The following is a 478,325-nucleotide window of genomic DNA, read 5'->3' on the forward strand; positions in this document are numbered from 1 at the left end:
CACTTGATCGACGTCTATAGTGGCCACTATAATAGAGCAAAAATAGAATTCCTGTTTATTTCATTCTATTTCTACTTTAAGATGTTTTTTTGCCATAATTGACATCTACGTACGTCTTCGGTGCCCGGGGAACAGTGGGTTAACATCTTTCGGATCAGCGTCCCACCTTGACGACATCCGGTGAAATTGCAGAGCGCCAAATTCAAATTAAATTACTATAAATATTTAACTTTCATAAAATCACAAGTGCAATACATCAAAATAAAGCTTAACTTGTTGTTAACTTCTTATGGCTGGGGGCAGTATTGAGTAGCTTGGATGAATAAGGTGCCCAGAGTAAACTGCCTGCTACTCAGTTCCAGAAGCTAAGATATGCATAGCATTAGTAGATTTGGATAGAAAACACTCTGAAGTTTCTAAAACTGTTTGAATGATGTCTGTGTATAACAGAACTCATATGGCAGGCAAAAACCTGAGAAAAAATCCAACCAGGAAGTGGGAAATCTGAGGTTTGTAGGTTTGCCTATCCAATATACAGTGTCTATGGGGTCAAATTGCACTTCCTAAGGCTTCCACTAGATGTCAACAGTCTTTAGAGCCTTGTTTGATGCTTCTACTGTGAAGGATGAGGGAATGAGAACTGATTGAGTCAGGGATCTGGCAGAGTGCCAAGAGCCCACTCAGGCGCGCCCCCGTGAGAGGTAGCTGCGTTTCTTTTAGTTTCTAAAGACAAAGGAATTCTCCGGTTGAAACATTATTGAAGATTTATGTTAAAAACATTCTAAAGATTGATTCTATACATCGTTTGACATGTTTCTACGAACTGTACTGCAATTTTTTTACTTTTCGTCTGGACTAAGTGTACCTGCGTGTCATGAATTTGGATTTTTGAACTAAAAGCGCGAACAAAATGAAGGTATTTGGACATAAATTATGGACTTTATCGAACAAAACAAACATTTATTGTGGAACTGGGATTCCTGGGAGTGCATTCTGATGAAGATCATCAAAGATAAGTGAATATTTATAATGCTATTTCTGACTTCTCTTGACTCCACAACACGGCGGGTACCTGTATGGCTTGTTTTTGTGTCAGAGCTGTACTCAGATTATTGCATGGTGTGCTTTTTCCGTAAAGTTTTTTGAAATCTGACACAGCGGTTGCATTAAGGAGAAGTTTATCTAAAGTTCCATGTGTAATACTTGTATCTTTTTTATCAATGTTTATTATGAGTATTTCTGTAAATTGATGTGGCTCTCTGCAAAATCACCAGATGTTTTGGAGGCAAAACATTACTAAACATAACGCGCCAATGTAAACTAAGATTTTTGGATATAAATATGAACTTTATCGAACAAAACATACATGTATTGTGTAACATGAAGTCCTATGAGTGTCATCTGATGAAGATCATCAAAGGTTAGTGATTAACTTCTACTTCATCACAATCCCGGATCCGGGAGCACCCCCATCAGTAAAAAAGCTGACTAGCATAGCGTCACAAGTAAATACTAGCATCTAAATATCATTAAATCACAAGTCCAAGACACCAGATGAAAGATACACATCTTGTGAATCCAGCCATCATTTCTGATTTTTAAAATGTTTTACAGGGAAGACACAATATGTAAATCTATTAGCTAACCACGATAGCAAAAGACACAACTTTTTTTTCCCACCATTTTTTTCCTGCATAGGTAGCTATCACAATTTCGACCAAATAAAGATATAAATAGCCACTAACCAAGAAACAACTTCATCAGATGACAGTCTGATAACATATTTATTGTATAGCATATGTTTTGTTAGAAAAATGTGCATATTTCAGGTATAAATCATAGTTTACCATTGCAGCCACCATCACAACTCTCACCAAAGCAACTAGAATAACTACAGAGACCATCGTGTATTACCAAAATATTCATCATAAAACATTTCTGAAAAATACACAGCGTACAGCAAATGAAAGACAAAGATCTTGTGAATCCAGCCAATATTTCAGATTTTAAGTGTTTTACAGCGAAAACACAATATAGCATTATATTAGCTTACTACAATAGCCAACCACACAGCAGCATTGATTCATGCACGTTAGCGATAGCGAATAAACCAGCAAAAGATATTACATTTTTCACTAACCTTCTCAAAACTTCATCAGATGACAGTCCTATAACATCATATTACACAATACATATAGAGTTTGTTCGAAAATGTGCATATTTAGCGGCACAAATCGTGGTTATACAATGAGAAAAGTAGCCCAGCTGCCAACAATATGTCGGGAGAAATCTTGGGAGAGGCACCTAGTCTAATCAGTAACTAATCCTAAACTTGACTAAAAAATACAGGTTGGACAGCAAATGAAAGATACATTAGTTCTTAATGCAATCGCTGTGTTAGATTTTTTAAATTAACGTTACTACAACATACAGCGTGCGTTAAAGCGAGACCGCACAGAGATAAATGGCGGAATATGAGTTCGACATTTTTCAACAGAACAACAAATTAACATCATATATAGTTCTTACTATTTGATGAGCTCCCATCAGAATCTTGGGCAAGGTGTCCTTTGTCCAAAATAATCGTTGCTCGGTTGTAGATTGTCCTCTTCAACGTTCGAATTAGCAGTAAACATTAGCCATGTGGGCGAGACGTGCCCAAGTCCCTAGAAGGCAGCACAAATAAATATCCGAAAATCGCAATAAACTGATATAACTCGGTTTAATATAACAACATTATGATGTCTTAAACACCTATATCGAATAAAAACAGAGCCGGATATATCTAAGGGCTATAACGGGAGCATTCTAGAACGACAGCCAGAGCTCCTTTCTGCGTCAGAGCGAAGAGGACAAAGGACGGACCCCACGTTGCCAGCTCATTTATAAGCTCTCAGATCTGCCTAGAAACACCATTTCAATTCTCACTATTCGCTGACATCCAGGGAAGGCGTATGCAGTGCATCTCAACCAATAGAAGACAGGCAGATTTATAAACGGATCTCAGAACAGCCAGCAGAATTCAGCATTCTCACATCCTCATAGGAAAATTGCTCTAGCTCCAGTTCTGTTTTACTCACAGATATAATTCAAACGGTTTTAGAAACTAGATAGTGTTTTCTATCCAATAGTAATAATAATATGCATATTGTACGAGCAAGAATTGAGTACGAGGCAGTTTAATTTGGGAACGAAATTATTACAAAGTGCCAACAGCACCCCCTATTGAGAAAAGGTTAATTTGATCTCTTCTGCTTTTTGTGACTCCTCTCTTTGGCTGGAAGAATGTCTGTTTTTCCGTGACTAGGTACTGACCTAACATAATCAGATGGTGTGCTTTCGTCGTAAAGCCTTTTTGAAATTGGACACTGTGGTGAGATTAACAACAAGTTTATCTTTAAAATGGTGTAAAATACTTGTATGTTTGAGGAATTTTAATTATGAGATTTCTGTTTGAATTTGGCGCCCTGCACTTTCACTGGCTGTTAAGTCGATCCCGTTAACAGGATCTCAGCCGTAAGAAGTTAATCCAGCCGCCGTGTCAGATTTCAAAAAGGCTTTACGGCAAAAGCAAACCATGTGATTATCTGAGGACAGCGCCCCGCATACCAACACATGAAAAACATATTTCAACCAGGCAGGTGCGACACGAAAGTCAGAAATAGCGATATAAAAAATGCCTTATCTTTGAAGATCTTCTTCTGTTGGCACTCCAAGGTCCCAGAAACGTCACAAATGGTCCTTTTGTTCGATAAATTCCTTTATATCCCCAAAATGTCAATTTATTTGGCGCGTTTGATTCAGAAATACACCGGTTCCAACTCGCCCAACATGACTACAAAGTATCTAATAAGTTACCTGTAAACTTGGTCCAAACATTTCAAACAACGTTCTTAATCCAACCTTGGATATCCTAAAAAGTAAATAATCGATAAAATTTGAGACGGAATATACTGTGTTCAATAGCGGATAAAAACATGGAGCGAGCTCCTGGTGACGCGCACCAAACATAAGAGTCCACTTGGCTTGACACTCACAATGAACAGCTCTACTTCTTAATTTCTCAAAAGAAAAACGTCAACCAATTTCTAAAGAATGTTGACATCTAGTGGAAGCCATAGGAACTGCAACCAAGTTCCTCATAAATATAGTTTCCCATAGAAAACGAATTGAAAACAGTGACCTCAATTTTTTTTCCCCCTGGATGGTTTGTCCTCGGGGTTTCGCCTGCCAAATAAGTTCTGTTATACTCACAGACATGATTTTAACAGTTTTAGGAAACACTCTAAAGTTTATATCTAAATCTACCAATTATATGCATATCCTAGCTTCTGGGCCTGAGAAACAGGCAGTTTACTTTGGGCACGCTTTCCATCCGGACGTGAAAATACTGCCCCCATCCCAATGAAGTTAACTGCCTTGCTCGGGCAGAACGACAGATTTTGGGTTGAGGTCTGGGGACTGCGCAGGCGACTCAAGTAAACTAAACTTGCTTTCATGTTCCAACCAATGTTTTTCCACTCCTCAATTGTCCAGTGTTGGTGATTGCGTGCCCACTGGAGCAGGTTCTTCTTGTTTTCAGCTGATAGGAGTGGAACCCGGTGTGGTCGGCTGCTGCAAAAGCCCATCCGTGACAAGGATTGATAAGTTATGCGTTCCGAGATGCCATTCTGAACACCACTGTTGTACTGCACCGTTATTTGTCTGTTTGTGGCCCGCCTGTTAGCTTGCACGATTCTTGCCCTTTTACCTCATCAACAAGCTGTTTTCGCCCACAGGACTGCCACTGACTGGATGTTTTTTGTTTGTCACACCACTGGGCTCCCCAGTGGCGCAGCAGTCTAAGGCACTGCATCTCAGTGCAAGAGGCATCACTACAGTCCCTGGTTTGAATCAAGGCTGTATCACATCCGGCTGTGATTGGTAGTCCCATAGGGCGGCGCACAATTGGGCCAGCGTTGTCCGGGTTTGGCCGGTGTAGGCCATCATTGTAAATAAGAATTTGTTCTTAACTGGCTTGCCTAGTTAAATAAAAAATGTAATAAATAAAAATGATCTGTAAACCCTAGGCAGTTTCTGAGATACTGGCTCCGGTGCGCCTGGCACCGACGATCATACCACGCTCAAAATCCCTTAGGTCACTCGCTTTGCCCATTCTAACATTCAATCGAACAGTAACTGAATGCCTCTGCCTGCTTTATATAGCCAGCAATAGCAACATGACTCACTGTCTGTAGGAGCGATCCATTTTTGTGAACAGGGTAGTGTACCTAATAAACTGACCGGTGAGTGTATGTATGCTATCATATCTCTGTAGAAGTTAGCTCATTTAATTAGCTATAATCCTGCCTCTTCATTAACAGAAAGTAGTTGTGATCTTAACTTTGTATAATTGTAATCCAATGCATTTAATTCAGCCTTGTACCTTTTATAACGGTACTGCTCAACTCCTGTGTTTTCATTCTTTAGTTAAGACTGAATTGAGTTATTGACTCTACAGTTTGGTTACTTTATATACACTACTGTTCAAAAGTTTGGGGTCACTTAGAAATGTCCTTGTTTTTGAAAGAAAAGCACATTTTTTGTCCATTTAAAATAACATTAAATTGATCAGAAATACAGTGTAGACATTGTTAATGTTATTGGAAACGGCAGATTGTTAATGGAATATCTACATAGGTGTACAGAGGCCCATTATCAGCAACCATCACTCCTGTGTTCCAATGGCACGTTGTGTTAGCTAATCCAAGTTTATCATTTTAAAAGGCTAATTGATCATTAGAAAACCCTTTTGCAATTATGTTCAAAAGTTGAGAAAAAAAAATGGAAAAGTGGTGCGTGCATATGTATTCACCCCCTTTGCTATGAAGCCCCTAAATAAGATCTGGTGCAACCAAATACCTTCAGAAGTCACATAATTAGTTAAATAAAGTCCGCCTGTGTGCAATCTAAGTGTCACATGATCTGTCACATAATCTCAGTATATATACACCTATTGTGAAAGGCCCCAGAGTCTGCAACACCACTAAGCAAGGGGCACCACCAAGCAAGTGGCACCATGAAGACCAAGGAGCTCTCCAAACAGGTCAGGGACAAATTTGTGGAGAAGTACAGATCAGGGTTGGGTTATAAAAAATATCCCAAACTTTGAACATCCCACGTAGCACCATTAAATCCATTATACATTTTTTTTTTTAAGATTATGGCAACACAACAAATCTGCCAAGAGAGGGCCTCCCACCAAAACTCATAGACCAGGCAAGGAGGGCAGTAATCAGAGGCAACAAAGAGACCAAATATAACCCTGAAGGAGCTGCAAAGCTCCACAGCGGAGATTGGAGTATCTGTTCATAGGACCACTTTAAGCTGTACATTCCACAGAGCTGGGCTTTACAGAACTGTGGCCAGAAAAAAAGCCATTGCTTAAAGAAAAAAGCAAACACGTTTGGTGTTTGCCAAAAGGCATGTGGGAGACTCCCCAACATATGGAAGAAGGTACTCTGATCAGATGAGACTAAAATTGAACTTTTTGGCTATCAAGGAAAACACTATGCCTGGCGCAAACCCAACACCTCTCATCACCCCGAGAAAACCATCCTCACAGTGAAGCATGGTGGTGGCAGCAACATGCTGTGGGGATGTTTTTTTATCGACAGGGACTGGGAAACTGGTCAGAATTGAAGGAATGATGGATGGCGCTAAATACAGGGAAATTCTTGAGGGAAACCTGTTTCAGTCTTCCAGAGATTTGAGACTGTGACGGCGGTTCACTTTCCAGCAGGACAATGACCCTAAGCATACTGCTAAAGCAACACTCAAGTGGTTTAAGGGGAAACATTTAAATGTCTTGGAATGGCCTAGTCAAAGCCCAGACCTCAATCCAATTGAGAATCTGTGGTGGTATGACTTAAAGATTGTTGTACACCAGCGGAACCCATCCAACTTGAAGTAGCTGGAGCAGTTTTGCCTTGAAGAATGAGCAAAAATCCCAGTGGCTAGATGTGCCAAGCTTATAGAGACATACCCCAAGAGACTTGCAGCTGTAATTGCTGCAAAAGGTGGATCTACAAAGTATTGACTTTGCGGGGGTGAATAGTTATGCACGCTCAAGTTCTGTTTTTTTTGTCTTATTTCTTGTTTTTTTTCACAATAAAAATACTTTCGCAAGCCACTGTACATCACCGTCGCCTTGTTTGTCATGAGTTGGGAAGAACATTATACACTGCTCAAAAAAATAAAGGGAACACTTAAACAACACAATGTAACTCCAAGTCAATCACACTTCTGTGAAATCAAACTGTCCACTTAGGAAGCAACACTGATTGACAATAAATTTCACATGCTGTTGTGCAAATGGAATAGACAAAAGGTGGAAATTATAGGCAATTAGCAAGACACCCCCAATAAAGGAGTGATTCTGCAGGTGGTGACCACAGACCACTTCTCAGTTCCTATGCTTCCTGGCTGATGTTTTGGTCACTTTTGAATGCTGGCGGTGCTCTCACTCTAGTGGTAGCATGAGACGGAGTCTACAACCCACACAAGTGGCTCAGGTAGTGCAGCTCATCCAGGATGGCACATCAATGCGAGCTGTGGCAAGAAGGTTTGCTGTGTCTGTCAGCGTAGTGTCCAGAGCATGGAGGCGCTACCAGGAGACAGGCCAGTACATCAGGAGACGTGGAGGAGGCCGTAGGAGGGCAACAACCCAGCAGCAGGACCGCTACCTCCGCCTTTGAGCAGGAGGAGCACTGCCAGAGCCCTGCAAAATGACCTCCAGCAGGCCACAAATGTGCATGTGTCTGCTCAAACGGTCAGAAACAGACTCCATGAGGGTGGTATGAGGGCCTGACCAGCCACACGTTTCACTACTTCACATGCACCATGGAAACAATGCAGAAAGAAATAAAATAATTTCTCTCTCTTTTGTGAAAGAAAGTAACAGAGGTGGTGCAGTGCCTGAAAAAACAGTCATTATGTTGGGAGTGAGATAATAGTTATTTCCTCTGGAGAAAAAAAAGAGAAGTCCTTAGCATACTTCTGGGATGAGGTTTTTACATGAAGCCAGCACTGCTAACTGTTGTTTACTAGAGACATTAAAATATGTATTCCGTCACCGGACGTGCTACCTGTCCCAGACCTGCTGTTTTCAACTCTCTAGAGACCGCAGGAGCGGTAGAGATACTCTTAATGATCGGCTATGAAAAGCCAACTGACATTTACTCCTGAGGTGCTGACTTGCTGCACCCTCGACAACTAATGTGATTATTATTATTTGACCATGCTGGTCATTTATGAACATTTGAACATCTTGTCCATGTTCTGTTATAATCTCCACCCGGCACAGCCAGAAGAGGACTGGCCACCCCTCATAGCCTGGTTCCTCTCTAGGTTTCTTCCTAGGTTTTGGCCTTTCTAGGGAGTTTTTCCTAGCCACCGTGCTTCTACACCTGCATTGCTTGCTGTTTGGGGTTTTAGGCTGGGTTTCTGTACAGCACTTCGAGATATTAGCTGATGTACGAAGGGCTATATAAAATAAACTTGATTTGATTTGAAAGGCTCAAGCTGAGATGTCAAGAATAAACAACTCCACTGTTCATGCATTTTCTAAAGCCTGTAGTCTGTCTGTCTGAGCCAGAAGGTATCAGGTGGTGTCAGTTTGTTTACTCTGGGCAGTGAAGTGTCTTCCACCTGTGTAGCGTCTTTGGGTCCATCTACGTAGCACACTACATGACCAAAACCATGTGGACACCTGCTCGTCGAACATCTCATTCACAAAATCATGGGCATTAATATGGAGTTGGTCCCCCTTTGCTTCTGTAACAGCCTCCACTCTTCTGGGAAGGCATTCCACTAGATGTTGGAACATTGCTGCGGGGGCTTGCTTCCATTCAGCCACAAGAACATTAGTGAGGTCGGGCACTGGTGTTAGGCGATTAGGCCTGGCTCGCAGTCGGCGTTTCAATTCATCCCAAAGGTGTTCGATGGGGTTGAGGTCAGGGCTCTGTGCAGGCCAGTTCTTCCACACCGATCTCGACAAACCATTTCTGTATGGACCTCTCTTTGTGCACGGGGCCATTCTCATGCTGAAACAGGAAAAGGCCTTCCCCAAACTGTTGCCACAAAGTTGGAAGCACAGAATCGCCTAGAATGTCATTGTAAGCTGTAGCGTTAAGATTTCCCTTCACTGGAACTAAGGATGAAACCATGAAAAACTGCCCCAGACCATTAATCCTCATCCACCAAACTTTACAGTTGGCACTATGCATTCGGGCAGGTAATGTTCTCCTGGCTTTCGCCAAACCCAGATTAGTCCGTCGGACTGACAGATGGTGAAGCGTGATCCATCACTCTGGAGAACGCGTTTCCACTGCTCCAGAGTCCACGGGCGGCGAGCTTTACACCACTCCAGCCGATGCTTGGCATTGTGCATGGTGATCTTAGGCTTGTGTGCGGTTGCTCGGCCATGAAAACCCATTTGATGAAGCTCCCGATGAACAGTTTTGTGCTGACGTTGCTTCCAGAGGCAGTTTGGAACTCGCTAGTGAGTGTTGCAACTGAGGACAGATGTTTTTTAGGCACTTCAGCACTCGGCGGTCCCGTTCTGTGAGCTTGTGTGGCCTACCAGTTCGCAGCTGAGCCGCTGTTCCTAGACATTTCCAATTCACAATAACAGCACTTAAAGCTGCCCGGGGCAGCTCTAGCAGGGTAGACATTTGATGAACTGACTTGTTAGAAAGGCGGCATCCTATGAAGGTGCCACATTGAAAGTCACTGAGCTCTTCAGTAAGGTAATTCTACTGCCAATGTTTGTCTATGGAGATTGCATGGCGGTGTGCTCGATTTTATACACCTGTCAGCAACGGGTGTGGCTGAAATAGCCGAATCCACTAATTTGAAGGGATGTCCACATACGTTTGTATATATAGTGTATGTCCTAGTCCATCTATAAGGTTAGGATTTAGGCTTGGGTAGTCTAGATCAGTGGTAAGGGGACTTCTGGAGCACTTGTCCCGGCCTGTACATGTTTGATTCCAGACTAGATGTATGTGGAGAAAGCCAGGCCTATAGTGGTGAAAACGGACATTACCAAAACCACATGAGGTTAGGGTTAGGGTTTTGTTTGTAGTTTGGGCTAGGGTTAGGTTGAACTGGGAGGTGGGCATGAAGCTTGGGTTAGAGTCAGGGTTGAGGGTTAGAGTTGAACCTAGCTTCAAACACAACAACACTAACTCTAACCCTAGCTTCATGTCCACACCCCGGTTCAACCCTAATCCTAGCCTGAACCTACTTTCATGTCCACACCCCGGTTCAACCGTAGCCAAAACCCTAGCCCTAGTTTCATGTTCACATCCCTGTTCAACCCATACCCTAGCCTCAAACACAACCCTAACTTTAACCCTAGCTTCATGTTCACATCCCTGTTCAACCCATACCCTAACCTCAATCACAACCCTAACTTTAACCCTAGCTTCATGTTCACATCCCTGTTCAACCCATACCCTAGCCTCAAACACAACCCTAACTTTAACCCTAGCTTCATGTTCACATCCCTGTTCAACCCATACCCTAACCTCAATCACAACCCTAACTTTAACCCTAGCTTCATGTTCACATCCCTGTTCAACCCATACCCTAGCCTCAATCACAACCCTAACTTTAACCCTAGCTTCATGTTCACATCCCTGTTCAACCCATACCCTAACCTCAATCACAACCCTAATCCTTTCCTTGACCTCAACCCATAGTCATATCCATAACCCTATGCTGGGCATAGAATAATCATTTTTTCAGTTTGCCAAGGTTAGGTAATACAGGACACGGGCAGCAAAATCCGTTGAACTCTTCTTGAATGGGAAGAACTTGTAAAATATTAACTTCCCCAGTTTGTCTCTTAGGAGGCATACTTTCTCTAGAAATAGAGTGATCACACTGACAAGCTGAACACTGATCTCAAGAGGTAGCCAATGGATCGCCACACACAAACACACTGACAAGCTGAACACCGATCTCAAGATGTAGCCAATGGATCTCCACACACAAACACACTGACAAACTGAACACCGATCTCAAGAGGTAGCCAATGGATCTCCACACACAAACACAATACACACATGACATGAGTACAATTTGTTTATTTCCTATCATCCCAAAAACATAGTTTGTACATTGCTTGCACTTAAAGGTACAAATAATATATCCAGTTTAATATCAGTCCACTTTAATGAGGTGACCAGAGCGTGAGTGTACTATAGTTTCATGTAAAGCCTCTTCAAGTTCTTTAAAAGCACTTCATAAGTACAATGAATAATTATTATTATTATTGTTATTCATTATTATCATCTTAAGCCTTCATCAGTAATGACATGTTGAAGTGGCTTTTCACCTGCCAGTGGCGGTCATGAATATACATGATCACAGGTGAAGTAGATGACAGGGGATTTGAATGGAGCGATGTTAGTAGTCTCAAACTCAGCAGGATAATGCCTATTATTGATGTACAGGTAAATAATAAATGTCTCACACAGACATCATGTTTGAGTTGAGATATTTCCCTTTTTTATCACATAGACTTAATATCAGTATGGCATATGGCATATACTAATTTCCCTGACTATCTTTCACAACACTGCATTTTGACGTATAGTACGAGTTCACCAACAGTTAGCTAACAGGAACAGTATATAGTAAGTAGTACATGAATACATCAGTAGAAAAGGTCAACACATACAATAAGTCACACACACACACACACATTTAGTGTGTGTGTAATGCTTGCAGTGCCATACAGTACAACAAGAACATTAGAACAGTCACTCTACTGCAGGTATAATGTACTAGGAGGACTATGTACAGGAAATAATTCATAAAATATTGCACTTGTTGGCCCATTGCACCCCACAGACAAAGCTATGAGGATGCACTTAAACATAGACAATATACACCTTTATAGATAGAAATATAGATAATTCAATGTCTTCACGCAACTTTTCTTTTCTGAACCTTCATTTTCTATGCAGAAACTCTAGACGGTGCAAAACAAACTACAGACAGTTTTTTTGGCACAATTATATATTTTTACTATTCTGTTTCTAGGTAATTTGAAGCTAAAGGATCAATGTAACTATTCACTTAATATGTAGAAGAGATTGTCTTTACTGGGATTTACAGGACATTCTCGATGTAAAGGACAATTTGCTTCATCCAAGGATGGAGAGACAATAATAACATGATCCCTAAGCTGGTCAGGGATGTGGAAAAGGTGTATTAGTTTCTTATAAAAGGGAACCCATATACTGTAGCAGGTATATGAAATATGGATGTGTTGTCTGTTTCATAGAATATTGCTGTTTATCCAGTCAGACAGACTCTATCATGGCTTCAGTATCCATCAATCATAACATATCATATCTTGGCTGTGTTTAATTTGTGAATTATATGTTTTCATTTCTCTTGAGAAGTGGAAATGAGCAGGTTGGTATTTATTGAAAAATCATGTGCTGGAGGCAGCTCTGCAGAGTGGTCACTAGGTGGCACAGCCACAAATTCATAAAATCTGATTTTAAACTTACCTTAACCCTAACCTTAACCGCATTGCTAAGCCTAATGCCTAACCCTAACCTTAAATTAAGACCAAAAATAAAAATTTTGTTTTCATAAATTTCTACGACATAGACAATTTTGACTTTGCAGCTGGCCTATCTAGCAGAAACCGCTCAGTTCTGCATCCAGGGCAAGATTCAAGACAATAAATGTCAATCTGCTGGAAATGAGGGAAGGGTTTATTGTTTGGGTAAAGCTAAATGTAAGGGTCTGGGTATAAAAACACAACATAGGTTATTAGCTATTTGACAGCACACTTGTAATAGTCTTATTAAGGCTAGGAAAAGAGGATCTATTCAGTTTTGCAGAAATGCAGACACTCATCAGATCACACATCAGGACTACTACTACAAAACACATGTACAGTATAATACAGTACTCACATAGACACAATGCATGTATAGTATATTCATGAAATATGAAATTAATGCGGCAAGTGAGCACAAAGGAGAAGAGGCCATGTTGGAAATACTAAAAGGCCACATTTGTTTTTATCCAAGGTAGATGATTGAAAGTACTCACACAGCCACTCATTAATTTTTCCTAAAACACACAGGCACACGGTCACGCACGCATACACAAACTGCAAACAGAAATCAACTACTACCTACCAGTTTGTATACAGTACACTTAATAATATAGTTTGGCTGTGGCAGAAGACTATGTAACAACAATACATATAAAATAAATACATAAATAGAAGGATAAATAAATTAAAGCACTGATTTATAACTGTGTGTCCGGCAAGTTTTACGACGGACAGTAAAAACAATGACAGCTATGGGTTCTCCTCACAGAATTAGAATTGATAACAAGTCTTTAAAGCCAGCTGGAAAGCTACTGTGCAGTACGTGCATTGACCACACATTTGAATTCTAAAAGCCTTTACAAGCATCATTTTTGTGAATATTGTATGGTAAGCTAAAGAGAATAATGTATGTTTGAAATGTCCTATTATCAGCCACACTATAATAGGCCTACATCGACTCAGACTTATATTGACCCTCTGTGTTTCCAGGTAAAGGTGTGAAGTATGTATCTGTTCCTCAACACAGCTATGGAGAGGGACATACATTGGTTGCTAGCCTGGTCACAGATCTGTGCTCTTGCCAACGCCACAATTCCATAAAGAGTTGGCAAGAGAGCAGAAACAAACTGACACCAAGGCTAGTTGATTGCCATTGATGTTCAATGATAAAAGTGATCGGATAACACACCACACTGTAAAGGAGTTGCTGTGAATTTGACAGTAACTTACAGGCAGCTCAGTGGCAAGTCTAATTCTGTATTTCATATTACAGTACACCTACTATTATATAAATACGGTATCAAAGCAAGTACTTGGTAATGACGCATACAGTACAATACCGTAAAATGTACCCTATTATACTGCAAAAAAGTTAATTCTACCATAATCAGAATAAATGAATGAATGGATGAATGAAATTCATTGAGGGGTGGGGTTTGTACTTTACAGTATTTTACTGTAATTAGAAGGGAGTGGTGCAAGCAAGTTGGCTGCTATGTAAAGTGTTTACACATTATATATTAATTAATATTTGGTGTTTTGTATCACTTGCCCATCTAGAGGCCTTAACCAAGGTTTCCAAACTGACAGCGACTACAGGGCAAAACAGACCAAAAGGACCTGGCAAAATGCTCAACCATTTAAGGTTTGACTTGCTGCCACTCTAATCTGTCCCCTATACATTATGAATGAATGGGTCACTATCACCACATAGCAGTCAAATTGGTACAGCATTTTCACTTGCAGGTGCAAGCCTCAAAATATGTTAAAGGGAATATTACCTTTTTGTATGTTTTTCATTAGTCCACCGATGATACAGTCCCATATTTTTTTGCATGTCAGCAATCAAGTTCTCAACATATAGAACTTTCAAAATACTGAAAGTGTCACAGTATGATGTGTTTTCAATATCTTAAACTTGATTGCTGACATGCAGAACATTTAGGGACTGATTCAACAGTGGACTAATGAAACAAAAACAAAAATATCATTTTTGAGATGCACAACAATACCATGCACCCATTAGTGGTCAAAAGGTTTTTGGCCCTCAAAAGATACGGTATGGTGCTGTATTCTGTGGGGTGGAATTACAGTACCATTCTAAACAAAGCAATTACTTCTCCGACCAAAACGTTTTCCCACAATGTACCATAATATACAGTATGCTGTAGTAAAAAGTTTCAGAGTGTTTTACTAATGATAATACTCAAAATGACTGTATAAATTACAGTTTTCAGTTACAGTGCAGGATACAGAAAGACAAGTGTGCACAACTCCAGTCCACTAGGGATGAAATCCTGCTGGTTTTCCTTCCATCCTGGCACTTAATTGATCAACTACTGTCACTGATTGGCCAGACAGTGCACCTACAGCAGCTACACTGGTCAATCTCTGACTAAAAGGCAAGGAGGAAAGTCAGCCTTCACAGCAGCCATCCAGGACTTTAGTTGTGCACCCCTGCTTTAAAGGCCCAGTACAGTAAAAAATGGGATTTCCTGTGTTTTATATATATTTCCATACTATGAGGTTGGAATAATACTGTGACTGGGAAAATTATGATAATGCCCTTTTAGTGTAAGAGCAGTTTGAAAAGGCTGCCTGAAATTTCAGCCTGATTTGGTGGAATGGAGTTTTGGCCTGCCTATTGACAACACCAGGCATTAAATTAGTTAATAGACCAATAAGACAGAGAGTTCCAAACCTCTCTGCCAATAACAGCTAGTTTTCAGTTTTCCCCTCCCCACTCAGACCACTCCCAAGACCACTTGCCATAGCAAAATTCTTGCTTGAGAAATTGCTCTTTGATAAGAAGCAATTTTTGTTTATTTTTAACAGTAAGGTATTTTATTGTTACCCAGAAATTATATGATATTAAGATTTTTTTTAAATGTCAGCATTGTACCTTTAAGACTATGTCTGTATCCAAAATAGCACCCTATTCCCTACATAGTGAACTACTTTTGACAAGAGCACTATGTGGGCCCTGCTCAAAAGTAGTGCATTATATAAGGCAAGGGTTCTTAAACTTTTTCAGCTCGAGACCCAAATAAAAAATGTACCATCATCCCGTGAACCAAATCGTCCTCCAACGATATTAAGAAGAAATTGTGTGTGATTATAGATGTATTCTATAATGCGACTCACCTCTCACATGCCCAGGCCCCATTTTGCATCCCAACCCATAGTTTAAGATGAAAGAAACTCTGAAATAGGTAATAGGATGTCATTTGGGATGCAGACTAGATCTAAGGGACTGGGTATCTTGGCAACACAGTAACTGAGGGGAGCCACTAACAGTTGCAGGCGGGCTGCTGGAGGGGCGGGGCGCTGTCTGTCAGTTTGGCGCTGGGTGTTCCCATGGTAACGGCGGTGTCAGTGTCCAGGCTTTCGGACATCCTGTCACAGATGATGTCAACGAGGCGCTCGAAGGTCTGCTTGACGTTGATGTTGTCCTTGGCACTTGTCTCAAAGAACTCAAAACCTGTGAAGGGATAGAGAGAGAAAATAATATATTGTTGATGATGTTTACAAGAAGTAAATTATCCACATTCAGAAATCTCTTGACGTTATGTCTTAGTGGAAATGTAAGGCTGTCAAATACTGTAGGTCATGCTTACAATAAGTCAATGGACTTACAGAAGCCCATGTAGGCACTGGTGCTGCGAATCAGTATGAGCTGACGCATTATAGATCTTCGTATCTGACTGTTGATGATTCAATGTGTTCATTCTTTTATCTCTGCTTATATAAAGTGTCCCTGATCAATGAAATGACAGCAGCTCACCCAGTTGTTCTGCCAGTTGTCTCCCACTGTCTGCAGCCACCACCCTCTCCTCCTGCATGTCACATTTGTTCCCAGCCAACACCACCTGGGCGTTGTCCCACGAATAGGTCTTAATCTGGGTCGACCTGCACATGCACACACAAACAGAAAAAAAACAGGAACTAACACTCAAAACAGAGCACTGCATCCATCTACTAGAAGCTATAAGTGATAAGCTGATACAGTGAAAACAACACATCTCCTATATCATCAGATCAGGACGATGAGGTGCTACAGTAGGACTGGAATCTGCTAAATAGATTTTGGGAGAAACATTTCAGGAACACATTTCCCCTGTGGCCACACAGAAAGCAGGCCAGAGCACCAGCGGAACACAATAATGTACTGTGATGTCAGTACTGCTCAGTCCAGATCAGACTGGTCATAGGAGATATAGGTCAATTCACATCTGGCTATTGACTGCTATAACACAAAATGACATCCCAGTCAAAAACAGCTTTTCTTAACCGGGGTTTGCATTAAATGTTTACATATACTTGACCTCTAGGTTAGCCTATATTTAGTGTCAAAATGATTACCGATGTCTATGTTTATCTCTCACAATTATTAGTTCTGTGTTTCAATTATCAATAACCAGGAGAGGAGAGAAAAGGTGCAGCAGTGTCTATTTCTGTGAAGAGCATAGGCGTGCCTTCGTCACTATTAGGAGAAAATTGTGTCATACACAGGAAATTAGTTTGTGTCAGGACAGGAGCTCATTCACATGAAGCCTGGCAGGGAAGGAGCCATTGCCATGGAAACAATGCATCTTTGCCCTAAACCTTGTAACCAGGAAGAATAATAGAGAATGGAATAAAAACCTACCATTAGAAGAAGTATGTTTAGGTTGTTGGATAGAATGATAAAGCACTGTTGTGCTCTGTCTGCTCTATGCTCTAGAGCAGTGGTTCCCAAATATTTTATAGTCCCGTACCCCTTCAAACATTCAACCTCCAGCTGCGTACCACCTCTAGCACCAGGGTCAGCAACCCTCTCAAATGCTGTTTTTTTCCATCATTGTAAGCCTGCCACACACACACTATACAATACATTTATTAAACATAAGAATGAGTGTGAGTTTTTGTCACAACCCGGCTCGTGGGAAGTGACAAAGAGCTCTTATAGGACCAGGGAACAAATAATAATATAATAATAATCAATAATTTTGCTCTTTATTTAGCCATCTTAAATATAAAACCTTATTTGTTCATCAAAAATTGTGAATTAAAGAATTAAAGAGAGTCTCAGTCTTTTTCCATACACAGTCTGTGCCAGTATTTAGTTTTCATGCTAGTGAGGGCCGAGAATCCACTCTCACATAGGTACGTGGTTGCAAATGGCATCAGTGTCTTAACACACGATTTGCTAAGGCAGGATACTCTGGCAGTGGCTTCTGATTAAATTATATTTTCACAGAACCTCTTGTTGCAATTTCAATGAGGCTCTCTTGTTCAAATATCGGTAAGTGGACTGGAGGCAGGGCATGAAAGGGATAACGAATCCAGTTGTTTGTGTCATCTGTTTCGGGAAAGTACCTACGTAATTGCGCACCCAACTCGCTATATCACATTTGACATTGTCCGTCAGCTAGAGTTCATTTGCACACAAAAAAATCCTACATTGATGGAAAGACCTGTGTGTTGTCCTTGTTAATGCAGACAGAGAAGAGCTCCAAATTCTTAATCATAGCCTCAGTTTCGTACCGCACATTGAATATAGTTGCGGAGAGTTCCTGTAATCCTAGATTCAGATCATTCAGGCGAGAAAAACATCACCCAGATAGGCCAGTCGTGTGAGAAACTCGTCATCATGCAAGCGGTCAGACAAGTGAAAATGATGGTCAGTAAAGACAACTTTAAGCTCATCTCTCAATTTAAAAAAACATGTCAATACTTTGCCCCTTGATAACCACCGCACTTCTGTATGTTGTAAAAGCGTTACATGGTCGCTTCCCATATCATTGCATAGTGCAGAAAATATACGAGAGATCAGGTTAAAAAAAGTTAACCAAAGTTAACCATTTTCACTGTAGTGTCTTTCAAGCTGTCAGGCATTCCCTTGGCAGCAAGAGCCTCTCTGTGGATGCTGCAGTGTACCCAAGTGGCGTTGGGAGCAACTGCTTGCACGGACTTTACCACTCCACTATGTCTCCCTGTCATGGCTTTTGCGCCATCAGTATAGATATCAACACATCTTGACCACCAAAGTCCATTTGATGTCACAAAGCTGTCCAGTACTTTAAAAATATCCTCTCCTGTTGTCCTGGTTTCCAGTGGTTTGCAGAAGAGGATGTCTTCCTTAATTGACCTCCCATAAACATAACGGACATATACCAGGAGCTGTGCCACGCCCGCGACATCTTTTGACTCATCCAGCTGTAATGCATAGAATTCACTGGATTGTATGCGAAGCAGTAATTGTTTCAAAACATCTCCTGCCATGTCACTGATGCGTCGTGAAACAGTGTTGTTTGATGAAGGCATTGTCTGTATAGTTTTTTGGGCCTTTCCCCCCCCCCATCATTGTCCCAGCCATATCCGCAGCAGCAGGAAGAATTAAGTTCTCCACAATAGTATGGGGCTTGCCTGTCCTAGCCACTCAGTAGCTCACCATATAAGATGCTTCTAGCCCCTTCTTATTAATGGTATCTGTTGCTTTTATACATGTCTTACTACTCGAAAGTCGTCTTAATTCTCGCTCAAAAAACTCCTGTGGCTTATTTTTCAAATTGGCATGTTTTGTTTCTAAATGTCTGCGCAAGAGTGAAGGTTTCATTGAGTTGTGAGATAGTACCTTTGCACATATAATACACTGTGGCTAAGGAGAGGCACAACTCCCAATATAAGTGAACCCCAAATCAATGTAGTTCTCATCATATTTGCGCCTCTTCGATGGTCCAACGTCCCTGTCTGTTCGGTTCTTTCGTTCGTAAGGGGGCAGTAGCTCTTCAGCTGCATCAGATTCACAACTGGCAGTGTCCATGCTAGCTGGGCTAACAACAAATGTAGAATTACTGATGCTAGCATTGGATGTGCTCATGGAAGCAGAACAACTTGTGTCGTCGGCAGGTGTAGTACTGCTGGTAGTAGCAGTACTACCAGTAGAGCTGGTATGTGTCTCTATGGACGCGGGCCATACTTACTTGAACCATTTATCAATTTTCGAGCAAAAGGAATGAGCAGCAGCTACGTTTGGCTTCATACGGACCGTTAGTGGAATTCCCGTGAGAGAGTAATGGTTAATTTGATTGGATGTTAATTATATGACTAGGCTACCTGTATTTGACATTGTGTTGTTATTTCGCTGAACACTAGATGGTTTAATTTTATTTTTGGCAGTGAAACGGGGCTACTCAGGTGAGAAGAAAACCTCACCTAAATGTATAGCCCCATTGGAAAATATAAATGGACTGTTTGAAAATGTGAAGGAAAAAAGCATTTTTATTTGGTGTACCCCCGACGGCATTGCGTACCCCAGTTTGGGAATACCTGGTCTAGAGAAAAAGCTCACTGATTTGAACAGCTCCAGGATAATATCAGTCATTAGCTACTGTAACTATACTAAACAAAAATATAAATGCATGTAAAGTGTTGGTCCCATGTTTCATGAGCTGAAATAAAAGATCCCAGAAATGTTCCATACGCACAAAAAGCTTATTTTCACTCAAATGTTGTGCACACATTTGTTTACATCCCTGTTAGTGAGCATTTCTCCTTTGCCAAGATAATCCATCTACCTGACAGATGTGGAATATCAAGAAGCTGATTAACCAGCATGATTATTACACAGGTGTACCTTGTGCGGGGGACAATAAAAGGCCACTCTAAAATGTGCAGTTTTGTCACACAACACAATGCCACAGATGTCTCAAGTTTTGAAGGAGCGAGCAATTGGCAAGTTGACTGCAGGAATGTCCAGAGCTGTTGCCAGATCATTTAATGTTCATTCATCTACCATAAACTGACTCCAACGCTGTTTTAGAGAATTTGGCAGTACATCCAACAGGCCTCACAACCGCAGACCACGTGTAGCCATGCCAGCTCAGGACCTCCACATCCGGCTTCTTCACCTGCGGGATCGTCGGAGACCAGCCACCCGGACAGCTGATGAAACTGAGGAGTATTTCTGTCTGTAATTAAAGCCCTTTTCTGGGGAAAAACTAATTCTGATTGGCTGGGCCTGGCTCCCCAGTGGGTGGGCTTATGCCCTCCCAGGCCCACCCAAGGCTGCGCCCCTGCCCAGTCATGTGAAATCCATAGATCAGGGCCTAATGAATTTATTTCAATTGACTGATTTCCTTATATGAACTGTAACTTATTTTTGTTCATATTACATGTACACAACCAAAGTGAAAAGAGATGTTAAACCAGTCTCATTTCTACACCTTATGCCCCACACACAATGCCAACACTCTTTTTGTTTCACCTTGAGACAGTTCATTGTTTTGTCAAGTGCATCCATCAAAACATTCTGGTAGACTTTATCCCAGAAACCTATTGTTTGTGACTGATGAAATAGACTCCTCTTGTGTTCTTATTTCTAGTCCTGAATAAATCATGTTGAATCCAGGGTACAGGAAACAAACAGTGCAGGTTAGTGTAGGTATTCAGTGTTCAGATGGAAATAGCTTGTGTGGTTTACAAAAACAGCGATTCATGACTTTGCACGACCTTCCCAGGGACCCCCACACAGGTGGGCTAGTGGCTCTCTGACAACAAGCGCTCTAATCAATACGCTTAGATAAGGAGATACAGAAAGGGATGAAGGTCAGCTATTTGGGTCTGTTTCTTCACATGGAGAAATTACAGGGAGAAATCACAGGGAGAAATCACAGGGAGAATTCACAGGGAGAATTCACAGGGAGTTATCTTATACTCATCCTGTCTCAATACAACCCAACAACAACACACCTCTTCTGTTGTCCTTGTCCATAAAGATATGTAGTCTTTCTGAGAATGTGGTTAAGATAAACAGTACTTAATCCATAACATAACATAACACAAGTTGCTTCCTTCCCTCGTGTATTTCATGATGCATGATGTACTGACACAACATTGCCATCTTACCAACGTCCTGATGAAAGATGTATTGCTGGTACGTATTGGTTTTCGATGAGAAAAGAAACGTATGCTATTCGGCACCCATTTTCCTTCTAGAGGGTGAAAATGTTTTGTACCCCAGTAAAACTCACCAGTCCTGCACACAATGGAAGGACTCCTCGTTGGTGATGTCATACATAAGGATGAAGCCCATGGCTCCGCGGTAGTACGCAGTGGTGATGGTCCGGTACCGCTCCTGTCCCGCCGTGTCCTGGAGAGATACAGAACATTATTATTGCTGGTCACAAACAAATGCACGTGCATGCACACACAGACACACACACACACACACACACACACACACAGTCATACAGATAACTAACAGTTAGTCACAGAGAAAGTCTCCCATCCTTCATGTGTGTATTTATTCTGGACCGGTTTGGCTGGTTGTGATTATCATATGCATAATGCATCGCTGACTGGTTTGGCTGGCTGTGATTATCATGTATGCTGCATTGCTGTCATTGATAGGAAGGTCATTATCTATTCGCAGATTCTAGAGGTTCAAGTCTCCCCAGTAAAGCCACTGTGGTGGCTGAGGCCTACTGGAAGTGCCATACTGTATTATGTAATGTCTATGGGCTTACAGTAAACATATTGTATAGGGGCTATTGACTGTCATAGCTGGTACTCCAGATAGCATATCAGTCATGTAGCAAACTGTCTGATTCATCAAAAGGAAAATGGCAAACGGACATTTTGTCTGATTTCCAACTCATGTTTGAAGTAGGTCGTTGGAGGGGATAAAATCCCATTGTCCTTTTGCTAAAACACTAAAACTATCTGTCATCTGTGTTCTGTAGGGGATTCTAAGCCAAAACAGTGCTGGGTTACATTAGCTACAGAGAGGCCTGCTCTGCTCTGTGAATATGGCTATAATTGTGTCTGTGTGGTAGCCAGAGGACATCTCTGACCTTCAAAAGCACACACAGCTCAAAGGCTGCCTCCCTCCATCTCCTTCATACAGCAGCTGGGCTGAGCAATGGAAACCCACAATAATACACACTAACACATTGATGAACTGTATGTGCACCTGCATATACACATGCATGAGGGTGTACAGGTGTGTTCTTTTTTTGTACAATACAATATGCACAGTAGGCCTATATAATTACTGAGTCTATATAATGTTTTGAAAGGAAATCATTTGAGCCTTTTTCACACATTGTGCTAATGGTTCTCTTGTTTGGCAGACTGTGACTACATTAGCATGAATCTAGACAATGCTTTGACTGCTGACTTTCCTCTTGGCTGAATACTGAGGACATACTGTATGCATTCACACACTACATTACACTATCGATTCAGGGCAAAGTGCTTGACGATTACCTTTTTTATCTCTGGGTTATTTGAGTGTGCAGCTTTGCTTGTTCTTTGCTAAAAGACACAGCAAGACAGAAAAATTCTGCTGAGTCCAGTGAACAGGAGTTCCATTAGAAACTAACTGACTGAGTTTGTTTATGCATCACCATGGACCACAGTGTGAATAAGCCCAAGAAATGGACAGAACATTTAGTACAGTCAGTGCAGAGTGACAGTAGGGATTGAATCTTACTGGTCAATTCTGGTATACTGTGGCTCGTCAGGAATAGTACAGTACTCAAACATCCATTATTATAAAATGAACACTGAAGGAACAGTTCTCTCAAAAAGCCCAATTAGACAACCTAGAGCTATTCATTTGAATGCTCTCTGGCAATTCTGCCTCTGTTAGAACCTCCGTGTCTTTCCTTCACTGACAAAAAACAATTACCCTTATTACTCGTAATTTAAACTGTTTACATTCAACCCTGCTTTTCTGCTTCCTGTTAAAGTGTGTGTGATTTGTGTCCCATGCAAATCAGCTGATTAACTGCTACAGTACTGTCTGGGACCAATTAATTGGTGGAACAGACAGTAAATATGACAGCAAACAGCATTGCCTCTCTAAGAGAGAGAAAGAGTGGGTGTTTGGAGGAAGCAGGCTTTAAACTGAAGCCTTCGCTGCCTCAGAGCTGCTCAGAAACAAACTCTTCCATCTCCGAACCTCCTAATTAAAAGAGCCTTAGGCGAAGTCGGCCAAGCACAGGACGAGAACACACAGTCTGAGAGGAGTGTTATTCAGTGATGATGTCCTTCAGCTAAGGGTTACTAGCATCCTGCAAACGATGACACATCCATCTGTCTCTGCTCTCTACATTGCCCTGTCTCGCATTCAATCACTCTAGGCCTTGTTCATACAGATAAGCGGCACAAGCCACCTTAAATGTAATTGTGACTGGATCCTAGTTGGCTCATAGAAATCTATAACAATGTAGAAGTCAGTATACCAGTTGCCTGGTAAACGTAACAGGAATGGACAAAAAGGTTTGAAGCAGCAAACAATTATGTTTTTTAAGTTTAACTACAAGTGTGTTTTCTTAAAACAAATTACTCAGGAGAAATAGAGGGAATAAATGCTTGGCCAACCATGAGCCATCTAGTTACAACCTGTCACAGTGCTAGATAGTTATTGATCAAGAGTAGGGGACAGGGGAAGGGGCCTGGCTATGGATTGATAGTCTAATGTGGTTTACAGACCAGGGTCATTCGGTTAAAAGAAAGGGAGATTGGACAGGGGAGTTTATTTCTCCAGACCCCCCTTAACAATTAGTAAAGGCTTTTGTTTCATGTTCAATAGAACCTCCATTAGCCCACTGTTAGGTTAGTCCTCCAAAAACTCCTTGGGAGGCTAGAATACAAATGACATGAGAAGACACTGATTATTTCAATAGTTACGAGCCCCTTGGGAATGAATGAGAGTGCATAATTGTAATGATGAGATAGACTGACAATGTCTGAAATAGATTGACTACTCTAGGCTGATGCGAAGAATGAATTTGCCTCTAGAGGCTGATTTATGGTCTCTTATGTATTTTTCCCTCTAATGGTTAATGTTAGGGTTGGGGTAATGTAAACTAGATCTGTGCCTGCGGACAACTTCTAACAGGAGCTAGTTCCTATGACTACTGTAGGTCAGGATGTCTCCTCATATGCATACTACTTATGAGCTAGCGGCAATACGCTGGTGATATCAAAATAGATTTCAATGAGAGATACAAAATATTGAGTTTCTCCATGATGTCATGCAAAAAAGTAAGTTGGTGTGTGGTTGCAAAGGCAGAATCATTTTGAAAAGCTCAGCACTGCTTAATGGATTTTCTGGCCATTGTTAAACTGTTTTGAATGTAGCCATTTTACAGCACTGGTAATCTACTAAAACTGGCATTGACATTTTGAGCTTAATACTGTTGAATATTTAGATCAAATGATCAAAATGACTGTTCCTTAACCAAGGCAAGATAAGATCAATATTGCAGTTGAATGAATAGCTGATATTTGTGCACAATGTAGTTGAAAAGCTATACTTACATTAAACATGATCTATTACAATAGTAAGTACCCTGGACTTTAGAGACAGACTTACCCAGATCTGCAATTTGATCCTCTTGTCATTCTTGTAGACAGTCTTGACTTTGAAGTCGATGCCCACAGTGCTGACGAAGGCTGAGGTGAAGGCGTCGTCAGCGTAGCGGAACAGGAAGGAGGTTTTACCCACGCTGCTGTTCCCAATGATCAGCAGCTTGAACATGTAATCAAAGTTCTGGTCCGCGCCCTCCTTCCCTTGAGTGGTCCCCTGAGTGGCAGCCATCTGGTAACATCAGGAGTCGCAGTGTAAAAGGTCATGACAAACTTAAAATCAACTCATTGGAATTAGAAATGGTACTATTTAAGGTTTAGAAATGTTGCATGGAGGAGGGACGTCAAGGACGTGTAAAAGAAGAATAAATTATTAAAATAATCACACACAGACACACACACACCCAGCCTGGTTTCATAGACTAGACGTAACATAGTAAACGTAAATCCTGTGACACTCAAATTAATATGATGTTACGTTTGGTATGGTTACATAGGACAGATGGTTACTTAAGGCAAAAACAAAAGTGGAGTGGTTGGTCATATAACGCAAATGTCTAGCATCCCAAAGGTTGTGAGTTCGAATCTCATCAGGGTAAACTTTAACATTTAGCTAATTATTAACTTTTCAACTACTTACTACTTTTTAGCTAGTCTGCAACTACTTAGCATGTTAGCTAAACCTTCCGCTAACCCTAACCTTAACCCTTTTAGATTAACCTAAACCCTTTAACCTAACTCCTAAACTTAATCCTAACCTTAACCCTAACCTCTAAACCTAACCCCTAGCCTAGGTATATTAGCCAGCTAGCTAACATTAGCCACCTAGTGACATATCATACGTTTTGTAAATTGTTTACATATTCTACCTTTTGCAAATTTGTAACATATTGTACATTTGGCAAATTCGTAACATATAATACTAATTGTAATTCGTAACATATCATACGAAATGGGTGGTGAACAACCACAAAATTAATTCATACCATACAAAACGTAACATTTCATACTAAATGGAGTGTTTCTGATTAACGTAAAGACTAATATGAAATGCTCTGAGACCAGATTGACACACCAGTCTCTCAGTTAGGTGTTAAAAGCACAGACTGTGTGTCTGATGGCAGATGGCTGTGTGGAATAAACCAGAAAAGCACTACACACCCTGGGGATTTGAAGAGTCCACCTGTGTTCTACATCCTCACATCTATGTGCCTGCCAATGAACATCAGTCAGATCCTTCACAAGGTGTTTGATCAATTAGGCTTGGATTTATCAAGGGGTATGCCAATCAATTCAACAATCCAATTACTGACTCTAGCAAATACAAAATGTGGAATGTTTAATCGTTCTTGCAAAATTCGTCATCATTTGTCAGCATTCTACTAAAATACAACTACGCTACAGCAGACATCTTTGTTCCTAATAGCCTTAATGTTTTCACTGTGCCTCAGCAATCTGCCATGTCAAGCATGTGCCTGTTCTGTTTGTTCTGTTACACGCTTCGGTTTTACATCAAGCAAGTCTACAATTGCACTATTAACAACACTGTACAATATTTCGTAAACGAAATGTAATTTTACCTTATGCAATAAGCTATACAATGACACATCATTTTAGGCGTTTAATGCGCTAATTTCCATTTTAAAATGTTATGATGACGACGAAAATACACTCTTCCATTTTGCTACACAGATGTAGTCCTTTTAAATTGGATAAAACATCACAGAATGTTGGATAATCGCAAATACACTGTAATCTATAGTAGCCGCCCTAGGTCAATCAAGTTCTTTCCGGAATTATATCAGTCTAGAAAAATTGACATGATGTAGAAAACATATCTGACGACATTATAGCAAACAAACCTCATTCGAAGGCTTCGTGTCAGTCAGTGGCTTTTCCTAGTTTATATATCAGGCTGTTGTTATATAAATTCTTACTGTAGGAGACGGTTCTGTTTGAGCCGAGACAATTTCAGCACCTCGGAGCTGTCCCGGTGTTTTCCCGAAGCTGAACCGTTGGAAAGCGTAGTAAGCACATTCAACGACGTCAAAGTTCACAATATGGGGCTTGTAGTCTTTATAATGCAAAAGGCGCCCCAGGAGATTGGAATATTAAAGCGATGTGACTACATCATTCAGCATACAACACAGTCACTTTGACAACAGCTGTAGGCCTGCATTACTGTATGAAGACTGCATAAACCTTAAAAAAAAAAAATTGTGACCATTTTCATTTAACTAATGAAGTATTCAATGAAGTATTTAACTATGCTTGCTTTTAGAATAAACAATATTACATTTCACAAATTAATTTGTTCAATGTAATGATGATGTGTATTTGGAGTCCTGTATAGCCTAATTAAACCTGGATACTATACAGATAGATGCTGGTAAGATCTTACCTTTCCGTATAAATCCATGTAGGCTGTGCTACCCAATAATAAATAAATAAAACAAAATGTATTGTGATATGAGCCAAATGTTAATGAAACAGTAAACCTCGACCGATTTTACAAGACCTTCTTTCTGAAATTAATTATTTGTGAAGTCAATAATGGCTACTCGTTCTGAGCATCACTGCCGTCAGTCTCTCAGCCCCCGCCCAGAAATCATGCTCCGCTTCAGAGAACAGTAAACAGAACAGGAGGTGCTGGTGCACGTGATTGATAGCGTCTCTCTGGCAGCGGCGTGCTGGGGTTAAGCAGATGGAGTCAAAATGTGCAACAATGTGTCAGTTACAATTATGCCTTTATCATCATTATGGAAAATAGATAAGATCATAATATAAAAAATTATATAGGGGTAGGCCTATACAGCAAAATACAGAAAATTCAAACATCTAGGTATGGCCTTTATGAGATTTGCAATATTGACTTTAAACCTTGGATGGGGGATGTTAGAAAATGTGGGAAATATTGTGCCAATGTCACACAAACTTGGATAGTAATTATAGTAAATAGTAATTTACAATTAACAATGTCTACACTGTATTTCTGACCAATTTGATGTTATTTTAATGGACAACAAATGTGCTGTTCTTTCAAAAACAAGGACATTTCTAAGTGACCCCAAACTTTTGAACGGTAGTGTATATATGGATGTCGATTAAGGCAGCCGCCCGCACCTCTCTGATTCAGAGGTGTTGGGTTAAATGCATAAGACACATTTCAGTTGAATGCATTCAGTTGTACAACTAACTAGGTATCCCGCTTTCCATTACCAATATACAATAATATGTCATCATAGTCAACAGCCCCTCCACATTTCATTCAGCCCATTTATCATCTGTGCCAGGCTCACATGGCTACTGTTCTAGACAACTGGACCGCACCTGTTCTCTGTTGCTATTTCTGGTCTGACTCGCCTGAGTGTCAGTCTGTTTGTGCTTTCATGCCACCTCCCTGTCACTCATGGCCATGACAAACAATGCCAGCAATGGAGTTGGCAAGAGTACAAACCATTCTGGGACCAGGCTATCCCATGGTTACTATTGTGATCAACTAGACCACACCTAATCTATGTTGCTATTTCTTACAGTCCTGAGGAGAACAAAATGCTGGGAGGAATCAGGTTATCAGACTAGTCTGGTCACAATAACCTTCTGTATTTTGCACATGCCATTATGATAATAGGCTGAATCTACTGCACACCCAAAGCTGATTTGTGAAGGTGCTGCAGACGAAAGGCAAAACTGGAGAAACAGGAAAAAGTAATGACACGTCCAGTGCCATTATGAAAATAAATATGACTTTGAAGTCTTCCATGTTGCCTATAAAGCCGAATTATTTTGGCCAACATCTGACTAGACTGTGTTATGTAAAATATAAGTGTTTCAGACAATATATCTGATTAAAATGTTATATTGGGTTACTTAACGACACTACCAGACACAACAACGGTTACATAATAAGATAGACAGGCAATTTCATTGGCTGTAGCGTGGCCACTACCCATTCTTTAGTTGTTGGTAACCTCAGTTATGGAATGCAAATTACCTATCCATGTACCGGGAACGGATGTGATTGGGTGTGTTATTTATTAATGACTCATGGGCGGGAATTAAGCGTTTGGCCTTTTGATTGATGTCTACTGACCGCCTGGATGGCTCATTGCCCTATAAAATAAGGGATTGCTGAGACGGGGGCGCGTCAGGTAGGTCGCAGTTGCAAAGCCTAATGTGCGTGGTTTACTAAATTGTAGCCTATTTGTGCAACAATTTGTGCAATTATCTTAAGTAACCAATTCATGTCGTACAATAATATTACAACACATGTTTTCTCGTCTCCAAATGTGTCTGCAAAATGTTCTATAAAACATACATAGGCTTACAGAATCAACGTGTATAACATATGTGGGAAATATCTTGCGAAACATCTTGGGTAATGATCAACTCACCAATATTAACGCATGCATTGATATAGTAGCAGGTTCGCTTTGAACAATTGTTATGTTTGAAAAGATTTTGATGACGAGTTTCGTAAACAAAAGTTTTCTAGAAAGTGCTTTGCACGATCATATAACACTATTGCACCCTCTGCTGGGGGCTTGAATTCTTGCATGTCTATTGAATTACTTTATTAATTGTCGATGGCAATGACATGTTGCAAATGTCAATATCAGAGAAACTATTTGCATTGCTTTACAACTACTTTGAATACCGGTAGCAACTTTTGTGTTCAGGTATTTATTTATGATTGTGTCAAAAATAAACAATGAATCAAGACATTAAGCCTATCCCTGTCCACCTGACTGTTGCCTCTGCTGTTTTGATTGGCCTAGTACAGTACAAATATGGATGCTAACCACTGCTTTATGTAGCCTAATAGAAACAGTTTATCATGGAGGACTCCACAGAATTCATTCTCCAGGATCAAGGCTCCAGGATGGTCCATAGCAGTAAGGACAACCCCATCTTGACAGTTGCTACTGGGGCTTTGCTCGCTGGCCTCTACGGGATGTGGACTATGTTTGCCCTTCCTGGCTTCCGCAAAGTGCCAAGAAGACTCAAGGTATATCTCATTCACATGAATGTGCTCAGGAAGGGCAGTGAAATCAACAAACAGTAATACTCTTAAGAATGCTTTGCTGCTTGTCTTGGAATGCTCCATGGTCGTTTCATGGTGCCTTCAAATTGAGAAAGGGGTGTCAAATATTTTTAGAAGAACAATTTGGTAAGTTAAATATTTGTTGGATGTTTTTTCCAATTACGCCATGATGCAGTGTTTTTGATTAATGGATACTGTGCTACTCTCTTCACCATCAGTTCATCATCATCAGACAAGAGCACTTTATCGTCAGGCACAGTTGATCACGAATTGGGGTAATACAAACCAAGGGATTGGGGGGGGGGGGGGGGGGGGGGGGGGGCGGTCAGGGCCATAAAGAATGGAAGATAGATTGGATTGCCACATGTTTACAACCCTTTGTATGAATGTCTTGGCTGGGTCTTGTTTTGGTCTTGGCTGGGTCATTGATGTCTCATCTTGTATGTGCAAGGCCCTTTGCAAGGCTTTTCCCACCTATGCAGCTGAATTGATGACATTAGGCAGGCTCCATTCAATCCCCTTGCCTTTGTTTTTTTAAAGTAGTGCTGTATTAGTCTACAACTGTAAAACCCCAAGGGATAAGTATGTCCTACCTAGAACCAATTAAGGAGATATACAACTCAGTGGCGTCTCCCACATACCCCGTCCCCTAGCCTGAGTCCCAGTCTGTTTGTGCTACATGCCAACTTCTTGTCAATCGATGTCATGTTTGGCTGGACAATGACCAATGGAGTTAGAAAAAATACAAAGAATTCTGGGACCAGGCTAACCGTCTCCCATATTATGGCCAATATTATTGACTGGAAATATTATTTTCATACAGGTGCCTTACCTGCCCTCGAGTAAAGCTCAGATCGTAAACGCCATGCAGCTGCTGGAGGGACGCAGAGGCCAACTAGTTGATCTGGGATCAGGAGACGGGAGACTGGTGAGTTGGCTCTGGTGAAATAAAACTCTCTGCTATGAACAATAGAGGCTGTGTTCCAAATAGCACCCTCTCCCCTATATTGTGTACTTCTTAGTGGACTATATAGGGAATAAGATGCCATTTGGGACACATTCCGAGTCTGACACTTTTCTCTCTGACACTTTTCTCTCTGACACTTTTCTCTCTGTTCTAGCAAGGGATCTTGTGTGGCGAGAACAACAAGCAACAGACAAATTATAGTGGAGTCACTCTTTTGCTGCAGTGAAGTTATAGGTAGTTGTATGACTCAACTTTCCTCTACCTTCTTGTCTTAGGTGTTTGCTGCCTACTCTGTTGGCCTCCAGTGTACTGGATTTGAGATCAACTCCATGTTGCTGGCATATGCTAGAGTGAAGGCACGCTGGACAGGAGTAGCACCCAGCCAGGCAAACTTTGTCAACAAGGACTTCTGGAAGGTACAGTATAGTTCTTTAACATTGTGTTTATTAGACACATACTCTTTACTAAATGTGTTTTCTCTCTTTCATTTGACAGACTGATTTGTCAAACTACAACAACGTGACTGTATTCCTAGCCCCAGGATTGGTAAGCGTTCTATCCATGCAAGGCCTCCGCAGAGAAAGAACAATTCCTGCTCTTATAATACGATTAGTTCTACAATTAGATTTTTAATCACTAAATTATATTCAAACAGTCTTAACTCAGAAATTATTGGGTGTGCTGGATCATTTGACAAGAGAGTATTGATCTGATTGGTTGATGACTAAAACCAGCATCTCTGATTGGTCCTCAGATGGAGGTGCTGGGTGAGAAGCTTCTGAGGGAGCTTCCTGATGACGCGTGTGTCGTCGCCTGCCGCTTCCCCTTCCCCCAGTGGCCCCACCAAGCATCGCAGGGCGACGGCCTCGACCAGGCCTGGGCCTATGACATCAGCACTGTACGCTCAGCCCTGGGCCAGGCATGACCCTATGACCTTATACTGTGCATCGATGACTGGATTAATCCTAATGTCGTTCACTGGTTCACACCAAACCCAATATATGCTAATTAACAGTTGAACAAGATGAGAAAAAAGAAGAAACCCGCACACTGCTCTTGATAGTATCACTGCTCTTTACTAAGCTCTACATATCGGCCTCATGTCCTTCCTCAGAGCTTTTGTGTTAAAAAAATGTTTTTACACCCTTATGTAGACATAGCTCCACTCACATCCGTTCAATGCATCGAATGGGATTGGAGTTGAGGGGAAAATATTAGAATATTTATGAAATGCACATTGTTATATTTGGTAACGCTTACTTAAGTGTTTACATAAAACATATTAAACACGTCTGTAAAACCACAATGAGGACATCAACCCATCAAGCAAGTTTTCATAAATCATTGGTTACAGCGCAAGAAAAACATCAGAGTAATTTGAAATGGTGGCATTAATTCATGTTCACATTTACAACATAATGTATAAAGGCATTTCATCATTAAGACCTTTAGGAAATAATGTCTGGAGGGTGAAAATCCCAAAACATTGTCTTTTGCTCAGAGTGTTATTTATATCGCCTCCCATGTCTGATATCTTAACTTTCTCTATGCCACAAAATCAAAAGGTAGAAATGTCATGTTTTTGGTCTTTAAAATGTACTGTGACTAGATAATACCTGTCGTTTCTCCTGATTGAACTATTACGTTCACTAATTGTCTGTTTGAGAGAACCAGAGGTTTTACCTACAGAACACAGCCCACATGGACATTTAATAAGGTAAATAACATGGGTGGTAGAGCACGTAATAATGTCATTTATTTGGAACCGTTTTCTTGTATGTGGGTGGCAGAAATATTCACACTTCATTATATTGTTGCACTGTGCACAACCTCTGCATTTATAGTTACCATTCAGAAGAGGGCGTTAAAGAGCCCGGCTCATTTTCTTTTGTGGCTGGCAGTTGGCATGGACCAATTTCTCGTGTAAATTGCTACCTCCTATATACAATACATCGTGGATTCTTAAATTCAGTTGGCAAAGCTGGGTCTGATCATAAAACATGCCCGTGTTTCTTGACAGCATCTCCCACTTTGCGCGAGTTCAAAGTATATGTGGAGGTGAACATTACAGAGTGTTCTTTAGCTTTCGTGGGTCTTTTTTGTAGCAGTTCATCTCGTGTTTTCACTAATGCCAAATTAAGAGCTTCATCCACACATTGTAATACTAGCAAGAGCAGTTTGTTGATTTATTGAACAATATATGAAGGGTGAGGTGTGTGTCAAGCTTCATTGGTCACATGTAAAGGAAGGGAATTATAAACATGTCCTTACCCTGTTATTAAACCAGGTGCCAGATACTGTATGTCCTGCGAGAACAAATATGCAGAGCATTTGAAGTAATTATGTAAATTAGTCTTTCCCACTGTGGTGTGAAAGTAAGGTTGCAAACTGAGAGAAATTAATACAATTCTATTTTCTGGATGATGTTGACAATGTTTTTTGTTCCCAGCTTTGTTATTGTGTTATAAAATGTCCATTCTGTTGGCCTAGTCATTTTCACTTCCACTGAGTTACAGGAGGCTACTATGGAAAAAGCTAGAAGAGCATTAGTTATCCAAGCTGATCACTGCACTGGCCAGTGCGCAATGATATAGAGATTAGAGCAGGACATACAGAAGAGAGCACAGCATTTGTCTGACTTCATATCATATCATCCCCTCTAACTAAAAAGGCACGTTAATTGTATTGTCTTTCCACATGCCAAGCAGGCAGGAGAGAGCAGAGGAACAGTAGTAGACCAGTGAGGGAAGCACGGGCAAATTCTTAAGCCAACTCCTGTTGTTTAGATGTGGAGGGGGTGGGGGCTTTGCACGTCCCACGTGCATGTCTCCCCCTTAGTCAGCAGACAGAAGCAGTCACACAGGAGGTGGGAAGGTTGTACATCCCAAATGGCACCCTATTTCTTATATAGTGCATTACTTTTTACCAGGGCCCATCGGTATCTTGTCAAAAGTAGTGTGTTATGTAGGGAATAGGGTGCCATTTGGAAATCAAGGCGGCACACGGTCTCCACTGGGAGCCTGGGTCAATGTGATCATAACCCACAGATCTAAAGCCTGCAGAGGGCTCTGCTGTACACCACAGAGTACCCATGGCTGTGCCCAGGAACTATGGTAACCCGCTCACATACTGGCAGATCGTAAAACTGTATTCCAACCTGGAGGACTGTAAAATAACCACCTGATGGTGCTAGAACCTCAAATTAAAATCAGAGTGGCAGAAAGCCACAGTTGTATTAATTTACACTCACAATTTTGTAGCATTTATATGCGCTGTAGCAATGTATATGATTTTACAACACATACTGCTGTTTCTAACTCTGAATGCTCGGCTATGAAAAGCCAACTGACATTTACTCCTGAGGTGCTGACCTGTTGCACACTCTACAACCACTGTGATTATTATTATTATTTGACCCTGCTGGTAATCTATGAATATTTGAAGATCTTTGCCATGTACTGTTATAATCTCAACCCGGCACAGCCAGAAGAGGACTGGCCACCCCTCAGAGCCTGGTTCCTTTCTAGGTTTCTTCCTAGGTTCCTGCCTTTCTAGGGTGTTTTTCCTAGCCCCCATGCTTCTACATGGTGCAACAGGTAGCCTTGTGGTTAGAGTGTTGGGCCAGTAACAGAAAGGTTGCTAGATCAAATCCCCAAGCTGACAAGGTAAATATCTGTTGTTCTGCCCCTGAACACCGTTCCTAGGCGGTCATTGTAAATAAGAATTTGTTCTTAACTGACTTGCCTAGTTAAATAAATAAATAAACTTCTGCATTGCTTGCTGTTTGGGGTTTTAGGCTGGGTTTCTGTATAGCACTTGTGACATCGGCTGATGTAAAAAGGGTAATATAAATACATTTGATTGATTGATTGATTGATTGATTAATACTGTACATACAGAACACATGATTTAACCATTTGGTTTTCATCACTGATTCACCCAACTATCAGATTCGATTAGTTGTTATCAAGATTTTGCTTGTGCTTGATATAAGTGTGGTATATAAACACCTTAACACTGAGTATATGGTGTTGATGATGATGTAATGGTAATGATGAAGATTATAATGATGATGATTATTAATATTTAGCATTGCAAGATTGGGTAAATATTTTTCATTTTATCCAAGCCTTTTCCTTTATCGTAAGCATATAAACACCAGTCATTGACATGCCAGTCCTGACTGTGAGGGAGCTCTACCGGACCTCTAGAGTGACGTCGTAGAGCCAGCCAGACAAAGGGGCGGGGGCCTACGATATCATTCTGGCTAGTCAATGAGACCAGGCTGCATATAAACCCAAGCACTCTTGACTGCATTCAGAGTACGAGCAACGAAGTCATCACCTCGCTATGGAATTACTGAGGAATATCTCTCAACAGCCGACGAATAGCAACAGGATGTACGAGCCCAACCAACCCGGTTCCTGTGAACTGCGGAGAAAGAGAACTGAGGACCACGGTCATGCACCTGCAGAGATGTCGAAGATTATCACGGATCCTGCCACCGGGAAATGTTACTGCCGTGGGAAAGTTCTGGGAAAGGTAGCCATCAGTGAATTACAGAAACACGCAAATTACGCAAAGATAAACTGTTCTTTATAACTGTCTACTTTGGGAATAGTACACTGTTATTCCAAAGCATGGACACTTTAAAGGAACCTGGTAAATATGCTTATCAATATGATTGTGTTATTTTATTTTCAGGGAGGTTTCGCCAAGTGCTATGAGATGACCGACCTGTCCACGAGTAAAGTTTATGCAGCGAAAATTATTCCCCACACGCGCGTCTCCAAACCGCACCAACGGGAAAAGGTAAGAGCGCGCACCACTATTCATCATGTATTATAATGTCTATATAGATTGAAACTGAATGTCCAGGACTTTTGGTTAATTAATTGCTTTTAATAATCACTATGATATATCTTCTCCATAGATTGATAGGGAAATCGAGCTACACAGAGTTCTCCACCATAAACACATCGTGCACTTTTACCATCATTTCGAGGATAAAGATAACATCTACATCCTCCTGGAATACTGCAGTAGAAGAGTGAGTGTTAACTGCTACACTTGAATACTAAGCCTTTATTACTGAACTGGACTGAGAAATTCCTGCATACAGTAGCAGCACCTCAAAACTACAGCCCTTACTGGGCAGCAGACATAAAATGGGGAAACAAAAAATAATACCATCTCTGGCTAATGTGAAAGAGATGTTCTTATTTTCCATAGACTGCCTTGACTGATCTAATATTTATTCCCATGTTATCTTTGTACAGTCTTTGGCACATATCCTGAAGGCACGCAAAGTGCTCACAGAGCCTGAAGTGCGATACTACCTCCGTCAGATCGTCTCAGGGCTGAAGTACCTGCATGAACAAGATATCCTACACAGAGACCTCAAACTTGGTAAGCATCTATGGCAAGAGACACAATAGAAGCCAGAGTCGTTATCATTCAATTGGCTTTGCCAAGCACTGTGCAGAGGGATTCAAACCTGCAACCTTCACCTGTCAATCTGTAAACCAACCAATTTATGTTATTGATGACTCAGTAAATGGTATAATATTTGTAATCTTCTTCTCCCCTCCTAGGTAACTTCTTTGTGAGTGAGTCGATGGAGCTGAAGGTGGGAGACTTTGGGCTGGCTGCCAAGCTAGAGCCTGCTGGTAACAGGAGGAAGACCATCTGTGGGACACCCAACTACCTGTCCCCTGAGGTGCTCAACAAGCAGGGCCACGGCTGTGAATCAGACGTCTGGGCCCTGGGTTGTGTCATGTGAGTACATTCTATTTTATTTAGAGTTTTTTGTCAATAGACGGCTCTGTAAAATTCCATTCCATATGTAAATACACTGTTATGACAACCAGTCACCAACTAAATCTCCCCTCCGTTCTCCAGGTACACCATGCTCCTGGGCAGACCCCCGTTCGAGACCACCAATCTGAAGGAGACGTACAGGTGTATCCGGGAGGCGCGTTACTCCCTGCCCTCCTCCCTGTCGCCCCAGGCCAAACAGCTCATCTCCAGCCTCCTGGCCAAGGCCCCGGAGGACCGACCTCACCTGGACCACATACTGCGCCATGATTTCTTCTCACAGGTGAGTTAGCGAGCCCTCACTCAGCCTCTCTCTCTTGCTCTCTCTGTACCGTATGGAGCATGAGACTGCAAATCACATTTTGTTTTAACATTCTGTTTCCTACTTATGATATGATTATTCGTCTATCTGCACTTTTTCATTCTCCTAACATCTCGCTCTCCCCCTCTCTCCGTCCTTCCAGGGTTTTGTGCCAGAGCGTCTTCCTGCTAGTTGCTGCCACTCCGCTCCAGAGTTCCACGTCTCCAGCCCTGCCAAGAGCTTCTTCAAGAAGGCTGCGGCTGCCCTCTTCGGCGGGAAGAGAGACAAGGTCAAATACTACGAGACTCTGAGTGAGTATATCAATCATTCTCCTCATAAGACAGCCTTAGCCAATGTCACCAATTATTAAATCAGTTCAAATGTGATAATTAACAAGTGGTGATTAAAGCTGTGGTGTCGTAAATCCACTGATGTATCATGAGCGTTTTTGGCATATTTACTATCTAATCACACATCTGGTATGAATGAGAGGCTGCAGAGTGAGGCCATCCAGAATATTTGCTGACTGTGTGTTGTCTCTGGTAGATAAACTCACCAAAGAGGAAGAGGAGATCTACAAGCTTCGACATGACCTGAAGAAGACGGTTATCAGCCAGCAGCAGCAGAGCAAACAGATGACTGAGGTGAGAAGCTCATCACTCTCTATTTGACCATGATAGTCATGATGAAATCAAATAGAAAGTGAAGTTAGGGGAGTAGTGAAAAGTCAGATTATGGAAAAGCAATTCTATGAGGAAATACAGAATCATGATAAAGGAAAGTGTGAGGCCATGTTATTTAACCCATCCCTCTTTCTCCTCACCTCAGGATGGAAGGCCACCGTCACCATCTAATGGGAGGCCTGTCGCCCCGGCAACAGAGGGCCTGCCCCCGACGACGCGAGACACCATCCGGCTTATTGTCAGGGGCAGTCTGGGTAGCTGCAGCAGCAGTAGCGAATGTCTTGAGGACAGCACCACTGGCAGTGTGGCTGAGACAATCACCAGCGTTCTCAGAGGATGCCTGGAAAACATGCCCAAAGGTAAGCCTAATGCACTTATATTCCTGGAGATGAGACATGATTTTGTTGATATAAGGCAGGTACAATGTAATTATACTGTAGTACTTACTACCATGTAAAGAAATGATTCCAACATCAATGTAACTTAATATGATAAAGTGGGACTCCCTTTGTTATTGCATATGGTTGAATTGTGTTTTAATCACAACTACCTTTCTGTCTCTAGCGGATGACATCCCCAAAGGGACAGAGTGCAGTAACCTGCAGTGGGTCACTAAGTGGGTGGACTACTCCAACAAGTATGGCTTTGGCTACCAGCTCTCAGACCACATAGTGGGCGTTCTGTTCAACAACGGGACACACATGAGCCTCCTCGCAGACAAGAAGTGCGTACTCTGTTCTCTTTATTACACAACACATCACTCATACCTTAGTTGGAGATTGTTTAGGCTCTATGGGTTTTAACATTCAGCTGTCAAATTGAACATCAAAGTGCTTGATGGGTGTAAATAAACAGAAGTGGAAAGTATTGCCGGCTTCAGATGTAAAAGTCAACAAAAAGTAAGCGACAGAGAAGGTCTTTTTGATGTCATACTGATAAATACATCTGTTTGGCATGCATCTTGTCCTTCAGAAACCTGCAAGTGTTTATTTTGGTTGCTAACCCTCTTTTCCCTCTGTCTCTTCTCTCTATCTGTAGGACTGTCCACTACTATGCCGAGTTGGGTCAGTGCTCTGTGTTCTCCACATCTGACGTGCCTGAGCACTTTGTAGGTCAGGTGACCGTCCTCAAGTACTTTGCCCACTACATGGAAGAGAACCTGATGGATGTAAGTCTAGCCTCTAGCCTCTCCTCTCATCCTCTATTCCTCTTTTCCTTTCCTGATGATCCTATCTTTGACAATCTCTCTATTCTATCTATCCTCTCAGTAATTTCTTCCTACTGTTACCATTTCCCCCAAAAATCCTCCTTTCCTATCCTCCACTCCACTCTCCTTTCCTGCCCCCTCTCCTTTCCTGTACTGCTCTCTCCCTCTGTCGTCTTTTTTCTCCTCCTCCTCTTTCCTTTTTCCTAGTCTTCTCTCAGTCTAATGAGTAAACCTGTTCCTGTGTTTGCTGTGTAGGGTGGAGACCTGGTGAGCCAGCCAGACACGCACATGCCCAGACTCTACCTGCTGCAGTGGCTCAAGTCTGACCGTGCCCTCATGATGCTCTTCAACGACGGCACGTTTCAGGTAAACGCACACATCATCACAGCCAAAATATTACTCTCAACCAAGAAACACATGACACAGTGCAGCTATGGTAAATCCACAGAACACTTAATGTAAATGCATAACACATACATCAGCTAAATATTCAAATCAGTTATTGTCTTCTATAGACTCATAGATATATTTTCAGATAAGAACCCAAATGTACTTATTCCACATTTCAGGCACACTGTTCATCAGTTTCCCAGGGGGGTCAAATATGAGACAATCTACAGTAATGTTGGTATTATGCTATTTGTTGTATTTTCAGTACTTTATTAAACCATATATATCTTTCTCTAACAGGTCAACTTCTACCACGACCACACCAAGATCATCCTGTGCACCCAGAGGGAGGAGTACATGCTGACATACATCAACGAGGAGCGTGTGTCCTCCACCTTCAGACTGAGCTCCCTGCTCACCTCCGGCTGCCCCGCAGACCTGCGCCAACGCATGGAGTACTCACTCAACATGCTGCTGCAGCGCTGCAACTGAACCAGGAAGCAGCACCACGCGGGGAACCGTTTATACAGCCGGACAGACATCAACATGCTACTGCAGCGCTGAAACTGAACCAGGTAGCAGCGGCAGGTGGTGGGACAGTGAATGGGGTCGGACCTGTGTAAAGCAATGGACTACTGATTGGTAACCTTTGCCAATCTATCAGCAGAGGTGCAGCTGAATCTGGATGGAGAGGCTCTGGAAAGGACAGTGTATTGAGCACAAGGACTTTGAACAGAAAAGGGCTGATGTGTATGTTGATAATCGGAGGATAAGATGATTTGATGTTATGTTATGATGAGGGGATGGAGGTACGAATGTGAAAACCATCTGTTTTTGAGGAAGAGTGTGGAAGTGAAGAGGACAGTAACACTGGGCTGGACCCACATAAAACTGTTATGTTATTGTTATTTTTCTAATGAAAGTAGAACCATAAGGGCTGATGTATGCTTCAAACCTGATCCTGGGGCCTCCCCTGGGAGCACGTTTTGTTTTTTTGTCCTAGCACTACACAGCTGATTCAAATAACCAATTCATCATCAAGCTTTGATTATTTGAATCAGCTGTGTAATGCTAGGGCAAAAAACAAAGTGGCCCCAGGACCGAGTTTGGGACACCCTACACTAGAGGACTGTAATGTACACAGCACTTCTGCAGAGGGAGGGGAGGCTGTGTGTGGGGAGAAACACTAGCTAACTTCAAACTGTGATTCATTCTCTGTGAGGACAGATGGACATGGCTGTTTTACTGTGAAGGAGGGGGAGAATGATGTTGATCATACAAGAAGAGCCATTACACTGTTAGACATTGGAAAAAAATAACTTATTGTGTACAAAAGTGAAGTATTTAATAAATATACAACTTTTTCAAAAAATATGTTCTGTGATATGACTGCATTATTGGGGTTTGCACATATCAAATGGTCTGTCTTCATTTCAAGCGTTTATGGTTGAATTGTGTTTTAAAGATTGCTATGAAATGGTTGCTATTCTTAGAGATACAAAAAACTACCTGTCTTAGTGAAACTCTCCCCAGGTGTAAAACGTTTCCCGGGTGTTTTGATAAAGAACTTTGAAATACTGACAGAATGAATTCCACAAAGCCTCAGGCAATACATTATACTTTAAACTCACTTGCATTTACATTCCTACAGTTACATTTTTACTAGTTTCCCATCATGTTACCAGTTTCCAGCGCATTCACATGTCAGGGAACAGAGGAGGGATGTGAGGGTCTGTTAAAGCACTTTGGTGAATTGAGGAAGCTTGACAATGATTCAGAGTGCAGCATTGGTCACATTGACATTGGAGCTGGAAAATAACACAATACTTCTATTTCCTCACCGGAAATAGCTGATTGAATTGGTTGTTGTGAGGGTGGATGGTAAAGGTATATGAAGGTAAGGGTGGATGAGTGTAATGCTTGAGAATATATTGAATTTATACTTTCAGATTGTCCATTCTTTTGCTTTCTCAATTGATAGCCGTTCAAAGTTGCTTTGTAAGGACAACCCCCCTTTTACAAAAACTCCCACTGTACCTAACATCATCACTACACTTTAGACTTATGAGTTACCACACCCAGTCTCAGGGATGTTACCTCTGGAAATTATTTTGGTCTCTACTGAGTTAGGTAAATCAGGTTTTAGTTTTCTTGCACCTTATTTGTGGAACAATCTTCCAAATGTTCTTAAATGTGATGTTTTAGTGCCTCTAGGGCAATTCAGAAAGCTGATTGAGTGTCACGTTCCTGACCTGTTTTCTGTTATTTTTGTATGTGTTTAGTTGGTCAGGGCGTGAGTTGGGGTGGGCATTCTATGTTTTGTGTTTCTATGTTTAGGTTAGTGGTAATTAGCCTTATATGGTTCTCAATCAGGGACAGGTGTTTGACGTTTCCTCTGATTGAGAACCATATAAAGGTAGGCTGTTCACACTGTTTGTTTGTGGGTGATTGTCTTCCGTGTCTGTGTCTGTGCACCACACGGGACTGTTTCGTTTGTTCGTTTGTGTCGTCTGTACCAGTTCATGCGTTCTTCGTGTATATGTAAGTTCGTTTGTTCAGGTCTGTTTGACTTCGTTTATTATTTTGTAAATTCTCAAGTGTGTTTAGTTTTCGTCTTGTTTAATAAATATTCATGTATCACAACGCTGCGTTTTGGTCCAATCCCTACTCCTCCTCTTCGTCTGAAGAGGAGGAGGACAGCCGTTACATTGAGGACCTTATTACTGATAAATGAGTTTGTTTTTTTATGACTGTTTTTCTTTCTGCTTGCATGTTGTATTTATATTTTGATATGTGTATATTCTGTCATTTCTGTAATTCAGGGCTCATCTGTAAAAGAGACCTTGGTGTCACTATGACTCCCTGATAAAATAATGGTTAAATTAATTCATAAAAATAAATGTAGTAAAATTATGCCACGGTTATTATTGCATCAGTGCTTGATGTTCCTGTTTGACTATTTAAGATCATCTTTCCCATAGAGATCCTATTGAATTACTCATTTGTAATTGTATGATATTTGCTTTCACCTTGTTTGACTTCGTATCCATAGAAACAGGTAGAGCTCGATCAAGAATTCTATTTCTATGGGAAAGACTTTGGTTACGTAAGAGAGAGAGACATACAGTCCTAGTGACAGCCTGGTCCTTGACGTGGTTCTCCTCGTCAGCCTGCCTCTGACCTCAGCTCTGCCTGTCTATTCATCTTCCCATTCTGTTCTGACGAGGCCTGTCCCTAGCTCACCCTCCATTTTCAATTCACAGATGTTCAGCATTGCATAGCATAGAATTGATGATAATGATAACGTAATAATAGCGTTTACTGAGATAGTGTTTTAACATTGAGCTGGATTACATTTCCCACCACTTATTTATTCCCTTCCTGAAAAATTACTTGTCTGTTGTTGACAGGTTCTGTTATTAACAGCAGAGCCTGAGAGCGTCAGTGAACCATGAGGTATTCAGAGCTGAAAGTGGAGTGTCTTTAAAATGGTTGCCTTGTCAGCCAAGGCACTGAATCCTGTGTGTGCGTGTGCGTGTTAAGAGAACATATGTATACAGCTAACCTCAATTACTGTACATGATGAGTCATCTGCAGTGGCCGAATATCTTTGCCCCTCTAGGCATTATGTAAAGACAGGGTAAACATGTATTATCTTGGATATCCATCTTGAATGACTGTCTTTTTAAAATTTACCCCATTTTTCTCCCCAATTTTGTGATATCCAATTACTAGTTACAATCTTGTCTCATCGCTGCAACTCTCCAATGGGCTTGGGAGAGGCGCCAAGCTGCACTGTTTCTTAACACACTGCTCGCTTAACCCGGAAGCCAGCCGGGTTAAGCGTGTCGGAGGATCAAACCTCAGGCTGTAGAGGCACCTCAGCACTGCAATGTGTCACTCGGGATGCTTGAGTGACTGTCTTAAATGTAAATTATACATGCTCCTCATACATAAACACGAACACACAACGAGACAAGGCAGGAAGTACAAGAGGAAGGAACAGGAATTATTTATGACACTTCCAGGTCTCAGTTCATGTGGTTTGACATCGACAGCCTCTGGAGTCGGTGGTTCCTTCGGTCAGAGTCACACAAATAAACTCCAAACGCTGACATCAAATGATGTGATGCATGCCATGTACGCCAAGACCAATATACCCCCTCTTCTCCACATCCAAACACATTTCAGGAGGTCGAACATCCTGCAGAAAAGGAATAGTACGTTGGATAGAATGCATGATTGCATGATACCACCTCAATGGTTGGCACAGATCTAGGATCCGTTGAGCGGCTTTCCATCCTAATCTCAACAATTAGAGGGTAAAATAACAAACTGACCATAGATCAGTTTCTAGAGATAACTTAATCCGTTGCACAATCTTAGAGGATTTCTTAAGCTACATTAATAATTTACAGCAGCCTAGCTCATTTAAAAATCCACTTAGATAGTGGAGTTCAGTCCTAACAAAGACTAAGCTCAGAAGATGTTCTTGGGAGTGTCAGTGTCTGACAACAATCTGTTCACTTCAGATTATGCAGGTTCTTCAGCTTCTTCAAACACAAGCTGCTTCATGTCACATTGTCAGCAGAGAAATCCTAACATGTGCACAGGCTTAGCAAGAGAATCTCTAAGCTAGGGTGCCAAAGGGGATCTTTCTCCCTCAACTATCGTCACAAAGTTCTCTCTGGGCGAAAGTATGACTCACAGCTTCTTTAAAGTAGCCTGTGCTACAAATAGAACAGTGTATTTTCATATGCTGCTACCCTGACTCCAAGATTAAAGCTGCCTTTGATAATGTTTAATTCACAAGTTCTGAGTCTTGGATTTTATACCGTATGATTATTGTTACAGACTGAACAGTAAGTACCAAATGGGGAACATTACGTCAGTTCACAGTTGGAGTAACTTTCTTCCCCACAGTACACTCATTTTTTTAAACTGGTAAGTGCACACTGAGGGAAGGAAGCAATTACTAAGTTCCTCTTTGCTGTATGTAACTGTACGTTCTTTGAACCAGAGCCACATATGTAGATGATAAATATAAGGCTAAACTTTGAACCAGACATGAAACTGTAAGTTTGTACCTATTCCATTGTGTGAGTTATTAAGACTTCTCAATAAACAAAAAAAGATTTTCAAAATCACATTCTGATCATATTGCATTAACCTTGATATTGTTTAATCACAAATCCCAAACCGTTAATATAAACCATTCCACTCATAATAAAAGTGAAAACAAGTGAATAGGTTTTAATCTGGCTCATGCATATTGTAAACTCTCCATGCAAGCCTGTGCATGTCAGAGAGCAGAGCACAGTTCTAGATGTGAGAATTCAGCTCTACTGTACTCTCTCCTGGTATTTTACAGGGCACACAGAGCTAATGGATGTATCTAGTCCTGCCCATTCATGCAGCTTGGCACTGCAGGAGGGATGGCTGTTCAGCTTGGCTCTACCCTCTGGGCCTGGTTGGCAACGAGAACCAGGGCTAGTAAAATGGGTATGCGTATGCACGTGAGTACCCACAATGCCATGACAGTCTGCCGATACCCAGCCAATCAGTTCTTGCTAAATCCAGCCAGTAAAATGGCAGCATCCCTTGAGCCTAACTGAGTACGATGTAGTTTCCCTTGGACGCTGACCTAAGGTCAGTTTTCAGTTTTCCCTCTATTGGTTAACTTTAGGATTGGGCAGTGTAAGCTGATCCTAGATCTGTGCATATGGGTAACTTCAGCCTAACCGATGTATCCCCAGAGATGACGTCCGCTCCATTGACTGACACTTCAGTCAATGATGATTGACAGCTCATCCACAGTAGTGGATGAATGAAACAATCTATCACAAACTAATAAATTGAAAAGACTTGGTACACAACCTGCGTTGTAGGAGTGTCGTAACAGCTGTCATGGTTCATGAGTATTTATGACAAGAAGATCAATGTATTTGTAGGCTGACGGATGACAGGCGTGACTGATATCTAACATGTATGCATCATAAATATGCATAATGTAGCAGTATGGTGTGAGAGGTGCACAAGGCTGACCACCGCTCTCCAGAGGTGGGTCTGCTTTTCCTCCCATTGTATGACGTCAGGAGGCAGAGCAGACTTCCTTGAAGTGAAGGGATATCCTGTTCCCCTCTCCAGGACATACATCTGTCACATGCTAGCATTTATCTTTTCCTGTCAATGAGGCAGATTCATCTGTAATGTGAACAACACCGAGCACAAAACACAAGGATTAAGCCTAGTATTGATAGTTAGTTGGACTAAATGTTAAAGTTAGGCTAATTTACTGGTGTTAAACAAGCTTGCTGTATACATTGTGGTGGTGATTTATGAACACAATACTGTAGATGTGTTTTAGCAACTTGCCTGAAATTTCCCCTCCTCTCTGTCCACCCAAGTAATGATTCTGCTGCTGTCACAGGATCTCAACAATCAATGACATTCATTAGATTTGGCAACAGCCTGGCATCTGTTACTGCATGCCACACAGAGGTCAACTTCTCTCCCTCAGAAAGCAATACATAAAACAGGGAGAAAATATGCTACTGTTCTTATACAGCAGTGTGTTACAAGCCTGTTCTTCCAACATATGCTGTAGTAGCCTCCCTGCATGTGAACACCCTATGGCCTTTGCCAATAGGTTTGGACAAACTTTGGCTGTTGCCCCTCAATCTCTACAATATCATTAAAGCACACATCATTTTTTTTGTATTTCACTACTGAACACATCAGCCTCAACACATCAGGCTGAACACATCAGCCTGAACACATCAGCCTGGCATTTATCAACTAAACAGGATAGAAATGCCACAGCAATATTAGTATGGCGACCGTTTGAGGTCAAATTCCCAGGGAGACAAAAGTGTGTATTATCGATCTAAAACCATCATCTATTTATTTATCTTGTGTTTCTCTGACTCAACAGTGTTTATGAGCTACATGGGAGTGTTTTTCCTGGGTGAATGTCACAGTCAACATTGGAATTAGGAGGGTTGAAAGTCAACTACTGGGCGTGGATAGACCAACCTTCTAATGTGTTAGTCCATTATTGTGGAAGTGACATTCCATTCTTGCTTGTCATCATGAAATCTACATTTGTTTTAATAATGTTCTGTCAAGCCAAACTCAAGTCGCCCTCGCTTTCTTCTAATTCCCAAAACATGAATGGTGTTTTTAAGCAAGCACACACAGCTGAAAGCTATTTGGCTTTGGCATTAAATTGTTTGTCTAGCAGAGACAAACTTGATATCTGGCCAGACAATTACGCAGCAAACACAATTATCAGTGGCAGGTATCACTGTTTACAGCTAATGCTAATTTCTCCAACACACATTCATTAGCCTCCATCTGCCTGAGGGATAATAAGAGAGAAACAACATGATCTTCCCCTGGCTGGGAGCGAACAGAGCAGCTATGTGCAAGGGGTTGGTGGGCATTCCAGAGGAACACTGCTAGTTGTGAGTGTGGCTAAATACAGACTGGTGGAGCATCTAACACTGACGCTACAAGTGAGACAAGGGTTTAAATACACAGCTTCATGTTGAGGTTCGCTTCACAACACACATGGAGGTAACTCCGGAGGTGGGGGACCAGAGATCTCTATATCATGACTCACCGTGGCTTTCAAGGTGTGGGTCAACCCACACACACACACTGCACCTCCCTCTGAGACATGTTGGGTTCTGCTCTGCTCAATGTCCAGAGTAACTCCACAATAACTTCAGAGACTCAGCCTTTAAAAACAAGCATAATATAGCATTCAGTGTGTTCAGTATATCAACCCTGACTGTCCTCCAGTGTATTGATGTTGGAGGTCAGTGTGACTCGATTGCCATGGTAACAGTTCATGTTTTGATGTACAATAGTTATGATGACAGTATCTATTTCATGCTCTGATAAATATGTCTATAGTACAGTGACACAATGTGATATAGGCCTATCTGTCATTCTTAGCTGCAATGATGATGTTAACAAATGACTCTGCAAGGTAACATCTCTTTTCACAGCACAAGGTTTGGGTACATTAAATAACATGGTGATATTGTTACACTGGATGATATATGGCCCAGTCTCCATCTATTTCTATGCATCTCTTTCTCCCTCTCTCTCTCCTTCCGTCACTCCCTCTCTCTCCCTCTCCTTGGTGCTTCACACATGTTTTCCACAAAGCCATAACAAGTCGCTAACACATCAATGATGTATATAAACTCTGGATTGCTGATGCTATGTATTGGCCATCCAGAGGCTTTGAAGCCACCGGTCGGCCATATCGGCACTCCCCAGTAGGAGCAATTCTCCATAATAATTCTATAATAATATATAATAATAATTATTCATAGAATTCATAGAATTCATTTTATATATTTAAAAAAAATAATGTATTTGTATGTTTAGCTCACATGATATAAATGAAAAGTATGCATCAAGGTGCCTGTAATAGAATACGTGGCAAAAACAAATGTAAACATTAATATATGCATTTCTATAGCTTCCAAAATATTTTTTACAACGGTGGGGGAGTGCCAAGATGGAGACACGATGGCTTCAACACAGAACCCCCTATCAGTCATCTAGTGTACATATAATCATTGTAACGCATCCCAGTGGTTTTCATCAAGCCAGTGAAACCATGGAGCACATGTCAACACTCACCTTCTCTACAGTAAATTATAGAACATTAACCATAGGCAAGTTTACATCAGTATATTTACAATCCTACTTAGTTAGAACTAGGGACAGGAGTTTTTCCTGAACAGAGTTTTTCCTAGGTTTTTCCTGTGCAGGTCACATGGTCATGAGAAACTCCTGAGCCAACTCAAAGCAGCCAGGCATATCAAAGAAACTGATAGCTAAGTTAAATATCTCTGACACAACCAATGCTCCCCTGGCATTTCTTCAGACCCCATGGCACAGCACTAGTAAAGGGAAATGCCATGTGAAATGTTATCAGTGGTTCTCCCTCTGGAGTTGGCACAGACACACGGCCAGAGCTCTGCTCCACATGGTGACATCTATCTGGGGAGAGAGATCCCCTCAGGCTTCCTCCAAAATCCTGGTGAGGCCTGACAGATATGGCATTTCAGAGCTACACACACACACACACACACACACACACACACACACACACACACACACACACACACACACACACACACACACACACACACACACACACACACACACACACACACACACACACACACACACACACACACACACAGAAGCACATGCGCACACATTTAGACAAACACGCGATAGAGGTTCCCATCAATCAATTATCTGAATCATTTCATTGGGATAAGCCACAGAAGCCTGTAGCCTTCTCCTGTAGAGTCGTTTTGGGGTAAAGAAGAGATTTGAAGAGGAAACATAGCTTTGCTGTTCGGGTTACACAAGAGCTGACGTCTAACCATCCTGTCTTTAAAATAGCTGTATGTCCTGCTGATGTCATTGCTGTAGAAAAATGTTTACATAACCCAATGAAACATTGTCATGCGTAGATCCCCTCTAGACCGGGCAGTCAGTTACAATATTGTGTTCCTCCTCCCAGAACTTCAGTATCCATTGTGCATCTGGCCACTCTCAATCATTGACCGAAAAGCTTTGGGTGCTCCCTGTGTGAACCACAGGAGGTTGGTGGTAACTTCATTACGGAGAACGGGCTCGTGGTAATGACTGGAGCGGACATGGTGGAACGATAACAAACACATCAAACACATGGTTTCCAGATGTTTGATGCCATTCCATTTGCGCCATTCCGGCCATTAATGCCATTAAATGCCATTAAAGCTGCCGCGGTCCTCCCCCGCTTCAAAGGGGGAGACACTCTAGACCCAAACTGCTACAGACCTATATCTATCCTACCCTGCCTTTCTAAGGTCTTCGAAAGCCAAGTTAACAAACAGAACACCGACCATTTCGAATCTCACCGTACCTTCTCCGCTATGCAATCTGGCTTCCGAGCTGGTCATGGGTGCAACTCAGCTACGCTCAAGGTCCTAAACGATATCATAACCGCCATCGATAAGAGACAATACTGCGCAGCCTTATTCATCGACCTGGCCAAGGCTTATGACTGTCAATCACCATATTCTTATCGGCAGACTCAAATGACTGCCTCGCCTGGTTCACCAACTACTTTTCTGATAGAGTTCAGTGTGTCAAATCGGAGGGCCTGTTGTCCGGACCTCTGGCAGTCTCTATGGGGGTGCCACAGGGTTCAATTCTCGGGCCGACTCTCTTCTCTGTATATATCAATGATGTCGCTCTTGCTGCTGGTGATTCTCTGATCCACCTCTACGCAGACAACACCATTCTGTATACTTCTGGCCCTTCTTTGGACACTGTGCTAACTAACCTCCAGACGAGCTTCAATGCCATACAACTCTCCTTCCGTGGGCTCCAACTGCTCTTAAATGCAAGTAAAACTAAATGCATGCTCTTCAACCGATCGCTGCCCGCACCTGCCCGCCCGCCCAGCATCACTACTCTGGACGGTTCTGACCTAGAATATGTGGACAACTACAAATACCTAGGTGTCTGGTTAGACTGTAAACTCTCCTTCCAGACCCACATTAAGCATCTCCAATCCCCAAATAAATCTAGAATCGGCTTCCTATTTTGCAATAAAGCATCCTTCACTCATGCTGCCAAACATACCCTCGTAAAACTGACTGTCCTACCGATCCTCGACTTCGGTGATGTCATTTACAAAATAGCCTCCAACACTCTACTCAAGAAATTGGATGCAGTCTATCACAGTGCCATCCGTTTTGTCACCAAAGCCCCATATACTACCCACCACTGCGACCTGTACGCTCTCGTTGGCTGGCCCTCGCTTCATACTCGTCGCCAAACCCACTGGCTCCAGGTCATCTACAAGTCTTTACTAGGTAAAGCCCTGCCTTATCTCAGCTCACTGGTCACCATAGCAGCACCCACCCGCAGCACGCGCTCCAGCAGGTATATTTCACTGGTCACCCCCAAAGTCAATTCCTCCTTTGGCCGCCTTTCCATCCAGTTCTCTGCTGCCAATGACTGGAACGAACTGCAAAAATCGCTGAAGCTGGAGATTCTTATCTCCCTCACTAACTTCAAGCACCAGCTGTCAGAGCAGCTCACAGATCATTGCACCTGTACATAGCCCATCTGTAAAATAGCCCATCCAACTACCTCATCCCCAATACTGTATTTATTTATTTATTTTGCTCCTTTGCACCCCAGTATCTCTACTTGCACATTCATCTTCTGCACATCTATCACTCCAGTGTTTAATTGCTATATCGTAAATACCTCGCCACTATGGCCTACTTTATTACCTTACCTCCCTTATCTTACCTCATTTGCACACACTGTATGTATACTTTTTTTCCTACTGTATTATTGACTGTATGTTTGTTTATTCCATGTGTAACTCTGTGTTGTTGTAAGTGTCGAACTGCTTGCTTTATCTTGGCCAGGTTGCAGTTGTAAATGAGAACTTGTTCTCAACTAGACTACCTGGTTAAATAAAGGTGAAATAATAAAAGAAAACATTTAAATTATTATGAGCTGTTCTCCCCTCAGCAGTCTCCTGCGAGTCATGTGAAGGGTAGCAGGCAGGGACATGGCGCTAGTACTGTCAAGGGAAATGAGCGAGACATGTGAAGGGTAGCTGGCAGGGACATGGGCCAGTACTGTCAAGGACACTGCTTTTGCGTCAGACTGACAACTCAATTGATGAAGTCAATCAATAAATTGTTTACGATAATAGACTGGCTGTTTCCACTCAGCCTGCCATCGAGCTGAGAGTAGGAAGCACTGCTGTTTCCATAGCAACTCTCCACCCACCCACCCCCAGCACAAGGATACATCCGGTGGTTCTGTTAGTCGCTCTACTTTACTGCCAAATCAAACATGGTCAAATCAATTGATGAACACAGATAAATTATGCCCCCTTCTTTTCAGAACAGACTGAATTGAACACAGGAGATGGTGGCACCTTAATTGGGGAGGACAGGTACGTGGTAATGGATGGAGCGGAATCAGTGGAATGGTATCAAATACATCAAACACATGGTCCATTCACTCCGTTCCAGCCATTAATATGAGCCATCCTCCCCTCAGCAGCCTCCACTGGAATTGAAATAGGATTGACCCCTGGTATTGACAACTCTACTAACATTTCTCTCTTGCCATAAACACTACAAGACCAAAAGTATGTGGACAACTGCTCGTCGAACATCTCATTCCAAAATCATGAGCATTAAAATGGAGTTGGTCCCTCGTTTGCTGCGATAACAGCCTCCACTCTTCTGGAAGGCTTTCCACTAGAGGTTGGAACATTGCTGCGGGGAAATCCTCCACTAAACTTTACAGTTTGCACTATGCATTCGGGCAGGTAGCGTTCTCCTGGCATCCGCCAAACCCAGATTTGTCCGACGAACTGACCGATGGTGAAGTGTGATTCATCAGTCCAGAGAACAAGTTTCCACTGCTCCAGAGTCCAATGTCGGCGAGCTTTACACCACTTCAGCCGACATTTGGCATTGCGCATGGTGATCTTAGGCTTGTGTGCGGCTGCTCGGTCATGGAAACCCATTTCATGAGGTTCCCGACAAACAGTTATTGTGCTGACATTGCTGTCAAAGGCAGTTTGGAAGTCGGTAGTGAGCATTACAACCGAGGACAGACGATTTTTACGTGCTACGCGGGCAGAAATTTGATGAACTGACTTGTTGGAAAGGTGGCATCCTATGATGGTGCCACGTTGAAAGTCACTGATCTCTTCAGTAAGGCCATTCTACTGCCAATGTTTGTCTATAGAGATTGCATGGCTGTGTGCTCGATTTTGTACCCCTATCAGCAACGGGTGTGGCTGAAATAGCCAAATACACTAATTTGAAGGGGATTCCACATACTTTTATAAATATAGTTTAACCTGAATAAGTAGAGTACTGGAAGTTTACTGTTGACCATGCAAGCCGACAATGCTTGGTGTAAATGTTTGTCTGTGTGAAATGTTTAAGCCAGGCCACACATCCCAGTGGATATCCTCTGTTTGGCCAGGCAGGCAGATGATAGGGGAACAATGCTCCCAGAGAGGGTTGAGGGGCAAGGGGAGGTGAGAGGGTGTGTATTCTCCAGAGGAACAAGAAGAGATTTAATCCTGGAAATGTTGTGAATGACAGACACTTGCAGCGCACCTGGTGTCTTGGTGGTGACGTCTTTAATGATCCTTATTAGTTGATGTGTGTGTTTTAGCCCTTTGGTCTGACCTGAGCAGTATAACACCATATACATCATTTAACGTAAAGTAGCAAAACAGCTGTGGAAATTTTTTAGAATTGGAGGATGACTCCAATTCCCCAGTGACATGTTGTCTCCCCCTCTGCTTTGATTTTCTTCAATGAGATGTTCATCCAATGCACAGAATAGAATAGAACAGAACATAATAGAACAAAACATATGTAACGGCTGTCGTCGGAATGAGACCAAAGCGCAGTGTGGAAAGTGTTCATGATCTTTATTGTCAAGAATCACTCAAACAAAAATAACAAATACAAAAACGAAACCGAACAGTCCGTCAGGCACAGATACTAAACGGAAAACAACACCCCACAAAACCCAAACGGAAAATGACAACTATTATATGATCCCCAATCAGAGACAACGATAGACAGCTGCCTCTGATTGGGAACCACAATAGGCAAAAACAACAAAGAAATAGAAAACATAGATTCTCCCACCCGAGTCACACCCTGACCTAACCAAACATAGAGAATAAATAAGGATCTCTAAGGTCAGGGCGTGACAAAATAACAGAATAGAATAGAACAAAATAGAACAGAATATAACAGAACAGAATAGAACAGAACATAATAGAACAGAATAGTAAATGCATATACAAACCACACTGTTACACTGTAGGTGCAATGCAGTTTTTGATTCCTCTCTGTTTTGTCTAATCCTCATCCATATAAGGACTTTGCTCTCCTCCTCTTCTCCTCTCGGGTGAGCCTAGTCTACCTTCTATGCAACAGTGTTGTTGTCATACACTGATGCTCTCAATGCTCACCTGTGTAAATGTTTGGATGCTACGCCACAGTCTGAACCCCTAATCCATGCTGACAGATTGATGCTGAGAAGAGGGGAACTCTGAGACAAACAGGGTTACTCACCAGACAGTGGTTTGTCAGGATGACTCTATATCTGTGTGTGTGTGTGTGTGTGTGTGTGTGTGTGTGTGTGTGTGTGTGTGTGTGTGTGTGTGTGTGTGTGTGTGTGTGTGTGTGTGTGTGTGTGTGTGCGTGCGTGCGTGTGTGTGTGTGTGTGTGTGTGTGTGTGTGTGTGTGTGTGTGTGTGTGTGTGTGTGTAGAATTACCTTGTTGTTTGACTCACGGTTTGGATAAATCAGTGCCGTCACGTGTGTGAGTAGGTACTGTATTTGCGTGTGTGCGCAAGGGTTTGTGTTCAGCAGATGCATTGAGCTCTGGATTATCCATTTGCCTGTGACTAGACTAATGACGAGATATACACTGCTCAAAAAAATAAAGGGAACACTAAAATAACACATCCTAGATCTGAATGAATGAAATATTCTTATTAAATACTTTTTTCTTTACATAGTTGAATGTGCTGACAACAAAATCACACAAAAATGATCAATGGAAATCAAATTTATCAACCCATGGAGGTCTGGATTTGGAGTCACACTCAAAATTAAAGTGGAAAACCACACTACAGGCTGATCCAACTTTGATGTAATGTCCTTAAAACAAGTCAAAATGAGGCTCAGTAGTGTGTGTGGCCTCCACGTGCCTGTATGACCTCCCTACAACGCCTGGGCATGCTCCTGATGAGGTGGCGGATGGTCTCCTGAGGGATCTCCTCCCAGACCTGGACTAAAGCATCCACCAACTCCTGGACAGTCTGTGGTGCAACGTGGCGTTGGTGGATGGAGCGAGACATGATGTCCCAGATGTGCAGGTCTGGGGAACGGGCGGGCCAGTCCATAGCATCAATGCCTTCCTCTTGCAGGAACTGCTGACACACTCCAGCCACATGAGGTCTAGCATTGTCTTGCATTAGGAGGAACCCAGGGCCAACCGCACCAGCATATGGTCTCACAAGGGGTCTGAGGATCTCCTCTCGGTACCTAATGGCAGTCACGCTACCTCTGGCGAGCACATGGAGGGCTGTGCGGCCCCCCAAAGAAATGCCACCCCACACCATGACTGACCCACCACCAAACCGGTCATGCTGGAGGATGTTGCAGGCAGCAGAATGTTCTCCACGGCGTCTCCAGACTCTGTCACGTCTGTCACATGTGCTCATGTGCTCAGTGTGAACCTGCTTTCATCTGTGAAGAGCACAGGGCACCATTGGCGAATTTGCCAATCTTGGTGTTCTCTGGCAAATGCCAAACGTCCTGCACGGTGTTGGGCTGTAAGCACAACCCCCACCTGTGGACGTCGGGCCCTCATACCACCCTCATGGAGTCTGTTTTTGACCGTTTGAGCAGACACATGCACATTTGTGGCCTGCATTTTGCAGGGCTCTGGCAGTGCTCCTCCTTGCACAAAGGCGGAGGTAGCGGTCCTGCTGCTGGGTTGTTGCCCTCCTACGGCCTCCTCCACATCTCCTGATGTACTGGCCTGTCTCCTGTTAGCGCCTCCATGCTCTGGACACTACGCTGACAGACACAGCAAACCTTCTTGCCACAGCTCGCATTGATGTGCCATCCTGGATGAGCTGCACTACCTGAGCCACTTGTGTGGGTTGTTGACTCCGTCTCATGCTACCAATAGAGTGAAAGCACCGCCAGCATTCAAAAGTGACCAAAACATCAGCCAGGAAGCATAGGAACTGAGAAGTGGTCTGTGGTCACCACCTGCAGAACCACTCCTTTATTGGTGGTGTCTTGCTAATTGCCTATAATTTCCACCTTTTGTCTATTCCATTTGCACAACAGCATGTGAAATGTATTGTCAATCAGTGTTGCTTCCTAAGTGGACAGTTTGATTTCACAGAAGTGTGATTGACTTGGAGTTACATTGTGTTGTTTAAGTGTTCCCTTTATTTTTTGGAGCAGTGTATGTTCACTGATTAAAGATATAAGGTATAATACAGTACATATTCCCCAGCCCCCACATGCAAATTACTGATACTTGATAGGACATTCTCACTAACAGGACAGTTTACAGTAATGATACTTGATAGGACATTTTCACTAACAGCACAGTTTACAGTAATGATACTTGATGGGACATTATCACTAACAGCACAGTTTACATTAATGATACTTGATTGGACATTCTCACTAACAACACAGTTTACATTAATGATACTTGATTGGACATTCTCACTAAGAGCACAGTTTACATTAATGATACTTGATTGGACATTCTCACTAAGAGCACAGGTTACATTAATGATACTTGATAGGACATTCTCACTAACAGCACAGGTTACATTAATGATACTTGATTGGACATTCTCACTAACGGCACAGGTTACATTAATGATACTTGATTGGACATTCTCACTAACAACACAGTTTACATTAATGATACTTGATTGGACATCCAACAGTCTCACTAATAAGCTATAATACCTTCAGCCACTGAACCGTCCAATGTGTTTTTAGAAACCACACCAGAGGCAGAATAAGGGCGTACAAATGCTCATTGCCATACATGCGTAGGAAAAAGCACTTGTCATGCCACCATATTCCCAATCAACCATAGTCCAGCCTACATCATCATCCACTCCTTACAAACTGATAGAGAGGATCTTACTCTATGGTGAAGGACACAAAGACAAAAAAAGAAAACATTCAGTCTCTGGCCTTGAATATGTTCAGACAAGAATCGCTTCAACACCCAGAATCTCACATACACCACCATTCTCTAACATGATATGCTAGTACAGCACATTCTCGACCATGTGGTTACCACACATTGATGATACATTGGATTTGTTTATTTTCTTTTGTGTATAGGAGTGTGTACATCCATTGTCCAAAGAAGGAAAATAACTTAGAGATTGAGCTCTTTCTCTGTCTGAAGTTGGCGGGTGGTCGGCACCAGGTACTGCATCTTGCCCTAGAGATACGGGATGAGATGCCTATCAGCTTACTGTCTCAAGTCATCTCTGGAAGGAACACACACACTTTAGATACACTTTTTTAAAGTCCATGTAGGTATTTTTGGAGGCTCTAGAAAGTACTTTAATACTTTTAAGCCTTGCTGTTGAATGATCCTTGTCCTTTTTTTTTATCATCTTTAGTTTTAAAGCTGATGGAAAGTGGAGTACCAGGAATAGAGGAGAATCCAGGCAGTCAGCGTTCAGTGATGTTATCTCTAATTCAATGCCCAGGCATTGAAGGCTGTCATAGTGCTGACTGGTGTTCTGTTCCACCAAACGATTATTTTAGCGCTATCATGTATTTTTATCATCCTTGCCTGATTTATGAATTTTCCTCATGCAGATGTTTGGGGAAGTTGGATGGTGAGATAAAGGTGACAGGTGTTGGTATAATGGTAATAATAATAACATAATGGTGTCTCTATCTCTCCTGCTAGGCAAAGACATGAGGTCATTGTTGAAACTGTATCTTGAACCTGAGCTCTGGACACTCTGTGGCTACAGATGTTGGACCATTAATCTAACATTGCCTTACAGGCCTTGAAAAAGGCATTGCAGCCAAACCATCAACAATAAAGTCCCTAATCTATCACATTGCCTTATCTTTTCTTTAACTGTATAAACACACCAAGCTCCAGAAGTGTGTGTAATAGAACGATGAGCTGTGTGTCAAAGGGAGTACTCTTAACGTTCTCTGATAAAGCTCTCTAATTTCTCCCCCATCAGCCAGAGGCAGATACTGGGAGTCAGAAGAAGACCACAGTGACACCAACACTGTAACGGGTGTCTAGTTCTTCCTCCTCCTCAGACGAGGAGAGGAGAGAAGGATCGGAGGACCAAAATGCAGCGGGTTGTGAATACATACTGAATTTATTGAAAGACGAAATCACGAAAAACACTTGAATAAACTACAAAACAAATAACGATGTAGACTGACCTAAAACATGAGAACTCACATATAACATGAAGAACGCACGAACAGGTACAGACTACAACTAACGAACGAACAAACCGAAACAGTCCCGTGTGGTGCGCAGACACAGACACGGAAGACAATCACCCACAAACAAACAGTGTGAACAGCCAACCTATATATGGATCTCAATCAGAGGAAAACGTCAAACACTTGTCTCTGATTGAGAACCATATAAGGCTAATTACAAGTGACCTAAACATAGAAACACAAAACATAGAATGCCCACCCCAACTCACGCCCTGACCAACTAAACACATACAAAAATAACATAAAACAGGTCAGGAACGTGACAGAACCCCCCCCTCAAGGTGCGAACTCCGGACGCACCACCAAAAGTCTAGGGGAGGGTCTGGGTGGGCATCTGTCCACGGTGGTGGCTCAGGCTCTGGGCGTGGTTCCCATCCCACCATAATACATCCCCGCTTCTTTATCCCCCTCACAATGCCCACCCTCCAAATAACCCCACCTAAATTAAGGGGCATCACCAGGATAAGGAGCAGCACCGGAATGAGGGGCAACACCGGAATGAGGGGCAACACCAGAATGAGGGGCAACACCAGAATGAGGGGCAACACCAGAATGACTGGCGGATCCTGGCTGGATGACGGCTCTGGCGGATCCTGGCTGGATGACGGCTCTGGCGGATCCTGGCTGGATGACGGCTCTGGCTGGTCATGGCTGGATGACGGCTCTGGCTGGTCATGGCTGGATGACGGCTCTGGCTGGTCATGGCTGGATGACGGCTCTGGCTGGTCATGGCTGGATGACGGCTCTGGCTGGTCATGGCTGGATGACGGCTCTGGCTGGTCATGGCTCGCTGACGGCTCTGGCTGGTCATGGCTCGCTGACGGCTCTGGCTGGTCATGGCTCGCTGACGGCTCTGGCTGGTCATGGCTCGCTGACGGCTCTGGCTGGTCATGGCTCGCTGACGGCTCTGGCTGATCCTGTCTGGCGGAAGGCTCTGGCTGATCCTGTCTGGCGGAAGGCTCTGGCTGATCCTGTCTGGCGGAAGGCTCTGGCTGATCCTGTCTGGCGGAAGGCTCTGGCTGATCCTGTCTGGCGGAAAGCTCTGGCTGATCCTGTCTGGCGGAAAGCTCTGGCTGATCCTGTCTGGCGGAAGGCTTTGGCTGCTCCTGTCGGGCGGAAGGCTCTGGCGGCTCCTGTCGGGCGGAAGGCTCTAGCGGCTCCTGTCTGGCGGAAGGCTCTAGCGGCTCCTGTCTGGCGGACGGCTCTGTAGGCTCATGGCAGACGGGCGGCTTTGCAGGCTCATGGCAGACGGGCGGCTTTGAAGGCTCAGTACCGACGGGCGGCTTTGAAGGCTCAATACAGACGGGCAGTTCATGCGGCGCTTGGCAGACGGACAGTTCAGGCGCCGTTGGGCAGACGGACAGTTCAGGCGCCGTTGGGCAGACGGACAGTTCAGGCGCCGCTGGGCAGACGGCAGACTCTGGCCGGCTGAGACGCACTGTAGGCCTAGTGCGTGGTACCGGAACTGGAGGTACCGGGCTAAAGACACGCACCTTCAGGCTAGTGCGGGGAACAACAACAGGGCACACTGGACTCTCAAAACGTACTATAGGCCTGGGGCGTGGTACCGGAACTGGTGGTACCGGACTGAGGGCACGCACCTCAGAACGAGTGCGGGGAGAAAGATCAGTGCGTACAGGGCTCTGGATACGCACATGAGGCTTGGTGCGTGGTGCCGGAACTGGAGGCACTGGGCTGGATACACAAGGCTAGTGCGGGGAGCGGGAACAGGACACACTGAGTTCTCAAAGCGCACTATAGGACTGGTGCGTGGTACCGGGACTGGTGGTACCGGGCTGAGGGCACGCACCTCAGAACGAGTGCGGGGAGAAAGATCAGTGCGTACAGGGCTCTGGATACGCACATGAGGCTTGGTGCGTGGTGCCGGAACTGGAGGCACTGGGCTGGATACACACACCACAGGGAGAGTGCGTGGAGGAGGAACAGGGCTCTGGAGACGCACTGGAAACCTGGTGCGTGGTGTAGGCACTGGTGGTACTGGCCTGGAGCGGGGAGGTGGCGCCGGAAATACCGGACCGTGCAGGCGTACTGGCTCCCTTGAGCACTGAGCCTGCCCAACCTTACCTGGTTGTATGCTCCCCGTCGCCCGACCAGTGCGGGGAGGTGGAATAACCCGCACCGGGAAATGTAGGCGAACCGGGGACACCATGCGTAAGGCTGGTGCCATGTAAGCCGGCCCGAGGAGACGTACTGGTGGCCAGATATGTAGGGCCGGCTTCATGACATCCGGCTCAATACTCAATCTAGCCCGGCCGATACGAGGAGCTGGTATGTACCGCACCGGGCTGTGCACACGTACAGGAGACACCATGCGCTCTACTGCGTAACATGACCTCCCGGGTGGCGCAGTGGTCTAGGGCACTGCATCGCAGTGCTAGCTGCGCCACCAGAGTCTCTGGGTTCGCGCCCAGGCTGGGCTGGGTTCGCACCCAGGCTCTGTCGCAACCGGCCGCAACCGGGAGGTCCGTGGGGCGACGCACAATTGGCATAGCGTCGTCCGGGTTAGGGAGGGTTTGGCCGGTAGGGATATCCTTGTCTCAGTATGTAAAATGTAATATAAAATGTATGCACTCTACTGTAAGTCGCTCTGGATAAGAGCGTCTGCTAAATGACTAAAATGTAAAATGTAATGGTGTCTGCCCGTACTCTCGCTCTCCACGGTAAGTACAGGGAGTGGGCGCAGGTCTCCTACCTGACTTCGCCACTCTCCCTTCTAGCCCCCCCCCAATAAATTTTTGGGGTTTACTCACAGGCTTCCAGCCACGTCTCCTTGCTGCCTCCTCATACCACCGCTCCTGGGCTTTAGCTGCCTCCCTCTCTTCCCGAGAGCGGCGATTCTCTCCTGTCTGAGCCCAGGGTCCTTTTCCAGCCAATATTTCCTCCCATGTCCATGAGTCCTGGTTTCGCTGTTGCGCGCTCTCCCCCGTCGCTTGGTCCTAGGGTGGTGGGTGATTCTGTAACGGGTGTCTAGTTCTTCCTCCTCCTCAGACGAGGAGAGGAGAGAAGGATCAGAGGACCAAAATGCAGTGGGTTGTGAATACATACTGAATTTATTGAAAGACGAAAACACGAAAAACACTTGAATAAACTACAAAACAAATAACGACGTAGACTGACCTAAAACATGAGAACTCACATATAACATGAAGAACGCACGAACAGGTACAGACTACAACTAACGAACGAACAAACCGAAACAGTCCCGTGTGGTGCGCAGACACAGACACGGAAGACAATCACCCACAAACAAACAGTGTGAACAGCCAACCAATATATGGTTCTCAATCAGAGGAAAACGTCAAACACTTGTCTCTGATTGAGAACCATATAAGGCTAATTACAAGTGACCTAAACATAGAAACACAAAACATAGAATGCCCACCCCAACTCACGCCCTGACCAACTAAACACATACAAAAATAACATAAAACAGGTCAGGAACGTGACAAACACACACCCCAGATGAGATTGAAAGACCAACTATTGGTCTGGGAAACGATGTGTGTGTCACACCCGCTGCCAGACACAAGTACTGCCACGGGCCCAGAGGCATGGTGTCTTTAAAAATGCATTATGCTTTTACCCCACTATATCGGCTTATGTAATAGTTAGACGTGCTCTACATGTACTCTACATCACTAAAACTATGTGGACACCTGCTCGTCGAACATGTCATTCCAAAATCATGGGCATGAATATGGAGTTGGTCCCCCCTTTGCTGCGATAACAGTTGTTGGAACATTGCTGCGGGGACTTGCTTCCATTCAGTCAAAAGAACATTAGTGAGGTCGGGCACTGATGTTGGGTGAATAGGCCTGGCTTGCAGTCGGCATTCCAATTCATCCCAAAGGTGTTAGATGGGGTTGAGGTCAGTGCTCTGTGCAGGCCAGTCAAGTTCTTCCACGCCGATCTCGACAAACAATTTCTGTATGGACCTCCCTTTTTTTGCTCAGGGGCATTGTCATGCTGAAACAGGAAAGGGCCTTCCCCAAACTGTTGCCACAAAGTTAAAAGCACAGAATTGTCTAGAATGCCATTGTATGCTGTAGCGTTAAGATTTTCCTTCACTGGAACTAAGAGGCCTAGCCCAAACCATGAAAAACAGACCCAGACCATTATTCCTCCTCCACCAAACTTTACAGTTGGCACTATTCATTGGGGCAGGTAGCGTTCTCCTGGCATCCGCCAAACCAAGATTTGTCCGTCGGACTACCAGATGGTGAAGCGTGATTCATCACCCCAGAGAACATGGTGGTGAGCTTTACACCGCTCCAGCCGACGCTTGGCATTGCGCATGGTGATCTTAGGCTTGTGTGCGGCTGCTTGGCCATGGAAACCCATTTCATGAAGCTCCAGATGAACAGTTCCTGTGCCAAAATTGCTTCAAGAGGCAGTTTGGAACTCGATAGTGAGTGTTGAAACCGAGGACAGACGATTTTTGCACGCTATGCGCTTCAGCACTCGGTGGTCCCTTTCTATGAGCTGGTGTGGCCTACCACTTTGTGGCTGAGCAGTTATTCCTCCTAGATGTTTCCACTTCACAATAACAGCACTTACAGTTGACAGTGGAAGCTTTAGCAGGGCAGAAATTTGACAAACTGACTTGTTGGAAAGGTGGCATCCTATGACGGTGCCACGTTGAAAGTCACTGAGCTCTTCAGTAAGGCTACTGCCAATGTTTATCTATGGAGATTGGATGGATCTGTGCTCGATTTTATACACCTGTCAGCAACGGGTGTGGCTGAAATAGCTAGGCTTGAATCCACTAATTTGAAGGGGTGTTCACATACTTTTGTATATATAGTGTACATATGACATATAAATATAGGACAAAACACACATCACGACAAGAGAGACAACACAAACTACATAAAGAGAGACCTAAGACAACAACATAGCAAGGCAGCAACACATGACAACACAGCATGGTAGCAACACAACATGACAACAACACGGTAGCAAAACAACATGGTAGCAGCACAAAACATGGCACACATTATAGGGCACAGACAACAGCACAAAGGGCAAGAAAGTAGAGACAACAATGCATCACGCAAAGCAGCCACAACTGTCAGTAAGAGTGTCCATGATTGAGTCATTGAATGAAGAGATTGAGATAAAACTGTCCAGCTTGAGTGTTTGTTGCAGCTCGTTCCAGTCGCTAGCTACAGCGAACTGAAAAGATGAGCGACCCAGGGATGTGTGCGCTTTGGGGACCTTTAACAGAATATGACTGGCAAAACGAATGTTGTATGTCGAGGATGAGGGCTGCAGTAGGTATCTTAGATAGGGAGGAGAGAGACCTAATAGGGTTTTATAAATAAGCATCAACCAGTAGGTCTTGCGACAGCTATACAGAGATGACCAGTTTACAGAGGAGAATAGAGTGCAGTGATGTGTCCTATAAGGAGCATTGGTGGCAAATCTGATGGCCGAATGGTAAAGAACATCTAGCCGCTCGAGAGCACCCTTACCTGCCGATCTATAAATTACATCTAGCATGGGTAGGATGGTCATCTGAATCAGGGTTAGTTTGGCAGCTGGGGAGAAAGAGAAGCGATTACAATAGAGGAAACCAAGTCTAGATTTAACTTTAGCATGCAGCATTGATATGTGCTGAGAGGAGGACAGTGTACTGTCTGGCCATACTCCCAAGAACGTGTATGAGGTCACTACCTCAAGCTCTAAACCCTCAGAGGTAGTAATCACACCTGTGGGGAGAGGGGCATTCTTCTTACCAAACCACATGACCTTTGTTTTGGAGGTGTTCAGAACAAGGTGAAGGGTAGAGAAAGCTTGTTGGACACTAAGAAAGATTTGTTGTAGAGCATTTAACACAAAATCCAGGGTGGGGCCAGCTGAGTATAAGACTGTATCATCTGCATATAAATGGATGAGAGAGCTTCCTACTGCCTGAGCTATGTTGTTGATGTAAATTGAGAAGAGCATGGGGCCTAGGATTGAGCCTTGGGGTACTTTTAATATCAATCAATCAAATGCATTTATAAAGCCCTTCTTACATCAGCTGATGTCATAAAGTGCTGTACAGAAACCCAGCCTAAAACCCCAAAACAGCAAGCAATGCAGGTGTAGAAGCACAGTGGTTAGGAAAAACTCCCTAGAAAGGCCAGAACCTAGGAAGAAACCTAGAGAGGAACCAGGCTATGAGGGGTGGCCAGTCCTCTTCTGGCTGTGCCGGGTGGAGATTATAACAGAACATGGCCAAGATGTTCAAATGTTCATAGATGACCAGAAGTGTCAAATAATAACAATCACAGTGGTTGTCGAGGGTGCAACAGGTCAGCACCTCAGGAGTTAATGTCAGTTGACTTTTCATAGCCGATCCTTCAGAGTATCTCTACTGCTCCTGCTGTCTCTAGAGAGTTGAAAACAGCAGGTCTGGGACAGGTAGCATGTCCGGTGAACAGGTCAGGGTTCCATAGCCGCAGGCAGAACAGTTGAAACTGGAGCAGCAGTACGGCCAGGTGGACTGGGGACAGCAAGGAGTCATCAAGCCAGGTAGTCCTGAGGCATGTTCCAGGGCTCAGGTCCTCCAAGAGAGAGAAAGAAAGAGAGAAAGAAAGAAAGAAAGAAAGAAAAAGAGAGAATTAGAGAGAGCATACTTAAATTCACATAGGACACCGAATAAGACAGGAGAAATACTACAGGTATAACAGACTGACCCTAGCTCCCCGATACAAACTTCTGCAGCATAAATACTTCAACCACCAACTTACCATCCTGAGACAAGGCCGAGTATAGCCCACAAAGATCTCCGCCACGGCACAACCCAAGGGGTGTGCCAAGCCGGACAGGAAGATCACATCAGTGACTCAACCCACTCAAGTGACGCACCCCTCCTAGGGACGGCATGGAAGAGCACCAGTAAGCCAGTGACTCAGCCCCTGTAATAGGGTTAGAGGCAGAGAATCCCAGTAGAGAGAGGGGAACTGGCCAGGCAGAGACAGCAAGGGCAGTTCGCTGCTCCAGTGCCTTTCCGTTCACCTTCACACTCCTGGGCCAGACTACACTCAATCATAGGACTTACTGAAGAGATGGGTCTTCAATAAAGACTAAAAGGTTGAGACCGAGTCTGCGTCTCTCACATGGGTAGGCAGACCATTCCATAAAAATGGAGCTCTATAGGAGAAAGCCCTGCCTCCAGCTGTTTGCTTAGAAATTCTAGGGACAGTAAGGAGGCCTGCATCTTGTGACCGTAGCATACGTGTAGGTATGACCAAATTGTAAAGATAGGTAGGAGCAAGCCCATGTAATGCTTTGTAGGTTAGCAGTAAAACCTTGAAATCAGCCCTTGCCTTAACAGGAAGCCAGTGTAGAGAGGCTAGCACTGGAGTAATATGATTTAAAAAATGTGGTTCTAGTCAAGATTCTAGCAGCCGTGTTTAGCTCTAACTGAAGTTTATTTAGTGCTTTATCCGGGTAGCCGGAAAGTAGAGCATTGCAGTAGTCTAACCTAGAAGTGACAAAAGCATGGATTATTTTTCTGCATCATTTTTGAACAGAAAATGTCAGATTTTTGCAATGTGACGTAGATTGAAAAAAGCTGTTCTTGAAACAGTCTTGATATGTTCGTCAAACGAGAGATCAGGGTCCAGAGTAACGCCGAGGTCTTTCACCGTTTTATTTGAGACGACTGTACAGCCATCAAGATTAATTGTCAGATTCAACAGAAGATCTCTTTGTTTCTTGGGACCTAGAACAAGCATCTTTAAAAGTAGAACATTTGCAGCCATCCAATTCCTTCTGTCTGAAACACAGGCTTCCAGGGAGGGCAATTTTGGGGCTTCACCATGTTTCATCGAAATGTGCCATCCGCATAGCAGTGAAAGTTAACATTATGTAGCAGTCCTTTTAGCAGTCCTAAAACGGAACCTTGAGGAACACCAAAATGTACAGTTGATTTGTCAGAGGACAAATCATCCACAGAGACAAACTGATATCTTTCCAACAGATAAGATCTAAACCAGGCCAGAACTTGTCCGTGTAGACCAATTTGGGTTTCCAATCTCTCCAAAAGAATGTGGTGATCGATGATATCAAAAGCAGCACTAATGTCTAGGAGCACGAGGACAGATGCAGAGCCTCGGTCTGACACCATTAAAAGGTAATTTACCACCTTCACAGGTGCAGTCTCAGTGCTATGATGGGGTCTAAAACCAGACTGAAGCATTTTGTATACATTGTTTTTCTTCAGGAAGGCAGTGAGTTGCAGCGCAACAGCTTTTTCCAAATGTTTTGAGAGGAATGGGAGATTCGATATAGACCGATAGTTTTTTATATTTTCTGGGTCAAGGTTTGGCTTTTTCAATAGAGGCTTTATTACTGCCACTTTTAGGGAGTTTGGTACACATCCGGTGGATAGAGAGCCCTTTATTATGTTCAACATACCTCCAGTATGCAGCTTGAAGGTTTAGAGGCCATGATTATTTTCATCAATGTGTCAAGAGATATAGTACTAGAAAACTTGAGTGTCTCCCTTGATCCTAGGTCCTGGCAGAGTTGTGCAGACTCAGGACAACTGAGCTTTGGAGGAATACGCAGATTTAAAGAGGAGTTTGTAATTTGCTTTCTAATGATCATGATCTTTTCCTCAAAGAAACTCATGAATTTATCACTGCTGAAGTGAAAGCCATTCTCTCTTGGGGAATGCTGCTTTTTAGTTAGCTTGCGACAGTATCAAAAATAAATGTTGGATTGTTCTTATTTTCCTCAATTAAGTTTGAAAAATAGGATGATCGAGCAGAAGTGAGGGCTCTTCGATACTGCACGGTATTGTCTTTCCAAGCTTGTCAGAAGACTTCCAGTTTGATGTAGCACCATTTCCGTCCCAATTTTCTGGAAGCTTGCTTCAGAGCTCGGGTATTTTCTGCATACCAGGGAGCTAGTTTCTTATGACAAATGTTTGTTTTTAGGGGTGCGACTGCATCTAGAGTATTGCGCAAGGTTAAATTGAGTTCCTCAGTTAGGTGGTTAACTGATTTTTGTACTCTGACGTCCTTGGGTAGGCGGAGGGAGTCTGGAAGGGCATCTAGGAATCTTTAGGTTGTCCGAGAATTTATAGCACGACTTTTGATGATCCTTGGTTGGGGTCTGAGCAGATTATTTGTTGCGATTGCAAACATAATAAAATGGTGGTCCGATAGTCCAGGATAATGATGAAAAACATTAAGATCCACAACATTTATTCCACGGGACAAAACTAGGTCCAGAGTATGACTGTGGCAGTGAGTAGGTCCAGAGACATGTTGGTCAAAACCCACTGAGTCGATGATGGCTCCGAAAGCCTTTTGGAGTGGGTCTGTGGACTTTTCCATGTGAATATTAAAGTCACCAATTATTTTTATATTATCTGCCATGACTACAAGGTCTGATAGGAATTCAGAGAACTCAGTGAGAAACGCTGTATATGGCCCAGGAGGCCTGTAAACAGTAGCTATAAAAAGTGATTGAGTAGGCTGCATAGATTTCATGACTAAAAGCTCAAAAAAGATACGCTACCAGCACAGCCTCTTGTTGAAAAGCGGCTGGAGGAGACAACAACAGTTAAAGACCTGCCTGCTGAGGAGATGAACTTGCCTGCTGAAAATTTGCCTGATGATCGTCCACCAAGTGCCTTTCCTTCATTAACTGATGCTGCTGAACCTGAGGAACCAGCCTACCAGCTGCCACAAAGAGAGAGACACCCTCCAAGACGTATCACCTATGATCAGCTTGGTATCCCTTCCTGCTACAGTATCCAGCCACAGCCACAGTTGTTCCCTGTCTACTCTGCACCAGGACTGGTTCCATGGCTGCCATCACTACAGCAATGTTACTTTCAGCCACCTTACATGTATGGGCTTCAGCAAACATGAGGCTACAGAGTTGACATGTTTGACCATGGACTACTGACTGATTTCACAGACTGTCACAAGAGACAATTTGCAGACTATGCATATACAGTGGGGCAAAAAAGTATTTAGTCAGCCACCAATTGTGCAAGTTCTCCCACTTAAAAAGATGAGAGGCCTGTAATTTTCATCATAGGTACACTTCAACAATGACAGACAAAATGAGAAGAAAAAAAATCCAGAAAATCACATTGTAGGATTTTTACTGAATTTATTTGCAAATTATGGTGGAAAATAAGTATTTGGTCAATAACAAAAGTTTATCTCAATACTTTGTTATATACCCTTTGTTGGCAATGACAGAGGTCAAACGTTTTCTGTAAGTCTTCACAAGGTTTTCACACACTGTTGCTGGTATTTTGGCCCATTCCTCCATGCAGATCTCCTCTAGAGCAGTGATGTTTTGGGGCTGTTGCTGGGCAACACAGACTTTCAACTCCCTCCAAAGATTTTCTATGGGGTTGAGATCTGGAGACTGGCTAGGCCACTCCAGGACCTTGAAATGCTTCTTACGAAGCCACTCCTTCGTTGCCCGGGCAGTGTGTTTGGGATAATTGTCATGCTGAAAGACCCAGCCACGTTTCATCTTCAATGCCTTTGCTGATGGAAGGAGGTTTTCACTCAAAATCTCACGATACATGGCCCCATTCATTCTTTCCTTTACACGGATCAGTCGTCCTGGTCCCTTTGCAGAAAAACAGCCCCAAAGCATGATGTTTCCACCCCCATGCTTCACAGTAGGTATGGTGTTCTTTGGATGCAACTCAGCATTCTTTGTCCTCCAAACACGACGAGTTGAGTTTTTACCAAAAAGTTCTATTTTGGTTTCATCTGACCATATGACATTCTCCCAATCTTCTTCTGGATCATCCAAATGCTCTCTAGCAAACTTCAGACGGGCCTGGACATGTACTGGCTTAAGCAGGGGGACACGTCTGGCACTGCAGGATTTGAGTCCCTGGCGGCGTAGTGTGTTACTGATGGTAGGCTTTGTTACTTTGGTCCCAGCTCTCTGCAGGTCATTCACTAGGTCCCCCCGTGTGGTTCTGGGATTTTTGCTCACCGTTCTTGTGATCATTTTGACCCCACGGGGTGAGATCTTGCGTGGAGCCCCAGATCAAGGGAGATTATCAGTGGTCTTGTATGTCTTCCATTTCCTAATAATTTCTCCCACAGTTGATTTCTTAAAACCAAGCTGCTTACCTATTGCAGATTCAGTCTTCCCAGCCTGGTGCAGGTCTACAATTTTGTTTCTGGTGTCCTTTGACAGCTCTTTGGTCTTGGCCATAGTGGAGTTTGGAGTGTGACTGAGGTTGTGGACAGGTGTCTTTTATACTGATAACAAGTTCAAACAGGTGCCATTAATACAGGTAACGAGTGGAGGACAGAGGAGCCTCTTAAAGAAGAAGTTACAGGTCTGTGAGAGCCAGAAATCTTGCTTGTTTGTAGGTGACCAAATACTTATTTTCCACCATAATTTGCAAATAAATTCATTAAAAATCCTACAATGTGATTTTCTGGATTTTTTTTTCTCATTTTGTCTGTCATAGTTGAAGTGTACCTATGATGAAAATTACAGGCCTCTCTCATCTTTTTAAGTGGGAGAACTTGCACAATTGGTGGCTGACTAAATACTTTTTTGCCCCATTGTAGATCATTAAAATTGATGGACTGTTGATCAATAGTATGAGAAAAAACTGTTTATGTTATACAGCTGGTCAACAGATATGGACTGTGAATATAACTTGTTAGTTATATTTGAACTGTGACCCTTGACCTCTGCTCAAGTACTTCCTTACAGAAGAGGATTTTCTAGGTCCAGTGCATACAGACTGTTGAAGAAGACAGTGTTGGTAATGTTGGGACAACATTTATTTTGTCGGGGAGAGTGTGACAGGTTAAAGGAAATACTCATAGCCTGTTATACATTAAAAAGTATTAGTAAGTTCATAGTATGTGAGGATCTTATAACATCTAAGGTTAAGAAGATCATGCATTCAGTATTAGTTGATAGAGATTGATAACATTCATATAATTGTGTTAAAATCCGTCAAGCGTACAAAGGGTACGAATTGTGAGAGGAATGTGTAAACGTTATGTTGATTACTTTATTTTGTCGTGGGTAAAAGTGTTAATCTGTGATCTACTAAATGCTCTTAATCTATGAGCCTGAGATTGATTGCTCTGGTCTCCACTCAGGTTCCCGGAGAAATCGCGGTCTTTTTCTCATTGCACTAAAAGTTTCAATGAGTAAACAATACCGTACCACTCTCGTGATCATTTCTCCCCTTTTTCAGGTACGTTATTGATGATAAAAAAATAGTAATTTAAATGTAATAACTCGCTAACATGTCAAGAGTGTTTAAGGTGTGTCTTAGTAACATATTGAGGAAGTTAGTTAAGTTTGCAGAGAGTAATATGAGCCCTGCTCGGTTGCAGCGAAGCTACTTCGTACTGAGAGTAGCTGCCATTTTATGTCGATTGTGAATGAACATGTGCGTTGTTAATAAGATATTTTGCGGTGTTATTTGTATAATGGTTTTTCAAACACTTTATTGCCTGTTGATAAATTGAGTTATGGTTTACTGAGTTAAAGCTTTGTGCTTGACAGTTATATTGAAATTAGTATCTGTTTCAGTGAATTACAGTGTATACTGTTGTGACTTGAATAAGCCTTGTACCCTACAAACCTATCTATTTCCTGTAGATCTGTTGTTCTGTAATGTGTTACTTTTGTAAAAGGAATTGCACTAAAAGTTTCAATGAGTAAACAATACCGTACCACTCTCGTGATCATTTCTCCCCTTTTTCAGGGGCGTAACACCAGCACCATCTTCAGATTTGCCTTAACGTCGGTAGCCCTGCCCCCTGGTAAACAGTGTATGATCGCTGGATGATTCGTTTTCAGTCTAATACTGCGGGAAATGGAGTCGCCAATGACTAGAGTTTTCAATTTGACAGATCTAATGGTGGGAGGCTTCGAAATCTCAGAGCCCGTAACGGGAGGAGCAGAGACCAGAGAAGGCTCGGCCTCTGACCCCGACTCGCTGCTTAATGGGGAGAACCGGTTGAAAGTTTCTGTCAGCTGAATGAGCGACACCGGTTGAGCATTCCTACAGCATTTCCTTCCAGAAGCCATGAGAAAGTTGTCCAGCTGCGGGGACTGTGCGAGGGGATTTATACTACTATCTGTACCTACTGGTGGCACAGACGCTGTTTCATCCTTTCCTGCACTTAAATTACCCTTGCCTAACGATTGCGTCTGAAGCTGGGCATGAAGCACAGCTATCCTCGCCGTAAGTCGATCGTTCTCCTGTATATTATGAGTACAGCGACTGCTATTAGAAGGCATCATGTTAATGTTACTACTTAGCATCGGCTGGTCGAGGTCCTGACGAACCACGTCCAGATAAAGCGTCCGGAGTGAAAAAGTTGAATGAAAAAAAGTCGTGCGAGGGTGACGTTGTCCATATAATAGAGCTATGAGAAGGAGGGTGTCGGGGCACCATAAGGGTGTTGGGGCACCATAAGCTGCCAGAATAGCTTCAATGCGCCTTGGCATAGATTCTACAAGTGTCTGGAACTCTATTGAAGGGAAGCATCACCATTCTTCCACAAGAAATTCCATAATTTAGTGTTTTGTTGATGATGGTGGAAAATGCTCTCAGGCACCGCTCCAGAATCTCCCATAAGTGTTCAAAAGGGCTGAGATCTGGTGACTGAGACACACACACCCTTTAAACCCCCTAGTCAGTCGTGTGCTTCATCTCGTCCGTATGACCTGTCTCCTCGATCCAGTGGCCAATACGGTGGCAGTACACCCCGTCCACCAGGTTGCTCTGGTCTTACACACAACATCTGTCGTGGTGGGAACCGTTGCCTTCCCAGATGAAATTGCCCCCCACTCGTTTGATGAACTTCAACCACAGGCTCTCTTGGCAAGGTTCTGCCAGGTGCATGTCGGCGATCCAGAGGCAAGGCTCGTGCATGGACAAAACCAGCTGCGTCTGTTTCATCAGAACCGCATTGTTTTGGTCCCAGTGACCCATCTCCGGACGGGACCCTAACACAAACACCTCTACGTCCGGGCACTCCGGAGTGAGAATGACGCCGAAACTATATAACACCCCCCTAAATAAACTAAAAGCTCACTACGAGATACAATATTGATGAGGACTGAGAATGACGCCGCACCTATATAACATCCCACTAAATAAACTTAAAGGTCACTACGAGATACAATATTGACCCAGTTTAGTAGCCTACTGGTACTAGGCTAAGTCGAGGTGTTTTCATAGCTCACTCCTTTTGCTCGGTTCCAGCCATTATTATGAGCCGTTTTCCCCTCAGCGGCCTCCACTGGTTTCAACTTACTATTGAGAGGAAGAATAGTAGAATACATCAGATGCAATTCAGAAATGTGGTTCTGCATCAGCAGTTTTTCTCTTGTTATGTCAGTGAATGACAGTCACTCAATATTAGTCATGTTAGCTAACAATTTTTAGAGTGTTAGTTAGTCTAGCCAGCTATCTAAACATGGCCGAATACCGACCGGGCACGCAGGGCACATGCCCAGGGTCCTTGACCTCCAGGGGGCCACCATTTATTTTGTTTGTCATTCTCACTCAGATATCATAGTAACATGGCATAAGTAATGGAAAAATGTGTAGAATTGCAGGAAACTAGCTTTAAAACATCAAATATGTGTCTCTACCCCATGTCAAAATGGGTAGAATTGCAGGAAATGTATTATAAAGTTGCAAACGTTTCTCTTCCCCCCATGGCAAAATGTGTAGAATTGCAGGAAATGCAACAAAAAAAAGATTCCCTCCTTCGTCGAAAGGGGTGCCACTAAAATGTTTTGCCGCAAGGTGGGGGGCCTCCAAACCAAATCTCGCTTAGGGCCCCCAAAAGGCTAGGGCCGCTACAATACCGAGGACAATAATGTAAAGAGAGGTTCAGCAAATTTCAGAGCTGGACAAAGGGATAAACTGTACTTTAGTTAGCTGCCCACTAGCTAGCATTATGTGAACTCCAGTATATTTTCTATTCATTGTGTCTCTTACAGTCCCTGCATTGTTCTATTTTATCCTGTTGCTAGCTGGGTCTGGAGAGTGAGTCAGCTCTCAGTGTGCTCAATCAGCTAGCTGTGGTGGGGGAGTGTAGAGGCAGAAGGAGGCAGGGCTGTTTCTGTTTCTGTCCACTGTAGGTGGATTGTTGGGGGGGATAAGCAGGAGTGTGACGGAGTAGGGGATGGGGCAGGAAATCAGAGTCAGTGATGACGCAAGGACTTTGCTGAGAGGACTTCCGATACGTACAGGCTATCAGCACTCATAGCTCAAACCCTGATGCACACGGTACTGAGAATAATATAAATGAACTATAGAGAACACAATGACACTGCTGTGTGTGTGTGTGTGTGTGTGTGTGTGTGTGTGTGTGTGTGTGTGTGTGTGTGTGTGTGTGTGTGTGTGTGTGTGTGTGTGTGTGTGTGTGTGTGTGTGTGTGTGTGTGTGTGTGTGTGTGTGTGTGTGTGTGTGTGTGTGTGTGTGTGTGTGTGTGTGTTGGCATAGAAACAGAAACAAGCCAAGGTACATAAAGGTACATAAAATCTGTACCAACCTGACAAGAACATTTGGCTGAAATTCAAGTCTTGCGTAATTGGTCAGCTGCTCGATTAAGTTCTGGGTCCATATGTGTTAAGAGAAGTGATGAATAGATGCTAGAACAAGGAACAGTACCGGAACGAGGAGCTCCAATCTCTCTTTGCAAGTTACGGGCCGTATGCCTCCTCCCATCCGAAATTTGAAAGATGCTATACGCCTGCGGAATCGTGATTTGTCCAAATAACCAGTGACGAAAAACCCAAGCACCAGAACTATTGCTGCTCATGCGTTAGCTATACACTATTGCTGCTAGTGTGCTAGCTATCTGTGTCCATATAGTATAAAGACAGTATTACTACGGTACCATTTATGTTTACGTAGTCTGCCCACAAGAGATTATGTAACAATTAATTTGTTACAATAAGCATCATGACTAAGAAATTGAAATTATGCAAATGAGACACAACATTGCACACACCACCATAGAAATAGAATGATTAGAACAGGCTTGGAACCTCTAACCCTGCCAATTTGAATGGTAAACTGGCTGGTACATTGTTTTATACTTGTTTCTGATTGGGCTTGAAGGGCATTCTAGAGCGTGCATTATTTCCCTATAATGCACGGTATATCAGCATGGTAGAATTCAATGGCGGTAGTTCATTCTGACATGTTCTATGTTTGAGCTGTTTTTTAAGGCAAAAGTCGAATTATAAACATTATTAGCACTGTTGAATTTGATTTTCATAAGAGCAAGCTAGGACTGATGGTTTGGTTAGCTAAAGTAGCAAGTCTGTTTGTTTGGTTACCAAGGCAACAACTGTAGATATCTGTGTAGTAAACTTGCTAGCTACTTCAGTGGATGTTGAATACATTTCTACCGGCAAATGAACTAATTTCTAGCAGCATGGAACACACATTTTTATAGTGCGTCATGGAACACACATTCCATGACATTTATTTTCCATAGAACACATAGCCCCTCGTTGATTATCCCTTCCGTGATAATTCCATGCGGAAGCGTTTGAAAATAAACAAATTCATGGGACCAGCACTGTTGCTAAATTCTACAGGATTAGCATTGAAAACGTGACCAGCCTTCGGGAAATCCAGTAATAAAGTGGCTCTAGATTGTTATAATGAATAGAATGACAGTAAAGCAGTTATGCTATGTGTTCAATGAGTCGTTAGCTGAAGTTCACTACAATTGTGCTTATTTTTCACTTTGATGGTGAACTTTCTGTGCTGCTGCCATTCACTCCCAGCACTGGAGACTGCATCCAAGAAGTCCGGCTGTTGTTTTCAGGGTAATCTAATCACGTTCGCATACGCCGATTGATGGAGTTTATATAGTTTATAAGAACCAACATCACATGCGCACTAGCACTCAGTGTGCACAGGGAGCAGCACGAGCAGCGACGACTGTCATCACCTCATCCAAAAACATGAATATAAAATGTTAATATCTTCAGCTGTGAGTGATGGGGGAATTATTTCAGTAATTCAATTAATGTTTTGTGCACGAAGCTGATGACTAAGAGTGTGCAAAGCTGTCATCAAGGCAAAAGGTGGCTACTTTGAAGAATCTAAAATATATTTTGATTTGTTTAACACTTTTTTTGGTTACTACATGACTCCATGTGTGTTGTCTCATAGAATTGATGTCTTCACTATTATTCTACAATGTAGAAAATAGTAAAAATAAAGAAAACCCCTGGAATGAGTGTGTCCACACTTTTGACTGGTACTAGATATATATACACACAGTAAATATATATCTATTCTTAAAAAATTAATTTACATTTTTATTTTGAGATATGGCCTCCTGCAGTATCTCCGCAGACCCCCAGGAATCCGCTTACCCCACTTTGAGAACCCCTGATTAAGATGATACATGCTACATTCTTAGAAACCTATTTACCAAAATATGTGCACTTTGTACAGATATACAATACAGTACCAGTCAAAACTTTGGACACACCTACTCATTCCAGGGGTTTTCTTTATTTTTTACTATTTTCTACATTGTAGAATAATAGTGAAGACATCAAAATTATGAAATAACACATGGAATCATGTAGTAACCAAAAAAGTGTTAAACAAATCAAAAGAGATGTTAGATTTGAGATTCTTCAAAGTAGCCACCCTTTTCCTTGATGACAGCTTTGCACACTCTTGGCATTATCTCAACCAGCTTCACCTGGAATGCTTTTCCAACAGTCTTGAAGTAGTTCCTACATATGCTGAGCACTTGGCTGTTTTTCATTCACTCTGCTGTTCAACTCATCCCAAACCTTCTCAATTGGGTTGAGGTCGGGTGATTGTGGAGGCCAGGTCATCTGATGCAGCACTCCATCACTCTACTTCTTGGTCAAATAGCCCTTACACAGCCTGGAGGTGTACTTTGGGTCATTGTCCTGTTGAAAAACAAATGCTGAGGGGCGTTGCTGCACAGCTATTTTCAGGTCTCTCCGGAGATGTTAGGTCGGGTTCAAGTGAATCAGAGAATCTTGTTTCTCATGGTCTGAAGGTCTTTCGGTGCCTTTTGGCAAACTCCAAGTGTGCTGTCATGTGCCTTTTACTGAGGAGTGGCTTCCGTCTGGCCATTCTACCATAAAGGCCTGATTGGTGGAGTGTTGCAGAGATGGTTGTCCTTCTGGAAGGTTCTCCCATCTCCACAGAGGAACTCTGGAGCTCTGTCAGTGACCATCGGGTTCTTGGTCACCTCCCTCAACAAGGCCCTTCTCTTCCGATTGCTCAGTTTGGCCGGGCGGCCAGCTCTAGGAAGAGTCCTGGTGGTTCCAAACTTCTTCAATTTAACTTTTTATGGCTGCAGGGGCAGTATTGAGTAGCTCTGTTTAAGGTGCCCATTTCAAACGGCCTCGTACTCAATTCTTGCTCGTACAATATGCATATTATTGTTATTATTGGATAGAAAACACTCTCTAGTTTCTATAGCCGTTTGAATTATGTCTCTGAGTGGAACAGAACTCATTCTACAGCACTTTTCCTGATATGGTGTGAGATTTCAGACATCTTGGCCCCTGCTCCCAGGTCAGTTCATAAGTCCCTGTGAAGGCTATGATGCTACAAATACTGCCTACGCCTTCCTCTAGATGTCAGTAAGAGGTGACAATTTGAATGGAGTCGATTGCGCAATCAGGGCCTGTATAAAACGACAAAGACCGGATGTACCGTTCTTTTCCTGCTGCGCCTGACGCACGATGTACGTTGGACCTGCTCTCTTTCCAAGCTTGGGTTTAGCCAGTAATATTTCGCCGGTCATGTTTTTACTCGTTATAGGTGTTAAAGACATCATAAGGTAGTAAATTTAAACCGTTTTATAGCAATTTATATCCGTTTAGTGCGATTTTGAGGCAATTCTTGGTGATGCACTTTGAAGCTTTGGGCACGTTTCCAGTACCGGTCGAACGTTAGTGGGCATTTCGACGGACAAGCGGACATCTTTCGACCAAAAGAAGATTAGACCCAAGAAAGGATACATTGCCCAAGATTCTGATGGAAGATCACCTCATAGTAAGAAATATTTAAGATGATAAATCGTTGTTCTGTCGAAAAATTTTAAACGCATATTCCGCCATTTTCTTTGGTATAGCTTCGCTTGGCGAACCCTGTATTGCACAGTAAGGATCATTTTAGAAATGTAATTCAGCGATTGCATTAAGAACTAATTTGTCTTTCGATAGCTGTCCAACTTATATTTTTTTAGTCAAGTTTATGAATAGTTAATCATGAGACAAGATCACTGTCAAATATGGCGCCCGACATTTTCAGGCTAGTTTTGCTAGTTTTGTCATTGTATAACCACGTTTTTTTGTGGCTAAATATGCACATTTTCGAACAAACTCTATATGTATGTTGTAATATGATGTTACAGGAGTGTCATCGGAAGAATTCTGAGAAGGTTAGTGAAAAAATTAATATATTTTGGCGATGATTACGTTATCGCTCTCTTTGGCTTGAATCGATGCTCTGGTAACGTTTGCACATGTGGTATGCTAATATAACGATTTATTGTGTTTTCGCTGTAAAACACTTAGAACATCTGAAATATTGTCTGAATTCACAAGATCTGTGTCTTTCCATTGCTGTGAGCTGTGTATTTTTAAGAAATGTTTTATGATTAGTAATTAGGTAATACACGTTGCTCTGTGTATTTATTCTAGTCGAGTTGTGATGGTGGGTGCAATTGTAAACTATGATTTATACCTGAAATATGCACATTTTTCTAACAAAACCTATCCTATACAATAAATATGTTATCAGACTGTCATCTGATGAGGTTTTTTCTTGGTTAGTGGCTATCAATATCTTTATTTGGCCGAATTGGTGATAGCTACTGGTGGAGAGAAAAAATGGTGGACAAAGAAAAATGGTGTCTTTTGCTAACGTGGTTAGCTAATAGATTTACATATTTTGTCTTCCCTGTAAAACATTTAAAAAATCTGAAATGGTGGCTTTATTCACAAGATCTGTATCTTTCATTTGGTGTCTTGGACTTGTGATTTAATGATATTTAGATGCTACTATTTAATTGTGACGCTATGCTAGCGATGCTAATCAGTGTGGGGGGGGTGGGGGATGTTGTCATAGGTGTACCGACCTCGGGCTTGCAGCCATAAGAGGTTTTAATGGAGGCCACTGTGTTCTTGGGGACCTTCAATGCTGCAGAAAGGTTTTGGTACCCTTATCCAGATCTGTGCCTTGACACAATCCTGTCTCGGAGCTCTGCGGACAATTACTTTGACCTCATGGTTTGGTTTTTGCTCTGACATGCACTGTCAACTGTGGGACCATATATAGACAGGTGTGTGCCTTTCCAAATCATCTCCAATCAAGTTGTAGAAACATCTCAAGGATGTTCAATGGAAACAGGATGTACCTGAGCTCAATTTCGAGTCGCATAGCAAAGGGTCTGAATACTTACGTAAATAAGGTATTTTGCAAATTTGCAAACATTTCTAAAAACCTGTTTTTGCGTTGTCATTATGGGGTTTTGTTTGTCCATTGATGAGGAAAAAAATAATTTAATACATTTTAGTATAAGGCTGTAATGTAACAAAATGTGGAAAAATTCAATGGATCTGAATACTTTCTGAAGACACTGTATATATATATATATACTGTATATATATGTAATGAATATTAGTAACAACAGACTAAACACATTTTTTTCAAGGGATCTGTGAAATAAGTTTAGAGGGTGTAATACAATACAGTACAGTACAATACAATCTACAATTTATGTTCTTAAACGTTGTGCAACACAGGCCTGGGAGGCTCACCGGAATATTGGTATCCACAGTATCCATTATTCATGGTATCCAGTGTCCAATTTTTAACTCAGTACTTATTGTATTCCCCTCATAAATGCACTGTAATTTAAGTTTTAAAACTGCAAAGTTTTCTCTCTGCCTCATGGCAAAACGTGTAGAATGGCAGGAAATTACCTTGAAATTAAACAAAAAAATGATCTCCGATGCCAAGAGGCAGACCTTTAAAATGTTTCTACCCAGGGCCCGAGATTTGTTTCAGTTGGTTGGTCCAGCTGAAGTCGCCGTAAAACTAATTGTATGTTATTTTATCCCATTCGAGTTGTGTTCTGATTATGAGGAGGTCCCTGATTAATTTTCTATCACAAAAGGGGTCCCTGGCCCCAAATAGTTTGAGAACCCCTGACCTTAATTGGAAAGGTGAATTGTTTGGTTCCTCTGCCATGCTCAGCTAGGAGGTTGAATTGATGAAACTGAGATCCATTCAGGAGTGCTAATTATCCTGTGGTGTTGGGCAATGCAATGTTGTTCAATCCCAAGGGGGAGAGAAATGTATTAACCGGCCGGGCAAGGATGATAAAAACAAGGTTAAACACTATTATTAAGAAGTGTGTAGGCCTGTCTATGAAATGAAATGTTCATTTTAATGCCTGAATATGGTTATTGGCTAATTCATGTATTTATTTAATGACAATTACATTTGATTGGTTGATAATGGTATGTTTCAGGTAGCCTATCCTACAAAAACCTGGTCATTGCTGTCTAGATCTCGCCCGGTAAGGTAGGCATACCATAATGTTGATATTAGGTTCCTTTAGGGATATTATTATTTTCTGATAATGACCATGTCAATAGTGCTATAAATTCAAATAAAATGTTTGGTAAGAAGCTACATTTTCCAGAAGCATGTTTTTAGTTTGAATCATTACCAGCCATGACTCTGTAGGTGGTACACACAGGGCTTCACAGCTGCCATGCTGTGAGAGTGGGCAAGATATCACACCCTTTCTTCCTACAGGAAAGGGATGCCTCTCTAAGCACCGGGCTTCCTGTGGGCTAAATTAACACAGCCTCTTTTCCTGCCTGGATTAATACTGAGCCATAGAGTACCAATAGCACATCTCTCCTTCTCTACTCTTCTCCTTCTATCCATCTCTCTCTCTCTATATATCTCTGTCTCTGTCTATCGCTCTGTCTATCGCTCTCTCATGTTGTTTACACTGCAAAGTGCTGTACCGTCTGTGCTTTTTCAGTCATTTGTATACCCAATCGATTCAGTAAATAACATAAAACAGTGCAATACGTGGCAATTTATGGATAGTTCAATGCCATATTGCCCCATAATGTACCCTTTGGGTTTCACACAACCAGACATTGCCCTAATCAGTAATACCTCCTCTTCTGTTGTCCATATTTCCATGCTGTTGACCTTGATGAGGCCGCCCACGTGTCCACTTACTCATTCACTCTCTACAGGTCAATGTATACCCTTTGATCAATGGGTGGAGTGGACTTTACTCCTCTTCCTGGTCAAAACAGGAAACTAGGGGTGGGGAGGGAGGGGGTGCTCTGGTGATTTCGCTCCATTGTCTCTGCTTTCCTCTGCAGGTGCACTCGGGCCCCTGACTGAATAACAACAACGTGTGTGTGTACTGTATTTTATCTCTTTTGAGATTAAACTGATTGTGTGTGTACATGTTTTACTATACTTGTGAGTAGCAGAAGTCCTCTCAAGAATAGTAAACCAACAAAAATTCTCACTTGTAAAAAGGCTATTTTAGGTTTAGGGGTTAGGGTTAGAATTAGGGTTGGGGTTATGGGTTAGGAGTTGGGTTTAGGGTTAGGTTTATGGTTAGGTTTAGGGAAAATTTGATTTTTAATGGGAATCAATTGTTGGTCCCCAAAAAGTACTCACAAGTATAGTAAGACATAGTTGTGTGTGTGTGTGTGTGAATATTTAGAGTAATAAGAAAAGCACGCATCTACTGCTGTGGCTCAGTTTAATGATTTTAATGAAGGTAGCTCCAGTTATGACTAATACAGCAGAGGTATTTGTCAAGGCTGGGAGAAGAAATGGCGTTAATAATCTGTTTTTAATGCTGAGGATAATGAGTGGAAGGGGATTATACAAACGTGATCTGAAATAAGAAAAGGTTACTTACCAAAGCCCTGGCTTAATGACTGTAGGTCACCAGATGGTATGGTAAACAATGTCAGATCAGGACCCACTGGGCACATACGTCAATTCAACGTCTATTCCACGTTGGTTCAATGTAATTTTGTTGAAATGACGTGGAAACATGTTGATTCAAGCAGTGTGTGCCCAGTGGGGAACTACTTTCCAGGTTGTTTGAGTGAGCTCACAGAACAGTACAGGTATTCATTTCCACTGTGGCGCAGAAACACGGTTAAGTATCGTTTGTTTGTCTATAACGTGATAGTTCTCTCTAATTGCTGTAAGTTCACTGGCCATGTGTTCTTTCCTCTGTAGAAATGTGGTAGGTGTGCTGCGCTGCATGAGTTCCTTGTTCCATTGACTCCTCCACAATATCGTCAGGTATTTATCAAATGTAGAGCACGAGTTGGAACACATTCCAACAGTCTACTCTATCTAACAGTTAACATGCGGTTTTGAATGAGTATGCCTTTATTGTTAGACACAGTCTTCAAGTACATTGCAAACTCCTCACACTCATGTCACTGGTGCTGTACAGTAAGTAGCCTATCTGAGACTGGTCATTATGTGTGCAACCTAATATCATGTCCTAATCATTAGCAACCATAATGAGTACATGTGTAAGTCAGACTTACAGAGAGCCGTAGTCATTAGCAACCATAATGAGTACATGTGTAAGTCAGACTTACAGAGAGCCGTAGTCATTAGGAACCATAATGAGTACATATGTAAGTCAGACTTACAGAGAGCCATAGTCATTAGGAACCATAATGAGTACATGTGTAAGTCAGACTTACAGAGAGCCGTAGTCATCAGGAACCATAATGAGTACATGTGTAAGTCAGACTTATAGAGAGCCGTAGTCATTAGGAACCATAATGAGTACATGTGTAAGTCAGACTTATAGAGAGCCGTAGTCATTAGGAACCATAATGAGTACATGTGTAAGTCAGACTTACAGAGAGCCCTAGTCATTAGGAACCATAATGAGTACATGTGTAAGTCAGACTTACAGAAAGCCCTTGTGATTTCAGTGACATCATTCTCGTATACATCTTCAGAGAACAGTGACATGGTTGAATCTCTTCAAGATAGATTCTTACTTTAGATGTAGTTAATGGATGAATATATGTTATAAAAGCACCTTGTTAAGAGGAAGTGAGAGAGAGCAGCAGAGAGAAAAAGTGTCAGAGAGAAAGAGAGAGAAATATATACTGTGATACGGTGATACAGCCTCTGCAGAAGTCAGGGCATTCATACTTCTTGCGCTTTGCGGAGCAGCGCAGTGCTGTTGAGCAGAGCTGCTGTGAAGGAAGTTGTCAATTAATTGAGTTGGTGTTTATACAGGACTTCTGCCCCCACCTACCATCAACCAATCATGTCAAATTAGATTTTCATATGTGATTGGTTTTCACATGTCAATTTGCAATAAAGGTTAAATAAAAATAAATAAAATAAAAATTCCACATATGAAAGGGAGATTTTCATGTGAAAGTTTTCACATGTGAAACTGCATATCCGATTTTCACGTGAGGTGAAAATATGTTATTCTCCTCACTTGTGAAAAAGTTGTGTTAACATGTGATGTAATACCTGTGAACATATGGTTTCACATATGAACTAGCCTCACGTTTTTTCAACATGTGAATACAGCCATTTCACATGCGAAAATGCAATTTTCACATGTGAAACTGCAAATTTCACGTTTTTTTGTAAGGGCCAGCTCCACACATTCACCGAAAACGATTTAATGAGTGAGATTAAATTAAACGTGAGTTAGGGGAAATAAAAAGGATACTATGTTGAAGTTGATTGGGTTAATCAAAAGACAAAAGACTCCTCTATGTAACTCTGCAACTCTGTTCACTCTATTTCCCTGAAATTAGGATAATAAGGTCAGAGAAGAAGAAGCAGGAACAGATCTTATGGAGGGGATTGAAAGTATTGGATACAGAGAGAGAGAATGTCGGTTATTGATCATTCAGAGAGATATGGGTTAATGTGCCCTCTTGGAAACCGTGTGCTCTACCCTGGTTGTTTGTGGTTAGTTTGTAGCCAGCAACAGCACACAGACAACCACTTGTCTCAGAGAAAGACCATGGCCCCATTGTGGGTTAGCACTAATAGTCTGTTCTCACTGATGGCTGGCATGCATACAGACAGACAGAGGCACTTAGTCACTGAGTAGGTGTACAGACAGACAGACACGGTGCTTCACTCTCCCAACCTCTCCACAGTGCATTACTTGTACTTATCAGAAAAACCTGGTGCAGTCGCTCAGTTGCCTCTCTCTCTCTCTCTCTCCCCCTCTCCTGCTCTTACACACACATACAGATTGACTATTTCTCTCCCTTTTCAAATGTCACGCACACACATACAGAGATGGGCAAAAGGTACATCTAAAAGTATATTTTTACAAATACAAAATACCCGACAGGCAAACCAAGGCATGCAGCCTGTATACAGTTATTTTATCTATTTAGAATTTTCAAAATACAAAATAAATTTGCAGGTTGATGCCTTAACTACAACAACATTCTCAGTAACGGTAACAAAAAAACATTTACTTGCTATGACTGTGATGTGTTTTTTTTAAATCTACCTTAGTTGAATGGCCCCGGAGAAGATGGCTAACATTTTACGTGCTCCTAACCAACTGTGTTTTTTTGTTCGTTTTTTGGCATTGTTTGTAACTTATTTTTTTAAACTTATTCTGTACATAATGTTGCTGCTACCGTCTCTTATGAAAAAAATTACTTCTGGACACCAGAACAGCGATTACTCACCACGAACTGGCAGAAGCTTTTTTTCCTTTAACGAGTCCGACGAGTCCAACGTGAAGAACATATTGCTTTTCCGGGAACAGGCCCAAATCCCCGTCATTTGCGTGAAGAGAAGACGGAGAAAAAGAGGACGGAGGTCGGGCTGCCTTCTGAGAATTCCCCCACTGCCTTCCGTTCTACTAGCTGACATGCAGTCATTGGAAAATAAAATCAACGACGTACGAGGAAGATTAAACTACCAACGGAATATTAAAAACTGTAATATCTTATGCTTCACGGAGTCGTGGCTGAACGATGACATTATCAACATACAGCTGGCTGGTTATACGCTGTATCGGCAGGATAGAACAGTGGCGTCTGGTAAGACAAGAGGGGCGAACTATGCATATTTGTAACAGCTTGTGCACGATATCTAAGGAAGTCTCAAGGTTTTGCTCACCTGAGGTAGAGTATCTCATGATAAGCTGTAGACCACACTATCTACCTAGCCCTTTCATGTGTGAGTTCCAAATATCTCTAACGGGCGCCCCAGCGTGAGTTTTTTTTATGTATGTGATGTTAGAACGTTCTCTCCATTCCAGAACATGATTGTTACGCAACAGTACATTTAATCCGTGCTGCCCTCAAACCAAGGCATGCAGCCTGTTTTTATTTATAGGCTGTTTCAACTTCAATTTCAAATGATTTTCTAACAAGTTTTGGACAGTTTGAATTGAGGTGTGTTCCGCCTCCTCATTCATTCACACAAATAGTCCTTTTTACTTTTGTGGATAATACATTTTTTGGACATTTATGACTCTGACAAAATTCCCCAAGCACTTCCCAATTGTTTGTGCAGTTCTCCAGTTAGAACATGATCTGCACACACGTGTTCACATTTTCCATCGGTTGCTTGCATCGCAGTCATTGTTGTTTTCGTTACTAATAATAACTTTGGAAATGTGTGCGTTTCTATCAAAGTAAGTGCCTGATTACGTTGTAATAGTTTCTGTATGTCGTTTCTATTGTAGCTTACTGTATGTATGTGTAACGGATGTGAAATGGCTAGCTAGTTAGCGGGTACGCGCTACTAGCGTTTCAATCAGTTACGTCACTTGCTCTGAAACCTAGAAGTAGTGTTGCACCTTGCTCTGCAAGGGCCGTGGCCTTTGTGGAGCGATGGGTAACGATGCTTCGTGGGCGACCGTTGTTGATGTGTGCAGAGGGTCCCTGGTTCGCGCCCGTGTCGGGGCGAGGGGACGTACTAAAGTTATACTGTTACATATGGAGCACAATATATTTGTGTATATTCCTTAAACCGTGGACACGCGAGGTAACGTTCCTCATTTCATAACCTTTATGGTGTTATATCGTGCTTATGTAGCTAGCTACATTCTTCTATTAGCTCTGTAAAACAATGATAATTGCATCAGAGAAGTATTAGCATTTGTTGTATTTTGAAGCTACCCTGGCCTTATGACTCCTAAGTGGCGCAGCGGTCAAAGGCACAGCATCTCAGTGCTAGAGATGTCACCACAGACTCCCTGGTTCAAATCCAGGCTGTGTTTCTTTCAAAGTAAGTGCCTTATTACGTTATAATAGTTTGTGTATGCCGTTTCTACTGTAGCTCACTGTATGTATGGAGCATAATATATTTGTGTATATTCCTTATAACCGCGGACACGCGAGGTAACATTACTCATTTCATAACGTTTATGGTGTTATATTCAATTGTGCTTATGCTAGCTACATTCTTCTATTAGCTCTGTAAAATACTTCTCTGACGCTAATTGCGTCAGAGAAGTATTAGCTTGTGTTGTATTTTGAAGCTAACCTGGCCTTGGGCACTGCATCTCAGTGTTAGAGGATTCACTTCAGACACCCTGGTCCGAATCCAGGCTGTATCACAACCGGCTGTGATTGAGAGTCCCATAGAGCGGCACACAATTGGCCTAGCGTTGTCCGAGTTTGGCCGGTGTAGGCCGTCATTGTAAATAATAATTTGTTGTTAAATGACTTGCCTAGTTAAATAAATAAAAAATATAACCATGGTTTGTTTTCATTTGGCCCATTTAGCATAGCTCTGTTCTGCCCTGCCCCCTTCTGGAGCTCAAATGTTAGTTATTTTGTCAATGCAATATACTATTTTTATTGCAGTGTTAATTATGTTACTTCTTTGTAATATTGTTTTATTGCTATATCCTTATATTGTATTCTAATTACTAGTTATTCCTCTTTATTCTGTACTTTCAGAAACCACAAACAGTACTTGCCAATATCTTAACTGGAACTGGAGCTGGACATCTTTGGAGCTGAAGATTGAGGCCAGCTTTTGTATGCTAGTGTATGCTCCTTAACAGTTTTACTGGGTGAAAACACAGCAAGAAAACACATAGGCCAATATGTAATGGTCGTCTATTTTATTGCGATATTGGTGGTGTTTGGTTGAACAACAACAACTTCTTTTAGTAGAGGAAAAAAAACTGAATATGCATAACCCATATTTAATATTCATGCAGTTACTGAACAACAACTGCATTTCCACCCCCCACCTCTAAAGGCATAGTATCATGGCAAGTCACCTGTCAAGTCACCTGTCAGCTCAGTCAGTCACTAATTGCTGCAGATGTGCTCAATAGTGCTTGAGCATATGATACTCCCCAAAGCATGGTGAAATACATAGAGGTGTATCACAAGCTAAACACATGTATTTTGTCAACTTCCTCTACTTACTTCTCCTAGTGCCAGATAGGCAGACTTTGCAGTGCCTCTGTGTGTGAATACCTTGGGCAGCAGTTTGAGGGACTTTGCAGGGAAAATCCCGTGCAGTGAGGCGTAGGGGATTGTCTGCAGCTGGACGACCCCAAGTGGATGGACGCCGAGGGGTGTGGTGCTCCTCCAGCAGCTCTCTCATGAGGTTCTCTCTGTACTTTTGGTAGGTAATTACTTTACCTATGAGGGAGTGGGGAGGATGAGGGAAGGGAGAGGATGATGAGGCAGTGGGTAGGTGGGTGAGATATTGTCACTATAATTGCATAATGGAACTGTATGTGAACTGTACATCTGTAGCAGGTTTTATATGTACCACAGGAGAACCAAGAAATGAAGAGCGACACCACGGCTGTTTTTTTGGCTTTTATGTCGATCTGCAATAGTATTGTGAAAAGACAGGACAGGAACACATCAGTCTCCAATGCACCATCTGACAAGTTGTTCTTTCTCTGTGTTTTCCCGGACTCACACAATCACATGCATACATGAAGCCATAATGTATAGTATAAAATAATAACCAGTCCTTAACACAATGAATGTATCATCTTAATTATTAGACAATATAACCATACCTGCAATAGTATTGTGAAAAGACAGAACAGGAACACATAAGTCTCCAATGCACCATCTGACAAATTGTTCTATACAGGAGCATGAAGAAAGGTAAAACACATATCCTGTCTCACATCCCCAATACATTGCTAGGTGCTTTCAGTGTTGACAGTACCAAAATATAACAACTCATGTACAAAAACACTGCAACACAAACAAGTTACAACGTGAAATCGCCTCTATCCCATTCAGACCTTAGAGGACCAAACTACATCTCCCATAATGCAACGCCAGCACCCGTCGGCAGCACAGAAAGGCATGCTAGCTAGCAACAGCAGCACTTTTTAGCACTCTGTAAACTATATTAATAACAACATTAAAACTCTGAAAGTTACATGTTTCAATAGTCTCACACTGCCTTATAACAATATCTACAGCATTAACCTTGGGATGTTTTATTTATTTCACGTTATGGACTTCTACAAAGGAGTAATCTGCAACATATCTCAGTGTTTTTTCTGCAACACTGTGTTTTCTGGAACTGAGGAAAACGGGAGCTACGGGTAGTACCAGGGTGTTAGTAGGTGACGCAAGCACCCAGATGAAATAAAATACATTTAATGAAACAAAACCCGAAGATGTTAACATCATTCAGCTACTGTAGCTGCCTACCTAACATCAACAGGCAGCACCAGTAGCGCAACAATAAAAACTAGACACCAAAAGTAAAGTTCTTGGCGATCATAGCGATCTGACTCCCCCCTTCTGTCTGAACTTGGAATATTCCTGTTCGCGGGCTTGGGCCACTGACCCCCAACCTGGTTGTTCTGTTCTGGTTTGTGTACTATTCGAATAATATGAAGTTTGATGGAATAACATTTTTAACTCTCTTACACATCCAATTACAAAAATACCTTGTTCAGTAATCATCTCACATGTTAGTTGGCGGTGAACTATGTAGCCATTGAGGGCAGAAGTGTCGATCAGATGGAAAAATATCTTATACCACTTGGTCGTTTTCCGAGTGCATTCCACAAAGCTGATTATCATGTCCACCTTATCCACTTCCCCCATTTTGAAGTTATAGTCAAGCACACAGTCTGGTTTGATTTTTCTCTCTCCCGTCAGGTGGTCCACCTTCCCTGTGGCCGACATGGTTGCTGTATGGACAGTGGAGAGGACATGGACGTCTCGTTTGTCATGCCACTTTACTGCCAGCTGTTGACCGTTCTCCTTGAACTCCACCTCCCCTCTCTGCATCTTCCTGCATCCGAATGCCGGAATCCCTTTCCTGTTCAACCTGACTGTGCCGCAGGCCCCTGTGCTGTTGGAGAGCAGATGCTGGAAGAGTGTGGGGCTGCTGTACCAATTGTCCACATACAAAGTGTGTCCCTTGCAGAGATGAGGAGCCAGCATGGTCATCACCACGGACCCGGACCCCAAGCCCCTCATAATGTTGGATATCAGTGGTGGACCCTGTGTAGACTATAATGCCCTGGACAAATCTTGTCTTCACGTTGCACATGACAAAGAACTTGACCCCAAACCTGTGCCTTTTGGAGGGAATATATTGACGGAACGCCAGCCTACCTTTCCATAACATCAGGAACTCATCAATGCATAGGTCCTTGTATGGCACAAAGACCAGACCAAATGCTCATGTAATTTCTTATTTTGTATAACAGGTCAACTTGGCCTCCAAATACACCTCTGCTGTTTTCAACCAAGATCTCAGCGATTACTGCCTCATTGCCTACATCCGTAATGGGTCTGCGGTCAAACGACCACCCCTCATCACTGTCAAACGCTCCCTAAAACACTTCAGCGAGCAGTGCTTTCTAATCGACCTGGCTCGGGTATCCTGGAATGATATTGACCTCATCCCGTCAGTAGAGGATGCCTGGTTATTCTTTAAAAGTGCCTTCCTCACCATTTTAAATAAGCATGCCCCGTTCAAAAAAGTTAGAACCAGGAACAGATATAGCCCTTGCTTCTCTCCAGACCTGACTGCCCTTGACCAGCACAAAACATCCTGTGGAGTTCTGCATTAGCATCGAACAGCCCCCATGATATGCAACTTTTCAGGGAAGTTAGGAACAAATATACACGGGCAGTTAGGAAAGCTAAGGCTAGCTTTTTCAAGCAGAAATTTGCATCCTGTAGCACAAACTCCAAAAAGTTATGGGACACTGTAAAGTCCATGGAGAATAAGAGCACCTCCTCCCAGCTGCCCACTGCACTGAGGCTAGGAAACACTGTTACCACCGATAAATCGACTATAATTGAGAATTTCAATAAGCATTTCTCTACGTCTGGCCATGCTTTCCACCTGGCTACCCCTACCCGGTCAACAGCCATGCGCTCCCCACAGCAACTCACCCAAACCTGCCCCACTTCTCCTTCATCCAAATCCAGATAGCTGATGTTCTGAAAGAGCTGCAAAATCTGGACCCCAACAAATCAGCCGGGCTAGACAATCTGGACCCTCTTTCTAAAATGATCTGCCGAAATTGTTGCAACCCCTATTACTAGCCTGTTCAACCTCTCTTTCGTATCGTCTGAGATTCCCATAGATTGGAAAGCTGCCGGTACAGACCTATGTCTATTCTACCCTGCCTTTCTAAGGTCTTCGAAAGCCAAGTTAACAACAGATCACCGACCATTTTGAATCCCACCGTACCTTCTCCGCTATGCAATCTGGTTTCAGAGCTGGTCATGGGTGCACCTCAGCCACGCTCAAGGTCCTAAACAATATCATAACCGCCATCGATAAGAGACATTACAGTGCAGCCGTATTCATCGACCTGGCTAAGGCTTTCGACTCTGTCAATCACAACATTCTTATTGGCAGACTCAACTGCCTTGGTTTCTTAAATGATTGCCTCGCCTGGTTCACCAACTACTACTCTGATAGAGTTCAGTATGTCAAATCGGAGGGCCTGTTCTCCGGACCTCTGGCAGTCTCTATGGGGGTGCCACAGGGTTCAATTCTCGGGCCGACTCTCTTCTCTGTATACATCAATGATGTCGCTCTTGCTGCTGGTGATTCTCTCTACGCAGACGACACCATTCTATATACCTCTGGCCCTTCGTTGGACACTGTGTTAACTAACCTCCAGATGAGCTTCAATGCCATACAACTCTCCTTCCGTTGTCTCCAACTGCTCTTAAATCCAAGTAAAACTAAATGCATGCTCTTCAACCGATCGCTGCCCGCACCTGCCCGCCCATCCAGCATTACCACTCTGGACGGTTCTGACTTAGAATATGTGGACAACTACAAATACCTAGGTGTCTGGTTAGACTGTAAACTCTCCTTCCAGACTCACATTAAACATCTCCAATCCAAAAATAAATCTAGAATCGGCTTCCTATTTCGCATCAAAGCATCCTTTACTCATGCTGCCAAACATACCCTTGTTAAACTGACCATCCTACCAATCCTCAACTTCGGCAATGGCATTTACAAAATAGCCTCCAACACTCTACTCAACAAATTGGATGCAGTCTATCACAGTGCCATCCGTTTGGTGACCAAAGCCCCATATACTACCCACCACTGCGACCTGTACACCCTTGTTGGCTGGCCCTCGCTTCATACTCGTCGCCAAACCCACTGGCTCCAGGTCATCTACACGTCTCTGCTAGGTAAAGCCCCGCCTTATCTCAGCTTACTGGTCACCATAGCAGCACCCACCCGTAGCACGTGCTCCAGAAGGTATATCTCACTGGTCATCCCCAAAGCCATTCTTCCTTTGGCCGCCTTTCCATCCAGTTCTCTGCTGCCAATGACTGGAACTAACTGCAAAAATCACTAAAGCTGGAGACTCTTACCTCCCTCGCTAGCTTTAAGCACCAGCTGTGTTGTTGTATGTGTCAAACTGCTTTGCTTTATCTTGGCCAGGTCGCAGTTGCAAATGAGAACTTGTTCTCAACTAGCCTACCTGGTTAAATAAAGGTGAAATATATATATATATATTTTTTTTAGGATGGCAGTAGCATTGTTGACAAAATACAGGCATCGCAGCAGAACTAGGAAGCGGTCTTAGGAAAAGGTGGCAAAGAAAGGAGTTGCAAACATAGGATCTGTGTTCCAGTATTCTCTTAGGGAGATCTTCTTTACTATTCCCATGAGAAGGACTGTCACCAGGAAGGTATACATTTCACTAATTGTGGTTGTCACCAATTTAGCAAGTTTCCCCCCCACTCCTGGCTCCCTCTTCTCCTGTAGCTCCAAGGCAAAGCGATTGTTCTTCTCTACTATGTCTCCCACCAGCTCCTCTGTCAGAAAAAAATTGAAGCACTCTGCCTCAGTTGGAAATGGCAAGGGGCGTTGCACTCCAGACTTGGACTCATCAAAGTAAACAGCAGGGCCAGGAGGTGTGAATGGCTGGCGGCCTTCCAGCTACCACAGAACTCCTGTACATCCACTGTCGGTCTGCCTCCATCACCACCAGCATCTTCAAAGGGAACTGGGACTTTGTCAGTGGACAAGGGGTCCTCAGATTCGGGGTTCTCAATGGCTGGGGGGCAGCTCCTCACTGTCACTGCCAAAATCTGATTCCTGACTTTCAGACTCATTGTCAGAATTTTTTTTAATCTCCAGAATTTACGCATTTGTGAGTTGTCTCCTTTTGAAAGACATTGCTAATGCTACAGCTTAGCTCACTAGCTACATACATAACAACACTGAATGGTTCAGAGTGGGAGGGAGAGGTTACGTGATTGACTGCCTGCACGCGCCATTTGTATCAATAAATCATTATCAGAAAATGTTTTGTGTGGTAATTATTGATATATTTACTGTTTTATTCACATGTTTTTCAATTACCGGTGATAAATCATGCATTCCGATTCTTGCAAGGATTGTAATGGGCACATAGTATGTGTGTAAAATACTTTTTTGAAGGTTGTACTGACTTTGATGAGCTAAGCTAATTCCAGCTATGTGTGGAGCCATGTTTGTTGACATACAATGCATTCTGGGTTTCACGTAATCGTCTGTCGTACCAAAGATGCTATAACAAAATTAGGTGAGTAAGGGTTCACTCATTTTTTGAGAACTTCAGGAAGTGAATGGTGGGATGTGAACGGTGGTAGACGATACACCCCTTCAACATGCATACTATAAACAGACCAAACTCATCTTGTCTTCTCTTATTATCTTTGGTTTCTGTGGAAAAAAGCATGGCTATGTGCTGAAACTAATCATCTTCGGATTACTTTCCATTTCTAGAAAGTGTTTTACTCAGTTATTTCAATCAATGGTGAGCTCACCCGTGATGTGATTAATTATACATAGTAATTGCTTTTAGCTAATTCATATTGTAGTTTATTTCAGCCGAGAGTTAGAAAATATGACCTATTGTGTTGCGTCAATCTTTCCTCAATTAGGACTAGGACAAATGTAGCCTACATTTTTCCGGTTAGGATGATTGTGTTATGCTATAGATACTTCTGTGAGTATCTGAACATTGCATCCAAAAATAAACTGCTCACATTCTGGACATAACTTTGTAAGGACTGTGTTTGTGTAAATAGCTTCTGAAGAAAGTGTGGCCAGCTCAAATGCTGATTGTTGCGTCATTCGAAACTGGCCTTTCTAAATAAGCAGTCATCTCTCTCTGAGCTCAGTCACACTGAGGATAACTGGCTCATAGGGGCTGATGTCAGTCATCTCTCTCTGAGCTCAGTCACACTGAGGAAAACTGGCTCATAGGGGCTGATGTCAGTCATCTCTCTCTGAGCTCAGTCACACTGAGGATAACTGGCTCATAGGGGCTGATGTCAGTCATCTCTCTCTGAGCTCAGTCACACTGAGGATAACTGGCTCATAGGGGCTGATGTCAGTCAACTCTCTCTGAGCTCAGTCACACTGAAGATAACTGGCTCATAGGGGCTGATGTCAGTCATCTCTCTCTGAGCTCAGTCACACTGAAGATAACAGGGTCATTCCACTAAATCAGGGCCTTTTGCATCCCTTTGATATTTTTAGCTGAAATTGAGCACCAATATTGAATTTTAAAAGTCTCTTATATTAAATGAAGTGTCATTTAATATAAACCACATGGTAAATGCAATGCATCTGAATAAAGTCTTGCTAAAGTGCCAGCATTTGACATGTCCCTCCGTCAACCCTCTGTCACAAGATTTTAAACTAATCCCAAGATGTATCCAAGTTTCACCATCATTGTAAAGCCCTAGTTATTCTGTTGCTTTGACAAAGTCATTTCTGAAGATGATTATTTATTTCATGTGATTAGTGATTCATTTTATGGTCAACCCTGTTATGTGAACAGAACTCTTATTTTTAATGAAGCTTAAATATTTTTTTCAAAAGAAACATTGAACATCTAATCATAGAGTAAAAGCAGTTGAGCTGGTTCTACTCTTTATCTTGTGTTATGTGGTGGAAAACTGAGTGTGTCGAGCATCACACATCAACCCTGTCACCCATAGATAGGCTAAACGTTTTTATTTTGTTTTTGTGAAGCTTGCAGTAAATTGTCACTCCCTGTTGCACACAACATTCTTCAATTCCCCCTGTCACAATGGGATTTAAGGTTGATTTAAGAAGAAATTGTCAACCCTGTTACGGTCAACCCTGGTTATTTATTTGGTACTAAATAGGCACTTACTATTGTACTTTTTTTTCATCTCTTGAGATGTTTTTATTTTTAATTTTTAAGTTGAACGTGTTCTTTATGACAGAATGTTAAAATTAGGTGAAATCACTCAATTAGATGAAACACTCAAAAGACACCGAATTGGTGGAACGACCCAACCATAGTTGGTCATCCTGCATGAGGATAAACAGTGATAAAGAAACTTGTGTTGTGATGTGTTGTGTGTGGTGCTGTGTGCTGTGCAGTAGCGGTGTGTGAGTAAAATCACTGGGGAAGACAGAAAAAAAGCTATATTACAACCAATGTGTTGTGATAATTGCATTGTTTGCTCTATAACCTGTTCATTAATTTGCCTTGCGACCGTGATACAGTATATAGGCCTAAAGGCCGAGACAATAAGAAGACACAGTGGCAGAATAAATTCAATCACACCTTTGTTTCATCACAATTCTGGAGAGCAACATCTGTCCTGTGAAGTCCACAAAGCATATTGCATGTAACAAACAGTCACATGACCTATAGTAAATATGATGTGGCTGTCATTGGTTCGGATTTCTTTGTGAGTGTGTGTGTGTGCGTTCGGTCGTGCAAGTAGAAAAAACATGTTGACTCACCCTACTTATAGATAAATGCCAATGCCATCCTCCTCTCTTTCATGTTGATGAAATTGTCTATCACTCTGTCACATAGTACACTCTTTTAGTTTTTGTTGTCCTAGGCTACCTGGCTAAAATGCTACCTCGCTAGCCCAACATCCTTCATGGGCAACGTTAGCTAGTTAACATTAGCCTTCTACATCTAGCTATGTATTGAACTTCCATCCTCTGTGGCCAGGAGCACAATGTATGAATTTATGGTTGGATCAGAATTGCGTTATAATCATTGGCCAGTACGGAGAATCCAAACTGACTTCCCTTGACACTTTGTTTTGGTGCACCAGGACCATTCACAGTTGAGCTCCCTCAATTTAGCGCAATGCTGATTGGCTATTATTTTATAAATTTTTATATCAAGGGAGGTCAAATGCTTGCTGGCTTCCCTTGCATTTAGTGCAACAACGTCATACTCTTTTGGACCAGACAGCATCAGATAGATGGCCTACACATACAGAGACAGTGGGGCGCTGTTTCGCTCGCTTGAATGCTTTCTCCTGTGAGATACATTCAGCCTCTTGCGAAGTGAAGGAAAATTATGGCACCCATGAATACATGCCACTGGTGCTGTGTACTGTGGGCTGTAGTACAGTGCTGTGATCTGCTCTGCTGTGCTGTGCTACACTGGGTTATGATGTTGTGTGGTGATGTGGTCAGATGTGTTGTGTTCTGATGTGTGGTGATGTGTTTTGTTGTTGACTGGGCTCTGAGAGAGAGCGATGGTATGGTGCCTGGCAGGCCAGAGACAGTGACACGTTGCATTACAGCTGTAATGAAATCTGTCTATTCTGACTGCACTCCATGGCACGTTGGCATGTTGCTGCTGTTACAGCGACTACACTTCTACCGAGAGGGAGTCACAGGAGGAAGGAGGGAGGGAGAGATAGGCATTTAGAGAGAGAAAGAGAGAGAGAGTGTTTGTGTGTCATTGTGCAGTGATGAATAAAGCATGTTGGCCTGCTGCCCTGCTCCACTCCAATGGCTCTGGGGAGGAAGGAGACAGCCACAGGCCACAGCACAGATTGTCTGACCATGAACAGAATACTAATGTACACAGAAGAGATGAGAGAGGAAATAATGAAATGGACAGGGGGAGGTAGAGAGAATGAGGGGAGAGAGAAAGGGAAAGGGGGATACCTAGTCAGTTGTCCAACTGAACGTATTCAACTGAAATCCCTCAGGGGTGCATGCTCAGTCCCCTCCTGTACTCCCTGTTCACCCATGACTGCATGGCCGAACGGTATGCGGTATGCGAATTTTAATGGGTCTAGGGTTTCCCTGATGACTATGAACATCTCTGGATTTACTCTGGATTCATTGAACATCTCTGAATAAGCTCTACATCATGTTAGTATGCTATATTGTTAGTATTCTATGTTGTTCTAGAATGGGGGTTAAGATAGTTGTAGCTCTACATCCATCCTTCATAAAGTTAGGCCTACATTCAATGTGGTGTTTGACTATTGGAGTATATACACTTTGACATGCTGACTGAGCAGGAGGATTTTCCAATGATGAGGTAAAACGGTCTTTGTCTGGACCTGCATGTGTTTATATAAATGTAACATATTGGTGAAAACACACCAGGGAGCCACACAATACAACCTAGCCACAGTTAGCAGGATGGGGGTTTCCATGAGAATGATAAGGCTATTAACTGTCAATATGAGAGCAAAATAAAGCACTAAATGGGTTGATGTCAGTCTATTATACAAAACCAAAAAGCAAATGGAGTGTATCACAAAGAAACAGTGAAGTCAACAGGGACGCATTAGCTAACAGACGTTTCATCATCCCAACATCATCCCAAGTGCCTTATGTGGGTGTCACGGCTGCCTCTTCCAGTTTACAGCCATTTCATTAAAGTTACTGAAGTACGGATCATATTGGCATCTACTTCGAATGTAAATAGTCCGGTGGCCATTTGATTAATTGTTCAGCAGTCTTATGGCTTGGGGGTAGAAGCTGTTAAGGATGTGTGTGATGTACAGTAGGATGTGTGTGTATAATGTGTGTGTTATGTGTGTGTAATGTGTGTGTTATGTGTGTGTAATGTGTGTGTTATGTGTGTGTAATGTGTGATGATGACACAGCGCTGAAGCTGACAAACACACACACACACACACAACCACACTGTACAAATACACATACAATCACACACTGTACAAATACAGACACAGACACACACACAGGTTTACATTTATTGGGATGAGTCTTGTCTTTGAGGCAGAACTGAGCAATTTCGGCTAGTTAGGCCAGCTGCAAAGTCGAAATTGGCTATATTGTAAAAATTAATGACAAGAAAAATGAGCTTTTTGGTCTTAATTTAAGGTTAGGGTTAGCAGTGTGGTTACTTTGTGACTGTGCCAGAACAAGATTGAGACGAAAAACGCTAACCTGCCACACACACACACACAGACACACTTGGCAGGGTTATCTCAGTCTTTCTATGTCCTCAGTCCCCTCGGCCTGCACTGTCTGCTTGAGCTAATATGTGGCTTGTTTTCAATTAGATTTTTTTTGATAGGGGATGAAAGTTTGTCCATGCAAAAAGTCGTTGGCCCTGAGAATGACTATCAAGGAACTGTACTGCCTCAGCTTACAAATAAGGAAACATGATGAGGAGAAGAGAGCAAGTAAAGTAAAGTAACCTTCCACAGAGCATGGGGAGTTGTCTCTCTGCAGCATTTCCATGCCCTCCTCAGAGCAGAGACAGGAAGGGAGAGGATTCTGAGAGTTTTATCAGACCGTAATTACATGTCACTCCACCTGTAGGAGAGGAGCATGAAGCCAGCCAGGGCATGGGTGGGTGTGTGTGTGTGTGTGTGTGTGTGTGTGTGTGTGTGTGTGTGTGTGTGTGTGTGTGTGTGTGTGTGTGTGTGTGTGTGTGTGCGTGTGCGTGTGTGTGTGTAAACAGTGACGAGGCTACGAACACATGTCTGGAGTGATAGGGATATTGTGGACAGCTCTGCTGTTGGCCACAAGTACACTTAAACACACACACACAGACACACTTTTCAGTCAGGTATGCTGCAGGATTGGAGATGAGAGGTTTTTGTGTAGGTTGTATTTATGACACACCACCTTTTGATATAAAATTAAACAAATGTTCAACTAAATATCACCAGAACTAGCAGTGATAAGCTGTATGATTAAGCGTCATAGGTTGCAGGGAACTAAGCACTGACACATTGATACAAAGTAAAAATAGGCACATTTCAATGCAGTCACATTTCACATTTCAATACTAGAAAAGGGTAATTGGCAACTTACAACTCAACTGTCCCTGATGACTCAATGCAAACCGGAAACTCCACTGGACAATACTGTCTGTCACCTCAACCTGAATACAGAAGTGTCATTAATGAGCTGCCAAACTCTCTCGCTCTCTCGTTTCTCACTTCTTTGAGTTAATTTCTATAGTTGAATGTTACTCTAACACAGCAAACGGCAACAGGGACCACCAGGCTTTTGTTCCTACTGAACCCGAACACACCTGATTTACCTAATCAATCAACCAAGCATGGTCTTTGATTTAGACCACTTTCAGCTGAATGATGTGTGTTGGTGCTGGGCTACAACACAAGCCTGCACCCACTACAACCAGCCAGGACCTGAGTTTCCCACCCCTGCAGTATTAGGTCAAAGTTTGTTGTGTTTGTTTATTTTGCCTAAAAACAGACCTATGAATGATGTCACCGCCCAACGTTGGCGTGTTTCTTTGGTGAGAGCAGCTGTTGCTCAGCGGTACTGTGCAGTGTGGTACTGTGAGTAGATGAGAAGTGTTGTGTACAGCAGTGTAACCAGTTTTAGGGGGAGGGTTCCTATTTCTAGTCCTGGTCCTGTTTTGGTCGTTCACAGGGGAAAGCTGCTGCTCGCTTCACATCATTGTTTGCTTTCCCAGCTGCCTAGAGTGAATAGAAAACAAGGCCTGAGAGGTCCGCCCCTTTCCTCTCTCTCTCTCCTTCCCTCCCTCTGACCCTTTCTTCTTCCTCAGTGTTCAAAACATCCCTGGAAGAAAAGCCAGTTGGCCTGGGAGAATGACCTCACCTATTGTCCCCAGCCTAACTCTGACAGGCAGTAAAATATTGACACAGAGAATGACGTCTGCCTTCAACTGGAGTTTGTCAACAGCAGGGGAGCTGTGTATGTTTTTGGTGAAGAAGTCATGTACAATGTCACAATATAACCCATAAATGTTCCATGTTAACATGATAGTGCCAAAGGTGCTCTTTGGTTTACAAACATCATGGCAATCTAAGTATATAGTGTATTTACAGTACATAAACCACATGCCAAAAGTATGTGGACACCTGCTCGTCAAACATCGCATTCCAAAATCATGGGTAATAATATGGAGTTGGTCCCTCCTTTGCTGCTATAACAGCCTCCACTCTTCTGGGAAGGCTTTCCACTAGATGTTTGAACATTGCTGTGTGGACTTGCTTCCATTCAGCCACAAGAGCATTAGTGAGGTTGGGCGCTGATGTTTGGCGATTAGGCCTGTCTAGTTGGAATGCGTTCCAATTCATCCCAAAGGTGTTCGATAGGATTGAGGTCAGAGCTCTGTGAAGGCCAGTCAAGTTCTTCCTGACCGATCTCAACAAAACAATTCTGTATGGGCCTTGCTTTGTGCACAGGGGCATTGTCATGCGGAAACAGGAAAGGGCCTTCCCCAAACTGTTGCCACAAAGTTGGAGGCACAGAATATTTTACTCCTGAACTTATTTAGGCATTTCAGCTTTTCATTTTTTATTAATTTGTAAAAAAAAATCTCTCTATATATAATGACATTATGGTGTATTGTGTGTAGGCCAGTGACACTAAATCTCTATTTAATCAATTTAAAATTCAGGCTGTAACACAACATTTGGAAAAAGTGTGAAAACTTTCTGAAGCCACTATATATACACTGTATATATGTGTATATATTACTGATACTATAACAATAATGGGAGGAATCAGTGCAATGTGTATAACAGTGCAGATTGAGAATTTAATCGAGTTTTGAGATTTTGGAGTATAAAGTCACAGGCTTTTGCTCTGCTTACTTCTCCCATTCTTGAGGTGCTCTTTTATACTTTGTTATTACATACATATGACTAGATGTTAGATAACATGAGAAATGACAGACTGATTACTAATCAAATCAAATTGTATTGGTCACAGAGCTTCTTAAACAACAGGTGTAGACTAACAGTGAAATGCTTACTTACAGGTCCTTCCAACAATACAGAGAGAAAAATGTCAAAATAATGGTAATCAGTGACTTGGATGAGAAAACGTGATGAGGGGTGTCCAGAAACCTGTGACCTGTGACCTCATGAACCTGTTACCTCAAATACAGTCACAATTTTCTCCTCACAGATGTCCACAAAAGAGGATATCACCCTCCTCTTGGTTTCCCTGCTCTCATCTTTGGAACGAGCCGGTGATGACACACCGGGTTTGGCGAACGTTGGTTGTTGCAGTTAGGCACACACACACACGCACACACGCACGCAAACACACACACACACACACACATTCCCATGTGTGAAAACTCCAGAGAGGCAGATGGAGAAAAGCAGTCAAGAGAGAGTGTCTGATTTTTAAGTTCTACAATTACTGACAGTTCTCATCATGGTGTTCTGAGTCAGGAAGGCTTTGTGTCATTTTCCTACAAACATGCATCTTGAAGATGAATCTGATGAAACATGATGAACATACTGTAACGACCTAATACCAACACCTAGAAACCTCATCAAGGGTTTTTTATATGTTGGCACAATGGCTAAGGTTGACAGTCTCTTCTACAAAAGGGCCCCTACAATCAACAATAACATGTTTAACTTGTTCATCATCTAAAAATAAGGATTTATCTCCCATTGGAGGAGGTGGTGATCTGCCATGGTGTTGAGGGAAAGTTGTGTTCTTTATGCAGGATGTCGTATGCTCCTAGCCCTGGTGGGAAGGCTTTCCTCAGGAGCATCCAGAGGGGAGTTTCACCCACCTGCACGTTCGCGGGATTCCGATGATTCAACTGTTTTTAACAAGCTCTCCAGCAAACTGTCCTCCTCCCCTCCACCCAAGCCAGCAGGCCTGCAGTTTGTCTCACACTCCTCCTCCTCTACATTTTAGTCATAACTGCCGCTTTTCACACTTTTTCAAAAGCGATCCCTTGATATAGGCTAATTGGGTGAAGGCTGCCCCTTGTGCTGAGACACCAATACTGCAGGCACGAGCTCGGGAGAAAGGTCTTATCATGTGGTCTGCAGGAGTAGGAGCCCCACGCTGTTCTGTAGAGCAAGAAAGCATCTCAGTAATAGAGATTTGATGACACAGCTCTTATAATAGAATACATTGTGATTTAATATGTTTGCCCCAGTGCAAAGTTTAGACCTGTTTTTTGTTTTAAAAAAATGATATGAATAAAAGAGGGGATCAAATAAATACAGAAAACTTAAACATGAATCTTGCTTTACTCTAACACGTAAATCTGCACGATTCTAATCTTGTCACCTTTTTGTTCTTATAGGTGGGGTCTTTATGGATGCAGTGCTGATGCTTTAAGGCTTGGCCATTATCAGGGGAAGGAAGCTCCACTACTACATGTGGATATCATATAGAATTCCACAACTGAAGTGACCTCCACAGCTAAGGGCTTCCTCTTATGCAACAATGTTTTGTTTTGTTCTGTTAGAAGGGCTGTTCTTGAAAACATAGACGCGTAATGTGTAGAACATTGCCACTGAGTTCCACATTCTGTTGTATGCAAGCTAAACCCCCATGTTGGATTATTGCAGATGTGGAATGTTTTTATGAGTTCTGTAAATTATGTACATTCCATTGCACCATAGGAGGACCATGTGTTTCATGTAGAGAAGAGAATGCTCTGTTCTATGCATTCCCCTCCTACGGTTCAGCATACTCCGTAGACACCATGTTAGCACCAAAAGTTCTAAGAGGAATGCATTTGAATGTTATTGTCATAAAATGCTTTGAGACAACATCGAGAACAGTTGATCACATTCTGTATTCTTGATCTCTGACACTACCTCTAACTGGCCTGTCAGGTTCTCACACTGTGTACCATACACCTCCAGACGTCCCTGTTGAACTTGAATTTGGGGGTGTTAGGATTTGGGACGGGATGGGATGGGAGGAACCATCTGCAGGGAGATGCCATCCTTCCCTTCAAGAGGCCAGGAAGCAGAGTAAAGGAGGGAAACAGGAAGTGAACTCCTCCAATGTTAAACTGAAGGGATCTGGAAAGGAAGTCAACCTGTACCAGTTATATTAAATGGTGAGAGATTTTGATGGCTCTTCTAGGTGAAGGAGTATCAGAGAGAGAGGCTGGCTGTATGGTCGGCTGTCAGTGTAAAGTATGTAGGATGTCTTGGTATCTTGTGCTATATTTTGTGCTTGGAGTAGGAGTGTGTCTGTATATTGTGTTTTTGATGGGAGACCAAACAGAAAAGACTATGAAATAAGTCTACTCAAGGACTGAACACCTCTCTTCTACATGAAAGAGGGTTGAAATTAATCAACATATTATTGTTTTCTTCTGTTTTTGGCGGGGGGTGGGGGGAGGCTATCTTTGGCTGTATTATTGTTTTGATAAGTAATGGGAAGAAAGAAGTGTTTCAAATAGGAAAGTGTTGTTTTTCCCCTCCATTATTTTCTATTTGAATCTGGTGATTATATTTGGACAGCTTTAGGAAATAACAATCTGGGCTGTGGTGTGAGTGATAATCAGTGCATGATAAGCAGATCAGAGGCAATAGCTGGATCCCAATTACCCCCCAAAGTAGTGCACTACATAAGGAGTAGGGTGCCATTTGGGATACAACCAATGGTCCATCTCAGAGCTCCACATCTACCCTCTGCCCTGTAAAATCTGCCTGTGTCCCACTAAATATTGATCATGCTATAAAGGTACAGTATCGGTGAATAGTTGTAGGGGATACTGGTTTTAAGAACAATTGTATGATGGGGTAATAGATTCATTCATGACGTGTGTAACACTTTTGTTGCACACCAAATGGATTTGACCATATGACCAATGGTCGATATCACCAATGGTGTTTGCATTGAATTTTACCAACAAAGCTTTGTTCTAGGACCACGGTCAATCAACCCAATCACTACAGCCCAGTTTCCTATTGTGGGATAAATCAAGTTTTATTACATTGAATTAAAGTAAATATGACTGTCCTCCAGCACTGTCAAAGGTGCACATGTTAGAATAGCTATCACCATGCTGCTGTGCAATACGGGTCCTAGGCCTTGGCTCCACAAAGATGTTTAAACACAGCCAAGCAGAAAGAGGATCATGATTTTGAAATTGGACGTTTATCCTCGTCCTGAGGACGTCGGGAAATGCCTTCAAAACAATGCTTCAAAACTGTCCACTAGGGACAACAATGAGCGCTATTACCGTCAAGTAGGCTCAGGCTTATCTTCCGCCTGATTAATGACAGCATAGCTTCTGCAGACACTTTAGCACTCTAGTACGTTTAAATCAGGGAGACATCTTGGCATCAGTTTCTTGTTAAGAACCCGGCCACTAAGAGCTTTCCCTCGCCTAGACGTAACCAGCTATTAATAGGCGATAAACTATGATATCTTTCACTGACAAACTAAACATGAGCGTCCATACTTTTTACTGTATTGGCATTGGCTATTATGTCCAGCCAGGAGTAGCCTTAAGATCAGACCGCGGGTCCCAGCTACTGTTCTCCTCATTCCTTTATCACCCAGGTTTGTCCCACAGCAATGGAGAGGAAACTTCAAGTCAGTAACTGACACAAAGAGCATGGGAACAGGGACCACTGGTTGCTTACATGTGAACATGTAGATGATACATTTTGTATGGTGTATAATACTAGGTGTGTATTTCTTATCAAATAAATATGTGGTCAATGACAAATCAATGAGAGTGAACTTGATGCAGTAATCGTATTGGGCAGTTTTATTGGAATAACTATATCCCTTATACCACCACACTAGGCAGTATGGTAGAGTTTATCCTATGTCTATGAGCAATACATCATCACATGTCTATCATCATGTCTGCCATGAAGACAACAAATCATGGATACGGCCACGTGGAATAGGCAGATAAAGAGGAGGCAATCAATAAAGTGATGGAGTCCAGGTGAGTCCAATGAAGCGCTGATGCGCATAATGTTGGTGATGATGGTGGGCAGCCTGATGCCCTCGAGCGCCAGAGAGGGGGAGCGGGAGCAGGCGTGACACTTTGTTTGTAAATTATGAGTGATGGAGTGTGCCCATGTCTATCCGTAATTTTTTTTTAAATAATAATAATTAAAGGGCAGTCTGGTTTGCTTAATATCAGCTATTTATACTTTTACTTTTGATACTTAAGTATATTTTTGAAATTACATTTACTCACCAACAGTAACTCTTGAACCATTCAAGCTAGAGACATCAAACCAACTTCCACATGTTCAAGCTATCCTAACTTCAAATTCTTAAAAACCTGTAGCAACTATAACTATAAACATTTGCATAAGTTAACCCACAAACTAAGGACAGATGCTGGAGACGAGAAGCAGGTACAGGGAGTGAACATTTAATGAACCACGAACATGAAACAGAACAGGAACAGCGTCTGGACAGGGTAAAAATAACGACATCAATGCTGACACTGGAAACAAAGTGAGGAGCAGACAGATATAGAGGGGGTAATCAACAAAGTAATGGAGTCCAGGTGAATCCAATATTGCGCAGCTGCATTTAATGATGGTGACATGTGTGCGTATTGAAGGGCAGCCTGGCGCCCTTGTGCGCCAGAGAGGGAGAGCGGGAGCAGGCGTGACACAAACCGTAACTCAAACCGTAACTCTTGAACCTTTCAAGCTAGAGACACCAAACCAACTGTCACATGTTCAGGCTATCCTAACTTTCAATTATTAAAAATGTTTATCACCTATAGCTATATACATTTGCATACATTCTAATTATATAACCTACCAACATTAACTTTTGAACCATTCAAGCTATAGACATTAAACCAACGTTCAGATGTTCAGGTTATACTATTTATCATATCCAATCAACCAATCAATTATTCAATGATTCAATCAAGCTATCTTTCCATCTACCTACTTTTTCAACTATTACCAGTCACTACCATTACTACTGCAGTCATTACCACTAATTTAACTTATTTCACAACCATAAATACTTTAACTTTTCTTGTTTTTTCTTGGTACTCTAGTCTATCCCGAGTGGGCTCCCGAGTGGCGGAGCGGTCTAAGGCACTGCATCTCAGTGCTTTAGGCGTCACTACAGACACCCTGATTCGAATCCAGGCTGTATCATAACCGGCTGTGATTGGGAGTTCCATATTGGGAGTTCCATAGGGCGGTGCACAATTGGCCCAGCATCATCTGGGTTTGGCCGGTGTAGGTCGTCATTGTAAATAAGAATTTGTTCTTAACTGACTTGCCTAGATAAATTAAAATATATAACCCTGCCATGGCATTTTTTCTTCTTCCAGGACTTTCCATGCAGACTGTGTGGTGCTTCAGAAGCCATGTTTCCTTCTGGTATCAGGAAGGTGTTTTTGCAGAGGTAAGCTGACGTGCTCCTGATTGCATTTCACCACCCCTGGGGGTCAACTAGAGCAGAGGGGGACATCCTGAGCTTAGACAGAGAAAGAAATGGGGGGAGGGTATACTGTAGAGGGATAGTGCTGTGTGTGTGTGGAGTTCACAGTGCTGGGAACAGCTGCAGCAGGACTTCCTGTCCTGAACAGGAAACAAAATGGTGGCGGACGGAACACTCAGAACAATGCTGTGAAACTCAGCCGCCACCCAAGTAAAGAGGGTGAATCAGAGGGGAGAGAGCTGGACTAAGCCCATCCCAGGATCTCCATAGGAACCACGTAGTGGAATATTGTTACCCCAAAGGCCTTTACAATATGTCCATCCTTATGACAGTACAGTATAAACCACATACTGTAAAAGTTCACCCCAGTGGCTTTTGGTCTGGTCTGGTTATATTTCATTTCATGTGATATTTTTGAAAACACATACCTAAAAAACATCTTAAATCCAAATATGTTGTTTTCGCTATGGTCCTCTTAGATTGCAGAGTCTATGACAGTATGATGGAGGCTTCAACTTCTGATATGGTCTGGCTTTGATATTTAGATCATAGTAGATTTTGTTAGTTTTGGGATGAAGGAAGCTGATTCTTATCCATTAGATATTTATTCTATAACTGACCTTCTTTTTAGTTCTAGAAGTAACAGACTTCCTCAGTCAAGGTTTCCATGTCCTTCTAACAAAAAAAATATTTTGCCATGAGCATTTTCACGTTTCAAAACTTCATTCATTTATTAGAATAGCGAGGAGGATGCAAACGGACATGACTTTCTTGTGTTTAGTATGTCACACAGGCCCTATATTTAGCCTGAAAGACATAATAGGCTAGGAACGGTTGTATTGTCCTCAGGACCTGCAAGCTTGGGAAAGGGTCTTCTAGAGTGACTACTGGGGTAAAGATGAGACAGGAGAGAGCAACTTATACACATACACTCAAAAGTTCACAGAGACACAAATACACACATACTGTACAATACACCCTCAAGTGCAGATACAAACAAAAACACACACTGTCAGAGCTGCTAGGAGTACTGGGTGGAGGAGTCAAGCGCAGAGAGCAGGGTTTCAAGAAAGTAGATTTATTTTCCAATTGACAGGGAAAACGATCATGCCCTAAACACACGGGCGCATGAAAAGACGAGTCCAAACACCAAATAACAGAATACAAGCCCGCACAAAAGCCAGCGGGCTACCTGCCCTTAAATAGCCTACCCACCAAACTAAACTCAAAACAGGTGCACCCAATCAGCCCAAACTAACAGAAACAAAAAGAAAATAATCGATGGCAGCTAGTAGGCCGGTGACGACGACCGCCGAGCGCCGCCCGAACAGGAAGAGGCACCATCCTCGGCGGGATTCGTGACACACACGCTCTTATTGACGGGTAAGCTGACAACGTCATGAAAATGATGTGTACGCATCGATGAGGCAGAAGACCGTGTGGTGCTATGATTCTGAACTTTCAGAAAGCTAGCAACAATGACAAGAAGCTGCCACATGAAGAATCGTAGGTGGCTTGTGTTAAGAGTCAATGTGCAGTAGTTGGGACGGAGTCAGGCGCAGGACACAGGGAATGAGTAAGAACGGACTTTACTCCACAAAACAACTAAATATTCCACGCAGGGATAAGATACCAGCTCACAAATATAAGCGACCGCTTAACACAGAACAAACACGCACAAAACCATGGGGGGAACGAGACGGTTAAATAAGGAACATAATTATGGGAATGGAAACCAGGTGTGTACAATGAAGACAAACAAATGGAAAATGAAAAGTGGATCGGTGGCGGCTAGAAAACCGGTGACGTCGACCGCCGATCGCCGCCCGAACAAGGAGAGGGACCAACTTTGGCGGAAGTCGTGACAGCTTGTTTCAGCTCGTCTTACTTTGAGGTGTTTTGACTCATGTCATGTCTATGCTAATATGGCAAAAACGTCATAGCTAAATAACCAACAATTGTTACGATATATTTGAGAGACAACAAGTGCTCATTGTGTAAATCTATTTATGTTTTCAATGAACATTGAGAATAAATATAGTTTACATGTTGTCAACAATCTAAGCCAACCCAGTCTGTTTTGTCCCATAGTTGCGCACGCATCGGTTTTGCTGCTAAACAACCAACCCGAGAATACACAAATATTTAGACAAAAATAACAACTGATATAGAACTACAACACTGATATAGAACTACAGCACTGATATAGAACTAGAACATTGGTTTAGAATTAGAACACTGGTTTAGAATTAGAACACTGATATAAAACTAGAACACTGGTTTAGAAATAGAACACTGATATAAAACTAGAACACTGATATAAATCTAGAACACTGATATAAAACTAGAACACTGGTTTAGAATTAGAACACTGATATAAAACTAGAACACTGGTTTAGAATTAGAACACTGATATAACACTAGAACACTGATATACAACTCGAACACTGGTTAAGAATTAGAACACTGATATAAAACTAGAACACTGATATAAAACTAGAACACTGGTTTAGAATTAGAACACTGGTTTAGAATTAGAACACTGATATAAAACTAACACTGGTTTAGAATTAGAACACTTATGTAAAACTAGAACACTGATATAAAACTAGAACACTGATGTAAAACTAGAACACTGATGTAAAACTAGAACACTGATATAGAATTATAACACTGATATAAAACTAACACTGGTTTAGAATTAGAACACTTATGTAAAACTAGAACACTGATATAAAACTAGAACACTGATGTAAAACTAGAACACTGATGTAAAACTAGAACACTGATGTAAAACTAGAACACTGATATAAAACTAGAACACTGGTTTAGAAATAGAACACTGATATAAAACTAGAACACTGATGTAAAACTAGATCACTGGTTTAGAATTAGAACACTTATGTAAAACTAGAACACTGATATAAAACTAGAACACTGATGTAAAACTAGAACACTGATGTAAAACTAGAAAACTGATATAAAACTAGAACACTGGTTTAGAAATAGAACACTGATATAAAACTAGAACACTTATGTAAAACTAGAACACTGATATAAAACTAGAACACTGATGTAAAACTAGAACACTGATGTAAAACTAGAACACTGATGTAAAACTAGAACACTGATGTAAAACTAGAACACTGATGTAAAACTAGAACACTGATATAAAACTAGAACACTGATATAAAACTAGAACACTAGTTTAGAATTAGAACACGGATATAAAACTAGAACACTGATATAAAACTAGAACACTGATATAAAACTAGATCACTGATATAAAACTAGAACACTGATATGAAACTAGAACACTGGTTTAGAATTAGAACACTGATATAGAAGGAGAGGGACCAACTTTGGCGGAAGTCGTGACAGCTTGTTTCAGCTCGTCTTACTTTGAGGTGTTTTGACTCATGTCATGTCTATGCTAATATGGCAAAAACGTCATAGCTAAATAACCAACAATTGTTACGATATATTTGAGAGACAACAAGTGCTCATTGTGTAAATCTATTTATGTTTTCAATGAACATTGAGAATAAATATAGTTTACATGTTGTCAACAATCTAAGCCAACCCAGTCTGTTTTGTCCCATAGTTGCGCACGCATCGGTTTTGCTGCTAAACAACCAACCCGAGAATACACAAATATTTAGACAAAAATAACAACTGATATAGAACTACAACACTGAAATAGAACTACAGCACTGATATAGAACTAGAACATTGGTTTAGAATTAGAACACTGGTTTAGAATTAGAACACTGATATAAAACTAGAACACTGGTTTAGAAATAGAACACTGATATAAAACTAGAACACTGATATAAATCTAGAACACTGATATAAAACTAGAACACTGGTTTAGAATTAGAACACTGATATAAAACTAGAACACTGGTTTAGAATTAGAACACTGATATAACACTAGAACACTGATATAAAACTCGAACACTGGTTTAGAATTAGAACACTGATATAAAACTACAAAACTGATATAAAACTAGAACACTGATATAAAACTAGAACACTGATATGAAACTAGAACACTGATATAAAACTAGATCACTGATATAAAACTAGAACACTGATATGAAACTAGAACACTGATATAAAACTAGAACACTGGTTTAGAATTAGAACACTGATATAAAACAAACACTGGTTTAGAATTAGAACACTTATGTAAAACTAGAACACTGATATAAAACTAGAACACTGATGTAAAACTAGAACACTGATGTAAAACTAGAACACTGATGTAAAACTAAAACACTGATGTAAAACTAGAACACTGATATAAAACTAGAACACTGGTTTAGAAATAGAACACTGATATAAAACTAGAACACTGATATAAAACTAGAACACTGATATGAAACTAGAACACTGATATAAAACTAGAACACTGGTTTAGAATTAGAACACTGATATAAAACAAACACTGGTTTAGAATTAGAACACTTATGTAAAACTAGAACACTGATATAAAACTAGAACACTGATGTAAAACTAGAACACTGATGTAAAACTAGAACACTGATGTAAAACTAAAACACTGATGTAAAACTAGAACACTGATATAAACTAGAACACTGGTTTAGAAATAGAACACTGATATAAAACTAGAACACTGATATAAAACTAGAACACTGATGTAAAACTAGATCACTGGTTTAGAATTAGAACACTTATGTAAAACTAGAACACTGATATAAAACTAACACTGGTTTAGAATTAGAACACTGATGTAAAACTAGAACGCTGATATAAAACTAGAACACTGATGTAAAACTAGAACACTGATGTAAAACTAGAACACTGATGTAAAACTAGAACACTGATATAGAATTAGAACACTGATATAAAACTAACACTGGTTTAGAATTAGAACACTTACGTAAAACTAGAACACTGATATAAAACTAGAACACTGATGTAAAACTAGAACACTGATGTAAAACTAGAACACTGATGTAAAACTAGAACACTGATATAAAACTAGAACACTGGTTTAGAAAGAGAACACTGATATAAAACTAGAACACTGATATAAAACTAGAACACTGATGTAAAACTAGAACACTGATGTAAAACTAGAACACTGATGTAAAACTAGAACACTGATGTAAAACTAGAACACTGATGTAAAACTAGAACACTGATATAAAACTAGAACACTGGTTTAGAAAGAGAACACTGATATAAAACTAGAACACTGATATAAAACTAGAACACTGATATAAAACTAGAACACTGATGTAAAACTAGAACACTGATGTAAAACTAGAACACTGATGTAAAACTAGAACACTGATGTAAAACTAGAACACTGATATAGAACTAGAACACTGATATAAAACTAGAACACTGGTTTAGAATTAGAACACTGATATAAAACTAACACTGGTTTAGAATTAGAACACTTATGTAAAACTAGAGCACTGATATAAAACTAGAACACTGATGTAAAACTAGAACACTGATGTCACGATCGTCAATGGGAGAGAGAGAGGACCAAGGCGCAGCGTGTGGAAAATACATCTTCTCTTTAATTGGAAGAAGGACAACGAAACAAAACAACAAACAGACGAACGTGAAGCTATCAAAAGACTAAGTGCAAACATGCAACATAGACACAGACAATTACCCACAAAAACCTAGTGCCTATGGCTGCCTTAAATATGGCTCCCAATCAGAGACAATTAATGACATCTGTCTCTGATTGAGAACCATTCAGGCAACCATAGACACAGCTAGACTTCTATACTAAACATAAACCCAACTACTCTAATAAACCCCCTAAACCTTACAACCACCCTAGACACTACAAAAAACACATACATTCCCCATGTCACACCCTGACCTAACTAAAATAATAAAGAAAACAAAGAATACTAAGGCCAGGGTGTGACAGTACCCCCCCCCCAAAGGTGCGGACTCCGACCGCACAAACTGACATAGAAAGGGGAGGGTCCGGGGTGGGCCCCATCATGGCGGCGGCTCGGGTGCGGGACGTGGCCCCCACTCCACCATTGTCCATACCCGCTTTGGTAGCCTCCTCCAAATGGCCACCCTCCAAATACCCCCACCTAAAATAATAGGCCTCAGCAGGACAAGGGGCAGCACCGGGACAAGGGGCAGCACCGGGACAAGGGGCAGCACCGGGACAAGGGGCAGCCCCGGGATAAGGGGCAGCTCCGGACTGAAGGACGGCAGCTCCGGACTGAGGGGCGGATCCTGGCTGGCTGGCTCTGGCGGATCCTGGCTGGCTGACGGCTCTGGCGGATCCTGGCTGGCTGACGGCTCTGGCGGATCCTGGCTGGCTGACGGCTCTGGCGGATCCTGGCTGGCTGACGGCTCTGGCTGGTCTTGGCTGGCTGACGGCTCTGGCTGGTCTTGGCTGGCTGACGGCTCTGGCTGGTCTTGGCTGGCTGACGGCTCTGGCTGGTCATGTCTGGCTGACGGCTCTGGCTGGTCATGTCTGGCTGGCGGCTCTGGCTGGTCCTGTCTGGTTGGCGGCTCTGGCAGATCCTGTCTGGTTGGCGGCTCTGGCAGATCCTGTCTGGTTGGCGGCTCTGGCAGATCCTGTCTGGTTGGCGGCTCTGGCAGATCCTGTCTGGTTGGCGGCTCTGGCAGATCCTGACTGACGAATGGCTCTAGCGGCTCCTGACTGACTAACGGCTCTGACGGCTCGGGACAGACGGGCGGCTCTAATGGCTCTGTGCAGACGGATGGCTCAGATGGCGCTGGGTAGACGGATGGCTCAGATGGCGCTTGGTAGACGGATGGCTCAGATGGCGCTGGGTAGACGGATGGCTCAGATGGCGCTGGGTAGACGGATGGCTCAGATGGCGCTTGGCAGACGGATGGCTCTGGCTGATCCTGTCTGGCGGAAGGCTCTGGCTGATCCTGTCTGGCGGAAGGCTCTAGCGGCTCCTGTCTGGCGGACGGCTCTAAAGGCTCATGGCAGACGGGCGGCTTTGAAGGCTCAGTCCAGACGGGCAGTTCATGCGGCGCTTGGCAGACGGACAGTTCAGACGGCGTTGGGCAGACGGGCAGTTCAGGCGCCGCTGGGCAGACGGCAGACTCTGGCCGGCTGAGACGCACTATAGGCCTGGTGCGTGGCGCCGGAACTGGAGGTACCGGGCTAAGGACACGCACCTTTAGGCTAGTGCGGGGAGCAGCAACAGGACGCACAGGACTCTGGGGACACACAGGAGGCTTGGTGCGTGGTGTAGGCACTGGTGGTAATGGGCTGGAGACACGCACCATAGGGCTAGTGCGTGGAGGAGGAACAGGGCTCTGGAAACGCACTGGAAGCCTGGTGCGTGGTGTAGGCACTGGTGGTACTGGGCTGGGGCGGGGAGGTGGCGCCGGAAATACCGGACCGTGCAGGCGTACTGGCTTCCTTGAGCACTGAGCCTGCCCAACCTTACCTGGTTGTATGCTCCCCGTCGCCCGACCAGTGCGGGGAGGTGGAATAACCCGCACCGGCCTATGTAGGCGAACCGGGGACACCATGCGTAAGGCTGGTGCCATGTAAGCCGGCCCGAGGAGACGCACTGGCGGCCAGATGCGTTGGGCCGGCTTCATGACATCCGGCTCAACGCTCAATCTAGCCCGGCCGATACGTGGAGCTGGAATGTACCGAACCGGGCTATGCACGCGTACAGGAGACACCATGCGCTCTACTGCGTAACACGGTGTCTGCCCGTACTCTCGCTCTCCACGGTAAGTACAGGGAGTAGGCGCAGGTCTCCTACCTGACTTCGCCACACTCCCTTTAAGGCCCCCCCCAAGAAATTTTTGGGTTGTACTCACGGGCTTCCAGCCTTGCTTCCGTGCTGCCTCCTCATATCGCCTCCTCTCGGCTTTAGCTGCCTCCAGCTCTTCACGAGGGAGGCGATATTCTCCCGGTTGTGCCCAAGGTCCCTTACCATCCAGTATCTCCTCCCATGTCCATGAATCCTGTGTAGGTGGGTCCTGTTGCCGCTTGACACGCCGCTTGGTCCTAGATTGGTGGGTAATTCTGTCACGATCGTCAATGGGAGAGAGAGAGGACCAAGGCGCAGCGTGTGGAAAATACATCTTCTCTTTAATTGGAAGAAGGACAACGAAACAAAACAACAAACAGACGAACGTGAAGCTATCAAAAGACTAAGTGCAAACATGCAACATAGACACAGACAATTACCCACAAAAACCTAGTGCCTATGGCTGCCTTAAATATGGCTCCCAATCAGAGACAATTAATGACATCTGTCTCTGATTGAGAACCATTCAGGCAACCATAGACACAGCTAGACTTCTATACTAAACATAAACCCAACTACTCTAATAAACCCCCTAAACCTTACAACCACCCTAGACACTACAAAAAACACATACATTCCCCATGTCACACCCTGACCTAACTAAAATAATAAAGAAAACAAAGAATACTAAGGCCAGGGTGTGACAACTGATGTAAAACTAGAACACTGATGTAAAACTAGAACACTGATATAGAATTAGAACACTGATATAAAACTAACACTGGTTTAGAATTAGAACACTTACGTAAAACTAGAACACTGATATAAAACTAGAACACTGATGTAAAACTAGAACACTGATGTAAAACTAGAACACTGATGTAAAACTAGAACACTGATGTAAAACTAGAACACTGATGTAAAACTAGAACACTGGTTTAGAAATAGAACACTGATGTAAAACTAGAACACTGATATAAAACTAGAACACTGGTTTAGAAAGAGAACACTGATATAAAACTAGAACACTGATATAAAACTAGAACACTGATATAAAACTAGAACACTGATGTAAAACTAGAACACTGATGTAAAACTAGAACACTGATGTAAAACTAGAACACTGATGTAAAACTAGAACACTGATATAGAACTAGAACACTGATATAAAACTAGAACACTGGTTTAGAATTAGAACACTGATATAAAACTAACACTGGTTTAGAATTAGAACACTTATGTAAAACTAGAGCACTGATATAAAACTAGAACACTGATGTAAAACTAGAACACTGATGTAAAACTAGAACACTGATATAGAATTAGAACACTGATATAAAACTAACACTGGTTTAGAATTAGAACACTTACGTAAAACTAGAACACTGATATAAAACTAGAACACTGATGTAAAACTAGAACACTGATGTAAAACTAGAAAACTGATGTAAAACTAGAACACTGATATAAAACTAGAACACTGGTTTAGAAAGAGAACACTGATATAAAACTAGAACACTGATATAGAACTAGAACACTGATATAAAACTAGAACACTGGTTTAGAATTAGAACACTGATATAAAACTAACACTGGTTTAGAATTAGAACACTTATGTAAAACTAGAACACTGATATAAAACTAGAACACTAATGTAAAACTAGAACACTGATGTAAAACTAGAACACTGATGTAAAACTAGAACACTGATGTAAAACTAGAACACTGATATAAAACTAGAACACTGGTTTAGAAATAGAACACTGATATAAAACTAGAACACTGATATAAAACTAGAACACTGATGTAAAACTAGAACACTGATGTAAAACTAGAACACTGATGTAAAACTAGAACACTGATGTAAAACTAGAACACTGATGTAAAACTAGAACACTGGTTTAGAAATAGAACACTGATATAAAACTAGAACACTGATATAAAACTAAAACACTGATATAAAACTAGAACACTGATGTAAAACTAGAACACTTGTAACGGCAGCCTTCCTCCTCTTCACGAGAAGAGAAGGTGTAGCAGGGATCGGACCAACACGCAGCGTAGCCAGTGCTCAACATGTTTAATAAACGAAACTGTGAACACTTACAACAATACAAAAATATCAAACGTGGCAAACCGAAACAGTCCTCTCTGATGAAAATGAACACAAAGACAGGAAACAACCACCCACAAAACCCAACACAAAACAAGCCACCTAAATATGGTTTTCAATCAGAGACAATGACAAACACCTGCCTCTGATTGAGAACCATATCAGGCATACATAGAAATAGACAAACTAGACACACAACATAGAATGCCCACCCAGCTCACGTCCTGACCAACACTAAGACAAGTAAAACACACAAGAACTATGGTCAGAACGTGACAACACTGATGTAAAACTAGAACACTGATATAAAACTAGAACACTGATATAAAACTAGAACACTGATGTAAAACTAGAACACTGATATAAAACCAGAACACTGATATAAAACTAGAACACTGATATAAAACTAGATCACTGGTTTAGAATTAGAACACTGATATAAAACTAGAACCCTGATATAAAACTAGAACACTGATGTAAAACTAGAACACTGATGTAAAACTAGATCACTGGTTTAGAATTAGAACACTGATATAAAACTAGAACACTGATATAAAACTAGAACACCGATATAAAACTAGAACACTGATATAAATCTAGAACACTGGTGTAAAATTAGAACACTTATGTAAAACTAGAACACTGATATAAAACTAGAACACTGATGTAAAACTAGAACACTGATATAAAACTAGAACACTGATACAAAACTAGAACACTGGTTTAGAAATAGAACACTGATATAAAACTAGATCACTGGTTTAGAATTAGAACACTGATATAAAACTAGAACACTGATATAAATCTAGAACTCTGATATACAACTAGAACACTGATGTAAAACTAGAACACTGATGTAAAACTAGAACACTGATATAAAACTAGAACACTGGTTTAGAATTAGAACACTGATATAAAACTAGAACACTGATGTAAAACTAGAACACTGATGTAAAACTAGAACACTGATGTAAAACTAAAACACTGGTTTAGAATTAGAACACTGATATAAAACTAGAACACTGATATAAAACTAGAACACTGATATGAAACTAGAACACTGATATAAAACTAGAACACTGATATAAAACTAGAACACTGATGTAAAATTAGAACACTTATGTAAAACTAGAACACTGATATAAAACTAGAACACTGATGTAAAACTAGAACACTGATATAAAACTAGAACACTGATATAAAACTAGAACACTGGTTTAGAAATAGAACACTGATATAAAACTAGATCACTGGTTTAGAATTAGAACACTGATATAAAACTAGAACACGGATATAAATCTAGAACACTGATATACAACTAGAACACTGATGTAAAACTAGAACACTGATGTAAAACTAGAACACTGATATAAAACTAGAACACTGGTTTAGAATTAGAACACTGATATAAAGCTAGAACACAGATGTAAAACTAGAACACTGATGTAAAACTAGAACACTGATGTAAAACTAGAACACTGGTTTAGAATTAGAACACTGATGTAAAACTAGAACACTGATATAAAACTAGAACACTGATATAAAACTAGAACACTGATATAAAATTAGAACACTGATGTAAAACTAGAACACTGATATAAAACTAGAACACTGATATAAAACTAGAACACTGATATAAAACTAGAACACTGATATAAAACTAGAACACTGATGTAAAACTAGAACACTGATATAAAACTAGAACACTGATATAAAACTAGAACACTGATGTAAAACTAGAACACTGATATAAAACTAGAACACTGATATAAAACTAGAACACTGATATAAAACTAGAACACTGATATAAAACTAGAACACTGGTTTAGAAATAGAACACTGATATAAAACTAGATCACTGGTTTAGAATTAGAACACTGATATAAAACTAGATCACTGGTTTAGAATTAGAACACTGATATACAACTAGAACACTGGTTTAGAAATAGAACACTGATATAAAACTAGATCACTGGTTTAGAATTAGAACACTGATATAAAACTAGAACACTGATATAAAACTAGAACACTGATATAAAACTAGAACACTGATGTAAAACTAGAACACTGATATAAAACTAGAACACTGATGTAAAACTAGAACACTGATGTAAAACTAGAACACTGATGTAAAACTAGAACACTGATATAAAACTAGAACACTGATATAAAACTAGAACACTGATATAAAACTAGAACACTGATGTAAAACTAGAACACTGATATAAAACTAGAACACTGATGTAAAACTAGAACACTGATGTAAAACTAGAACACTGATATAAAACTAGAACACTGATATAAAACTAGAACACTGATATAAAACTAGAACACTGATATAAAACTAGAACACTGATGTAAAACTAGAACACTGATGTAAAACTAGAACACTGATATAAAACTAGAACACTGATATAAAACTAGAACACTGATATAAAACTAGAACACTGATATAAAACTAGAACACTGATATAAAACTAGAACACTGATATAAAACTAGAACACTGATGTAAAACTAGAACACTGAGATAAAACTAGAACACTGATGTAAAACTAGAACACTGATGTAAAACTAGAACACTGGTTTAGAATTAGAACACTGATATAAAAATAGAATGTCACTTTGTTTTACGTAAAATAAACATTGACAAACTACCAACCATCATTCATTAAACAAAAAAATCACACTGCTGAAAAGGAAAAATAACTCAGTCTTTTATGCGCATACCGTTCTGTGATGATTTTTGTTGTGTTTTTTATGTTCATGATGTAAACTGAATAGAGGGAAATCAGCATCTGTTTGTCTTCAGGGCCAACCAAGACAGAAACATAAAGTACTAGCCCATGGCTCATCCTTACTTTCACACAAAAATGTATAATTATCATGTACTAACAGTAGTCAATGGTATTCAATGGCTTGTCATGTATTTCTGCAGCTGCTCCAGGTTAAACAGCATCCTTTTCCTCTGATAGAATTTCTACTCCCAAGGTGGGCCGGAAAGCAGCGGAGGAGCTAAGAAGTAATTAAGCTTCTATTTTGAATTTATTTTTATCTGATACCTGCTCACAGAACTGAGACTGACAGACTGACAGTGGAGATTCGTACATAACGGAGGCCCTAAGGATGAAAATCCTGGAATAAGAAGGACCCGAACACCACTCGTCTCCTTATCGCGTCGCACAGGTGTATCTGAGTCTTATTGAACAAACCTGGCTGTGTGTGCCTGACAGTTCTGTTTACTTAACAGCCCCTATTCAAATCCTCTCCCAGCAAGACATATGAGAGATATGCCCTGCAAGTAAACAGGCTGATTGGGTGAATGAAGTGTCACTTGATTGATTTTCTTGTCTCGCTGTTATTGTGATTTTGAGAATGACTGTGATAATAATGACAAAATAATTTCATGGACAATAGTAAATCCCTGATCAGGAAATGGCTCTTGCTTGTGAGGGTGACTGTGATGAGCAATCAGGTACTGTGTAGTTAGTATGGCAACAGTGGTCCACACTGTTCAAAGGAGAGTTCATCTTTTGGTCGAATCTTCCGTAAATGCAATAGGTCTACTGTGCATTTAATCTGTCCCTGAACTTTTCAAGAAACTCTGTTGGTAGTGCACTAACTTTTATTATTACAGAACTATTTGTGTCTGTCGTATGTGTCTACTGCCTGAGAAGATTATGAATAGTGATAGCAGCAAAGGGGTCTTTTCTTTTAAGCAATATCTGATGGTCTTCAAGATGCTGTATCACTGAGCTAAAATACATTCCTTCGCTGTACACCTACCCAGATGCGTTGTCATGCCTACAGGGAGCTAACAGCACATCACACTTAATCCAAACTGTCCTGTAACTCGCCCCCAACTACTCTAACCTAACGTAGCAGGTGTACAATAAACACCTGAGCGGGGTCCCCACATCCGCTTTTCAGGGGAAAAGGAAGCTAAGTTGAAGATACTATATGTCTCCAGTTTCTTCCGACCCCGCTGAGCCTAGCCGCCAACAGAGGTGCTCTGATGAAAATAAACAAATATTTTCATCTGTCAGCAGTCCGTTCCTGTTGAACAGGCTTATTATCGGTTCAGTTGTGAAATTCTCTCTCTCTCTCTCTCTCTCTCTCTCTCTCTCTCTCTCTCTCTCTCTCTCGAAGAGTGATTGATGCAATACTAATGGGAAGACAGCAATGTCCCCTCTCCCTGAAGGGAGAATGTGAGCTAGATAGAACAACAACATACGTAATACATGTAAATTGTGGCATTCTACTCTACCATTGTGAATTATGTATTCCATTTCTGCCATGCTTCTAAATCGATCAATACATCCATTCTTTCTCATAATGTTATATACGCCATTAGGAAACAGTCTTGGGTTTGAATAAAGCATGCAGTGCACTCTACTCAGCCTTCTGGACAGCCATATGAGGATACATCTGTCTTCTTCCATTCTACTCTGACCTCTCTTCCCTTTCCCAAAACATCCTGCCAATGATGGCAATCTGTATTCACCCAGCAATCCTCAAGACCTTGTCCTTGAAACATTATCTGTGTTTAATATTGCATAGTGTTTTAACCAACAATATTGGAAAGAGATTTCAGTAATGCATGAATACTTTCATCTGTGTTCATAATGGCCTAGTGTGGGCTTGATTCATGATCTATTCAGTAAACATTGAGTAACAGAATTTGGAGGATGGAATCTCTGTTGTCCTCCTGATGCACTGAGAGAGTATGGCGGCTGGTGGAGACAAACCCTGACCGTGTAGACCGATATTCACTGGCATTAAACAAGAGGCTGGCACAGCAGCCACTCAGGCCTGTAGCTGTAATGGGAAACTGTAGCGGATGACAGCTAATCAAAGCTAGCTTAGTATCACACAGAAAGGTCTCATTCCCAAGACCTAAAGTACTTCAAAACAAGGAGTAGGGTGAAGTTACCCCAAGACACTGATCTAAGATCAGTTTGGTATTTCATCCACTAATGGTTAAGATTAGGATTTGGGAAGTATAAGATTAAACTTCATCCTGAACCCTACAACTGCTCAAGCTGTACTTAATGAGTGAGGATAACATTTTGACACCTTAAAAATGAAATGCATATATATTGCCAAAGCTGTATAATTTTAAATACTAGCATAAATTATTGGAGCATTCTTATGGATTTGGCAGAAAGAAAGGTTTTAGAAAGACTACCAGCAAATAATATTTTTAATATTTGATAATATTAGATGTATTGATAATTTTATAATATATTGATATCCCGAATTAAAGCCTCAAAACACATCTGTATCATTCATGTTTTACTTTCCTCCTACAAAGCACCTTACACCATAAAAACCTTACAGCTAAAATGCTAACCAGCGTTATGAGCAACATAACTGCTAGCAGCGTGGCTATGACATCAAAAGAGTGGTAGGTGAATCAGGATATCTTGTAGGACTCTCCTCAGATAAACTGCTCCTTTGTTCCATATCACAAACTTGATCCAGAACATGGCAAAGTCCAGTGGCTTAATGGTTTGGTCCATGTGCAGCCTGGACAGCCTTTGCATATTCTCCCTGTAGGACGACACATAGAGCTCAGCCTTCACTGCCTCCAGGAAGACATCTCTGTCTAAGGTGGCGATATCCACTATCTTAGCCACTCCCTTAGCCCTCATCCTGTTGAGGTTATCAGGCTGGTCGAAGATCAACGGGAGGCTGACTATGGGGACACCTTGGTAGACGGCCTCCTGGACTCCGTTGGTGCCCCAGGAGGTCGTTCTGTGAGAGCCAGTCCACCAGTAAGGTGTTGTTGCACATGGAGGTGGATCTCTTCCCAGCGTGTCTCCAGATGACCTTCTGAGGCAGTTGGGCGAATGCAGTGGTGATGTCCTCAGGGATGTCCTCAGGAAACTGTCCAAACAAGGTGCCTAGGGATATAATGATGACCCCATGGTCCCTGGAGCTCTGGACAAATTCCTCCATGTCCTGGGGAAGCGACATGGAGGGCTTGCACTGGAAGCTGCCCATGTAGACCCCTTTGGCATGGTAGGACTCGGGAAATCAAAGATAAAGTAATTCATTATGAGTCAAATGTCTGCTGCCTGGAAGAACGTCATGTAGTGAACGTCAGTGTCGAAGTGACAAAGTTTAGCTAGGGTTTAGGAGATATGCGATTTGAAAATAAGACATTTTTACCCTCTCAAGAAAAGTAATTTTGTCTGTCAACTTTGCTCCTATTGTTGGGGCATACTTTTGGTCATGTAGTGGATGTGGACACCTGCTCGTCCAACATCTCATTCCAAAATCATGGGCATTAAAATGGAGTTGATCCCCCCTTTGCTGATATAACAGCCTCCACTCTTCTGGGAAGGCTTTCTTCTAGATGTTGGAACATTGCTGCGGGGACTTGCTTCCATTCAGCCACAAGAGCATTAGTGAGGTTGGGCACTGATGTTGGCCGATAAGGCCTTTCTCGCAGTTGACATTCCAATTCATCCCAAAGGTGTTCAATGGCGTTGAGGTCAGAGAATCTGTGCAGGCCAGTGAAGTTATTCAACAAGCCATTTCTGTATGGACCTTGCTTTGTGCACAGGGGCATTGTCATGAGGAAACAGGAAAAAGCCTTCCCCAAACTGTTGCCACAAAGTTGGAAGCACAGAATCATCTAGAATGTTATTGTATGCTGTGGTCGTTAAGATTTCACTTAGTGGCGCAGTGGTAACTTAGTCTCTAGTGATAGCTGTGCCACTAGAGATTCTGGGTTCGAGTCAAGACTCTGTCGCAGCCGGCCGCGACCGGGAGACCCATGGGGCAGCACACAATTGGCCCAGCATCATCCGTGTTAGGGGAGGATTTGGCCAGCAGGGATGTCCTTGTCCCATCGCGCACTAGCGACTCCTGTGGCGGGCTGGGCGCAGTGCACGCTGACACGGTAGCCAGGTGCATGGTGTTTCCTCCGACACATTGGTGCGGCTGGCTTCCGGGTTAAGTGGGCATTGTGTCAAGAAGCAGTGTGGTTTGGATGGGTTGTGTTTCGGAGGACACAGGGCTCTCGACCTTCCCCTCTCCTGAGTCCGTATGTGAGTTGCAGCGATGAGACAAGACTGTAACTACCAATTGGATACCACGAAATTGGGGAGAAAACGTGGTAAAAAACTATATAAATAAAAATGTAAAAAATATTTTACTTCACTGGAACTAAGGGTAACCTAGCCCGAACCATGAAAAACAGCCCCAGACCATTATTCCTCCTCCACCAAACTTTACAGTTGGCACTATGCATTGGGGCAGGTAGCGTTCTCCTGGCATCCTCCAAACCCAGATTTGGCCGTTGGACTGCCAGATGGTGAAGCGTGATTCATCACTCCAGAGAACGCGTTTTCACTGCTCCAGAGTCCAATGGCAGCTTTACACCTGTAACGGATTTCCTCTTCGTCTGAGGAGGAGTAGCAAGGATCGGACCAATGTGCAGCGTGGTAAGTGTCCATAATGAAATATATATATATATATATATATATATTTTTTTCTCCCCTTTTCTCCCCAATTTTTCGTGGTATCCAATCGCTAGTAATTACTATCTTGTCTCATCGCTACAACTCCCGTACGGGCTCGGGAGAGACGAAGGTCGAAAGCCATGCGTCCTCCGAAGCACAACCCAACCAAGCCGCACTGCTTCTTTAACACAGCGCGCCTCCAACCCGGAAGCCAGCCGCACCAATGTGTCGGAGGAAACACCGTGCACCTGGCCCCCTTGGTTAGCGCGCACTGCGCCCGGCCCGCCACAGGAGTCGCTGGAGCGCGATGAGACAAGGATATCCCTACCGGCCAAACCCTCCCTAACCCGGACGACGCTAGCCCAATTGTGCGTCGCCCCACGGACCTCCCGGTCGCGGCCGGCTGCGACAGAGCCTGGGCGCGAACCCAGAGACTCTGGTGGCGCAGTTAGCACTGCGATGCAGTGCCCTAGACCACTGCGCCACCCGGGAGGCCCATAATGAAATATTTAATGAATCAACAGAACACTGAACAAAATAACAAAAGTACAAACAAACAACCGAAACAGTCCCGTATGGTGCAAACACTGACACAGGAAACAACCACCCACAAAACACAATAGAAAACAGGCTACCTAAATATGGCTCCCAATCAGAGACAACGACTGACACCTGCCTCTGATTGAGAACCATACTAGGCCAAACACATAGAAATATAACAACAGAACAAAACATAGAAAACAACATAGAATGCCCACCCCAACTCACGCCCTGACCAACTAAAATAAAGACATAAAAAAGGAACTAAGGTCAGAACGTGACAGTACCCCCCCCAAAGGTGCGGACTCCGGCCGCAAAACCTGAACCTATAGGGGAGGGTCTGGGTGGGCATTTCACCGCGGTGGCGGCTCTGGTGCGGGACGTGGACCCCACTCCACCATAGTCTTGGCCCACTTATGTGGCGCCTTTGGAGCGGCGACCCTCGCCGCCGACCTCAGACTGGGGACCCTTTCAGCGGGCCCCGAATAGACGGGAGACTCCGGCAGCACCGGAGTGAAGGGCGACTCCGGCAGCGCCGGAGTGACGGGCAGCTCCTGACTGACGGGCGGCTCAGGCAGCTCCTGACTGACAGGCGGCTCAGGCAGCTCCTGACTGACGGGCGGCTCTGGCTGCTCTGGACAGGAGGGAGACTCTGGCTGCTCCGGACAGGAGGGAGACTCTGGCTGCTCCGGACAGGAGGGAGACTCTGGCTGCTCCGGACAGGAGGGAGACTCTGGCTGCTCCGGACAGGAGGGAGACTCTGGAGGCTCCGGACTAGAGGGCGTCGTTGGAGGCTCCGGACTGACGTCCTTCGTTGGAGGCCTCATGCCATGGATCCTCACCGGAGGTTTCGTGCCATGAATCCTCACTGGAGGCTTCGTGCCATGGATTATCACTGGAGGCTTCTTGCCATGGATTATCACTGGATTGGAGAGACACACAGAAGGCCTGGCTCTGGGAGAAGGCACAGGACTCACCAGGCTGGGGAGACATGCAGGAGGGTTAGTGCTTAGCACAGACACAGAACTCACCAGGCTGGGGAGACATGCAGGAGGCCTTGTCCTTGGCCGAGGCACCGGATGCACTGGACCGTGGAGGCGCACTGGCGGTCTCGAGCGCAGAGCTAGCACCACTCTTCCTGGCTGGATCCCCCCTGTAGCCCGGCAAGTGCGGAGAGTTGGAACAGGCCGCACTGGGCTGTGCTGGCAAACTGGAGACACCGTGCGTAGGGCTGGTGCAGTATACCCCGGGCCGAGGAGACGCACTGGAGACCAGACGCGCTGAGCCGGCATCATCCCTCCTGGCTCGATGCCCACTCTAGCCCGGCCGATTCGAGGAGCTGTGATGTAGCGCACCGGGCTATGCGCGCGCACTGGGGACATCGTGCGCTCCCCCGCATAACACGGTGCCTGCCCAGTCACTCTCTCGCCACGGTAAGCACGGGGAGTTGGCTCAGGTCTCCTACCTGAGTCCGCCAATCTACCCGTGTTCCCCCCCCAAAAAATTCTGGGGCTGCCTCTCGTGCCCGTTACCTCGCGCCAATTCCTCGTAGTGGCGCCGCTCCGCTCTAGATGCCTCTAGCTCCTCTTTCGGACGCCGATACTCCCCCGGCTGTGCCCAGGGTCCTTTGCCGTCCAAAATGTCCTCCCATGTCCAGGAGTCCAGAACCCTCTGCTCCTGGTTACCACGCTGCTTGGTCCTTTTCTGGTGGGTGGTTCTGTAACGGATTTCCTCTTCGTCTGAGGAGGAGTAGCAAGGATCGGACCAATGTGCAGCGTGGTAAGTGTCCATAATGAAATATAAGTCAACAGAACACTGAACAAAATAACAAAAGTACAAACAAACAACCGAAACAGTCCCGTATGGTGCAAACACTGACACAGGAAACAACCACCCACAAAACACAATAGAAAACAGGCTACCTAAATATGGCTCCCAATCAGAGACAACGACTGACACCTGCCTCTGATTGAGAACCATACTAGGCCAAACACATAGAAATATAACAACAGAACAAAACATAGAAAACAACATAGAATGCCCACCCCAACTCACGCCCTGACCAACTAAAATAAAGACATAAAAAAGGAACTAAGGTCAGAACGTGACAACACCACTCCAGCCGATGCTTGGGATTGCGCATGGTGATCTTAGGCCTGTGTGCAGATTCTTGGCCATTGAAACCCATTTCATGAAGCTCCCGACGAACAGTTATTTTGCTGGTTGCTTCCAGAGGCCGTTTGGAACTCGGTAGTGAGTTGCAACCGAGGACAGACGATTTTTACGCTCTACGCGCTTCAGCACTCGGTTGTTCCATTCTGAGAGCTTGTGTGGCCTACCACTTCACGGCTGAGCCGTTGTTGCTCCTAGACGTTTCTACTTCACAGTAACAGCACTTACAGTTGACTGGCGTAGCTCTAGCAGGGCAGAAATTTGATGAACTGACTTGTTGATAAGGGGGTATCCTATGACGGTGCCACGTTGAAAGTCACTGAGCTCTTCCGTAAGGCCATTCTACTGCTTGTCTATGGAGATTGCATGGTTGTGTGATCGATTTTAAACACCTGTCAGCAACAGGTCTGTCTGAAAGGATGGAAGTTCAATACATAGCTAGATGTAGAAGGCTAATGTTAACTAGCTCACGTTGCCCATGAAAGGAAGTTAGGCTAGCGAGCAAGCATTTTAGCCAGGTAGCCTAGGACAAATTTTTTTTTAAACTTGCACTCTATGACAGAGTGATAGACCGTTTTGTCGACAGGATGATGTCATTGGCATTTCTCTACCAGTAGGGTGTCAACATGTTTGTTCTACTTGCATGAACGCACGCACACACAGACACAAATCAGAACCATGGACAGCCATATCAAATTTAGCTTAGGTAAATTGGACACAATTGTTTTGGTATCTTTTATTTGTCACTGTATTACACTAAGCATAGGTGATTTGATGATGTTGAAATGTTGGTTGAAATTGTGCTGGAATAGTGAGATGTTAATTAAAACATCAAGATGCCCCAAAAGGTGAAAACAAAACAAACGTTTCAGCCTCAGGCCATCATCAGTGTAAATCATTGGCACACACACCTGGCTTGAAGGATAATTGCACACTATGAGGTTGGAATAATACTGTAAAAATTATGATAATGCCCTTTTAGCGTAATAGGCGGTCTGTTTGTTTGAACAGACCGCCTGAAATCTCTGCCCGTTTTGGTAGGTTGGAATTTTGGCCTGCCTGGTGACATCACCAAGCGGTAAAATAGTTAATAGACCATTAAGAAAAAGAGTTCCAAACCTCTCTGCCAGTGCCAATAACAGCTAGTTTTCAGTTTTACCCTCCCCACTCAGACAACTGTTAAAGTGGAATTACACAAAAAATATAAATGTGTTAGTTTTCTTCCAGACGTAAAAATAATGGCCTGATGTGATTTAAGCATTAACATGGACTCACAACATCCAATTGTGTTGTTTCTCTATGAACAATTGTACTTTTGAGAGTGAAAAACAAACACAATCTAAAACCAGATACATTAAACTGTGTAAACATAATTTGGGAAACATGTCAAATATAATTTGTGGAGAAAATCTGAGATTTCATAGGGCCCCTCTTAGAGTTGTTTATTAACAATTATTTCACCAGGTATACTGACAGAAACGTGCACTTCACTTCTTTCTCTTGTACACTAAGGACCCGGAGAAGAGTTGCAGGGATGAGAAGAGAAGAACGGGCCTATTTGAAAGCAATAAAAAAAATTGTAGCTCACAACATGTTTCATTTGTTAAAAGTAGCTCTCGTGCTTGAAAAGGTTGGAGACCCCTGATGTAAAGTAACAACCTCCAATTATTATTATTTTTCATAATATATACAACTAAAGTATTTATATCAGCTCCATCAGACACCAAAAGGTATTTCATTTTTACAATTATTATCCAAGTGTTTAAAGGCCTTGATTGTTTAATTCGAACATTATATTATTCAAACATGTAATACAAATCTCCAAACTTATTTTTCTTATTTTGTTAGCATTTTAGCATGTTTTTCTATATTTAGAACATAAAACAACATTTAAAAAGCAAACATTATCCCTTAGGTCTAGAACAACAAATACCTAAATTGTTTAAGCATATGTTGTGTAACAGTAATTACAATATTGTTTCTGAATACTGACAAAAAAATATATCTTAAGGGAGTTAGCCATCAATGAGAGAGTTGACAACCGATTCTCAAAACATACAGTACATGTACATATTTTTGCCTCTAAAAATAGTTCAATAAAACCTTTGTAAAATACAGAAAATGATTTGTTTGAAAATCCCCAATAAAAACATGGTGTATGACGTGTTTACAGTATATGCTATCTGGGGCCCTGACCTCCGGGGGACTCCAGAGTCTGTCAGGGGACCATTCAAGGCTATTCGCAAACAAATCAGTGTTGCTGGGACTTGTAATAACCCATTATTGTTACTGCATGATGAAATTGTCTTGCCTAACAGTCAGATCTCCATCCAATCTTTTCATTATTTTAGCAGCAGTGTGTTAGAACTGTGGAGAGCTGCAACATGATGTCAATGTACACTGTCTTCAGTTTCATCCCTTGCTTCCTCCATATTTGCACATTTGCACTTCTATTTGCACTTCAGATGACCTTAGCCACATGCAGACAATAGGCCTACTCAGAACACTAGGCCAAAGGGGTGTTCCAATCTAACAAGCATGCCAGACAACCTAAGAGCAGCTACTTCACCACTAGAGAGAGTGAGTAACAGAAGAGAGTGGGCTGTCAGTGCAGTGTGGGTTGGTAATGTTGGGCAGAAAGGAGACAAAAAGAAAGTCGACCAGACAGACAAATAGACAGGAGGGAGGGCGGACACTGACAGGCTGGTGAGTACAGTGTGATGGGTGGATGGCTGCAGTAGGTGTGTAGATTCTCATGTGTATAACATACAGGCAGAGAGATAGGGAAAGGAAACAGGCAGACACAGGGAGGAAGCTGGGCTGAAGCATAAAAACAGAGGAGATTGATTTCCAGAGCGTTTGCACCTGCCATTTTCAGAAGGGAATAAAATACACAACACAAAGCTAGAACCATGAAACTGTCTTCAATTTTAAGACTTTATACACTTTAACATGTTGTTATAAAACTCCTATAGGTTTTACTACCTCTGGTAAATAACAGGTGCTAGCACTGTATACATACGTGCAAGCTGTACACACACACACAAATGCTCAGTAAATCTGACCCTGGCCCTTGTACAGTGCCTTCAGAAAGTGTTCATACCCCTTGACTTATTCAACATTTTGTTGTGTTACAGCCTGAATTCAAGATGAATTCAATATATTTTTCCTCACCCATCTACACACAATACCCAATAATGACAAATTGAAAACATGTTTTTAGAAATTTGTGAAAATATATAGAAAATATAATACAGAAATATCTAATTTACATAAGTATTCACATAACTATTCACACACTCAATATTTTGTAGAAGCACCTTTGGCAGCAATTACAGCTGTGAGTATTTCTGGATAAGTCTCCAAGAGCTTTCCACACCTGGAATGTGCAGCATTTGCACATTATTAATTTAAAAATTCTTCAAGCATTGTCAAATTGGCTAAACAACCATTTTCATATCTTGCCATAGATCTGTAACTGTAACCTGGCCACTCAGGAACATTCACTGTCTTCTTGGTAAGCAACTACAGTGTAGATTTGACCTCGTGTTTTAGGTTATTGTCCTGCTGAAAAGTGAATTAATTTCCCATTGTCTGGTGGAAAGCAGACTGAACCAGGTTTTCATCTAGGATTTTTCCTGTGCTTAGCTCGATTCAGTTTATTTTTTACCCTGAAAAACTCCCCAGTCCTTAACAAATACAAGCATACCCATAACATGATGCAGCCACCGCTATGCTTGAAAATATGGAGAATGGTACTCAGTAATGTGTTGTATTGTATTGTATTTGCTCCAAACATAACACTTTGTATTCAGGACAAAAAGTTAATGGCTTTGCTAAATTTGCAGTATTATTTTATTGCCTTGTTGCAAACAGGATGCATGTTTTGGAATATTTTTATTTTGTACAGGTTTCCTTCTTTTCACTCTGTCAATTAGGTTATTATTGTGGAGTAAATACAATGTTGATCCATCCTCAGTTTTCTTCTATCCCAGCCATTAAATTCTGTAACTGTTTTAAAGTCACCATTGGCTTCATGGTGAAATCAATGAGGTTTCCTTCTTCTCCGGCAACTGAATTAGGAAGGACGCCTGTATCTTTGTAGTGACTGGGTGTATTGATACACCATCCAAAGTGTAATTAATAACTTCACCATGCTCAAAGGGATATTCACTGTCTTTTTCTTTTTTTTACCCATCTACCAATAAGTGCTCTTCTTCGCGAGGCATTGGAAAACCTCCCTGGTCTTTGTGGTTGAATCTGTGTTTGAAATTCACAGCTCGGCTGAGGGACCTTACAGATAATTGTATGTGTGGGGTACAAAGATGAGGTAGTCATTCAAAAATCATATTAAACACTATTATTGCAAAGAGAGTGAGTCCATGCAACCAATTATGTGACTTGTTAAGCACATTTTTACTCCTGAACTTATTTAGGTTTGCCATAAGTAAGGAGTTTAATACTTATTGACTCAAGACATTTCAGCTTAATTTTTTTTATTAATTTGTTTAAAAAAAATCCACTTTGACATTATGGGGTCTGTGTTTAGGCCAGTGACAAAGCATCTCAATTTAATACATTATACATTCAGGCTGTAACACTATTTTTGTGGAAAAAGTCAAGAGGTGAGATTACTTTCTGAAGGCACTTGCCAGTCATGCAAAAAATTTGATTTAGCATGACAGGCAATCCATGTCTCTGCCTTTGCCTCTGGCTGGAAGCTCCCAGGTTGCTCATCCATATTGATATGCCACAACAATCAGACAAATTTGGTAGACACTGGAGCTTGTTCAACATTGTAGCCAGGTCAAGACTGACTGATCTACAAATCACCTTGCATAATAAATAAATACTCATTATTATTTGTAGTTCAGTTACTCAGTCATACTTCACACACAGTGCATCACAGATTTGATCTGCTTGAACACACCTACAGACTGTGCTGTCCTGCATTGAGAGCAAATATTCCTTGATTAAGTATTTTGCCAGAGGTCGGCGCTTATTACAGCAGAAAGTCTGATATTTGGTTCAGGTCAAGTGGCCATCGTGTGCTCATCATGCAAGGGAATCCCAGGTGTTCCATCAACAGCTGTTCAAGAGGGTCCTTTAAATCAGAAATGAAGTAAATGAACAGATACATTACAATATGACATGGGCTATTAGATAAACACAAAGCTATCCCACTCTACCACTGCATTTTCTAGTGTGTTAGCAAGTTTCTAAATGAGTTACCCCTGTGAACATTTGGCAATGCATTCTATATGTGTGTGTGTGGTAGCAGAATTTGGGGTGAGCTGTTGTAACTTCTGTGTTGGACTGTGATATTATGCCTTTCACAGACTCCAGGGAAGGCTGCTCCCTAACACGAGGCCATTGTGTTCCGGAACTGTTGATTCTATTGAAAGAACTGTTGTGTAACAACATGATTGTATTATTACCTCCCAATATATAAGGGACATGTAACCATTTCTTCCTAGAGTTCGTCCCTGTGAAATCAGAGATGGATCTCCCCTGCAGCTGCTTGTATTAACGATTATTCTATTATATCATTAAATGGTCTCTGCCTTAATCTTTGGATCGAATTTTCCACAACATGTGGGAGTATGAGGCTCCCTCTTTCAGGATCTCACCATCCAACAAGTGTACAGTAACTTATGTACTTGGGCAACTGTTCTGGTCATAGATGGGTTGCTATAGTGATATCATCACCCACATGGTTTTTCACACACACACACACACACACACACACACACACACACACACACACACACACACACACACACACACACACACACACACACACACACACACACACACACACACACACACACACACACACACACACACACACACACACAACATTCTCCATCTATTCTACATTCCTCAATGTTTTTGTAGGATAATGAATGCCCTTCAACACAGGAGGGAAAAATGCATATTGTTAAATGACAAATGTTAAATAATTTAAAAGCTAAATCTGCATATGGATTAGTTATGGCCACTCCTGAAGTATCATTCCATTACTCACACGGTGATGTTTTGCAGATAAGCAATTGAAAAATCTCTGAAGCCAGTGCTATCTTTAAGTGGTCATTTCCATTGTGGAAAAAGTATTTTCATGTAAATGTCACGCCCTGACCTGAGATATCTCTGTTTTCTTTATATTTTGGTTAGGTCAGCGTGTGACTAGGGTGGATTATGCTAGTTTTTGTATTGTCTAGAGGTTTTGTATTGTCTAGGGTTTTTGTATGTCTAAGATTTTGTAGGTCTAGGCATTTGTATGTTTATGGTGGCCTGATATGGTTCCCAATCAGAGGCAGCTGTTTATCGTTGTCTCGGATTGGGGATCATATTTAGGTAGCCCTTTCCCCTTTGGTGTTTGTGGGTTCTTGTTCTATGTTTAGTTGCCTGTCTGCACTATTCATATTCGCTTCGCGGTTCGTTTTGTTGTTTTGTTAGTTTGTTCAGTGTTCAGTGTTCATTCTTTAAATAAATAGAATGTACGCATACAACGCTGCGCCTTGGTCCGATTCATACGACGAACGTGACAATAAAAGTCTTCTGCGTGACGTAAAGTAAAGATATGCACACACCTCCGCACCTAGTCACAGGAGTCTAATACAGTTAGAGAGTAAAAAAAGAAATGATTGAGCCCACTCATTTTACTTCCACTGCTCCTTTCAGTCAACTGTTATGGTGAAATGACGATGTATGTAAATGACATTTTTCATTACATAAATCAAACAAAGTCTTCAGTGTTTAATCCACTGGTAGAAGGCACAACCACAAATGCTTCTTGGGGAAGAGAAAATGAAGGTAGAATGTTCTCAAGAGATAACTACTTCGCCTCCAGTTCAACCACACACACACACACACACACACACACACACACACACACACACACACACACACACACACACACACACACACACACACACACACACACACACACACACACACACACACACACACACACACACACACACACACACACACACACACACACTGGTTTCCAGGCTTACATGAGAGAATGACTCATAAGGTAATGTGCTGTGTAGGAGTTTCAAACATGTGCCTCATTAAAGGTGAGATAGGTGACCCAGCTAGCACATTTGGTTCCTTGGAAGATGTGGGAATATATGTTTTTGGTTTAACATTGGTTGTGGGAACGAAGCCAAATGTTTCCTGACCGGTAAAACTGAACGTTTTATTAAACGTTCTGAGAAGAGAAGTGAAAATTTTGCCTGTTCTGTGAATGTTTAGTTTTAGGTTGCAGGGAGGTTCTGAGAACGTTGAACTCTGGTTCCATTAAAGTTTTCTTGTCAGGTTTTATTAATGCTCTGAGAACAGAAATAATAGGTTATTTGGAGGTTTTTTAATAACTTCCTAAGAACTCACACAGAATGTTTCAATATGACTTTTAACCTTTCTAGCCCAGGGGTTCCGCTAGCGAAACACCCACAACATTCCGCTGAAAAGGCAGCGCGCGAAATTCAAAAATATTTTTTTGAAATATGCAACTTTCACACATTAACAAGTCCAATACAGCAAATGAAAGATAAACGTCTTGTTAATCTACTCATCGTGTCCGATTTTTTAAATGTTTTACAGCGAAAACACAACATATATTTATGTTAGATCACCACCAAATCCAAAAAACACACAGCCATTTTTCCCAGCCAAAGATAGAGTCACAAAAGCAGAAAAAGAGACAAAATTAATCACTAACCTTTGATAATCTTCATCAGATGACACATCATGTTACACAATACATAATGTGCATATTTATATCCACAAATCTCGGTTTACATTGGCGCCATGTTCAGAAATGCCTCCAAAATATCCGGAGTAATTACAGAGAGCCACGTCAAATAACAGAAATACTCATCATAAACTTTGATGAAAGATACATGTTTTACATATAATTAAAGATACACTTGTTCTTAATGCAACCGCTGTGGCAGATTTTTTTTTAACTTTACGGAAAAAGCAAACCATGCAATAATCTGAGACGGCGCTCAGAAATACACAACATTTCTCTGCCATGTTGGAGTCAACAGAAATACAAAATTACATCATAAATATTCCCTTACCTTTGATGATCTTTCATCAGAATGCAGTGCCAGGAATCCTAGTTCCACAATAAATTGTTGTTTTGTTCGATAATGTCCATTACTAGTGTCCAATTAGCTACTTTTGCTAGCACGATTAGTTCACATGTCCAAACGCTGGTGCCGGTCCAGGCGAACTCGGACGAAAACTTCAAAAAGTTATATTCCAGGTCGAATAAACTGGTCAAATTAAGTAGAGAATCAATCTTCAGTTTGTTATCATATATATCCAATAACGTTCCCAACCGGAGCATTTATTTTTGTCTACAGAGTAATGGAACGCATGGCCATATCATGACTAGTGCGCGTGACCAGGATCTAGCATTCTGCCACACCACTGACTCAAATAGCTGCCATCCGGCCCCACATCACACTAGAGGCTTCATTCCACGTTATACTGACTGTTGACATCTAGTGGAAGGCGTAGGAAGTGAGAACAGATTCATATCTCACTGCGATGTTTATAGACGATGAGTTTAACATCAACCAGCCCCAGAATTTCCACTTCCTGTTTGGAAGTTTGCCTGCCATATGAGTTCTGTTATACTCACAGACATAATTCAAACAGTTTTAGAAACTTCAGAGTGTTTTCTATCCAATAGTAATAATAATATGCATATATTAGCATCTGGGACAGAGTAGGAGGCAGTTCACTATGGGCACGCGATTCATCCAAAGTGAAAATGCTGCCCCCTATCCCTAAAAGGTTTTAATAACACTATCAACTTTTTTGAACTTGTGGAAACTAATTTCCTTAGGCATTAATCATGCAAACATGTCTTTTTTATTGTGACATGGCATCAGTGAGATTCAAACCTATAATATTTTGTTTTCTATCCATGGAAATGGTCCACTGCACCACCAGGATGGAGGACGCATGCTATGGTTTTTTACAGATACAAAGCTGTTCATTTTAGTCTGTTTTAGTCAAGACCCCATTTCAAAGGAAACAAGCACTCATTAAGATCAGGTGTGGCCAATTAATGGGTGTGGCCAACACATCTGAACAGACTTAACAAGATAGAGCATAGAGAGAGTTTTGTTGGTTCTGAGAACGAAATGTAAATGTTTTTAAATAACATTCTTGGAATGTTCTCTTAACGTTACTAAAGTTTTATTGTGGTTTTTATGGAAAGTTTTTAAAATAACATTCTTAGAATGTTCTCTGAACGCTAAAGTTTTATTGTGGTACATAAAGTTTTCTTAACGTTCTCGGAACATAACTTTAAATAGAACCATGACAAAACCTGTAGAAAACGTTATGCTGAAATACTGAAATTCCCTCAGATGCACATTGTTTCTTAACTTTCTCTGAACTATTTGAGAACATTCCCAATGTCAAACAAGTGTTAGAATGTTCCTAGAATATTACCAACATTTAAATTAAATATAACCATGTTTGAACTTTTAAGAAACGTTCCGTTAAAGTAAGAAAATATCAAGAAAATAATGGGTTTTTTTTCAAGTTCCTTAAATGTGCTGAGATAGTTGCTTGGCTTTGGAACAATCTTTCACCATTCCCAGAAAGTTGTGGGAAGGTTGTATGCAAAATATATGTTTTTTAGAACATTATGTGCTAGCTGGGGAGAGGGCTCTGTTAAGATCCTGCTGTGCTGTGCTACATGGCACAGTGTGGGGGAGAGACAGCAAGTACTGCTAACACCCAATGCCCTGACGATAGCATGGAGACCAGCCTGCCAGCCACAGCTTCACCATGTGCAGACTGAGGAAAAGACCCTACAGACCACAGAGATTTGTGTTCTAACTCATAATGAGAATGTTACGGTAATGATGCTAAAATGCCTACTAGTGTGAACTTGTGAACTCTACAAATGGATGAGGACTTTGATTCAGCAGCACCTGAGAGATCAATCAAAGATGATCTCCTGTGATTCTGAGCTCCAGATGATTTCAGAGGTTTTCTCTTGATCACAAATTAAGTGGCTCAAAACAAAACTGTAAAGGCTTTTATTTATTCTCCAGTACCTAATATGATCAGAGGCTTAAATGCTCACTGGCCTTCGAAGCCCTGTTCTGTAATATTGGCAGACGGTGAGCTGTATTGAAATTGTCTAGCCTCCAGGAACACTGCATTAAAGCCTTATACCTGCCTGGAGGCGTCTGAGTCCAGCTGTTTCCTGTTCCTTCCAGAGGCAACGTGACATGAGACACAGAGGAGAGGGACAGGACACAATGTTCCTGAAGGCCCCTCTGGATACTGATGGGGACTGAAGTGACTGAGGTTAACGCTAATGCTCAAGCACTATTCTTTGAAATGGGATCATTACGGCCACGTAGAAGCGCTTGATAAATCTTTAGAGGGTGTTTCAAGGATTTCAATAGTACATTTAAATAGTTGTTGTCTGTTCAGTGTGACATGTTTAATGAGATGAATACAAACTGCCTGATTATATCTGTAATATCACAATTTTACCTTTCTGCCCATTTAGTGCAGCAGCAGCACTATAATAATGATTTATTTATTTTATATAGCGCTTTTCATTACAAGTAGAATCTCAAAGAAAGCTTATGTATTTTTTATGTAGGGATCTGGCAGTTCTTGTGTGTTGGTCTTCCAAAACTTCAGCTGACAGGCAGTTGGGAAAAGTACAGTCGTGGCCAAAGGTTTTGAGAATGACACAAATATTCATTTTCACAAAGTCTGCTGCCTCAGTTTGTATGATGGCAATTTGCATATACTCTAGAATGTTATGAAGAGTGACCAGATGAATTGCAATTAATTGCAAAGTCCCTCTTTGCCATGCAAATGAACTGAATCCCCCAAAAACATTTCCACTGCATTTCAGCCCTGCCACAAAAGGATCAGCTGAAATCATGTCAGTGATTCTCTCGTTAACACAGGTGTGAGTGTTGACGAGCACAAGGCTGGATATCACTCTATCATGCTGATTGAGTTCGAATAACAGACTGGAAGCATCAAAAGGAGGGTGGTGCTTGGAATCATTGTTCTTCCTCTGTCAACCATGGTTACCTGCAAGGAAACACGTGCCGTCATCATTGCTTTGCACAGAAAGGGCTTCACAGGCAAGGGTATTGCTGCCAGTAAGATTGCGCCTAAATCAACCATTTATCGGATCATCAAGAACTTCAAGGAGAGCGGTTCAATTGTTGTGAAGAAGGCTTCAGGGCGCTCAAGAAAGTCCAGCAAGCGCCAGGACCATCTCCTAAAGTTGATTCAACTGCGGGATTGGGGCACCATCAGTACAGAGCTTGCTCAGGAATGGCAGCAGGCAGGTGTGAGTGCATCTGCACGGACAGTGAGGTGAAGACTTTTGGAGGATGGCCTGGTGTCAAGAAGGGCAGCAAAGATGCCACTTCTCTCCAGGGAAAACATCAGGGACAGACTGATATTCTGCAAAAGGTACAGGGATTGGACAGCTGAGGACTGGGGTAAAGTCATTTTCTCTGATGAATCCCCTTTCCGATTGTTTGGGGCAACCGGAAAAAAGCTTGTCCGGAGAAGACAAGGAGAGCGCTACCATCAGTCCTGTGTCATGCCAACAGTAAAGCATCCTGAGACCATTCATGTGTGGGATTGCTTCTCAGCCAAGGGAGTGGGCTCACTCACAATTTTGCCTAAGAACACAGCCATGAATAAAGAATGGTACCAACACATCCTCCGAGAGCAACTTCTTCCAACCATCCAGGAACAGTTTGGTGACGAACAATGCCTTTTCCAGCATGATGGAGCACCTTGCCATAAGGCAAAAGTGATAACTAATTGGCTCGGGGAACAAAACATTGATATTTTGGGTCCATGGCCAGGAAACTCCCCAGACCTTAATCCCATTGAGAACTTGTGGTCAATCCACAAAAACCCACAAATTCTGACAAACTCCAAGCATTGATTATGCAAGAATGGGCTGCCATCAGTCAGGATGTGGTCCAGAAGTTAATTGACAGCATGCCAGGGCGGACTGCAGAGATCTTGAAAAAGAAGGGTCACCACTGCAAATATTGACTCTTTGCATCAACTTCATGTAATTGTCAATAAAAGCCTTTGACACTTATGAAATGCTTGTAATTATACTTCAGTATTCCATAGTAACATCTACAACAGACATGAATAGAATATGTGTCACCAGTCACCACCAATCTGGTTTAATTGAAAGTTAATGCAACTTGCGATTGAAAGTTAATGAAAATCAAAGATTCCCATCTCTACAAAGTGCTTTAAACTACAGATACCTCTCCCTCTCTCTCAGAACACATTTTAGTTCTGGTGATTGTTATCATGGTATCTAATGGCTGAGTTGATCAGCAAGCTGTTCACCTGCCACAAACCTACTGAAGTCACCTTTAGGCAACATAAATATCCCAGGTCATAGCCATGGTTGGTCATGTTGAGGAGTTTGATGTGGAGACATGTTAAGAACATCTGAAGGTACCACTTAATGTGAGGTCTATCAGGCCTCCCGAGTGGCGCAGAGGACTAAGGCGCTGCATCGCAGCGCTATAGGCTTCACTACAGATCCGGGTTCGATCCCGGGCTGTGTTGCAGCCTTGCGTGACCGGGAGACCCATGAGGCAGCGCACAATTGGCCCAGCGTCGTCTGGGTTAGGGGAGGGTTTGGCCGGCTGGCATGTCCTTGTCCCATCGCGCTCTAGCAACTCCTGTGGCGGGCTGGGTGCATGGTCGCCAGTTGGATGGTGTTTCCTCTGACACATTGGTGCGGCTGGCTTCCGGGTTAAGTGAGCAGTGTGTCAAGAAGCAGTGTGGCTTGGCTGGGCTGTGTTTCGGAGGACGCATGGCTCTCGACCTTCGCCTCACCTGAGTCCGTACAGAAGTTGCAGTGATGGTACAAGACTGTAACTACCAACTGGATACCATGAAATTGGGGAGTGAAAGGGGTAAAACAAATATATATATATTTTAATCCATTAGTCCATCCCTATGGAGACCCTTGAATCGATTCTGTATGTCAAGGGTGCTTCACATTAACATATTAAACGCTCAAACATGTCTAGTATTCTGTGCTTTATGCAAGTGTAATGGAGCAGAGTCATCATGCAGCTGAGTTGGTGATGATGGGTGCAGTGTGGGTGTTCAGAGGTGACGAAAATCTTTATTAAGACACAACGTGACTGGCCCTCTTTTGCGCATTGTCCGTAAGATTCTATGTAAAATCAAAACATCTCGCTTTTCCTGCCATGTGTGCTTTCCAATCACGTCAGCTCATAGATGGGAGTGGTATGATGATGACTCAGTCATTTGACTCACAGATTTGGATGTGATTAATTATGCATACCCGAGTACAGTAAGTAATGCATCTGTGGAACATAGAATATCCGAACACTCCCTTTCAAATGGGCCCATGCTAACTAACAGGCCTGGGCCTATTTATTGTGCATGATACCATATCACTGGGCAGGTTGGCATTTATTGTCATTAATCCTGCCCTGGAGGCAACTCTGCAGAGTGGTCACTAGCTGGCACAGCCACAAAGTCATAACATCTGATTTTAAACCTAACCCTAACCTTAAAAACGTCCTCCAGTGATTTTTTAAAATGTTCCTGTTGAAAAGCGATATCTGAATTATAAATACAGTAGTAGACACAGAAAAAGGTTAGTGACCACTCTGCAGAGTTGCCTCCAGGGCAGGATTAATGACAATATGTTTTGAGCAAAATAGTGTTTTTCAGAAACAACTGCAAACTTCAAGGAGTAGGGCATTGAAGGAGTTGATCTGATGGGGATTTGGGATGGCATCTGCCTCCCCCTTGCTTGAGGAACAATAGAGGAGCAATAGAGAACAAAAGAGGAAGGCTCACCCCCACCCCCAACACACACACTTTGTGCTATGTCACGACTTACCTTGACCACCTACTGAGATGTGCCTTTTGGTGAGTAAATCAGGTGTTAAATAAAGAAAATGAGACAAATACATTTTTTATTGAAAACAGGTTCAGTCCCTGGTTCGACCGTGATCTGGCAGAGTTACTCCACCTCAAGAATTCCATTTGGCGAAAGGCTCGGCACATGCATACTCAGGCTGACTGGCTCTCGTTCAGGCAAATTAGAAATAAGTGCACTCAGGCTATCCGGAAGGCCAAAGTTAGTTACTTTAACCTCTCTGCGCTACGGATCCCTTTAGCGGGATCATTTTCCTAAACAACCGCTGAATTGCAGGGCGCCAAATATTACTAAAAATATTTATAATCATGCAATCACAAGTGAAATATACCAAAACACAGCTTCGCTTGTTGTTAATCCACCTATCGTGTCAGATTTTGAAAATATGCTTTACAGCGAAAGCAATCCAAGTTTTGTGAGTGTATCAATCAATGCTAGAACAGCTAGCCCCAAATTAGCATGGTCACGAAAGTCAAAAAAGCAATAGAATTAATCGCTTACCTTTGATAATCTTCGGATGTTTGCCCTCACGAGACTCCCAGTTACACAATAAATGTTATTTTTGTTCGTTCGATAAATATTACTTTTATAATAAAAAACCACCATTTGGGTTGCGCGTTATGTTCAGAAAACCACAGCCTCGTTCCGGTCCTGAAAGGCAGAAGAAAATTCCCCAAAGTATCAGATTCAAAAATATTACTAAAAATATTTATAATCATGCAATCACAAGTGAAATATACCAAAACACAGCTTAGCTTGTTGTTAATCCACCTATCGTGTCAGATTTTGAGAATATGCTTTACAGCGAAAGCAATCCAGAGTTTTGTGAGTGTATCAATCAATGCTAGAACAGCTAGCCCCAAATTAGCATGGTCACGAAAGTCAGAAAAGCAATAGAATTAATCGCTTACCTTTGATAATCTTCGGATGTTTGCACTCACGAGACTCCCAGTTACACAATAAATGTTATTTTTGTTCGTTCGATCAATATTACTTTTATAATAAAAAAACACCATTTGGGTTGCGCCTCCCTCTTTTTCCCCCGCTACAAAGTTTCTCCCTGCAGGCAGTCACAGAGTCTGAGGTGCTAAAGGAGCTCCTTAAACTTGACCCCCAAAAAACATCTGGGTCAGATGGTTTAGATCCTTTCTTCTTTAAGGTTGCAGCCCCTATAATCACCAAGCCTATCTCTGACCTTTTTAACCTGTCTCTCCTCTCTGGGGAGGTTCCCATTGCTTGGAAGGCAGCCACGGTGCGTCCTTTATTTAAAGGGGGAGATCAAGCTGATCATAACTGTTATAGGCCAATTTCAATTTTTGGAAAAACTTGTCAATCAACTGACTGTCTTTCTTGATGTCTATAATATTCTCTCTGGTATGCAATCTGGTTCCCGCTCAGGTTATGGATGTGTCACTGCAACCTTAAAGGTCCTAAATAATGTCACCATTGCCCTTTATTCTAAGCAATCTTGTGGGCCGGCTAAGGATTATTGGTGTCTCTGAAGGGTCTTTGGCATGGTTTGCTAACTACCTCTCTCAAAGAGTGCAGTGTATAAAGTCAGAACTGCTGTCTCAGCCACTGCCTGTCACCAAGGGAGTGCCCCAAGGCTCGATCCTAGGCCCCACGTTCTTCTCAATTTACATCAACAACATACTGTAGCTCAGGCAGTAGGAAGATCTCATCCATTTACATGCAGATGATACAGTCTCATACTCAGCTGGCCCCTCCCCGGATTTTGTGTTAAACACTCTACAACAAATATTTTAGTGTCCAACAAACTTTCTCTGAACACCTCCAAAACAAAGGCTATGTGGTTTGGTAAGAAGAATGCCCCTCTCCCCACCGGTGTGATTACTACCTCTGAGGGTTTAGAGCTTGAGGTAGTCACCTCAAACAAGTATTTGGGAGTATGGCTAGACGGTACACTGTCCTGTCAAAGCTGCAGGCTAAGGTTAAATCTAGACTTGGTTTCCTCTATCGTAATGGCTCCTCTTTCACCACAGCTGCCAAATTAACCCTTATTCAGATGACCATCCTACCCATGCTGGATTTCGGAGACGTAATTTATAGATCGACAAGTAAGGGTGCTCTCGAGCGGCTAGATGTTCTTTACCATTCGGCCATCAGGTTTTCCACCAATGCTCCATATAGGACACATCACTGCACTCTATTCTCCTCTGTAAACTGGTCATCTCTGTATAGCTGTCGCAAGACCCACTGGTTGATGCTTATTTATAAAACCCTATTAGGCCTCTCTCCCCCCTATCTGAGATACCTACTGCAGCCCTCATCCTCGACATACAACATCCGTTCTGCCAGTCATATTCTGTTAAAGGTCCCCAAAGCACACTGTTGAAGGAAATAGTTTCCTAAATGTTCGTTAACCAATTTAATTATAACAATGCAAACACTCTGTCCGTTTATAAGAATTTGTAAGATTCTTATTTGCATAAAATAGACAGAGACCCGTGTCCAAATTAATCAATGGCGTTTATTCTCGAGACATCTCTCACGTGCATATACAAAACCTGTCACGATCGTCATAATAAGCGGACCAAGGCGCAGCGTGAGAGACATACATCTTCCTTTTATTAGACGAAGACGTAACACGAAACACTCTTACAAAACTAACAAAACAATAAACGACCGTGAAGCTATAAACGAAAGTGCACACACAAGCTACTAACGTTCAACATAGACAATTACCCACAATCACCTAAAGCCTATGGCTGCCTTAAATATGGCTCCCAATCAGAGACAACAATAAACAGCTGTCTCTGATTGAGAACCAAACCAGGCAACCATAGACTTTCCTAAACCTCTCTACTTAACCCAACCCCATACACTATACAAAACCCCCTAAACAATACACACACCCTAAACTAGACAAAACACATAAACATCCCATGTCACACCCTGACCTAACTAAACTAATAAAGAAAATCAATATAACAAAGGCCAGAGTGTGACAAAACCGTTCTTTTTATCCCTTCTTATTACTAACGCACATACATACACACTAATCTGGATTATCTCCTGAAGCCTTTTACCACAGTTTATTACCACTTAGCTAACAGTTCCAGACCCCCCCCAGATACGGAAAACCTGTAGGGGCTTGAGCTGTCTTCCCTTATCTCCACAGAATTATAGCTTAGTCGGTTCAAACATAGGTTAATGATCCACTTAGTTTTCTTTAGGCACACACACAGACATTCCTTTCTACCCCCTACATGCTACCTAACAAATAATCCTAATGGTTAAGTTTCTGGGTAGAATTATTTAATCATTTATCTTAAACCTTGATAAAATATTCTAACAACACACATCCCTGGGTCGCCCCTCTTTTCAGTTTGCTGCAGATGGCGGCTGGAACGAGCTGCAAAAAACACTCAAACTGCACAGTTTTATCTCTGTCTCTTCAATCAAAGACTCAATAATGGACACTCTTACTGACAGTTGTGGCTGCTTCACGTGATGTATTGTTGTCTCTACCTTCTTGCCTTTTGCTGCTGTCTGTGCCCAATAATGCTTAATCCACCATGTTTTGTGCTGCTACCATGTTGTGCTGCTGCCATGTTGTATTGCTGCCATGTTTTGCACCCCAGTATCTCTACTTGCACATCATCATCTGCAACTCTATCACTCCAGTGTTAATGCTAAATAGTAGTTATTTTTGCCACTATGGCCTGTTTATTGCCTTACCTCATTTGCACACACTGTATATAGATTTTTCTATTGTGTTATTGACTGTACGTTTGTCTATCCCATGTGTAACTCTTTGTTGTTGTTTTTTGTCGCACTGCTTTGCTTTGTCTTGGCCAGGTTGCAGTTGTAAATGAGAGCTTGTTCTCAACTGGCCTACCTGGTTAAATAAAGGTGAAATAAAAACATTTAAAAAATGTAATTAAATAAAAATGTTGTTGTCATGTGGCGTTGCTACCATGCTGTGTTGTCATGTGTTGCTGCCGTGCTATGTTGTCGTCTTAGGTCTCTCTTTATTTAGTCTTGTGGTGTCACTCTTGTCCTATATTTTTATTTTTAATCCCAGCCCCCGTAGCCACAGGAGGCCTTTTGCCTTAACTGACTTGTCTAGTTAAATAAAGATTAAATAAAAATGTTTACAAAAATTTAAATGAGGTGAAAAGGAGACTGGAGTGTTTACGGTATGGACAATTTTCACTAAGCAGCTGGCCCATCTAGCAGAAATTGCTCAGTTCTGCTTCCAGGCAAGATTGATGACAATAAACAGCAGGCTGTTGGTCCCACAGCTGCTATTCCTATCTATTCTATGGCACAGCCCCATCAGATTTTTTGGGGTGACAAATTGGGGATGACACAAATGTAGGATTACAAAATTCTGTGAACTTTCCTGGTTATTCCCTCCTGATACCGGGAATCCTCCAACCAGGATTTTGGGAAAACCAGGAAATTTATAGAAAGTTCCCGGAATTTTGCAACCCTACAAAAAAATTGCTGTATTTTGAAATCATTTTGATAGTCCTTGTGTAGCTTCCAAACAAATACATTTTACATGGGTCTATAACATCTGAGCTGCATCCAGGCTTCATAACCAAATACAATTTCTTAGAACTGCTCCGTTGATAGAGAAGCGCCTGCACTGCAGCTGCTACTCCTCCTTGCTGATTAGAAATTGTGGTTTACATAGATACTGTAGCCTTCATGTAAACAGACACTGATCTGTTTCAAGTCAAGGCTTAGCCTTAAATCAACATACACCGCATCAGCACAGCTGAGATATTCTTTAAGATTTGGTGACGTTGTAGTTAATGTGTTTGCTGTGGTTGGCAGTGGCTAGACCATTGACAAGGCATCATGTGTTGCCACTGATAAAGTAAGATCTGTGATTACACATTGCCTTCAGTTTCCATGTGTCTGAGGTGTCTCGGTCATGTCTTTTATGATTTATGTTACTCCTGGCCATTTCTTAGAAGCCTTCAGTGAGTTGCTGTGTAACCAGACCGACAGAAGTAAGCCCAGTAGCATTCTGTATGTAATGAAACAAGAGGAAGAAATTCTACTTTATCCCATTTCTTAGAATTTGTCCTGTTAACTAGCATCCTTATTGGCGTTAATGCATGGCCTATTCTTCTAGCCCTGGATCTCCTAAGAAAACACAATGATGTAATTAGTGTGAACAAAAGGAGAAAATGCATTTCTGTAAATTATTGCTTCAAGGGAAGGGTGTGCAATCCATCTGAGAATCTCAGAGAAACCTGTAGCTTGTCTGGCATGTAGCCTTTTGCATCCACAATTCTTTATTCCATGTGCCAATGTATGCCTTGTAATTTAAAATACCCTCTCTGCATGAACTTGTGATAATTTGTGTCGTGTTGAATTGGCAGCAAAGCTCCTGTCTCAGACATCTAATTTGTGATCGTCATCATGATCGTCATGGGTAAAGTTACTGCGGAGTTCACTGCTGAATTACTAGCTAGAAACCCCCTCCTCACGAGGTGCTAACATGACAACCCTTTCACATGTTCACTGTTTATTTTTATCACAAGCTACTTTTAAAACGTTGCCATAGTCATCAAGTGCATGTACATTAACTGACTTTAGAAAACGAATGTCAAGCACAATGTATTTAAAAGTATAATATTACACTATACTTGCATGGGTATTACTAGTGTTATTACAAAGGTATCAGGTATGTAATGTAACATGGAACCTAGTTATATTTACAGTTTCTCATAGTTTCACAGTTGTCCTCCAATGTGTGTGTTTAAGTGAGAAGCCTACACTCATTTCTTATAATGTCAGGGTGGAAGTTCAGTGGGTGCACTGAGCTCCAACCCTTTGAAAAACCTCTAATGTTTATCCAGAAAACATAACCAAAATTGCATGTTTACTCCAATGCCTTCAAAGATGTTGATGTGTTAAGTGGAATGTATGTTGTTTTTGTCTCTACAGACCAGTGGCGGTTTGTGCTTTTCAAGATTAGGGAGGACACTTTTTTTATGAGCATGGCCTTATTTTTATTACAGCATATTGGATGACTGTCATTCATATTCCATTCGCCCAGCTCAATGTAACATCGATAGGGTTAGGCTACTACATGATACTCAAATTTGCCCTATACCAATCATGAGGTTGTTACAACCTAGCCTACAAATATAAGTTTATAATTTAGGTGCACAAGACAAGAAACAAAATTGGAGTAATCCAGGTGACCGACAATGACAAATTCAATACCATATTGCACACTCTTGCCTGATAGCTGATCTGGGGTGTAATCATTAGTCCAAACATGAGTTTCTATTGGACAAATTCAGGTAGGTCCCTCCTCATTTCGTTCCGTTTGGTTCGTTTAATTAAGAAACATTTTGCAACAGAATCTGCGGAATGAATGATCATTCGCACACACAGTTCACTTTCATAGCAGCAACATAGATCATCACTTTGCTCGTTGTATAATTCCTTCTCGCATCTACGCGCTCTCCTCTTCCTCCTCTCACCTTTTCCCTTTGCTACACAGCCTACATCGATGTCACCATATTAACGTTATAGTCAACAAACTAGAACTAGCGCATTAGCAAACCCACAGTCCAACCCATGTGTACAATCATGCAATACAGTGTACAGCAAGCAGTTTAGCAGTATCACCGGCAGGCTCCAGTGGCAATAAATGAATACAATCGAAAGATTACCTTGCTTGGAAGAGTTGCAGCGTTGGATAGCTTTAGCCAGCTAGCTAACATAAACATAATTCCTCTCAGGTTGTCCAACACAGAGATAGCATTCCTCTCTGTTTGAGTCAGGTTGTTGAGTAGGCTAAATTAGCTATTAGCTAAGTAAGTGAAAAGTTAACTAAGAAGAAAAAATACAATGAAATATCTCTATCTCTATCTCTCTCTCTCTCTCTCTCTCTGTGTTCCTTAATTTTTGGGCTGAAATGTATATGTTCAGAACTGTTCAACTATTGTCTTTCTCTCTCTTTGAGTCAACTACTCACCACATTTTATGCACAGCAGTGCTAGCTAGCTGTAGTTTATGCTTTCAGTACTAGATTCATTCTCTGATCCTTTGATTGAATGGACAAGATGTTAGTTCATACTGCAAGAGCTCTGATAGGTTGGAGGATGTCCTCCGGAAGTCGTAATAATTACTGTGTAAGTCTATGGAAGGAGGTGGGAACTACGAGCCTCCTAGGTTTTATATTGAAGTCAATGTACCCAGAGGAGGACTGAAAATAGCTGTCCTCCGCCTACACCATGGTGCTGTTGATGCTACTGTAGACCATCATTGCAAAACAGTGTGTTGTAAATCGGTTATTTGGTGATATGGGAATATTTTTACCTAAAAATAATAACTTTTTAAATGTTTAACTATTATAAGTTCCCTTCCTCCTCTGAGGAGCCTCCACTGCTCCAGACAACACCACCAGAAAGTTACAAGGCATGAAATAGCCATTTTAATTTCTCCTCTGAGTGTCTACCCCACTCAAAGAAATTGTATCAGCAGTGTGAGTACAGGCTCTGCAGTGAATGGAAGAGTCTGAATCACAAGCCTGTAGGCCCCCAATGTATACCCCCTCTCTTCTCCTCTATCCATAACCCACAACATTATTAGACCCCATTGTTGATTGTAGTCATCATTGTTGATTTTGATCAAAACCCACTTCTTCCTACAAGTTTTATTGTGGTGGTTGATTTTACTCTCTTTGCATATCATCATCATCACCACCAATATGGCTCAGTTCCAGGGTTCAACTACCCTGGAACTGAGCCATATTGGTGGTGATGATGATGATGTGCAAAGAGAGTAAAATCCATGAAACACTGATGTCGTGTCTTTGGCTTTGCCAGATTAAGTGATATGACATGCTATTCTATAAAATCCTTTCTCTGTAATTAATATCACCTGATTGAGCTAATCGTGTAAATGTAATTAACTAGAAAGTCGGGGCACCACGAAATAGTGTTTATAGAGCTGTTATCTTCCGAATAAACTCTTAAAGACCTAGTAATATTTTACATCAATAGCAGTCAATATTAATCGTCACCTTATTTCAGTCTCATCTGAAAGTTGTAAATTCTCGGTTATCTTCACGAACCCTGGCTAACAAGTTGAATCAGCAATACAAAATTGGGTTTAATTATTTATTTACTAAATACCTAACTAATCACACAGAATTACATATACACAGAATGCAAATTATGTCATACAGAAAACATCCCTGGTGGACGGAGCCGACATAGCTGGTTACACAAAGGAAAGGGGGTTGGGTTTGAGTGAAAGAGCGGGAAGACTGAGGAACAAAGGGAGAAGCTGTGCTATCGTAAATACAGTATCTTATGCATTCTAAATTACCGCCCATTTGGAGAAGGAAAATGCAATAAATATTTACTCTGAGCTCCGCTTCGGTAGGTTGGTCGTAGATGCTGGCCGTGTTGGCCAACAGAGATCTTCCTGTCCTCGGAAGAATGTCACTGGTGGTAAATTGGATACGTTGTAGTATCATCGTTGTGTGTTAGACTGGATACGTCGTCCGTCCTTTCCTAGCCCACATTTACAGCGGCCACTGCTAACTCAAAGGCTAGGAGGTATCACTTCTGTAGTGAATAAGAGTTCAAAGTTCATACCATTCGCAACCAAAGCTCACGCTGAGGTTGGCTTCGTTCTGTAGTTATTATCTGAATCCTTCTGACATCGGACCGTCGTCCTAATGTACCCGGGACAACAAGTTATTTGCCCTTTTAACACAGAGGCTGCAGGCCTCGCGTACTCAGAACAGGAGGTTACATTTTCGTCAAGGGCTTATATAGTGGAGGGAGAGAATGGTGTTTTTCATAGTTTATAACCCATGTCTCTTCACAGGGGCGGGCCACTGATTGAGCAGAGCTCTAACCTTATGAAAACCCAAATCTCTCATTTGGAAGCTAAAATTACATTTAATCTTTTCACAAATAGTTTTATATTTAAACATTTAAATTGCACAACAATTCCATGTGAATCTGATAACTAGAATGTGTAGACTTTCCCAGATACAGTTTATGTCGTCCTGTCATCAGTCATAATGTCTCAGATGACAACCGAACTGACATCATATTCATTAAGTACCGACGCATATTTTCCACTGGTTGGATTACCGAAATATGGTTCCTTTCCCCCCACCGTTTGATGTTCCCAGACTCTCTATGTTTAACAAAGGCTATTCAAGAGTCCTTCAGTAGAGTCAAGAGAGAGAGGGGAGAAAGGTATTTATGGGGGGGTCATAAACCTTACCCACAGGCCAACGTCATGACAGTCCCCCCATGTTGGGTTCAATCTTGCGATTAACCTGCATGTTGCAAAGCAACATAAAAATGTCCGTGGGTTGTCCTGGTTGTGGACCATCGTTGTTGTCCCCATCTGGTGGTTGACCCGGGTAGGGTTTCTGCGAATAAAGAAGTCCGCTCCATGGCTGGGCAGCAGATGTCCAGTTGGTGATCGCTGTTGCAGTCCCCCCTCTGGTGGTTGACCCGGGTAGGGTGTCTGCAAATGAAGAAGTCCGCTCCATGGCTCGGCAGCGGATGTCCAGATTGGGATCGCCGTTCCGGACCCGTCGTCTGATCGTCCAGACTGGAAGATCTGGGTAGTAACTTAGGCAGATGTTAACAACGCACACACACTCATGAAATATATCATTACATTTCCTCCCAAATGAGCGGCGTTGTGGCACTAACTGATGGTTGTATGGGGGAGTTGTTTGTGGCTCTATCACTTTCTATGTGCCGAAGAAAATGAAACAAAATGAATGAAAGCATAAACAAAACAAAATATAGTTATGCCACCTTAATCATCTAATTGGACTGTATTCTATCTACGTCCATGGTCTTGGCAGAATGACCCTATCATGGCATTGTCTAATGTCATATCTAGGGCTTTACTAATTTGCGGGGTGTTGCTTAGGGTACTATCCTAAGTTGATAACTATATGATAAGTCTACAGCTGTAAGGCACTAATTTTAGAAAGTCTACATGGATGACCTATGGACTTCTGAGAAGAAAACTGGTGAGTGCTGTAGCTGTAGAGTTAAAGGCCTCAAAATAAATGTTCAACTTTACTAAGGCTGGTATTTTGCCCGGACCCTTAAGTGATCCTAGCATAAATCCTAATTGGTTGTTCCATTGTGCATGTGCGTTTGTGCTTACGCAAGCACACATGTCAAGGGAAGGAAACCAAGTATCCTGGCAGATTACAACTTGTTCAGAATGAGTCTGACGTAGTCAGGAAATTTTCAGGTCAATGCCTGGAGGTCAGTCAGAATTGGTGTCGAGGGAGTCTGTAGTGGTTTTACTACCAGTCACTGTCTTCCACTATTGTAGTGGCGGTAGGCATGAAGAAGTCTACTTCATAGCTATGTTATCCACGGAGGAGCTAACCTCATGACGGAAGTACTCTTTAAGTATTGGACCAGTCATACGTGGTGTGATCATGGTTCATGACTTCTAATAACTTTTCTCCTGAACAGAGGGTTCAATTTATTAGTGGCGTATGTTAACCATTGGAAGAGTGCAATGGAGATTCCCTTCCCCGTGTTGCACTCTGAGTGACTCCTATGTCGCTATTATCAATAGCAATTTAACTTGTGAGGTTACTAATCCTCTTACTGAGTGTTGCTGGACTGACTGTGGTATTGGTACTGGTACTCAAGGGGTCCAGTTGTCCTACCGATTTATTCTGAAATGTTATCCTACAGGAATACATGATTAGAGCATTTTACTCAAATCGAATCAAATCAAATCAAAGTTTATTTGTCACGTGCGCCGAATACAACAGGTGTAGACCTTACAGTGAAATACTTACTTACAGGCTCTAACCAATAGTGCGAAAAAAAGGTATGTGTGTGTGTAGGTAAGTAAAGAAATAAAACAACAGTAAAAATACATTTCAAAATAAGAGTAGCAAGGCTATATACAGACACCGGTTAGTCAAGCTTATTGAGGTAGTATGTACATGTAGGTATGGTTAAAGTGACTATGCATATATGATGAACAGAGAGTAGCGGTAGCGTAAAAGGAGGGGTTGGCGGGAGGTGGGACACAATGCAGATAGCCCAGTTAGCCAATGTGCGGGAGCACTGGTTGGTCGGGCCAATTGAGGTAGTATGTACATGGATGTATGGTTAAAGTGACTATGCATATAAGATAAACATAGAGTAGCAGCAGCGTAAAATATGGGTTGGGGGGGGCACACAATGTAAATAGTCTGGGTAACCATTGGTTACCTGTTCAGAAGTCTTACGACTTGGGGGTAAAAACTGTTGAGAAGCCTTTTTGTCCTAGACTTGGCACTCCGGTACCGCTTGCCATGCGGTAGTAGAGAGAACAGACTATGACTGGGGTGGCTGGGGTATTTGACCATTTTTAGGGCCTTCCTCTGACACCGCCTGGAGTAGAGGTTTTGGATGGCAGGCAGCTTTGCCCCAGTGATGTATTGGGCCGTACGCACTACCCTCTGAAGTGCCTTGCGGTCAGAGGCCGAGCAATTGCCGTACCAGGCAGTGATGCAACCGGTCAGGATGCTCTCGATGTTGCAGCTGTAGAACCTTTTGAGGATCTCAGGACCCATGCCAAATCTTTTTAGTTTCCTGAGGGGGAATAGGCTTTGTCGTGCCCTCTTCACGACTGTCTTGGTGTGTTTGGACCATGATAGTTTGTTGTTGATGTGGACACCAAGGAATTTGAAGCGCTCAACCTGCTCCACTACAGCCCCGTCGATGAGAATGGGGACGTGCTCGGTGCTCCTTTTCCTGTAGTCCACAATCATCTCCTTAGTCTTGGTTACGTTGAGGGATAGGTTGTTATTCTGGCACCACCCGGCCAGGTCTCTGACCTCCTCCCTATAGGCTGTCTCGTCGTTGTCGGTGATCAAGCCTACCACTGTTGTGTTGTCTGCAAACTTAATGATGGTGTTGGACTCGTGCCTGGCCATGCAGTCGTGGGTGAACAGGGAGTACAGGAGGGGACTGAGCACGCACCCCTGGGGAGCTCCAGTGTTGAGGATCAGTGTGGCAGATGTGTTGCTACCTACCCTCCCCACCTGGGGGCGACCCGTCAGGAAGTCCAGGATCCAGTTGCAGAGGGAGGTGTTTAGTCCCAGGTTCCTTAGCTTAGTGATGAGCTTTGAGGGTACTATGGTGTTGAACGCTGAGCTGTAGTCAATGAATAGCATTCTCACATAGGTGTTCCTTTTGTCCAGGTGGGAAAGGGCAGTGTGGAGTGCAATAGAGATTGCATCATCTGTGGATCTGTTTGGACGGTATGCAAATTGGAGTGGGTCTAGGGTTTCTGGGATAATGGTGTTGATGTGAGCCATTACCAGCCTTTCAAAGTACTTCATGGCTACAGACGTGAGTGCTACGGGTCTGTAGTCATTTAGGCAGGTTGCCTTAGTGTTCTTGGGCACAGGGACTATGGTGGTCTGCTTGAAGCATGTTGGTATTACAGACTCAATCAGGGACATGTTGAAAATGTCAGTGAAGACACCTGCCAGTTGGTCAGCACATGCCCGGAGCACACGTCCTGGTAATCCGTCTGGCCCCGCAGCCTTGTGTATGTTGACCTGTTTACCAGACGATTTAGCTCGTCTGGTAGGCTCGTGTTACTGGGCAGCTAGTTGTCTTGTAGTGGCTACTACACATGGCAAGGAATGATTATTGTTGCCATTTGTTTTGGAGGTGGACAAGTCCATTGGACTTCCTTTACAACCAGTGTGGTACACCTCAGTACTATCTTAGATGTGTTCTAAGATAATCCCCGTCTAGGGGCCTGTCTGCACCTCACTGTTCTCAAAGGGGAGTTTACAACTAGATTTGATTTATGCTCTGGCGGCCTCGTTTGGTGTTGTCGGTAGTCTCGACCCCCCCACCGGGGTCGATAAGGCTCATCATGGGTCTGGGTTATTATTCCCCCCCTTTGTGTCTCGGGATCCCCCCACCAGCGGGTGGTGTTGGTATCCGAGGCGCAAACGAAAAGTTCGGACCCCATGTACGAGTTGTCAGTGGCCGCGTTATTATGAGAATGGCTGTAACCTTTCAACCAAATCTCCTGGTGTTTGTGCTTCAACACCCTCAGTTGCTGTCGAGGTCTGTTCGTCACCATCACGTCCGCGTGTGGCAACCTCTTCAGTACCTGCAAACTGAGATGAGGATATCGGTCTGTGATATCGCAAAGTGTTTCACCAGTGGGAGTCATCGAGTGAGTTGCTGGACTGACGCCATTAGTGTCATTGTAAGGGTTGACATTCCCCCACAAAGCGGAAGGTGTATCATCGGAAGCAGAGTATACTCTGCGCATCAATGTTTTTCTTGCTGAGACGGCCGCAGTGCTTGCGGAAGTGTCCGAAGGGCAAGAGAAGTTCATCTCAACTACCGTATTGCACGACTGCAAGGAGGAGGGAAGTTGCTCATTCACAGAGACAGCTGGCTCGAAATCATGAAAATAATGGTCAATCAGATTGGCTGATGGAATGTGTCGAGATATCGTAATATCTCCTTGGATCGGATTCTGCACCAAGAAGTTTCTAAACGTATTTTTCCCAAGGGGTGCTTTTGACAGATACCCCTTGTGAATGACTGCGATGCAGCTAGCGTTAGGGGAAGACAGTGTGGTCGGTGGAGAAGGCACTGTAGCCTGTGACCATACCTGGTTGGTTTTCCAATCCATCAGTGGGAGTAACCGATCCATTAAGTCTGCTCCCAATAGCAGGGGTACAATTTCGAGGCTGGTGACATACACAGGGTGAACGAGCGAGACGTCCTGGAAGTGTAGTTTCAGCATGACTCTCAATGTGAGAGGCGAGGTAGTCTGAGTGACTCCTCGAAGTGTAGTGTCGCATCGTTCCAATTTTAACCTCTCTAGGGTATGTGGGACGGTAGCGTCTCACCTCGTCAACAGCCAGTGAAACTGCAGGGCGCCAAATTCAAAACAACAGAAATCCCATAATTAAAATTCCTCAAACATACATGTATTTTACACCATTTTAAAGATACACTTGTTGTAAATCCAGCCACAGTGTCCGATTTCAAATAGGCTTTACGACGAAAGCAAACCAAACGATTATGTTAGGTGAGTGCCTATTCACAGAAAAACACAGCTATTTTTCCAGCCAAAGAGAGGAGTCACAAAAAGCAGAAATATAGATAAAATGAATCACTAACCTTTGATGATCTTCATCAGATGACACTCATAGGACTTCATGTTACACAATACATGTATGTTTTGTTCGGTAAAGTTCATATTTATATCCAAAAATCTCAGTTTACATTGGCGCGTTATGTTCAGTAGTTCCAAAACATCCAGTGATTTTGCAGAGAGCCACATCAATTTACAGAAATAGTCATCATAAATGTTGATGAAAATACAAGTGTTATACATGGAATTTTAGATCCACTTCTCCTTAATGCAACCGCTGTGTCAGATTTCCTAAAAACGTAACGGAAAAAGCAAACCATGCAATAATCTGAGTACGTCACTCAGACGACAAATCAACCCAAAGAGATATCCGCCATGTTGGAGTCAACAGAAGTCAGAAATAGCATTATCGATATTCACTTACCTTTGATGATCTTCATCAGAATGCACTCCCAGGAATCCCAGTTCGACAATAAATGTTTGTTTTGTTCGATAATGTCCATCATTTATGTCCAAATTCCTCCTTGTTGTTTGCGCGTTCAGTACACAATCTAAACTCACGACGCGCGGGAAGGTCAAGGCAAAAGTTCAGATGAAAAGTCATATTACAGTCCGTAGAAACATGTCAAACGAAGTATAGAATCAATCTTTAGGATGTTTTTAACATAAATCTTCAATAATGTTCCAACCGGAGAATTCCTTTGTCTTCAGAAATGCAATGGAACTCAAGCTAACTCTCACATGAATGCGCATGGTCAGCGCATGGTCAGCTCATGGCAGACCTTACTCAATCCCCTCTCATTCGCCCCCACCTCACAGTAGAAGCATCATACAAGTTTCTAAAGACTGTTGACATCTAGTGGAAGCCTTAGGAAGTGCAACATGACCCCATTTCCACTGTATCTTGGATAAGTAAAGAGTTGAAAAACTAAAAACCTCAGATTTCCCACTTCCTGGTTGGATTTTTTCTCAGGTTTTTGCCTGCCATATGAGTTCTGTTATACTCACAGACATCATTCAAACAATTTTAGAAGCGTCAGTGTTTTCTATCCAAATCTACTAATAATATGCATATCCTAGCATCTGGGCCTGAGTAGCAGGCAGTTTACTCTGGGCACGCTTTTCATCCGGACGTGAAAATACTGCCCCCTACACCAAAGAAGTTAATTAACCTGAGAAGTTGCGTCATCTAGGTTAGTTTGGAAAAAGTTTACAGTGTCTCATTTAGAAAACTCATCAATTTAGATATTATTTAAAAGATCCATTTGAGAATGTAAATCTGGCAAGTTCACTTATTAGTTCAATTGAATAAGACATCGATATCCGTCTGGATATCATAAGTAATGACTTGAGTGTGACTTGAATAATTCTTCTTGAAGGAATGTACTGGCACCCTTCAGCGGTCACTGATTGCACATGCTGAAATCAAACGGAAGTACCCAGGGCGGGACTTCCGTTCCGCAAGGCGGAGGAATTACAATGTGGCACAATACAAAATGGCTGTTTTCCCTTTGTTAGCTTGACATCTCGTGCAAGCTAATCCTACTTTTTACGCTTTCAGCATAACATAGGATGGGAAAGGTTTTACTTTTAACTATTATGTTCAAACCCTTTTCGGCGTTATTTTGACAATGTTTTAACCGGAACTCGCGGCAAACAACGAAATGCACCGTGGTCTACTCGCGTGGAAACGCGAGAGGGACAAAGAGATACTTATCGCTGGTCAAGCTAATATCTCAATTTCAATTGGCTGGCCCTTTGTCCTCGCTCGAGAAATTAATAATGACCGAGCCTACACACGTCTGAAACGCGCGAGGCAGAAATAGCCCTGCGTTTGGCCAAACGCTCTATAATTAGCTTTAATACAGAACTGTATTCGCTTACGCTACCCATTCACTACGTCAGAGCACAACACGGAGGCATTTCTCCAGAGCACACACGCACCAATAATTCCTGTCTCCAACTCCCATAATGTGTATAATAAACTTGGTATATTATGTAATCTGCGTTAAAATTTTATATAGGCTGAATCAAAATGAAAGCGTCATCCTATTTTAGATTCCTCACAGGGGGCACCAATTATGTAATGTCTTTGGCTATGCCAGATTAAGTGATATGACATGCTATTCTATAAAATCCTTTCTCTGTAATTAATATCACCTGATTGAGCTAATCATGTAAATGTAATTAACTAGAAAGTCGGGGCACCACGAAATAGTGTTTATAGAGTTGTTATCTTCCGAATAAACTCTTAACCTTTCTAGGACACACGTTCCGCTAGCGGGACCCCTCGACAACATTCCGCTGAAAAGGCAGCACGGGAAATTCTAAAATATTTTTTTGAAATATGTAACTTTCACACATTAACAAGTCCAATACAGCAAATGAAAGATAAACATCTTGTTAATCTACCCATCGTGTCCGATTTAAAAAATGCTTTACAGCGAAAACACAACATATGATTATGTTAGATCACTGCCAAGTCCAAAAAACACACAGCCATTTTCCCAGCCAAAGATAGGAGTCACAAAAAGCAGAAATAGAGATAAAATTAATCACTAACCTTTGATGATCTTCATCAGATGACACTCATAGGACATCATGTTACACAATACATGTATGTTTTGTTCGATAATGTGCATATTTATATCCAAAAATCTCAGTTTACATTGGCGCCATGTTCAGAAATGCCTCCAAAATATCCGGAGAAATTGCAGAGAGCCACATCAAATAACAGAAATACTCATAAACTTTGATGAAAGATACATGTTTTACATAAAATTAAAGATACACTTGTTCTTAATGCAACCGCTGTGTCAGATTTTTTTTTAACTTAACGGAAAAAGCAAACCATGCAATAATCTGAGACGGCGCTCAGATAGAAACAACATTTCTCTGCCATGTTGGAGTCAACAGAAATACGAAATTACATTATAAATATTCCCTTACCTTTGATGATCTTCATCAGAATGCACTCCCAGGAATCCTAGTTCCACAATAAATTGTTGTTTTGTTCGATAATGTCCATTATTTAGGTCCAAGTAGCTACTTTTGTTAGCACGTTTAGTACACATATCCAAATGCTCGTGCAGGTCCAGGCGAACTTCGGACGAAAACTTCAAAAAGTTATATTACAGGTCGAATAAACTTGTCAAACTAAGTGTAGAATCAATCTTTAGGATGTTGTTATCATAAATATTCAATAACGTTCCAACCGGAGAATTCCTTTGTGTCTATAGAAGTAATGGAACGCAAGTCGATATCATGTGGAATGCGCGTGACCAGGACCTGGCTCTCTGCCAGACCACTGACTCAAACAGCTCCCATCCGGCTCAACATCACAGTAGAAGCTTTATTCAACGTTCTACAGACTGTTGACATCTAGTGGAAGCCGTTGGAAGTGCAAACAGATCCATATCCCACTGGGATTTCAATAGGCGATGAGTTGAAAATCGACCAGCCTCAGAATTCCCACTTCCTGTTTGGATTTTTTCTCAGGTTTTTGCCTGCCTTATGAGTTCTGTTATACTCACAGACATCATTCAAACAGTTTTAGAAACTTCAGAGTGTTTTCTATCCAATAGTAATAATAATATGCATATATTATACATATATTAAAATATTTCATATTTTCACATTACCATACCCTTTTTTGAGGTTGCTGATCATCTCTTCTTTTTGAGCACAAACTAACTCTCTTCGCAATGAAGGCAATGAAGTATGGATGTGTGTCTTCCTGAGCCCAGCTGCTCCGTGAGTGAGTTAGTCGGTGTTATTATCTGTTTGTGAAATCCTGTAATCCAAACCCACACCACCCACCTGCTCACAGATAGGGCCACGCTGCTGCCTTTTGGAGCCCTCTGCTTTAAAAACACAGCAGTGGACCTCTGTGCCTTCAGAAAGGATTCATACCCATTGACTTTTTCAATATTTTGTTTTGTTACAGCCCGAATTCAAAATGGCTTAAATATTTCAGTTTCTCTCCCCCATCTACACACAATGCCCCATAATGACAAAATGACAAAATGACATGTTTATAGATATTTCTGCTAATTTATTGAAATTAAATAAATAAATAAATATCTAATTTACATAAGTATTCACACCCCTAAGTCAATACATGTTAGAATCACCTTCGGCAGCTATTACAACTATACGTTTTTCTGGGAAAGTCTAAGTGGTTTACACACCTGGATTGTGCAATATTTGCACATTTATTCTTTTTAAAATCATCAAGCTCTTCAAGTTGGTTGTTGATCATTGCTACACAGCCATTTTCAAGTATTGCCATAGATTTTCAAGACGATTTAAGTCAAAACTGTAACTAGGCCACTCAGGAACTTTCAATGTTGTCTTGGTAAGCAACTCCAGTGTACAGTGCATTTGGAAAGTATTCAGACCCCTTGACTTTTTTACACATTTTGTTACATTACAGCCTTGTTCTAATGGACTAAATCGTTTTTTTCCCCTCATCAATTTACACACAAAATTTTGCAAATGTATTAAAAAAAACATATTCATAAGTATTCAAACCCTTACCTCAGTACTTTGTTGAAGCACCTGTGGCAGCTATTACAGCCTTGAGTCCTCTTGGGTATGACGCTACAAGCTTGGCACACCTGTATTTGGGGAGTTTCTCCCATTCGTCTGGGTAGATCCTCTCAAGCTCATGTTGGATGGGGAGCGTTACTGCACAGCTATTTTCAGGTCTCTCCAGAGATGTTAGATCGGATTCAAGTCCGGACTCTGGCGGGGCCACTCAAGGACATTCAGAGACTTGTGCCGAAGCCACTCTTGCGTTGTCTTGGCTGTGTGCTTAGGGTCGTTGTCCTGTTGGATGGTGAACCTTTGCCCCAGGTTGAGGTCCTGAGCTCTCTGGAGAAGATTTTCATCAAGGATCTCTCTGTACTTTGCTCCATTCATCTTTCCCTCAATCCCGACTAGTCTCCCAGTCCCTACAGCTGAAAAACATCCCCAAAACATGATGCTGGCACCACCATGCTTCACCATAGGGATGGTGCCTGGTTTCCTCCAGACGTGACGCTTCCCATTCAGGCAAGAGTTCAATCTTGTTTATCATGGTCTGAGAGTCCTTTAGGTGCCTTTTGGCAAACTCCAAGGGGGCTGTCATGTGCCTTTTACTGAGGGGTGGTTCCGTCTGGCCAATCTACCATAACGGCCTGATTAGTGGAGTGCTGCAGGTTGTCCTTCTGGAAGGTTCTCGCATCTCCACGAGGAACTCTGCAGCTCTGTCAGAGTGACCCTTGGGTTCTTGGTCACCTCCCTGACCAAGGCCCTTCTCCCCCGAATGCTCAGTTTGGCTGGGTGGCCAGCTCTAGGAAGAGTCTTGGTGGGTCAAAACTTTGTCCATTTAAGAATGATGGAGGCCACTGTGTTTCTTGGGGACATTCAATTCCGCAGATATTTTTTGGTACCCTTCCCCAGATCTGTGCCTCGCTCGAAGGACAATTCCTTATATAGTCCACCACAGGTGTATTCCAATCAAGTTGTAGAAACATCTCAAGGATGATCAATGGAAACAGGATGCACCTGAGGTCAATTTTGAGTCTCATACCAAAGGGTCTGAATACTTATGTAAATAAGGTGTTTCAGTATTTCTTTTTTTGATATACATTTCCCCCAAAATTTTAAAACCTGTTTTCACTTTGTCTTAATGGGGTATTGTGTGTAGATTGATTATATATATTTTTACATCCATTTTAGAACAAGGCTGTAACATAAGAAAATATGGAAAAAGTCAAGGGTTCTGAATATTTTCTGAATGCACTGTATATTTGGCCTTGTGTTTTAGGCTATTGTCCTACTGAAAGGGAAATTTGTCTCCCAGTGTCCGTTGGAAAGCAGACCAGGTTTTCCTCTAGGATTTTACATGTGCTTAGCTCTTGTCCTTTTCTTTTTATCCCTCCAAAAAATCCCTCCTCCTTGCCGATGACAAGCATACCCATAACATGAGGCAGCCACCACCATGCTTAAAAATATGAAGAGTAGTACTCACTGATGTGATGTGTTGGATTTGCCCCAAACATAACGCTTTGTATTCAGGACAAAGTTAATTTCTTTGACACATTTTTTGCAGTTTTACTTTTAGTGCCTTATTGCAAACAGGATGCATACTTTGGAATATTTTTATTTCTGTACAGACTTTCTTCTTTGCACTCTGTCATTTAGGTTAGTATTGTAGAGTAACTATAATGTTGTTGAGCCATCTTCAGTTTTCTCCGATCACAACCATAAAACTTTTTAACTGTTTTAAAGTCACCATTGGCCTCATGGTGAAATCCCTGAGAGGTTTCCTTCCTTTCCGTCAACTGAGTACTGAGTGTATTGATACACCATCCAAAGTGTAATTATTAACTTCACCATGCTCAAAGGGATATTCAATGTCTGCTTTATTTAATTGTTTTACCCTTCGACCAATAGGTGCCGTTCTTTGCGAGGTCTGAGGGTTAGTCTCAATTGAAAAGCACCATAAGTAACCTATCTGACAGAGGAAAACCCTTTGACTCCACTTGTGTTATTCCAGATGCATCATCAGTTTGGGGAAGGTGGGTTATTACATCAAAACAGCTGTGTCAGTTATAGAAACTGTGTCAGGTGATGTTGGTCTCCACACTGAAGGCCAACAAGGGCTTTTCCCTTTGATTTTAGTTTGTGAAAGGCTGTTCAGAAACCCTCCAGATACAGAGTAATCACAGCCCACTACTGTTTACCATTACAATCCATTTGCAGTGCCTTCAGAAACTATTCACACCCCTTAACTTTTTCCACATTTTGTTGTGGTACACCATGAATTTAAAACTGAAAATTGAGATTTTGATTCACTGGCCTACACACGATGCCCCATAATGTCAAAGTGGAATAATGATTTTAGAAATGTTTACAAAATAATTAAAAATGAACATCTGAAATGTTTTGAGTCAATAAGTGTTCCACCCCTTTGTTATGGCAAGCCTAAATAAGTTCAGGGGCAAAAATGTGCTTAACAAGCCACATAATAAGTTGCATGGACTCACTCTGTGTGCAAAATTAGTGTTTAACATGATTTTTGAATGACTATACTTCATCTCTGTACCCCTCAGTCGAGCAGTGAATTTCAAACACAGATTCAACCACAAAGACCATGGAGGTTTTCCCAGACCAGTGGGCTGCCAGTGTTTTATGTTAATGCTGGCTCTAGTGTTATTGTGTTTCCCACAGGAGTGACACTAAAGACTTTCAGCGAGCCGAATCAACAACCTCTGCATCATTCAAGACTATTCAAATCCAATCAAATGTTATTTGTCACATGCACCGAATACAACAGGCCTTACAGTGAAATGCTTACCTACAAGTCCTTCACCAACATTGCAGTTAAGAAAAAACAAGTGTTAAGAAAGTATTTACTGAATTAACTGAAGTAAACATTTTTGTTATATATATATAGAAAAAAAGAAGAATATAGAAAAATAACAAATAATTGAAGAGCAACAATAAAATAACAGTAATGAGGCTATACACAGGGGGTACCGGTACAGAGTTAATGTGCGGGGGCACAGGTTAGTCAAGGTAATTGAGGTAATATGTACAAGTAGGTAGAGGTAAAGTGGCTATGCATAGATAATGAACAAAGAGTAGCAGCAGCGTAAAAATGTGTGTGTGTGGGGGGGGGGGGGGGGGGGGTTCAATGCAAATTGCCAGAGTAGCCATTTGGTTACCTATTCAGGAGTCTTATGACTTGGGGGTAGAAGCTGTTAACCTGTTGAGGACAGAGGGCGCTGTTTTCACTTTGGGGGAAAATCGTGCCCAATTTAAACGGCCTCGTACTCAATTCTTGCTCGTACAATATGCATATTATTATTACTATTGGATAGAAAACACTCTCTAGTTTCTAAAACCGTTTGAATTATATCTGTGAGTAAAACAGAACTCATTTTGCAGCAAACTTCCTGACAGGAAGTGGAAAATCTGAAATCGATGCTCTGTTCTAGGGCCTGCCTATAAATGGGCTTCATATATATCAGTATACATGCACTTCATACGTCTTCCACTAGATGTCGACAGGCAGTGAGAGAAGAAATGGAGTGTATAACTTGATCTGGGGTCGAATAAAAGCTCTCGGCATGACGTGTCACCAGTTTCCTGTTTTCTGGAGAGCGCGTGAAGGGACCTGGTTTTGCCTTCTGTAAAGCTGTCGTTATGGACGACTAATATCTCCGGCTTTGATTTTATTTGATACATGTGACAATATCATCGTAAAGTATGTTTTTTCAATATACTTTTATTAGATTATTGAAATTTATTCGGGACGTTAGGCGTGTGTCACGTTCCTGACCTGTTGTCTGTTATTTTTGTATGTGTTTAGTTGGTCAGGGCGTGAGTTGGGGTGGGCATTCTATGTTTTGTGTTTCTATGTTTAGGTCGTTGGTAATTAGCCTTATATGGTTCTCAATCAGAGACAGGTGTTTGACGTTTTCCTCTGATTGGGAACCATATAAAGGTAGGGTGTTCACACTGTTTGTTTGTGGGTGGTTGTCTTCCGTGTCTGTATGTATGTTCGTACCACACCGGACTGTAGCGTTTTTTGTTTATAGTCTATACCTGTTCGTACGTTATTCGTCTTATTTTGTAAGTTCTCTAGTTCAGGTCTGTCTTCGTTCGTTTTGTTATTTTTGTAATTATTCCAAGTGTTGTTTCGTGTTCGTCTTCGTCGTTTAATAAATTCATTATGTTTTCTAAACCCGCTGCATGTTGGTCTGATCCCTACTCCTCCTCTTCGGACGAAGAGGAGGAGAACAAGCGTTACAGAACCACCCACCAACGAAGGATCAAGCAGCGGGTTAACGGACAGCAGCAGGTGTACAAGGAGGAATGGACATGGGAAGAAATCCTAGACGGAGAAGGACCCTGGGCAGAACCAGAGGAGTGTCGCCGCCCCAAAGCGGAGCTGGAGGCAGCGAAAGCGGAGAGGCGGCGATATGAGGAGGCAGCACGGAAACAAGGCTGGAAGCCCGCAAGTCAAACCCAAAAATTTCTTGGGGGGGGGGGGCTCTCGGGGAATATAGTTGGGTCAGTTAGGGGACTTGAGCCAACTCCTCCTGCTTTACATAAGGAGCCGGTGAGGGCGGATTTGGAGGTGAGTGACGCAGAGACAGTAAAGGAGTTAATGGAGAAATTGAAGGAGAAAGATATGAGGGATGTACTGGTTTGGTGCATGAGGCACGGCATCCGTCCGAATGAACGTATTGGTGAGTTAATGTCACTGGGAACAGCTCTCCATACTCGTCCTGAGGTGCGTGCTAGCCGTCTGGTTAAGACAGTGCCTACACCACGCATCAAGCCTCCTGTGCGTCTCCAGAGTCCTGTGCGTCCTGTTACTGCTCCCTGCACTAGCCCTGAGATACGTGTTCCCAGCCCAATACCACCAGTGCTGGCACCACGCACCAAGCCTCCTGTGCGTCTTCAGAGCCCTGATTCTCCTCCATGCACTCTCCCTGTGGTGCGTGTCTCCAGCCTAGTACCACCAGTGCTGGCACCACGCACCAAGCCTCATGTGCGTCTCCAGAGCCCTGTACGCACTGTTCCTTCTCCCCGTACTCGCCATGATGTGCGTGCCCTCAGCCCGGTACCACCAGTGCCGGTATCAGGCACCAGGCCTATAGTACGCCTTGAGAGTCCAGTGTGCCCTGTTGTTGTTCCCCGTACTAGCCTGAAGGTGCGTGTCCTTAGCCCGGTGCCTCCAGTTCCGGCACCACGCACCAGGCCTACAGTGCGTCTCAGCCGGCCAGAGTCTGCCGTCTGCCCAACGGCGCCTGAACTGCCCGTCTGCCCAACGGCGCCTGAACTGCCCGTCTGCCCAACGGCGCCTGAACTGCCCGTCTGCCCAACGGCGCCTGAACTGCCCGTCTGTCCAACGGCGCTTGAACTGCCCGTCTGTCCAACGGCGCTTGAACTGCCCGTCAGCCCAACGGCGCCTGAACTGCCCGTCTGGCCAACGGTGCCTGAACTGCCCGTCTGCCCAACGCCGTCTGACCTGTCCGTCTGCAAAGCGCCGCATGAACTGCCCGTCTGTACTGAGCCTTCAAAGCCACCCGTCTGTACTGAGCCTGCAAAGCCGCCCGTCTGCCATGAGCCTTCAGAGCCGTCCGCCAGACAGGAGCCGCTAGAGCCTTCCGCCAGACAGGAGCCGCTAGAGTCTTCCGCCAGACAGGATCAGCCAGAGCCTTCCGCCAGACAGGATCAGCCAGAGCCTTCCGCCAGACAGGATCAGCCAGATCCGTCAGCCAGCCATGAGCAGCCAGATCCGTCAGCCAGCCATGAGCAGCCAGATCCGTCAGCCAGCCATGAGCAGCCAGATCCGTCAGCCAGCCATGAGCGGCCAGACCCGTCAGCCAGCCATGAGCGGCCAGATCCGTCAGCCAGCCATGAGCAGCTAGATCCGTCAGCCAGCCATGAGCAGCAAGAGCCCGCCGGCCAGGATCCGCCAGAGCCCGCCGGTCAGGATCCGCCAGAGCCCGCCGGCCAGGATCCGCCAGAGCCCGCCGGCCAGGATCCGCCAGAGCCCGCCGGCCAGGATCCGCCAGAGCCCGCCGGCCAGGATCCGCCAGAGCCCGCCGGCCAGGATCCGCCAGAGTCGCCAGACAGTCATGAGCTGCCCTCCAGTCATGAGCTGCCTTCCAGTCATGAGCTGCCCTCCAGTCATGAGCTGCCCTCCAGTCATGAGCTGCCCTCCAGTCATGAGCTGCCCTCCAGTCATGAGCTGCTCTCCAGTCATGAGCTGCCTTCCAGTCATGAGCTGCCTTCCAGTCATGAGCTGCCCTCCAGTCATGAGCTGCCCTCCAGTCATGAGCTGTCCTACAGTCATGAGCTGCCCTACAGTCATGAGCTGCCCTACAGTCATGAGCTGCCCTACAGTCATGAGCTGCCCTACAGTCATGAGCTGCCACTCAGTCCGGAGCTGCCACCCAGCCCGGAGCTGCCACCCAGCCCGGAGCTGCCACCCAGCCCGGAGCTGCCAGTAGTCCGGAGCTGCCCCTCTGTCCTGAGCTGCCCCTCTGTCCTGAGCTGCCTCTCTGTCCTGAGCTACCTCTCTGTCCTGAGCTACCTCTCTGTCCTGAGCTACCTCTCTGTCCTGAGCTACCTCTCTGTCCTGAGCTACCTCTCTGTCCTGAGCTACCTCTATGTCCTGAGTTATCTAGGGGGGACCGGTGTGAAGGTTCCTAGACCAGGGTTGGGGGCGAGGATCGCCACTCGGAGGACGCTAAGGAGGGGGACAAAGACAATGGTGGAGTGGTGTCCTCGTCCTGCGCCGGAGCCGCCACCGCGGACAGATGCCCACCCAGACCCTCCCCTTGAGTTTTAGGGGTGCGCCCGGAGTTCGCACCTTGAGGGGGGTTTCTGTCACGTTCCTGACCTGTTGTCTGTTATTTTTGTATGTGTTTAGTTGGTCAGGGCGTGAGTTGGGGTGGGCATTCTATGTTTTGTGTTTCTATGTTTAGGTCGTTGGTAATTAGCCTTATATGGTTCTCAATCAGAGACAGGTGTTTGACGTTTTCCTCTGATTGGGAACCATATAAAGGTAGGGTGTTCACACTGTTTGTTTGTGGGTGGTTGTCTTCCGTGTCTGTATGTATGTTCGTACCACACGGGACTGTAGCGGTTTTTGTTTATAGTCTATACCTGTTCGTACGTTATTCGTCTTATTTTGTAAGTTCTCTAGTACAGGTCTGTCTTCGTTCGTTTTGTTATTTTTGTAATTATTCCAAGTGTTGTTTCGTGTTCGTCTTCGTCGTTTAATAAATTCATTATGTTTTCTAAACCCGCTGCATGTTGGTCTGATCCCTACTCCTCCTCTTCGGACGAAGAGAAGGAGAACAAGCGTTACAGCGTGTTGCGTTGTGTGCCTTTGTTCAGGAAGGAGAGCTTCGCGCCACTTTGCTAGTTTCCGTGCTAATTGACTGGAGAAGAGGACATTCTAAAACCAAACAACGATTGTTCCCGACAAAGGACCCCTTGTACAACATTCTGATGAAAGATCATCAAAAGTAGGACCCATTTTATGATGCTATTTCATATATCTGTCGAACATGTGAAATAATCGTTTGCACCCAGATTTTGGGTACTCTCTCGCTATAACTAAGCTGGATGTCGTAATGAAGTTATTTTTAGAATTCTAACACGGCGATTGCATTAAGAACTAGTGTATCTATCATTTCCTATACAACATGTATTTTTTAGTTATGTTTATGAATAGTTATTTGGTAAGAATATGTGAGTGTCAGAAAAATATCCGGACGTTGTGGGAAAAAGATGCTACGTTAGCACAATGTATAACCACTGATTTCAGCTCTAAATATGCACATTTTCGAACAAAACATAAGTGTATGTATAACCTGATGTTATAGGACTGTCATCTGATGAAGGTTTATGAAGGTTAGTGAAAATTAATATCTTTTGCTGGTTTATTCCCTATCGCTAACGTGCCTATTGCTATCGCTAACGTGCCTTGATGAATGAATGCGGTAGTGTGGTAGGCTATTGTAGTAAGCTAATATAATGCTATATTGTGTTTTCGCTGTAAAACACTTAAAAAATCGGAAATATTGGCTGGATTCACAAGATGTTTGTCTTTCATTTGCTGTACACCATCGATTTTTCAGAAATGTTTTATGATGAGTATTTAGGTATTTGACGTTGGTGTCTGTAATTACTCTGGCTGCTTCGGTTCTATTTCTGACGGTAGCTGTGATGGTAGCTGCAATGTAAAACTGATTTATACCTCAAATATGCACATTTTTCGAACAAAACATAGATTTATTGTATAACATGTTATAAGACTGTCATCTGATGAAGTTGTTTCTTGGTTAGTTTGGTTGGTTCTTGGTTAGTTAGGTTGGCTTTGTGCATGCTCCCTGTGCTGTGAAAAATGTCTGTCCTTTCTTGTATTTGTTGGTGAGCTAACATAAATATATGTGGTGTTTTCGCTGTAAAACATTTTAAAAATCGGACATGTTGACTGGATTCACAAGATGTGTATCTTTCATTTGCTGTATTGGACTTGTTAATGTGTGAAAGTTAAATATTTCTAAAAAATATCTTTTGAATTTCGCGCTCTGCCTTTTCAGTGGAATGTGGGAGGAGTTCCGCTAGCGGAACGCCGGTGCCAGACAGGTTAAGAAGCCTTTTGGACCTAGACTTGGCGTTCCAGTACCGCTTGCCTTGCTGAAATTGCCTGGTATAGAGATTCTGGATGGCAGGAAGCTTGGCCCCAGTGATGTACTGGGCCGTACGCATTACCCTCTGTAGTGCCTTGCGGTCGGAGGCCGAGCAGTTGCCATACGAGGCGGTGATGCAACCAGTCAGGATGCTCTCGATGGTGCAGCTATCAATATATCCACATAATTTCCCACATAAGTGCACCAGTCCCTCCTGCAGCAAAGCACCCCCACAGCATGATGTTGCCAACCCCGTGCTTCACGGTTAGGATGGTGTTCTTCGGCTTGCAAGAATCCCCCTTTTTCCTCCAAACATAACAATGGTCATTATGGCCAAACAGTTCTATTTTTGTTTCAACAGACCAGAGGACATTTCTCCAAAAAGTATGATCTTTGTCCCAATGTGCAGTTGCCATAGTCTGGCTTTTTTATGGTGGTTTTGGAGCAGTGGCTTCTTCCTTGCTGAGCAGCCTTTCACGTTATGTCGATATAGGACTCGTTTTACTGTGGATATAGATACTTTTGTACCTGTTTCCTCCAGAATCTTCACAAGGTCCTTTGCTGTTGTTCTGAGATTGATTTGCACTTTTCGCACCAAAGTAAGTTCATCTCTAGGAGACAGAATGCGTCTCCTTCCTGAACGGTATGATGGCTGCGTGGTCCCATGGTATTTATACTTGTGTACTATTGTTTGTACAGATGAACATGGTACCTTCAGGCATTTGGAAATGGTTCCCAAGGATCAACCAGACATGTGGAGGTTTACAATTTCTTTCTGCGGTCTTGGCTGATTTCTTTTGATTTTCCCATGATGTCAAGCAAAGAGAGTTTGAAGGTAGGCCTTGAAATACATCCACAGGTACACCTCCAATTGACACAAATTATGTAAATTAGCCTATCAGAAGCTTCTAAAGCCATGACATCATTATCTGGAATTTTCCAATCTATTTAAAGGCACAGTCAACTTAGTGTATGTAAACTTCTGACCCACTGGAATTGTGATACAGTGAACTATAAGTGAAATAATATGTCTGTAAACAATTGTTGGAAAAATGACTTGTGTAATGCACAAAGCAAATCCTAACCGACTTGCCAAAACTATAGTTTGTTAACAAGAAATTTGTGGAATGGTTGAAAAATGAGTTTTAATGATTCCAACTTGAGTGTATGTAAACTTCCGACTTCAACTGTATGTACAGTTCTTAAAATAAAGTGGTTATTCTGACTGACCTAAGACAGGGAATTTTTACTAGGATTAAATGTCAGGAATTGTGGAAAACTGAGTTAAATGTATTTGGCTAAGGTGTATGTAAACTTCTGACTTCAGCTGTATATACCACTTGGATCCTGTTTCAGAAATAATTAAATCAAACCTTCTTATTGCGTGTCCGATAATCTACCATTTATATAGGAGTGGTTAAAACATGCTAATAATGGTCCTCTGAGTACATCAACAAAAGTTTGGTATACTTCCACTGGTATGCCATCCAGTCCTGGAGTTTTCCCAGACTTAAAGGCTTTAATTGCATCAAGAAGTTCCTCCTCTGTAATTTGGCCTTCACATGAGTCTTTCTGTCCAGATGTTAATTTGACATTATTAATAAGAAAAAAATCCATAGAATTAGCTTTGGTTAGTGGAGACGGAGGAGACTGAAACGAAAACATATTCTTAAAGTACTTTACTTCCTCTTTCAAAATATAATTTGGTGAATCATGCGTGACTCCATCATTTTTAACAAGTTTCAATACATTTTATTGGTAGCATTTCTATGTAGAAGATTGAAAAATAATTTGGTGCATTTTTCCCCATATTCCATCCAGTTCGCTTTATTTTTATAATATATTACACTGGATCTTTCTTGAATAAGTTCTTCCATTTCTTTTTGTTTTTCCTCCAACTTATTCTGTGCCTCTATGGTACAGTTTTTATTGCTATTTAACCTCTAATTCCTCCCAATCCCGGATCCGGGAGCACCCCCATCAGTAAAAAAGCTGACTAGCATAGCCTAGCATAGCGTCACAAGTAAATACTAGCATCTAAATATCATTAAATCACAAGTCCAAGACACCAGATGAAAGATACACATCTTGTGAATCCAGCCATCATTTCTGATTTTTAAAATGTTTTACAGGGAAGACACAATGTAAATCTATTAGCTAACCACGTTAGCAAAAGACACAACTTTTTTTACTCCACCATTTTTTTCCTGCATAGGTAGCTATCACAAATTCGACCAAATAAAGATATAAATAGCCACTAACCAAGAAACAACTTCATCAGATGACAGTCTGATAACATATTTATTGTATAGCATATGTTTTGTTAGAAAAATGTGCATATTTCAGGTATAAATCATAGTTTACCATTGCAGCCACCATCACAACTCTCACCAAAGCGACTAGAATAACTACAGAGAGCAACGTGAATTACCTAAATACTCATCATAAAACATTTCTGAAAAATACACAGCGTACAGCAAATGAAAGACAAAGATCTTGTGAATCCAGCCAATATTTCAGATTTTTTAAGTGTTTTACAGCGAAAACACAATATAGCATTATATTAGCTTACCACAATAGCAAACCACACAACAGCATTGATTCAAGCCAAAAATAGCGATAACGTATAACCCAGCAAAAAATAATTTTTTCACTGACCTGCTCAGAATTCTTCAGATGACAGTCCTATAACATCATATTACACAATACATATAGAGTTTGTTCGAAAATGTGCATATTTAGCGGCACAAATCGTGGTTATACAATGAGAAAAGTAGCCAAGCTGCCAACAAAATGTCGGGAGAAATCTTGGGAGAGGCACCTATTCTAATCGATAACTAATCATAAACTTGACTAAAAAATACAGGTTGGACAGCAAATGAAAGATACATTAGTTCTTAATGCAATCGCTGTGTTACATTTTTTAAATTAACGTTACTACGACATACAGCGTGTGTTAAAGCGAGACCGCACGGAAATTAATGGCGGATTATGCATTTTACATTTTTCAACAGAACAACGAATTAACAGCATAAATAGTTCTTACTTTTTGATGTGCTTCCATCAGAATCTTGGGAAGTTGTCCTTTGTCCAAAAGAATCGTTGCTCGGTTGTAGAATGTAGTCTTCAACGTTGCAATTAGCAGTAAACATTAGCCATGTGGGCCAGACATCCCCAACTCCCTAAGACGCAACACTAATAAATATCCGAAAATCGCAATATACTGACATAAACTGATATAACTCGGTTTAAAATAACAACATTATGATGTCTTTAACAGCTATATCGAATAAAAACAGCCGGATATATCTAAGAGCTATAACCAGAGCTTTCTAGTACGACATGCCAAGGTCCTTCCTGCGTCAGAGCGAAGTGAACAAAGACCGGACTTTTCGTTCCCAAGCCATTTATAACCTCTCAGATCTGCCTAGAGACTCCATTTCAAATCTCACTATTCGCTGACATCCAGGGGAAGGCGTATGCAGTGCATCTCAACCAATAGAAGACAGGCAAATTAATAAACTGACCTGGGAACAGCTTGCAGAATTCTGCATTCTCACATCCACAAAGGAAAAAGGCTCCAACTCGAGTTCTGTTTTACTCACAGATATAATTCAAACGGTTTTAGAAACTAGAGAGTGTTTTCTATCCAATAGTAATAATAATATGCATATTGTACGAGCAAGAATTGAGTACGAGGCAGTTTAATTTGGGAACGAAATTATTACAAAGTGCAAACAGCACCCCCTATTGAGAATAAGTTTTAACTGTACTGTTAGTCCTTCAATTTCCTTTGTTAATACGGACTCTTTTGATCTAAATTGCTTTTGTTTTATAGATGAGTACTGAATTGCATGGCCTCTAAAGGCACATTTAAAAGTGTCCCATACAATAAGGGGATCTGCTGTACCTATGTTATGTAGGAAAAAGTCAGTTATAAATTCTTCTCTCCTAGTTATACACAAGTTATTATCCAGTAGGCTTTGATTAAATTTCCGATATCCTCGCCCACGTGGAAGTTCTGTAAGTGTAATATATATGCCAATTTTGTGATGATCCAATCGCATTCTGTCCCCTATCAACACTTTTTAAACTTTTGGTGCCAGAGAGAATGACATAAGAAAGTAATCAAGACGACTAGCCATGTATATCTCACTAGGTCAGTGCCACACCCTGATCTGGTTCACCTGTCCTTGTGATTGTTTCCACCCCCTCCAGGTGTCGCTTATTATCCCCGGTGAATATATCCCTGTGTTTCCTGTCTCTCTGTGCCAGTTCGTCTTGTTTGCCAAGTCAACCAGCGGTTTTCCTTGCTCCTATTTTTCCCAGTCTCTGTTTGTTTCTAGTCCTCCTGGTTTTGACCCTTGCCTGTCCTGACTCCGAACCCGCCTGCCTGACCACTCTGCCGGTTCTGACTACCAGCCTGCCTATCCCCTTGTACTGTTTTGGACTCTGACCTGGTTTATGACCCCTGCCTGGCCTGACCTCGAGACTGCCTATCCCCTGGTACTGTTTGGACTCTGACCTGGTTTATGAACTCTCACCTGTCCCCGACCTGCCTTTGCCTACTCCCTTTGTTATAATAAATATTGGAGCTCTACAATCTGCTTCCTGTGTCTGCATTTGGGTCTCGCCTTGTAGTCAGGGTATTTAAGCCTCCATATATCCACTAATTCCAATCTATCCATGACGTTCATGATTTCCTTAAGTGCCTGAGGGCGATAGTTTATATTGTGATTTCCTTTACGGTCCATAGAGGTATTTAAGACCGTATTAAAATCCCCCACCATAATAATAGAGTCTAGTGTTGTTGTAGAGTTGATAAATTCTTATATATATTTTCAAAGAAGCTTGGATCATCATTATTTGGACCGAATAGGTTTATGTGATACCCATCCCGGATCCGGGATCCTCCTCATCAAAAAAGCTGACTAGCATAGCCTAGCCTAACGGGACAGGGATATCATATAGTATAATTTTCATGAAATCACAAGTCCAATACAGCAAATGAAAGATAAACATCTTGTGAATCCAGCCATCATTTCCGATTTTTTTTAATGTTTTACAGCGAAAACACAATATGTATTTCTATTAGCTAACCACAATAGCCAAAGACTCAACCGCATATTTTCACCATGTTTCTACTGCATAGGTAGCTATCACAAAACCGACCAAATAGAGATATAATTAGTCACTAACCAAGAAACAACTTCATCAGATGACAGTCTTATAACATGAATAGAAATAACATTTTCCACAGAAATACGAAATAACATCATAAATTCTTCTTACTTTTGCTGAGCTTCCATCAGAATCTTGTACAAGGAGTCCTTGGTCCAGAATAAATCGTTGTTTGGTTTTAGAATGTCCTTTTCTCCTGTCGAAATAGCAACCTTAGCTAGCCATGTGACGCGAACATGCCCATCTTCTCTTGACGCAAAGAACGGAAAATTCCAAAAGTCCCAATAAACGTTGAATAAACTGATAAAACTCGGTTGAAAAAAACTCCTTTATGATGTTATTATCACATGTATCAAATAAAATCAGAGCCGGAGATATCCGCCGTGTATACCGAACGCTTATCAGAAGACAATGTCGACGTACTTCGCGCACCAGAGAAGACAAAGTAATTTCCAGACCTGTCACTCCAAAAGCTCTTGTTCGGCCTCAGATCAAGCTAGACACCCCATTCCACCTTCCACTGCCTGTTGACATCTAGTGGAAGGCGTATGAAGTGCATGCATATCGATAAATATAAGGCAATTGAACAGGCAGGCCCTGGAACAGAGCATCGTTTTCAGATTTTTCACTTCCTGTATGGAAGTTTGCTGCAAAATGAGTTCTGTTTTACTCACAGATATAATTCAAACAGTTTTAGAAACTTGAGAGTGTTTTCTATCCAATAGTAATAATAATATGCATATTGTATGATCTAGAATAGAGTACGAGGCAGTTTAATTTGGGCACGATTTTTTCCAAAGTGAAAACAGCGCCCCCCTATTGACAAGAAGTTTTTAATAAACTATATCTGTTTATTGTCCAATAACATATTTAAAATAATCCATCTACCTTGATGATCCGTTTGCTGTTTGGACAATTTGCACATTTGGATCAAAGTTACTGTTAATTAATATCATCACCCCTTTTGAATTTCTTTGCCCATGGGAGAAATATATTTAACCCCCCCAGTCCTTTTTCCCACCAATCTTCATCTAAAATTGTTGAATGAGTTTCCTGTAAATAATATATATTATATTCCTTCTCTTTAAGCCAGGTAAATACTGATCGTCTTTTCTTATTATCTGCTAAGCCATAACAATTATAACTGGCTATACTTATTTCGCCACTTACCATAATGAGACACAAGTTTCAATTCTATTTATCCCCCAAAAAATATATAATAATACATGTAAAATAAATCCTGTTTATCTTATTTTCCATAATTAGCTATTAATATTTGTAGTAATGTAGGCAATTTATGCAAAGGATTTTTACCTCTCACCAGTCTCGCCATTACCAAAATTACATTATGGCAAGCAATTATTATATTAGCAAACAATTATTGTGAATCATCCTATATTGTCCATAACATCTTTTACTCCCTCGCAACAGTTGTGGGATACACACACACTCGTACACACTCAACCCCTTCCCCCCACAACAACCATAGACTCAGATTCTCAACAGTTGCACCATCCCAGAGCCCAACTCAAGAAAGGTCTTGAATGCATGTACATTTGCAGCTTTATGAGAAGGCCTGTAAAACCGTGCAAAAACAAATGGGCAGAAATGGGGAGATTTGATTAACCATTGTCATGTCCTAGATGATGGAGGTCAGATATACCCCCTTCCCCTGAAACACCCACAACATAGTACCCCTTATTGACCATATTCCCAAGCATCTCCGTGCAGTCAGACCTTTGATTTTGTGCTACCAGGGCCACAATAATATGCCCCCTCTCTGAATGTCCAAGTGTGACCCCCTCCCCATGGGTTACTGCAGCTAGTGTTGCCAGCACTGCCACTGCCTGGGTGGGGGCACCCCACCGGAATCCCCACCGGCTAGGTACAATGTCATCAAGGTTCTCATTAGCAGCTTTGAGAATTTTCTTGTATATTATGCTCTCCCTTGCCCTATCGTCAGAAAACTTAATGATGGTGTTGGAGTCGTGCTTGGCCATGCAGTCAAGGGTGAACAGGGAGTACAGGAGGGGACTGAGCACTCACCCCTAAGGGGCCCCCGTATTGAGGATCAGAGAGGCAGATGTGTTATTACCTACCCTTACCACCTGGGGGCGGCCCGTCAGGAAGTCCAGGATCCAGTTGCAGAGGGAGGTGTTTAGTCCCAGGGTACTTAGCGTAGGGATGAGCTTTGAGGGCACTATGTTGTTGAACGCTGAGCTGTAGTCAATTAATAACATTCTTACGTAGGTGTTCTTTTTGTCCAGGTGGGAAAGGGTAGTGTGGCGTGCAATAGAGATTGTGTCATCTGTGTATCTGTTGGGTCGGTATGCAAATTAGAGTGGGTCTAGGGTTTCTGGGATAATGGTGTTGATGTGAGCCATGACCAGCCTTTCAAAGCACTTCATGCTCACATCGGCTACAGAGAGAGTGATTACACAGTCGTCCAGAACAGCTGGTGCTCTCATGCATGCTTCAGTGTTGCTTGTCTTGAAGCGCGCATACAAGTCATTTAGCTTGTCTGGTAGGCTTGTGTCACTGGGCAGCTCACGGCTGTGCTTCCCTTTGTAGTCCGTAATAGTTTGCAAGCCCTGCCACATCTGACGAGTGTTGGAGTCGATGTAATAGGATTCAATCTTAATCCTGTATTGACGCTTGGCCTGTTTGACGGTTCGTTGGAGGGCATAGCAGGATTTCTTATAAACGTCCAGCTCCTTGAAAATGGCAGCTCTACCCTTTAGCTCAGTGCGGATGTTGCCTGTAATCCATGGCTTCTGGTTGGGGTATGTATGTACGGTCACTGTTTGATGAAGCCAGTGACTGATGTGGTGTACCACACAATGCCATTGGAAGAATCCTGGAACATATTCCAGTCTGTACTAGCAAAACAGTCCTGTAGCTTAGCATCTGTGTCATCTGACCACTTCGGTATTGAGCGAGTCACTGGTACTTCCTGCTTTTTATTGTTTTCTTATGGCCTTATACAGCTCGTTGAGTGCGAACTTAGTGCCAGCATCGGTTTGTCGTGGTAAATAGACAGCTACGAAAAATATAGATAAACTCTCAGCTTATAATGAGATACTCTACCTCAGGTGAGCAAAACCTTGAGACTTCATTGATATTAGATTTAGTTATTGATAAATAGACACAGACCACCACCCCTTGTCTTACCGGAGGCAGCTGTTCTATCTTGCCGATGCACGGAAAACCCCGCCAGCTGTATGTTAGCCATGTCATCGTTCAGCCATGACTTGGGGAAACATAAGATATTACAGTTAATGTCCCGTTGGTAGGATAGTCTTGATCGGAGCTCATCCAGTTTATTATCCATTGATTGCACGTGTGCTAATAGGACTGATGGTGGAGGCGGGTTACCCACTCGCCGTTGGATTCTTACAAGGCACCCCAATGTACGACCCCTATATCTCCGTCTCTTCTTCATGTGAATGACAGAGATTTGGGCCTTGTCCAGTGTCTGAAGTAAATCCTTTGCATCCGACTCGTTAAATAATAGATCTTTGTCCAGTACGAGGTGAGTAATCGCTGTTCTGATATCCAGAAGCTCTTTTCGGTTATACGAGACCGTGGCAGAAACATTATGTGCACAATTGGTTAGGAGCCCGTAAAATGGCAGCCATCTCCTCTGGCGCCATTATATCATTGCTTTGTGAGAAGGTGTTAAAGTTCAAAGTGAGCCAGTGTTATGTAAATGCCAGCTGAAAAGTACCCAGGGCCTTGCCTTGGCTCTAAATTGGAGCATGTCCACCGGAGCCATGGCCCAGTGAGATACGGCTTCCGGCCCACTGGGCTAAATCCTCATTGGAAAATGTGTCACAGACAGACAGACAGACAGACAGACAGACAGACAGACAGACAGACAGACAGACAGACAGACAGACAGACAGACAGACAGACAGACAGACAGACAGACAGACAGACAGATAGAACACAAACAACTATACCTACCTTGGCCTAAATCAAATCAGATTTATTTATATAGCCCTTCTTACATCAGCTGATATCTCAAAGTGCTGTACAGAAACCCAGCCTAAAACCCCAAACAGCAAGCAATGCAGGTGTAGAAGCACGGTGGCTAGGAAAAACTCCCTAGAAAGGCCAAAACCTAGGAAGAAACCTAGAGAGGAACCAGGCTATGAGGGGTGGCCAGTACTCTTCTGGCTGTGCCGGGTGGAGATTATAACAGAACATGGCCAAGATGTTCAAATGTTCATAAATGACCAGCATGGTCAAATAATAATAATCACAGTAGTTGTCGAGGGTGAAACAGGTCAGTACCTCAGGAGTAAATGTCAGTTGGCTTTTCATAGCCGATCATTGAGAGTATCTCTACCGCTCCTGCTGTCTCTAGAGAGTTGAAAACAGCAGGTCTGGGACAGGTAGCACAACCGGTGAACAGGTCAGGGTTCCATAGCCGCAGGCAGAACAGTTGAAACTGGAGCAGCAGCACGGCCAGGTGGACTGGGGACAGCAAGGAGTCATCATGCCAGGTAGTCCTGAGGCATGGTCCTAGGGCTCAGGTCCTCCGAGAGAGAGAAAGAGAGAATGAGAGAATTAGAGAGCATACTTAAATTCACACAGGACACCGGATAAGACAGGAGAAATACTCCAGATATAACAGATATCTATCTACATATAATTCTCTCCCTAGCGCCCCGACACATAAACTACTGCAGCATAAATACTGGAGGCTGAGACAGGAGGGGTCAGGAGACACCGTGGCCCCATCCGATGATACCCTGGACAGGGCCAAACAGGCAGGATATAACCCCACCCACTTTGCCAAAGCACAGCCCCCACACCACTAGAGGGATACCTTCAACCACCAACTTACCATCATGAGACAAGGCCGAGTATAGCCCACGAAGATTTCCACCACGGCACAACCCAAGGGGGGGCGCCAACCCAGACAGGAAGACCACGTCAGTGACTCAACCCACTCAAGTGACGCACCCCTCCTAGGGACGGCATGGAAGAGCACCAGTAAGCCAGTGACTCAGCCCCTGTAATAGGGTTAGAGGCAGAGAATCCCAGTGGAGAGAGGGGAACCGGCCAGGCAGAGACAGCAAGGGCGGTTCGTTGCTCCAGTGCCTTTCCGTTCACCTTCACACTACTGGGCCAGACTACACTCAATCATAGGACCTACTGAAGAGATGAGTCTTCAATAAAGACTTAAAGGTTGAGACCGAGTCTGCGTCTCTCACGGCAGACCATTCCATAAAAATGGAGCTCTATAGGAGCTCTACAGAAAATGTCTGATTTTTGCAATGTTACGTAAATGGAAAAAAGCTGTCCTTGAAACAGTCTTGATATGTATGTCAGAAGAGAGATCAGGGTCCAGAGTAACGCCGAGGTCTTTCACAGTTTTATTTGAGACGACTGCACAACCATCAAGATTAATTGTCAGATTCAACAGAAGATCTCTTTGTTTCTTGGGACCTAGAACAAGCATCTCTGTTTTGTCCGAGTTTAAAAGTAGAACGTTTGCAGCCATCCACTTCCTTATGTCTGAAACACAGGCTTCCAGCGAGGGCAATTTTGGGGCTTCACCATGTTTCATCGAAATGTACAGCTGTGTGTCATCCGCATAGCAGTGAAAGTTAACATTATGTTTTTGAATGACATCCCCAAGAGGTAAAATATATAGTGAAAACAATAGTGGTCCTAAAACGGAACCTTGAGGAACACCGAAATTTACAGTGGATTTATCAGAGGACAAACCATCCACAGAGACAAACTGATATCTTTCCGACAGGTAAGATCTAAACAAGGCCAGAACTTGTCCGTGTAGACCAATGTGGGTTTCCAATCTCTCCAAAAGAATGTGGTGATCGATGGTATCAAAAGCAGCACTAAGGTCTAGGAGCACGAGAACAGATGCAGAGCCTCGGTTTGACGCCATTAAAAAGGCATTTACCACCTTCACAAGTGCAGTCTCAGTGCTTTGATGGGGTCTAAAACCAGACTGAAGCATTTCGTATACATTGTTTGTCTTCAGGAAGGCAGTGAGTTGCTGCGAAACAGCTTTTTCAAAAGAAATTGAGAGGAATGGGAGATTCGATATAGGCCGATAGTTTTTTTATATTTTCTGGGTCAAGGTTTGGCTTTTTCAAGAGAGGCTTTATTGCTGCCACTTTTAGGGAGTTTGGTACACATCCGGTGGATAGAGAGCCATTTATTATGTTCAACATAGGAGGGCCAAGCACAGGAAGCAGCTCTTTCAGTAGTTTAGTTGGAATAGAATCCAGTATGCAGCTTGAAGGTTTAGAGGCCATGATTATTTTCATCATTGTGTCAATGATTTAGTATAATACTGAAACACTTGAGTGTCTCCCTTGGTCCTAGGTTCTGGCAGAGTTGTGCAGACTCAGGACAACTGAGCTTTGGAGGAATACGCAGATTTAAAGAGGAGTCCGTAATTTGCTTTCTAATGATCATGATCTTTTCCTCAAAGAAGTTCATGAATTTATTACTGCTGAAGTGAACGCCATCCTCTCTTGGGGAATGCTGCTTTTTAGTTAGCTTTGCGACAGTATCAAAAATACATTTTGGATTGTTCTTATTTTCCTCAATTAAGTTGGAAAAATAGGATGATCGAGCAGCAGTGAGGGCTCTTCTATACTGCACGGTACTGTCTTTCCAAGCTAGTCAGAAGACTTCCAGTTTGGTGTGGCGCCATTTCTGTCTCAATTTTCTGGAAGCTTGCTTCAGAGCTCTGATATTTTCTGTATACCAGGGAGCTAGTTTCTTATGACAAATGTTTTTAGTTTTTAGGGGTGTGACTGCATGTAGGGTATTGCGCAAGGTTAAATTGAGTTCCTCAGTTAGGTGGTTAACTGATTTTTGTCCTTAGGTAGGCAGAGGGAGTCTGGAAGGGCATCAAGGCATCAAGGAATCTTTGGGTTGTCTGAGAATTTATAGCACGACTTTTGATGATCCTTGGTTGGGGTCTGAGCAGATTATTTGTTGCGATTGCAATCGTAATAAAATGGTGGTCCGATAGTCCAGGATTATGAGGAAAAACATTAAGATCCACAACATTTATTCCATGGGACAAAACTAGGTCCAGAGTATGACTGTGGCAGTGAGTAGGTCCGGAGACATGTTGGACAAAACCCACTGAGTCGATGATGGCTCCGAAAGCCTTTTGGAGTGGGTCTGTGGACTTTTCCATGTGAATATTAAGTTCTTATGGCTGCAAGCCCGACGTCGGTACACTTATGACAACAGCCAGCTCAAATGCAGGGCGCGAAATTCAAAATATATATTTTTTAAATATTTAACTTTCACACATTAACAAGTCCAATACAGCATATGAAAGGTACACATCTTGTGAATCCAGCCAACATGTCCGATTTTTAAAATGTTTTACAGCGAAAACACCACGTATATTTATGTTAGCTCACCACCAAATACAAAAAAGGACAGACATTTTTCACAGCACAGGTAGCATGCACAAAGCCAACCTAACTAACCAAGAACCAACCAAACTAACCAACAAACAACTTCATCAGATGACAGTCTTATAACATGTTATTCAATAAATCTATGTTTTGTTCGAAAAATGTGCATATTTCAGGTATAAATCATAGTTTACATTGCAGCTACAATCAGAAATTGCACCGAAAGCAGACAGAATAATTACAGACACCAACGCCAAATAACTAAATACTCATCATAAAACATTTCTGAAAAATACATAGTGTACAGCAATTGAAAGACAGGCATCTTGTGATTCCAGACAATATTTCCGATTTATCAAGTGTTTTACAGCGAAAACACAATATAGCGTTATATTAGCTTACCACAATAGCCAAAAACACAAGCAATTTCCCAGTAGCAAAAGTAAGCGATCGTAACAAACAAGCAAAAGATATATAATTTTTGACTAACCTTGATTTTCTTCCTCAGATGACAGTCCTATAACATCAGGTTATACATACACTTATGTTTTGTTCGAAAATGTGCATATTTAGAGCTGAAATCAATGGTTACACATTGTGCTAACTTAGCTACTTTTTCCCACTACGTCCGGATTTTTCCTGACACTTTTTCTGACACAAATATTCTGACCAAATAGCTATTCATAAACATAACTAAAAAATACATGTTGTATAGGAAATGATAGATCCATTAGTTCTTAATGAAATCGCAGTGTTAGAATTCTAAAAATAACTTCATTACGATATGCAGCTTCGGTATAGCTAGAGTACCCAAACGGTGGGCGCCCACGACTAGTTCACATGTACGACAGATATATGAAATAGCATCATAAAATGTTTCTTACTTTTGCTGATCTTTCATCAGAATGTTGGACAAGGTGTCCTTTGTCCAGAACAATCGTTGTTTGGATTTAGAACGGCAACTTTCCCTCTTGATTTAGCACGCGCACTAGCCAAGTGGCACGGATCTCTCCATCGTCAACAAAGTCAGAGAACGGAACACGGCAAAACTCCTGAAAAAATTTCAATAATCTGATTAAACTATATTGAAAAAACATACTTTACGATGATATGGTCACATGTATCAAATAAAATCAAAGCCGGAGATAGTAGTCGTCCATAACGGCAGCTAAACAGAAGGCAATCCCACTGTCCACCTCGCGCTCCCCAGAGTACCGGAAATGAGGGACACGTCATACAAAGAGCTTGTATTCCACTTCAGACCAAGATAAACACTAAATTTCTTCTCTCACAGCCTCTTGACATCCAGGGGAAGGTCTATGAAGTGCACGTAGACTCTTACGTATCATGCCCATTTATAGGCAGGAAGAAGAACAGAGCCTCGATTTCAGACTTTCCACTTCCTGGTCAGGAAGTTTGTGCCAAATGAGTTCTGTTTCACTCACAGATATAATTCAAACGGTTTTAGAAACTAGAGAGTGTTTTCTATCCAATAGTAATAATAATATGCATATTGTACGAGCAAGAATTGAGTACGAGGCCGTTTGAAATGGGCACCTTTAATCAGAGCTACTCAATACTGCCCCTGCAGCCATAAAAAGTTAAAGTCTGGAGGCCTGTAAACAGTAGCTATAAAAAGTGATTGAGTAGGCTGCATAGATTTCATGACTAGAAGCTCAAAAGACAAAAACGTCTGTTTTTTGTTTGTAAATTGAAATTTGCTATCGTAAATGTTAGCAACACCTCCGCCTCTGCGGGATGCGCAGAGGCGGAGGTCACTGGTCACTAGGTCATATGGTCACTAGTGTAACCAGGAGGTGAGGCCTCATTTAACACAGTAAATTCATCAGGCTTAAGCCATGTTTCAGTCAGGCCAATCACATCAAGATTATGATCAGTGATTAGTTAATTGACTATAACTGCCTTGGAAGTGAGGGATCTAACATTAAGTAGCCCTATATTGAGATGTGAGGTATCACAATCTCTTTCAATAATGGCAGGAATGGAGGAGGTCTTTATTCCAGTGAGATTGCTAAGGCAAACACCGCCATGTTTAGTTTTGCCCAACCTAGGTCGAGGCACAGACACGGTCTCAATGGGGATAGCTGAGCTGACTACACTGACTGTGCTAGTGGCAGACTCCACTAAGCTGGCAGGCTGGCTAACAGCCTGCTGCCTGGCCTGCACTCTATTTCATTGTGGAGCTAGGGGAGTTAGAGTCCTATCTATGTTCGTAGATAAGATGAGAGCACCCCTCCAGCTAGGATGGAGTCCGTCACTCCTCAACAGGCCAGGCTTGGTCCTGTTTGTGGGTGAGTCCCAGAAAGAGAGACAATTATCTACAAATTCTATTTTTTGGGAGGGGCAGAAAACAGTTTTCAACCAGCGATTGAGTTGTGAGACTCTGCTGTAGAGCTCATCACTCCCCCTAACTGGGAGGGGGCCAGAGACAATTACTCAATGCCGACATCTTTCTAGTTGATTTACACGCTGAAGCTATGTTGCGCTTGGTGAACTCTGACTGTTTCATCCTAACATCGTTGGTGCCGACGTGGATAACAATATTCCTATACTCTCTACACTCGCCAGTTTTAGCTTTAGCCAGCACCATCTTCAGATTAGCCTTAACGTCGGTAGCCCTTAACGTCGGTAGCCCTAAACATCAGCACCACAGGTAACTTCCATAATGGTGTGAACAATCTAAGAGACAAGGCAAGAAGGGCCTTCTACACTATCAAAAGGAACACAAAATTTGAGATCCCAATTAGGATCTGGCTAAAAAATCCTTGAATCAGAACCCATTGCCCTTTATAGTTGTGAGGTCTGCGGTCCGCTCACCAACCAAGAATTCACAAAATGGGACAAACACCAAATTGAGACTCTGCATGCAGAATCCTGCAAAAACATCAGTGTACAACGTAAAACACCAAATAATGCATGCAGAATAAAATTAGACCGATACCCTTTTATTATCAAAATCCAGAAAAGAGCCATTCAATTCTACAGCCACCAAAAAGGAAGCGATTCCCAAACCATCCTTAACAAAGCCATCACCTACAGAGAGATCCAACCAAATCATGAGAAAAAAGAAAGATAATTACTTGACACATTGGAAAGAATTAACAAAAAAAAACGAGCAAACTAGAATGCTATTTGGCCCTAAACAGAGAGTACACAGTGGCAGAATACCTGACCACCGGGGCTGACCCAAAATTAAGGAACGACTCAGTGAGCATAGCATTCCTATTGGGAAAAGCCTCCAAAAGTAGACCTGGCTCTCAAGAGAAGACAGGCTATGTGCACACTGCCCACAAAATGAGGTGGAAACTGAACTGCACTTCCTGACCACCTTCCAGATGTATGTCCATATTAGAGACACACATTTCCCTCAGATTACACAGACCCACAAATAATTCGAAAACAAATCCAATATTGATAAACTCCCATATCTATTGGGTGAAAATATTTTACCTTTTGTACTTTAACTATTTGCACATCATTACAACACTGTATACAGACATAATATGACGTTTGAAATGTCTTTATTATTTTGGAACTTTTCTAAGTGTAATGTTTACTGTTAATTTGTTATCTATTTCACCTGCTTTGGCAATGTAAACATATGTTTCCCATGCCAATAAAGCCTCTTAAATATATATATATATATATATATACAAATTCTATTTTTTGGGAGGGGCAGAAAACAGTTTTCAACCAGCGATTGAGATTATATATATATATATAGGATGGAGTTACACGCTGAAGCTTTATATATTATATATTTATATATATAAATAAGAGAGAGAGAGAGACTCGATCTATAGTAGTTCAGCTGTGCCCCCTGCTGGTTTTGTAATTTGGGTCTGCAAAGGGTAGGGACTATGGAAATGGCCTGTTAACTGGTTTACCTGAATTGACATTGTCTGATTTAGTTCTAGTACATTTAGTAAATTGCATGATTTTCATCTATTCAAGGAAAAGGAAATTCAACATTATGAATAGTAATTTCAGAAGTTATTCAACAGTATCTGCTTGGATAGTGGTTTCTGACGGATCTCAAATTAATACAAACCAATTGAACGTTTGCCAATCAGTACATTTTTATCCCAGTCAATTTTTACAGTAACATTCCTGGCTAGATTTTGACGGTAGTTAGCCTACCAGTCTTTAGTTTTAAAGACGTCACGACTACTGTTACCTGGATCTCTGATTGGTTCAGAGACTCTATCCGGGTACTGCGCTGGAACGAGCTAAAGGTACCAATATGGCGGAGGTAAGAGGGAAAACAGGGGAGAAGCATCAGATTTTAAATCGATGTTTAGAAAATGTGTGTTGCTAACTTTCTATTTAAATGTAATCGATTACATAGATTAAGATGTTTTTGTTCTATATTTGTGGTTTTGTGTCAAAATTGCCGCAAATATCCCTCTAAAATATGTTTGAATGTATACACCGATCCTTCACGACAAGGCCTGTTCGTTCTCAGCTGCTTTGCTAACGTCTACTGGGCATACTCAAACGCCAATTTGATGTGGGAAGAAAAATAAATAGACTTGATTTGCAATTAATTGCGATTGTGTTTTTCGGTTCTTGTGTAAAAACAAAAACATCGCCTATAACTGGTGAATTGTTCACAGTTTTAGGTTACCGTGTACAGAGGCTAAACAATAATTGTTTTTTATTAATTTCAGAGCATTGGCAGTACACAAAACTGGATATAGGGGCCTTGATGTTATTTTGCTTGCCACATCCAAATGGTATCATATTGCTACTTAATATTCAAATTCTATAACATAAACCGCTGTGCGTTCGGTATGTGTTTTCAGGTTGCGGAAAAATGCAGCTCTGTTTATTTATTTATCCTGGTGGATATTATTGACGATGTCTGCTGTAAAAAAAAAAAAAGATTTTCGAACGTGTAACAGTAATATTCACAGATTTTAAATTGCTTAATTGGTGCTATTATATTTTTGTTCTTCTAAACAGGCTTCCTTCGGGAGTTCGAGCCCAGGTAATGTCGGAATAATTTTTTTAATGGAATTTGAATGTGAAATTATGAATATGACATGTCCATTTTATATTCAGTTAATGTTTTGATACCATGTAGCTAAATACATGTATAAAATATTTATTAAGAAAGTAATTATTGTAAATTATGTAATTAATTTAATTATGCTGTGGGTGCGCCAATGGTATTGACAAGCAGTGGCATTGCCAGTTTTGCCAAGAGTATCTTAATTTATTTGCGGTTGTCCTTGTAACCGTGCCTTTAAACTGCATTCTAAAATAGTTTTCACTCCACAGTTGGCTCTTTGTCGTCGGAAGATCATGACTTCGATCCGTCAGCCGAGATGCTTGTTCATGAATATGACGATGAGAGGACTTTGGAGGAGGAAGAGTCATTTGAGGGCGAGAAAAACTTCAACTCGGAGATAGCCGATCTAGAGAAGGTCGGTTGGCTATAGCTCCAGATTGTAACACCAGATAATGTGATTTAACCCAACTTTTTTTACCATTATACTGGTAGTTACAGGTGTGAGTATACAAAACATCAGCAGAGATTAACTAACCTTGCTTGTATTAGCGATTGGTGGAAACAGGAGTCTCGTAAAATGGATGCATCCAGTTGCACGGGGTCCGTTTGATTTGAGAAAATGCTCTGCTATTAAAATAATGTTGATCATTAAGTAATCCAACAATGTGTACGTCGCCACCTTGTCCATTTCAAGTCTTCTCTCATTAATTGAGACAGGTGTGTCCACCCCCAAAGTGCTGCATGACAGACAGCCCTGTCTCGATCAATGTGAAAAGACTTGAAGTGGACAAGATGGCGGCATACACATTGTTGGATTACTTCATGAACCAAAATATTTTATTTATTTTAATAGAGCATTTTCTGAATTCAAATGGACCCACTGCAACTGGACACAGGCATTTTATGAGACTCCTTTTTCCACGAATCGAGGACAAAGATGGTATCGCCAATACCAGGTTAGTTGGAAAAATCTCTGATGTTTTTTAATATCCACACCTGTAATTACCAGCATAATGGTACACATCTTTTTCCCATTAAATCACATTATCTGGTGTTACAATCTGTAGCTAGGTTGGCTAATAATATAAATGAATGTACTGTTTCCTTTCTTTTAGACAGGCATTGTAGTTGTCATTTTTATTGGAATATTTTTAATTCTGTCTATGCTTGAATTACCACTTACTTCCCTACTTCAATTAATAACATGTTATAGGCTGGGGGGGAAGCATAATGTATACATGACTATGTTCTGTGTTATTATGGAAACAGACACTGTGTCATGGAACTTTTTGGCTAACCATTCTTCACATAGCAGACATTAAATATCATGATTTTGATTGTAAAGACATGGTCTAATATGATTTCTATTTGTTGTAACAGGAGGGGAACATGCCCTTGGAGGAACTGCTGGCCATCTACCGCTACGAGGCGTCTGTCAGTACGGCTGCAGGATCCAGCATGGACAGCTCTTCTGGGGAGCTGACGGATGAACTGCCAGACATGACTTTGGACAAGGTGAGCAAAATTCAGTCCAATATCAGATTTGGTAAAGGGAATATTTAAAAAATGTCACCATGTACTGTATAGACAAATTTGTGGATATTGAAAGAGGTTTTCAGTCAAATGTATTTGTTATATCATCAGTAGGCCATCTATCCCAACTATTATTACGTTATACGTGTCTTACTTTTGTATTACCTCCAAGGTGTGGTTATGACAGATATGAAACAAAACAAACTTGGAATTTTTAGGGTCAATTGATCCTTGGCGGGTTACCTTCTAACGTTACAAATGGTGATTGTGTTCTTCCACAGGAGGAGATTGCTAAAGACCTGCTATCAGGAGACTATGAGGAGGAGACACAGTCCTCCGCTGATGACCTTACTCCTTCAGTCACTTCCCACGAGGCCACCGACTTCTTCCCCAGAACACTCAGATGTAAGTTAATTCACTTCAATTGCAACTTTATTAGGACACCTCAGGTATAAATAAGACATTGTCAGAGCTCAAGAGAGAGCAATTACAAAACGCAGATTCATATAGTGCTTTATAGTGTAAAAGTTATGAGTAACTGCAATATTTTATTTATTAAAGCTGCAATATAACTTTTTGGGCGACCCAACCAAATTCACATAGAAATCTTATGTTTTTTGTTTGTTTAAAAAAAAAAAGAATATCCAAAACATACAATATACTTGCAGTGAAGCCGCTCAACAACTACATCATACCAGTCATCCAACAGACTCCCATTCAGAGCGACACACAGAAGCATCCAGGGTCAATGCCCTGCTCAAGGGCACGTTGACTGATCTCCCACCAGGCGAAAGAACGTGACCCCAAACCTTCCAAGATCCCCCCCACAGTTCCCCAATAGCTGTTCCTCAACCATTCGAGACCCCTTCCAAGATCCAAGAAGAAAATTTTAAAAATACATTTAATTCCATTCCCCACCCCCAAGAACCCCCCCCCCCCCCCCCCAATGCACCAACGACCAAGAGAATGAACTAATGAGAAAAAAGAAAAAGACAGACGAAAACAGCAAACAACAATGCAAAAGAAGTATTAAATAAATAAATAAATTTAAAACAAAGGACAACTAAAATCATAACAGCAATGCCAACTGTATATGTTTGTGTGCATGTCTGGCACTATTACATGTATGTGTGTGTTCTTGTATGCGTTTATTTGAATGAGAGTGTGTGTATATGCATGTGTACAAACACCTGCATGGCATCAGCCTCAGGCAAACCGGCATTAGTTGTAAAAATACTGCCCCTCAGTGTCATTCAAACACAATTTTTATTATGTTTTATTAAAAAAAAAAAAAATGTTGCTTATCTTTGTTATTTGTCATTCTCATTGAATGCAAGTCTAAGAAACAGTAGATATGTTCTATGTGAGCTATTTCTATGCTTCCTGTTAAGTTTTGCATCTTTTAGCTGGTTTTGTACACCAGCTTCAAAGAGCTGAAAATTCAATATTTTTGCTTATGGAAAATATATTTCAGTGGTTTCGATGGTACAATGATTCTCTACACTATACTTGCTTGTTTTGTCACACAAATTGAAATTTGGCAAACTATTAGAATTTTAGCAACCAGAAAATGTCACCGCGATTTCTGCATAGTGCATCTTAATGTTTCCCAATTTTAGCTTGCTGTATGCTTCATTGAAAACTCATAATAATGGCAAAAATACTGTCAAGTGCAGGTGTCATTATAAGCAAAAGAACAGTAACTTATTTATCTTGTGTTTTGTCAGCATTTATCCCCTCCCAAACATTCATACCATCTTTTAATATGACCTTATCTTGTCACGTGATGAGTTGATAAGCACAGGACGCCATTCGTATAGCAAGAATTTTAATGGGGCGTGCCCTTTCTGTCTTTGCATTGTCAGCTAACACTATCTACGACGGTGATAAGGAGTCAGAGTGTGAGGAGGATGGGCCAAGCCCCGAGGACTCCAGAAAGGTAAGAATCCTGTCCTTTTAAAGGTGACTTGATTTGAAGAGGATACAAGATTAGGTTTCCCATAAGCACTAATTGGAGGTCAGTTATTTTACTTTCCAATGGTTACAGTTGTTTAGTAACCTTATTTTGGTTAACTGAACCTAGACCTGCATTTGGGCTTCAACCTAAAATAGGCCGATGGTGGAAACATGGTGCTGCATGTTCTGTTTTGAGGGGTAAGTCTGTTTGTATTTCACAGGAAATAATGGTGGGGTCGCAGCACCAAGCAGAGGTCCCCACTCACCTCTGTCACTATGGTGTTGATGAGAAGGGTGAGTGGAGGCTTTCTTACGAGGTTAACCCATAAACCTATTCTCAAAGTTGCATTTGACAGTCAGATATTTAGAAGTGTTTCCAAGTGTAATATTGCATAGTGTCTAACATTGTGATTGTCATCTGCCATTTTCGTACAGTATACGAAGATGATGACCAGTTGCTATGGACCCCGGACGTGTTGTCAGAGAGTAAGGTCAGGGACTTCCTGTGTGAGGAGTTGTCACGGGCAACTGACGAGAGGACAAGAAGTGACACAGCAGGAGCTCATGTGAGAGACAATGAGCAGGTCAGTCATCACTTTAAGACTCACTGGATGTCATAACATTAGATATGCTCCTGCTGCATCTCAAAGTTGTTCACCTATTCCTCTGTCGTCTCCCTGTAGGCTCTGTATGAGCTTGTGAAATGCAACTACAATACCCACAAAGCATTGGAGCGGTATTGCAGTCATGTGAAATCCTCAAAGGGTAAGTTACCATTTTGAATGATTAGTAGACTCATAAATGTCACTCTATTGTGAGGGAAAATGACTCCTTGTGATTTTTACAGAGGAATCTCCGCCGTGGTCTGAAGATGAATGCAGAAACTTTGAACATGCACTACAGATATACGATAAGAACTTTCACCTCATACAGAAACACAAGGTGGGACTCTCTCTGTTACTGATTAAAGGGTGGAGAAATTATCATAATGTTGATAGCTTCTATAAGGATATGGACACTTTTTATTTAGCTTTTCTTTAAAAAGCCTGTGACACTAACTTCCTATGTTGTAGAACTTTTCTCTTTATCATGTATTTCTGCCCTTCATCAGGTGAAGACACGGACTGTAGCTGAATGTGTGGCATTTTATTACATGTGGAAGAAGTCGGAGCGCTTTGATTTCTTCGTCCAGCAGAACCGCTTTGGCAAGAAGAAGTATAGCAGCTATCCTGGCGTAACGTAAGTGATCGTTCATTCTGCTCAACAGTAGTAACTGAGGTCTGAATTCATTGCCAAATGTATGTAGACAGAGTTCCCTCTGAATATGATGAAAGCCTGTGTTTGCAGATTTTATTTTATTGTGCTTGCAACTACATGAAAGGAGTGGCTCATGGTTATTAAAGGAGAATGTGTCTATGGCTGAGTGTGTGTTAACCTGGTGTATCTTCCCTCTGCCTGCAGGGACCTGATGGACCGGCTGGTGGACGAGGCGGATGGCCTGGCAGTAGACAGCTCCTCCTCTGTGTGCTCAGGTGGAGGAGGAGGAGGAGGGGTGAGGATGGAGCCCACCACAGAGCAGCAGCTCAGCCTGCTCAACTCCATCACTGCCAGCGACCTCACAGGTTAGTCAACAGGGTCTCAGATGTTCCACACTGCATGTAGCACAAACTGACCCCATCATCCTTGACAGGGTAACTATATTTTTCACAGGCCTAACTTCAGATCTAGTATTCAGTATGAACTTACAGTACACATATTATACACAACAATACAACTTTATACTATCTACATAAGTCCTAAAAACAATACATATGAAATCCACAGATAACCAAGTAGTTTATATACGTGTCCCCCTCCCTCAGCCCTGAGTAACAGCGTGGCCACAGTGTGCAGCCCAGCGGAGGTGAGCTGCCTGGACTCGTACAGTTTCCCTCCTCTGGAGAGCCTCCACCAGGGGTCCCTGGCCCACGGCGAGCCCCTGGGCTTTCCATCCAACGGAGGAGACCCCAACTGTCTCAACATGCTGGATGCTGGCTTCTACCACTCGGACCTGGGCCAGCTGGGTGGGGTGTGCGGGGCCAAGGAATGTGAGCGGCCCTCTAAGAGGCTCAAGTTGGCACTGCCCGACTCCTTCATCAACGATGTTTCTGTGGGAAACCTCGGAGTGGACTTTGAGGGGCGGCGGAAAATGACACACCACCGTATTACTGGCACCAAGATGGCAGTGTCCGTCACAGACTTTGGGAGTTTGGCGGGGAGCCCAACGGACTTATGGGAGCACACACACGGCATCACGCACAGCACAGCACGGCGCTCCAGTCAGAGTGACCTCCCACCGCCCCGCCCCCAGAGTTCCACTTTTAAAACCACCCTCCCATGTGTACATAAGACTCACTCGCTGGAGAATTAGATTTGTATTTAATAATTATATATATGAATATACATTTATTTCATTTGTGAAATATGACATCAGTGATGTCTTTATCGTATAGAACTAAAAATCTTGATTTCTCAAGAGTTTATATAGCCATTTATTTTCTCTGGTCCTGAGATGTTTAATGTCTGTGTTTGTGTACAGTGGGGTCCGGCCCGAGGCTGCGGATAGACAGTTGTTTGCCCCCCCCCCCCCCCCCAAAGTTATCCTGTCACTCATAGTCAGCTGCCAAAACATCTTTGTTCTGGTTTCAAATGTAGTTTGTTCATTGTTAAAGTGGTACTTTTGATTGAATATCAGTGTTTACAGGTAATTATAGTATCCAGGCTTGGGCAAATGTTATTTTGTCTGAGATGAGTCTGGGGTTTGTATTTAATGCAACAACACTCATTGTTGTCGAGGCGTTGTAGGTTATAACCTCCCTCTCTGCCTTAGTTTTTTTCTCCTGTGGAAGCTTATTTTGTACTCAACCTGCTTTTCTCAGACCGTAACAGTCCAAAGTGGCCAAACCAGAGGAGAATGTTCTAGAAATGTAACAGTATATTATATGATCATTTCTCATTGTTCATTCTCGTGAGTTGTGACAGGTCAAGACATTTTTAAATTTAGAGACTATAAGGCTGAATCTAACACCCCAATAATCAGAGCAGCTTTATCTGTCCATCAGATTGTCTGAAACGTGCCCTTAAAAATCGCTCTTATTGCCCCAGAAATTAGCCTATATAATGGCAATATTTTACTTTATGAAGGAAAGCGTTTTTTGGATTGGTATTAGTGTTGCTTTGAGATGTCATGTGTTCAGTTACAGTAATGTATATAGTTTCTACCCTATACTCTTGGCACAACACAAATCTATTTGGCCCAGGCAAGTTGTGCTGTTTGCATGTTTATCATGGAGTTTGTTGAGCTTGACCACTCGGCAAAAAAAAAAAAAAGAGCAAAGCAAATTATTCTAAATTGTATCCCTCTATAATGAAACTAAAACAGCCTGCGTAAGATTGTTAGAAGTATTATTTCCTTATTTAAAAACACTTATGTAACTTCCACAGTACTGACTGGAGGATGCCTTTTATTATCCGGTCCATAAATTAATGTCCAGTTGCAGTCTAACAACAGCCTACTTCTATTTCTCTTGACTGAACTAACTAATTGTGAATTGTTGATTGTCGTGGAGTCATCACTGTGTTAATGAGTGCAGTAAAAGTGTTTACTTAATTTAACTATGCATTGTGAGTTGGATAATTAGTTCATTTTGGGGGTATTTAATTCTGAATGTCAGACACAGAAGTCCATAGATTTTTACATAAAGATGTACCATCCAATAATTCACTATCCTGAGTGTGTCCTGTTGGGTTTCTTGCATATGATCATTGGTTTTACCTAGGTAGGTGTTATCTAGTCACTGTTTCTATGGCAAACATTGGAGTCAACTGTTTGTTCACCTTGCATTGTTTCCCCAAATGTGGACAGTTTCATGTAAATAATTAGCTAATAGCCTTGAAAATGTCTTCATTGACATCTTAAACTTGTGAATCTGTGTTGATACAAAGACTTGAAATTGTATTCCTTGTAAAAAGGCAATGTGTAGATATGTACAGACATGACATGTTCTTACGTTTTACTGATGGACTTTGTGTTTGGATACTTTGGGGGGACAATGCATGCTAGCTGTGTGACAGTTCTTAAATGTACCACAAAGGCTTTACCTAAGACTTATTAATATATTATTCAATGTCGCATTTTGTGTTCTGAAGTCTGCAATCATACGTACAAATCCCATTTTGTTTCTCTTTTATCATTTTATTTTCACATTGCTGTCTTTGTCTTGGTGATAAAGGGATTGCTTCTGTAGTCCCTATTTTGAGAGATGGGTCTAGTCCAGAATCAAGCCCTTGTCCCTATCCCTTAGGTACTTGCATAGATCTGGTATGGTTGGATAAATATAACCAAAAATGGTATACCATATTGCTTATACCCATCAAATACTAACAGATACATCAAGTGCCTAGGGAGATGTACCAAATTATTGTTGCTCACCATCATACAAAGTGCAGATGCAGTGGGTGTGTCCAGGTGCTCTCTAGCTTTAGAAGTGCAGGGATATATTTTTCACCCAATGGTTTGTACAAAGACTCGGAAATACTGTCTGAATGTAAAGGCCATTGACTAGTAGATTAATATTTAGATTTTACAACCCTGTGCTGAAATCTCATGATTTCATTGAGACTTGTGTGTAAGAAAGCACTAAACCAATTCCTTTTATATTTTGTATTGTGAAGTTAAGGGGGGGTGATTATAGCAGAGATATATATAAAAAAAATCTAGTTCTGTGAATAAAACCTGCAAAACGTGTATCCAGAAATAGACAATCAACACATTTACAATCAAATGTTAAGAAAATCTTTATTGTTTATAAGAATTGTACATAGACACTGAATAGTTTTTTTTCTTTTGGTTTTAAACATTTTGTATTTTCTGTTCTTTAATACATGGTGTATGGATCCAGAAAAAAGATCTGGGAAATGTCTCAAGACTCCTGCTTTGACTTGTGTGACAGCACAATTGTGATTTTGTGGTGGTTCTTTCCCTAAAATGTGTTACCCGTCCCCAACTTCTTCACTGACATCACTATGGTGGGTCTATACTTTATAGTTGCCCCCACAATTAAATCGGGGAGGGGACTGTGGATCTCCGTCTGTTCATACGTTAGTCATGTAACAGTTTAACTTTAGTCCGTCCCCTCGCCCCGACACGGGCGCGAACCAGGGACCCTCTGCACACATCAACAACAGTCACCCACGAAGCATCGTTACCCATCGCTCCACAAAAGCTGCGGCCCTTGCAGAGCAAGGGGAACCACTACTTCAAGGTCTCAAAGCGAGTGACGTAACCGATTGAAACGCTATTAGCGCGCACCACCGCTAACTAGCTAGCCATTTCACATCCGTTACACTCACCCCCCTTTCGACCTCCTCCTTTTCCGCAGCAACCAGTGATCCGGGTCACGGCACCAATGTAACAGTTTAACTTTAGTCCGTCCCCTCGCCCCGACACGGGAGCGAACCAGGGACCCTCTGCACACAACAACAGTCACCCACGTTACCCATCGCTCCACAAAAGCCACGGCCCTTGCAGAGCAAGGGGAACCACTACTTCAAGGTCTCAAAGCGAGTAACGTAACCAATTGAAACGCTATTAGCGCGCACCACCGCTAACTAGCTAGCCATTTCACATCTGTTACACTCACATGGGATATCTCAGACAGCAAAGCCCTGATTTTGAAGAAACATCGGTGAATGATTTGTCATTCCAGAGATCCAGCATTTACAAAATTACACTGATTGGCCAGATGGTGGTGCTATAGAAGACTGGAAATGCTAACTTTGAAAGGTCACACCCCTCACCTTGTTTGACCTAAAACATGAAAGTTGGTACATATAGCCCTCTCACAAGGAACACATTTGCCTTAGGTCTGCCGTGATGGATTTTCTGCCATTTAGAATTTTGTAAAAAACGCTACTCTTCTGGTACCGAATGACCGATCTGCATGAAACTGTGGCATCTATGGACAAAGGTCTCTCAATGCAATATTTTCCAGACTAGTACCAATAAACATTCACGTTGTTGTGGTCAGGAACATAAATACATATAAATCCGTTAAGGATATTCGCATTGTAACACAGTTTGGTATGTGTTTAAAACACTTTCAAGACATCGACCACACAGTGGCACTATAACAGACATGTTTACATCTCTTGATCTGTTTGACTTGTGTACTGAAATTTGGCACACGTGCTCAGGGAAATGAGTCTAGCTAACCCACGTGATATCGCAGACATTTTGATGAAAGTTCAGTGAATGATGCTCTTGCCAGAAAGAGACGTCGTTTACAAAATTACACTGATTGGCCCAAGGATGACATGTTTACTATGTGTTCCGAAGAAAAAAACGAACAAAACTACATTTCAGGGGGTTTTGGCATGCTGTATCTTGGGTTCTGTAGTAGTCACATAGTTTCTGGCCCTGTTAATCAATTTTTACTTTTCTAACAGTACTAAGAATGTGTTAGTAGGACTTAAAGTTTTGAAACCAAAATGTACTTTGAGCGCAGTATACAATATTATGCCTAGTTTAGTAGGTTAAACAATGCGAAATCCGAATACAAAATGTTCTATTCTGTGGCTGTATGAAATAGCAAACATAACGTGAATTAGGCTACCTGCCGCCCCGGTTAGAGCGCGTTGGACTAGTAACCGAAAGGTTGCAAGATCGAATCCCCGAGTTGACAAGGTAAAAATCTGTCGAGTTGACAAGGTAAAAATCTGTCGTTCTGCCTCTGAACAAGGCAGTTAACCCATAGTTCCTAGGCCGTCATTGAAAATAAGAATTTGTTCTCAACTGACTTCCCTAGTTAAATAAAGGTACAAAATAAAATAATTCTGCGATGACTACTTCATCTTTGTAATTTACCTCCATGATAAAATGGTAACAACCATTACTGTAGTTAGATGTGTTGAAAATGATTCCACGATATGGCCTTTTATTTGATTAACAACTCATAACACAATATACAAAGTATCTTACAAAACAGTATACCAACTAATACAGACAAACTTTATACACAGGGGTATACAAAAACTTTTTTTTTTTACAGGGATTTAGAATTTGTTTTGCTTTACCAATTTTCAGATGATGCAACATTTAAATAAAATGTAAATTCAATACATTTTGTCAACAATCCGGATTTGGGCGAGTACTCGGCTCGTTCTCGATGCAGTGTGCTGTTGAAATCTACGCCCACTTGGAGAAATGCGGTGAAAAGAGTGTCCATGTTACAACAGAACTCTGGTTACATTGAAGGGGATCGATTAAAGTCGCCCGGGCGCCCGTGTAGGCGTGTTTCGGTTGGAAATCGATTGCATTCGATTTGGAACCGGGCTGCCTCCCGGACGTGCGCCAGGTGCCCCGTTCAAAGCCCACGGCGAAATCGTCTCAAAACAAAAGTGACGTAATTAAGCATGTGTAGTAATTAGTAGGATTCTGCGTTTATCTATGCAAAAGTGATTGCTTTTGATAAAAACGCTTTATCTGTCTTCCCAATTAAAAATATTTAGAAAATTCAAACATTAATTTCATGACAAATTACGATGCACTGTGCTGCTGCCTTGTTGACATACTGACCGAGCGTCACATGTAATAGTCTCTTCCTTCTTTCACTCTCCTCACTCCTACCTGGGCTCGAACCAGGGACCCTCTGCACACCTCAACAACTAATGCCCTCTAAGCATCGTTACCTATCGCTCCACAAAAGCCACAACCCTTTCAGAGCAAGCTACATGAACAACTACTTCAAGGTCTCAGCGCGAGTGACGTCACCGATCGAAACGATATTAGTGTGCACCCCGCTAACTAGCTAGTAATTTCATACCGGTTACACACAGATTACCGTTCGATTTGAGAATTGCCCTCCTCCCTCCCCGTTTTTACCCGTTGATGTGAGACGGGCCCGGTGCCCCTCGGCTGAGCATAATCGAATCCACCCATTGTAACAACGTTGGATACAATGCGAGCGCTGCAGTTTCATTGGTTTATCATTACAGAAAGGCGTGGTTAAATCTTGTTTATTCTGTTGATTATGAAATGTCAACGTCATCGATACATAAAACGTCAAATGATGGTTGAAACCTATGACATTGCAGTATGTTTTGGCATATGAAAAGGTGAGAAATTTGCTATCTAACGTTAAGAATGGCCGGCGCACGCGCCTTCGGCTTCAAGGAATGTCGGAAGATTGGAGGCTCTCAAATAAGAAATCTGCTTAATGCAAAAGATTTCTTCCTTTTCGATTGCGATGGCGTGATATGGCACGGAGAAAAGGCAATAACTGGTGCCCCTAAGGTGGTGAGTTCTTTGATCAAACACGGCAAAAACGTGTTTTTCGTTACAAACAATTGCACTAGGCCACGTGAGAATTACTTGAACAAGTTCCTCCGTCTGGGCTTTACTGATGTTATGCAAGAGCAGATATTCAGCTCCTCGTATTGTTCGGCGCTTTACCTGAGAGATGTCGCTAAGGTGCAAGGTAAGGTGTTTGTCATCGGCGGCGAGGGAGTGCGTAATGAACTGTTACAGGCTGGCATTCCTTTCGTTGGTGACGAAGACGCGCCTGACGGCACTATATTTAACTGCGCATTGGCCTCGGATGTCAAAGCGGTCCTTGTAGGACATGATGACAAGTTTACCTTCCTTAAATTGGCCAAAGCCTCCTGCTATTTGCGGGATCCAGAGTGTCTGTTTTTGGCCACTGATGTGGACCCCTGGCACCCGCTGCAAGATGGAAGGATATTGCCAGGTATGGTACCGATGCTGTGCACTAACTAACCTAGCTAGTAAACTAACCGACTGGTGTGCGTGTGGAAGAGAGGAACAGAGCTAGAGAAAAAATAAAATAACATGTTCTCTATTTCCAACCCCCATCTCTCTCTGTCAGGTTCTGGATGTTTGACAGCAGCGCTGGAAGTGGCCACAGGTCGGAAGGCCATGGTGATAGGCAAGCCCAGCCCCTTCATGTTTGAGTGCATCTCCAGCCAGTTCAGAGTGGACCCAGCCCAGTGCCTGATGGTGGGTGACCGCCTGGAGACAGACATGCTGTTTGGGGCCAACTGTGGCCTGGATACCATGCTTACACTCACAGGGATCTCTCAGATGAAGACAGCCCAGGAGTACAGAGACAGTGATCACTCCACAAATCAGAGCTTTGTACCAGACTATGTAGTTGATACTATTGCTGACTTCTTACCTGCTTTTGAGAACTGACTTTGTTTCAGATGGTGGTGTTGTCGGTTCACCAGTGTTGAGTGACTCTGCTGTTATAACTGACTGTTCAAAGTAATACTGAGTTTAAGAAAGACAGTTGTAGGATCATGAGTGAAATGTTACTTCTATATTCCAGTATTGGCTGTAAGAACTACTCATCCCAGGTAATGCCGTTTGTTAACATTAAAGGTTCTAGCAATCAGGTCTCAATAATGTTGACATTTTTGGCAGTGCATGTAGGCCTACTGTAAATATCCCAATGCATTTTTTATGTGTATAGTGGTGTAAACATGATATGCTGTCTGTGTTCCAGATATCCCTTATGGGTTTTAGAAGAACATGTGAAGATCCATATTTCTGAATGGCCTATGACCTTTGCAGACTTACCACATTGATATGTGAGGCTTGAGGCAATCAATGCACAAATAGTATCGGAGAACACTGAAAACATTTGAAGAAAAGCTTCGAGATAATGACTATTTGTCTTTTCAGTGTATTATGATCTTGTAAGTCATCTAATACAACTGGTGCCAGTACTGTCAGCTGAACTATCCCTGTTGTGAATTCCTTTGCTGGAAGACTGAAATGTGAGATTCGACATTCATATTAGCCTACTATTTCCCTTGGGTGTGGTGTTTGACATGTATTGTCAGATCCAATAAATGTATATTTTATTTTATCTGAATGCTCCTGTCTCAATTAATCATTCTCTAAATACTCAACACCAGACATAAAACCAAGTTAGATGTTAATGTTCTAATATGTATAAGAGTACACGTGTGTTAAGGTCCATTGGTTTACCCACTGGCACACATGCCATCTTACATTAAAAAAAGACAATATCACAGTAACCATTTTAATCATTCATGTCCAATATCAAACCAAATCCATTATGTATCCTACTTGCTTTGTACCCCAACAGACTTGCACCAGATTAATCCATGTTAATCTGGGCCATGAGAAATGAGCCCTTCATTTTCTTCAGTTTTGTGGCATTCAGTCTGGTCCTTGTCATAGAAATATGCAACTATCGACAACAATGTAGTGTAGAGATGGGAGAACGGGCTGGTCAATGGTACAGATGTACTGTTGATGCCAACGTTAACATTAACCTTCAAGGATTGAATTAAGTGAAGGTGTAAAATAGTGAGCAATGAATGAGGTGGGTGGTGAACAAATAATTATATAATTGGAAGATTTACTGTAATGGCTTTTTTTCTAAAAGAACAATTAAAATGTACCCATTGAAATTAAGTTAAAATCAAGCAAAAAATATCTTCACAGTCACATCTTTAAAAATAAACTTTATATGTACAATTTCAACATTAATAAAATCTTTATTCTGCATGACGTCTAATGAGGTGTTGCAGCAGGTCCTCTTGTTGAGGAACAAAATTGGGCAAAGAAACTGATTTCCACAGATAAGGACCTTGGTTGCATTCACTGAGTCACTCAACTTCACTCTGGTCCACCACGCTGAAAAATAAACCAGAAGAGTTGGTGGTTAGTGAGATCTTAACTGTATTACAACACTAAGGTAACAGTTAATGCACTTTGTGTACCCGGGATGCCTTCTGTAACACTACGGGCTGAATTCAAAGCACAGATCATACCCATGAGTGTAGCCGTATGTTACCACCCCCTAAATGATTTGTATAAACCTGTTACTTTTAAAAATCAACAATACCACACAATTACAGCACTTCTTCAGTGCCACAGATAGGCATTAACCTGAATATAGTCCATCTCTTCTGCTTCCAGTGCTCTCCTGCGGTATCTTTGGGGGAGTTTCTTCACTGTGGCCAAGCTGTCGGGGGTTCCAGGGAGTCGAGCGAGAGGTCCAGGGGGTCTTGATAACGGCAGCTGAACTACAAGTGGAGGTGGACTAGGAGAGCTGACTGCTAATGTTTTAAGAGCCTCTTGGACTGAAACAGAGGAAATGTTGTTTTTTTTAAAACAATATTCATGTAGCTTTTAAAATCAGTGATTTTATTGTTTTAAACATCCTTTGTGTTTTATGTTATTTTAATTCATCGCTTTTATTACTTCTGGTTTGATTAGCACATTCATAGCACTGTTTCTATAATGAAATTGGAAAGGACTAAAATAACCTCTTCCTAAATTACACACAGTCGTTGACGTGTTTTTTAAATGGAATATCAAGTCAGTGTTTCCCCTTTTATTTGAAAAGAACCTCAAAACAATACCCAGGTTGGCCAACATAATGTCAAACTAATATAGGACACTTTAATGCGGAGAGCTACAAAGTAATATTACAATAGAACATTGTTTGAGCAATTCATACTGCCTATCATGTTCAAGTTGATGCAACTAATCAACATGCAACCAACACATTGACATGCAATAGGCTACATGTTGACAAACAAAGCATAATTGCATACAGTAGCCGTGTCCCTGAACAGTCAAAGGGTGGAATGTCCTCTTCAATAGGGTTAGCACTATGCATGTGTAACAGTATAACTTTAAACCGTCCCCTCGACACGGGCGCGAACCAGGGACCCTCTGCACACATCAACACGAAGCGTCGTTACCCATCGCTCCACAAAAGCCGCGGCCCTTGCAGAGCAAGGTGCAACCCTACTTCTAGGTTTCAGAGCAAGTGACGTAACTGATTGAAATGCTACTAGCGCGTACCCGCTAACTAACTAGCCATTTCACATCCGTTACACATGGACAAAAAGAAAACAATAGCTAGTGCAACATCAAACTGACAAGTTGCTACTCACCATTCGGCCTGGGTACCCCCTCTCTGTTGGGAAACTTGATTAGTGGAGCATGAGGTTTCACAGCCTGAAAGGTAGTCAAATGAAACCAGACAAATTCAAATCAATCACTTAAATTAAAAGTAGTTATTATGACACACTTGTCTTTTGCAGCCAGCCAGTCCTATATACTGTTTATGGCATTATTTTCACTTCATAGCATTATTGTATTGTAGGCCTACACATGTTTATCATTACTTTGAATAAACTGCATACTGAGAAGCTGCATGGAGATAACTAGCCAGCTAGCTACTGGACAAGATAAATTAGCTAGCTAGAGTAAACAACTTGACAGGAAGAACTACTGATCAATGAACTTGCTATTTATAGCCTTAGTTCAAAGCCAAACCACATAAATCATGTTACACTTATGCCAGTTAGAGTGGAGCTAGTTAGTTAGTCAACTTTTACTTTCATCTACATACTAGCTAACTACATGCTAACCTTTTGGAATTTCATGCAGACCAACAAGGGCATTAGCACGGGTAGCTTGCTCGTTAGCTTTGGGGATGCACAGCAAAAACAGAAATGTCGCTGATTTCTGACCTTGAAACCGTAACTTTTTACATTAACTATTCAGCTTTTAAATGTACTCACTTGAGTGACAAGAGTTGTTGCAGAGCGATAAATTACCCAGTTAGACAAGCGTACCTGTACAACCCGCCCAACAGCCGCCATTTTGCTACTGACTTTGCCCCCCATGACCTCACGGGTCTTCTTCCGGTTGAAAACAATTCGCAGTTCCTAAAAAGTACCAGAGAGCATTTGTCATGTGAAAATAACCAAGTCCACTGTATGGAAACCATAGGTTGAGAACAACGGTATGGATGGGATGTGATGCGAATGTGAGCTGCCAAAAAGCTAACGGGTCACCGGCGGATAACACCGTCACATTCAGAGTCAAATACAGAAGAAAACATTATCTATGTACGGACTCCAAACCCTTCAGAATTTCTTACCTTTGTATAGATGCAGTCAGCTGAAAATAGGCTTTACTATTCGAAAAAACAGTAAACGTTCAGGTCAGTTTCTCATGCCATTACTGTCAAACGTGACTTTTGCTTGCACCAACTTGATTTCTAAGAATAACACAAGGAAAATCCTCTTAATCGATCAAAATGCTGGTAGCAGACAAATTCCATCGACCACATTGAGCTACGTAGGGTCCATTGAAAATTAACATTGTTAACATATGTTCAAATAATCACTATAGAGTGTAAGCAATGACAAACGCGGTTAGCAAAGGAAAATAACCTACCGGTCATTTAATTTTACTCCGCCTAGAAAAAAGCGGGGGGGATACTGAAGCATTACTTGGTCACGTGGTTAGTCTTAATTTCCTGGCGGTATATTCAATATTGCTCCAAGAGCCTATCACCGAGCCGAATTTTAAAGGACGTGACGTTTAACCAATGGAAATATTATTACGGAAATTGTTAAGATAACTTCTCCAATAGGATTAGACTTCTCACTTCAGTTGAGTAGAAATGTTGTATTGGTTTGCTGGTTAACTGCTAAAAGGAATCCATACATTGTTTGTGTATTGAAAACTAAGAAAAGGGTACGTATTATATAAATGTCTGTATAATATATTATATTTCAGTTAGTGTTAATTAATTAGTTGCTTTCAAGTTCTTGCCCGACATTCCTGTCATTTAGCTGGCTAGCTAACGTTAGCTGGGGTTGTCTGCTTGCCTTTATCAAAGTCGTTCACTGATCATCTCTGGTTTCACTGACTTAACGTTAGATGGAAAGGTGATTGCAGAGTTAAACAATTACAGAAAATCATAGCTAAATGTCCTTTCCTTGGGTTGATTGTTCTTCTCTATGGTTCTGTTGACGTTGGTGGTGAACACACTGACAGACACTATTTCATTTTCCAGGCAATAATTGAACATGGAGCCCTTGGATAGACTGGAGAACCTTGCCTCAAGTCTTGAGACCGTGGCATCGAATGGTTTTCAGGCTACTACGGCTGACAATGGACAGAAGGACAGCTCACCTGCAGAGATACTAAGGTTTCTCCACAATTCTTATCTATAGATCATTCAATCATTCTGGAATACTTTCAGATGAATATGTATCATTCAGAATGACCATTTAACCAACCCATCTGTCATAGAGTATGTAATACAGGTAACTTCCAAAATAATGGAAACACTTGAGTAAATGAGGGATGCGAAGTATACTGAATCAGGTGCTTCCATCCAGGTGGGGTTCGTCGGGAAACGTGCCTCAATGCAGGGATGGGATATGCCACTGTACTCCAGCATGAGAACGAAAAGGGCAGTTTTCCTGGAAAGTTAGCAGTATTTTCGATCTTCTCAGTGGAGCAGTGTGGATAAAGGCACAGTGGCATATCCCATCCCTGTATTGAGGTACGCTTTCTCGACCAATATCTCGTGCCGGCTCCATGGTTTCTTAATGTAACCATGACTGCTTTACGATCTCAATGCAGCTCGGAATGGTTGGTATCTTCTGGCAAGGTGCATTGAAGCTGTTCTGGCTCGTGGAGGACCAACGCCCTATTAAGAGAGCATTGGTGTTTCCTTTATTTTGGCAGTTACCTATGAAATATAGCTGACACTTCTTAACAAGACTTGGTATTAAATTCTACATTCATGAGTGTTTCTCTCCTCAGGATGAAAGAACAGATGTCAAATCAATGTTTTGAGATGGCAGTGAAGCTCCAAGCAGGTAAGTTACATTACCTTTATTACTGAATTTGGTATGCTGATATACTATGTGACAATAAGACTGTAGTTATTTAGCCATTTCAAATGTTCTTTAACAGGAAAAAGCAAAAGATCTTCTTGCAGTGCATCTGATGCTGAGAAAGACTTGTGAGTGTCTTTAGTTTGCAATATCATCTCATGTAGGCCTATCCATAACCAAAAGGAATATTTTCTCAACTCATTTTGAAAATGTGGATTTCTTTGTCTCTGGATAATCCACAGGCTGGATTATGCAAATACTTTGGAGGAAGCAAAAATCATTCATTTTAACAAGACATTGGCCTTACACAGGTAACTATCACATTTCTGTATTGATATGTAAAGTAATGATCTTTCAATCCATTAATGACTAGTGCATTAGTTATGATAATAGTCATTTGTTGCTTGCAAACCCTTTAAGTCGAAGTTTGGAGTATCAGTTCCATTTGGACAGTTAATTTTTTAAAATGTTTTAACTGATTATACATTGTGTTGTATTTGTCAGGATGCAGGTGTGGCATGCCATCTCTGAGAAGCTGAAACAGAGTGATCCAGAGGCTGTGTAAGTCCAACAGGAGCAGATTTTAACAGCCTGTTTGCGTCCCAAATGGCACCCAATTCCCTATATAGTCCACTACTGTTTACCAGAGCCCTATTTACTATAGAGGAAATAGGGTGCCAGGAAATAGACCCTGTCTTATTGATAGCAGTTCCTCCTAAACTGGCCTTTGAGAATAAAAATATTATTAACACTACCATTGATATACTTTGGAATTGATTTGAATTTGTTTGCATTGTTTGTAAAAATGTCAATTACACAAACCACAAATAGTTATCAGCTGTTTACCTACCGACATTGTTATTACACTTTACCTGCCTATACTGTACATAACTAACGTTACCAATTTAAAAACATGTAACTATATATTTTTAGCACTACTTGATGTAGTGTGGGGCCTGTATATTTTTTATTCCAGAGCAATGAGGGGACTGACCAGTTGTAGCCTAGACCTTTGTTCAAAGATAAAGACACTTCAGCAGGTGGGTGCATCTGTTTTCAATATGGTTGGAAGTTTTCAACAATCTGATGGTGTGCTTGTTATCCAACCGTTTTATAAATGAGAACAGAATGTTTATTGTTTTCATCAGAAAAACGGTGCAGTCATTGGCTTGGCTCTGCTGCGGTGTCACCAATTGTTGCAGATTTATGGAATGCTCTTTCTGACTTCTTGTTTGCTTTGTCAAAAGGAATCATGTGAACTGCAGGACCAAATCACAGATGTTAAAAAGCAGAGGCTAGGTATTACATCACCCACACTATTACTGCTTTACCAAGGATGTATAGGAAAGTTCAAATGTATTGTTTGAACCTACTCTTATGAGGGTGTAAGAATTCACTCAATTTTAATGAAGATGAACAATCACTTTTTTAGTGAATGTTTTTGTACTTTGCCTTGTAGTTCAGGAGAAGTGACATGAATAAAATAAAATCCCTCAAGCATATTTTATTCTTTGACATGTTTTATTTATTTTTCTGCAGATCTAAAGCGTCTCACTCATGAGAAGATGAAGGAGATGGATGAACTGAAGAGGAAGAGGGAGCACCCAGAGGCAGAGAAGTACAGAAATGTCCTGCAGAAAGGCCAGTCTCACCTGGAAAAGTACCAGAAGATGGCCACCATCACACAGAATGTCCTGCGGGTAAATTGCACTGTTTATATCTTTAAGAATACAGCTCTTTATTCTTAGGGTGTGTCCCAATAATATCTCCTTTCTTCTGAAATGTGCACTTGATTACTTCGTCTCACAAATATGAAAGCTGTGGACTCGTGGGAATGTCCATGATATTTCTTGTACCAGTAATTTCCTTCCAAATCAGTAAAGGGAAGTGAACAAGTGCACACTTGGGAAGAAGGAGATTTAATTGGGACAGAGCCTTGGTGCCAAGAGGATGATATCATTTTACCTGTTCTGTTAATAATGTCAGAACTCATGATGCTATGTTTTTTTTCTCCAGGGGATCATCATTGCCAGTAAAGTGAACTGGAGAGACGACCCCAAATTGAGAGACATCGCCATGACGCTGGAGGACATTCCCATCTCTGAGGAATGAGCTTTCCGCATGGAAGGGAAACATTTCTGTGACATTGCTTAAATGTATAAACCATTAGTTGTTTTTACAATAAAAAGCATATTTGTATTGACCATGTGTTTTTATGAATAAAACTGCTGTTCACCAGTTTTGAAATGTAGTAAATGTTCTAGTGAAATGATGGGAAAGAAATTTGATGCACGATGAACCACAAGTGTATGGCTCTGCCAGTAGATGGCGGTACGCACCAATCGGCAACGGTTTCTACCATTCTATCCACGGCAGTACATTTCCTGCAGACGTCATGAGTCAGGATATTTAGGTTATTTGCACGTGTCGAAAATATTTTTTGCGACTGGAACAATTTTTGTGTAATTAGTTTCTTTGGGAGTGTCTCAAAGTCGATTGAAAAATGCCAAAAGTAAGGGCAGAAAGGAAAACCAGACAACACCAACAGGTTAAAAACCAAGGTTTGTTTCAGCTGTTTCTAGTATCTAGCAGCTAACGTTAGCAGTAGCTTAGTGCGAGTCGGAGCCAGCCAGTGGCAGATACGTTTTTAGCGAACGTTAGCTAGCCAGTCTGTTATGGCTATCTATAGGCTAGAAAGAAGATACAATATCATTATTGATCTGGCGTGATTTATTAGTTAACCGTGCGTTAGTATCTACTAAATCACGCCAGATAGATATTAGCTAAGTTAGCTAGTTCATTATGTTAACAGCATCATGATAAGGTGGCGTTGCGGTCTAAGGCAATGCATCTCCGTGCTAGAGACCCTGGTTCGATCCCAGTCTGTATCACAACTGGCCGTGATCGGGAGTCCCATAAGGCGGCACAATTGGCCCAGCGTCGTCCGGGTTAGGGGAGAGTTTGGCCTGAGTAGGCCGTCATTGTAAAATAAGAATTTGTTCTTAACTGACTTGCGTAGTTGAATTTAAAAAATAAAACAACTGTTTTTGTAAATGTATTCTAGGTGTCATGTTCAACACTAGCCTTGGTCAACACATCTTGAAAAATCCACTGGTAGTCAATGGAATCATTGAAAAGGTAATGTACTGGTTGTAACCACTTTGTTTACCATTGGTAAAGGTCAAGGATCACAACCACCCCTTCTACAATTTTCATAAGTATGCACAGAAATGCCTTCACATTTTCAAGCAGCTGTACCCTCTCTGGTCAATATTACATGATATTGATAGGACAGTTCACTGACATGTTCCGATTCCGATATCCATTTTGGCAGGCTGCTCTCAGGCCGACAGATGTGGTGTTGGAGGTGGGACCTGGCACAGGAAACATGACTGTCAAACTGCTTGAGAAAGCCAAAAAGGTGAGAGATGCGTTCTTACTGTCAGTGAATGTTTGTAGCTAAAGGCTTATTTGAGGCTTCTGGTACTTATTGTTGCTTTCATCTTCCCCTTGTCTGAAGGTAGTGGCCTGTGAGTTGGACGGTAGGCTGGTTGCTGAGCTCCAGAAGAGAGTGCAGTGCACGTGAGTACTTGCCATAACTCAGCTACTGAGATACATTTACAATTCCTTAAAAGGGAGGCAAGTTGAAAGTGTGATAGTGACATCTGTGTTCATTGTCTGTAATAGGCCCATGCAAACTAAACTACAGATCTTAGTGGGGGATGTCCTGAAAACAGCGCTGCCTTTCTTTGATGTCTGTGTTGCCAATTTACCTTACCAGGTAAAACTCATCACCCTCAGTAACCAACACTTACCCAGTTCAGTAACATAATTCTGACAATAATACATACCTACGGAAACATGTTTCATTGTTGTTTTGCAGATTTCGTCACCCTTTGTCTTCAAGTTACTTCTGCACAGGCCTTTCTTTAGGTAAGAGACAAGAGAAGCTGGCTGGTTCCAGAGCTGCAAAACTCCCCTGATACTATCAGATTTTTCCCCCACATCCATTAGTACACTTGGGGGCCAAATGTGAACTTCAAACAGGCATGGGTAGACCAGACTTGTGTAAATCATGCATCATTATCAATGTGAGATATTTAGGGACATTTGAGTGATGTGCATGGACCTCAAATTGGGATATGCACAGGATACAGTGTAGTGTACACAGTACAATGACATGCTTACTCGCAAGCTCTCATAAACAGTGCAACAACTTAAACAACGGCTAAAACCGTTTGATTTGATGTCTTGTCAGATGTGCAGTGCTGATGTTCCAGAGAGAGTTTGCCATGCGTCTGGTTGCCAAGCCTGGAGACAAGCTGTACTGCAGGCTATCCATCAACACTCAGCTGCTGGCTCGAGTAGACCACCTCATGAAGGTCAGTGGGATCTCTTGCTTGCGTCCCAAATGGGCTCTTGTCAAAAGTAGTGCACTATATAATAGGGAATAGGATGCCATTTACATTTTGGGACACAACCATTGACTCAGCCATGAAACTGGCATTGTGCAGGCGGACTGTTGTGTTTCTCAGCTATGTTACTACCGTTGCTTCATTCTTAATTTTCATTTCTCTTTTGCTCAGGTGGGGAAGAATAACTTCCGTCCTCCTCCTAAAGTGGAGTCGAGTGTTGTCAGAATAGAGCCTAAGAACCCACCACCTCCTGTTAACTTCCAGGTAAGTGTTAGTTCTGTGATATAAGAGACATGGTTCACTGTCACCTACATGGGAAAGCTAGGAGTTAAAATGTTCTGCTGCACAGTAGTTCTTGTGATCGAGTATGTAATCTTGCCTCCAACAGGAATGGGATGGTCTCGTCAGAATTGCATTTGTGAGGAAAAACAAAACCCTCAACGCAGGTTTCAAGTGAGTACCAAAACAAAGCATATTCAAATCATTCTTGGTCATATCCTGTCAGCCTCAAATGGTTATGTGACAAGCTATAGACTGAAGATGGTTCTTTCCAGGTCCACTGCAGTTGAGCAGCTGTTGGAGAAGAACTACAGGATTCACTGTTCAGTACACAACGTGGTAAGCACACACATACCAATATTCCTCTTATGCAGTCTGTATTTTCACATTCTGGATGTGGTTGGGTGATTTATTACTAGTTAACGTGAGTCATTACATTTGTTTGTTTCTGGAACAGGAAATCCCAGCAGACTTCAGCATCACCAAGAAGATTGAGAGTGTTCTGCAGGAGGCTGAGTTTAGTGAGAAGCGAGCCAGGAGCATGGACATAGATGACTTCATGATGTAAGTGGAGCTGGACTATTCTACTTACGTTTGCATTTTTTTTTTCCTTTAATGTTAACTTTGGTTTATTTGAGATTCTTCATGTCATAACTTTCATAATCTGTCTTCTGTCCAGACTTCTCCATGCATTCAACTCTGCTGGGATCCACTTTTCCTAACCGGACAGTAGACGGCTAGACTGTACAGCAGCGCAATATGGTGGAAACCTATCCAGTTGTTAAACCTCCAGTGTTCTTTAAAGAACAGAAACTGGAACCTTTTATGGATTGAGATCACATCCAAGAGTCATGTGATTGATTGGATGATAACTACTCTCACTGGCTTGAGGAATGCAGCAAGACACCTTAGACTCACCCCCTGGACTACCTTCATCATGCCTTTTATATGAACATGAAAGCTGGTTATAAGTGAAATAGTTTGTCTTGCTGAAATGTACATATTTACTAAGCGGTAACAGGTATAGTTGAGGTGTGTTCTATGCACTAGAAAGTATAGTTGGTCAGCCCTACAGTAGGTGCTTGGATGTCATGGATAGGTTGAAAAATATACTTTGTCAGATGTCTGACTCATGGTTGTTATGTGAGGAGCCTTGAGATAATCTTGGTTTCATGAATTCATGCAATTCCTGACTGCTTTACCATTATAAAAAAACATGATATTCTGACCTTAACTCTTCTCCATCTGAAAGACATAGCTACAACTATCCTGCTGATAAGGTATGCAAAATATATATAATGACAGAACTTGGGAGTATTCAATCAGGCATTGCTGCACTGTACAGGCCCCGTCTCCCTATGAAGTCTGCCTCTAGGTGGTGCTGGTGACACGGCCAGAGTCACCACTGTCTCTGGGTCCTACAAACAAAGGACATCACACTGCTTACTACGCAAACACCTGTACATCCTATCGGTAAACTAGAGGTTTTCCTACCTATGAAGACTGGAAATTAATCAAGGCCTATATTCAATCTGTGTCATAGCTCAATTGACGGTAAACCCTGCATGTCGGTGCAATCGGAAATTCCATTTAATCGTACTGTAACGGATCTTCATCATACACCGTGTTACTCCGCCCTGTAAATTCCAGGTTATATTTTGACTGCATGTGCATTTGTCAGTTAAGGAGACTATTGAGAGGTTCTAATGGCACATCAAGAGTTAATGCCCTAAGTGTGGATGACATTTCAGTGGTGCGGGTCAAATCAAACAGGATACTCTTAGAGCGTTGGGCCAGTAACCGAAAGGTTGCTGGATTGAATCCCCGAGCTGACAAGGTAAAAATGTGTTCCCCGGGAGATGAAGAGGTGATTGTCGATTTAAGGCTGCAACTCTGATTCAGAGGGGTTGGGTTAAATGCGGAAGACACATTTCAGTTGAAGACACTCAGTTGTACCACTGACTGGGTATCCCCTTTATTACTTCCGCCAGTGTTACATCTGTGAGAAACATATACATTTATCTTTACAAAGTTAAATGGGTGAAAAACTACTTTTTACAGTATTAAATAACAGGGAGAACAAAAACTGGGTATGGCACAAAACAAACTATAGACAAGGACTGGTAAGACATGAGAAGAATCACAACTAGATTTGACTTCCTCTCAACTCAGGAAATTGAAGAGGGAAAGAAAGACTGGCCCTACAGCGGAATGTCTATTCTGTACAGTGCCAACTGAGCAGGGAACCAACCACACGCGTTGGAGGCCAACAGAGAGTTGCACATGCATACATGTCAATCAGACCTACCAGAATACACAACCAACATGGAGGTCTCTGATGAAGACAAGTCAACAGCTGTTAAATTTAAAGTACAAAAAAGTTAAACAAAATAGAACAGGGCAACAAAAAAAAAGGGTGAAAATGTAAAATCAGCTATAAAAGATCCAAGGTTGCATTCCCCTCCTGTTATTTCTGATGACATCCGTGGGCCTGATTAAAAAACAGATGAGTCTGTTTCTTTGCATTTTCACAGGTGGTTGTGACAGCTGTGCCACGTTTTTATAGTGGTCATGTTCCTGTATGTGCCACTGCCCACTCCACACACACAGCCCCCCCTCCCCCTCCCTGGTCAGGTCTGGTCTACAGCAGGGCACGTGGCCTCTTAGGATTGATCTGCTTACTGGCTTGTTCCTCTTCTTGGAGCGACGAGCGGAACGACTTCACTTTATCTGAAAAGAATGGAGCAGAAAGAGTGGATTAGATATTACTGCTTATTAACTGTTTGGGAAAGGCGTGCCGCTAGCGGGACACCTCGACAACATCTGGTAAAATTGTAGAGAGGCAAATTCAAATTAAATTACTATAAATATTTAATTTTCATAAAATCACAAGTGTAATACATCAAAATAAAGCTTAACTTGTTGTTAATCCAGCCGCCGTGTCAGGTTTCAAAAAGGCTTTACGGTGAAAGCAAACCATGCGATTATCTGAGGACAGCGCCCCGCATACCAACACATGAAAAACATATTTCAACCAGGCAGGTGCGACACGAAAGTCAGAAATAGCGATATAAAAAAATGCCTTACCTTTGATGATCTTCTTCTGTTGGCACTCAAAGGTCCCAGTTACCTCACAAATGGTCCTTTTGTTCGATAATGTCCTTTATATCCATAAAAACTCAGTTTAGCTGGCCCGCTTCAGTCAATAATCCATCCAGTTTCCCTCCATCAAAATGAATCCCAAATGTTACTAATAAACTTATCCAAACAAGTCAAACAACATTTATAATCAAACCTTAGGTATCCTAATACGCAAATAAATGATACAATTTAAGATGGAGAATAGTATGTTCATTACCGGAGATAAGACAGAACGCGCTTGGAAAAACTACAGCCAAAATGGGAGCCACCTAGAAAAACTACAATTTCTGGGTAATTTTTCCAAAAACCAGCCTGAAACTCTCTAAAGACTGTTGACATCTAGTGGAAGCCCTAGGAACTGCAATTTGGGAGGACTTGGGCTTATAATTATAGTACTAACCATTGAAAATAGTGGTAAACTTAAAAAAATTTTTTGGGGGGGGGGGTGGTTTGTCCTCGGGGTTTCACCTGCCATATCAGTTCTGTTATACTCACAGACCTAATTTTAACAGTTCTAGAAACTTTAGAATGTTTTCTATCTAAATCGACCAATTATATGCATATCCTAGCTTCTGGGCCTGAGTAACAGGCCGTTTACTCTGGGCACGCTTTTCATCCGGACGTGAAAATGCTGCCCCCTATCCCAAAGAAGTTAAAAGAATACGATGATTCATGTTAATAAAAGTGAAACCTACTACTGAACGTCAACGGTGATACATGCAGAGAGACCAAAATCAACAAAAGAATGAAAGAGGTGGTGAATATTCCAAATATCCTGGCATGCATACGCCAGGAGTAAAAATAAAGCGCTAATTTTGAGTATGTGGACACCCCTTCAAATGAGTGGATTTGGCTATTTCAGCCACACACGTTGCAGACAGGTGTATAAAATCGAGTACACGGCCATGCAATCTCCATAGACAAACATTGGCAGAAGAATGGCCCGTACTGAAGAGCTCAGTGACCTTCAACATGGCACCATCATAGGATGCCAAATTTCTGCCCTGATAGATCTGCCCCGGTCAACTGTAAGTGCTGTTATTGTGAAGTGGAAACATCTAGGAGCAACAGCTGCGAAGTGGCTCATAGAACATGATCGCTGATGCGTGTAGTGCGTAAAAATCGTCTGTCCTCGGTTGCAACTAGAGTTGCACATTTTGGGGAATATTCAAAGGTGGAAACTTTCCGTGGGAATTAATGCAAATTAATATGCAAATTAATATTAATACCGTTTAAAATTAGATGTTTTTTTGCATTGGATATATTTACCATATCATATGGAGACAGAAACAAACATTTTACCTTATCATAAGTAGAAAAATTGCAAATGATTAAATCCTTCCAATATACATTTTTAAAAACAAAAAAGTTACAAATTGAACTTTAATTGAGTTGACTTCACATGAGATGATTTCACTGAACAACAAAAAGGGAATATTGAATGATCCCCAATGATCCATCGCATCTCCCAAAAACATTTTCAACATCTGTAAAATTATAGTCTAGAAACTAAAGCTTTGATTTTCTTCCTCTCAGGCTTTCATGTCTTCTCCCTGGACATCCTCAATGTCCATCTCTTGAACATCAGACTTTGAAGCTTCACTGTTACTTTCCAACCTTGTTGAGGATGGCTCGTTGTCAGGCACAAAAAGCCTCAAATATGCCCGGATGGCCACCAATTTTTCAACCCTTGTATTGGTCAGCCTGTTGCGTGCTTTGGTGTGTGTGTTCCCAAACAAGGACCAGTTGCGCTCAGATCCACAAATTCCCTTTCACCAGGTAGCCTAGTGGTTAGAGCGTTGGGCCAGTAACCGAAAGGTTGCTGGATCGAATCCAAGAGCTGACAAGGTAAAAATCTGTCGTTCTGCCCCTGAACAAGGCACTGTTCCCAGGTAGGCCGTCAATGTAAATACGAATTTGTTCTTAATTAACTGAATTGGCTAATTAAATAAAGGTTAAATAAAAATAAATAAATGAGATATGTTGGAACGACTGCCATATTGCATCTCCATCCCAAAGCCCTTGCTTGGAAGTGTACTTTGCCAGACTGCCAAGAACCTTGCCCTCATCCAGGCCAAGGTGGCGAGACACGGTAGTGATGACACCATAGGCCTTGTTGATATCTGCACCAGAAAGGATGCTCTTGCCAGCATACTTGGGGTCCAACATGTACGCTGCAGTATGTATGGGCTTCAGGCAGAAGTCTCCAGACTTTTTGATGTATTTCAGAACTGCAGTTTCCTCTGCTTGGCGCAACAGTGAAGTGGTTCGACACCTGCATTGCTTGCTGTTTGGAGTTTTAGGCTGGGTTTCTGTACAGCACTTCGAGATATTAGCTGATGTACGAAGGGCTATATAAAATAAATGGGCAGGACAGTATGGAATCCTTCTCTTACATCTGCAAGCAGAGTCTGATCATCAGACAAGATGGCATTGTCTCCCTCAATCAGTGCAATGGTTACTGCTATAGGTTTCAGAAGTTTCAGGCTGCTTACCACTCTCTCCCAAAATATATAATCCAGGAGGATCCTCTTGATGGGCCTGTCTATATCGGCACACTGTGATACGGCCATTTCTTGGAGAGACTCCTTCCCCTACAGGCGACTGTCACACATGATGACTACACCACCCCAACAGGTGTTGTTGGGCAGCTTCAATGTGGTACTCTTATTCTTCTCACTTTGCTTGGTGAGGTAGATTGCTGCTATAACATGATGACCCTTCACATACCTAACCATTTCCTTGGCTCTCTTGTAGAGTGTATCCATTGTTGTCAGTGCCATGATGTCCTTGAGGAGCAGATTCAATGCATGAGCAGCACAGCCAATGGGTGTGATGTGAGGGTAGGACTCCTCCACTTTAGACCAAGCAGCCTTCATGTTCGCAGCATTGTCTGTCACCAGTGCAAATACCTTCTGTGGTACAAGGTCATTGATGACTGCCGTCAGCTCATCTGCAATGTAGAGACTGGTGTGTCTGCTGTCCCTTGTGTCTGTGCTCTTGTAGAATACTGGTTGAGGGGTGGAGATGATGTAGTTAATTATTCCTTGCCCATGAACATTCGACCACCCATCAGAGATGATTGCAATACAGTCTGCTTTCTCTACGATTTGCTTGACCTTCACTTGAACTCTGTTGAACTCTGCATCTAGCAAATGAGGAGATAAAGCATGTCTGGTTGGGAATTGGTGAATAGAAGTAGAAGGACTTTTGTCAGAGGTTACTTGTTGTGAGCGCTGAGGGAACTTTATGCACTTGGCCAGATGATTCTGCATCTTTGTTGCAAATGTACACAGCTTTTCCTTCTACATTAGCTGCAGTGAAATGTCTCCATACATCAGATAGTGCCCGTGGCATTTTCCTGTAAAGATTCGATTTTTTTTGGTAAAAAAACTAACAGATAAATAAACAACTCCTTTGTAAGATACATGTTTTAAAAATGAAACATGTATGGAAACAGGTGAATTAAAACTCCTCAGTTAGCAGGCTCAAGCAAGCTAAAACCTACATGGTAGCAAAAACTAACTAGCAGAAATTATTAAGTTAGAAATTATTTAAACACACTTTTGTGTAGGCTACTATTTACAAAAAAACATATGTTATATAAAATATATTCACCCCACCCAGTATTGTAATCAAAACTTACCAGAAAGCATGTAGTCCTTGGCTCAGACAGTGTAGTAGTGTGGGCTCAATAGCATCTCATTAGTATGCAAGATCTTGAGAATCAGCTGTACATGTGATGGAAGAATGCACTGTGCATGCAGAGGGTTGCAATTCCATTGAATTGGGGATAGTTTAACCAAAATATGCCACAAGACCTAGAATAGCCTTATGTGTATCCCACAAAAAGGTTCACTGTTATAAGATAACTTTTTTGATGAATTTAAACAAATTTAAACAAATTCCCAGGCTTAACTTCGCATCGGAAATTTCCCGGAAAGTTTCCGACCCTTTGCAACCCTAGTTGCAACACTCACTACCGAGTTCCAAACGGTCTCTGGAAGCAACAGCAGCACAATACCTTTGTCGGCAGCTTCATGAAATGGATTTCCATGGCCGAGCACCCGCACGCACACAAGCCTAAGATCACCATGCACAATACCAAGCGTCGGCTGGAGTGGTGTAAAGCTCGCCACCATTGGACTCTGGAGTAGTGGATATGCGTTCTCTCACGTTTCACCATCTGGCAGTCCGACGGACAAATCTGGGTTTGGCGGATTCCAGGAGAACACTACCTGCACGAATTAATAGTGCCAAATGTGAAGTTTGGTGGAGGAGGAATAATGGTCTGGGGCTTCTTTTTCATGGTTTGGACTAGGCCCCTTAGTTCAGTTGAAGGGAAATCTTAATGCTACAGCATATAATGACATTCTAGACGAGTCTGTGCTTCAAACTTCGTGGCAACAGTTTGGGGAAGGTCCTTTCCTGTTTCAGCATGACAATGCCCCCATGCACAAAGCGAGGTCCATACAGAAATGGTTTGTTGAGATCGGTGTGGAAGAACTTGAGTGGCCTGCACAGAGCCCTGACCTCAACCCCATCGAACACCTTCGGGATGAATTGGAACGCCAACTGCGAACCAGGCATAATCGCCAACCTCACTAATGCTCATGGCTGAATGGAAGCAAGTCCCTGCAGCAATGTTCCAACATCTAGTGGAAAGCCTTCCCAGAAGAGTAGAGGCTGTTATAGCAGCAAAGGGGGGACCAACTCCATGTTAATGCCTATGATTTTGGGATTAGATTTTCCAGGTGAGCATACTTTTACCACACCTCATTCCTTAGAGATGTTCTTCTATCTGACTGAAACGGTACCATGTCACTGTAATAATACATGTCTAGGCTGCTTACCTCTGAGCTCAGTGAGGATATCAATCTTCTGATCCAGTATCTGCTCTAGCTGAGTGGCGTAGGAGTCCACGTCATAGTCCACCTCCTCAGTCATTTCCAGCAGAACCTTCTCATCCTCCAGCCACCGGATAGACTCCTGCTCACAAAAGACACACATTAACATCTCACCAATAACAGTCATCTCATCTTCCTACTGACAAACAAATGATTCAAATCAATGACTTTGCTCCCATCAAGTCAGTATCACATTAGCTTGAATAAGTGGATGATTTAGAGAATTTCATGGATAGTAGCTCCACAGGATATTAATCTTGCAGATTAATTCAACACAGAGGTGGAACCTCCTAACCATATGTGAAAGGGTCTAAGAGGAGCCATCTGTTAATGTGGTCTGACCTGGAAGACAGCTCTGTGGTCCTCCAGCACCTGTTCCTCCATCTCCACCATCTGAGACACAGCCTCATGGAAGTTAAAGAGCTGGGGTGACACCTCCTCCTCCTGGAGACAGACAACAGTCAGAGTAACACACACACACACCAGCATCACCTCTTTTGAATAAATGGCCTCAAGGAAGGAAGAGCTGGGTCTCATGCACAAACTCATGCACACAAACACGTGTGCACACAGACCCACACAGTGAGAAAACCATCTAGGATACAAGCTGAGTGAGCATAAAAGTGCATTAAGAGTGTATTATAAGAGTGTTGCTTACGTTCTGCTCACAGAGCAGTTTGAGGTCGTCTCTCTGGGGGGAGCTGCCCAGGTGGTCCCAGTCATTGTCCAGCAGGTCCACCACATGGATGTTGGGATGGACCCCCTCGGTCACCTGGTTAGCGTCCACCGTCAACTCCTTCACTCTGTGTGTCAATCAACACCATCCTCCGGTCAGCTGACAGTGCTGCACAGCCCAGTTAAATACACTCCACATGATGGGCCTTATTCAGTAGGGACAAACAGTCAGGATATTGCAGATAGAAATGCATTACTTGGATATGACTGTGACTCAGAATATTAAGTCTCGTCAGTTCTATGCAATACATTTGACTGAATGTTTTGGCCCATTGAATAGATACCCAGAAACCATCACAACACCAGTGACACCATGTGCAGCCAATGGGTCCTTCATCTGTGCTCTTATTTGTTGCAACTTGCTTTACAATCCATTTTAAGTTACAGTGATATGGTATCTTTAAAATAAAATGTTTTATTTTTTCAGTCGATAAAACCGAATTAAGCAATATAAGAATAATCAGTTAATCAAATTCAGAGTGCTAGATTAGTTGTTCCCCACTAAAGCAGCTCTAAATGATGATGCTATAGAACTGTAGAAGCTGTGTGTTTCAACAGGGCCCTTGCATGTTAGCCATGTTTGGCATGACAATGAGCGACAATGAGTTGGCATGATAGCACAAACATACGGCCAGGACTGTCTATACTTCTGGCATCTCGTGTATGATTAATGAGGTGTGACTGAGCTGATATGGTCCCGTACAGCCTAACCTTATTGACTTGTGTCTGACCCACTGACTGACTGGGTGGTGACAGGAATTTCTGTAGCAGTTGGAGATGGAACAAACACAGGCTGGTCTCACTGCACCTTTGGCAATAATTGCAGGTACTTAGCCAAGGAATTATCCTCTAACTAGCACAGTATAAAATGACTAGTCAAATATTAGGTGTTAACTAATAGGCCTGACTGACTGGTTATGCTACATGACACCATAAACAAAGATTTGGAACCAAATGCCACATCACAAGGAAATGTGATAAAATGCACACACACACACGCACACGTTATTGTCCATAAGAGGATATGAGGAGAACAACAGCTTTCACAAGTTAACACAAACTCAGCACAGCAAAAGATGATCGCAGGGCACATGCCAAGGCTGGAGAAAAGGATGAAAGAATGTTTCATGGAGATGGAATAAAAAGGGAAGGAAATGAGGAATAAGACGTGTGGACAAGTCCTCCAGAGAGACTGGTGAGAACGATGGAACAAAGACCAAAAGAACAGTGTGTGTTGTTTGTATTTTACAACTAATGTATGCATACAGGAAAAGCATGCAGGTAAGTGTATGCTTTGACAACCAAAAAGGTATTTGTATGTGTGTGCACACAATGGGAAGGTGCTTGACCTGCAGGGAGAAGTAGCAAAGTCATCGTACTCATGGGTGGGCGAGAGCTCCGAGAACGCCGAGCGACTTCCACCGCCCTGGGAGAAGGGGATGTCTGAGGGACTGATCCCAAACTCCTTTACTCTGCAGAGCAGAGCACAGCACCAGGCCCAGAGCAGAGGAGCAGGGACCACAAGAGAGAGGGGACGAGGGTCAGGACACACAAAACTAGAGAGAAATAGGCATTTTCCTTTCCCCATGACCTGTCTGCCACAGTGGCACTCATTCAGTCTTTCACATGTAGCCTACATCTGATCAAACTGCTGCAGGCAGATATTCCCAATATTCCCAACAAATACTTGTATGATCATAGAGAGCCCTTTCTTTACATCATTATATCTGCCTATTGAGGCTCAGAAGCATCCTCTACCTATTTCTAAGCACAAAAATGCTGTGTGAACGAGCACAGTGAAGAGCTCAAGGTCCATAGAAACCTAAAGGGAGCGTGGTCAAAGAAGAGGTTCCTATATTCCTTTTCTCAGACACTTCTCTGCTGATCACAGATGGAAAGCACAATTGTAGGAGACACAGTTTCCCATGGCCAGCTGTAACACGTGTGCCCACCTGTTAGCGTAGCGTAGCGTGTTGAGGGTGTTCTCACAGGATGTCATGCCAGGAGAGATGGTGGCTATCTGGATAGGACAGAGGTGAGGAGAAACTCAGTGGAGGTAAGGCCAGTACAAAGACCAAGTAAGGTGGCCTGTCCTTTGCAGAAAGTGTGTTTACTTAAAAGCTACAGGGTCGAGACCAGTGGTCACCAACCTTTCTGAGTCAAGATCACTTCAAAAACATAAGTCTATGCAACATTAACCAATTAAAAACAGTTCTGTAGCATTGAGGTTCGTAAAGAAGGTTATAGGCCCAACACATTATCACTGCATATTGGCTACGGTTGAATTTCCCTGAAAATTATATACTTTTTTTTAGGTAGTCTATATGATCACACCGGTAATAGATCAGTTGTTGTATTACTTGTGAGGCACAGCTGAGTGAACATACATTTAAATAATTAGCTTTTTCTTTTTCTGGGCTGATTGATGGTGCCTGCATCTGATGGTCAATCTCAGCAGAGGGAGAGAACAGCAGACTGAGGGTCCGCCTCTCAACATCCCTCCACTCTCCCTTTCCTCCACTGACACTGACCAAAAAAGGAACACCGTCTTCTAGCTGATAGCGAAACTTGAGTCACACCAAATTATTTCTGCCTCATGCACAAATTGATGTTGTTATTCCTGTGAACAGAGAAAGTGAAATATTCCCAAGCCGCTAATAATAACAAGACAAGCCTATCGATACACTTTCCTTCTCATTCATTACAGCTGCTGTGCTGGTTGTAGCACAAGTGGAAGAACACCCATTAAATGGCTTATGAAAGAGTTGAATAAAAAGTATTGACAGTGCTGAGTAAGAACTTAAACATGAACTCAGTCATAAAAACAGCAGCTCTTTGCTGTATTCATTGACAGTCTGTCTCTAGTCATGGTTTTAAACGTTTTAAGCTCACAGTATCAACTTTGCTTTAGATTTATTTTAAGCCTGCTACGTTATCGCAGACATGGTAATCTGAGACATCCGATTGGCCAGCAGTAGGCCTATAGTGTGCTTGATTTGCTCTCTGGGCCCGACGGGAAGGCAGAGTATGTACCTTCAGATACATGAAATGGTTCAAAATGGGAACACTTCGCCTACCCAGCCAACGGCGCGATACAAATAAATAAAAATAGAAACTCAAGGCTTTATCGTTGTTTTTTTAAGAGAAATGTTTGGCGATCGACTAGGAATACCTTGGTGACCACTGGCCTAGACCATGGGCCAGGTGTCTTAAAAATAGTAATTTTTAAGAAAATCAGAGATGACTGAACCCTATTGCCAGTGAGGAAAGAATTCACCAATTACCAATCCCACTAGCAGTGACTAATGATGAACTCACCATGCATGTGCGGGAGTTCTCCCCTATGAAGGAGTCTCGGAGGACCTGTGTGAGCTTGCTGGCCCTGAATGGAGTGTGTGGTTTGTTCCGTCCCAGCGCCCTGATGCACTCCTGGTAGAGTTAAAGAACGATACAATGAGCTACAGTTTGTCTGCCTGCTGACTGATATACATTCTGAGAGAGATGGGACAGGAAAAATACAGTTGACCATTTCTATAAGATTACGTTATGTCCAACTAAGACTGCTAGTTCTGTTCAACTGGAGGAAAATGCATCTCAGACAGCACACTATCAGAGCTGTATTCATGTCAAATCCTGTAAATCCCTATAAGATTAATAAACTTTTACTTGAACTATCAGACTAAACATCTGCTGACTTTCTACCGAGTGTCCCTGTCAGAATGCTCTGCAGCTGCCCTCTGATCTCTCCCCTCTGACCTTTAGTGCCAGAAGGCTCTTGTTGATCTCAGCTCCCTCCAGGCGTGTCTGGCGGTCAGCGCTGGATGTGTCGGCCCCCCTCTCGTTCCCCGCCAGGTCGATCAGGGAGAACTTGCCATGCATCTTCCCCTTCCTCCTCAGAATGATCTGGAACACGGCGTGGCTACGGGACGAGTGGGCGTTGGCCGAGGTCTGCCCTGACGTTCTGAGAGAGAGGGACAGAGAGGGAGAAAGAAAGCAGGAAGGAGAGCATTTAAATGTAATGCACAATAACGTTTTAAAGATCACCGTTTATGTCATTAGTTAGGGCAACTGTGGGATGTTGCTACAAATACCTTCCACTCCGTTGCCTTACCTGCAGCTGTTGCCCACTTCTATGAGTTTGAGGACGTTCTCTGTGCATTTGACATCTCTCTCATGCAACCCCACCACCTGCACCTGCTGCTTCCCATCCTCCAGCACCCGGAGCTTAGCCTTACCATTCAGCAGGTCAAACACCTAGAAGACACACACAACAATCAGGTCAAATACCTATACAACCACACACGCAGTCAGGGTAAACAGTCAGGTCCAACACATATATGACCGCAACTTAAAACCAGTCTGTCAACATAATCACCCACGGGAGCAATACACCGCTTCCCCTTACAGTCCGAGTTAAACACTTACAACCAAGTTCCCTCCATTATTTTGGGGCACTGACCAATTGAGGCCTTGCAGAAACTTGAACCTTGTGAGAATTCTATGATAGGCCTACATTCCATGAGACTTAAAAAAAAAAAAAAATGTTTAACATCATGGACCAAATAGGTCATTGTAAATTGCATTGTAATGTGTTATATGATGCAAAATAAACTGTGTGGTTCGAGCCCTGAATGCTCATTGGCTGACAGCTGTGGTGTATCAGACCGTATACCATGGGTATACCATGGGACACAGCCCTTAGGTGTGGTATATTGGCCATATATCACAAACCCCCGAGGTGCCTTATTGCTATTATAAACTGGATAACAACATAATTAGAGCAGTATAAATACATTTTTTGTCATACGAGCTGATATACCACGGCTTTCAGCCAACCAGCATTCAGGGCTCGAACCACCCAGTTAATAAAGAGAATTAGACAATGTAGGCTACACTCTGCCTATTAGCTTATATGCAACACGGACCCTTTAATTAAAGACTCAATCTTGCAAAGTTAGATTTGTTTTGGTTTGTTGCATTGAAAAGGGGCTGATAATGTTGATTCGATCACATTAGAGAAAAATGTTGATAGTGAAACTCAATCTCTTGCGTCTTCTGCCCTGGCAGTCCTGGAGGAGATGCGTGGCCACGCACGCGCGCAGCTTAGAAGGAACATTGCCTACAACCAAAACCACAAGTTGATGCTGTATAAACGAGTCATTAATCACTTGCCTTTCCACTGTAGATTTCAAAGAAGGTTGCGTACACCTGAAGATCTAACTTCTTGTAGCAGGGTTTCTTCAACATGACAAACACATCCCGAGCTGCATGAGGACAAAGGGGAAAGAGACTAAGAGAAAGTTTTACAATTGTAATAGGTTCTGAGCATTACAGCACCAACAACAATACTAAGAATCCACTAAGAATCACTTACCAGCTAATGCATAAATCCCTTTAGAACAATCCTGGTTCTTTCCAGAAAAATCTCCACCCATAGTCTGAAACAAAAGATGGCAATATTCACAGTTCTGATTGTGGGTGAAACATAAATTGAAATGAAAATGCAACAACGCTTGTACACATTGAACCTCGATGTCACTGATGTAATGTTATTGTTAAGTTAGTGTTTAATAACTGACATGCATCAGCAGAAGAGGATGAGGAGGCTGGTGTGTGTGCGCGACTCACATGTGTTTTGCCACTACCAGTCTGTCCATAGGCGAAGCACGTGGCCATGCCCCTCTCAAAGATGGTCTCCACCAGGGGCCTGGCAGTAAACCTGTAGTGGAAACACACAAATCCACTCATCAGTGTGTGTGTGCATTCACACACACTAGCAAAACACATACTTGCACACATTCCATCACAACAGCCTAACATACACACGCCATCAAAATACATTCTACACACACACAAATCCAATGCAAGCAGTCCTCCTGGATTGAATTCCAGTAAAAACATAAAGCTGACACGTCAAACAAAACAGTTGTTTTACTGCAACAACCGACTGCTCTCTGTCTGACCTGTAAACCATTTCATTAGTGGTGCTGTCATCAAAGGCGTAGTCGAAGCGGAAGGTCTGGTTCTCCAGGTAGCGTGTCAGGTCCACCTTCTGCTTGGGCTCATGAACCATCACCACATCCTTACTGGGGATGGTAATCACATCCAAGTCCCTTATAGTCAGCTCTGGAATACGCACAGCCATGTTAATGAAAGTATACAGAGAAGATACACTATATACACAAAAGTATGTGGACACCCCTTCAAATTAGCGACTTCAGCTATTTCAGCCACACTCGTTGCTGACAGGTGTATAAAATTGAGCACACAGACTTGCAATCTCCATAGACAAACATTGGCCTTACTGAAGAGTTCAGTGACGTTCAACGTTGCACCGTCATAGGATGCCACCTTTACAACAAGTCAGTTCGTCAAATTTCTGCCCTGCTAGAGCTGCTCCGGTCAACTGTAAGTGCTGTTATTGAGAAGTTGAAATGTCTAGGAGAAACAACGGCTCAGCCGCAAATTGGAAGACCACACAAGCTCACAGAACGGGACCGGCGTGTGCTGAAGTGCGTAAAAATATAGTCTGTCCTCGGTTGCAACACTCACTACCAAGTTCCAAACTGCCTCTGGAAGCAACGTCAGCACAAGAACTGTTCGTCGACAGCTTCATGAAACTAACATGCGCAATGCCAAGTGTTGGCTAGAGTGGTGTAAAGCTCGCCGCCATTGGACTCTAGGGCAGTGGAAACGCATTCTCTTGAGTGATGAATCACGCTTCACCATCTGGCAGTCTGACGGATTAATCTGGGTTTGGCGGATGCAAGGAGAACGCTACCTACCCGAATGCATAGTGCAAACTGTAAAGTTTAGTGGAGGAGGAATAATGGTCTGGGGCTGTTTTTCATGGTTTGGACTAGGCCCCTTAGTTCAGGTGAAGGGAAATGTTAACGCTACAGCGTACAATGACATTCTAGATGATTCTGTGCTTCCAACTTCGTGGCAACAGTTTGGGGAAGGTCCTTTCCTGTTTCAACATGACAATGCCCCTGTGCACAAAGCAAGGTCCATACAGAAATAGTTTGTCGAGATCGGTGTGGAAGAACTTGACTGGCCCGCACAGAGCCCTGATCTCAACTCCATCAAACACCTTTGGGATGAATTGGAAATTCAACTGGGAGCCAGGCCTTATCGGCCAACATCAGTGCCCGACCTTACTAATGCTCTTGTGGCTGAATGTAAGCAAGTCCCCGCAGCAATGTTCCAACATCTAGTGACAAGCCTTCCCAGAAGAGTGGAGGCTGTTATAGCAACAAAGGGCAAATGGGGGGACCAACTCCATATGAATGCCCATGATATTGGAATGATGTTCAGACGAGCAGGTGTCAACATACTTTTGGTCATGTAGTGTAGTTTCCCTGATTACAGGCCATAAGAAAATACCTGAACATGACTGATTATGACCGTCCAAAAGCTCATAGTAGGTCAACTCGTGACTGGTTCCTCATTATGATTAAAGGCTCTGTTGGATGTCCTCCTTACCTTTCTTGTTGAGTGGACGTTTCCTCACACAAACACATATTCTGTGCTCTTCAATCTGACAAAATAAAAACACACATTGATCAGGCCATTGTATTGGGACAGAGGTAGAGAAAGCAGGGAGGGAGAGAGAGCAGGGTGTTGTCTGTACTCACCAGATCTGTGGTGGACAGCGGCCGGTAGTCCAGACTGGCACGGAAGTCTCTGATCATATACAGGATCTCATAGTTAGGGACAGTGGTGTCCACCTCCTGAGAACGGTTATGTTAGGTCACTGTTCAATTTATACTTGAATTCAATTAGCAAGTTATTATCACTAAAGAAAATGTGTTCAATGACTAACATGGCTATAGTGAGTCAATTAAATATGTGAGTCAATTATCTTATTTTATCCTCATTTTAAAAACCCAGATATTAGAGAAGAGATGGGGGGGCAGAGGATGGAAGGAGGAGAGTAACCCTGTACCTGTGCCTTCTTCTCCCTCAGCTCCTGTTGCTGTATCCGTCGTCTCTCTCTCTTCTCCTGCAGTTTCTCCACTTCCTTCACACAGTTGGACTTCCTCCTCGCTGCCAGGAAACCCCGGCAAAGGAACAGGAAGTCACAAACGCTGCCTTTCACACTCAACCTTTCTGAAAGGGATCTCTTCCTCTGCTGGTGTTTCCCTACTATAGGGTTGTCCAGACAGAGTGGTGCCTGGCTGGGGACTGGGCCTAGCTATCATTCAGAGGAACAGCAACTTTATACAGGCCTGAGGGCAGGCTACAGCAGCTGGCACAAACCTTACCCTGGTAACCCTTCTATTCCTATTACACTACTATTACAATACACTACTATAGGGCTCTTGACCAACCACTGATCCAACAACAGTCAAATGCTGACTGGGAAAGCAGAGATATGAGTACATAGGGGACTTCAGTCTAGGTTCCTCAAAAGTTACATAAATCCATCACATCACCTCATTTCTACCAGCATGACACATATGCAACCAGAAGATTAAAATAATTAAAAATAATAATACATTTAAAAAACAGTTAGTACCATTTAGAAACCCAATTCATAATTTGAAAATCCTATTATAAGAGAGAGGAGAGTATAAAGTGAGTGTCAGTAGCCCATTTCCACCAGACCCCAAGATATCCAGCTGAGCAGCATACAGCCCCATCTGAAGGCCTGCAGGCTCGTCATTCAGAGCAGAGAGCGGTGATTAATAATCTGCAGTAATCTGGGGGAGCAGGGCCAGGTCAGAACCAGAGCCAGGCTGGCCAGCAGGAAATAGAGAGAGAGCTACGAGGATGTCTCTCTCTGTCTCTGATTCCATTGGTGGGGGGGAGCCCCCATCACGGCTTTGAATATAGCGGAAGCCTTTTAGGCGAGTAATAATCACAAACTAAAGGTTCTCCAAAGGAAAGCGACAGGGCTCTAAGATAACATTAAGCATTGGGGTGGTTGGGAGAGTTGATACATACAAAGCTGTCCAAACTCCTTTCTGCTTAGCTGATGCAATGACGCTTCTGTGACACACATGTGATCGACAAAACATAGAAAATCAGGAACATCAAGTCTTTTGGTCAAATGTTATCGTAACAAATACACGACATGAAATGGAATAACAAATAATATTTCCGGGGAATGCATAGGATGGTGAAAATGACAGAACATTCAGATTTCCGGAATGAGTAAATATGTCAAAATGTAACTCCTAGATAGATGGATATAGCCGTGATGTTCCTACCGTTGGTTAACTGTTGGGCTGTCTGGGCCTGAGTGGGCTGGGCTGGCTGCTGGGCGGGAGGAGGAGGAGGGGAAGGCTCTAGCTGCTGGGGTGGAGCTGGTCTGGCCCGGGTCGACACCACTGTGGAACCCACAACACAGAGAGTTATCAAGAGGGCCTGTTTCAAGTGAATTAAGCGACATTGTACCCATGAACATTTCAAGACAATGTTCAACTGTCAATGATCAAAAACAAGTACACAAACACCTCTGTTATCCCTGGACGGAGTGCCATTCTTAGTGGGCGCTATTGTTCGCCGGTTCTGCTAAGGAACACAAAAGAGGGAGATAAGATAAATGCATTGACAAAAATAATTGAAGCCATGAGGATTAAACCATAATCATGGTTTACGAAATGATTTTACCCAGCAGATCACTAGAACACAACCCTGAAGAATATAACACTTCTCACTCCCATGACTGCAAAATAAGGGTTATAAAAATGGACAAATATTGAGAATCAGATTACTGGAGCTTCCTTTCTTCGCATCTGTTCTGTGTTTTTTTTTGCCACTCCAGCAGTGGGCCTCTGAGGCCACACACTGCACCATAGGCAATATATCCGGTTCTATATCTATGCACTACACAGGCAGACTTCACCCTGCGGTAGTTATACTAGCATTCCATAACTAAACTAAATTCCGTCGCATGAAGCGCTCACCTTGGTGATCTTGTTGACCTTCACAGAGGTGGGCGTTGGTGGGGGCGGGGTCTCTGGGCTGGGGGCGATCTCCTCTTCTGGGGCCACATCTGGGTTTAGTGCAAATATACTCTCAAAGTCAATCTGGACAGAGAGAAGAGTGTGTCACTGTAATTGTACCTAACCCATACAGTCGCTCCTGAACAATTCCACTAGTCCCTTCTCTTTGCCCTTCTTGTGTGTGTCTGTGTGTGGTGTGGCAATAAATGTGTTAACTGTACATCTCCTACTATTCATCATTACCACACCTTCTAACAGAGGCCACAACCAATTGGTGCCCTTTTTAATGGTTCTTCGAGCCATACTTTTCAAGTCAATATTCAACAGATCTAACACAATATACTCCACACATCAATATGCAGAAGAGATGAGGTGCAAATATACTCAGTTAATATGTACCTTATATGTTAGTATATGGAGAGCAGAGAGGTATATCCATGTAGCTCAGAGGAGCAGAGAGCAGTAGGACAAAATCTGTATTCAACAGCAAAGCTCAGGAAATATGACTGCTGTAAGGCTCTCTAAACTCATGTATATTCAGGGCAGAGAGTGATGTCTGGCAGAACTGTAGAACATGCAGAAGGATTGTGTAATCTCCAAAACTGTAGAATGTCTTCAGATGCATTATTCATAGGGCTCAATATGCCTAAGAGCTGAGCGGACGCCGGCTGTCGTGCTAAGCTACTAGCTAGGCTTGTTTACCTCTTTCCCTTTGGTGTCTCCATTTTCTATCCACTCCACGGTGACGCTCTCGTTGTCTTCATTCAACGACGTGACCAAGGCTTGGTGTATTCGTCCTGTAACAAAACACGTGTGGTTGTTCATTATCTGACAAACACCCACAGCACAGAGAAGTTGGAAGACTAAAGGGGAGTTCTCTGAAAGGTAACAAATTAGTTATTTCCTTAAAACTGTTGCACAGTACTGTCCTAACTCTGGCCTACACTACTCACAGTGCACTACAGCCATTAGGGATGACTGACTGCATGACACATCTTTATCGTAAGGGCGGGAGTGGGAGGACTTTCCCCAGGGAATCAGTCAGCAGGGAAGACGTAGCTACCCAACTGGAGAAATGCATAGGGACATTAAACTACTACAATGAAGCTTGAGTACACTGATACCTGCAGCACACACACTTCAACATGCTCTCTGAAACCGTACGGCTATGCCAGCCTGACAATACAGTACAAAATACTAGAAAATAATTGTCCTTAAAACATTCCAAACTAGCTTCTCCAGGATGTTACTCAACAGAAGTGTGTGAAGACAAGAGAGGTGGTCTATCTAAACTTCAGCTACAGATATGGCATTTAGCAGACGCTTTTATCCAAAGCAAGTTACTGTCATGCATGCATACATTTTAAATATGGGTGGCCCTGGGAATCAAACCCACAACCCTGGTGGTGCAATCACCATGCTCTACCAACTGAGACATAAAGCCATGTCAAACAAGTTGGGAAGCATGTAGTCAATATACATGGAGTTACCCTTTCCCTGTCCTCCCTCCCATCTACTGCTGGTCTAAATACACACTTCACAGGCAGCCTGAGCTGAGCCTGCTCCATAATTACCAGCAGCTTCCTGTGCCTAACCCTGGTCTATGACACACTACATCCCCTGGCTGATCACTGTCAGGGGGGGAAGCGGGGGGGACATGTTCCCGGCATTCATTATTTAGAGCAGAGCTTTATGGATGCTTTTAGTGTTCTCTGCTGAGTTCTACCCAAGTAATGATTCTACAGCGCACAGCAGTGAAAGCCAACTTAAATGACTCAGTAACAGAATAAGAATCCCTTTGGCTGACTTTCATTGGGAAAATCTCAGATAGTAATAGTGTCAGACAGTGATGTAAAAAGAGAGAGGTGGCAAGTGAAATGCGGAACATGCGGTCAGATGCCTGTGTCATGAGTCCATATGCATGTCACTCCACCATGATGTCTCTCTCTCTCCTCTTTGGCAGATCTGCTCTAGAAAACCCTGCTTCTGGTCAAGAGGGACACACCAACTGATGTGTGTGTCTTAGTGAGCCTATGCACCATTACACTAACTTGAAGAAATACAACTTGCTGAAGTAGAACTTGCTGCATAGAGACTGCGTGTGTGTGATTCTGAGAGCTGTGTCTCAGAGATCTTTACGGTAGGGCTGGACTAGCGCCAAGCTAGCTGGCAGTTAAATCCCATCTTGGATCAGCAGGTTTGGTTGCAAGCTACCCTGGCAACAGCAGGTGACTGTAGACACGCAATGGCAGACAGACAGCACTACTCAAGAACAGGGACACATGGGAGGTGACAGAGCCCAGTGTGTTCAGGAGGATTAGACGAGGACACACAGACGCAACTTAGGAAAGGTAACCGCTTGCCATTATGGAGGGAGCAAGGGCAACAGCCAGCAGGCGAATCAAGAGTCTATTAGTCACTAGTTATAGTAAAACAAACGCACATTCACCAGAATAATAGTGGATATAGGCTGGCTTGCGGGGAGAACATGCCAACCATTGACAATGAGTAAAAAGGAGTTGACATGATACTGAACAGACTGGCACTCAGGCTTGCAAGACCTGATGCAATTGAATCACTAAGAATAGAGAATGCCCTGGTCCTCCAAGAACTTCTTTGTACAGACCAACCAACCACCACACAATCTCAGCAGCTTTACCCACACACTCCTCAAACAGCACTACATGCCAACAGAATCTGTATTGTGTATTCTGTGTGTAGAGAAACTTACACAACACATGCATCCAGTTCATCTGTAAACATGTGAATGGTAACTGTCAAGTGAATGGTACCCTGTCCGTGTGCACTGACTGCAGTGCAGTGCCATACTCTAGCCCTTTGTTCTAAAATACTAATCTAAGGTGACTAAAAGCATCCGCATGCTTCCCAGCCAAAGCAGTTCGTTAGAGTTCGTGCATACAGTACCAGTCAAAAGTTTGGACACACCTACTCATTCAAGGGTTTTTATTTTTTACATTGTAGAATAATAGAAGACATCAAAACTTTGAAATAATATATCAAGATTATCCTACCAACAGGACATTAAAACCGAATGTCTTATGTTTTACAGAGTCGTAGCTGAACGACGACACGGATAATATAGAGCTGGTGGGATTTTCCATGCATCGGCAGGACAGAGAAGCAACGTCTGGTAAGATGAGGGTTGGGGGTCTGTGTCCATTTGTCTATAACAGCTGGTGAGTGATGTCTAATATTTAAGAAGTCGAGGTATTGCTTGCCTGAGGTATAGTACCTTATGATAAACTGTAGACCACAATATCTACCAAGAGAGTTCACATCTATATTATTCATAGCCGTCTATTTACAACCACAAACCGATGCTGGCACGAAGACCGCACTCGACCAGCTGTATACAGCCATAAGAAAACAAGAAAATGTTCATCCAGAGGCAGCGCTCTTAGTGGCCGGGGACTTTAATGCAGTGAAACTTAAATCCATTTCACTTCATTTCTACCAGCATGACACATGTGCAACCAGAAGATAAAAAAATTAAAAATAATAATACATTTAAATAAAAAATAAAAAAACTCTAGACCACCTTTACTCCACACACAGAGACGCGTACAAAGCTCCCCCTCGACCTCCATTTGGCAAATCTGACCATAATCCTCCTGATTCCTGCTTACAAGCAAAAACTAAGGCAGGAAGCACCAGTTACTCCCACAATACGGAAGTGGTCAGATGACGCGGATGCTACGCTAAGGGACTGTTTTTCTAGCACAGACTGGAATATGTTCCGGGATTCATCCAATGGCATTGAGGAGTATTCCACCTCGGTCATTGGCTCAATCAATAAGTGGATCGACAACGTCGTCCCCACAGTGACCGTATGTACATATCCCAACCAGAAGCCATAGATTATAGGCAACATCCGCATCGAGCTAAAGGCTAGAGCTGCCACTTTCAAGGAGCCGGACGCTAATCCGGATGCTAAGAAATCCCCCTATGCCCTCAGACGAACCATCAAACAGGCAAAGCATCAATACAGGATTAAGATTGAATCCTACTATACCGGCTCTGGCACTCGTCGGATGTGGCAGGGCTTGAAAACGATTATGGACTACAAAGGGAAACCCAGCTGCGAGCTGCACAGTGACGTGAGCCTACCAGGAGAGTTTAACCCCTTTTATGCTCGCTTCGAGGCAAGCAACACAGGAGTATGCATGAGAGCACAATCTGTTACGGACAAAAGTGTGATAACGCTCTCCGTAGCCGATGTGAGTAAGACAGGTCAACATTCACAAGGCCACGGGGCCAGACGGATTACCAGGACGTCAACTGGCAAATGTCTTCACTGACATTTTCAACCTCTCCCTGACTGAGTCTAAAATACCTACAGTTGAAGTCAGAAGTTCACACACACTTAGGTTGGAGTCATTTAAACTCGTTTTTCATCCACTCCACAAATTTCTCAGTGCAATACAGTTAAAGTCGGAAGTTTACATACACCTTAGCCAAACACATTTAAACTCAGTTCGCCTGGCTCGTTGCGAACTGTGTGAAGACCATTTCTTCCTAACAAAGACCGAAATTAATTTGCCAGAATTTTACATAATTATAACACAACATTGAAGGTTGTGCAATTTGTTTTTCAAACACTCCACAAATTTCATGTTAATTAACAAACTATAGTTTTGGCAAGTCGGTTAGGACATCTACTTTGTGCATGACACAAGTAATTTTTCCAACAATTGTTTACAGACAGATTATTTCACTGTATCACAATTCCAGTTGGTCAGAAGTTTACATACACTAAGTTGACGGTGCCTTTAAACAGCTTGGAAAATTCCAGAAAATTATGTCATGGCTTTAGAAGCTTCTGATAGGCTATGACAACATTTGAGTCACTTGGGAGACCTTGTGAAGGTGCTGGAGGAAACAGGTGCAAAAGTATCTATATCCACAGTAAAACGAGTCCTATAATCGACATAACTCGAAAGGCCTCTCAGCAAGGAAGAAGCCACTGCTCCAAAACCGCCATAAAAAAGCCAGACTACGGTTTACAACTGCACAAAGGGACAAAGATCATACTTTTTTGGAAAAATGTTCTCTGATCTGATTAAACAAAAATAGAACTGTTTGGCCATAATGACCATCGTTATGTTTGGAGGAAAAATGGGGAGGCTTGCAAGCCCGAAGAACACCATCCCAACCGTGAAGCACGGGGGTGGCAGCATCATGTGGGGGTGCTTTGCTGCAGGAGGGACTGGTGCACTTCACAAAATAGATGACATCATGAGGGAGGAAAATTATGTGGATATATTGAAGCAACATCAAGACATCCGTCAGGAAGTTAAAGCTTGGTCGCAAATGGGTCTTCCAAATGGACAATGAGCCCAAGCATACTTCCAAAGTTGTGGCAAAATGGCTTAAGGACAACAAAGTCAAGGTATTGGAGTGGCCATCACAAAGCCCTGACCTCAATCCCATAGAAAATTTGTGGGCAGAACTGAAAAAGCGTGTGCGAGCAAGAAGGCCTTACAAACCTGACTCAGTTACACCAGCCCTGTCAGGAGGAATGGGCCAACATTCACCCAACTTATTGTGGGAAGCTTGTGGAAGGCTACCCGAAACGTTTGACTCAAGTTAAACCATTTAAAGGCAATGCTACCAAATACTAATTGAGTGTATGTAAACTTCTGACCCACTGGGAATATGATGAAAGAAATAAAAGCTGAAGTAAATCATTCGTTCTATTATTCTGACATTTCACATTCTTAAAATAAAGTGGTGATCCTAACTGACCTAAGACAGGGAATTTTTACACGGATTAAATGTCAGAAATTGTGATGTATTTGGCTAAGGTGTATGTAAACTTCCGACTTCAACTGTACATGTTTCAAGCAGACCACCATAGTCACCGAGCCCTAGGAAGCGAAGGTAACGTGCCTAAATGATTACCGCCCTGTAGCACTCACGTCGGTAGCCATGAAGTGCTTAGAAAGGCTGGTCATGGCTCACAACAGTATCATCCCGGGTAAACCTAGACACACTCCAATTCGCATACCGCCCCAACACTGCCCTTTTCCACCTGGACAAAAGGAACACCTACATGAGAATGCTATTCATTGACCTCAGCTCAGAGTTCAAAACCATAGTGCCCACAACGCTAAGGACCCTGGGACAAAACAACTCCCTCTGCAACTGGATCCTGGGACTTCCTGATGGGCCACCCCAGGTGGTAAGGGTAGGCAACAACACGTCTGACACGCTGATCCTCAACACTGCGGCCCTCAGGGGTGTGTGCTTAGTCCCCTCGTGTACTCCCACGACTGCGTGGCCAAACACGCACTAACAACGATGAGACTGCCTATTTTCTTTTAACTTTTTTTAAGTAGGCAAGTCAGTTATGAACAAATTCTTATTTACAATGACGGCCTAGGAACAGTGGGTTAATTGCCTTGTTCATGGGCAGAACAACTTACTTTTACATTCTCAGCTCGGGGATTCGAACTTGCAACCTTTCGGTTACTAGCCCAACGCTCTAACCACTAGGCTACCCTGCCACATCATGGTCCAAACACACCAAGACAGTCGTGAAGTGGGCACGAGAACATTTTAAAAAACTTTTCCCTTTGTCATTATGGGGTATTGTTTGTAGATTGAGGGGGAAAAAACAATTTAATACATTTTAGAACAAAGCTATAACGTAACAAAATGTGGAAAAAGTGAAGTAGTCTGAATACTTTCTGAATGCACTGCATCTTCGATTAATTATTACTATTTTGAGGAAGTGTATACTGGCTACGGCCAGTACTAATGATGTTTTTTTCTAGTTTTTCAAGCAAATATCAATTAAGGGCACACTTGAGCACACTTGTTTGGTTCAGCTAACCAGCCTAATTGTGTTTGCGAGCATTGCAAAATAAAATGTACACACGTTATTCAATCATTTAATCTAAACTGCTTGCGCGCGCGTCTGCGCAGCCAGGAGTTAAAGTCCAGCCTCTTCTATCCATCTACTTGTTGGTTTTTAACGAGCATGCTAACCCATGTGGGTGATTGAAAGATTAATGAGGTCCACACTCCACTCCAGTTGATGGCGCTAATGCGTCGCCAAAGTTGGTTGCCAACCACCATATGAAATCCACAGGAGCCGAATCAACAACCTCTGCATCATTCAAGACTATACAAAATCAAAGTTTTTGTCACATGCGCCGAATACAATTACAAGCACTTAACCAACAAAGCAGTTAAGAGAAATGTGTTAATTAAAAAAATAGATTAAAAAAAATAACAAACTGTTTAAGAGCAGCAGTAAAATAACAGCAGAGGTACAATGTGAGGGGGCACCAGATAGTCGAGGTAATTGAGATAACGTACATGACAATGCAAATAGTCTGGGTAAGCATTTGATTAGCTGTTCAGGACTCTTATGGCTTGGGGGTGGAAGATGTCAAGAAGCATTTTGGACCAAGACTTGGTGCTCTGGTACCACTTGCCGTGTGGTAGCAGAGAGAACAGTCGATGACTAGGGTGGCTGGAGTCTGACAATTTTTAGGGCCTTCCTCTGACACCGCCTGGTATAGAGGCCCTGGATGGCAGGGAGCTTGGCCCCAGTGAGGTACTGGGCTCTACGCATTACCCTCTGTAGTGCCTTGCGGTCGGAGGCCGAGCAGTTGCCATACCAGGCAGTGATGCAACCGGTCAAGATGCTCTCGATGGTGCAGCTGTAGAACCTTTTGAGGATCTGAGGACCCATGCCAAATCTTTTCAGTCTCCTGATGGGGAATAGGCGTTGTCGTGCCCTCTTCACGACTGTCTTAATGTGTTTGGACCATGATAGTTTGTTGGTGATGTGGACACCAAGGAACTTGAAGCTCTCAACCTGCTCCACTACAGCCCAGTCGATGAGAATGGGGGTGTGCTCGGTCATCCTTTTCCTGTAGTCCACAATCATCTCCTTTGTCTTGATCACGTTGAGGGAGAGGTTGTTATCCTGGCACCACACAACCAGGTCTCTGACCTCCTCCCTTTAGGCTGTTTCATCGTTGTAGGTGATCAAGCCTACCACTGTTGTGTCGTCTGCAAACTTAATGATGGTGTTGGAGTCGTGCTTGGCCATGCAGTCATGGGTGAACAGGGAGTATAGGAGGGGCCCCCTTGTTGAGGATCAGTGTGGCAGATGTGTTGTTACCTACCCTTACCACCTGGGGGCGGCCCATCAGGAAGTCCAGGATCCAGTTGCAGAGGGAGGTATTGAGTCCCAGGGTCCTTAGCTTAGTGATATGCTTTGAGGGCACTATGGTGTTGAACACTGAGCTATAGTCAATGAATAGCATTCTCACGTAGGTGTTCTTTTTGTCCAGGTGGAAAAAGGGCAGTGCAATTGCGATTGCATCATCTGTGGATCTGTTGGGGCGGTATGCAAATTGGAGTGGGTCTTGGGTTACTGGGATAATGGTGTTGATGTGAGCCATGACCAGCCTTTCAAAGCACTTCATGGCTACAGACGTGAGTGCTACGGGTCAGTAGTCATTTATCCTTAGTATCTTGGGCACAGGGACCTATGGTAGTCTGCTTAAAACATGTTGGTATTACAGACTCGGACAGGGACAGGATGAAAATGTCAGTGATCTCACTTGCCAGTTGGTCAGCGCATGCTCGGAGTACACATCCTGGTAATCCGTTTGGCTCCATGGCCTTGTGAATGTTGACCTGTTTAAAAGGTCTTACATCGGATACAAAGAGCATGATCACACAGTCATCTGGAACAGCTGGTGCTCTCATGCATGTTTCAGTGTTGCTTGCCTCGAAGCGAGCATAGAAGTAATTTAGCTCATCTGGTAGGCTCGTGTCACTGGGCAGCTCGTGGCTGTGCTTCCCTTTGTAGTCTGTAATAGTTTGCAGGCCCTGCCACATTCGACGAGAGTCGGAGCCGGTGTAGTACGATTCAATCTTAGTCCTCAGACGAACCATCAAACGCTTTGCCTGTTTGATGGTTCGTCTGAGTGCATCGCAGGATTTCTTATAAGTGTAAGAATATTTTCAAAGATAAATACACAACGTAGAGGACTAAAAGTCAATAGAACTAAAGGTCAAAAGGACTAAAAGTCAATAGAGTACTAACGATTAATGGAAATAGTGTTTTTTCTGTAATAGGGAATTAATGATCAATGGGTCAGAGACATGGGAGGAATTTCAGTCTGGGACTCATAGCTACATGGCAAGTTCTCATTGGTCCAAATTGTTTATACATTGAACCTGAAACAGGATACTTGATATTTGGCCATTGGCCCAGTTTTATTGCAAGGAATTCTAATTGGTCAACCACAGGCTAGGGCTAAGTTATAAAGAACATCCCATCCCTTTGTTCTGTGGAGAGAATCACAGGAGAGAATCACTGAGGACAGGGGAGAATAAACATATACCTCCCCGCATGATTTGTCATCTTTGAATAAACCCATTTTACTCCCCTGATTTTCTTTGGGGTCTGTGTTATTGAAGAGTAACATAAACTGCTAGCAGTTAGAGTCCCGGAGGGTCAGAGTCACACTCCTTGAATGCAACAGCTCTACCCTTTAACCCAGTGTGGATGTTGCCTGTAATCCATGGCTTCTGGTTGGGGTATGTATGTACGGTCACTGTGGGGACGACGTCATTTGTGCTAGCAAAACAGTCCTGTAGCTTAGCATCTCCGTCTTCTGACCACTTATTATTGACCGAGTAACTGGTGATTCCTGCTTTAGGTTTATCTGCTAAGTAGGAATAAGGAGGATAGAATTATGGTCAGATTTGCCAAATGGAGGGTGAGGGAGAGCTTTGTACGTGTGTCTCTGTGTGTATAGCAAAGGTGGTGTAATTTTTTCTCTCTGGTTGCACATGTAAAATGCTGGTAGAAATTAGGTCAAATGGATTTAAGTTTCCCTGCATTAAAGTCCCCGGCCACTAGGAGCACCGCCTCTGGATGAGGCAGTTTTTAATCTTTGCTTTGCTGTAATAAAGGCTTTACACTTTTTTTTCGTAAAAAAAAAACAACCTCTGGTATTATTTAAGATTTATTCAGTGTTATTAACACTGTTCCAAATTGTCCGGAAAATAAAAATACTAATAATGCTCCTTTTTCTTGATCTCATTATTACTATTATTATGATCATCATTATAATAATAATGTCATTATTATTAGTAGGCTTAGTACAGCAGCCTTGTATAACCACCATTGAGCTGTAGACCTAAGAGCGCATCCCGTTGTCTTTCTCCAGAGTCTTAATACGGTAACGTACTTAGGCCTATATTTCAACACTCATAGGTTACTGTATCAGTCATTCAATCGTTCACGTCATCACACAGCATACGAAGTCATTCATGATTTGAAATGCAATCAAGCATTTGTTTTAAAATAAAATAAAGTGAGCCTTGAATAATTAGCTTAGACAATAAATAAACCGTTCCATTTCAGAAATTGTATTCACGAATGAATGCGACTGTTTTTAGTCTTTGATATAAAGGCATAGCAAAAAAACATTACAACAGACTCTCTGGTACACTTATAATGTATTTAGTGTTGTTCCAAACGGTCAGAAAAATGATATTGTATTCCAACAGCACCTGTTTGGCACACATAATATGCATGCAGAGCTTGCTACTTATTTTTCTTGATCTCCAGTATTTTCCACAACTAGTCAAATTAATTCCACACATCGGACTTCCCCTTTACCTCATGAGCAACCAGTAGACTGCACCCATTTCGGTGTTCAGAGTTTATTATAACCAATTTATTGATGTGATTATGATATGCTATACAGTGTAGGTCAGGCCCTATTGGTCACATGCATGCGATGCATACATGTCACGTAAAGACAGTAAGGGTTGAGGCAATGTTTTTCCTAAACAAAATTAGGGATTTCGGTAACAGAACTCTTCAGTCAGAAATGGCTGTAATTATGTTGCAGCTTCAGCAACACGTACAGCGCAATAAACACCATGGTGGAGAAAGACAACGGGTGCTTGTCACACAGTCACTCGCTGTCTTTTTTTTTTTAAGACAGCGTAGCAAGTCAGCCTGGCCAGGCACAATCAAATCAATTGCTGGTCGGACTCCCTCTAGTCATTTGTGTATCTTAACTATTTAATCAAACAGTGTGCTTAAAGAATCAGACAAGCTCAGTGAATATAGTTGATTTGACTAAAACACATAGGATGTTTCTACATGTGGAAAAATACCCTTTTAAACATTTTGACCAATCGATTTCTCAAAATAACAGACGACTCTTGGTAGACAAAGATTTTTTGGGGGTTGGGGACAGCCCTAGATTAATAAAAAGAAAAAACTAAAAACTAACTAAGTTTCCCCTTTTAACTGTGGATTAATTGTCAGAGTAGAGAACACATGATTTTGTATGACAGAAAATTGATCAAAATTCTAGAAAGATCCAGCAACAAAAAAATGATCTGCATTCAAAGTAAAACAAATGTTTTCTTCCCAGGACAAATTAGTCAGCAACAACAAGCTAAGTAAATGTCCATGAATTTTGCGTGTTTCGACCTGACCACAAATGAATATAGTTGGTTCGCAGTTGGTTTTTGGCATTTTAACCTGCGTGTCATGAAAGCGTCTGGTGGGGAGAGACAAAATCAACATTCACGTGCGGAGCCGATTTGGTGAAGCTGTCAGAAAGAACCCGTCACTGACTAGGAGGAAGAATCATAGGGTAACAGATTAGCTCAAATACTGTAGGTTTAAATGTGACAAATGGCCTAACACTACGTTTTCCGTGAATGGAGCATCCGGTCTGTCAAATACACTCATCTCTAAGAACACTTCTGGAACTCTGACTGGTTGCATCACACAACAATAAGCATGCAGAGAGGCCAGTCTGTTACATTATAGTCTATGGACTTACGTATCCATAGTTTTTGTTGTTCCAATTAGATGATGATGATACAGTACAATATAGGGTAGCTCAAACATGACTCATCCATTTTTGAGCAAGAAGGTTAACCCCCCTACAACAACTGCTCCTGGGCGCCGATGATGTGGACATCGATTAAGGCACATCTCTGATTCAGAGGGGTTGGGTTAAATACGGAAGTCACATTTCGGTTGAATGCATTCAGTTGTGCAACTGACTAGTTATCCCCTTTCCGCCCTTCCCTATTCCCAATGAGCACAACTTTATAGTACTGCAGGAGAGAATAATCCTGCTTTCTCTCCAACTGCCTCAAAGCAGATGATCTGAAGTGGGCTTAAAGAGTAGACATTGTTTACCATGGGTGGCCCACTTTGGTGCTGAAACCTGGCTGAGTGGGTGTGTTGACACTAGAGGGCGACCGAATAAATCGGCTTGTCCGATTAATTAGGGCCGATTTCAAGTTTTCATAACAATCAGTAATCTGCATTTTTGGACGCCGATTATGGCCGATTACATTGCACTCCACGAGGAGACTGTGTGGCAGGCTAACCACCTGTTACGCGAGTGCAGCAAGGAGCCAAGGTAAGGTGCTAGCTAGCATTAAACTTATCTTATAAAAAAAACAATAAATCTTAACATAATCACTAGTTAACTACACATGGTTGATGATATTACTAGTTTATCTAGCTTGTCCTGCGTTGTATATAATCGATGCGGTGCCTGTTAATTTATCATTGAATCACAGCCTATTTCGCCAAACGGGTGATGATTTTAACAAACGCATTCGCAAAAAATGCACTGTCATTGCACCAATGTACCTAGCCATAAACATCAATGGCTTCCTTAAAATGAATACACAAGTATATATTTTTTAAACTGCATATTTAGTTCAAAGAAATTCATGTTAGCAGGCAATATTAACTAGGGAAATTGTGTCACTTCTCTTGCGTTCTGTGCAAGCAGAGTCAGGGTATATGCAGCCGCTCGTTACGTGTGAAGACCACTTCTTCCTAACAAAGACCGTAATTAATTTGCCAGAATTGTACATAATTATGACATAACATTGAAGGTTGAGCAATGTAACAGCAATATGTAGACTTATGGATGCCACCCGTTCGATAAAATACGAAACGGTTCCGTATTTCACAGCAGCAGGCTCATAAGCATTCATTCAGACATCACTTTCCTGCGTTTGTCAGCAGCTCTTCGCAATGCTTGAAGCACAGCGCCGTTTATGACTTCAAGCCTATCAACTCCTGAGATTTGGCTGGCAATACTACAGTGCCTATAAGAACATCCAATAGTCAAAGGTATATGAAAACAAAATGGTAGAGAGAGAAATAGTCCTAAAAATTCCTATAACTACTACAACCTAAAACTTGTTAACTGGGAATATTGAAGACTCATGTTAAAAGGAACCACCAGCTTTCATATGTTCTGAGCAAGGAACTTAAATGTTAGCTTTTTAACATGGCACATATTGCACTTTTACTTTTCTCCAACACTATGTTTTTGCATTATTTAAACCAAATTGTACATGTTTCATAATTTATTTGAGATTAAATTGGTTTATATATATATATATATATATAAAATGCAAATGAATTACTTAAAAATCATACAATGTGATTTTCTGGATTTTTGTTTTAGATTCCATCTCTCACAGTTGAAGTGTACCTATGATAAAAATTACAGACCTCTACATGCTTTGTAAGTAGGAAAACCTGCAAAATCGGCAGTGTATCAAATACTTGTTCTCCCCACTGTATATAAAAAAAGTTTAAAAATCGGCTGATTAATCGGTATCGCCTTTTTTTGGTCCTCCAATAAATCGGTATCGGCGTTGAAAAATCATAATCGATTGACCCCTAATTGACACCTCCCATATGTTCAGCAGTGGACAGAGGGGGCAGTTACACTGAACACATCAAGTTAGAGCGACTTAAAGGAGCAATTAGGGTTAAGTGCCTTGCTCAAAAGGCACACACCAATATTTTGCTTAGTTAGCGCTGGGATTCGAACCAGCGACCTTTTGTTTACTGGCCCAACACTCTTCACCACTAAGCTACCTGCCACTTCCTTACTTAACTGACTCCTTACTTAACGAACTGCTGTCAGTTGGTCCAAAGTGTCTCCATGGCATCTACTTTGAAAGACACTGAATGGGGATAATTTCATGCAGAAATTAGTACAATACAGTTGATAATCCACACTAAAGATTAAATAGGCCTCTGTCTTATGCCATTGAAAGAGGGCAAAAAGTGTTTCCTGTCCCGGCTGGGATTAAAAGGAATGCTGGTGCCAGATACACCCTGCTCAGTTAAAGTTCTAGTAGACTAGACTGTAGTGTAAATGACAATGTCAAAAGTGAAATTAGCTGATATTAAAAAATATATTTTAAAAAATAGATAAAATGTAATAATAGATAGAGGCTTAAAGCCTCATCTAACTGCTATACTTTTACCACTTTTCCTCTCAAGTCCTTATGATAGTCTGCTATCATGGCACACAGTAGGCTATTCTGTGGTTGAGTGATGCCTCCATTCATCGCAGAGCACATCAGTGCTTGGCTAATGGCAGGACTAGAGACTGAGGGAGGAGAGTACTCCTGGTATATTCCAGAGAGCTGCCTGCAACAGATGAGGGGGTGGTGGTTAATAGGTTGAATCGGGCTTCGCCAGCCGCCACCCCCCCAGAGAGTACTCCCTACCCACGATGACACAGACAGCTTGCACTACCTACGGACACTAGATAGGACCCACTTCCCATACATCATGCACCAGTAAACATTAAACACCCACGTACGTAGTCCATAACTCAACTTACACAAAACACTTTTTTTTAAAGAAAAGTCTTTACCCCTAGTTTATAGTAATCAGAAGGATATGATGGTTTTTGTTGCGGTGCTATAGGGATCTGTCTCCTAGGAGTGTTTACCCGGTTTGGCTGCCTGGACTAAGCACAGCAGACTATGGCGCTGATGCAGGTATCCATTGACTGGCAAAAGCAGCCCCTTCCTCTCCCTTATAACAAATCAGTCAAGCTTATCTTGGGTGCACTGCAAAACTACCAGATCAAGTTGATCTGAATATAAAAGCTGTGAGTGCTAGTCAATGTATATGGTGGTACACCTAAAAAAAATATATATATAGAGGCCATTAGCCTGGTTGTCATGGTTCTTTTTACTGACAGCTGCATGCTATACCTCTAACATACATGGGTAGCTAGATAGCTAACTAAGTGCCTCAGTTTCAGACCATCTGTAACGTTACAGTACTTGCCTAGCTGACCAAACTCCACAGTGAAGGGACTTTCTGATGAACTCCACAACTTCCTTCACCGTGAAGTTCAGTCAGCTAGCTACTACCCGCCCAACAATTATCTGCAGTAGCTAGATATTGCAACGTTATTGGGAGATCTCAAAACCCTGGTTGATAATACCCACCAAACGACCTATGTAACTTATGTAGCTAGTCGTAACGTTAGTATGACACAATGCTAACTTGACAATAAGTTTAACAGCCAGCCTTCTCACCCCCCAAAAAAATAATTTAAAAAACACATTATCAAAGTTAGTTAACTAGCTAGAAATGTTATTAAATATACTTTTAGCTAACGTTAACCTCTATCTAGCCAGTATCGTTAGCCAGTTACCTAGCCACTTCAGTATTCTGAAGCAAACAAGGACACCTTATAGGTTACCTTTGCTAACTAACCAGAACACGCATTTCGCGGTACCTTTCACAACCTAACGTTACTTAACTAGCGGGTGGCTTTGGTTAGCTGCTAAACTAACGTTAACTAGCTAGTGTGGTAACCAGAGCTGTGCATACTGTAGTTACTGTAAAGCGTCAAGAAGCTAGCTAGCGTTAGCTGCTTTAACTGACTAACTACACTAGTTAATCCAAGAACACATTTTAACTGGTTGTTAACTAGCCAGTTAGAATGTGCATTTGTCGTTTAGGTAGTCAGCTAGTTAAATCTACATCGGCCAAGTTGGCTAGCAAGCACAGCCACCCCAACTTTGCGGCTGCTACTCGGCTTCAACGGTTGCAGTGTGTTCACAGCAACACAAAGCTTCTCAAAACAACTCCTAGCGAGGGAAAAACCAATCGAGACATGAGAAATGACATACGAACGTAACTTACCATCGCTTCGCTTTATTTCAACGTACACGCCGACGACGATTTTCCCAAAACTACCCACCATTCTTCATTAGTGTAGAGTATCCTGAAAGATGTTGACTTTTTGTGTTTGAAATAAATCTACTTTGACCGGAGGATGCATGGAGCAGCCAGCCAGAGAAATAAGGGATTTCAATAGTTACCACAGCCACAAAGTCAGAGTTGGATAAATAGTAAAAATAGAAAACTAAAATTATATTTTTGGTATTCCTTTAGGGTTAGGTTTAAAATCACATTTTAAGACGATAAATTGTAGAAATGGGCGTTTAATTTTATTTTTTACTAGTGACGATCAGAAATAAGTGACCGAACGTGTATGCACATAGTCAAATTGTTAATAAAATATAAATGCTTTATGAAGTGTCAAGCAGACAATTTCGCCATCCATACTGCTGCACATAACATAGCCTGGTCCAAGATCAATGTGTTCTTGCCAATACCAACTCCATTGCTGTTTGTTTGGCATCACAAGTTGGCATGATAGCACACAGACTATGCACAGGCATTCTGTTAACATCTGACCCCAGTCTAGAGTGATTTGTTCTTGCAATCATGTTTCAGGCACATGCCATTTCAGATATAATTCTTCAGGTACTTTTTCAAAGTAAACTGCTTCTCTTTACTGTAGCTCAGGTGTTTCCAGTGTGAAGTAATTGGTAGCTTGTTAAACTATTTTCAGAGTAGTGTCCCCACCACTAAGTCAGACAGACAGTCAGTGACTAAATAATTATGCAGTCAAGAAAATACAAATGCCCCGCCCCCAAAAAATAGGCCTACCTGAGTAAAACATATTTTAGGCGACCAGGGGAGAACCTAACCTCTTGATTGGTGTTGTACTAAGGTCAGAGAACCTATTCCCACACCTCACCGACAAGACCTTCCCCCTGTACTGCTGTTGGGACACTCTTGATCGCTGCACCAGGGTGTCATTCCACTTCAAACGCCAATGTGAATGGTGCATTAAAGTTTCTCCTCCTAAAGCAGTCAACGAAGAACAGCTGGTAGGGTTTAATGAATGTTAAACACACATATTTTGTGTTATGAGGTTTTATCATTGACAGGTTACAAGGGGATTTCCTCAAACTTACTAAAAAGTTTACATAATGATAAAAAAATGTATAAGGCCACGTGTCTCTACAGCTATTCAAGTGAAGTATCAACATAAAACTTTCCAAATCTGCTAGCGAGGATAAAGAAATGCATGTGAAAACCAAATCAGAGTTCACTCAAAATCTTGAAGGCTACAATTAAAAGTAGAATAATTAATATATAATTGCTGCAATTAACATAAGGGTTGATTGATCAACAATTAGGCTACTGTCATTCATTCTTTTATTTATTTGAACAAGTAAGCCATAGAATGCAAAAAAGCAAAAAATGTGAAGCCCCAAAGCAGTTCCCTTAATAATTTGCATTCCCTTTTCCCTGATCAATAAAATCAGGGTCTTATGCCATCTATGTTCCGCACTGAAATATGTTGAAAACACAAGAGTTACACAAACACGCACTATCTGTTGAAATGAAAATGTAAGATGTGCCACATTTTGGACATGAACAGAAAAAAAAACACTTCATAGACGAGCAAGGACAATCAGTAGCATAGTCTCTATGCTAACCATGCTGCCAGAGACAGCTCCACGGGCCCTCATTGCTGGCGATGGCTCAGGGGGCTCTCAAGCATGTTCACAGCCACCTCTTCATTATTGTCTCTAAAGGAACAAGATACATGTCATTGACATGGCAAATCAATGTTGAGTAGCAAAATACCATATCATTACTATTACCTGGGATGTGTTCAGTTCGCTTCAACTTGTGCTATGTTGCGTGATGGTGCGTACTGAACAGCACGTTTCTCCAAAACGGTGCGCAATCTTCAACAACCTTTGGTGAACGTTTGCTCCCGTTGGGTGGGTGCGGCGTGTTGTAGCCTGATCAATATGGGTGTGACCATTTGAAATCGCCCTCTGGGTCATCATAATCACTACGTTTTTCAATTGGTCGTTAAGTACAGTATAGTTTCCATTGAATTCAGCCTTGCACACCGTTCGGTCATACTGAACGCACCCCAGGTAGGCAAATATTGTTCTCTACTATACCTATTGGCAGGACCTCCATTCTGATTGGTACCGTTGTTCAGACCACTCATCTCAGTCTCTTCATCTCTGCAGCAAAACATGCAGCAGTGATCACTCAATATATCTTACATCTGATTATGATTAAAACCATAAATATTAGACTTACTGGTTTCTACTGGCACCCTGATGCTTTTGTCTGTAGGGAGACAGATGCAGTGTTTTAACTTGTAACGGAGAGAATAAAAGCTTATTCTAAAAGACAGTGAATATTTTATGAAAGTTCTAGTATGAATATCTGTGTGTGTGTCTAAGCGCGACTAAGAACAACTTTAACAGAACATACCTGATCAAATAGACTGTAACGACACCAATGACACCAACAAAGCCTGACAGAGATGAGTGTCAATTAATCAAAAACATTACTTTCAAAGACTTAATACTGTGATCCTAGCATTAGAGAGGAGTCATGCAGGCTCTAATGGTACTAAACTGCACCTGGAACTATAGATGAAGCAATAATTTCAACATGGAACTGAGTAAGTATCAGGTGAATATAATGTGGAAGATATTCTAAAGAAACTAATATCTCACCATGTCACCTCGTAACAGGATAATCCCTGCAGGGTCAGGCACTCAAGCCCAGGAAATAAGCAGAAGAATACAGGAGACCATGGCAAGAGCAGAAGCAGATACAGCAGCATGAAAGCTTAACCCTCAAGCAATTATTGTTATTAGTTATGCCGGCCAGACCAGCTTCACAAAATATACAAATTCATGACGTATTCTGTAGAAGTACTGTAGCAATACTAGCAAAGGAATAACCCCAGCCATGCCAGCGGCAACAGGAAAAACAGTAGCAGAGACCTCAATTATTTACAATAAACATAACGTGGATAGTGCTTTTCATTACAGAATTCTTCTCAAGGCTCTACTTAGGCAAAAACATTTTATTGCAATAGCTAAAAATACTTCAGATTAGGACTAGGCCTATGAGAAATAGTCTGTAAAAGTGGGTTTTTAAGGCCCATTTTAAACGTTTGGATTGGTGGAGGGGCTCTCAGAGGGTAAGGGAGAGCATTCCATCGGCAAGAAGCAAGGGAGCAAAAGGCTTGCCCCCCCCCAAAAAATAATCCCATTTAAGATGTAGGACAGGATAGGATAGATAGAAGGGGCCATTCAGTGTAACTTACTAAGAACTGATGCGACAATGACGCCTACAGACAATGAACCTATGGGAACAGAAAATCGCATTTGTTTAATTGTACAAACAGGGCCGTTTGAACGCAATCTCTGGTCTTCAGCTGTTGAAGACCATAGATTGAGGTTAATCATGCTATAATTCAGAATAATACAGTTAAAACCTAACCCTTCTGTTTTAATGTAGCTCACCATTGAGAGGTAGGGGTGACAAAGTGTTGTTGCCTGTGTAAAGAACAAGGGGAGAGTTACAATAGACAAAATAAGACTCACAAACCCTAAAACGAGGTTAACTCAAACATGTTTTTGTTGCACACAGACAGACCCTATGGACAGAGACATTGCCTTGCACAGAAACTCACTGTTTATACTTTGAATAGCCTCCAACAATGGTGGACACTCTGAAACATAATAAGTTGCAGAAATGTTAAACATTTAAAAACATCAAGGCTCACCATGGACATGGTTAAAAATGTCTTCAGTTGAAGTCAATACCTGTCTTCTCAGAGGAGACATAGTTATCCAAATATTCCATATTACACTCGTTGACCTCCTTAACCATAAGCACAAATGCCCGACCATCATGGTGGCAAGCAGTCTTCGGCTTTTGAGGAATGCTTGTGCAGAGTGGAATCGGTAAACCCTTCAACAGCTCATCCTCCCCACACCATATCTTATTCACAGCAGCAGCACACCCAGGACTCTTACATGCAATGCATGACACATTCCAGTGATCTACAATGGCACACAAAGACAAGGCACAACAAATACCTGTTCTGCTAAATATACAAAACAATTAAGTATTGCTAAAAAAAAAAAACAATCCTCACCATTGCTTGTATCAATAAAGAGACCCTCAACGCCACATGCCATCCTGGACATGAATATCAAAAATACAATCCCTACAGTGAAACAAAATATTACAGGCATATCTATAGCATATGGATCACATCATTTGAATTCAGAAAGTAAACTGAAATTACAATTCTCAATGCTTCTCTGAGAAAATGTTGAATTAGAATTTCAGTTTACTTCCTAAATTCAAATAGAATTGACCCAGACCATGGCTCACATAAAGATGAACATCTTACATGTACATACAACGCATTTGCAAAGTATTCAGACCCCTTCCCTTTTTGTTACATTACAGTCTTGTTCTAAATGGATCAAATAAAAATTCACACACACACAATGACAAAGCAAAAACAGGCTTAGACATTTTTGCAAATTTATAAAAAATGTAAAAAACAAATACTTTATTTACATAGGTATTCAGACCCTTTGCTATTATACTCAAAATTGATCTCAAGTGCATCCTGTTTCCATTGATCATCCTTGAGATGTTCCACCTGTGGTAAATTCAATATACACACAAATCCAAAGTAAAGGAATGGAATTAAGAATATATAAATATTTGGACGTGCAATGTCGCAGCGGCATAGACTAAGATACAGTAGAATATATACATTTGAGATGAATAATACAAAACATGTAAACATTTTTAAAGTGGCCAGTGATTTCAAGTTTATGTATATAGGGCAGCAGCCTCTAAGGTGCTACTGATGGCTATTTAACAGTCTGATGGCCTTGATAGACTGAAAAACAGCTTCTCTCGGTTCCAGCTTTGATGCACCTGTACTGACAGCCTTCTATATGATAGTGGGGTGAACAGGCTGCGGCTCAGGTGGTTGTTGTCCTTGATTACCTTTTGGCCTTCCTGCGACATCGGGTGCTGTAAGTGTCCTGGAGGCAGGTCGTTTGCCCCCGATACGTTGAGAAGACTGCACCACCCTCTGGAGAGCCCTGTGGTTGCGGGGCCCGACAGACTGCTCTCAATTGTAAAAGTTTGTGAGGGTTTTTCAAGCCAAATTTCTTCAGCCTCCTGAAGATGAAGAGGCACTGTTGCGCCTTCTACGCTGTCTATGTGGGTGGACCATTTCAGTTTGTCAGTGATATATACACAAAGGAACTTGAAGCTTTCCACTTTCTCCACTGCGGTCCTGTCGATGTGGATGGGGGGTGCTCCCTCTGCTGTTTCCACGATCATCTCCTTTGTTTTGTTGACGTTTAGTGAGAGGTTGTTTTCCTGGCAACACACTCCCAGGGCCCTCACCTCCTCCCTGTAGGCTGTCTCATCATTGTTGCCATTCAGGCCTACTACTGTTGTGTCGTCTGCAAACTTGATTGAGTTGGAGGCGTGCGTGGCCACGCAGTCATGGGTGAACAGGGAGTGCAGAAGGGGGCTGAGCACGCATCCTTGTGGGGCCCGTGTTGAGGATCAGCTAAGTGGAGATGTTTCCTCTCTTCACCACCTGGGGGCGGCCCGTCAGGAAGTCCAGGACCCAGTTGCACAGGGCGGGGTTCAGATCCAGGGCCTGGCATGCCAAATAATGTCCCCTGGTCAAATATTGTCCCCCTCCATGTCACAATGGGATTCTATGAGTTCTAACTTCTGTTGCTAGAATTTGCAACATTCTGACCAGATTACGTAATGAACCAACATGTTACTAAGCTGGTTGCTTGGTTACCTCATAGCAGTCGAAGGAAGGAGGACGCCGGCAGTTCTAGTTCTATTTCACCTCAGAAGCGCTCGCTCAGTCCGCGCAAAATTATTTCCTTAGAATTGCTCTCCAAGAATGTTGTTCTTGACAGTGACAACCTGCTGCTTCAGAGGACCCAAAAGACTGTAAAGAGAACACTTTCTTTACCATATATTTGTCTTCATATAAGAAAATATTGTTAAACATAAATAATTTAAGCTGTTTTTATATTGATATTGCTAGTTACTCATTTAACTCAGCCAGACAGTTTTAATTAGCTAATGTTATCTAAGTTAGCTAACTAACTGCTATTGTAGCTGCTTTCTGTTTGTATGAAGCTTGCACTTTAAATGGCATCCCTCAAGGAGATTTGATTTGATCTTTCCAACAAGGCGGAGTACTATGACGGAACCACTGATCCAGCCCATGTTATTGAAATCAGCCTGGTTTGCATAGTGATGATGAAAATAACATTTAGGCTGTAATGATCTCCAAAATTCTAATCATTAGGTCATCACAACGTTGAAATAGCAACGGACGCTAATATTTTATCGAATCCCATTGTGACGTAGAGGGAGACACTATTTGGCAGGGTACATTTGGCATGACAGGCCCCGAGCTTAATGATGAGCTTGGAGGGTACTATGTAGAGGTCGACCGATTAATTAGGGCCGATTTCAAATTTTCATAACAATTGGTAATCTGCATTTTTGGACACCGATTATGACCGATTACATTGCACTCCACAAGGAGCCAAGGTAAGGTGCTAGCTAGCATTAAACTTATCTTATAAAAAACAATCAATCTTAACATAATCACTAGTTAACTACACATGGTTGATGATATTACTAGTTTGTCCTGCGTTGCATATAATCGATGCGGTGCCTGTTAATTTATCATTGAATCACAGCCTACTTCGCCAAACGGGTGATTTAACAAGTGCATTCGCGAAAAAAGCACTGTCGTGCCAATGTGTACCTAACAATAAACATCAATGCCTTTCTTAAAATCAATACACAAGTGTATATTTTTAAACCTGCATATTTAGTTAATATTGCCTGCTAACATGAATTTCTTTTAACTAGGGAAATTGTGTCATTTCTCTTGCGTTCTGTGCAAGCAGAGTCAGGGTATATGCAGCAGTTTGGGCCGCCTGGCTCGTTGCGAACTGTGAGAAGACCATTTCTTCCTAACAAAGACCGTAATTAATTCGCCATAATTGTACATAATAATTATGACATAACATTGATGGTTGTGCAATGTAACAGCTATATTTAGACTTAGGGATGCCACCCGTTAGATAAAATACGGAACGGTTCCGTATTTCACTGAAAGAATAAACGTTTTGTTTTCTAAATGATAGTTTCCAGATTTTACCATTTTAATGACCTAAAGCTCGTATTTCTGTGTGTTATTATATTATAATTAAGTCGATGATTTGATTGAGCAGTCTGACTGAGCGGTGGTAGGCAGCAGCAGGCTTGTAAGCATTCATTCAAACAGCACTTTCCTGCATTTGCCAGCAGATCTTCGCTGTGCTTCAAGCATTGCGCTGTTTATGACTTCATGCCTATCAACTCCCAAGATTAGGCTGGCAATACTAAAGTACCTATTAGAACATCCAATAGTCAAAGGTATATGAAATACAAATGGTATAGAGAGAAATAGTCCTATAATAACTACAACCTAAAACTTCTTACATGGGAATATTGAAGACTTAAAAGGAACCACCAGCTTTCATATGTTCTGAGCAAGGAACTTAAACGTTAGCTTTTTTACATGGCACATATTGCACTTTTACTTTCTTCTCCAACACTTTGTTTTTGCATTATTTAAACCAAATTGAACATGTTTCATTATTTATTTGAGACTAAATAGATTTTATTGATGTATTATATTAAGTTAAAATAAGTGTTAATTCAGTATTGTTGTAATTGTCATTATTACAAATATTATTATTTTTTAAAGAAAAAAAAGAGAATAAAAACACACAAAAAACTAAACCGGCCAATTAATCGATATCGGCTTTTTTTGGTCCTCCAATAATCGGAATCGGTGTTGAAAAATCATAATCGGTCGACCTCTAGTACTATGGTGTTGAATGCTGAGCTATAGTCAATGAACAGCATTCATACATAGGTATTCCTCTTGTCCAGATGGGATAGGGCAGTGTGATGACGATAGCATCGTCTGTGGATCTATTGGGGTGGTAAGTACATTTTAGAGGGTTTAGGGTGACAGGTAAGGTGGAGTTGATATGATCCTTGACTAGTCTCTCAAAGCACTTCATGATGACAGAAGTGAGTGCTACGGTGGCGATAGTCAGTTCAGTTACCTTTGATTTCTTGGGTACAGGAACAATGGTGAACATCTTGAAGCATGTGGGGACAGCAGATTGGGATAGGGAGAGATTGAATATGTCCGTAAACACTCCAGCCAGCTGGTCTGCGCATGCTCTAAGGATGAGGCTAGGGATGCCGTCTGGGCCAGTAGCCTTGCAAGGGTTAGCATGTTTAAATGTCTTACTCACGTCAGCCATGGAGAAGGAGAACCTTAGTACTGGGCCGCGTCGGTGGCACAGTGTTATCCGCAACGTGGCTGGTTTTCCCTTTGTAGTCCGTGATTGTCTATAGACCCTGCCACAGACGTCTCGTGTCTGAGCCGTTGAATTGTGACTCCACTTTGTCTCTATAATGATGTTTTGTCTGTTTGATTGCCTTAAGGAGGGAACAACTGTTTGTATTCGGCCATATTCTCAGTCACCTTGCCATGGTTAAAAACGGTGGTTCACGCTTTCAGTTTTGCGCGAATGGTGCCATCTATCCACAGTTTCTGGTTAGGGTAGGTTTTAATAGTCACAGTGGGTACAATATCTAATATACACTTCCTGATAAACTCAGTCACCATATCAGTATATTCGGCTGTTATTCTCAGAGGCTACCCTGGAACATATCCCAGTCCACGTGATCAAAACAATCTTGAAGCATGGATTACAATTGTTCAGACCAGCGTTGAATAGTCCTTAGCACAGGTACTTCCTGTTTGAGTTTCTGCCTATAGGAAGGGAGGAAGGCAGGATCAGATTTGCAGGAGGGAAAGGGAGGGCCTTGTAGGCATCCTGGAAGTCGGAGTAGCAATGGTCGAGTGTTTTAGCAGCACAAGTACTTCAAAAAATTTGTTGATATAACTTCAGTAGCGTTTTCCTCAAATCTGCTTTGTTAAAATCCCCAGCTACAATAAATGTGCTTTCCAGTTTGCATAAAGTCCAGTGAAGTTCTTTGAGGGCTGTTGTGGAATCAGCTTGAGGGGGAATATACACGGCTGTGACTATAACCGAAGAGAATTCCCTTGGGAGGTAATACGGTCGGCATTTGATTGAGGTATTTTAGGTCGGGTGAACAAAAGGACTTGAGTTCCTGTATGTTATCACACCATGAGTAGTTAATCATGAAGCATACACCCCCGCCTTTCTTCTTCCCGGAGAGTTCTTTACTCCTGTCTGCGCGATGAACTGAGAACCCAACTGGCTGTACAGACTCAGACAGTATATCCCAAGAGAGCCATGTTTCCATGAAAAAGAGTATGTTACAATCCCTGATGTCTCTCTGGAAGGAAATCCTCGCCCTGAGCTCGTCAATTTTATTATCGAGAGACTGAACATTAGCGAGTAATATGCTCGGAAGCAGTGGGTGGTGTGCACGCCCCTGAGTCGGACTAGAAGTCCACTCAGAGTCAGGATAGAGGGAAAGATGAACGGAGCAAAGTACAGAGAGATCCTTGATGAAAACCCGTTCCAGAGATCTCAGGACCTCAGGCTGGAACGAAGGTTCACCTTCCAAGAGGACAATGACCCTAAGCACACAGCCAAGACATCACAGGAGTGTCTTTGGGACAAGTCTCTGAATGTCCTTGAGTGGCACAGCCAGAGCCCGGACATCAACCCCATCAAACATCTCTGGAGAGACCTGAAAATAGCTGTGCAGCGACACTCCCCATTCAACCTGACAGAGTTTGAAAGGATCTGCAGAGAAGAATAGGATAAACTCCCCAAATACAGGTGCGCCAAGCTTGTAACGTCATACCCTAGAAGACAAGGCTGTAATCGCTGCCAAAGGTGCTTCAACAAAGTACTGAGTAAAGGGTCAGAATACTTAAGTAAATGTGCTACGTTTTTTTTCTTCAGAAATTTGCACACAAAAAATCTCAAAACCTGTTTTTGCTTTGTCATTATGGGGTATTGTGTGTAGATTTGAGAAAAAAATGACATCCATTTTAGAACAAGGCTGTAACGTAACAAAATGTGGAAAAAGGGGTCTGAATACTTTCCGAATGCAGTGTATCTTACAACTTACATACGGACAAAGGGAACTTCCTTGACGAGAAGGCCTGCCACCATAGGAAAACTGTCAACAGCCATAAGAGAACGGTCTCTACAAAGGAAGCACTGGAATTTGCCTCTTTGTCACGTTGAGGTTTGGCTGATCGTCTGCGTTTCCTTATATTCTTCCTCTTGGGAGCCACCTTGTGTTCTTTCTCTAGGATGCGTTTTCCCTCTGTATCTTTCTCTTCAATCTCTCTCTTCACAGCCCTCTCAGCGACGAGCTCCTCCCCTGACTCATAACGGTCTGTCCCCTTTCCCCCTTTCATCTCAGCTCTCATCCCATCTTCAAACTCCACCTCAGCAGCCATCTCAGTCACCTCCTCTACTCCCCCTGGGGCAAGACCATCTCCCTCTCTGTACTCCACACTGGCTTTGTCACCCACATACTCTACTTGTACAACTAAAGCATCACTCTTTTCCTCCAGTTCATTTTCAGCTATATCCCCCTTCAACTCTTCAACATTCCCTCCACTACTTTCCCCATTTGCAGTGCTTGCCTTTTCCTCTACACCTTTCACCACCCCAGTCTCCCTAAGGCTCTGCTTTAGCTCTGCATTGTTATACCATTTTTTATTTGTTGATTTTCCTATTTTATTTATGGGTCGTTCTTCAGAAAACCCCCAAACTATAGGGCCATCATCATTGGTGCAGGTCGGCAACGCATGGCTCTTTTTAGGCAATGTACTCGTTTCCTGTGCAAATCTAAAAAATAAAATAAAAAAAAAGGGAAACAAATGAATATTTAATAATTATATGAACTAATATTATAACTATTTGCCATGTTAGCGCTTGTCTTTCTATGGGGTTCAGGGCTGGACATCAAGGCTTGTCCGCGGCAAGTAAAAAACGAATAAATAACTCACAACATCAAAAATTACTCTGATCAGAACTAGATTTTTTAATTTTATTATAAAACCTTTATTTTAAATGTTTAAGTGGCCTCCAGATTTGATGTGGTGCACTCAACTCCCAATTTCTGAATTTAAATTACGGTGGCGCCATCTATCACTATGCTATGTGAATATGTCCAGTGCGTTGGCTGTAGCAAACAGATTGGGAGAAATTATTTGAGCCTTAGTCACACGAGTGTTTTGTTAAATAATTGTCAATTGGACAAGTAAAAACCATATGTTCCACTTATCCAAAGCCCTGGAGTTGTTCCCAATCCCAACTCAATGTTTTTTAATACATGGAACACACACTTACTTGAGTTTCTGCATGGTATGGCATTCCCTCTCCCTATGCACCACAGGGCTATCGCATTCAGTACCACCACGTGCCATGGATAATCTATAAGAGATAACAAATGAAACTCAAACTGTGATGGCATGCAGATATCATAGTATATAGTACATAATCCCCCGGTTGGTCACACAGGTTTGTCAGTTTTATTGAAAGAATATGCATTCTAAATGGATAAAAAGCCCTGTAGGCTCTGATAGACCAGGTATATCTGGTTTTAGGTAACAACAAACTAATGTATACTTCCTCTTGCAACATTTATGACAAAAAATGAATTTTAAACTAAAATATTTACTTCTGCTGGTTGAATATACACATTCTTAAAAAAAAAAAAAGTGAGATTATATGACCTAGGCCTAATTGGAAAATAAGATACCTAGCCTACTGTAGATCTAAGATAGGTCTATAACTGGAAGACCTACTATGGCATATTCCCATTGAAAAGAATACTTGGCTGCAGGGCTCTAAAGTGTGACCCATTTGATCGCATATGCAACAAAATACTTAGGTGTGAGACCAGGAATTTTATTTTGGGAGCACTGTGCGGCTAGGAAAGAAAGTCTCCCAGATAATACTTGTTGTAATAAAGCGTAGCTGTACCGTTGTTTCCGAGTGCGCTAGAGAAAAAAAAGCAAGTGCAGATTCGATAGAGTCATGGTTGCACCATTACTACAGCAAAACTGTTTGCTTCTCGCCCAACCAGGTCAATAAAGCTGACCCATATTACCGGTACAAGATTATCTTCCTATATGGATCGCATTTTACATTCAATCATAAACCATATCGTGGGCAGTTCTAACTACTTATGCGTCATTAACCATTTTCACTGGAAGAAGCCCACCTCGCACACAAAGTTGGGGAGCCTACGAGCTTTAGGGGGGCCCCAAACCCACCAGAGGTCGGGCCCCCCAGATAGTATATGAACACGTCATAAGCCATGATTAAGTGTTTTATTACAGGAAATTAGCTTTACAATTGCAACATTTTCTCTCAGCCTCATGGCAAAATGTGTAGAATAGCAGGAAATTCGCTCAGAGATTCTTGAAATTCGGGACAATCCTTGTCAGGCAGGGACACTACTTTTATAGTTTACATTTTTGTATTTTGTTGCTTTATATCTGAGCTTAACATTTAGGGGAATTTAATAAGGAAAATATTTGTTTTGGGATTTTCACAATACTTTCAATATTATTAATTTCCATGTCGCCTCTATGCTTGGAAATGCCCTTGTCCGAAGTGAAGGATCTCAATTGGCGATAATGGATATTAACTGAAAAATGTAGTTTTTTTCTTGCAATAGACCTCTGTGACATACTTTAGAGTGTAATGCTTGGGGCGGAAGCTAAGCTAACATATGGAATTGTTTTAAGATGGTCATACTATGAATCATTTAGATATTGGATTTGAATTAGTGCCCCTTGACTTTTTCCACATTGTGAGTAGAATAAGTCTGTAACTCAACAATACCCCATATTCTACACACAATACCCCATAATGACAAAGTGAAGACGGGTTTAGAATTTTTTGCAAATGTATTACAAATAAAAACTGAAATACCTTATGTAAATAACTATTGAGACCAATTGCTATGAGACTCAAAATTGAGCTCAGGTGCATCCGATTTCCATTGATCATCCTTGAGATGTTGTTACAACTTGGAGTCCACCTGTGGTAAATTCAATTGACTGGACATGATTTGGAAAGACCTGTCTATATAAAGGATCTGCAGAGAAGAATGGGAGAAACTCCCCAAATACAGGTGTGCCAAGCTTGTAGCATCATACCCAAGAAACCTCAAGACTAATTGCTGCCAAAGATGCCTCAAAGTTTGTTTTATTTCTACATGGCAAAAAAATTCTAAACCTGTTTTTACATTGTCATTATGGGGTGTTGTGCGTAGATTGATGAACAAAAAAAAGTATCAATTTTAGAGTAAGGCTGGAAACTAACAAAATGTGGAAAAAGTCAAGGGGTCTGAAATGGAGTGGCTGTTTTTTTTAGTTCCCACCATAAATCCAGAGAATGCCAGACTGATGACAAAATTAGCCCACAAAAGGACCACCACCATTTTCACCAACGCGGCATTGTAAACACATCGTTCGTGGCCGGTGTGTGCTTGTTTGCTAGCTTTTTTTGTACAACTTTGACAGCGCTACTGATAGTGGTGGCGCTTGGCTTACGTGAAAATTCAGCACATACACACAATTCTATAATAGAACGGTGTTATTTGACGTGTCAAATTAAAAGCTTATTTAAACGCTTAAAATAATGTTATGACGTATCTTTTTTGACATGCAAAGACCCAAACGGTGTTCAACGTGCCTCACCCTAATAATTATTTGGTCTAGTTTCACCTCTTAATTTCGCCTACTGTTCTAGCTTGGTGGTGCACATGTAGCCTATTAACTGTTTTAGAGAAATGTAATCATTGAATAGTGTAAGAGCTTTCATTGTCTGTTTATATGCCCCTTTATTTATCCTACGGTTCTGACTTGTTGTACAGGGAGTACACTGTAAGAACGGCCCATGTTCTGAATTGTTGCTGTACATTTCAAGTGCTAATCAAAGAAAATGACTACGTCTGTCGCACGCTCATTAATATCTTAATCCAATTACGGATGGCCTCTTATCGTCCCCTTATGCCATAGTTTGTATATCTCAAATGTCATTAGAAACCACATTTGCTTAAGCAAGTCTGCCATATCAGCTGTGTTTTTTTTAAAGGCAGAATGAACTGTTTTGCTGCCAAACAAGGCTCCGCTGAAAGCCAAGTGTAGCAGTGGTAAGGTGTTGGGACAGCTTCATGTAGGCCCTAACAGTTTGTGGGCACCGTTTGTCACCGTTATAGTGCAATTAATGTATTGTTTAGTGTTGTGGCTTTGCTGGCATGCATATTTCTTTGTTTTTCAGAGTCAGTAGAAAGGCCTCTTTAGTGTCCTACGTTTTCATAACTGTGACCTTAATAGCCTACCGTCTGTAAGCTGTTACTGTCTTAACGACCGTTCCGCAGGTGCATGTTCATTCATTGTTTATGGGTCATTGAACAAGCATGGGAAACGGTGTTTAAACTCTTTACAATGAAGATCTGTGGAGTTTTTGGATTTTTACAAATTATCTTTGAAAAGAAAGATAGGGACGTTTCTTTTTTTGCCGAGTTTATGCAGTTGAAGTCGGAAGTTTACATACACCTTAGCCAAATACATTTCAACTCAGTTTTTCACAATTCCTGACATTTAATACTATCTATATATATATATATATATATATATAAAATGTGGTTGCAATGCTGTGAAAAACAGTTGAATTGCACTGCTAAAGAAAATACATATTTCTTTAGCAGAGAAATATATAAATTATAATATATAAATGTAGCATGTCTTTGCAGGGCAACTCTTATTTTGAAAACAAATCATCCGCAATCGTGCTACCAGCATACCAGGGACCGGTGCTGTACGGAACATCTCCCCCCTGCCAGAATCAATAAACCTGTGTCACAGGGATGATAGGATTTGGCCCATTATAATAAAGTGTTCCATTTTATTTATCTGCTTGGTCTCGAGAATATTTATTTTTTGTTGACTTTATACAAAAAAAACAACGTAATTTTCACACATTATAGCCATCCGACTAGCTATATTGAAAACGGATAACCAAGGAAATGTATAAACTAGTCATGTGAACCAGCTGGATGAGAAAGTGTTGTGCATTATAGGAGACCGTGGTAGAGGGACTAAGTTAGCATGCACAGCTAACGCGTAACGACATTAGCCAACATAGCTAACGACGTTAGCCAAGTTCCTCTTTGCAAATTGACGAGCTGACGCTAGCTATTTAACACTTCTATAATATTGTAATATATAGTTAATTACTAGCTAGCTATGCGCGTTGAATTAGTTTACTTGCTGTATTTAAATGTCAGGTAGCCAACTGTGTGTATGTGGTAGTGGCGCAAGTAAAACGTTAACGGTTACGACAAGTAACGTTATCCAGTCAAGACAAGGGTTTAACGTTAACTTTAGGACAGCTATGTACATTTCCAAGAAGAAATCCTAAAACTTTATTTTCAAGAATTCCATTTTATGAACTTTTGTCTTAGAATCGGAAAAAACGTAACTTTTCCAATAACTTTGAGGAATATAAACTTCGCTCTTTTTTTTTTTTAAACGACGAAAGGCGACGAGTTTGCATGCACAAATGACATTTAGTCCGATTTATTTATACGTAGTTTTTTTATTGACATCCTTTCTCTTCAAGACATACCTGTGTGTAATCTCGGTTCCTGGACGTTGTAAATCTTTGCGAGAAACAGCTACAACTTTTGAAGTGCTGGCGTAGGCTAACGTTACTTTTTCAGTTGCCGGTGGGTGCGTGACTAACAACGTCCGCTAAAGCCAATTTATATAGGGTGAATTCATAGCTACAATGTAGAAACGGAAAATGAGAATTTCTATTGGACCAAATAAAATAGTTCCATTTAGTTCCTAGTGAAAAGCCTACACCCTTACTGTATGTAGTAGACTACCGTGCAAGAATACGGGGCAGAGGTATCTCACGCGCGGGAGAGACTTTACGGTATTAATGAACGACCAGTTGAAAAACGTTGTGATTATGGTGGCCCAGAGGGCAGTTACCACAAAGCAGTGATGTAAAGTACTTAAGTACAAATACTTTAAAGTAGGCCTACTGCTTATTTTTTGGGGTATCTGTACTTTATGATTTCGTATTATTTTTACTACATTCCTTTAAAAAAAAATACTTTTTACTCCATACATTTTCCCTAACACCCAAAAGTATTGGTTACATTTTGAATGCTTAGCAGGACAGGAAAATGGTCCAATTCACACACTAATCAAGAGAACATCCCTGGTCATATCCCTACTGCCTCTGATCTGGCAGACTCACAAAACACAAATGCTTCTTTTGTAAATGTCTGAGTGTTGGAGAGTGCCCCTGGCTATCCGTTTTTATTGTGTCGTCTGGTTTGCTTAATATAAGGAATTTTACATGATTTATACTTTTACATTTTATACTTAAGTATGTTTTAGCAATTACATATACTTTAGATATAAGTATATTTTAAACCAAATACTTTAAGACTTATTCAAGTAGTATTTTACTGGGTGACAGACTTTTACTTGAGTCATTTTCTATGTATACTACCATTCAAAAGTTTGGGGTCACTTAGAAATATCCTTATTTTTGAAAGAAAAGCTAATTTTTTGTCCATTTAAAATAACTTCAAATTGATCAGAAATACAATTTAGACATTGTTAATGTTGTAAATGACTATTGTAGCTGGAAACTGCATCTTTTTTATGGAATATCTACATAGTGTCACGTTCCTGACCTTATTTCCTTTATTTTGTCTTTGTTTAGTATGGTCAGGGCGTGAGTTGGGGTGGGCATTCTATGTTATGTGTTTCTATGTTGGGTTCAATGTATTAGCCTGATATGGTTCTCAATTAGGGGCAGGTGTTTTACGTTTCCTCTGATTGAGAACCATATTAAGGTAGGCTGTTCTCACTGTTTGTTTGTGGGTGATTGTTCCTGTGTCAGTACCACATGGGACTGTTTCGTTCATGTGTTTTGTTCTCAAGTTCAGGTCTGTTCACGTCGTTTGTTATTTTGTAGTTGTTCAAGTGTTCTTCGTTTAAATAAACGAGATTGTCTTCTCAATACGCTGCATTTTGGTCCGATCCTTGCTCCTCCTCAGACGAGGAGGAGGACGAGCGTTACACATAGGTGTACAGAGGCCCATTATCAGCAACCATCACTGTGTTTCAAGGGCATGTTGTGTTAGCTAATCCAAGTTTATCATTTTAAAAGGCTAATTGATTGTTAGAAAACCCTTTTGCAATTATGTTAGCACAGCTGAAAACTGTTGTCCTGATTTTAAAGAACAAATACAACTGGCCTTCTTTAGACCAGTTGAGTATCTGCAGCATCAGCATTTGTGGGTTCGATTACAGGCTCAAAATTGCCAGAAACAAAGAACTTCTTTACTTTTACTCAAGTATAACAATTGGGTACGTTTTCCACCACTGCCAGATAGTGTGCTCATTGGATGTACTGTGCTGCACAAGTTTTGGTATTGGTCACACCCATATTTATCAGGCCACAACTCGCCACACTCAACAAATGGGAGAAAACGTACCTCAAAGGCAGAAGAATGGCACGCACCGTTTTGGGGAAACGTGTCGTTCAGTACACATCGTCACGCAACGTAGCGAACGCTGAGGCGAACTGAACGCACCCATGGTGAACAAATAGATAACATATGTCGCAAAGCTGAGAGACGATCTGTGAACCAAATCTCATTGACTAAATCACACAGACCAACTTTCTTTGAGGGGTATCTGCTGAAGCCAGACCAATGATCTAGGCGTTATAAACCCCATGTGACTTGACAATTACTATTATAATAACATATAAAAAGTGTTACAAACTATATTACAACATTTATTTTCCAAAAGTCAATTTATTTATCATTGAGTAAAATATAAATAACTAAACGGAAATGTGCTAAAACAGCATCAAACATCATCCAGCTGTAAAAGCTTATTATATTGGTTTAAAACAATCTCCAAACAAATAAACATAATACAAACGTACAGATCTAATTATCATAAAGGCATTAATCCTTATTCAGATTCAGTTCTTTCACAGAGAGCAGACCCTGCTTTATCTCTGTTGCGCCCTCCCCCCACCCACCTCAGACAATCTGTGACCACATCTGTGTGCTTTAGCCAATTCCTTGGACTATGTTTGGGTATGTCCAACAAATCAATGATAGTCAGAGGGGTTGGCTAAATGCAGATCTCAGACCAGGCTAACCGTTATGTGGAACAATCTCATCTCCCTGCCTCCCTCTCAACCCTTCCGTGGACCAGCACCAGTCCTTAGGATGTTACTGACCTTTCCAGCAGCAGATTTAACCAGTTCTCATGTTCTAGTTTAGATTTAAGTAGTCCATGAAGGAGGAGAAACACGTTTGCATGCCCTTCCCTGGTTCCCAAACCTTGGTTGAGAAGTTGAGATACACTGCTTTATGATGGAGTTGCGAAGGGCTTGATGAGGCCGAGGTCCATGGCCTTGACCAGGCAGGTGCGTGCCACATCGATCACAATCTGCCTCTTCGGGTTGTCCATTGCTTTGCCAATCACTGTCAGGATCTCCAGGATCTCGCTCTCCATCAGCTTCTTGGCCAGCTCATTGTCGTCTGAGTTCAGCATGTTGTACACGATCACAAGGCCTCTGTGCTGGATCTGGGGCTGATCATGGAGAATCAGCCTCTGAAGGATCTCCATCCACTGCAATGTCTGTGGAGAGAACCGAGAAAATATTGGTCACTCAGTCTAATGATTACACACGCTTTACATCTGACAAGTAATGAAGTGGATGAGGCCTCAATGATGATACATATTGATTAAGTAATATACATTGAGTGTACAAAACATTAAGAACAGAGACTGACCAGGTGAATGCAGGTGAACGCTATGATCCCTTATTGAGGTCACTTGTTAAATCCACTTAAATCACTGTAGATGAAGGGGAGGAGACAGGTTAAAGAATGATTTTTAAACCTAGAGACAATTGAGACACGGATTGTATATGTGTGCCTTTCAGAGGTGAAGCTAGATGCCCTCAATCTCACAAATTATCAATGAACCTACCAGGTACAACCCTAAATCCGTAAACATGGGCACCCTCATAGATATTATCCTGACCAACTTGCCCTCCAAATACACCTCTGCTGTTTTCAATCAGGATCTCAGCAATCACTGCCTCATTGCCTGCCTCCGCTATGGGTCCGCGGTCAAACGACCACCCCTCATCACTGTCAAACGCTTCCTAAAACACTTCTGCGAGCAGGCCTTTCTAATCGACCTGGCTTGGGTATCCTGGAAGGATATTGACCTTATCCCGTCAGTCGAGGATGCCTGGTCGTTCTTTAAAAGTAATTTCCTCACCATCTTAAATAAGCATGCCCCTTTCAAAAAATGTAGAACTAAGAACAGATATAGCCCTTGGTTCACTCCAGACCTGACTGCCCTCGACCAGCACAAAAACATCCTGTGGCAGACAGCAATAGCATTGAATAGTCCCCGCGATATGCAGCTTTTCAGGGAAGTCAGGAACCAATACACGCAGTCAGTCAGGAAAGCAAAGGTTATCTTTTTCAAACAGAAATTTGCATCCTGTAGCTTTAACTTCAAAAAGTTTTGGGACACTGTAAAGTCCATGGAGAACAAGAGCACCTCCTCCCAGCTGCCCACTGCACTGAGCCTAGGTAACACTGTCACCACCGATAAATCCACGATAATCGAGAATGTCAATAAGCATTTCTCTACGACTGGCCATGCTTTCCTCCTGGCTACCCCAACCCTGGCCAACAGCTCCGCACCCCCCACAGCTACTTGCCCAAGCCTCCCCAGCTTCTCCTTCATCCAAATCCAGATAGCAGATGTTCTGAAAGAGCTGCAAAACCTGGACCCGTACAAATCAGCTGGGCTAGACAATTTGGACCCTCTCTTTCTAAAATTATCCGCCGCCATTGTTGCAACCCCTAGTACCAGTCTGTTCAACCTCTCTTTCGTATCATCCAAGATCCCTAAAGATTGGAAAGCTGCCGTGGTCATCCCCCTCTTCAAAGGGGGTGAATCTCTAGACCCAAACTGTTATAGACCTATATCCATCCTGTCCTGCCTTTCTAAAGTCTTCAAAAGCCAAGTTAATAAACAGATCACTGACCATTTCGAATCCCACCGTACCTTCTCCGCTGTGCAATTCGGTTTTCGAGCTGGTCACGGGTGCACCTCAGCCACGCTCAAGGTCCTAAACGATATCATAACCGCCATCGATAAAATATTGTACTGTGCAGCCATCTTCATAAACCTGTCCAAGGCTTTCGACTCTGTCAATCACCGTATTCTTATCGGCAGACTCAACTGCCTTGGTTTCTCAAATGACTGCCTCGCCTGGTTCACCAACTACTTCTCAGACAGAGTTCAGCGTGTCAAATCGGAGGGCTTGTTGTCCGGACCTCTGGCAGTCTCTATGGGGGTACCACAGGGTTCAATTCTCGGGCCGACTCTTTTCTCTGTATATATAATTTTCTCTGTATATATCAACGATGTCGCTCTTGCTGCTGGTGATTCCCTGATCCACCTCTACGCAGACGACACCATTCTGTATACATCTGGCCCTTCTTTGGACACTGTGTTAACAAATCTCCAAATTAGCTTCAATGCCATACAACACTCCTTCCGTGGCCTCTAACTGCTCTTAAACGCTAGTAAAACTAAATGCATGCTTATCAACCGTTCGCTGCCCGCACCCGCCCGCCCGACAAGCATCACTACTCTGGACGGTTCTGACTTAGAATATGTGGACAACTACAAATACCTAGGTGTCTGGCTAGACTGTAAACTCTCCTTCCAGACTCATATTAAACATCTCCAATCCAAAATTAAATCTAGAATCAGCTTTTTTTCGCAACAAAGCCTCCTTCACTCATGCTGCCAAACATACCCTAGTAAAACTGACTATCCTACCAATCCTTGACTTCGGCGATGTCATTTACAAAATAGCCTCCAACACTCTACTCAGCAAACTGGATGCAGTCTATCACAGTGCCATCTGTTTTGTCACCAAAGCCCCATATACCACCTACCACTGCGACCTGTATGCTCTCGTTGGCTGGCCCTTGCTTCATATTCGTCGCCAGACCCACTGGCTCCAGGTCATCTATAAGTCTTTGCTAGGTAAAGCTCTGCCTTATCTCAGCTCACTGGTCACGATAACAACACCCATCCGTAGCACGCACTCCAGCAGGTATATCTCACTGGTCATCCCCAAAGCCAACACCTACTTTGGCCGCCTTTCCTTCCAGTTCTCTGCTGCCAATGACTGGAACGAATTGCAAAAATCGCTGAAGCTAGAGACTTATATTTCCCTCACTAACTTTAAACATCAGCTATCTGAGCAGCTAACCGATCGCTGCTGCTGTACATAGCCCATCTGTAAATAGCCCATCCTATCTACCTACCTCATCCCCATATTGTTTTTATTTACTTTTCTGCACACCAGTATTTCTACTTACACATCATCATCTGCACATCTATCGCTCCAGTGTTAATTTGCTAAATTGTAATTACTTCGATACTATGACCTATTTATTGCCTTACCTCCTCACGTCATTTGCACACACTGTATATAGACTCTTTTTTTTCTTTTGTGTTATTGACTGTTATTGCTTGTTTATTCCATGTGTAACTCTGTGTTGTTGTTTATGTCACACTGCTTTACTTTATCTTGGCCAGGTCGCAGTTGTAAATGAGACCTTGTTCTCAACCTGGTTAAATAAATAAAAATATTAAAAAAGAGGGTGAATGGGCAAGACAAAATATTTTAGTACCTTTGAACAGGGTATGGTAGTAAGTCACAGGCGCATAACTTTGTGTCAAGAACTGCAATGCTGCTGGATTGTTCACGCTCAGCAGTTTCCGTGTGTATCAAGAATGGTCCACCACCCAAAGGACATCCAGCCAACTTGACAACTGTCGGAAGCATTGGAGTCAGCGTGAGCCAGCATCCCTGTGGAACGCTTTCGACACCTTGTAGAGTCCATGCCCCAAATCATTTAGCTTGTTATGAGGGCAAAGGGGAGGGGTGGGGTGCAACTCAATATCTATCATCAAAAGATATGTGTTCCTAATGTTTGTTATACTCAGTGTATATTCAGTCTTTTGATGATAGATATTAATGTACAGTATCTAAATAGTTAGTACGGGTAGCTATTTGGTTAACTATTTAACTACCTGCATTGACCCTTTTTGGACTCATCACATACGCTGCTGCTACAGTTTACCATCTGTCAGTTTATTCCTAGTTATAAACTCAGCAAAAAAAGAAACGTCCCTTTTTCAGGACCCTGTCTTTCAAAGATAATTGGTAAAAATCCAAATAATTCCACAGATCTTCATTGTAAAGGGTTTAAACACTGTTTCCCATGCTTGTTCAATGAACCATAAACAATTAATGAACATGCACCTGTGGAACGGTCGTTAAGACACTAACAGCTTACAGACGGTAGGCAATTAAGATCACAGTTATGAAAACTTAGGACACTAAAGAGGCCTTTCTACTTACTCTGAAAAACACCAAAAGAAAGATGCCCAGGGTCCCAGCGCATCTGCGTGAACGTGCCTTAGGCATGCTGCAAGGAGGCATGAGGACTGCAGATGTGGCCAGGGCAATAAATTGCAATGTCCGTACTGTGAGACGCCTAAGACAGCGCTACAGGGAGACAGGACGGACAGCTGATCGTCCTCACAGTGGCAGACCACGTGTAACAACACCTGCACAGGATCAGTACATCCGAACATCACACCTACGGGACAGGTACAGGATGGCAACAACAACTGCCTGAGTTACACCAGGAACGCACAATCCCTCCATCAGTGCTCGGAGTGTCCACAATAGGCTGAGAGGCTGGACAGAGCGCTTGTAGGCCTGTTGTAAGGCAGGTCCTCACCAGAAATCACCAGCAACAATGTCGCCTATGGGCACAAACCCACCGTTGCTGGACCAGACAGGACTGGCAAAAAGTGCTCTTCACTGACGAGTTGCGGTATTGTCTCACCAGGGTTGATGGTCGGATTTGTGCTTATCGTCGAAGGAATGAGCGTTACACCGAGGCCTGTACTCTGGAGCGGGAGGATCCGTCATGGTCTGGGGGCGGTGTGTCACAGCATCATCGGACTGAGCTTGTTGTCACTGCAGGCAATCTCAACGCTGTGCGTTACAGGGAAGACATCATCCTCCCTCATGTGGTACCCTTCCTGCAGGCTCATCCTGACATGACCCTCCAGCATGACAATGCCACCAGCCATACTGCTCGTTCTGTGCGTAATTTCCTGCAAGACAGGAATGTCAGTGTTCTGCCATGGCCAGCGAAGAGCCCAGATCTCAATCTCATTGAGCATGTCTGGGACCTGTTGGATCGGAAGGTGAGGGCTAGGTCCATTCCCCCCAGAAATGTCCAGCAACTTGCAGGTGCCTTGGTGGAAGAGTGGGGTAACATCTCACAGCAAGAACTGGCAAATCTGGTGCAGTCCATGAGGAGGAGATGCACTGCAGTACTTAATGCAGCTGGTGGCCACACCAGATACTGACTGTTACTTTTGATTTTGAACCCCCCCCCCCTTTGTTCAGGGACACATTATTCCATTTCTGTTAGTCAGATGTCTTTGGAACTTGTTCAGTTTATGTCTCCGTTGTTGAGTCTTGTTATGTTCATACAAATATTTACACATGTTAAGTTTGCTGAAAATAAACTCAGTTGACAGTGAGAGGACATTTATTTTTTTGCTGAGTTTATGTACATATCTACCTCAATTACATTGTACCCCTCAACATCTACTCAGTGCTGGTACCTTTGTATATAGCCAAGTCATCATTACTCATTGTGTATCTTTTATTACTTGTTTTACTTTTCTATAACTTATGTGGAAGGACCACCAGAGGGCAGGCTGGGCTCACGGATGGTAGCCCAACAAGGCATGGGAGACAAGGTAACCAGAGGCAATTAAGCACAGCTGACACTACTAATGAGATATTCTCCTTCCCCTATAAGAGAGAGTATGGAACCAGCAGAGGGGGAACTATCTCTGGAAGATGGTCACCGAGACAGAGGAGCTATCTATGAAGAACCATTAAGACTGTGACAATGCCGTGACTTTTTGTTGTAGTTTAAAGACAATCATATTGTGTTCCTGTTTTGATCTGGAGAAGAAGATATGTTTTCTTTTTCCTTTGGGAGATTTTCGTTGATTACGTTGGAGTGTTTGTGTTGACCAAATGCCCTCAATATAGAACTATGTTCAATCAAGAAAACCTACTCCTGACTCGTTTGTTCCACCTTCCTGCTTTTGAGTGACGCCCAATTACTTGGTCCGCTCACACTTATTTATTTTCTTTCTCTCTGCATTGTTGGGAAGGGCCTATAAACATTTCACTGTTAGTCCATATCTGTTGTTTAGGAAGCATGTGACGAATAACATTTTATTTTATTTTGATTTGATTAAGTACTCAGTGGCCAGTTTATTAAATACACCAGACCATTCACAAAAATGGATTGCTCCTACAGACAGTGAGTCATGTGGCCGTGGCAACCTATATAAAGCAGGTAGACAGGCATCGAGGCATTGTTACTGTTCGATTGAACGTTAGAAGGGGCAAAACGAGTGACCTAAGCGACTGAGCGTGGTATGATCGTCGGTGCCAGGCGCGCTGGAGCCAGCATCTCAGAAACGGCCACCCTTCCTGGGCTTTTCACGCACGACAGTGCCTAAGGTTTACAGAGAATGGTACAACAAACTAAAAACATCCAGTCAGCGGCAGTCCTGTGGGCTAAAACGGCTCATTGATGAGGTCGAAAAAGAATGGCAAGAATCATACATTTGCCACAAACAGATAATTAACGGCTCAGCACAGTGGTGGGCATCTCGGAACACACAACTCATCGATCCTTATCAGGGATGGGCTATTGTAGTAGATGAACACACCGGGGTACACTCCTATCAGCTAAAAAAAAAAAAAAAAAACAGCTCCAGTGGAAGGAGATTAGATTCCCAACACTGGACAACTGAGGAGTGGAAAAACATTGCCTTATCCAACGAATCCCAGTTCCTGTTGCGTCATGCTGATGGCAGAGTCAGGATTTGTCGTAAGCAGCATGAGTCCATGGACCCAGCCTGCCTGGTGTCAACAGTACAGGCTTGTGGCGGGGGTGTAATGGTGTGGGGAATGTTGTCCTGGCACACGTTAGGTCCCTTGATACCAATTGAGCAATGAAGAATTCATGCTGTTCTGGAGGCAAAGGGGGTCCGACCCGGTACTAGATGGTCTATCTAATCAACTGTCCATTGAGTGTATATTCAGTGTTGTGATGATACATACTGATGAGGTAATATATAACTATATTCAGTGTTGTGATGAAACATACTGTATTGATCACAGGAGGTTGGTGGCACCTTAATTGGGGAGAAGCGGAATGAATGGAACGGTATCAAATACATGGTTTCCATGTTTGATGCCATTCCATTTGCGCCGTTCCAGCCATTATGAGCCGTCCTCCCCTCAGCAGCCTCCACTGGTTTTGATTAAGTAATAAATAACTACATTCAGTCTTGTGATAATACATATTAATCAGGTAATATATATAACTATAATCAGTGTTGTGCTGATTCATTGTTGTGATTGATTTGGACAGCTGGGTAGTTCAATTCAGTTAGGATCTTTGCAAAGGAACTGCCCTTGGGTCACCCCAAGGTGAGTGTAGTGTGAATGCAACCAGACAAGACGTACCACCAGGGTCATCTTGGTGCACAGCTTCTTCTGGGCAGCAGTAAGCATGGCCAGGCCTCCAGCTGCAGCTCTCTGGAGCTTTTCATTGTCCTCAACACACATCAGCACCAGCAGCTTCAGCCTATCATTCCCATCCTCCAGGTACCGATCCTGCACCTGGAATACACACACACATAATGATGACGTTACACTGGGTGACAAGTTTGTTACATACACACACACACCCACACACACACTGTATGTGATGACAATGTTCTTAAGAGTGATGGGGTTCCCTCTTACCTCTTTGCACGTCACCAGGTTGCACATGCACTCTGTGGCTGCCTGTCTGATATGGTCATGGTCCTCAAACATGTACTGCTCAATCTCAGGGAGAGCCTTCTCTTTCAGGATCTTCACTCTGTGCAGCGGAGGATGGGAAGAAAGAGTTAATGAATCAGGCAACCATCTCATCTCCTCTACTCGAAACGGTCTGGCAGCAACAGTGAAAGACAAACCAAATTAACTCTGGAATGTCCCCAGAGCATATCTTAGCCCATGGCTGTTTCCTGTTTAGTGCCATATGAAGAAACACACACCCTCACACCTCTCTATTACCTTAAATATATTGTTGAATTGTGTAATTAATCTGAAATAGTCTGGTGTTTTGTTGGGTTATACATACTGTGCTGTGATTGGTAAACTAACAGGCCTCACCTCAGTTTGTCGTTGAGACCAGCCAAATTGGTGAGACTCAGAAGTGCCTCGTAGTTCTGCACCCCATCTCTCTCGGGGTGCAACAGGCTGACCAGAGGGCGCACCACCTCATAGATCTGTCAGAGAGAGATGACAAGGCATGGTGAGGGAGGGAGGGTAAAAGAGAGGAAGCCAAAAGAGAGGTACATAGTAAAAAACGATATGAAGGACAGAGAAAGAAGAATAAAGTTGAGTTTAAAAAGTGTGTGTTTTACTGAATGCAAGACAACTAAAATACGTATGAGTCAATTCCCTTCCCCAAACCAGCCCACATCTTTCTCCCATGTAACATGAAGTGGTCAGACAGGTTCTTACCCTCTCTCCGGGGAAAGCGATCTCTGGGTTGGAGACAGCAGCAATCTTGGCCAGGGCGTGTGCGGCCCTTACTTTCCCTATAGCTGATCCCTCCAGAGCCAATGGGATCAGAGCCTAGGGATCACACAGCAAGAGATCAGAGGTTCAGACACACACACCTTCAACTTTTACTGTGACATTATAACATACTCTAGCCCAGGGGTAGGCAACCCTGTTCCTGAGTGATGCAGGTATTGCAGGATATTGTCCGAACTATTTACCACGCCAGACCAACTGAGCTAATTTATTCAACACACCTGGTCTTCCACCTTGGTTAAATCAAAAACATGAAGTGCCTGCGGCACTCCAGGACTGCCTACCCCTGCTCTAGCCTACATGCGACTATGACTGATCCATGCTCGAACCACAGTTTAGTTTTAACTATGACACCTCATAGTTATTTTGAAAAGATAACATTTTCTCTATAGAGTCAGAAAACTACTGGTTAAATAAAGGTAATAAATCAAATGTAAATTTAGACTGTGTTATAGATTATACTAGAATGAAAAATCTTGTTATGTCTGTCACTCACCTTGCCCCCTCCATGGGCGCAAATGGTGCCACGGTCTTTGGGATCATCTGCCAAGGCAAGGAACACCCTGCAAATCAAAGCAAATACCAATTATTTGAATCTTATTTGTTCTGCAGTATTGCACGTACTGACTGGATAACTATTAGTATTTTATTAGGATCCCCATTAGCTGTTGCTGAAGCAGCAGCTACTCTTCCTGGGGTTCACACAAAACATTACATAATACAGAACAGTAATAGACAAGAACAGCTCAAAGACAGAACTACACACAATTAAAATAAGAACAATAGAACCAAAAAAGGTTCTGCTGACACAACACAGAGAAACAGAGAGACCCATTACTCTAGGCCTACATACAAATACATTGGATTATTACATTTCCATTCTCATATATTCCATACAAATTCAGTAGCATCTATCAGTTACACGCATACATATATCAGTACATATGCATATACACTGAGTATACAAAACATAAAGAATACCTGCTCTTTCCATGACATAGACTGACCAGGTGAATCCAGGTGAAAGCTATGATCCCTTATTGAGGGAGAATGGGCAAGACAAAATATTTAAGTGCCTTTGAACTGGGTATGGTAGTAGGTGCCAGGCGCACCAGTTTGTGTCAAGAACTGCAATGCTGCTGGGTTTTTCACGCTCAACAGTTTCCTGTGTGTATCAAGAATGGTCCACCACCCAAAGGACATCTAGCCAACTTGACACAACTGTGGGAAGCATTGGAGTGAACATGGGCCAGCATCCCTGTGAAACGCTTTGAGGCTATTCTGAGGGCAAAAGGAGATGCAACTCAATATTAGGAAGTTGTTCCTAATGTTTGGAATACTCAGTTTATAAGAATGTCTGTGACATAGCTAAACGCTCGAGCCTAGTACAGTTCCAGGTTGCTCACCTTGCCAGCATCTCTTTGGTCTGGTCAGTCAGGAGAAGGTTGTCAGCTTTCACCATGACAGTGAGAGCTGAGATGACCCCTCCCTTTAGCATCCTCTTCACTCTCTTCTGGATGAAATCTTTCTTGTCCTAAGGGCAGAGAAGTGTGTATTGTCAGCACCTCCCTCAGATAATATACAGTACCTAGGGCCTCACAATAAAAAATATAACTTTGCTTACAGTAGAGAGCAGCATAGTCCCGTTTATATATACTTTATACTAGTTTAGTTTACAGTGCTTGATAACAGAACTAGAGTGACTAGTTATGTTCTGTCTTGACATAAGGATGACTTGTTGTACAGTTCTAACCACCGGACAGACAGAGGGAGGCCTGCTCTTAACTTACCTTGGGGTGCTGCTCAGGGACGTGCTGCTTGGAGAACTTGGCCAGCTGAACCAGCTCAGGCATGATGTCTTTCTTCTCATAGCTGTTGGTGCAGTTGACTAGAGTACAGGCCACAGCATACAGGATGGTCTTATCTTTAGACTGTGTTACAGGGAAACAGGTTAGAGGGAAGTTTAATACTCTCCTACAGGTTGCATATTTAATGCCAGTATGCTCATGTTATGTGCTATGAGTGGTGTCTATCCTCTGTCTTCAATAATACAGTACCTACCTTGGCCAGGTCAAACATGGCTTTCATGGCAGGATCGTCCTCAACAAAGTCATCCTTTACATCTGCGTCTTGGGTTAAGTAGGCCAAACCTTCTATAGCCCACTTCCTGGTCCTCGTGTCCATGGCTGAGTTACACAACCACCTGATACACACAGGAAGAGTGTTAACAGGGAACAGGGCTAACAGGAAATGGTCCTCCATCTTGAGATTATGATCATGGGAAGCTATTTCAAAATCACTCTGCAGGAATATAATGAACATAAGGTTACAGCTCTGTACACAATCTATTACTCCTGATATTGTTTGTCCATAATACTTTTGAAAAAGAGCCTGTGATGGACTGTCTATCTATTAATACTTCATTGAGAATTAACACCAAAAAGTTACACAACAGCTACAGTTGCAAGAAAAAGTATGTGAACCCTTTGGAATTACCTGGATTTCTGCATAAATTGGTCATCAAATTTGATCTGATCTTCATCTAAGTCACAACAATAGAGAAACACAGGGTGCTTAAACTAATAACACACAAATTATTTTATTTTTCTTGTCTATATTGAATACATAATTTAAACATTCACAGTGTAGGTTGGAAAAAGTATGTGAACCCCTAGGCTAATGACTTCTCCAAAAGCTAATTGAAGTCAGGAGTCAGCTAACCTGGAGTCCAATCAATGAGACGAGATTGGAGATGGTTAGAGCTGCCCTGCCCTATAAAAAACACTCACAACATTTTAGTTTGCTATTCAGAAGAAGCATTGCCTGATGTGAACCATGCCTCGAACAAAAGAGATCACAGAAGACTTAAGATTAAGAATTGTTGACTTGCATAAAGCTGGAAAGGCTTACAAAAGTTTCTCTAAAAGCCTTGATGTTCATCAGTCCACGGTAAGACAAATTGTCTATAAATTGAAAAAATTCAGCACTGTTGCTACTAGGAGTGGCCGACCTGCAAAGACGACTTCAAGAGCACAGCGCAGAATACTCAATGAGGTTAAACTAAAGTTGAGTTGTTTGGAAGGAACACACAACACTATGTGTGGAGAAAAAAAGGCACAGCACACCAACATCAAAACCTCATCACAACTGTAAATGATGGTGGAGGGAGCATCATGGTTTGGGGCTGCTTTGCTGCCTCAGGGCCTGGACAGCTTGCTATCAATGACGGAAAAATGAATTCCCAAGTTTATCAAGACATTTTGCAGGAGAATGTTAGGCTATCTGCCCACCAATTGAAGCTCAACAGAAGTTTAGTGATGCAACAAGACAACAACCTAAAACACAGAAGTAAATCAACAACAGAATGGCTTCAACAGAAGAAAATTCGCCTTCTGGAGTGGCCCAGTCAGTCCTGAACTCAACCCGATTGAAATGCTGTGGCATGACATCAAGACAGCGGTTCACACCAGGACATCCCAAGAATATTGCTTAACTGAAACAGATTTTTAAAGAGTGAATGGTCCAAAATTCCTCCTGATCGTTGTGCAGGTCTGAACCGCAACTACAGAAAACATTTGGATGAGGTTATTGCTGCCAAAGGAGGGTCAACCAGTTATTAAAGCCAAGGGTTCACATACTTTTTCCACCCTACACTGTGAATGTTTAGTGTTAATAAAAGACATGTAAATGTATAATTGTTTGTGTTATTAGTTTAAGCAGACTGTGTTTGTCTATTGTTGTGACTTAGATGACCAATTTATGCAGAAATCGAGGTAATTCCAAAGGGTTCATTTACTTTTTCTTGCCACTGTACATAATCAGAGCCACAAAACCACTTACTTCCTACACTGCTTGGCCAATTTCTCAGTGGAGCCTTCAGCAAACTGCCTCATACTATAGTCATCTCCACCTGCTGAGCCCAGCTTACACAGACCCTGGGGAAAGGGAACCACACACACAATATTGAGTTTGTGAACTTGTAAGGTTAGATAAATCTGAAGAGTCCCTGTAATGCTTTCAAACATGAACTATCAATGAACCCCTAAAAAATAAACATTTCCATTCTATTCTATCTTTCCATAGTATGGAAATCTAAAGCTCGCTCACCACCAGCGCACGGATTTTGATCTTTTCGTTCTTGGTCTTCTTGTAGATGTCTTTGAGCAGCGACACACCGTTGGTGATGATGAAGGAGGCACGGCTCATCTTGGTCGAGGAGTGGATCAGTGCTTCCACGGCGACCATCTGGTCCACCTCACGCTCGGAGCCGCACAGCGCCACCATCATCTCCATGATGCCCTGGCGACCCACCAGCTGGTTGCCCACCTCGAAGGGGCCCTGCAGCAGGCCTGACAGAGCATTGATGGCGTGGATGTTCCTGTCCATGTCGTTGGGGTCAAATTTGCCTCTGTGGAACGGGACATGGTCAGGTGGAGCGGGGTTAAGGATTAGATGAGGGAGGAGGTCAGGGATAAATGTTAGTCAGTTAATTTAGTACTTATCCCCACCATCAACTCTATGGTGCTGTTAGATACTTCCCCTGTTTTAACATTACTCATGATGTATGCGTGCATCACATATCTCTTAATGTCTGTATGATGTTATTGGCATTAGATATGGTACTCGTATGTTGCTGTTATGTTACTAATGTGTAACTCACTTGATGTACTCGTCACAGACTTCCCTATAGTTGTCTCTCTCGGGGTCGCAGCGCAGGTCGTCCCAGAGCTTGTCGAGGAGCACGCTGGCGATGAGCTGAGTGTTCTCTGTCATGGGCAGCTGGTCTGGGAGGTCAGGTATCTGGCCACACACCTTCAGGATCTTCTTCAGACCTGGGGGGGTTTCACAAAGCAAGATGAATGGCAACTTTCCTACATTAAGTTGATACTCTCAGTACTCCATATTTCATTTTTCAATACAAACCATAAAATAATGTTTCTCAAGAACAAGACATGAACCCACAACTGACATAAACAGTGAAGAACTATATCATAGGCCTACTTAGTGTCACAGATCATGGTCAAAGCTACAGTAACCCACTCACCGTGGTCGATAGTAAAGAGGCTCTTGGAGTGGTCAGGGTCTTTCTTGTCCTTGCGAGGCACGTTTCTGGTCAGCAGGTTCAGGGCCTGGTCTCTGCCATGTCCTGAAACCTTCTTACTGGCAACCATCTCCAGCAGGGCCATCAGGATGCTCTTCAAGTCCTTGCTTGCATCTGCAGGGGAGCATAGAAAGTGTCAGACCCATTTTATAAAACACAAACAAGATTAGAATGACGAGACCTTCAAAATCTGTTTATATAGCTGATGATGCTATTCAGAGGCATTTCAAGTTTGGTAAAAAGCACTACATAAATGTATATACATTTAGGGCTTTTGACTGAAACAGCTTAGGAAATCAGGAATGTGAGTGGATGTCTCACCCAAAACCAGGGCTTCCTCCTTCCCATAAATCCTCCGGTCTCCTCCAGTGAGGGAGTCGTTGATGCACTGGAACAGGTCACAGGTTGCCAAGGCAATGTCCTCGTTGTCGACGGCCATGATGCTGCACAACTTGTCTATGCCCACCAGGTGGATAATGGCCATGGCCTGTTCAGAGACAACATACAGGTCAACTGAGTGTCCAAAAGGGAACTATTGCTTGACATTACAATAGCAACTTTGAAAATTAGCCATATCTGGCTGGAAGAACCAGGAGTTGTGAGGATCAGAAGTACTTGAGGTTTGGCTCCCCGTTTATCCCCTTCTCACAGAACCTCTTATGCACCTCTGTCTTCCCTGCCCCTCACCCGAGCTTTGTGTCCAGTGCACATTCCAGCGAAGGTGCGGATAGCAGCCAGGACCATCTCTACTTTTCCGGTCTCAAGCAAATCCAGTAGCAGAGGCACTCCATTGTTCTGGAAGATTCTCTCTGCGCCAGCTTCTTCTCTGGCCAGAACCACCAGGTTGTTAGCAGCCTACATGGGAAGAAAATATTATTCATATTGCCATTAAAGTTACACACATTGCATTTGATATCAGACTTTAAAAATATTAAAGACCACAGCATCATGCTTATTACAGTTGAATCAATGGAACTGATCTCTACTATGGTGTCATACAAACCATTTCCTTCTTGTCCTTGTCCATCTCCTCATCAAGCAGAACGTCAAACATGTTCTGAACCCGTGAGTCTGTGGAGAAGGTTGTCTTCAGCTGTAGACAGAGAGCGAGACAGAAGTATCAGGATGTGTTTTTTATGTCTAGTTCATAAGTCAATAAAATATTATAATCACATAGTCCTCTGTAAGTAGACCAATGGATTGTGTCTAAACTATCCCAGAGGGTAGCAGACCTTGGCTTGGATCTCAGCCCCCAGCCTCCTGAGGGTCTCCAGGAAGGTCTTGTTTTTGGGCTCGATGGTGGAACACCTCTGGACGTCTTTAAAGGCCATGTCCAGCTTGCCCAGCTTCTCCAGAGCCTGGCAGCGCCGGAACAGGGCTTTGACGTCTGCTGCATCCACGTCAATGGCTGTCGGAGAGCAGAGAAGTATACAAGTGTCTGGGTTGAAGTGAAAATATCACTGTGGCATGAGCATAATACATTATTTGTCATGTTATGTGACAGTGAGTGAGCAAAAACCATAACTGGCTGTGTTTTGATTCTTGTTAATGTACTAAACATTTGGTAGACTGTACCGTACCTTTGGAGGCATCGGAGGCTGCATTGGTGTAGCTTTCCTGAGAAGGAAACAAAGAGCATTCAAAAACATCAGAGGATCAGGAAATCACACCCAGGGATAATTATGAATAATTATAAAACTATTCAGTTTTTGCTTGATGAAGGCTTGTGGTTTAGGTGAGGTGTTTACCTTTTTCAAAAAACAGGCTGATCTGTTCCTGTAGACTACGGCGAGAACCTTTTTGTCCTTGCACAACTTGATGGCTTTAGTGTAACACTCAATGGCCTTGTCCACCTCACCGGCTTGGAAATGCTTGTTCCCCTCATCTTTGAACTGGATTGGATCTGCCATCTCACCCATCTGGTGAGGAGAGGAGAAGTTGTAGCTCAAAATCCTAAATATTTTGGTTAGAATTCAGTTGGATTTTTTTACTTCAGGTTTCGGTGTCACTGGTACTTACAAAGTAAACAGCACATGTTTCTGGAATATTCCATTACTTTTCTAACACTATACATTGAACATGTACAGTGGCTATATATACTTAATAACACATTAATGAACTTTAGAACAAATTGCAGCCCATTCTAAATCTGGAAGAATAATAATGTTACCAAATATAACCCTGTTCCTGGTAGATTGTTTAACTTTACAACCACTTAAAGGAAACAAGTCAAGAACAATGCCAGCTAAAACATGATAATTTTGACAAGGTTTCCATTCACTGTGAATTCAGCAAAATAATATATTCACAGCATAACTCGAATTTGTTTGTCATTTTTAGGAAATATGGTACATCGCTCAGATGTACCACATTTCCTAAAAATGACAAACAAATTACAGAAAATATAACATTCTATGAAAAACTGTTACTCTTCTTACCATGTTCACTATAATGTCTCCTTCTGACCCGAGTCCCCTTTAGCAAATGGCCCAGCACATGTGATCTCTAACTTGAAATGGCCTCCCCTCATGCCTTATTTGGGCATCATTCTGCACCCCAGTGGGGGCCTTACCACTGATACGACCATCCTAATGGACAGACAGCTCCCTGCCACTCCACCACTCCTGATAGACAATCACCATGCCCCTCTCCCCTGGCCTGAGAGCCCCTGGCAGGCAAGCATGTCACTCAAGACCTTGTACACTGAAGACATGTGTCCCTTTGAGCCATACGGTACCTTTGGATTGTGTGATTGTGTCGACTCCTCTCTTCTCTTCTCTTCTCCTCCCTTGCTTGGGTTGTCTAGTGTTGAGCTTCACTGCCTGATTGCTGCGCTGTCAACTTTTTTTGTAGTAATGCAACTCCCCCTCCGTCACAATTTATATTTATACTGAATCTCAATGAGGTGGGCCAGAACCAGGGTGGATATATTTTAAATAAGGGATGGGGGTCTACTCTCCACAGAACAGACACTTGCCGGGAGAACTCTACACTGAATTCCCACATTTAGCATTGGTTTGGGTTTGTTACAATGCCTCATTGCTTTTATGACAACATTCCAATGGAGAATCTTTAGAATAACTGCATAGTAGTTCCTCTTGTTGTTCTCTATTTGTACATAATGACACAGGTAACCCCCTTGAAACATGGTCTGTTCCTGATATGGTCTATTTAAGGAATAGGTTCGATGACAGCTGAGAACTCATCAGCAAATGCCTCTACAGCTCTAGTGAAGCGTGGGGCGGGTTGGGTGGAGTGGGGTGTCTGGCAGCCACTGACAGCTGTAGGAACACACAGAATGACCTGGCAGCTTCTAGAAAGAGAAGCTCTCTCGTGTGTGTGTGTGTGTGTGTGTGTGTGTGTGTGTGTGTGTGTGTGTGTGTGTGTGTGTGTGTGTGTGAGGCATTTTCTACAACTTTCTGGATCTACTTGAAGGTGAACTCCAGTCCTGACTGGTGTATTTAGAGCTGTTTCATGTAGAATATTGAAGGGGGAAAATAGAAAGACTGTGTATAAGCTCATCTGTCATTAAAAAAATACACATCCGTTTATCAAAAACAAACAGCAGGCAGATGTCAACAACAAGCAACTGTCTCCCCCTCAGTCTGATTCTTCTAAAGGTTTCTTCTGACCTAGGGAGTTTTTCCTTGTCAACTGTGCCTATGCATATTCTCTGTGGGTTTTAGTTGGGTTATGGAAATGACAGCCATTGAATTGTACAACTTTGTTAGCAGACAAATGTAACAGACGTTCTCAGCCACTAAAAAGCGTTATTTGCCATAATAAATGCACCGTACACCTACCTACCCGCAAGTGGCAGATCAGTGGTGAGAATCAAATATTTTGCAGCCTAACATTACCATCACTGCCCTGTAGATGGCTTGCTGATTCTAGTTCTGCATCACAGCAGAGTAGGTTGGTGCACAATGTCTGGTTATGCTGAGAGGCAGAGAATAAGACTTGTGTAACCAAGCCTACCACTCTCTGTCAGTAGGCTACAGCATAAACTAGGTTACACAGGGAGCCGCACTCACAATTGCTCTCTCGTAAATATTGCTATCCGGGACTGGAATACTCCCTGTAATCCCACGGAAAGACAAGATCAACGTCAATCAATCGGTGTACTTCGCTTCACAAACGAGGGCGAACAGCTGGTAAGATTGAGGTGTTATTCATGATGAAGAGAATTCGGATATTTACCTGTCCATTGAGCTATCGATTTGAAATTGAGAATATTGGTCAGGTGACATGAGGATGACGTTTCAGCAATTGCTTGGCGAAGGTGTTTTTCTCAGTCTAAGAATCTGTCGGACTAATTTGTATTAATATTAATAACAGAATACGCTGCTACCTCAAGTCAAGAGCTGGCAGTAAACCTTGCCAGACTGCAGCTGTATTCAAGGTAATCGGGGTGCACCGAAGTGTTTGCTTGTGCAGGCTATTGGCAATTAAGTTTTCTGGTGCTGTGTTCTCATCAACATCCTCGCACTATTTTGAGAAACACAGTTTATTCAGGGAAGTGAAATGACGTAATATTGCGGGGAAGTGGCACCTAGCTTGGGGTTAACTTGAAATATTGGGAGTTTGCGACATGAAAGTGGTCAGTTCTTGAACACAGTGCAGTTGACAATTTACCATTGGTGATAAATTGGCTAGACTGGTGCAATTCCACGGTTAAAGTGATGCTAACAGAATGACAGCACAAACCATCATTTTACCCAACTTTCCTTCTGCACGTAAATGTGTTTCTGTAAACGTTTCCGTGGAAATGGTTCAAAGTAGTTGCATGGTTTGTTTAACCTTGTAATAATAGCTTTTTGTTTGACATACATTTTAAAGTAAAAAATATGAGTCTCAGCAACACTCTTAACATGGAATTGCCTGAATAGCCCATTTCTGTTTCTGTTGTTGATTTCTGGAAAATAAGCCTACCAATTTATTGAGACCAATTATTTTATCAACATTGGCTGGGTTGGAGACCTTTCTCATTGTTCCAAGGACAAGGACTCTGAGAAGCCTGGGGCATTTCAACACCTGGCGTCCTCAGGGACACACACACACTTACAGTCTTGTTTAACTAATCTTGTGGCGACAAACAATTGATTCCCATTCAAAATCTTATTTTTCCTAACCCCTAGACCTTACCCTAACCTTAACCCCAAAACCTTAACCTTAAATCTAACTTTTAACCCCTAACCTAACACTAATTGTAACCTTAACTCTAAACCCCCTAGAAATAGCCTTTTTCCTTGTGGGGACTAACAAAAGGTCCCCAGTTGGTCAAATGTTTGTTTGTTTACTATTCTTGTGAAGACTTCACACACTGCTCTGTGAAATACTTAGTAGGTCACCTTTATGATGTGATTTGTTTTATTTACAGTAGGCTATTGAACTTGAACAACAGGGAACTTTTTGTTACAGACACTCCTTTTGATTTCTCTGAAAATAATCACCACAGAATTTGAGCAATGCCCGTTCTTTTACTACCTGATTCAATTTCCTTTGAAAGGATCTGTACCGAAAAATGAACACAATGCTTTCTATGTAACATCAAAATGCAAAAGGCTACTGAAAAACTGTCCTACTATTACTAACTCTATCAAAGCTGTTATTAACAGCTATTCTAGATTATATACAGTAGCTAGCTACTTTACTGTTGTGGGCTCATTGAGCCAGCATCTCAGTATAAATGTGAGTGTAGTGTTAAGGTGTGTGTTTGACAAGCTGTGAGGTTGGCTGCTGCGATGGGCGCCAGTCTAATTTCTTCAATGTTTATTTTTGTTTGTTTCTTGCTGTGAGCTTCGCAAACCATAAGGAATAACGTGCGCTGTAGCCTACTATAGAATTACTCATCAGCAGTACACATAATAGTAGTCTACAATTACTACAGTGACACGCTACATTAGCCTAGCACAGACTCAGCAGTCTTGACTGTGTTATATGCAGGTTCCTGAGTTTTTCCTGACATAGCCAGAGCAGGAAAAGCTCAGGGTCCAAGTATACTAAAGCCTATAACTAGGCCCTAACCAAGCTTATTACTAACATAGTTTTTCCTGGTAAGGTCACATGGTCAGGAACAACTCCTAGTTATGCTAAACATATAGCCTCACTCCAATTATCCACAAAGCAGCATGCTACATTTGCCAAGAATAAAGTAGCCTCAATGTCCAGCACATTACCAGTGCTCTTTGCAGTAGTGTGCTACATTCCTCCCCTGTGCTGAGAGCTGTTAGCTGGCCGACCATCCCCTCAACCTGCCTCATCTACAGCGGGAATGGTTCTACGAACATGACAGGGAATTCAGCTTACCGCCATGTCACCGAAAACACGGGGCTGGATGTGTGAAATACCTCTGTTAGAATACTGAGCGATGGAGATATCTGGCCAGTATTGTACAGTAGAGTCAAAGGGAAAGCAAATGGAATCGTGACTCAGAGAAAGCTGCCTTGTGAGCACATATGCTGCTGGACCAGACCAGGTTTCACATGAACATTGGGAGTCCCAGGGGACCACATGGACATGACCTATTGTGTGTGACTTATCATGTCCATCTCTTCAATCCATATGAAAGTGGTAATATGTACGTTTTTGGGCAACCTGACCAAATTCACAAATAAATGTGAGTTTATGTGAACCCCAGGCTGGAGGTGTCATACTACCTAGCGGTCAAACATGGAAATGGTTTTTCCATAGGGAAATTTAGAAACCCTTAAAATAAGGGCTGTGTTTTGTGTAGGTTTACTCTGGTGGGATGTTTTGATAACCATGTAAATCTATTGATAAGGTGACTTATCAATATATTCGTCTCTATTTACTCTCAGATTCAAAAATGCTAATTAGCATGAAAGTAGACATCATGCAAGACTACAAATCCCTGCAAGCTCCTGCACGTCAACTCTAGCTGACACCTTTGCTAACAGGTATTGTGTCAATAAAAACATTTGCACAAGACAGTTCACAGAATTGTCAATTTAAAGAAATTTAGCCAATTTATTCATTACTAAATTGAGCTAACATTAGATAGTTGATCCAGAAATTCTTACCTTTGCATCGATTCAGCAGTCTCGTCCAGATTATCATGGCATTTGTAGTTCTTTATGATAGCCACATTAGCAGTTAATTAGCATATCATTTTGGGGGGTTTGGCAGGTATGCGTAAATGGCTGTAAGGGAGTCAGGTGCAGGAGAGCAGATATTGGGTAGCCAACGGAGCCTTTTATTTAGGCGAACCAAAAACACACGGCAAAGTGAACACGAAATAACAATACGGGTTAACATAACCCAGCGCAACAGACTAATGTGCGCATAACATGAAATAGAACAAACAATACCACACAAAGACATGGGGGAAACAGAGGGTTAAATACACAACACATGAGGGAAATGAAAACCAGGTGTGTGGGAAAACAAGACAAGACAAATGGAAAATAAAAAATGGATCGGCGATGGCAAGAAGACCGGCGACGTCGACCGCCACCCGAACAAGGAGAGTAATCGACTTCGGTAGAAGTCGTCACAGTACCCCCCCTGACGCGCGACTCCAGCAGCGCATCGACACCGGCCTCGGGGACGACCCGGAGGACGAGGCGCAGGGCGATCCGGATGGAGACGGTGGAACTCTTGCAGCAGGGAAGGATCCAACACGTCCTCCACCGGAACCCAGCATCTCTCCTCCGGACCATACCCCTCCCAGTCCACGAGGTACTGAAGGCCCCTCGCCCGACGTCTCGAATCCAGTATGGAACGAACGGAGTACGCCGGGGCCCCCTCGATGTCCAAAGGGGGGCGGAGGAACCTCCCGCACCTCAGACTCATGGAGCGGTCCAACCACCCGGCCTGAGGAGAGACACATGGAACGAGGGGTTAATGAGGTAAGCTGTAACCTGTAACAAACCTCGTTCACTCTCCTCAGGACTTTAAATGGCCCCACAAACCGCGGACCCAACTTCCGGCAGGGCAGTCGGAGGGGCAGGTTTCGTGTCGAGAGCCAGACCCGGTCCCCTGGTGCGAACACCGGGGCCTCACTATGGTGACGGTCTGCGCCAACTTTCTGGCGCAGCACGGCGCGCTGAAGGTGAACATGGGCGGCGTCCCATGTTTCCTCGGCACACCGGAACCAGTCGTCCACCGCAGGAGCTTCGGTCTGACTCTGATGCCAAGGAGCCAGAACCGGCTGATACCCCAATACACACTGAAAGGGGGAGAGGTTAGTGGAGGAGTGGCGGAGCGAGTTCTGGGCCATCTCTGCCCAGGGCACGAGCGCTGCCCACTCCCCCAGACGGTCCTGGCAATAGGACCTAAGAAACCTACCCACATCCTGGTTTACTCTCTCGACCTGGTGAAAACCTGATGTAAGGCTGACCGAGACCCCAGACGTTCCATGAACACCTTCCAGACCATTGAAGTGAACTGGGGACCACGATCAGACACTATATCCTCAGGCACCCCGTAGTGCCGGAAGACGTGTGTAAACAAGGCCTCCGCAGTCTGTAGGGCCGTAGGGAGACCGGGCAGAGGGAGAAGACGGCAGGACTTAGAGAAACGATCCACAACGACCAGGATCGTGGTGTTTCCCTGTGATGGGGGAAGATCAGTCAGGAAATCGATCGACAGGTGTGACCATGGCCGCTGTGGAACGGGTAAGCGGTGTAACTTACCTCTGGGCAGGTGCCTAGGAGCCTTACACTGGGTGCACACCGAACAGGAGGAAACATAAACCCTCACGTCCTTAGCCAAAGTGGGCCACCAGTACTTCCCGCTCAGACAGCGCACCATCAGACCGATGCCTGGATGACCAGGGGAGGGTGACGTGTGGGCCCAATAGATCAGCCGGTCACGGACAGCAGATGGAACATACAGACGCCCAGCGGGACACTGGAGGGGAGCGGGCTCTGTACGCAACGCCCGCTCAATGTCCGCGTCCAGCTCCCACACTACCGGCGCCACCAGGCAGGAGGCCGGGAGTATGAGAGTGGGATCCATGGGCCGCTCCTCTGTTTCATACAGCAGGGACAGTGCGTCTGCCTTCACGTTCTGGGAACCTGGTCTGTAAGAAAGGGTGAAAACAAAACGGGTGAAAAACATGGCCCACATTGCCTGGCGAGGGTTCAGTCTCCTCGCCGCCCGGATACTCCAGATTGCGGTGGTCAGTCCAGATGAGAAAAGGGTGTTTAGCCCCCTCAAGCCAATGTCTCCACGCCTTCAAAGCCTTGACGACAGCCAACAACTCCCGGTCCCCCACGTCATGTGCTCTCTCAGCCGAGTGCTGAGAGAGCACAGCTCCTATCCCAGCCTCGGACGCGTCCACCTCTACTATGAACGCCAAAGAGGGATCCGGAAGAGCCAGCACAGGAGCCAAAGTAAACAGAGCCCTCAGGTGACTAAAAGACCTGTCCGCCTCAGCTGTCCACTGCAAGCGCACCGGCCCCCCCTTCAGCAGTGAGGTAATGGGAGCCGCTACCTGACCAAAACCTCGGATAAACCTCTGGTAGTAGTTGGCAAACACTAAGAACCGCTGCACCTCCTTTACCGTGTTGGGAGTCGGCCAATTACGCACGGCTGCAATGCGGTCACTCTCCATCTCCACCCCTGAGGTGGAAATGCGATACCCTAGGAAAGAGACGGACTGTTGAATGAACAGGCATTTCTCAGCCTTGGCGTACAGGTCATGCTCCAACAGTCGACCAAGCACCTTGCGCACAAGGACACATGCTCGGCGGGTGTAGCGGAGTATATCAGAATGTCATCAATATACACCACTACACCCTGCCCATGCAGGTCCCTGAAAATCTTGTATACAAAGGCTTGGAAGACTGATGGAGCATTCATCAACCCGTACGGCATGACGAGGTACTCATAGTGCCCAGAGGTGGTACTGAAAGCCGTCTTCCACTCATCTCCCTCCCGGATACGCACCAGGTTATAAGCGCTCCTGAGATCTAGTTTGGTGAAGAAGCGCGCCCCGTGCATTGACTCTATCGCTGTGGCTATGAGCGGTAGCGGGTAACTATACCTCACAGTGATCTGATTCAGACCCCGATAGTCAATACACGGGCGCAGACCTCCCTCCTCCTTCACAAAAAAGAACCTCGAGGAGGCGGGTGAAGCGGAGGACCGAATGTACCCCTGACGCAGGGATTCGGAGACATATGTTTCCATAGCCTCCGTCTCAGCCTGTGAGAGGGGATACACGTGACTCCTGGGAAGTGCAGCGCCTACCAGGAGATATATCGCACAATCGCCCCGTCGATGAGGTGGTAATTGAGTCGCCTTCTTTTTAGAGAAGACGAGAGCCAAATCGGCATATTCAGGGAGAATGCGCACGGTGGAGACCTGGTCTGGACTCTCCACCGTAGTGGCACCAACGGAAACCCCTAAACACTTACCTGAGCACTCTCGCAACCACCCTGTGAGAGCCCTCTGTGGCCAAGAAACAGTGGGGTTATGACAAGTTAACCAGGGTAGGCCCAGCACCACGGGAAACGCAGGAGAGTCAATAATAAAGAGACTAATTCTCTCCGTATGACACAGATATTTCTTTAGGCGAACCAAAAACACACGGCAAAGTGAACACGAAATAACAATACGGGTTAACATAACCCAGCGCAACAGACTAACGTGCGCATAACATGAAACAGAATAAACAATACCACACAAAGACATGGGGGAAACAGAGGGTTAAATACACAACACATAATGAGGGAAATGAGAACCAGGTGTGTGGGAAAACAAGACAAGACAAATGGAAAACGAAAAATGGATCGATGATGGCTAGAAGACCGCCGAGCACCGCCCGAACAAGGACAGGCATCGACTTCGACAGAAGTTGTGACAGGGTTAAATACAGGGTAAGCCTACATGAAACACAGTCCTTATTATTAAGTGTTTGTAAAATTTCCTATGGGAAAAATGAATGATGGAAAAACGATTGGAACCATTTCCTTGTTTGATCGCTTGGTTTTTGGGGTATTTTGACTCATACTGTGGTACTCTATAGATCTATCATTCTTCTTGAAAGCAAGTCTAGGAAGCGGTAGATCTGTTTTATGTGCTCTATTTCTATGCTTCCCGTTCTTAAATTGTGTTTTTGCATCTTTTAGTTTCGGTTTTGTACACCAGCTTCAAACAGCAGAAGCAACAACATTTTTGGTTATGGAAAATATACTTCAGCGGTTTAAATGGTACAATGATTCTCCACGCTATACTATCTTATTTTGTCACATACTGAAATTAGGCGAACTATTAGAGTTTTGCAAACAGGAAATGACAGAGTAATATCTGCATAGTGCAACTTTAAGCAACAAACAAAAACAGCAGGGCATAAATTATAGCAATTTAATATCTAAACCATTGGAATGGGATAAGATAATACACTGAATGTACAAAACATTAGAAGCACCTTCCTAATAGTGAGTTGCACCCCCTTCTGCCCTCAGAACAGCCTCAATTCGTCAGGGCATGGACTCTACAAGACATTGAAAGCGTTCCACAGGGATGCTAGCCCATGTTGACTCCATTGCTTCCCACAGCTGCGTCAAGTTGGCTGGTAGAGGATCTCTACTCTGATTAGCTTGTTCCATCTCATCCCACAGATGCTCAGTTGGATTGAGATCTGGTGACATGGCAGTAAGCTGAATTCACTGTCATGTTTGTGGAACCATTTCTGGACAATCCTAGCCTTGTGGCATGATGCATTATCCTGTTGAAAAAATGAATTTGCAGATGGATACACTGCCTCCAGGAAGGGATGCACCTGATTGGCAATGATGTTCAGATGTCCTGTGGCATTCAAACGTTACTCCAATTTTATCAAAGGGCCCATGTGTGCCATGAAAACAACAACCCACACCATCACACCACCAGCCTGCAATGTTGACACGCAGCATGATGGATGCATGTACTCATGTGAAACAGCAGGAACTGGGATTCAACAGACCAGGCAATGTTTTTCCAATTCTCCAGTGTCCAGTGTTTTCGTTGCTTAGCCCACTGCAATCGCAGTTTCTTGTTTTTTCAGAAAGAAGTGGAACTCTGTTAGGTCGTCGGCTGCCATACCCCATTCGTGTCAAGGTACAACGAGTTATGCATTCTTTTATGCACGTCTTTGGGCACCAATGTTGTACTGGACAGACAGTTGACTATGTAGCCTGTCTGTTACTATGCACAGTTCGTGTCAGCCTCCTTTGTCCTCTTTCATCAATGATCTGTTTTCGACCACTGGCCTGCCGTTGGCTGGAAGTCCTTTGGGTGGTGCACCATTCTTGATTCATAGGGGAAACTTGATCATGAAAACCCAGCAGCTTTGCAGTTGTTGACACACTCAAACCGGTGCGCTTGGCACCTACTACCATACCTCGTTTAAAGGCACTTAAATATTTTGTCTTCCCATTTACCCTCTGAGTGGCATACATACATACATACATACATACATACATACATACATACATACATACATACATACATACAGACATACAGACATACAGACATACAGACATACATACATACACAGATCTGCACACACACAGAGGATGTGATCATGCTGTAGGAAGGTTAGCTGGAAGACTCTGTGCAAGGCAAGGGCTTCGATTCAGCCCTCAAGGAAGCAGACAAGACCACATAGACTTGTTGGTCTCTTTGTTGTGGGCATAGTGTGGGGAACATAAACAGCTCAACAGGGTGTTGGGTTTCCTCTACGGGTTTCTTCTAGTCAACAGTGAACTACCTGGAATCCGTGTCTCCAGCAACCGTGTGTGACTGGTGGGGGTTGAACCCGGCTCAACTGTATACCACTAGACTGCTAGCCCGCTGAGCTAAAGCCTAGTCATTAGCTCAAGGAGCGAAAACCAGTCTTCAGGTCTCAGGCAAGATTACTCATCACACAGGCCTGATTTACTGTTCCACATTCATTACATGAGGCTAGGTTCAAATAAACAGTGTAGGGAGATGTTTTCCACAAATTGGATGTCTTAGAACTCATCTGGTTTAAGCAGGTTTGTTGAACAAGCTCTGAACATTAGCTCAGCGTTTAGCATAGCCCACCCAAAACATCTTGTCATCAGTTTTGCAAACACAATCACTCTGCCCCTCTCATCATAGACACCTTACACTGCTTTGGAACAGTCACAAGGTGTCATGGAGAAAAATGGATTAATTATGGAAACCTTACACTGGAAAAGGAATGCGGTGTCATGGAGAAAATTGGGTCCATGAGTCCTGATGAGCTTCCTGTTTCCTGCTGATTTGACTGTGAGGTGGAGTTGGCCAGCTCAAGGTTAGCGTGCCACTGTGGGTTTGAATGGGAAAGTAGCTCATGCAAATCTTGTCCCCTTCGACAAATTATCGCCAAAGCAACACCCGTGTGCCGTCTGGTTCTGTCCCTGTCCTCATTCTGATATAAGGCTCATCATAGCAGAGTCAGGCCTCCCTGAGACATTATGTCATATTTTCCAGCTGGAACGGGACTGGAGTGGCATGTACGTGTTCCCACAGACTCATATGACTTATTCTGTCTAACCTTGTCCCCAGCTCAATTGCTACCACATTCAGTGGATTCGTAAAGTATTCAGACCCCTTCCCTTTTCCACATTTTGTTACGTAACAGCCTTACTCTAAAATGGATTAAATACGTTTTTTGCTTCATCAATTTACACACAATACCTCATCATGAAAATGTGAAATCAGGTTTTTAAACATTTTTGCAAATGTATAAAGAATAAAAAACAGATACCTTATTTACATAAGTAGTTAGAACCTTTGCTATGAGACTTGAAATTGAGCTCAGGTGCGTCCTGTTTCCATTCATCACCCTTGAGATGTTTCTACAACTTGATTGGAGTCCACCGGTGGTAAATTCAATTGATTGGACATGATTTGGAAAGGCACACACCTGTCTATATAAGGTCACACAGTTGACAGTGCATGTCAGAGAAAAGACCAAGCCATGAGGTCGGAGGAATTGTCCATAGAGCCCCGAGACAGGATTGTGTCGAGGTACAGATCTGGGCAAGGCTGCCAAAAAATGTATGCAGCATTGAAGGTCCCCAAGAACACAGTGGCCTCCATCATTCTTAAATGGAAGAAGTTTTGAACCACCAAGACTCTTCCCAGAGCTGGCCGCCCGGCCAAATTGAGCAATCAGGGGAGAAGGGCCTTGGTCAGGGAGGTGACCAAGAACCCGATAGTCACTCTGACAGAGCTGCAGAGTTCCTCTGTGGAGATGGTTGTCCTTCTGGTAGGTTCTCCCATCTCTGCAGCACTCCACCAATCAGGCCTTTATGGAAGAGTAGCCAGACAGAAGCCACTCTTCATTAAAAGGCACATGACATCCCACTTGGAGTTTGCCAAAAGGCACCTAAAGGACTCTCAGACCATGAGAAACAAGATTCTCTGGTCTGATGAAACCAAGATTGAACTCTTTGGCCTGAATGCCAAGCGTCATGTCTAGAAGAAACCTGGCACCATCCCTACTGTGAAGCATGGTTGTGGCAGCATCATGCTGTGGGGATGTTTTTCATGGGCAGGGACTGGGAGACTAGTCAGGATCAAAGGAAAGATGAACGGCGCAATGTACAGAGATCCTTTTTTATTTATTTATTTTAATTTTACCCCCTTTTCTCCCCAATTTCGTGGTATCCAATCGCTAGTAATTACTATCTTGTCTCATCGCTACAACTCCCGTACGGGCTCGGGAGAGACGAAGGTCGAAAGCCATGCGTCCTCCGAAACACAACCCAACCAAGCTGCACTGCTTCTTAACACAGCCTCCAACCCGGAAGCCAGCCGCACCAATTTGTCGGAGGAAACACCGTGCACCTGGCTACCTTGGTTAGCGCGCACTGCACCCGGCCCGCCACAGGAGTCACTGGTCCGCGATGAGACAAGGATATCCCTACCGGCCAAACCCTCCCTAACCCGGACGACGCTAGGCCAATTGTGCGTCGCCCCACGGACCTCCCGGTCGCGGCCGGCTGCGACAGAGCCTGGGCGCGAACCCAGAGTCTCTGGTGGCACAGCTAGCGCTGCGATGCAGTGCCCTAGACCACTGCGCCACCCGGGAGGCCCTACAGAGAGATCCTTGATGAAAGCATGCTCCAGTGCGCTCAGACTGGGACGAAGGTTTATCTTCCAACATTACAATGACCCTAAGCACACAGTCTAGACAACACAGGAGTGCTTCGGGACAAGTCTCTACATGTCGGACTTGAACCCGATCGAACATCTCTGGAGAGACCTGAAAATAGCTATGCAGCGACACTCCCCATCCAACCTGGCAGAGCTTCAGAGGATCTGCAGAGAAGAATGGGAGAAACTCTCCAAATACAGGTGTGCCAAGCTTATAGCGTCATATCCAAGAAGACTCGAGGCTGTAATCACTGCCAAAGGAGCTTCAACAAAGTACTGAGTAAAGGGTCTGAATACTTATGTAAATGTGATATTTCAGTTTTTTCACTTTGCCATTATGGGGTATTGTGTGTAGATTGATGAGAAAAAAAAAGCAATTTAATCAATTTTAGAATAAGGCTGTAACGTAACAAAATGTGGAAAAAGTAAATGGGTCTGAATACTTTCCGAATGCACTGTATGACAATGGTCTATTTGCATATAGACCTACTGCAGCTCTGATTGGTTATGGCGCAACGGTTTGTGTAGAGTATGAATCGTGCCTGTCAATGCAATAGAATCCTACTCTGCGTTCTGCCCAACAAAATCTCTGGCACAGTTAGTTTTGCATACTAAGTCTTGCATAGTTCGTTTTGTTTCAGTATGTTGCATTGAAAGTGTCTAATATTGCATTGATTCGATTACAATGGAAACATTGATAGTGTTAACTAACGGGGAAAACTAGAAAGTTCAATGAAGTTCAATCTCGTACTTCTCTCTGCGCGCTGATATTTCAAATGTCTGGCGTGTGCAGCTTAGAGGGAACATTTAGTTGTAATAGGCATGAGAGATCCAAAGACTATTCTTACTTTAGACATTGACGAGTGACTGGTCTGAATTCTGCCTGTATGCAGGAAGAATAAGTGGACAGTTACAATCAATAAAATATTTCTGCAATCCGCAGCCTTAAGGGTTTGAGTGTACTCCTGGGTCAGAGAGCATCGTTAGACAGTCACACTGTACTACTCCATACTGGAGGACTGATGGATAGATAGGATAGGGTCATAATAGCAGTGGTGTGAGTCTCATTTGAAACACGATTACATAACATATGGGGACACTGAAGGTCTCAGCACTTTATTTCAGCACTTTAAACCACTGCTGTCTGTGACTCTTACTATCTGACTGGCTTGCTGACTGGCTTGCTGACTGGCTTGCTGACTGGCTTGCTGACTGGCTGGCTGGCTGGCTGGCTGACTGACTGGCTGGCTGACTGGCTGGCTGACTGGCTGGCTGACTGGCTGGCTGGCTGGCTGGCTGGCTGGCTGGCTGACTGGCTGGCTGGCTGGCTGGCTGGCTGGCGTGCCTTGTCCTTATGTGGCAGTTGAAGAGGTGGAACATTGGCTTTAGATGTCCTGGTACAGAGCTAGCAATTTTGAGTTTTCATAATGAAATCTTGCACTTTGCTCCTGACTGTTTTTGTGTTTTGTGTGACCCTTCTTCATATCAGTCATCCTCCCTCTGAGCTGTTTCTCTTTTTCTCTCTTTTTCTTTTTTTAATTTCATCTTCTTTGCTGCCTTCTGTGGACACCCCTTCAAATGAATGGATTTGGTTATTTCAACCACACCCGTTGCTGACAGCTGTGTAAAATTGAGCACACAGCCATGCAATCTCCAGAGACATCTCCACATTGGCAGTAGAATGGTCTTACTGAAGAGCTCAGTAACTTTCAATGTGGCACCGCCATAGGATTCCACCCATCTAACAAGTCAGTTCCTAAAATGTCTGCCCTGCTAGAGCTGCCCCGGTCAACTAACTGTAAGTGCTGTTATTGTGAAGTGGAAATGTTTTGGAGCAACAACGGCTCAGCCACAAAGTGGTAGGCCACACATGCTCACAGAATGAGAGCGCTGAAGCGTGTAGCGCGTAAAAATCGTCTGTCCTCGAATGCAACACTCACTACCGAGTTCCAAATTGCCTCTGGAAGCAACGTCAGCACAAGAACTGTTCATCGGGAGCTTCAGGAAATGGGTTTCCAAGCCTAAGATCACCATGTGCAATGCCAAGCGTCGGCTGGAGTGGTGTAAGTTTCGCCGCCGTTGGACTCTGGAGCACTGGAAATGCATTTTCTGGAGTGATGAATCCCGCTTCACCATCTGGCAGTCTGACGAACAAATCTGGGTTTGGCGGATGCCAGGAGAACGCTACCTGCCCGAATGCATAGTGCCAACTGTAAAGTTTGGTGGAGGAGGAATAATGGTCTAGAGCTGTTTTTCATTCTTCGGGCTAGCCCCTTTGTTCCAGTGAAGGGAAATCTTAACGCTACAGCATACAATGGCATAAGTGGAGGGTCTTCATAGAAGGAAGGGGAGGATCTTCAGAAAAGGAAGGGGAGGACTATGTTCCTCAGTGAAACACCAAAAAATTATCCTTTTTAAGATAAGAATTATACTAAATATAATTGATTAAAACACATTATTTTGCAATGAAGGTCTACAATAGCCTCAACATCACTCTGTAGGGTATAACCATGGTGTAGCCAGAGGATGGCTAGCTTCTGTCCTCCTCTGGGCACATTGACTTCAATACAAAACCTAGGAGGTTCATGGTTCTCACCCCCTTCCATAGACTTACAGTATTTATTGCAACTTCCGGAGGACGTCCTCCAACCTATCAGAGCTCTTGCAGCATGAACTGACGTGTTGTCCACTCAATCAAAGGATCAGAGAATGAAGCTAGTACTGAAAGCATAAGCTAGCTAGCAGTGCAGTGCATAAAATGTGGTTAGTAGTTGACTCAAAAAGAGAGAAAGACAATAGTTTAACAGTTTTGAACAAATTAATTTCTTCCAAAATGAAGTAGACGCAAGATAGAGTGTCATTTATTTTCAGTTTCACTTACTTAGCTAACAAATGCAGCTAGCTAGTTTAGCCTACTCAAACACCCTGCTCCAACAAATAGATGCTATGTTAGCTAACTGGCTATGACTATCCAACACAACACTGGAACTCTTCCAAGTCAAGGTAATCTTTTGGTTTGACTAATTTATTGCCACCAGGGCCGCCGGTGTAAGTGCTAAACTGCTTACTGACTGTACACTGTAACGTTACTGCATGATTGTAGCAGGTTTACTAACCCATTAGTTTCATTAGCTATTTTGACTATGTCGTTACATTAGCTAATATGGTGACAACGATGTAGGCTGTGTGTAGCGGTTATGATACGGTTTGGCTTGGAAAGTTTTTTTCACCTGGTCACATACAGTTGAATTGTTGTGCATTGAAGTCCACAAGCGAAGTGAAAAGGTGAGAGGAGGAGAGCGCATAGATGCAAGAAGGAATACAACGTGGCTGCTATGAAAGTGAACTGTGTTTGTGTGATCAGTGGTGTATTCATTCCGGCGATGCTGTTCAAATATTTCTTAAACGGAAGCAAACGGAACAAAATGGGGATAAACATACCTGAATTTGTCCAATAGAAACATTTGTTTGCCACTGTTGGACTAATGATTACACCCTATATCAGCTAGATGCATGCAAGAGTGTGCAAGGTGGTACTGAATGTGTTACTTTCTGTCACTGTGTCACCTCAAATTTGTCTCTCGCCGTGTGTGCACCTATGTTGTAAACTTTCATTCATAGGCTAAGTTGTAGCAAACTCATGATGGGTATAGGGAAAATTTGAGTATCATGTAGTCGCCTAAACCTATCGCTGTTACATTGAACTGGGTGAATTGAATATGAATGACAGTCATCCAATATGCTGTCATAGAAATAAGGTCATGTTCATGAAAAATATAATTGTCCTCCCTCATCTTAAACGGCACTGACCACCACTGAATGACATTCTAGACGATTCCATGCTTCCAACTTTGTGGCAACAGTTTGGGGAAGGTCCTTTCTTGTTTCAGCATGACAATACCCCCGTGCACAAAGCGAGGTCCATACAAAAATGGTTTGTCGAGATCGGTGTGGAAGAAATGAGATGTACAACGAGCAGGTGTTCACATACTTTTGGTCATGTAGTGTAAGTTGACCATCAGTTAATACCATTGTTACATTCTGTACTTTACTACCCATTACTACCTTTAATGGTTGTACATGTAAGTACTGTTTGTGCAGTCGCTGTGTTAAGTCCCAGTTTTCTCCTACTGTATGTATGGATGATTCATTTCCATGGAGAGGAATAACCTCTCCATGGCAAGGAGGAAGAGGGGGCAAAACTTCCCGGTTAGTGCTATCCGGGATCCTTGGGGTACCCTAAACCCTAACCATAACCCCTTACCTTAACTATAACGCTTACCTAACACTAACCTTTAACCCTTACCTTAACAATTTTTAATTTCAACTTCAATGGGGTAATGTGAGAGTTGCGACATCCCAAGGAATCCAGGATAGCATGGACAAAAACTTCCCACAGAATATTGTTTTGTGTTGCATTGTGGGTTGTTTACTGAAGCTGAAGGTTCGTCTCCCATGACAACCATTCCTTTCTTTGAGCGCCGGCATAATCAGACTTTGAGCGCCGGAATAATCAGAGTTTATCAGTTTACTTTTCCACTTGGGTAAATACCAATACTGCTGGCCTTGATTTCCACCTGGAAACAGGTGGTTCTGAAGGCGCCTGTTGTCCTAGAACTTATAGTCTGAGTCTTTGCCTAGGGCTGTGTTTGACCCCTTTTGACTGGGCAGGCTGAACCATCAGCAGTTGTGTATTTGGGCAGTTGCACGGTAACGGACTTGCGCTGAGATTGAAAATGTATGCCAAAACAAAAACCTTTTATTTCAAAGTTTAACAAACCATACAACTCTATGCACAAGGACTACATTTAACTATTTACACAGACATTTTTACAAAAACGCATTTACTGGAAGAACTGCAAAGTTTGGTAACAGAATTTCAGTCAAATCTCCCTCAGTTTATGTAAGCATGTTTTCCAAAAACTCTTAAATATTTGTTCTGAATTAACATGAAAAGATGTTTGAAGAAAGAATGGGGTGTCAGCTATGACATGACACGTTGAGTTTTGAAACAATCTCTTTTGGTTATTGAACTACAGTAAGTGGATTTGCACCCGGTAACAAAATTGCGAAATTTCATGATGGGTCTGTACTACACAGAAATACATAATTATGGATACGAATGTCAGTCTCTTCATGGTGATAGGTACACACCAATATCTTCCTTTGCATATTTGGGTATTATTCTATGCACTGGCTATTATTTAAATGAGCTCCGCCACCAAACAAGACCAAATTTGGTTGGACTGGACCAAATCTTAACCAATCATAGACGTCTATGTTTCACAAGTTTGGACATCTAAGTACAGCTCAGTAGAGTGCAGTTAAGTACATTATAGTATACTCAACTCTAGTGTGCTCAACTGTGTACTGTATTGAACTCTATTTTACTGTACAGTACAGGACTGTACTGAGCTATAATCTACATTTTATTTACTGTACTGTGATCTACTGTAATGTAATATATATATACTGTGCTCTCCAAACTTGTGAAACAAAGACGTCTATCATTGGTTCAGATTTGGTCCGGACCGAACCAAATCTCAACCAATCATGGATATCTATGTTAAACCCAAATTAAGGCTGGTCCAGACATCTGTGGATGTTTGTAACGTTCGTCTTGTGGTGACTGAACGGACCAAGGCGCAGCGGGTGATGAATACATGATAATTTATTAAATGAAAGACGAAACACTAATGAACACTAGAAACAAACTACAAAACAATAAACGAAGGCAACAGACCTGAAACAAACGAACTTACATATAGACGAAGAACGCACGAACAGGAACAGACTACCTAAAACGAACGAACAAACGAAACAGTCCCATGTGGTAAACACAGACACAGGAACAATCACCCACAAACAAACAGTGAGAACAACCTACCTTAATATGGCTCTCAATCAGAGGAAACGACACACACCTGCCTCTAATTGAGAACCATACCAGGCAAACCATTAACCCAACATAGAAAACACATAACATAGACTACCCACCCCAACTCACGCCCTGACCAATTAAACACATACAAAACAACAGAAAACAGGTCAGGAACGTGACAGAACCCCCCCCCCTCAAGGTGCGAACTCCGGGCGCACCCCTAAAACTCAAGGGGAGGGTCTGGGTGGGCATCTGTCCGCGGTGGCGGCTCCGGCGGTGGACGAGGACACCACTCCACTACTGTCTTTGTCCCCCTCCTTAGCGTCCTTTGAGTGGCGACCCTCGCCCCCGACCATGGTCCAGGAACCTTCACCAACGCCCCTCTAAAATAGAGGAGACAACTCAGGACAGAGAGGTAGCTCAGGACAAAGAGGTAGCTCAGGACAAAGAGGTAGCTCAGGACAAAGAGGTAGCTCAGGACAAAGAGGTAGCGCAGGACAAAGAGGTAGCTCAGGACAGAGGGACAACTCAGGACGAATGGCAGCTCCGGACTGAATGGCAGCTCCGGACTGAATGGCAGCTCCGGACTGAATGGCAGCTCCGGACTGAATGGCAGCTCCGGACTGAATGGCAGCTCCGGACTGAATGGCAGCTCATGACTGGAGGGCAGCTCATGACTGGAGGGCAGCTCATGACTGGAGGGCAGCTCATGACTGGAGGGCAGCTCATGACTGTAGGGCAGCTCATGACTGGAGGGCAGCTCATGACTGGAGGGCAGCTCATGACTGTAGGGCAGCTCATGACTGGAGGGCAGCTCATGACTGGAGGGCAGCTCCTGACTGGCTGGCGGCTCTGGCAGCTCCTGACTGGCTGGCGGCTCTGGCAGCTCCTGACTGGCTGACGTCTCTGGCAGCTCCTGACTGGCTGGCGGCTCTGGCAGCTCCTGACTGGCTGGCGGCTCTGGCAGCTCCTGACTGGCTGGCGGCTCTGGCAGCTCCTGACTGGCTGGCGGCTCTGGCAGCTCCTGACTGGCTGGCGGCTCTAGCGGCTCCTGACTGGCTGGCGGCTCTAGCGGCTCCTGACTGACGGACGGCTCTAATGGCTCGGGACAGACGGGCGGCTCTAATGGCTCGTGGCAGACGGGCGGCTCTAATGGCGCTGGGCAGACGGATGGCTCAGACGGCGCTAGGCAGACGGATGGCTCAGACGGCGCTGGGCAGACGGATGGCTCAGACGGCGCTGGGCAGACGGATGGCTCAGACGGCGCTGGGCAGACGGATGGCTCAGACGGCGCTGGGCAGACGAGCAGTGCAGGCGGCGTTGAGCAGACGGACGACTCTGACCCGCTGAGGCGCACAGTAGGCCTGGTGCGTGGTGCCGGAACTGGTGGTACCGGACTGGAGACACGCACCTCAAGGCTAGTGCGGGGAGCAGGAACAGGGCACACTGGACTCTCGATGCGCACTATAGGCCTGGTGCGTGGTACCGGCACTGGTGGTACCGGGCTGAGGGCACGCACCTCAGGGCGAGTGCGGGGAGAAGGAACAGTGCGTACAGGGCTCTGAGGACGCACAGGAGGCTTGGTGCGTGGTGCCGGAACTGGAGGCACTGGGCTGGAGACACGCACCACAGGGAGAGTGCGTGGAGGAGGAACAGGGCTCTGGAGACGCACTGGAAGCCTGGTGCGTGGTGTAGGCACTGGTGGTACTGGGCTGGGGCCACGCACCATAAGGCGAGTACGGGGTGCTGGAACTGGAGGTACTGGGCTGGGGCGGGAAGGTGGCGCCGGATATACCGGACCGTGCAGGCGTACTGGCTCCCTTGAGCACTGAGCCTGCCCAACCTTACCTGGTTGAATGCTCCCCGTAGCCCGTCCAGTGCGGGGAGGTGGAATAACCCGCACTGGGCTGTGTTGGCGAACCGGGGACACCATGCGTAAGGCTGGTGCCATGTACACCGGCCCGAGGAGACGTACTGGAGGCCAGATATGTAGAGCCGGCTTCATGGCACTTGGCTCAATGCTCAATCTAGCCCGGCTAGTGCGGGGAGGTGGAATAACCCGCACCGGGCTATGAACACGTACAGGAGACACCATGCGCTCTACTGCGTAACACGGTGTCTGCCCGTACTCTCGCTCTCCACGGTAAGCATGGGAAGTGGGCGCAGGTTTCCTACCTGCCCTCGCCACACTACCCTTTAGCCCCCCCCCCAAGAAATTTTTGGGTGAGCCTCTCGGGCTTCCAGCCGCTCTGCCTTGCTAGCGCCTCATAATGCCGCCTCTCCGCTTTAGATGCCTCCAGCTCCGCTTTTGGGCGGCGACACTCCTCTGGCTCTGCCCAGGGTCCTTCTCCGTCCAGAATCTCCTCCCATGTCCATTCCTCCTTGAACCACTGCTGCTGTCGCTGTTGCCCGTTAACCCGCTGCTTGATCCGGGTTTGTTGGGTGATTCTGTAACGTTCGTCTTGTGGTGAATGAACGGACCAAGGCGCAGCGGGTGATGAATACATGATAATTTATTAAATGAAAGACGAAACACTAATGAACACTAGAAACAAACTACAAAACAATAAACGAAGGCAACAGACCTGAAACAAACGAACTTACATATAGACGAAGAACGCACGAACAGGAACAGACTACCTAAAACGAACGAACAAACGAAACAGTCCCATGTGGTAAACACAGACACAGGAACAATCACCCACAAACAAACAGTGAGAACAACCTACCTTAATATGGCTCTCAATCAGAGGAAACGACACACACCTGCCTCTAATTGAGAACCATACCAGGCAAACCATTAACCCAACATAGAAAACACATAACATAGACTACCCACCCCAACTCACGCCCTGACCAATTAAACACATACAAAACAACAGAAAACAGGTCAGGAACGTGACAATGTTGAAATCAAGGCCAGGGCGGACTGAACAAATTTCAACTACTTTTCAACGTCCAGGGACGTCCGGTGTCGGTCGATGCTCAGTGGGTGAGGATGCTGGTTACAGTAAATGGAAAGAGCGGGGCTCATGGGTAGGTGTCAGTAAGAGACGGAAGAGGTGACATTAATTGGAGAGAGCGGGAGGGAGGGCTTGTCCAGACTTTTCAAACTTTTGCTTTGACCACCAGATGACAGAAAGAAAACAGTTATCAGCTGAACATAACTGATTTGGGAACAGAATTTTGAGTTAAATCACTTAAACAAAATTGATATCAGTAAAAACACCAACTAATTGATAGGTCTACCTTTATTTGTTATTCTGTGGACTTTCATTATCCTCCCTCCTCAAATTAGAAAATACCTTAAAGATATGTGGGTTTTTGGTAAAGGAATTACAAGGCAATGTTTCTTAGACTTACAGAAGCCAGAACAAATTATACTAAACTAAATATGTGTTGATATTAGTTGGCAGGGTCTTTACTTCAATATTATTGTGTTTTGATGTATTTCTAATACCTTCTAAGACTTTCTCTGGTAGATGTTTTCTAAGACCCCTTTTCCATCTGTTTGACCAGAAATCAAAGCCTTTGCTTATTCCTGAAAAATGCATATATGCCTTAATTTCCAAAAAATGTAGACTCCTACAGTGGCTTGTGAAAGTATTCACCCCCCTTGGCATTTTTCCTATTTTGTTGCATTACAACCTGGAATTAAAAATATTTTAGATTTTTTTAAATCATTTTATTTACACAGCATGCCTCCACTTTGAAGATACAAAATATTTTTTATTGTGAAACAAACAAGAAATAAGACAAAAAAACAGAACTTGAGCGTGCATAACTATTCACCCCCGCAAAGTCAATACATTGTAGAGCCACCTTTTGCAGTAATTACAGCTGCAAGTCTCTTGGGGTATGTCTCTATAAACTTGGCACATCTAGCCACTGGGATTTTTGCCCATTCTTCAAGGCAAAACTGCTCCAGCTCCTTCAAGTTGGATGGGTTCCGCTGGTATAGAGCAATCTTTAAGTCATACCACAGTTTCTGAATTGGATTGAGTGAGGTCTGGGCTTTGACTAGGCCATTCTAAGACATTTAAATGTTTCCCCTCAAACCACTCGAGTGTTGCTTTAACAGTATGCTTAGGGTTATTGCCCTGCTGGAAGGTTAACCTCCGTCCCAGTCTCAAATCTCTGGAAGACTGAAACAGGTTTCCCTCAAGAATTTCCCTGTATTTAGCGCCATCCATTATTCCTTCAATTCTGACCAGTTTCCCTGTCCCTGCCGATGGAAAAACATCCCCACAGCATGATGCTGCTGGTGTTCTCGGGGGTGATGAGGTGTTGGGTTTGCGCCAGACATAGCGTTTTCCTTGATGACCAAAAAGCTCAATTTTAGTCTCATCTGACCAGAGTACCTTCTTCCATATGTTTGGGGAGTCTCCCACATGCCTTTTGGCGAACACCAAATGTGTTTGCTTATTTTTTTCTTTAAGCAATGGCTTTTTTTCTGGCCACACTTCCATAAAGCCCAGCTCTGTGGAGTGTACGGCTTAAAGTGGTCCTATGGGCAGATACTCCAATCTCCACTGTGGAGCATTGCAGCTCCTTCAGGATTATCTTTGGTCTCTTTGTTGCCTCTCTGATTAATGCCCTCCTTGCCTGGTCCGTGAGTTTTGGTGTGCGGCCCTCTCTTGGCAGGTTTGTTGTGGTGCCATATTCTGTCAATTTTTTATAATGGATTTAATGGTGCTCCGTGGGATGTTCAAAGTTTCTGATATTTTTTTTTATAAACCAACCCTGATCTGTACTTCTCCACAACTTATCCTGTTTGGAGAGCTCCTTGGTCTTCATGGTGCCACTTGCTTGGTGGTGCCCCTTGCTTAGTGGTGTTACAGACTCTGGGGCCTTTCAGAACAGGTGTGTGTATATATATATATATACTGAGATTATGCGACAGATCATGTGACACTTAGATTGGACACAGGTGGACTTTATTTAACTAATTATGTGACTTCTGAAGGTAATTGGTTCCACCAGATCTTATTTAGGGGCTTCATAGCAAAGGGGTGAATACATATGCACGCATCACTTTTCAGTTTTTTATTTTTTAGAATTTTTTTAAACAAGTTATTTTTTTCACTTCACCAATTTGGACTATTTTGTGTATGTCCATTACATGAAATCCAAATAAAAATCTATTGAAATTGCAGGTTGTAATGCAAAATAGGAAAAAACGCCAAGGGGGATGAATACTTTTGCAAGGCACGGTAGCTTTCATTTGATCTGCTCCTCTGAACTTCCCATGTTGGTGCTCATGGGCCCTTTTACATGGAAATATCCCTAGTCATATCTCCCTTGGCTCAGCTAGGTTTCTCTGCTTCATTAAAACTCTGTTTCTCAGCATCTGTTTGACATGACCGTAATGAAAGCTAAAGGAATGTGCAATGGCTGCAATTGGCCTTGCGGTTCACAGTAAATATACATGTACAGTACATACAGTATAGGCAATAGGCAGTTCTGCTGCTGTGGAGGGTTGAAACCTTTACCCATAATCCTGTGTTTACATGCTCTATTTCTCAGATCCACTGATGCATAGAACAACTCTAAAGTAGTCCTTTAACGTACATGTTACATCTAATTGGTGTTTCTCTAGGAAATGCATATTATGTACTAAAATGAATTTGAAAGTCTTGGGTTTGATGTGGTCCAATAAGATCCAAGTTAGATCAGATGGCCATAATGGGCTTAATAAACCAGCTTTACTGTTGAATATCTCTGAACAACCCTTTAAAAAGCTGTTCTCAGAACACCACAACATCACAGGAAGCATGTATACTCAGGGGAAGTGTTTCAGTCAAAACATTGTTTAAATGTGCTTTGGTTTGTTTAAGAAAGAGAGAGAACACATTACTAGCAAAGCAAGGAAAGTCAACTTCAAAACATTATGTAGTTTTATTGGGATTAGCAGCTGTGGTTTGTAAGTAAGGAATCTACATGTTTCTGAAATGACCTACTTCCCCTTAAACATGTATTACTGTACATTTTGGGGGATTCTTTCACTGCAAGTTCTCCATAGCTCTGATTCAACATGTGGCATTCACTCTCATTGGCAACACTAAGGAAATGTGTTTATCAGTGAGGAGAGCCTAATGTGAGGGACTGTTTAAAAACTCTGCATCCTCTTGGTTGTATAACAGCAGATGAATCTAGATGGAGAAATGCCCTTTTTCATCTGTTTCATCTTAATGACCTCCAAATTACTTATCTCCCTTTCCCGGCCCTACAGTTTCTTTGGCAGCCACCGAGATGGTGCAAACTCCTTAAGAAGGCCACCAGAGCTACATAGGCATAGGCTGTCAAATCATCAGATAGAGATTGGCTGGTGTTTGATTCTCTGCCCAGGAATTGGTTCGTTGTTATTTGACTCTTGGGATTCCGATTGACTGTAGCGGTAGGTCATGTTGTTGTTGTTGTTTTGGTCCTGGTGAGCTCCCACTCTCCCTCTTCTCTGTCCTGGCAAGGGAAAGACTAGGAGAGGCCCACAATGGGGCCTGGATAGAGAGACTGAAAGGAAGACTGATGAAGAGAGGGAGAATAGGAGAGCAAGTGAAAGAGAGTGAAAGAAAGACATGTTGTGAGTGTGCATGAGGAAAGGGTGAGGCTAGGAGGTAGAGGGAGTGTGTGTGTGTGTACATGGTGGTAGTTACAAAGAAAGCCCTCTGTGCTTTCCCTCTTTCTCTTTCTTTCTCTCTGTCTGTCTCTGTGTCTTTCTTTCTTTATTCTTTCTGTCCTTCAGCTCCTGACCCAAGATCAGTGATGGGAGGGTGACCCTGTCCCGTCGGCCACCACGCCTGATCGTCCCATGTGGCAGCCACATGCATCATTATGACCGTGTCACCTCTCTCAACACCTCTAGTAGTCACATCTCACAAGGTGCTGCACAGAAGGAATATAATAACATCAGGGCCACGTTTTGATTCTTGGTAAGACATTGCTGGTTAAGGGAGAGGACCTTGCACTCCGTGTCGGGGCTTGACTGGGCTGGATTAGGCTTCATTAAGCTTCATTCTCTCTGAGTGTCATGTTTTTGTTGACAGTGGGTGGACTATTATGGTTTGGAGTGTAGGCTAATGTGTGGACATTGTTAGTTTGCCAGCAATTTTAGAGCTCTCCTATAACAGTATGGCTGCTGAATGAGACAAGGAGAACACTGGTGCTCATGCATATGTTTTAGCCTCTATGCCATATCCTTATCACTTGCCATATCACTGTCTATAGCTATAGTTGTCTCTATCAGACCCTATACGCTAAGCATTTATTTTGGTTTGATTGCAGGGCTTTCCCAAGCAGCTTCATATTGTATTGACCTTTCTGTCAAGTAAATGTCTATGTTGATTCTAGCTCATCAAACCCTCTATTGTCTCCCAGTCCACATGCAGACGTCAGTTAGGCTGGTTGGACATTCCTCTCCCTGCCTACCAGAACATCATAAGACTAGAGCACGGTCATAGAAACCACTGTGCAAACAAACACCAGGTTATATGAGAGGACTGGAGCTGTATAGGCAATGGTCTCAAAGGAAGCTATCTAGCTTGCCCTCTACCTCTCTCTCATTCTCTCTTTCCTCACTTTAATAAACCATTCTCCCTCTTTCTATCCCCTCTCATTCTTTCGACAGCGGTTTCTGTTTCACTTTCTATCCCTCTTTCATTTGCATTCTCACTCTCCCTATTCCCTCTTGTTGCTGCTACACTGCCTCTGTCCCTCTCTCTATCCCCCTCTGTGTTTCTCACCCTTCTCCCTCTCTACCGTTGGGGCCATGTGATTCTGTGGGCACAAAGAGTGATCCACTCCTCTCCCTCCCCTCTGCTGCACAGTGAGGCTGGAGAGACAGAGACATTCCCTGAATAACAAACACACACACACACACACACATTCCTCTACAGTGCTCTCTGTCTCTCTCCCTCTTTCCTCATCTTGTTCCATCTTCTCTCTATCTTCATTTATTTCTCTTTGTCTTTCTCTCTCTATTTCTATCCTTCTCTTTCTTCACTACACGTCTGAAAGATAATATCTGTAGCCATTAAACAGAGAGACTTTTAAAGTGTTCTCTCACTGACACTCTTTCTCTCACTCATCCTCCCTTTCTCACTCTGGCTCTGTATGCCAATGGTAAAAGGTCATATGATGGCATCATAATGAGTTATGTGTATCTGCCAATTATATACTTTAGTCTATCTGCTTAGAAAGGACACCCATGTACTCTATTCTATGGAGCAGAGGCAATTGAATAGTTGAAAATGTATGTATAGATATCCACATAATGATACTGGAGGTGAACCACAGTTCAATAGAGTGCTCTTCCTTTTTCTGTGCTGCTAATGTTTTATACTGTATCTCCTGCTCTCTGTTCAATTGAACAGCAGTGTCTGTGTTTAGACTTTAGCTCTGCGTGGTAGGACTCTGTTGTTTCCAGGTGCAGTGGACTATTCTAAACAGTTAGCCTGCAGCTCTGTTCCTCTCGCAGAGGTGTGGTGTATGTAGGAGCGTCCCAGAGGATCCACAGGCAGGCTCTTACTGTCTGTAGCAGAATGTTGAACACTTACAGAACTGTCCGTAACTTTACCTGCTCATTGTTCAATGCTCCACTTATGTAGAGTTGTGTGGGACACTGGGGCGGTGTAGGTAGTGTAGAGATGTGTGGGACACTGGGGCGGTGTAGGTAGTGTAGAGATGTGTGGGACACTGGGGCGGTGTAGGTAGTGTAGAGATGTGTGGGACACTGGGGCGGTGTAGGTAGTGTAGAGATGTGTGGGACACTGGGGTGGTGTAGGTAGTGTAGAGTTGTGTGGGACACTGGGGCGGTGTAGGTAGTGTAGAGTTGTGTGGGACACTGGGGCGGTGTAGGTAGTGTAGAGATGTGTGGGACACTGGGGCGGTGTAGGTAGTGTAGAGATGTGTGGGACACTGGGGCGGTGTAGGTAGTGTAGAGATGTGTGGGACACTGGGGCGGTGTAGGTAGTGTAGAGATGTGTGGGACACTGGGGTGGTGTAGGTAGTGTAGAGATGTGTGGCACACTGGGGCGGTGTAGGTAGTGTAGAGATGTGTGGGACACTGGGGCGGTGTAGGTAGTGTAGAGATGGATGCAGTAGATTTTTGCAGTTCAGGTTTGTGATTTCTCCTTTCTCTCTCTTGCTCTCTTTCAAGCTGTTTTGACTGGATGAGCTGTGTTGTGGTGTCTTGCGTGATCTCTAGGGATTAACACTGGTAACCGGGATCCTGGGACTGTCCCAAGATAACTTCACATTTCCCGAAAAAATGTAATGACAAGACACGGGAAATGACAAAATTGTCGTCTGATATCACACTAATGCAATTCCACAAAATACACATGTGCAGCAGCAGATTGGCAAAAAATCGAATTGCACATTATCCAAACAGGTTGTCGCATGGAAGCCTTTAACCTACCGTATTTACTTCCCACAAAGTCGCCATAAATAAAAAGCACACGCACCGTTTTGATTGGGACAGCGCCATCCCGCTGCTTTGAGACAACCGTGGGGGACTCGTCTGGATAAATCAATCAATGTCAGATATTTTTTTCCACCTTATCTCCGTTTGGTATTTGGTAACTATTAGGCTGGGGAAATGTTAGCTAAATTGAGGTGAGTGCTAATGATCATCTTTATTCTAGTTTGCTCAAATATTAGCTGATCAGAACATTTTGCTAACATGTTATACAAGTGGATTTTACTCTTCAGCCTGTCCTACTCCCGACCAAAAGCCTGTGACTTGTCTGATAATACGTCATTGTGATTTTGTTTAACTGAGTCTATGTATGTATATGTGGTTAATTGATCTTCGGCTGGACAAGTGGAAGTGGTAGCTCATTTATTAGTTTGCTCATCTATCACTGAGCAGAAATATTTAGCATGCAATAATGTAGCCTTAATCAACAGTATTATTTATTTATTGACTCACAATGTAGCCTTATATAGCTTTATATAGAGCCTAGGCTATTTTCCTATCGTCCCAATCCCACTGAAACCCCAAATCCTGACTCCTGTCTCGCATGAAAATGCTTAACTTTATACTGTAATCCATAGTTTGCATTAGCAAAGCACGTCTCGCCTATATGTATGTCAAAATACCGCTATAACATTTCCCCCGCTTATCTGCGCTGTCTCGTATTGCTGCCCATATGAGAGCTTTGGTGAAGAATGTGTGATCAACAAATGGTATGAGAGTAGATATGGATTTTTTTTAAACAGAGTTGGTCCTGGTTAAAATACCTTGATATTTAAACAATTTCCTCTCATCATCTCTCCGTTATCTTTTACTGCCTCCCAAACCCGGATCCGGGAGCACCCCCCCCCCCCCCCCCCCACACTGATTAGCATAGCTAGCATAGCTTCACAAGTAAATAGTAGCATCTAAATATCATTAAATCACAAGTCCAAGACACCAGATGAAAGATACAGATCTTGTGAATAAACCCATCATTTCTGTTTTTTAAAATGTTTTACAGGGAAGACACAATATGTAAATCTATTAGCTAACCACGTTAGCAAAATACACCACTTTTCTAACTCCATCAGTTTCTTACTCCATCACTAGCTATCACCAATTCGGCCAAATAAAGATATTGATAGCCACTAACCAAGAAAAAACCTCATCAGATGACAGTCTGATAACATATTTATGGTATAGGATAGGTTTTGTTAGAAAAATGTGCATATTTCAGGTAGAAATCACAGTTTACAATTGCACCCACCATCACAACTCGACTAGAATTACTACAGAGAGCAACGTGTATGACCAATTTACTCATCATAAAACAGTTCATAAAAATAGACAAAGCATAGCAATGGAAAGACACAGATCTTGTGATTTCAGACAATATTTCAGATTTTCTAAGCGTTTTACAGCGAAAACACAATAAATCGATAAGTTAGCATACCACATGTGCAAACGTCACCCCAGCATGAATTCAAGCCAAAGGGAGCGATATCGTTATCATCGCCAAAAGATATAAATTTTTTCACTAACCTTTTCAGAATTCTTCCGATGACACTCCTGTAACATCATATTACAACATACATATATTGTTTGTTCGAAAATGTGCATATTTAGCCATAAAAAACCGTGGTTATACAATGAAAATAGTAGCAAATCAAGCCTCAAAATGTCGAACGCCATCTTTCAGAGTGATCTAGTTTAATCGAAAGCTAATCATATACTTGACTAAAAAATACAGGGTTGACAGGAATCGAAAGACAAATTAGTTCTTAATGCAATCGCTGATTTACATTTCTAAAATTATCCTTACTGTGCAATACAGGGTTCGCCAAGCGAAGCTATACCAAACAAAATGGCGGAATATGCGTTTAAAATATTTCGACAGAACAACGATTTATCATATTAAATATTTCTTACTATGAGGTGATTTTCCATCAGATTCTTGGGCAATGTATCCTTTCTTGGGTCTAATCTTCTTTTGGTCGAAAGATGTCCTCTGTCCGTCGAAATGCCCACTAACGTTCGACCGGGACCCCGAAACGTGCCCGGCGCTTCAAAGAGCATCACATAGAAATGCCTCAAAATCGCACTAAACGGATATAAATTGCTATAAAACGGTTTAAATTAACTACGTTATGATGTTTCTAACTCCTATATCGAATTAAATTACAGACGGATACATTTCACGTTGATAACCGAGCCTTTGAAAATGGCATCCTGAGGTCCTCTTCTGCGTAATGGTCAGAGTCGAAAGGGGGGCTACCCTCACTCCTTGGCCTTTTATAACCTCTGAGAGCTACGCAGAAAGCCCATTCCACTTCTCATTGGTTACTGACATCCAGGGGAAGGCGGGTGCAGTTCATGTCGTTCCATAGGATACACACAGACCTTAAAAACTGATCTGAAACCAGAGCTTCGCTCTCAGACCTTCGCACTATCTGTCATGGATTTCGCTGTAGAAAGAGTTCTGGGTCACCCACAGACATAATTCCAACGGTTTATGAAACTAGAGAGTGTTTTCTATCCAATAGAATTAATAATATGCATATTGTACGAGCAAGAATTGAGCACGAGGCAGTTTAATTTGGAGACGACAAAATGCTAATTCGAAACAGCACCCCCTGTAGTCGCAAGAAGATTTATTCATGAGCTGATTTGCGATCTGTATAATCATAAACTATATTTTGCCAAGTAGGATATATTCTGTCATTCGTAGGAGTTTATCTTGCAAGATTTGCAACTTTGGTAATTTAAATTTTGTTTCAACGTTTGTGTGATTCGACAACTCTATAGTTTACACTGGGTGCGTACTGAGTGCGATGTGTCGACATAGCCCAGGGCTACTGCTGAAATGCGCAGAATTAATTGAGGAACATGATAACTCTCAGAATTTATGAACGGCCTGTGAAGAAACAATGTCATTGCCGATTAAAGTTACTCCATCATTACTAAATATCAGTTTCACTTGCTGTGAAATCTTTAAATAGGGGCGCCGGCAATGTGGCGCAGCGACACTCTTATTTTGGGAGAACCCTGGCATAATGACCATATCTTGGTTATAAACGATTTAATTGGCCACTTCAGATTTTTGCAGTAGGTATTGAAATTTGGTAGATTTCCTTTTTCCTTCATCGTGAAAATACGAATCCCTAGTGGTCTCTATGAGTGATGATAGTGATGTACTGTAGTTACTCAGAAGGATGAAGTCAGGACAGAGCTGCGGTGGTGCTGCATTCTGTTTGGCAAAGCATCATGGTCTGTGATGAGCTGGTGTTTAATGGATTGAACTCCATCTCCTTACAAAGAAAACGGACGTATACGATTTGTTTCGGGGTTTAGACAACATATCTGGAAGATACCTAAAGTGATATTTTATAAAGCCAATATAAACAAACTGGAGGTAATTGTATCTATTCTTTATTTTACCATGGCAGTTCCAGCAATATTTGAATCTCTTTCAATCTCAGGTGTGTCCTAGCCAAGAAAGGCAGCAATTGCTGCAATTGAGTATCTTAATACGTAGATCCCTGGAGCTAAGCTGCCTCTTCATGTTGCCCACTCACTTTGTCCGTGCCAGAAATCTTCTGGGCTTGTTTAACATCCCTCAGTCTGGGTTGTGAAGGCTTAATGTCAAGGAAGCCTGGCAGTCTTCAGCTCTCTACGTTGCTGCCACACTATTGATTAGCCCTTATGTCTTCTATCTGCTGCAGTAATCCAATAGTGTCTGTGGGGACTGAGGATAAACAGAGCTAGCCGCTCTCTCTCTCTTTCTCTCTCTCTGCTGAGCTGCTCTGTAGTATCCCTCCATGGAGATATCTAGTGGAGATAATGTGTTGGTTCAAGGTTGTTTTAAATGAAATGAAAAGGAGGGTCTATTTAAAATAAAAGGAGGGTCTATTTAAAATAAAAGGAGGGTCTATTTAAATGAAAAGGATGGTCTCTGGGTCTAGCCTGTGTAACCGATGTGAAATGGCTAGCTAGTTAGCGGTGGTGCGCGCTAATAGCATTTCAATCGGTGACGTCACTCGCTTTGAGACCTTGAAGTAGTGTTTCCCCTTGCTCTGCAAGGGCCGCGGCTTTTGTGGAGCGATGGGTAACGATGCTTCGTGGGTGACTGTTGTTGATGTGTGCAGAGGGTCCCTGGTTCGCGCCCGGGTCGGGGCGAGGGGACGGATTAAAGTTATACTGTTACACCTGGTAGAAGATCTGTCGTGCTCGTTGTCCTGTCAAGAGAATTGGGAAGTAACGGGTTACAGTTACTGGTTTTTACATGTAATAATCTTGGATTACATGTAATCTGTTACTCCCTAACCCTGTTACGTTACCAGCTAAAATATTGTAATCAAATTACACGTACTTTTGGTTATTACTTCCAGGATTACTTTTCAGAATGTATGTTTGCAGTGGTGTAAAGTACTTAAGTAAAAATACTTTAAAGTACTACTTAAGTAGTTTTTTGGGTTATCTGTACTTTACTATTTATATTTTGACAACTTTTACTTTTACTTCACTACATTCCTAAAGAAAATATAGTACTTTTTACTCCATACATTTTCCCTGACAACCCAAAGTACTTACCTTTTGAATGCTTAGCAGAACAAGACAATTGTGAAATTCACGCACTTATCAAGAGAACTCGTGGTCATCCCTACTGCCTATGCTCTGGCTGACTCGCGAAACAAAAATGCATCTTTTGTAAATAATGTCTATCCGTACATTTTAAAAACAAGAACATGGTGCCGTCTGCTTTGCTTAATATAAGGAATTTGAAATGATTCATACTTATATTTTAGCAATTAAATTTACTTTTGATACTTAAGTATACACTGCTCAAAAAATAAAGGGAACACTTAAACAACACAATGTAACTCCAAGTCAATCACACTTCTGTGAAATCAAACTGTCCACTTAGGAAGCAACACTGATTGACAATAAATTTCACATGCTGTTGTGCAAATGGAATAGAAAACAGGTGGAAATTATAGGCAATTAGCAAGACACCCCCAATAAAGGAGTGGTTCTGCAGGTGGTGACCACAGACCACTTCTCAGTTCCTATGCTTCCTGGCTGATGTTTTGGTCACTTTTGAATGCTGGCGGTGCTTTCACTCTAGTGGTAGCATGATACGGAGTCTACAACCCACACAAGTGGCTCAGGTAGTGCAGCTCATCCAGGATGGCACATCAATGCGAGCTGTGGCAAGAAGGTTTGCTGTGTCTGTCAGCGTAGTGTCCAGAGCATGGAGGCGCTACCAGGCGACAGGCCAGTACATCAGGAGACGTGGAGGAGGCCGTAGGAGGGCAACAACCCAGCAGCGGGACCGCTACCTCCGCCTTTGTGCAAGGAGGAGCAGGAGGAGCACTTCCAGAGCCCTGCAAAATGACCTCCAGCAGGCCACAAATGTGCATGTGTCTGCTCAAACGGTCAGAAACAGACTCCATGAGGGTGGTATGAGGGCCCGACGTCCACAGGTGGGGGTTGTGCTTACAGCCCAACACCGTGCAGGACGTTTGGCATTTGCCAGAGAACACCAAGATTGGCAAATTCGCCACTGGCGCCCTGTGCTCTTCACAGATGAAAGCAGGTTCACACTGAGCACATGTGACAGACATGACAGAGTCTGGAGACGCCGTGGAGAACGTTCTGCTGCCTGCAACATCCTCCAGCATGACCGGTTTGGCGGTGGGTCAGTCATGGTGTGGGGTGGCACTTCTTTGGGGGGCCGCACAGCCCTCCATGTGCTCGCCAGAGGTAGCCTGACTGCCATTAGGTACCGAGATGAGATCCTCAGACCCCTTGTGAGACCATATGATGGTGCGGTTGGCCCTGGGTTCCTCCTAATGCAAGACAATGCTAGACCTCATGTGGCTGGAGTGTGTTAGCAGTTCCTGCAAGAGGAAGGCATTGATGCTATGGACTGGCCCGCCCGTTCCCCAGACCTGAATCCAATTGAGCACATCTGGGACATCATGTCTCGCTCCATCCACCAACGCCACGTTGCACCACAGACTGTCCAGGAGTTGGCGGATGCTTTAGTCCAGGTCTGGGAGGAGATCCCTCAGGAGACCATCCGCCACCTCATCAGGAGCATGCCCAGGCGTTGTAGGGAGGTCATACAGGCACGTGGAGGCCACACACACTACCGAGCCTCATTTTGACTTGTTTTAAGGACATTACATCAAAGTTGGATCAGCCTGTAGTGTGGTTTTCCACTTTAATTTTGAGTGTGACTCCAAATCCAGACCTCCATGGGTTGATAAATTTGATTTCCATTGATAATTTTTGTGTGATTTTGTTGTCAGCACATTTAACTATGTAAAGAAAAAAGTATTTAATAAGAATATTTCATTCATTCAGATCTAGGATGTGTTATTTTAGTGTTCCCTTTATTTTTTTGAGCAGTGTATTTAAAACCAAATACTTTTAGACTTTTACTCAAGTAGTATTTTGCTGGGTGACTTTCACTTTTACTTGAGTAACTTTCGATTAACGTATCTAAACTTATACTCAAGTATGACAATTGGATACTTTTTCCACCACTGTATGTTTGTAAAAAAAATTTTTTGACAGCTTTCTGTTTTCTCAATGACAGTCAAATCAGCATTGAAAAAAGGTGCAAGTTTCTCCTGAGCAAGTTTGACCACAAGTCAGTGACCACTATGATGACACACCAAATACATTTGATGGATCGCGGGAAAAGTGCAGCAATAGGCTTTTATAGGCTACAGGCCAAGCTATGTCTTCCAATGGTGTGACTGTGGCCGACGTCCAAAGATTATTCAACTTGAATAAAAGCTTGGAGGTAAGGATGACAGTAGTAGTGTAGTCTACGGTGATACGGATATCACTTATTATTGATATCTACATAGCGCACTGATGTGATTCACACTGCTGCTCTCTCATTTAGCTTGTTGCGCCTTATGCATTGTGGTTGGCTGTTCACAAATGTACTGTATATGTGTGTTTTAACCCAATAATGGTTGAATTGAAGAAGTTTAAGCTGCCTATCAAGCATTGTTTTTGTGACCAGGCGACAGCCAGTGAAAAATGTGCCCTTGCAACAGCGGCATAGTGCCGATCCAGGGCCTCATTAATGCAGGGGCTTGCAGTGCTGAAGCTTGCAGTGCTGTGGGCATGGGCCCCGGGGCCCATGCCCACAGGGGGCTCTTGAGGCAGAGAAAAATGGAAGTGTGTGTGTGTATATACAGTATCAGTACCAGAAGTTAAGACACAATTACTAATTCCAGTTTTTTTTTTTTTTTTTTGTACTATTTTCTACATTGTAGAATAATAGTGAAGACATCAAAAAAAGTGTTGTATAGCAGGTCAACAAATGGCATGTGGCAGGTTAGTCTTATGTAGTACTTGTTATGTTTGTTCCTTGTATTATGACAAACCGGGGCTAAGGTTTAACTACTTTTAATGAACATATACTTCAGCTAGAAAACTCATTGTTTAGCCATGCAAGGCATTCTTCAACCACCTGCCCCGCCCACATAGCCTGCTGGGTAACATAGTCTAAATTATTAACACATAACAACACAGTACTAGTTGTAGTAGAGTTTTGTTATGTACCCATCAGTGACATTCCCTGTTGGTGTGATCATTTTCATCATTGATCACGTGACAAGCAGTAGAAACTTATTGACTTCATGATTAGAGATTACAGATTGTCTCCCAGGCTCTGCTATTCAATATTATGTTCTACCGTTACTATGCAAACATTTTAACAATTTTAAACCAATGAGCCAAGAGCACATCATTGAGAGCAGCTCAGCTTTCAGCAGTAAACCCAGTGGATGACGTGTGAGTGGATCTCTCTGTTCCTCCTGTCAGTATTACTAGTTGTATTAGGAGGATCATGTACCACAGCAACATGAAATTATTATTATTATTAAAAGCTCTGAATAAGGCCGTGAGGCTTACTCAAGAGCAGTGATACTATCAAGAGCAGTGATACTATTAAGAGCAGTGATACTATCAAGAGCAGTGATACTATCAAGAGCAGTGATACTATCTAGAGCAGTGATACTAGCGAGAGCAGTGATACTATCAAGAGCAGTGATACTATCAAGAGCAGTGATACTATCTAGAGCAGTGATACTAGCTAGAGCAGTGTGCAGGTTTCTTCTTTTTTTCTCAGGATTATTATTATTACCTCGATTCTTTCATGTTTCAAGGTAAACCCCAAACTGTGTGTGTGCGCGTATGTGTGTGTACTACTGTGCTGTACTACTGAGAAAAGAGACAGACATGATTCTTAGTCAATAACGCGTCTGTTCAATTACACAATCATGTGGTTTTAGTTTAGTCTTTGACCTCTGTATATACAGTAGTTCCAGGAAGGGATTCTATAAATGAACTGAATTACTTTTGTAACTAGCCTTTATGAACTTCGTAGGCCTAGATGGTACCTTTTAATGTTGAGTATTACCCGGTTTGATTTGATTAAGCATTGTTAACCTTTTAACGCGTGAGTTCCAAATTTCTCTAACGGACGCCCCAGCGTGAGTTTTTTTTTTTTTTTTAATGCGTGTGATGTCAGTGCACTCACTGTTCCATAATGTGATTGTTACGCAACATGATAGTTAACCCGCGAGGCGCTCAAACCAAGGAATGCTACCTGCTAATTATCTATAGGCTATGTTTCAACTTGTCAATTTCAAATGATTTTCTAACATGTCGTTTTCTAACAACAGTTTTAATTGAGGTGTGTTCCATGTCCTCATTAATTCACGTAGTATTAGCCCATTTCACTGTTAAGGACAATTTATGTTTAAGACTTTACTGAGCCGGACAAACGTCTCTCTTCGAGGCGACCCCAAGCACTTTCCCAGTGTTTCCCCAGATCAAGTATGCAGACATTTGCATCTCCACTCAGAAAAGAACTTGCACAAAACTTTCCCCCTGGCACATTTTCCAGCTGGCGCCCGCTTTGCCTTCATTGCTGTTTTCCTTACTGATAAAACTTTGGACATGTGTGCGTTACTATCAAAGTAAGTGCCTTATTACAATATCATTATAGTTTCTGTATATCGTGGTGTTGTTTCTACTGTTACACGCCGTTATGTATGTATGGAGCATAATGTATTTACCTTTTCAAGTACTGGTGACATCATGCATTCTGATTCTTGCATAGATTGCATTCATGTTGTCATGTAAATGTCTGTCAGACCAAATATGTTATAACAAAACGAGTTAAAGGGATGGTTCACTCGACTGACTTAGATTGTAACTATCATTACTCATGGTTGCCAGCTCAGACCCCCCTTTCCAGGGGTTTTATTTTTTATTCTCCCGTGTTTGCCCCAATTTATTGATAAATCCCCCATCATAGTAATATTTCCTGCATCATACCTTCCCGCATTACTACCTCCCACAAACCCCCTAAAATGGTTTCTTCCAAATCTGGCAACCCTGTTTAGTGTTTGCGCTACTGTTAGGCTAGGCAGTAGGCTTGTACTAGGGGTAATGATCTGTGTGATTTGCTTTGTGATTTGTCAAAAACTGTAAACGACTTGTCAGAAGTCAGGTGCCAATCTAAGTTAATATTTTTCGGGCAATGGGCACAGCCGACTTTGTTTGCGTTTTATAGTGAATGGCGTTCTGGGATTAGGGAGTTTTCGCTTGTCAAACAAAAACAAACATGGCTGCTATCATAAAGAATTTAGCTGCGTCTCAGCTAAGCTAACAGCATCTCTTTTATCCGTTGTGCTCACTAGAGATGTGGTGCATTGTAGACAAGTCTAGCTGTTAGCTCGCTAACTTGTTTTGTTTTTCTGTCACCGCAACCTGTTATTTAGACTGGTTTATGGAATGAGTTTGGCTGTGGATGTGTTCCGTATGATGCTTAGATGAATTTCGCATTTATCTTTTACAATAAAAGGTGAAATTGAGGAATAAAGTTGTGATTACCTTTTTATTTCCCATCAGTACAAAACATTTTAGATCCTTTTCAGACAACAATGCTGTTTAGACGTGTTTGTTGCTTCATACGCTCTGTTGCTATTGTTCCAATCACATATTTGCGATGGTATGCTGCAGGGAGTACTCAACAATAATCACAAATATGTGATCATACACGTCAAAGGGTTAAGGGTTGAATGCATTCTCTGGCTAGTCTCTGTTCTCACAGCTTGGGGACCTGACTGTTTCTGCATTGAACAACTTTACAACGTTGCATTGTGAAACTGTTAGGCCAGAAAATGCCAATTTGGCTGCAGCAGGAGCAGCCTGAGCCTGGCACCTGGGCTAATGTAAGTAGGGGGGAGGAAGGGGTATGACACAAGAGCATCCCAAATGGCACCATACAGTGGCTTGCGAAAGTATTCACCCCCTTTGACATTTGTCCTATTTTGTTGTCTTACAACCTGGAATTAAAATTTACACAACATGCCTCCACTTTGAAGATGCTAAATATGTTTTTATTGTGAAACAAACAAGAAATAAGACAAAAAAACAGAACTTGAGCGTGCATAACTATTCACCCCCGCAAAGTCAATACTTTGTAGAGCCACCTTTTGCAGTAATTACAGCTGCAAGTCTCTTGGGGTATGTCTCTATAAGCTTGGCACATCTAGCCACTGGGATTTTTGCCCATTCTTCAAGGCAAAACTGCTCCAGCTCCTTCAAGTTGGATGGGTTCTGCTGGTATAGAGCAATCTTTAAGTCATACCACAGTTTCTCAATTGGATTGAGGTCTGGGCTTTGACTAGGCCATTCCAAGACATTTAAATGTTTCCCCTCAAACCACTCGAGTGTTGCTTTAGCAGTATGCTTAGGGTTATTGCCCTGCTGGAAGGTTAACCTCCGTCCCAGTCTCAAATCTCTGGAAGACTGAAACAGGTTTCCCTCAAGAATTTCCCTGTATTTAGCGCCATCCATTATTCCTTCAATTCTGACCAGTTTCCCTGTCCCTGCCGATGGAAAAACATCCCCACAGCATGATGCTGCCACCACTTTGCTTCACTGTGGGGATGGTGTTCTCGGGGTGATGAGGGGTTGGGTTTGCGCCAGACATAGCGTTTTCCTTGATGACCAAAAAGCTCAATTTTAGTCTCATCTGACCAGAGTACCTCATCTGACCAGATCATGTGACACTTAGATTGCACACAGGTGGACTTCTTTTAACTAATTATGTGACTTCTGAAGGTAATTGGTTGCGCCAGATATTATTTAGGGGCTTCAAAGCAAAGGGGGTGAATACATATGCATACACCACTTTTCAATTTTTAATTTTTTTAATTTTTGGAAACAAGCTATTTTTTTTCATTTTACTTCACCAATTTGGACTATTTTGTGTATGTCCATTACATGACATAAAAAAATCTATTTAAATTACAGGTTGTAATGCAACAAAATAGGAAAAACGCCAAGGAGGATGAATACTTTTGCAAGGCACTGTATTCCCTTCATAGTGCACTACTTTTGACCAGAGCGCTAATGGTCCTTGTCAAAAGTAGTGCACTACAGTTGAAGTCGGAAGTTTACATACACTTAGGTTGGAGTCATTAAAACTCGTTTTTCAACCACTCCATAAATTTCTTGTTAACAAACTAGAGTATTGGCAACTCGGTTAGGACATCTACTTTGTGCATGACACAAGTAATTTTTCCAACAATTGTTTGCATACAGTGAAATAATCTGTATCACAATTCCAGTGGGTCAGAAGTTTACATATACTTGACTGTGCCTTTAAACAGCTTGGAAAATTCCAGAAAATTATGTCATGGCTTTAGAAGCTTCTGATAGGCTAATTGACATCATTTGAGTCAATTGGAGGTGTACCTGTGGATGTATTTCAAGGCCTACCTTTCAAACTCAGTGCCTCTTTGCTTGACATCATGGGAAAATCAAAAGAAATCAGCCAAGACTTCAGAAAAAAAATTGTAGGCTTCCACAAGTCTGGTTCATCCTTGGGAGCAATTTCCAAACGCCTGAAGGTACAACGTTCATCTGTACAAACAATAGTACGCAAGTATAAACACCCTGGGACCACGCAGCCGCAGCGTTCTGTCTCCTAGAGATGAATGTACTTTGCTGCGAAAAGTGCAAATCAATCCCAGCGTCACGCCCTGACCTTAGAGATCCTTATTATTCTCTATGTTTGGTTAGGTCAGGGTGTGACTCGGGTGGGAAATTCTATGTTTTCTGTTTCTTTGTTTTTGGCCGAGTGTGGTTCCCAATCAGAGGCAGCTGTCTATCGTTGTCTCTGATTGGGGATCATACTTAGGCAGTCCTTTTTCCCACCATTAGGTTGTGGGATCTTGTTTTCTGTTTAGTTACTGTTGCCTGACAGAACTGTGCGTTTTCGATTTTGTTATTTTGTTTGAGTGTTTTTTAAATTAAAATCATGAACACTTTCCACGCTGCGCCTTGGTCTACACTTTCTACCACCAACGAGAGCCGTTACACCCAGAACAACAGCAAAGAACCTTGTGAAGATGCTGGAGGAAACATGTACAAAGTATCTATATCCACAGTAAAACGAGTCCTATATCGACATAACCGGAAAGGCCACTCAGCAAGGAAGAAGCCACTGCTCCACAACCGCCATAAAAAAGCCAGACTACGGTTTGCAACTGCACATGGGGACAAAGATCATACTTCTTGGAGAAATGTCCTCTGGTCTGATGAAACAAAAATAGAACTGTTTGGCCATAACGACCATCGTTATGTTTGGAGGAAAAAGGGGGAGGCTTGCAGGCCCGAAGAACACCATCCCAACCGTGAAGCACGGGGGTGGCAGCATCATGTTGTAGGGGTGCTTTGCTGCAGGAGGGACTGGTGGACTTCACAAAATAGATGGCATCATGAGGCAGGAAAATTATGTGGATATATTGAAGCAACATCTCAAGACATCAGTCAGGAAGTTAAAGCTTGGTCACAAATGGGTCTTCCAAATTGACAATGACCCCAAGCATTCTTCCAAAGTTGTGGCAAAATGGCTTAAGGACAACAAAGTCAAGGTATTGGAGTGGCCATCACAAAGCCCTGACCTCAATGTGCGAGCAAGGAGGCCTACAAACCTGACTCAGTTACACCAGCTCTGTCAGGAGGAATGAGCCAACATTCACCCAACTTATTGTGGGAAGCTTGTGGATGGCTACCCTAAATGTTTGACACAAGTTAAACAATGTAAAGGCAATGCTACCAAATACTAATTGAGTGTATGTACACTTCTGACCCACTGGGAATGTGAAATAAAAGAATAAAATAAATAAAAGCTGAAATGAATAATTCTCTCTCTTATTCTGACATTTCACATTCTTAAAATAAAGTGGTGACCCTAACTGACCTATGACAGGGAATTTTTACTATGATTAAATGTCAGGAATTGTGAAAACCTGAGTTTAAATGTATTTGGCGAAGGTGTATGTGAACTTCCGACTTCAACTGTATATAGGGAATAGGGTTCCATTTGGGATACAGCCCTGGTGTTAGATCTGCACTCGGCTCTCTGTTTGCTCTCAGGGAGTTGAAGTTTCAGCCTACAGGAGGAGAGAGAGATTGAGGGAATAGAGTGGAGGGGATGGGCAAATAAACTCCTGGAGCTATGGAGACCGTGAGAGCACAGCCACACCTCAGTGTGTCTAACATAATCTCACACACACTCACTCACTCACTCACATTTACACAGCAAGACTCACTGTGTCAAACCTCCAGTGCATGAGACCTGCCGGCCGTATCCAAACACATCTCAGTCAGTTCAGCATGTGTCTCTGTGTGTGAAGCTATAGAGCTGTGTGAAGCTGTACAGTTGTGTGAAGCTTGCTAAGAAACGTTTTAGCTGAAAAGGTTCTCACGAGTTCTGCAGACAAACACTTACTCTGAACATTGGCACATGTATCTGAGGTGTGTTTGTTTGTGTGCATGTGCGTGCATGTGAATTCCCTGCTTGAGTGTTGTGTGAAATGGAGATAGTGTGTCTTCATGTCTTATTACACAGAGGATCTACAATGCCATGCAGACTGAGGGGGGCTTCAGTTTGTCTCATCCCACACCACTCACAGGGCAGAACCAACTTTAGATTTCACTAATGATGTAGCTAGTCTCCTGAGCTGTGCGTTGACTCCCTTCCCCTCGTTCTCTCATTTTTTATCTTTCTATCTGTGTTTCTCTCGTGTGCACTTATATGGACACACACACACAAACACACATTGGAGAAGGATACTTTACGCAGCAGATCTGTTCCATTTGATTCTTGTTGGCCCTTGTAGACTAGGGATTATTTTATTGAGTCTTTACAGTAAAGGACTGAGTCTGTACTTCAATATTGATTCAGCTCCTTTTACCTGTTTTGATTCTAATCCAAACCCCAGCAGCCCATCCCATTCCCCCTGCTACACTAGCTAGTTCAGGAATAGTGTCAGGGCCTCGCCTCAGGAAGTTCCCATCACTTTTGTCCACAGCATTTTCCAAGTGTTCTGGCAACGTTCTTATTAAGTTCATGTACCACATACAGTGTCCTTAAGAGAGATCAGATCCATGTGCTTGTACGCTGTACTATATATGGCTATGCGTTGAATGTGTTAGTGAGCTTCAACAGCTGTTGTACTGTAGCACCAGAGGATGAGATGAGTGTTCTGTTTGAAAAAGGGCCATCCATCCATCTCTCTTTGTTTAGCTGGGAACAACAGCTCTGCAGCTGTGGGCCTCTCATGGATTGTTCTGGAAAAGTTCTGATAGAGGGAGCAATGGCTGGCTGGGTAGGTCACAGGTCATGTGGCTTAGAGACAGAGAGGGGGGGATAGAGGGATAGGGAGAGGGGTTAGAGTGAGAGAGAGGGGGATAGAGGGAGATATGTGGGGATAGGGGGGTAGAGAGAGGAGGAGGGGGTAGAGAGAGCGAGAGTAGGAGTGAGGTAGAGTGGGAGTGAGGCACCGTCAGCGTCCCCTTCCCTATGACAGACAGACTGACTGGCTAATTAACATTCCTCATGTTCAGTATCCATACAGACAGACCCAGCACCAGAAAACATGACTTATTATGATTATCCAGGTTAGCTCAGGTCTGAGTGGCCAACAGACTGTACAGCAGCAATAATAATAATGTTAGACAATACACAGTTGTGATTTCTTGACTAGGATCCTGGAGAAATGATTGTGTGGCTGTGAATTCTGTTCTTTATACATGTTATGCAATATCGGTGACTATATGTAATATACATGATATTTTCATTTGCAATTTGCATTTGAATAAACATGTTATGACTCAATGTTGCCCCTGAAGGCGAACAGCCAATGGTCTCACACACACACACACCACAGAGAGAACACTCACACACAGAGCGAGAGACAGTCTTTCCTTACCTGGCCTACAGCACAGACATCAGCCCCAAGTCAAATAGTATTTACCCTGTATGCTGCTGCTGTGTTGCTATAACAACGGGAGAGCTGGTGTACAGATACGGCTTCAGTCTGGAGATAAACACAGAGTGTCTCTCTGCTACATTCCGCACTTAATGTCAGCCAGTGTTTTGTTCAGGTGCAGACCGACACACAACCAGGGTTGCAAAGCTATCGGTAATTTACCAAAGTTACCGGAATCTTCAGTAATATTGGTAATTAACAGAAAATCTATGCCAATCTATTGTAACTTTGGTAATTTATACAAAATGTATTCATATATAGTATTCCTTTTTATATCTGTCCATATTGTCTATGAATTTCTAGTAGATGGTTCAAGAGAAAATAGCCTAATTAGTGAAAAAAGCTTTGAATGAAATATGGCATTATTTTCAGTTAACTCTGCAACTCTTCCAACTATTGACTCTTCCAACTAAACTGCCACCAGTTTGACGCCAAAACATGGACAACAAATTCATATTGACAGTCAAATAAATAAATGTTTATAAAAATAAATAAAAGCTATTTCATGCTGAAACCCTCATATTTAACACCAATGGTATTCACTAAGTTGATGGTTTATATTTAGGGCAGTGGAGGGTCCTCAGAATAAGAAGGGGAGGACCATCCTCCTCAGTGAATTTAATAAAAATGTAAATTAGTGAAGGTTATTATTTTTAGATAAAACTATACTATAATATATTCACTTCACCAAATAATTTATTAAAACACTTTTGCGATGGTCTACAGTAGCCTCAGCAGCACTCTGTAGGGTAGCCCCATGGTGTAGCTTTTGTCCTCCCCTGGGTACATTGACTTTAATACAAAACCTATGAGGCTCATGGTTCTCAGCCCTTCCATATATTTACACAATAATTATGACAACTTCCGGAGAACGTCCTCCAACCTATCAGAGATCTTGCAGCATGAACTGACATGTTGTCCACCCAATCAAGATCAGAGAATGAATCTAGTACTGAAAGCATAAGCTACAACTAGCTAGCACTGCAGTGCATACAATGTGGTGAGTAGTTGACTCAAAGAGAGAGAAAGATGATAGTTGAACAGTTTTGAACAAATTAATTGCTTCCAAAATGAAGGGGAAGAGAGCTATATTTGGTTGTATTTTAGATGATTTTTTTTAAACTTTCACTTAGCTAGCAAATGCAGCTAGCTAGTTTCGCTTACTCAAACACCCTGCTCAAACAGAAAGGAATGCTATGTTAGCTAGCTGGCTATGGCTATCCAACACTGGAACTCTTCCAAGTCAAGGTAAGCTTTGGTTTTGATAATTTATTGATTTATTGATTTATTGAAAAGTTAGGTTTTTTTTGCCTGGTATTTACAACGAGCAAACAAGCAAATCATGCTGTTTTTATGTGGTGGCTATGAAAGTGAACTGTTTGCGTGTGGTCAGGGGTGTATTCATTTTGCCTATTTGTATTTATTATGGATACACCCACTCTTCCTGGGGTCCAGCAAAATTAAGGCAGTTTATACAATTTTAAAAACATTACAATACATTCACAGATTTCACAACACACTGTATGCCCTCAGGCCCCTACTCCACCACTACCAAATATCTACAGTACTAAATCCATGTGTATGTGTAGTGCGTATGTTATTGTGTGTATATGCATGTGTCTGTGCCAATGTTTGTGTTGCTTCACAGTCCCCGCTGTTCCCTAAGGTGTTTTTTACTGCTTGTGTCAGTTACTTGATGTGGAATAGAGTTCCATGTAGTCATGGCTCCATGTAGTAATGTGTGCCTCCCATAGTCTGTTCTGGACTTGGACTGTGAAGAGACCTCTTGTGGCATGTCTTGTGGGGTATGCATGGGTGTCCGAGCTGTGTGCCAGTAGTTTAGAATGACAGCTCGGTGCATTCAACATGCCAATACCTCTCATAAATAAAAGTAGTGATGAAGTCAATCTCTCCTCCACTTTCAGCCAGGAGAGATTGACATGCATATTATTAAAAAACGTTTCTTAAAAGGAACGTAACGGGGATAAACATACCTGAGTTTGTCCATACATACCTACATTTGCAGCTGTTTAACTAATGATTACACCCTAGATCAGCTAGATGCAGGCAAGAGTGTGCAAGGCGGTATTGAATGTGTCACTGCCTGTCACCTCGATTGTTCAAAATTCTCTCGACCTGTGCACCTATGTTGTAAACTTTCATTCGTAGTAGCCTAAACCTATCAGTGTTACATTGCGCTGGGTGAATGGAATTTGATTGACAGTCATTCAATATGCTGTAATAGAAATAAGGCCATGCTCATAAAAAAATTATCAGCACCGACCGCCAGTGATTTAGGATAATGTTTTACAGCTTTGTCATTCTATTATTGTATTTAATTGTTTAATATATTTTACATGTGATAAGGCCACACAGAGGGCCAGAGATAATTACTAACACCTGTGATAATCTGAAGTACTCAAAAGGGCCATTCGATATCTTGTGATATATTACATAAAATCCTTGAAGAATACCATCATTCTGGCAGTTTACTGGTAAACATTGAACGTTTCAAGTAATATACCCTCCTTTTGCAACCCTACACACAACAACCCTATCTATGACATCACTAACTGTTTATTTTGTTCAGTGTATATTGTTATGATGTTCTCAGTACAGTTGAAGTCGGAGGTTTACATACACCTTAGCCAAATACATTTAAAATCAGTTCTTCCCAATTCCTGACATTTAATCCGAGTAAGAATTCCCTGTCTTAGGTCAGTTAGGATCACCACTTTATTTTAAGAATGTGAAATGTCAGAATAATAGTAGAGAGAATTATTTATTTCAGCTTTTAGTTCATTCATCACATTCCCAGTGGGTCAGATGTTTACATACACTCAATTAGTATTTGGTAGCATTGCCTTTAAATTGTTTAACTTGGGTCAAACGTTTCGGGTAGCCATCCACAAGCTTCCCACAATAAGTTGGGTGAATTTTGGCCCATTCCTCCTGACAGAGCTGGTGTAGGTTTGTAGGCCTCCTTGCTCACACACGCTTTTTCAGTTCTGCTCACACATTTTCTATGGGATTGAGGTCAGGGCTTTGTGATGGCCACTCCAATACCTTGACTTTGTTGTCCGTAAGCCATTTTGCCACAACTTTGGAAGAATGCTTGGGGTCATTGTCCATTGGGAATACCCATTTGCGACCAAGCTTTAACTTCCTGTCTTGAGATGTTGCCTCAATATATCCACATAATTTTCCTACCTCATGATGCCATCTATTTTGAAGTGCACCAGTCCCTCCTGCAGCAAAGCACCCCCACAACATGATGCTGCCACCCCCGTGCTTCACGGTTGGGATGGTGTTCTATGGCTTGCAAGCCTCCCCCTTTTTCCTCCAAACATAATGATGGTCATTATGGCCAAACAGTTCTATTTTTGTGTCATCAGACCAGAGGACATTTCTCCAAAAAGTACGATCTTTGTCCCCATGTGCAGTTCCTTTCTGAGCGGCCTTTCAGGTTATGTCGATACAGGACTCGTTTTACTGTGGATATAGATACTTTTGTACCTGTTTCCTCCAGCATCTTCACAAGGTCCTTTGCTATTGTTCTGGGATTCATTTGCACTTTTCGCACCAAAGTACGTTCATCTCTAGGAGACAGAACGTGTCTCCTTCCTGAGCGGTATGACGGCTGCGTGGTCCCATGGTGTTTATACTTGCGTACTATTGTTTGTACAGATGAACGTGGTACCTTCAGGCATTTGGAAATTGCTTTGTGGATTTGTGGAGGTCTACAATTTTTTTTCTGAGGTCTTGGCTGATTTCTTTTGATTTTCCCATGATGTCAAGCAAAGAGGCACTGAGTTTGAAGGTAGGCCTTGAAATACATCCACAGGTACACCTCCAATTGACTCAAATGATGTCAATTAAACAATCAGAAGCTTCTAAAGCTGTTAAACGGCACCGTCAACTTAGTGTATGTAAACTTCTGACCCACTGGAATTGTGATACAGTGAAATAATCTGCCTGTAAACAATTGTTTGAAACATTTTACTTGTGTCATGCACAAAGTAGATGTCCTAACCGACTTGACAAAACCATAGTTTGTTAACAAGACATTTGTGGAGTGGTTGAAAAACAAGTTTTAATGACTCCAACCTAAGTGTATGTAAACTTCCGACTTCATCTGTACAGTCGTGGCCAAAAGTTTTGAGAATGACACAAATATGAATCTTCAAGTCTGCTGCCTCAGTTTGTATGATTGCAATTTGCATGTACTCCAGAATGTTATGAAGAGTGATCAGATGAATTGCAACTAATTGCAAAGTCCCTCTATGCCATGGAAATGAACTGAATCCCCCAAAAACATTTCCACTGCATTTCAGCCCTGCCACAAAAGGACCAGCTGACATCATGTCAGTGATTCTCCCGTTAACACAGGTGTGAGTGTTGACGAGGACAAGGCTGGAGATCACTCTGTCATGCTGATTGAGTTCGAATAACAGACTGGAAGCTTCAAAAGGAGGGTGGTGCTTGGAATCATTGTTCTTCCTCTGTCAACCATGGTTACCTGCAAGGAAACACGTGCCCGTCATCATTGCTTTGCAAAAAAAGGGATTCACAGGCAAGGATATTGCTGCCAGTAAGATTGCACCTAAATCAACCATTTATCGGATCATCAAGAACTTCAAGGAGAGCGGTTCAAGTGTTGTGAAGAAGGCTTCAGGGTGCCCAAGAAAGTCCAGCAAGCGCCAGGACCATTTCCTAAAGTTGATTCAGCTGCGGGATCGGGGCACCACCAGTACAGAGCTTGCTCAGGAATGGCAGCAGGCAGATGTGAGTGCATCTGCACGCACAGTGAGGCGAAGACTTTTGGAGGATTGCCTGGTGTCAGAGGGCAGCAAAGATGCCACTTCTCTCCAGGAAAAACATCAGGGACAGACTGATATTCTGCAAAAGGTATTGGGATTGGACTGCTGAGGACTGGGTTAAAGTCATTTTCTCTGAATCCCCTTTCCGATTGTTTGGGGCAACCGGAAAAAAGCTTGTCCAGAGAAGACAAGGTGAGCGCTACCATCAGTCCTGTGTCATGCCAACAGTAAAGCATCCTGAGACCATTCATGTGTGGGGTTGCTTCTCAGCCAAGGGAGTGGGCTCACTCACAATTTGACCTCAGAACACAGCCATGAATAAAGAATGGTACCAACACATCCTCCAAGAGCAACTTCTCCCAATCATCCAGGAACAGTTTGGTGACGAACAATGCCTTTTCCAGCATGATGGAGCACCTTGCCATAAGGCAAAAGGGATAACTAAGTGGCTCGGGGAGCAAAACATTGATATTTTGGGTCCATGGCCAGGAAACTCCCCAGACCTTAATTCCATTGAGAATTTGTGGTCAATCCTCAAGAGGCGGGTGGACAAACAAAACCCCACAAATTATGACAAACTCCAAGCATTGATTATGCAAGAATGGGCTGCCATCAGTCAGGATGTGGCCCAGAAGTTAATTGACAGCATGCCAGCGTGGATTGCAGAGGTCTTGAAAAAGAAGGGTCAACACTGCAAATATTGACTCTCTGCATCAACTTTATATAATTGTCAATAAAAGCCTTTGACACTTATGAAAAGCTTGTAATTATACTTCAGTATTCCATAGTAACATCTGACAAAAATATCTGAAGACACTGAGGGAGCAGACTTTGTGAAAATTAATATTTGTGTCATTCTCAAAACTTTTGGCCATGACTGTATGTATGCATGGATAAGTCTAGCCTGGTTAAACCAGACTGAATGTTGTGCTCATCATAAAACAACAGCTTATTCCACAGTCAATGAGAATACAGTATTTATTTGGGAAGGGCGTGAGTACGCGTTTAAAGGTTTGTATTCGATTACTAATAATAAGTTTTTGAAATCCACATATGCAAAAAAAAAAGATTGTCACCAAATCTTTATTAATATTGTACATTTCTTGTTGGGGGGGTTACAGGCACAATACACACATTGATGCAATCTCACATCGACCCACTTTAAAAAGTACACAAGTACAAAGCATTTATCACCATGATCATACCACAGAGCCAGAAAGTAACAATAAATGTAGTATGGAGGGAAAAAAATAAGTGTGTCTCTAACGAAATCTCTGATGTATTGAGAGATTCAAGGAGCTATCATCGTTCAGTAACATAGTCATGTCCCAAAAGTATTTAACTGCAGGGCACTCCCACATCATATGAAGGAACAGTTGGGAGTTGGGGCCAATTGTATTATGAAAAGTTTCTTTAGTGTTAAATACAGTCTGAGAACAAATGTAAAATGTATAAATTGATGGTTTGGATTACGGGATGCCAATGTCATATTTTTCCATATTCTGTTCCAGTTAAAGCGTCGTTCAGATTCACTTAGATCTGTGTATCATATTTTTTTTATTGGCTAGCTCAGTGCCTTAGACCACTGCGCCACTCGGGAGGCCTATCGCAAGGCATTATTGTGAAATATTGGAGTATGGGCATGGGAGGGATTGAGATACATTGTCTAGATAAAGTAAGATATCATTGGCATATAACGAGATGACGTGACATATTAAATTGAAAGACTATTTAGCAGGTAAAATGCTCTGAAAAAATGTCAAACACTTCAATCTTTTTATTGTTGGGATTATGTCAAGTGCAGCAAAAATATGTTAAGTTTTGTTTTCAGTTGTATATCAGAACAACCAGTAATTGGAAAAACCAATAGCATACCTCATACTTTCTTGCCTTTAGCCCCGTTTCACACTAACTTGTGAATACTCAACATTATTTTCATGAGAGTACTCGAACACACTTTCTTTCAAAATCCCATCCCTAGTATATCTTTCCTATAGTTGTTTTAAGGCTGATACACTTCCTCACAGATATCTACTAGCAGGGGTTGGAATTGAAATTATCTTTCGTTCTGAACAGAACCACCATTTCTTTTTCCGTTCCACTGTTCTGACCAGCAAAATAAAGTTCTGAACCGGTTCGAACCCTAAAAAAGTACTGGTTTATATTGTACCTTTCTGTTCTTTTTTAACTTGTGAAATCAACCATTTTTTACATTTAGCTCATTAAATTACTTCAGCAATCAGTGCGTATAGAGCAGGTAAGGTAGTTGTTTACATGCGTGATGGACAGACAAGTGTAGCCTATGATGCAATACGACTGAAATTTTGCGGGTGGGGGAGAGAGCGAGAGAGGGTTGAGGAGGAGGCTTAAAGTGCTGGACATATTGTTATGACATGCATTATCTGAATTAGGTCCACAGAATTATACCTAGGGGGAGCGGATTCTATGATTTGAACTTTGAATGTTCTTTTGGCTAGCAAGCTCGCAACGTCAGTACAGTAGCCTATGCTTTGGAGGGAGAGGGGCAGGTATTCTAAACACACACCGGCAAAGATTTTCATCTGGGACGCAGGCAGCCACTGGAATACATTTCTGAGTGACAGAGTCAGGGCTTTGCATAGGTGCTTTGTTGCATTTTTGTGTGGGACTCGAAAAAATGTCTCTAACTTAAAATAAACGTATTAACCAGTTCCCATGCTTTTAAAATAAAGTATGGAACACAAATAGAGTATGGATAGAGTATGGAACACAACATTTTGAACAGAAATACAATGGTTCATTGGATCAGTCTAAAAGTTTGCACATACACTGCTGCCATCTAGTGGCCAAAATCGCAATTGCGCCTGGGCTGGAATAATATATTATGGCCTTTTTCTTGCATTTCAAAGATGATGGTACAAAAAAAACGCATGTTTTTTTTCTTTGTATAATTTTTTTCCAGATCTAATGTGTTATTTTCCTACATTCCTTTCAAATGGTATCAAGAATATGCATATCCTTGTTTCAGGTCCTGAGCTACAGGCAGTTAGATTTGGGTATGTCATTTTAGGTAAAAATTTGAAAAAAAAGAGTGGGTCCTTAAGAGGTTTTAAACTGAATGGTGAATAAGAGCTTCTTTGTGCTGCAGGTCTGACTGTGTGTTGGCCCTGCCTGGGGCGCTATTAGTCCTCATACAGTACACTCTGAGGGTCTGCAGTCTGTCTCTGTGCTTTACGAGGAGTCATTTATCCAGCACAGTTAGTGCAGCAGGCATGGCTGCTCACACCCGTTCTCTACCCCCACAGCAGAGCTCCTCTTTGTGGGACAAGAGGGGAGGTGTGAGTGATGTTATGGAGGTTTGACTGATGTTATGACTGCAGCATCATATCTTGTTATGGCTGTGTGTGGAGGGTGATTTGTGGAGTGACTGACAGCAGGGAGACCATTGTTTCTCTGCTCCTGAACAACAGCAGGGAGCCAAATATTGAAGTGGAGGGCATTCTTCTACTGTTCTTTCACTCTGTAATGATAGTAATGTAATGGATTATTTTCTCTATGTCCTCTTTCCTCTTCCAGGGGGTCTCTGTGGATTGAAATACCTCCATGACTCCGGGCCTGATGACTAAGAGATGTGGTCGTGATCATTATTCCACTGGCAGAGCTTTTCACTAAGCAAGGTGGGCTCATTATACCTACTTCACACTGACACTCCTATCTGCAGGGTCCTATTGATCAACATCACGTCCAGATACTGTAGATACTCTGTGTTAGCTTTACATCTTCATATTAAGTTAACCTCTTAAGAGTTAAGCTTTAAGGAGCAATTCAGCATGACTGAATGTCTAGTCTAGATTTTCACTAAGTCAAATTCCTTTATTGTGTTAGAGGTTTTATGATGCTCGTATCTAAGATTGTTCTATACATCAGTTGGGGTCACTATAAACTTCGATATGAGGTCCTAAACCTAGCATGAAAGTGCACCCTTGTAGCGGTGTGGGCTAATACAGTCAAAATGTTTGGGTAAGTTGAGCAAATTGAAGTGTTTTCTTGCCAGGCATAATGCAAAGCGTTATCGCTGGGATATGAAGTATCAACCGGGCATGGCCTATGTTAAAAAAGTACAAAGTGTTTGTTAGGTCTTAAGCCTGTGTTAAAATATGATTCAAATGATTAAAAGACAAAAAACTGAATTGTGTTTGGGAAATAAAGATAGACATGGTTTTAAAAAGGTAGTGGAAATATTTAATTCAGTACAGAATTTTGTTTGTAGGCGGCTTAACTTACCCTGTCCCACGACTCAACTTACCCCATACCTGACTGGCCTGCACAGAGCCCTGACCTCAACCCCATCGTACACCTTTGGGATGAATTGGAACGCCGACTGTGAGTCAGGCCTAATCGCCCAACATCCGTGCCCAACCTCACTAATGCTCTTGTGGCTGAATGGAAGCAAGTCCCCGCAGCAATGTTCAAAAAACTAGTGGAAAGCCTTCCCAAAAGAGTGGAGGCTGTTATAGCAGCAAAGGGGGGACCAACTTCATATTAATGTCCATGATTTTGGAATGAGATGTTCGACGAGCATGTAGTGTAACTCATCCAAATGGCTTTGACTTCTCAAAAACAGTATAAAGCTAACACAATATGATGCTCCGTCACCTTATTAATTTAGCCATTTACTTAGATAAATTGCAAGTTAAACTTAGAGGTCACGTTAACGCAGAATTCCTGCAGGAAAAAAAGATCAAATGCATAATAAAACCTTGCTGCGTTTTGTAAACTCAGATCTAAAATGCTAATTATTGTCATTTCTGCTCAGCATCAAACTAATTTTGTGCTTCAGTTGCACTTCTCCACTCAGATGAGAATTCAGGAATGGACATTCTATCATGTATCAGCAGACAGAGTTCTGGCTGTAGCTCCTTTTTCTGGTACTTTTCTCAGTGTGGCCAGTAAATTGCAAGATTACCGTTACACAAAACATTAGAAAATGAAGCTAGCTACATTCTTTTTATGATAAACATTGGAAATATGATGGCCATGGATCGTTTTTGGAAAAAAGACCGTGCTTTTTAATCGTAAACTCATTTTCTTGTGTGGCTGCCAGCCAAATAGCGTTCCACTTATGTTGTCATCTGATAACAATGAAGTTCTTTTCTGCCGAAATGTGTTGCACTAATATATTTTATGTGAAGAAAAACTATAGTTGCATGTCCCTGATCACTGTATTTAAGCAAAAAAATACTTGACTTTCAATATAAAACACGACCCCTGTCAATACACAGCTGTAATCACCTTCTCCCTCTTTCTCCAGTTATGTCATTTACAAACACGTGACTGTTCTGGGGAACTACAGTACGCTTCATAATGTAAAATTATGTGACGGGGGAAATGAAGAACGTGATCTGCTTCATATTATGTATTGCACAAGTTGACTGCAGGTACAGTTGAAGTCGAAAGTTTACGTACACTTAGTTTGGAGTCATGAAAACTTGTTTTTCAACCACCACAAATTTCTTGTTAACAAACTATAGTTTTGGCAAGTTGGTTAGGACATCTACTTTGTGCATGACACAAGTAATTTTTCCAACAATTGTTTACAAACAGATTATTTCACTTATAATTCACTGTATCACAATTCCAGTGGGTCAGAAGTTTACATACACTAAGTTGACTGTGCCTTTTAAACAGCTTGGAAAATTCCAGAAAATGATGTCATGGCTTTAGAAGCTTCTGATAGGCTATGACATCATTTGAGTCAATTGGAGGTGTACCTGTGGATGTATTTCAAAGCCTACCTTCAAACTCGGCACATCTTTATTTGACATCATGAGAAAATCAAAATAAATCAGCCAAGACCTCAGAAAAGAATTGTAGACCTCCACAAGTCTGGTTCATCCTTGGGAGCAATTTCCAAATGCCTGAAGGTACCACGTTCATCTGTACAAACAATAGTACGCAAGTATAAACACCATGGAACCATGCAGCCGTCATACCGCTCAGGAAGGAGACGCGTTCTGTCTCCTGGAGATGAACATACTTTGGTGCGAAAAGTGCAAATCAATCCCAGAACAACGGCAAAGGACCTTGTGAAGATGCTGGAGGAAGCAGGTACAAAAGTATCTATATCCACAGTAAAACGATTCCTATATCGACATAACGTGAAAGGCCGCTTAGCAAGGAAGAAGCCACTGCTCCAAAACCGCCATAAAAAAGCAAGACTACAGTTTGCAACTGCACATGGGGACAAAGATTGTACTTTTTGGAGAAATGTCCTCTGGTCTGATGAAACAAAAATAGAACCGTTTGGCCATAATGACCATCGTTATGTTTGGAGGAAAAGGGGGGAGGCTTGCAAGCCGAAGAACACCATCTCAACCGTGAAGCACGGGGGTGGCAGCATCATGTTGTGGGGGTGCTTTGCTGCAGGAGGTACTGGTGCACTTCACAAAATAGATGGCATCATGAGGTAGGAAAATGTATTTTGATATATTGAAGCAACATCTCAAGACATCAGTAAGGAAGTAGGTCGCAAATGGGTCTTCCAAATGGACAATGACCCCAAGCATACTTCCAAAGTTGTAGCAAAATGGCTTAAGGACAACAAAGTCAAGGTATTGGAGTGGCCATCACAAAGCCCTGAACTCAGTCCTATAGAAAATGTGTAAGGCAGAACTGAAAAAGCGTGTGTGGGCAAGGAGGCCTACAAAACTGACTCAGTTACACCAACTCTGTCAGTAGGAATGGGCCAAAATTCACCCAACTTATTGTGGGAAGCTTGTGGAAGGCTACCCTAAATGTTTGACCCAAGTTAAACAATGTAAAGGCAATGCTACCAAATACTAATTGAGTGTATGTAAACTTCTGACCCACTGGGAATGTGATGAATGAAATAAATAATTCTCTCTACTATTATTCTGACATTTCACATTCTTAAAATCAAGTGGTGATCCTAACTGACCTAAGACAGGGAATTTTACTAGGATTAAATGTCAGGAATTGTGAAAAACGAAGTTTAAATGTATTTGGCTAAGGTGTATGTAAACTTCCAACTGTATTTACTTAAAAAGTAGCTACATATTTATTTATTTATTGAAAAACTTGAAAGAAATAGTTTCGACGGTATTGAAAAACCATCCCGTGGCTATTTGCAAATACCCCGGTATATACGGTATACCGCTCAAGCCTAATAAACAATAGCTCAACTCTTCACTATATGCTTTTTGAACCCGGCACCCGATGACATTTTGTCACTACAAACGTAGGAGCTGAGCACTCCAATTTCTCTTTAGATTAAAAACGCGTACCTCATCAATCTACATGGTTCTATTAGTCAAAGTAAAACTTGAAGGCCTCTGTGTTCGTCTAGTCTGGACTGAGAAAAAACGGTTGTGGAAAAAACTGTCTTTGTGAGCTGTGTCTTGAGTTGACATTATTCAATAATCCAAGATGAATGTATTCCTACTCAGTCAGTGTGAATTGACTGTATTCCTGTACCACTGACTTAGCACCTGAAAAGACTGTTTATTTCATACTAATCTTGTGACCAGTGAGTTCCTTCATCTTCTGCTCTCCTCTCATCAGATGTCAACGACCACAGAAAATGGAGTGGGAGGGTATCGGAACACAAGCGGAGAGAAAACATACAAGAAGGTAAAGTTTCATCCCTCCACACTTCCTCACTGCCCTCTCTGGCAGGATTTGATTGGCCTTTTATGAGAACCATGAAGGGAGGTTTCACAGTGAGTGTTGTTGGAATGAATTCCCATTCATCGCTAGGATGAAGTCCAAGAAGCTTTCACTTTTGATTTCCCTGTAATGTCCTGCTTCTACACAGTTGGTACATGATGTCCTGACCTTTCAGAAGTAGCATGCCTGGGAAGCTCACAGTCCATTTGCTGCTTTACTGTATTTTCATTTGGATTAGACATCACTGGTGGTGATGGGATTTTGGCACACACAATGTAACAGGGCTTATTGCAAAAAGTGCAGGCTATTTGAAACATCTAGGTTATTTATTTGATATTTTCAGAACTATTGACGCTATGTAACAGTGTAATTTGTAAAAAATAACCAGCCATCTTGGCATCAGCTGGCTTTCAATGTCATTACTGTAATGTGCTTGTTTCAGAGAATCTGACATTGTTTTCTGACTGTATTGTATATTTCCGAACACCCATCTTACATTTGCCTCCTTTACAAGACATGCCTCTAAAAGAGTTCTCAGTACAGTATCTCTTAGATTTTAGTGCCATTCTGTTCTAGGGAATTTGCTACCTTCTTGCCCTTTGGAGTTTATGCCTAGTTTGCTTTCCTTTTTAGCACTGTGAAAAAAATCTTTCTAAAAAGCACCATACAAATAAACATGTAATTGATAAATGTATTGGTTGATTGCTTGATTGATTTGTTGATTGTTTTATTTATGTGTTGATTGGTGTGTTTGGTTGTCCCTCACCCTCAGACCACGTCGTCGGCCCTGAAGGGGGCCATCCAGTTGGGCATCGGCTACACGGTGGGAAACTTGACCTCCAAACCTGACAGAGATGTTCTCATGCAGGATTTCTACGTTGTGGAGAGTGTCTTCCTGCCCAGGTGAGGAGCAGGGACATTACTGATGATTATAGTGATGCTACAGATGTAGGATCTTAATTTGATCACCTTGTTGCAGGAGAACTTCACTGCAATGCAGGAAATATAAAACTAGAAGTGTATTTGAGGTTTAAAAAGGCTTCTGAAGTTTATAATTTCCACTTTGTTTGAAGATGTAATCCAGAGGCAGGTTTTCTATACAACAGCCTTCTGTGTGTTCTCTTTTCGGCCCCCTCCGCATATATGGAATCAAACGTAGGAATTTTATCCATCTCCTTAGCTATCATACTCTGCTTCCACCGGGCATTCCACTGGTTTCAAAACTCGTTCCTCCAGAAAGTGGAGAGCATTAGCAACTCTTTTGCAGTTCTTCATGATATCTTTCCAAAAAGCTGTGTTAGAAAGGATTACCTACACACACTGAGCAGCTCTTGTTATAGACAGAAGCATGCTACATGGCAGACCAATCCGAACTCATCTCTCGGCATGTCCAGCCCATCCATTATCTCAACCAATCATGGCTAGCGGGAAGGTTCCTGTCTTTCCGTGGCTAAACCAACTAGGCTCGTAATTAAAAGGTTGTATTCATATTTACAGATGGCATACAAGTTTGTTATTAAGGCACATGAAAGTTGACATGTTCCAGAAGACATTTCTGCCAAAAAACTTGTGAAGTAGTGACACGCGACACAATCCTAGTTTCCAGAAACGAGTCACATATATTGTATTTCCGTATGCTTTCACACAAAAGAGGCGTTCTCCTTAAGCAGTATTGATGCATGGAGAGAGATGGATTCCCAGGGTTCATATCCCAAATAATAGAAAAGGGCATCTATCATTTAACATGAGAATGAATCAGCTAGTTGAAGTCATGGTGTGCAAACCCAGTCTCTCTAGTGGGTTGAATACCCAATACCCTGGGAATCTGCTTACTGTGTCTCTTAATGCTAGAGTGCAAAACGTACTACGTGCCGTGCTTGGGCCATACAATCCTCTATCTTAATAATTACATCATCAGCTTAAAGAAACACCTTATCTAACCCAGCACACACCTAGGAATGAACACGTACACACACACACACACATGCATACAAACACACGCAAGCACACAAACGTGCACAAATGCACAAACGCGCACACACACAGCGTGTAAGAGATGATATCATTAGTGCCATCAGACCACGTACTTGGTCATGCACTGTTTGAATAAGCTTCTCGTTTATGTCTCACACATTTTGCTCAAGATCTAGAGCAGGGGTGTCCAACTCATTTTGCCCGGGGGCCACATTTGGTCTTCCACGAGGTCCGGAGTGCCGCACTGAAAATGTGTCATTATTTCATATATGTCAAAATGTGCATAGAAATTGTCCTCTATCCATCGTTTTTGGAATTTTAGATGCTCCCGGACTGTCTAGCTTTCATTTCGGTGATTCTTAGCGAGCTGGATACAGTCAAGATGCTGTATGAATGTAAGTCCATAAAAATGTCTACACAGTTTCGATTCGTTTTTAATCATTTTAAAGTATACAGATTTTGTTTACCCCTCCCCCCAAAATATTATTTTGATTATGTATTTTTACTCAATCCACCCTTGTGCCGGATTGTACCTGATCCGGCCAACGGGCCATATGTTTGACACTCCTGATCTAGAGAATCTGTTCCTGAACAAAATGATCAAAAAATTCAACAAACCTCTCCCCGAATGGAAAAACAGTAAATCAACAAAGAATTTCAACCTCTTGATTGGCCAGCCTCTTTCCCTTCCAAGCCCTGTGGAGACTTGGACTAGGAAATGCTTTCTGTGTGTCACTTTCCAAATGGCACATCAGGACATGCAAATGTTGTCCTTCAGTAGAAACTATATTCAAACATGCTGTCAGTTAATACTCACCGACTGAGTTTCACCATCATTATGCTAATTTCAATATACACTGAGTACACCAAATATTAGGAACACTTTCCTAAAATTGAGTTGCACCCCATGTTGACTCCAATGCTTCACACAGTTGTGTCAAGTTGCCTGGATGTCCTTTGGGTGGTGGACCATTCTTGATACATACAGGAAACTGTTCAGTGTGAAAAACCCAGCAGCGTTGCAGTTCTTGACAATCTTCTGCACCTGGCACCTACTACTATACCCTGTTCAAAGAAACTTAAATATGAATGGCACCCATCTACACAATCTGTCTCAAGGCTTAAAAGTCCTTCTTCAATCTGTCTCATCCCCTTCATCTACACTGATTGAAATGGATTTAACAAGTGACATCAATAAGGGATCATAGCTTTCACCTGGATTCACCTGGTCAGTCTATGTTATGGAAAGAGCAGGTGTCCTTAATGTTTTGTATACTCAGTGTATGTACTGCAGGGTAACGTAAATGACTCTACTGGACCCAGGTGCAATAGCTACCCCAGAATGTTGAAATTAATGAGTTTTGCCAAACATACAGAGAGCGTGTAATATGTTGTAATTTTCTCTTCATGGGCATCTTTTGACTGAGAGGGCAGGTGACAATAACAACACCGGAGAGACCATATGTTTTAACCCCCACTAGAAGAGACAACAGACTCTCCAGGGAGGAAAAACAAACAGAACAAAACCAGTGGAGGAAGGTTAAGCCATGATGTGACTACAGGCAACGTAACTACACACATACAGTAACAGCCGTAGTTATTGACTCAATCTCTTTCTCTCTTTACCTCCCCCTCTATCGCTCTCTCTCCACTGAGAGACACAGGACTGAGTGAGCGACAGAGAGCGCTAAGAGGTGGTCCTCCTCCACTTCCCTCATCTCCAGGGGTTCCCTTCACTCTACTTGTTTTATTTTATTTTTATTTAATTAACTAGGCAAGTCAGTTACGAACAAATTATTATTTACAATGATGGCCTACCCCGTCCAAACCCTAACCCGGACGATGCTGGGCCAATAATGCGCCGCCCTATGGGAGTCCCAATCACGGCCGGGTGTGATACAGCCTGGAATCGAACCAGGGTCTGTAGTGATGCCCTGAGATGCCCTGAGAGGCAGTGCCTTAGACCGCTGCGCCACTCGGGAGCCCCAGGATGGCTTTGGATGCCTGCAAATACAGGCTTTGGATGCCTGTATTTCTCAGACATTTTCTGACTCTCACATTGTTTATCTGGTGTAACTTGTCTAGTCGTATTTTCTCTAAAAGTACGCTATGAAAGACACTGTCATAGCTGTGTGCAGTTCTCCTTAGTCTAAATGGTTCTAATATGAGGCCTTGCACTCACAGCAGGCAGCACATTGCTCTGTGCAGCTGGAGGTCATTCTCCTTGCTGCCCACACACACTACATGAGCAATGTGATTTCATTCAGGGGTACGCTGATAATCACCACTATTGTGTTACACAGCAGAGCCAGGTTGTAGCTTATCCTGTTGCTGAGTGATAGCACTGAGGTACGGCTCAACATCTTAGCCAAGTCAGAGTCCAAAAACATGGTTTCAAAAGCAGCTTGGCGTTGAGATGCCCTGGAAAACACAGCCTTGTTAACCCACTGTTAATGGATTTAGGGTGCAGTGTACATTTGGGGAGTTGTTATTCTCTAAAAGATTTCTAGGAGCATCTGGAGCTAAGCTAATCACCCAGCAGACCCCCTGTGTTCTGTTCCACCTGGCACAGCTACAGGCTCATGTTAAACTGGGTCAGTCTTTATGTGAGCCATGCCAGTATCTCATATAGTAGAGAGAGGAAGAAAGGAAAACAGAACTGTGTCTTATGTAGTCTCTCTCTCTTTCATTGGACACAGCTCATATCATCATAGTGCTAGTCTCTTGTGTGGTGTTGTATTGTGTTGTAAGGTGTTGTGTTGTAAGGTGTGGTGTTCTATTGTGTTTTATGGTGTGGTGTTGTAAGGTGTGGTGTTGTGTTGTAAGGTGTTTTATGGTGCTGTGTTGTGTGGTGTTGTACGGTGTTTTATGGTGTGGTATTGTGTTTTATGGTGTGGTATTGTGTTTTATGGTGTGGTATTGTGTTGTAAGGTGTGGTATTGTGTTTTATGGTGTGATGTTGTAAGGTGTGGTGTTGTGTTGTATGGTGTTGTATTGTGTTGTAAGGTGTTTTATGGTGGTGTTGTGAGGTGTGGTGGTGTGGTGTGGTTTTGTGTTGTAAGGTATTGTGTAGTGTTGTGAGGTGTTTTATGGTGTGGTGTTGTAAGGTCTGGTGTTGTGTGGTATTGTGTTGTGTGGTGTGGTTTTGTGTTGTAAGGTATTGTGTAGTGTTGTGAGGTGTTTTATGGTGTGGTGTTGTGAGGTGTGGTGTTGTAAGGTGTTGTATGAGTATTGTTTAGGGTAATCAGAGCTGTTCTCGCTTACCAGGCTCTGACCTCTAAACAGGGCTGTGTGCCACTGGAATACCAGTTCATCTGGCTTGCCATCATGGGTTACTGTATTAACGTCAATACACACAGAGGTGTGTCGCGTTACTTCATGCCACGCTGAATGGAACTGACTGGGCTGAATGCTCTGACATTAAGATTGTGTTCTAGTTATAGCCCCCCCCCCCCCCCTTTTGCTGAGACTGTGTGATATTTGTTTGCAAAATGTCAGTCTAGATCAGTAATAGTGATAGTTTTCTACATTAGTAAACTGATCAGCTGAGATTTCTTTGTAAGGCTTTGTCCAAACTTACTTGCTTGTGTTTGTGAGGATATTCTAACTAACTGTTCTGTGTCTATGTTGTCCGGTTGGTCTTGTTTCCATCAGTGAAGGGAGCAACCTGACACCGGCGCACCACTACCCAGACTTCCGCTTCAAAACCTACGCCCCGCTGGCCTTCCGCTACTTCCGAGAGCTCTTCGGGATCAAACCAGATGACTACCTGGTAGGTCTAAGCACTGTACCTGATCGAGACACATCCCATAGGTTAGAGTTCATCCTACCTATCATGTACAGTAGCTTTCTACAATAAATCCATTGGGATCAGTGGTGACCAAAGTGTATTTTATACATTTACATGTAAACATTTTAGTAATTTATCAGACGCTTTTATCCGGAGCGACTTACCGGAGCAATTACAGTTAAGTGCCTTGCTCAAGGGCACATCGACAGATTTTTTTCACCTAGTCGGCTCGGGGATTCGAACCAGCGACCTGTTGAGCTTGTGATGACATTTTATACATGTGCTTTTCTTATAACTGTGTTCTATTCATGTGCTGTTCTATAAACCAATTTCTGTGTTCATGCAAGTGGCTGACTGAACGAATCCTCACTATCAGCAGCTGTAATTTGTCAGTACGCCCAGACCTTGTTTTGAGAACGAAATATATTTCAGTTTCAAGGTCTCAGCTTAGAGAGAAGAAGCCTTGTGAGGTGTTGGTCTGTCACGAACCAGTATTGGTCGGTGATATGTGATATGAATGAAACAAAACGGTAATGATTAATTAATTATGCTAAATCATACAAATATAACTTGTCTGTGTATAGCCGTATATAAGACAACTGCTGGGGCAGTTGAGCTTCTGACAGACATTTACTATGGTGCATTAAGTTTGTTGGAATCTCTCCAGCGCGCTGACAAATAAAGGAGGATTCAATTAAGTTTTACTTTGAGTGTCCCTGTGTAAGAATTTCCACATCAAGCTCTTAACCGCTAGTATACCTGCCACCCTCTGAGAGCAGTGGTTTTACCCCGTTCTACATGTCCAGCTGTGGTGGTGGTGATTGGGGTTGGGCTGGGGGTGAGATAATGGTCATGCTAATTGAGCATGCTTTCATTATGATGGGTTTAATTGTATCCCCTGCACATTGAGATGAAATGAGGCTGTAATTTCCCAGAGGGTGTGCGTGTATCAGGAGTTAACCCCTTGCGGACCGATCCAACTCAGGAGGCATGTCAGAGAGAGGCCCTTCAGGTCAAAGTCATTACCACTCTCTAGTATACTCTGCTGTCATTATCACTGGAATAGGTAGAGCAGAGGAGAATACACCATAGAGTTTCAATATGCAGCACTACCATACAGTATATATACATATATCACACTGTATGCAGGAGCAGGCCCAGCTATTCACTGCATGATCTGTTATCTACAGTGGGGAGAACAAGTATTTGATACACTGCCGATTTTGCAGGTTTTCCTACTTACAAAGCATGTAGAGGTATGTAATCTTTATCATAGGTACACTTCAACTGTGAGAGACGGAATCTAAAACAAAAATCCAGAAAATCACATTGTATGATTTTTAAGTAATTAATTTGCATTTTATTGCATGACATAAGTATTTGATCACCTACCAACCAGTAAGAATTCCAGCTCTCAGAGACCTGTTAGTTTTTCTTTAAGAAGCCCTCCTGTTCTCCACTCATTACCTGTATTAACTGCACCTGTTTGAACTCGTTACCTGTATAAAAGACACCTGTCCACCAGTGGTGGGCCGTCAGGGCCTGCAAGGCCTTCTCTGCTGGCCTAAACATCATCAGAATATAATTTTTTTTAAAATATATTTTCCCACAAATATGTATTAAATTATTCCCCAGAGTAAGAGTTATACTCTTCCTTTCATAGCTTTCCTCTTGGTTGTACTGCTTCCAGCCCCAGGTTGAGATTTGGAGGGCTTGTCTTTATGTTAGATCTTTTATCCAATCATATTCAGCCATCATGTGTTGCCAGGGGTCTAAAATCTGCCCTCAGGCCTTCAGAATCAACAGTGCGGGCACTTGTCGCTTATAGTGAATGGAAATGAAAATTTTGTGTCAACCAATCAGCTTTAGAGTTGGCTATTGTACGCCTGCTGGCTGGCTCCAGTGTTACACAGGAGCCAGCTAGCAGGCGTAGTGCGTGCACGTCTTTTGATTGGATTACCAATATTGAGAGGCAGGTCCTATGGAGATCTAGGAAACTGAATTTGATAAACGAATTAATTTGCGTACTACTAAGCTGTTTTTTCAACCCACAATGGCGGAAGGAGGAGAAGATATCGATTTGGTCGAGGATATAATTATAACGCCATTCTCAAGACGAACTTTTCAAGAAAAGTTAGACATTGTAAGGAGAGGTCGCCCGACGCCACAAAGCCTGTCACAGGCGGGAAAGGGCTTCGTTCGCTCGCCACTTTCAAAGTTTCAACTACGAGCGCTGTCAATGGCTCCTTGGCTCCGAGAAGCACTGCAAACTGTACTGCTGGGAATGCCTATTATTTGCAAGTGATCGATTTGGTGTTTGGAGCCACACTGGCTTTGCAAACTTGAGTTGTCTAACCAAGGCAGCAACGAGACACCAAAGTACGGCTGGGCACTAACAAGCAATGGTGCTTTTGAAAACTTTTGGGGACACCGGAGTGGATCTACAGCTCAAAGAACACGCGCGCAGGGCAACGGAGCTGCACAATGAAAAGGTGAAGGGAAATATTGAAAGACTCATTGATTGTGTCATGTTTTTGGGTAAACACTGTTTACCCAAAAATGTCAATTTGTCAATTTCAAGGTGACGCAACGCCTGGTTATACTGCGTTTCTGTCTAAATGTATAGTGTCTAGACTCTAGAGCCATGGCATCATAATGAGGTGGATTAATTCGGGTGGGACTGTGTAATACCTCACTGAAGGCCCAGGCACCAGGCCCACGGCACGCCACTGCTGTCCACACACTCAATCAAACAGACTCCAACCTCTCCACAATGGCCAAGACCAGAGAGCTGTGTAAGGACATCAGGGATAAACCTGCACAAGGCTGGGATGGGCTACAGGACAATAGGCAAGCAGCTTGGTGAGAAGGCAACAACTGTTGGCGCAATTATTCGAAAATGGACCACAGTCTCAAAGAAAACCATTAGTAACACACTACGCCGTCTTGGATTAAAATCCTGCAGCGCACGCAAGGTCCCCCTGCTCAAGCCAGCGCATGTCCAAGCCCGTCTGAAGTTTGCCAATGACCATCTGGATGATCCAGAGGAGGAATGGGAGAAGGTCATGTGGTCTGATGAGACAAAAATAGAGCTTTTTGGTCTAAACTCCACTCGCCGTGTTTGGAGGAAGAAGAAGGATGAGTACAACCCCAAGAACACCATCCCAACCGTGAAGCATGGAGGTGGAAACATCATTCTTTGGGGATGCTTTTCTGCAAAGGGGACAGGACGACTGCACCGTATTGAGGGGAGGATGGATGGGGCCATGTATCGCGAGATCTTGGCCAACAACCTCCTTCCCTCAGTAAGAGCATTGAAGATGGGTCGTGGCTGGGTCTTCCAGCATGACAACGACCCGAAACACACAGCCAGGGCAACTAAGGAGTGGCTCCGTAAGAAGCATCTCAAGGTCCTGGAGTGGCCTAGCCAGTCTCCAGACCTGAACCCAGTAGAACATCTTTGGAGGGAGCTGAAAGTCCGTATTGCCCAGCGACAGCCCCGAAACCTGAAGGATCTGGAGAAGGTCTGTATGGAGGAGTGGGCCAAAATCCCTGCTGCAGTGTGTGCAAACCTGGTCAAGAACTACAGGAAACGTATGATCTCTGTAATTGCAAACAAAGGTTTCTGTACCAAATATTAAGTTCTGCTTTTCTGATGTATCAAATACTTATGTCATGCAATAAAATGCAAATTATTTACTTAAAAATCATACAATGTGATTTTCTGAATTTTTGTTTTAGATTCCGTCTCTCACAGTTGACGTGTACCTATGATAAAAAATTACAGACCTCTACATGCTTTGTAAGTAGGAAAACCTGCAAAATCGGCAGTGTATCAAATACTTGTTCTCCCCACTGTATATATTATTCCACTCACACATTACTTGTCATTTGAAATTATTTTCTACCATTCTTTTACTTCAAGGCTGTTGCACCCAGCCTCACCACAGCTCTTATGAATGCCCTGCCACGTTCTGCATTTATGATCTGTAATCATTGCTAGCAGACAAAAGGCTACACGACAGGCAAAGAAAGAGTGAAAGCCAGAGAGGTGCAGACTGGAAGTGGGAGAGAGACTGAAGGGTGACGCAAACACTGTCTTAATGTGTGTCCTTTTGTTGATTATGCATTTATTCAGAGACCGGAGCAACAAATCAGCTTAATTAAGACAGCACACACACACACACACACACACACACACACACACACACACACACACACACACACACACACACACACACACACACACACACACACACATACACACACTACCCCCCAGGCTCCTGAATGCAAATGCAGATAAATTGCGGATGTGTTTGTGCTGTGGGCTCAACGTGATTGGAGACTGCCATCAGTCTGTGGAGAACCCCATGCCGTCTCTCTCTCTCTCCATCAGAATACACAGTGCTGTTTCCCTTCTACTGCCCTTATCATTAAACGTTAGTGTTTAATGGACACAGCACTACTGCCTTTCCTCACTGACTTCCCCTATTCCTTTGATTTCCTCACACACACACCATACCTCACACACACACACACACCCTACCTCACACACACACACACACCCTACCTCACACACACACACACCCCCTACCTCACACACACCCTACCACACACACACCCCCTACCTCACACACACACACACACACACCCTACCACACACACACACACACACACCCTACCACACACACACACACACACACACACACACCATGTAAGGCCAGCAATAAGCCTCAGGGCACGGGTGAATGTATTGTTTCCACCAGCATGTGTGTGTGTGTTTATCAGTTGTACCTTCACAAACAAAGCCCATGTCTGTACACACAATAACATTTCCAGTTTAGTTTACATGAGATGAGCCTCTGGCAATAGAGCCCACATACAACAACCGTTCCAAGAACATATTTTGTGTTGTTCTCCATATGAACAGAAAAGCCCTAGTCTAACAGAACCCCTTCTGTGAGGTAGGGGGTGTGTGTGAGGTAGGGTGTGTGAGGTAGGGTGTGTGAGAGACAGGTTGGGGGTGTGTGTGTGCAGTAGGGGTGTGTGTGTGTGTGAGGTAAGTGTGTGTGAGAGGTAGGAGGGGTGAGGTAAGGGGGAGGGTGTGCGTGGGTGAGTGTTAATGAAATACCGTGCTAGAAAAGCCACACAAGCATCTTTGAATGAAGGAAACAGTATGTTTGTGTTCCAGACCACACCAATTGGAATACAACTTGTTATTTTTTTAACCACACAATTAACAACGGGCGGTGTGTTAGGATTTTGTCCATGGAATAAGTTGTGCTTTATAAATCAGGCGAGAACCTTGTTTTCATGAGGATGTTTCCCAGGATTAGGCAGCTCGTTCAATGACAAAAGGACTTGATTGAGGCAGCACAAACATATCTGTGACTAGGTTATGGTTGTACAGGCATACTGTACCTCACCAGTTGTTATGTTTTGTTGTTTTTACAGGCATATTAAACCAGTTATGTGTTGTTGTTTTTACAGGCATATTAAACCAGTTATGTTTTGTTGTTTTTACAGGCGTATTAAACCAGTTATGTTTTGTTGTTTTTACAGGCATATTAAACCAGTTATGTTTTGTTGTTTTTACAGGCGTATTAAACCAGTTATGTTTTGTTGTTTTTACAGGCATATTAAACCAGTTATGTTTTGTTGTTTTTACAGGCATATTAAACCAGTTATGTTTTGTTGTTTTTACAGGCGTATTAAACCAGTTATGTGTTGTTGTTTTTACAGGCATATTAAACCAGTTATGTTTTGTTGTTTTTACAGGCATATTAAACCAGTTATGTTTTGTTGTTTTTACAGGCATATTAAACCAGTTATGTTTTGTTGTTTTTACAGGCATGTTAAACCAGTTATGTGTTGTTGTTTTTACAGGCATATTAAACCAGTTATGTTTTGTTGTTTTTACAGGCATATTAAACCAGTTATGTTTTGTTGTTTTTACAGGCATATTAAACCAGTTATGTTTTGTTGTTTTTACAGGCATATTAAACCAGTTATGTGTTGTTGTTTTGTTGTTTTTACAGGCATGTTAAACCAGTTATGTTTTGTTGTTTTTACAGGCATATTAAACCAGTTATGTTTTGTTGTTTTTACAGGCATATTAAACCAGTTATGTTTTGTTGTTTTTACAGGCATATTAAACCAGTTATGTTTTGTTGTTTATACAGGCATATTAAGCCAGTTATGTTTTGTTGTTTTTACAGGCGTATTAAACCAGTTATGTGTTGTTGTTTTTACAGGCATATTAAACCAGTTATGTTTTGTTGTTTTTACAGGCATATTAAACCAGTTATGTTTTGTTGTTTTTACAGGCATATTAAACCAGTTATGTTTTGTTGTTTTGTTGTTTTTACAGGCATGTTAAACCAGTTATGTGTTGTTGTTTTTACAGGCATATTAAACCAGTTATGTTTTGTTGTTTTGTTGTTTTTACAGGCATATTAAACCAGTTATGTGTTGTTGTTTTTACAGGCATATTAAACCAGTTATGTTTTGTTGTTTTTACAGGCATATTAAACCAGTTATGTTTTGTTGTTTTTACAGGCATGTTAAACCAGTTATGTTTTGTTGTTTTTACAGGCATATTAAACCAGTTATGTGTTGTTGTTTTTACAGGCATATTAAACCAGTTATGTTTTGTTGTTTTTACAGGCATATTAAACCAGTTATGTTTTGTTGTTTTTACAGGCATGTTAAACCAGTTATGTTTTGTTGTTTTGTTGTTTTTACAGGCATATTAAACCAGTTATGTTTTGTTGTTTTGTTGTTTTTACAGGCATATTAAACCAGTTATGTTTTGTTGTTTTTACAGGCATATTAAGCCAGTTATGTTTTGTTGTTTTTACAGGCATATTAAACCAGTTATGTGTTGTTGTTTTGTTGTTTTTACAGGCATGTTAAACCAGTTATGTTTTGTTGTTTTTACAGGCATATTAAACCAGTTATGTTTTGTTGTTTTGTTGTTTTTACAGGCATATTAAACCAGTTATGTTTTGTTGTTTTGTTGTTTTTACAGGCATATTAAACCAGTTATGTTTTGTTGTTTTTACAGGCATATTAAACCAGTTATGTTTTGTTGTTTTGTTGTTTTTACAGGCATGTTAAACCAGTTATGTTTTGTTGTTTTTACAGGCATATTAAACCAGTTATGTTTTGTTGTTTTTACAGGCATATTAAACCAGTTATGTTTTGTTGATTTTACAGGCATATTAAACCAGTTATGTTTTGTTGTTTTGTTGTTTTTACAGGCATATTAAACCAGTTATGTGTTGTTGTTTTTACAGGCATATTAAACCAGTTATGTTTTGTTGTTTTTACAGGCATATTAAACCAGTTATGTGTTGTTGTTTTTACAGGCATATTAAACCAGTTATGTGTTGTTGTTTTTACAGGCATATTAAACCAGTTATGTTTTGTTGTTTTTACAGGCATGTTAAACCAGTTATGTTTTGTTGTTTTTACAGGCATATTAAACCAGTTATGTTTTGTTGTTTTTACAGGCATATTAAACCAGTTATGTGTTGTTGTTTTTACAGGCATATTAAACCAGTTATGTTTTGTTGTTTTTACAGGCATATTAAACCAGTTATGTTTTGTTGTTTTGTTGTTTTTACAGGCATGTTAAACCAGTTATGTTTTGTTGTTTTGTTGTTTTTACAGGCATATTAAACCAGTTATGTTTTGTTGTTTTTACAGGCATATTAAGCCAGTTATGTTTTGTTGTTTTTACAGGCATATTAAACCAGTTATGTGTTGTTGTTTTTACAGGCATGTTAAACCAGTTATGTGTTGTTGTTTTTACAGGCATGTTAAACCAGTTATGTGTTGTTGTTTTTACAGGCATATTAAACCAGTTATGTTTTGTTGTTTTTACAGGCATGTTAAACCAGTTATGTTTTGTTGTTTTTACAGGCATGTTAAACCAGTTATGTTTTGTTGTTTTGTTGTTTTTACAGGCATGTTAAACCAGTTATGTTTTGTTGTTTTGTTGTTTTTACAGGCATGTTAAACCAGTTATGTTTTGTTGTTTTTACAGGCATATTAAACCAGTTATGTTTTGTTGTTTTTACAGGCATGTTAAACCAGTTATGTGTTGTTGTTTTTACAGGCATGTTAAACCAGTTATGTTTTGTTGTTTTTACAGGCATGTTAAACCAGTTATGTTTTGTTGTTTTTACAGGCATGTTAAACCAGTTATGTTTTGTTGTTTTGTTGTTTTTACAGGCATGTTAAACCAGTTATGTTTTGTTGTTTTTACAGGCATGTTAAACCAGTTATGTTTTGTTGTTTTGTTGTTTTTACAGGCATATTAAACCAGTTATGTGTTGTTGTTTTTACAGGCATGTTAAACCAGTTATGTTTTGTTGTTTTTACAGGCATATTAAACCAGTTATGTTTTGTTGTTTTTACAGGCATGTTAAACCAGTTATGTTTTGTTGTTTTGTTGTTTTTACAGGCATGTTAAACCAGTTATGTTTTGTTGTTTTTACAGGCATATTAAACCAGTTATGTTTTGTTGTTTTTACAGGCATATTAAACCAGTTATGTTTTGTTGTTTTTACAGGCATATTAAACCAGTTATGTTTTGTTGTTTTTACAGGCATGTTAAACCAGTTATGTTTTGTTGTTTTTACAGGCATATTAAACCAGTTATGTTTTGTTGTTTTTACAGGCATGTTAAACCAGTTATGTTTTGTTGTTTTGTTGTTTTTACAGGCATGTTAAACCAGTTATGTTTTGTTGTTTTTACAGGCATATTAAACCAGTTATGTTTTGTTGTTTTTACAGGCATATTAAACCAGTTATGTTTTGTTGTTTTTACAGGCATGTTAAACCAGTTATGTTTTGTTGTTTTTACAGGCATGTTAAACCAGTTATGTTTTGTTGTTTTTACAGGCATATTAAACCAGTTATGTTTTGTTGTTTTTACAGGCATATTAAACCAGTTATGTGTTGTTGTTTTTACAGGCATATTAAACCAGTTATGTGTTGTTGTTTTTACAGGCATATTAAACCAGTTATGTGTTGTTGTTTTTACAGGCATATTAAACCAGTTATGTTTTGTTGATTTTACAGGCATATTAAACCAGTTATGTGTTGTTGTTTTGTTGTTTTTACAGGCATGTTAAACCAGTTATGTTTTGTTGTTTTTACAGGCATATTAAACCAGTTATTTTTTGTTGTTTTTACAGGCATGTTAAACCAGTTATGTTTTGTTGTTTTTCTCCTCAGTACTCCATCTGTAATGAGCCTCTGATTGAGCTGTCCAATCCCGGGGCCAGCGGCTCTCTGTTCTACCTGACCAGCGATGACGAGTTTATCATCAAAACCGTCCAGCACAAAGAGGCAGAGTTTCTCCAGAAACTACTCCCAGGTTACTACATGGTGAGTAACTTACCCAATCTGGTCTGCGTTCCCTACGTAGTGCACTACTTTTGACCAGGGCCCATAGGGCTCTGTTTAAAAGTAGTGCACTATATAGGATTTAGGGTTCAATTTAGGTTGCAAACCTAGTCTTAGGCCTTTTAAACAGTGGAATAATACTGAGGTTTAAGGTTTGGGATTAATGGTTAACTGAGTATTCAGAGCTATATGAACTCTAACCAATCCAGAACCTTAATAATCTACTAACTGCAATCCACCTCTCTCCCCACATCCACACACAGAACCTGAACCAGAACCCACGCACGCTGTTGCCTAAGTTCTACGGCCTATACTGCATCCAGTCTGGAGGCGTCAACATCCGGCTGGTGGTGATGAACAATGTGCTGCCACGCTCTGTCAAGATGAACTACAAGTACGATCTGAAGGGCTCCACCTACAAGAGACGTGCCTCCAGGAAGGAGAGGGAGAAGGCATGTCCCGTCTACAAGGACTTGGACTTCCAGGACATGCATGAAGGGCTCTACTTTGACGCTGACACCTACAATGCCCTGATGAAGACCCTACAGAGAGACTGCCTGGTAGGTGTGGACTGGGACAGGTGTCTGTCTGTCTGTCTGTCTGTCTGTCTGTCTGTCTGTCTGTCTGTCTGTCTGTCTGTCGGCTCGAACTCTGACCGTGTGGTAGGGCCTGGCGAAGCTGTGCTACAACACTGTCTTGAGTACCAAGAAAAGCAGATTATGCAGCTGGTTTGAATGTTATGTCATTTCAACTTGCTGAGTCATCCCAGTATTGCAACGCATCTCAGCAAACACATGGCAGAAGCAATTTTTCAAAACAAAGCAGATTCCTCACATTCTTTCAGTATTGTATGCAGATTATGGAGAGTCGTTCTGGCTTTTCCAGTCATGCTAGAATTAGAAACTAGAAGTACTATCAGATGAGACGGCTCAGTTTACAGCACTATCTGTACGCTCATCTCTACGGTCTGCTGTTTTCATTCTCAAACTCTGGACTTAAATTGCCAAACTCCTCGTGATGTCATCCCTTGGACATTGGGTCAGATGCCAGAAGTAGGAAAGGGCAGAGATTGTATTTGTAGTTGGACTCCCTCTGTCTCTGTGAAATCAGCAACCTCTCTCATTCAAACAGGATACTCTGCACTCAGTACACACGCTCAAATAGTATACACTGCATACACGTACACACACGCATGTATACTAATGCAAGTATGCACGCACGCACGCATGCACGTGCGCCACACCCACACACACTCGCTCTCCACTCTTCCACTTCATACTCTGCCACATTGTATACAAACCTAGAACAGTGTGTGTGATTGTAGGGTTGGACAGAGTGTTTTGAGAAAGGGAACTGTGTGTTTCTGCAGCGTTTGGCACTGGGACTGTGTGTTTCCACTGTGGGTTCATTGGGAGCTCTGAGCTCTGTTCAGTTCCATGACAGCTCTCCAAACACTGAATGTGATTAAGAAATGTTCCCAGCAGCGTGAGAGCGAGAAAGTAAGAGAGCGCACCAGCCTAAAGATAGGAGTCCAATCTGAGGCTGCATTCCTGTCTATTTCAGAGCAGTAGCCACCAGATTAGCCTGTCTAATCTAGTGAAGTAGTGGGATCCGAGCTATTGTTCAACAGAGAGAGAACACCACAACTCTGCTCTGAGCAAGGAGCTACTTTCCCACACCTAAAATGTACATAGAACAAACAGGACCACAACAAGTCAAGCTGGAGATCTATAGGCCTACAGCATTACTATGCTGTACACTGAGTGTACAGAACATTAAGAACACCTGCTCTTTCCATGACACAGACTGACCAGGTGAATCCAGGTGAAAGCTATGATCCCTTATTGATGTCCCCTGTTAAATCCACTTCAATACATGTAGATGGAGGAGAGGAGACAGGTTAAAGAAGTATCTTTAAGCCTTGAGACAATTGAGACATGGATTGTGTATGTGTGCCATTCAGAGGCTGAAATGGGCGATTCATAAAATGTAAGTGTCTTTTGAACGGGGTATGGTAGTAGGTGCCAGGCGCACCGGTTTGTGTCAAGAACTGCAACGCTGCTGGGTTTTTCATGCTCAACTGTGTCCCATGTGTATCAAGAATGGTCCACCACCTAAAGGACATCCAGCCAACTTGACACAACTGTGGGAAACATTGGAGTCATGGGCCAGCATCTCTGTGGAACGCTTCCGACACCTTGTAGAGTCCATGCCTCGATGAATTGAGGCTGTTCTGAGGGCAAAAGGGGGGGGATGGGGACGGGGACTCAATATTAGGAAGGTGTTCCTAATGTTTGGTATACTCAGTGTATATCTGTCTTATCTCCCTCTGTTGTCATTGTGCTCTGCTCAGACCTACACTACCCGTTTGTGAATAGATAATTGGTTGATTGATTGAAAACACGTAATCAATCATAATGTGGACTGTCATAGATCATATGGATGGTGATCACATAACGACTGACAATGGTGAATAGTCTTATTCAGCTATTATTATACAGTATAGTTCTTACATAACCCTATGTACTGTACATAACCCTGGCCTTCTTGGCTAGCTCTGAAGGGATGAAGGGAAATATCTCATGTGGGAGAAGAATGAAGTTGCCCCTAGGCACTGATCTAAGGTCAGTTTAGTATTTTCAACAGTTAAGTTACAGTTAGTATATGTGGAGGGTTAGCTTATCCTAGATCTGTGCCCCTAAGGACAACTTTAAACCAGAGGCTGTTAGGCCTGTGTTGTAACTGTGTGGGTGTTGTCCCTGACAGAGAGAGCATGGTAGTGTCTGTCTGTCTCTGTCTCTGTCTGATGGCACAGGGTGCTTCACTCTGTCTCCAACCAGGATGTAGACATCAGGAAGTAGACCAGGAACAGGAAGGAAGACACACTTCCTGTTTAAGGTATCCAACCTTTGAAAACTTGGAAATGTTATAGCCTACGATGTGATTGTCAAGGACATTTGTTTTACTCCCCCATAACAACGTCATGGCTTCTGTGAACCAGGTTTAACCACTTTCATTGAATCGGAGACTGAGCTGTTTTTCAACAGCAAACGACAAGTGGTGACTTAATGAATGGAGTTAGTCTGCATGAGTAGCACGGTGTTGTGGGTATATATAGGCCTGTTTGGTAACAGGCAGTCCTGTGTGTTTCTGATGACTCTCCTTTGGGACACCGCCTGGAGTCACGCCTCGATGACTTTGGCTGCTATAGCTGGCTGATTCATCTCCTCTGCTCTCCTTGTGTTTGTTAACTAAACTCACACACTCCTCAATGTTGACTTTCTATTAGCTCAGAATGGTGGAGAAAGGATAACAGTGGTTTACAGATAGGGCTGTGACGGTCATGGAATTTTTGGTGACGGTAATGGGCCAGCCAAATGACCGTGGTCATCGTAATAACCGTTTCATGATGGTCTTCATCCGTAACCGTTGGTTACACAGTTATTCAGTAATTGTGCCAGCCCTATTCACAGACACTCAAAGATGGCCTCTTGTTTGAAGTCTTTTAGAGGACCTCTGTCTCTCTGTCCCTCCCCATCTCTCTTCTCTCACTTCCTTTGTACTTCAAAGTATAAAGGGAACAGTGTTTCATGCAGGTCATTAATGTGCCAGGCCCAGGTTTCATAATGACTGTTTGTTTGTGTATGTCTGGGGCGGGGGGCTGTGTCTGGGGGGGGGGCTGGAGCACAGTGTCTTTGACGTCATGATTCTGACACAATGTTTGTTTTTGAAGCGCCTCCTTGTGTAAATGTCTTCTTCTTTTGTCCAGTAGGGAGAGTTGTTAAGAGACAAAAATACATTCTGTAACTGTAACCCAGAACAGAAGTTCAAACTTCTTGAAATGTTTAACGCCAGTGAGCTGTGTGTACGTCTGAGCAGTGGTTGTACTGTAAGTGACTGGACTGTAGCTAGTTTGTTATTGTCACGGCTTCCTGCCTTCCCCTTCTGAGCGGTAAGCAAAGCGCCCCCTAAGCAGAATCTCTGTCCGTTTCCATGAGTAAGCAGTAAACACCTAGCCCCAGAGCCTGCTGCAGCACCGAAAAACAGGAGGGGGATCGAGAGGGATGTGACAGACGTGGGTGAGGGGGGGAAGGAGATTCAGCCAAGGTATGGAGGGGAGGTAAGGGGTGAGATGATAGAGGGAGACCAGGAAGTGTCTGCTGCTGAATGTGGGTCACTGAGGGAAATGTAGAGTAGTATGTTTTTCCTTCCTCTCCTCTCTCCATCTCACAACAAACTAAGAACATTAATGAAACATGCCCAGTTCTATGAGAGGGAGGGAGAGGGGAGCGGGGGGAGGGAGGGATGCATACAGACAGACACTGCTTGGGAGCCATTGTTTAGACTCTATCTTGTAACAGAGAGCAATGTAATTGTCACTGCATGGCAGGGCTCTGAAATGTTGAGAGGATGACGATGTAAAATGGAATGACAGTTTAGCGAAGGGTACAATGTTTTGTAAGGGGTTGCCAATCATGAGTGCTGAGGTCTGTTTGTGACTAGGGAAGAGGGACGTGGAGTGGCATTTAACTTGATATCTGAAAAGGTTTTTGTCTGGGAATGCCCCTATTAATTTGAGACGGAAACAAACACGTATGCTCACATGCACGCACACACAAACACACACAGCGCCACACACACACACACAAAGAGGCCGGATTAATGCAGTTTCAGCCCCGGTAATAAGGAAATATAAACTGTATATAATAACTGCATAATGTGACTGGTCAATTGTGTGAGTCAGGGGCTAGGCCCAAGAGGCAATGTTCAAAATACAACAGAGAGCATCATTTAGCGACAGAAGATCAATAGTTTATAAAAAATAAATGTGGATTAAGTTTTATCACAATAACATTTGGGTATCTGCCAAAATAAAGGAAACACCAACATAAATGGGTCTTAGTGATTTCTTAATCCTGCCCTGCACAAACACACAGAATGGTTGGGATTTGTTTTCTTCTCATTATTGTTATAGAACTCGTGGCGGGTCATGTTGTCCCCCTCTCCTCCTGCCATGTCATGTTGTCCCCCTTTCCTCCTGCCATGTCATGTTGTCCCCCTCTCCTCCTGCCATGTCATGTTGTCCCCCTCTCCTCCTGCCATGTCATGTTGTCCCCCTTTCCTCCTGCCATGTCATGTTGTCCCCCTCTCCTCCTGCCATGTTATGTTGTCCCCCTCTCCTCCTGCCATGTCATGTTGTCCCCCTCTCCTCCTGCCATGTCATGTTGTCCTCCTGCCATGTCATGTTGTCCCCCTTTCCTCCTGCCATGTCATGTTGTCCCCCTCTCCTCCTGCCATGTCATGTTGTCCCCCTTTCCTCCTACCATGTCATGTTGTCCCCCTTTCCTCCTGCCATGTCATGTCGTCCCCCTTTCCTCCTGCCATGTCATGTTGTCCCCCTCTCCTCCTGCCATGTTGTCCCCCTTTCCTCCTGCCATGTCATGTTGTCCCCCTCTCCTCCTGCCATGTCATGTTGTCCCCCTCTCCTCCTGCCATGTCATGTTGTCCCCCTCTCCTCCTGACATGTCATGTTGTCCCCCTCTCCTCCTGCCATGTCATGTTGTCCCCCTCTCCTCCTGCCATGTCATGTTGTCCCCCTCTCCTCCTGCCATGTCATGTGATTCTGTCATTCCATTGGAAGATGACGGGGACAACAATGCCCTCTCTCACAAAGCCAATCAAACCACGGCAGATCTCAAATGGCACCCTATTCCCATGCAGTGCTACAGCTGGATCTAGCCACTACGCACGCCTAACATAAAAACATATGGAATGTCATTCAAATGGAATGGAGACATTCCATCAAATGTCAATGTAAAAACTGAGAATTGTAATTATTTTATGGACACTCCTGACCTCTAACGACCAACCAAAATCTAAAACTGACCTTACCTTAACCAAACCCTAAACCTAACCATAACCTGATTTTAACCAATTCTGAAATTAAATATCGGTTTGCAGGTCAGGAGTGTCCTTCTAGCCTTTTCCGGGCAGGTTGGTGTGTGGCTCTATTCAAAATGGTTGCCTTTGAATAGGACGGGGGAGTCAAAAGGAGGGATGCAAATCAGAGACATGGAAAAGACAAAGCTCGAACAAGAGAGCAAGTGTTTATTCTGAATGTTTGTGTGTATGTGTGGCTGTATGTGTGGGTGGTGTGCGCGCGTGGCTATATGCTTGTTCATGATTTGCATTAGTCTTAAAAGGACACTACAGAACTAATTAACCATGATTAAACCACCAACAATAAAGCACGAATAAAGACACATTTACCATGGGGATATCCTGGAAATAGCTGTTCTATAATCTTATTGTGGGTGTGCTCAGTCATGGTGCAATGGATTCTAGTTATACATACATCAGTGGTATGATAACATATCTAAAGGCCATCTTTGCTCAGCTATATCCAGCCTACTGTCCGCTCTTAGTAAAGGTGTGTTTGTGTTATTCTTTATCATCAAAGATCCTCATTCTGGACATATTAGTTCACATTTCTTAGATTATGTCTCAAAAGGCAAATGAACAGGTTCTGTTGTGGTCCTTTTACTCAGCCTGTTTTCTACTAGCCAGTTCCATATAACGGATGATGATGGCTGAGTCCGTTATGGCAAGTTTGGAAGTTCCCGATGTTGGGAATACTGTTTACGGAATCCAACTGAGAGCAGATTCTAGGAATTACCATGACAATCATGATGACCATTCCTTGTTTCTCGTTGTCATCTCTCTGACAGACAGACAGTGCTATTCTTGGATGTTTCGGGGATTGGTACAATAATGCTTAGAATGAGACGATTTCCGTGGTCCAATGATGGAAAATCAGGCAAACTACATTAGCAATTTTTTGGATGCTAATTTGATAATCCTATTATGGCAGAAGGAACTATAAAAAGGATGACTTTCCACATATCATATCACTATTGCCTATTTATCTTTGGTCACACAGAAATATGGGTCACACTTCAATAACCGATGATAAAAAAAACACAATTTTTGTTTAAAATGCACACATCTGTGTGTGATACTGGTCAGATTCCGGACTTAGACCAAGGCCAACACCGCTCCAACTGTTTTTCCACTCTTTGCTGGACTACAGGTTGTTTTAATGTTGTTTCAGATCATGGTAATTAACTGTGTGGTTTCATGTTGTGTGCTGCAGGTGTTGGAGAGCTTTAAGATCATGGACTACAGTCTGCTTCTGGCCGTGCATGTCCTGGACCAGAGCCCGAAGGAGGGCGGCGAGCCGGGCCAGGCAGTGGGGGATGGCAAGCGGCCCGTGGCCCAGAGGGTCCTCTACTCCACAGCCATGGAGTCTATCCAGGGGGACGGCAAGGCTGCCGAGGCCCACACCACAGACGACACGTGAGTCAGCTCACCTCAGTCATACTGCCCATACACATTCAAAGACAACCACACGTACAGTACACAATCATATACACCTTAATAGTTTGATGACATTTACACGTACACATACTCACATTCACATACACTGAAAAATACATGGCAAAACTCTTACAAACACTTACAATGATCAAAACCCTTAATGTGTCTCCTGACCTGACTACATTCTGTGACTGGACCTGTATTTACTGGGCTGTATTTACTGGGCTGTATTTCAGGATGGGTGGAATTCCTGCCAAGTCACACAAAGAAGAGAAGCTGCTTATTTTCCTGGGCATCATCGACATCCTGCAGTCCTACAGGTTTAACATGACTTCATAACATGCTATATTATATAGCATAATAACATACTATAATGTTCTGTAACATGGAGGGTTTGTTGCTACGCCCGCAGACTAGTTAGCATTACATATTCTGATTGATTGGATATCAAGCAGCCACTCTCCTGGGTCCTTAAAGCATCCTTTTCTATCCAACTCTGTTAATAAGGGTTCTGTAGCTATCAGTCTTTCCTATTCACTCTGGTGAAGCATTGATTTTCTGTCCCAATGCAGGGGGTAAGGGAGAGAGAAGAGGTAGTGAGAGGGAGAGAAAGAGAGAAGCTCCTCAGTGTGACAAGCCTCGAGGGCCAGAGAGACAGAAGTGTCCCTAAAGCTTGTTCGCTTGTCCATATCTCAGCATCTCTAAGCTGACCTCAGGACCTGTCTGTCAGTGTCTTGGCTGGGGAGTTACATAATGATATCATTCCCCATATATCTTTTCATATTAATCCTCTTCCCTTGCCAACTGTTTGCTTGCCTCAGTCCATCAATTGGAGTGTCAAATATAACTAGAATGGGAGCATATTATGTAACATGAAATGTAATATTGCTGTGGTTCCTGTTCTGTCTTTGGTGTCAACGGGAAGCATCTCAGGTTTTGGGTGATGGGGCTTGGTGAGGGGTTGGGTTTGTTGCATAACAAGCTCTGTTTGTGACAAGACTTCTTGGTTCCCCCTCAGATTCATTAAGAAGTTGGAACACTCATGGAAGGCCCTGGTCTACGATGGTGTAAGTTGATATGCTGCCTAATACGTGTGTCCTTCTGAACACACACCGTTCATAGGTTCCATTCTTATTGATCTCAAATAGCCCTCTCTGATAAAAGCCTGTATTGTCTTCTGTTCTGTCCTCAGGACTCTGTCTCGGTGCACCGGCCTGGTTTCTATGCCAACCGATTCCTCAAGTTCATGAGCACTTCGGTGTTCCGGAAGACTCAGAGTAAGTCTGCTGGCTTCTGTTCCTCAGTCCCCTATGACAGGGATACATTAATGTTAGGACTTAAGCTGTCAAACATGCCAGGCACTGGGATCGGAAAACAAGTGTAATGGTAAAAGGGGTATGAGGGCTAAGACTGAGACTACAATAACACTATGTCGGTGTGTCACGTACAGTTTAGTCAACTTTAAACCATTGGAAATGTTTGTACAGATTGATTTGTTAGTGACCTGCTGTGTTGAAGGCAACAACACAGCTGTGTTGATGTAAGGTATACATTTCTCCTGTGAGAGGACGTGATTGTGTTTTACCAGTTTGTTGTGTGGAGGATCCAGTGACACATACACTGTTGTCAGTCAATTAAATAGGTCAGGTTTCAAACCCTCCCTCAGCTCCTCTCGCTGTGCTTTCAGCTTACGCTGACATACTGATATAGATTCTTGACGAAAGCGACTTACGGTAATGCGTCCATGCATACATTTATGTAGTTGCATATTTTACTAGTTCTGTTCTGCCTTTAGCTCTTTCCCCAGAAATATCTTGTTATCAGAGAGGTGTTTAGTTTCTCCCTATTAACAGGAGTCTATGGTTGTCCTCTGTTTGGGTGGTGGCCATGCCAGTCCCCCAGTGGGGGTAATTTAGGAACCCACCCCAGTGGCTGAAGCCCCTCTCACTTCAGGGTTTTGACTTGTGGAATGTTTCATGTTAAGATTAAATAAAGCAGTGTGCAATGCTGATTTAAGGAAGATGGTTTCTGCGATGGTTTGGGATTTAGATGCTGGTATTATTATGGCAATGCTTCTGCACAGTTAGATACAATGGAGAGGGATTTCATGCTCTGCTTGGGAGTCAGAATGGAACGTCGGGGGACAGTTGCATAATGATCATTATGCGTTAACAGTTTGATCATTTTACTGCTACTTTGGGACAGACACTTCAAGCTTGATTATGCACGACAATGGTTGCAATCAGGGTAATCTGTTCCCTCCATCTCTCCCTCTTTCTCTCTTGCTCTACCCTATCTCTTTTGCTCTACCCCTTCACTCTCATTCCTACCCCCTCACTCTCTCCCCAACCCCCTCTTTCCTCTTGCTCCCTCTCTCTCCTTATCTTCCTCTCTCCCTTCCCTCCGCTCTCCTTTTCTCTTCCCCCACCACTCGTTTCTGTCTCCCTCTCTCTTTTACCTCTCTCCCCATCCCACTCCCCTCTCCCTCTCTTTCTCTGTCTCTCTGCAGCCATTCGCTTCTCCCCTTCTAAGAGGACTCGTACATCCATCCCTGCTCTGAAGTCGTCCTCTCAGGAGATCCTGTCTTCTCAGAAGGAAGAGAAGGAGGAGGAGAGGAGGCAGAGGCTGGGAGGAGCACGCAGTCTGGCCAGTCTAGACGGACAAGGTAGACCAGCACACTATTATCAATCATCCACACATTCATGTGTTGTAAAAAAAAAAATGCACCAGAGAGAAATCACTTACACTTCCCAGATCTGTCATGTAGACCATACCTCTCGTTATGTCTGGATCGATGGCCCTTCGAAAACCACTTGGTCCCCATAAACTAGTCCTTCAGTAGTGCCATAGTGTCTCCACCTCCAGCCCCCACTGAAATGTTGCCTCACCGAAAAGAAAACACAGTCTATATCCTGTTATTAACAACTTTAGGCCCAGGTTGCTGTTATACAAATACAGTTAATAATACGTTGACTGACTGAAGGCATTATCAGTGAGGTCATGGCTTTGTGTGTATCTCTGTGAGGTCATGGCTTTGTGTGTATCTCTCAGTAAGGTCATGGCTTTGTGTGTATCTCTCAGTGAAGCCATGGCTTTATGTGTATCTCTCAGTGAAGCCATGGCTTTGTGTGTATCTCTCAGTGAGCTCATGGCTTTGTGTGTATCTCTCAGTGAGCTCATGGCTTTGTGTGTATCTCTCAGTGAGCTCATGGCTTTGTGTGTTTCTCCCAGTGTTTGGCTCCTACCTGCGTCCTGACCTAGTCCCTGACACCCCGTCTTCCTACGAGGGCTCCTCCATGGGAACCATCTCCTCCTCCTCCATCAACCTGGAGACCCAGTCTGAAGACAGGTACCGCTCTCCCCTCCTTGTCTCCCCTCCTTGTCTTCCTTCCTTGTCTTCCTTCCTTGTCTTCCTTCCTTGTCTTCCTTCCTTCCTTCCTTCCTTCCTTCCTTCCTTCCTTCCTTCCTTCCTTCCTTCCTTCCTTCCTTCCTTCCTTCCTTCCTTCCTTCCTTCCTTCCTTCCTTCCTTCCTTCCACCTGGAGACTCTATCCCCTCCATCCCTCTACCTGGAGACTCTATCCCTTCCTTCCCTCTACCTGGAGACTCTATCCCCTCCATCCCTCTACCTGGAGACTCTATCCCCTCCATCCCTCTACCTGGAGACTCTATCCCCTCCATCCCTCTACCTGGAGACTCTATCCCCTCCATCCCTCTACCTGGAGACTCTATCCCCTCCATCCCTCTACCTGGAGACTCTATCCCCTCCATCCCTCTACCTGGAGTCTCTCTATCCCCTCCATCCCTCTACCTGGAGTCTCTCTATCCCCTCCATCCCTCTAGCTGGAGTCTCTCTATCCCCTCCATCCCTCTAGCTGGAGACTCTCTATCCCCTCCATCCCTCTATCTGGAGACTCTGTTCCCGCCAACCCACTACCTGGAGTCTCTCTATCCCCTCCATCCCTCTACCTGGAGACTCTATCCCCTCCATCCCTCTACCTGGAGACTCTATCCCCTCCATCCCTCTACCTGGAGACTCTATCCCCTCCATCCCTCTACCTGGAGACTCTATCCCCTCCATCCCTCTACCTGGAGACTCTATCCCCTCCATCCCTCTACCTGGAGTCTCTCTATCCCCTCCATCCCTCTAGCTGGAGTCTCTCTATCCCCTCCATCCCTCTAGCTGGAGACTCTCTATCCCCTCCATCCCTCTATCTGGAGACTCTGTTCCCGCCAACCCACTACCTGGAGTCTCTCTATCCCCTCTATCCCCTCCATCCCTCTACCTGGATACTCTCTGTTCCCTCTATCCCCTCCATCCCTCTACCTGGAGACTATCCCCTCCATCCCTCTACCTGGAGACTCTATCCCCTCCATCCCTCTACCTGGAGACTCTATCCCCTCTATCCCTCTACCTGGAGACTCTATCCCCTCCATCCCTCTACCTGGAGACTCTCTGTTCCCTCCATCCCTCTACCTGGAGACTCTCTGTTCCCTCTATCTCCTACATCCCTCTACCTGGAGACTCTGTTCCCTCCATCCCTCTACCTGGAGACTCTATCTCCTCCATCCCTCTACCTGGAGACTCTATCTCCTCCATCCCTCTACCTGGAGACTTTATCTCCTCAATCCCTCTACCTGGAGACTCTATCCCCTCCATCCCTCTACCTGGAGACTCTATCCCCTCCATCCCTCTACCTGGAGACTCTATCCCCTCCATCCCTCTACCTGGAGACTCTATCCCCTCCATCCCTCTACCTGGAGACTCTATCCCCTCCATCCCTCTACCTGGAGACTCTATCCCCTCCATCCCTCTACCTGGAGACTCTATCCCCTCCATCCCTCTACCTGGAGACTCTATCCCCTCCATCCCTCTATCTGGAGACTCTATCCCCTCCATCCCTCTACCTGGAGACTCTATCCCCTCCATCCCTCTACCTGGAGACTCTATCCCCTCCATCCCTCTATCTGGAGACTCTATCCCCTCCATCCCTCTACCTGGAGACTCTCTGTTCCCTCTATCCCCTCTACCTGGAGACTCTCTGTTCCCTCTATCCCCTCTACCTGGAGACTCTATCCCCTCCATCCCTCTACCTGGAGACTCTATCCCCTCCATCCCTCTACCTGGAGACTCTCTGTTCCCTCTATCCCCTCTACCTGGAGACTCTATCCCCTCCATCCCTCTACCTGGAGACTCTATCCCCTCCATCCCTCTACCTGGAGACTCTATCCCCTCCATCCCTCTACCTGGAGTCTCTCTATCCCCTCCATCACTCTAGCTGGAGTCTCTCTATCCCCTCCATCCCTCTAGCTGGAGTCTCTCTATCCCCTCCATCCCTCTATCTGGAGACTCTGTTCCCGCCATCCCTCTACCTGGAGTCTCTCTATCCCCTCTATCCCCTCCATCCCTCTACCTGGAGACTCTATCCCCTCCATCCCTCTACCTGGAGACTCTCTGTTCCCTCTATCTCCTCCATCCCTCTACCTGGAGACTCTGTTCCCTCCATCCCTCTACCTGGAGACTCTATCCCCTCCATCCCTCTACCTGGAGACTCTGTTCCCTCCATCCCTCTACCTGGAGACTCTATCACCTCCATCCCTCTACCTGGAGACTCTATCCCCTCCATCCCTCTACCTGGAGTCTCTCTATCCCCTCCATCCCTCTAGCTGGAGTCTCTCTATCCCCTCCACCCCTCTAGCTGGAGTCTCTCTATCCCCTCCACCCCTCTATCTGGAGACTCTGTTCCCGCCAACCCACTACCTGGAGTCTCTCTATCCCCTCTATCCCCTCCATCCCTCTACCTGGAGACTCTCTGTTCCCTCTATCCCCTCCATCCCTCTACCTGGAGACTATCCCCTCCATCCCTCTACCTGGAGACTCTATCCCCTCCATCCCTCTACCTGGAGACTCTATCCCCTCCATCCCTCTACCTGGAGACTCTATCCCCTCCATCCCTCTACCTGGAGACTCTCTGTTCCCTCCATCCCTCTACCTGGAGACTCTCTGTTCCCTCTATCTCCTACATCCCTCTACCTGGAGACTCTGTTCCCTCCATCCCTCTACCTGGAGACTCTATCCCCTCCATCCCTCTACCTGGAGACTCTCTGTTCCCTCCATCCCTCTACCTGGAGACTCTCTGTTCCCTCTATCTCCTACATCCCTCTACCTGGAGACTCTGTTCCCTCCATCCCTCTACCTGGAGACTCTATCTCCTCCATCCCTCTACCTGGAGACTCTATCTCCTCCATCCCTCTACCTGGAGACTTTATCTCCTCAATCCCTCTACCTGGAGACTCTATCCCCTCCATCCCTCTACCTGGAGACTCTATTCCCTCCATCCCTCTACCTGGAGACTCTATCCCCTCCATCCCTCTACCTGGAGACTCTATCCCCTCCATCCCTCTACCTGGAGACTCTATCCCCTCCATCCCTCTACCTGGAGACTCTATCCCCTCCATCCCTCTATCTGGAGACTCTATCCCCTCCATCCCTCTACCTGGAGACTCTATCCCCTCCATCCCTCTACCTGGAGACTCTATCCCCTCCATCCCTCTACCTGGAGACTCTATCCCCTCCATCCCTCTACCTGGAGACTCTCTGTTCCCTCCATCCCTCTACCTGGAGACTCTCTGTTCCCTCTATCTCCTACATCCCTCTACCTGGAGACTCTGTTCCCTCCATCCCTCTACCTGGAGACTCTATCTCCTCCATCCCTCTACCTGGAGACTCTATCTCCTCCATCCCTCTACCTGGAGACTCTATCCCCTCCATCCCTCTACCTGGAGACTCTCTGTTCCCTCTATCCCCTCTACCTGGAGACTCTATCCCCTCCATCCCTCTACCTGGAGACTCTATCCCCTCCATCCCTCTACCTGGAGTCTCTCTATCCCCTCCATCCCTCTACCTGGAGTCTCTCTATCCCCTCCATCCCTCTACCTGGAGACTCTGTTCCCGCCATCCCTCTAGCTGGAGACTCTATCCCCTCCATCCCTCTACCTGGAGACTCTATCCCCTCCATCCCTCTACCTGGAGACTCTATCCCCTCCATCCCTCTACCTGGAGTCTCTCTATCCCCTCCATCCCTCTACCTGGAGACTCTGTTCCCGCCATCCCTCTACCTGGAGTCTCTCTATCCCCTCTATCCCCTCCATCCCTCTACCTGGAGACTCTCTATCCCCTCCATCCCTCTACCTGGAGACTCTATCCCCTCCATCCCTCTACCTGGAGTCTCTCTATCCCCTCCATCCCTCTATCTGGAGACTCTGTTCCCGCCATCCCTCTACCTGGAGTCTCTCTATCCCCTCTATCCCCTCCATCCCTCTACCTGGAGACTCTCTGTTCCCTCTATCCCCTCCATCCCTCTACCTGGAGACTCTATCCCCTCCATCCCTCTACCTGGAGTCTCTCTATCCCCTCCATCCCTCTACCTGGAGTCTCTCTATCCCCTCCATCCCTCTATCTGGAGACTCTGTTCCCGCCATCCCTCTACCTGGAGTCTCTCTATCCCCTCTATCACCTCCATCCCTCTACCTGGAGACTCTATCTCCTCCATCCATCTACCTGGAGTCTCTCTATCCCCTCCATCCCTCTAGCTGGAGTCTCTCTATCCCCTCCATCCCTCTATCTGGAGACTCTGTTCCCGCCATCCCTCTACCTGGAGTCTCTCTATCCCCTCTATCCCCTCCATCCCTCTACCTGGAGACTCTCTGTTCCCTCCATCCCTCTACCTGGAGACTCTCTGTTCCCTCTATCTCCTACATCCCTCTACCTGGAGACTCTGTTCCCTCCATCCTTCTACCTGGAGACTCTATCTCCTCCATCCCTCTACCTGGAGACTCTATCTCCTCCATCCCTCTATCTCAGGACCCCTTCCACTTCTACCTGTCCTCTCAAAGTCCCAATTCTAATCAGTTATATTTACACACTTGTGTAAATATTGGCAACAATGATTTTGACCTGGGACACCAGGTGAGTAAGCGATTTGAGCGAATCAGTGACTAAACCAACTAACCCTGCAGATCAGATCACCAGCAGGTCCCCTGAGTTGACCAGCCCTGCCTGCCATAGGGATTCCCCTGAGGGGAGAGTGTGACAGAAAGAGTGCGAGGGTGGAGAGTACAATGTAAATAATAACCGGTGAAATCACTGAGCTACCTGGGAGGCCAGATGGAAAACATAGGACTCACCTGTTGTGATGACAAGCCACATGGAACAGGTGACTCAGAGTCCTCAGGCTTTGTGACAGTATGTTATACACTAGAGAGAGATTCCCTGGAAGAGCCAGGAAAGCCCTCACTGGACATTTATTCACAGTGCTCAACTAACATCCAGTTCAGATGCAGTGTGCAGGCCATAAACCATGGACTTTAAATTCTAACCTCCCTCTAGAAAGAACTGTTTATTTTCCTCTCATCTCTCCGCCCAGCTCTCTCGCTGTCTGTCTCTGTTCAGTAGTATCAGGTTCTAACCCTAACTGGAAGTCTCCATTGTGATGCCTGCCTGGTCTTGTTCCCTTCTCAGGCACCTGTCTGTTGCCCTAAATTTGTCTATCAATGTGTTTCATGAATATTTGACTCAAGGCTTTCAGAAGGTCTGATTAAGAGGCATTGTTAGTAGAGAGAGTGTAATTTTCTGACAGGGTGACTTTTTCTATGTATGTACATAATCCCTTTTCTGAGGTGTGTGTGTGCCTGCATGTCACCTTTAAGAGGGGTAGGCAATAACATGCCATAAAATGGTAAACACATTCCTGAATTTAAGCAAAGTCAGGAGTCAGCTGACATGCATCAAGGAAATGGCCTGTTTCAGATGTACACCTGCCCCCTGCTGTTCACGTGATGCTGTGTTTTAAAGGACATTTATTTTCCCTGATTATTTGGGACTCTTTTTCGAGGTCCATAACCCAGTAAAGGAGTTCCACATAAAACATAATGTCCCAGAATTCCCTTCCTTAAATTAACTTATCCTGTTTGTAAGTTCTTAGACATTAACTTCCCCTAGAGAGACCTATAGTCTACAGCCAGACATCAGACACACAGACAGACTGGTTTTCCTCTGTTTCCCTGAAGGGGGTTTCACCTGCCTGTCATTTTCATGTTGGATTCTTTGATTTGCCATGCAGTTAATCGTGCACTATGGTCAAAAGAAGGGAGCTATGTAGGGAATAGGGTGCCATTTGGGACTCTTATTTTCTATATCTACTTATGTGTGTTTCTTGTTCTCCTGTTTCCCCTCAGAGATGAAATGGCGTCCAGCTCAACATTCACCCTGGAGGACAGCGCCATCTGTCTGACGTCAGAGCAGAGCACCATGGACGTAGAGGTGGACATGGACCGGGATGATGGCTCAGTGCTCGATGTCTACTTAGTGAGTACTCACTCACTGGATGTGTCCCAAATTACACCCTATTCCCTACATAGTGCACTACTTTTGACCAGGGCCCATAGGGCTCTGCTCAACACCCTATTCCCGATAAGAAGATAACTTTAAAAAATGTTTCTGCTCAAGGGTTTTTACATCATTAAATTTTTGTATTTTTATTTATCTAGGCAAGTCAGTTAAGAACAAATTCTTATTTTCAATGAAGGCCTAGGAACAGTGGGTTAACTGCCTTGTTCAGGGGCAGATCAACAGATTTTTACCTTGTCAGCTCGGGGATTCGATCTTGCAACTTTTAGGTTACTAGTCCAACGCTCTAACCACTAGGCTACTTGCCACCCCAACATGACATGTTCTACTCTGATTTAGCCACTGTCTCCTGTATTCCTGACCCTGAGTGGGCTCTAGAAAATGTATCCTCCATATTTATTCATCTGGCAGATAAACACACCCCTTTTAATCAAAGATAATGTAGATGAAACCCTTGGTTTTCAAATCAAATTTGTCACATGCGCCGAATACAACAGTGAAATGCTTACTTACAAGCCCTTAACCAACAATGCAGTTTTAAGAAAAATAAGTGTTAAGTAGAAAATAGATCAAATAATTACGTAAACAGCAGCAGTAAAATAACAATAGTGAGGCTATTTACAGGGGGTACCGGTACAGAGTCAATGTGCGGGGACACCGGTTAGTTGAGGTAATATGTAAATGTGGGTAGAGTTAAAGTGACTATGCATAAATAATAAACAGAGTGTAGCAGCAGTGTAAAAGGGGGAAGGCAATGCAAATAGTCTGAGTAGCCCTTTGATTAGCAGTTCAGGAGCCTTATGGCTTGGGGGTAGAAGCTGTTATGAAGCCTTTTGGACCTAGACATGGCGCTCCGGTATAGAGGTCGACCGATTATGATTTTTCAACGCCGATACCGATACTGATAATTGGAGGACCAAAAAAGCCGATACCGATTAAATGGCCAATTTAATTAAAATAAAATAAAATTAAAAAAAATGTGATTTATTTTTATTAAAATAATAATAATGACAATTACAACAATACTGAATGAACACTTATTTTAACTTAATATAATACATCAATAAAATCAATTTAGCCTCAAATAAATAATGAAATATGTTCAATTTGGTTTAAATAATGCAAAAACAAAGTGTTGGAGAAGAAAGTAAAAGTGCAATATGTGCCATGTAAAAAAGCTAACGTTTAAGTTCCTTGCTCAGAACATGAGAACATATGAAAGCTGGTGGTTCCTTTTAACATGAGTCTTCAATATTCCCAGGTAAGAAGTTTTAGGTTGTAGTTATTATAGGAATTATAGGACTATTTCTCTCTATAGGATTTGTAATTTCATATACCTTTGACTATTGGATGTTCTTATAGGCACTTTAGTATTGCCAGTGTAACAGTATAGCTTTCGTCCCTCTCCTCGCCCCTACCTGGGCTCGAACAAGGAACACATCGACAACAGCCACCCTCGAAGCATCGTTACCCATCGCTCCACAAAAGCCACGGCCCTTACCCATCGCTCCACAAAAGCCACAACTACTCCAAGTCTCAGAGCAAGTGACGTCACCGATTGAAACGCTATTAGCGCACACCCCGCTAACTAGCTAGCCATTTCACATCGGTTACACCAGCCTAATCTCGGGAGTTGATAGGCTTGAAGTCATAAACAGCTCAATGCTTGAAGCATTGCGAAGAGCTGCTATCAAACGCATGAAAGTGCTGTTTGAATGAATGCTTACGAGCCTGCTGCTGCCTACCATCGCTCAGTCAGACTGCTCTATCAAATATCAAATCATAGACTTAATTATAACATAATAACACACAGAAATACGAGCCTTTGGTCATTAATATGGTCGAATCCGGAAACTATCATTTAAAAAACAAAAGGTTTATTCTTTCAGTGAAATACGGAACCGTTCCGTATTTTATCTAACGGGTGGCATCCCGTTAGACTAAATATTGCTGTTACATTGTACAACCTTCAATGTTATGTCATAATTATGTACAATTCAGGCAAATTAATTACGGTCTTTGTTAGGAATAAATGGACTTCACACAGTTCGCAACGAGCCAGGTGGCCCAAACTGCTGCATATGCCCTGACTGCTTGCACGGAACGCAAGAGAAGTGACACAATTTCCCTAATTATAAGAAATTCATGTTAGCAGGCAATATTAACTAAATATGCAGGTTTAAAAATATATACTTGTGTATTGATTTTAAAGAAAGGCATGGATGTTTATGGTTAGGTTTGGTGCAACGACAGTGCTAAATCAAGTAGGCTGTGATTCGATGAGAAATTAACAGGCACCGCATCGATTATATGCAACGCAGGACACGCTAGATAAACTAGTAATATCATCAACAATGTGTAGTTAACTAGTGATTATGTTAAGATTGATTGTTTTTTATAAGATAAGTTTAATGCTAGCTAGCAACTTACCTTGGCTTCTTGCTGCCCTCGCGTAACAGGTAGTCAGCCTGCCACGCAGGCTCCTCGTGGAGTGCAATGTAAGGCAGGTGGTTAGAGCGTTGGACTGGTAACCGGAAGGTTGCAAAAACGAGCTGACAAGGTAAAAATCTGTCGTTCTGCCCCTGAACAAGACAGTTAACCAACCGTTCCTAGGCCGTCATTGAAAATAAGAATGTGTTCTTAACTGACTTGCCTAGTTAAATAAAGGTGTAAAAAAAATATATATAAAAAAAAAAAATCGGCCAAATCGGTGTCCAAAAATACCGATTTCCGATTGTTATGAAAACTTGAAATCGGCCCTAATTAAATCGGCCATTCCGATTAATCGGTCGACCTCTACTCCGGTACCGCTTGCCGTGCGGTAGCAGAGAGAACAGTCTATGACTAGGATGGCTAGAGTCTTTGACAGTTTTTAGGGCCTTCCTCTGACACCGCCTGGTATAGGGGCCCTGGATGGTAGGAAGCTTGGCCCCAGTGATGTACTGGGCCATACGCACTACCCTCTGTAGTGCCTTGTGGTCGGAGGCCGAGCAGTTTCCATACCAGGCAGTGATGCAACCAGTCAGGATGCTCTCGATGGTGCAGCTGTAGAACCTTTTGAGGATCTGAGGACCAATGCCAAATCTTTTCAGTCTCCTGAGGGGGAATAGGCTTTGTCGTTCCCTCTTTACGACTGTCTTAATGTGTTTGGACCATGATAGTTTGTTGGTGATGTGGACACCAAGGAACTTGAAGCTCTCAACTTGCTCCACTACAGCCCTGTCGATGAGAATGGGGGCGTGCTCGGTCCTCCTTTTCCTGTAGTCCACAATCATGTCTTTTGTCTTGATCACGTTGAGGTAGAGGTTGTTGTCCTGGCACCACTCAGCCAGGTCTCTGACCTCCTCCCTATAGGCTGTTTCATCGTTGTCGTGATCAGGCCTACCACTGTTGTGTCATTGGCAAACTTGATGATGGTGTTGGAGTCGTGCCTGGCCATGCAGTCATGAGTGAACAGGGAGTACAGGAGGGGAATGAGCACGCACCCCTGAGGGGCCCCCTTGTTGAGGATCAGCGTGGCGGATATGTTGTTACCTAGCCTTACCACCTGGGGACGGCCCAGAATCCAGTTGCAGAGGGAGTTGTTTAGTCCCAAGGTCCTTAGCTTACTGATGAGCTTTGAGGGCACTATGGTGTTGAATGCTGAGCTGTAGTCAATTAATGGCATTCTCAAATAGGTGTTCCTTTTGTCCAGGTGGGAAAGGGCAGTGTTGAGTGCAATAGAAATTGCATCATCTGTGGATCTGTATGCAAATTGGAGTGGGTGTAGTGTTTCTGGGATAATGGTGTTGATGTGAGCAATGACCAGCCTTTCAAGGCAACTTCATGGCTACAGACGTGAGTGCTACGGATCAGTAGTCATTTAGGCAAGTTACCTTAGTGTTCTTGGAGTTTCTCCTGAGTTATCTGAGCTAATTCAGATGATAAATCAGGCTTGGGCCAAATCAAGGAAAACTGACTCTGTAGTGGACTGGCAATCTTTCAGACAATTGAGAAACCGTTGTACTATCTCGATTTAAAAAAAGCTAAATCAAACAATTTTTTAAGCTCTATCTCTGACTCAGGTGGTGATCCTTCTACATTTTGGGAAACAGTAAATGCCCTGAAGTGTTCAAATTCCTGTTCTTCCCTGCCTAAGCAAGTTTTGTCTGACTCTGGCATCATAACTGAGAAGAATGGGATAAGTGATACTTTTAGTCATGTTTTTATCTTGGCAGGCTTTTTATTTGAGAGAAACGGTGGTGTAGTTGACCCTGGTCAGTCAATCGACTGCTCTTCCCACTGCCAGCCTCTAGCTGACTCGATGGTTAACCCGTCAACTTCTAGTGAATCTTTGTTTTCATTTCAACAATTTACTACCTGTGATGTGCAAGATGCCTGGATTGATGGAAAAAAAATCCACTGGGGCTGATATACTTGATCCATTTTTGCTGCAGCTCTCTGCCCCCCTGATTGCTGAATCATTAACCCATATTTTTAACCTGATGATTATATCTGGTACTCTCCCCAAGGTTTAGAAGGCGGCCCATGTACTCCTCCTTCACAAAGGTGGTGACCCTTGTGACCTAAATAATTATCACCCTATTTCTAAACTTTCTTGCCAACTAAAATATTACAATCCTTGATTCATTCTCAGCTATCTTTTTTTACCTTTGAAATGTGTTCTAAATGTACATCAGTCGGGTTTCAGACCAGGTCAAAGCACCAGGTCACTAGTTATAAATGTTGTGGTTAACTGTATGTATAAAAGGCAACATTGTGCTGCCCTTTTCATTGACCTGTCAAAGGCTTTCGATACTATTGATCACTCACTACTAATTAAGAGGCTTTCCTCAATTGGCCTAGACCAGGCTGCATGTAACTGGTTTAAAAATGACTTGACAGATATAACTCAATGTATATCTACTGATTGTGTTGAAACAGGTTTCCTGGATATTACGAAAGGGGTTGATTCTGGGTCCTGTACTTTCTGTTTACACTAACAATATCAACTTGTCTGTAAGAAATTGGAACCTGCACTTGTACTGTATGCTGATGATACTGTTGTGTATGCTATTGCCTCCACGGTTGACCAGGCTCTATCTGAACTACAGTCTGCCTTCATTGTATTACAGAAAAACTTTTTGGACCTGAAATTAGTACTGAATGCAGGTAAAACTGTATATGTTGCTCTCTAGAGCACATAAAAATAAGTCTGATTTAAGCATACAGAACATCAGAAAGTATTCAGACCATTTGACTTTATCCCAAAAAAATTTACGTTGTAGCCTTATTCTAAAATGGATTGAATTGTTTTTCAATCATAATTCAGGGCTCATCTGTAAAAGACACCATGGTCTCTATATGACTCCCTGATAAAATACAATCAAATAAATATTCCTATATAGTGCACTACTTTTGACCAGGGCCCTATTCAATATATAGTGCACTACTTTTGACCAGGGGCCCATAGGGCTCTGACTAGAACATCCCTCCTGTAGGAGCAGATCTGTCAAATGGATATAATAAGCTGTATTTATAGTATTTACTCACACTGCACTCTCTTCTGTTTCAGTGAAAGGGGAGGCTTACAGACTACTACGATTTTGTCAATCGTCTGACAATCGCTACACTCCATTGGACAGGGCCCCTTTGACTCCACCCCCAGCGCTGCTAAATCCACTCTGCCACTATTGCCAAACACAAAGTACTGGGATGCTCACACCTTATAGGCTGATGAACTAAAACAAGACACAAATGGAATTACATGTCAGACCTTACCAAGTGATGTTTGTTAGAGCATGTCAGTGAAGTCCCTCAAATATTTTCTTTCATGGCCTATAAAGAAAAAGCATATATAGAAATATACATTCATTTGAATGTTTTCATTTTCCTGCTGACCAGAAGTTATTACACTTTCTTTGTAGTAGCTGGTTGGATAATGAACATTTAGTGACATCTTGGCCATTGCAGAAGTGTAACAGTGACATGGAAAACACACAAGGCCAATATGGATGAGCCTGGACTCATATTATGCTGTAAAAAGAACAGATAGTATATACATTCTGAAACCACCAAGGCCAAACTAAAGACTCATTGGCTGGTATGTTGAAGGTACCAAACCAACCAACACATTGCTATTCATTCCAATCAGACAGGACTAAAGTAACAGTTTGAAGGCAGCAGGTTAAGGGCTGCTGTTGACCTGAGAGGAGAGGAGACCCGGTCAATCTTCTTGGATCTTCAGCTTCATTGAAGAGGACGGCGTCAAAATGGCACTTTGGATGTTAGTTATGATTGTAATAACTATTTTTCCTTGATGAACGTTGGGTTTTGGATTAGTGGAATATGCACATTTTTATATTATGCACACCTATGTATGTCATAAGTACAAGTGCACAGACAAGGACTATGGTAAAATTTTCTGATGCACAGAAACTAATTTTATATGGAGGGGTGTCAACTGAAGATTTCTCAGGATATCCTTTGATACTGAAGAACGAGTGTGTCCTCTGTATTGTTAACTAACCAGTAGTTTTCCTCCATTTTAAACACAAGATCTGACACAAATTCTGAATTGTATGATTATAATTTATTAAATATATAGTTTGCTGAAGATAAATATTTTAATCACTGAATGTAAAGACTATATATCTAGAAGAATCCTATCAATAAAATGGGTTCCACTTGTTTCTTTCCCGAAAAAAATCTTGAATATATCAGTTGCAGACGATGCTTTGTTTAAAAAAAAAAACGAATTGAGGTGCTCTCCATTTCCCAGCACACTGCCACTTCATCCTCACAACTGCTGCTCATTGCTGTAGAGTAATGACTAAGTAGAAATTTAAGTCTTCATTTCTGTAGTGTAACAATTTTAATTTACAGAACATTGCCCAATTGCATTTAGAGCAAATGATAACACTTCAGACGTACAACAGAAATATACAAAGCGTGTCAATTCCTCAGACAAAATTAAAGGCTTAATGCATTCTTCAGCTGATGTCACTCCTCTGACTGTCATGGCAATGTTGTTTCCCCATGGATTCTATGACACCTCAAGCTGAGTGGAGGATTCTGACAGCCTTGTCGATGGCAAAATCACAACTTTAAATGAAAGTAAACAAAGAAATCATGTGAAATGCTGACCCCAGTGTAGCGTCTCTGGTCGTATGATACTGTAACAGACTTCTTTCAGGGCTCATCTTGGTGTTTAAGGCATGACAGGTTAACGAGGGATGTGGAAAAAAATGGCCACCCCATCTGCTCAAAGCCTTTGAAGCGAATGAAGAGGTCCATCTGAACACCCAATGCTGTGGTAGACTGTACATCAGCATGTTACGTGCACATTGGGGGGGTGGGGGGTGGGGGGGGGTCAACAGTGGATACCAACTATTGATACCTTAGTGTTTATGGGTCACATTCAACAAATGACTTCAATCTTATCCATCTATACCATACATTCAGTTTGTTATCATAAAGATCACCTTCCTTTGAAAACAGACTAGTTATGTAGTTCTTCCAATTCGTTTGCCAACATCCTTTACATTACATACACTGGTAAACTAATGTCTCCGTACAATACATCACATCCATAGTGTTCCTTTACAGCTACTGTATAATGATCTACAGATATAGAAATTGTGTACAAAGCTTTAGACTCCTTCCCCCCATTAGACTCCAGGGCAGGTCGTCACTAGGGGAGGACAAGACAAAGGCTAGCCAGACTCAACACACTGCTCTCCGTCTGTCTACTTGCATTCTTTTTGTAGTAAAATTAGCAGCATGAAAACGATCAGTGGTTAATGCAAACAAAGTATAGTCAAAAATGTAATAATTCGAAATGTACAAAACAATTTACAAAAAGCAAAAAGTTGGTTCAATTGATTCAAAATATTGCCATAGAAATTCTTGAATTTATATACAAATACATATCCAGTTTGACAATGTTTGGTTGTTTTTGTGTCTCAGGTGGCTAGCAACTACTGGTAGAATAAAGCCCTAAACCAGTTTCTACTCATTTGATACAGATATTTCATCATGGGTAATATAGTTTGGAGACATTCTGGTTGACGGATTAATATGGGTAATGTAGTCTGTGGGAGCCCCTTGAATGATCGGAAATGTAGCCATGTCTCTTCAGGACAAAATGTGTTCCGCCTGAGAGAAAAGGAGATGGAAAGTTACCAAAAATAACAAACAACTAATATGGCACAATGATACACAACATTGATCTGATTTAACAACTGTACTTGTGTGGTAGAGTGTAATTAAATATCTATGGTCTATATAGATGTCTTTAGGCTTGTGCCTGTGAGGATAATAGCTGATTTATGCTTGATCCAGTAATGCTGTCTAGAGGCGGCGTATGGAGGCTGTGACCCAATTGCAGAGCCTCCAGAGGCCAAATCGAGCTCCGTACAGCGACGTTGTGCACTTCCCAATTTATGTAACAATGCGGAGGGCTCCGTATAGCTCCACATTAACATGATTGGGTGATGGTAGGTGGGGACGGGAGGTCCTGTATAAACAAACTCACTACCTTGACAACAGATCTACGAAGCGCAAGAAGTATAAATGCCCTGACTTCTACAGAGGCCGTATTGCAGTAAATGCTGTACGGCCATTGCATATGCAGATTGACCATGCAAAGCCTTTAAGAGTGGGTTTGATTTCGCTGCTACCTGTAGAGGTTTAAAAGAGGATAGGTTTCCCACTGGTCTTCTCCTGGACGTAGCCGGTGAAGCGTTTGAGGAACTTGGGGTACTCCCTCTTGGCCACAGCTCTGAGGACTGAGGCAGGGGCCCAGCCTCCAGGATTCACTAGGGAAAAACAACCACTCAGTCACTATATATACACACACACATACAAACAGTGAGCCTACATGGTGTGATAGAATCACTATACCAAACCATTAATCAACATTTAACTTCCATTATCCACCCACACAAAGCTCTGCCATAAAGCTCAAAATACAAGAGCAGCTTGTATTTGTACACGGTCCAATAGGGAACATAGAAGAAAACAGGAAGAAAAAAAACAATGACATGTAGGTGGATAAACTTGACCAGGCTCGTATGACAACCATGAAGTCCTCACCTAGTGGGGACCTGAAAGAACTTGGGCTGCTGTACTCACCGTTGGCCACGTAGGTGATCTTACAGAGGATGTTGTCCCTGCTGATCTCTTTGTTGCCCTCTGGAGGGCTCACAAGGGTCTGGCAGATCATGGCCACATTGATTTTCGCACGGACACACCGGTTGGTGGGCTACAGAAAGAAAGGGAGTTGATGAAGGTAAGAGAGCAGTAGCCATTCCCCCCCTTCCAATTCAACATTGATCCCTAGCTCTATGCCATCATATATTAAGAGCATGTATGGCAATAAGCCCTTGTGTCTGTAGAACTCACCTGGGCGTTGTCATGATCCACAGAGAAGTTGCAGACCAGCCACGTGTCTGGGTCACTCTCATTGGTCGCCAGGATCTTCCTGATAGCTGATAGGTAGAGAACGTCCCTCTGAGAGGCGGGCCATACTCTCTGAAACACAACCATTGGCTGTCAGTCAAACATGACCAGTCCAAAGACAACCCACATGTACAAGAGCCTGACACACTAGGGTGAACCTGAACTCCAGAGGTATGATTACCTTGTGTGTCTGGTAGACTATAACAGCATTGTCTGAGAGCGTCTCCACCACGTTGAAGTTTTCAATGGTGGCTGAAAGAGAAACAGACCAAGACTAGACAAATCAACAACAATTCAAGACATTGATTGTGTGCAAAGTAACAAAATAAAATGGCTCTAGTCTAAAAAATAATCTGATGACGATGGATGAAGATAGACTCACTTTCCCAGTCGTTGCGTACGTCCGTGTCCCAGAAGTAGTGGCATAACTCGTGTCCTGTCACACCCTTCACTGCATGGGTGGCCTTCAGAGGGTCCAGGACGATGCCATTCTCCTCCACCTCTCTCCTGTACACCTGAGATAGCAGACAGTCACATGCATTAGCCATTATAGACCCATATTGGACCCATTCAAACCTACAGCAGCCATATTGGACCCATACACACTGCACTGTCTACAGTGCGAGTGAGCAGAGCATGTTAAACTCATCACTATAGGTATAGTCTTCTATACTAGGCATGCAGGGGACAGTGTGTCTACTGTAGCATCTAGTTATGGTCATCTATATCCTCATCCTCACCTTCATCTCACCCTCCTCCACCACCAGCTGCCAGTTGGCGTCTCCACCCATGTCCTGCAGGGAGTAAGTCATGTGATTCTGGACCACCTCCTCCACCTGAGACAGACACATCACATGTAGCAGGGCCTTGAGTCACTGTATTTTACTGTAACAGTCTGTACTACAGGCTGCCAGGGAGAATGGTACAGTATATTCAGTACACTGGGGTCCCATGCCTGCTCATGCAGAGAAAGTGGGAGGGAAAAAGGGGGAGAGGAAGGGAGGGAGAAAGGGGTTACAACAGGAATCCAGTCATGCATTGCAGCATCTGCTGAGCTCAGATCAGACCAAACAAACAATGGATGGTGATCAGGGGCCTGGTCTCAGCTTTACTCTTTTTAATGCTGTGGCTAACTGAATACTGGCACATAGCTCCTCAAGGAAACACGGCCTTGTTTTTTTTTTTACCCCTTTTTCTCCCCAATTTCGTGGTATCCAGTTGGTAGTTACAGTCCTGTCCCATCGCTGCAACTCCCGTATGGACTCGGGAGAGGCGGAGGTCGAGAGCCGTGCATCCTACGAAACAACCCAGACACTGCTTCTTGACACAATGCCCGCTTAACCCGGGAAGCCAGCCGCACCAATGTGTCAGAAGACAGTGTCAGCTCTGTACATCTGGCAACAGTGTCAGCGTGCATGTGCCCGGCCCGCGACAGGAGTCGCTTGAGCGCGATGGGACAACGACATCCCGGTCGACCAAACCATCCCCTAACCCAGATGACGCTAGGCCAATTGTACGCCACCCAATAGGTCTCCCGGTCAGCTGCGACAGAGCCTGGACTCAAACCAGGATCTCTAGTGGCACAACTAGCACTGTGATGCCATTCCTTAGACCACTGGCGAGGTCCCTATAGACCTTGGACGAAAATTCTAGAACTGTTGATTATTGAATCTCGGCCCCTGACCACCCGTTGCATGGCGCAAGTTTTTTTGTTTTGATTGTAGAGAGCGCCATCAAGTTATAGCTAGTGGTTGTAGCAAGCTCCCCTTCCCGTTATTGTAAATAATCATTTGTTCTTACCTGACTTACCTTAAAAAATCCCCTGTTCTAAATGTGTAATTCGCACTCCAACCTGTGAAAGTCAGCAATACACCACAAAGCGTTTAGTCTGCCGGAAAGCTAAAACAAGAAGAAAACGTTTAGCTAGCTAGCTACTAGGGGTGGGTGGCTAAGGGTCGAGCGCTGTGTTGTTTTTCCTAAACAGGACAACGTGCGTTGATCACTGCAAAGAAGGTCTGGCTACATTTGACTTCAGGTAATGTGAATGTGTTATTTGTCTTGCTATCTTTTCACTCAGTGTCTTAAGGCCTAGCAATAGCGGTCTATTCTGTTAAAAGCTGTCCATGCCACCCAAAAAGCCAACTTTGTGAAACAGGAAAATACATCTGATTGTGGTTGCTGTAACATTTGTAGCTAGCTAGCCAGTAACTAGTTAGCTCTCAACTAACTAGCTCTCAACTAACTAGCTAATTGGCTTGGGCAGTATGCCATATATAACATATACCGAGGTATTTAGAAATATCCAGGATGGTTTTTCAATACCATTGAAACAATTTCCCCCAAAAATTGTGCCCTTGAGCAAAGCACTTAACCCCCCAGAATTGCTCTTCACCCAGGAGTGCTACAATGCAGGGTGTTGGGAAAAGCAGAAGGTACATTTCCCGTTATAAGCAATGGACAATAAAGTATCTATTCCCTCCATGTTATTGTCACAAGATGACTCTGCACATCCCTACACCGCTGTTGTCTCAATTGCACCACTGTACAAGTATTCCATGTATTGTACTACACTGCCATTAATGTATGTATGTATGGCTACTATTTAATTGTGCTATGTAAACTATCCTGTATATTCAGAACAATAAATATTTGACACTGTGAAAGACTAAATGTCTATTACTATGCCTACTTTGAATATTATTGTGAATGAGTTGTGCATTACCCCGGCCAAACCTTCCCCAAACCCCAACGACGCTGAGCCAATTGTGCACCGCCCTATGGGACGACCGGTTGTGATACAGCCCGGGATCGAACTAGGGTCTGTCGTGACCCCTCTAGCACTGAGATGCAGTGCCTCAGACTGCTGTGCCACTCGGGAAAAATTGGGCTTACATGTAGCTTAATCAGTGTATGGGACTTCTCTATACACTAAGTTACATGTAAGACCGTTTCCGTCTTTATAAGTAGACGTCGTTTACTTTTCCTTTTTTGACATGTTGAGTTCTCTGGGGCAGCTAGCTAGCAGGATGTATAATGGGGCTGCGCATTCTAAATTTGTTTGTTTACGTTCCAAAAAAGGTCTATAGTTAAATCTACATAATTTTGTTGTTGCATAGTTTTATTGAATTATTGTATCTAAGCTGCCTTGTAGCTCAGCTTGCCAAACTGTGTGCATTGATAAATTCGACTCCTAATGATTTTGCAAGTGGAATGTTGATGAAAATGGATCCATTCAGGGCAGCTCTGGACAGTGTAAAGACAGGTTTCGAAGGGAGGGAAGGGAACACATGAGTGCATCAGAAAGAGATGGAACGACAATGGGTATAGGACAGGTCATCAGACAGTGTGGAAGAAGGTAAACACAGTCCAGATCAATGTATGTATTATAGTTCCTAGTCATTCACATGCAGTCAGTCTCAGCCAGTAGAGTGCAGTGTAATGTGCATTCCCAGAAGGCAGGTGGCACTCTGTTCTCAACACATACGGTACCTGCACGCTGAATCTGTGAACATCTGAGGCACTGACTAGTGCAACGGAGAACAGGGAAAAGTAGCTATAGGGCTATGCAGCAGAGGGGGAGGATGGGAGAAAGAGTGTGGGGGGGAAGTGAGAGATAGGAATGAGGAAAGAGAAAGGGGAGGTAGGGGGAGAGAAAGAGGACAAACGGAGAGAGAAAGAGAAATAAAACAGGTGAGTGAAAGAGGGGAAAGGTAGAAAAACATCCAGGGAATGAGACCAGGCATGCCACCACACATGAAAGATGAGCATAGAGGGATTACCACCCTTCACTACATGAAAGGGATTACGCAAATCAAACAGACTAAATCATTACGAGCGATCACTGTAACTCAGTAAAATCTTTGAAATTGTTGCATGTAGCGTTTATACTGCATTTTCTCCCCAGTAGTTCAGTTGTCATCCATAATTATCAGTTATACAATAATTGTGCCAGCCCTACCTACACACACACACTTAAATATGACTGTCACCGATACATACAGCACATGCCATAGTTAGCATGCTGTTTCAGTGTAACAAACCTGCCAGTACTATTGGAGCCTTCTGATCTCATCTGTAGGCTACATAAGAGAGACACCTGAGATCATGTGTGTGTATGTATGTATGTATGTATGTATGTATGTTGGTTTGGGACTCTCCAACATGGGTATTCTTGCTGATCTACTTGCTCTCTTGCGTGCGTGTGTCTCTGCTCTCCTGACAGGTTGTTTTATGGTGGTGTCTTTATGTTCACATAAGGAAATCAGTCAATTGAAATAAATTAGGCCCTAATCTATGGATTTCACATGACTGGGAATACAGACATGCATCTGTTGGTCACAGATCATCTTTAAAAAGTTAGGGCCGTGGATCGGGAAAACCAGTGACCACCATTTGCCTCATGCAGCACGACAGATCTCCTTCGCATAGAGTTGATCAGGCCGTTGATTTTGGCCTGTGGAATGTTGTCCCACTCCTCTTCAATGGCTGTGCGAAGTTACTGGATATTGGCGGAAAGTGGAACACGCTGTCGTACACATCGATCCAGAGCATCCCAAAACATGCTCAATGGGTGACATATCTGTATGAGTATGCCGCCATGGACACACTGTTCACAACGTTGACGTCAGCAAACTGCTCACCCACACAATGCCATACAAGCTGTCTGCCATCTGCCCGGTACAGTTGAAACTGGGATTCATCCGTGAAGAGCACACTTCTCCAGCGTGCCAGTGGCCATCGAAGGTGAGCATTTGTCCACGGATGTCGGTTACGACGCCGAACTGCAGTCATGTCAAGACCCTGGTGAAGACGATGTCAGCATGCCAATTGCACACTTCCTCAAAACTTGAGAAATCTGTAGCATTGTGTTCTGTGACAAAACTGCACATTTTAAACTGGCCTTTTATTGCCCCCGGCACCTGTGTAATGATCATGCTGTTTAATCAGCTTCTTGATATGCCACAGCTGTCCAGTGGCTGGATTATCTTGGTAAAGGAGAAATGCTCACTAACAGTGATGTAAACACATTAGTGCCCAACATTTGAGAGAAATATGTTTTTTGTGCGTATGGAACATTTCTGGGATCTTCTATTTTAGCTCATTTTTCTTTTTGTAACCTTTATTTAACTAGGTAAGTCAGTTAAGAACAAATACTAATTTACAATGATGGCCGACGCTGGGCTAATCCGGCTGCGCACACAATCACAGCCGGATTTGATACAGCCAGGATTCGAACCAGGGACTGTAGTGACGCCTCTTGCACTGAGATGCAGTGTCTTAGACCACAGCGCCACTCGGGAGCCCATGAAACCTACATGTTGCGTTTATATTTTTGTTCAGTATACATTCATTTCAGGAGAAGGGGCAATTCAACTTTGTATTTAAGTAGATAAGAGTTCACCCAATAGCAGTCTATTTTTACATGAAGTGAGTGAAGTTGATAATCATTTTACGAGCAGAATGCCAGTCGGGAGGAGAAAACTCATTTCCAAAAGTTAAGTGGTCAAAACCATTTGTTATTAAGACAAGTGGGGTTACCAAAACTGTTGTATTCATTATGTAGTAGGTCATTTTCAAACAGGCAAAAAAATATATAATATCAACAATCTACAATAATAACAATTATGAAAATAACCGTGGCCATTTACAGTGCATTGGGAAAGTATTCAGACACCTTGACTTTCCAAGTTACAACCTTATTCTAACATTAATTAAATAAAAAATTTCTCAATCTACACACAATACCCCCTAATGACAAAGCGAAAACAGTTTAAAAATATATAATAATACCGTATTTACATAAGTATTCAGACTATTTGTTATGAGCCTCAAAATTGAACTCAGGTGCATCCTGTTTCCATTGATCATCCATGAGGTGTTTCTACAACTTGGAGTCCACCTGTGGTCAATTCAATTGATTGGACATGATTTGGAAAGGCACACACCTGTCTATATAAAGTTCCACATTTGACCGTGCATGTCAGAGCAAAAACCAAGCCATGAGGTCGAAGGAATTATCCATAGAGCTCCGAGACAGGATTGTGTCAAGGCACAGTTCTGGGGAAGAGTACCAAAAATTCTGCAGCATTGAAGGTCCCCAAGAACAGACTGACCTCCATCATTCTTAAATGGAAGAAGTTTGGAACCACCAAGACTCTTCCTAGAGCTGGCCGCCCATCCAAACTGAGCAATCGGGGGAGAAGGGCATTGGTCAGGGAGGTGACCTAGAACCCGATGGTCACTCTGACAGAGCTCCAGAGTTCCTCTGTGAAGATGGGAGAACCTACCAGAAGGACAACCACCTCTGAAGCACTCCACCAAATCAGGCCTTTATGGTAGAGTAGCCAGATGGAAGCCACTTTTCAGTAAAAGGCACATGACAGCCCATGAGAAACAAGAGTCTCTGGTCTGATGAAGCCAAGATTGAACTCTTTGGCCTGAATGGCAAGTGTCACGTCTGGAGGAAACCTGGCACCATCCCTAGAGTGAAGCATGGTGGTGGCAGCATCATGCTGTGGGGATGTTTTTCAGAGACAGGGACTGGGAGAATAGTCAGGATCGAGGGAAAGATAAAACAATAAACGAAGCAAAGGTCAGAGAGATCCTTGATGAAAAACTGCTCCAGAGCACTCAGGACCTCAGACTGGGCCGAAGGTTCACCTTCCAACAGGACAACGACCCTAAGCACACAGCCAAGACAACGCAGGAGTGGCTTCGGGACAAGTCTCTGAATGTCCTTGAGTGGCCCAGCCAGACCCCGGACTTGAACCTGATCAAACATCTCTGGAGAGACCTTAAAATAGCTGTGCAGCGACGCTCCCCATCCAACCTGACAGAGCTTGAGAGGATCTGCAGAGAAGAATGGGAGAAACTCCACAAATACATGTGTGCCAAGCTTGTAGCATCATACCCAAGAAGACTTGAGGTTGTAATCGCTGCCAAAGGTGCTTCAACAAAGGGTAAGGGGTCTGAATAATTATGTAAATTTAATATTTTTTTTACATTCCTAAAAACCTGTTTTTGCTTTGTCATTACGGAGGTCTTGTGTGTAGATTGATAAGGGGAAAAAACAATTGAATCAATTTTAGAATAAGGTTGTAACATAATGTTGAAAAAGTCAAGGGATCTGAATACTTTCCGAATGCACTGTACATCCATCAAACTGATTTATAAAGCCCTTTTTACATCAGCCGATGTCACAAAGTGCTATTCAAAAACCCAGCCTATATAAATGACAATTATTTGTTACCCGAATTTCAATAATCGTCACAACCCTATGTTTGCGTGTGTACCTGTTCGGCGAAGCGGTGGGTTCCGATGGTGGAGTATGTGTCTCCAGGAGGGACTGGGGTCAGTCTGGGTTTCCTCACCTTGTCTGACTGACACTGAGAAGGTACACACAACACCACAGACAACTCTATTTACTCTCACAATACGCTCTCATAATACACTCAGTTGTGTAATCCCAAAACGATCACACCTGTAGGTCCAATATCTAGACTCTGGATCTGAAAGGAAAGGACATGTTCTCTTGGTTATGCAAGGAAGGAAAATCCGCCACACAGACGTTTCAGATCTATACAGAATCCCGGCAGGTGGGAACTAGCGAGCAGAGTAAAATAGTAACGTACCTGCTCCTCTATCTTGTCTTGTCTGTCCAGGGCAGCTTCCACCGCATCAAAGAACTCATCCTCATTTATGAGGCTATTAGGACCCTCCTGTAGAAACAACACCATAACAAGGTACAACTCATTACGACAGATGTACTGTTTTCAGGATGTGCAATCTAGTAGCCAATGTCATGCAACAGGAATCAATGCCCCGCAATCTGACTGGTATATACCCACTATGACTAATACAATGGCATAACCATGAGCTATAATGTACATTTTATAGTATCTATACTCATAAGCAAGTGGAAATAAATATTTTGCATTCTTGTCTCTTCTCATTTCCTGAGTCATTACTAAGTCAGATACCTATGATAACTCATGTGGATTGGTTCCAGTATTCATTGTCACTACAGGTGGAAGTGTCAGGACAGTTTGAAAGGTTTGGAACTCTTACCTCGTAGTCGGGGCCTCCATAGTGAGATTTCTTCTTCAGTTCACTCAAGGCCGACTTGTAGGCATCCTCCACCCTTCTCCTCTTCTCCAGCTCCTGAACACACAGTCAATGGGTCAACTGGAAGGAATATTGTTAATGAAGAGGCTATAAGCTTGTGGTAAGATAAATCGCCATCTCAAATCTAACTCTCAATGTGTTGCAACAGTATACTGGAAACATGGTACAAAAACGTCATGATACTTTTTCGAATATCATGGTACCGTTTCATATTATGCTACCACATTTTTCAGCCATACCGATCTAAAAGAACCTTCTGGCACCTGTTATAAAAAGATATTCAGTTGAATTTAAGCAACAGCTACTAGTCTCAGCTACTAGCTTTGACCTTGACTTTCATGAGCATATCATGTGGCAGCAGTAATCAGCCTGCCGCATCCCCTATCAGTCCTCACTCGCCTGTTTCTCTCTGTTCGCTCTTCCTGTACATCTGTTCCTCCATCAGTTTAAATGTAATGTAGTCATGATGGTGAGCGGGGTTGCAGACACTGATGAGTCTTCTATTAGATTTATACATTTGTTCTAAGGCACTCCATCGCAGTGCTTGAAGCGTTACTACAGATCCGGGTTCGAACCCGGGCTGTGTCGCAGCCGGCCGCACCCGGGAGACGGCGCACAATTGGCCCGGCGTCGTCCGGGTTAGGGGAGGGTTTGGCCGGCAGGGATGTCCTTGTCCCATCGCGCACTAGCGACTCCTGCGGCGGTCCGGGTGCAGTGCACGCTGACACGGTCACCAGGCGTACGGTGTTTCCTCCAACACGCTGGTGCGGCTGGCTTCCGGGTTAAGCGAGCAGTGTGTCAAGAAGCACTGCAGCTTGGCAGGGTCGTGTTTCAGAGGACACATGGCTCTCAACCTTCGCCTCTCCCGAGTCCGTACGGGAGTTGCAGCGAAGGGTAAAAAGTAAAAAATCATATATATATATATATATATATACACACAGTTGAAGTCGGAAGTTTACATACACTTAGGTTGGAGTCATTAAAACTCATTTTTCAACCACTCCACAAATTTATTGTTAACCTTTTCTCAATAGGGGGTGCTGTTGGCACTTTGTAATAATTTCGTTCCCAAATTAAACTGCCTCGTACTCAATTCTTGCTCGTACAATATGCATATTATTATTACTATTGGATAGAAAACACTCTCTAGTTTCTAAAACCGTTTGAATTATATCTGTGAGTAAAACAGAACTGGAGTTAGAGCAATTTTCCTATGAGGATGTGAGAATGCTGAATTCTGCTGGCTGTTCTGAGGTCGGTTTATTAATTTGCCTGTCTTCTATTGGTTGAGATGCACTGCATACGCCTTCCCCTGGATGTCAGCGAATAGTGAGAATTGAAATGGAGTTGCTGGGCAGATCTGAGAGCTTATAAATGGGCTGGCAACGTGGGGTCCGTCCTTTCTTCTCCTCGCTCTGACGCAAAAAGGACCTCTGGGTGTCGTTCTAGAAAGCTCCCGTTATAGCCCTTAGATATATCCGGCTCTGTTTTTATTCGATATAGGTGTTAAAGACATCATAATGTTGTTATTTTAAACCGAGTTATATCAGTTTATATCAGTATATTGCGATTTTCGGATATTTATTAGTGCTGCGTTTTAGTGAGTTGGACACGTCTTTGCCACATGGCTAATGTTTACTGCTAATTCCAACGTTGAAGACGACAATCTACAACCGAGCAACGATTCTTTTGGAAAAAGGACAACTTGCCCAAGATTCTGATGGAAGCTCATCAAATAGTAAGAACTATATATGATGTTAATTCGTTGTTCTGTTGAAAAATGTTAAACTCATATTCCGCCATTAATCTCGGTGCGGTCTCGCTTTAACGCACGCTGTATGTCGTAGTAACGTTAATTTAAAAAATCGAACACAGCGATTGCATTAAGAACTAATGTATCTTTCATTTGCTGTCCAACCTGTATTTTTTAGTCAAGTTTAGGATTAGTTACTGATTAGATTAGGTGCCTCTCCCAAGATTTCTCCCGACATATTGTTGGCAGCTTGGCTACTTTTCTCATTGTATAACTACGATTTGTGCCGCTAAATATGCACATTTTCGAACAAACTCTATATGTATTGTGTAATATGATGTTATAGGACTGTCATCTGAAGAAGTTTGAGAAGGTTAGTGAAAAAATTAATATCTTTTGCTGGTTTATTCGTTATCGCTATTGTTGGCCTGAATCAATGCTGTTGTGTGGTTGGCTATTGTAGTAAGCTAATATAATGCTATATTGTGTTTTCGCTGTAAAACACTTAAAAAATCTGAAATATTGGCTGGATTCACAAGATCTTTGTCTTTCATTTGCTGTACGCTGTGTATTTTTCATAAATGTTTTATGATGAGTATTTAGGTAATACACGATGGTCTCTGTAGTTATTCTAGTTGCTTTGGTGAGAGTTGTGATGGTGGCTGCAATGGTAAACTATGATTTATACCTGAAATATGCACATTTTTCTAACAAAACATATGCTATACAATAAATATGTTATCAGACTGTCATCTGATTAAGTTGTTTCTTGGTTAGTGGCTATTTATATCTTTATTTGGTCGAATTTGTGATAGCTACCTATGCAGGAAAAAAATGGTGGGAAAAAAAAGTTGTCTTTTGCTATCGTGGTTAGCTAATAGATTTACATATTGTGTCTTCCCTGTAAAACATTTTAAAAATCAGAAATGATGGCTGGATTCACAAGATGTGTATCTTTCATCTGGTGTCTTGGACTTGTGATTTAATGATATTTAGATGCTAGTATTTACTTGTGACGCTATGCTAGTCAGCTTTTTTACTGATGGGGGTGCTCCCGGATCCGGGATTGTGATGAAGTAGAAGTTAACAAACTATAGTTTTGGCAAGTCGGTTAGGACATCTACTTTGTGCATGACAAGTCATTTTTCCAACAATTGTTTACAGATTATTTCACTTATAATTCACTGTATCACAATTCCAGGGGGTCAGAAGTTTACATACACTAAGTTGACTGTGCCTTTAAACAGCTTGGAGAATTCCAGAAAATTATGTCATGGCTATAGAAGCTTCTGATAAATGATGTCAATTAGCCTGAGTCAATTGGAGGTGTACCTGTGGATGTATTTCAAGGCCTACCTTCAAACTCAGTGCCTCTTTGACATCATGGGAAATCAGCTAAGACCTCAGAAACAAATGGTAGACCTCCACAAGTCTGGTTCATCTTTGGGAGCAATTTCCAAATGCCTTAAGGTACCACGTTCATCTTTACAAACAATAGTATGCAAGTATAAACACCATGGGACCACGCAGCCGTCATACCGCTCAGGAAGAAGACGCGTTCTGTCTCCTAGAGGTGAACCTACTTTGGTGCGAAAGGTGCAAATCCATCCCAGAACAGCAGCAAAGGACCTTGTGAAGACGCTGAAGGAAACAGGTACAAAAGTATCTATATCCACAGTAAAACCAGTCCTATATCAACATAACCTGAAAGGCCGCTATGCAAGGAAGAAGTCACTGTTCCAAAACCTCCATAAAAAAGACAGACCCTGGTTTGCAACTGCACATGGGGACAAAGATCGTACTTTTTGGAGAAATGTCCTCTGATCTGATGAAACAAAAATATAACTGTTTGGCCATAATGACCATCGTTATGTTTGGAGAAAAAGGCAAGCCGATTCTATGCAGTACTCTACGCTAGGCCACTCTGCTCAAAATAGTTTCAATTCCAGTCTCATGCTCCACCAGAGGTAATTAAACTGACTCAAGACAAATGAGGCTGGCCTTTGTCTGGCAACCTCTAAGACTTGTCTTCCAATAGCAGGAGGGAGGTGCTTCCTTGCTCATGATGCCCCACTTAGGTGCACTAAACCTGGCTGACTGGCTTGAGGGCTGTCACAAAGTACAAAGAGAACGAAGTGCCGCGTCGCACAATGAAATCCACAACAAACACTAAACGGAACAGTAGGCACACCTACTTCAAAAAGACACAGAATTCCAATAACAACATGAAGCAGATTAAATGTCACACAGGATTAAAAACAAACTTTTACAAGATGGAACAGGACACTACTGAACGGTGCTGCTGCCTACATCTCTACCACAGGTCCATTACAATTGTAATGACTAAGGATAGAAAGACAGTACACCTTTGGATTAGGATAATTTCCAACTCGAAACTAACTCAAATTCCAACTAACAGTTCTGTCAAACTAGTGACTAAACCCTATTATCAAACAACTACAACATACTGGAAATTGAACCAAATACAAGTCCAAATATTGACTAGAAAAAATGTGGGAAGTAGAAAACTGAGGTACAACAGTCGGTTTTGGTTTCCATTTAGAGCGTATTCCAATCTGCTGTGGTGTGTTGGAAGCAGCCATCGCTGAGACCTAGGCCTATTAAAGAAAAAAGCTAAGTGAGAAGTAGTCATTGGTCTGAAGCAGAAGGAAATTCACATGATGCCTACTCCACCCATGCTCTACTAAGGTTTTCCAGCACACAGCTTTGACCTACTACAGTAGCTACACTACATGGCCAAAAGTACACTGCTCAAAAAAATAAAGGGAACACTAATATAACACATCCTAGATCTGAATGAATAAAATATTCTTATTAAATACTTTTATCTTTACATAGTTGAATGTGCTGACAACAAAATCACACAAATTATCAATGTAAATCAAATTTATCAACCCATGGAGGTCTGGATTTGGAGTCACACTCAAAATTAAAAGTGGAAAACCACACTACAGGCTGATCCAACTTTGATGTAATGTCCTTAAAACAAGTCAAAATGAGGCTCAGTACTGTGTGTGGCCTCCACGTGCCTGTATGACCTCCCTACAATGCCTGGGGATGCTCCTGATGAGGAGACTGCCAACTCCTGGACAGTCTGTGGTGCAACGTGGCGTTGGTGGATGGAGCGAGACATGATGTCCCAGATGTGCTCAATTGGATTCAGGTCTGGGGAACGGGCGGGCCAGTCCATAGCATCAATGCCTTCCTCTTGCAGGAACTGCTGACACACTCCAGCCACATGAGGTCTAGCATTGTCTTGCATTAGGAGGAACCCAGGGCCAACCGCACCAGCATATGGTCTCACAAGGGGTCTGAGGATCTCATCTCGGTAACTAATGGCAGTCAGGCTACCTCTGGCGAGCCCATGGAGGGCTGTGCGGCCCCCCAAAGAAATGCCACCCCACACCATGACTGACCCACCGCCAAACCGGTCATGCTGGAGGATGTTGCAGGCAGCAGAACGTTCTCCACGGCGTCTCCAGACTCTGTCATGTCTGTCACATGTGCTCAGTGTGAACCTGCTTTCATCTGTGAAGAGCACAGGGTGCCAGTGGCGAATTTGCCAATCTTGGTGTTCTCTGGCAAATGCCAAACGTCCTGCACGGTGTTGGGCTGTAAGCACAACCCCCACCTGTGGACGTCGGGCCCTCATACCACCCTCATGGAGTCTGTTTCTGACCGTTTGAGCAGACACATGCACATTTGTGGCCTGCTGGAGGTCATTTTGCAGGGCTCTGGCAGTGCTCCTTCTGCTCCTTCTTGCACAAAGGCGGAGGTAGTGGTCCTGCTGCTGGGTTGTTGCCCTCCTACGGCCTCCTCCACATCTGCTGATGTACTGGCCTGTCTCCTGGTAGCGCCTCCATGCTCTGGACACTACGCTGACAAACAGCAAACCTTCTTGCCACAGCTCGCATTGATGTGCCATCCTGGATGAGCTGCACTACCTGAGCCACTTGTGTGGGTTGTAGACTCCGTCTCATGCTACCACTAGAGTGAAAGCACCGCCAGCATTCAAAAATGACCAAAACATCAGCCAGGAAGCATAGGAACTGAGAAGTGGTCTGTGGTCACCACTTGCAGAACCACTCCTTTATTGGGGGTGTCTTGCTAATTGCCTATAATTTCCACCTGTTGTCTATTCCATTTACACAACAGCATGTGAAATTTATTGTCAATCAGTGTTGCTTCCTAAGTTGACAGTTTGATTTCACAGAAGTGTGATTGACTTGGAGATACATTGTGTTGTTTAAGTGTTCCCTTTATTTTTTTGAGCAGTCTATGTTGCCACCCCTTCAAATGAGTGGATTCGGCTATTTCAGCAACACCCGTTGCTGACAGGTGTATAAAATTGAGCACACCGCCATGCAATCTCCATAGACAAACATAGGCAGTAGAATGGCCCGTACAGAAGAGCTCAATGACTTTCAACATGGCATCATCACAGGATGCGACCTTTCCAACAAGTCAGTTTGTCAAATGTCTGCCCTGTTAGAGCTGCCCAGGTCAACTGTAAGTGCTGTTCTTGTAAAGTAGAAACGTTTAGGACCAACACCGGCTCAATCACAAAGTCGTAGGCCACACAAGCTCACAGAGCGAGAGCGCCGAGTAGCATGGCTGTGTGCTCGATTTTATACAACGGGTGTGGCTGAAATAGCTGAATCGTCTAATTTGAAGGGTATATGCAGTACCAGTCAAAAGTTGACACACCTACTCATTCCAGGGTTTATTTTGACTATTTTCTGCATTGTAGAATAATAGAAGACATCAAAACTATGAAATAACACATATGGAATCATGTAGTAACCAAAACAAATGAAAATATATTTTATATCTGAGATTATTCAAAGTAGCCACCCTTTGCCTTGATGACAGCTTTGCACACTCTTGACACTCAACTAGCTTCAAGAGGAATGCTTTTCCAACAGTCTTGACACTCAACTAGCTTCAAGAGGAATGCTTTTCCAACAGTCTTGACACTCAACTAGCTTCAAGAGGAATGCTTTTCCAACAGTCTTGAAGGAGTTATACACAGAGGATCTCAGCTAAACAAACATTTATTTTATCTGTCGCTCTGTGACTGCCGATAACTTCAGAACGAAGTTGACTACAACACAAAGTTGCCAATGTCTTCGCAATTGTTATAAACAAGCAAAGGGTAAAACGCTGCTTCAAATGAAAACAGATGACTGTATTGAAAGAAATACAGTAGGCTACATAGGCCTATATACTGTATTTCAATCACATTGAAATCAATTGAGTTCTATTTTCATAGTGTAGGCCTAACAATGTGTGCAATGATGTGACAAATATTGAATTTAGTGCATACCCTAAGCATTAGAATAAGCTTCCTCAATATTTGATCATTTCTTTCTAGGAGCTGAACCATTGTCAGCATCTAATGTTAAGGTAAGTTTTGAATGGAGAGCGCTGAGCCAAGAGCAGTGCTGCTTTTCTTTCGATCCTATCAGTATCTGTAGGAGAATTAGGTTAAGAAAGGGTTAGGGTTAGCGGAAATGAAGGTTGGTCTTGCTTCTCATGTGCCTGGTGTTAGCTAGCTCTGCAGCAACCCGAGTTGTTGGTCCCAATTTTAGCATTGTCAGAAATGCTACAAAAAAGTAGCACATCGTTGGTTCTTAACCTCTTGAAGCTAGAGGGCAGTATTTTTATGTTTGGGAAAAAAACGTTCCCAATGTAAGCTGCCTATTTCTCAGGCCCAGATGCTAGAATATGCATATACAGTGGGGCAAAAAAGTATTTAGTCAGCCACCAATTGTGCAAGTTCTCCCACTTAAAAAGATGAGAGAGGCCTGTAATTTTCATCATAGGTACACTTCAACTATGACAGATAAAATGAGGGAAAAAAAAGAGAAAATCACATTGTAGGATTTTTAATGAATTTATTTGCAAATTATGGTGGAAAATAAGTATTTGGTCAATAACAAAAGTTTATCTCAATACTTTGTTATATACCCTTTGTTGGCAATGACAGAGGTCAAACGTTTTCTGTAAGTCTTCACAAGGTTTTCACACACTGTTGCTGGTATTTTGGCCCATTCCTCCATGCAGATCTCCTCTAGAGCAGTGATGTTTTGGGGCTGTTGCTGGGCAACACGGACTTTCAACTCCCTCCAAAGATTTTCTATGGGGATGAGATCTGGAGACTGGCTAGGCCACTCCAGGACCTTGAAATGCTTCTTACGAAGCCACTCCTTCGTTGCCCAGGCGGTGTGTTTGGGATCATTGTCATGCTGAAAGACCCAGCCACGTTTCATCTTCAATGCCCTTGCTGATGGTAGGCTTTGTTACTTTGGTCCCAGCTCTCTGCAGGTCATTCACTAGGTCCCCCCGTGTGGTTCTGGGATTTTTGCTCACCGTTCTTGTGATCATTTTGACCCCACGGGGTGAGATCTTGCGTGGAGCCCCAGATCGAGGGAGATTATCAGTGGTCTTGTATGTCTTCCATTTCCTAATAATTGCTCCCACAGTTGATTTCTTCAAACCAAGCTGCTTACCTATTGCAGATTCAGTCTTCCCAGCCTGGTGCAGGTCTACAATTTTGTTTCTGGTGTCCTTTGACAGCTCTTTGGTCTTGGCCATAGTGGAGTTTGGAGTGTGACTGTTTGAGGTTGTGGACAGGTGTCTTTTATACTGATAACAAGTTCAAACAGGTGCCATTAATACATGTAACGAGTGGAGGACAGAGGAGCCTCTTAAAGAAGAAGTTACAGGTCTGTGAGAGCCAGAAATCTTGCTTGTTTGTAGGTGACCAAATACTTATTTTCCACCATAATTTGCAAATAAATTCATTAGAAATCCTACAATGTGATTTTCTGGATTTTTTTCCCTCATTTTATCTGTCATAGTTGAAGTGTACCTATGATGAAAATTACAGGCCTCTCTCATCTTTTTAAGTGGGAGAACTTGCACAATTGGTGGCTGACTAAATACTTTTTTGCCCCACTGTAATTGACAGAGTAGGATAGAAAACACTCTAAAGTTTCCAAAACTGTCAAAATATTGTCTGTGAGTATAACAGAACTGATTTTACAGGCGAAAACCTGAGGAAATCCAACCCGGAAGTGCCTCTTATTTTGAAAAATCCCAGATTTTTTCCCCTATATCTTCCACAGGGTGTGAACAGTCTTTAGACATAGTTTCAAGCTTTTATTCTGAAAAATTAGCGAGATTTATCAAATCGCGTCAGTGGACTGCCAGATGTCCTTCGATTAATTAATGCACGCGAAAGTGGTAGCTCAACAATTTCTTTCTCTCTTGTATTGCATAGTTTACCGTCCGGTTGAAATATTATCGATTATTCATGTGAAAAACAACCTGAGGATTGATTATAAAAAACGTTTGACATGTTTCTACAAACTTTACGGATACTATTTGGAATTTTCGTCTGCCCTTCATGACCTGCACGAGCCTGTGGATTACTGAACATAACGCGCCAACCAAATGGAGGTTTTTGGATATAAAAATAATCTTTATCGAACAAAAGGAACATTTATTGTGTAACTGGGAGTCTCGTGAGTGCAAACATCCAAAGATTATCAAAGGTAAGCGATTAGTTTTATTGCTTTTCTGACTTTCGTCACCAATCTACATTGCTGCTAGCTGTTTGTAATGTTTTGTCTAGTGATCGATAAACTCACACAAACGCTTGGATTGATTTCGCTGTAAAGCATATTTTCAAAATCTGACACGACAGGTGGATTAACAACAAGCTAAGCTGTGTTTTGGTATATTGCACTTGTGATTTCATGAAATTAAATATTTTTTTATTTTTTATTTGGCGCTCTGCAATTCAGCGGATGTTTACGAAAATGATCCCGCTAAAGGGATCTGTGCGCCAAGAGGTTGTAAGGGACAGAAAATGAGCATGTGAGAGCGATAAATAAATGAACTGTTGCGCCTGCAAACGTAGTCAATCCGCAATTTTTTAAGTCCAATGGTCACTTTATGAACACTATAGTCTTGTTTTAATCCAACTGATACAAGTTAGGCTATGTAGGCGCAGAAAATACTCTTAAAGCTCAATTGCTAACAAGCCTGTTAAATTCTGGTATGTGGTTCTCGGTAACGGCCGGACGGCTCATAACGAGAGGCTGGGAGTGTGGTGTACCTCCAATCAAGTTGATTTGCTTCATCCAATGCCTACACTATAATACGTACTGTAAAGAAGCGGCTGCAAGTCTGTAGTGGGATCCATCTCTGGCTTTCGTATTTCAGTATGTCGGCCCTCTTGTGTAGCGAGGACTTCCAGGAAGACAGAAGGTACCACGATGTCCGAGCAGTCATCCTACTACTTACTCCAGTTTGTGTGTTGGAGTGTGTGTCCTGTGAAGCTCTCTCCCTGATCAACATAGGCTACACTCAAGATACACACACCCAGCCACGCTGGTAGTCGAAACCAACTGCAGGCTACTCCTACCTCCCTTTCTTGGGTTGGGCAACTTGCCTTGGGGGAAAAAAATGGAAGAACTGGTTTTCAACAGCTGAGCAGAGTAAGGATGTGAAGCTTTGTCATGTGTCTGACGCAAAGTAGGGAGGTGAATACCTACAGACTGCAGTATCTACAAAGGAAATTCTCAATTCTTAATCCACTCAAATCACCACTAAACCATTCAAACAATTAAACCATTCAAATGTGACTTTACGGAAATGCAGATGAAGTGTGGTTTATTTCACATGATGAAAATGAAAAGAACCCCTCTACCTTCAAAAGCAGGATTGTCTTGAAAGGTGTTTAACAAGTGCCGTCATTACAAAGTTCTTTCAGACAGAATGTCAATCTAACCATGTTTTAATAGTTCTAATAGAATGCAAACTCACTATTGTCTTCCCTGAAGAGTTGAATGTTTCTGAATGTTTTACATGCCTATTGCACAACTGTTGGACTTACTACCTGAGGGAGATTCTTTCCAAACACACAACAGTCAGGCATAATGAAACTAAGCCAATTAAGGCGGGGTGGGGCATTGAGGTGACCAGATGCACCAATCACCTCCACACACACACATATTAGACTGGATCTGCCACCTCAGGTTAGACAACGCCTCTGCTGAACCAGGAGTTGTGTACGGTCTCCTCTCACTGGCTTAAACCATAAAACACACCAGTCCACTTCTATTTTACCAGCCATGTTCAATTAAAAATGATAACTCATCTGCAACAACAACCTGACTGGGGAAGTGTCCCATGAGAGAGGTGAGGGGTTGAATGACCCTGTTGGTAGCTAAAGAAGACTTGTGATTAGCTGTGACAGCAGTTGGCTGTGCCATACCTTGTCAAGTCTCTTCTGCCAGCTGTCCTCTCTCTTCACCATGAGTTCGATGCAGTGGGAAAGGGTGGACAGGATCCCAGCTGTAGTGGCCTTAAACGTGATGGCCTCGCCCTTAAAGTCGATCCCATTCATGCCCTTAGGATTAGCAGGGGGAAACACTGGGAGAGAGAGAGCAACACACTGTTAGATGACATGGTTCCAATGTCACATGCCACCATTCTACACATAACTGTGCTTTAGGGGTGATGAAACTGAAATTTGTTTTCTGATCTACTTCCACAACAAACATATTCAACACAAACACACATTTGGGCGGATCGCAGTGTTATCTACAGTGCAGCGCACCTGGGGTCAAGTGCCTTGCTCAAGGACACAAACACTCATATTGCTGCAAGTAGTAGCAACTTTAGTAATAGTATAAGTGTGAATTTACACACTGATCCTCACGCTTCTCTTTGCTGCCGTTGTTGTTGTAAAGGCAGTCGCCATCGGGCCGTGTGCTCGAGGGAAAGTCGTCTTCATCCTCCTCCACCACTGAAAAGGAGACAAGCCTCCATCATTGATCTACCTGGGTTGCCATTCCATGTTCTGTGGCAAGTGTGGTTATTACAATTTACATGGCCAGTTCAATATGGAACTGTAAAACCCACAGAAAGCCCCCAAAGCCCCTTCCAGGTATTCTTCAGTGCCTCTGACTGTCCCTCTCCCTCCATGTTAGCTTATTTGTTTATTTTGATCCCCATTAGCTTTTGCAAAAGCTACTCTTCCTGGAGTCCACAGTCCCTCTCCCTCCATGTTAACCAGCTACATTAGGTCTACCTCTGTCTCTCTGGAACTCGTCCTTGGAGATGCCATCTGCGCAACCATCAAAGTACTTCTGCAGCGTGTCCACCTGTCTGCAGAGGATGTCTCTGAACGTCTCCATCTCCGCCAGCTTCTCCGGCAGGCTGTGGCCCTTCAGGTCCAACAACACAAACACACGGGTTCACTGTTAGATCTTAACATAATTAAACAATCATGCATTGGGTATCAACGGGACGTCTGCACCAAGTTAAGGTTTGTCCCTTGGTAATGAATGAATTAAACAAAAGGCCTAGCTACATCTTTCCAGGGGCTGTATTGTCCAGGAGCAATTCCTGCGTATGCAAAATAACAATTTAAATGGCTCATAAAATGTACAAACTCCGCTTGGGGGGGTGTATACCAAGAAAGCAGACTTCTGGCACGTTGGCGAAATAAAGCAAATAAAAAGCGTTATGGTGGTTACATGAAATGGACAAGCTTTTTGGGGAGACTGAACATATTAGCAAAAGTTGTGAATTTGCAAGTCTTACGTCAAAATATGGATAGCCATTTCGAAGGAAAGGCTGTACACAAAAACAACAATACTGAAAAGACTGTCCTCTCTAAAGTAATCATGGAAATGACAAACGTATGTATGCATGTTACAGAATCTTAAAGATTGTGATCAAAATCTATCATAACACATTTGTTGTCATTTGGAATGTTTTTAAAAAAGGTCAGCGGAAAGCATATTGCATAATTACAGGTAGCCTGAATAGTATACAAGGCCAATTAGTACTCTAACATTCTATTTATGCATATACAGTGCCGTCTGGAAAGTATTCAGACCCCTTGACTTTTGACACATTTTGTTATGTTACAGCCTTATTCTAAAATTTATTAAATAGTCCCCCCCCCTTCAATCTACACAAAATACCCCATAATGACAAAGTAAAAATTGGATTATACATTTTTGCAAATGTATAATAAATAAAAAAATGAAATATCAAATTTACATAAGTATTCAGACCATTTTCTCAGGACTTTGTTGAAGCACCTTTGGCAGCTATTCCAACCTCGAGTCTTCTTGGGTATGATGCTACAAGCTTGGCACACCTGTATTTGGGAGATTCTTCCATTCTCTGCAGATCCTCTCAAGCTCTGTCAGGTTGGATGGGGAGCGACGCTGCACAGCTATTTTCAGGTCTCTCCAGAGATGTTAGATCAGGTTCAAGTCCGGGCTCTGGCGGGGCCACTCAAGGACATTCAGAGACTTGTGCCGAAAGCCAATCCTGCGATGTTTTGGCTGTGTGCTTAGGGTCGTGGTCCTGTTGGAAGGTGAACCTTTGCCCCAGTCTGAGGTCCTGAGCACTCTGTAGCAGGTTCTCATCAAGGATCTCTAATTTTCTCCGTTCATCTTTCCCTCGATCCTGACAAGTCTCCCAGTCCCTGCCCCTGAAAAACATCCTCACAGCATGATTCTCCCACCACCATGCGTCACCATAGGGATAGTGTCAGGTTTCCTCCAGACATGACCCATGGCATTCAGACTAAAGAGTTCAATCTTAGTTTCATCAGAACAGAGAATCTCATTGTCAAAAGTTACCTAAGGACACTTAGACAAACTCCAAGCAGGCGGTCATGTGCCTTTTACTGAGGAGTGGCTTCTGTCTGGCCACTCTACCATAAAGGCCTGATTGGTGGAGTCCTGCAGAGATGGTTGTCCTTCTGGAACGTTCTCCCATCTCCACAGAGGAAGTCTGAAGCTCTGTCAGAGTGACCATCGGGTGGGTTCTTTGTCACCTCCCTGACCAAGGCCCTTCTCCCCCACTTGCTCAGTTTGGCTGGGCGGCCAGCTCTAGGAAGAGTCTTGGTGGTTCCAAATTTCTTCCATTTAAGAATAATGGAGGCCACTGTATTTGGGGACCTTCAATATTTTGGTACCCTTCCCCAGATCTGTGCCTCGATACAATCCACTCTCGAAGCTCTACGAACAATTCCTTCGACCTCATGGCTTGGTTTTTGTTCTGACATGTCAACTGTGGGACCTTATATAGACATGTGTGCCTTTCCAAATTATGTCCAATCAATTGAATTTACCACAGGTGGACTCCAAGTTGTAGAAACAGCTCAAGGATGTTCAATGAAAACAGGATGCACCTGGGTCTGAATACGTATGTAAATGAGTACCTGTTTTTTATTTTACAATGATTTTTTTTTAAACGTTTTTCGCTCCGTCATTATGGGGTATTGTGTGTAGATTGCTTAGGCAGTCCCTCCAGGATTCCGTGATCGCTAAATCAACCAATCAGCGCATATTAGGTGAGAGCTCGCAATTTTGACCAATTCCCGCACTTTTACCGTGGAAAATGGCCCAATCCAAAAATCTCTCATTTGCCAACGAAAATAACAGCTAACGTCCATGCGAAACAATTTCCAAATGTTTTTGGAAACTAGAGAAAGTCGACAATCAACAGTCACTTCGAATCAGCAAAGCATAAGAGAATGTCAGAACAGTTCCCACAGCAGCGGCAGATCACCATGACTGAATTGCAAAATGTATTGCAGAATTTCAGAATAGCTGCAGCAAAATCTTTGGTCGCAGAAATCACAATTTTTTCCCGCAAAATCCTGGAGGGACTGATGAGGGGGAAAAAAATATTTAATCCATTTTAGAATAAGGCTGTAACTTAACAAAATGTGGAAAATGTCAAGGGATCTGAATACTTCCCGAATGCTTCCCGAGTACATGTGCCTATACTGTCAATCCACTTTTCTGGACACTGGATTAAGTTGGTATATTTTGGGGTACTTTCATTTGAAAAGGACACTCCAGGACTATTCAGATTGTTGATAAGCACTCTTATCTTTCTATCCTTTAAAACATTACTACCATGTATGAGAAATGCATTTCAGCTCATATTTTCCAAGATAACATTAGCTAGACGGAACATATAATTTTCAAGATATTAATAATTGCTTCTTTAAAAGTCTGAAGAATACATCTCAGAACAACCACACAAAATGTGGTGAATGCACAAGCTAAGACATGATACATCAATATCCATCACATCCACAACCGTTGTGGATGTGATGTTACTCTGGATAAGAGCGTCTGCTCAATGATTAAAATAGATGTTACGGATATCATAACACTGAAAAAGGATACGGGCAATGAAGAGATAGAAAGCATTTATAGACCATATAAAACCTTGATCAAAGTTAGCTTTACAGGCTGTGACTGATGTTATGTGCATGTTTTAGAAAAACTTTTCCTAAAAAACATTATGGATGTGATATAGGGGTGTTGGCTGGGACAGGCTATCTTTACAAGACTGTAGAACACGCAAACAAAACTCACAACACTTCAATTTGGTCTATACTGCTTCATTAACATCACATCTTCATAACCAACACTGGGGGACAGCTGTGAGTGGAGAAATAAGCACTGTGAGCTCTTTCAAAAAGCCATGAAATATGATTGACTGAAAAGCCTTCGAGACTTGGCTTGCTACTCTTAAATGGACATAATTCATACAATTTCCTACTTAAACTTTTCAAATAAAGCCTGAACTCCAACATGTAGACCTTAAGGATAATTATAAATGTGGTTTAAATTGGAAATGACTAACTATTTAGGCATGTGCAGGTTGACTTTCCCATGGAATTTCCCTGGAAATTTGTTGTGAGTGTTGTGGTGGTTTACCTTGAAGGAGGAAGTGGAGGTGGCAGAGAAGCCACTGGCAGCAGAGGTGAGAGACAGCATGGAGCCATGATGCCTCAGACTGGACTCTGAACCATACCCCGACTCCGCCTGGAGGGGTGGGGGAAGAATACGTTAGACCAGTGTTCTCAACTCCGGTCTTCACGCACCCCCAACAGTACATATTTTTGTTGTGGCCCTGGAAAAGCACACCTGATTCTACTTTTTAACTAATCATCAAGCCCATGACAAGTTGAATTAGATGTGTTTGTTCCTGGGCTACAACAAAAAGTGCGTGCTGTTGGGTGTACTCGACGACTGAAGTTGGGGAACATGGTGTTCGACCAGTCTCCAGAGTAAGAAATACATTATTCCCCCAGCCAAAAATACATTATTCCCCCAGTGAAATACAGAATCAAACCCTGAGAAACAGGTACACTACAGGAAAGCACAAGGATTGCCTTTAGTCCATTGGGATCTATTGAAGGGGGAACAGGAACACTGACTACGCCAGCTTGTGACCCAATAGGTTTGGAGGCCTATAGGAGGCTTGGTACGGTGCATTGTATGCTTGGGTATGGAGATGTCAACATTTGTCCTATCATGATTATATACTCAGAAAACATTGTGATACGATGGTATCGACCCCTATTGGCCAACCACTTTTTTTGCAAAAAAAATATTTAAAACCTCAGCTATAACCACCGTTAGGCTATAATCACAATCAAAGTTAATGTTTCTGAAAGCCTGGACAGAGCTATGTAGAGGAAAATATTTTCTAATATTCCTGTCTGGTGTAGGCAGCTTCAGTATGTAACAGGCTTGTGTGTGTGTGTGTGTGTGGTGCCCACAGGATGCAAGGGAGAGGGACCAGAGACGTGCCTCTCGTGCTTCAGCCAGTGTAATCTGACCTTGCATTAGCTCTCACTTCACTTGCTACACATGTTGCTTCTTGTGGACTGTAGTGTCGCTCGGTCAACTCTGATTGGCAGACAAAAACAACAAGCGAACAACAAGAGAAAGTATATTTCCTGACAGGACATTGAGCTGCTTTGGTGGAATTGTCCGCTGTGTCTAGCCTACATTCTCCCCTTGCTTTCTTATTTATTGAAATGGCCTACAGCAAATACATATAGGCAAAGTAGTCAGATTGTCATAAACAGTAACTAGTAATGCTGCATAGTGCCATAAATACACTGAGTATACAAAACATTAAGAACATTTCCATGACAAACTAACCAGGTGAATCCAGGTGAAAGCTATGATCCTTTTTTGAGGTCACTTAAATCCACTTCAAATCAGTGTAGATGTGTGCCATTCAGAGGGTGAATGACCAAGACAAAATATTTAAGTGCCTTTGAACAGGGTACGGTAGTAGGTGCCAGGCGCACCGGTTTGTGTCAAGAACTGCAACGCTGCTGGGTTTTTCCACGCTCAACAGTTTCCCGTGTGTATCAAGAATGGTCCTCCAACTAAAGGACATCCAGCCAACTTTACACAACTGTGGGAAGCATCTGTGTCAACATAGGCCAGCATCTCTGTGGAACGCTTCACACCTTGTAGAGTCAATGCCAGACGAATTGAGGCTGTTCTGAGGGCAAAAAGGCTGGTGCAACTCAGGTGTTCCTAATGTTTGGTATACTCAGTGTATAACTCACCTTTCTGGTAAAAAAAGTTATTTATTGCTAAGACGTACTCACTTTTGACGACAAGCTGAAGTACCTTACCTCGTCTAAGAGTATCTTAAAATGAGACATCTCAGTCTTACCCCCCCCCCCCCCCCCCCCCCCCAAAAACGTGCACTCGTCTTTTCCTACTAGCACCGACTTTGCTGATAACCTCTGTGGGGAAAATGACTTACTACAACTGTGATGTGGTTGTTTCAGCTAGCTATCTTTAGATGAATGGAAGTTGCTCAGGATAAGAGTGTCTGCTAAACGACTAAAATCTAATACAAATATGATGGAGTTCCTATTCAAGAAAAGTGGGTGAATAGGGCATGAAGTATGCTAAGTTTAAATATCTACATATAGGAATAATCAGTTTAGGGACTCACAGCCATTACATTTCACCTGCCTTATAACTGTAAAATAAATATGATCATATTTAGTGACAGTGAAAATTGGCACTGTTTTATAGAACTGACGACAATGAATGTACTGCCTCTGAGCAACACACACACACACACACACACCCCATTCAACAACCTGCCGACCACTGGGCTTCCTCTCAATACCATATTTGGTAGTGAGTGGAAGGAAACACCAAGCAGATGCTTCACATTTATACATCTGGTGAAATAACTCCTCATTGTTCTATCTGTGGTATCATCCTGGCCCTAACACACACACACCAAGTTTTTCCTGTTCGTCCCACTGTCACCAACCAGTCGACCAGTTCCACTCAGAAGCAGTCATGTTGCAACATGTCAATTCCTGGGAATGGTAGCATACTGTAAATATGGGATCTGAAATCACCATGCTTCCGGTTGCCACCATCTCTCACTTGTTTGTATTTCTTGGCCCGAGACTTGAACTAGAAACTTTCTGGCTACTGGCTGCCTCTCTAACCTCTAGTCTTGGCTACCTCTACCTCTCGTTCTATTCCAAAACAACCACTAGGCTGGTGCACTTTTGTGTAGATCTTAAAGTATTGGAGAATAAATGTAAATTGCACATGCCAAGGGGAATATCTCTGGTATGTCATTTCTGTGTACAAGAGAGAAAGAGATCCTTCAGTCTTACCTTGTGTAGTTCGATGGAGTCAATCCATTGGTGCCGGTGCTCTGGGTCCTCTGCCCGTAGGTACCACACACTGTCGTTCACACTAATGTCAAAACGACACTCGTCAAATTCGTGGGGCTGCAGGGAGAGAGAGTGGAGACACGAGTGACTCGGCCTATACAGGAGATGTCAAACCCTCCAGCAGAAAGTACTTTGGGAAAAGCAGTGCGTCGACCGCTTTAAAAAACAAACATGAGTGGTCAATAGATCCCTCTTTCAGAATCAACTCAACAAGGCCCAAACACCCAACACTAGGCTATATTATTATGCAGGGCTTATTCCAATCAACATGTTGGTTGTAGGAGGGATGTGGTTCTGACTAGAGGTGCAAAGGGTATACTACTTTAAACTTTTGAAGTTTACCAGTAAACTACCAGAATTTTATCATATGACATCTAGTGGTCTTTTTGGGGAATTCAGATTATCATCACAGGTGTATCTCTGGCCCTCTAAAACATTATCTTAATATAAACCAACTTAGTGAATACTGTAAGAATATTTCGAAGATAAATACACAACGCAGAGGACGAGAGGTTAATAGAGTACTAACAATCAATGGAAATTGTAGTTTTCCTGTAATAGGGGATTAATGAGCAATGGGTATGGGAGGGATTTGTCTATACAGTGAGCCTGAAATAGGATACTTGTTATTTGGCCCAGTTTTATTGCAAGGAATTCTAATTGGTCAACCACAGGTTAGGGCTGGTTTATAAAACGATATGCTGTCCCTTTGTTCTGTGGAGAACTGGGAGAGAACCACAGAAGAGCATCACTGAGGACAGGGGAGAATGACCATCTACCTACCTCTCAGCATAACATCTGTGATTTATCCTCTTTGAATAAACATATTTCCTCCCCCTGATTTGCTTTGGGGTCTGTGCTATTAAAGAATAACATCAACTGCTAACATTTGGTGCCGTGACCGGGATGAATTGGTCTGAACAACAAGAAAACTTAACAGCTGTGTGTTGATCCAGAGGAGAATCAACTCTTAATCTCCTGATTGATGGCCATCAGTGCTGAGTGAGTCTAGACCAATATAATTTTAAAAGAACCAAATCAGGTTAAAATTAGTGCATGCAATGAGTGAAACGTATCTGTGATGTATAAGGGTTCAAGTCCTTTGTTCTATTACAGAGTTTTGTCTTGCTCGGTTAGGGGTTAGAGTCCTTTCTTTTGTGAAACCTTCTTGTTGCATAGAAGTAAGTTGCTAGTTGAGTAGCAATTTTTACACGTGTGGTTAACGTAAGTCTTCAACACAGGGATACAAACCGGTGAGGGCCCAAAAAGGTGACTTCTTTTTTTTTGCACTGAAACATGTAAAAAAAATAAAAATAATCCTGCTTGCGGTAAATGCAGGTTAACTAATTAAACAACAAATATGATCTACATGATCAGTCTCTGTGTGTAAAATAAGTGGTTAATGTGAACCTAACTCACAGCTAAAAAAATGTAAGTAAAGCAATCCAATGTTATTTGTTGCCAAGACTTTACTGCAAATGACACTCAAGTCTTGACAGAATAATACACTAATATTGCAGTTAGCCATGACAGCCTTTATAATAGAACGCTTGTGACCACACACATGAATATTGCAATTGGGGGGGAAAACATCTTAAAGTAAAATATGAATGAAACAAACAGGCATTCTATTTTTGCTCTATTATAGTTGCCACTATAGTAGACATTGATCAAGTGCACAAGACTGTGTGCAAAAATAACATTCATTAAGTAAAAAAATGTAATAATCCCCCTCACTCACACACAAGTGTTACTGTCAAATTCAACACAACAAAAACAATATCTTTGGGCTACACTGCACGTTATTACATTGTTCACTTTCTGCCTGTGGACATCTGTTCTACAATGTGCCAGCAGAGCATGATACCCTTTGTTGGCATAATTGATCTCTTTCAGGCAGAGAGTACACCTGGCATACCCCTTTTTATCCACTGTATTGAAAGAGGGAAAGTGTGTGGCATTTCTTTCATCTCTATTGGCCTCCAGCATAAGCCAGGCCCAGCTTCAGCTACACTTGATCCCTGAATCCACTTGTTTTCACCTAATTCTCTCATTCTGAAAATTAGACACAGTGGGTTACCCGACATGGAAGATGAAGATGCCTCATTTTTGGAGGAATTGAGTGTAATCACTCATCAGCTGATCCATACATTATTTGCGAAAAACATTTGTTCCCACAACTAATGACTGGGAGAGACAAAACTACGGCAACATCAGACAGACAGTCACGACTGGACAGAGACATCAATCAACATAATAAACCGTCTGTTATCAGAGTTGTGCAGGTTCCGAGTGAAACCAACAACAATATCCATTCAGCAGAAGAGAAACCTGGTGTGTCATTATTGTGGGATTTCTGGTCACTGGCAACGAGAATGTCGGAAAAGAAAGCTTGATTTTATGAGAAGTGGCTAGGATAAGCAGGGTCCGTCTAAGTGAAAATGGACTCAAGGCAACAGCCCCAACGCTGATGCAGAAATTTAAGAAGCCCTCTCCGGCTCAGCAGCAGAGTTTTCTGGATGATGTGGAGGTAAACTAACAGACCCCCTATTATGTCCCATCTCAGCTGGTGTACATATGAAATCGAATGAAATATATGTGAACATGATGGTTAACAACTTTGCAGTACATTTTCTTTCGTAGACACAGGTGCTGAAGTCACTGTATTGCCCATATCTTATGCAAAACATATATGTCCTCAGTACACAGGCAAGAACATGAGAGCGACAGGAGTGGGGGTGGACAAAGACAGATATGAAACAAACCATTATCAATTTCTCTTGGTCCAATGAAGGTTGATGCAGGGGTGTGGATAGGCTCATTTGAACAGCCTATTTTAGGTCTTGATGTTATTATGCAACTTGACTCTACATTGAATATTTCTGAAGGAAATATAGGCAAATTAGACAACTGCAGGGCTCTTGTCACGCCCTGGCCTTAGTTATCTTTGTTTTCTTTATTATTTTAGTTAGGTCAGGGTGTGACATGGGGGATGTATGTGTTTTTGTAGTGTCTAGGGGTGTTGTATGTGTATGGGGCAGTGTCTAGTGTAGTTGTCTAGGTAAGTCTATGGTTGCCTGAAGGGTTCTCAATCAGAGACAGCTGTCATTCATTGTCTCTGATTGGGAGCCATATTTAAGGCAGCCATAGGCATTAGGTTAATGTGGGTAATTGTCTATGTTGAACGTTAGTAGCTTGTGTGTGCACTTTCGTTTATTAGCTTCACGGTCGTTTATTGTTTTGTTAGTTTTGTAAGAGTGTTTCGTTTCGTGTTACGTCTTCGTCTAATAAAAGGAAGATGTATTTCTCTCACGCTGCGCCTTGGTCCACTCATTATCCTCAAGACGATCGTGACAGCTCTACAGTTCAGAACTATCCTATTTGGACTACAAAGAAAAATGAGTGTGGAACTTTGGATAAGGAACCAGTGTGCTTTACAGGTGTTGCTCCACCTTGCACAAAACAATATCCCATTAGCAAGGAAGCTATGGACTCTACTAAAGTAGTGATTAAAGATCTATGGGACATGGGTATAGTTGAAAAGACACCATGTAATCCGGCTACTCTCATGTATCCTCCAGATACCACATTACTTGAACACGACTGGTGTGAATTGGTTTCGGATCAGCTCTCTGATAAGTTTATAGAGTCATTCTTTGGAAAACCGTGAGTTTATCTTAAACACAGACAGTTCAAGCATTGTGGGGGGGGGGGGGGGGGGGGGTGAGGAAGGAAGGCTGGGCAGTTACTACAACGGACAATGTGATAGTGACAGACACGTTACCTGCAGGAACATCAGAAGGGTGGCGGAATTGGTGGCTTGACAGAAGCATGTAAACAAGCTGAAGGAAAACTAATATCTACACAGACTCAAGGTCTGCTTTTGGTGTTACCCATTATTTTGGAAAAATATGGAAAAACAGAAGATTCATGACATCACTGGGAGCTCCTGTGAAGAATGGACCAGAGGTGATGGCTCTACTGAATGCTCTCCAGTTACCTGGACAAGTTGCAATTTTGAAAATGAAAGCACATGGAAGAATCTTTAGACAAAAGTAATGATTTGGCTGACAGAGCTGCTAAGGCGGCTGCCAAGAGAAAACCTCTGTCAGCTAAACTGATTAGGAGATACACCTTGGATACATTGCAACACATTAGAGATATGCGAACAATGAAGTGTGGGAATGGATGGCTGCAGGATGCAAACTCAATCAAGGTGTGTGGAAATACAACCTGAGATGTGTAGCGCCAAATGCACTCTTACCCTACTTGGTGACACAGATCCACTCTTTGGGACACATTGGTGTGGACAAGATAGTTTTTCGTTTTGTGGGCAAATGGTGGAATCCTGGTGTGCGGAAAGAGGCGGAGGCTGTTGTGGCGAATTGCAACATTTGTATGGAAAACACCACCAAGGGACGAGTAAAAGTACAGACACGACAAGCACCTGTCCTACCAGGACCCTTCAGACATCTACAGCTTGATTACATCACACTGCCCAAATGTAAAGGACATGAAGATGTGCTGGTTGTTGTTGATCGTTTCTCACGATGGGTTGAAGCCTACACTACTAAGAAAGGAACTGCACAACACACAGCTAAAATTCTATTCGACAAATCATTCCCAGATGGGGATTTCCAGAACAATTAAATTCCGACCAAGGCACTAATTTCACAGGAAAAGGGTGTCAGGAGGTAGCTCGTCTTCTGAACATAGACTGGCAACTACACTGCCCTTATCATCCTCAATCGAGTGGACAGGTAGAAAGCACAAATCAAGTTTTGAAAGACTTTCAAAGGTGCATCAAGAAGGGATAGCATGGCCAGATGCATTGCCTACGGTATTATGTATTAAAGGGCAACACATAACAAAACCACAGGGTTGAGTCCATTTGAGGTCGTCACAGGTCGACCCATGTCACTACCAGGCACGTTAGATTTGAGAAAAGCACTGTTTCACTTTGAGTGACACAATGCTTAACTATTGCATACAACTCTCTAATGCATAGGAGAAGCAGACAGACAAGTTAAAGAGGCGTGGGGAATAACTCCCAAGGGGGGACATGACATAGTACCAGGACAGCGGGTGATGGTAAAAAAATATGTAACAGAGATGCTAGGGCCAAAATGAAAAGGTCCTTATCAAGGTTTGCTCATAACGAGGTCAGCAGTAAAAGTCCAGGGAAAATCACAATGGATACATGTCACTCATTGCAAGGTTGTCCATTTTGATGACACGGGGGAGCCTGGAGAATAAAGAACTGATTGATTAGCAAATCGGGGGCCAATCTCAGGTGAAGAAGCATAGTAAGATGATCAGAATCTGATAAGCTTCTATGTTGTACACCGCAGTCATCATATTCGGGATATCTAGGTGAAATGTCCAACTTTTCCTGAAAATCGGGACATGCTTACTTAGGGAAAGCTATGTGAAATTTCTCTTGAAACCAGGACATGTTACTTTCACTTTTTTGTTTCCTTCGTTACAGGTTATGAGAATCTACCGTCTGAAGCTGAAGCAATATCCCTTGATCCAAGGACTGTACTTGAAATGATACAAGATCACCGGTGAAGTGTTCATTACATGAGTCCTTAACCAGTGGAACAGAAGAAGAATTTCTCACTACTGGCAGACTGATAACTATTAGAAATGATGTTCTGACAATGTGGGACTAATACCAGTGTGGAAGAGCTGGTCACTTAAAGGACTTGGTGAATGATTACCTTTCCAATAGGACGATTGAATATTGTCTTGTAGAAATGTTTTTTGTTGTTGTGAGTTCTCACAATACAGAATGTGGTAGGAATTGTAAGGGACATCCTAATTACACCTGTTAATACCCATTTTCTATAACTTTGGTTGAATCTATTTCTTATTGTAACAGCAAGTACAATACGCCCTTTGAGTTCTATAGAAATGCAAGGTGTTTAATGTAAATTATTTTATGCTTAGTGCTAATGTTTTTTATACTGTATTTTTTCATGTTTTCTACTGTCATTTTCAAAAAATACATTTTAAGTATATTTATTTTTAAAATGGTCTAGGGGGAGTGTAAGAATATTTCGAAGATAAATACACAATGCAGAGGACGAGAGGTTAATAGAGTACTAACAATCAATGGAAATTGTAGTTTTTCTGTAATAGGGGATTAATGAGCAATGGGTATGGGAGGGATTTGTCTATACAGTGAGCCTGAAATAGGATACTTGTTATTTGGCCCAGTTTTATTGCAAGGAATTCTAATTGGCTAGGGCTGGGTTATAAAACGACATGCTGTCCCTTTGTTCTGTGGAGAACTGGGAGAGAACCACAAAAAAGCATCACTAAGGACAGGGGAGAATGACCATCTATCTACCTCTCAGCATAACATCTATGATTTATCCTCTTTGAATAAACATATTTCCTCCCCCTGATTTGCATTGGGGTCTGTGTTAAAGAATAACATCAACTACTAACAATACCATTGGTGTTTAACATGAGAGTTTCAGCGTGAAATAGCCTTTACTTTTTTTACATATATTTATTTTACTATGTCAATATGTAAATCATTGGTTCCAAAACTGGTGGCAGTTGTTAAAAAAAAAAAAAATCGTTGGAAGAGATAATTTGGGTATTTTCTTTTGGTCCATATGGTCTATCCACTAGAAACTCATGGACATACATTTCTAGATTTTTGTTGTTGTTATTAAAGTATAAATGATCAAAGTTAATGAAAGGGAAAACCTACTCAGTTGCGCAACTGAATGTATTCAACTGAAATATGTCTTCCGCATTTAACCCAACCCCTCTGAATCAGACAGGTGCGGGGGGCTGCCTTAAATTGACGTCCACGGTGCCCGGGGAACAGTTGTTGGGGGTTAACTGCCTTCCTCAAGGGCAGAAAGACAGATTTGTCCACCTTGGCAGCTTGGGGATTCGAACCGGCTACACCAATAACCTGGGTTTGGAATCTGTTCCTTAAAGACAGCAAAGGCCTTTTTCTCCACATTTTCTGACTTCGAGCTCCTCTTCCAGTAGAAATGGCCCGTTGATGCCAGCTGATGTTGCCCCAGTTTAATAAACGTATTATTTTCTCAAAATTCAGTTTCTCCATTTAGTTTTCCCAGGTTTCAGCTTTTCCCCCCCGATTTTAATGTTTTCTCTTTCAAAAATCACACATTTTTAATAGAAAAACAACAATTTGAGACCACTTTTGAGATCTAGGGAAAACCTAAGAAATTTTCATTTTTGGGTGTAGATAACCTTTCATTCAAGTGTGCACCAGCAAGACACTTGCTTGGCTAGCAGTGTTTCTGTAGCACACGTGATTGCTGAGTTAGCTAAACAAATCCCTACTGGATTGATGCAAATAATCATGATCTCATTCTGCCAGGTAGGCACAGACTACTTTGTAGTTAACATTTAATTGAGAAGGTTTTTATGAAACCCTTTCCATCTACCAGAAGGCAGTTGTCATTAGCATCCTCGCTAACGGCTACACAAAGTGGTAGACAAACGCGCACAAACATGGGGATTCACGAGCAGTTGCCTCTTCAGAAAGTTGAAGAAAAATACAAATCACTTAGGCTACGCATTTCGTTCATGACATCATAATCTTTGGCAAATTAATTGATTTCCTACTAAGTTCAAGACATGATTAAATATTGTTGAATTATGTTTTAATGTCTGGATTCCGTCCACATTCCCTGCATCGCAAATTTTGTAGGGCCTTAACTATTAATAAAGCGCCTCGTTTTATTTCCTGTAACCTTTGACAAGAAACTGCTGAGCCCCCACACCCACACAGTATCTGGAACATACATGTAATGAATGCAAAATTTCACAAAATTGTATTGAGCTTGTTAAATCATAAAGCTAAAACAATCCCCATGTGTTCCATTTCATAAGTTAGTTTCAACTTCTGATTTCTCTTTAACCTCCTCATGTACCAACTAGTACTGGGTAGAAGTTGTCATTGAACAGAGATCTGTAACCAGATTACCCCTCCCCGAAACACTATCCATTGTAAAGAAAAACAAATCTGACCTTAGATCAGTTTCTAAGGGTAGCTTCACCCTACTCCTATCAAGCATGTCCTTAAGAACCTCTCTGCTGTCTGTGTGACTCAGAAGAACCATTAAGTCCACTGGCACAAGGCTGTATCAGACACAGACCATAAAGCCTGGCTTTATTTTCGCTCCTTCTCCAGGAGCACAGTGTGCTGCAATCTATCCCTATCCGTGTGTGTGGAGAGATCTGATTGAGAACACTGTAGCTGCCAATGCTGCAGTTGCTTCGCTTGTATCCTTGGGATGTTGCAGTTGCTTCGCTTTTATCCTTTGTTGTTAAATAAATAAAAATGTATTTTTGACATTATCTATAGTAGTTAGTAGGGATGCACAATATATTGGTAAGCATATCGGAATCGGACGATATTAGCTAAAAATGCCAACATTGGTATGTCTAGTTTAACGCCGATGTTAAAAACCGATGTCAAAACTACCGTGCACCTATGAAGTAGGTGCATGACGTAATAACGCCACGTAAAATCCTAACCTACCCCACACAATGTCTGCTGTGTGGATCAAGCAGCCAACAAGTCCAGCAGTCATTTGAAAGAGTAACAACATTTCAGCGAGACAACTCAAAAGGCGAAATCCATTTAAGCCAAGATAATGGAATTCATTGCCCTTGACAATCAACCGTTCTGTCGTGGGTGATGTTGGCTTTCGCCGACTGGTCGAGCACCAGTACACACTACCAAGTGCGCTATTTTTCAGATGTTACCCTACCGGAGTTACACAGTAATAGTGTCACTGCTATTAGCTTCACAACATGCATACTACGGAACGACGTTTGGGTCTTTGCGTGTCAGAAAAGATACAATAGCACTGTCAAAGCTGTACAAAAAAGTCTGCAAACAAGCAAACACGTACAATGTGTTTACAATACCGCATTGGTAATAAAGCATTTGTTCGACCGCAACTTCTGGGGTAGCTAGCTTTAGCTTGGTACCTAGCTAGCACCAATACAACCAGCCTGAAAACAATGACCAGTAGAAACTGCAGTCATTTTCATTATTCTTAGGAATCCTTGTGAGTAAGTATTAGCTAGGTTGCCACTTGTTGTTCGCCTACTGAAATTGAACTTCAGTTCATGAAAATAAATAGCTAGCCAGCTACTTAACCCTGTTGCCCAAAGCTAACGTTATAAGCAGCCAGCTAGCTTCATCTGGCTAGTGATGCTCGACCGGACCGGGTTGTGTGTTTTGAAGCTAGCCACAATAAGGATTAGGCACTAGTGGAATTTACGGTTCGCCTTCAAAATAAAAGTATGTCATTGACTGATGCAAATTAACAAATAGTAAAATTATGCAATAGTTTTATTTTGAAGGCTAACTGCTAAGTCCACTATTGTGGCTAATCCTTATTGTGGCTAGCTTCACAGATGGGTCCGACCATAAATTAGGGTTATTTTAGAAGACACCTAGCTATATAGTTAGCTAGCTAACTATATAGCTACTGAAACAGATTGTGTCGTGTTATTTGACACGTCAAGTATCTTTTTTGGCACGCAAAAACCCAAATGGCGTTCCAAAGAAATCCTGGTTGAGAATGAAACGACTGAACAACGAAACAGCACAGCAAGTAAGTGAAAGAAATAGGTTTTGATTATGTTTTACTGGTAATGGCATTTACGTATGTCCCCAACAAAATAACTTTTCGGTCAGTGTGGTGTGTGTGTAACCTTTATCTAGGCAAGTCAGTTAAGAACAAATTCTTATTTACAAATGACGGCCCGGACGATGCTGGGCCAATTGTGCGTCGCCTTATGGGACTCCCAATCACGGCCAGATGTGATACAGCCTGGATTCGAACCAGGGACTGTAGTGACGCCTCTTGCACTGAGATGCAGTACCTTAGACCGCTGCATCCATGTGTGCGTTACCTATTTAACTGTACTAGAATGCTTAAAAAGGACGCTAAAATTTTAAATATCGGTTATCAGTATTGTTTTTTTTGGCAAGGAAAATATCGTATCGGCCAAAAATGTCATATCGGTGCATCACTAGTAGTTAGTACCAGTATTACCATCATTATCAACTCTAATGTGAAGATATTTTACCTTGTGCGTGAAAATAAACGTAACAGAGAATACAAAACCTAATACATCTGACAAACACACACATACTGCATGAAAAGAGCAGTGTATGATTTCCATCCCTCTTGGAAGAAGCACAGGATACTGAACAAATGCAGCAGATACTTCTGAGAGCGATGTGTAAACAGTAGCCTGCGGTGTTGTGACACAGCATGAGGTTGAGCCATAGCCTGAGGCGGAATTATCTGACTTGCATTTTCTGCACAAATACTGTATCTACAGTGAGCGTGAGGTGAGCGTACTGTACCGAGTCTATGGTGTACATCCTAAAAGTGAAGCTGGCCTCTATTGAGCAAGACATTAACCGATAGCCAGTGTTGGAGAGTAGTGAACTACATGTAGTTCAACTAATAATTTAACAACATTTTGCAGTAGCTTGGTGCTAGTTGAACTAAGTTCAGATCTTGGTAGTATTTTTTGTAGTTAATTACTATTTACCATGTATCTAACTACTGGACCTACAAAAATAAAATATGAGTAGTAGGAAAGAATTTCATTTTTTGGCTTCAGACCTTCCTAATTCTCACTTGAAACATCATTTTAATTTAGCCTATTAAACACAAACTTTGTTAACACAACTCCAGAGTGATCTGTTCATGCAATTTGAGGTCTATGATATTTCAGATTTAGATCTAGCTATTTCGTGATAAATAATAATGATGTAGTGAACTACTTTTTCAAAATTACTTTATGTAAACTAAACTCAGCAAAAAAAGAAATGTGTAAATATTTGTGTGAACATAACAAGATTCAACAGACAGACATGAACTGAACAAGTTCCACAGACATGTGACTAACAGAAATGGAATAATGTGTCCCTGAGCAAAGGGGAGGGGGGGGGGGGTCAAAATCGAAAGTAACAGTCAGTATCTGGTCTGGGCACCCGCTGCATTAAGTACTGCAGTGCATCTCCTCATGGACTGCACCAGATTTGCCAGTTCTTGCTGTGAGATGTTACCCCACTCTTCCACCAAGGCACCTGCAAGTTCCCAGACATTTCTGGGGGGGGGGGGGGCAAATGGCCCTAGCCCTGCGATTCAACAGGTCCCAAACGTGATCAATCGGATTGAGATCCGGGCTCTTCCCTGGCCATGGCAGAACACTGACATTCCTGTCCTGCATGAAATCACGCACAGAACGAGCAGTATGGCTGGTGGCATTGTCATGCCAGGATGAGCCTGCAGGAAGGGTACCACATAAGGGAGGAGGATGTCTTCCCTGTAACGCACAGAGTTGAGATTGCCTGCAATGACAACAAGCTCAGTCTGATGATGCTGTGACACACCCCTCCAGACCATGATGGACCCTCCACCTCCAAATCGATCCCGCTCCAGAGTACAGGCCTCGGTATAACGCTCATTCCTTCGACGATAAACGCAAATCCGACCATCACCCCTGGTGAGACAAAACCGCAACTCGTCAGTGAAGAGCACTTTTTGCCAGTCCTGTCTGGTCCAGCAACGGTGGACGACAACAATAGGCGACGTTGTTGCCGGTGATGTCTGGTGAGGACCTTGTGCGTTCCTGGTGTAACTCGGGCAGTTGTTGTTGCCATCCTGTACCTGTCCCGCAGGTGTGATGTTCAGATGTACCGATCCTGTGCAGGTGTTGTTACACGTGGTCTGCCACTGCGTGGATGATCATCTGTCCGTCCTGTCTCCCTGTAGCGCTGTCTTACGCGTCTCACAGTACAGACCTTGCAATTTATTGCCCTTGCCACATCTGCAGTCCTCATGCCTCCTTGCAGCATGCCTAAGGCACGTTCACGCAGATGCGCAGGGACCCTGAGCATCTTTCTTTTGGTGTTTTTCAGAGTCAGTAGAAAGGCCTCTTTAGTGTCCTAAGTTTTCGTAGCTGTGACCTTAATTGCCTACCGTCTGTAAGCTGTTTGCGTCTTAACGACCGTTCCACAGGTGCATGTTCATTAATTGTTTATGGTTCATTGAACAAGCATGGGAAACAGCGTTTAAACCCTTTACAATGAAGAAGTTATTTGGATTTTTTTTTAAGACAGGGTCCTGAAAAAGGGACATTTCTTTTTTTGCTGAGTTTATATTACTCGTAAGGGTAGCTTAAGTGTAGCTTAACTTCTTCCAGTGTTAAGTGACTGGTAGCTTGGTAAACTATTTTCAGAGTAGCTTTCCAAACACTGCCAATGGCTAGTTTCTGCATTCATTATAAACAGACTGAGTGCCACTGACTGTGTAGGTGTGGTGCTAGTAGTTAAAACCTTGTAGTCTGTTGCATTTACATAGAAAAAAGGAACTAATGCTCTCTTAGAAGCACAAAGACACCATTCACCTAAATGCCCAATACAAAAAAAAAAAAAAAAAATCCTGTGTTATACAGTACCAGTTAAACATTTGGACACACCTACAAGGGTTTTTATTTTATTTGTACTATTTTCTACATTGTAGAATAATAGTGAAGACATCAAAACTATGAAATATGGAATCATGTAGTAACCAAAAAAGTGTTAAACAAATCAAAATATATGTTAGATTCTTCAAAGTAGCCACCCTTTGCCTTGATGACAGCTTTGCACAATCGTGGCATTCTCTCAACCAGCTTCATGAGGAATGCTTTTCCAAAAGTCTTGAAGGAGTTCCCACATATGCTGAGCACTTCTTGGCTGCTTTTCCTTCACTCTGCGGTCCAACTCATCCCAAACATCTCAATTAGGTTGAGGTCGAGTGATTGTAGAGGCCAGGTCATGATGTAGCACCATCACTCTCCTTCTTGGTCATTGTCCTGTTGAAAAACAAATGACAGTCACACTAAGCGCAGATGGGATGGAGTAGCGCTGCAGAACGCTGTGGTAGCCATGCTGATTAAGTGTGCCTTCAATTCTAAATAAATGACAGAGAGCGTCACCAGCAAAGCATCCCCACACCATAACACCACCTCCTCCATTCTTCACGGTGGGAACCTCACATGCAGAGATCCTCAGTTAGCCTTCTCTGCGTCTCACAAAGACACGGCAGTTGGAACCAAAAATCTGGACTCATTAGACCAAAGGACAGATTTCCACTGGTCTAATGTCCATTGATCTTGTTTCTTGGCGCAAGCAAGTCTCTTCTTATTATTGGTGTCCTTTAGTAGTGGTTTCTTTGCACCAATTTGACCATGAAGGCCTCATTCACGCAGTCTCCTCTGAACAGTTGATGTTGAGATGTGTCTGTTACTTGAACTCTGTGAAGCATTTATTTGGGCTGCAATTTCTGAGGTTGAAAACTCGAAATAACTTATCCTCTGCAGCAGAGGTAACTCTGGGTCTTCCTTTCCTGTGGCACTCATGTGAGCTAGTTTCACCATAGTGCTTGATGGTTTTTGCGATGTCTCATGTCTTAAAGTAATGATGGACTGTCATTTCTCTTTGCTTATTTGAGCTGTTCTTGCATTGAAATGCATTCCTGGTGACTACCTCATGAAGCTGGTTGAGAGAATGCCAAGAGTGTGCAAAGCTGTCATCAAGGCACAGGGTGGCAATTTGAAGAATATAAAATATATTTAGATTTGTTTAACACTTTTCTGGTTACTACATGATTCCATGTTGATCATTCATAGTTGATGTCTTCATTATTATTCTACAATGTATAAAATAGTCAAAATAAAGAAAAACCCTTGAATGAGTAGGTGTGTCCAAACTTTTGACTGGTACTGTATATATCCACACTATGAGGTTGGAATAATACTGTGTAAATTATGATAATGTCCTTTAGGTAGCCTGGCGGGTAGGAGCGTTGGGCCAGTAACCGAAAGGTTGCTGGATCTAATCCCCGAGCTGACAAGGTAAAAATCTGTCATTCTGCCCCTGTGCAAGGCAGTTAACCCACTGTTCCCTGGGAGCCGATGACGTGGATGTTGATTAAGGCAGCCACCCGCACCTCTCTGATTCAGAGGGGTTGGGTTAAATGCGATAGACACTTTTCAGTTGAATGCATTCAGTTGGTAATAACTAGTCAGTTGTACCTTTCCCTTCCCTTAGTGTAAGAGCTGTTAGAAACAACTGCTTGAAATTTCAGCCTGTTTTGTTGAGATGGATTTTTGGCCTGCCTGGTGACATTACCAGATGGTAAATGAGTTAATAGACCAATGAGAAAGAGTTCCAAACCTCTCTGCCAATAACAGCTAATTTGTCATTTTCCCCTCCCAACTCAGACCACTCCCAGAGAGCCCTAGCAAAATTCTTGCATGAGAAATTGCTCTTTGCTAAGAAGCTATTTTTGTTTCTTTTTGACCATTTAATTGAAAACAATCACAGTAAGGTATTTAATTGTTACTTAGTTGTTATCCAGAAATTATATTTAATATTGAGATAAAAACAGCTGCATTGGAAGTTACAACAACCCATATTATGGTTTTAATCTGATTTCAGTCATTTAATCCTATTGCACAAATAGCAGTAACACCATTTGTTGGGCCTCTGTACTGAACCATGGTATTTCAGAAAGAAAATAGAATGTTTAACCAGGGAGTTGGATTTCAGTTTATCTAACCAACAGGAGGCCTGCCTGAGGAGAATAAAGTGTCAACTGGCTAGAAACAGAAGCATGGCACACAAAGGATAACAGAGATTACAATACAGAATCAGGATTTCAGATGCCTAATAAAGAACAATGTATATGTGTTTACAACTGGTGCTCCTTGTAGTGTCAGTATGCCCTTGTCTAATAAAATACTGCTCTCTATCCCCTACTGTGAACTAACAGCCTCATAACTGGGTAATTTCACTTAAACCATTTCAGTGTCTGAACAAACCTTTTTGCCAAAATGTGCCATAATGCTGCTTTCTGAGAGGAAATGAACATTTCCTCTTACTTACAGTGATGATAGCTTTGCTGAGACACAGAGAGCCCCTGCAGCCGTACTCCCGCTCATCCTCTGACTTATAGTAGCTCAGAGTGTTGTTCTTCAACACTACCCACCGGTCCTGCCATCCGTGAATGTAGTTGGTCCACTGTCAACAAAACATAAGAGCAGATATTCAAGCCTACAACTCTACTAGCGGTGTACTTACAGTAGGACAGGGGTCATGTATTTAGTTTCACACAATCACTATAGATAACAATGATTGGTTAAATTAATTTCCTGATTAATTGAAAGAGAAGCGGGTGTTGCATGTCCCACAAAAGGATGCCATTAATGGCCAGGGATTGACATTAAAGGTCACCCTATTGCTTGAGGCAAGTGAACTGAGCAGTGGAGCCTGCTTTGATGTTGTCCCATTGGGCATGTGATCAAATAAAATAACAACCAATCTGCAAAGAATTCCAGTAGCCTAAAACGAATCTTTCTGATTCCTCCCCATGTGTAGATGAAAGGCAGGCGATATATGGCACTTCTGTGTATAAATAGCTCATTTACATTTTTGGTCAACTGATCATAATCCTCGAGCAACCCCAAAAAATACTGGGCAAGTGCCTTTCAGACTTTAATGTCAATCCCTGATTGCAATTTGGCCCAGGCAGCTTGTTATTAGTAACAGCGGCCGTTTGTTTGTTGTACCTATTGGCTGATAGTAATTTAGATTGTCAATCTGACCCAACCATTGTACACCATAGGGAAGTGTACAATGGGCACATCAAACTTTGAATAAAAGCTAGCAGGTATTTAGTTATTGTAGTTGTATCATAGTTTTTTTTTTAGAGGATCAAGTCCTAATTATCTATTTGAATAAAGATACATTGTTTGTTGTTTGACTTACCTTGCTTAGAACGCCACCAAGTTCAACAGGCTGCCCAGATTCGGGATCCACATCTTCATCTGAGCCCGACGAGTTCGAACTCTTCTCCGACATTTAACAACCAAGTTGTTGGTAGTTACCTAGAGGCTAGCGTTTACCACGAGCAAATTAAAATACACAAATTGATAACACTTGGCCTAGCGAGTGTTGCCAAATCGGTTAGAGGGCAAACGTTGTAGCAAAACATGAGACAGTATATCTAAGCAAGCCACTCCTGATTGTCTCTGGCATGCAATAATTGCATGGTTAGCTAACTAACGTAGCGTTAAATCCACAACTTCTTGCAGGCTATATGTTTCGATAGCAACACGACGTAACGTTTGCTATCTCAAGTTAGCTAGAAGCAAATGCAATGCATTTAGCTAAAGCTAGTTAGCTGGCTAGCAATCCAGTCAAAACGCAGCAGTCTCAAAATAGTCCTTCTGTTTAAATGCGCCATATCCTCTACGATCAATTACACAGGGCAAATCCTTTCAGAGACGCCCTCAGACTCCGAGAACCTACAGTACGATAGCTAGCCTCCCCGCGAATCTGTAGTACGCTGTCATGAACCGGACGACCCAAACCTGTTTGCCACCGCCCGTGGTTGTTCGGTATCATCGCCGCTATGCAGAAACTGCGCAAAATATATGAGCTCTATATCAAAATCACTTGCTACGATGTGATATTCCATTGTTTGAGTAAATTAATCACGTTACGTAGAGAGATCATATTAATAAATCAATAACACTGGCTCACCTGTTAAAGTTTAGGTAGATGGACATGTATTGTCAAGGTTTTGTTTATCAGCGCTGTAGAGAAGGTTGCAATTGCGGTCGCAATTCGGGGCCTTCCTGGATGTTGGGCATTCCTGCATCTTCTTCTTGAGTTAGGTTTAACAGCGGTTGGCATACAAATTATGATGCATTACCACCAACAACTTGACCGGGGTATAAATCCATTATACTTTGATCCACAAAACAAAATGGAGAAAAAATGATATCAGCAATTACCCTACATTAACCTTATACTCATTAAAACACACAACCCTATTCCATTATTTAAACCCATCTGTCTCTTTTCCCCAGGACACCGCCACCCAACACACCCTGTAACTCTTCTAAGTCAAATCTGGTACCCCAAAAAACTTCTCTGCCACCACAACATCTAGTTTCTGTGACCTACGTTCCATCTCTGCTGTACAGTTGATAACCATAGCTATGAACGTTAATCCTATCAGGATCCCTCGCCCTGACCCATCTTCCTTTACTTTTTTCCAGTGTGTCAGCATATGACACCCTCTGCACTACTCTAACCCTGGTAACCTCAACCTGCCTCTCTCGCACCGGACACTTCTTTCTGATCCCCAGCACCATGGCCACCTCTACAATTAACACATACGCTTCTTTCCCCAATACTGCACATTCCTTTTGTCTCATGCCCTTCTGCACACGTCTCACACATTGCTGCCACATGCCCATAAACTTGACACCTGTAACAACGTAATGGGTTCAGCACAAAACCTTGTACGGGATAACTGAAATATTCTAACATCCCTTTATCGGGCAAAGACAACATCAAAACTCAAAAGAACAGGCAATGACTCTCACCAGTCATGCCACCCAGTCTGCATCGCACCAAACGACAAGCATCACAAACACCGGGAATCTTCCCCTTCAGCTGGTCCACCTTCACATTTACCGCTACCCCAGTAATCACTCCTTTCAATGGCGCCCTATTCCTAAGAGCAAAGCAATAAACCGATCTCGCTCCCTCTGGGCAGAAGAAACATACACAAATATCACAAGCCCACTACGTGTTACCTTCAATGACTCAGCTGCACCCAACTCCTTTCCCACCCACCCTGAAACCACAAATGGATCAGCCAAAAGGCAAGGATTCACTTTCTCAAAAAATGTCACTCCTACTGGATGAGATTGTTCTTTATCATGTCCATTGATGAAAGGCTCGGGCTCCGAGCTCTTCACCACAGCTTCCACTCCATTTAACTCGCTCTCACTCATTTCTATTTCACCTCCAGCACTTGACCTGGCATACTCCTTGCTCTGCTTGTACTTGCCACCAGTCTTCTTCGCCTCCCCATCTCCCTTTCTATTGCCATCTTCATCAAATTCAACCTCAACCTCTGCTTTCCTCATTCTCTTCGACGCCTTCTTCCTCCTTTTCCTCTTTCCTTCATCACAGCTGAAACAGAAGACTGTCTCCTCCAGCTTAGGTAGAGGCAGTAGGTCCCCACACTCATAACAAAAGTTCTTGTGGTTCCCGCTTGTCTCTGTAGCCTTTTCCCACTCAACCATCCCCACAAAATCCATGCTCCCAGCTTCTTCTTCATCAATTGGCCTCTCTACCCGCCGGGCATTCCTGCAGGAACAACTCTTTCTACTTCTATAGAGACAAGATACTTGTCTCTCCGCCCTAACAATTGGAGTAGTTGTCCACAAAGCAGCACAGCAGGCTGTCTAGCTCCCGTATATCCTTTCTTTGGATTTGTGGATCTAATTATTTTCCAACATTTTTGAATATTTGATGAGGGTTGTTGACTTCAACCACCTGTATTCCACAGGAGGTTGGTGTCACCTTAATTGGGGAGAACGATCTCGTTGTAATGACGAGCGGAGTAGATGGAATGGTAACAAATACATCAAACACATGGTTTCCAGGTGTTTGATGCCATTGCATTTGCTCGGTTCCGGCCGTTCCAATTGAGCCTTTCTCCCTCAACTGCCACCTGTGCTGAATTCAATGGAGAGATGCTATGCTACTAGCCTCATGTCATGAATATGCATTGCCATCTCGAGACAACTCTGATATAAAGTGTTTTGCGGGGATGTCATGTGTCCTACTTATATTGTACCTTTATATCAGTACACTCGTAACAAATTAAGCATTACGAAAATTCTATTCAATCAAATAAACCTCACGTTGCAAATAGGTCTTTCATTTAATGTTTTACCAAATTCTAAACTCATTGATCTACATACAAAAACTCCTTGCTTGGTGTGCAAAGAGATTAAAACGCCACCTGCTGGAGGGAGACAGATTTTCCGTCGAGTTGGTACTCTCTCTTTATTCTCTGACTGCACCTCCGGTCCTGCCCATTAATGACGTTGCTAGCATGCGGAAGCAAATTCAAAACTCAGGAGTGAAGACCGAAGACAGGATGCATCGGCAAAGAAGATACTTATAACGGCGCCAAATTCGGCCAGTACACAAACAAAATATAATTTTGTTTTTGTCATTGATAGTTGGAAACTTGCTTCAAACGTTACTAGCTGTTTAGAATATTTTTAACCAACTTTTGGTACATATTGTGGTAGCTAGCTTGTTAACTTAGTTACCATAATTATTCTTGCTTGGTTTAACTTTAACTTTATGTATTAAATGCAGGGTCTCACTTGAGGTAAAGGATGGAGACTGGGGGGACCTCCTCCAGTGGGGAGGGCTTCCTCTCCAGAATGGCCCTCAACAACAACAAGGCTGGAATGGAGGGCCTTGACAGGGACAAGATAAACAATATCATCATGAAGTCCTCCAAGGTACCATGTTGAGAACTTTTGTCTGTATCCAAACACCCAAACTAACACTCGCCTAGACTCTGAGTTAATACCCTAGTTAGCTACCTTACTGTAATGTAATGGCACAGGAACTGACAAACCCACTTGTGTTGAGGCCCAGTGTGTTCTCTTCTCACAGTGTAACATGGCCAGTTACTGGAGGTCATCAGCCTCTGTGTTTACCTTCCTCTCCTACAGGGCTCCAGGTTCTATGAGAACGAGATGAAAAAGGAACAGCAGGTGAACCAGCGCATTGAGAGGATGATGCTGCAGAAAGCACACATCACTGAGCAACAGTTGAGCAAAGCACAAACACAGGTACAGTGCAGGCGGGCTCTATACACACGCGGGCTCCCGAGTGGCGCAGCGGTCTAAGGCACTGCATCTCAGTGCTAGAGGCGTCACTGCAGACCCTGGTTTGATTCCAGGCTGTATCACAACCGGCTGTGATTGTGAGTCCCATAGGGCGACGCACAATTGGCCCAGCGTCATTAGGGTTTGGCCGGGGTAGGCCATCATTGTAAACTGACTTACCGAGTTAAATAAAATAAAAAAAACACACACATAGGTATTATGCGACCTCTGACACACAGATACAGTAAGTTTATAGCTTCTACAGTATATTTTTATATTTCTTTATCTAGGCAAGTCAGTTAATGAAGAACAAATTCTTATTTTCAATGACGGCCTAGGAATAGTGGGTTAACTGCCTTGTTCAGGGGCAGAACGACAGATTTTTACCTTGTCAGCTCGGGGATTCAATCTTGTAACCTTTCGGTTACTAGTCCAACGCTCTATCCACTAGGCTACCTGCCGCCCCCATATATTTAGGTGTTATAATTTGATTGAAGCTCTGTCGCCTCTGAACATCTTGTTGTAGGTGGAAAAGATTACCTTTGACCTGGAGAGGGTTCGTGACTTGAGCCGTGTCATTGTGCACGTGGACATGGATGCCTTCTACGCTGCGGTGGAGACGAGAGACTATCCTGACCTGAAGGACAAACCCATGGCCGTGGGCTCTATGAGCATGCTGGTGAGATTCTATACAGGACTGTTAATTTGCTAGCAACGTACACTACATGGCCTAAAGTATGTGGACACCTCTTCCTATTAGGGAATTTGGCTATTTCAGCCACACCCGTTGCTGACAAGTGTACAAAATCGAGCACACAGCCATGCATTCTCCATAGACAAACATTGGGAGTAGAATGGCCCGTACTGAAGAGCTCAGTAACTTTCAACATGGCACCATCATAGGATGCTACCTTTCCAACAAGTCAGTTCGTAAAATTTCTGCTCTGCTACAGCTGCCCCGGTCAACTGTAAGTGCTGTTATTGTGAAGTGGAAACGTCTAGGAGCATATTTAACTAGGCAAGTCAGTTAAGAACAAATTCTTATTTACAATGACGGCCTACACTGGCCAAACCCTCCCCTAACCCGGACGACACTGGGCCAATTGTGCGCCTCCCTATGGGACTCCCAATCACAGCCGGTTGTGATACAGGCCAGTATCGAACCAGGGTCTGTAATGACGCCTCCAGCACTTCGATGCAGTGCCTTAGACCGCTGCGCCACTCGGGAGCCCAAATTCCCTATGAAGTGTCTATTGGAACAGAGCTGAGGGTTACATAGTTGTGTGAAAATACCTCAGGGAACATTTGATATGTTACTATCCTAGTCTAACTTCATCATCCTATTCTGTATGTAGTCACATCAAGCTTGTAACACATTTGCCATGTGTCTTTTATTGGTCATTCTTCTAGGCATTGCCCCAAACATGATGCTGGCCAAGGTGTGTAGTGATAAGAACAAACCCAACGGCCAGTACAGACTCCCCTCTAACCGACAGGCTGTCATGGTATTCATACAGGACCTGCCAGTCCGGAAGGTAGGCTGCTATACACCTAACCTCAGCCCCAAACCTAGACAGCCTATTAAGGGATGCTTACTTAAGGATATTTTTTATGGACCGTGTTGCAAGCTGATGGCCTACAAATAAAGATGCGTAAAATATGGTATTTTGGTGTGACAGGTATCAGGCATTGGGAAAGTGACAGAGAAGATGCTGGGAGCTCTAGGTATCACCAGCTGTATCCATCTTGGCCAGGAGATGGCGTTGCTGGCCTTGCTGTTCTCTGAGACATCCTGGCACCACTTCCTCGACATCTCCCTGGGCTTGGGCTCCACACACATTGAGAGGTGCTGGCCGGGCAGGCAGAAGGGGTGGGCAGGGCAGAGAGGGGCAACTATACAGTAGATGAATCCTTCAAATGAGTTCAAGTCATCTGACTTGAGTCTGTCTGTTTTTTATTTACTTACAGGGACGGGGAGAGAAAAAGCATGAGCACAGAGAGGTAGTTGTTTTTCTTTTCTGGCAACATACAGTGAGCTCCAAAAGTATTTGCACAGTGACATGTTTGTTGTTTTGGCTCTGTACTCAAGCACATAGGATTTGAAATGACAGTGACTATGAGGTTAAAGTGCAGACTGTCAGCTTTAATTTGAGGTTATTATATCCATATTGGGTGAACCGTTTAGAACTGACAGAACTTTTTGTACATAGTCTCCCCATTTTAGGGAACTAAAAGTATTTTGACAAATTCACTTATGTGTATTAAAGTAGTCAAGGGTTTAGTATTTTGTTCCATATTCTTAGCACGTAATGATTACATCAAGCTTATGACTAAAAACTTGTTGAATGCTGTTGCAGTTTGTTTTTGTTGTGTTTCAGATTATTTTGTGCCGAATAGAAATTAATGGTAAATAATTTGTCATTTTGGAGTCACTTTTATTCTAAATAAGAATAGAATACTTATTTCTGAACACTTCTACATTAATATTGATGCTACCATGATTATGGATAATAATGGATGAATCGTGAGAAAGTTTGAGGCCTCTCACCATTACCAATAATGGGAGGTTAGCCATTTTGGGTGGGTAACTTTCTCACTCATCAGTACCTTATCTACCATTCATTTCTATTTGGGACAAAATAATCTGAAACGCAACCAAAACAAACTGTAGAGTCACAAGCTTGATGTAGTTATTGCGTGCTAGGAATATGTGACCAAATGCTACATTTGACTACTTACATACGCAAGTTAATTTGGGTTGCCTGGCTACCCTGACTCCTTGCTCCAGCCAAACGCAACGCCACGCCTACGGACGTTAGTTTCTTCTCCGCAATGAGTCTGGATCTGAGTACCTCCCCGACCTTTCACCGAATGCAAACACATTCGGGGGCCGTCTGAATAGTCCAGAAACCGATGGGTTGAGCCAGAACACATGTGTGTAAAGTGGTGGTTTTAAAATTCGTCATTGGCTTAGATACTCTGATTAGTTAGAAACAATCTAATTGCTGACTTTGTTTTATACAACACCCCTCGTCACCACAATCGACTTCAATGATGGCATTCTCAGACTAAAGTATGTAGCGAACGACAGACCAGCGGAAGAATTTGGTGTGAGTTGTCAGGCTATAAAACAGGGGGGACTATGTACAAAAAGTTCTGTAATTTCGAAACGGTTCACCCAATGTGATCGCCTCATAATAACCAGACTGATTGCCGCTGTGCAGTGAACATTCATGTCAGCTTGCGAGATCAGGTGGCTTGCTAGGCTACCGATATGGATGAAAATACCCTCAAATTAAAGCTGATAGTCTGCGCTTTAACCTCAAAGTCATTGTTTCAGTTAAAATGCATTTATTTATTTCACATATCCAGTTCAGAGACAGAATTACAAAAAATGTCACTGTCCAAATACTTTTGGACCTTACTGTATATGTGAAATAAATAGATAAATAATGGACATACTCTAATACTCTCCACACATCCAACATGTTTCTCTATCTCCTTCATTTTCTGTCAGGACATTTGGAGAGATGAGTGCATTAGAGGAGCAGTTCTCTCTGTGCAGGCAGCTGTGTCAAGACCTGGCTCAGGACCTGCAGAAGGAGGCTCTCAAGGTACTCCACAGCAGTAATTTTCAACCCTCTCCTCGGGGACCCCCCAGACGTTTCACAATGTTGTTGTAGCCCTGAACTAGCTCACCTGTTTCACCTTTTCAGAGGCTTGATGATTAGTTGACAAGTTGAATCAGTTGTGCTAGATGTGGAATAGTTAAAATACATGGAACGACTGGGGGTCCCCGAGGAGAGGTTTGAAAAGTACAGCTCGGTTCATTACAGTACACTTTAGTAATAGTATAGGTTATTACTAGAATAGAGTGCAGTTGTGTAGCACATTTCTCCTCGCTTAGAGTATATTTACTTAAACACAAATTCACTTGGATTCAAAAATGTTTGAAATCAAAAAACGATTCCCTAGTATTTGGCTTTTTGTGGCTATTATGTGATACAAAACCGTTCGCCAGTACATGGAACTGTGTAATGGCCGGTGTTAGTATTCAGCACCATTGTGAACAGCCATTGTCTGGCTGCCTATTTTTTCTCTGTGTTCTTGAACAGAAAGGATATTTCCTCAGAGAGGGTATTGAGAGGGTATTTTGGGGTCGTAGAACATCACAGTACCAGTGTTGGATCCCAGAATCAATCTGTCTCTAAGAAGCATCTCACACAATTACTAGAGTGTCTGTTCCCCTCCCAATCGATAGAGAGAGCTGCCTTGGCACGACCATCACCCCCTGGCTGAGCCCTAATGTTCTTTTGATACCTGGAGGAAATAGAGAGCCATTATGGAGAATACCAGGGACCAGTGTGATCCTCAGCCTGGGGAATAGGCTGCTTGGGGATGGTCGTCACGGTCTTAGGAAAATGTCTTTGACCCTTTTTCACTTAGTGTCATTTATCAGTCAAATCAATGTCTGTTTTGTCCTTTGAATCCATCGCCAGGTTCAACCAGATGTATCCTGTAATTCACCATGTCATTGCTCTGTTTTCTTCCAGGGCAAAACGGTGACGTTGAAGCTTAAAAATGTCAACTTTGAGATGAAAACCAGAGCGTGGACATTGCCGTGTGCCGTTGCTACGAGTGACGAGCTCTTTGCTGTCGCTAAGGACTTGCTGAAGACTGAGATTGACAACGTCAGCCCCCAGCCACTGAGACTGAGGCTCATGGGTAATCTTAATTTACCTTCTCTCACTGGTTTAAATGGAGTATACCATTGGAAAAAAATACTTAATATGGCTGCATCCCGCTACCGGGATCGATATGACAACAGCCAGTGAAAGTGCAGGGTGCCAAATTCAAACAACAGAAATCTCATAATTAAAATTCCTCAAACATACATGTGTCTTATATAATTTTAAAGGTAATCTTGTTGTTAATCCCACCAAAGTGTCCTATTTCAAATATGCTTTTCAGCGAAAGCACTACAAACGATTATGTTAGGTCACCACCAAACCACAATAAGCACAGCCATTTTTCCAGCGAAATATAGCAGTCACAAAAACCAGAAATAGAGATAAAATTAATCACTAACCTTTGATTATCTTCATCAGATGACACTCATAGGACTTCATGTTACACAATACATGTATGTTTTGTTTGATAAAGTTCATATTTATATATAAAAATCTGAGTTTACATTGGCGCGTTACATTCACTAGTTCCAAAAACATCAAGTGATTTTGCATAGCCACATCGTTTCAACATAAATACTCATCATAAATGTAGATGATAATACAAGTTATACACATGGAATTATAGATATACCTCTCCTTAATGCAACCGCTGTGTCAGATTTTAAAAAAACTTTACGGAAAAAGCAACCCATGCAATAATCTGAGACGGCGCTCAGAAATATAATAAAATTAGCCGCCATTTTGGAGTCAACAGAAACCAGAAAATACATGATAAATGTTTCCTTACCTTTGATGAACTTCATCAGAATGCAGTCCTAGGAATCCCAGGTCCACAATAAATGCTTGATTTGTTCGATAATGTCCGTTATTTATGTCCAATTAGCTACTTTGGTTAGAGCGTTTGGTAAACAATTCCAAAGTCACAAAGCGCGTCCACTATAACGTGACGAAATGTCCAAAAGTTCCGTAACAGTCAGTAGAAACATGTCAAACGATGTACTGAATCAATCTTTAGAATGTTGTTAACATACATCTTGAATAACGTTCCAACCGGAGAATTAGATGAGCGGTGGAACGGAGGTCCTCCTCATTTGAACGCGCATGGTGAAAGCATGGTCAGCTTGAGGCAGTGGTGACTAATTCCTGTCTCCTTCGGCCCCCCTTCACATTAGAGTCATCAGACAAAGTTCTATTGACTGTTGACATCTAGTGGAAGCCGTAGGAAGTGAAAACTCATCAATATCTCGCTGTAATTTCAATGAGAGCTTAGTTGAAAATCTGCCACCTCAGAAAAAATCCAAACAGGAAGTGGAACTTCTCAGGTTTTTGCCTGCCATATAAGTTCTGTTATACTCACAGACATAATTCAAACAGTTTTAGAAACTTCAGTGTTTTCTATTCAATACAAATAATAATATGCATATATTAGCAACTGGGACTGAGGAGCAGGCAGTTTACTATGGGCACCTCTGTGCACCTTTCATCCAAGCTACTCAATACCGCCCCTGCAGCCATAAGAAGTTAATATCACCTTTCATGTATGTTGTATATATCAATAATATATGAAGTACTTTCTACTGATTCTGTTATTAATTCTTATCTTTAATTAAAATCAACCCATGCGTGTCTGCAGGCATTCGAGTTTCCAGCTTTGTCAGCGCTGACGACAAGAAACCCCTGCAGAACAGCATTGTGGGATTCCTCCAGCAAGGCAGGGCTGACTCCAGTAGCTCCTCACAGATCTCCTCCCACAAGCCTGTGAAAGAGCATCAACCTAAGCCTCCAGGCCAGACCCAGCCATTTCCCTGCCCTTCCCTGGTACAGCAGAGCCAGGGGCAGGAGGATCACCCCTGGGTACCCAGCTGTGGAGGTGGGGAGGACTGGGGAGCAGCAGCAGTCCTTCTTCCAAAAAACTTGCGCCCAGAGGCTGCGGCTGCAAGCTGAGAGAGAGGACCCACCAGAGGATGGAAAGTGGAACGTCTTAGAGACCAGACTGGGCCCAGCCTCATCAGCCACCAAGCCCAAACAGACACAGACACCCATTCAGAATAATCCAAATACATCAGCAGAGACACACTTCTCTATGAGTGCATTGACAGCTTCTGACAACATGACACATGCACCTACAGCCAACAGCACAGAGGCCCATGTGTCTACTTCATTGTGCTGGTCCACAGAGCCAGGGACAGACAGTCTGACCTGCCCTGTGTGCTTCAGGGAGGTGAACACCACAGACCTGACAGTCTTCAACAGACATGTTGACCAGTGTCTCAGTGGGGTTCCTATGGAGCACAACATTCACACAGACACAGAACTAGAGAGAGGCTCCAGTGTCTGTGAGGAGGAGGTGGCGAAAGAGAGGGAAGAGGAGAAAGAGATAGCTGAAGGGGAAAGGAGGAGGGAGGAGGGGTTGATGGAGAAAGGTAGGGACCCACTCAGTAGGTGCATGTTGGACTCATTGGGCCTTCGATTGGACTCTAGTGCAGGTGATCATAAAGGACTACTTCTGTATGAGACTAGTACAACTAATATTTCACTAAACGCTGTGGGCCTGAACCCTGTCTGCCTTAACACTTGTCCAAATGGAGGTGTGTCTATACCTAGAGTTACAGACCCTAACATCCTGAAGGGTTCATCTCAAAGTGACCCTCGTGTTCGTCCGTTGTCCCCAGGTGGCCCTCGGCCAATGACTACGCCCAAGGTTGAGTCACATGACCCCAGAGAACCCGCCCTCACCTGCCCAGTGTGTCAGGTGACACAGGACACCAATAACCTCACCCTCTTTAACCTCTGTCTAAACCAGGAGGTCTTGCATGAGCTTGAAGGACTGGCGTCTGTGGACCGCACCACCCACAATGCAACACCTGCTGCCCACAAAGGTCAGTGTTTCAGAGATGTTTTATTTAATAATTGATCACACATTACATGTCACCATGGGGCACCGTGTGCAGATCGATGAGGGAAAAAACAATTCAATCCATGTTAGAACAAGGCTGCAACACAACAAAATGCGAAAAAGCCAAGGGGTCCGAACACACTCCGAACGCACCGCACGTAATGGAGCTCCATTTGTTCAGTTCTGTAAATAACTCACACGCTTGAAACCGAAAGACAACTCATGTGTCCAACAAAGCACCAACATTATTTACAAAATGTAAATGGTACAGAACAAAAACTGATATCTGGATTAAATACATTAACATAAAAGGTATACACTACTCTACCTGATTTAGTGCTGATCTTCAAACTTTCTTTATATTAAGCTTTTCAATACATATTGTTTTGCAAATGACAGTATGGACTATAACTACGGCTGTTCTGATCTGTTGTTGCACATTGTTCATGAATGTGTGTCTTGTAGTTCTTATACAAGGCCAAATTTAAAGTGTATTAATATGAATAGGAAAAACACATCCCAGAAACATGTAGTTCTGTCCTTGAACTGTTCTTGTCTATTAATGTGCTGTATGATGTCATGTTTTGTGTGGACCCCAGGAAGAGTAGCTGCTGATTTTGCAACAGCTAATGGGGATCCTAATAAAATACCAAATTGTCATTAAAATAGACCAAGAACTTTCCCACCCTGTTTTCAATGCGCTTCCAATGTCAGTCACATCCCCAGTGTTTACATGGGTCCTGTTTCTGCCTGTTTTTACTCCATATGTAATCCAGGAGATTGTAAATTGAGGTTGAGTATATTTTCTTCCAAGAAAGAGTGAAACTGACCTGGTCTAAGGGTGAAACTAGAAGAATTTGTTTGGCCACTGTGAGGCCAGTCAGTCTGTCTGTCTGTCTCAGTGACATGGTATTGTGGGGGCTGTGTATTGATTTCCTTTGAGAGAGAGAGAAGACATCTCATTTCACACTGTGGGGCCTCCCATGCCCTTCTCACTGCCTCTGATAAATCACTTCTTCACCCATTCAATCCTGACAATGGAAAGAAAGTCTCTTCCAGTTTCCTCTTAACTAACTTGCCTATGAGGTTGCAGTCTGTATAGCTTTGAAAAGAACACAAATGACTAAATTGCTTGTCGAACCTAGACAGTTGTCATTCTTTTTTTCCTAATGGCTTTTCCTGTTTCCCTCCACAGAGCGAGAGCAGCCCCTGCGGAGAGCGCCACAAAGGCAAGAGCAAAAGGTGAGATTAGCTACATCTTCTTAGACATATCTCTGACTCAGGATGTATATATCAGAGATTGGAGTGTCACTCAGAGAGGAGAGAGAGAATTGATTAGATGTACCCATGGTTACTGACTCATCGTGTTAGGGACACCCTAGCTTTGAATTGATCAATTAACGTTGTCAATTGACTTGAAAGTCAGCACATTCACAATGGACTGTGAATTAATTAAACACAAATGTTGTGTGGTAGATTAAAACATTGACCAGAAGTTGACAAGAAGGTTTCAGATACTGGTGAAGACAGTGAGAATTGTGCAGTAAAATCAAATCAAATGTATTTATATAGCCCTTCTTACATCAGCTGATATCTCAAAGTGCTGTACAGAAACCCAGCCTAAAACCCCAAACAGCAAGCAATGCAGGTGTAGAAGCACGGTGGCTAGGAAAAACTCCCTAGAAAGGCCAAAACCTAGGAAGAAACCTAGAGAAGAACCAGACTATGAGGGGTGGCCAGTCCTCTTCTGGCTGTGCCAGGTGGAGATTATAACAGAACATGGCCAAGATGTTCAAATGTTCATAAATGACCAGCATGGTCAAATAATAATAATCACAGTAGTTGTCGAGGGTGCAACAGGTCAGCACCTCAGGAGTAAATGTCAGTTGGCTTTTCATAGCCGATCATTGAGAGTATCTCTACCGCTCCTGCTGTCTCTAGAGAGTTGAAAACAGCAGGTCTGGGACAGGTAGCACGTCCGGTGAACAGGTTGAAACTGGAGCAGCAGCACGGCCAGGTGGACTGGGGACAGCAAGGAGTCATCATGCCAGGTAGTCCTGAGGCATGGTCCTAGGGCTCAGGTCCTCCGAGAGAGAGAAAGAAAGAAAGAGAGAAAGAGAGAATTAGAGAGAGCATACTTAAATTCACACAGGACACCGGATAAGACAGGAGAAATACTCCAGATATAACAGACTGACCGTAGCCCCCCGACACATAAACTACTGCAGCATAAATACTGGAGGCTGAGACAGGAGGGGTCAGGAGACACTGTGGCCCCATCCGATGATACCCCCGGACAGGGCCAAACAGGCAGGATATAACCCCACCCACTTTGCCAAAGCACAGCCCCCACACCACTAGAGGGATATCTTCAACCACCAACTTACCATCCTGAGACAAGGCCGAGTATAGCCCACAAAGATCTCCGCCACGGCACAACCCAAGGGGGGGCGCCAACCCAGACAGGAAGACCACGTCAGTGACTCAACCCACTCAAGTGACGCACCCCTCCTAGGGACGGCATGGAAGAGCACCAGTAAGCCAGTGACTCAGCCCCTGTAATAGGGTTAGAGGCAGAGAATCCCAGTGGAGAGAGGGGGAGAGGGGACCCGGCCAGGCAGAGACAGCAAGGGCGGTTCGTTGCTCCAGTGCCTTTCCGTTCACCTTCACACTCCTGGGCCAGACTACACTCAATCATAGGACCTACTGAAGAGATGAGTCTTCAATAAAGACTTAAAGGTTGAGACCGAGTCTGCGTCTCTCACATGGGTAGGCAGACCATTCCATAAAAATGGAGCTCTATAGGAGAAAGCACTGCCTCCAGCTGTTTGCTTTGAAATTCTAGGGACAATTAGGAGGCCTGCGTCTTGTGACCGTAGTGTACGTGTAGGTATGTACGGCAGGACCAAATCGTAAAGATAGGTAGGAGCAAGCCCATGTAATGCTTTGTAGGTTAGCAGTAAAACCTTGAAATCAGCCCTTGCCTTAACAGGAAGCCAGTGTAGGGAGGCTAGCACTGGAGTAATATGATCAAATTTTGGGGTTCTAGTCAGGATTCTAGCAGCCGTATTTAGCACTAACTGAAGTTTATTTAGTGCTTTATCCAGGTAGTCGGAAAGTAGAGCATTGCAGTAGTCTAACCTAGAAGTAACAAAAGCATGGATACATTTTTTTGCATAATTTTTGGACAGAAAATTTCAGATTTTTGCAATGTTACGTAGATGGAAAAAAGCTGTCCTTGAAACAGTCTTGATATGTTCGTCAAAAGAGAGATCAGGGTCCAAAGTAACGCCAAGGTCTTTCACAGTTTTATTTGAGACGACTGTACAACCATCAAGATTAATTGTCAGATTCAACAGAAGATCTCTTTGTTTCTTGGGACCTAGAACAAGCATCTCTGTTTTGTCTGAGTTTAAAAGTAGAACGTTTGCAGCCATCCACTTCCTTATGTCTGAAACACAGGCTTCCAGCGAGGGCAATTTTGGGGCTTCACCATGTTTCATCGAAATGTACAGCTGTGTGTCATCCACATAGCAGTGAAAGTTAACATTATGTTTTCAAATGACATCCCCAAGAGGTAAAATATATAGTGAAAACAATAGTGGTCCTAAAACGGAACCTTGAGGAACACCGAAATTTACAGTTGATTTGTCAGAGGACAAACCATCCACAGAGACAAACTGATATCTTTCCGACAGATAATATCTAAACCAGGCCAGAACTTGTCTGTGTAGACCAATTTGGGTTTCCAATCTCCAAAAGAATGTGGTGATCGATGGTATCAAAAGCAGCACTAAGGTCTAGGAGCACGAGGACAGATGCAGAGCCTCGGTCTGACGCCATTAAATAATGTGCTGTGTTTCGTTCTGGCTACTTTTCCAGGAGAGGCTCGTCTCCCCCGCCCCCATCTAAGAAGGCCAAAGCCCTGGGCCCAGTTCGGAACACCATCGACAAGTTCTTTAGGTGACGCACCTTAGGTGACAACACACACGAAGACCAAGAGGATGGCATCTTATTCTCAGACGGTGATGAAGACTGACTGTTACCTGGATCTCAGGTGAATGGCGTGCTGGTGACCTCAATAGAAAACATACCGACCTACCTAGTACTTCTTAGATTGCTGGGCATTTGGATTGCTTACTCAAGAATTGAAGATGCACTTTCTTATTTCTATAATGTTAGTTTTTATTTATTTTGTTCATTCTCTAATGTCATAATGGTCATAAATTGCTTGATTTATTTATTGTACTGCTCTACTTGATCATGTACTAGCTGCTGCTAAATGAGGGGACTCTGTGTTTTTGCATCTTGTGTTTCGCACCATTTTAGATGTAAAGAAGAAGGTGCACGATGGATGTGAAGAATAGGGGTTAAAATAACTAAACAGTATATGATTACATTTTTTAAATACACTGAACAAAAATATAAATGCAGCATATAAAGTGTTGGTCTGCACAAAAAGTTTATTTCTCTCAACTTTTGTGCACAAATTTGTTTACATCCCTGTTACTGAGCCTTTATCCTTTGCCAAAATAATCCATCCACCTGATAAGTGTGGCATATCAAGAAGCTGATTAAACAGCATGATCATTACACAGGTGCGCATGTGCTGGGGACAACAAAGGCCACTCTAAAATGTGCAGTTTTGTCACAACACAATGCCACTGACATCTCAAGTTGAGAGGGAGCGTGCAATTGGCATGCTGACCGCAGGAATGTCCACCAGAGCTGTTGCCAGATAATTAAATGTAATTTTTTCTACCATAAGCTGCCTCCGTCGTTTTAGAGAATTTGGCAGTGCCTCACAACCGCAGACCAGGGGCAACCACGCCAGCCCAGGACCTCCACATCTGGCTTCTTCACCTGCGAGATCATCTGAGATCAGCCATCTGGACAGCTGATTAAACTGTGGGTTTGCACAACCAAAATATTTCTGCACAAACTGTCTCAGGGTAGCTCATCTGCGTGCTCATTGTCTTCATTAGGGTTTTGATCTGACTGTAGTTCGGCATCGTAACTGACTTCATTTGGGAAAAATGCTCATCTTCGATGGCCACTGGCACTCTGGAGAAGTGTGCTCTTCCCAGATTAATCATGGTTTCAACTGTACCGGGCAGATGGCAGACAGCATGTATGGCATCGTGTGGGCGAGCGGTTTGCTGATGTCAACATTGTGAACGGAGTGCCCCATGGTGGCGGTGTGGTTATGGTATGGGCAGGCATTAGCTACGGATAATGAACACACTTGCATTTTATCGATGGCAATTTGAATACACAGAGATACCGTGACGAGATCCTGAGGCCCATTGTCGTGCCATTCATCCACCTACATCACCTCATGTTTCAGCATGATAATGCACGGCCCCATGTCGCATGGATCTGTACACAATTCCTGGAAGCTGAAAATGTCCCAGTTCTTCATGGCCTGCATACTCTTCAGATATGTCACCCATTGAGCATGTTTGGGATGCTCTAGATCAACGTATACGACAGCGTGTTCCAGTTCCCGCCAATATCGAGCAACTTCAAGCAACATTGAAGAGGAGTGGGACAACAGCCTGATCAACTCTATGCGCTGCATGAGGAAAATGGTGGTTACACCATATACTGACTGATTTTCTGATCCATGGCCCTACCTTTAAAAAAAAAAGTTCTGTCACCAACAGATGCATATCTGTATTCCCAGTCATGTGAAATCCATAGACTAGGGCCTAATTTATTGATTTAAATTGACTGATTTCCTTATATGAACGGTAACTCAGTAAAATCTGTGAAATTGTTGCATGTTAAGTTTATATTTTTGTTCAGTGTATTATAGTTTTGCAAAAGGAAACTTAAATATCTAAATTGTTTAAGATTATATGTAAATGTGCATTTGGTATTTAAGATTGTTTCCACAAGAATATTGCTCAAAGTTACCACCATGTTGACATTTGCTGAATGAACTTGAGTTGGCAATCAATTATTCTCCTTGTTAAACTTTGTAAAGTCTCTGTGTCAATGTATATGAGTATTTAATGTGTGCAGTATAAATCCATTTAAACACACCTAAGGCCTCAACTACTTTCGGAGTTTTGATTGGAGCTTAGATTCATAATAATAGTATACTGTACATATAGTAGCTCAATAGTCAAATACACATGAATGACTAGAGTCTGTCATAAATCTGCACTCATACAGCTCACTACTCCAGGCTTAGAGTGTAGATAAGGCAGTGCAGGTATTATTATGCACTCACTTTGACCAGAAGCGAGTCTGTGAAGGGTGTGGGCTTCTAGAGTAAACAGTGGTCAGCCTTCCAGCCCTGGTAATGTACATACACTGCTCCATTTCCACACCACTTTGTATTCCTTATGCAGTAAGAACCTCTGTATCTGCTTCAGTGAAAAGGTCCAGTTCCTGACCAGACTTTCTGCATTCATTCAGTAATGCTACATGGTTGTTTGGCAAGACAAGTATTAAACAGAGACCGACTGGGATCCAGCCCAGGATACAGGGAAAAGTCACCAGATATTCACCATGGAGAGAATGTCCTTGAAGGAGAGGATGGGGGCGCAGCTGATGAAGGAGCTGAACCTGAACCCTAAAAAAACAAAAACCACAAAAAAAGCAGTCAAGGGGTTCACTGACTTTATACAGAACATGGAGACAGAGGAGACCAACAGTTACAATAACAAAGAAATGTGTGAGTACCAGGTATGTGTGTGTGCCGGTGTGAACGTGTGTCCGTGAGTATGTAAATGGGTAACACCTAAGCCCTGTTTAGATTTGTTTTATTTGATCAAAAACATCATTAGACGTTTTATTCAACATAACTTGAGTAAACACTGAACGTTAACAAAAAAACATTTACTTGAAATGCAGTGGAGATGCAAAGTTTGGTAACAGAATGAGGGTTTGTGCTGTTTGTGCCATCTGCACTGTTATTCAAGTGAATGTGTTTTTGAAAATCTTTAGGTGGAAATTGTTAAAAGTAGTCTTTGTGCATATAGTTGTAGGGTTTGTTTAACTTTGCAATCACTGGTTTTTGTTTGACATACATTTTAAAGTGTCTCAGCATCATCTGTCACAGTGGAATTGTCCCAAAGTCAAATTTAACAGTAAGAATAATAGCCTGAGGCAACAGAGCCTTACTTCTGCCCTGTTTAACAGGATCGGAAATTGTGTTCTTGTAATTATGGTATTAAATGTTGAGAAACATTGGTGAATATTCATTCAATGCTAACAAATTATTTTGTAGACCAAAGCAAGCAATGAATATCCTTAACCTCTTAATTATAATCACGGTGCAAAGATTATGTTATGATAATATACTGTAGAAATGATAATGCTCTTGACCAAATCCCTGATCATTCTTATGGTTGAATCCATGTTGGAAAACCTTAGGTGTGTTACCATGTATCTGTCATGGGTAATGGTTTGACTGGATGTGAACATCCAGTGTGCAAAGAGCTGTGTTTGTATTAGCCACACACACCCACACACCTTACCAATTCCACCCTCATACTAGTCATAATAATTGAAATTTCACAGCCCAATGTTCTCAAAAGAAAAACATGCATATTGATGTATTACTTATTGTGAAGCACCTGGTGAGTCTTATGTGTTTGCAGTGCTGGAGCTAGAGAAGGAGTACATTGAAGCAGCAAAGATAAATGATGTACAGACCATGAAGATTCTGGGAAGGGCAGTCAAGGTTGACGCAAAGAACTTGGTGAGTCAGTCCTCATATCCATAGGAACATCATCTCCGCACTGCAGTTAGTGGGACTACATGAGACTTTCATGTACTATTGCTGTTACTTCTTTATTAGAACCATGTATTCTGTTCTGTGTCACTTGTTAGAATAACTTGTCCCATGCATTGACCCTAGCATGATCGCACTGCCCTGCACTATGCAGTTGCTGGAAAAAACATAGAGGCCGTCCAAGTCCTTCTCCAGCGCAGAGCAAATATCAATCAAGAGGACAAGGTAGGAAGACATCACTTTTCCGGTGTTACTGATGGTGACTTTTAAAGCTTCTCCTCTTCAACAAACTCAGGAGAGAATGGCCATGGTTTGTCAAAATTAAACTATTTCTTTCATACATACTCACACAGCATGGAGTGACAGCCATCCACCTGGCTGCCTGGTTTGGGAGTCTGCCCATCCTGAAGTTGCTTGTGCAGGGTGGTGCTGATCAGAAGGTTGAGAATGCGGTAGGGAACCTCTGTTCCTATTCAGGGAAGGCCTTGAATATTTCTCAGAAATCCCTTTCCTCGATCTGCTGGTCAGACCTAAGCTGTTCTCTGACATCTCAGCCATCTAGGATATCAATTACAATAATCAACCATCAACACAATTTCTCCATAACCATTTGAGAATACAAAATGTCAAGTTCTCTTGTCATGTACAGTGCCTTTGGAAAGTATTCAGACCCTTTGACTTTTCCACATTTTGTTAGGTTATAGCCTTATTCTAAAATGTATTTGTTTTTTCCCCCTCAATGTACATACAATACCCCACAATGACAAAGCGAAAACTTTTGTTAATTTAAATTTGCTAATTTATAAAAAAAATATATATAAATAATATCACATTTACATAAGTATTCAGACCTTCTTGCGTATGACGCTACAAGCTTGACACACCTATATTTGGGGAGTTTCTCCCATTTTACTTTGCAGATCCTGTCAAGCTTTGTCAGGTTGGATGGGGAGGTTTGCTGCACAGCTATTTTCAGGTCTCTCCAGAGATGTTCGATCAGGTTCAAGTCCGGGCTCTGGCTGGGCCACTCAAGGACATGCAGAGACTTGTCCCGAAGCCACTCCTGCGTTGTCTTGGCTGTGTGCTCAGGGTCATTGTCCTGATGGAAGGTGAATCTTCACCCCAGTCTGAGGTCCTGATCTCTCTGGAGCAGGTTTTCATCAAGGATCTCTCTGTACTTTTCTCTGTTCATCTTTGCCTCGACCCTGCCGCTGAAAAACACCCCCCAGACCAAGGCCCTTCTCCTCCGATTGCTCAGTTTGGCCGGGCGGCCAGCTCTCGGAAGAGTCTTGATGGTTCCAAACATCTTCAATTTAAGAATGATGGAGGCCACTGTGTTCTTGGGGACCTTCAATGCTGCAGACATTTTTGTTGTACCCTTCCCCAGATCTGTGCCTCGACACAATCCTTTCACGGAGCTCTACGGACAATTCCTTTGACTATATGGCTTGGTTTTTGCTTTGACATGCACTGTTAACTGTGGGACCTTATACAGACAGGTGTGTGCCTTTCCTAATCATGTCCAATCAATTGAATTTACCACAGGTGGACTCCAATCAAGTTGTAGAAACATCAAGGATGATCAATGGAAACAGGATGTGCCTGAGCTCAATTTCGAATCTCATAGCAAAGAGTCTGAATACTTACAGTTGAAGTCGGAAGTTTACATACACTTAGGTTGGAGTCATTAAAACTAGTTTTTCAACCACTCCACAAATTTCTTGTTAACAAACTATAGTTTTGGCAAGTCGGTGAGGATATCTACTTTGTGCATGCCACAAGTAATTTTTCCAGAAATTGTTTACAGACAGATTATTTCACAAATAATTCACTGTATCACAATTCTAGTGGGTCAGACGTTTACATACACTAAGTTGACTGTGCCTTTAAACAGCTTGGAAAATTCCAGAAAATGATGTCATGGCTTTAGAAGCTTCTGATGGCCTAATTGACATCATTTGAGTCAATTGGAGGTGTACCTGTGGATGTATTTCAAGGCCTACCTTCAAACTCAGTGCCTCTTTGCTTGACACCATGGGGAAATCAAAAGAAATCAGCCAAGACCTCAGAAAAATAATTGTAAACCTCCACAAGTCTGGTTTATCCTTGGGAGCAATTTCCAAATGCCTGAAGGTACCACATTCATCTGTACAAACAATAGTATTCAAGTATAAACACCATTGGACCACGCAGTCGTCATACCGCTCAGGAAAGAGACGCGTTTTGTCTCCTAGAGATGAACGTACTTTGCTGTGAAAAGTGCAAATCCCCCAAAAAAGTGCAATACAAAAGTATCTATCTCTTTTATTTTAATTTTATTTTTTATCCCATTTTCTCCCCAATTTTCGTGGTATCCAAACGCTAGTAATTACTATCTTGTCTCATCGCTACAACTCCCGTACGGGCTCGGGAGAGACGAAGGTCGAAAGCCATGCGTCCTCCGAAGCACAACCCAACCAAGCCGCACTGCTTCTTAACACAGCGCGCCTCCAACCCGGAAGCCAGCCGCACCAATGTGTCGGAGGAAACACCGTGTACCTGGCCCCCTTGGTTAGCGCGCACTGCGCCCGGCCCGCCACAGGAGTCGCTGGAGCGCGATGAGACAAGGATATCCCTACCGGCCAAACCCTCCCTAACCCGGACGACGCTATGCCAATTGTGCGTCGCCCCACGGACCTCCCGGTCGCGGCCGGCTGCGACAGAGCCTGGGCGCGAACCCAGAGACTCTGGTGGCGCAGCTAGCACTGCGATGCAGTGCCCTAGACCACTGCGCCACCCGGGAGGCCCAAAAGTATCTATATCCACAGTAAAACGAGTCCTATATCGACATAACCTGAAAGGCCGCTCCGCAAGGAAGAAGCCACTGCTCCAAACTGCCATAAAAAACCCAGACTACGGTTTGCAACTGCACATGGGTACAAAGATCGTACTTTTGGAGAAATGTCCTCTGGTCTGATGAAAGAAAAATAGAACTGTTTGACCATAATGACCATCGTTATGTTTGGAGGGAAAAGGGGGAGGCTTTCAAGCCGAAGAACACCATCCCATCCGTGAAGCACGGGGGTGGCAGCATCATGTTGTGGGGGTGCTTTGCTGCAGGAGGAACATTATGTGGATATATTGAAGCAACATCTCAAGACATCAGTCAGGAAGTTAAAGTTTGGTCGCAACTGGGTCTTCCAAATGGACAATGACCCCAAGCATACTTCCAAAGTTGTGGCAAAATGGCTTAAGGACAACAAAGTCAAGGTATTGGAGTGGCCATCACCTCATCCTATAGGAAATTTGTGGGCAGAATTGAAAAAGCGTGTGCGAGCAAGGAGGCCTACACACCTGACTCAGTTACACCAGCTCTGTCAGGAGGAATGGGCCAAAATTCACCCAAATTATTGTGGGAAGCTTGTGGAAGGCTACCTGAAACGTTTGACCCAAGTTAAACAATTTAAAGGCACTGCTACCAAATACTAATTGAGTGTATGTAAACTTCTGACCCACTGGGAATGTGATGAAAGAAATAAAAGCTGAAATATATCATTATCTCTACTATTATTCTGACATTTCACATTCTTAAAATAAAGTAGTGATCCTAACTGACCTAAGACAGGGAATTTTTTACTAGGATTAAATGTCAGGAATTGTGAAAAACTGAGTTTAAATGTATTTGGCTAAGGTGTATGTAAACTTCCGACTTCAACTCTATGTAAATAAGGTATTTCAGTTTTTATTTTTTATACATTTTCAAAAATGTCTAAGAACCTGTTTCGATTTGTCATTGTGGGGTATTATGTGTAGATTGCTGAGGATTTGTTTAAATTTATTCTATTTTAATAAATAAGGCTGTAGCGTAACAAAATGTGGAAAAAGTCAAGGGGTCTGAATACTTTCCGAAGGCACTGTATGGAGATGATGAGTTGTATTCTCACTTCTCAGCTGGGAATGAACATCATGCACTGTGCTGCCATCAACAACCACACTGACATAATGACATTCATCATCTACGACCTGATGATGAAAGAGCTGGACAAAGAGGACCTGGTAACTACATAGACATACAGTATCAGTAACCATTGCATCCATTTCGAATATTGATTGGGCTGAATTAGTTCAATAAGCTGACCCTTTTTCTTCATCTCCTAACCCCCCCCCCCCCCCCTGCACCAATCTCGCTCAGTCTGGACACAGAGCGTTTGCTTTGGCAGCAGAGCATGGCTCTGTGGAGATGCTGCAGATGTTGATGGAGGAGACGTACAATATGGCCACCATGGAGGAAGACCAGGTGTGTGTGTGTGTCACACCTATCAGGGGGCTGTAGGACTGTTTATTCCTCTCTCTCCCCTTCCTGTTCACTGTCTTTCTCTCCCTTCCTCATTTCCTCCTGCTTTTCCTCTTTCTCTAAATGCTAGAATGGGAACACACCTCTGCATTTGGCTGCCAGCAATGGCCACTTGGATGTCGTCCAGCTACTGCTGAAGAGCTTTGAAACTCGCAATGAAGTCAATACGGTAAAGTCCCACTGTAAACGCTGTCTGGAGCGGTTTGATTCTGATAATGGCCATTGAAGGCCAAAATGTTCATATTTTAACTTTGCTTAAATGTAAAAAATAATCTTTAATGGTGAGCGAGTGCTGCGCATTTTCCTTTTCAATGGAGCTGTTTGATTGCCAGCATGTATGATGGTGTGTGCTCAATGGCTACACCTTGCAGTAGCTGCTTTAGGTCAATGGCTGATAAATGACTGATGTATTCGTGGCAGGCTGGGGAGACGGCTCTATACCTGGCTGCTGCCGCTGCCCATGAGGACTGCGTCCAGGCTCTGTTGGAGGCAGGCTGTGACCCAAACATTGTCACCATGGTAGGCCTGTAAACATAAACCACACCCTCCAACTATTCACTAAAATGGTCGCCACCAGGCATAGTTACTAAATCACACCCAGTTTATTCTACTTCAGTACTTTACCTACTAATAGACTCCTAGACCTCTCTATTCAAATGGAACCTCTCCTCTCTTAGGACCAAAGCAGTGCTCTACACCCTGTCTCTGAGAAAGGCCACACATCGTTGGTGAGACTCCTCATAGAGAACTCGGCCCAGGTGGACTTACAAAACCAGGTGAGCGTGAGCATAGTGAACTGGTCCTACGTCTTGGTCAACCATGAATAAAGCCAACCCGTTATCTGTGTAATTACTCAGTAGTCTGTAGTATGACCTGACATCAGAGAGAGTTTCTATATAATGGTCCATTTTGGTTGTCTCCATTGGCAGCACCTCCAGGCTCCTCTCTACCTGGCAGTGAAGAACTGTCACATCCCTGTCATCCACACACTGCTCGAGGCTGGCTGCAACATCAACGTCACTGATCACGTACGTACAACACGTGCACTCAGTCCACTTGTAAAAGAGTATACTCAGTCTTGTAAAAGAGTATACTAATGTTATAATGAATTATAATGAATTAGTCCCAAATGGCAACCTATTCTCTGCATAGTGCATTACTAGTCCCGGGTCCTGTCAAAATTAGTGCACTATGTAGGACAGAGACATTGTAATGGTTGAAGTTATGGGTTTGGTAATCTGACCCTAGATCTGTGGTTAAGGGAAACTTATACCTTGAGCTCCTGTCTGTCCTCCTAAGAGGTCCCAGACTGTCCTGCATGTAGCTGCAGAGCTGGCCAGAGTGGACACTGTTGAGATGCTTCTGAAAGCTGGGATGGACCTAGTCCTCCAAGACAAGGTGAAACATGGACACCGAGAATGATGATCTAACCATGAATAGGCTTATTTGACCCCTCTCCTCTTCACGGCAACTTCCCACTCAACACACAACTGTTTCTGTTTTGAGCAGCAGGGTAAGACAGCACTGGGTGTGGCAGCCCGAGCAGACGAGGTCATCATCGTGGACATGATCATCAAGGCAGAGAGATATTTGACATGGAGGATGGTAATGTTAACAGAGGACCACAATGGAAATAACTAACTTCATTGTGTGTTTGTTTATCCTCTATAATTGTGAATGAATGTAGAACGTGTAGCCTACTGTTGTGTGAGACCTCCCTATAAGTGATATAGCTGTACTGTATGATCAAATGCGGTAAATTCAATCAGAGACTAATATGTAGCAGAAGTCATCTGCTAATCAATTTACTGGAGCTGGAAATCAATGATTACAGTCATCACAGATTATTAATTTCCTAAAGTCACAACTCCAGATGAATCCCTGTAATACCATTAACGCTGGCAGTGGGAACATTATTTATGGACCTGAAATGCTTGACAATCAATTTCAGTGTCAATTTGATTCAGCATATCTTCCATACCCAACCTGACAGTCAAAGCAAGTGGCTCTGGCATTCAATAAGCATGGGACTATGTGTGCTTATCTCTGGACACTCACTGCTGTCAGTTTGTGAAGCTTGTCCTTTCTCAGGTGACTAGATGTGATTACCCTTCCAGGCCAACACTGAGCTTAATGAGAACCTTCACAGCCAGACTCCGCTGACGTTTAAATTAGACCACCGCACGGAGAGCAAACAGACCCGCGGCAGCGCCTGGCACCTGGCCTACCGCCTGCTGAAGCCAGGCGACTGGAAGAGGCTGGCGCTGCACTGGCATTTCACTGAGCAGCAGGTGGCTGCCATTGAGGAGCAGTGGACAGGTGACACACACAACACCTTTGGCTCACAGTGTAGCGCAGGGGATAATCATTCACAGGAATATCAATTGAAACTCATTCATTTATCAATACCAAGTGTAAAGATAAAATATATAAATCGGTAAGAGGGATTCTGTACTCATTTGACATTGTTCCAAAAACAAGCCACTTGGGTGACATTACCAAGGAAAGCCTTAACTACACTAAGTAATTTAACTCTTATTTTACCAGGGAAGTGGACTCAGAACATATTCTAATTTAATGTGTTTGCTTTCTGTGTGTGTGTATATAGGGCAGCAGAGCTACCAGGAACATGGGAACAGGATGCTGTTGATCTGGCTTCATGGGGTAGAGCTGGCCCAAAGGAGTCCTGCTAAAGAGCTGTACCAGGGCCTGCTTGCCATAGGCAACAAGACCATAGCAGGTATGGGGTGTCCATGACCCTTACCTCATAGGAAAATATAACATTTATGTTTAAGTCATAACAGAAAATTACAGATGGGTGTTTTGTTGTTTTACAGATAAAATACGAATGGACAGAGAGGAAGGAGACATGAAGAAATGCATCCTTTCATAAAGGTGGAAAAAAATGACATGGGCATACGTTGAGTCAACAATATTCTTTTTTCAATGGATCTTTATGTATATATTTAGTGAATGGTTTATTATTCTAATGAGCCCATTTTCTTCCAATTCATGTTTTATTCATGTTCCATCATTCCAGCAATTTACATTAAGGGTTTACGGTGCAGAATGTGGCTAAAACATAAACATATGGCTTTGATATAATCCTGAAAATTTGAACACAGGTGTTCTCCACACATCAACAATTTTAGGTTAAACCTGGAATGAAAACTAGTCACCTTAGGCAGAATTCGCCGTTTTGAATCCAAAATGTGATTCGTGTAGATCCGATGAGAAAAGTTTGGAAGGGAGGGGCTTTGGATCACTACTAGCTTTAAGTGAACGAGTGATGCGCGTTAGGAGCAATACTGGCTGTATCCAAGGCTAAGCCAAGCCAATCGTTCACATAACGACAAAATGCAGCACGCGACTGAAGAGATAAGAGACAACCAACTTGCTAGTTACAGCATCAGCGCGTGCTCTGGAAATACAGCGGGAGAGTGGAAAGAGGTAGCTGAGAGGCCTGACCACCGAGACGGGGTCGAGGAGATGAAGCTTACTTCATGAGCTGTAACCGAAAAACAGCTGGCATTTGGAAAGTGTGGAACAAGTATTGTTACGTATCTTGCTAGCTGAATCGAATTATCATTTAGCAAGCCAGAGAAATGTTGAGCAACATTAGCCAATTTAAACTCAATTATTTGATCAGTTATGGTGTGAAAATTAGACAGCTAACGTTACAACATCAGATGCGCTAACGTTAGTAACCTAACCAATTCGCTATAGTATTAACTGTTATACTACTCCTTGCCTTTCCTCAAGTTATAACGCGTTAGTTGCTTACTGGACCCTGGCAATCTGTGTGAAATGTTAACTATCTAAAGTAACGTTGTGTGGTTAATTTAAAGAATTAGATGAACATGAGGCAGGGATGAAGTGTAGCTTGGCCTGGCTTAAACTGGATGCCACCATAGAGGTGAAAGGAACACCACACACTTGTGGGGTATGCCAGGTGTATTCTCTGCCTGAAAGATAAATTATGCAAACAAAAGGGTATCATGCTCTGCTGGCACATTGTAGAACATGTGTACAATGTAATAATGTGTAGCCCAAAGATAGCTATTGTTGTGTTGAATGTGACAGTAACGTGTGAGGGGGGATTATTACATGTTTTACTCGGTGAACATTTTTGCACACAGCCATGTGCACTTGCTCGATGTCTACTATAGTGGCCACTATAATAGAATGCCTGTTTTTCAATCAAATTTGATTAGTCACATGCGCCGAAGACAACAGGTGTAGCAGTAAAATGCTTACTTACGAGCCCCGAACCAACAATGCAGTTTAAAAAAAATACGCATAAGAGATGATATAAGTAACAAGTAATTCTATTTCTACTTTGTTTTATTTAGATGTGTGTGGTCACAACCATTCTATTATAAAGGCTGTCATGGCTAACTGCAATATTAGTGTATTATTCTGTCAAGACTTGAGTGTCATTTGCAGTAAAGTCTTGGCAACAAATAACATTGGATTGCTTTCTTTACTTTTTTTAGTTGTGAGTTAGGTTCACATTAACCACTTATTTTACACACAGAGACTGATCATGTAGATCATATTTGTTGTTTAATTAGTTAACCTGCATTTCACCCCAGCATGGATTTTTTGCATGTTTTGGTGGAGAAAGAAAAAGTGTCACCTTTTTGGGCCCTCACCGGTTTGCGTCCCTGGGTAAAACTACTAGTGAAATGGTCATCATTTAAATAACAAGATGGTTCCATCAGTCGCCATTCTATTTTCCATTCCGGAGTGTTAGAAATATCAGGTGTAGGTGTAGCATATGTCTAAAATATTTGGGAATATTCAAACGTGCAGGTGTATCAGCTTGACTAAGTCATGTATAGGAAGACTGTATTTGCATAGAAGGTGGGTGGAATGTTCCTGCGATATGGTTTTGTTTGTGTGTGTTTACTCAACCACTTTGATAGAGTGTATGTGGTAGGCTGAGTGTGTTCTGGAGGAACTCTGGCCCTGCTGATTGGAGGAGGAGAAGCTGCTGTGGCCTGACCCGCTGGGAGAGCGAAAGGGAGACAGGGTGAGGTCCATCCAGCAAAGGTGTGTTTCTACAGATCATTAATCTACTTGTTTTGGTGATTTTGATTCATTGTAAAATAGACATGTTTGGTGCTGATGGTGTACCTGTGTGACGGGGTGTTGGCGCTCCACGATAGCGGTCATGGGAGGAGCCACACCCATGACTTATAGGTTGCTGGGAGTGCGGACGAAGCTGTGTGCGCAGAGGTCGGAGCGTGCCGTGATGCATGCGGTCAAGGTTTTGGAGGCTTTCTGTTGACTCGCTGTGATCACCCGTGTACTGACCTGATACAGATTATGATCATTAAGGAACAGTCAATAAATACGGGACCTTTCACTTTGTTTGACAAATGGTGAGGAAAACGGTAACAGTAACCAGAGACAGTGGCTGACACCCTTTTCCCAAACACTTCTCATCATGGATTTAACAATGATAACACCAATCCAATGATTGTAGATCCATGACAAAGTGGGAGAGGGGTAGCGAATTGGGACATAGCCACGATAAGCTCCCAGTGCCATAGATCAATGTCAGTACGAACCGGTCTGTGCTCTGTGGGAGCTTGCAAAGCCACTAAACCTGTCTGTGGGAGCTTGCAGTACCCCCTGGTGGTAGGGTGCTGTGGAACACCTCTGCCCTGGAACCCACCTGAGAGCGAGTGAGTGGGCAGATGTTAAGAGTGATCGTAGAAGCCCATACATAGAGGAGATGAAGAAATTAGACAAACTGATCCACTGTAAATATAACAGGCCTATCCAATGTATCACATAGTGGGTGTTTGAGGAGTCAGTATTGTGTAGTGACAATTACACCCATATGAAATACTGTTAATGAGAAAATGTTAAGCCTTGAGAAAGAATAGATACAACGGCAGGAAATGTGACGATATGTTTAATGATGGCGGAACCTGATCCGTAATAGTGAAAACTGTTGCATGCACTGTAACCAGGGTGTGTGAGTCTCACTGTCTCTGTCACTCTGGGACGATGGTACGGGGGGGTCAAAGTGGAGTGGGCTGAACAGAGGCGGCGGGCCAATGAGCCTGAGCCAGGATCGTGCTGGAGGGGTGGAGCATCTGTGAAGGGAAGACCAATAAGATCAGTCATATAATGTGTACACAGTAGAGGTTGACCGATTATGATTTTTCAACACCGATACAAAAAAATATATAAAGTGTTGGAGAAGAAAGTAAAAGTGCAATATGTGCCATGTAAGAAAGCTAACGTTTAAGTTCCTTGCTCAGAACATGAGAACATATGAAAGCTGGTGGTTCCTTTTAACACGAGTCTTCGATATTCCCAGGTAAGAAGTTTTAGGTTGTAGTTATTATAGGAATTATAGGACTATTTCTCTCTATACAATTTGTATTTCATATACCTTTGACTATTGGATGTTCTTATAGGCACTTTAGTATTGCCAGTGTAACAGTATAGCTTCCATCCCTCTCCTCGCCGCTACCTGGGCTCGAACCAGGAACACATCGACAACAGCCACCCTCGAAGCAGCGTTACCCATGCAGAGCAAGGGGAACAACTACTCCAAGTCTCAGAGCGAGTGACGTTTGAAACGCTATTAGCGCGCACCCCGCTAACTAGCTAGCCATTTCACATCGGTTACACCAGCCTAATGCTTGAAGCATTGCGAAGAGCTGCTGGCAAAACGCACGAAAGTGCTGTTTGAATGAATGCTTACGAGCCTGCTGGTGCCTACCATCGCTCAGTCAGACTGCTCTATCAAATCATAGACTTAATTATAACATAACACAGAAATACGAGCCTTAGGTCATTAATATGGTCGAATCCGGAAACTCATCTCGAAAACAAAACGTTTATTCTTTCAGTGAAATACGGAACCGTTCCGTATTTTATCTAACGGGTGGCATCCATAAGTCTAAATATTCCTGTTACATTGCACAACCTTCAATGTTATGTCATAATTCTGGCAAATTAGTTTGCAATGAGCCAGGCGGCCCAAACTGTTGCATATACCCTGACTCTGCGTGCAATGAACGCAAGAGAAGTGACACAATTTCACCTGCTAACCTGGATTTCTTTTAGATAAATATGGAGGTTTAAAAATATATACTTCTGTGTATTGATTTTAAGAAAGGCATTGATGTTTATGGTTAGGTACACGTTGGAGCAACGACCGTCCTTTTTCGCAAATGCGCACTGCATCGATTATATGCAACGCAGGACACGCTAGATCAACTAGTAATATCATCAACCATGTGTAGTTATAACTAGTGATTATGATTGATTGTTTTTTATAAGATAAGTTTAATGCTAGCTAGCATTCGCGTAACAGGCGGGCCCTAATTAATCGGTCGACCTCTAGTACACAGGTTTATGTCCTGAAGTCAGCTTCATGACTGGACAGGTCAAAGATGACAAACAAATAAGCCCAATATGATCAAATCTGACCAACATAAATCACATTGTCAGTTGTAAAATGAGACAAATGACTGTATGACATTCCAGGTCCCCCCCTAAAACAACCTACAAAGCTCAATTATTATACAGATAAATGAAACAGCAAGAAGAAACACTAATACTCTTACTTTAAGCTGAACCCTACAATGTCTTATACATGCATACGCATGATGACCACACACAAACACAATCAGAAAAAGTCCTTGCCCATCAGTCAATGCCAGACCAAGGTTACAACCTCCACAAAGAGCACCACTCAGTCAGCACATTCAAAGATTTAGCATCATCACGCCATCCAATGAATGAGCCAGAGGAAAGAAAAACGTCCCCCTCTCCACATAAATCTATACTATCAAAGTGTCAATAGTAGCAGACTGCACTCTATTGGACAACTAGTGTCTGTTTTACTGTAGCATAGGCTAATAAACCATGTGTGGGTTGATCATATGGACTGGGAAAGGTAGTATTATACACTTATTTTTTAAAGAATCTGTTCTATGAATGAAAATGTCAGGAACAGAAGTTTCTTTACAGAGCCGTGTGTGTTACTAACCGTGCAGGTTGTGCACCGTGCGTCCCTTTCCAGTGTGGAACATGCTGAGGCCCTCCATGTTGAGGACACGCACCCCTCATAAAAGCCTTCTTCATGGACTCCTCATAATGCTCCCTCTCTGCCTGCAGGCTCTGGATCTCAGCCTGGGCCGCATCCACCGCTGCAACGAGCTACTAACCGGGAGAGGGAAAAGAAGGAGAGAAGAGGGATGAGAAAGAGTGTGTGGGGAAGGAGGAGAGAGAGGGATTAATTAATGTATCATCGTTGTTAACCGTACTGTAATTAAAATTCAAAGGTAACATTGTGGAAAACATGAGGCTAGATTGTTACTGAGGAATAAAGGTTAAAGGGAAGCATGTTTCAAATCACTAACTCTGAACTGACCACAGTCTCTCTGCAATGTCTATGCTCCATTTCCTCTCTTCTCTCACTCACAGTAATAACCAGCTCTCCCTCACTCTGTGCTAGGCCTGTGTTCTGTTCTAGCTCCATTCTTTCTCTTCACGTCTATGGTACTGCCAATAACTCTAGCCGATTCAATTCCTCTCTTCCATTCCAATACCCCCCTCCCTCCCTTTCTGCTAGGACTGCTCTACTACATGTCTATGGCTCAATCACTGCTCTAGCTCCTCTCTTTCACTGGGCTTTCAGCCTCCATCAATTACATGTTTAGTCAATCAAGCTCACTCACTGTGATTGATGAATAACTGCTGAAGTAAAGCAATGTTATTAACCTCTCCACAAAACCTGGTTTACAGACAAACCTTCAAAAATGTGTATTTGCCATTTAAAAAGCTGTCAGGTCTGCGGAACTGTGCAGCATGGTGAGTGACAACTATTTATATAAGACAATGTTTGTCCAGTTAGTGTAGCTAGCTACTGTCCTGTGCTCATGTGAAACTCTGGGTAAATTGTATTATTTTAGTACAGAACACCCAACAAAAACAAATTCACATTTCAGAGTGTTAGAATTACATATGATCTCTGTTTCCATGGTTGGAACTGTATCGGCCTACTGTATGCAGCAACCTGTACGTGTGTAGTGTGTGCAGCTCTTACCTCTGCCATCTTGTCCTCGTAGTCAGCTGACAGGTGCACATAGACCTCTGCCCAGGCGCGGCACATCTTCCACCTCCCCTGGACCAGGGCATGCCAGCCTGCCCACACCTTCCTCTTCAGCTGCAGACTGTAGTGCTGCTCTGCCAGCCGGGCACTGTGGGCCTGTAGAGAAGGGAGGGGACACGGGGGAAAGCAGGATAGACCAGGGACAGGAGGAGAAATGTTTAGAAAGACTCAACTACGCAGGGTTCAAACCCACAAATTAACAAAAAAACAACTTTGATTTTCTACTTTTCAGATATTTAGTGAAAGATGTATTAAATACTGTAATTGTCACAGTTTGAGAAACAGACGGCTCACAAGTCCTCAACTGGCAGCTTCATTAAATAGTACCCGCAAAACACCAGTCTCAACGTCAACAGTGAAGAGGCGACACCGGGATGCTGGCCTTCTAGGCAGCGTTCCTCTGTCCAGTGTCTGTCCTTTTGCCCATCTTAATCTTTTCTTTTTATTGGCCAGTCTGAGATATGGCTTTTTCTTTGCAGCTCTGGCTAAAAGACCAGCATCCCGGAGTCACCTCTTCGCTGTTTACGTTGAGACTGGTGTTTTGTGGGTACTATTTAATGAAGCTGCCAGTTGAGGACCTGTGAGGTGTTTGTTTCTCAAACTAGACACTCTAATGTACTTGCTGATAATGGGCCTCTGTACGCCTATGTAGTTATTCCATTTTTTTTTTTATAAATCTGCAGTTTCCAGCTACAATAGTCATTTACAACATTAACAATGTCTACACTATTTCTGATCAATTTTATGTTATTTTAATATATTATGTTCATCTCCAAGCTAAAATAAATCTCCAGACATTGAATAGATAGAAATTAAGAAGCAGGGCAGGCTAAACTAGAGGCTGTCGCTCCAGGTGTCATGGATGTTCTCCATCTTCATGTTCTCAGAGATAAATATCTCAGTCACCATGGTAACCAGGTGGTCTAGGCTGCTGTGTCTGCGCCTCTCAAACGGCGTCTGCAGTCTGTCAGACAACCGGCCATCTTTTCATTACCTGGATGTCAAGAGATTGGCTTTATTTTCTGCACACAAACCTGATAAACAAAATAATGTTTGATCCCAGGTGGTGCAGTTGTCTAAGGCTGAGATTCTGGGTTCGAGCCCAGGCTCTGTCGCAGCCGGGAGGCCCATGGGGCTGGGCACAATTGGCACAGCGTCGTCCGGGTTAGGGAGGGTTTGTCCGCACTAGCGACTCCTGTGGCGGGCCGGGCGCAGTGCACACTGACCAGGTCGCCAGGTGTACGGACACATTGATGCGGCTGTCTTCTGGGTTGGATGTGCATTGTGTGGGTTGTGTTTCGGAGGACGCATGGCTCTCGACCTTTGCCTATCCCGAGTCCGTACGGGAGTTGCAGCGATGAGACAAGACAGTAACTACTACCGATTGGATACCACGAAATTGGGGAGAAGAAGGGGGTACTTTAAAAAAATATATATAATAATGTTTGATTAGAACTCTGGGAGCATCAAAATAGTATATTATAGTTTTATATATCCTAAAGCCTGTTCAGTCTCATGGTCTTTATAAAAATGATTTTTATTGGACTAAATAGAAAGCATATAGCTGTCTGCTTTGGCTGTGTGTGATTACCCTCAGATGTGCATTAGTGTGCCCTGGGCTCTACTATAACAAGGGAAGCCCTTGCTGCTGACCCCACCCCCCTGCTAGAGCATCTCCCATCTTCAGCTTCAGAAACAGCCTGGGAGGCAGAGAGAGCCGGAGAGAGAAAGAAACAGAGCGAGAGACTAAGTGTGACCGTAAGAATGCTAAGTAAGACTGGTTCCTGATCCAGGAATGCATTTATGTCAATATCTTAATTAAATCCGGAAGAAGGAAGAAAAGAGCAGTTTGGGCATGATGCCAGCATATCATTACAAATCAGGCGCACAAAATCCTGCCTGCTTTTTACATCCCAGTGCACTACTCCATGACAGTTTAAGCTCTACAACGCAACTAAGAATGCCACAGTCTGGAGAAAAGACTGAGACCGGGTGTAAGCTTGGTTTAACCTCTAATTCCTCCCAAACCCGGATCCGGGAGCACCCCCATCAGTAAAAAAGCTGACTAGCATAGCCTAGCATAGCGTCACAAGTAAATACTAGCATCTAAATATCATTAAATCACAAGTCCAAGACACCAGATGAAAGATACACATCTTGTGAATCCAGCCATCATTTCTGATTTTTTAAATGTTTTACAGGGAAGACACAATATGTAAATCTATTAGCTAACCACGTTAGCAAAAGACACCACTTTTTTTACTCCACCAGTTTTTTACTCCATCAGTAGCTATCACAAATTCGACCAAATAAAGATATAAATAGCCACTAACCAAGAAACAACTTAATCAGATGACAGTCTGATAACATATTTATTGTATAGCATATGTTTTGTTAGAAAAATGTGCATATTTCAGGTATAAATCATAGTTTACCATTGCAGCCACCATCACAACTCTCACCAAAGCGACTAGAATAACTACAGAGAGCAACGTGTATTACCTAATTACTCATAAAACATTTCTTAAAAATACACAGCGTACAGCAATTGAAAGACACAGATCTTGTGAATCCAGACAATATTTCAGATTTTCTAAGTGTTTTACAGCGAAAACACAATATAGCGTTATATTAGCTTACCACAATAGCAAACATCACAACAGCATTGATTCAAGCCAAACATAGCGATAACGTATAAACCACCAAAAGATATTAATTTTTTCACTAACCTTCTCAGAATTCTTCAGATGACAGTCCTATAACATCATATTACACAATGCATATAGAGTTTGTTCGAAAATGTGCATATTTAGCGGCACAAATCGTGGTTATACAATGTGATTAGTGGCCAAAACGTCAATCAATCTGTCCGGCGCCATCTTGGAGAGGCACCTATTCTAATCGAAAACTATTCATAAACTTGACTAAAAAAATACAGGTTGGACAGCAATTGAAAGACAAATTAGTTCTTAATGCAATCGCTGGGTTACATTTTTAAAATTAACGTTACTTCAAGCATACAGCGTGCGCTAAAGCGAGACGCACCGAAATTCATGGCGGAATTATTATTTGACATTTGTCAACATAAGTACGAATTAACAGCATAAAGACTGCTTACTATTAGCTGAGCTTCCATCAGAATCTTGGGCAAGGTGTCCTTTCTCCAGAACAATCGTCTTTGGGTTGAAAGATGTCCTCTTCTCCTGTCGAAATAGCAGCTAACGATAGCCACCCACTGGAGAGGTGTCCAACTCGTGAAAGCGCATGACAAAGAAATCCCAGAAAATCGCAATAAACTGCTATAAGTCGGTTTAAATTAACTACCTTATGATGTCTTTAACACCTATAACGAATAAAAACATGACCGGAGATATAGAACTACTAAAACGAAAGCGTTTGCAGGATGCCATTGTGATGTCTTCTTGCGCCAGGCGCACCGTTGAAAAGGACGGTACTTCCGTTCCACGGTCTTATATAGGGTCCCAGATTGCGCAATCCACTCCATTCAAATTCTCCCCGCTTACTGACATCTAGAGGAAGACGTATGCAGTGCATGTAGCCCGATGGCTTACATGGGGACTTATAAACTGACCTCAGAACAGGGACCTCGATTTCTGAAATCTCACTCCCTGACAGGAAATGTGCTGCAGAATGAGTTCTGTTTCACTCAGAGAAATAATTCAAACGGTTTTAGAAACTAGAGAGTGTTTTCTATCCAATAGTAATAATAATATGCATATTGTACGAGCAAGAATTGAGTACGAGGCAGTTTAATTTGGGAACTCATTTTTACAAAGTCGAAATGGCGCCCCCATAGGCTCAAGAGCTTGCTTGTGGTAGGTAACAGAGAATGAATGGTTCTTCTGATATTAAATAGAGTACCTCAGACAACTAAATCTTGTAATAAATAATGTGGAAATTGAGCAAGTTGAGATGACTAAACTGCTTGGAGTAACCCTAGATTGTAAACTGTCATGGTCAAAATGTATTGATGCAGTTAGTAGCTAAGATGGGGAGAAGTCTGTCTATAATAAAACGATGCTCTGCCTTAACAACACTATCAACAAGGCAGGTCCTACAGGCCCTAGTTTTGTCGCACCTTGACTACTGTTCAGTCGTGTGGTCAGGTGCCACAAAAAAGGCCTTAGGAAAATTGCAATTGGCTCAGAACAGGGCAGCATGGCTGGCCCTTGGATGTACACAGAGAGCTAATAATAATATGCATGTCAATCTCTTCTGGCTGAAAGTGGAGGAGAGATTGACTTCATCGCTACTTTTATTTATGAGAGGTATTGACATGTTGAATGCACCGAGCTGTCTGTCTAAACTGGCACACAGCTCGGACACCCATGCATGCATACCGCACAAGACATTTCACAAGAGGTCTCTTCACAGTCCCCAAGTCTAGAACAGACTATGGGAGGCACACAGTACTACATGGAGCCATGACTACATGGAACTCTATTCCACATCAAGTAACTCATGCCAACAGTAAAATTTTATTTAAAAAAAACAGATTTAAAAAAACACCTTAGGGAACAGCGGGGACTGTGAAGCAACACAAACATTGGCACAGACACATGCATACACACACACACACACAATAACATACGCACTATACATACACATGGATTTAGTACTGTAGATATGTGGTAGTGGTGGAGTAGGGGCCATGTATTGTAATGTTTTTAAAATAGTATAAACTGCCTTAATTTTGCTGGACCCAGGGAAGAGTAGCTGCTGCCAATGGGGATCCATAATAAAATGTTTTAAATACAATACACACCTGTCATTTATGGTCTGATATTGTCAGTTATATGATTAACGTGCCTCTCAGTCTGTGTTTAGGGACAGGTATTGGCTATCATCAAGCTGTTCATTTCTCCATGTCAAGTGTTTGGGTGCTTGTGAAATACACATGGAACATTTAACAGCTTGTTGGACTTGGTGCATTCGAGTCTATGTGGGCCTGGGGTAAAAAAAAACTACAACAGAGGATACATTCTTGAAACCCAAATCCTTTATGTCAATTGATCATTTGAAGGGAGCGATGTGGAGGGCGTCAAGCTGTGTGTCTGTCAGAATGGCTTAGTGTAACGAGTGTGTGTGGTTGAGCAGCAGCCCACTGTACCTGCTGAGTGTTAGGGCCTAGCGTCATCGTTTCCACGGGAACTCTGTTCATCTGCAGACAGTTGTGATGTGTTCAGAAGCTGCAGTTGGGCACTGGGCTGCGGCTCATACTTAGGACTGACCACTGCATGGTGGAGAAGTTCTTCATATTCATCCTGTCCATAATGAAAGAAGAGAGTGAGACATTGAATCCTGAATAAAGTTCTGCATGTCTCCATTGCAACTTCAAATGATCACTCAAAACAGTCAACTGATGAGTTTTTTTTACATGAAGAATTGTATTTATCTTTTTGAAGACCCCTCCACAAATCTGTAAAAGGAAGTGCTTTGTTACCTGCAGCTCAGATAAGACCGAGCTGCCCCGATCGCAGTCCCCTGGTAGAACTGGACTGCTCGAATCCCCTTCATCTGAGGAAAGATTAAAATACAAAAAAAAAATGTTATTTTACTAGGAACAGCACTTGGAATGGTCCCGTGCTGATGAAGTCAGATAGCATGATGACAAATACTAAATAGTTAATTAACATGTAAAAGAAAAAAGAAAACTATTATACTTTAATCAAAGATTTTGCCTAGAAGTGGACAGGTCGAATTTATAAGGTAGCTACGGCGAGGGTAGTCTCGCAAGGCCATCCTACAAAATCTATTTTGGTGATTCGTCAGGTGATGGCACAAAGTTTAGGCTATATTTCCAGTGATTATTTCACCAAACAAATGTTCAAAGAGCAGGTGATTGACTGGAAAAAAAACAACGATAGATTGGATCAACTTGTAATGAGTGGCAGCAGACTGCTAAACTATGTTCAACATGATTTAGCTAGCTAACAAACGTTAGTAACGTAGCTAGCGCGAAAACACACACTGCAGCTTTGAAACAATTGTCTTGTATCATGTCATCATTTTCAAAAGTAGCTAGATAACGTTATTCAATTACTGCTTTTTAGAGTATCTCGAACTGGCTTCGTCTTGCGTTTGTTTGTTTGTAATTTGTTGAAATTGACAGTTTCAAATCGCTTGCCATGCGTTTCAAACTGGCTAACTTTAGAACAAGGCGCGATTAGATTGGTTACTGGGTCGAAGGTCCTTACTACAGTACTTTTGATTGAGCAGTGCGTTTCCTTGGTAACAGTAGGCAGAAACAACACTGAACTCAAACAGGCGGAGGAGGAAGCCATATTACCCAAACCAAACCACTGTCCCAAACGGCCTGAGTGAACTATATTCCTTTATCCACCATCTTCGACTACATGTCATCTAAGATGATCCATGTGGTCATGCTGTAATTTTAGCTATCTTTAGTACTGCTACTGGTATAATTAGCTGACCAGATGTAATGTTAGTCTACTGTTATATTTAATTCCAGCAAGTAAACATCTTGCACTGTAACGTTAGCTAGTGTTGCAAGTTTAAATTGATTTGTCAATGCTCCTTTATCATTTGCCATTAAGCAGGGAAAAACACCTTGGGTGTGTGTACATTCTTGTTTGATAGCGTATGACAGTTAGTGGCAGCAGCACTACTTACTGCTGGTTTTTTGAAGCCCACAGCAGACCATTGTGATGGTTAATGCATTAATTAAAACAATCAAACACTTATCCGTCTGAAGTAGGTATACGTCTTTGGTGAATACCACCATCCTGAGAACCTACCTTTAGACATTATAGTGTTCGTGTCAGTTGGGCAACTGCTGACACATAGCTAGGTTCATTACCCGTACAAGCAAAGACAGAAACGTCTTTGAGGTCATGAACCTCGTGCCAAATGGCATTAAACCCCATATGTGGCAGAGGCCTGGCAGACTGGAACGGAGGCGGGACAGACAGCAGAGACATATGGTCCCTCTTGGCCATGGCAGAAATGCCTGTGTTGCTCTTGGACTAGGACCTCCTTACCACCTGGATGTGCAGGGAATAGGCTGCTATGGCACTATCAGGCATGATGCTAGCAGCATTGATATGAGACTTGGCATTTCTTTGAATTAGATACACGAGGGAAAACACTGTGTAATGCCAAATGTGTCTGTGTCAGTGTAATGCTCTCCACTGAGATTAAACTGACAACTTAAACTGGGCTATTCTGCCAAGGACGAACACTAGTGCCAAAAAGCAGCTTAACAACCGATCCCCTGGCATAGCATAGGCTACTCCAGTTGAGGAAGAAGTGTGGATTTGAGTTCACTATAACATATTGTTTAAGATATGTCTTTTGTTACAAGAAAATAAGGCAATAAAACATGGTGAAGTATGCAATGAAACCACATAGATATGATTTCATCATTATGCATCTTGACAGTATGACAGCAACAACTGGGTTTTAACCTGTCTGGATGCACGGAGAGGATAATCCCTGTTGCACTGAGGGGAGTGCATCATGTTCTGATGAATGACAGAACTGTGTAGCTTCACACAGATTACCTATTTCCATTCCACATATGCACCATATTTATACATTTTAAAGGGATATGTTTCTCACAATTTCTCTTGGAAGATGATATTGTCACCAGAGCTTGCTTTGGCAGCTTCCCTGCCCTTTATGATAGCATTAGTGAGCAACTGCTCATTTGTTATGCTTTGGTAAAATATCATAACAAAACAAGGCATGGGTACATGATAAAATAATCCTTACAGTGTGTGTGTGTGTGTGCGTGTGTGTGTGTGTGTGTGTGTGGCAAGAGTGAACTAAGGAAAATAAAGTGTCACAAGAAACACAATGTCAAAATTACAAGAGATATGAAGCCGTAAATTCCCCTCCACCTCCTTCCCAATCCGAGACTGTATGGCCTGTCTCCAACAGACAATGTGGTTCAGGATTGGACTCTACAGCCACACTAAAACACACAAGTCATCATTGGATACGATGGTCTACCAGTAAGCAAGTGTGTGTGGTTCTGTGTGTGGGTCAAACAATATCCAAATATTGATCACTATTATTCACTGTTCCTGTGGTGCACATATATTTTTACACATGGAATGATTGATATCTTTTCCCTTCAACAAATCAATGGTAATTGCTGTGTTTGGATCTTAAAACTCTTTAATTCTTGTAGTGGAAAGAGGTTATAAACGACTGTTGATAGGGGTGAGATTAAACAGTGTATTACTCCCCAACCCCCTCACTAGATCCACTTTGTAAATAGCTCCTTAGTTTTAAAAAGAGTAAATGCAACTGAGCCTGTGTTGAAATGGGATGCAGCTCACATCCTCTCCTAGCCTGTAAGAAGTTCAATCTGTTCCAGGACAATAATCACAATCTGTTTGACTTTCCTCTCCCTGGCATTTTAGCTCAGGTATGTAAGACTATTCAGAACCTTGAAATGGTAGACAGGACAGAAATGAGAGAATAATGTTCTGGGCTAAAGCTGATTGAGTTGGAAAAAGCAAAAAATTATTCTTCAAGTTTTTGTCAGTATATTGCTGATGTTTGATTGTTTAATTATTAATCTTGACAAAAAATACAGACCTTTGTTTATACAGTACTAGACAAAAGTTTGGACACACTGTCACGACTTCCGCCGAAGTCGGGTCCTCTCCTTGTTCAGGCGGCGGTCGACGTCGCCGGTCTTCTAGCCATCGTCTATCCACTTTTCATTTTCCATTTGTTTTGTCTTGTTTTTCCACACACCTGGTTTCAATTCCCTCATTTACTTGTTGTGTATTTAACCCTCTGTTCCCCCCATGTCTTTGTGTGGGATTGTTTATTGTAGTGCTTGTGCACGTTCCCCGTGAGCGCACAATGGGTTATTTTTGTGCCCATTTATCTTGTTGTTCAGGATGCTGTTGGTTTTGCTTAATACATCTCCAGTTATTACCCAGTTCTGCTCTCCTGCGCCTGACTTCTCTTCCGCCAATTACGCACCCCGCTACAGAATCCCACACCGCAACATATGGAGTCAGCAGGAGCAGGTGCCCCCGGAATGGGGTGGAGGAGCGCATCCGGGAGCACGCGGCGATGCTCCACCATCTCGGCACCGCCATGGACCGCGTTGTCCAAACTATGGACCGCTGGGAGAGACAGGGAGTTCCTCCAGCGCCTCCACCAGCACAACCAGGGTCTCCACTACTCGCCCCCCTTCACCTGGTCCCAGTGGGATTCGTCTCGCCCTTCCCCGGGAGTATGACGGAACGGCTGCACGCTGCCAGGGTTTCCTGTTGCAGCTCAACCTCTACCAGGCTCCTTCAGGTTGTGAGAAGGTGTCCGCCCTCATCTCGTGCCTCTCTGGGAAAGCCTTGGAGTGGGCCAATGCCGTGTGGGGAGAAGGAGATGCGGCGCTGGACCATTTCGAGGATTTCACCCACCGCTCTACCCTCGGGTGGATGGTCGAAGACTGCCCGGAAGCGGCGGGTGAAATGTCTCTTCCATCTGAGGCAGGGAACGAGGAGCGCCCAGGAGTTCGCCATGGATTTTCGGACCCTGGCCGCTGGCGCGGGATGGAACGATAGGGCCCTGATCGACCACTATCGCTGCAGTTTGCGCGAGGACGTCCGTCGGTCGTTGGCCTGCAGGGACACCACCCTCACCTTCGACCAGCTGGTGGACCTGTCCATTCGGCTGTATAAACTGCTGGCTACCCGCGGGCGTCCAGATCGGGTTCTGTCGGTTCCATCCCCCAGCACCACCGCTCCGGTGCCCATGGAGCTGGGAGGTGCTGTGTGTAGGGAGACTGGAGATTTACGACATCCTGTTTTTTTGTCGCCTACCTTGACAACATGTTCTTCATGTCAGACTGGTCCTTCAGCGCCTCCTGGAGAACCAATTGTACGTGAAAGCCGAGAAGTGTGAGTTTCACCGCTCTACAATCTCCTTTCTGGGATATGTCATCACTGATGGAAATATCCAAACAGATCCTGAAAACGTGAAAGCAGTGGTAGATTGGCCTACGTCCAGGGTGCAGTTACAACGTTTCCTGGGGTTCGCTAACTTCTACCGCCATTTCATTCGGGGCTACAGCACCCTGGTGGCCCCCCTCTCTGCACTCAACTCTCCCAAAATACTGTTGCCATGGTTTCCAGCTGTCGACAGAGCCTTTGTGGACCTGAAACATCGGTTCACCAAACCACCCATTCTCGTCCATCCGGACCCGTCCCGTAAATTTGTGGTAGAGGTTGCTGCTTCTGATGTTGGAGTGGGGGCCATCCTGTCCCAGCGATCTGCCCAGGACCAAAAGTTTGGAGGTCACACTGCCGATGGTGCCGGGTTGGTTCCTCTGGGGATCGAGGCAGCATTCAGGGCACTCTGGTATCATCCCAGGTGAGCCGGCACCCTTCTCACCCAGAGCCCTCTGTTGCACACATGTTTTTGTATGTTATTTTTCCTGAGTTTTCCCCGCATTCCCAGCATAAGGCTCTCGTCGATTCAGGCGCGGCTGGCAATTTTATAGACAGATCGTTTGCCCTTAGTTTAGGGATCCCCATTGTTCCAGTGGCTGTGCCCTTCCCCGTTCACGCCTTAAATGGTCGACCATTAGGGTCAGGGTTGGTTAGGGAGACCACCGCTCCTCTGGGTATGGTGACGGAAGGGGGGTCACAAGGAGAGAATCAGTCTCTTCCTCATTGACTCTCCTGCGTTTCCCGTGGTGCTAGGCCTACCCTGGTTAGCTTGTCATGACCCCACTGTTTCTTGGCAACAAAGGGCTCTCACGGGATGGCCGTGAGAGTGCTTGGGGAGGTGTATAGGGGTTTCTGTTGGTGCTACTACGGTGGAAAGTCCAGACCCGGTCTCCACCGTGCGCATTCCCCCTGAATATGCCGATTTGGCTCTCACCTTCTCCAAAAAGAAAGTGTGTCAATTACCACCCCATCGACGGGGAGATTGTGCGATAAATTTCCTGGTAGACGCTGCACTTCCCAGGAGTCACGTGTATCCCCTCTCACAGGCGGAGACGGAGGCTATGGAAACATATGTCTCCGAATCCCTGCGTCAGGGGTACATTTGGTCCTCCACTTCACCCGCCTCCTCGAGTTTCTTTTTTGTGAAGAAGAAGGAGGGAGGTCTGCGCCCGTGTATTGACTACCGAGGCCTAAATGAGATCACGGTGAGGTACAGTTACCCGCTACCTCTTATCGCCACGGCGATTGAGTCAATGCACGGGGCGCGCTTCTTCACAAAACTAGATCTCAGGAGTGCTTACAACCTGGTGCGTATCCGGGAGGGAGACGAGTGGAAGACGGCGTTCCGCATGACGTCAGGGCATTATGAGTACCTCGTCATGCCATACGGCTGGGATAGGAGCCATGCTCTCTCAGCGCTCGGGTACGCCACCGAAGCTCCGCCCCTGTGCCTTCTTCTCGAAGTAGCTCAGCCCGGCGGAGCAAAACTATGACGTGGGGGACCGGGAGCTGTTGGCTGTCGTCAAGGCTCTGAAGGCGTGGAGACATTGGCTTGAGGGGGCTAAACACCCTTTTCTCATCTGGACTGACCACCGCAAACTGGAATACATCCGGGCAGCGAGGAGACTGAACCATCGCCAGGCAAGGTGGGCCATGTTTTTCACCCGTTTTGTTTTTTCCCTTTCCTACAGACCAGGTTCCCAAAACGTGAAGGCAGATGCACTGTCCCGACTGTATGATACAAAGGAGCGGCCCATGGATCCCACTCCCATACTCCCGGCCTCCTGCCTGGTGGCGCCGGTAGTGTGGGAGCTGGACGCGTACATTGATAAGGCGTTACGTGCAGAGCCCGCTCCCCTCCAGTGTCCCGCTGGGCGTCTGTACGTTTCGTCTGCTGTCCGTGACCGGTTGATCTATTGGGCCCACACGTCACCCTCCTCTGGTCATCTTGGGATCGGTCGGACGGTGCGCTGTTTGGTTGGGAAGTACTGGTGGCCTACCTTGGCCAAGGATATGAGGGTTTATGTTTCCTCCTGCTCGGTGTGCGCTCAGTGTAAGGCTCCTAGGCACCTGCCCAGAGGGAAGCTACACCCCTTACCCGTTCCACAGCGGCCTTGGTCGCACCTGTCAGTGGATTTTCTTACCGATCTCCCCCCCCCCTCACAGGGAAACACCACGATCCTGGTCGTTGTGGATCGGTTCTCTAAGTCCTGCCGTCTCCTCTCTCTGCCCGGTCTCCCTACGGCCCTACAGACTGCGGAGGCCTTGTTTACGCACGTCTTCCGGTACTACGGGCTGCCTGAGGATATAGTGTCTGATCGAGGTCCCCAGCTCACTTCGAGGGTCTGGAAGGCGTTCATGGAACGTCTGGGGGTCTCGATCAGCCTTACCTCGGGTTTTCACCCCAAGAGTAATGGGCAGGTGGAGAGAGTGATCCAGGATGTGGGCAGGTTTCTGCGGTCGTATTGCCAGGTTTAGCCGGGGGAATGGGCAGCGTTCGTGCCTTGGGCCGAGATGGCTCAGAACTCGCTCCGCCACTCCTCCACTAACCTCTCCCCCTTCCAGTGCGTACTGGGGTACCAGCCGGTTCTGGCGCCTTGACATCAGAGTCAGACCGAGGCTCCTGTGGTGGACGACTGGTTCAGGCGCGCGGAGGAGACATGGGACGCCGCCCATGTTCCCCTCCAGCGGGCCGTGCTGCGCCAGAAAGCCAGCACAGACCGTCACCGCAGTGAGGCCCCGGTGTTCGCACCAGGGGACCGGGTCTGGCTCTCGACCCGGAACCTGCCCCTCCGCCTGCCCTTCCGGAAGCTGGGTCCGCGGTTTGTGGGGCCATTTAAAGTCCTGAGGAGAGTGAATGAGGTTTGTTATAGGTTACAGCTTCCCCCTGATTACCGGATTAACCCCTCGTTCCACGTGTCTCTCCTCAGGCCGGTGGTGTTTGGCCCGCTCCAGGAGTCTGAGGTGCGGGAGGTTCCTCCGCCCCCTCTGGACATCGAGGGGGCCCTGGCGTACTCCATTCGCTCTATACTGGATTCGAGGCGTCGGGCCAGGGGCCTTCAGTACCTCGTGGAGTGGGAGGGGTACGGTCCGGAGGAGAGGTGCTGGGTTCCGGTGGAGGACGTGTTGGACCCTTCAATGCTGCGGGAGTTCCACCGTCTCCGTCCGGATCGCCCTGCGCCTCGACCTCCGGGTCATCCCCCAGCCGTGCGTCAAAGGGGGGGGGGGGGGGGGTACTGTCACGACTTCCGCCGAAATCGGGTCCTCTCCTGGTTCGGGCGGCGCTCGGCATCGCTGGTCTTCTAGCCATCGTCGATCCACTTTTCATTTTCCATTTGTTTTGTCTTGTTTTTTCACACACCTGGTTTCAATTCCCTCATTTACTTGTTGTGTATTTAACCCTCAATTCCCCCCATGTCTTTGTGTGGGATTGTTTATTGTAGTGCTTGTGCACGTTCCCCGTGAGCGCACAACGGATTATTTTTGTGCCCATTTATCTTGTTCTGGATGCCGTTGGTTTTGCTTAATAAATCTTCAGTTATTACCCAGTTCTGCTCTCCTGCGCCTGACTTCTCTGCCGCCAATTACGCACCCCGCTACACACACCTACTCATTCAAGAGTTTTTCTTTATTTTTACTATTTTCTACATTGTAGAATAATAGTGAAGATATCAAAACTATGAAATAATACATATGGAACCATGTAGTAACCAAAAAAGTGTTAAACAAATCAAAATATATTTTAGATTCCTCAAAGTAGCCACCCTTTGCCCTGATGACAGCTTTACACACTCTTGGCATTCTCTCAACTAGCTTCACCTGGAATGCTTTTCCAACAGTCTTGAAGGAGTTCCCACATATGCTGAGCACTTGATGGCTGCTTTTCCTCCACTCTATGGTCCGACTCATCCCAAACAATCTCAATTTGGTTGAGGTCGGGGGATTGTGGAGGCCAGGTCATCTGATGCAGCCCTCCATTACTCTCCTTCATGGTCAAATAGCCCTTACACAGCCTGGAGGTGTGTTTTGGGTCATTGTCCTGTTGAAAAACAAATGACAGTCTCACTAAGCTGCAGAATGCTGTGGTAGCCACGCTGGTTAAGTGTGCCTAGAATTCTAAATAAATTTCCGACAGTGTCACCAGAAAAACACGCCCACACCATCACACCTCCTCCTCCATGCTTCATGGTGGGAACCACACATGCGGATATCATCTGTTCACCTACTCTGCATCTCACAAAGACACGGCGGTTGGAAACAAAAATCTCAAATTTGGACTCATCAGACCAAAGGACAGATTTCCACCGGTCTAATGTCCATTGATCTTGTTTCTTGGCCCAAGCAAGTCTCTTCTTATTATTGGTGTCCTTTAGTAGTGGTTTCTTTGCACCAATTTGACCATGAAGGCCTGATTCACGCAGTCTCCTCTGAACAGTTGATGTTGAGATGTGTCTGTTACTTGAACTCTGTGAAGCATTTATTTGGGCTGCAATTTCTGGGGTTGAAAACTCTAAATAACTTATCCCCTGCAGCAGAGGTAACTCTGGGTCTTACTTATCTGTGGCACTCCTCATGAGAGCTAGTTGCACCATAGTGCTTGATGGTTTTTGCGACTGCACTTGAAGAAACTTTCAAAATATTTGAAATTTTCCGGATTCACTGACCTTCATGTCTTAAAGTAATGATGGACTGTCGATTTCTCTTTGCTTATTTGAGCTGTTCTTGCCATAATATGGACTTGGTCTTTTACCAAATAGGGCTATCTTCTGTATACCACCTCTACCTTGTCACAACACAACTGATTGGCGCAAACGCATTAAGAAGGAAAGAAATTCTACAAAATAACTTTTAACAAGGCACAACTATTCATTGAAATATATTCTTGGTGACTACCTCATGAAGCTGGTTGAGAGAATGCCAAGAGTGTGCAAAGCTGTCATCAAACCAAAGGGTGTTCACTTTGAAGAATCTCAAATGTAACATATTTTTAGATTTGTTTAACACTTTTTTGGTTACTACATGATTCCATATGTGTTATTTCATATTTTTGATGTTGTCACTGTTATTCTACAATGTAGAAAATAGTACAAATAAAGAAAAACCTTGGAATGAGTAGGTGTGTCCAAACATTTGACTGCTACTGCACATTAGGCAGATATCAAGAATCCCTGCCTGGGTTGGAATGAGCTGGAACTGAGTGCCATAGAGAAGAGTCATCGATGGCCTATGCTCCCAAAGGAGCGATGGGCCTAAGGAAGTAAGTAAGTTTGTTTAATACATTACACTACCTGATGCATGTACATGTACATGTAGCTACCTGTACAATGTACAGTATTTACCTCCTATAATTAATTTGGTTATAGTACTATAATAAACTGTAAAATAACATAACTTTCTACAAAACTGCTGGTGCTGCCCTCAATCGATTTCAATTAGATCTGTCTGCAGAGAGCCACAACTCCTGACAACAACAACAATGTGCTGTCATCAATCATGATGATGTTAACCCATTTGCTGCCCATATCCGACAGTGGTGACCTCTCATACAAGACAATGGGGATAATAGTCAGTGAAGCACTTTCCTTAGCTGCCTGCTGTTTTCAGATTACTTTTGATTGCATGTTGATGATATTGGACATCCCCCTCAGGCTACAGTCATTTATCACATCACCACGACAATAACAACAGTGTCCTTTTGCTTTTATGATGCTCTTTTCCAAAACAATCACTGGCTACTTGGTATTGTGTCTGTAAATATGGCCATGCTGTCTCCATTTATATAATGTAAGTATACTCCCTGGCAACTGTGTAAGAGAGGGCTAAAGGTCTGCTGACCAATAAGAGAGAAGAAGAGAGGAAACGAGACAGTGGGAAGGTGGGAGCTAAGTCAGTTACCTCTCCCACTAGGCAAAAACAATTATCATCAATGTCTGAATCGCTGTCTGGACAAAGATAACACACTTTATGGCTAGACTGCAGCACTAGTCTACCCAGGCTATAACTATTAATGGCTGCTAATGTGCATCTCTGTGTATCTATGGGTATAGGCATGTTTGGTGTAAGTAGGATTCTTTGAAATGTGAATGAATATGTGATATGATGCTGTGTTTGTGTGTGTGTGGCCATGTGCGTCAGAGTTTGTGTGTGTGTGTGTGTGTGGCCATGTGCGTCAGAGTGTGTGTGTGTGTGGGAGAGAGAGGGCCATTCTGCTCTCCCGTACATTAAGCTAAGTGCTCCTTGGCTCTCCAGAAGTAGTAAATGGAGTCTTAGCCCTGAGGAGATGTTGTCTTCCAGCTCTGAATGAAAAGCAGAGAGTGTCCCCAGCCTCAGATCACCACTCCTGTGAATCATCAAAATCAGAGGACAAAGACAGATGCCTCTCTTTTGTAAGTGTGTGTGTGAGTGAGTGTGTCCATGCCAGTATGTATGCATGTGAGTGTGTCTATGTATATAAATGCATTTCTTCATGTGGGAAATTTACTGTGATGGTATTTAATTCACGCTACGTACGGTATATCGCCTGTGTCAGCACTCTTTCCATTTCTTGACATTCAAACAGAATCCCCCCAAAAAATATATCAACATAATACCACCAATTCCTGACAGTATCATTACTCCAGTGCTACCCTCTACATCTCTGAATTTAGCTCAAACTGCTGGAATCCATTTTAAATGCAATCCTTTGACAATCATATCTTACTATGACTTAAATCTCATATACAGCAAGAGGTAACCCCCACAGAGGAACATTAAATGGGATGTTTTGTGCAGATAATAATCATCTCTCTGCAGTGGATCTTGTTCCTCTGTGGTACTGCTGCGACGGATTTTGGTCTTTAATGATGTGAGTACTGTAGGGCTGAGTGTGCTGCCACTTGCATCAGTCCCTCACTTTATTCTCTGACCGTCTCTCTCCACAGCTCTTGGGTTTGAGAAGCGCTAGGATTTGACATAACAAGCACAGTGCTCACTGTCTCTCACTTCATCAGAAGAACCTACTTATCTTTGAGAGAGCCTGTGTTCGGTTATGTAATTATACAGCATTATTATACATACAGTCTTTGTGTGATATTCTGTAACAGGTAAGAATTATAATCTGTGTCGTACTGTATTGTGTGCAAAGAAATAACTAAAATAATAAACTCTCAGATACTTTTGAAGTCTCTTTTTCTTTTCATGACTGATTGCAGTTACTTTCGTCAGCTATATTACTCATATTCAATGCTGAACAGGGAAACAGTGATCACTATGCCCTCAGTGTTATTGCTCAGAGAAGAAGGTGCACTGACCTGGGCGTGGTGATAGATCAGGGTGATACTTTGAAACACTTTGACTAAATTAATAGCATTCATGGAGTTCATGTTGCAACAGCCAATGTTCTGCCAAGTAATGATGGGTGCCATTCATTATAGATTGAGAAGCATTAGACACGCATGGCATCTTGTTAATTGATTGTCAGTCAGTATTCTTCTGGTGACTCTAACACCAGCCTTGGGTCATGGACTGCCCTGTATTGCTCTGTGCAGGTGCACACCTATGTTTGCAGAAAGGGAAGAACTCATATTAATATCCCAATTGAAATTCTGTTTTAACGTTTAGTGAGAGCAGATCCCGTGCTTTTCACCGAAGGCCAACACATAATTCCAATTCTCCTTTATGCCAATGTTAATGTTCTTTTCACTGTTTTTCTTAGATTATACTTGAGAAAAAGCCTGATCTGTGGTTGAGGAATGGAGTTACAACAAGAATGAACCAGACAGAAAGCTTCACTGAGACACAAAAGAAAATAGATGTAACCTACTAAGGTAAGGCCGAATTAAGTAGGAAAGCATGCCTATTTATATTTGCTTGGGTCATCTTGATGAATTCATGCTTGTAACTAATCAAACATAAAACAAACAGTGGAACTTGTAATGTTTTTAGTGGTTGTTCAGATTAGGACTGACTCATGACTCAGCCATTTAGTTTATTGAGAGAAAATTGTGGTGTGGCCCACATATCACATTGGCCTAATTCACAGAATTTTCTGAAGAACTTTAATGGAAAGGTCATGAATTATTCATGTATCCAGTGTCTGTCCTATCCACCAACGCGCTGTAGTAGTGGTGTTTTTAAGGCGCAAATTCAGCACTGAAATAATTTATGGAGTCAGGACCATGGACAGCGGTCATTCGCGGAAAATGTCTTTCAGGACCGTGGATAGCGTAGTATGAAAAAGCTGATGTCGCCTAGTTGGCCTTCCGTGGTTACAAACTACACTGAACAAAAATATAAACGCAGCATGCAAAAATTTCTACGATTTTACTGAGTTACAGTTTATAGAAGGAAATCAGTCAATTTAAATAAATTCATTATCCCCCGTTCAGCATATTACAACTAACGCACTGCGCTTTTAGCAGGATACACTACTTTCAACATTATACCAGCCCTGTATGTTTTCAAATATTTAAGATACAGAATTAATAATTTTAATCAAGTGAACTTGAAAACATTGCTATAAGGTGAATTTGTAAATGTGTTTTCTTTAGCCTACACACTACGCTGTTCGAGACTGTGGCGGGAATTATAATTTGGCACAATGGTTTGCAAAAGGTCGAGCTGTTGTCGCATCAAATGGAATTTGAAATGATGCCGGCGAGAACAAAGCTGACTCCATTACAATAACGAGCCACAATGATACACTGCCACATTAACATAAGGCTATACGGCACAAACTTTTCAGCAAATACAATCCGTTTTACAGCACAATTCATTTGCCTTTCAAATGGATGCCATTCATCTTCAGCATGTCATCTGAATGTCTTTGTTGTGGCTTTGCCCCAAAAACGATACATTTCCATTGCTCAATATGAAACTTTAACAATGTATTTGAAGAATAACATGAGCTCTTAAATCTGTAGAAAATATGTTCGTTAAAAAGCCTCGGTCACATCGCTACAGTACTGCACGTCGCAGTGTTTCACGTCATTCTCCCTCTAACGAGATTGTTCCATTAGATGGAATTGCCTGCATCACTCAATGAAATACAATTTTTGATTTTACTTTCTCTCCTAGCTATCCCCTGCCCCTTCTGCTCCCCCCCCCCCCCCCCCCCCCCTCTCTCTCTGTCTATCTCATTTTTCCTGAAGTAGCCTACTGCAGAGAGAGAACTGCATCGAAAAAACACACCGGAAGGCATTAACTACCTCAGTTCTACAGTGTGATAGCAGCAAATTCAGATTCGTAAGACACAAGCAACTCGCCTGGTGCAATGGCTAACAATCAGAGCCATCCACTTTTCCTCTCTCAAACAAAGGTAAGCGCTTTGATTTCTCGAGGGAACGCTGTGGGAAAGCAGAGGTTGTTCTTATTCAAGTAGGCTAGCCTACAGTGTTTCGTTTACATTGTTTCATATAGCCTTTCGCGGAATAGAGCAGAATGTTCATTATAGGCTAAGTGTAAAGTAAAATAGCAAAATACACTTTTTGATATTGTCATATGCAAAGTTCGGTTACGTAGGCCTAATTCTTGTATGACAGACTGCAGTGCAACTGTGAGGAGGATGTTGGCAGGGAAACCCACTTTATTAATTATAAAATGCTACTTACTGCTCAGTCTCATTCATAGCTTACGTCTGAAGTTTACCAGATTTTTCAGTTGAATTGCCTTTGAAACTATACTGACAAAAATGATGCGCTTGGTGTTTTTGTTGGAATGTAGTGTCTATGCTTGACTTTGCTTTATAGTCCGTGTAAAAAATGTGCTTCAAACCATCCAGATACACTACTTGGAGTATTTGGGATACTAAGCTAAAATGTAAGCTAAATTCAAAGAAAACAGTTTGGTTTTAGTCCTGTTACATCAAGGCTAACCCTTTAGACATACCCACCAAGTAAAGTCATGATGCCCATGATATTTGTTCTTTATTCAAATAAAATTGAAGTCGATAGTTGCTACTGTCTCAAATCTCTGCAAGTCTGAAACAAGCTCTCGTCTGCGGTGAATGAGTATCAGACGGCCAGTCACCCCGGGCGCTTAAAGCACTCTGCATTACCGCCAAAAAGAGCGCAAGGCTGCGGGTACAGTAGCGAGCTGGGTACTGAGTCAACGATTGATAGACTACCAAAGAGAACGTCCAGTGAAGCGGAAATTTGCGTCAACGTGCTCTGTAGTAGGAGAATTATAAGCTTGCTTGGTAACATTTAAGTTGTCTTCAAAACGGCTTGACATATTTTCATGTGAGGTGTTGTCTAGCTGGACAGTTGGTGGGAAATATGAGACTATTTTTCTTTATCCTCACTTGACTTTTAATGGTGTTGACAGCAAAATGAAGTCATGTGTAGGCCATGGCTTTCAGATGGCTTTTCAGGAAAAAGCTAATGGAAGAGGAAAGGGCTTTCTTTTTCACATCAGATCACCAATCAATCCTGTATCTTATATGCTTGACACACCCCACTGGGCACAGACTCAATTCAAAGTATATTCCACATTGGTTAAACTTAATTTCATTGAAATGATGTGGAAACAACATTCATTCAACCAGTGTGTGCAAGGTGGGCCAAATCTAAACCCAAACCATTTTCTGCCAGGTGGACCATACACTATAGGGGTACATACTGTACACACTTCCAGGGGAACTAGGACCCCTAGGGGTACTTGGCCTACCTACAAGGGGTTCTTGAGAAGACTCATGAGACCATAGGCCTACTTGTGAAATGCACATGAGGGGGTACTTCAGGGGTACTCCGGGTAGAGCACAATTTATTGGTGGTACAGTAACTAAAAAAGGTTAGGAACCAACCACTATAGCAACCCCACCTGACTCAAAGCTACATCCTTGAGAGGTAGTTCAATGACACTGGCCCAATGACAATTCAGTAAAAGTGGAGGCTCCAAATAGACCCAGTGCGTCAGCCTTGTAAGTCACCCGGTCTAAGCACTAAGCAAATGGAAAATGTACAGATAAATCATTTGCATATATCTGGAATGAGTCAACCCGGTAATTACTTGGCATTGTAAAATAATGTTATTCAGCCACGTCCTCTGAACTCGCTTGCCCATCTTCAATTAACATTTGAACCACAGAATTGAATCCTTGTTTTTCATATTACTGGAATACTTCTCTTACTCAGGATACCCACAGTATTGGTCTTTATCAGAGCAAGGTTTTTCCTGCACAAATTCTCACATATCTTCACACATGCATGCCTCCATTTTCACAATTTTCTCTCATGTTGTATTTTGGGTTTGCCTCTTTCCAAACGGCTGTCAACCTGGTGAAGCACAGCCATAAACTATAGTGTAAAAGCTGCATCCAGCAGCAAGTGGTCTGCTCTCCAGCTTCTCTGTTAGGGCTCTCTGTGTTTCCTAGCTTGGTGGTAAGGGGCTGGCATGGCTGGGTGACCATATGGACCAAACAGGAACCAGTGTGTGTTCTCTGGGAGCCAAGGCACATACACTGTTTGGATCATCCCTCCCTTCCTGACTCAAATGTAACTCTGCTAAGTATTATGTGACATAGTTATAGTAAACGGGAACTAGGTGATATTCTAATACAAATCCCAGAGATCAGTTGCAGTTATCTGATATATCATTGGCCATTATACCCTGCATCTGTGAAATCAGCTGGATGTGCTGTTCAGTGAATGCAATGTATTTCAGCCTTTAGTTTTATTGTAGGACACACTGTAGTGTGGGGAGTTGAGTGCATATACAAGTGCCATTAATTTTGACCAGCACTGTCACGTGATATCACAACACTATTAGTTCCATTCAAATTAAATCAAAGTTAATTGGTCGCATAAACAGGTTTGCAGATGTTATAGCAGGTGCAGCGAAATACTTATGTTTCTAGTACTAACAGTGCAGTAATATTCATCAATACAATAACAATACACACATAATCCCAAAATATTAAAAAGATCAGAACGAGCAATATCAGAATGAGCAATGCCCAAGCCCGGAATATATATCTATATATATATAAATTGTGTGTATAGACAGCATGGACAGTCTATGAATAGAAAACAGGTGTGTACAGCAGTATTAATATAGGATGAGCCATGACTAGAATACAGTATATACAGTACATATAAAGTGGGTAAAACAGTGTGTAAACATTGTTAAAGTGACCAGTGTTCAATGTCTCTATATACATGGGGCAGCAGTCTTTAAGCTGCAGGGCAGAGTACCGGGTGGTAGCCGGCAAGTGACAGTGTCTAAGGTGCCAGGCAGAGTAACTGGCAAGCTATGGAGAGCCATGTGGTTGTGGGCGGTGCAGTTGCCGTACCAGATGGTGATGCAGCCCGACAGAATGCTCTCGATGGTTTATCTGTAGAAGTTCAGGAGGGTCTTAGGAGTCACGCCGAATTCCTACAGCCTCCTGAGGTTGAAGAGGCGCTGTTGCTCTTCTTCACTACGGTGTGGGTGTGGTGGGACCATTTCAGGTCCTCGGTGATCCTCTCCACTGTGGCCCTGTCGATGTGATTGGGGGCGTGCTCTCTCTGCTGTCTCCTGTAGTCCATGATCAGCTCCTTCGTTTTGTTGATGTTGAGGGAGAGGTTATTTCCCCGGCACCACTCCGCCAGGGCACTAACCTCCTCCCTGTAGGCCGTCTCAGCATTGTTGGTGATCAGGCCTACCACTGTTGTGTATACACTAAGTCATAAGGGACAGAGAGTACAGGAGGGGGCTGAGCACACACTGCTGGGGTGACCCCTGTGTTGAGGATCAGTGTAGAAATGGTGTTGTTGCCCCCCTCACCACCTGGGGGCGATCCGTGAGGAAGTCTAGGACCCAGTTGAACAGGGAGGGGCTCAGACCCAGGGCCACTGCAGTGGTGAGGGAACTGTTCTATCATTATTGGCAGGAGATTGATTGAAGTCAACATTAAAATTAATAATTCCAGTTATTATAGGTTAAAAGGGGATTGCCAACCTGCAACAGCAGTACGAAGTAACCATAAAAGTTGACTTTAAGCCGTTCGCCATTATCAAAATATCCTTGTGAAGGTTCACTGCACTACAGAGCACTATTGAAGCAGGTTTCTTTCAGGGGTAATCTGTGTACCTACATGGCTAGTGGGCCTCATGTTCTCTATTCTCCTTCAATCTCTCTCACTCATCACTCTCTTCTCCCCCTTCAACCCTCTCCTCTTTCCAGTTACCCATCTCATCTCTCCTTCCTCCTCTCCCCTTCATCTCTCTCCACTCCTCCTGTCTCCATTCCACTCCCTTTTCCTATCCCTCTTTATACATCCCTCTCTTTTTTTCTGTATTCCACCATCTCTCTCTCTCCATGTAATGTCATCAGGATCTCCTAAATGAATACCTCCCAGGCCCAGGCTCTTTCTTGCAGATGAGGTCATGCGGTCTCCATTTTGATGGGATTACGTGCGGGTCGGTCCATTTAGAGATTGGACCTGCCCTGTCTGATGCTGATGGAACAAACCAACTACCAAACCGTCCACCCACGCTTATCTTTCAAAGGGGAGGACACTCACAAGTCAAACATGACTAAGACTGAATACATTAAAATATAGATTGCATCCCTGACATTGGTTGAATGTGAAAGTATGTGACAGGATATTGAATAAAAAACAGTGTGGATGAGTCTAATAAGGAGCATAAGTTGCTAGTATTTCCATCATAGGATGTTTGCACTTGCATTCACATTGAACCACAGAATTAAAAATAGTCCAAATGCAAGTGGAGTGCATACAGGGAGGGCAAGGACACTGGCAGCTAGCTTGTTTTTCATTACTGCTTTGCTTTGTGTGAGTGAGTGAGTATGTTTGGTCCAGTCTGTCATTCAGACTGCACAAAGCAGGCAGTATTGATGATCTATTATGATCTTATGAAAACATATGAGGCGTTTACTGCCCTCAGTAGGTGTTGGTCAGGAAACCAGTAAACTCCTCTTGCTACAAGGTAGCTTTTGTTTTTCATTCTAACCACCAGATGTACTGTGCATTCGGAAAGTATTCAGGCCCCTTGACTTTTTCCACATTTTGTTACGTTACAGCCTTATTCTAAAATTGATTAGATTCGTTATTTTCCTCATCAATCTACACACAATACCCCATAATGACAAAGCGAAAAAACAACAACAACAGACATACCTTATTTACATAACTATTCAGACCCTTTGTTATGAGACTCAATTGATTGGACATGATTTGGAAAGGCACACACCTGTCTATATATACCAAGCCATGAGGTTGAAGGAATTGTCCGTAGAGCTCCCAGACAGGTTTGTGTCGAGGCACATATCTGGGGAAGGGTACCAAAACATTTCTGCAGCATTGAAAGTCCCCAAGAACACAGTGGCCTCCATCATTCTTAAATGGCAGAAGTTTGGAACCACCAAGACTCTTCCTACGGCTGGCCGGGGGAGCAATCGGGGGAGCAATCTGGGGTGAAGGGCCTTAGTCAGGGAGGTGACCAAGAACCCAATTGTCACTCTGACAGAGCTCTAGAGTTCCTCTGTGGAGATGGGAGAACCTTCCAGAACGACAACCATCTCTGCAGCACTCCACCAATCAGGCCTTTATGGTAGAATGGCCATATGACAGCCCACTTGGAGTTTGCCAAAAGGCACCTAAAAACTCAGACTATGAGAAACAAGATTCTCTGGTCTGATGAAACTAAGATTGAAGTCTTTGGCCTGAATGCCAAGCATCACATCTGGAGGAAACCTGGCACTATCTCTACTGTGGAGGATGGTGGTGGCAGCATCATGCTGTGGGGATGTTTTTCAGTGGCAGGGACTGGGATACTAGTCAGGATCGAGGCAAAGATGAACGAAGAAAAGTACAGAGAGATCCTTGATGAAAACCTGCTCCAGAGCACTCAGGACCTCAGACTGGGGCAAAGATTCACCTTCCAACAGGACAACAACCCTAAGCACACAGCCAAGACATTGGAGGAGTAGCTTCGGGACCAGTCTCTGAATGTCCTTGAGTGGCCCAGCCAGTGCCCGGACTATTCTGGTTAGAGCCAGTTTGCGCTGTTCTGTGAAGGGAGCAGTACACAGCGTTGTACAAGATCTTCAGTTTCTTGGCAATTTATCGCATGGAATAGCCCATCATTTCTTAGAACAAGAATAGACTGACGAGTTTCAGAAGAAAGTTATTTGTTTCTGGCCATTTTGAGCCTGTAATCGAACACACAAATGCTGATGCTCCAGATACTCAACTAGTCTAAAGAAGGACAGTTTTATTGCTTCTTTAATCAGGACAACAGTTTTCAGCTGTGCTAACATAATTGCAAAATAGTTTTCTAATGATCAATTAGCCCTTTAAAATGCTAAACTTGGATTAGCTGACACAATGTGCCATTGGAACACAGGAGTGATGGTTGCTGATAATGGGCCTCATCAAGCATTTTGCTACACTCGCATTAACATCTGCTAACCATGTGTATGTGACAAATAAATGTGATTTGATTTCTGTATGCCTATGTAGATATTCCATACAAAATCAGCTGTTTCCAGCAACAATAGTAATTTACAACATTAACAATGTCTACGCTGTATTTCTGATCAATTCGATGTTATTTTAATGGACAAGAAATGTGCTTTTCTTTCAATAACAAGGACATTTCTAAATGACCCCAAACTTTTTAACGGTAGTGTATTTCCCTTTAGTCCAAAAGGTAGACTCATTATGCATGAGATCAGATCCAGCAAATTGTCCTCAAATCAAATCAAATCAAATTTATTGGTCACATACACACGGTTAGCAGATGTTATTGCGAGTGTAGCGAAATGCTTATGCTTCTAGATCTGACAGTGCAGCAGTATCTAACAGGTAATATCTAACAATTCCACAACACAACCTAATATCTAACAAACTCATCAACAAAACCTAATACACACAATCTAGTAAAGGAAAGGGCTAAGAATATATAAGTATAAAATATATGGATGAGCAGTGACAGAGCGGCTAAGATGCAATAGATAGTAAAGAATAGATAGTGAAGGATACAGTATACATTATATATATGAGATGAGTAATGCAAGATATGTAAACATTATTAAAGTGGCATTATTAAAGTGACTAGTGTTCCATTTAATAAAGTGGCCAATGATATCAAATCTGTAGAAATGTGCTCTCTGTGCTAGTGGTGGCTGATTAACAATCTGATGGCCTTGAGATAGAAGTTGTTTTTCAGTCTCTCGGTCCCTGCTTTGATGCACCTGTACTGACCTCGCCTTCTGGATGATAGCAGGGTGAACAGGCAGTGGCTCGGGTGGTTATTGTCCTTGATGATCTTTTTTGCCTTCCTGTGACATCGGGTGTTGTAGGTGTACTGGAGGGCAGGTAGTTTGCCCCCGGGGATGCGTTGTGCAGACTGCACCACCCTCTGGAGAGCCTTGCGGTTGTGGGCGATGCAGTTGCCGTACTAGGCGGTGATACAGCCCGACAGGATGCTCTCAATTGTGCACCTGTAAAAGTTAGTGAGGGTTTTCGGTGACAAACCCCATTTTTTCAGCCTCCTGAGGTTGAAGAGGCGCTGTTGTGCCTTCTTCACCACACTGTCTGTGTGGGTGGATCATTTCAGTTTGTCTGTGATATGTACACCGAGGAACTTAAAACTTTCCACCTTCTCCACTGCTGTCCCGTCGATGTGGATTGGGGGGGTGCTCCCTCTGCTGTTTCCTGAAGTCCACAATCATCTCTTTTGTTTTGCTGACATTGATTGAGAGGTTATTTTCCTGACACCACACTCCGAGGGCCCTCACCTCCTCCCTGTAGGCTGTCTCGTCGTTGTTGGTAATCAAGCCTACCACTTTTGTGTCATCTGCAAACTTGATGATTGAATTGGAGGTGTGCAAGGCCACGCAGTCGTGGGTGAACAGGGCATACAGGACGGGGCTGAGAACGCACCCTTGTGGGGCCCCAGTGTGGAGGATCAGTGGAGTGGAGATGTTGTTTCCTACCTTCACCACCTGGGGGCGGCCCATCAGGATGTCCAGGACCCAGTTGCACAGGGCGGGGTCAAGACCCAGGGTCTCAAGCTTAATGATGAGATTGGAGGGTACTATGGTGTTGAATGCTGAGCTGTAGTCAATTAACAGCATTCTTACATACATTTTTTTTCTCTGTTTCCTTCTTTTTAAACTCTCATTTAAATCTCTATTATAGTGTCATCTTTAAATGCAGGTTGACGTTTATTGTCATGAGTCTTGTCTTGGAGGCAAAACTGAGTGATTTCCCCTTAGATAGGCCAGATTCAAAGTTATAATTGGCTATATTGAAAAAATGTATGAAAATACAGATGTGCTTTTTGGTCTTAGTTTAAGGTGAGGGTTAGTCATTAGTGTTAGCAATGTGGTTAAGGTTAGGTTTTAAATTTGATGACTTTGTGGCTGTGCCAGCTAGTTACCACTCTGCAGACCTACTTCCAGAACAAGATTCATGGCAAAAAATGCTAACCTGCTAACACCATAAACACTTTTCTCAGTTTGTGAAAACTTTTTATTATTGTCAGTAGCCCGGCAAAATGCCTTAAAATCATGTCTTGAATCTGGTCATTTGTCTGCGGATTAGTTGGAAAGTTGCAGCCACGTAATAGTTGACCTAGAGTTTTTTCCCCAGTCTAAAGAGGCTGAAGGAAAGCAGAGGCACCATCCATCACCCAGACAGAGGCTAACGCCAGACCAGGGCCTATTTCAAGCCATCCTCAGACAGTTCACAATAATGGTAGCTGCACGTCTTGTGTTAACCCTCTGTATGCCAGTCCACTCAAATCAAATCAAATCTTATTGGTCACATACACATATTAAGCAGATGTTATTGCGGGAGCAGCGACATGCTTGTGTTCATAGCTCCAACAGTGCAGTGGTATCTAACAATTCACAACAATACATACAAATCTAAAAGTAAAAGAATGGAATTAAGAAATATATAAATATCTAAATCTTTCCCGTGACAGAGGAACCCCACTGGGCCAATCTCTGGGAGTGGTATGGTAAATAGCAGTGCGTATGCCCCTGTTGATCTGGCGGCCTGTGCTGTCTCAGTCTCGTCAGTCAGTGGTGGTCAGGTGAGGTGGAGTGTGAGGGCCTTGGAATGCGCACAGGTCTTCACTGATCCTCATCACCACTGACAGGGCGGCTTGGGCTATGCTCTACAGACTCTCTGACAGACAGACACTGGACACACACACACACACACACCCACAACACACTGTGTGTGTGTGTGTGAGAGAGAGAGAGAGAGAGAGAGAGAGAGAGAGAGAGAGAGAGAGAGAGAGAGAGAGAGAGAGAGAGAGAGAGAGAGAGAGAGCATGTGTGTGTGTGTGTGTGTGTGTGTGTGTGTGTGTGTGTGTGTGTGTGTGTGTGTGTGTGTGTGTGTGTGTGTGTGTGTGTGTGTGTGTGTGTGTGTGTGTGTGTGTGTGTGTGTGTGTGTGTGTGTGTGTGTGTGTACTTTGTATTTAGAGGTGTGTGATCACCCAACTCTTGACCTGCATGAAACACTAGGAAGCGTCAATGTCTTGAGAGTCTGTCAGGGGTCTTGACAAGCCACTGGCAGGGCCTGACTCTGAGTTCACATAACAGAAGCAGAGTTCTAAAATATAAACTGCAGAATGGGATCCAATAGGAGAGTAGTACAGTATAACAGACGGGTTGAGACAGACAGGTTTTCATATTAAATCCCAGAAGATGGTAATTTAACAACACCTAACCCGAGTGTCCTCTGTAATACAGCTCAGCGATGTTCATCTAAATAAGGTTCTCTGTAAAAAAGAACAGTCCAATAACAAGAAAGACAAAGCAGTAACACAGGACCCTGCTACTAGAGACAATGATAAATAACACAGGCAATAGGGGTACTGAAAAATGAACAATACATATAAAAGGATCATTGGTCAGAAGCCAGCCAATGAGCCAAACGGGATAAGCAGAGTCACCTTGAATCAGCGGTGTCATTTTGCCCAGTAAAATTGCATTATGGGAGTTGGAGCCTGGGCGGTGATTTGTGGCCTCCTGACAGGGCTTCATTGTTCATTAGGCCCCGTAGAGAGCAGCTCAGAGACACGCTGGACGGACGACCTCAAAGACACCCTCAGTCTCTCACACACCCTCATTCTGTCTCACACACACACACACACACACAGACACACAGTCACACACACACACACACACACACACACATAATCATCAGAGTCCGTGGGTTCTGTTAATCAAAAATACTACAAATTATATAATTTCATCATTTATATTTGACAAAATAAGGACACACACCTGTCTCCAACAGAATCAGCCTTCTTCCATTGGAGGGTTTAGTAAATCCTAGGTTGACAGTTTCCAATATACCTTCTCTTCCCACCAATCCGTAATGTATATTTTATGCAAGCTATAATATGAGAGTGCAGCCAGGGAGATTAAGTAAATCTGTGATATACTGTAGGTCTTAGTTTACACGTTGATCACGCACAATAAATCATGTTACATTGCAGGGTTATGTTGGGGTCTCCACCAGCCAACCCAGGCCTCTGACGACTGGGAGGGTTTCCCCCTGCCTACTGTGTGTGTGCCCTAATTAATGTGTATGAAATCAGTGACCATGCCAAATCAATTTCCTTCCAACACCCACTGTTTGTGTGTGTGTGTTGGTGACACAGTGGTCATTTGCCTTCAGTTTACCCGTGAATCCTCCCCTTGCATGGATTAAAGGATGACACTAAGGTTCTGCTTGGGTCGCCACATCCACTGTAATATACCAGCGCTTTATCAAAGACACATTTATTTGGGCCAGAACCTTGTTTATTAGTTCCTTCTCCAACACAAATTAATATGATTTGGCACATTTCCTATCTCTGTTTAAGGCCTGAGACTGAAGTCGACTCATGAAATATAGAACAGGAGATCTCTCCGGGAAATTGAATGTACTTTGTGAATATAAACTGAGAGTAATATGCCAAAGCCATTTTCTTCACATCACTCAAAGAAATGATCAAAAGGAAAGGGAGCAGGCAGGCAGGACAGTGAGTGAATGTTTAAGAGAGTTTGGTGTCTGTGCTGTTTCTGCATCACTGTCTGGTTATGAATGTAGCTGTGGAATTCACCTTATCTGACTGGAACCTTTCTGCCCCCCCCCTTCTGTCTCTCCTTTCTGTCTCTCTCCCCCTGTCTTTCTCTCTCTCCCCCTGTCTTACTTTCTCTCCCCCTGTCTTTCTGTCTCTCCCCTGTCTCTTTTTCTCCCTCCTCCTGTCTTTCTCCCCCCCCCCTCTTTCTGTCTCTCCCCCTGTCTTTCTGTCTCTC

At 42.7% G+C, this 478,325-nt stretch overlaps 14 protein-coding genes and 2 pseudogenes across 29 annotated transcripts; 9 read left to right on the plus strand and 7 right to left on the minus strand.

Annotated features, from left to right (window-relative positions):
* Positions 1-15,852: 15,852 nt before the first annotated feature.
* On the minus strand, positions 15,853-27,407 carry rab3c (RAB3C, member RAS oncogene family). The gene is made up of 5 exons (XM_039012836.1): positions 27,390-27,407; positions 24,996-25,220; positions 21,643-21,761; positions 16,413-16,537; positions 15,853-16,109 (listed from the first exon to the last, which is right to left on the minus strand). Exons 1-5 carry the CDS (start codon positions 27,405-27,407, stop codon positions 15,919-15,921), a joined length of 678 nt encoding a protein of 225 aa, XP_038868764.1. The 3' UTR covers positions 15,853-15,918.
* Positions 27,408-28,965: 1,558 nt separating this feature from the next.
* On the plus strand, positions 28,966-33,420 carry si:dkey-190g11.3 (uncharacterized protein LOC567059 homolog). Of its 2 annotated transcripts, XM_039013631.1 has the most exons (6): positions 28,966-29,139; positions 29,806-29,996; positions 30,856-30,960; positions 31,275-31,415; positions 31,495-31,545; positions 31,754-33,420. In XM_039013631.1, the coding sequence occupies exons 2-6, from the start codon at positions 29,826-29,828 to the stop codon at positions 31,922-31,924; spliced, it is 639 nt and encodes a 212-aa protein (XP_038869559.1). In that variant the 5' UTR covers positions 28,966-29,139; positions 29,806-29,825; the 3' UTR covers positions 31,925-33,420. The 2 variants fall into 2 exon arrangements, with proteins under 2 accessions (XP_038869559.1, XP_038869560.1); XM_039013632.1 differs by lacking the exon at positions 28,966-29,139 and having other exon boundaries at positions 29,149-29,996.
* A 1,871-nt stretch (positions 33,421-35,291) lies between these two features.
* On the plus strand, positions 35,292-40,771 carry plk2b (polo-like kinase 2b (Drosophila)). The gene is made up of 13 exons (XM_039013633.1): positions 35,292-35,541; positions 35,704-35,811; positions 35,933-36,049; positions 36,279-36,408; positions 36,594-36,777; positions 36,901-37,099; positions 37,281-37,428; positions 37,664-37,761; positions 37,946-38,159; positions 38,365-38,524; positions 38,839-38,968; positions 39,263-39,373; positions 39,698-40,771. Exons 1-13 carry the CDS (start codon positions 35,350-35,352, stop codon positions 39,887-39,889), a joined length of 1,983 nt encoding a protein of 660 aa, XP_038869561.1. The 5' UTR covers positions 35,292-35,349; the 3' UTR covers positions 39,890-40,771.
* Positions 40,772-119,684: 78,913 nt separating this feature from the next.
* Positions 119,685-137,162, minus strand: LOC120062904 (annotated as a pseudogene).
* Positions 137,163-182,741: 45,579 nt separating this feature from the next.
* On the plus strand, positions 182,742-192,008 carry mier3b (mesoderm induction early response 1, family member 3 b). Its single transcript, XM_039013634.1, is given in 14 exon segments — positions 182,742-182,796; positions 183,510-183,534; positions 183,828-183,973; positions 184,939-185,073; positions 185,373-185,496; positions 186,957-187,030; positions 187,269-187,341; positions 187,483-187,631; positions 187,731-187,812; positions 187,895-187,989; positions 188,159-188,286; positions 188,509-188,669; positions 188,910-189,290; positions 189,293-192,008. Coding segments are annotated over 14 exon segments (1,665 nt in total). The 5' UTR covers positions 182,742-182,787; the 3' UTR covers positions 189,376-192,008.
* A 3,140-nt stretch (positions 192,009-195,148) lies between these two features.
* LOC120063324 (pyridoxal phosphate phosphatase-like) lies at positions 195,149-196,976 on the plus strand. The gene is made up of 2 exons (XM_039013635.1): positions 195,149-195,833; positions 195,972-196,976. The coding sequence occupies exons 1-2, from the start codon at positions 195,230-195,232 to the stop codon at positions 196,295-196,297; spliced, it is 930 nt and encodes a 309-aa protein (XP_038869563.1). The 5' UTR covers positions 195,149-195,229; the 3' UTR covers positions 196,298-196,976.
* Positions 196,977-197,139: 163 nt separating this feature from the next.
* mrps36 (mitochondrial ribosomal protein S36) lies at positions 197,140-200,403 on the minus strand. 4 transcript variants are annotated; one of them, XM_039013643.1, is made up of 6 exons: positions 200,339-200,403; positions 200,040-200,075; positions 199,678-199,824; positions 199,045-199,108; positions 198,029-198,222; positions 197,140-197,773 (listed from the first exon to the last, which is right to left on the minus strand). In XM_039013643.1, the coding sequence occupies exons 3-6, from the start codon at positions 199,780-199,782 to the stop codon at positions 197,756-197,758; spliced, it is 381 nt and encodes a 126-aa protein (XP_038869571.1). In that variant the 5' UTR covers positions 199,783-199,824; positions 200,040-200,075; positions 200,339-200,403; the 3' UTR covers positions 197,140-197,755. The 4 variants fall into 4 exon arrangements, with proteins under 4 accessions (XP_038869571.1, XP_038869570.1, XP_038869573.1 ...); XM_039013642.1 differs by having other exon boundaries at positions 200,040-200,159; positions 200,339-200,380; XM_039013645.1 differs by lacking the exon at positions 200,339-200,403 and having other exon boundaries at positions 199,732-199,824; positions 200,040-200,332.
* On the plus strand, positions 199,804-204,036 carry cenph (centromere protein H). 5 transcript variants are annotated; one of them, XM_039013636.1, is made up of 10 exons: positions 199,804-200,102; positions 200,964-201,098; positions 201,722-201,777; positions 201,875-201,923; positions 202,038-202,106; positions 202,300-202,356; positions 202,772-202,835; positions 203,043-203,094; positions 203,335-203,495; positions 203,812-204,036. In XM_039013636.1, the coding sequence occupies exons 2-10, from the start codon at positions 200,977-200,979 to the stop codon at positions 203,905-203,907; spliced, it is 726 nt and encodes a 241-aa protein (XP_038869564.1). In that variant the 5' UTR covers positions 199,804-200,102; positions 200,964-200,976; the 3' UTR covers positions 203,908-204,036. The 5 variants fall into 5 exon arrangements, with proteins under 5 accessions (XP_038869564.1, XP_038869565.1, XP_038869568.1 ...); XM_039013637.1 differs by having other exon boundaries at positions 199,804-200,007; XM_039013640.1 differs by having other exon boundaries at positions 199,804-199,925.
* A 157-nt stretch (positions 204,037-204,193) lies between these two features.
* On the plus strand, positions 204,194-207,723 carry dimt1l (DIM1 dimethyladenosine transferase 1-like (S. cerevisiae)). The gene is made up of 12 exons (XM_039013651.1): positions 204,194-204,356; positions 204,860-204,933; positions 205,130-205,216; positions 205,316-205,377; positions 205,483-205,576; positions 205,679-205,728; positions 206,054-206,177; positions 206,382-206,474; positions 206,599-206,663; positions 206,765-206,828; positions 206,947-207,053; positions 207,169-207,723. Exons 1-12 carry the CDS (start codon positions 204,299-204,301, stop codon positions 207,209-207,211), a joined length of 921 nt encoding a protein of 306 aa, XP_038869579.1. The 5' UTR covers positions 204,194-204,298; the 3' UTR covers positions 207,212-207,723.
* A 678-nt stretch (positions 207,724-208,401) lies between these two features.
* LOC120063329 (kinesin-like protein KIF2A) lies at positions 208,402-241,394 on the minus strand. Of its 5 annotated transcripts, none has more exons than XM_039013647.1 (21): positions 241,247-241,394; positions 225,928-226,022; positions 225,187-225,309; positions 224,734-224,788; positions 224,488-224,607; positions 223,221-223,321; positions 222,910-223,005; positions 222,758-222,812; positions 221,236-221,398; positions 220,901-220,991; positions 220,647-220,710; positions 220,445-220,536; positions 219,384-219,526; positions 219,029-219,233; positions 218,591-218,701; positions 217,225-217,292; positions 216,622-216,744; positions 215,196-215,340; positions 214,880-214,981; positions 214,484-214,619; positions 208,402-209,219 (listed from the first exon to the last, which is right to left on the minus strand). In XM_039013647.1, the coding sequence occupies exons 1-21, from the start codon at positions 241,305-241,307 to the stop codon at positions 209,131-209,133; spliced, it is 2,238 nt and encodes a 745-aa protein (XP_038869575.1). In that variant the 5' UTR covers positions 241,308-241,394; the 3' UTR covers positions 208,402-209,130. The 5 variants fall into 5 exon arrangements, with proteins under 5 accessions (XP_038869575.1, XP_038869576.1, XP_038869574.1 ...); XM_039013648.1 differs by having other exon boundaries at positions 208,403-209,219; positions 216,652-216,744; positions 224,734-224,791; XM_039013646.1 differs by having other exon boundaries at positions 208,403-209,219; positions 224,734-224,791.
* Positions 241,395-242,313: 919 nt separating this feature from the next.
* On the minus strand, positions 242,314-257,277 carry LOC120063331. Of its 2 annotated transcripts, XM_039013652.1 has the most exons (12): positions 256,978-257,277; positions 252,682-252,765; positions 251,447-252,177; positions 245,385-245,456; positions 245,050-245,289; positions 244,917-244,955; positions 244,747-244,779; positions 244,548-244,586; positions 243,701-243,743; positions 243,524-243,553; positions 243,379-243,444; positions 242,314-242,991 (listed from the first exon to the last, which is right to left on the minus strand). In XM_039013652.1, exons 2-12 carry the CDS (start codon positions 252,756-252,758, stop codon positions 242,928-242,930), a joined length of 1,434 nt encoding a protein of 477 aa, XP_038869580.1. In that variant the 5' UTR covers positions 252,759-252,765; positions 256,978-257,277; the 3' UTR covers positions 242,314-242,927. The 2 variants fall into 2 exon arrangements, with proteins under 2 accessions (XP_038869580.1, XP_038869581.1); XM_039013653.1 differs by lacking the exon at positions 245,385-245,456.
* Positions 257,278-259,175: 1,898 nt separating this feature from the next.
* LOC120062772 (protein unc-45 homolog B-like) lies at positions 259,176-276,149 on the minus strand. The gene is made up of 20 exons (XM_039012837.1): positions 276,051-276,149; positions 275,062-275,232; positions 274,894-274,930; positions 274,546-274,721; positions 274,317-274,406; positions 274,001-274,168; positions 273,635-273,800; positions 273,257-273,427; positions 272,873-273,044; positions 272,320-272,620; positions 272,053-272,147; positions 270,274-270,415; positions 270,003-270,143; positions 269,619-269,746; positions 268,709-268,775; positions 268,138-268,251; positions 267,784-267,899; positions 267,370-267,487; positions 267,088-267,243; positions 259,176-260,036 (listed from the first exon to the last, which is right to left on the minus strand). The coding sequence occupies exons 2-20, from the start codon at positions 275,230-275,232 to the stop codon at positions 259,764-259,766; spliced, it is 2,802 nt and encodes a 933-aa protein (XP_038868765.1). The 5' UTR covers positions 276,051-276,149; the 3' UTR covers positions 259,176-259,763.
* A 1,160-nt stretch (positions 276,150-277,309) lies between these two features.
* LOC120063333 (phosphatidylinositol 4-phosphate 5-kinase type-1 beta-like) lies at positions 277,310-370,277 on the plus strand. Of its 2 annotated transcripts, none has more exons than XM_039013656.1 (15): positions 277,310-277,467; positions 327,527-327,627; positions 331,532-331,600; positions 332,409-332,539; positions 337,265-337,382; positions 346,647-346,799; positions 347,081-347,377; positions 353,971-354,173; positions 354,431-354,514; positions 355,213-355,261; positions 355,387-355,471; positions 356,704-356,859; positions 357,426-357,543; positions 363,430-363,559; positions 369,156-370,277. In XM_039013656.1, the coding sequence occupies exons 3-15, from the start codon at positions 331,532-331,534 to the stop codon at positions 369,156-369,158; spliced, it is 1,596 nt and encodes a 531-aa protein (XP_038869584.1). In that variant the 5' UTR covers positions 277,310-277,467; positions 327,527-327,627; the 3' UTR covers positions 369,159-370,277. The 2 variants fall into 2 exon arrangements, with proteins under 2 accessions (XP_038869584.1, XP_038869585.1); XM_039013657.1 differs by lacking the exon at positions 277,310-277,467 and adding an exon at positions 312,334-312,776.
* Positions 370,102-415,971, minus strand: LOC120063332 (ceramide transfer protein-like). Of its 2 annotated transcripts, XM_039013655.1 has the most exons (18): positions 415,364-415,971; positions 414,482-414,616; positions 399,457-399,573; positions 396,716-396,823; positions 393,046-393,181; positions 392,674-392,760; positions 392,227-392,384; positions 381,110-381,202; positions 380,674-380,760; positions 380,335-380,427; positions 376,532-376,603; positions 373,783-373,878; positions 373,425-373,557; positions 373,224-373,294; positions 372,986-373,114; positions 372,716-372,845; positions 372,262-372,399; positions 370,102-371,737 (listed from the first exon to the last, which is right to left on the minus strand). In XM_039013655.1, exons 1-17 carry the CDS (start codon positions 415,454-415,456, stop codon positions 372,272-372,274), a joined length of 1,866 nt encoding a protein of 621 aa, XP_038869583.1. In that variant the 5' UTR covers positions 415,457-415,971; the 3' UTR covers positions 370,102-371,737; positions 372,262-372,271. The 2 variants fall into 2 exon arrangements, with proteins under 2 accessions (XP_038869583.1, XP_038869582.1); XM_039013654.1 differs by lacking the exon at positions 376,532-376,603 and having other exon boundaries at positions 370,104-371,737.
* A 2,581-nt stretch (positions 415,972-418,552) lies between these two features.
* On the plus strand, positions 418,553-431,356 carry LOC120062905 (annotated as a pseudogene).
* Positions 431,357-433,416: 2,060 nt separating this feature from the next.
* Positions 433,417-444,270, plus strand: LOC120062906 (ankyrin repeat and death domain-containing protein 1B-like). The gene is made up of 15 exons (XM_039012967.1): positions 433,417-433,582; positions 434,511-434,611; positions 434,771-434,869; positions 434,998-435,096; positions 438,575-438,679; positions 438,816-438,920; positions 439,048-439,146; positions 439,398-439,496; positions 439,655-439,753; positions 439,907-440,005; positions 440,277-440,375; positions 440,487-440,582; positions 441,083-441,296; positions 441,586-441,717; positions 444,149-444,270. Exons 1-15 carry the CDS (start codon positions 433,417-433,419, stop codon positions 444,268-444,270), a joined length of 1,734 nt encoding a protein of 577 aa, XP_038868895.1.
* The last annotated feature ends 34,055 nt before the right edge of the window (positions 444,271-478,325 follow it).

This window comes from Salvelinus namaycush, chromosome 18 (assembly GCF_016432855.1).
Source record: "Salvelinus namaycush isolate Seneca chromosome 18, SaNama_1.0, whole genome shotgun sequence".
NCBI classification, from domain to species: Eukaryota; Metazoa; Chordata; class Actinopteri; order Salmoniformes; family Salmonidae; genus Salvelinus; species Salvelinus namaycush.

Bases quoted from the DNA above. Each gene is read 5' to 3' on its own strand.
- LOC120062772 (XM_039012837.1), bottom strand. From the start codon at position 275,232: ATGGGTGAGATGGCAGATCCAATCCAGTTCAAAGATGAGGGGAACAAG. The intron at 274,722-274,893 runs GTACGGTACAGT...GCTCTCCGACAG, and splicing joins AGCCTCCGATGCCTCCAAAG to CCATTGACGTGGATGCAGCA. The intron at 272,621-272,872 runs GTGAGTTACACA...CCCGTTCCACAG, and splicing joins GTCTGTGACGAGTACATCAA to AGGCAAATTTGACCCCAACG.
- LOC120063329 (XM_039013646.1), bottom strand. From the start codon at position 241,307: ATGGTGGGTAGTTTTGGGAAAATCGTCGTCGGCGTGTACGTTGAAATA. The intron at 216,745-217,224 runs GTGGGCACACGT...TCTGCTCTGCAG, and splicing joins ACGCTACGCTACGCTAACAG to AGTAAAGGAGTTTGGGATCA. The intron at 215,341-216,621 runs GTCAAGCACCTT...ATTGACACACAG, and splicing joins TTTGCTACTTCTCCCTGCAG to AGTGAAGGAGTTGACGGTGG.
- rab3c (XM_039012836.1), bottom strand. The intron at 21,762-24,995 runs GTAAGTCTGTCT...GTATCTCTCCAG, and splicing joins GGATCAAATTGCAGATCTGG to GACACGGCGGGACAGGAGCG. The intron at 16,110-16,412 runs GTGAGCTGCTGT...ATCCCTTCACAG, and splicing joins ACAACTGGCAGAACAACTGG to GTTTTGAGTTCTTTGAGACA.
- LOC120063333 (XM_039013656.1), top strand. From the start codon at position 331,532: ATGTCAACGACCACAGAAAATGGAGTGGGAGGGTATCGGAACACAAGC. The intron at 332,540-337,264 runs GTGAGGAGCAGG...TGTTTCCATCAG, and splicing joins GAGAGTGTCTTCCTGCCCAG to TGAAGGGAGCAACCTGACAC. The intron at 346,800-347,080 runs GTGAGTAACTTA...ATCCACACACAG, and splicing joins TACTCCCAGGTTACTACATG to AACCTGAACCAGAACCCACG.
- LOC120063331 (XM_039013652.1), bottom strand. From the start codon at position 252,758: ATGGCACGTGGTGGTACTGAATGCGATAGCCCTGTGGTGCATAGGGAG. The intron at 245,457-251,446 runs GTAAGTTGTAAG...GTTTCACTGTAG, and splicing joins GAAGTTCCCTTTGTCCGTAT to GGATTGTATTTTTGATATTC. The intron at 245,290-245,384 runs GTGAGGATTGTT...GTGCCATTGTAG, and splicing joins CTTTATTGATACAAGCAATG to ATCACTGGAATGTGTCATGC.
- mrps36 (XM_039013643.1), bottom strand. From the start codon at position 199,782: ATGGGGGGCAAAGTCAGTAGCAAAATGGCGGCTGTTGGGCGGGTTGTA. The intron at 199,109-199,677 runs GTGAGTACATTT...ACTACCTTTCAG, and splicing joins CAACAACTCTTGTCACTCAA to GCTGTGAAACCTCATGCTCC. The intron at 198,223-199,044 runs GTGAGTAGCAAC...CCTCTGTTTCAG, and splicing joins GGGGGTACCCAGGCCGAATG to TCCAAGAGGCTCTTAAAACA.
- LOC120063332 (XM_039013655.1), bottom strand. From the start codon at position 415,456: ATGTCGGAGAAGAGTTCGAACTCGTCGGGCTCAGATGAAGATGTGGAT. The intron at 399,574-414,481 runs GTAAGTAAGAGG...CTCTCCCTGCAG, and splicing joins TCAGCAAAGCTATCATCACT to CCCCACGAATTTGACGAGTG. The intron at 392,761-393,045 runs GTAGACCTAATG...TCTCCTTTTCAG, and splicing joins CGAGTTCCAGAGAGACAGAG to TGGTGGAGGAGGATGAAGAC.
- dimt1l (XM_039013651.1), top strand. From the start codon at position 204,299: ATGCCAAAAGTAAGGGCAGAAAGGAAAACCAGACAACACCAACAGGTT. The intron at 206,178-206,381 runs GTCAGTGGGATC...TCTTTTGCTCAG, and splicing joins GAGTAGACCACCTCATGAAG to GTGGGGAAGAATAACTTCCG. The intron at 206,829-206,946 runs GTAAGCACACAC...TTTCTGGAACAG, and splicing joins ACTGTTCAGTACACAACGTG to GAAATCCCAGCAGACTTCAG.
- LOC120062906 (XM_039012967.1), top strand. From the start codon at position 433,417: ATGGAGAGAATGTCCTTGAAGGAGAGGATGGGGGCGCAGCTGATGAAG. The intron at 439,497-439,654 runs GTAGGCCTGTAA...CTCCTCTCTTAG, and splicing joins ACCCAAACATTGTCACCATG to GACCAAAGCAGTGCTCTACA. The intron at 441,297-441,585 runs GTGACACACACA...GTGTGTATATAG, and splicing joins CATTGAGGAGCAGTGGACAG to GGCAGCAGAGCTACCAGGAA.
- cenph (XM_039013636.1), top strand. From the start codon at position 200,977: ATGGAGCCCTTGGATAGACTGGAGAACCTTGCCTCAAGTCTTGAGACC. The intron at 201,099-201,721 runs GTTTCTCCACAA...TTCTCTCCTCAG, and splicing joins TCACCTGCAGAGATACTAAG to GATGAAAGAACAGATGTCAA. The intron at 201,778-201,874 runs GTAAGTTACATT...GTTCTTTAACAG, and splicing joins GGCAGTGAAGCTCCAAGCAG to GAAAAAGCAAAAGATCTTCT.
- si:dkey-190g11.3 (XM_039013631.1), top strand. From the start codon at position 29,826: ATGGAGGACTCCACAGAATTCATTCTCCAGGATCAAGGCTCCAGGATG. The intron at 29,997-30,855 runs GTATATCTCATT...ATTTTCATACAG, and splicing joins AAGTGCCAAGAAGACTCAAG to GTGCCTTACCTGCCCTCGAG. The intron at 31,546-31,753 runs GTAAGCGTTCTA...ATTGGTCCTCAG, and splicing joins TATTCCTAGCCCCAGGATTG to ATGGAGGTGCTGGGTGAGAA.
- plk2b (XM_039013633.1), top strand. From the start codon at position 35,350: ATGGAATTACTGAGGAATATCTCTCAACAGCCGACGAATAGCAACAGG. The intron at 36,050-36,278 runs GTGAGTGTTAAC...ATCTTTGTACAG, and splicing joins TGGAATACTGCAGTAGAAGA to TCTTTGGCACATATCCTGAA. The intron at 39,374-39,697 runs GTAAACGCACAC...TTTCTCTAACAG, and splicing joins TCAACGACGGCACGTTTCAG to GTCAACTTCTACCACGACCA.
- LOC120063324 (XM_039013635.1), top strand. From the start codon at position 195,230: ATGGCCGGCGCACGCGCCTTCGGCTTCAAGGAATGTCGGAAGATTGGA. The intron at 195,834-195,971 runs GTATGGTACCGA...TCTCTCTGTCAG, and splicing joins AGATGGAAGGATATTGCCAG to GTTCTGGATGTTTGACAGCA.